The sequence below is a fragment of the Ursus arctos genome, unplaced genomic scaffold (assembly GCF_023065955.2).
Source record: "Ursus arctos isolate Adak ecotype North America unplaced genomic scaffold, UrsArc2.0 scaffold_26, whole genome shotgun sequence".
In the NCBI taxonomy this organism is placed as follows: Eukaryota; Metazoa; Chordata; class Mammalia; order Carnivora; family Ursidae; genus Ursus; species Ursus arctos.
This window is the reverse complement of record NW_026622941.1, coordinates 35,675,346-36,252,061: the sequence shown is the minus strand read 5'-3', so window position 1 is coordinate 36,252,061 and position 576,716 is coordinate 35,675,346. Positions and strand designations below refer to the sequence as shown.

At 38.1% G+C, this 576,716-nt stretch overlaps 2 protein-coding genes and 2 long non-coding RNA genes across 6 annotated transcripts; 2 read left to right on the top strand and 2 right to left on the bottom strand.

Annotated features, from left to right (window-relative positions):
- Positions 1 to 28,506: 28,506 nt before the first annotated feature.
- LOC123001234 (uncharacterized) lies at positions 28,507 to 37,459 on the bottom strand. The gene is made up of 3 exons (XR_006409868.1): positions 37,303 to 37,459; positions 29,663 to 29,765; positions 28,507 to 28,601 (listed from the first exon to the last, which is right to left on the bottom strand). It is a non-coding gene; the product is annotated as an uncharacterized LOC123001234 (long non-coding RNA).
- Positions 37,460 to 42,716: 5,257 nt separating this feature from the next.
- On the bottom strand, positions 42,717 to 64,813 carry LOC130544865 (uncharacterized). Its single transcript, XR_008961545.1, has 3 exons — positions 64,736 to 64,813; positions 47,272 to 47,337; positions 42,717 to 42,812 (listed from the first exon to the last, which is right to left on the bottom strand). It is a non-coding gene; the product is annotated as an uncharacterized LOC130544865 (long non-coding RNA).
- Positions 64,814 to 105,373: 40,560 nt separating this feature from the next.
- DBX2 (developing brain homeobox 2) lies at positions 105,374 to 140,672 on the top strand. Its single transcript, XM_026501573.4, has 4 exons — positions 105,374 to 105,928; positions 119,084 to 119,179; positions 130,735 to 130,922; positions 135,989 to 140,672. Exons 1-4 carry the CDS (start codon positions 105,511 to 105,513, stop codon positions 136,316 to 136,318), a joined length of 1,032 nt encoding a protein of 343 aa, XP_026357358.2. The 5' UTR covers positions 105,374 to 105,510; the 3' UTR covers positions 136,319 to 140,672.
- Positions 140,673 to 185,788: 45,116 nt separating this feature from the next.
- Positions 185,789 to 563,747, top strand: NELL2 (neural EGFL like 2). Of its 3 annotated transcripts, XM_057318980.1 has the most exons (22): positions 185,789 to 186,004; positions 186,994 to 187,121; positions 248,042 to 248,127; positions 248,571 to 248,699; positions 296,307 to 296,457; positions 332,752 to 332,925; positions 333,015 to 333,111; positions 335,629 to 335,701; positions 335,872 to 335,954; positions 336,849 to 336,977; positions 338,447 to 338,549; positions 385,844 to 385,935; positions 389,741 to 389,843; positions 398,460 to 398,588; positions 425,211 to 425,336; positions 472,784 to 472,906; positions 475,626 to 475,721; positions 540,895 to 541,035; positions 550,236 to 550,429; positions 551,481 to 551,657; positions 553,144 to 553,368; positions 563,026 to 563,747. In XM_057318980.1, exons 3-22 carry the CDS (start codon positions 248,073 to 248,075, stop codon positions 563,074 to 563,076), a joined length of 2,451 nt encoding a protein of 816 aa, XP_057174963.1. In that variant the 5' UTR covers positions 185,789 to 186,004; positions 186,994 to 187,121; positions 248,042 to 248,072; the 3' UTR covers positions 563,077 to 563,747. The 3 variants fall into 3 exon arrangements, with proteins under 3 accessions (XP_057174963.1, XP_026357839.3, XP_057174962.1); XM_026502054.4 differs by lacking the exons at positions 185,789 to 186,004; positions 186,994 to 187,121 and adding an exon at positions 247,063 to 247,337; XM_057318979.1 differs by lacking the exons at positions 185,789 to 186,004; positions 186,994 to 187,121 and adding an exon at positions 247,503 to 247,645.
- The last annotated feature ends 12,969 nt before the right edge of the window (positions 563,748 to 576,716 follow it).

Below are 576,716 nucleotides of genomic sequence, written 5' to 3'. Positions count from 1 at the left end.
AGATGCGATTGCTATGTCTACTGACCGTGCCACCTGCACAGCAGCCCCTTACTTTAGCACCAACATATTTATGACACTTGCTGCTCCGCTTGGTACATCTCTTTAGACGTTCAACTGGTTCAGTCAGATCCTGTTCAAATATCACCTTCACAGAGAAGCCTTTCCAGACCACCCCATCTAAAAGAGCCCTTCCCCCTTTCCACCATAATTTGCTTTTCTTCCGTAACAGTTATCACTACCTGAAATTGTATTAAATATGCCTGTGTTTATTCTCTGTATTCCTCACTAGACTATAAACTCTATGAGGACCGGGACTTTGTATATTTTATTCACACCTGCAACTCCAATGACTAAAGCACAGTGCCCAATAAATTGTTGAAGGAAAGAATAAATCCTTCAAGATTTCTTTTACCTTATACAAATCTTGTAATATATAGATAAAAAGATATTTTGAGAGTGGGAGAATCTTCTAAATTTTGCTCCTGGGCCAATATTTATAGGAATTCATAATTCTGTGCCCTATAAGTTAAGTAAGCTATAGACATCCTGGCTATTTTGAGACTTCACCTGCTTTGAGGATTTCACTCAACTTTCTCACTTTCTCTGAAAAACATGCACCAAGCCATAAGTTCTCACTAGAGCAGTATTTTCAAACTATGGGTCATGACTCATCAAGAGTCATGAAATTGCCTTAATGAATCACAATCATTATTATTAAAGAGAAAAAAATGAACTACATGTCAGAACTTGTCCCATGTTTTAAAAATAAACACTGTTTTTATGAATCTGTGTCTTGGTTTTATATATCTATGTATATGTGGTGCGGGTTTACAAAATAAAATGTGTTTGTTACTTTGGGTCATGGTCAAAAACAGTCATTGCTTTTGTCCTCAGGGAATCGAAACACAGGGAGCTTATCTTAATGCATTTTTTTAGCTATTGAATTTTAACTCTTTTCTTCAATTCACTTCTTTGAGGAGAGAACAATCAATTTGGTTAACACATTATTTTTCAAAACAATCTTTGCCCTTGAAAAGCTCATATTGTAGCAAAAAAAGTAAATACCATAGAGGATGGGAGATTCAACCAGAAGCATAATCTTATAGGAGCTCAGGGCAGGGAGCAATTAATTTTGCCAGGACAGTTTCCTAAGAAATGTGTTTACAGTTACATTTGAGAGATGCATATCTAGAGCTCGTGAGAAAAACTGAAAACAAGCTTTGCCTCTTTCACACTTTTGATTAGCTCCAGCCTGGGTGGAGGAGCAGTCTTGGACTCTTAGCTACTAGAGCTATTTTGCTTAGGGCTGGAGAGCATTTCGATTAATTTTATTATCATATATATGTATATTTTAATATCAAATACACACACACACACACACACACACACACACATATAGTCTCTCTTCACAGTTCTTCCTATGAAATTCTCCACAGGAACAATAGGATAACATATATTTGTTCTGGCGCCCTTCGGAGTATAATCACAATATTAATGCAGATTTTAGGTACTGTAGTTAAACTCATTTTTTCAATTCAGAATTGTTTTCCTTCGTGGAGAAGGAGTCCAGTTCTGCGTCTTTCCATATGATATCTATTGCTTTCAGCACCCCAGATTACAGTACCCGTACTTACTGGATATTTCAGGGTATTCCCAACATCATGTAATTTTATTCCTTTTTAAAAAGATGATATGCTACCTATTAGACAAATTATCCATGGGCATTTACACATTTGTAACCCTTCGATATAGAAAGATCACACATGTGAGGAATCCTTTTTTCAGACCAAGAATCTTGATGTGGGGTCTCTGAAATATATAGTCAACACTATTCCTCATTTACTGAGTTGTTACTGGAGGTCAGGGTATATTAGTCAGAATTCTAGGTTGCAAGTGAAAGAAAGCAGGACTCTGGCTGGTTTTCGAGATGACTGGAACATGCACTTGATGGCCACTAGGTTGGTCTATCTTTCTTCTCTCTGTTCCTCTCTGGCTTTTGCTTCATAGCAGGAATGAGATGCCAGCAGCTTTCCCCCTCATTCCTCCCCAACTGAACCACCGAGGGATCCAATTCTCTCTCTCACATCCCAAGTTAATAAACAACAAACAAACAAGCAAAACTGTAGCCCAAGGAAAAGTTTAAATTACCTCAACAGAAGTCAGGTACAGGTGTCACCCCACTCTCTGAAAGCAGAGCATTCCTATGAAACCTAAAATGGTGTAAAGTGAAGAAGCAATTAACATCAATTTACGTGGAAAAAATTTTTGAGTGTTCCAAGACCCCCAAAACTACCTCTCTTGGGCTTTTCTGGTACCTTAGCACATCTTGCTAATGGATGCACAAAACAAATCAAGATAAAGCACAGATGCTCACAGATGCAGTTCAAAGCTCTGGTGGCTTGATGTGAAGATGCTGAGTGTAGTTCCCAGGGAAGGAGCTTGGGGGCGCCACTCATAGCTCAGGGTGTGTGCTGCCTCTGACAGCAGACTGCAAACAAAGGTTGAACGCTATTTTCACTTTTCTTTTTTCTTTTTCTTTTTTTTAAAGATTTTATTTATTTATTCGACAGAGATAGAGACAGCCAGCGAGAGAGGGAACACAAGCAGGGGGAGTGGGAGAAGAAGCAGGCTCATAGCGGAGGAGCCTGATGTGGGGCTCGATCCCATAATGCCGGGATCACGCCCTGAGCGGAAGGCAGACGCTTAACCACTGTGCCACCCAGGCGCCCCATCACTTTTCTTTTTTCTTAAAAGTGAAAATCCTCTTCACCTTTCTTTGGATTAGTGAAATCAGGTACTAATAGTAGGTCTTTCCTAAAAGCGAAGTGGCATAAGGAGAACTTTTGAAAAGTGAAGGATACCTGTACCCCATCCCAGGCCAATAAACTGTGTCCAGGATGTGGGATACTCTTATTAATCCAGTTTCTGTTGGGTAAGTATCCCTAGGTCAACGGTGGCGACTAGGTGGGATATGTAAGAAAATGGCAATTTTTCTTTTATTCCTATGGCTGAGTAGAGGCAGTAACACAACACAGGAACAGGTGTTATTTGGGGTGGATCAGACCATAAACATTCTCTACATGGGTGTAATGTTAAGTACCTTCCACATATCACTTAAGAGAATCCAGCCACAGCATGCAAACAACCTTTAAGATGCAGCTCAGTTTATCATCAAATTGTTTTGTCCCCAGGTAGGGAAACACAGGTGTTTGGGGGCCCATCTATGTGGGTCATTCTTGAAGAGAAGCCTGATAAAATCTGGTCTTCCTGGTCTTGCTTGCTAATGGTTGATAGTGATGGAAGAACAGATTTTAGCTACTATAGAAGGGCCTATCAAAAAACTCTGCAAGAAGGTTTACCTTGAGTTTTTCTGTGTAAAAATGCTGATTTGACCTGTTTTCCCCATATGGGCTGACCCCCATTCTCTGCTGCTCCTAACAGCTGCTCTGAAGGTTACAGAGTCTGTTGCTTACACAGCTGCTTTAGCAGAGAGTGGCCCAGGCAGAGTTCCAGCCTTCAGACCGTGTGTTAACCCCTTCACAGCTATTTTTGCAGCCTGGTGAGGGATATTATTTTACAGGCAGGAGCTTATGTTCCAATTCAGTTCCAAGCACCTGGGGCTGCTGATACAGAAAGTCTTTTTTCCTTCCTTCTCTTCTTTTCCTCCCTCCCTCCCTCTCTCTTTCTTTTCTTGCCAATTACAATTTCTTGCACATATGGGATAACAGGTTTGGATTTTTTCCCAACCGTTACCTGGTTTGCCCCTTCCTCCATTACAATTCTGGACTCAAGATATTTTCATTTCACCCTTCTCCCTTGGCAACATTTTATTTTAATTTAAAAATTTCCTTAACATTAAAAAAGAAGTTCTGTTATAATTTCTTTTTTTTTTAAAGATTTTATTTATTTATTTGACAGAGATAGAGACAGCCAGCGAGAGAGGGAACACAAGCAGGGGGAGTGGGAGAGGAAGAAGCAGGCTCCCAGCGGAGGAGCCCGATGTGGGGCTCGATCCCGTAACGCCGGGATCACACCCTGAGCTGAAGGCAGACGCTTAACCGCTGTGCAACCCAGGCGCCCCTATAATTTCTTCTACATTTTTTGTTTACAAATGGGGTATCATAATTCAATTGGTCAAATGATATTGCTAGCAATAAAACAAGGAAAAGATTGTTAGCTATCATTTCAGTCTGGTGACATACCTGGATGTATCATAGTGACAAGAATATGAGAAATAGACTGGATCCTAGAAAGACAAGAAAATTGTCTGCTCAATTGAAACAACCCGCACCTGAAGGGCTCTAACATATAATAGTTTTACTGACATCATTTGATATAAGAGAGACAGTGTGTAAACAGTATTTTAGTCTGCTCCAATCAAGGAAATACAAGTCATCAAACAGTTTACTCTAGATAGTCATGATGGCACAGAGGTAAATAAGACCGACTTCATCTTTGATATGACAGAGCTCACTCTTCAGTGTAAGAGACATTAACTATTTTCCCAAGCCAATAAATCACAATTCTCTTGAGTGCAATGAAAGAAATGCACAAAGTGAGGAGGAACTATGTAATAAGGGCAGGCTTCGCAGTCTGGTGTTTGGTGAGGAGGAGGTTTAAAGCTGTTTTTCTACAGCATGGACATGGATGGATAGATTGAATATGAGTCGGAGGTGGCTTGACTAAAAGGACAGAAACAGCAGCCAGGCCAAGAGAGCACAACGTATGTAGACGCTCCATGCTGGGAAAGGCCTTTGACATATTTGAAGAACTGAGAGGGTGGTCAGAGTCTAGTGTGGGGAGGAAGAAGAGGGAGCATGGTACAAGCCAAGGCTGAAGAAACCTATAAGGGGCCATCTTAAGTCTTTCTAAGTGGATTTTACATGAAGCTGTATCAGTGATTGCTGCAGGACAAACGACCCTCTGAGGGGCATATGACAGTAAGCATTTATTTTTTGCTTACACAAGTTGACTGCGTTGGCTTGGCTTTAGGGTGCGATCTGAGGTCAGCGGAAGTGGCTCCGCTCCACACGCATCACTCTGTGGTGTAGGCCCAAGGGCCAGTAGCTGCCAAAAGAAACTCTTTCTCATGGTCATAGCAAAAGCACAAAAGAACAAGACTGACAGCAAACAATGGGCACAGCTTCTGCTTGCATCACATGGCCTAAGTCGCATGGCCATGACCAACATCACGGGGGCACAGAAAGAGGCCGGTGGGTGAGTGGTTTGTTTTTTTCCTATAATCTAATCTACTAAAGAAGACACGGAGGGATTATAATTTGGGGGGTGCCTGGGTGGCTCAGCCATTTAGCGTCTGCCTTCAGCTCAGGTCATGATCCCAGGGTCCTGGGATCAAGCCCCGCATCAGGCTCCCTGCTTGGTGGGAAGCCTGCTTCTCCCTCTCACACTCCCCTTGCTTGTGTTCCCTCTCTCACTGTCTCTGTCAAAAAAATAAATAAAATCTGGGGGCGCCTGGGTAGCGCAGTCGTTAAAGCGTCTGCCTTCGGCTCAGGGCGTGATCCTGGCGTTCCAGGATCGAGTCCCACATCAGGCTCCTCCGCTGGGAGCCTGCTTCTTCCTCTCCCACTCCCCCTGCTGTGTTCCCTCTCTCACTGGCTGTCTCTCTGTCACATAAATAAATAAAATCTTAAAAAAAAAATAAATAAATAAAAATAAATAAAATCTTAAAAAATAAAATAAAATAAAATGGACATATCCGGGGGTGTGAAGAATGGATTAGAGGATTTGAGAATAATTGTAGGGAAATAAGGCGATTATTGTGCTCTTATCAAGACAGAGATGATGGCGGCTGGAAAGAAGTGGTGCTCCTGGGGGTGTACTGGATGGAGTCTATATAACAAGACACGCTGAGGTTAAAGGAAATGCCACCTTGGTCTTTGCCATGAGCTCCTGGGTGGATGGACAAATTACTCATTGTGATAGAGAGAAAAAGAGCAATTTTATGGCAGGAGATGATGAGTTCGGTTTTGTATCTGCTTGATTTTGGTAGAGCAGTTAGATATCTAAGTGGAGCATCATCTGCGTCATCATTGTGAATCATACCTCACACACCCAGTGCTTATTTTCATAATTTCTCCATAATAGTACATGTTGTCATACTTACCTTGGCTAGTAGCTAGAAGAGATTGCAAGTAGATGTTGCAACAAAAACAAATAACTTTAATAAATAACCAGTAAATTTATGGAGTTCTGAGATCATGTAGTCTAATCCCTTCATTTGACAAATAAATCAAAAAGGACCCAGAGAAGTATTTTATTCCTTCCTGTACAGAGGGGTATTTTAAAAAGCATAGGCTGCATGGATCAATCATGGAACAAAAACACTTGACGGAACATTTATGGTATGCTCCATACCTTATTAATTGATTTGTGGTATGAAAAATAATAATGATAGCAGCAATACAAAATATTTAAGTGCCAGATATCAGGCATTTACAAAGTGATTTTTATGCATTATTGCATTATAGGTTACAAAAGACTGAGTTTATTAAGAAACAGAATTCCAATGGTTAGTAAATTGCCCAGTGTCAATGTTCTTAACTATTAAGCTGTATTACTTTCGTCCCTGATTTAGAGCAACCAAGAATACGATGGGAGGGGGCAAGTATTACATACACGCTTAGAAAACTGTACAAGAAGACATTTTAAATAGTAGTTTGGGGATAAGAGACTAGAAACTGCTGTAAAATTTTATAGATTGGGGAGTTGAAATCAGAGGGACAATATTGTAGACTTCATGGGAAGTTCCTTCATCTTCAGGTCAAGATGATTATCTTTTTTTTGGACATCCAACAGGTGTTGAATAGGATAGAATTTCGTCCTTTGTGTCTAACTTTCTTGTTTTGGGGACACGAGCCTTCTGAACTTTCTCAGAGGCTCTTGACAACTTCCTTCTTGTTCTTGTTCCGCTCTCCACCTACCTGGGGTCCTCTCCACTTCTGGACTTAGATGAAATCTCTCATTCTAGAACAAGGACTCTATTGTCATGAGCAGTTGCCCAGAGAATGGAGTGGGGGGGAATTAGATGCTCTTGAAATAAATCTGGAAAACAGGAGGCAGATTAATTCTCCCTGTTTTCTCTGTCCCATGGTTTCTCCCTGTTACTCTTTCAGAGAGTTTGTATGTACTGAGTAAATCAATCCAAGAAACCTCCCTTAGGATTATCATCTTGATCCTGAGATAAGCAAACTGCTGTGAAAACAGTGCTTTGCACTTTGCCTGACCTCCGTTTTCCCATCGCCTTGATTTTGCTCCTGGCTTGTTCTTCTTATGTAAAATGTTGGCATCTTAATCTTTGCTTTAGGCTCTTTTCTAGGAGAAAAGGGTGAAGAAAACATTCAAAGTTTCAACTCTTTGAAAGTGACATCAAGATTTCATTATATGCAATAATTTCTAATTTCTTTGAGGCAGGAAGTTGAATAACATTTTCTCATCAAAGTTGGTGGGTAGGATCAAGTCACTTACCTAGTGAGTGAACCTTGGTAAGTGCCAAAATGCTATTATGATGGAGCTTGATTAGTCTATATTCATTCCTTATCATGCTTTTTGGTATAAATCACATACTGTGGTGTTCTCAAAAAGTATCAGGATATCAGTGATGCCCATGATAATGGAAATGTGTATATAACTTGGGGGCCCCCCAGAACTCCCACCTCTGTAGGCTTGCCGAGGTCGTTTCAATAATCTTGGAATAATGCCATTCTGTATTTTATATGATAGAAATTTGTGGATCCCACTTACAGCACTATGGCTGGGTTTAAGTGTATTTCATTCTATTGTTATGTATTGAAATAAATGGACATATTATGCAGTGGATGCGAAAATGTATGTGAATTTTAGAAGATAAAATACAAGACTCCAAAGAAATAATATGCTTGCCATAGCCTGCTTAGACATAATACGCTCAGCTCCTCCAGGAATTCTCACTTGTTAGGAGTAATTAGTTTGGAAAATTTGAGAACCACCGTGTGGGTGTATGTATAATTTCCCCCCATTAAACATATTTGTACATCTATAAGGCGAATAAAAAATGTTATTTAAAAAACTGCTTCATGACTGCGTTCTAGGGAGATGTTGCAGAATTGTCTTTCAAAGGAAGATTGCTTTTTAGTGCGGAAGAAAACATTATAACAGGCCTTTTGGTTTTCCAAGTTAAGTAAATCCCAGCAGCTAGTCTGGAAGGGAAAGGTTGAAACATGGAGGAGTGTAAATAGCTATCATCATTCTGCATAGGTTGACGACTCCTGCAGATTATTATGGGACTGCCAGGTTTAGTCCCTCGGGTTGGGGTTAAGGGAAAAGGAAGGTTTGGGCACTGAACACAGGAGGGAGGTTGAGCAAGAACCAAACCCTCATTTGAACTGACACTGGTTCCCATAACAGAGCAGCTGGCTGAGGGCTATAGAGCAAACTATCAACCAACCCGGGACCTCCACTTAAGGATGTGATAACAGTGAGAGCTGGTAAGTTCAGTTCTGTTTTTCCTTGAAATTCTCCTCTGTTCTTGAGTCTTCAATGGTGCTTTGGGGGTTGAAGGGAGGTCTGTGTTTGGGGGCAATGTACACCTGCAGACTGTTGGGGCGGCATATGAAAGTGATGACAAGCCCACCGGAAATGATTAGGGAGCAGCAGATCGGAGCAAGAGCAAACTGTACCAGAGGAATGTGAGCGTTGTCTGGGTATTCTCAGAATCGTGCAGGGCTTTGTACTTCTTGAGGCAAAGAAGCTTGAATTTGCTTGTTCGGATATTAAGTGCATTGAGTCATCACAGAGGAGAGAAGAATCTTGGGGCATAATTACATGTCTATGGTATTGCAAGTCAAGGTAAGGTACGTTTATGATAGGAAGGGTACGTGGAATAAAAAAACATGGATGAAGGAACAAAGTCTCTGATAAGAGACAATGATGCTGCCCTCTCTGAGGGGAAAGGCTGGGCTCACAGGAGGGGTATGGGATTTTGACAAAGATGTCTTATAAATCGAACACCACAGAGCAAGCAAAAAGGGGACTAACAGGTATAGGGCAATAGGAAGACTATGAGAATCAAGGCATCCCTCTTTAACATCAGCGACAAGGACTTCTCTCTGTCCCTAGAACAATCTATTAAAAATACAAACCTGATCGTGTCACCCATCCACTTAAAACACGTCAGTGGTTTCCCATTGCCTGTAGAATAAAGGGTAAAATCCTTAACTTGCTTGGTAAGATTGTCTGAGCTGGCGCTTGTCTCAAATTTGTCAGTCGCAGCTCTTGCTGATCTGCTCTATGCTTTCCACATCAGCCATTCTGGGTATGTCTGTCTGTCTGTCTGCCTGTGTAAATAAAACTTCAGTTCCTTTTCCCCTGGGCATCTGAACCAAGTTTTTCTTCCACGTGTGTCCCTCTTGCCTCTCCTCTTCAACTCTTCATTTAAGTATCAGAAGAAATGCCATTTCTTTAGGCTGACCACCTCCAGCTTCCCAGACCGGCTGAAGCCCCTGGCATATGCTCTTATAGACTCTGTGCTTCATCCCCCAAATACTTCCTGAGCCTGACATCGTTACCGGCGTGAGAGATACGGCAGCGAAGGCAACAGACACAAATCTCTGTCCTCCTCACAGTTACTTGTTTCCTCCTTGCGTTCTCTGTTAGACACAGCTCCGCGAGGGCAGAGCGCATGTCTGCCTTGTTTACCCTTTAAATCCCCACACATAGTATTGAGCCTGGACCGCTGCAGTGCTTAACGAGTATTTGTCAAAGGAATGAATGTTATAGAAGCTAAGAGAGTCACCGGGACCACTCAGATCTGGAACCGGGATGTCTTAAAATACTTGGGTGGATAGTTTTAGCCTAGTCAATGGCACACGATGATTTATTAAACTTGGAAAATTACAAAACCTGCTAGGAATTATGATTGATATAAAAGGATAGCTTGACCTATTAGGTGGCTACATTTCAGGCTTTCAAGGGCAGATATTGATTTGAAATGTTTTAAGGGGATTTGATGTTGAAGGGAGCAGGGTGGCCTCCAGCAGCTTGTCGGAAGCTGTGGGACCTCCTTAAGTGCTTTATTGCAGGAAGTATTTTAAAACCAATCTTATGTTTGTTTGGGGGCAAGCTACCATTGCAGAATGTTTAGAATTTTTATTTCTTTTATCTCTGTTGGCATGAGAGAACAGAGCTAAGTGGGAAGGCTAATTTTGCTTTAAAAAATGTATTATTTTGCAAATTAGTTTTTAGCTACAAATAAATACTGGTTCTGAATAAGAAGTTGGAAAGAATAAGTAAACTTAATTCTAGACAGTAAATTCCTTGAGGATAAGGTCTGTACCACATTTATCTTTGAGCCCTCAGTACCAAGCACCGATCCTGACAATAATAAATTACCTAGAAGTATTGTTTTTCTTTTCATGAATGAAGAAACACAGTCTCTTGAGCAGGAAAGAAAAATCATCCAAATTGCTTGTTTTTGTTAGCATAGAGACCAGTAATTTTACTTGGCTAAAGTTTTCATATTCATAATTCATAGATTATTTTGATGTAGATATCGTCAGGAAAAATAGTCAACCAAATCAAAATAAGATATTTTAATTAGATTGCATTATAATATTTATTTATAGCCTACCTAGTTCTATAAGAAAATCACATATACAATAAAAGAAAACATATAAAACAAAAACCGTAGAAAGGAAAATAGAAAAGAAAATTACATTAAGAAAACATCTTTGAGGGGCGCCTGGGTGGCATAGCGGTTAAGCGTCTGCCTTCGGCTCAGGGCGTGATCCTGGCGTTATGGGATTGAGCCCCACATCAGGCTCCTCTGCTATGAGCCTGCTTCTTCCTCTCCCACTCCCCCTGCTTGTGTTCCCTCTCTCGCTGGCTGTCTCTATCTCTGTCGAATGAATAAATAAAATCTTTAAAAAAAAAAAGAAAACATCTTTGAGAAAAGTCATAGCAATTTAGCATGACACTTAGCTCTAAGTTTCCTGTTAGCCAATGCCAAGAGGAAAACACGAAAGGGTACCTACTTCTCATTGTCCAGTAGAAGGAAGCATCCAAGTTCATCCAGAGGGAGAACACTTTTCCTGTCCTGAGATCTGAGGTAATTTATCCTATAACTTTGTAGAGAAGACACTGAGGGAAACAGGAACAAGAAACTTAATGTCAATCTTACAAATAGAGATGAAAAGACAAATACACGTGAGGCATTTTTTTTTTCCAGCCATGGATGAGAGATGAGGACAGAATGTTAAATCGTGGTTCCATGGAAGCTATTCCTGAGGGTGAGATGAGGAGTTTCGTGTTTCTCTGGAGGGATGTGGTATAAACCTTGGGGAGGATTAAGAACAGAATATTTTATACCATTCTTGGTTCTGAGTGTCTCAGAGTCCAGGGCCAATCGAGTACCACAGAAGCCAAGGCTGAGGTTAGTGAAGACTGCTGCCATGAGAGCAAGGAGATGGACCGGGCTGCATGCAAGCGCTCTGAGCCTTCACCCCTACTCTTGCCTCTGCTGCAACCAGTGATGTTCTTCAATTCCAGGTTTTAAATTCTGGAGCTCCTTTCCCACTTTTCCTTTCCTTTGAAAGGAAAGTTCTGCTGGAGCTAGGCACATTTGTAGCATCACATACTTCTGAAGAAGTCTTCACTGATGATGTTGTTTAGAAAGCACCACCTGCCCTGAGCCAACAACTCTATCCCCTTGCCCTGCTTTGTGTTTCTCAACAGCACTTACTAATATCTAAGTTACTATACACCTTATTTCCTTATTTTGTGTATCGGTCAGGATTATAACTGGACACATTATCCTTGAACCGGGGGATTGGAGCACAGTATAATCAAAGAAATATTGACAAAAATGTGGGCAAGGTTTAGGGAAACCAGCAAGGGCTCATGTAGGGCTGTGGGACTGGCAACAGTGGCGGTAGGGATGTGGGGGCCATGGACACCTCCAGGCCTGTAGGGGAAAAGTGAAAAGGCAATTACTAGACAGGAGAGAAAAATCTAGAAAGGATAGCAGCTTGGGGAAGACACCTTTGGGAGAAGGATAGAGCCATCCCATGAGGAACAAAGTCCACAACTTTTTTCTCCCCTTGAGTGGCCAGTCCCTCCCATTGGCCAAATCCCACTGGAGATGAGAAGGTAAGCGAGCTTGTTGATGTGGTCTGTGCAGACGCACAGCTCAGGGTGGAGGAGGCTGGCGGGGAGGTCAGGAAGAGCATACAGAGGATCGCCACTATATTTCATTTCCTGTTTTTCTCCTTCAACTGGGACCAAAGTTCCACGAAGACTGGGATTTTTGCCTGCTGTGTCCTCTGTGCCTAGAACAGTGTCTGGTTCATGGTTGGTGCTCAATAAATATTTCCCAGATGAAGAAATATCAGTTGTTTTAACATGAGTTTAAAAACGCAACTGCAATGGTATAGCAGTTCTAGGCTATTTATAAAAGGTTACCATGGGAGATTCTTTTTACATTGGTTGTCTCTGTCTCCCTGATTTACAGGAGTAATAAATGCTTGACAAGTAATTATGTGAATTATATATATTTAGGTTCTTGGACCCAATTTCCACATGTATGTGCACATGTATGCTGGGGAGGGCTTCCTACACAATACCAAGCAATTCTCAAACACTAGTAGGGTGTCTTGCAGTTCAACTCAATTTTGACACTATCTACCTGGAGTTAGCATCGGATTCCACAAGTTAAGTCCTACAAGACTACACCCCAGCTACCCCATGCCAGTTGTAAGTCCAGGTTGTCATCTGTGCTTCTGACCCACTAGTTACAAATCAGTGGTTCCCAGGACCTCCCCCTCAGGTTCAATTACTTTGCTAGAGCAGCTCACAGAACTCAAACCTTTTACTTACTAAATCACTGGTTTATTATTAAAGAATACAACTCAGGAACCGCCAGAGGGAAGAGATGCATAGGGCAAGGTATGTGGGAACGGCTCAAGGCTTCCATGCTCTCTTGTGTGTCATTCTCCCCAAATCTCCATGTGTGCATCAACCTGGAACCTCTCCAAACCCTATCCTTTTGGATTTTTGTGGAAGCTTCATCACATAGGCATGACTGATTAAATCATTGGCCATTGTTGACTGTTCAACCTCCGGCCCCTCTTTCTTCTCTGGAGGTCCAGGGTGGGACTGAAAGTTCCAACCCTCTAAACAAGTAGGTGGCTCCATTGTCAACCAGCCCCCATCCTTTTGTGCATTCCAAAAGTCACTTCATTAGCATAACAAAAGGCATCTTTATCACTTTCAACACTTAGGAAATTTCAAGATTTTTGAGATCTGTGAGCCAGAAATGGGGATGAAGACTATATATTTCTTCAATAAATCACAATATCATATATATATATGCATATATGTATAATTTGTGTGTGTGTGTGTGTGTGTGTGTGTGTGCAGCTCCAATATGGTGTATTTAAAATTATATTATTATATTATTAACACTTTTGAAATGATTTTCAACTGGATTTTGAATAACTATATTTAGAAGAACTTCCTGCACTGTCATTTTCTGTATATTAATAAAATTCAAATCATCAAATCATCTTTATTTCACATGTACCTCATGTTGCTAGGGACAGCATTATCTTATTAAGTCCTATACATTTCAATAAAGCAATAATCATAGCATAAAACATCAAGCACAACAACATTTATACTACTAAATTGGTCAAGATTTATCTCAGAGACAACTGTTTTGAACACCCTTCTGCTAGGGCAGAAAAAGGAAGGTCAGTGATTTATGTGAATGGACAGATGGGTCATAATGTATTCCTTCAAAGTGATCTAATTTGGTCTCTGACAGGCTGTAAAAAGAAGTGACTCAGGATAGAGTGTTCTTCACTGACACAAATGCAGCCTGTGGTTGAGGAGCTTCTCTACGTACCTTGCCCCAGGGGCGGGCAAGGGTTGAGGTCCACTTCTTAAGGTATTGGGATCACAGAGCCTAGGAATTACGAAGACCAGGAGCAACACCTCGACTCACCTTGGGGAGTCTCTAGGACACCAGTGCCATCTGTCAGTGTCAGAGGAGCTCAACTCAATATGGCAGGCACGGCTGAGAAAATGGCGTCTGCTGCTCTGGCGGCATCTTGTGAAATCTTGAGACTTGAGGTCCACACACGGTGCTCCTTCTAAGACAATTTGGTGATGTTGTGACAGGTCTCCAAAGGGAGAGTGGTAGAGCATATTAATGCTCAGACGGTTGCTGCCCCTCCATGGGGCGCCACTCCCTGAAGGAGGATTTCACATTCCCTCTCTGTTGATATCAGGAGTGGCCATTGCACTTGCTTTGTGGATGAAGTGGGGAAAGGAGATTTGAGAATGAGCTGGAGTTTTGTCATGCGTCATTTGCCTCTGCCACAGTCTTAATGTTCCCCAGAAACGTTTGCTCTTCAGCCTCATCCTGGAGTGAAGCTGGTATGGTGCAGAGCTGAGGCCAAGCTACCATAGACACAAAATATGAATGAGAAATAGACCTTTGTTGCTGTATGCCGCTGAGACTTTGGGGTCATTTGTTACCACAGCATAACCTAGCACATCTGACTGATACAAGGAAATCGTATCTCTCCCTGTTCCTCTTCACCCAGCCTCTGGGAGGAACAGCTGTTATGGTGGCCAAATAGCAGGCTTGTAGGGCTCACCAACCACGAAAGTCTGTAACACAATGAAGGCTGATGGAGGTCAAGCAGGGAATGTCAGGTTAATGGGGAATTAGCTGCATGCAATGTTTGCTTGCTGAGAAACAATTTCAACCTGAAACTGGCCTGAGCAAGGATGTGCGGGTTGTTTCAGAGGCTGTGACTGGCTCTGGCTGGCCATTTTGGGCTTCCTGGAGGAGGCATGGGAAGGTGGCCAACCAGGGCACTGTTACAGAAGGGCTATGCCCAAGACGTGGAAACCACTGGCCTGTTTGGGCTGTGAGCACTGTCAGAGTGTAAATGACATCTGGAATTGGCACTCCCGAAGAGCAGGCAGTGGAGCAGTGGGAGATGGAAGCATTAATAACTGTCAAGAGCAGGGCAGACAGGCTAACTTAATGGGTGAGCTCAGTCCACTCAGGGCCTGATAAGTCCTGTCACTCTCCCTTTCTACAGTCACTCCTCCTGGGAGACAAATAAATCATATCCAATGACCTAATAAAATAATAAGGTTTGTTTGAGTTTTGACAACAGAAAATAATAGAGGACCTCAAATTCAGAGGAGAGAAATAGGAGGCATTTTTAAATTGCTTTCTCACCAGAATACAGGAAGGCTAGAGCTGAACACAAAGTTATGCTCCGTCCACAAGTTGTCAGTTTTCGGAAAATACCCGCAGATCTATGACCCTTTATAGAGCTCTACAACAGAGTCGGGTTAAGTGGTATTGTTGTCTTGTTAGGTACTTCAACAGTATCTTTCTAGCATGCAATTAATTTACTGAAAGTTGATCTTTAAAATTAATTAATTTTAATTATGTGGAGTGGGCTTTCAAGCGAGGCAGATCTGAGTTTGAATCTCTGCCCTGTTCTCTAGACTTCTGGCCTTGGCAAAGTACTTAATTTCTCTGAGTCACTTTCTTTCCCTGTGTTGTTTTGGGAAATTAAAAGAAACTACAATGTATTTAAGTATTTGGCACAGAGCCTGACACTTAAGAGCTCAATCCTTGTTAGTTGGGAGAGGGTTTATGCTGCCAGTGCAGGTTAGTCCTGATATGACTAACGAGGTGCATTTGGTAATCATTATAATTAAAAGAATAGGTGACTACTGAGTTTACCATTTACTCTATTAGGTCAACCACATGGCCAACCCAACCCAGTGCTTTGCTCAACATATCTATATTAAATTTCCACATGGCTGATTGCTGGGTATAATGTTTCAGTGACACCTTTTCTTACTCATCAAGAGCCGGTAGTTTGTGTCACTGCTTAATACCCGTTGAATTCAGGAGGTATATGAGTCGCTATTGCACACAAAGCACCGTGATAATTCATCTAAGGCTCTCCTTGTTCCCTGCTCTCCTGTCTTCTCTCCATTTAACAAAAAGTGTTGCTATTTCTGTTCTACCTGTGTTCACAATTCTGTCTTTTCCAGACCCTCAGGAAACTTACTCCATCAATTATTTCTTCCTTCGTTTATTGTCAATCTTCTCCTTTCTGCTGTTTCCCTCTCTGCTGGGACAGAAAAGAGAAGAATAAAAACCATAGGAATAGCTCACACAGGTAAGGATCCTTCCCCAGGAAGCTCAGACACTCCAGCTCAGGGCCAACTGATGCAAAGAGCATGAAGGGGGAGGGCGTTTGGGGTAATGGTCAGATAATTAATTACATCTGATGGATCTGGATGCCTTGTCTCTCCCCATACTGAGCAGCTGGTGGCAACCTAGCTGATTAAACTTGTGGCAACCTTTCTTAAATAGAGCGTGATAAAATACTTGGTGCTTGTCTAGCATGAGCTGTGGGTCTGGAGAAAGGATCAGGAGGCATCTGTAACTCTATAACAAGTAGGGGCAAGAAAGAGGAAAGGGAAAAAGAGACTTCAGCATGTTCTTCTAGCATAAATCCTAACAGAGTTCTGTAGGTGTTCTGCCATGGGTAACGCCCAGTCAGATGCTAGGACCAAGAAGCACAGGGACCTCGCAATTCCAGTGGACCAGCCACCAGTATACCCTGCCACACTGGAAATTGGACCCCTCCTCCAATCAGACAATGCAGAGAGTTCCAACATTCTGATGTGATTTTTAATTTATTTCATTTTATTATTTTTTTAAAGATCTTATTTTTAAGTAATCTCTACACCCAACTTGGGGCTCAAACTTAAAATCCCGAGATCAAGAGTCACATGCTCTTCTGACTAAGCTAGCCAGATGCCCCTTGATGTGATTTTTTTTTTTTAAATAGATCCAGTATTGCCAATCTCTTTTTTGAGCACGGGAAGAAAATGATCAAGTAATGGGAAAGGGTCAAATGCTCTCTCCCATTGTATTATTTGCTTTGTCTTATTAAAAATTCTGATATCTTGGGGCGCCTGGGTGGCACAGCGGTTAAGCGTCTGCCTTCGGCTCAGGGCGTGATCCCGGTGTTATGGGATCGAGCCCCACATCAGGCTCCTCTGCTATGAGCCTGCTTCTTCCTCTCCCACTCCCCCTGCTTGTGTTCCCTCTCTCGCTGGCTGTCTCTATCCTGTCGAATAAATAAATAAAATCTTTAAAAAAAAAATTCTGATATCTTATGTTCTGTGCATTTCAGTCCTAAAGTGACAGATTCAGGCTATTCAAGCTAATATGTGCACCAACAAGCCATTCAAAATCATAAAACATAGTTTTTAAAATTCACAAAATAAATCCCATCCTTTATTAAGATAATTTTGACTCTTCTAGATCCTTCTATTTCCATATACATCTTCAAATCAGCCTGTCAATGACTCCGCTTACTCTTTAATATAACACTTGCGACCCACCCATCCATTTTGTTGACTTGAGCTATAACATAAAAGCCGAAATGCAAATATACCAAATGTAAACAACATTCAAATAATGCAAATATGTGAATAATATGAAAAAATGCTAATTTTCCACAAGTAGAACACAGGCAGAAGTTGTCACAACTTTAATCTGGAGGCAAATGGGCTGTTACCAGCTACTCAGTATAGGGGAGAGAAAAGAGGTCTAACTTGTCCAGCACCTTTGGGTAGAGTCCTTTAATTAATGGAAATGTGCAAATATGCAAATCATGTGAAAATATGTTCACTGAGAAGAAGTTCATGCTCTTAATTTAGTATTCCTGAGGTGAAATAACATGCCCTTTCAGTTCACAGATAATTGTTAAAAACACAAGGGTTACTAGATTGTGATGACATTTCTATGAAAATCATTACTAATCTAATATTTCAAGTTGGGGAAATGTATGTGAGCAAGATGATTTCATCACCTTTTTCTTTAAAATTATCAAACTACTGGCAGACCATTTGGTGGCCCCCCGTAGACCACCAGCTATCAAGACAGCACACCGGAGGACAGCCAAAAACCAAGGAGGCAGTGGAATTCCAGACAAGGTGGAATTTAAGGTTGAGAAACGCCACATGCAAGAACAAAGATGTATAATTTTCACCTCACTAGAGGGAATAAAATGGAATAAAGAAAACACTATTATTTCATAAGCATTTTCTCACGTCATAAAAATTTCTTCAGAACCTCCCCTTTAATTGGCTGTTTAACATTCTACTGTGTGGTTGGACCAGCAAACGGAACTCACCCGTCTAGTAAACGAGTTCTCCACCACGACAATGCAGGAGTGATTTACTACTAGGATTTTTATTAAGCCTATAAATCAAATCAATAGGCTCAGGAAAAAAATACCACCAATGGAGAGTGAAAAGGCACTTGATAAACGTCATCACCAATTTCATGTTCTTCTATGCTCTTTAACAGTTTCTAGAGAACGGAAGTTTGTATTTCCTTGACAGTTTGAAAGACTGAAAAAAAAAATCCTTCTGAAAGACTTTTATTTCTTAAGTAATGATTTAATTACCTTCCATTTCTAAGTTACTGATGATTATTGGTCTATTCCGATTTTGTTGACCTTCTTAAGTCAATTTTATTAAATTTATATTTTCACAGAAAATTGTCTATTTTCCAATGCTAAATATTATAGGCAGGGAATTATAAATAGTTCTCTACCATCATTAATTATTCTCCTTTCTATCTGTTATAATAGCGTTTTGGTCCCTATTTTTGTTAGGGATTTTCCACTTTTCTTGATTAGATTTACCAAAGGTTTATCTATTGTATTTTTTTCATCAAGAAGTTTTTCATTTAATATAAAACCTACTTTTCTCAAAATTCATTTCACCTTATCTTTATTACTTTTCTTTCTGCATTACTTAGGTATTTTATTTATTAGATGACTGCTATTTATCTCTTTCAACTTGAGTTGGATTGTTTATTTTCATATTTAATTTTAATAATAAAAATTAAGATTATGCATTGCCTTCAGCAGAATTATTAATTCATTTCATAATTTTATTGAATGTCTACTGTGGCAATATTTCAAGAAGTGGGGATGCCACAGTGAACAAAACCAACACAAACCCTTGACTTCACGGAGTTTACATTGGTAGAGGAAGGTGGAAAAAATAGAGTAAGTTACGTAGTATATTAGAAAGTGATAAATTTTAGGGAAAAAAATAAAGTAGAATGAATTGATAAGAAATCCTAAGAGTGGGATGCCTGGGTGGCTCAGTTGGTTAAGCATCTGCCTTCAGCTCAGGTCATGACCCCAGGGTCCTGGGATCGAGTCACACATGGGGCTCCTTGCTCAGTGGGGAGCCTGCTTCTCCCTTTGCCTGCTGCTCCCCCTGCTTGTCCTCAGTCTCTCTCTCTTTCTCTCTGATAAATAAATAAATAAATAAATAAATCTTAAAAAAAAATCCTAAGGGGGGGTGTAGAATTTGTAATGAAATTATACCTTGAGAATTCTTAATTTAATACCTTATTTTTGTTCAACTACTATATATTTGCATTATTTTCTTCTTTGCTGTACTTATTGAGAAGAACACTTTAAATTTTATAATTGACTTTAAAACTCTTATTACTTATTTCCAGTTCTGTTGAATTGTGGTTAGAGGATGTGGCCTAGATGGGCTCTGTGTTGGTGTATTTATTGATGTGTTTCATGACCATGTAAGTTAGCACTGTGCCTAACAGGCAGTACCAGGGGCTTACGTGAGGAAGGGGCTGGCTCATGTCCTGAAACAGTCCACGGTAAGAAGCCCAGGACTGCCCTGAAGAACAGGGGTGTTTCCCTTTTACTGCTCTGCTGATATGCAGAGATGGGCCTGCATCCTGGACATTTGGTGTATGTTGTAGGCAGGAAGAAGGAGGAAGCGAAGAGGCAGGACTAGCCGGTCCTTGCTGATGTGTCTTTGGTCAGAACTAAAGCCCATGGGCTCCCCCAGCCACAAGAGAGCCTACTGACAGAGACTGGAAAACTGAAAAGGTACCTATTTTGCAGAGAATCAAGTTCAGAATGATGTTGGGTAGGCCAACATAGTGAATCTCGTACAGTATCACTTTTTATAAATACACCCAAGACACAAGGAATTATGTATTTTTTTACGGTTCTTTTCCCCCTAAATTTCAAATTCCTTATGTCATTGTTATTTTTTTGTATACTTGATCTGTCAAAGGATAAAAATGATCTATAAAGTCTTCTAGAATATACATGTTTTGTTTCTGCTTTGATTTTTAACAATCATACTTTCTGTATTTTAAATCTATTGTATTTAGTGCTTAAAGCTCATTGATATGTTTTTATTATGACTAATGCCTTTTATACTGTTCCTTTTTTAAAAGATTTATCTATTTATTTTTGCAAGAGAGGGAGAGAGAGAGAGAGAGAGATAGCAAGCATGAGTGTGGGGAGGGGCAGAGGGAGAAGCGGACTCCCTGATGAGCAGGAAGCCTGATGCAGAACTGGATCCCAGGACCCTGGGATCATGACCTGAGCTGAAGGCAGACACTTAATTGAATGAACCACCCAGGTGCCCCTATAGTGCTTTTGTTTTTGACTTGGATTCTATTTTATACAACTTATCCTGCTTCCTCTACTTTATTTTAATTTACACTTGACTGGAAAACCTGGGCCCATTCTTTTTTTTTAAACTTTGCCATTTCGTTTTAGTGCATCTCTTTTGTGTATCATGTACTTCCTTATTTGTCCACTCATTCATCACAAATATTTACTGAGTTCCTATGGTGTGCCAAGCAGTCCATGATGTTGGAGATATGACAGGAGACAAAACAAAGGGTATAATTGTGAGACTCTGACATATATTGAACAAGTATTACCCATGGAACGTAAACATTGGGCAACTTTAATTTACTGGTACTCCTTCAAATTTATTCATGGGGTTAGTTCTTTCTCTTGCTGATTTACTTTTCCCTTTTCCCAACATAATTGAGTCCCAAAACTAGCTTAGAAGATGGGTAGGAGCGATAACAGTGCCAGAAAAGAGAGAAGCCAACAAACAATGATTTTCTTACGGAGAGTTCGTTTGTAAAATGCCTGAGTTGAGAAAGGGGATAATCTCTAAATAGAGTTTAAATTTTGGTTATTATTTGACATACTAATTACTACCAGAAGGTAATGAGAAGTCATGGAACTGGCCTGAAATTTCATCTCCAGGGAAGGAAGAACCAGTCCCATATGCTATAGGTCTCTCTCCCTTCCGCATCCAGGTAGCTAGTTCCGAATTTGTTGCTATAATCTGGGGTCAGGACTATGTTCATTAAATTACACTCTTTCAGATCTTCTCTTTCAAATTGATTTTACTATATACATTTGATTTTGCAACTGTATTTCCAATGATTATTTATAATAAATCCTGATAATTTTCTTATTTTCAAACACTTTTTATATCCCATATTTCCCATTCTAAGTTTTGATTACTTTATCTCCAGGGTGGAATGTATTTTAAGTTCTTATCTGTAGCTTAAGTAAATGGTCAACAATTCATCAGGTTATTACATTCTTGGTCTCACAATTTCCCCTTTATAATTTGTGATCTTTGTTTCATGGTCTTATGGCATTAGTGTTACACAAGAAGAGTTTGAGGTAAGGCTAATTTTCCTTCTTTGTAGAAAACAATTTTTTTTTGCCTGAAAGGTCTTAGAAATTTTTCATTATCCTTAAAGTTCAGGAAATTTTCCAGAATAGTTCATCATTTAATTTGGTCTGGATTGTGGTGTGCCTTGTTAATATGCATGCTCAGAACTTTCAATAAAATTTTCCTTAATTTTGATACTTCAGATTCTTAGTTTTGTTCTTATAGACTGGCAAGCAATTTACAGAAGAGTCTCTATCAAATTTAAATTCAAACATATGATATATAATTCTTCCCACATTCATTTTAATACAGAAATATTTCAGTAATAAGAATGATCCAATAATTTATTAAAATCTATCTATTGCCTATAAAACCAGATTTTTAAAATGTGTCTAACAACCCTTAATGAAGTGTTAAAGTCTAGATGGTAATATCATTTCACTTCAGAATAAAGGTAGGGTAGGAGAGGAGACCAAAGATAGGAGAGAATGTAAAGTACTTGTCTTATTCAGGGAAAAATAGAACATTCATATGGCTAAGAAATTTATAGAAAAATAAATATAAGGATGAATACTCACAGGAAGAAAATTAGAATGTATAACTTTCACATCAGACCAGATTTTATCTACCAAGTGGAAGATAGAAAATCAGAATAAAATACAGTAAGTAGAAAATAGAAAATAAGGCAGTATAAATGTGTTCTAACAAGCATAAATCAAAGTAAATATAAATGGGTTGAACTGCTAAAAATTCAGATCCTCTCAAATTACAACCAAGATCTGACAACATTTGCTCCATATATTATTAGAAACTTGTGCCAGACTAATTGTGTAAAAGGAAACAGGGACAGTGGTAGATCCCCCAGACTGTAAAGGTAAGCTAAAAATGGGCTGGGACACCTGCCAGAGCTTCATAATTTACATAAAGTAGTGTATGTGGGATGTAAGGGAAGATTAAACAGTTGAGCAATTAGAATGTGAGCCAAGCTGCTTTCATGCGGACTCAATTTGGGACATCCCTCAAATCATGTCAGGACTGAAGGAGAACTGTGGTATAGCGGGCTCTGTGAAGAACCACCTAGATTCCCCTTCAAAGAAGGACTTGTATGCCCCAATTTCTTGGAGTTTTACTGGCAGCACAAAATATAATTTCATCCCCAGCTAAACTATTATTTAAAATTGAGTTTAAAATATAGACAATATTTAGATACACAAAAATAGTTTTCTGTCCAGAGGCCCTCGATTAAAGAGCTTTTTACAATGATTTAGTCTAACAACAACAACAAAAAACTGTAGAGAGGAAGTATGATGCCTATTTGGTGAACACATTTGTAAATTAATTAAGTGATACCTATATATCAGAAAGAAAAGCTCAGTGTGTAAAGAATTATTATTTTATTATAAGGAAAGAGATACTGAAACCTTTACATTTTTATTAAAATAACTTTATCAAATCAACTAAAGGAAAGAAACAGTCGGGGGGGGGGAAGCAAAGAAAAAGCATGGCAAACATAAAACACACAGTGTGACATAAATAATTCTAAATGTTTTAATCAAAATAAGTATAAATGGATTAAACTTACCTATTAAAGTACCAATAAAAGTTTTCATAAAAATCAAGCTATTTACGGCTTATAGACAAACCCATAAAACAAAACCACAAAGGAAAATACTCTAGGCTTATAATGAAAACAAAACCTGCTGTGAAAATGTTAAAGTCAAACAGAAGAAAACGTAGTCAAATGCATTAATAGGATTGAGGCAGACCTACACAATGATCAAAGAACAGTCCACAAGAAGAGCATAATAATCACGAGCACGTATAGACTTGACAACGTAGCCTCAAACCACAAAACACAAAATGCTTTGGATGGAATGGAAAAACCTACAATCATGGTTGAATAATTTTAAAAACCTTGATCAAGACCAGAGAGATAAAATAGACAAAATAAAATTAGTAAGGATAAATAGTATTTGGTCTGCTATATTGAGTTTACTGTACATAAACACGCACAGACAAAACCTTTGGCCCAATATATAAAGCATATACATTCTTTTCAAGCACAGATACAACATTTATAAAAATTGAACGTGTATTAGGTAACAGAGACTGTTCCAACAGATTCCAAAGAAATGCTGTCACACAAACCATGTTCTTTAATGTGATTAAGTTAGAAAGTAATAATAAAATGATAGCTTTAAAAAACCCCCAAACTCCCAAACTCCATGGGTTAAAAAGGAAACCACACAGGAAATGATAAAATATTTAACAACAACAACAACAACAACAACAACAACAAACCACTACATTTCAAATTTATATTATGCAGCTATAATATTTAGGAGGAAATTTCTACTTTAATGTATTTACTTATAAACAATAAAAATTATTTTCAATAAATGATTTCACATTTTAAGATACTGTAAACATAAAACAGTAAACTTACAAAACAATATAAGAAGTTAATCACAATGAGAGCGGAAATGAATAGAGAAAACAAGCAAAGAAAAATCACCAATAGTAATAATTAACAAACTCAAAACCGATTTTGTGAAAAGGCCGATAAATATATATATATCCTTAAGAAAACTTAGCAAAAAATAAAAAATAAAAAGCAGCCATTAATAATGAACTGCAACAGGAACATAGGGCCATAACCACAAATACTATATATATGTATATATATATATTTAATATATTAACTCATATATATATTATATATATATGAACTCATAGAAACTAACCATTGAAAAATATAAATAAAATGGAGAGTTTCCTAGGAAAATATAAATATTAAAACAAACTCAGAAGAAACAGAAAAGCTAAATAAGTGAATAATTGTTAAATTGGACCAATTTTCTCAGATCTATTCTTCCAAAGAACATATTTTTAGATAAAAAAAATATGAGTTGCATGAAATTTCAAGAAATAAACATTTCAGACAAGAGGAAAAAGCGGCAAGATAATCGACTTGTATATGCCTAGCATGACCTGTATGCTAAAACTAAGCAATAAGGTTATTGACAAATGTCATTTATGGACAGAGATGCAAAATTATGAAATAAATTAACAGCAAATTAAATCCAGGTAGCAATATTTTAAAACTGTAATTATAACCAACATTGACTTTAACTCGCAAATCAAGCATAGTTTAATACTGGAAAATCTACCCAAGTAATTTAATACATTAATTGAAAAAGTAAAATTATATGAACATCTTAGCAGATAATCATAATACAAATATTTGATAAAGTTTAAGATTCATTTGTTTTTTAAAAAAGTCCTGTCAGATTATAAATATAGGGAATCTTCTTAAATCTGATGAAGGGTGTATACTAAAAACCTACTAGTAATGTCAAAAAATTTGAAATAATCCAAATGTTCATTAGTAGGGGAATTCATAAATAATAGGGTTTATTCATACAGTGGGACCATAGTGTCCCACTATGAAGCAATTATCAGTAAAGATAGATTTGAAAAGATGAGTGAAAAAAAGTAATATGTTGTTTAGGTGTACATTGTTGAGGAAGAGAGGGAGTTAAATTGGAGAGGGAAGGATGCAGGCTTTACATCTATCTGTCAAGTTTTATTTCTTTGAAAAAGAACTTACAAATATGGCAAAATGTTAGTTACATTTGGATGCCAAGGACAGTTATTTTTATAATATCTTTAAAATCTTTTATTTAATTTTTTAAAAAAGAGAATTTTTAAAAAGTCACTAACATCATTAAGAGTAGGCATTCTCTCAGGAAAAAGCAAAAGTCCCAATTTTTAGTAGCTTCTCATGGCCTAAATAACACAGCCTCACCTTCCTTAGTACAACGTATAAGATTCTCACGGACATACTTGCTGCTTTCGCAGCCTTAGACCCTATGTGTGGCTTTTTTATTCTCTCTGGTGGAAGTTTCCTCACTTTTTTTGACAGATAAATCTTTAATCAAAATAATTTGGGGCTTGCATCTTTTTTATGCTCATATTTATTTATATAAAATTTACATGCATTACTGCAGTAAAACATTATGTAAATGTATAATATATAAAAAGTAGAAAAGGATAAAATAAAAATAAATATTAATAGAAGCTCTACTATCCCCCTGAAGCATACGGGGAGGGGCAGGCTCGATCTAGGCTAGAGGTACCAAGAACTCTAGTGTTCTCCTTATCTTGAATGTGCTGTTCCCTTGTCTCTTTAGAGAACTTCAAGAGTCCACCTGAACCCCAGATTCTCTGCAAAATTATAGTTTAGATACACTCTGACTCAGTAATCGTTCATTCCTTTTGTCAATCAACAAATATTTATTGAGCTAGGCATTGTGCTAGATACTGGGCATACCAAAGAAAATAAGATAGATGATTATAATATAATTATATATATAAGGTGCATATATATATATACACACATATATACATATATAATGTAATTATATATAAAACATATATACATACATATAAACATATATATAATTACATATAAGATATTTATACACACACATATATGCATATATATAGTATATATACACACATAATGGAATACTATTTAGCCGTGAGAAAGAAGGAAACCCTGCCATTTGCAGCAATATGGATGGACCTTGAGGACATTATGCTAAGTGAGATAAGTCAGAGAAAAACAAATAATCTATGATATCATTTATATATAGAATCTAAAAAAGCCAAATTCATAGAAACAGAGTAGAATGATAGAAACACTGTTGGGGAGTTTGGGGGGAAATGGGGAGACATTGCTCAAAGGGTACAGACTTCCAGTTACAAGATGAATACATTCTGGAAACTACTAATGTACAGTGTGGTGATTTTAGTTAACAGCACTGTACTATACACTTGCAAGTTGCTAGGAGAATACATCTGAGGTGTTCTAACCACAAAAAAGAAATGATAATTATATCAGGTGATGGAAATATTTACTAACCTTACCTGGGTAATCATTCCACAACACATAAGTATATCAAATAAACACACTGTATGCCTTAAACTTACACAATGTAACATGTCAGTTATATCTCAATAGAGCAGGAAGAAAACAAATAATCAAGTAGGTACATAACTATCTAAAATAATAATTAATTATTAGGATGTTGGGGAACAAGGCAGGATGCTGCACTCAGAAATGATGTAGGTGATTAGGTGAAGGCTCTCCGAGCAGGTGATATTTAAGTTGAGGCTTAGAGCATCAGAAAGTAGTCATGTGAAGGTCTGGGATGGAAGTTCTGGGCCGATAGAAAAGGAGTGGAGATGTCTTCACTTTTTAGGAGCCTGTTAGAGGGCCAGAATGGTGGGAGGACTGCCTCCTACATGAGACAGGAGGGTAGCAGAGGCAGATCCTGTGTGGTCTAGGAGACGACAGCAAGAAGTGTGGATAGTATTACAGGAGAAGTGGGAAGCCATGGAGATTTTAAGCAGAAGAACGATAACTGATGTGGTTTTGAAAGATCACTCTGTTTTAGTTTGGACTGCTATAACAAAGCAAAGTAGATGTAACCAACAGAAATTTGTTTGTCACAGTTCTGGAAGCTGGAAAGTCAAGATCAAAGAGCCGGCAGATCCAGTGTCTCGTGAGGACCCCCTTCCTGGTCTTTAGACGGTCAGCTTCTCATCGTGTCCTCACAGGGCGGAGAACAGACCGAGGAGGCTCTAGGGTCCCTTTTGTAAGGGCACTAATCCCATTCACGAGGGCTCCACCCTCATGACCTAATTACTTCCCAATGGCCCCACCTCACAATAACATCACACTGGGGGTTAGAATTTCAATATATCAGTGGGGGGGGGAGGAATGGACACAAACATTCAATACATAACACCATATGTCTCTCCTCAATATATTTCATGGCGGATTGGGTGGGCCCTCCAATAACCTTAGCTGTAAGTGGGGATTTGCCCTATGTGGGGTAGGCCGGCAATTTTACTAGCATCAGTGGAATATGTGGATAATTCCATCTAATGTTGGATTTCAGTATGAGGAAGCCCATTTTGCCATGTACTACGCTATAGTTACAGCAGTGCGTTCAGTGAGAAAGCAGATGAGAATTCAGGCTCTTGGCAGGCAGGCAGATGCCACAAAAGAAAGGATGAGCAAAGAGCTAGCTTGTTTGTCCTGTGTCTCATTCCAAACTCAGAATCTGATACACTCCTCCACCTCTGCTGGGAGTGAAGTGAGAAGGCAAAAAAAGGCCAGGAGTGTCACTTTAGAAAAACTCCCTCCACAGGGAAAGAAATGCTGGGAGTGAGAAGTACTTTTCCTTGTATCATTCTCTCTCTCTTTTTTTCTTTTTAAGATTTTATTTATGTATTTGTCAGAGAGGGGGAGCGGCAGGCAGAGGGAGAAGCAGGCTCCCCACTGAGCAAGGAGCCCAACTTGGGACTCGATCCCAGGACCCTAAGATCATGACCTGAGCTGAAGGCAGACACCTAACCAACTGAGCCACCCAGGTATCCCTGTATCATTCTCCTTCACAAGGCTGCTCCACACACTTTTCTTCCTCCCTCTCCAACCTTCTGGCTTGCTCTGATAGCTTGTCTTCCACCTGGGGGAGATTAACCGGGTTCTTCTGCTTTTCCTGTCCTTCCCAGATGGCTTTCATCTCATACCCGGTTGGGTCTCAGCTGAACCTATAATTTGTAATCTTGTGTATTTCCGTATCTGCTGCGGACTTGAGGACTTGTGGGGTGAATACAAAGGAAGGTGGAGGAGAGAGAGTTTGCACATAATGGCCACAAGTAAACTCTTCAAAAATTACTTCATTATACTGTCTATTCCTTACAAGCTGACTTGTGAAGTTATTAGCACTCTCTTTTATAGAGGCATAAACTGAATTTTTGAAAAGTTAAATGACTGTCCTTAATCCTGTAATTTGAAAGTAGGAGAACCAGAATTCTAAGCTATATTTTCTTACCTTTCGGTCCTGTGCTCTGTCCACTATAACACCATGGCTCATTTAAAAATCTTTTCCTTTTGCGATGTTTCTTGATTTGCTAGCCTCTTTCTCTTTAGCCTGCAGATGAGAAAAGAGAACGTAAGAGAGGCTCTAGAGAACAGACATAAGAATGGCTTTTTATATATGTTTGAAAGGATCTGTATAAAAGTACTTTAAGAGTTAAGTGCGTACACATTCCTTGCTTAACAGGTGCTATTACCTTCCCAATACACAGTCCCTGATAATCCACATTCGACTGATTATCTCTTTAACTCCCACTTGTCACATCTGGACAAGTGGGTTGAAGCAAGAAGCAGCATTCCATTTCCTAAACATTCTTTTTTAACTGGGAAATCTCCCCAGGAAGACAGACATCATTTCCATCAGGTCCTGGGTGGAATAAATTGGTGACTAATGCTTTTCCCAGCTGGAGGTCTCCCTGCTAACTTCTGCTCCATTTTCTCATTTTCTATACCCTCACCTGGATCTACTTTCTTTAACTCCAGGCTCAGCCTTGTCCATTCCCAGAATTATCTTTTCAAACTATCAACAAATTTTTAAGAAAAAGGTATTATAGAAAACATTTCAAACATCCACAAAATAGATTAGCACAATAAACTCCAATGTACCCATCATCCAGAACCAACAATTATCAAAATCACACAGCACAGCAATATGCAGTATTTTTCCTTTGCTGAAATATGTTAAGGTCTACCCCCAGCTTCATATCACTTCACCCCTACATATTTCAATATGGACTGAGGGCAAGACATCCCACACATTTGGTGTTTGAAATCCTAGCTCAAATATATAAAATATAAATTAAGTAAATCAATAGATTATGTTTAGCCCAACATCGGAAGGAAAAAGTCTTCATAAGTTCAAAAATGATTAAAGAGTCAATGGATCCATTCAGTAATGGATCAATTGGATGAAGAGGCAGGGAAATCCAGCTGGGATGGCTGCTTCTCTAACTGACTGTTGCAGAGCACAGACTCTGACCTCTCTCTTCCCCAGCCAGCCACTGGAAAGACTGCCCATGGGAGCCCTACTCCGTCCTGCACTGTTGCCACCCAGCTGTGTAGCAACAGGCTGTGTGCCACAATGAAGCCATTCTTTAAGACGAGCTAGAGTCCCACCTGCTCGGTGAAGGCTTTCATAATTGTGGCTTCCAGTTGGCTCTCTCCAGCACACAATTCAGCAATTACAGTTTCATGCATATATCTTGTCTTCCCTGGTAGACTGCAAGGACATCAAGAGTAAGAAGTGTGTTTAGCCTTCTACTCTGTAACTTATGGTGCCAAATAATGATGGCACAGCAGGTGCTCAATAAATATTTAAAGCAGCTTTCGTGTGGGCTGATGTCGTTAGTGTCACTTTTTCTGCTCAGAATCAAGTCATAAGGGAAAGGAAAAAAAACCCCAGCAGAGGCATTTCTGTCTAAGAATGTAGATAAAAGACAGGTTAGGTTGGCTTTCATCCATCCGCTAGTTCAACCTGCCCTACAAGTCCTCTTAAATCCTGCCCCTCTGTCTTTGCCTGAACAACCTACAGTGCTTTTTTTCTTTTTCTTCCCTTGTGCAAATGACTAGGGCAATTGTCTGTGGTTGGCACGTAGTGTGGTATGACCACATGTTTAAGAATCATGAAACCCTACATTAAGAAGTCGTTCCCTAACTGAACCTTTACCAGAAGCAACAGGCTCAGTCTTGCAGCAGCGCTATGGTGCCACCAAGTGGACAGTTTTTGAACAATTCGACTCATAAACCTGCAAATCCTTTCGGAACTGGAGCATTTGTGGCCAGTTCGTGTACGGAATCGCAGATTTCACACTCCGCATTCTTCTACCTAGGATGTTTGATGAATTCTAACAATTGCTTCCCTTATGCTTCTTGAAATGGTATTCTCTTTAACTCCTACTTGTGATTTAAGAAAATTCCCAAGGAGGGGCGCCTGGGTGGCACAGCGGTTAAGTGTCTGCCTTCAGCTCAGGGTGTGATCCCGGCGTTGTGGGATCGAGCCCCACATCAGGCTCCTCTGCTATGAGCCTGCTTCTTCCTCTCCCACTCCCCCTGCTTGTGTTCCCTCTCTCGCTGGCTGTCTCTATGTCTTTCAAATAAATAAAATCTTTAAAAAAAAGAAAAAAGAAAATTCCCAAGGAAAGCATTTATGAAGTACAGAAATGTGGGTGCTTACTTTTCATTTTCCTGCCTTTTGAGAGAAAACAAGGTTCTCATTACCTCTGGGTGAACTTTTAAAATATTAATTGTGTTTCCTAAGGCAGTCTACTTAAAGAGGAAGAAAGCTTGCCTATCCAATATGATATACATGTCACCTATGTTTAGTTTGGATCTGTAGTTTCTCCAGAGTCAATCTCATATCTTATTAAGTCAGAACACCAAACAAATGGTGCTGGAACAATCGGACATCCAGATACAAAAAAATGAACCTCAACTCTTACCTGGCAGCATATACAAACATTAACTGGAAATGGATGCAATTATCACAAATCCCCCAAGTCTCAGCTGAATGCCCAGCTTAAGGACCTCTTTGGAGAAACAAGACGACTCTAGGACAGCTTACTCTCTCCTGCTCCCCTGAGGCTAAAGGTACTTCACCTGCATTTTCTTCGGCAGAGGCTGCATATGATGAATTTTCTTTCTTTAAAAAAAAGTATTTGCTTAATTTAATATTTAATTTTTCTAAAAGTCTGTCTTGGCTCTATATAACTTAGGTCAGTGCATACTTGTGTTCTATATGAAAGAATTGGAAATTTTTTGAGTTTATAGGTCATAAGAAAACTCGTAAAATGTAGACAAGTGCACTGGACGACCAGCCAGGAGATCCCAGGTCTGTTACAAACAGCCAGTGTGGCCCCGTACAAGATACACTTCAATGTCTCTTAGTTTCCACGTTTGTCAGGTGGTTAGTGTCTCTCCTTTTTCAAATTGTATGTATTTCTAAATTTTCTTTAATCAGCCTGTTTATACTATTAAGGACTCTGGGTAGGATCTCTTAGATTCCTTCTCTGTGCCTTGTTTGATATTTTTTGCGATCATGCGTACCTGCAAATTAGCTTCCTTGCAATATGAGCTCTTCATTTAAAAGCTATTACTCTTAAGGTCTCAGATTAATTTTGATGACTACTTTTGGAAAATTTCTCAGAGCCATAGGTTTCTTTCAAATTTGCTACATGCATATTACAAGTGTATTACTCATTTTTGCCAAATTAAGTTTCTTTAAGTAAGAGTTTAAGCACCATATGCCCTAAATATGCCATCTAAAAACCTCTCTACCATTTTTCATAAAAGAAAAGGCAGATTAACCTCAGTGTACTGTGCCCTGGGCCACCACGCCAGGGGCTTGCACAGGATCCTTACTGTAAAATTACTGTAAGAAGGCATCAAAATACAGTGGGGAAGCCTTGGATTTCAGCTTGACTCTATCACCCTCTAAGCACCTGATCATAGAGAAAATCACTTAATGTGTCTGAGCCTATGTTTCCTTAGCTGCAAAGTGGTGATAACCTATTCTGCTGAATACATTTGATTGAAGGTTCAAGTGAAATAAGATTCAAAGTAACATGTTGAAAACTTGGAAGAGCAACTCAGGTGGGAATCCATCATTTAGTAGGAAGAACCCTAAAGAGCCTAGAAAGGTAGGAGATACAGTAGAAGAATCAAGGATGATTTAGAACCAGAACCAAAACCCAATGGTGCCTTCTGGTGGGGCTGTCATAATCATCAGCTCTTCCTGGTCCCCTTCTTTCCTGGTGGGAATGATGGAAACAGATACGGTCTTTTGTCCACGATCCTTTTCGGCCAGATAACAGGAAGGGAGAGTAAGTTGGATGTCACAGTTCCAGAATCAACAGAAAAACGAGGGGGAAGAAATAGGGCAGGAGAAGAGGGCCATGGAATTAACCCTACATTATCACTCGTGGCAAGTCAGACACCATGTGTACACGATCTTTTTACATTCAGGGATGGCTTCTGGGTTCCCAGTGGCAGGAAGAGAATCCTCAATGGATGAATATAAAATAATCATTTAAAAAGTGAAACAACTGAAGTATGAGAAATGCTCTATTTGTCTTTAAGAGGAGGACTATATTTTTAAATTGTCAACATAGAAGACAAAGAAAGGTTATGGAAATGTTCCAGATTAAAGGAGGCTAAAGAGACATGATGAATACATGCAATTCCTGATCCATACTGAATCCCCTCCTGGAGGAGACAAGACGATGCCTTCAAACATTACTGGTCAATAGACAGAATTGGAATATGGACGGCAAATGAGGGAAAAGTACTGTGTTGATGCTAAATTTACGAAAGTGGAAACTGTACTATGGTTATGGAAGCAAATACCCCTATTCTTAAAAACACTGAAATATTTAGGAGTGGTGGGCCAGCATGCATGTAACTTATCTCTAAATGGTTCAGGAAAAAAATATATTGAGAGAGAGGGAGTGTGAAAGAGAAAGTGAGCAGGTGGGGTAAAATGTTATAAGTAGATGATGATGAAAGGTAAATAGGTATTCTTTGTGCTAGTCTTTTTTTTTTTTTTGTATTTGATTTTTAGGTAATCTCTACACTCAATGTGGGACTTGAATTCACAACCCTGAGGTCAAGAGTCGTCTGCTCCTCCAACTGACAGCCAGGTGCCTCTGTGCTTTTATTTGTGTAACTTTTCCATAAATTTTAATTTATTTCCAAATAAATTTTTTAAGAAGTGAAACAAATATTTTATTGAGGTCCTCTATTCATTAAACATACTCATTATTTTTAGTTATTAAATAACACTTCATACCTGCATGGCTCCTGACCATTTACAAAGTACTTCTACATATTTTATTTCATTCAATCCGCATTAAAAAGCCCCATTTTATAGATAAGAGAACTGGGAATCAGAGACTTCTCATAGGACCTTGGCTAAATTATCTTTGTATTTTCACTGCTTCACCCAGTGAAGGAAGGAAGGAAGAAAGGCAGGGATGAGGAACTGACTGACCCCCAAACCACAGACCTAGAGGTGCAGAGGTCGGACTGAGACTTAGAGCTCAGTACCTTTTACTTCTCTGCAGCTCCCGAATACCATAAAACACACTTAAATCTTAGAACAGGATTAACCATTATTTAATTACTGTTTGATGATCACAAGTCACATAATCTTACAATGCTTTAGGCTAACTTTTATGTATGCCATTTATCATCCTGTAGCTAAAGGAAATAGCAGCTGAAAAAATGTTAATCAAATGCTGGCAGAGTGAGACTACCCTATAGTAAACTCCAATATATTGCTTTTACCAGTGACACTATATAACCTAATAAGATAAAATTATTTTATATAGACATGATTCTTAAACCTAAGAATGAAAAAGATGTTATCAAGATATCTATACTGCTTATTTGAGCGGTTAATGTTACCCTTGGTATGAAATTTTGTGTATTGTTGTTTTGAACACCTCAATTCTTTTTTTTTAAATTTTTAACATTTTCCTCCAGTTTAATTTTCAGCATTTAAAGTGAAAATCTTAGCTAGAGGAATTTGCTCTCACAAGTGAAGAGCAGACATGTTACCAGCAGCAGAAATGGTTTCATCCAACTGGCTAGGCATCTTCAGTGCCAAGAAATTTTTTACATTTGCTGCACTTGGTTTACTTTTAAAGTTCAAGAAGTTATACTAAATAAAAGCAGTAGCAACACATAAATGGCGGGGGGGGAAGCCCCACAACAATCCAGAAGTGCTAAGAATGAGAACGGAATCCTAGACTGCAGTGCTGGGAAGGATTACCTGGTTTCAGTGCGCCTATCTGGGTGATGAAGAAAATCTGGTCTCGGGGGTAGCCATGGGAATATGTTTTGACCAGGCCGACTTTCATGAGTGGGTCTTCAGTCCTCCTATATTGATCTTTTATTCTGTGAGTAATGAGTCTAATTCTGGATACTCACGTGTAGGCATGTGTTATAGTTGGGAGATGACAAAGGTGTCATCTGGGGAGGACAGCTGGCCATTTGACAAAGTGTGAAGGTGATTAGACTGATTGTTGCTTGTTAATCAACCTTCAGTGAGCAGCCCTTTGAGACAAACAGACATGGCTTATGACTCCTCAATCTGTATTGAGCTCTCCATCCCTTTTCTCGTGTGATATATTGCCTTGTTCATCAGCGAATTAAAAATCAGACGCAAGTTGATTCTTAATGCTAGCCAGATGAAAGTGTTTTGAACTGTTATTCTCATATAGATTCTCATTTGCATAATTTATAGCAAGAGACTCTTCTGTGAGTTATCCACCTTCCATAAGTTCTCAGTGTGGTAGATTAGAACCTCATACTAATGTGAGCAAACAAACTCATTGGTTTCATTTTAGGGAGAGCAGATTTACTCCTCAGTTCTTCAGTATATTTTTATTGGGCACCTACTGTATGTCATGGATTGAAGATTCAAAGGTGAATAAAGCTGACTGTTTTTATAATTGGGGAAATAGATAATTAAACAGATGATCGCAAAAAATGATAGGCACTAAGATAGAATGAGGTGAGCACAAGGTTCTATGGGTCAATTTTTTCTTTAAGATTTTATTTATTTATTTGACAGAGGGAGAGCGAGCACAAGCAAGGGGAGCAACAGGCAGAGGGAGAGGGAGAAGCAGGCTCCCCACAGAGCAGGGAGCCCAATGTGGGGCTCGATTCCCAGGACCCTGGGATCAGGACCTGAGCCGAAGGCAGACTCTTAACCGACTGAGCCACCCAGGCACCCCTCTATGGGACAATTTTTGATAGGCACCTAACCTACTCTATGATAGTCTCTTGACCTCTTTGCTCATCAGGGAAGGTTCTGGGGAAGAAGACAGCTAAGTTGAGCATTGAAGGACACATAAAGCTTTGCCAGGGTAAGGGAAAAAAGGGAAGATGGGAATTCTAGGGGCTAGAATATACATAGGTCAGGAGGCAAAGGAGAGCAGAGTATATTTGGGGGACTGCAATAAGTTGATATAGCTGCACCAAGAAAGGTCCAGATCAAATGCCATTCCAAGAAGCTTGGATTTTATACTGATGGTTTTAAGACGACATTGAAGGGTTTTAAGTAGACATAAAATGATTGAGAGTAGAGAGAATGGATTGGCATGTGGTGAGTCTGGAGGCAAAGATGCGGGGCCACAACTCAAATCACCAACATCTTACAGCTGTGTGCTGTGGATAGAAAGGTTGCTAGGAAAGAAGAGGTGTGGGTGGAAGAATTTGGAACCCATCTGTGCTCTCTGCCCTTCTAAGGAGTGTTACATATGTCATCCTTATTTTTAAAGAACTGCGCACTCATAGTAGTGTAGTCTAAATAATGACACTTGATAGAAGGAAAAAGCAACATTACCCACACTGAAATGCTGATACCGACACGGAGTACCTAAGAAGTGGATGAAACAAGGAAGAGAAATTATCAGCTGTCAAATTTCACAAATAATTGCTATTTTATCCTCTTATGCTTATTTTGTGACTTCTACATAGAGTTATCTGCAAATAAAAATATTCATAGGTTAGACCTAAAAAAATTATTCCTTTTTTAATTCTCAGATTTAGAATCGAGAAGACTGTATCTTGTTCACTTTGGCACACTTGCTACCTGAGACAGGGACTGCCATACAGTAAGTGCTTAATAGGTGGTTGAAAGTCAAGAATGAAAAACACACAGACTAAAATAGATTTTCTAGGACCTCCGATGATTTTCATGAAAATTCTAAGAAATTTTCTTAACACCAAACAAATATAAATTGGAAGTCAAATAAACAAATACCATATTCATTTGGGATAAACGTAGTTTCAGATGTGTTTAATACAATTCGCAAAAAAAAGCAATGGGAATTGTGTGGGTAAAATGGAAGGAGGAATTTGGTCTTTTGTAATTTCAAGCTATTTAAGATGAGAAGGGTTGAGTAGTTTAAAAATGGATGGGAGGAGCTGGGGCTTAATGGCAACCCACAATTTTCTTCTCATGGTTGTGACTACAGAAAGAACATTTTCTAATTTCCCACAATGCTCACAAAGATGTTTCTAGATCAAGGACCGTGAGACCCTTTGAATGTAAGAGTTGGAAAAGCCTTGTATGGATATATACACCTCGCTCTCAATTGTGTCCAAATTTCAATACACAAGTTTATGATATTAATCAATATAAATAAAATAAATAATAAGTTAATAATTATATCCTATAATAAAATATTATCATTAATTAATTAATATAAATAAAATAAGTTAATAGTTATAATTTATAATTATGTTAACCTTTTAGTTTTAAGAAAAATCATTTTATATACTTTTTAAATGTTAGTATTTCACTTTTTCTGGTCACTTAAATAATGCTTGTGTAACATGAAACCTTTATTTTTTCAATAAAAGCCTAAGTTTGCCGCCAAAGGAGTACAAATCACACATCTCTATTCATACCAAGGTACAGTCATGAAAATACATTATGCCAAACACATTCTTTACTAAATGCATGCTAGTATTTTCTTTGGCTTGTTTTCTTTGTATGTTAGTTATGTAGACAAGGAAGAAAAATTTCATGAAGAATGTTTTCATGGAGACTCCTTACTAAATGTTTGATAGAGATCGATCACTACCAAGGATGTCCTTGCTGCACCCACACCAGAACATTTGCCTTTGAGTCTATTATTCCGCGATGCCTTTGTTGTCATTGTCGCTGTTACAGTATGTGATTTACAGTTTTAAATTTACGCTTTATGCAACTAAAGAGCTCTTTCCCATTTCTTCGCTGTTGCCCATACCTGCTTTTGTTTCTCTAAGAAGAGCTCTATGTAGGGAACCTGGAGCACTGTGGTTTCAGTGGAGATGCTGGGACTCCTGGTGGTGGCAGCACTGCCTTTGCTTTCTGTGGCCAGGCCTGGACCCGAAAGTCTTCACTACTGAACCGCGCTCTTAGGTGGACCTTTGATTACAGAATGATTGGAATCAATTAGATGAACAAACATGAAACCAGCATATATGTCCAGTAAAACAAAGATATTAAAGAAAACCAAATACATTAAACTCACGAAAACAAATTGATTTAGGGATGGTATATTTACATTACGAAAAACCTGCAAAATCCTTCAAATAGTGAGCTTTCCTATGGAATAGAAATTTTGAAATCAGCATTTACAATTTTTACTTAGGCACGCCAGAGGAAAGCACCCTGATTTTCACACGAGAATAAGTTGTATTTCATTTGGTAGGTTTTTACGGTTCACAGAGCCCATTACTGTGTCTCCTCTGATTTGCATCTTCCACGAGCTGTGTGCGATACCCCAGAGCCAGCACAGCCTGGTAGGCAGCCCGTGACCTCTAATCCAGCACCACTTCCACTGACTCCATTCCTACACAGGCGTTTTGTTTGTTTGGTTGGTTGGTTTGCTGTGTGGGTTTTTTTTGTTTTTGTTTTTGTTTTCGTTTTTAGAGGAGGTCTATGTCTATTGGAGATAACATATACTTGTTCGGACAGTGCCTGTATTAAAATACCACTGGCGTTCAGTGGACAGTATTGAGATACACCTTTTTAAACTCTTAAATGATGGACATTTTGTATTACATTTAAAAATAACCTCCCTTTGGGGGCACCTGGGTGGCTCAGTCGGTTGGGCATCTGCCTTCAGCTCAGGTTACAGTCCCAGGGGTCCCTGCTTCATGGGGAGCCTGCTTCTCCCTCTGCCTCTTCTCTGTCTCTCATGAATAAACAAACAAACAAACAAACAAAAAAAATCTTTAAAAAATTTTTTTTAAATAACCTCCCTTCTATTTGAGAATGTTTCAAGCCAACCTTTTATGCTCACATATGGTAAATTTAGGATAGACGTCAATCTTCTTAATGAGTTAATGAATTTTTTTTAAAGTTCTTATTTAATTTCAGTTAGTTAACATACACTGTAATCTTAGTACAATATAGAGATTCCACACTTCCATACATGACCTGGTGCTCATCACAAGTGGACTCAGATCTCCATCCCCTATTTCACCCATCCTCCCCCCATTTCCCCTCTGCTAACCATCTGCTTGTTGTACTGGAGAGTCTGTTTCTTGGTTTCTCTCTCTCTTTTTCCAAGTTAACAAATACTCGACTGATACTTCATCCTACATTCTGGAGTAATAATTTGATATTATTTCCCTCTGTACTGAAAATTATTTGCTCATCAATTTACGCTGTACACATTGATTTCTTCTGAGGAAATATTATAAACATGACTTTGACCCAATAATTTAAAGAAATATGCATCACGCACAAGCAGAATGAGTAGAAAATTTATGCTCAACATCACCACTTTGATTTCGCGTGAGGGGCTGAATCTAATTTTATTCCACCAAGAACAAAAAGGGGGCAGAGACATGAAAAATTACCGAGCACTCAGTGATGTGTAGCCCACCTCAGTCTGTTACCCTGAGGAATTTTTTTAAAACTCAATTCAACCAGCACTTTGCACATAGCTGGTGCTCAACAGTACTGATTGGTCAGTTAGCTGACTTTGCTAAGTTCTCAATTTGCCTCATTTAGTCCTTGCCAGTTTTCCTGTTTGCTACCTGATGGGTCCATTGGTTAACAACTAGTTTCCAGCTTCGGACTAGGCTCTTCCCTTGGAACTGACCTTCTTGCTGTTGTTTCATTTTCTGAAATGTTTTGAAAAGGCCTTCATTTTTGAGCAGCAGAGATGGCAAACTGTGGCCAGACTTCCCGTGAAGAAATGTGGTTGCTCTGAAACACGCGAGCTACCAGTCCTGTCAGTGGAGGAGGGCAGAGCAGACCAAGGCCAGCCGTCCATTTCTTAGAGACGACTGGCTTCATTTGTCGCCTGGTGGCTGGGCAGAACGGATTAACTCCAAGGAAGGTGTCAAGTAACTGATGTGGCCCCTTGCCTCTTGCTCGGCCTCACCTCCAGGCCTTGGGCCCCTTAGCGCTGTCTGCTGGTCGGTCTGTCCACTTATCCGAGCTTCTTCTACCCTCCAGCACTTTCTCTAACCCCAGCTGCTCTGAGGTGGTGTCTCATTTTCCAAATCCATTCCCTACCACCCTAGAGCAAACTTTTATTAATAGAGATTTTGCTAGCTGGTTGTTAAAAGAGTAGCAGTTAAACCAAATCATACCAATATATGCAGTAATCTCTAAAAGAATATTTGCATTCTAGAAGAATATGTGTTTCAACCAAAAAAGAGAAGTGATGATGACCGATTTTGTATCAGTAAAGATGCGTTTGAACCAGGAATCTTCCAGGTACTTACTGAGTGGAAGTTTATTCTCATTCTTATTCTACCTAGGTCTCTTGAAGAATGAGAAACAATGTATTGGGATAAAACCTAGCAATTTGCTTATAAAACGGTGCCGTGCTTGGTCAAGTTCTGCTCGCCTCGGACAGCTTTGTAAACAGGTAGGCTGCTATGTTGTTTAGTTAGGAGACTCTCGGAAATTCAGTGTATCACTTTCCTTCTCTGATATGAATGAAGGAGGTGATTCATGTTGTGGAATTTGTGCCAGAGAGAAAGGCAAGGCAGTTTCTGTCTCTTGCCAGCTATGTGGCCTGGGGCAAGGTATACAACCTTTCTAAGCCCCAGCTTTCCTATTAAGCTCATGTAGTTGATGCGTGCGATTCCTGTCCAGGGAATATCAGTAATATTCCCAAATACGTACATTTAAAGCAATTTGGGTCTGAGTTCCACTGTTCTTATTACTGTTGGTTTTAACTGGTCAAAATAGTTCTGACGTGATCGCATGGCAGAAAAAGTGTACCAGTACTGTCAAGAAAGTTTTGAAAGAAAACAAACAATAAAGGGGAACTTGCCATACCAGATATTAAACTTTCCTGCATGGCTGCTACAATCAAAATAATATGAATATTAGCTCAGGGATGAACAAATTGATCAATGAAACAGAACAGAGAGCACAGAAACTGATTCAAGTTTTCTTTAAAATATGAACTTAGTATATGGTGATGCTTACTTTTTAGTTTAGTGAGAAAAGGAACACTTACCTTATACAGAGATTAAAGTAATGAAATACTCACCTGAAAGATAGAGATTTGTAACTTGAATAAATACAGAGAGAATATTAGGATAAAATGAAGATTATGAATCTTGGGGATAGGGGAGGGGCATTCATAGGCAAGACAGAAAAATCCACAAATCAGGGGTGCCTGGTGGCTCAGTCAGTTAAATGTCTGCGTTTGGCTCAGGTATGATCCTAGGGTCCTGGGATCGAGACCCATGTCAGCCTCCCTGCTGGGCAGAGTGTCTGTTTCTCTCTCCCCCTGCTGGTGTGCTCTCTCTCTCTCTCTCTCTCGTAAATAAAATCTTTAAAAAAGAAAAATCTACAAATCATTAAAAAATGGATTGACTTGACTACATAAAAACCTAAAATTTCTGAAAGTCAAAGGCACCATTAAAAAGTTGAGGGACAGACTGGGAAAGAATATTTGCAACAAATATGACAAGGCACTAATTTCCTTTATAGACAGTGACTCTTGTGAATGAAGAAAAGACAAGAAATATAACAGAAAAATGGGTGCACAAGGTGATCTAGCAATTATCTAATGAGGGACACAAATAGCCACTGAACATTTAAAAAGGTGCTGTAGCACAGTGGTGGTCAGGGATATGTATACCAAAGAAATAAAGAGATCGTTTTCATGTATCAAAGATACAGAAATTTTAAAAAGTGGATCCAATCTACTTTGGCAAAAGTGTAGAGAAAACATACCTCTCAGGCACTGCTGGCGAATGTGTAAATTGCTAACACATTTTTGAAAGTCACCTGGTAATATGAAATTTAAATGTGCATATTTTTGACCTAGAAATGCCACTTCAAGGAATCTAACTTGCATAAATAAAAGTACTAGTTTTGAAGAAAAAGCTGAGTGAAACTGTGTTTTGCTGCATTTAAGAAATGAACACCCCCAAACTCTGGAAGTACCCTGAACATCCACTAATAAGACAGATTATTATTTACATATACTATAGAATATTATTCAAATATGTGCATAGGTCTACACTCATTGATTTAGAAAAATATCCATGATATAGTGTGAAGTGAAAAAAGCAAGGGCTAAATAATAGGTGTAATACATTTGATTTTTTATAAAAAAGCTATATATGTGGGTGTGTGTCTAAATATAGGACTATGTAATATCTGGGGTGTGTGAGGGGGTCATAGAAAGACTTATGGAAGGATACATTCCAAAATGTTGGAAGCAGAAGAATGGGACTAGATTGGGGGAAGAGAGCATGAATTTTTTATACTTGTTTATTGCTTGAGTTATTGCAGGAAGCCTTCATTACTCTTACGAGTTGAATTATGTCCCCCTCAAATTCATATGTTGAAGTCCTAAACCCCCAGTACCTCAGAATGTGACCTTATTTGAAATTAGTTGCAGATGTAATTAGCTAAGCTAAAATGAGATCATACTGGAGTAGGTGTCCTTATGACTGGTGTCCTTATAAAAAAGGGAAATTTATATATATATATATATATGAAGATTTTATTTATTTATTTGAGAGAGAGTGGGAAGGAGCAGCAGGGAGGAGCAGAGGGAGAAAGCAGACTCCCCGCTGAGCAGGGAGACCCTTGCAGGACTTGATCCCAGGACCAGGAGATCATAACCCAAGCCAAAGGCAGATGCTTAACCGACTGAACCACTCAGGTGCCCCTATAAAGGGGAAATTTTGACAGAGAATCAAACAAGCATAGAGGGAAGACGAGGTGAAGACACAAGAAGATGGCCATCTATGACGAGGAGAGAGGCCTGGAGCAGCCACCGCCTTCCCCCACAACCCTTGGAAGGAGCCCACCTTGCTGTCAACACCTTGCTCTTAGACTTCCAGCCTCCAGAACTGTGAGACAACAAATTTCTGTGGTTTAAGCCTCCTGATTTGCAGTCCTTTGTGTTGGCAGCCCTAGCAAATGAATGTAATCACTGTTGACATTAAAAACCAATAAGGTATTTTTTAAAAAGGTAAAGAATAAGAACTGCATTTTGTAAGTTTATTCACTCCAGAAACATTTACTAAGTATCTATAATGTGCCAGGTATTCTATCTTAATTATTTTACTTAATTTTCCAGAAATGTCAGAGGATAAGAATTAGTGTTCCCATTTTACAGAAGTTCGGTGGCTTTTCCAATGTCACATAGTGAAGAAATTTTGGGGTAGGAGTCAGTACCTGCTTTTCTGTGCTGAATCCCACTGCTCAGTGCTTGATCTCCTCATTGTCCATTTCCAATCTTTAGTGAGCATTCAGGAAAAAGCTCCACTGTCTCCATTTCTAGAATGTTAACATGAGGCACAGAATAATGATGCCAGAATGACATTGCCCATAAAGTATGATACCAAAGTGGAACGATTTTATGGAATCTCTTTTTATTGTGTTGTATTGAAGGGAAAGACAGTGAACAATGGTTATAGCCTTTTCTTAGTTGTTCTCAACATTTCATGTTCATTTTTATCTTGCCAGTTGTCTAAGCTAGAGAGCTAAAAAATAGGAAGATGGAAGAAAGAAATATTTCAGAAGTCAAATGACTTAATCATAGATAGGTGGTTTGGCTCAGTGACATATTTCAGAGTTTCATCAGGGAGAAGTCAAATTGAAAATACCCATGACCTTGTGATACAGATGTTATATTTTCCAAATCTTTTAGTGTAGGGCAGGAGGTTTCTTTGCTGCTGTACTTGCAAAGGGCACTCTGATGACCTCTTCTATTAATTCTAGCCATGGCAATTATGCATGTTGGATGCTTATTATTTTATGCAACCATTTATGGATAAATGCTTATTCATCCAGCTGAATGAGCACTTTCTATCATCTTCTCTCAGGTCAATTTGTTGCACCTTCCTCTTTGCACCAGTAACACAGTTTTACATACAGAATATATAATGTATTCTTAGCAACATGTATTCTCTCGTATTATTTATGTGTGAGAATCTTTTGCCAGATTGTAAATTGGTTAGGGTTTGAGACTACTCAATCTCCATGTTCATTAGGATCTCAAAACCAGGCATATAAGTGATCAAGAGAGCAGAGAGGATTAGAAATACAGGGTGGGTTAGCAATGGGGTAGCAGGAAAGCACCTTCCCCATCTAGTCCTGAGACTATCTCATCATTCATCTTTCCCACAGGTACTATACCTCCAGTTAGCACGATTACAACTCTGTGGTTGGCAGACCATTTGCTTTTCCAAATGCCCGCTCCTCTTTGCATCCTTCTGTCTCCTCTCTCCCTGGCAAAATACAGTTAGTAGTAATAGTACCAGTACCATTACTAGTACTGGTAATAGCTAACACTTACATAGCATTTATTGTGACAGGCACTGTTATAAGGCTTTGTATACACTTAATGTCTTAGATAGGTACTGTAATTAGCCCCATTAAGTAGATGATAAAATTAAAGTGTAAAGAGATTAATTTGTTCCAAGTCAGATAGCTCATAAGTGGTAGAGCCATAATCCAACCCAGAGTCTATGCTCTAAACCACTATGTCTTCTTAACCAAGGAAATCACACCTGTAATTGATATTATGGTAGAGAAAGGAAACTGATAAAAGATTATGCATCTATATTTATATATCTATATTTATTTAACTGTTTTAAATTAAAATACAAGTTTCTCATTTAGTGGCCAAACTTCAGGGTAGGGCCAAGGCTTTTTCTTTGAGAATGAGTCTGCTGATGAAGTTTCTTAAAGTTGATCTTGCATTATTTTTGTCCTTTTTGCATGGTTCTGTAATTTCTAGTTTTAGTTTCATTAAAGAGAGAAATTTAAATGCACTTGCAAAGTAATGAGTGCAAAATCCATCTAGATGTCTACAGTTGTCTTGTAGCTATTTTTAGGTGTCTGACCTTCACAATGCAATAACTTCAATTTTTTGTTATAGTGATTAATTTATGGAGCCTTTCCAAAGCGTTTGTTTTTATAGACCAACAATTCTCTTTCTTTCCATGACGAAACAGAATTGGTTTACATAACATTTAATTTGAGTAATTACAATAATTAATACAACTGGCATAAACCCCGGGGAATCAACACCTCTGACTTGATAAGCACACAAGTCGTCAGTGAGAGGGAAAGTCTGGGGCACTCTGCAGGGCAGGTACTCTAGTCAGGAACCAGGAGCCATGGTTTCCAGGCAGTAGGTGTATAGAGGGGACGGAGTGTTGGTTAATCTGGTGTTAAGGGAAGGTAATTAAGCAAGTGCTAATGCATTCTGTGTCCTGGGAGGCCTCAGCTCTCCTCTCCACTGCAAGCCTTCTCTGGTCATGTCTCCACACAACACAGAGGTAACTGCTTCCTCTTCAGTGACTCTACAGTATGTTATGTTCCTATTACATTCTTATCAATTTTAAACGTGTTTTTTATCTTTTATTGTGATAAAATACACACAGCCTAACTTTACCATTTTTATCTGTAATTAATTACATTCACATTGTTATGCAACCATCACCACCATCCACCTCCAGAACTCATTTCATCCCGCAAAGCTGAAACTCTGTACCCATTAAACAATAACTCTCCATTTCCCCTTCCCCCCAGACCCTGGCAAGACTGTTTTACTTCTGTCCCTATGATTTTGAATATAATAGGTACCTCATATAAGTGGAATCATACAGTGTTAGTGTGTGTGTGTGTGTGTCTGTGTGTGTGTGTGTGTGTGTGTGTGTAATTGCCTCATTTCACTTAATGTAATGTCCTCCAGGGTCATCCATGATGTAGCATGTGCCAGGATTTCCTTCCTTTTTGAGGCTGAATGATATTCCATTGTACATACATATCACATTTTGTTTATCCATCCATCTCTCCAGGGACATTTGGGTTGCTTCCAAGTTTTAGCTATTGTGTGTAATGCTGCATTGAACATGGGTGTACAACTATCTCTTTAAGACCCTGCTCTCAATTCTTTTGGGTATTAAATGGGGTGTGTGTGTGTGTGTGTGTGTGTGTATGTGTGTGTGCGTGTTAATACGTAGCTCTTTCTCACTGGAATGTGAACTAAATTTCACATTTTTGGTGGATAGCACACTTCCTGGCACATAGTAATTTAATAAAGGCTTGTTAATAATACATACTCTTCTACAGATAACTGGAGGTTTTATCTAAGGAAGGTCTAGAGCCATGATAACTAACCATATGCAATTTGTACCTGGAGAATTACTCACATCTGAAGTCAAGTCAATTTGAGAACATGGCATAATTCTTGTCCTGAAACACTGTGAATCTATAACAAAGATCTCCTTTCCTCCTTTCTCCCTTTCCCCCCGTGTAATTGTATATAGAATTGTACAACATGTCTTCTCCCTAAAACTATGAGGTCTACCTCATTTTTTAAACTGTAGACTCCTATATATAAATTCTAGGTGGCAGAATTTTCCAAGAAAAGTGCAAATCAGTATTCATTCTTGATGTCTATTTATAAAAGAGTCTAAGTCTTTAGAATGAAACATGAAATCTCCTATTTTCACTTAGCGTTTGGTGCAGACGTTTTGGATAGCTCCTGAATGTTTACATCAGCTAACTGATCATCATTACTGCCATGAAAAGATTCAATTTCCAACAGCTTAGAAGACTGTATGAAGCTTCTGTGGGGAGAGCATACATTTTAAAGTTTAAAATAAAAAAAAAAAAGGAAAGAGGAATGCTTTGAAGCCATTGACACAGGCACACCAGAAACAATTTCATGAAGAAACATTTCAAAAGAAAAAAGGAACCAAACTCTGATGAGGTTGCTTGCTGTCAGGGACTGCTTCAGCTAAACTGCTGACCTACTGAAGTCTATGTTATTAGTGAAGTGTTATTAATAACCCTTTTAATGGGATGAGTTCTACATTTTTTTCCTTCACTGCCATTATAAAGAAAGTATATATTTTTGGCTTCAGTCATGATATATTAACTTTATTTTTACAATGATTTCCTTTATGTACTTTTTACTGGTATAATCTATGAGTGATGGTTTGAGAGAGAGACTAAGAGAATGGAAAAGAAAAAGACCCCCTCCCCCCCACCAAAAAAAAGAAAGAAAAAAGAAAAGAAAAAGCTCAGGTAATACAGTACCCTTCTATTTATGAGAATATTTATTTTGGGGAGCACCTGGGTGGCTCAGTTGGTTAAGCCTCTGCCTTCAGCTCAGGTCATGATCCCAGGGTCCTGGGATTGAGAGCCCCACATCAGGCCCTCTGCCCAGTGGGGAGCCTGCTTCTCCCTCTACCCTCTGCCATTTGTGCTCTCTCTCTTTCTCTCTCTCTCTTACTCTCTCTCAAATAAATAAAATCTTTTAAAAAAAGAATATTTATTTTTTGTTTGCATTTAGATTGCAGTTGTCTTGCTAATTGCTCTTCCATTGAGTTTTATTGGGCTAGGACAATATCCTTATCTTTCTCACCTTACATTTTATTACTTGGTAAATGATAGGATCATGTAGATATATTTGTAAGGGGGAAGGTCTGATTTTGGTAATGTGTTTATGATTCAAGCACACAAGCTAAAGGAGCCACAGCGAGTGAGAAAGGACTTGAGAAGACGCCCTCAAGTTCTCACTGCAGAAAACTGAAGGGGAAGGAAAATGTCCACGAGTCACCTTCATTTCTCCACTCCCAAACTAAAATTCTATCAGAAGATTCCCTTAGTTTTAATTGTAAACACACCGATCTGGAAAGCAGTAGTATTTTATGGTATTTGTCAGAAGTATCCCTGAGCACTAGTGAATTGGGTAATTGTCCTGCATTCCTTGTGTTACCTTCTTTCTAGCTGCTGGTCCTGTTTCCACTCCCCTGAACATGCACACACACTGGCCAGCAGTGACCTAGAGAGGAAAGAGGAAGGGAGTATTTATTTACAGGGCTCACATTTGAGTTGGGGACATACACAATAAAAAATTAATACACAGCAGATGTCAGGTAGGAATAAGTACTCTGAAGAAAATGAAATCCTGAAGAGGGCCTAGCGAACTAGAAGGGCACGTGTGTGTATAGTGGGCATTTATGTGTGTGTGCGTGTGTATGTCTGTTGGGAGTATCCAATGAGGTGGCGTTTGAATCAAAGCCTGAAAGAATCACAGGCATGAGCTTTGTAATACAACCCTCAGACTCAAGCAACAGGGCAGCTTCCCCAGGCTCTGCTTGTTAGAGAGACCCACATATCACAAACACACACACACAAATTTATCAAAGAACACATGAGTGCTTGTTACTCAGGGTCTGGCACTCAGTGCGCAGCACAACGAGTGACCCTAAATGTCTCTTCTTGTGAATAAAACTGCTCAGACCCCAGGGAAACTCTTGTCAAAAATCCCTTGTGCCATGACCTCAAAACAAAAGGCCACAGTGTCCAAATGCTGTTAAGGGTGGCTGAGCTGTGCTTCTGTTCATGTCAACCGCCCAGGAGTAACAGCGGTGCAAGGTGAAAGACATGGTAATTGACATGTCAGATTCTTCTCAGGAAAGAACAGATTCTTGCATAATGACAAATTATTTCCCATTAGTGCTAAATGTCCACTTCCTTCCTTCTCCTCACGGTCTGATTTGTAGTTTTGGAGATAGAAATTAATTCGACTTTTTACATTGAAATTAGAAGGACACTGCACACTAGAATTGTGGATCATTTTATATGTATAAAAATATTTACTACAATCTACGTACTTTTTCCAAAAAGAATACAAGAAATACAAGTTCATCTTTACTTAACCAATTTAATTAAAATTTTGATAGTCATTATGAAAATTATTAAAGTTAGTAATCTTTGATATTCTGTCTACTATATCATAGAATAACCACAGCTTTACACTAAAGAAAAATTGTCACCATAAAAGTCTATTTGTCAAGGCAAGGCAGTATAATATATTTTACTTGGCAGTTTGTTGTGTTATCATTGTAAACACAAGATACAGAATCTCTATTTTCACTTTTGCCCTGGGCCCTTGCAATGTGAGGGGCGGGTCTAGAACCCTGCCAAGATCTGAGGAAAGAAAATTCTGGGCTGAGGGAAGAGCAAATACAAAGGCTTTAATATGAAAATGAGAATGGCACTTGTGAGGATCAGCACACAGGCCAGTTGTAGCAAGAGGAAGGTAAGTAAGCCAAGGGTGAATAAGTAGGAAACAAATGAGAGGTAAGAAGGGAACAAACAATCTAGGTGTGCCATTGTATGAAATTTGGATTTTAGTCTAAGGGTTGTAGGAAGTCTTTTGAAAACTGAAAGCAGGAAACTGACACCACAGATACTAAAAAAAATAAAAAATAAAAAATAAATCTCTCAGCCTGCTGTGGAGGAACAAGTCTGGAATTAGGTGAAGAGCCAGTAATCTATCACAATAGTTCAGATAGGGAATGATGGGCATGAGCTAGGGAGATCGCAGGGGAGGTCACTGAAGTTGGGATTTATTTTGAAATTAGTCAACAGGACTTGCTGATAAATTGACTGTGGAATGAGAGAGAAAGGGAAGTCATGGGTGACTCCAAGGTTTTCAGATAATGCAACGGGGATGCTAAGGTGGGATGACTGGGGAGAAATTGAGTTTGGAGAAGAAAATCGAGACTATTGTCTTATATCAAATTTGAAACACTTCTTGGACATCCAAATGTAGATGTCTAGTAGGCAGTTAGATATCTGAGTTTAGAGTTCAAGAGAGAAATCAGGAATGCTGAAGTAAGTGTTGGGACCCAGGAGCTGAAGTTGTTGTTTAGCTTTGAAATGGATGTAATCATCTAGGAACTGGATGTAGATAGCGAAGAGGATGGAGTCCTTCAATATTTAAAAGTTGGGAAGACAAGAAGTCATCTCAGCTTAAATGTCACCCTTTGCAGGAAGCCTTCCCTGACCCTTCAAGGTAAGTTTTGCCCCTCGTTGGTCCCAGGGTATCCTGTAGCTTTCACATCTATCAGTAACCCTTATGATACAATGATGCAATCCCCTATTTCTCATTCCCCTCCAAACTGTGAGCTTGTAGAAGGGAAAAACTTTGTCTTGTATGCTTTTGTATTCTCAGCATTTTGTGTAGGGTTTGGCTTCTATTAGTATTCAATAAATATTCTTGAATAAATGAATTGTTTAACATTTGTAAGAAAATTTGGGGATATTTAATTTTTATAATTAAAGTCATCAAAAGTGTTCTTTTTAAATCAACATCAACTTCATTGTTTTTAAATAACATATCAGTAATTTTCCCAATTAAAGCGTCTCTATTTATCTATATATGCAAAATATTTTAAAAGTCTACCACCTCAGGTATCCATGTTCATGGATAGGAAGACTCAATATTGTCAAGGTGTTAGTTCTTCCCAACTTGATCTACAGATTCAATGTAATAGCAATCAAAATCCCAGCAAGTTATTTTGAGAATATTGACAAACTAATTTTAACTTTATACAGAGGCAAAAGACCCAGAATAGCAATACAATATTGAAGGAGAACAAAGTTGGAGGACTGATGTTACCTGACTTCAAGACTTACTATTAACCACAATAATCAAGATGTGTGGTATTGACAAAATAATGGACAAATAGCTCAATGGAACAGAATAAAAAACTCAGAAATAGACTCATATACAGATGTCAACTGATATTTAACAAAAACAATACAATGGAGAAAAAGTCTTTTCAAGAAATAATGCTAAAATAATTGGACATCCACTCACACACACAAAATGAATCTACACACAGACCTTCCACACTTCACAAAAATTAAATCAAAATTGATCATAGAATTAAATGCAAAGCACAACACAATGAAACTTCTAGAAGATAACATAGAAAATCTAGATAACCTTGGGCAAATTAATGGCTTTTTAGATACAACACCACAGGCACAGTCCATGAGAGAAACACTTAATAAGCTGGACTTCATTATAATTAAAATCTTCTGCTCTGTGAAAAACACTGTCCAGAGAATGAGAAGTCAATCCACAAACTGGGAGAAAATGTTTGCAAAAGGCATATCAGATAAAGGATTGTTATCCAAAATATACAAAGAACTCTTAAAACTCAACAATAAGAATACAGACAACCCAATTTAAAAAATGGGCAAAAGACCTGAATGAATAGACCACCAAAGAAGATACAAAGATGGCAAATAAGCATATGAAAAGATGCTCAACATCATATGTCATTAGAGAAAATGCAAATTAAAATAACAATGAGGTAATGCTACATATCTATTAGAATGGCTAAAGTCTGAAACACTGACGACAATAAATGCTGGGGAGGATGTGGAGCAACAGGAGCTCTCATTCATTGCTGGCAGGAATGCAAAATAATACAGCCACTTTGGAAGACAGTTTGGCAGCTTCCTACAAAACTAAAAATACTCTTACCATCTGATCCAGAAATTGCGTTCCTTGTTATTTACTCAAAGGAACTGAAAGCTTATGTCCACACAAAAATGTGCACATGGATGTTTATAGCAGCTTTATTCATAATTGCCAAAACTTGGAAGCAACCAAGATGTCCTTCAGTAGGTGAATGGATAAATAAAATGTAGTAGAGCCAGACAATAGAATATCATTAAATGCTAAAAAGGAATGAACATCAAGCTATGAAAAGACATGGAGGAATCTCAAATGTACATTACTAAGTGAAAGAAGCCAATGTGAAAAGCCTACAGAGTGTATGATTCTAACTATATGACATTCTGGAAAATGCAAACTGTCGAGACAGTAAAAAGATCAGTGGTTTCCAGGGATTAACAGGGAGGGAGGGAGGGATACGCAGAACATAGATTTTAAGGGTAGTGAAACTATTTTGCATGATACTCTAATAGTGGATACATGTCATTACACACTTGTTAAAACACATAAAATGTACACCAAAAGTAAATCCTAATGTAAACTATGGACTTTGGGAGATGAGGATGTATCAATGTAGGTTCATCAGTTGTAATGAGTGTATGACTCTGGTGTGGGAGATTGATACTCGGAGAGGCTGTGTGTCGGGGGAAGAAGAGGATATATGAGAGCTCTCTGTACTTTCTGCTCAATTTTGCTGTGAATCTAAAGTTACTCTTAAAAAATAATCTATTTCAAAAAAAATCATCATTTAGGTATCACTGTCCTTCACTTCCTAATGTTCACGGTCTTAAAAATAATTGTTTCCAATTTGTGGATGTATATGTATGGTGGGAAGGTGATTCTTGTCTGCTTGACTCCTTCTTCCTGGAAGTGGAAGTACCTCTTTTCCAACATTTGTGTTGGACTCACTGATAAAATTACATCAGAAGAAATGAATTCTACACTAATTTTTTGTGTAAAAATTATACTTTATATGTTTAAATTCCTTTAATTACTGCTAATCTTAGGGAAACCTTTAGAAACAGGTCACTAGGAGGCATAACTAAGCTTCATGCCCACTTTTGAAGAAGGCAGTCATCAGTATCACCCCACTCTCTCAGGTGGGACCTTCTTAATACCCATGTCCAATGCCTTGGGACCACCTAAGTCTCCAGAATTCCCCCCACATCCTATTTTACTCGTCTTTACTCTCCTTTGGTTCAGACAATCTGCTCTGGACTATAGCCTGCCCTTGGCTAATACAAACCACAGAGAGAATGGATATTACTGGGTAAGTGCACTGTGTCTGCATTTTAATGAACCACCTGTAAATAATGTTCCAATACACAATAAAGACTCCAATGACAGAAATTCTAGGTGTCTGTCAGGTTGGTGGAAGTGATATTTTTGGGTGGGTCAGAGTTTTGATGTTCCTCTGTCACACACATCTGGTGGCCTCCTAGTCTCCCTTTTTTTAGGGTCAACCTCATCAACAGGTAAGTGCTTTTGGCTTTTCTTTTATTAATAAAAATTAATCGGTTTCCACTTTTGAATTTCTCTGTATTTTCTTTAAAAAGAGTAACAAGTAAAAGTAAAATGGTCATGTCATTCTTTCCATCCCTGTTAGTCCTAAGCAAACAAAGAGAAATGACAAGTTAAGCATGGAATTTAAAGAATCCAGAAGCATTTTTTTGTTTGTTTCTAAATGTCCTTGCTTTATGTACTGAAGCACTGAAACTAGTTTTTCTGAAACCTTGAGGTTTTTCATCTCTTTGAACCTGGTCTCATTTACAAATATGAAAGTGACTTTCTAGTAACCTCTGACAATTGGTGGATAGGGCAGACTCCTGGAAATCAAGTTATTAATGCAAAATGAAATGGAGGGTTAGCAGAGAGTAAGCTGTTGAAAGTTCATGACAGCATATGTTAGCTAACTAATTTGACAGTGTACTGCCTGAATTTCCTGAACAAATGCAATTTTCCACTTTTGTGATAATCAGGTGATGGAAACAAAGAAGCAATGGTAAGTAACGACCAAAGTTTCTTTTATATATATGCATGAGGTGTGGAGTGTGTGGACAATACTGTGGCTTTGTCTTTGGTGTTGGGAATAGAAACATAAAACAGCAGAGGTAGAAATACAGTCCTTGTCCTCAAATAATTTACAACCTACTTGAGTCGATTCCAGGAAATAAAAACCCAAAGGTGAACAAGCACACGAAACCTGCAGATCTTCCCATTCTCACCCATGTGAGAAAGTGATGATGTGTTCATCATCAAACAAAACCACAGAGGGCAGTGCTCTCAGATCCCAAGTCCATGGCTAACATTGCATCATCTGAACTGAATTCACTGTAACAACAGACCAGGCTTATTGGGATGAGCCAACAAGTACACAGACGAAGGAATCTGGTGAAAGGGTCCTGTATTTATACATGTGGTTCTGCTTCATGACATCATACTCGGTGTGGTGAGGTTTCACGCATTTCAGAGCAAGGGACATCTGTCTTATCCTAAAGAAACCAGGCCACTCAAGGAGAAAAATCGATTACATTTAGAAAAAAGGCACACTTAAGTATATGAACTATATCATCAACATAGAGGGCTGTGCATTTCTGTTACATGAATAGTAGATGCTGAGAGTATCCTGATTATTTCTATGGACAAGAGATTTTTAATATCTAAAAATAACTATAGGTAGTCACTGTTGTGGCATAACTTTCTATTCTAATCTATTATTTGAAAAGCAGATTTGTCTATTGGAGCTTAAAGATGTGTGTTACAGGGTTATTTCATACATGGCAGATTTTCAAAGTCCTGCAATGATGACATTGATATAGTGCCACTACTCTGTTATAACCTTTGTACATTATTTAAGTGTAACAAATACTTCATTCATTGCTTGCCCTAAACTTTGCATTTGGTGACATTCTTGCTGCTGTGTTAATATCAGGTCTATTAAGCTGGACCTCATGGTCCATTACCCTTTCTTTAGATTTGACCCCATGAAGTTTAGGGGTCTTGAGCCCAGTGTGAAAAAGCAAAGGGTTTCACTCTCACCCAAGGAGCTCATTAGGACTTTATAGAAACACAATAAATACTCACACAGTACTAACATTTGCACTGAGGGATGCTCACCAGACACACAGCCTGGTGTCAGAAGGTGTCCATTGTTCCCTTTATCCAGGCCTGCACCCTGATTTAGCCGGCTAACTAAAGAGGGTGCTCATTTGTAATCTGGCATCTTTTTCTTTGTAGGAAAGATTCACTTACTGGTATTCTGGCTTACTGGTATTTTTTTTTCTTTCTATGTCTTGACCCATTTCTTAATGTTTCCACCTAAAATCTGGGTTGTGTAATTTAAATCAGTTTCCACAGTTCATGAAACAATTCCAATGGGAAGTGCTGACAGCAGTATCTGGACAGCAGGCCCTTATTCTTTCATAAACTACACTATAATTCCCTAATCCTATTTGCCTTATTAAATACAGTTTTATAATGCAGGTAAATATTATTAGATTGGCTTAGGGGCACCCACCAACACTCCCACTTCATCTTTATTTTAAAGTCTAGGGTGCATTAACTCTATGATATACCTTCTCATATTTAAAATTTTATAGTAAAGAGTTATGTCATTACATAGACCAAAATTTGATTATATCATATTACCATGCCCAATCACCACCACAAGCAGGTTTCCCTTTGTAAAGCAGATTTTAGTCTGAGAGTGTCATGAAACATTTTCTTCCAGGGGCTTGTAGGCAGCATGAAATGGGATAATGGGATTTCTATCCAGAAGTAGAAGCAGTTTGTTACTGTGAAGTCCTTTTCCCTAGGGATGGCTTTTCTGAGGTACGGTTGGAGATTCTAACTCTACTATTCAAATTAATCAGATTTTCTTGGGCAGAATGCCTCTGGAACCCCCTACAAAGACTCTTTTCCTTTTCGTACTCTGCAAATTACTTAATGAAAACAGTGGATTACACAAAACAAAAGGGTTTTTCCGCTTATGTCGATCAAGCATTGATGGTTTGTTTCTAAAACAAAAAAATGAAGGGACAATTTTGTTTTACAAAGTCTGGATGAATCACCTCACTGCATAATTTTCAAAAAAAAAAAAAATTATTGGCCACTTGGGAAAATATTGGCAACTCAATAATTTCTAATTTGAGACCATGTGATAAGACTCAAATATAAGCCAAATGTACCACTTTTTTTTTTTTTAACTAACCAGCTACTCTTTAAAGAGAAAAGTGATTTAGAATATAGGGCATGCTTTGCTTTGGCAAATGCCAAGAACATTCACTTATCTTTTACTACGTTAGGAACTCTGCTATTCAGATAATAGACACAAAATTGGGTAAGACAATGCTAGGAGTAAACAGCTTGGTGGAGCAGACTCAACCAACCACCATTCAACATAGCAACACGTACCATTAATGGAGACTGGAACAGAGGAGGGGAGTGTAAGGGGACAGAAAAAGAGAGGAAAAACAAACTTTGAAAGAGGAGAATTTTCCTAGGTAGTTAGTGGGGGAAAGGCAGTCTATGCAGATTGCACAGCATAAGGAAAGACACACAGGTGTGAAAATTCCTGGTGTATTTAGGGAGCAACTCTAACTGCACACCTGAGGCAGGAAGCTGGGAGTTGGGGAAGTGATGAGGAATGTGTTTGGAAAGGTCAAGAAGTGCTAGCATGTGAAGGGGCCTGGATATCCTGCTAAGAAGGAATTAGATACTTCTCTTGGTGACACTGAAGGATTTCAAGGATCCATTGAAGGAAGTGGAAGAAACCACTAATATAGTCAGATCATTGCTCTAGGAAAATAATTGATGGCAAGGTGGAGGATAATCAGGAAAGGGAGTAATTTGTTCGCAGAGAATGATAGAGGCTATTACAAGAATCCGTGAAGGCAATCCGTAAAGGCCTAAACTAGGGAAGTGCAAAAGGATAAGAAATGATATATTTAGGAGACATTTATGAAGTAGAATTAATATAACTTAATGACCACCTGCATATGGAGATGAGCAGTAATAAGAGAGAGAGATAAGGGTAAAGTCTCCAGACTGGGTGATTGTAAATTGTAATTCCTAAGAGCAGTTCATGGAGAACATGGTAAGCTTGGTTTTGGACAAGCTGAGTCTGCGACACTAACTGGGGAAGCACTTTAGGTTATTGGAAATATGAATCCAGAACTCCGGGAACATGGCAGGTAGAGTTTGGGAATAATCTTACCAGAAGTGAGAGGAGAAGCCATAGGAGTTGATGAAACCATTCATGGAGAGAGAAAGAGGGGAAGCAGAAAGATTTCCTGTTGCATATCACCTCCAAGTGACAGTGAGCTTTCCGAGATGAGCTGTTGAGAAAGAATTTAAGGCCCCTTTCAGGCACGGTGGGAAAGAGCACCATGAACGGTGATTAGTATCCACCACTGGCTCCAGGGACGGAAGTGGTTGCATCTATGCCAGATGTTGGCCATTCCCAGTAAGAGAAGGAAGGGACTCAAGAACAAAGCCCTGGAGAACACCAGTCCTTCAGGGATGGCGGCAAAGTTTGTGCAGGTAAAAGAGAAGAACAGAGGAGGAAAACGAGCCAGTGTGTAGTACTGTAGTACTTAGTTCAGTATCTCAGACATCATAGTCAAAAGTATTTGTTGAAGAGATGGATAAGTTAATGAAATCAATAATAAAATCAAATGCTGACAACCACACTGCAATTGGAGCTATATGAAAGGCCAGCAGCGTGATTATTATCACAACGATAACAACAATATTCCCAGGTGCTTTGAGTTAGGACATGAACGCTTTGGTTATTTTCTCCATCAGAGAGTGCTATTTCCCCACTTTTCACATAAATATGGCAATTAGTCTAGTGTTTGATCATTTGGGGTAATACTACAGAAAAAAAATTCTTAAAATAGTAACAGGATAAAAATTCATATGACTTGGTGTAGGAAGTTAAATTGAGAAATTAAGTGTAGAAAAATAATGGTCAAAGGAAAAAAAAATGAAAGTGAAGGAAGGGTACTCTTCGGGACGTATCCAGAGAGAATAGAGCTAAATTCTCCCTTTTACACCCTAAAAGACAAATTCTTTTAAGAACAAAAGGAGAGAAGAGATGACCCATCTACCCAGATAATGCAGAGAATCAAATACTTCCAATCCGCAGGGAGCATGTAATCACCACTACCCTGTTATTCAGGCATTTTGTACCTGAAGAGACTTTTTTGCTTCTGAAATTGGAGTCTAAAAAAAGTAACTATTCATCCATTAAATACTTTCTTCTGAACATCACACCTGTGTATGACACTGCTCAACCTGTCATGGGTGTTGGCAGAATAAATGAAAGGATGGGGAGGACTTAGAAACAAGTGAAATGTAGTTGCTACCACAAGGAGACAAAGTTTTGGGACTATATTATGTCTCTCTGTTGGCAGCAGGGAATGGGGAACAGGTGCCAACACAATATAAATAAGTAGAATATTCAGCAGTTATGATACATATGGGGAGATAAAGTCCAAAGAAGGAAGAAATCACATCTCCCTTCTTTGGAAGGAAGGAATCAGAATCAGCAAAACCTCTTTGGAAGGCTCTCCAAAACTTTCCAAAGAAGCACAAGACTGGCAAAGCCTCTTTGAAGAAGGCAGTGTTTGCACTGAACCCTAAGGAAACCCTAAAGGAAAAAAACACATAAAATTCTCATCAGTGGATAGTAGGAGGCAAGGTAAGGCAGGTAACTTGAGCAAGGGCAAAGGAAGAAAAATCTGGCAAATTCCGGAAGAGGGAATGAACCAACTGAGCCATAGAAGACATTTGAGGACTCTGGAGTCTCTGATTCAACTCTTCAGCTCCCCATCTGACTTCCCAACACCCCTTCTGTGTCTCCTTTGGCTTTGAGTCAGGCACTGGTTGCTTGGGATCCTGCCAAAGGAAGAAGTGTGAAGGTGCCCCCATGTCGCTTCTATCTCTCACGCTTCATAATGCTCTGAGATGATGCCAACACAAGGTTTTGCAAGCCAGCTTCTCCCAGCTGTTGGAAGAAGAATTTACTGATGTAAGTCTGAAAACTTCAGAGGACCTAAAACAAAAGAACATTCTCTAAAAATGGGAAGGCAGGATTCAGTTCTCTTACATGGGCGGTGAGGAGGTGCTAGAGAGGGACTCCAATAGTTCTGAACTTTTGTAGCTTTAAGGGTTGGAAAATATGACTTATCTTTGGATAAGGGTCTCGCTTTTTTCTTGGAAACACAGTTTTCTCAATGGTAAGCTTTTTAATCATGCAGGTGTGATGTGCCCTACTTATTGTTCTGGGGCAGCCCTGAATTGGTCATCTAAACTCAACTGTTTCTAACAGTGGCAGAGTAGCCCTGCTGTGATTACGTGCTGGACTTCTGACTTTCATTTCCCAGAATTTAGCATAAGCTTCTTGATGGTAAACTCTATATTTTATACTTCTTTATATCTGCCACATTTTATTTTATTTTATTTTGTTAAAAACATTATTTTGTCTTGATTGAATATTGCCTGGCCCTCTACTTTACTCAGTTATTTAAACATATGACACAGAGAGAGGAGGCTCTGAGAAAGATTTTCATTATCCCTTGGGGCTTTGAATAGTTTAACTCACACTTATTTTTTTAAAGTATAATATCAATACATACTTCACAATAGCAAACGGTGGAAACAACCCAAATGTCCATCAAGAGATAAATGGATAAACAAGATGTAGTATAAACACATAATAGAGTATTATCCAGCCACAAAACCCAACGGCACTCTGATAAATGCTACAACATGGATGAACCTTAAAAACATCAACTGAAAGATCCCAAACACAAAAGGCCACATCTTGTGCAATTCCATTTACATGAAATACCCAGAATGGGCAAATCTATGGAGACAAAAAGCAGATTAGTGATTGTCAGGCACTGGGGGAGAGTGGGAAAAAGGAGTGATTGCCTAATATGTATAGAGTTCTCCCTTTGAGGTGACGAAGAAATTCCAGAACTAGATGGTAGTGATGGTTGCACAGCACTGTGAATGAACTTAATACCACTGCCTGGTACACTTTAATATGGTAAATTTATGTTAGGTGTATTTTGCTACAATAAAAAAAATAAATTAAAAAAATTTAGGGGTGCCTGGGTGGCTCAGTCATTGAGCGTCTGCCTTTGGCTCAGGGCGTGGTCCCGGCATTCTGGGATCGAGCCCCACATCGGGCTCCTCCACTGGGAGCCTGCTTCTTCCTCTCCCACTCCCCCTGCTTGTGTTCCCTCTCTCGCTGGCTATCTCTCTCTCTGTCGAATGAATAAATAAAACCTTAAGAAACCTTAGAAAGTTTATCCCCCCACCAAATTAAATTCCTTGACAAGGGTGCCAAATAAAACATTATATATATATATATATACTAAAAAATTATTCATTGTTTATCTGAAATTCCAATTTAACTAGATGCTTATATTTTTATGCTAAATCTGGCAGCACTACTGAGAGTAGAAATTTTGTTTTTGTCATTGCTTTATCCTAAGCACTTAGTGTCTGGAACATGGTAGATACATCCTCAATAAATATGTTACATGAATATAAATTTGAAAAGACATATAAAAATAAAAACTACACTCTAGAAAGAAGAAACGAAAATCATTCATAGATCCACCAACCAAGAAAAATAACTCAGAATTTTTGGCTACTCCTACTTAGACCTTCTATGTATTTCGTTTCTTGGTTCTTCTTACTGTAGGCCAACTGCATATCCTACTTTTTTCGGTGATGACTTTAAAAACAGAAGCATCGATCCTGCTACCAAGCTCTCCTAATAAACACAGATTGTAAAAACTGAATGATGATGTATTGTGTAGCTATATCATAGTTTATTTACCTATTTTCATATCATAAAATAATCTGTTAATATTTTTTTAATGCTTTAGACAGTGTGTCAGTAAACATACTGGTCTCAAAATCTTTGCTTTTGATTTTCCTAAGATAAATTAATAGAAGAAGAGTTACTAAATGGAAGGAAATATACATCTTACAGCTGTCAATCTGTATGGAAATACTGATTTCCAAAGGATCAGGTTAACATACGCTTCTACCTGCGATAAATTCAACTGCTCATTTCACTGCTCTGGCCAGTACCTTTACGACAGCCTAAAATCTTTGCTAATTTGATAGAGGAACGAGAATATCTTGTTTCAACTTATGACTTTTTTAAAAAGTAAGAACTGAACATTTTCCCACACATTTGCTAATCAATCATTTCTTTTGTGACTAGCCTCTGCTGATTTAGTTAGTGGCAAGTCTTATTGTTCCCATTAATTCTAAACCAGAGATATAAATCCTTTGCCTGCCATCCTTTATATTATTTTTGGTCTGCTGTTAAATTTTAGTCATTCCTTTTGTGATGAGGGCTGTATTAAAAGACAAGAGTGCTGGTTTATTTGTTACTATCTCTCGTGATTTCCTGTTGGTCTGAAATGCTGGCAGGGTCAGCATCACCTCAGGGTCTCAGTGTCTGAGAGTAGACAAGAGAAGAAAATGGAAAGAAAAAGCAAGAGCCTTTGGTCCTGGAGAACATCATTATCGAGCTGGCTTCACTTCTTCTGTTGTAGGGTCCTGTTTGTTTGGTCAGCCACAGCCTGACAGCTCCACCTCTTTCAGTGTGTGTTCAGCCTTACCCCCAGGTCAAACTTTTCCCAATTTTTTGCTTTTTTTTTTTTTTCCCAGAAAATTTACTTTGTTGGTAAGATGATGGTCACTTTTACACCCATTCAGTGGTTTTGGGTACTGTCAACAAATATTCATGACACTTATACAATGAAAAGTTTAGCCTTGGAGTATTCATTTTAAGGTGAACATGAACCAAGAACATCTTGCACCTTAAGTTCACAACTATCTGTTAGGACATGAAAAATAATGCACTAACAACAACTCAACTCAAATGGACTGACTGTCCTGTGACAATAGACCAGCACACGACACGATTGTTGGTGCAGAGAAAGAAAATATTAGAACTTCTGCTTATATTTATTGTAGATCACCTTGTAAAGTTTTTTATTATTTATCCACTTTATAATGTATATATTTTAGTAAATAAATAAACATAAATTGGAGGAATGTACTGATTTTTTTTTTTAATGACAGGGATGTACAAAAATGCCTTGGGAATGACTGTAAGGGGTAACTAGGAAGTATAACCATTAGTGAAAGGGGCATCAAAGAAAAGACTAAAAATGAAGAGAAACACTGAGTAAGGTTTCATTCATATGTATTAGCTCCCCATCACAGAGCTGAATGGCATCCAAAAGTTATTTTTTATAAAATGGGTTTTCACTTCTTTTGAGAGTATTTGAATGAAATCTGATTGCACTAAGGAAATGTACTCAGGCAGGAGGTCCAAACTCTGCCAATGGTAAACTAGCAGTAATATTAGAGTAAAAAAAAAAAAAAAAAAAAAAAAAAATCCCAAAACACAACAACACAAAAAACTTTATGAGCCCAAATGGAATGATGTTCTTTTAAATCAGTTAAACTAAGTTTTATTTCTAAGAGATGTCCTGCTTAGCAATTGAGGCAGACAGATAAAGGCACCATTGGGGTTTGTGGGATAGGAGTTTCTGATATATGCTATAGTACATTCCATTTTTTGAGTTACATTTTTTTTAGTATGCTTTACTACAACTCTAAATTTGCTTTGTCATAATTTTAACATTAGCATATAACCAGGTTTTCTAGCATCTCCACTCTCTACTCTTCCGAGTGTGCCTTAATCAGGCAAAAACTAGGGAAATGGTAGATGTGACTGCTTGCAGTCGACAGCTTTTGTAGTGTTTGCCCAGCTTGCAATGACCCCTTTTCTTCCCTCCCATCCTACTGAGGCTGGGCCCCTGGCAGCCATTTTGAGAAACAGAACTCCACCCTTCAAGGACAACTTTTATTATATTTACGGTACTGACCACAATGTGGTGGGTCAAGTCTCCATGATGATTTGGGAGTAGAGGAAACTGATGGCAGAAGAGAAAAAGGAATGAAAAACAGAGAAGGTGAGTGGAGAGGCAGGATTATGAATTTTCTGGAGATTCCTATTTTCAGTACCCACTAGCGTCCTTCCTTGAAGTCTGAGAATTCTCTTGAATTGCTCTGTATTCCCATGAATCATTCTGTCCTTGTGATACATTTCTCTTTTTGTTTTTTAAAAGCTATCTATAATTGGTTTCAGATAGCAGGAACCAGAGTGCTAACACACCCATCACATGTTGGCCTTCACAACTTAAGCGTGTGGAACGATATGCTGTCACTCTCCTATCAGAAGGCATTCTGAATACCCAAGCACAGCTCTGTTCTGCTTAATTCAGCAGGCGCATTTTCCCCACAGGTTCCGTCACATTTGTTAATAGTTTGTGTGACTGACCAAATGCAGTTGCTAAAGTGGCCAAGGTCATTGGCTTGATCCTCCTGACAGTTACTTTTTCAATATGTTGCATGGCCAGAAATGTATTCTCTGCAATTAATCAATTGTGTTACTTTAAATGTGTCTGTGGTTCTGTGGGAGTATTTTTCCAGTGTAAGCCATGGACTCCTGGGAGCTTTTGTCTGCAGAAGCAGAGGAATATGAGGAGGCCAGGCTTGAAGACTGTAATGGGTGTCTTTTTTAACAGCCTCAGCCTCAGAGGAGGCAGTAAGAGTACCCTTCTGAGGAGCTATAAAGCTCCTTATGGGCAAATAGGAGCTCAACTTGTCATTTGAATAAATAGAAAATTACTTTGTAGTCAAAATGGTGAGGTCTCAACGTACTAGTTACGTTTCCTAAAGTAAGAGACTCTGCTTAACTCATCAGCAGACAGCTGCTCACATAATTTGATTTGAAGGATATTGCAAGGTTTCTCTTTCCAAAAAATAATTCCCTCACAGAGTACATCACCCACTCCTACAGGAAATTCCAACCTTCTTTGATCAGACAACTTAGGGAGAGCCAGGAATTGTCCCCAGAAGGTTAAACTGCAGATGTTATCTAGGAGCAAAGGAGAATCCTGGGGGTTCTATTGATCTCCTCCCATTGTACAATGGCAAGCATTGGTTTATTATTAGACCAACAAACTGTTCCCTAGGAAACCAGGAAAGTGGTGGGGGTGAGAAGTAAGTGCAGGTGAAGGGTAAAGTTAGAGGATATTATCAAATAACCTGGGGTATACATGGATTCTCAGAGCTGAACTGGAAGGTTGGCATAAGAAGAGCCGACCCAATGACCCCATTGTGGTTGGGATACTAGAGAGATTATAAAAGAGACCAAGGGCAGTGTGAAGAAATGTCCTGGATGATGATACAAAAACAGAATGCCTCAGGAACCTCAAAGGTTTACCTTATCATCCTGTTGATCAGAACAACTAGCTATTTGAAGAATTTGTATTAATACCTAGAACTATTCTCCTGAGTTCCTCAAATATCCACTATATTTGTGAGACAGTAAGGATCAATTATAAATGACTACTTTTGTTCTTCTGCCCTTCAAAAAAAAAAAAAAAAGTATTACCTTTCCCTCACGTGAAGAGGATCCATGGTGGTTATGTACAATCACCACAACAGAATTGGATGTGGACAGATATACACCCACACTAATTCATTGTTGCCCTGAAGTTAACTCTGATAGTGGTGAAACTGGCATGTCTTTGGACTAAGTTTGCCAGATTTAGCAAATAAAAATATGGGGCATCCGGTTGAATTTGAATTTCAAAGTCTAATTCAAATTTAACTATGTGTTCTATATTTTATCTGGCAACTCTACTTTGGAACTAATGGGGAGTGTCTTTTTCATAGATGTACTTGTCATATTTATATAGAAAGCAACTAAAACTGGTAATTAAATATTCATTTTAACTCATGAAACAATTACTGGGCAGGCATTCTGTTTTGTGAACTATTGTGCTAGGCTGTGGGGAAATCAAACATGATTAAAATATCGTCACTGTTTCTTCCATGCTTATAATCTAAAGGGGAAAGCATTAGTGTAAATAACCATCAATAATACAAGGCAAAAGGAAATGTGCCAAATAGATTGTGTATTAAGATGACAGAGGAAGGAGTGATTAAGTTTGATGGAAAGAATCTGCATAGAACTTTGAAGAATATGCAGCATCTCTGTCAACAGAGAAGGGAGAAATGGTGTTCCAGGCTCAGGGAACTGTAAACAAGAGCAAAAGCTTGCAGGGAGGAATACTCAAGGTCCATGTTTGAGAAGTGTTGAGTAGACTAGTACCATGAGCACAGAATGTGCAGAGAAATGAGGTGGAGTTGATGCTGAAAATGCTAGGTTAGGGCTGGATGGAGGTCTTGGATGTTATGCTAATTGTTAAGATTTACTTTCATGAGCAAAGGTACAGAGGTAGAGGAAGAGCCTGAAAGTGTTTTGTTTTTCTTGGCGGGGAGGTTGGTTTTTCTGTGTTTTTTTTTTTTTTGTTGTTGTTGTTGTTTGGTTTTTTTTGAGCCCAAATTGTTCTGAGATGGGAAGAGCATAAATCCATCTGTAGCAATGTAATGGGTGAGGCAAGAGTTCAGAGGCAGGGAGTTTTAGCTTAGCAGGATGATTGCAATTATGGGTAAATAGGGAATTATACCCATGATTTTAGGAAAAATTAATCACTTTCTATTTAATGTACTGAAAAGCCTACTTTCTGGTTTTGAAGCGGAATAAGAGTCCCTTCAGTGCCCGTTCTGCTGTTAATCTTGGCCTCTGATGTCCTCTTTGGCCCAGACTTGCACTTCCCTCTCCATACCTGGCAGTTCTGTATCCCCCTGCGTATCCAAGTGGTACGTAGGACAGTTCTTGGGATATCAAATATTCCTAAACTTCTCTGGACTGAAAACTTGGACTCACCACTCTGTTCCTAAAGTAAAGGGAAGTGCTTATGCTGGTTATAGGGATTGGGAGAAGCATGAATAAATTACTTACCAAGAACTTCTTCCCTCCACAGATTTGTAATTTCTTGTTCTTTATGGAAAGGATAATTTTATTTTTACTATTAAGCATGTATCTTCATTTACATGCTTAATGCTCTTAGTTTGAGTTTCTTTACTGACCACTCTATTTGTATCTGTAATAAGAAATAAAACAAATCAATACCCATAGTGGTAACTAAAAGTCATTAACTATTATTAAATACTTCAGATTTTCAAGTCACTATATTAATTTATATGAATTATCTCATTTAATCTTCCCACTATCCTATGAAAGGATCCATGATGTTATTAAGAGATAATTCATATAGGAAGAACAATGAAAAAATCATGAGAATTATTAAAATTCTAAAAGTTATCTCAAAGACATGCAAATTATTTTTAAAAGATGCCATTTTTACTTATTAATTTGGTACATATTAAGAAGAAATAACTCCAAGTGCTGGTTTCAATATAGTTTCACGTACTACTAGGATGAAAATTGGTAAGACTTTTCTGGAAGGCCATTTTTCAATAAGTGAAATTTTCATGCCCATGATCTAGAAATTATATGTGAGGAAATTTGTGCCAGATAAATAATTAGAAAGGTATAAAAGATTATATTATAAGGATGTTCATTACAATATTATTATTAGAAAATGAAAAAGACCTAAATACTTAAGAATAAGAGATTTGCAAATTGTGTTTTAATTGCTGCTACAAGGATATTTGGTTAGGAGGATGGAAGATGACTTTTTGTTCATTTTTTAAATTTCTTTGAGAAAGTATTAAAGCAGTTCAAAGTGCTCTCCATGTTACTAGGACACTATAGATTATAATACAAACAGTATTTTAAAAGAAATTATTTAAATTTCCTTCCTTATTTTTCTTTATACTCTACTATCCATACAGTGGAAGAATAAACATGGCTTAAAAGTTCACAGTTAATTTTTGTGTCTTTTTAATTAACAAGCAATATTCTTCAAACCATACATTTAAGGAATTATCATACAATAATTTATAAGTACATAATTCAGCCCATCAGATCAGTCTTGTCATATTGTTAATGATTTTTCTCTTTGAGTCTTTTCCCATAGACTGGATTCAGACTGTAGTGAGCCAGTTTTGTTTTGTTTTGTTTTTTCTTAAAAATTTGTTTTATTCTTGAATGAGAAAAAAGAAGTGATGTGAGCACCTAGCCAACCCATCGAACTCCTTTTTTCCATTTCCATGAAATACTAAAAAAGAAAAAAAATTATCTTGAGCTCTAGGGCTGCTTTAATTTGCTGCTGCTAATTTTTCAGACGTAATTTCTCTCTCAACATATAAACTTGGTTTCATTTTGTCTTTTTGAGTCTAGTGGGCTCTCTGTCTAAATTTTTCTTTCCACCTGACAGTCAAAAGAACTCCTAGTTTCTGTAAGGATTAAGTCAGGAAGCAGTTTTTAACTACAACAAATTGAAACGTTTGCACAAGGAAGTGTTGCTTTTATAAGTGATGGGAAACTTCAAATTTGATTACAAGCAACCTTTGGCTTCCTATCTGTTCAACAATAGGCCATGTTGTTAAGGGCAATTTCCATGCACAGCATGTGGGTCCCATTTTTTCATCCTTAGACATGGTTGTTTACTGTTCAGCACTGTTTATGCATTTTAATCAGGCTTTTTCAGTCTCCCTTAATAAATCACTACAAAGCAAATGTACCAAAACAAGAACTATTATGCAGTATTGGTTGCCCTTACACAATATTTGCTGCCCTCGAGTTTCACTCAGTACCCAAATTTAAAAAATAATGACAACAAGAACAAAATCCATAGCCGAAGCTATTATATTTAGAATTGCAACATTTCTGGCTAAATACCCTCTTTGAGCTCCATTCTTTAACAGTAGGAGCCTGACTTTAAAATTCAGTTCAAGCAAGAATGACTTAACAATTGGAACCTGACATCAGTCCTTGGGACTGAAAGTCTTTTTGATGGGATGAAGCTGACAGCCTAGTTCCTGCCTGGCAGGCATTCACATGGAATGAGCCTGTAATAGGATAGATAAATGTTTAGACATTCAGGTATCTTGCTGTCTGCGAAGAGTATTACTGGTTAAGGCAATGGTAAGCAGAAGAAAAAGGGGTTCTCAGGCATTCATGCCTGAGTGAGGAAAGACAATGGCCTGTTAGCATCATCTGGCAAGCGGTCAAAAGACAGTCTGACCTATCTCTCTTCCCTCCTTCAGCTAAACTTCATTTGCTTTTAAATAAACCAAGGGAAAAAGTACATTCTTTTTCCTCCAAGAAATTTGTTGTTGTTGTTGAATTAAATGGATTTTCTTAACTTTAGTTTCTAGCACCAAAGTCAGATTATTATAAGCTGTAATATTTTAAAGCACAGTCCAGAGGTAAGAATGCCCTGAAAGAAAAAGAAGGCAAGGGACATTGAATAGAGATTTGCATTTTAAAACATGGTAGCACTTAGAATTTAGATCCATCGATCAACAGTGACGTATTTTAGAACAGTCACTGGAAAATTAACAGCATAAATATGTATGCCGATTTGAGGCTCAGGAGGAGAGGTTACTAAATACAACAATCATTGGAAAATATTTCGAGTGAGTAGATAGTCTCCAAACCAAGTAATTATTTGGAAACATTTCTGTTCACCTGCTTTGCAAAATATCTTGTGTTACCCTTTGACATCACTGTATAAAATCCTCCGGAGTCCCCTGGAACTCAGCAGAGGTGGGCGACATGCATAACTGCTCACAAACCTCTCTGGCCAAAGTGCTATTTTTGCACGTGGCCTGGAGAAAATATCTCATGAGTGAAAAATCCAATGTCATGTGTTTAATTAGGAGGTAGACACAGGTATTTGAGGATCTTTTCTGAAAGCATTCATCATGAAAGCAACAGGCATACCTTTAAAGGTGTTCTGGTTTTCATTCCTGCAATTCCAACAGTACAGGAGAAAAATATTCCATCTGAAAAATATGAGCTTGGCATTTAATTTACAACTTTTCTAAACTGTATCAAGCTGCCCAGAAAGTCACTCTTCACCTAATTTTGTGTATAGATTTTTATCCCTTTTTTTCCCAAATATGTATTTTTTTCCTCAAGCCTTGATTTCTTTCCTCATGATGCCTTTCTTGCAATTGGTTGCATTAGGGATAAACCTAGAAAATATTACACTTTCACAACTTAATTTAGTCTTTCTTGTAAATTCACTACAATTCTCTTTATTTCTTAGTCCACAGTCCTTTGAGGCACAAGCTATGTGTGAACTCCTAATATTGATTCACCCCTTCCTCTTTCATGAATGAACATGCATTTTGCACAGGTAATGGACATTTCTCAGCCTTCCTGTGGCTAGGTGTGCTGATGTCACTGTGGTCTAGCCAATAAAATGTAAACAAAAGTATTGTGCGGATCATCTGCCTGGAATACAGATGTGATGCTGGAGCTTTAGCAGCCATACGGACTTTGAGGATTGGAATCACACCCTATAGATAGCAGAGCTATGAACTGGAAGGATCCTGAGTCTTCAGTAACTTTATGGAGCTGTTATTCTAGTCCTGAGCCATATTAGATTTCTCTGTTTACACAATTGAAATATTTGTAATGGATACACCCTGACTCAATTATAGGGAAAAGTTAAGGGGGGAAAAAAAGGATAGTTTGATATGATTAGCAAAAACTTAAACTATTTAAAAAATTACAAGAAAAAAAGAGACAGCTTAACCCAGCTGGAATTTTTATACTCAGCAATTTTCTTTTTAGATATGTGTTTCTGATAGCTAAGTATCTATTTTAATCTATAAGTGTTTATGATTTGGGTAAATTCCCCCTATGGCCTATGTTAAAATCACTGATTGGAAAAATATATGGGATTATTGGCATTAAAACTTTAAACCAAATGCTGCCAGATGTTAGGAAAACATGTTAGGGATTGGTGTTTATATCTGGTTTGGTTAGTACAAAGCATTTTCTTTAAAGTTCTGTTTGCCTTAATAGTTTGGTTATGAACTATTCACACCTAAGAAGAAAAATATTTCTCAAATATCATAATAATCAGAATGGTATAATTATTATCATTTATTATTGTTGCCAACACTTACTGAGCACTCATGACATGTAAGCGCTTTCTAAATACTTATATTAGTTTTATTTCATTCTTTCACCTGTAAGGTAGACATGTAATTATTATCCTCACTTTCCAGTTGACGAGATCAAAGCCTAGAGAGTATATCAGTGGCTTTAGAAAACGGAAGATAAGGCAATTCAGACTTATCATAGGCAACTAGAAAAGTCAGAGGGGAACCCCCAAAAAATTTGCTTGAAGGCACCTGACTGCTGATGAGGTAGTGAATAACTGTAGCCCTCAAACCAGAAGATTACAAAAATACAGCAATGTGAGCTTAGTCTTTGAGGACAGGGGACACAGGAAGAGGGTAATGTTTTCTCTGTTGGAACTTGAAGGTTTGCAAAACATCACTGAGCAGAGCATTTTAGGTTTCTAGAGTGAGGGCAACAAAAGTTGGAGTCCAGGACCTTTTGGAGCTGGGGGCTCAGGTAAACACTTTGGCTTGGGACCCTGAAGGGCTAAATTTTACTAATAAAGGTGAACTACATATAATTTAGCCCACCTATCAACATACCCTAGAAAATCTCAATTCTTTTTTTTTTTTTTTAAAGATTTTATTTATTTATTCGACAGAGATAGAGACAGCCAGTGAGAGAGGGAACACAAGCAGGGGGAGTGGGAGAGGAAGAAGCAGGCTCATAGCGGAAGAGCCTGATGTGGGGCTCGATCCCATAACGCCAGGATCATGCCCTGAGCTGAAGGCAGGCGCTTAACTGCTGTGCCACCCAGGCGCCCCAGAAAATCTCAATTCTTGAAATTAAATGAAGGTGTCCTGAATTGCTAATATCTCCAGGTGACTGAAAAAACATGAAAAATCCTCTCTAGAGAAAGACAACAGTATCCTAGGTCTTAAATGATTTCACAAATTTCTATATACAATATGTGGTCAGTCAATAATAACATGGCATGTAAGAAGACTAGTTAGCATAAAGACAATCAGTAGAAACAATAGACAATAAACACAGAACCCTAGGACGATTAGATATTAAATTAATAAAATGCTGGTTTTAAACCAGCTTTGATGCCAAGTTCAGGAGGAGATAAAAAATAAAATAAATTCAGTTGAGAGCTAGAAACTATAAAAAATGACATGGGACATCTGACTCCTCAAAAAAAAAAAAAAACAAAAAACAAAAAAAAAACGCTTATCAGAATATAAATTTTACAATCTTAAAAAAAATTAAGAAATTAGTGGATGGATTAACAGTAAATTAGATACAAATGAAGAAAGAATTAATAAATTGAGAGAGCTTGGAAGAAAATATCTAAACTTTAGATGGAGATATAAGACAAAATGCAAAGAGAAAGAGAAAGATGAAAAACACAGAGGAAAGAATGTAAGAGTTTAACCTACATTTAATTGGGATGCCAGAAAGACCTAATAGAGAAATGGAAAGAATCAATATTCAAAGAGATAAAGGATGACTTTTTTTTTTTCAAAAATTGCTAAAAACAAATTATAGGTTTAAGAAACTATATAAATGGATTCAGGATAAATATGATATCCACATCTGAATACATCATAGTAAAACTGAAGAAGAACAACTAAAAAGAGGAAAAACATCCAGGAAAAAAGATTACATTAAAGAAATAGGGCTGAGAGCTGCTCTGTTAATTGAAACAATGAAAGCAAGAAGGTAATAGTATGAAATATCTGATGCACCAATCTAGAATTCTTTACCTAATTAAAATATCCTTCCAGAGTAAACAAAAGTGGAGAGAATTTATTTTCAGAAGATCCGTAGTAACTGAAACCTGAAACATATTTTTCAGGAAGAAGGAATATGATACCAAATAGAAATTCAGAGAGTAAGAATGGGAAGATGAATAATAGAAATGGTAAAAATTTGGGTAAATATAAATCAATACTGATTGTGTAAAACAATAATTATTATGATTTACATAGGTTTTTTTTAAAGGATTTATTAATTTTAGAGAGAGGGAGTGTGTATGCACATAAGCAGGGGGAGGGGCAGAGGGAGAGAGAGGGAAAGAATCCCAACCCAACTCCCTGCTGAGCGCAGAGCTTGATGTGGGACCCTATCCTACCACCCTGAGATCATGACCTGAGTGGAAATCAAGAGTCAGAGGTCCAACCAACTGAGCTATCCAGGCACCCTGACTTACATAGTTTAAAAAATATAGGAGACTTGAAATATATGACAATAATAGCATATAAGTTGGGAGGAGAGTTTGTAGTGTTAAAGTATTCCAAGGTCCTTTCATTGCCTCAGAAGAGAGTAAAAGCATCAACTACGATTACTTTGATAAATCAAGTATGCGTATTGAAATCTCTGGATAATCACTAAAGAATAGTAAAAGAAAAACAAAGAATAATAAAAGAGCATATAACTAATTTCCAAACTGAGGAAAAAAATACAAAATAGAAAAACAATTGATCTAAAAAAAGGGAAGAAAGGAGAGGAAAAGGAACATAAAAGACACAGGACAAATAAAAAACTGAGAAAAATTATGTATTTTAATTCAAGTAAATCAACATTTACATTAAATATTAATAGATTAAATATTCCAATTAAAAAGCAGAGTATCAGATTGGATTAAAATATCTAACTTTATGGGGCGCCTGGGTAGCACAGTTGTTAGGCGGCTGCCTTCAGCTCAGGGCGTGATCCCGGCGTTGTGGGATCGAGCCCCACATCAGGCTCCTCCGCTATGAGCCTGCTTCTTCCTCTCCCACTCCCCCTGCTTGTGTTCTCTCTCTCGCTGGCTGCCTCTCTGTCACATAAATAAATAAAATCTTAAAAAAAAAATATTTAACTTTATATCTACATAAGAGATATGTCCAGAGCATGTATGCTATATATTCAGAAAAGCTAAAGGTAAAAGGATGGAAAAGGTTCATTTTTGCAGATAGAAAAAACAATTATAAAAGTATATAAACTTAATAATGTTACTTAAAAAAGAAAGAAATTGACAGAACTACAAGGAAAAAAAATACAAAGCCACATTATGCTAACTGTTATGAAAAAGCAAACCAAACATTAAACAAAGCAATGATACAGAAGATTTAAACAACATAAGTAACAACTTACATAATGGAAACAGATGTAATACTCTACCCAGAACTGCAAAACAGGCAGTATTTTCAATCATGTACAAAATATTTACAAAGATTGACTATGTACTTGGTCATAAAGCAAGTGTCAACAAATTTCAAAAGATGTTTTTGGACCAAAATCCAATAAGCTAAAAGAAAAGATTAAAAGATGACTTGAAAATCCCCACACATTAGGTAATTAAAAATATATTTGTAGATAATCCATGGGTCAAAAAAGAAATACTGGAAATCAGAAAATCTTCTGAACTAATTGATAATAAAAATAATACAAATTTTAAAATTACAGTAAAAGCAGTGCTTAGAAAATATGCAGCCTTAAATGCAAATACTTGGGAAAAAATCTGAAATTAAATATCTAAGTGGCTCAATAGGTTCAAAGAAGAATAGCAAAATGAACCTTAAAAAAGAACATAGCGAAAATAATGAATATAAAGCAGAAATTAATGCAATGAAAAGAAACTGATTAAGAGAAAAAATACGCAAGACATAAATAATATACTAGGAATCAAAAAGATCACATTTTTACAAACCATGGAGATATTAAAAAGATAGTAAAACAATGTTATAGATAATTTTATACCAACATATTTAAAAATTAAGTGAAATACATTCTTGGAAAAACATATTTGGTTCAATATTGACATAAAAAGAAATAGAAAATCTAAATATTCTTATAGTTATTAAAACATTAATTTATAATTAAGTATTTTCATACAAAGAAAGCTCCAGGCTCACATGGTTTAACTATCAAGTTCTAAAATATACTTAAAGAAGAAATATTTCTACTGTTACAAACCTCTTCCAGAAAATTGAAAAAGACGTTTGTGAAATCATTTTATCAATCCAGCATATCGTCACTCCAAAATCTGACAAGGGCATCTGAGAAAAGAAAATTAAAGGTCAATCTCATTGGGAACATAGCAAACCAAATTCAATAATATCAAAAATGGTAACAGATTAATTACATCAGAAACAAGTTGGGGTCCCAGGAATTCTAGGTTAGATACAATTTGCAAATAAATAATGTCACATTAACAAAATAGAAGAGAAAAAAATCATATGATCATTTCAATAAAGGCAGACAAACTCAACCTCCACCGATAATTTAAACAACACTTGTGGTAAACTGGTAAAGGGTTTCTAAAAAACCTTACAGACATCATCATACATAGTGGTTCAATGTTGAAAACTTTCTCTTGAAATAAAAAACAAGACCAGGTTATCTGCTCTCATTGTATCTATCCTACATTGAATTGGAGAGTATATTAAGATATTTTATGAGCAAGTAATGGACTATCCAATTAGATATGGATTAAATAATGAAATTTTCCTATCTCACATAACAGAAACTCTGATAAAAAGTCTGGATTTGACCAGTGGCTTAGGGATGTCATCAAGGACCCAAGCTCTTTCTGCTTTGTCCCCCTCAGGTTGGCCCTTTGGCTTGTCTTTCCATAGTTCTCAAGTTGGCTGCCATAGCTTCAGGCATCAGAGAGACAGAACAATATTGGCCAAAAGAGAATTGCATTGCCTCCCATTCTCTATTTAAAAGGAAGGAAAACCTGTCCTAGAATATCTCTGGCAGACTTTCTTCACATCCCATTGGACAGGATTGGATCACAGGCCAATACCTAACTTCAAGGGAAGCCAGGAGAATAGTTGGTATTCTAGGCTTTGTAGGGGTGTGAAGGCTCTGTCAATAAGAAAAAGGCAGAGGAGAATAGGTAGAGAACATTTTTGTATAAGAAACAATAGGGTCTGCCATAGACAGCTTAAGTAACTCACTCAAGGTCACATTTCTTGTAAGTGGTAAAGTCGGGATTTGAACCCGGGCAGCCTGACTCCAGAGACACACTCTGAATGCCCTTGCATTCTTGACCTTGCGTATGACTGTAAAAGCAATGAATTTTAGCTATAACTTAATTCTCCCCCCTAAAACCTATAAAATAACCTGGGTACATTGACTCTTAGTGCCACCCTCAAAGTCTTTGTTACACAGTATTCACAGTAATTAATTGACAAGCATTGAGAACCTTAAATAAGCTAAAATTCATCTGTTTTCCAGAGAAAAGATTTAATTTCACATAGAATTCTTTTAGAAATAATTATTTTTAACATTTGGGAATTTAAAAATCAATCTATTATGTGTGTTTGAAAGAATGTGAGAACAGCTCATCAACTTTGAAAAGCAGTAATATGCATACAAATCACATAAAAGGTTTATAATAAGAAGAATAAGTATCACTAAGCAGAAAAAGAAACACGAAATACAAGGGCACATTTAAAAATAAAATGGGTACATCTTAAAATAAATCTTTTCAGCAAAGTTAAAACAGTAAAATATGCTTATGAAGGGAAAAAGTTGTGAAACTGTGAAATCATCATATTTTCACTTCACAGTACATTTAATATTATATGCATACTATTACATTATAACAGAATAATTATACCTATTTATCACCTATTGTAATAAAAGGAAATAGAATTGATTTAAAATGTCTTTAAGTAGTTTTAATTATATAAACAAAAATTAGTTTTTATAAGCACGTATGTATATGTGTGTGTGTGTGTGTGTGTATGTGTGTGTGTTTAGAATTGGTAAACAAAGTAACTTTGCGAAATTAACTTACCCTTGGCTCTAATCATTACTGTGAGACCAGAGTCTTTTGACTTCCATGCTCCACAGTTGTATTTATATATATATATATATATATATATATATATATATATATATATATATATACACATATATATATGCATGTAATGCTAGTTTTTCCCAGTTTCCAGCCCAACTTAGGCAATATTTTATTTTCACTTCTTATGTGGGTACATTTATGGTTTGTAAGTCAAAAATGACTATTCACAGTCCTATGCTGTCTATCCCCAAAAGACACTGGCCAGGCTTGCCTGGGATGAGGGAAATTGAGGTCAAGGCAGCAGGACCACCTGTATTTGGATCTTCTATGGGTAATCTAACACTTTAATGGGTACAGTGCTGGAGTCTGGAGACCTCAGAGTGAAGAAAGGGGAGAATTCAATCAATTACATTTCTATTGCCCTTTGACAACAGTTCTAGGTATTCTGGAAAATAGAGCCACCCCATATTTGCAGTTCAGGAGCTCATAATCTACTGGGGAAAAATAATTATACATAAATGAATAAATAACTGGCAGATTATGTTAGGCAATTATAGAAGTATGTGGAGAGATGAATCCTGACTGGGTAAGAATATGGGGAAGTTTTAGGACGCCTGGGTGGCTCCATTGGTTAAGCATCTGCCTTCAGCTCAGGTCATGATCCCAGGGTCCTGGGATTGAGCCTTGCATAGAGCCCCACATCGAGGCCTTCATCAGGCTCCCTGCTCAGCCGGGAGCCTGCTTCTCCCTCTCCCTCTACCACTCCCCTTGCTTGTGCTCTCTCTCTCTCTCAAATAAATAGACAAAATCTTAAAAAGACAAAAACTCTAAGACTATGGGGAAGTTTCTCAGAGGAAGCAGGAGGAGTGATAAAGCCATATTAAGCAGAAAGATCAGCTTGGGGCAACTGGTTGAGATTTTGTGAATGGGTAGAGAATTTCAGGGAAGCATGGCTGAGATTGGAAAGGTAGGGGTGAAATTCCTAACCAAATCCCCCTAATGCTATACTCTCCCACTGAAGTCTTTACAAGAAATCTAAGCCCCTTAGCCCTCCCTGCATTGCCTGGACTTTCATTGTTGTACTTCCAAAAATCTAACCCAAATTCCAGCTGTCACTGATCCACAAATCCATCCATATGTCTCCTGGAACTTGTAACTGTCAATAGCAAGTCCCTTCTCTCCTCAGATTCCTTCTGAGAATGCTCCCCACACCTATGCACTGTAATGAAAACCTCACCGCCCTGAAGAACAGTGCATCCCCAGGGCCTTCTCAGGTGATGGCTGCTCCCACCCCCATCTCAAAAAGCACTGGGCCTGGAAGTGGGGTACTTGCCCTTTTACTCCCTTTTGTTGTTTCCCAACAGCTGTTCTTACCTCCTTGCTTTAAAAAAATTCCTTGTCTTTTGAAGAATTATATTGGGTTATCACCCTTCACTCCACCATATGGCAGGTATCCACAATCCTTCTAGTCACTTGTCTGTATTCACTGAAAGTTTTAGCACATCCCTATTGCCTTTCAGATGACTGCATGTGACCCAATGACTTGTCATCATTGCTGGTCTTTTCTGTTTCCGCACAGCTGTTTCATCCCACACCCTAAAATCTCAGTTCCTATATGACCTTGTCCTCTACTACGACCTTGTTCTTCACTACACCCAGCAACCTACGTCCATAGAGCTTGTCGTTACCAAAAGAACAAAACAAAAAACACAACACCCAATCCCCCCAAAACCCAATGACCCACCCTATCTTAGTCAGTTCGGCCTTCTATAACATAATACAATAGACTGGGTGGCTTAGACAGGAAACATTTGTTTACCACAGGTCAGAAAGTTGGGAAATCCAAGATCAAGGCAATGGTAGATCAGATGTTTGGTGAGGACACTCCTCCTGGTTTGCAGCCATTCTCTCATTGTACATGGCTGAGAGAAAACCATCTCTCTTGAGTCTCTTCTCAGTACACTTATGCCATTCATGAGCGCTGCACTCTTAAGACCTATTTACCTCCCAAAGGCCCCATCACCTGATACGACCCCAGATGAATTTTCAGGGGACACATTCAGTCCATAACACCTCAAATAGCAAGCATGCAACTCTCTGTAGAGTACCACCTTCTATATTTTAACTCAGTTCCTCAAACACTCTGAATTTAACAATTCCTTGATCCCATGGGGATCCATAACTGGAGGCCTGTATTTCCCTCTCCCCTTCATCCATTTTGCCCAACCTCCCATGCCCTCCCTCTGGCAACTATCAGTTTATTCTCTGTACTTACAGTTCTGATTTTTAGTTTTGTTTATTCATTTTTTTAGATTCTATTTATGAGTGGAATCATATGGTATTTGTCTTTCTCAGTTTGACCTATCTCCCTTAGCGTAATACCCTCTGGGTCCATCCATATTTTCTCTAATGGCACAATCTCAGCCTTTCTTATGGCTGTGTACTATTCCATTGTGTATACATACATATATGTACCACATTTTCCTTATCTGTTCATGTACTGATGGACACTTAGGTTGCTTCCATATCTTGGCTATTGTAAAAAATGCAGCAATAAACAGTGGCACATGTATCTTTCAAATTAGTGTTTTCTTTCTTCTTTTTTTTTTTTTTTTGTGGTAAATACCCGGTGGTGGAATTATTGGATCATATGGGTATTTCTATTTTTAATTTTTCTGAGGACACTCCATACTGTTTTCCATAGTGGTTGTTCTAATTTACATTCCCACCAACAGTGCACATGGGGTCCTTTTTCTCCACATCATTGCCAACATTAGTTTCTTGTCAATTTGACTGCAGCCAGTCTAACTGGTATATGATGATATCATTATGGTTTTGATTTGCATTTTCCTGATGGTTAGCAATGTTGAGCATTTTTACATGTGTCTATTGGCATCTGTATGTCTTCTTTGGAAAAATGTCTATTTAGGTTTGCTCATTTTTTAATTAGGTTCTCTGTTTTTTTTAGTATTTAATTATATAAGTTCTTCACATATTTTGGATATTAACCCCTTATCGGATATATCATTTGCAAATATCTTCTCCCATTCAGTAAGTTGTCTTTTTGTTTTGTTGATGGTTTCCTCTGCTGTGTGAAAGGTTTTTTATTCTTTTAATTTATTGATTTATCTTAATTCCAGTATAATTTATGGTGTTAATATTAATTTCACGTGTATGATATTGATCAAATACTCTATACATTACTCAGTGCTCATCACAATTCCCCTTCAACTATTTCAAACATTCCTCCACCCACCTTCCCCTGGCAACCACCAGTTTGTTCTCTACAAGAGTGTATTTTTGGGGGCGCCTGGGTGGCACAGCGGTTAAGCGTCTGCCTTCGGCTCAGGGCATGATCCCAGCATTCTGGGATCGAGCCCCACATCAGACTCCTCTGCTGGGAGCCTGCTTCTTCCTCTCCCACTCCCCCTGCTTGTGTTCCCTCTCTCGCTGGCTGTCTCTATTTCTGTTGAATAAATAAAAAAAATTTTTTTTTAATTTTTGGTCTCTTTTTTTCTTTGTTCATTTGTTTTGTTTCTTAAATTCATGTAAGAGTGTAATCATATGGTTATTTGCCTTTCTCTGACTTATTTCACTTACCATTATACCCTTTAGATCCATCCATGTTGTTGCAAATGGCAGTATTTCACTCTTTTTATGAAAGAATAATATTCCGTTGTATATGTATATGTATATGTATATGTGTATGTATCCACTCATCTATCAATGGACACTTGAGTTGCTTCCATATCTTGGCTATTGTAAATAATGCTGCAATAAACATATGGGTGTATATATCTTTTCAAAACAGTGTTTTCATTTTCTTAAATAGCCAGTAGTGAAATTATTGGATCTTATGGTAATTTTATTTTTAATATTTTGAGGCACCTCCAACTAAACTATTTTCCACAGTGGCTGCACCAATTTGCATCCCTACCAACACTGCATGTAGGTTCCTTTTTCTCCACATCCTTGCCAACACTTGTTGCTTCTTCTGTTTTTGATTTTAGCCAGTCTGACAGGCTGAGGTGACATGTTATTGTGGTTTTGATTTGCATTTCCCTGATGATAAGTAATGTTGAGCATCTTTTCATGTGTCTGTTGGCCATCTGTATATCTTCTTTGGAGAAATGTCTGTTCTTCTCCCCATTTTTAAATTAGATTATTTGGGTTTTTTTTGTGTTAAATTGTGTAAGTTCTTTATAGATTTTGGATTCTAACCCCTTATTGTATATGTCATTTGCAAATATCTCCCGCATTCAGTCAGTTGTCTTCTTGTAAAAGCTTTTCATCTTGATGTCATCTTGATAGTTTATTTTTGCTTTTGTTTGCCTTGCCTTAGAAAACACATCTAGAAAAATGTTGCTATGGCCAAAGTCATAAAAATTTTTATTGTTTCAGGTCTTACATTTAGGTCTTTAATCTATTTTGAGTTTATTTTGGGTGTGGTGTAAGAAAGTGGTCCAGTTTCATTCTTTTATATGTAGCTGTCCAGTTTTCCCAGCATCATTTGTTGAAAAGACTGTTTTTTCCCCATTGTATATTTTTGCTTCTTTTGACATAGATTAATTGACCACGTAATCATGGGTTTATTTCTGGGGTCTCTATTCTCTTTTATTGATCTATGTGTCCATTTTTGTGCCAATACCATACTGTTTTGATTATTAAAGCTTTGTAGTATATCTTGAAATCTGGTATTGTGATACCTCCAGTTTTGTTCTTCTTTTGCAAAATTGCTTTGGCTGTTCAGGGTCTTCTGTGGTTTGATATAAATTTTAGTATTATTTGTTCTAGTTTTGAGAAAGATACTGTTTGTGTTTTGATAAGAATTGCAGTGACTCTGTAGATTGCTTTGGGTAATAAGGACATTTTGACAATAATTTTTATAATCCATGAGCATGAAATATATCTCCATTTGTTTGTATTATCTTCAATTTCTTTCATCAGTGTTTTATAGTTTTTGGAGTACAGGTCTTTCACCTCTTTAAGTTTACTCCTAGGTATTTTATCCTTTTTGGTGCAATTGTAAATGGAGTTCTCTTTTTGTTACTTTGCTTTTAGCGTATAGAAACACTACTAATTTCTGGGTATCAATTTTGTATCCTGCCACTTAACTTGTTTATTATTTCTAGTAGTTTTTTTGGTGAAGTTCAGGATTTTTCTATCTATAGTATCACATGATCTGTAAATAGTAGCAGTTTAACTTTTTATCAGTATGGATACATGTTATTTCTTTTTCTTGTCTAACTGCTGTGGCTAGGACTTCCAGTATTTTGTTGAATAAAAGTGGTGAGAGTGGACATCATTGCCTTGTTAGAGGAAAAGCTCTCAGTTTTTCACCATTGAGTCTGATGTTAGCTGTGGACTTTTCATATGTGGCCTTTATTATGTCAAAGTATGTTCCCTCTAACCCCACTTTGTTGAGAGTTTTTATCATGACTGGATATTCAATGTTGTCAAATGCTTTTTCTGCATCTATTGCAATGACCATATGATTTTTATTGTTTGTTTTAGTGATGTGGTATATGACTTTGATTTATGAATACTGAACCATCTTTGCATCCCTGGAATAAATCCCACCTGATTGTGGTAAATGATCTTTTTAATATATTGTTGTATGTGGTTTGCTAGTATTTGAGAATTTTTGCATCTATGTTCATGAAAGATATTGGCCTGTAGTTCTCTTTTTTTGTTGTGTCGTTGCAGAAGGCACCACTTTAGATAACTATCCTTTGACCCCACCACAATGTCCCTCCCTCTATGAAAGCTGTGGTTTAAGGTCCAGACTGTGGAGAACAGCTGCAGATTGGCATGGATTGCCATCCACCCAATCCCCCATCAGTGAGTTACCCTGAATACAATTCAGTATAAGTGATATGGGGTGGCTTTCTTCATTTTTTGGTTTTAAAGTGCCTTTTCAGTCTGGAGGATACTTTACTGTCTCTCATCCACCTAACATTTTCCCACTGACAAGTCTACTAACCAATTTATGTCTGTACTCACAGTCTCTGCCATTCTACCTGTTAAAAAAGATTAGTTGTCCATTTCCCCCATATAAAGCCAACTAATCTGATTGTACATGGACCCAAGTAACCCAATTGTGCAGATGAAGATTTTCTTACCTACTCTGGGACTTAGCTCCTACAATTATCCCTTCTTTCTCCTGAAATATCACATTTTCCTTTACATTGGGTTCTTTTTCAGTCTATGAGCATGCTATAATAGCTTCATTAGAAAACAAAAAACCCTCACACATTCCTGTTCAGATACTGTTCTATTACTCTGCTCCCCTTTATAGTAAAACTCCTCAAGAGATTTCCTTAAATGCACTGCCACTCTCTCTTCATCTTCTATATTCTTTTGAACCCATTCCAATAAGGCTTTCATTTTCATGACTAGACTAAAATAATAATTATTAAGATCCCCTAAAAATCTCAATTTTGCGCAATCTAATAATCTATTTTATTTAAAAAATGTATTTCCTATTTAAAAATTAAAGAAAAAAATCAGGCATGAGAGTTTGGTCAGGAAGAGCAGTATGGTACTGGCACAAAAACAGACACATAGATCAAAGGAATAGAACAGAGAACCCAGAAATGGACCCTTAACTCTATGGTCAACTAATCTTTGACAAAGCAGGAAAGAGTAGCCAATGAAAAAAAAAAAGACAGTCTCTTCAACAAATGGTGTTGGGAAAACTGGACAGCCACATGCAGAAGAATGAAACTGGACCATTTTCTTACACCATATCCCAAAATAGACTCAAAATGGATGAAAGACCTAAATGTGAGACAAGAATCCATCAAAATCCTAGCGAACACAGGCAGCAACCTCTTTGATCTCGGCTGCAGTGACGTCTCTACAGGCAAGGGAAGCAAAGGCAAAAATGAATTATTGGGACTTCACCAAGATAAAGTTTTTGCATAGCAAAGAACAGTCAACAAAACCAAAAGACAACAGACAGAATTGGAGAAGATATTTGCAAATGGCATATCAGATAAAGGGCTAGTATCCAAAATCTGTAAAGAATTGATCAAACTCAGGGGCGCCTGGGTGGCTCAGTCATTAAGCGTCTGCCTTCAGCTCAGGGCATGATCCCGGCATTCTGGGATCGAGCCCCATATCAGGCTCATCTGCTGGGAGCCTGGTTCTTCCTCTCCCACTCCCCCTGCTTGTGTTCCCTCTCTCACTGGCTGTCTCTATCTCTGCCGAATAAATAAATAAAATCTTAAAAAAAAAAAAAGAAATGTGCAGAAGACATGAACAGACATTTTTCCAAAGAAGACATGCAAATGGCCAACACTCATGGAAAAATGCTCAACATCACTTGGCATCATGGAAATAAAATCAAAACCACAATGAGATACCACTCACACCAGTCAGAATGACTAAAATTGACAAGTCAGGAAAAAACAAATGTTTGTGAGGATGTGGAGAAAGGGGAACCTTTTTACACTGCTAATGGGAATGCAAGCTGGTACAGCCACTCTGAAAACCATTATGGAGGTTCCTTAAGAAGTTAAAAATAGAGTTACCCCTATGACCCAGCAATTGCACTCCTAGGTTTTTACCCCAAAGATACAAATGTAGTTGATGATTTCCAAATTTATATATTGAGCTTCAACTCTCCCCTGAACTCCAAACCCCTGTATTGAATGTCCTAAACAATAACCTTACCTGAATGTCTAATAGGCATCTCAAACTAATACCTCAAAGTGATTTCATAGCACCTCAGAGAACCTCACGGCACTTAGATAAAATTAAAAGGGGTAATCCTTGACTCCTAGTCCGTCAGCAAATGTAGAAGCTAAATTCAAAGTAGTCCCCAAATATGACCATTTCTTATTACCACTATTATCTCAACCCTAGTCCACGCCCATGTTATCCCTCATTTAGACCACTTCAGTTCTCTTCCAACTCCCTTACTTAGAGGCTGGAATGACTATTCTATTATATAAACCAAATCATATAATTTCCCTATTTTGACCTTCTATTGGCTGCATATCACACTTAGGATAAAACTGAAAGTCCTTTTGATGACCTATTAAACTATAAATGACCAGGTTCTAGGCTATCTCCCCAGCATCATTTTCAATATCTCCCAGTGCTTCATGTTCCATCCACACTGGCCTCCTTACTATTCTTAAAAACCAAGTGTGCACTCACCTCTGGCCTTGTACTTGCTGATCCTCAGCTTCTAATCGTCTTTTGTAGGTATTTACATGCCTCATGTGCTCTCTTCGTTTAAATTTTTGCCCAAACATCACTACCTCCTTAGAAAGGTCTTTTTGAAAATCCCAGCCAAAATAAAATTACTTTACACTCTGTTCTCTCACTCTCCTTTATTATCTTTATAGGAGTTTATCTAACTGCCAACACAATTTATATTTATTGTTCATCTGTTTTCTGTTTACCCTGGTGAAAGTAAGTTCTATGAGAATAGGGGAGCCCTTTTTTGTTTACTCCCGAGTCCTTAAAACCTAGAGCAGTACCAGGCATACAGATGCTCAGTAAATACTAATTTAATTAGTTGTGAATAAAAGAATGTTGGAAAGGTATATGATATATTGGCATGGCAGGGTGGTTGAAGAAAACAGAGATAAGAAGTAAAAAATGTGGCTGGGATGCTCTCACAATAATTCAGGTCAGAGATACAAATCAGTGCTAAAAAATGCCTTGGGAATACTTTTTATAAGAAAGATATATATAGATATATATATAGATAGATAGATAGATAGATAGATAGATAGATATAGATATAGATATAGATATAGATATATAGATATATAGATATAGATATATGCTGGAAAATCCAAGAAGAGTCATTTTGATATTCTCTTGTGAATATAAGGTATAAATATACTCTTAAAAAGTTTAAAGTTCAATAAATCTCCTAGATCACTAATTTGTTCTGCCACATTTACCTGGCTGTTAAGAGTATCCAGTTTAGACTGCATCTCATTCATAGCATTTTAAGTTCAGCCTGATTAGTTCTCATTTCTGCCCTTAGAGATTTCATATTGTTGCTAAGGCTTTTCTCAAGCCTAGCTATTGACTTCATAATTGCTACCCTGAAGTCTATCTCTGACATCTTGCTTATATCCATATCCAAGCACTGGGTGTTACACGCAACTAATGAATCATTGAACATTACATCAAAAACTAATGATGTACTATATGTTGGCTAACTGAACATAATATAAAAAATTAAGTCAATAGTTTACATTAAAAAATAATGAATCATTATTAAATGACATTCAGGTTGTTAACTGATCATTTTATTCGGCACGTATTTATTGCCACCTATAATGTGGCACATGCAGACAGTGACATAAGTTCCTTCTTTGAGAAAGAAAAAATACAAAAACAGAAATATTCATCTTCCTTTAAGACAAAACCAACTTTAATTAAAGTAAGACAATGAGAAAAAAAGACGATGAAAATAATTACTTGAACCAAACAGTACTTGTTTAATAGATACCTTTTTATAAAATGTCTGTGTATTAAGGAGGCTAAATTTGATTAGCTAATGAAATTTGGTCTGTGCTTTCTTATAAGTGACATATTTCTTTAAGTTTCCTGCCACTGAAGATAAAGAAAAGGGGACTTACTTTATTAGATAGCATTACCATTATAACAGCTTGTCTTTGATGAAATGTGTTTCTTATTTCTGTATGGATATCAAGATTTGAGAAAAATGAACAGTAATAAAAATAATAAAAATAGCTAGTGTAATAGAAATAGACTGTTACATTTAGTACTTATTACTTCACAAACAAATTTAACATAAATTACTTAAAAAATTTAAGCAATTATTTTCCTGCCTAAAACTAATCCCTTTATTTTCCACACTCTAAAAGTTTTGCAATTCAATACATTTGGGACACCAATTCGATTTCCTGATACAGCTCTTTGTAGAAAGCTTAAATTAAATAAAAAATGTCGATATCTGTTTCAAAACATAGAACACAGTGCTAAGCTTTGTTTATTTTCTTCTGCAACTTAGGCAACGTACTAACTGCTAGGAATGAACAGAACTGACTGACCTAATCTCACATACACAAAGCTTATTCAGGTGGAGAGGACAGCCATTAAATTAAAAAGAAATGATTTAATTATACTTAAAGAAAATCCTCAGAGTACTCTGAAAGTAAGTAATATGGGAGTATAACCTTGACTGGCTATGAGACTGGGGAATTCAGAGAAGGTTTTCTGAGGAAGAGACATTTAAGCTGAGACCAAAAAGACAAGTGGGCATTTTCCAAGTGAGGCTGAGACAGAGAAGAGGCCTGGCAGAAGGAATAACATGTGCGAAGGCTCAGAGTTGGGAAGGAACATAATACTCTTGAGGAACTGACGAAGAGCAGCAACCTTGGGGAAACTGACTGAGATAAGACTAGCAAAATTGTCATGGATCAGATCATTCTGGGCCTTGAAGAACATGTTAATGATCTTAGATCCTATTCTATTCTTAGAAAAGAAAAAAGAAAACCATTGAAGAGTTTTAAGCTGGGAAGTTCTAGGACTAGATTTATATTTCATGAAAAGATTAATTTGACTCTTGGTAGAAAATAAAGTATTTTCATTTTTGGTAATATGGGAAAACTAAATGCAGGCATACCTTACTTTGTTGTGCTTCATTTTACTGTACTTAATAGATATTCCTTTTTTTTTTTTTTAACAAATTGAAAGTTCAAGACTTTAGTGCAAAAAGTAACTGCAGATGTGGTGGAAATTGCAAGGGTATTGGAATTAGAAGTGGAGCCTGAAGATGTCACTGAAATTTCTGCAATCACGATAAAACTTTAGTGGATGAGCAATTGCTTCTTATGGATGAACAAAGAAAGTGGTTTCTTGGGGCACCTGGGTGGCTTAGATGGTTAAGTGTCTGCCTTTGGCTCAGGTCATGATCCCAGGATCCTGGGATCGGGCCCCACGTTGGGCTCCCTGCTCAGTGGGGGGCCTACTTCTCCTTCTCCCTCTGCTCCTCCCCCTGCTTGTGCTCTCTCTCTCTCTGTCAAATAAATAAATAAAATCTTAAAAAAAAAAAAAAAAGGTCGTTTCTTGAGAAACGAGTACTCCTGGTCAATCTACTCCTGATGATTGTTGAGATTACAACAAAAAATTTAAAATACCACATAAACTTGGTTAATAAAGCAGCAGCAGGATTTGAGAGGACAGACTCCAAATTTGAGGGAATTTCCACTGTTGGTTAAATGTTATTAAACAGCATCACATCCTACAAGATATTGTTCATGAAAGAAAGAGTCAATTGATGCAGCAAACTTCCAGGTCACCTTATTTTAAGAAATTGCCACAATCACCCCAACCTTCAGCAACCACCACCTTGATTAGTGAGCAACCATCAACATTGAGGTAAGACCCTTCAACAAAGGATGACTCACTGAAAGCTCAGATATGGTTAGCATTTTTAGCAATAAAGTATTTTTAAATTAAGGTATGTACATTTTTTAGACACAATGCTATCGAACACATAACAGACACAGTATAGTGTAAACACAACTTTCACATGCACTGGGAAACCAAAAATTCATTTGACTGACTTTATTATAACATTCACTATTTTGTGTGATCTGGAACTGAAGTCACAATAGATTTGAGATATGCCTGTAAAATAAAAACAAAACCTACTGATATAAAACAATTAAAAATTACAGCATAAAGTACGGCATTATTCTTTTAAAATATATAGCTTGGGTTTCAGTTTCAATTCTTCAATATGCATCTTCCCAATACTTCATCTTGGCAGGGCTGGAAAAATTGGCAGAAGTAGCCACAAAGTATCTCTAGAGTGATACACATGAAAGTCAAATAACAGTGGATTTCTGGAAGACACAACTCCATTAAAAATGACTTAATGGTGAGTTGGTTAGGTGTCCAACTCTTCATTTGGGCTCAGGCTATAATCTCAGGGTCATGAGATTGAGCCCCACATTGGTAAAGATTCTCTCTCTCCCTATCCCTCTGCATCCCCCTGCATGCTTGCACGTGCTCTCTGTCTCTTAAAAAAAAAAATGACTTCACAATCCAACATTGCAAAACATAAGAAAACAATATAACAGAAACAAATTTCGTATGACAAACAAAACAATAAGTATAAGCCTTTAGGATCTTCAAATAAATTATTGATAGAACTAACAAAAATGTGTAAATTGTTTAAAAAAATTAAAGACTTAAATAATTAAAATATGAGAAAAGATCAATGTATTATTAAAACTGGCCAAGAAAATTTGAAAAGAGAACTAGTGGAACATCTAAAATTAAAACTGAAAGTATAATAATTTAAATTAAAAATTCATTAGTTAATATTAAACAGCAAATTAAATAGTTGAAGGGAGAAATAGTGTCTGGAATATAGAGATAAATTATTTACCTAGAGAACTGAGGTGATGAAAAGATAAAAAAATTACATAAAAGAAATGGAAAATAGGGCAAAAAATTGGCAGAATTGGTCTAACAGGATCTTAGGAGAGCCTAAGAATGGTTGAAAAAGAGAAGTAATATTTAAAAAGATAATAGCTGACAATTTTCTAGAATTGATCAAGTATAGGAATTACCATATTCAGAAAGCACTGTAAGTTCAGAGGATGATTTTTTTTAAAGGAAAAAAAGAGTAATCACTAGATTTACCTTAATGAAATGAAAGACCTGAAAAGCAGCCAAGAAAGAAAAGACAGGAATGGCAGACTGACAGCAGATTTTATACTACCACCAACAGAATCCAGATAACAATGAAATAGCATCTCCAAAAGTCTATAGAAAACCACTGTAAATCTAAAATCTATACACAGCTAAACCATCATTCAAGAATGACAGAAAACTGGGGCGCCGGGGTGGCTCAGTCATTAAGTGTCTGCCTTTGGCCCAGGGCATGATTCCAGAGTCCTGGGATCAAGCCCCACATCGTGGCTCCCTGCTCTGCTGCTTCTTCCTCTCCCACTCCCCATGCTTGCGTTCCCTCTCTCTCTGGCTGTCTCTATCTGTCAAATAAATAAATAAAATCTTAAAAAAAAAAAAAAAGAATGACAGAAAACTGAAGACATTTTCAGTAAGAATTCCAACTCACTGAAAAACGGAGGTACTTCGTAAAAATGGACTATATACATAGAAAAAATATCAATGATACTCAAGAAGGAATAGTAAGAAATTTATAATTGGGTGAGTATATACAAATAATCAATTGTCATATTAAGAGTATAAAACAAGATTAAACTAAATTACCTGACCAAAAAAATGTAAATTAGTAGAGTGGTATTTAGAATTAAGTTGTTCAGGACAACAGTAGAGATAGTCATTAAATTTAGACTAATGTTAAAATGTTTAGATTCACCATTAGTGGAATAGAAACAGAGCACATTTGGTCTTTTGGCCCAGTAGACAAAGAAAAGGGAATAAACAAAACATTATCGATTCAATAACAATCAAGAAAGTAAGAAAGAGAAAGCATAGTAATGAAAAGGTAAGTAGACAGCACAAAACAAAACAGCAGAAACTGAAAATATCAGCAATCACACTGAATATAAATGAGTTAAATTCATTAATTAAAAGACAGAGGTTTTCAGAGTAGACTTTTAAAATCCAGCCATACCTAAAAGACATCAGAAACATAAGAACATAAAACATTTAAAACTGAAAGAATGTAAAAATACAGCAGGAAAGTAATAATAAAAACAATGATGGCATAACTATATTAATATCAGACAAAACAGACTTTAAAGATGAAACATTATTAGAAGAAAGATACAAATTACATGTGAATTTATGAAATACAAAGAGAAATAAGTAAATACATAGTGGGAGATTTTAATAAATCTCAATAATTGAAAATCCAAACAGATAAACAATTTCCAAGGCTATGAGAGTTATATTAACAGCTTAATGTAATGAACACATATAGAACCCTGCAAATAAAAATAGAGATCACACGCACACACACAGACATACACACTTTCTTTTGGCCAGCCAGGGAGGAATATGCCCATGGCTAACACTCATACTGCACTGAATTAACCTTTTCGGTAAGGTAAAACAATGTATATCTTAGCTAAAATAAAAGGCAGCCTGGTAGATTGCTGGGAAGATGGTGGAATAGGAAGACCCTAAGCTCACCTTGTCTTAAGGATACAACTAGATAACATTCAGGTCAATGTAGATAACACAGAAAATGACCTGAAGACTGGCAGAATAAACTTCACAAATAGAGAGAAGGCCACATCAAAGATGGCAGGAATAGCAGAAACCTGGTGGGGGCTAAATGGACCATGGGACTGTCAGTGGGAGGGAGGGACTTTTGGGTGTGGAGAAGGGAGAAAACAGACTATCACACCAGGAAGCCCACACAGGGAAAACAAATCCCCGTAACATTTGGCTTTGAAAACAAGAGGGGCCAAATTGCATGAGTTCTTACAACCATGGGACTTAAGGCCTGTAATTTTAAAGATCAGCATGCTTGGCTCTCAGAGAGCCAGGAGGGCAAGAGGAAACTGAGTCCCCACCATTAAAAAGACAGCACAAATCACAGACCCTGGAGATACAGCACAGAAGCTGCAGTTTGAAAAAGACCTGGGGGCATAGGGAGGGAGAGTTATTTACTAATCTCAGAGTATATCCTGGAGGAACAGAGATCTCTGGAGACTCTTCCTGAAACAAAGGAGCTAGTAGGTGACATTTCCATCCCCTATCCCTCAGTATAAACACATGGCCACCTTCAGGAATTAGCACAGCACATACCTTCACCACTTAACTTGCTTGCACTCTGCTCCATCTGGCTTTGGCAGATCTGTCTCCTCCAGCCAGGCCTGCCTCAGTCTTGGTGCCCTGGGTCCCCTTCCCCCAGAAGAGCAGCACAAACTGTGCCAGCAGTGTCTCCTAACCAGCGTGCTTAGTGGAACCTTGGTCCTGGCAGTGGCAGGTCCCCTCTCATGGAGGACCAATACGCAAACCTTACTGAAACTGTGCACCCCACCCTTGCACGCTTTGCAGATTTGCACCTTCCAATACAGTCTTGGCCAGAGCCCATTCAAAACAGGGCCATAAGCCTGGCAGTATACCAGCATCCCTGACAGTCACTCCAAAGTGACTCCTGCCCTAGGGAGAGGGAAAGACAACCACACACACCAGTCAGACTGTGGCCCCAGCGGTGCACTGGGGGCAGACAGCTGGTCTGATTATAGGCCCTGCCCACCAATGAAAGCTTCTCAGGAGACAACACAGGGAAAGCACCCTGCAGTTTGGTGCTACTGCATCTCTGGCAAATGCCTGGTCTAACTCAACATAAGCCCAAGGTGGCCCCAGACTGGTCTACTAACACACACAGACCAAACAATGCCCAAAACAGGCAAAGAGAGCCATTGCAGGTGACTGGACTGAAAGAAAAAGTGGATCAGCTACAATAACAGAGTGCAAACAACACACATAGGAGAGAGCTTCTGGTAAACAGGACACTCCACTGCAGGACTACTACAAGACCTCTTCTTCACAAGGTCCTACTTTCAAGAGCAGAAGTGGCTGATTTTCATAACACAGACCAAGAGACACAGAGAGTTAGACAAAATGAGACAGAGGACTATGTCCCAAATGAAAGAATAAGACAAAACCACAGCAAGAAACCTAAGTGAAACAAAGATAAGTAATATGCCTGATAGAGAATTTAAAGTAATGATCATAAATATAATCACTGGACTTGAGAAAAGAGTGGAGGACATCAGTGAGACCCTTAATAAACAGATAAAAAAGAATCTGTCAGAGATGAAGAACATAATAAATGAAATTTAAAACATACCAGATGGAATAAATAACAGACTAGAAGCATCAGAAGAATGGATCAGCAAATTGGAGGACAAAATAATGGAAAGCGATCAAGCTGAGCAGATGAGAGGAAAAAAATCTGCAAAATGAGAATAGACTTAGGGAACCCAGCAATTTCATTAAGTATAACATTTGCACTCTTCTCCTACAAGGAGAAGAGAGGGAAAGGGGGGCAGAAAATCTATTGGAAAAAGTAATAGCTGAAAACTCCCCAAATCTGGGGAAGGAAACAGAAATTCATATCCAGGAGGCAGAGAGAGCCCCCAACAAAATCAACCCAAGGAGGTCCACACCAAGACACATAGTAATTAACTGGCAAAATGTACTGATAAAGATTGAATTTTAAAAGCAGCAAGAGAAAAGAAAACAGTTACATAAGGGGGAAACCCCAGAAGATACCTAAGAATAAATCTAATCAATGAAGTAAAAGATCTGTTTGCTAAAAACTAGAGAACACTTACGAAAGAACTGAAGAGGACAAAAAGAAATGGAAAAAATTCCATGCTCGTGGATTGGAAGAACAAATATTGTTAAAATGTTTATACTACCCAAAGCAATCTACACATTTAATGCAATCCTTATCAAAATATCACCAGCATTTTTCACAGAGCTAGAACAAACAATCCTAAAATTTGTGTGGAACCACAAAAGACCCCGAATAGCCAAAGCAATCCTGAAGAAGAAAAACAAAGCTGGAAGCATCACAATTCCAGACTTCAAGCTATATTACAAAGCTGTAATCAAGAAGAAAGTATGGTACTGGCACAAAAACAGACATATGGATGAATGGAACAGAATAGAGAATCCAGCAATGGACCCACAACTCTATGGACAACTATTCTTTGACAAAGCAGGAAAGAATATCCAATGGAAAAAACGACAGTCTCTTCAACAACTGGTACTGGGAAAACGGGACAGCAACATACAGAGAATGAAACTGGACCACTTTCTTACACCATACACAAAAATAAAGTCAAAATGGATGAAAGACCTAAATGTGAGACAGGAACCCACCAAAATTATAGAGAAGAAAACAGGCAGCAACCTCTTTGACCTTGGCCATAGCAACTTCTTACTACACACATCACCAAAGGCAAGGGAAACAAAAGAAAAAAATGAACTATTGGGACTTCAAGATAAAAAGCTTCTGCACAGCAAAGGAAACAAGAAAACTAAAAGGCAGCCTACAGAATGGGAGAGATATTTGCAAATGACATATCTGATAAACGGTTAGTATCCAAAATCTATAAAGAACTTATCAAACTGAACACCCAAAAAACAAATAATCCAGTTAAGAAATGGGCAGAAGAAATGAATAGACATTTTTCCAAAGAAGACATCCAGATGGCCAACAGACACATGAAAAGATGCTGAACATCACTCATCATCAGGGAAATACAAATCAAAACCATGATGAGATACCACCTCAAACCTGTCAGAATGGTTAACATTAACAACACAGGAAACAATGGATGTTGGTGGGGATGTGGAGAAAGGAGAACCCTCTTACACTGTTTGTGGGAATGCAAGCTCGTGGAGCCACTCTGGAAAACAATATGGAGGTTCCTCAGAAAGTTAAAAACAGAGCTACCCCATGACCCAGCAATTACACTACTAGGTATTTACCCAAAGGATACAAAAATACTGATTTCAAGGGACACATACACCCCAATGTTTATAGCAGCATGATCAACAATAGGCAAATTATGGAAAGAGCACAAATGTCCATCAACTGATGAATGGATTAAAGTGGAATATTACACAGCCATCAAAAAGAATGAAATCTTGCCATTTGCAATGATGTGGATGGAGCTAGAATGTATTATGCTAAGCAAAATAAGTCAGAGAAATACAAATAAATCACATGATTTCACTCATATGTGAAATTTAAGAAACAAAACAGACGTAAGGGAAGGGAAAGAAAAGGGAAGAAAACCATAAGCAACTCTTAACTACAGAGAACAAACTGAGGGTTGATGGAGGGGAGGTGAGCACGGGATGGGCTAAATGAGTGATGGGCATTAAAGAGGGCACTTGTTTGTTGAGCACTGGGTGTTGTATGTAAGTGATGAATCACTAAATTCTACTCCTGAAACCAATATTACGCTATATGCTAACTAACTAGAATTTAAATAAAAATTTGAAACATAAAAAAAAATACCCATAAAAACAACAAGAGACTCATTTCAGACCTATGACACCTGCAGACTGAAAGTGAGGGGATGGAGAAACATCTGTCCTGTAAATGGATGTGAAAATAAAGCTGGGGTGGCAACACTTGTATCTGACAAAATAGACCTTATAAAAAAGACTGTAAGAAGAGACAAAGAAAGATGCTATATAATCACAATGGGGGACAATCAACATAGAGATATAACAATTATAAATATTTACCCACCCAACATAGGAACATCCAAATGTATAAAACAATTAATAACAAACATAAAGGAAAAAATTGATTGTACAATAATGGTAAGGGACTTTCACACCTCACTTACATCAATGGACAGATCATCCAAACAGAAAATCAATAAGGAAACAGTGGCTTTGAATGACACATTGGACCAGATGGATCTAACAGATATATTCAGCTCATTCCATCCTAAAACAGAATATATTCTTTTCTAGTACACACAGAACATTCTCCAGAACAGATCATGTATTAAATCATAAAACAGGTCTCAACAATAGGTCTTTAAGAAGATTGAAGCCACACCATGCATCTTTTCTGAACATAATGCTGTGAAACTAGAAATCAACCGTAAGAAAAAATCTGGAAAGAGCACAAATACATGGAGGCAAAATAACATGCTACTAAATAATGTATGCGTCTACCAAGAAATCAAAGAGGAAAGCAAAAAATACATGGAGAAAAATGAAAATGAAAACACACCAGTCCGAGATCTTTAGGATACAGCAAAAGTGGTTCTAAGAGGGACATTTATAGTAATACAGGCCTACCTCAAGTAAGAAAAATCTCAAACAACCTAACCTTACACCTAAAGGAGCTAGGAAAAGACCAACAAACAAAATACAAAGCCAGTAGATGGAAGGAAATAATAAGGATTAGAGTAGAAATAAATGATATAGAAACTAAACAACAACAACAAACAAAAAACAAAAAAACAGAACGGGTCAATGAAACCAGGAGCTGGTTCTTTGAAAAGATCAACAAAACTGATAAAACTTTAGCCAGACTCCTCAAAATAAATAAATAAATAAATAAATAAATAAATAAAGAGAGAGAACTCAAATAAACAAAGTCACCAATAAAAAGAGAAATAACAACCAACACCACAGAAATACAAAGGATAATGAGAGAATATTATGAAAAATTATATGCCAGCAAATAGTTCATCTAGAAGAAATGGGTAAATTCCTAGGAACACATAACCTCCCAGAACTGAAGCAGGAGGAAATAGAAAATTTGAACAGACCAATTACTGGCAAGGAAATCAAATCAGTAATAATACTAATAAAAAAAACTCCCAACAAATAAAAGTTCAGGACCAGATGGCTTAACAGGTGAATTCTACCAAACATTTAAAGAAGAGTTAATACCTATTCTTCTCAAACTATTCCAAAAAACAGAAGAGGAAAGAAAACTTCCAAATTCATTCTATGAGGCCAGCATTACCCTGATACCAAAACCAGGTAAAGACACAAAACGAGAGAACTATAGGCCAATATCTCTGCTGAACATAGGTGCAGAAACATTCAAGAAAATGTTAGCAAACTATACACAACAATATATTAAAAAGATTATTCAACATGATCAAGTGAGATCTATTCCTAGGATGCAAGGGTGGTTCAATATTCACAAATCAATCAACATGATACATCACATAAATAGTAGAAAGGATAAGAACCATACGATCACTTCAATAGATGCAGAAAAAGCATTTGACAAAGTACAACATCTATTCAAAATAAAAACCCCCAACAAAATAGGTTTAGAGGGAGCATACCTTAACATAATAAAGGGCATATGTGAAAAACCCACAGCTAACATCATCCTTAATGGGAAAAAACTGAGAGCTTTTCCCTTAAGGTCAGGAACAGGACAAGGATGTCCACTCTTATCACTTTTATTCAACATAGTACTGGAAGTCCTAGCCACCACAATCAGACAACAAAAAGAAAGAAAGACATCCAAATCAGTAAAGAAAAAGTAAAACTTTCACTATTTGCAGATGACATGTTACTCTATATAGAAAACCCCAAAGACTCCACCAAAAAATTGCTAGACCTCATATATGAATTCAGTAAAGTCGCAGGATACAAAATCAAAGTACAGAAATCTGTTGCATGTATATACACCAATAATGAAGCAGAAGAAGAAATTAAGAAAACAATCCCATGTACAATGGCACCAAAAATAAGATACCTAGGAATAAACCTAACCAAAGAGGTGAAAGACCTCTACTCTGAAAACTATAAAACACTGTCAAAAGAAATTAAAGATCATATAAAGAAACAATAGACATTCCATGCTCATGGATTGGAAGAACAAATATTGTCAAAATGTCTATACTACCCAAATTCATCTATGCATTTAATGCAATCCCTATCAAAATACCAAGAGCATTTTTCACAGAACTAGAACAGACTATCCTAAAATTTGTGTGGAACCACAAAAGACCCTGAATAGCTAAAGCAATCCTGAAAAAGAAAAACAAAGCTGGAGGCATCAAAATTTATAATACAAAACTGTAGTAATCAAAACAGTATGGTACTGGTATAAAAACAGACACATAGATCTACGGAACAGAACAGAAAACCTAGAAATAAACCCAAACTATATGTCAGTCAATCTTTGATAAAGTGGAAAGAATATCTAATGGGAAAAGAACTGTCTGTTTAACAAATGGTGTTGGGAAAACTGGACTGCAAAATGGAAAAGAAACTGTATCACTTTCTTACCTCATACACAAAAATAAATTCGAAATGTATTAAAGATCCAAATATGAGACCTAAATCCATAAAAGCCCTCAATGAGAACACAGGAAATAACTTCTTCAACATCAGCCATCACAACTTTTTTCTAGATATGTCTCCTGAGACAAGGGAAACAAAAGCAAAAATAAAGTGTTGGGACCACATCAAAATACAAAGGTTCTGCATAGCAAAGGAAACAGCCAACAACACTAAAAGACAACCTACTGAATGGGAGAAGGTATTTGCAAATGATATATTCAATAAAGAGGGTTAGTATCTAAAACAAAGGAAGAACTTAATAACAAAAAAAAATCAATTTAAAAATGAGCAGAAGACGCGATCAGACATTTTTCCAAAGAAGACATACAGATGGCCAATAGTCACATGAAAAGATGCTGAACATCACTCATCATGAGGGAAATACAAAATCAGAACTACAATGATATATGACCTCACACCTGTCAGAATGGCTAAAAACAACACTATAAGAAACAACAGGTTTTGGTGGGGATGTGGAGGAAAGGCACACTTGTGCACTTTTGGTAGGAATGCAAACTGGTGTGGTCATTATGGAAAACAGTATGAAGGTTCTTCAAAAAGTTAAAAGTAGAACTACTTTATGATTCATGAATCACACCACTGAGTATTTATCCAAAGAATACAAAAACATTAATTCAAAGGGATACATGAACCCCTTGGTTTATTGCAACATTATTTACAATAGCCAAATTATGGAAGCAGCTCAAGTGTCCATCCGTAGATGAGTGTATAAAGAAGATGTGCCCTCCCCCCGACACAACAGAATATTATTCAGCCATAAAAAAGAAAGAAATCTTGCCATTTGCAACAACATGGATGGATCTAGAAAATATAATGCTAAGTGAAATAAATCAGTTAGAGAAAGAAAAATACCTTATGATTTCACTCATATGTGGAATTTAAGAAACAAAACAAACAAAGGGAAAAAAAGAGACAATCCATAAAACAGACTCTCAACTATAGAGAATAAGCTGGTGGTTACCAGAGGGGAGGTAGGTGGGGGAATGGTGGAAACAGGTGAAGGGGATTAAGAGTATATTTATCATAATGAGCACTGAGTAATGTATAGAATTGTTGAATCACTATAGTGTATACCTGAAACTAATATAACACTGTATGTCAACTGTACTGAAATAAAAATCTAAAAAAAATCAAGGCAGCCTGGCTATTTAAGATGGTCATATAAAAATTGTTTGGAATTATTTATTTAATCAGACCTCGTTCTAGAGAATCTTCTGATAATTTCTTGAATACTTCTATTTATATTTACTTGTGCACAGGTGTCTGATGTCTGTTGTCCAGAGTCTTAAATACCTCTGCATAGTCACTATCTTGACAGATGACCTAAATGATTCCAGATAAACACAGGATAATATCACACCAACTAACACTCCATCTAAAAATCAGATCTCTACAAACCATATTTATAAAGAGAATCAACACCTGTGATAAGATCTGGAAAATCTTCATTATCTCTTCTAGAGCCCTGGATGAATGAGGATTGAAAAGGGAGAACTGAGAATTTAAAAACTTTCCATAAGCTTTTTCTAAAGTGATTGTTCTGTAACCATGGTAACAAGTAGCCACCTGAATCAGTTTTAATCCTGTTCAATAGATAAACAGTAAGTCCCCTTAGTGAAGGCACTTTTGCATGTCAATCAAATATTATCAGCAAACTGCATCTGAAAGTCAGCTAGTCAGGGACAGATTCACTCCAAAAGTATTACATACCTGAATGTCAAGAAATCAACCACTGTCTTACCTCAGTAATGATGCTACCACAACTACAGACGATGTGAACCCATTTATTACTTCAAAAGTCCACCAATCCATGAACTCCTGTTGCCCACCAATACAATCATTTGGACACCATCTTTGTTTCCTCCATTGGCCTGGAGAACATTATAGCACATTTAGCAAATTCACCAAGCAAACCTTAAATGATAGTCAACAAAGCCTGTCCTTAACTGAATACCGAAACGTCTTTAATGAGAAGAGCTGTCTTCCAAAATAGAATGGCCTTGGACATGATTAATGCCTTGCAATTAGGCATTTGTGCCATTGTCCAAACAAAGAGTTGTGTGTTCATACCTGAGGAGTCTGTTGATGTGTCATCTTTATTAAATCATATGAGGACACAAGTGAACTCCCTGAGTGATCCAACCCATAGCCTAGGGGATTTAGCAATCAACTGTTTGGATCATGGGACTCTTAGTAGAAAAACAAAACAAAACAAAACTATTACTTTATTTTGGAATCTTTATCATGATCTGCATTTTCTCTTGTATGTGCCTCTATTAATGTTGTGGTATCTGCCTCCAGCGCAGCCAGATAGCCACCAAACAAGTCATCTCCATGTTGGTGAAACCTGCTGATTGCTCAGGGCACATCACGGAAGAGGGGGGTAAGATTATAAGAGCCAGTCATGAGTTGGTGAAGTTTTGGGGGAGGTAACTGAGAGATCATGACTGCCAGTTGACCCAAGAACTAGACACTGGATGTGGGCAATCAGAGGATCCTCACCCCCGCCCCTGTGCTTGGAATGTACACTCTCCCCACTGTTCCCAGAGTGGAAGGTGTTTTCAAAGACAAAGCCTTCAGAGAGCAATGTGTTGTTGAGACCACCTGGATGGTATAACATGACAGAACTCAGTTAAGGCCTTGATATGAACTTTTAAGATCTGGTGGGTGGTGTGGAGATCTACTGGTCTTGTGGCCACCCAAGAGAAGTCTCGTATGTAAGTTCCCTTGTTTAGCCAACCTACCACTGTCCAATCTGGAGTGGCCTGCCTCTTTCTTTGGTCTCTCCTTGCCCTCTGGGTACTGGGGGCCAGTTCAGATTTCACTTTCACCTTGGTAAGCTCCTAGGGTTGTGAACCAACTGGTACTTAGGCTAAAAGAAGAAAGGATAGCTGGACCAGAGGTGTTGGATTGGGGCTGGGGGAGATGTGTAGATGGAGTGATGGGGAGTGTGAAATGTATGCATGACCCTGAAAAAAGAGAGCATATGTTTAAGTGGTATAAGGAGGGTCATTTGAGAATTACACCACACAATTTAAATGGTTGGCTGTCAAGCAATGCTTACTTCAGAAGCTTTGTGATATTACTCTAGTTTCCAAATAAATCAAAGCAGTGAAACTCAATAGAGAACTGGGGGACTAGGAAAGAAACAAATACTCTAGGGCTTAATTTTTGTTTATTCACCTAAAATGCTTATTACATTTTACATGAGACGAATTCTGGCCAGAGAAATGACACTTTAAAGCAAGGGGATTGACACATCTAAATTTGGTTCAGAGAGCCTGAGTTCATAGCCTTAGAGCAGTTTCACAAGGGATTAACTTCTCAGTGTGTACCATACTTTTGGCAGTAAATGCAAAAAACAGTTAATGTTCATCTGAAGGGACGATTCTGGTGTAAACACTGGGGAATGGGACAAAACTCACAATGTGATGTGGATCCTCCCTTTTGTCCAAAGCAGTAATTCAGGGCAAACCCGAAAACTCTGTGGGATTTCAATATGAATGAGAGGCACCTGTGGCTGTGAGGACACTGAGACAATGAGGAACAGTTGAAAAGACCTGCTGCTCGGCAGCATCCAGAGTAATTTCCTCAAAATCATTCAGTAGTCTCACATTCCACTGCGGGCCAAGCAGGACAAGTGGAAAAGTGGTTAGAAATGATCAATGAGCGAGGAATGCCAAAGAAACTGAATAGCCTGGAAAGAAACTGGGAAGTCTCCCAGTTACAGAAGAAAGTCTGTAAAATAGAGCTTGAAGGTAGAATGCAGGGCACGGAGATGAACAATGCCCGAGGCATGGCAAAATAATGCACAAAAAGCCGACAGAGCCAGCCAGAAAGGACATGTGCAGGAAAAGGAAGACAATATGAGCATGAGTCCTGCCAGATCAAAACTGAAAACATATTTATAAATGTCTTTCAGAGGTGAGCCAGATTTTTAGAATTTATTTTGAAGACCCAAGAGTATTTGCGGATGGAGTAGGGTGGAGGGAATGGGAGAATATTTAAGAAAGTATATTATTGTACAGAATTTAACTGAGTAATGACTGTTGAAGTAGATGAATGTACCTCTTAACATATTCCTGGACTTTTTAAAAAATATTTTTTTCTCTAATTTAAGGATTAGGATGTAATCTGCCTAAGGTTCTGAGTTGTGAGTGGGTGTTGGGCAGTGGAGAGAATCTACACAGTTAGCAGTTTTGGAAAATACTTGTTTCTCCCTGAGTAACCTGCACCAGCCAGATTTTCAGTGGTTACTAAAAAGGCTACAATGGGACTCTTGAATTTTCTCCTTTCAGTCAAGAACAGAACTAATTCCTCACAATCACATCTTCTTTTCAAAGATGTCTGATTGTTGGAGTAGGTGCTCCGAGGCTGCCAGCGAGGTCAACAATCCAGAGTGCATAGTACCTGGGCTATGAGAAGCTTATCTTTTCCCCAAGCACAGACTCTTGCCCAAAGGGAGATTTCGGCTGATTGTGGAGGTATTAGGGAAGCTTCTTTAGATTCCCTAGAATTCTTTTTTTTTTTTTTTTTAAGATTTTATTTATTTATTTATTTGATGGAGAGAGAGACAGCCAGTGAGAGAGGGAACACAAGCAGGGGGAGTGGGAGAGGAAGAAGCAGGCTCATAGCGGAGGAGCCTGATGTGGGGCTCAATCCCAGAACGCCGGGATCACGCCCTGAGCGGAAGGCAGACGCTTAACGACTGTGCCCCCCCAGGCGCCCCTAGATTCCCTAGAATTCTTAGTGGAACTACTATAAGCATGTGTGTTTAAAATTAAAAAAAAAAAAAAAAGATTTACTTGTTTGCTGTATTTGCTTATTACTTATAGGGTTGGAGGAGGTGCACTAAATGGTTACACATATAACAAAGTCAGCAATAAACATGAAAGATCTAAAGTGAACTGAGGCTGGAGACGAGAGAAGTTACTTCAATTGAACTCTAAATTGAGCTCAACTTCTTGGCATTCAAAACATATCGGAAACACAATGGGCTATATAGTTCCCACAGGCTGATAAAACCAAGCACACCGGCTCCTTAGAAAAGACTCCCTCAGACTCTAAATTCACAGCTACCTTCTAGAGAGCTATCATACTCTCCTGCTTCTCCCCATGGCTGCGAACCCAGCCCAAAGTCCCAGCATCTCTTCTCTGGATTAATTGAATGGTGTCTAGTCAGCACCTTCTCCAGATCCTAGTACAGTCTCCATACCACAGGAGTGATCCTTCAAAATGCAGATATGAAATCACATCTTTCTTTTTTAAAATTGAGATATAACTGATATATAACACTGTAGTTTTAGGTGTACAACATAATGATTTGATAGGTATAGCAAAATGAGTACCACAATAAGTTTAAGGTAACATCCATCACCACATATAGTTACAATTTCTTTTTTTCTGGTGTACATCTCATTGCTTTAAGGACAAAGTCCAAAATCCTGAGTACTGTATACGAGGCATAATCTGGCCCAAGCCTACTTCTCCAGACTAAGGACAAATAGTCCTAAGCATATGCTTTGTTTGGCAGCCTCTGAGCCCCCACCCCCACTCTTTAATAGCTAAGTCACTCTCTATTATTTTATACACGGCTAACCCATAGGTGTCAGCCATCTGACCCTGAAGGCATTTGATTTTGCAATGATGCTCTTTTTTTTTGGACCAGATCTCAGCATAGACCAAAGTGGTTCTTTAAGGGATGAAAATGGCCTGAGTCTATTGGGCTTTCTCAATGATTAGGTTCTTTTTCATAAATACAAGAAGCTTCAAATAGCTAATTAGGCAAATTAAGAGATTTGGAGCCATCTCCATAGCCCCACGGCCAGGTGTGAATGCAAATGTCAGACTGAATTCTATGACACGTTTCAACATTTGTGTGCAAGCATATACAGAAACAGTCCTGTAATATGTCTGTAAGCTCAATGATGTCCATCTCTCAGGGCTTCCAAGTTCACATTCTGTATGAAAGATTCATTTGAGGAAATGCGACAGTGTTCCAGTCCCAGGACACTGCTAAGATTATAGCTGGATTTAGGCAATTAGTTCCTGAAGTCAGCGACAGAACACAGGGCTGGGTCAGAATTAAGCCTTGGACTCGATTCTGGAGGGTAAAGCCTTTCAAGTAAAGGTGCGAATGCTTCCCTCTGAATCTTAAATACCTTATTTATCAGATGAAAAATAACTTATAATGTCTATTGTGCTATGTAAAACACCCTCTAATATTACCTGAAGATAAAGATAACTGTTGGGAAAGGCAGTCTCCTGAATGTGGTCTTTCATGCTCACTTGGCTGCATAAGAATAGGCCTCAGACCCAGAACACTTCCTTACCAAAAGGTAAAGAGCCTCACAGCCTGTGCTGGGTGTATCACCGCTCTTTGCTCTATCAAACACGCTTTTACCTCCAACCCCTTTTCTCTCACTTTATAAATATTTCCATTTCTTTTTTTTTTTTTTTGACCCTATAACTCCCTTTACCTTCCTCCTATGTTTCTTCAACTTCTACCTCCCTACTTTCTTACCTTCTATGCATCTTCAATCATACACAAACTGGTGTCTACTTCCTTTGCTCCCGACAAAAAGGATCTTGCCCAAGTCACTAAGGATCAAATTAAATTTTTTTTTAATCTGAGGCATTTGCAGAATCAGTATATTAATTAAGGTAGGTGAGGATATGCTCTTGAAAACCAACTCCTAAATCTTAATGGCATTACCCAATAAATGTTTATTTTTTGCTTATGTCATAATCTACTTATGTAAATATTCATTTTTGTGTGCCTTCCATGTGGTGATTTCGGGAACATAGGCTGCTTTCATCTTGTGGTTCCATCATGCCCTGAGGACTTCTTCATCCCCTGGACCTCTGCATCTGGCAGCTGACGAGCAAAGGACTGTGTGGATTGTTAGGGGACAGAACTGGAGGAGAAACAGATCACTTGTCTTATTGCAGTGGCCATACCCAGCCTGAAGGGCAGGCTGGGAAATGCACTGTAGCTGTTTGTCCAGTTGGAAAAGGAAATTGCTGAGCATACAACAGTTCTTTACCAAGGTCTGCCATTCCTCCTTTTTGAAACTTCCTCTCCTTTGACTTCCATGGCTCCATTCTCTCTTCTGGTTTCAGTCACCAAATCTTGACTGCTTGTTTTCAGTCTCCTTCAAGGCTCCTCTTTCTTCTATCCATCCTCTTAATACCAATATTCCCCAGCATTTGTCTCTTGGTTCATTTCTCTTCTCACTACACTATTCTCCCTGGAAGTTTTTGCAAACAACCAGAACATCTGTCTCCATCTTTCTGGTCATACCTCCATGTAAATCCTGCTTCTCATCTTATAAGTCCCCATCCTGATTAAGTGGGCATCTACTCAGTCGTGAGACCAGAAAACTGGAAGTGATTCTACATTCTCTCTTATCCTCTATAACCGAGGTTTCTCAACCACCACACTGTTGACATTTCAGGCTGGATATGCCTTTGTTGAGGGAGCTGTCCTGTTCATTATAGGATGTTGAGCAGCATCCCTGGCTTCTAGCTACTAGGTGCCAGTGGCTACCTGCCCCATCCTCTTGTCAAGTTGTGGCAACCAACAATATCTCCAGACATTGCCAAACGTCTCTTGAGTAGGGAGGGGCTCACCTCCAGTTGAGAACTGCATCATCCTGTCCTATAGATTCAACTCACTGTAATCTCACTGTAATATCTATCCCCTCCATTCCATTTTCTTGCCACGAATTTTGTTAAATTCCACATCACTTTGTGTCTGGATTTCTCCAGTTGCCTCCTATCTGCCTGTGGTAAGCTGACTGACTCAACGGTTATTCTTGACTCAAGTCTTCATTGCCACCTTCCACCACGGAACAACAGAATACTTGTTTCTTAGCCTCCCTTGCAAGGCCAGATGACACCATTTAGCATGGCAGGTCGATTTGTGAGGAGAGTGACAGCTGAACTTAAAGGTTCTAAGGCTTTGGAATCATCCAGCTTAGGTTGTATCTCAACCTCATCACTCTGGTAGTTGTGCAGCTTCAGGAAAGTTACTTAAATTTTCTGTGTCTACTCACTAACACTGGGCCAATAACAGTACCAACCTTATAATATTATTATGAAGTTAAACAAGTTAATATGTACAAATTGTTTAGTCCTATACTTGGACAAATGTAAACACTGAATAAATGGTGGCTATGACCTAGGACTGGCAGGGGTGATGTAATCTCTCTTTTCCTTGCTAATCTCAAAGGTTACTACTTCACATCCCATCCCTGACCACTGTTCACCTTTTAAGGGGAATCTTACTCTGGAGGTTTCCTCACACTTTTCCTTCCAAATTATAGTCCCTTTCTCAGATATTACTGTTTTTCTCCCTCACTAATCTTTGAATTTCTACAAAGCAAGGGCCAGACCTTTCTTTTTCTTTCTATATATTCCCAGGACCATCACAAATGCTCAATAAATATGAAATGCTCAGTAAAGATTTGTTGACTAAATCCATAAGTGAATGAATATTAGTAACATACACCAGCCTTGCAAAAACTTCCCTTCCATTTAGCAGCAGGTAGACTGAGTGGATTTCTAGAAAGCTTTTGACATACCTAGTGTAAATGAAACACAAATCAACCAGGTGAATTTTTAAAGAAAAGTTATCTCACCACCCTGACAACCCCCACCAGCTTTTAAGTAAATTGAAGCTAGGAATCATGTTATTATTAGGATAAAGAAGAAAACTATACATGCAACCCCAGACCTTTCAGACATCCTTTAAAATTTTTATTTTAAATAAATGCATCTAAATTTGCACAGGAGAGTAGCAATGGGAATTGTTACTTGACAGAGCAGTCACAGTTTTAAAACTCCATTGATACAGTTTCTAAAACGAGGAGCTTTAAATTGCCTTGTGGTTAAAGGAACTTTTAACTACACACACACACACACACACACACACACACACACACAGTTTTTTTTTTTTTTTTCTTTGCCTGTCCAGTCCCTGTTAATAAACTGGAAATTGCCCAAATTTCTACTGGGGAAAAAAGAGCAACTGTAATCCTAAGTAATTCAGTGTTCTCATTCTGGTCTCTGTGGAAGAAGACCGTTTTTATAGGAAAACTTGGTGGTGGCTTTTCTTCCTGGGTTTTGGACCCAACCATTTAACCAACTCCAACTAAGATCACTTTCTCTATATCAAAGTTTATTAGAACATCTCTTCTGGAGTGATTCCTAAATCAAATCTTATTAAAAAGTGACTAGAAACGAATTACTAGAACCTACGAAATTTCTTAAAAGGTCTTCAAGAAAAACTCTTTCCTTTGCCTTAACAAGGCGGGAGGGGCACATCTCATATGCAACCCACTCTTTAAAACTTTTCATCTGTAGGACCACGATGTCTCAGTAACACTTGCGACTTTTTCTGATGACTACAGCCTTTCAAGACACTAGTGACTACTCTTCGCTTACCCTGGATGCCCCTTCGTTCCTGAAGAAGTGACATCAACAAGGGAGAGCCAGGGGTCGACCAACAGGTGGTACGCCGAAAGCTCTCTGCAAGCGAGTGTCGCCCGCCCTCCTCATCCGCGGTCGCGGTCGCGCGCTCTCGCGTCCCGGGGGCTGCGTGGGCTGCAGAGCCAGGGGTCCGGCCGTGGGGAGGGGCGAGCGCGCCCGGTTCTTGTCGCCTCCACGCCCACCTCCTCCCGCTATGCGTCCCCTCCCTTGGCCAAAGCTCAGACTCTCGGGGCCGCCCTTATTGTTGGCCGCGTCTGTCACTTTATAGGCCGGGTGACATGAATGGATGGGCTAGACACACCTTCCAGCCTTCTAGAAAAAAAAAAAAAGTCCGGATCTGCATAGGGAGCGGGAGGGACTCCTCCGGCGCCCCCAGAGCCTACGCCGCGGGCCAGAGACACGCACAGCTTCCCCCTCCCACACTCACTCCTCCCATCCTTTAAAAAAACGCCCAACCCAAATAAATAATATCGTTCCAAGCCTGCCGGCGTCCTCGGTGCCCTCTCCTCCTTCCCGGGCTCAGCGCGCTCCAGTTCTGAGGGAGGCTGCGACCGGAGGCCGCGGCGCGGACCTGGTGCGGGACGCGGAGCGAGAGGCGGGCGCGCAGGCGGCGTGCGGAAGCCGCACTATGCTCCCCAGCGCCGTGGCGGCCCACGCCGGCGCGTACTGGGACGTGGTAGCGTCCTCCGCGCTCCTCAACTTCCCCACAGCGCCGGGCTTTGGCAACCTGGGCAAGAGTTTCCTGATCGAGAACTTGCTGCGGGCTGGGGGCGCCCCGCCGCACGGGCTGCAGCCACCCGCGCACCACGGCCCGGCGTCCGCTCTAGTTGCCGCCGCCGCCACGGCCGCCGGCGCGCAGGTCCGGCCCCTGCCCGCCAGCCCCGTTCCCCTCAAGCTGTGCCCTGCGACGGAGCAAGTCAGCCCCGGCGGCGCGCCGTACGGCACGCGGTGGGCTTTTCAAGTGCTCAGCCCCTCGGCGGACGGCGCCAGGCTGCCGGGCCGGACTTCGGCGGACCGAGACTGTAGCTTCCAGCTTTCAGCCCCAGGTGAGTTAGCTTTTCCCTCCCCACCCGCGCCCGGCGCCTCCTGCCCGGCGGGTCCGGGATCCAGGCGCTCGGAGGTGCGCCCTGCGCCAAGGAAGCCCCGGCCCCAGCGCGCAGGAATCCGCTCTGGCCTGGGACCTTCCTAGAGCGTCTCGAGCTTTAGTGGAGATGCCACTTCGGGAGTAAAGAGGGTACCACCACTAACTCTGACACCTCTCCTCCCCTATCCCACACCATTAGCTTCCTCTCGGTCTCTTTTCAACAAGTGGTAGGGCTACCTTGATTTTCAGGCCTTTCCGGAGAAACCCTGAATGCACCTCATTGGGTTAGCGGGAAAGGGCAGCCCCAGTCCCAAGATCCCCGGGCTCGCTGGACCAGTTTCACGGGGTTTCCCAAGTTGAGCGTTTTCTGCCCGCCGGCGCCTGTCCTGGAGGCTGCGCGACACCAGCTCCCTGGGAAGTTCTTGGCAAGGAGAAGTTCGCGAGGCCTTCTTTGGGGGGGTTTCCTTCTCAAAACGTTTCGATGGCCGGGGCGGTTCAAGAACGTTCGCAAAGATCTTTGGAAGGAGAGTTGCGCAAACTTTTGGCTTTCTCCATTCTTAACATTTTGGATCACTAAGGCCAAGGAAATCAAGGCCGACTTTTTCTTTGTGCTGAGCCGAAATAGCTGAATTGGCACCTGGAATAGGAAATTCACCCATAAATGGGATTTTACTTACCCAAAGAAAGACAGTTTTGGTTTGTTTTCATTTTCGGAGAAAACCTAAGTGTGTGATTGGGAAGAGGATGCGGACGGTTTAGTCAGCTATTAGCTAAAGCGTATGGAGAGGCAGCCGAAATGGTCAGTGGAAAAAAGGAAAAAGTCTCTTACAAACTCAGAAGCTGAGATCCAGTCGGATTAATTTTTTTTTCGCTGCGTCCTTAGACGATCTTAACTCATTCTTTTAATCCCGATGGGTTTGTCCAGAATGACTAATAGACGCTTTTTCAGCAGATTCCATTGTCACAGCAAACTGCCGGATCAAATTTATTGCTAATGGCTTTAAAGAATTTAACATGTTTAGAACCTGTCCTGGTCTTTCAGTTTGAAAAGGTTACTAACAGAATGGAACAAATATAATTATATGAGCACCGGTCTCATTCACATGGTGTAAAACCTAAACTCTAGAAAGCCTTTTTGTACCTTGGGAAAGGAACAAATACAGCTAAAGGCAGGGTTTATGCTCCTTGGAAATTTGGGCCACCCCGTTATTTCTGAAGTATTTGGAAAATTAGAAACCTATAAAGCAGGTTCACCTAGGAAGAGTTAGTAAATAATGTTGTGTCATGAAAAATAACATTTTTGAAAAGATTTGTGGTTTGCATAACTGTTAGTGGTTTGGCATTGTGTCCATAGAAGTTATTTTTAAGTATTTTTAAATCCTTAATGATCATGACTGGTTACTCAACCATTGAAAGTTACTTAATTTTCACCTTTGTAGATTTTATAGATTAGATTTAAATAAACCAAATGCAAATCAAATGCAGCTATTTCAATAACTGAAAAAGAATTTTGTGTATCTGTTTCATTAAAAATATTGCAATTATTGGGTAAAGGCTCTCCTAACTACATTTAAAAAATTTTTCAAGGATATATTCATTCTTGTACACTTATTAAAGTGTCAAAATGCAAAAATGATTTTTTGGAATAAGAGTACAAGACTTTATATTTCCCTTTTAAGTATTCTATTATATTTTAAGTATATATTTTCCCAATGTTTTACTCAGTCCTCACTGAAGATATGATATTCTCCTAGATTAATTTTCATTTGAACAAATAACCTTTTATTTAAAAAATAAAGGAGTGCATTTAATTTTTGAATCTAGAGAAGTATCTTAAGAAAATTAAAACTCTCTATATTTGTTCCTAAAAATATGCTGCTTAAAACCAGCATTTACGTTCATTTATCTTTGTAATTTGACACAGAATGTAGTTTTCTGAACATTGCCCTAGTTTTATTTAAGTGACAAATTCTTGTCCTACCAAATGTTGGGGGAATTCTTTTCTACTGTGTAGAATTATGAAGTTATAATGAGTACTGACAAGGTTACTATCACCTGAAAATTAGCTGACTGAAGACATAGTGATTGATGTTCTGTAGAGAATATAGAGGAGATAGAAGAGCTACTGTTTTTGGAAAGATAACAGTATTTCTTTATATTTCTTTCTGAAATGTCAGCAAACAACCGCTTCCGATCCTTTAGACACTTACTTTGGAGTGGATCACAAAATGTGATTTTTAATCATTTCAGCATATTGACTACCCGCTTTTTTTCCTAACCTTAACTCATTGAGTGTACTAATCCAAATGTCGAAGAAAAAACCCCAGAGTTCTTTTTATTGGTGCATTGCTGAAATACAGAACTATTTAACTAGGGGACTTATGCCATTGCATGCAATTTCTGCTTCATTGTTACCCATTTTTAATTATATCACATATTTCATTCGTTCAGCAAATGCTTGCTGGCTCTCTCCCATGTGTCAGGCTCTATCCTAGGCCATTGGGATGGTCAGTGCGCAAAACGGATGACTGTCTCTGCTCCTGTGGAACTTACATTCCTTGTTCATACTGCGCTATGGCTTACCAAGCATTTTCATAATTGTTAGCTGCTTCAATCTTCCTAGTAGGCCAGTTTTTTTCCTACAGTGATTTACTTCACTTGCTCATTTTGGTTTTGTCAGAATGTTAACAGTGAGAATGTCTGTGGACTTGTGAAAGAGAAAAAATCACCCCCATCTTCGTATTCCTTATATTAGTCTTTCATTGAATATCAGCAACTAGTGATAACCAATTAACACGTATCATAATAAGAAGTCATGATTTTGTGTCTGAGCCCAGAAGGAAAGAAATTGGCCTTCCCGTTCACTAGCTGTGGGTCTTCAAGGTGGGGACAGTTAAGCAGTAACATGGATTTACAGGTAATAAATGAGAGGATAGCTCTCAGTGCTTCATCCCTGAAAGGTGGCAATTCTTTGAGTATTTCGATTAGGAAAAAAAAACCACAACGTAGCTATATGTCTCAAGGGGTTTATATAGAGTAGTTTAAAAACTTTAAAAATCAAAGGGCATTCCTGAAGGCTCGAGAAGGGCACATTTAGTGCAATAGAAGGTCGTAAATAGTTCACCTCCAGGGCTGATTCTTTGGATCTGTTATAGTTTATTAGGGGAAACCAGGAGGTTTTGCAAGTAAATTAGAGTCATCAGAGATCCTTCCCCAAAAGTTCATTAATGTTATTATTTGGTGAATATTGTGCTAGATTAAAATATTCATGTTTTTGTATATTAAAGAGAGCCCTGAAATGTAAAAAGCTGAAAAATATAAATTTCTCTTGGTTATGTCACCAGTTTTATTCAAAAACAAGTGGAAATAGCCTTGTTTTTTAATGACATTCATTATTTTAAACACTTTAAAAAACGTTTGACATAAAGATAATTTCCAGAATGTAATTTATTATTAAATCTATTCCTTAAAAGGTATTAGAAAGCAAATGTTTCTTCTGGATAGGTGAGTCCTTTTTTTTTTTAAATAATTTTGTCAAGTAAGTTGTACTGTATACTACAGGAAAGGAAAATGAACCAGATCCATGGCATTTTTCTGGCCCCTTGTTAGGATTGCTTCTTACCATTAATACTTAATGTGCATTCTAGTTTTCTTGTCCACCTCCCAGTCCAGTTACTCTTTACCTGTTAATCCATGATTCTGGCCTAAATTAATTGCACTTACTTTTGTCTAGTCCAACTCGAAGACTTTGTGATCTAATTTATTAAGCCAGAGTTTGTCACTTATTTTTGCTACCACTGTGCTTTAGATTTATTCTGGCAAATTAAAATCGTGGCATCTTGAATGTTGGTGATACTGACCCAGAACCAGGAAGGAGAATGGAGAATTCAGAGAAGGATAGGGATGGACCCCTTTCCAGTGCTTCCTTGCTCAGGCTATCACCTCAACCATCCTTTGGTGGAATTTGTAGATAATACTGAACCATATTCTTACTACATGTGCATTTTTTTTTTGTATGTTCTTAACATGTCTTTGAATTTATATTGACATCTTAACAACTTTACACAGCTCTGAACAAACAGTTCTATGTTGCCCAAGTTAATGAACTCCTTTAGATTCATGGAGAATCTGTCTAATACACAGTCCCTTCCCTTCTAGAAGTGATTCAGTAAGCCATCCTTTTTACAGAATAACACATGAGCTGGAGCTACAGTGGGGTAGCAATTTATGTGCAATTGTCTCTGACTTTAGCACCTATCCCACTCCCAACCCCTACATGTGCTTCTCTACTCCACTTTAACAACAAGGAATCGCAATCTGTTAACATGTATTGAAGCTATTGAGGTCTCATAATAAAGCCGGAGTAAATCCAGCAGGCAAGTAGGAACATTTTAGAACTTTCCCCTGAACTCCAATTGACTTAAGAGATTTGAGGGTTATTTTAAGAGGCACAATGGTTTGAATGCCCAGAAAATTTCGTACACATTTATGCATAAGTAAACATAAGATTCAGAAAGTTCAGGGTTACGTGCAGGAAGCCAAAGGATGGCCTATGTTGTGGGCAATTTAAAAAGATTGTCTGCAGTGATTTTATCCACATTTATTTGCCATAGATGGGCTTCAGATATTGGAACCAAAGCTGTGAATTAGACTCCATTGTATCCCTCTTCGAATGTGCCTCCTTCCTCCTGTTCTTGTGCCCACCAGAAAAAAAATTTCCTTTGCTGTAAGAAATCACTTTATGCTTAGGTTTGCTGCTGAGTAATGATAGAAATGGGAGCAACATGAAAGGAAAGGAAGCAACACAGGTAATAGATGTGTTCATAAAATACTTCGAGATGCTTTGCTATGAAAGTTTTTACAGAAGTGGAATGTTCTTATCTTTAACATATTTAAACAAATGTGTCCTTAGGTGTGTAGGGGGTGGTGGTGAAATATTTCATTTACATCTTACTTAACCTGTTTTTCACCGTCCTATTTCTGTTGTTGATATTGTTTATAATTTAAAATACATCTTATTATATATATATATTTTTAAGATTTTACTTATTTGACAGAGAGAAAGAGAGAGAGAGAGAGCACGTGCACAAGCAGGGGGAGTGGGAGAGGGAAAAGCAGGCTCCCTGCTGAACAAGGAGCCCAATGCAGGACTGGATCTCAGGAGATCATGACCCCAGCCAAAGGCAGGTGCTCAACTGACTGAGCCACTCAGGCACCCCTTATTATATCTTTCAAGGGGACTTGATTTGTAGCTTTTTTTTTTTTTTTAAGATTTTATTTATTTATTTGACAGAGAGAGACAGCCAGGGAGAGAGGGAACACAAGCAGGGGGAGTGGGAGAGGAAGAAGCAGGCTCCCAGCTGAGGAGCCTGATGTGGGGCTGGATCCCAGAACGCCAGGATCACGCCCTGAGCCGAAGGCAGACGCTTAGCGACTGAGCCACCCAGGCGCCCCCGATGTGTAGCTCTTAATACAGGGTTTGTCTACTTAATCTTGGATTAACAGAGGCTCTAAATAAAGTTTTTTCCTAATTACAGTGATTTTTTTTTTTTTAATAGTGAAAAGGTACACAGTTTTTAAGCCAGTTAAATAAGTATGAGTTTTCATTCAAATACACCTGGAGTCTGTCAGGAATAAAAAGGCAAATTGGAAAAAGAAACAATATGATTTTTATCTAGGAATGCTTGTTAGGATCCTTATTTAAGACTTCATTAGATCATGCTTTTCTATTTTATACTCTCTTAGTAAGAAATTGGATTTTTGCCTTAATGTATAATATGCTTACCAGACCCTTGTATATTTTATTCCAAAATATTTTATTTTACTTTCAGTAATGTTTCCACTTTTAATGAAATCTCTCCCTTTTATTCTTTTTAGCCTCCAGTCAGTACTTGATTTGGCAATGCTGAATAATTTATCACTTTATATAAAGTTACCATAACTGATCCCATTTTTAATAGCATTATTCATTTTGTCAACCAGCTATTATTTGGGAATATTTCAGGGGCACATTTTTGTGAGTTATATGAATAGTAAACTGAAGGCACTAAAATTCTCTCTGAAGTCAGAGATCAAAAAAAGCCTCTAAAGTTTTTAGACTTTTGTTTCAGAACCAAAGCATCTGGGAAAAGGAAAGAAAAAAAATTCACATCTTTTTCTATATTACTGAACACTTAATTGCCTTATTGTTTATCAATATTCCAAAGAGGAACTAAGTTTTTCACTTTTGGGCACTTTGCATAACAGCCTTAATTTTATTCATTCAAAGTGGCTGTCAGAAATAGAATATATATACATTTTTACCAGTCCTCTTGAGAGGACTTAAAATTTCTTGTCTTTAAAATGTTAAATCTCTGACAACCTTTAAAATTAAAATATGTGGGGGCATATTTTATGGGTGCCCCAGCTGGGTGGCTCAGTTGGTTAAGTGTCTGACTCTTGATTTTGGTTCAGATCATGAGCTCAGGGATGTGAGATAGAGCCTTGCATCAGGCTTCATGCTGAGTGTGGAGCCTGCCTAGGATTCTCTCTCTCTCTCTCTTCCTCTGCGAGTCCCACCTTGTTCTCAAATGCACACGTGTGCTCTCTCTACTCTCAAAAAAAAAAAAAAAAATTAGACTATGTAAAGGAGGTAGGTTATTCTTTGGGAAGATTTTTGTGCAGTAAAAGAGAATAAAAACCATGACTGCTGGCATATTTCTTAAAGAGACTGTCCTAGGGCTGGATTGAGTTTAGGTTTTGGATCTGAAACCAAAAGATAGTCCTATTTAAAGCAGGAAAAGAGTCACTTCTGTTTGTTTACATATTTCCTATGGGTGCTTTTGCATTACATATTGAATAGTTGCAGCAGAGATCTATGGCCTGCAAAGCCTAAAGTATTTTTTATAGTAAAAGTTTGCCATCTATTCCTCCAGAGCAAAAATGGCAAATTGGGTAAATGTAAAAATGCAGTTTTCTGAGCTGGTTTTAGCCACATTTCTATAATTTTAAAACTTACATTCAAGTCTAAGGTCTTCATATGATTGATTATATAATCATAATCAATTCATAGAAACTCCTTGAGTCTCCACTTCCTCATTTCAAAATAAGAACAGAGATTAGAGTCAGCATTTGACTTTTAAACACATACTGCCAAAGCCCACTGATAACATACAGGGAAAGATGTGAAAGACTCCTTCCCACCATTCCACTACAAGCAAAATATTGAAGAAAAGGGTATTGCTGTATAAAAAGCCATCTCAAAGCTTAGAAGCTTAAAGGAATAATTTATTATTTTCTCTCACAGCCCCATGGATTGACTGGGCTCCACTGGGTGGTTCTCACTTGGAATCTCATTACAGTTAGATGGCAGCCAGGGCTGTGGTCTTCTGAAGGCCCGTCTGGGTTGGATGTCCAAAATGGCTGCACACATGGCTGACTCTTGATTGGGTACTCAACTAGAGCTAGTCCAGCAGTCGACACTTGCACTTTCCAAGTGTCTTGAGCTTCTAATAGCATGATGCTTGGGTTATGAAAGGGAGGGTTCTAAGAGCAAACACTCCAAGAACCCCAGACAGTGGCTGCAAGACTTCTTGGGGCCTAGGTGTGGAAGTTCCAGAATGTCCTTTCTTCCATATCCTTTGGTCAAACTACGCAGCAAGACCATCCCAAATACAAGGCAAGGGGAAATCAAGACCCTACCTCTCAATGGAAGGAGCGCTGAATAATTTGCAGCCATTTAAAATCTGCCACAGGGAGAAATCAGGGTAACCATTATCAGATACAATTCTTGCCAGGGCTGTCTCCTGCTGGAGTAGACCAGTGCAAGAATTAGTCACACAGAGTTGTATAGCTCCAAGCTCAAGGAGCCTTCATTAAGGCTTTTAGAATTTGACAGCTACAAATGCTGTTCTGTTACACTATTCTCTCCTGTGACATTGACTTTATAATTAAAAGAGCAATGGGTTTCCTCAAATTTAGCTCATTTTTTCCGAGCTGCTATGGAGATACCTTGAAGGGAGAGGCAGCAGATGTAGTGATTATATTTAATGATTGCCATGAACTGGGGCCCCACAGCTTGAGAAGAAGCCAGACCCTACCCACTTGCTGGTGAGGTGAGGCTAGAGAAGATGCTAGTGGCAGTGTTCAAACAAAGGGTTATCGTCACGTCTTCTTATGTTCTTACTGCTGTGCGATCTTTCCACGTAGCCCCACTTTGCTCCGCCACATCGCACCCAGCACTGCCAGGTGAATTTTTCTAAATTAGAGCTTCGTCATATTACCAAGCTACTTGGGGAAACCTTATTTGTCCCCTTTTGACAATCAAATCAAATAAAAATACTCTGTTCTTCAATACCTTCATTCCATCAGCAACATTTAGCTCCTCCAACCACATTCCTTAGCGTTCAGTCTTTGGGCCTTGTGCCGGCAGTAGGGCTGGTCTTCTTAACCTGCCCTCCATGTCCCTCCTCGCCTTCCTTCCTTTTGTTCATGCCATCTTTTCTTGTTGGAATGTCTTCTTCCTCATCCTTCGCCATTCCAAATACCTTCCAAATTAAGGTGTGGATTAAGATGTTGTTCGTGATGAAAGCCTTCTTTGACAAAGCCTTCTTAACAATAATCTTTTCTTTTTACTTACTTCTCTATTTCAGTGGAAGTCTTGACCATGCTGCTTTTTTTAATACGCTGTCTCACAGTTGATCTCAAATTACATAATAATGGCCGAGTAAAAGCTAACATTTATTGAGTGCCTGCTGTGTCAGACATTGTTTTGTGTTCTTTTCAGTGTTTCCATCCTGGCGATGCATTGTAATGACCTGTGCAGCTTTTGAAACAATGCTGTGCTGAGGAGCCCACCCCTAGCCAGTGTGATTTAACCCCATTGGTGTATGGCCTGGGCATCTTTATCTTTGAAAAGCACTCCAGATAATTCTAGCGTGTATTCAAGGTTGAGAACCAATGGTTAGGAAAATGCACCATATGAATTTTTTCAAATCTCATCTCTTTCTTGGGGAATGCCTCAGATTTTACAGAACAAAATTAGCTTTGGAGAACAGAAGAATTTGCATTTCATTTGTTTGACCAGAAGATATCAATCTGTAAGTGAAGAAACACTAAGAAGAAATTCTTCTAGGGAAGGAAGCTGTCCTTTTTCATCTTTGTGATCCCAGTACACAGTACACTGTGTGGCACTTGATAGAGATGCAATAAATATTATTTGCACAGAATTAAAAGGATAGAATCAAACAAGTAGACACTACACTTGATTTATCTTCTCATGAGCTGTACCAGAACATTAAGACCTTTGTTTTCCTGTGTCTGAAATACTCATTGAGGAAAAAAACGTGGACTTCTGTTGTTTTCTGATGAGCAGGAAGATAAAGGATGAATTTACTTAACTTGCTTTCCCTTGTGACTGAAGGCAAATTTGCATGTGAATCACATAAATGAATTCCTTCCAGGTTGTGTGATAAAACAAATCACACATCATTAGGTAAGTGTGATGTCTTAGGTCTTATTACGCAGGGCGTCTGGTTGCCCTTCTTTGGAGTCTCATTTTTGGGTACGCTCTATTCCAATTGTGTATTATTTTCAGGTCAGAAGTTTAGATTTCTTTATTCCTGGTGCCCACGTGCCAGGCACTTGAAGAAGGCCATTTAAAACCATTTTTAAAAAATTATTTAATTCCTTGTTATTTCCTGGAGGTATATTTTGACCCTTTGGTTGCCCTTAGTAGGGCATCTTGGAACCTTCTCTCATTTCTCCTCATCCTTAAAAAGTGCTGCCAATTGGCATTGCATTGCAGTGGACTCTTGAAATTTATTTGAAGGTTTTATTAGTGGTCTTTAGTATTCTTTCTTTGAAATGTCAACTCAAGTCACTTAGTACCACAGTTTTGCACTGACAATAAAAAGAATGTGGTTTCACCCCTTCTAAACACCCATTGTTCTGCTCCATCAGCAGAAGAAGGGTGAAAATAACAACAGAAAACCCATTTAAAAATTATTGCTTGCTTTCTAAACAACAGAATTTTGGAAATAATTTCTCTGTAGTCAGGCTTGTAACCATCCTTGGCTATGAGATGCTTGTTTCACAGAACCATCTCGCTAAGTTTAAAAAGAAATCGGGCCAGTTCACCATTATGTTGGCTCTAAGTTCCCACCTTAATTAAATATTCAAAAGAGCTAATAGTTTGATTCTGTGGCTTCAGTTAAGTCAGAACATCTGATTAAGAAGTGAAAAGTTCATGAGGTTTTCTGTGAATAAGTGATTTTAGTCATTTGGATTCACAGTTCGGTTCCAAGAATTTTAAGTGATTTGTTTGTGACTTGTAACAGATTCCCACAGAAACTGGAGGCTAGATTTGTTGGTGGGATACAAAACTTGGAGTATCCTGAAATGTGCTAACAGAACCTAACATCGTGCTGTAGCATGTGACAGTGCATTTACTCCCCGCGTAGGAAAGGCCATTTGTTTTTCTCAAAGAAAATTTGGGAGATGTGTCCGTTTTCTGGGTTCCAGCTCATATGAATAATTAGCAGTCTCGGTGCGTGAAATCCTTATCCCTCCTGGCTAATTACTAAATATTATGCTAAAATATTTATGTTTCTCTTGTCCTTTTTTAAAAAATTTGCTGAAAAGAGTCCTCATCACATTCCAGATGCATACCCATTCGAGGCTGAATGCTAATGAATGAATGAGATAGCATGTGTTGAATTCATAGCCAGTGCAGTGCCCGGTGTATAGTAAGCACTCCTTAAATATTATTGTCATCAATATTGTTCAGTGAGCCCATGACGAATTATTCCCAATATGATCAGGGATAAAGTGACTGCATCTCGATTGCATTGATGGACTTTGAAATACGTTATCATCTGGGATGAAGTTTTCTTGTTTTCTGCCTTTTTCAGAGCATCTTCAGAGTCGTTCTTAATGGCTTGCGAAAGGTTTATCAGGTCTGACAACTTGTTACTTTGTTTTTATCACAACTGAGGTTCCTTTTTTGCTCATTACTTTAAAAAGCATGTGGTTTACAAAAATTTAAAAGTGTAATATATATTTTTAAATGCGTTTCATTGTTTATTTTATTTTTCTTTGTTTTGTATTTCATTGTTTTAAATGGTTATTTCCTCGTACTGTTCGACACCCCTGCAATCACATGCTCAGCTGGGTTAGCATTTGACTTATGTCAAAGTAGGCACATGTTAAAAAAAAAAATGGAGCACTTAATTGGAATTTCACAGCAATTTTCACATAAGCCAGCTTAAACAAGGTGTATTTATGTATGGAAATCAGGAATCAACTAATCTGTGTAAATATATGTATGTCAAAGAGATGATTTAAAATGGCGAAGAAATTCTGCACAATAGAACCCGAAGCCTGGTCATGTAACATGTTTTACAAGAGTTTATTACTGTAGGTAATATGTCATTTTGATTTCAACTTTACTCTATGAAGATAATATATGGTAATATAACAAACTATTCAGTGAAAACTTTCTATGGTTAAACTTAACACTAAGATCATATATCTCAAAACTTCATTTTTCACAAATGAATTTAATTGATCACTTGTCTCAAATGAACCACTCATTTTTTTTTTCATCTTTTATCTTTCTGTTTTTAGGGCCATAGGGTTAGACTGAGAAACATTTTGGCTAGAAGAGTAAAATTTGTTATTTGTACATATTTTGCATTGTTATTGTAATACAATCACTAGTATACTTATTTTCTACACTTTATATTATAAAGTAAAAATATTTCTTTTATGTGTGTTTTTCCAGCTATCGTGATAAACGTTTCATTGTATGTATGTAAACGCAGCATTGTATTTTGTGCCAAACAGCACAATAGCCATAACTTAATTACCTCTAGAGAGTTTATTTTGGAGGTGAAATAAGTTAACAGAAATGCTTGAGAGTAAACATAATGTGACAACTTTTATACATAAAAGTAGATATTTATGTTTCAAAGTACTTCATCTAGTACGAGAATAATGGAAAACGTAACTCTGCCTAAATAATGCCATTTTCTTGTAATATAAGATGTTAAATTAAAATGAATGATTTATCATTATGGTTTTATAGTCCATATTAGAACAACAGGATAGCAATGAAATTTTATAAAAGTTTTATAGGCTGCGTGGGTGGCTCATTCGGTGGAGCGTGCAATGCTCGATCTCAGGGTAAGGAGTTCAAGCCCCACATTGGACGTGGAGCCTACTTAAAAAAAATTTTTTTTGAAGTTTTATAGTACTTTTGAATGCCAAAATGGATTTCCTTTTCATACTTTGCTTAGTGGCTATATTTTCAAAATATCACTTTTTAAAAGATTTTATTTTTAAGTAATCTCTATACCCAATGTGGGGCTTAAACTTACAAGCCCAAGATCAGGAGTTGTACGCTCCACTGACTGAGCCATCTGTATATGCCTCAAAATATCATTAAGACAAATATTTTATTATTTGAAGATTTGGATACTAAAAAACTGAGAACATTAATATTGGCAACTTTCCATTATATTATGATTTATGGTTAATTTGCAATTTGAAGGCATTGAGAACCTAAATTCTTATTGGGCAATACACTTATTTTTGATATATCCTTCAAAAATATTGGCAAAAATAAACACATGCTTATCAATTGGTTAAAATAACAGTCTGAAATTACTGTGTTCTTGAAAAATGTATGTATACATATCAAAATAATACTAGATATGATTTAGATAAGAAAAACGTTGCCATTGAATATGTAGAGAGAGTAATAAAAATATTTATTTTCAAGTGGACAGTGGAGATAAAGGACATTTCATCACCACAGATCATTCTCTTGGACAGTGTTGCTCTGGGATATTTTAAATAAAGGAATACATGCGATGTATGTTTATGACCACACAGAAAATTAAGTTTGGTTTTGATCCACTGAGTTCAACATATCTTCCAAATCTTGATTAAACTATCTGGCAATCTCCTTGACAGATAAAGGCTACTTTAGAATGACTTCGATTTCAGTAAAGGTTTTGACTAGCTAAGTAAAGTCTCAGAAAATGAAGTGTTTTTCTCAGTGACTTTCGGGAAACTGGAATTTTGAATATTGTCTAAAAGAAATGGCTCATCAATGAGATCAATGCTTTCTCCGCAGCGTCTTCCAAACCTTTTTTCCTGAGCGCCCCGCCATTCTACTCGGCATGCTGTGGTGGGTCCTGTCGGCGCCCTGCATCCCCCACTGCTTTTGCAAGTAAGTTTTTATGCTTCATCAGCAATGCCTCAGTTATTCTGTAAACCAAAGCAGCAGGATTTAATGTGCTCTGGAAAACTAATTGGCAATGCAATGGGAAGGAGCTAAATCCTCACTAAAAAATCACAGCGATCCTATTCAGGAGGTTTCCAGAGATTTATCAGACCTCAGCACACTGAGCAATTGTGAGCAGTTTCTAATGGCATTGAAACCCAGGGCTGACACACCAAGGAAAGCGACTTGTTTTCCATTTGATATAAAAGATCTCAGAGGGACCAGTTTGGCTCTTTCTGAAACGTGTAGCAATACTCATTTAGAGAAGAAAAAAGAAAGGAAGGAAGGCTAAGAAATTGTGCTGTGTAAAATTTCCTTTCAGCTTAAGATGTGACACGAAAGTCACTGGGTTTCCATGGAAAATAATTAAAATTGTCCAGGTTGTAAAAGGAGACAAATACCTCCTCTTTATGATCTTGAAGAAAACCAACCAGAGTTGTAGGAAATATTTTCAAGAGAACTTTTCCTTGAACATTACAAAATGTAAACCGTGTCCAGGGGTGAAGTGAGAACGACAACTTTGGAAAACTTTCAAGCGTGCGTGCACACACACACACACGTACCCAAAGAAAACATGTCGAACTAAGAAGAAATTAAGTTCATCTTGATCTCGAGATTTCTAGGTCAAATAAGGATTTGTAGGCAGAGAATCTGAGTTTATGAAAAAGAAGTCCAGAAAGGGGGCGCATTTATTTCCGCTGCCCAAGAGAAAGCATTTATTCAGGTTAACCCCTCTGTCAGGTGAAAAGTGAAATCGGCGTTGAGTCAGGCTGGAGGACAGAGCTCTATCAGGGTTGAACTCAGGTCCCTGCTGCCTCTCTGTTCATGTGTTTTATGAACGTTACAGGAGAGCAGTTGCTCAACAGACTGACTCCTGACAAGTGAGGCAGCAAATGCTGGCCGTTTAATGAGCTGCGGGCCTCTGAGTGTCTCTTTAGGGGGCCGATACTTTCCCACAGAGCACTTTACATGGCCTGGACCCAGCCACAATGGGTGACAGACCCGTGACCAATTGTCACTTTCACTTGACTCATCCACACGCGACCTCACCACGATTTTTCACTGTGCAGATGAACTTTCGGAGCCATTTCACATGGAAAAGCCTCGGGCAAGGGTCAGTTGCCCTTTTGTATGGTCATAAAGCAAGGCTCTGTGTGTCCATCTTTTCTCCTGTCTCACATTCCGAGTGAATTTCTGGACACCATTTAAAGCACTTGACTGAAAAATAAAGCAGTGAATGAAACTGACTTTTATAGACTCATTCCAGCTCATCTTCCCATATAACCCTGTCCACCTGAAAAGGGATTTAGTGGATGAGCTGAGTGTATACAGGACTCGCTGAATACATAGGCCCATTATCAACTCTGGGGATTGTTTATTAACCAGGACCGATACACCACTATTTTGGAAGTGACCTATTAATTGTCCATTTAACTAGAATGTATTGATTCAAACAGAAAAATAGAAACCATGACTAAACCCTTTACTCGCTCCTTCAAGGTGGTCTCCTATGAGGGCAATTGAAAAGTGTTGTGCAAATTAAGGACACATTTGTCACCATAGATGAGAGTATCAGGAAAAGGCTGCTGGAGGGGAGACTTAAGTCCCAGATAGCTGATACTACGGCAGAGTGGCGTCTCTGGAATTAAATCTTTGGGGTTGCATCCCCAGGATAGAGATTGAAAGAGATCCCACACCTAGTTTCTGTTCCTCAACCTTGAAAGAATACTGGACTTCCATTTTAGAGAACCTCTGGCAGTGGAGGTCAGGTAAGTGGAAACGGACAGAAAATCCCATGCAACAGGCGGACATTCATGTATATGTGCGTCTGTATGTTTACTCATTTTATAGCAGTGCTTTTGTAAGAGTCTCTAAGCCCTAAAAGTACACTAATACCTGGGACAGTTTGATCAATAGAGCACATAAAAGGAATTCTAGGGTGCCTGGGTGGCACAGCGGTTAAGCGTCTGTCTTTGGCTCAGGGCATGATCCCAGCGTTATGGGATCGAGCCCCACATCAGGCTCCTCCACTATGAGCCTGCTTCTTCCTCTCCCACTCCCCCTGCTTGTGTTCCCTCTCTCGCTGGCTGTCTCTCTGTCGAATAAATAAATAAAATCTTTTTTTTAAAAAAAAAGGGAATTCTAAAGACATTTCCTAGAGAACTTCATCTTTTCAGTTGCTTTAAAAATTTAAGCAAGACTCATTTTCCTCCATTTGCCTCTCAGTTCTTCCCACTTTATGCCTTTGGCATAACCACTGTAAATTGTGATGTCTCTCCCTAGAGGCTTATAAAGTCCCATGTTTATGTTTTTTTTATTTAATGAAACATACAAGGGGTAAATCAGAGCAGCTCCAGTCAAGCATAGAGAACACTGTGCTTGGTTTGTCTCCATTTCTGGCATTTTAAAACACTTTAGAGATGCCGCAAGTGTTTTTAATAAACTTTGGTGTCTCATTAGTTATAAATCTGAAATGAATTTTTAATTTTTTTGTTTGTAATGGTCATCGTATTAGCAGCAAATAATAATGAAATGGTGGATTTATGCTGTCAATAAGGAATTTTACATAAATAACCATGATACCAAGGAACGTTAATAAGGCCTGCATCTGCACAGTACTCTTTTTTATTTAAGGTATTTACTAGGTTTTCTTTTTTTTCTTCTTTCTTTAATAATAAGAACAGTTTTTATGCCCAAGCATTAAAATTTTTTTCCATCGCACAGAAGAAGGAAAATGAACTGTCCAAGTAATCTTGTATTAAATTTCAGCCAAAATGTGCTGACATGTGTGGAAGCCAAAACCAAGGTTTATACTAAACATTTTAATAAGCAATGAAATCTGTGGTCCTCATCATTGTTTCACAATATTGAGTTCCCTCTTTTCAAAGCATAGGATCAGATCAACAAGTTCATAACTAGCAAGTAAAATATCATTTTGACTCTTTTAACATGATTCACTTGTATAAAATTTATTTCATTTTTCTTGTTAACCTTTTAGATTTATGATTAACTTGTTGCAATGTGGAAACAATCATTCTTCCAGTGCCCTTCTCACATATAATAAATGGTTTAATAGGCTCTTTAAGCACAACCTTGACAGTGGGGGGAAAATTAAAAGGCAGTGGTAAAAGTTCTCCCCTCCCCCAAAGCAGTGGAAGGAAAATCTTTGATATTACATCCATAAAGTTCTTTTTAAAATCACACATTTCTCAGCTAAGATGAAATGGAAAGTTGTGGAAATCATCTGTAGAATGACCTTAAAAAAAAAACAAACACAACAACAACCTGAAGAGGTACAGAAGTCTTAATTATGTAGAATGGCTAATTGAATTAATCAGATAATTATTTCATTTTGTCTTTGAGTACCCAACTTGAATGTGATCTTTCAAAACTTTTATGCATTGAAAGATAAAGTTTAAATTTGGAGCAACGTTGTGAAAATATGAGCACGGAAATATTCTTCTGGGACAAACTGCTCTGCATTTTCCTTGGGAGATGAACTTATATTCTACATCTTACGATCATGTTACTCTGGCTAAAACTTGGAAGAACATAATGTACTCTCCAAATTTGGATTGAGGATTTTATTGAAGGCAGCAGGGAAGGGCTATTACTTTTATCGTTGAGAATGTAAGTTGGTCCGGTGAGTATCGCTATCAAAGATGGGCAACGCTCTGATTAGTATTCTTGCCACCTGACCTGGCTGTGTTCCCTTTCGCTGTTCTCAGCTGGAGTGCTGCGTGCCCTAAGAAAACCGACAAGACCTACGGCAGTCCTTCTGTAAGGATTTATCGTTAGCACTCTAAGATCTTCAGAGGGCTGGAGCATTTTGTGCTAATAGAGAAAGAAGCATGATTATTTTGTTGAAAACATAATCAGGTTTGTGCAGTAGGTTGAATATAGGTTTTGACTTCTCAATAGTGAAGGGAGGGGTGTTCCAGAGATAAATGACACTCAGTCAACCAGGAAGAATGTGTAAAGGAATCAGAGATTCAAAGACAATAGATTTTCCAAGTTGATGGCTCTATTCAACAGTTCTGCAGAGGCAGTGAACATATTTCAGTAACTTTCCAGGAAAGGAGCTCCCTTTCTCTACAAATGTGTTCATAAGTAGTGGAGGCTGGGGGATGGGAAGCAGAGCTACTTAGTGATATAGGGTGCTTGTTCCTGATCTTGTCTACATCCCTCGCCTGAACATAATGTGCATCTAATGGGGCAGCTGATAAAGTCCTGATTTGAGATTCCCCATAACAAGTGCACAAATACAGAATAGAGGAGGGAGAGAATTGGCTGAACAGAGCAAAGAAGAAAAGGGTTGTGCTCTTATTTAGCTCAGTATGTTTCTACAGAATGATATGGGATGTTGGGTTACGCTTTTAGAAATACAGTACCCAGAAAAAGGGAGATAATAGTCCTCCTAGCCTCTGTAATGGTCAGACAGTCTACACCTGTTCAGTTCTGGAGCCCCACTTTAAAAGGCACAGTGAGCACATTTGCATATAAAAACCAGGTCAGGAAGTAGTCAGGAACTAAAACGGTGAAGGATCTCTATGCCTGGTCTTGAATTTTTTAAAGTGATTAAGTATGTTTGGCCTGGAGAAGAGAAATAATATGGAGAACCTGAGCGTTATCTTCAGATTAGATCTACTGCATTCAGTATAGGTGTAAAAGATATAATTGGAGCCAACAAGTGGAGTTTAATGGAAATTGAATTTGGGCTTAATATTAGGGAAAGATTTTTAGCAAACAGTATGGTTATAATATATGATAATGAAGTATTATAACATTCTCAAATACTAGATTATATAGAGAATGGAAAGTAGACTTCTAGTTTAAATGGGGCAAGCCAGGGAAGTTCAATATCTTCTCTCTCCACACCTCAGATCCACAGGAATTATATAAAATAAACACATACACAAACACATGCTATGTCCTCACACGTGAAAATATGAAGGATTCCATTAGTTTATCTTATGTTCTGTTTCTCTGTTGCTCCCCACTTCTCCTCCCCAACAGTGTCATTTGTACACGCACACCTCCAGTTGGACTGCCCTTCACCAGCCCCATTACACACAGGGGTTTCCTGGAGGATGGTGCATGGGGCCATCTCAGGACCCAGGGAATCATGCCTTTGAAACTTTTTTTATCCTCGGTCACTCTGCCACTTTAATATGACTCTTCCCACCTCCTGACCTCTTTGTCTGCCCACTTAGAACTTTGACAGTCTTTGGTATAATTATAAAGAGCATTGATTGGCCTCACTCTTCTTTGATAATGTGACCTCAAGGGCACAACTTCACTTTTTGGAGGCTTAGTTTTTTCCTATGGAAAATGGAGGTGATAGTTCCTCCCTTTGGGGATTGTTGTAAAGATGACATGACATGCTGCATGTAGTGGCCACATACGGTAACACGTGTTGAGCCCCATATATATGGAAGCCATGGTACAAAGTCGTCGTTGTCATCATCATCATCATCATCATCGTCATCATAATACTCCCAAGTTGGTAGAGCCTGTAGCACCTTGAATGGGTGGCCCTGGCTTTTAAAGCCTCTTTTCTACATGTCTTAAATTCTGTATCTGTTTGTTTTTATTTTTTACATTACTCATTTATTTTTTGTCACCTAGAAGTTTCTGTGCAAGTCAGACGTTTGTCATGAGTTTAAGCATAGTCAGAGGTGTTTGTTGCTTATAACTTCGTAGTAGTTTCTGAGAGAATTTTGAGTCACCAACAAGTTCTTGAAGTCCATATCTTTGTTTTGCAGGTGTAAATGTGAACACATATTAGATTTAGAAGGTATGGAAGTGGTGTAGGTTCCTCAGCGTGCTTTTTAAAAAATATATATTTATTTGAGAGAGAGAGAGGGAGAGAGAGGGAGAGAGAGCACATGAGCAGAGAAAGTGGCAGAGGGAGAGCGAGAGAATTCTCAAGCAGACTCCCTCTCGAGCCCTAGAGCCCGACGTGTGTCTCAATCCCAGGACCCTGAGATCACAACCTGAGCCAAAAATCAGGTCAGAAGACGCTTAATGGACTGAGCCACCCAGGTGCCCCTTCAGTGTGGCTTATGGTTAGATCCAGAGATAAAAGACTGTGGGGAGAGATGGAAAGGAGCATTAAAGTACAAGTAGCATCTTGTAATATCCTTCTCTTAGGAACCTTAGAAAAACTAGCATGATCTGTGTATTAAGAGCAGTGCTAAGAGGAACTGGGTAACTAGCAAAGAAAAGAATAATATCATAGTCTTTATCTTTGCCATATTCTTTTGCTTGTCATTAGTCATATCCGTGTTCATTTTCAGGCACTGAAATATGAGGGCCAGACCCAGGAGTTAACCCTTTGACCATCATAACCATTCCAGGTCTCTCTTTCAGAGATTGAGGTCTGCTTTGGGTCCACGACTTTCAATATGTTAGTATTTACCACGTTGGTGAGACTAATTTGTTTGTAGCTTCCCTTGATGGGAACCTTCTTTCTCCTTACTTAAAAGTAGCTCCATAGGAAAACCTGTGAGTGTCTATTAAAAGTTTTAGGGATCTTTAAAAGTGTTACCCCATTGTTTTACTTGAACTTGTAGGTCTTGGTGAAGAAGGGGCTAAGATGAGTAGAATCATGCTCCCTACTTATAAAGTCTCTACTTAGAAAAAACATGTGTAGATTTTTTTAAATGAGGTTTGTAGATTCATAAATTTGCTGTGCATTTCTACATCGATATAAAAAGTTTTATTAACGGAAAACACTGGCCTTTCGGCCATGCTGTGTTGGTCAGGTCCTCCTCAAAAGGCTTTCCTCTAGGGCAAGTTATGACCTGAACTGGTTTCAGTCACCCCCTGGCCTTAATGTACCTTTTCAGTTCTTGCCACTCATACCCAGCAATCTGGAAATACCAAGCTGTGTGATTCCAGGCCCACCGTGTTCTGCCCACGTCCTCACTCCACTCATAGGCCTGCACATGTTAACCCCTCTGCTCTGCCTGCCTTTGTCTAGATTGCCCGTAAGAGAAATTGCTATTCTAGCTTTTCTTCTCTCTCAGGACTTACTCTGCTGGCCTCCAAGACTAAGTGGCTTCTTATCTGGTTCTGAAATACTTTCTCTGCCGTGGTCTGCAGTTATTTATCTCACTGTGATGTGGCTGGCTGTATACTTCTCGAACCTCTCCTTATCAACTGTGAGCACCTGAAAGGTGGATTGGCACCATCTTCAGTTACTCAGCTACACCTCAGTCACTCCACCAGATTATTCCCAAAAAGGTTGCTACCATGTTTGCTTGCGTTTCTTAGAAAGTAGGACCAGACTTTAAAATACAGAATAGAGATGAATTATTTGTCCACAACTTTATAGTAGGCTATTTTATGTTTATTTTTGCCTATTCTCTTTTCTCTGCATTTTTACTTAGTTGTAAACATAGTATGTGTCTTATTTATCATACTCAGTTCAGCGTATTTTCTCTGCTGCTGCCGGGTCTTCATAGTTCTCGTCTTTAATGGTCCTTTAAAATTTCACCAAGGGGATATAGCATCATGTCCTTACACATTTCTTTACCTTTGGGTATTTAGGTTTCTTTTTAATTTTTAATTTTTAATACATATGGCTATACTAATGATAGACTATATACAGTTATGAATGAAAAATGCTGGAATCAAAATATGAAGTAATAGGGCATGCTGGAATTTGAAGACACAGTTACCAGGCCGTACAGGAGACACCCTGTAGACCAGGCTTACACACTGGTCTAGGACAGGCTGCAGAAGCCTGTGGTCACAGACAGGAGCTCTCCCTGTGTTTATAAGTGTTTCTTCCCTTTCATTCTGATGTGTGACATCTGAGTAAAGAAACAGCGTGGCACAGAGGAAGGAGCCAAAGATTTGGATTCAGAAGGTCCTGCTACCAGCTGAGCTCTGTGTTCTTGGTGTGGCTTTGGACCTTAACAGCCCTGCATACTTCTTTGTCTGTACGGAGGTATCTGTGGCGTATGGTTCTTTAAAGAATCAAATGAAATCCAACAAGCAGAACTAGATAGATTCATGGGGTCCTTACTGTGGGCTAGCCACTGAAATTTTCTTGTGTTAGGTCATCAAATCCTTAGAGCAACCCTGTAAGATAAGCTGAAAAAGGCTGAGTAACTTGCTTGAAGTCATACAGGTAAGTGCCAGGATCCAAACCCTGTCCTCGTATTACACATTCCAAACTCCTTTGTCCTAGCCGTCCTGGAGAGGTAGCACCCCAAGAGATGAATCTCGGAACTAACGCAGAAGGCACAGTTCCACAGCCTCTACACCAAGGAAAGTCCAGAGAAGAAGAGCATTTAGATAAAGAACATATTGAGATACTTAGAATATTTTTTATTATTGACCAATATTTTATAAAACTACTTAAATCTTCGATAAAGAAGTAGTGAATCCAGTTGCCAAAATGTGACTTCAGGGTATGGCCTTGGCATGTGACAGGCACACACACAAAAAGATGGTGTAGATAGAGAATTAACCAGAATCTCCTATGATGAACAGAAAGAGCACAATAAACTAGACCTTTGTAAAGAATTAGGCTTGATTACATCCCAGGAGCTGTGGCATTTTTGAGGAGACACAAATGTTACCGAGCTGGAAGGAAAGAGGGAGGGGCCGGTTCTTGCAATGCGAGGATGAAAAAGTGAGATGTAAGCCAGGGCTGAGAGACTCGCCGGGAGATAATCTGCAGTCTTTTAGACAAGTAGGAAAGGAAGCCGTCATATTACAGAAGTAGATTTGACAAGATTTATTCATTTGTTGACATTTTTTCCCTAAAATACAAGTCAGATTGGGTTGGAATATATTGTATAGTGTGAGGAGCATTTGTTTTGAAATTAGTTGTCCTGGGTTTGGCACCGTAGTCATGCACCCTTGTACAAAGTTTCTTAAGCTACCTAATCTTCATTTTATTCATCTGTAAAGTGGGGAGAATAATAGTATAACATTTGGGGCATAGGCTGGGCAGGAGGAAATGAATTAATGCATGTAAGTGGCTTAACACAGAGTAAGTATAATGGTACACAGCACTCCGTGTGTGTTTATTATCATGTCACACCCTGATTATACATCGCTACTGATCTTCACTACTATTGGATAAAGTCCCAAACTCTGGTAGTACTCTATGATCTGGCTCTGTTCCACTCTATAATCTGTCAAAGTCCAAATGTCTTCAAGAGCCTGGCAGGTAAAAAGCAAACTAGGTGAGGCTGTGGCAAACTGGGGGTCACACATTCCATCAAAAGAAGGCACCTGCTACTCACTCTGGTAGCTCTTTGCTTTCTAGGAAGATGAGCCTAGTGCGGTTACCTTTGAAGAAGTGTCAGAAACCTGGACTTCACATGAAATCTCCTCTGATTATTAAATGTGAACAACTACATCAGAATTCTAAGACCAAACAAAGCCCATCTGCTTCGGATATGGTTGCCAGCTTGCCCCCTCCGCTTCATGCCCTTCCCAGCCTTGCAGACTGCTTAATTTTCCTGCAATAAATTTTATTCCTTCATGCCTTAGTGCTTTTTAAAAAAAGTGTTGAGTATTGTTGACACACAAGGTTACATTAATTTCAGGTGTGTAATGTAGTGATTCAGCAAGTCTGTATGTTATGCTGTGCTCACCACAAGTGTAGCTACCTTCTGTCCTGATACATCACTCTTAACAGTATTGTTGGCTACATTCTTCATGCTGTCTTTTATTCCCATAATTTATTCATTCCATAACTGGAAGCCTGTATCTCACACTCCCCTCCACTCATTTTGTGCCCCATCCTTCACCCCCCCTCACGTTTGGCAACCATCAGTTTGTTCTCCATATTTATAGGTGTGCCTTAGTGCTTCTAGACGTGCTAGTCACTTTGCCTAGATTGGCCTTGGTTCTTTCTCTCTTGAACTGGATTTGTCTTCTAGACTTGGCTCAACCTGTTTTCTCTGAATTACTTCCTTCCTCCTTTGTGATGCCAGAGCATTTCATAGATCATTCTATTATAGTGCTTGAGACATTAATTGGCTTTTTTATTTAGAAATAATTATTAAGCACCAAAATGCATACCAGCTACAGCCATAAACTGGTGTCCCTGTTCCCCTGGTGCCTATGTTCCACTGTGATCTTCATGTCAGTCCTCCCATGAGAATGTGAGCTCATTGAGGGCAGGGACCATGTGCTGTTGGTCTGGTTTCCTCAAATAAGCTCAGTTAGCCTGATACCAGGTATGAGTGTCCTCTTGCTGCTGTAACAAATTTCCACAAACCTACTGTCTTAATACAAGCTTATTATCTTACAGTTATGGGGGTCAGAGCCTGAAATGGGTCTCACTGTACTAAAATCAAGGTGTCAGCAAGGCCGGGTTCCTTCTGGAGGCTCTAGGGAAGAATTTGTTTCTTGCCTTTCCCAGTATCTAGTGGCCGCCTGCATTTCTTGGTTTGTAGCCCCTTCCTTCATCCTCAAAACAAGAAGTGTAGCATTACAGAAAGTAAATCTCTCTCTTTATGACTTCCTTTTTTCCCTCCCTTTTCCACTCATAAAGACCCTTGTGATTACATTGGACCCACCTGGGTACCCCAGGATACTCTTCTAATCTCAGTGTCAGCTGGTTAGCAGCTGTAATGCCATTTGCAACCTTAATTCCCCTTTGTCATGTCATGTAATGTATTTCTAGGTTCTGGGGAACATATTCACATAGGCATCTTTGGGAAGGCCATTATTCTTCCTACCACAATTGGGAAGGTGAATGAATGAATGAACGAATGAATGATGAATGAAATTCTTAGAGGGTGGGAACCAGTTGTGCTAGCCACAGAAGGCAGTAAAAGAAGTAAATATCTCTGACCTGAAGGAGCTGATGATCCGCCGGACTGGGGAGTGGTAGTGGTTGGGGATCTTCCAAACTTCCCTTCTCAGATTGAACATCTCTGACTCCTATAGGCTTTCCCTGGAATCCCAGATTAAGGTCAGATCCTTGTTTTGTGTGCCCAGAGCAGCCTTCTTTGGAATACATCCTCACACTTGTGATGCTACTTCAGTAAATGCCTTCCACTAAATCTTATGGGTCATGCGTACAATAAAACACATTTTTCTTGTATCTCCATGTGTAACATTGAGCAAAGTGCCTGGCATATGGTAAGTGTTCAAAACTTCGTTGAGAGAAAAAAACAAATGAATAAATAAATGAAGAATTAGAGAAAAATGGAGTGTGTAAACCACCTACTGTTTGTTCTGCATTTGAGCTTTGTAACCTGTGACCATGGACTTTCTAACATGGCACCCCAATTGGGAGGGTGAGCATATGTACTTTTTCTCATTGGGAAACAAAGAGTATTTATCATGTTCTCAATGGAGCCCATGATGAAAACCATGGAAGAAGCATTGCTCTAAGTGTGCAGAGTTCAGAGATGAGATGATTTGGCCACGGTACAGAGAAGGAGGATACTGTTCTGGGAAAGGCAGACTGACTTCTCCTCGCTAAGGCTAACTGGGCTTTTGTACCTGTCTTCCCCCTCTAGGAGAAGAGAGCGTGCTGCCTCTCCTGACCCAGGACTCCAACTCTAAAGCTCGGAGGGGTATTTTAAGAAGAGCTGTTTTTTCTGAGGATCAGAGAAAGGCTCTGGAGAAAATGTTTCAGAAGCAGAAATATATCAGCAAAACAGACCGAAAGAAACTTGCCCTCAGCTTGGGACTAAAGGAATCACAGGTACTAATGAGTAGGAGGGTGTCCACTACTCCTGATTTCTGAAGGACTGCAATGAAATCCATGCATTTGGCAAATGTCTGTTGTACTAGGTATGGTGCTAGACCCTAAAATGTTATTGAAGTGATTTTTACAATTGTTGAGAGGGTGGAAATATATGTCACAATTCCTATTTGAAAATAAGTCCTTTTGCGGAGAGGTCTAGGTTTTTGCATGATTAATTCTTCCCAAATGAAGAGAACCACCGAGGATGTGACATTTACATCATTAATTGTTTGCTGTGGTTTCAGAGAAGTAGACTACATAATCTACAAAAGCAGGAACCAATTTTCCTGTCTTGTTCTTCATTTCCAATCCAAAATCCAGTCATAAATGTGTGACTCATAAATACCTTTAAATAGATTTCATTACTCTGTACTCTGGGCTTATGTCAAGTACGGTAAAGTAGTTTCACATTTGCAACACCTACAAACCTTCTTATACATTAAGGGACTTGTATTTTACGACTAATCGTTTTATAATCACCATATAAAATAAGTGCTATAATCATCCTCATTTTCTAGATGAGAAAGTGTAGAGAAGTAAACATGGGTCTGCTGTCATGTGGTGAAGCTGCTTTGGAACTGGGCTCTCACCCCAGGCAACCTGACTCTGGAGTTTGTGTTCTACTTAACCTGGAGCTGTCATGTATCGTTGTGCAGGATATGCACTGCACAAGGGCTAAGAGGGACGGCAGCAACTGACATATAGCAGGTGCTCTGCCTGCCAAACTGGCTTTCCTGGTGCAAGGCTACATCGACCTGGATTTTTTGAGTTAGCATAAAGGCATTGAAGGGCTACAGAGGCTCTGTGTAACTACCATGCTCTACTGTTCTTCGCTCAATACAATGACCTGGTTTCTAACTTTGGATTTTATTAAACCAGTTATTTTTGGATGAAGCTCTCCTTAACCTTGCTTCCTTTCCCTAGGGAAGTGATCCGCCCCCCCACCCCCATCTTTTTCTAGTTGTAGGAAGCAGTACATAGTGTGGTAGAGGGTAATTGGCCTACATCAGCCAGTCTGTGCTTTCCTCATTGTGTGGTACTAAGGAGTCCCTAACCTTAATTGATCACTCTGTGCCTCAGTTCCTCATGTAAAAAACAGGGACAAATATAGGAATTCTATCTATGTGGCAAAACAATTTTGCATATATGATAGGTAAATCAGCTATATCTTGACGGTCTGTTGTGTGCAAGACTGTGCTAATAAGTAGGCGGTAGGAGGGAGTGTTGATTAAGTACTGATAAAGATACACTCTGCACCCAGGAATTTATATGAGCAACTGGGAGAACAAAGCAGAAGCTCATGAATGGTTAGATAATAATATAACACAATAACGTAGGTGACATCACCTGGTAGATTAGATATACTGCCAAATAAAGGAGCTAGATCAGTGGTCCTCAAAGTTATGTACCTCTCTGGAGATTTATGTTAATCTCCATGACTGTCCTTATACCCCTGGGGAGTCTAGTGAGGGAAGTGGTTCATCCTTAAAGGAATTGTTGGGCCTGACTAAGGATGCCCAGGAGCTCAGTAGGACTGGTCTGCATCTCACTGGTGTGGATAAAAACAAACAAACAAACAAACAAACAACGAACAAAAAACCCCTCCAGAGTTGGAGGGGAGAAAATGTGTAGGTTTGGGAGGTTGTAAGGGGCCTCTGGTTGAGTCAGAACCTGAAATAGGTGTTAAAAGAGAAAAGGTGGCTAGGTTTGATCTGACAGTGCTGACACAGTGTGAACGTCTTTGATAGTACATATCATCTTCTTAAAAATAGATTATTGGAAGGAGAATGCGACAAGCATATTAGAAAACATGTATGAGGGGATGACCATAATCTATCCATTCTAAGAAAACAATTTTCCAGTTTTGTATGTTATCTTCCTGTCTGTATTCACAGGTGCCTAGTTTTACATAGTTGATTGTATTGTTTTTAAAATTCAAGTGCCTTGAGGAATGAATACTTTTTATGTTATTAAATTTGGTAAACATCTCAAAAGTAATTTCACATTTTCTTATTTGCATATGCATCCAATTACATAATTAACACATGGTATTTATTACGGTAAATTCAAACAAAGGGGAAATTGGTAAAATTAAATTCATCTCCTCCTCTTCCAACCCAGCTCCTTAGTTATTACTGTCATTTATAAATGGCTCTTGTTTAAATTTATTTGATGTACCATGTATTATCTTTAAAGTAAATGTATATGTGTGTTGTATATGCACAAAGATACAGTAACACAAGCACTTGCACCATGCCTACCATATGTCCTTAACATTTGATGTCATTTATCCTCACAATGACCCTATGAGGTAGGCGCTTCGATTATTCCTATTTTATAATAGGGACCTAGAATTGAGACCCAGAATTGCATATATATATGTTTTAAAATAAAAACAGGATCATATTCCACATATATCTTGACTTTCTGAAGGAGACTACAAATCACTTGTATAACCAACACACAGATCAAGCAGTAGGACCTTATCACCAGGCCAGTAACCCCCTGCTTACTCCCTCCCGGTTACCACCTCCTACTTTCAAGAACACCCACTTTCCTGACTTCTAACAGCATAGATTAGGTTTGCCTATGTTTGTAGTTTATATAAACAGGATCATTCAGTACAAATTCTTTGGTATATATGACTTCTTCTCCTTAACATTATGTTTGAGATTCATTCGTGAGGTTGCATGTAGCAGTCGCTCTTCTGTGCTCTTTGCTGTGTAGTGTTCCATTCGTATTATTTGTAGCAGTTATTTTAGCTGTTATCAAAATATTTGGAATATTGTAGCTAGTAACATTTTCCTGTTCCAACCATTGCAAAGTCTTCAACTTTGAGTTTTTTTTTTTTATTGTGGTAAGAGAGACGTAACATAAAATTTACCACTTAAACCTTTTTTAAGGGTACAATTTAGTGGCAGTAAGTACATTCACATTGTTGAGCAACCACGGCTACCATCCATCTCCAGAACTCTTTTCATCTTGTAAAACTGAAACTTTGTATCCATTAAATGGTGACTCACCATTCTTCCCTCCCCCCAGTCTCTGGCAACCACTACCTTCTGTCTCTATAATTTGACTGTTCTAGGTACCTCAAATGAGTGGAATCATTTGTATTTGTCCTTTTGTGATTGGTTTATTTCACTTAGCATAATATCTTCAAGGTTCATCCACGTTGTAGCATGTGTCAGAATTTCCTTCCTTTTTAACCCTGAATACTATTCCATTGTGTGCAGGTACCATATTTTGTTTATGCATTCAGCCATTCAGTGGATGCTTTGGTTGCTTCTATCTCTTGACTATTGTGAATAATGCTATGAACATGGATATACAAATACCTCTTCAAGTCTCTGCTTTTAATTCTCTTAGGTGGTTTGTGGCTTTTTCATATGTTTGTGGTGTCTTTATTTATACAGAAATTTCTCATTTTTATGTTGTCAGCTCTATTTTTTCTTTTGTGGTCTTAGTGTTTTATGTCAATGCTTAAAAAAAACATTCATCTCTCCAAGACTAATGACAATGTCTTATATTTTTTTCTAGAACTTTTATAGTTTTGTTTTTGTGTTTAGCTGTCTAATCCATTTGGAATTTGTTTTTATATTTGTTGAGAGGTAGAACTTTCAATTTATGGTTTTCCTCAAATAGGTACATTTGTCTCAATACTGTTGATTGTGAAGAAACTTTCTTCATGATTTTTTTTTCATTGAGATACCACTCAGAAAAAATTCTAGATCTACAGAAAAGCTAAGGAAAGAAGAAAATAATGAATGTGATGAGAAGGGCAAGAACCACCAATGGGCACAAATAAAATGTCTTAGTGAAAACCCACTAGAAATACTTGGCAGGCTTTCTAGGAGTAAATGCCCACTGCAAATAATAAATGAGTTTGTGAATAGAACCAAATGCTCTGGTATGTACACATTAGTACTATTTTCTTATGAAAAGCCTTAACCACAGGATTGTAACTGAGATGGCAGTCTTGTAGTCTCACTTGCCTGGGGTCAGGGTCTCTGCAGCCATTTTGAAATTGCCAGTCAAGTTGAAAGAATGAAGAAATTGTTTTGCCAATCTGGAAAGATTATCTCAGATAGAAATTTTTCCTTCATTGGGAGAAACATTTGGTTAGTAACACTTTAATAATTATTTTTTAGAGTAAGAACTTTCTAATCTTTTGTTTTAAAAATAGAAATCCACTAAATTGTTCACATAAAGATGCAGTGTAATACTCAGTCGATAAAGGGGGAGTTAGTAGTAAAGACAGACTCCGGTGGGGTGGGGTGGAAGTATGACTCAAATAGAAACCACCATCATAAGTGCTTTTGGATTAATTACGACTGATTGTTATTTATTGAGCCCAATTCATCAAGTTTGATAAATCCTAGGAGTAATCAAACTTGGAAACCGAAAGAAGCCTGAAATTTATCAAAACATTTTAAAATGTATCCCTAATTTAGTTTCCCAGAAGTTCCTAATGAAATCTGAATGTTATAAGAGCCTGGGCACTGGAGTGGGACAGTCATGGATTCTATTCTAAGTGCTTCCATTTTACTCGCTGAGTGACCTTGAACCGGTTTAGCACTCTGAACCTCAATTTTCATACATGTGAAATGAAGACTTGTTGCAGTGATTGTGAGGAACGAATTATGTAATCCACACAGCATGTGTGGCCTGACACCCGGCACAAAGTAAACACTATTACTAGCCGATAGCCTTTCCTTTGTATAAATAATTTAGTATGAACTAAATGATGTTTTAAACTGTCGAGCGTTAAATCAGTTTTGAAAGATGTCGGACTCTGTGCAGGATGTAACCCATTTATCGCAGTTGTTTTGTTTCATCAGTGTGGGGATATTATACTAAAGTAATTTTTCAGATATTTTTGAAGGAGCCCAGTGAAAAGCTGTAAGGACTTTGCTAGGCTGGCTCTCACACATAAGTATTTCATAGAAGGCATTACAGTGTACAATGCTGAAGTGAAGTAATGTGGAGTAAGTGACCATTTTGTCCAATTATTTTGTCAATAGGTGAAAATCTGGTTTCAGAACAGAAGAATGAAGTGGCGGAATTCCAAAGAGAAGGAAGTGCTTTCCAACAGGTGTGTCCAGGAAGTAGGCCTTCAAGAGGATCCCCTCTCACGGTCCGCTCTGGGGTTCCCTTCTCCATGTCCTTCGCTCTGGGAAGTCTCCCAGCAGCACTCGAGTCCAAGATGGAGGGAGAATTCGCCAGAACCTTCAGAAAGACTCATCCCAGAGAGTTCAGGGGCCATGCCCCCAGAAGCAGAGTCTCTGCAGGGTGCCTTGTATTTGTGCCCTGAAGAAGCTGGAGACAAGGGTGTACTTACTGGGACGGTCTGAATGGAAGCCTTCCTCAATGTTAATTTAAAAGGATGCTTAACTAATAACATTCGGACTCTAAAGCCAGCTAGCTTGTACCTCATCAGTGCCTAGAACATAATACCTTTGGAGTGATGCATGAACTAATGCTTTAGGAAACCCTCTCCAGTGCCCTCTTGTTTGGCTCCCAGACTCAGGCTTAATTTGTGAGTGGAATAGAATCTCCCAGGAAGTATGAAGGGACTGAAAAGAACGAGAGTTATACTCGGCTCAGTCCCTGCCCTGAGTATGTGTGTATATATGTGTGTGTCTCTACGTGTGTATATATATGAATATTCATTGAAATACATTAGTAGGAAGTAGTTCCTCTTTAAACATGGCACCAAGCAAATTCATTTCCTTTTATATGAGGAAAAACCAACTATTGACCGAATGTTACTAATTTTTTGAAAATAATGTAAAGTTTGGATTTTGGTCCAATGTGTTTTTTAAAAATTCCCTATTTTCTGGTTTCTTTCAGTCTCCAGCTATAAATGAACCTTAACAACTCAGCTCAGCTACCCTAATCGAATGAGCCACTGTTAGATACATACACTGAGAGTATATACTTAAAGGTAATCCAACAAGAAAACTAGAAGAATTTCTGAATGAAACTATTAGAACCCTAATTTTCCAAGTCTCTGGACTTCATCAGGACATCATTGAGGGAGGTACCCATTTAACTAATGATTATCTTTTGATCTCTTCTCTGTCAGGATGGGCCTTAATCAAGGTTTGCAAAATAAAAATGCCTTTAAGGGCCTGTCAGCAAATAAAGGGCGTGGCCCACCTAAAAATATTTGAGTTTAATAATTTTAAAAATATTGTGTTGGGCAAATGAAACATCTATGCCAAGCGGTTTGTGACCTCCGGCCAAGACCTAAAGAAGTGTCACAGTTCCAAAAATGTTCCCAACTGGACTTCAAAACACAATCCTGATGGGACCTGTTTGCACTTCTAGTTATAGACTCAATTTTCCACTTAGGTGGTATACATGATATATATTAGGTTATTTTTATGTATTAACAGGCATCACACAGATGTTTTGTGTGTTTTGTTGTTCCTGAAATAGTAGTATTATAAAATTGCATTTCTGGTAACGATTTGCTTAGTTAATCTAGAAATTTTTATTCCGGGTCCAAGAAAAAATTATGTTTCACTTTGAAGGAAATGAGGCAGAAAAAGGAAATGATGTGGTTTTGAACTAGGTTATTATTAATCTGTGGACAAGAAACATTATTAGAAGTTCATGATGTGAAATTTTGTTAGTGAGAAAGCTGCGTAAAGAGAGTGGCTTCTAATTTGCTTACAATCCTAGTTATAGAATTTGACGCTGTAGGGTTTAGAGAAGGTAATATCTCAGAAGATAACAGTTTTAGTCAGCATCAGGAAATGATTTTGTCTGAACGTGATTCGAATTGGGGTATGCTAGCCTGTGTCTTTATCATGAGATGTTTTACTTAAAAGTCCTCTCAGAAGAAGCTTGTCTCAGTGTCTCTGTGGGAAGGAGGAACAGGAATCTGCTGACAACAATTTATAATTTAAAACCTGTCTTAAAATGATTTATAGTATTGTTTTGTTTTTTTTTTTCTTGGTAGAATGTTAATCTCATCTGCATTTATTGGGTCCTTTCTATGCACCAGAGACTGTGCTAAAAGCCTTTAGGGTGAATTAATTCATGGAGGTCCTCATGACAGTAGCCCTAGGAGGTAGGCACTATTACTGTCAGGATTCCTGTTACCCAGACGAGGGCGTAAGGCAGTGGTTAGGGTGGTGGCCCAAGGTCATGAAGTTAATAAATGGGATTTGGACCCTGTCCATCAAGTTTCAGATCTTGGTAAACCATCTGGGGGTGCATACCACTGTAGAATGTATTCACCAGCAATGGGATGCATTGTAAGACATACGTTTTGGGGATTGCAGTCAGATTTATTAAAGAAATTCAGAAGCATATTGTACTTTATGATCTCTTACTTGGGGAATGGTTTTCTTTCTAGTGTTCTCTTCTCTATTAACTTTGAAGTTTAGGGAAAGTAAAGAATTGCAAAAGCCTTCAATTATGAAGCCTCTGTAGAAAATAGTCCCATAGGAGTGTTTAAGTGAAATGAAACTGTATTTTTTTTTATCACTCACTGCTAAAAATTTTGAAGTGCTTATCTATGGTTAATGTTCCTTGAGAATAACTTGAAGATCAAATGAGAGCAATCTGCTTCATGGCCACCTGATAAGCCAGGTTTTAGATGTGGGCTAATTGGTGCTTAAATGATCTTCCCCCAGACTTTCACCCCAAGCTCTGAGACTCAGCAGAGCCTTTTCTCTGTACGGTTGGCCTGATATTCAAACATACAAATAAATATTTTAATTGGTTTCTACTCGGGAATGCCTTAAGGCTTAGGAAAAGTACACTTTTGATGAATATATTAGAGATACTTAGGAAACACACACAAACGCATACACTTGGTGCACATACATACGCCCGTTGTGCCTTCACTTTGCATTTACTTACCTGAATTAGTTGAGAGAACTGCTGAGCTTGATATTCTAATTGACAAGGGTCTCCCTTCTCCCTTAATTTGTACTCTGCCAACTCTGTCTCCACCTAAAATACATACACGTGTATTTTCCTCTGTTCTCTAGATGCAGATTTCTTTTCTCCATGTGGTCACATATTAGTGTATTTGTTGTCTGCTTTCCAGGCAAATTCTGCTCTAGTAAGCACGAGAACCAGAGAGGCCTGGAGGCGAAGGTATTTTAAAATTTTTAGAAGACATTGTCACATGGACTTTAGGTAGATGAGAAATAAAAATGGTTAGCACCATCCTCTAGATTTTACAATAATAAATATTTTATAAAGCTAAATATAAAGGGTTGGAAGTATATAGCAGGTTAGGAATGATCACTGGGTCTGGAGACAGTGAAGGTCATGATCATTGATGTTGAAAAGGCAGTTCTATGTTCTTAGTGATGAACTGGGTTGAATGGGGAATACAATTGCTTAGTCCAGTGGTTCTCAAACTTTAAAAATCCAGACATATGAATATGCCATACCTTCCCACCAGTTTTGGGTATGTGCTCAGGTTTATGCATATTCTTCATACATTCTCTTCAGCAGCCACACCTCCCACTCCACCCCCTGGGGATCCTTACACATGTTTTTCTCTTTTCAAATATAAAGTCATCATTAAATATGCTCGTTCAAACCACCCATGTCCTTTCTGGCCCCTTTCAATCTGCATTCTGATGCTTTTTTTTAAAAGCTATACACTCCCCAATGTGTTCCGTGACCTGCCCACTGGTGACCAGTGATTTCTTCAAGCTCTGCTGGCCTTTAATACAGCAAACCTCATTCCATTGTGTTCATAAGCTTGTTAGACACTGCCTCTGCAGTCATCTGAAATCCACAAAAATACTCTTTCTTTCTGGATTGCAACACTTATTCGGTACTCAGTGTGAGGCACTGTACTAGGCTCTCACAAATGTGAGGGAGAACATGGCCCTTGCCCTCAAGAAACTTAGAATTAGACTTTTTGCCAAACAACTGTTGATATATTCCAGGCTGTCAGTAACTGGATCCAGTAAATTTGGAGCAAAAAATAATCTTCTAACATCCTCCAAAACCCCCATCTCTCCTTGTGTGGTTGGGGGAGCAGAGTGGCGTGAGGTTTATTAAGTGCTCTGCTATTCAGAAAAATGCAAGCTACCTGGCATTGTTGGTTTTCTCTCTCTCCTCCATTCAGGCCACATTGGTCCCAAGAGGAGTCAGAGCCCAAGGGAAGAATTAATTATTCTTTTGTTCAAAGTGCATCCTACCCTCTACTTTTGTCTTTCTACCTTCCCAGCCTCAGATCAACCTGTACCCATAGTGGGTGGGAACAGTGAAGGAAAAGCAAATAACACAAGTGAGGGGGAAATCAGGATGTTAAGTATTCTCGAATATATAAGGAAAATTTTGCAGAATTAATTTGTATCCTTTATAAACCATCTCTGAAATAAGCAACTACCTTAAGAATGTTGTACTAGTCCCACAAAGATGGTTCTTATCTTCCAGCTATTAGTTGGGTCATTACATTGTTATTTTTGGTTGTAAGAGTTATACATGCTCATTATGAAGAAACACACTTGAAAAAAACAAAAATTCATGTGTAATTCCACTATTAAGAGATAGCCAATTTGGCTCTTTTGTGAAAAATTTTCACTTTGAATGTATGTACGTATAAAGGTGTGTATGACTAAACAAATTTGGATGATAGTTATGTATCCAGCTTATCCTGCTTTTTTTAACTCAACTTTTTACAGAGAACATTTCCCCATGCCATTAAATAAATGTTGCAAGTATTTATGATGGCTATATAATTTTACATTGTTAACTCGTTCACTTTTTGAGGTAGACCAGAGGAATGGGACTGGGGGATGGCAGGTCATGGAAAGGATGACCATGGGCCTCCCACACCAAATGGAGACTCTCTTCCCAAAAGTCACCCTGAAGTTTGTCAAAACATATCCATCCAGGCAAGATCCAAGGGAGTGTACACATTTGGATTTCAATACCTTGCCGGCAACAAACATACTAATAATGTAGGGCAACATTCTACCTCTCTTTAGTTGTGCTTTACAGTCCCAGTGATACCTCATTTTAGCTATGTTTTATTGCCCACAACGTGGGTAGAAGTCAAGCAAACTGTTGGGTGTCTGGCATCTGTCAGCTTTTTGAAGGCTGAGATTATAAGGCTGCTTTGCCTGGTTAGTCTAGAATTCCCCAGTTCCCACAACTCTGTGGACATCCTCTCAAAGTTGCTTGAGTAACAGAAATTATGAGGGGAAACTTTTGGGATCAGAACACTCTGAGGTTAAAAGGTAGCCTTCAGTGTTATTTAAATCCAAAGCAGAATCATCAAGTGTTTAATGCTAACCAAAAGTCAAAAAATTGGGTACATCAATTGGAATAAAACAAAGTGATATAATTAATTCATGATGTATAGTTAATCCTATTACGATGGATTTCCATTGTAGTTTCCTAGGGTAGCCGGAATAGATCACTACAAACCGTCTGGCTTGAGACAGCAGAAATCTGTTCTCTCACAGTGGTGGGGGCCAAAAATCCAAAATCAAGATGTTGGCAGGGCCATGGTCCCTCAGAAGATTTTAGAAAGCTGCCCTTTCCAGCTTCTGGTCGCTCTAGGGAGTTCTTTGGATTGGGCTGTGTGACTTCCACCTCTACCTCTGACTCATAGGGTCTTCTCTCCTATGTGTCTGTGTCACAGATTTTTCTCTGCCTTTCTCTAATAATGATCCCTGTCATTGGTTTTAGAGCTGACTAAAAGTCCAGGATAATTATATCTCAAGACCCTTAATTGCGTCTGCAAAGGTCCTTTTTCAAATAAGGTCACATTCACAGTTTCTAGGAGTTAGGACATGGACATATCTTTTTGGGAACCACTATTCAACCCACCACTACTGTATCCTACAATATTACAGCAAAAGATCTAGAAAAACAAAACACTTAGACTCCCTTGGCATTCCCTGTAATGGAATTTGACTTATACTGCTTTAACTTAAGGTTTTGTACCAATTAAGCGATGCACTGCTTATAAGAGTATTTGGGGCAGGGAAATTTTTGCAAATATTGCCTCCATTTTGGATTTCTTTCTACACTACAATTTAAGAAAATGCAGCCCTAATTTTTTAAAGCCCTCACATGGATTCCAGATGTTGACCATTTAACCCAAGAAGGTGTTTCCTTCCTTATTATACAAATGTGGTGCACATCAAAAAATTGGCATTGTTTAATTTATGACTCACACGTGAACCATTGTTTTTTGTGATGTTATTTTAAGTGATTCATAAACTAAACAATGCAATATTTTGGACACATACCATATTTGTATAATGAGGAAACACCTTCTTGTATTAAATGGTCAACATCTGGGATCCATGTGGGAGTTTCTTTGAAATTTTAAATAAAGACAAATTAGCATGGCATACATTTTCTCAGAGATGCAGCTAGCTATAATCAAAAGACAGAATGACTTGGTACTATATTGTGGTTAGGAAAACAGGAATGTTGTTGACAGAAACATCCAATAATGTTTTTACAGCACTATTTTGATGATGGGGTAAATGGAGTTGTGGAGTGAAACACAATATGGGCAGTGTTGAGTCAGGGATCAAAAATTAACTCAAGTGTACTCTCTTAGTAGGAGTGTAAATTACCAAAAACTTTCTGGGGGGCAATTTGGTAACACAAACAAGTTGTTAAATGAGCACATCCTTTGACTAGACAATGCACTTACTGGAATTTATCTTAAGGAAATAGACATGTGCAAACAATTTTATACGGAAAGGTACTCATCAAAATATATTTTTTATTTTTTAGAGCAGTTTTAGGTTCACAGAAAAATTGAGCAGAAGGTACAGAGATTTCCCATATGTCCCCCCTCTTCACATACACACAGCCTCCCTGCTATCAGAATTTCACACCAGAGTGGTACATTTGTACAACCGAAGGACTTACGTTGACATATCATTATTGCCTGAAGTCCACAGCTTACATTAGAATTCACTCTTGGTGTTGTACATTCAAAGGATTTTGACAAATACATAATGACATGTATCCACCATTATAGTATCATATAGAGTAGTTTCACTGTCCAAAAAACCCCATCATAACATATTTTTTTATTTTAATAGGGAATTGGTTAAATCAATTTTAACAAATCTATGTAATGAGATCCTGTGCAGCCATTGAAATTGATATCATAGAAAAAAGTGAGCATCTATAAAAATGGCCAGGATTCATTGTTAAAGCGAAAAACAGATAACAAAACGGTATGTTAATAGCCTAATAGTGTGTGTGTGTGTGTGTGTCTGTGTGTGTGTGTGCGCGCGCGCGCACGTGTGTGTGTGTACATTAGAGACAAGGCTATACAAACATATATGAACGGTAGTTGTCTCTGGGTAGTGGGGTTAAGGATGATGTTTGATTTTTTTCCCTTGTTCTTCTTTTTCCAAATAATCAACTCTAAATCATATTACTTTTAAAATCAGGAAACACACATCTTGATACGGCTGTCTCACAGACATCTCAAATTCAAATGAGCTCTTCTTTTACCTCTAGTCTTTACCAACATTTCCTTCTTTCAGGAAATGGCAAAGTAGGACAAGGAATTCAGCCATGTGGGAGTCAGCTAGCCACTTTGCTCCCCACTCCCATCATACAGAACCAACTGCCAAGGCGGGTCTGTGCATTCCGCTAACATGCCTTCAGTCTACACCCCTCTGTCCAGCCCCACGGCCATGCACATCCCAGATCTCTTTGCATTCCTTCTAGCTTCCTTCCAACTCCTACTCCAGGCTCTAGGTGACTGGTTCTTTTAACATTTGAATCTAATCATGCCATCCTTTCCATTAAAATCTTTATGTGTTCTTCCCCAAGCTAAGACCAAGACCAACCTCCCTCACCTAGTTTACGGTGTCCTCTGAGATCTGCTCCCTACTCCTCTCTGGGGTCTCATCTCTCTTCAGTCCCTTATTGTTCTCTAAATTCCAGATGTGTTGGATTTTCTCCATTTCCTCAAATTTTGTACACTCTTGTAACTCTCCCAAGCCTTTGCACAAGATAATCCCAGACTGCTGTCCTTCTCCCCACTGACAGACATTTCTCCTCTCCTACTCTTACCCAGACTTCAGGTCTCCCCTTGACTCCCAGGTGAAATCTCTACCGTGTGTTCCCTCTTCCAACACCCTCACCACCCTTGTAATTACCTGTCATCTTTTGTCTTCTCAGCCTCATGAATCTAGATAGTCTTTAAGCTCTGTAAGTTCAGAAAACCTGTCTGTATTTTCCCCTCTCCACCATGAATAGCTAGCAGGGAACCTGGAATTCAGTAATTCCACAATAAATATATTTGATTTGAAATTAAATGACATGTGAGTTTCCTTCCAGTTTTCCCACATATTTGTCTTTTCTAGAGCTCTCTTGTTAAATGAGCTAATGGGTGAGTGAGGGAAGACAGGGAAGTGTGGTGGTGGCATGCAGAGCTGGCCTCAGTCAGCCTAGGTTGGGCATGGCCATTTCCAAAGTTTGACAGGCGCAGCATGAAATGCGATCGTTTTCTACAGTCCAGTCTTTTTCTTCTTATATGATATAGCATCGAGCACAAACTCCAATTGTGGAGGAAACTGTAAGCAATTGGTAACATGATGATGTTAAATTGTTTTTTGATAAGGGCAAAGTAGAAAGCATATTTGTATTACTTAAGTTAATGCTGTCATAACAGATACCATAGACTCAGTGGCTTAAACAGCTGAAATTTATTTTCACACAGTTCTGGAGGCTGGAAAATCCAAGATCAAGATACCAGCAAGATTGGTTTTGATGAGACCTCGCTTCCGGGCTTGCAGATGTCCTTCTCACTATGTGTTTACATGGCCTTTCTTCTGTGTGTGTGCAGAGAGAAGGCGCTGGTGTCTCTTCTTATGAGGTCACCATTCTATCAGATTAGGGCCCTACCCTGATGACCTCATTTAACCTTGCTTACCCCTTTAAAGGCTCTATGTCTAAATATAGCACACTGGGGGGTTACATTCTTACATTCTTCAATGTAAGAATTTTGGAATGACACAGTCCAGTTTATAACAGTATTACATATATATTTCATTCTATTCTATATTGGTACAATTGAAACTGTATTTTAACATTATAAACATTTAAGAGATACTTTTTATTAATTTCCTGTGGCTACTGTAATAACAGATTACTGCAAACTTGGTGGCTTAAAATAACAGAATGTATACTCTCACAGTTCCAGAAGCAGGAAGTCCAAGATCAATATTACGGGGCTGAAATCAAGGTGTCAGCAAGGCTGGCTTCTTCTGGAGGTTCTAGGGGAGAAGGGGAGAGTCTGTTCCTTGCCTCTTCCAGCTTTTGCTGGCTGTTGGCATTCCTTGGCTTGTGGCCATATTGCTTCAGTCTGTCTCCATAGTCACATGGCCTCCTCTTCCGTCTGTCTACTCTGTTACTGTCTGTATCAGATCTCCCTCTGTCTCCCTTTTATAAGATTACATGTGATTACATGTAGAGCTCACTCAGACAATCCAGGGTAGTTTCTCTATCTTAAGACACTTAATCACATCTGCAAAAACCCTTTTCCCAGATAAGGTAAAATTTACAGATGCCAGGGATTAGGACCTGCTGTCTTGGGGTGGGGGTGGGGTGTGTGGTGTTTTTCAGCCTACCACAACCCATATTTTAAGATATCCTAGTCTTTTACAATTAAGCCTTGATCTTAAAGTATAATTTCTCTTGATCAAAGGTATGTTTTTATATCATGGTCGTATAAACCTATAGTAATCTTCTTTATGATGAAGAACTTCAAGTCATTGAGGTCAGAAATAAAGTCAGAAGCCCTAATACCATTGTTTTAAATGGGCTACTATTATCTTTTCTCCGTATATCATAAAACTTCTAAACTACTTTCATGCAAATAATACAAATTGGGTCCTCTCATTGATCACTTGTGCTAAAAGAAATTGCATGTTTGTGGTGCCTGGGTGGCTCAGTCAATTTAACATCTGCCTTCCACTCAGGTCATGATCCCAGGGTCCTGGGATTGAACCCACTCATCAGGCTCCCTGCTCAGCGGGGAGTCTGCTTCTCCCTCTCCCTCTGTTCCTCCCTGCCCCGCTCTTACTCTTTCTCTCTCAAATAAATAAATAAAACCTTTTTTTAAAAAAAGAAATTGCACATTCAATTTAAAGATTTTCCATTCTTTTTATCATCTTTACTTATTTTAAGTTCAGTTCACATTTTATTGTGTGGTCTATTATTTTCTCTTGGTGTTTTTAATCACTGACTTTTTGAAGTTTTATTCCTTTTTATGTTATATCATGTTATTCCCTTTTCTTCCCTTTTGTGAAATATCTACAGTAACTATACTGCATGCTATTTATTCGTGCCATATTGTTTTCACCTTTATAAGATTTGTCTTGATTTATCTCTGAGAATTTATATCTTGGGTTTCCTTTAGCAATGGAATTTGTTAGGCTCATCTTGTGAGTTCCACAACCATTTATTAACTTCATGTTTTATTCAAGACTGATTGCATCTTCCTCTGCAAGTGAGCTAAACTTTCTCTATTTTCAGACTCCATGAGTGCACCACTTGTATCTAGACATCTAAACCAGAAGCCTAGAAGTAATCCTGGATATCTTTGTCTGTTTATCTGACTCTCTTGTCCCCTCATAAAGTTAATCACAAAATACAGTCAGCCCTAAACATTTCTCTTATATCCATACATCTTAAGCATGTATTTACGTCTCTTTATAGCACATGCTTTATTCCATTCCAGGATATCCTCTTACTTGAAATGACCTCTTGAGTGGTCTTCGTATTGCCAATGGAGGAAGAGGCTAATTCTCAATAGTCTATTCTTTAAACTTTATTTTGAGCTCTCTAAAACAGGATTTCTTAACTTTAGTACTGTGGGGATTTGGGGTTAAATAATTCTTTGTTGTGCGGGGCTGTCTTGTGCCTTGTGGAGTGCTTATCAGCAACATAGCCTCTACCCGTTAGCAAATCTTCCTTCACATCTGCCATGGCAATAAAGAACATCTCCAGACCTGCCAAATATCCCAGGGTCGGAGGAAGGGGATTGCCCCCAGGTAAGAACCACAGCCCTAAAACATGGATTTGATGATGTCACTCCCTTGTTACTATTTTATTGATTCCTTATTTAATTCATTCAACAATTATGTGTTGTGTGAGGCTCTGTGCTGGAGTATAGGAATCTGATGGTGAGCAAGTTAGATGTGGCCATTGCCCATACAGCTTATATTCAAATTCAGTAAACAGTCTAAGTCAATGAAAAAGTATAAATTACAAAGAAAGAAAGAAGGGAAGATAAAGGCTACTCAGTAGACTAGATGAGAAATAGGGAAATGACAGTGGACAGTGCTGATGGTTTTTTAAAACAGAAAGAAATGGGCATATTTGAGACAAGTTTTGAAGCAAAAATCAGTGGGCCTCTCTGATGGTTTAAATGTGATAGATGAGGGAAATGAAGGGATTGCAAAGATTCTGAGGCTTGTGGATTGAGTAAGAAAATGAGCATCGAAGGCATTTCTAAGATAGTGAAAGTATGTGGAATAGGTTTGGATTAGAAATTCAATTTTTGACTCATTAAGCTAGTGAGTCAGAAAACTGGGCATTGGTTTAAGCTGGTTATGGGCATAAATAGGGTTGAGAGGAGACACCATTCCTGGAGATATCAATTTGGGAGTCATCAAAATCTGGGTGGTACTTAAAAGTATTATATGGGACCATACAAAAAATGTGGAGAGAGAAGAGCAGAAGAGGGCCCTGGAATGCTGCTGAGAGGTAAGATATGGAGAGAAAAGTTCTTTGAATTTGACAACAGAGAGGATAATAGTGATGGTGACAAAAAAAAAACAAAAAAAAAAACCATCACGGGAATGGTAGGAAGTGAAAGCCAGGCTGGAGGGGATTGAAGAGAGAATGAAAAGTAAGACAGCAGACAAGGTTGAATATACAAGAGTTTGAAGCAGTTTTGCTGTGTAGGAGAATGGAGAGAGACCGCAGAAGCTGGAGGGGTTTATGCAATGAAGTGAGGTCTTTCTTCTTTTAAATTGGAGTTACTAGGGAACATTAGGATAACAATGAAATGATTGAATTGAAAGGGGATGGTGACAATGTAGGAAAGAGAGGAGCCAATTTTGGTGGCAGCAAGAGGCATTGGATGAAGAGCTGGGTTTAAGAGGGGCCTGCCTTTAGGAGGAGAGAGCACTTTCTCCACTGGACCCCTAGAGGAGAGCAGTGCAGAGGCAGGTCTGCTGGTAGGTGGAGGGAGAGAAGAGTCTTCTCATTTATGGCTTCTTACTGAAGCATGAGGCAGTCATCTGCTGAGAGTGAAGGTGAAGGCTGAAGAATGGTGATGGGAGGTTAGAGGAAAAAGGAGATTAAATGAAAGAGGAAGTAAGGAAGAAAATCTGTCAAAGAAACAGAGGAAGATTTCTGGGTCTTTTTGAGTAACTATTTGTGGCCTATAGTATGAATTTCAAGTGAAAGAAGTAAGTTTACATATGTGGTTTTTCTCTCTCAATTTTCAAACGCCAGTGTGTATATGAGGAAAGCAGATTAACAGAGATTTCCCAGGAGAGTAGTATGAAAGGATAAAGACACTGGAGAGTGCGCGGTCTTTGGGAAAAGCGTGATTGTGGTGGTGGACCGTGGAATCTAGGCTAGACGAGGGCAGAAAAGAAGCAGCAGGGGCTGATTATCAGGAAGAAAGTCGTGGGATCAGTGCATTCGGGGTCTTGGTGAAGGTGAAGGTTTTTAGATCACATAAACAATGATACGGTGGTTGGAAAGTGTAATATTTGAAAGTAAGGTTTTAGAAGTAATGTAGTGTTTTAGTGCTGATGAAGGTTTTTAGATCACATAAACAAGTGATCTGGTGGTTGGAAAGTGTAATACTTGAAATTAAGATTTTAAAAGTAATGTAGTTTCTAGTGCTGATGAGGTCTAGTGCTGATGATGGAATCATGGAGATGGGTGGCTGATAGGATAGAAAGAAGGGTCATTGGTGATGAAGAGATGAAGGAACTGGAAGTCCCATTGCTTTTAGGGTAAAGTTTACCTTCTTTAATAGGCCACACATGGAACTTTGTGAAGTGGTCTCTACTTAATTTTCATTCTGACCCCATCACTCATCACCATCTCCTCGCTCCAGGCTTTTTTCAGTGCATCTTTCTCTTCATACTGTCACTACTGCCTTGGGATCTTTGCTCATGTTCTTTCATTTTGCCTAGAGCACTCTATCCTCATTGCACTCCACTTCCCAACCTCAGCTATACACACCTTTACAATTTCCTAGGTATTATTTCTTCCATTAATGTGTGCCTGAGCATAGAATTCTGAGTGAGGCATTCCTCTTTTTGCTTTCAGAGAGACTCTATACTTCGTCTTTTTAATTGCAAGTGTGTTTCCACACCAGTTTATGCATGGGAGTGATTTTTAATATATGTTTAGATTCATTTATAGAATAGTACTTGCTCAAATTTTGTAATTATTCCACTTGTTTTGACAAGAATATTGGATGCAAAGTTCTATGCATTCATTCCTTTGTTCAGTTATTCATTCTTTCATTTAAAAAATACCTACTAAGCATGTACAATGTGCCAGAGGTGCCTGGGATACATCCATGGATGAAACAGACGGGAATCTTTGCACTTAAGAGCTTATATCCTAGTAGGGGGCGCCTGGGTGGCTCAGTCGCTAAGCGTCTGCCTTCGGCTCAGGACGTGATCCCGGCGTTCTGGGATCGAGCCCCACATCAGGCTTCTCTGCTGGGAGCCTGCTTCTTCCTCTCCCACTCCCCCTGCTTGTGTTCCCTCTCTCGCTGGCTGTCTCTCTCTCTGTCAGATAAATAAATAAAATCTTAAAAAAAAAAAAGAGCTTATATCCTAGTAGAGGAAGACAGATAATAAATAAGGAATGTAGTATGTAAGTAAATTAGAAGTATGTAAAAGTCTGATAAAGGGGGAAAAAGTAATGCAGGAGGGCCAGGGGTGTGTTTTGCACTTGTAAATCAAGGCGTCAGGGAAGGCTTCACCGAAGATGACATTTGAGGAAAGACCTGAAGAAGGTGAGGAAATTAGTCATGTGGTTATCTAGGTTTGAAAGAGCATTTCAGGCAACAGGAATGGAGAGTATAAAGGATCTAAGTGGGAAGGCAGATTACATGGACAGAGATGCTGGTCCTGGGAGCCTGTGTGGTATGTTTAAAGGATAGCAAGGAGACAGTGTGACTGGAAGGGAGCAAACCACAGGGGATAGTGAAAGATGAGGTCAAATAATAAGACCTTACTTATAAGGTCTTTGGCTGTTATTATGAGTGAGGGGGGTCAGGGAAGTGACATGATGTGATTTATATTTTTAGATTTATATTATTCACTGTGGCTATTGGGTTGAGAAGAGACTAAAAGGAGAAGGATGGAAGCAGGACATTCAGGAGGTTAGTGTAACAGTTGGAGGAGATAATGGTGGCTTGGACCACGGTAGTAACATAGCAGTAGAGAGAAGTAGTTGAATTCTGGATTTATTTTAAAGATAAAGCCAGTGGATTTCCTGACAGAATAAAGGCCATAAGGATGACTCCAAGGTTCTTGCCAGGGCTTATGGAGGGATAGAATCATCGTTCATTGAGATAGGAAAGTCTCTGGGTGAGCTAGGTTGGGGGGGGTTGATTATAAGTTATATTTTAAACATGTTAAGTTTGTGATGTCAATGAGCTTTTTAGGTAGAGATGTTCAGTAGGTAATTAGAGATACAAACTTAGATTTCAAGAGAGAAGCCTGGGTTAGAGCTATACATTTGGGGGTCATTTGCATTTAAATTTTTAAAATTTTTAATTTTTATATGTTTTTATTTGAGTATAGTTGACATATGTTACATTAGTTTCAGGTGTACAACATAGTGATTCAGCCTTTCTCTGCATAATGCTATGCTCACTGCAAGTGTAGCTACCATTTATAGACAGTATTTAAACCAGAGACTAGATGAGGGTGCCAAGGGAGTGAGTATGGGAAGAGAAGAGAAGGGGACCTAGGGCTGAGCCCTGAGGCTCTCCAATGGTAAGAGGTTTGAGAGGAGATGAGGAACCAGTAAAAGAGACTGAGAAGCACCCAACTTTGAGGTGGGAGGAATGCCAACAGGGTGGCATTCCTAGAAGCTAATGAAAAAAGTGAACAAAAGAGAGACTGATCAACAGGATCAATGCTGACAATAGTACAGTAAGATGGGAACTCAGAAGAGAACTTTGGATTTAGCAATGGAGACATCAACAAGAGCAGTTTCATGGAGACATGAATGAGAAAGCTGGGCTAGAGCAGGTAGTATTGAGAGTATCACAGGAGGTGTTGGGAGGCAGAAGGTAGTTATTAGCAGAGGGGAGCAGAGAAAGGGGTAGTATTCACACGGCAGATGGGGTCATGCTAATAGGAATGCTAATAGGAGTGATCCCATAGAATGAAAGAGAGAGAAAGGACTTGAGGAAGAAGGGCAGAGGGGGTGGGCTCCAGAGTACAAGAGCAGAGACTAGCTTTACATGGAAGCACAGAGAACTCATCCGTAGTAAACCTGGGAAGGCGGAGTATGGGTGCAGATGCTAGTCAGTGGGTAGATGTGGTAGAGGGAGGCTGGAAAAATTTTTACTGCTTAGAATTTCTCAGTGAAGTAGCAAAGAAATCAGCAGTGAGATAGTGGAAGTGAGATAGCGAAGGCTTATATAGAGAAATTGGTGTGAAATATTTAATTGAAGAGTGGATTGAATGGACAAGGTTTGAAATATAGTTGTAGTATTGCCAAATCTTTATATACTTATTAATTTAGTGTTTGATCCAATTACTGAGAATGTTGTGATGAAATATCACTGTAATAGAGGATTTGTCATGTTGCTTGTATAGTTCTGTCAAATTTTGCTTCATGTATTTTGAAGTTATTTTCTTAGTACATATAACATTAGATTTGTATCCCCAGTGAATCAAACCATCTGTCATGTAGCAAACCTCTTTAACTTCGGTGATGCTGTTGTGCTTGCTACATGAGCTCTCTTCGGGGAGGTATTTCGCACTTGTACTTTTAATCTTTTTATGTCTTTATGTTTTAGGTTATCTCTTGAAACATTCTGGAGCTCAATTTTATTTTGTTTAATCCAATCTGTGTAGGGTAGGCAAGAAAGGGGTGTGTATGTGTGTGTGTATGTGTGTGTGTGTGTGCGCGCGCGCACTGGGAACTAGAGATACTGTATTCTACTTAAGAATTAGATTTGGAAAAGAACACCAAGGGCAGTGGGGAGGGGTAGCAGTTTTAAGGAGAAAAGGAAAGCAAATTATAAAATCCATGGACCTGTCGGCAAAAGGAAAGCAAAGCCTGAGAACTATTCTACACCCCACAAGGGTTCCAATGGAGATGATAAGGATACTTTGGATACTATATACCTTGAGGGATACCGGTGACCTGCACATGGGCCAAACCTACATGGAGAAAAGAAAGAATATATTGCCAATGCATCCAAGTTAATGGCATGGAGTAACTCCAGACTGCTTCATACAATGGATCTTTTAATTAAGAATAAGCTCTCATAGGGTCATCCAGCTGGCTCAGCTGGTGGAGCATGCGACTGTTGTCCTTGGGGTTGTGAGTTCGAGCCCCACATTGGGTGTGGAGATTGCTTAAAAATAAAATCTTAAAAAAAAAAAAAAGAATAAGCTTTCATAGATGCTGTGGGTTTCACAATTCAGTTATTCAATCATTACCCAGATATGTATTGACTACGTGAGTCAGGCACTGGGTTGTATGGTGGGGAATCAAAAAAAGATAAACACACTAAGGGACTTGTGACTCCCCTTTTTAAAAATAAATCCTTAGACTTTCTGAAGCCATTTGGCAACTGGGAAATCTTAGTCAAAGATTTTTGAAATAACAGATATTTAGGTGATTGTGCTTGACAGGGGGAAGGGTGGTGATGGGGTCCCATCAGCCAGAAGAGTAGGACAATGCTACAGCAATGGGTTTCATTTCGAGGGGACTCCCAAAGGCCAGACCAGCATAGCTTATCTGTGGGGCCTAATGGACCCTGATCTATGGGGAGGTAAGTAGGACTCCTGTTCTACAGACTAAAGCAGTGGCTCTTCACCTCTTTAGGAATCTGATGAAAGCAGTGGGCCCTCTCTCCATATCAGTTCTTCTCCAGGGACATTGGTAATATGAGGCATTTTTGATAGTGACGATGGGGGCTGCACTAGTGGCATTTTGTGGGTAGAGGCCAGGGATAATGCTCAACGTCCTACAATGCATAAGATAGCTCCCACAACTAAAAATTATCAGGCCCCAGATGTCAGAATGCCAAGATCAAGAAGTTCTGCTCTAGGTAAAGACATGTCTGCATACATACACACAATTTTGAACACTGTTTCGCAGGCATGAGGGTCTTCCTGAACGGTACCCTGAGTCAACTGCTCTCAGGTCAAAACTCCTTGTTGGAAGTTTCTATGTAGTCTCATATCAAGAAAAAAGATTTCTGTGATCTTTATTTCAAATAATTGACTTAAATTTTAGAACAGTATAAAAATGTGTTTAATGGTTTATAACCTTTGAAATAAAGTACACATTTTTATAAAACTTTTCACTTCACTTCCAAATCAATGTATATTTTAAGCCAAACTTGATCCAGATGTTTCTGATTCATATACTAATACATCAAGATGTTTCGTGTGGATCTTTAATGTTAGCAAAGTTGAGTGAACCTTCTTTCTTGTAGGTCTTCAAAGGGTCATTTAATTTTTAAAGGCAGGGGGTCGTATTTTTCCATTAGGAAATCGACTTATGTGGGTTCAAATCATGTTGGAATACACAGTCCCATTAGGATTTGGAGAAAACAAGTCATCTCTTTCTTATTTTATCATGCTTCTCTAAATATGCAAGTGCTTGAGAATGACTTAAGTCATGGCGAAATGGATCTTTGTTCTATTATACCCCCAGTAAAGTTTAGGCTTTAAGCTTCTTTGTAACTGTTGGCTCATTAAAACAGTTAAAATTCCCAGAAAATAGCGTAAAGTTCTTTGGTGAACAAGTGTGCTAATAACTTTCATAAAAAAAACCTCACTATTTGGAATTTATAAAACTTTCTGCTACAGTCTTGGGATTCATTAAAAAGCTGATTATATCAGCCCCACGTATATGTTAAAAGACACATTTCATCGATCATTCAGTAATATGCTCTGACTTTAGAAATGTTTTATTAAATACTATTTACTATTCATTGTCTAAGATTGAAAAGCAGACAGGTGTAAGAAAAAAGCATTTCCGGGACACCTGGGTGGCTCAGTCGGTGGTGTCCGTCTCTTGATTTCTGGCTCAGGTCATGATCTCAGGGTCCTGGGATTGAGCTCCACTGTGGCTCTGAGCTCAGTGTGGAATCTGCTTGAGGATTTTCACCCTCTCCCTTTGCCCCTTCCCCCTACTTCATGCTCTCTTTCTCTCTCTGTCTCTGTCTCTCTCTCTCTAAAATAAATAAATAAATCGTTAAAAAAAAGCACTCCAAATCACTGAGCAGTATATCCATTTTTAATGCCATTGAAATACATAAATACCACTCCTTACGCTTTAGCTTTAGTTTGTATGTGTGTTTGGTTGAACATGAAGGCGTATTATGTGTTGGACTTTTTTCCCGCTGATTACGGACCTTAAAATGCTAGGAATGATAGTTCTGATTGCAGTTTAAAATGTTTGCCGACGATATTAGAGTGTGAGAAATGAAAATGGAGTACTGAGGCAATTGTTTGGGTTGTCGTTCATCTGTCACTCATTCAACAAATATTTATTTGTCCCAGGCTCTGAGCTAGGAATTTGGGATAACATAAAACCAAATTGAACAGGAATCATCTCCTCAAGGAGTTAACTACTGGAGGGGGGGAGATAAGGTAGGCCATTCATTTATTCATTCAACAAATGCCTATTGAGCACTGACTATGTTACGGGAACAGTTCTAAGCCTCGAGGAGCCCTTGGCAAATGAAACGGCCAGAATCCCTGCCTGTATCAAGCTTCCACTGGGTGAGGAAAGTATTGGGAGGATCCAACAAGAGAATAACAGGCTGTTCCTGTGGAGGAATGTGAGCAGTAATAAATACCTCCTCTACTTGTTGAGCATCTAGTACGTGCCAGGTACTGTGATAGGCTCATTTAGTTCTCCAACGTCCACCGAAGTAGGCATTATATTTTATTTTTACAAATGAGTAAACCGAGGCTTAAAGAGATAAATAGGTCATTCAAGGTCCCAAGCTGTATGTATTGACTGAATTGGAATAGAATGATGTCTGGTTATCTTCAGACTGAGATGCCTGTGCCTTATTATGTAAGTATTGAGGAGCTAACAAAGGTTCTTCAGCATTACTTTAGAAAGTTCGATTTGGCAGTGTATAGTATGAAAAGCCAGGAGGGGTGCAAGACTGTTGTAACCTCACTGCTTCCGCATGTTTTTCATGATAACTCTCTTCAAGAAAGTTGTCTGATTTTTGGTGGCACCACTGCCGTTTGCCTTCTACATGTGGGCACTTGAGTATATTTTAATTTCATGGTTTATAGTGTCTTGTGGATATGTCTTTGAGAACATTGTAATCTTCTTGAAAACTGTAAAAAAGATCTGTGATTTATCTGCCCAGCATCTCTTATCATACCTGTTTACAAATCCCATCCATTCTTGAAGAGAACCCATTCCATAGGAGTTGAGCATGGAAGACTTTATCTTCCAGATGCAGAAGAGGACACATGCTCCAGACCTGACCAATTAGAACACTCAGACCCATGGTCATAGAACTAAGTTTGGGAAGACTTGTCCCTGGTAACTGTCTGCCAGAACTATTGGGGACTTTTTTTTTCTGCCTGTGGGAGGTTGCAAAGATAGCATGATGTGGGGCTTGTGGGCTACAGATATTCATCAAGCCTAGAAGAGCTGTCCAAGATAGCAGAGGGAGCGCCATGTATGGGCACCTGGATCCTGCTATGCTTGAAGCTAGATGCCTACGAACTTCCATTTATGTAAGCTAATGAAATCTCTATTTTGTTTGACTTAGTTTGAGATTGTATTTTAGCACTAGGACTTGCAAGAGTCCTGACTAATAGAATGACATAACGTTGATTTCTCCTCTATCAATTCACTATCAAACACTGAGCTGGTAAGCCCCAAACTTACTGAATCCAAACAATTAAGAATACATAGACAAAAATACAAAATACTTACAGCTTGGACACCTGTCTTAATTTAACTACTTCATATTTCAAGGGAAGATAGCACATCTCAAAATTCCCAAGTGATGAAGGATGTGGTAGTAGAGTTTTGCTTTTAAATAGAATGCTGGCATTTGGGTTTTTGAGGGTACTGTAATACAGTTTTCCAAGGGAAATCCAGCAGTTCAGATGTATTAGAAGCTTGATAGAAACAGTGCTGGCTATGGCCCTGCCTGGGAAGGGGAGCAAACTCCCAACCCTGCACACTGAGAATTATAAGACATAGATTAAAAAAAAAAAATTGAAGACACAAATAAACACAAAGATATTCCATGTTCATGGATCTCTATAACATCATAATAGTAAGTAATACAAATTCTGTCATTGAAGATGTTTTAATGGTTCAGCAGTACCAAAGTAAGAAGGCAAAGTAAGAAGGCGGTGGGGTGAGTAATGTATATAAAAAAATATATGAAAAGCTGCCAGAAAGAAAAATCATCTTTAATGTGCTCAGAGGAAGGGTATAGGCATGAATACTCTGTCTGTGATTTAATCTTGAAAAAAGATAAATTGCTTCATTTATCCACTTGACATCTCTGTTTTAGTGTTTTGAGTATATGTACATAATTCTTTTGTCTGTATATTTTTTGTATATAAAATTCTAACATTTCAAAGTTGGTTGTTTGGAATTTTTCTGTTTGATCCCTTAGGAAATGTTAGTTATAGGCCAAGAAAACCTCATAGATGCCCCACCCCTAAAACCATTCAATTATTTTTGAGGAAGAGTGTCAGGCATTTTTGAGATAATTTAATATTCCTTGTGCTAATGGGCAGAAGCTTCCTTGTGCTGAGTTAAAAGAATAAATGAACGTGGCCTGACTTTCTTGCTTCTTTGAGTCTCTAGTAAGAGGACCCAGACCACATTCTTGGGATGTTCTTTCTTCCATGGAGCTAAATAGTAGGTATAAGCTTGAGGAGCTTCCCCTCTCTTGGGCTGGCCTCCGACACCTCTGACTCCTTGTCTCCCATGAGCAGCTCAGATGGGCTAGGTGGGGTAGATAGGCTAAGGCTTCACATCTTAAAGATGTGTTCTTGCACCTCAAGATTAGACTAATGGCCTCATCTATGCACCCTCAGACCATATGCATACTTTTATCATAAACATGCCATAGTTTACTGAAATCATTTTCCCCATGTTTCTCTTATCTATGACACTACAAGCTTTTTGAGCATAGGAGTTATGTGTTATTTATTTATTTTTATTTTTATTTTTATTTTTTTTTAAGATTTTATTTATTTATTCAACAGAGATAGAGACAGCCAGCGAGAGAGGGAACACAAGCAGGGGGAGTGGGAGAGAAAGAAGCAGGCTCATAGCGGAGGAGCCTGATGTGGGGCTCGATCCCATAACGCCGGGATCATGCCCTGAGCTGAAGGCAGACGCTTAACCTCTGTGCCACCCAGGCGCCCCTATGTGTTATTTATTTTTATACTCCCAGCACACAGCATATTGTCTGGCACATAAAAAAATCCTTAATCAGTGATTACTGGTCTGAATGATTATCAGAATGGATGATTTTATAAAGTATATTACTGTATAATTTTCATATTACCTATTTTATTTAACCTTCACACCAAATATGAAATCTAGATCCTGTTATTATTTCCAGTTTACAGATAGAGGAAGACTCATACAATTAGCAATAGACTAAGCAAGGAAAATCTCTAATCATAGGATTAGTATTTTTGGTAAAATATGCACAAGTACCTTATAAACTGTAAAGGGCATGTAAATATATCATGTTGATGAATTGTATCACTATACATTTTCTTTCTGCTTCTATTTGCTTGGATATATTGTTACTCTCCTTCCTTGGCTGAGTATAAAGAGTTCTCTCTTACCACTGCAATGCCCGTTATGAATTAGGCAGGGAAACCCTATTGAGCAAGGGGCAGTGGATTTTCAATTCAATGAGATGAAAATTTGAATTATACATAGAGATGAAATAATTGCATTTTTTAAATGATTTAAATAATCTCTATGATACATAGAGATGAAATAATTGCGTTTTGTAACATTGAACAAAACCCAGGGTGGGCTGGCTGGCTTCTCTACAAGCCTCTCCCGAGGAAAGCTACTGCTTTTTTGGACAATAGTGGCTATGGCCAACCCTTTATATAGAATGCCTTACTTTGTTTCAGGTGACCCGGGCACTCTGACTTCAAGTGATAAGCCCAAGGATCAAAGTCTGACCTGGAGTCAAACATGGGCAGGCTTACCATGGAGTGGTGTAGTGTGCCCATATAGCTACTGACTAGTCAGTGGGAACTTAATCAGATTTTCATTCTTAGGGTATTTGAATGGAAGTATGAAGCATTATATCCCAACATATCCATTGTTTGCTTTCTAGCCCTTCTTTCCTGGTGTCTTGAAAACACCTTACTCCACACCAGAAGCAGAAACAAAGATTTAAGAAACTGCTCACCAAGTTTGAAACCAAAGTTTCCATGCTTGCACAAAGAATCACTTTTCACTGCTCTGAAAAAATATCTAAGAAGTGGAGAAGAGAGGATGCAGGAGGGGGACTAGAAGGATAGGGGGACATGTAGGAAAGTGGATTTCTCTAACTGAGAGGGAGAAGCTGGACCACAAGGAATAGATAATAAAGTAGAAGAGATTCCAGGCAAGCTGTCCTCAAGGGCAGGCCCCTCACTTGCCTGTGGCTTGAAGTCAAATAGAGGTTCAAGGATCCTGGACAATTGTTAGGCCTTCAGAACTCAGGAGATATACTTCTCGTGGGTGGGTGGAGGCACACTGTGATGGACCTGACCAAACAGTTTGAAATATCCCTAAATGCTAGGTCAACAGTGGACACACTGTCATTGTTACAAAAGCCTTATAAATTTATTTTTTTTAATTTTATTTATTTATTTGAGAGAGAGAGAAAATCACAAGCAGGGGCGAGGGGTAGAGGGGAGAAGCAGACTCCCCACTGAGCAGGAAGCCCGATGTGGGACTCGATCCCAGGACTCTGGGATCATGACCTTATAGCTGAAGGCAGCCGCTTAACTGCTTAACCAACTGAGCCGCTGAGGTGCCCCCAAAGCCTTATAAATTGACAGTTTTTGCAGGGGCTGTAGAAGAAGAGGGATAGAGGGTAAGTGAGTCCCTATGATGTGAGAGCACCTGACTATCAATCAGCAGGTGACCCTGCCAAGAGGACCATAGGAAACCAGGCACTGCTTTGTATCCCATAACCATAAGGCTTGGTCTGGGGCAACCAGGACTGTTTTCTCTAACTCCTTACTTCTTTCTGTATACACTATTATAACAAATACCCATCAGCCAAGTAACCAGAGCTTATCTCTCTTTTCTTTGAAACTTCAAGAGCCTGACAGTCATCTTTAATAAAATACGGGAGGTGTACTATTCATGATAAGCTTGGTTATGCTTTGGTGTCTAATAAACAACCAAACCTTAGTGGCTTAAAATTACTATAAGGTTTATTTCATGTGGCATGCCCATCATGGGTAATTTGAGGGTTCTACTCTGCAGTGTCCTCTTTTCAGAACTCAGTCTAATGAAGCTGCTCTAACTGGAGGTTGCTGGTCATTGTGGCAAATGGAAGGAGAGCCATGCATTCTTTATTATTAAGCACTGGGTCTTAAAATATCTGCCTGGCACTTATGCTCATATTTCACTGGCCAAAGCAAGTCGCGTGGTCAATGTGACTTCATGCAGGCCCAGAGGGACATCCTGTCAGGTTCCCAAATATTTTGTGGACAGCACCAATGATGACCAGAGAAGGAAGACAACTAGATGAAACCGAATTTCTGTGATTTTGAAGAATAGGATATTACCATCTTGAATAATCACTCCCCCAAAAATGGGACTGTTTGTCCTATGGCTTAGTGATCTTTTTGTCATACAGAAATATTTTTCTTGAAACAGTACGTGTATTAGGATAGAATTTTATAAGGAAATTCGTGATTAAGATTTCTTGGATAATGAACCATTCATAGGGGACCAAGGAACCTTTGCTGTGATAAATGGGAAAAACTGTGACTCTGTGGTCATGGTCTATTTTCCTAGTTCAGTGAGCTGTGTGTGATAGATTTTAAGTTAATGCTTGACAATGTTTAGGTTTTGAAACCCCAGCATAGTGGCGATGACTATGAGACGTGGTCAAAAAGCAATACAAGAGTTGCTTGGGTGGCTCAGTTGGTTAAGCATCTGCCTTTGGCTCGGGTCATGGTCCCAGGGTCCTGGGAATGGGCCGCATGTCAGGCTCCTGGATCAGTGGGGAGCCTGCTTCTCCCTCTCCCCCCTGCTTGTGCTCTCTCTCTCTCGCTATCTCTCTCTTTTAAATAAATAAATAAAATCTTAAAAAAAAGAAAGCAACACAAATTGAAAGGGCATGTGATTAAATAAACTTTTTTTTCCTCTCTAAAAAGATCTAGCATTTGTTTAGCACTTTATAAATTACATTTTGAAGGACTGTCAAGTCACTCTAGATTTAAGCAGCTACTTCACAGAAATGTCATTTATTTAAACATCTTGGAAAATGTTTCTATCGTGAAGATCTATAGAAAGTATTATAAGATCAAATACAGTAATGGAGAAAAGCCAGCTTTCAGACAAATTTTGAAGTCACACAATGAAGTAGAAATTCAGTAAGGATTTTGAGAATTTGAGTGTGAGGAAAAAATAGGTTTTGTGTTCTTTCCACTGTTCATAGCATTTAAGGAATAAAGATCTGAAATTGTGTTTTCCCATGTCTGAACTGAGTTCATCATCATTAAAAGGAATCATGATTTAACTCTTAAGTAAGTCTTATATCTTTCGCAGGCCCTTCACTAATTGCAGTCCTCTTTACTGGGTGTGCCAGATGTTGCCTGGGTGTGTGAGGCACCCTGGCATCATAATGTTTTATAGTAAAAAATTCTTGGCACCACCTCAGTCCTTTCTTGTGCAGAAGAGCTGTAGGGAGAAAATAACAGAAATGAATTTCTGAAGACTGTAATTCTTGAAGATTTTCTGCTTAATGATTTTTATACATATTACCCCCCTCACTCCACCATTGCAGAGATTACTAAAAAAAAAAAATTTTTTTAAACTTTAATCCTTGTAAAAAGCCGCAGGAATATTATGGTTAAGCCTTTCAAAGCTCTCTCATTATTACAGGAAACTGTTAGAGTGCTTTGAACATTCACTGTTTAGTTTCCTAATTATTTCAGTTTGAAATTTTAGCCAAGGCTTGCTTCTGCTTTGAAAGTTCACACAAATGTTAAAGGACACAATTTACCTCGAGATTTATGAGAGCCAGTGATGGTATTTGATATTTCCATACCGTTTACAAGAACTTTCCAGTGGGTGATAATTTAGCAAATAGATATTTCTGTTAGTGTTTGTCTGTATTTTAAAAGTTACTCATACAGATCTGTAAATGCTCCCCACTCTTCTAGGATGAGGACATGTTTTCTCTAACTTTTTGCTTTGGAATATTGCAAAGTTAAAAAAGGTGAACACCTGTTGAACATCACCTAGGTGCACCATTGTTAACACTGCTACTTTAAACATTTTCTCTTTCACGTCATATACGCATATGTGATTGTTTTGCGAAATCATTTAAAAACAAGTTGCAGTGGGGCACCTGGGTGGCTCAGTTGGTTAAGTGTCTGACTCTTGGCTTCTGCTCAGGTCATGATCTCAGGGTCATGAGATCGAGCCCCACATTGGGCTCTGCGTTCTGCTCAGAGTCTGCTTAAGTTTCTCTCTCTCCGTCTCCTCTGCTTCTCCCCGCCCCAAACTCATGCTTGCTCTCTCTCAAATTTCCTCAACTGTACCAATAATGTTCCTTATGGCCCCCTAAAAAGAAATCCAGGACACAGTCAAGGGTCACATACATTATTTAGTTGTCTTTGTCTCTTGAAGTTTTTAAATCTAGTTTCCAGGCCTTTGTTTTATCTTTCATGCTATTGACATTTTGAAGAGTCAAGATCACCTGTCTTTGGGAATGTCCCTTATTCTGGTAAGATGATGATTTTTTTCACCTCAAATAATGCCAATTACTTAGGTACGTTTTCTGGAAAAACAACACAAGTGTTTGTATTAAAGCCTTTATACTACCTGTGCATTTCTGATGTCTTACGTCTTCTACAGATTTGGATTAGAATTTGATTAGGGCTATTTTCTGGAAACCTAGCTTAGTGGATGAAGGTAGGGAATCACTGGGCATATCCTCAGTATGTCCTCTTTGGCTCCTTTCAAACTTCTTAATCCAATAGGCTGCTGTCATAGGAATTTTCTGACAGTTACCCTCTTTCTCCAGGCTTTCCTCCACCAAAGGATGGTAGGTATAGAGCATGGCGTGGAAATGCTCTGAGCCACACTGCCCTGGATTTATATCCTAGCCCTGCCTTGTACAACTGCAGCAAGTACTAACCTTATTGACCTTGGTATTAACCTTGGGCAGGTTTCTTAATCTCTTTAAACTTGTTTCTTCATCTGCAAATATCACAGAGTTATTGTAATGGTTAAATGAAATAGTGTCTATTAAGAGGCATTGTAAACAATTAATGAGTCATTATAAATACTAATTCACTAATAATATGATGAATCATAAATAATTATAAATCATTATACTGTCTTCTTATCAACTCTGATCTGAAATCCCTATTCTTAGGCTGACCTTTGGAGATTTCCATGGAGCCATATGGCTTCTGCCACCATGGTCTATCTTTGTCTTCCACTAACTATTTCTGTCTCTTAGTCTTTCTTTCTTCACTGCACCTGACACATAGCCGGAACTCAGTGCATGTTGAATCAGTGAGTGAATGTTACTAATTTCCATCCTCATTTCTTTGTTCTTGTTATCTAATATGGCCCTTCTCCTTTTTGTCTCCTAATAAATCATCAATGGATTCTGATTGAATGTTTGGTAGTGTGTTATAGATACTTGCACTATATGCTTTAGGGAATCACAAGATTCATCAGATGGAAATTTTCCCCTTTGTGTTCTGAATGAGTTCACAATCCAGTTGCGATGGTAGGATATACTCTTGAATCATAATAATGCAACGGAGAAAGTGACAGGCCATGAGAGAGACCCAGAAAGTTCTGAAAAAGTTATGGGGTGGAAAATGTTAGCTTGTGGTGGTGGTCGCCCTGGAGATTTTATGCCTCGCAGGGCGGATGGGACGGGTTCAAAGACTGGGCAGGGGTGGTAGGGAAGGAGGCTGGGAGCGAAGCGTGGATGCACCAGGCAGAAGCGTCATCAGGGTGAACAGAAGTACAGACGTGGAGAGAGCAAGTGCTTTCATTTAGCTGGAGCAGAGTTCATGAAAGGGAGCAGTGGAGCATGCAGATGGAAGGGCAAATTGAAGATTGCCTTGCTTGGCCCTACCCTGTGGCTTTAGCACTCAACTACCCAGAAAGGGAAGAAAGGAGGGGGTGAAAGGAAGAAGGGAGGACTAACTTATTTTTAAATTGGACTAAGTGAATATCTTTGCCCTTTCTTTCAAAACAAATCTATGTAATGTTGTTTGCATGCTTCTTCTCATCCATATACTGTGTTTACATTGCAGCTCTTTAAAGCACTTGACGTGCTTAATGGGACAAATATAAGCAGAAATTTCACGAACCATTGAGTTAAATTATTATTATTATTTTTGCTTTGCATTCTTCAGAGAATGGTTAGTTGTAAACACAGATATAAAGACAATATACATGGGTACTTTTTTTTCTGGCTCTTTTTTGAAAATACAATTTTCCCTCCCTGGTATCGGTTCCTATCATAAGGTAGATAAATTTGCCTGAAGCATAAAACATTAATCCATCATAAATTCAGTGGTTGCTGTTTTCAAAGAGCTCAACTCTAGTGTGGGAAATAATAAATTTAAGAATACAAGGTGAATACAATAGCTTCAAGGCATAATATGGATAAAAATGTTGAAGAAATAGGCAAAAGAGAGATCACTTTGGGTTAAGTCTAAAAATTGCAGATGTAGGCTAATTCCCAACCAAATCAAATCTTCTCGATGTCCATTCATGTCGCAGTGGTACTGTAGGGATATTATATAGCTACCAATTATTGAGTGCCTACATTGTGCCAGGAATTTGATATATATTTTCAATCTTTACAGCAACTCTTTAATGAAAACGTTGATGTCCCCATTTTTCAGATGAGGAAACAAAGTCAGTAAGAGTAACTTGTCCAAAGTCATAGGACTAGTAAGTAACTAAGCGGAGATTTGAGGTCAGTTCTGTCTGACTTCCAGACCTATATGTGTTTCTGCATGTTGCACTATGCTTTAGAGAACGCAGGTTTCCCAGGGCTCCCTGCCTTGAGGCTTTTGGTGTCCCAAGCACTCAGGTTTGCAGAGATTTCAACCTACCACTTCTCCTGCCCTCTCTGATTTCCATGCTTTGTTCCTTTTTTGGTGTAATTGTCTACCTGAGGCCAGAAGGTTTTTATTTTTGGCTTCAGATGGTTTACCACCTGTTCGGTGATCTGGTGAGACAATCCAGATAGCAATTAATTTTCACGGAGGCTGAGAAGCTTTTTGGAAATATTTGAGCTGTGCGCCCGCTTGCGAGGGTTGAGATGCATCCGAGAAAGAAGTCCATTTCTCTTGTGAGCAAAGAATTCCTAAGGGAGAGAGGCGGTCGTAAGGTCTTCTATCTCAGATGAGAGAAGCTCTCTGAAAATAGCCCAGCTACTGTTCCTTGAATCACTGTTGCTATGAAACATTACGTTTATTGCTTATTGACTCAGCCGCTGAACCTGTCTGGCTGTCCGCACTCATCATGCTGAAGAACAAACAGCTTTTCTCCTTGGCCCGTGCGTGAACACTACCAGGCATATGAAAACTGAGTTCAGAGAACCTCGCGGCTGGCCTCGGCCTTACTGACCGATAAACCGCTTTGAAACCAATCAAACAAAGCATGACAAATAGCTGCATTGAAAGCCTCACATTATTTTTAATTTAAAAAAAAATGGCAGTTTGTTTCCTCACAGATGAAGTTTTTGCAGAGAATTCTTGGGAAATATTTTTTAATATTTTCAAAACAACCTATGTGTTTTTCTTTTCTTTTAATTCCAACTAAAATAAAAGAATATGTTTGTGATAAAATCACATAATGTAAAGCAGAAGGAAGGAAATAAAAATTATGATGCAGACATAACTGATGTTAACTTTTTGGTGAATTTTTACCATCTCGTCTCTTTTGTTACCATCATTTACCATCTAGTCTTTCTGCCATCAATTTTTATTGTATGTGGTTAATATACTGTATGTGTATATACGTAGATGTGCATAAAACAGTTCGTATATAGTTGTATATGCACACACATATGTATATAGTTTTTATACATAGTTATTATAGAGACAAATAAAAATAAAAAATAAGCAGAGTTTGTTGAAAATAAGGGAAGAGAATTCTCCTTTTACTTGGACCATTTATTTTAGAAAACTTGTAAGTACTTCCTCCTTTCTTTGAAATGTATATAAAATCTTTTGAAGACTAGATAGGCCTTTTGTCAGCTTTAGGACCCAGGAGCTTCTTTCTCCTGGACCTGGAGACCACCTCTTTGAATGCAGGCCTCAAGAGAGGTAACGCCCTTCTCTTCATCCCCTGGGGAAGGTAGGAGTCTACCTCTGGTAGGTGCTTTGCTCCACATCGCAAACTACCTCCTGCCGTAAAGCTATGAGAAGTTTGTTTCTTTTCTGGATAAAGGGAGTTTTTTAGCCCAGATGGCCACCCCAATTACCAGGTAAATGGAGAAGTATGATGTGTGACAAATAGTGCTGTAAAGTACTCTTACTTGAAGACTAGTTATTGTTTATCTTGTGAGCGTGTATGTAAGGAGTTGAGTCAGCTTGACTGTATAAGGAGATGAGATTCCTTTCTCCGCAATTTTTTAGTGCATTGCCTATGGTGGACATCACATTCTGCTTTAATGCTTATACAATATTAAAAGTTTGGGGTTTTTTTTTACTACCTTTGTGAGATTTTTGGGTTGGGAGGAGATTTTTTTTTACAGTTTCCCAATGTTATATGTGTGTGTGTGTGTGTGTGTGTGTCTTAGATGAAAAATGATATGAAGAGGAGCTTGGTGAGATATTATCTTTCTTAACTTCTTATTAATATATCTTAATTTAAAAATACTCAGATTATCCAATCTGGGTGTTTTTTTTTTTTAAGATTTTATTTATTTATTTGACAGAGAGACAGCCAGCGAGAGAGGGAACACAAGCAGGGGGAGTGGGAGAGGAAGAAGCAGGCTCCCAGTGGAGAAGCCTGATGTGGGGCTCGATCCCATAACGCCGGGATCACACCCTGAGCCGAAGGCAGACGCTTAATGACTGCGCCACCCAGGCGCCCCCCAATTTGGGTTTTTTTATGTTTAATAGTTACTATGTTATCTTATTTGGAAATGATCTAGCCATTTAAATTGCTATGATTTAATTTAACTTAGCAAATTTCCAAAGTTTCAAGTTACCAGAAACAATACATAAAATAATCATGCATATTCCCTGACATCAAAAATGATAATTATGTTATATGCACATTTCTAACTCTGCCAAAGGGCTGCCTTTTACCTTTTGATATAACTGACAATAATGTTTTTGAGAAGTGGAAGATAATCCAAAACAATTTGAACATCAATTAATTTTGTCATTAGAAATAAAGAAAATTAGGAGATTTATTTTACTAGATTAAAAATTGTGTCCTAACCCCCTTTTTGTCATATTGTGTGAATATAAGGAGTATTAAAATTATTTATGGGAAGGACAAATATATAAAAGTTTATCTATGAAATAATAAGGCAGAGACAATATCTAAGTGAATATAGATGCCATTAGCACTCAGGTATCTATTTTCTTTGTCTTTACATGGATTATTATATTCCATTCATTGTCATGCTCACGATGTTCTAGACTCCATGTTATTTAATTTTGGTGGCATTGTTACATTTTTCTAATTATTCCTTTAATGGACTGAAAAATAATATCAGCGACTTTTCCTTTTCTTAAATAAGACAGATGATTTCTATTTTGACTTCAATGCTAATAACCTTTTACTGTTTTTTTGTTTTTTGTGTTTTTTTTGTCTGGAAGGCTTGCTGTTGCGTTTAACTGACTTCCTTCCATCACAATTTTGCTTAGGAGTTTAGAGTACCCCAGGAAACACCCACGTTCAGAGAGTGCGACTTCAGAATACTCGTGCAGGTCACTGTAATGGGTCAGGAGGTTGATGAGTAGGAGACGGCCTTGCATCATGCTTGAATCTCAAGCCCAATTTCCATTGTGGTCCCTTCATCTTTCCTCAGTATTGTCATTATTTATTATTTTGGTGAGGGAAGAATATTTTATGAGCTGCCACCAGAAGTAGCATTAAAACCCAGAAGTCTGTGGGCACCTGGGGGGCTCAGTTGGTTGACTGTCCGACTCTTGATTTCGGCTCAGGTCATGATTTTGGGGTTATGAGGTGGAGCCCTGCCCCAGGCTCTGTGCTGGCATGGAGCCTGCTTGAGCTTCTCTCTCTCCCTCTGCCTTTTTTCTCTCTCTCCATCTCTCTAAAAAAAAATGTCAGAAGTCTGGTAATTTTTCTTTTAACTATAAAAGTGAGAAATGCATATTTTAGTAAATTTGGATCAGGCAAAGAAGTGAAAGGGGGAAGTAGGAAATAGTTACCCATTTTCCCACCATGTAGATAAGCACTAACATTTTGTCTTTTTAAAAAAATCTTTTTCGTTGCCCATAAACAGCATTACACTCTGCATTAAAGGTAATTAAAACTATTTATGCTTAGATCTTATGAAACTTGGCACTTGAAAATTTGCAATCATGTACTTTAACTGAAGTTGTGGGTATAATTAATATAATTCAGTTATTTTGGGCAAGAGGTGTTAGTTCATTGCTTGACCTAAAAGTACATCAATTTTACAGGTGTTTGTATTTCAAGCTGCGTGGTAATTTAAAAGCAAATGCTCAAGATCAGCCGTAGAGTTTAGTTATTGTACTTCTTTGAACTTGTGATAGTAATATTGACTGGGTGCTATGGACTGAATATTTGTGTTATACTCCCTCCTGCAAATTTATATGTTGAAGCCCTCATTTCCACTGGTATTTGGAAGTAGTGCCTTTGGGAGGTTTAGGTTTAGATGGGCCATGTAAGTAAAGTCCCCATGATAAGATTAGTTTTCTTATAAAAAGAGGAGGAGACATGAGATCTCCTTCTGTGTTCACATACCAAGGAAAGGCCATGTGAAGAGGGCCTTCACTAAGAACTTGACCATGGATCTTGCATTTCCAGCCTCCAGAATCATGAGAGTAAATGTCTGTTGTTTAATCCACCCAGTCTATGGTAGTTCGTTATAGCGGCCTGAGCTAAGACGCTGGGTTTGAGAAAAGAGACAAGCAGAGTGAAAAGATCAAGATAAATAACATGGACTATTAGTTCCCAAACTCCTTTCTTCCTTTCAGTCTCCCTCCTATCTCTTACCCTCTATTCTCTTTTTAAAAGATGTATTTTATTTGTTAGAGACAGAGAAAGAGACAGAGTGTGCATGCACATGAGCAGGGGCGGGGGGCAGGGAGAGAGAGAGTCTTAAGCAGACTCCCTGCTGAGTGTGGAGCCCCACACAGGGCTCGATCTCATGACCCTGAGATCATGACCTGAGCTGAAATCAACCAACTGAGCCTCCCAGATCCCCTGCCCCCCGCCCCCTGCCTTCTCTTCTTCTGCCTCGTCTGGCCACATCTGCTGGTGGGAATGAGCTCCGCATGCTGTCTTGGTCAAAAGAGGACTGTGCCATCATTTGGTTTCTTTTCTTCTTTCCTGAGATGGAGTGTGTCTTATGAACAATCGTGAAATTCAGGACCTGGGTTTGTACAATGGCCATTTCTGAGTTGTTTGGAGTTTTAGGCCAGTGGGTTGGCAGCGATGAGGTGAACCTGACCTGGCTTAGAGATAAGCACAGTGATTCAGCAGGGGTACCGAGGAGCACACATGGGCCTTGGAGTTCGACTAATTTGTATACAAGTCATTCTCTGTTGTTCTTTAACTGCTTGACCTTGGGCAAGGTCCTGGACCACTCCATGGCTTATTTTACTTGTTAGTATAATGAGGAGACGCTTACATACCTGGTTAGGAGGCTCTTGCAGACTGTTGACCCTTTCACTCTTGATGCTGGAGGCCCCTCCTCCACAGCGCGGTTGGCTACACGCTCCAGGGGCTCTCCATGACTCGGCCCCAAATACCATGCTCTCCAAAGGCCAAGAAATCCACCACTATGGCCAATGCCTTTTTATTCTTAGGTTGATCTGGCTGATATCCAGCAGGAGGCTAAAAGGTGATACCTTAGCTCTGGGTCTCCAGTTGATAAATAAACAGTGTATCACTTCATTAAATGTCTCTAAGATGGTGCATGATTAATTTCTTACTTGAGACCCAGGAGTATGGCTTTGGCATGGGTATCATGATGCCTGTATTTTATTACCCTTGTTTATAGTTTATCAGTGGAAGAATGCTATGAATCAGGCACATAGGTTAAGTTTCCATTCCAAAAATATCAACTCCAACCTGTCAGTTGCGGATATGCAAAGGGCATCATTGAAATATTTTTATTAGGCATTAAAATCCCAGCACCGCCATTTTCTAGCTTGGGACCCTGAGCAAGTATTTTAACTATCTAAGGTTTAGTTTCCCTCTGAGTGAGGTGTAAGGAATAAATATATCCTCAGCTCTCCCCCAGTCATTTCCCCTTCTCTATTAAGGAAAATTCCTCTGTTAAAATGCTGATGCCCTGGGCCTGCAGAATCCAATCATCTAAGTAGGCATTAAGCCTTAGGCCAGTGAGTTTATCAGAGCCATTCATTGGGAGGCAATGTAGCCCAGTAGGTAAGAGTGGCAGGCTTTGTATCTTTAATTCATTCATTTCTTTCCATTTTATAGCCATTCTCATTTTTACTACTGCAATAATTTCCAAACTGGTTTCTTTTCACTTTTTCCTGGATATCTCCAATATCTTGTCCTAATAGGAGCCAGAGAAATTAAAGATCTTTTAAATGACAATCTGATCATGTCTCCCTTTCTTTAATTCTTTTTGTATTTTTATGTCAACCAGTTTCCCCCAGTATTTCTCCCTTTACCTTCACTTTAATTCAAGTAGATGGTGGTTAGTTTTATATTCTTTGCCTCAGGCAAAGGATGTGGCATGGAGAAACGCAGAAAAAAATGCTCCTAGGTTTTGAGTTTCAAAAGTTCATCCCTATTAAGGAGATTATGCTAGATGTCTCCAACAACAAGAAAGAGAATGAAGTATAAAATGGGGAAAGGGGTATATTCCTCCCATTAGAAATTATTACCTGGGTTAAGAAGGGTGGAAACCAAGAAGACATACAAAAATCAGAAATAACAGTGTGTTCTGAGTAGATGGGTCCTATGCTTTGGGTTTAACATGGCAGAATTTCAAGGGGGTATCAAGACCTCAAAGAAAAAAGGGTGTCTATATATCTAGGCAGATATGCCTGTGTGTTCCATAGCATGGTACAAAATCAGCAAAAATATTTTCTATGTTCTTATAAATGACATGAAATAGCAGAGTCCCTACACTGATAGGGCCCACATAGGATTAAGGGACAGTGTCATGGCAGTAACTTCTCTTAGTAAGAACCCTGGGGAAGGGAAAATGAAAGATGGTGATGAATGAAAAATCAGATTCATTGAAATAAATTTTCCAACACCCAAGGAAATGATAGCTTCAAATAGGAATTGAGTTTCTAGGGCACCCGGGTGGCTCAGTCGGTGAAGCATTCTACTCTTGATTTCAGCTCAGGTCATGATCTTAGGGTTGTGAGATCAAGCCCCACATCAGGCTCCAGGCTTAAGAGTCTCTCTCTCCCTCTGCCCCTCCCAACCCTGCTCTGGTGCTCTCTCTCTCTCAATAAACAAACAAAACAAATAGGAATAATTGAATTTTGTTTTTTATTCGAGTATCACACACATATAGTTTGAAGGGCAACATTATTAGAAGTCTTATTTTTAAAAAGTTTCTCATTTTTCTCTCTGTTTCTCATGTTCCAAAACCCACAGGAAGCCACTTAAATTCTTTTAGCCATTTCCCCCCACTCCCATTCATTTGTTTTTTCCATTATTTTTATTGTGGTAAAAATAAACAAAATTCACCATCTTAATCATTTTTTAAAATTCTTTATTTAAATTCAATTTAGTTAACATACACTGTATTATTAGTTTCAAGGGTAGAATTTAGAGATTCATCAGTTGCATGTAACACCCAGTACTCATTACATCAAGTACCCTCCTTAATGTCCATCACCCAGTTACCCCATGCCCCCCCAGCAATCCTGTTTGTTTCTTAGAGTTCAGCATCTCTTATAGTTTGTCTCCCTTTCTATTTTCATCTTATTTTATTTTTCCTTCCCTTTGCCTATGTTCATCTGTTTTGTTTCTTAAATTCCACGTATGAGTGAAATCATATGGTGTTTGTCTTTCTCTGACTTATTTCTCTTAGCATAATATCCTCTAGTTCCAGCCATCTTGTTGCAAATGGCAAGATTTCATTCTTTTTGATGGCTGAGTAATATTCCATTGTATGCCATGTATTCCACATCTTCTTAATCCATTCATCTGTCAGTGGATATCTAGGCTCTTTCCATAGTTTGGCTATTGTGGAACATTGCCCCTATAAACACTGGGGTGCATGTGCCCTTTCGAATCACTGTGTTTGTATCCTTTGGGTGAATACCTAATAGTACAATTGCTGGGCTGTAGGGTAGTTCTGTTTTTAACTTTTTGAGGAACCTCCATACTGTTTTCCAGAGTGGCTGCACCCATTTGCATTCTCACTAACAGTGTAAGAAAGTTCCCCTTTCTCCACATACTCCCCAACATCTTCTGTTTTCCTGAGTTGTTAATTTTATCCATTCTCACAAGTGTGAGGTGGTATCTTATGGTAGTCTTTTGATTTGTATTTTCCTGATGCCGAGTGATGTTGAACATTTTTTCGTGTCTATTGGCCATTTGTATGTCTTTTTTAGAGAAGTGTCTGTTCATGTCTTCTCCCCATTTCTTGACTGAATTTTTTGCCCCATCCCCATTCACACAGGTTTTCTATTATTTTTATTGTGGTAAAATAAACATAAAATTCACCATCTTAATCATTTTTAAGTGTACAGTTTAGTAGTATTAAATACCATCACCACCATGCATCTCCAGAACTCTAACTCTTTTCATCTTATAAAACTGAAACTCTTCACCCATTAAAAAATAACTACTATCTCTCCCTTCCTCCAGCCCCTGGAAACCACCATTCTACTTTCTGTCTCTGATTTTGACTACTCTAAGTACTTCATGTAAGTGGAATCATATAGTATTTGTTTTTTGTGACTGGCTTATTTCACTTAGCATAATTTCCTCAAGGTTCATCCATGTTGTGGCATGTGTCAGAATTGTCTTCCTTGGGGTGCCTGGCTAGCTCAGTCAGAAAAGGATGTGATTCTTGGGGCGCCTGGGTGGCATAGCGGTTAAGCGTCTGCCTTTGGCTCAGGGCGTGATCCCGGCGATCTGGGATCGAGCCCCACATCAGGCTCTTCTGCTATGAGCCTGCTTCTTCCTCTCCCACTCCCCCTGCTTGTGTTCCCTCTCTTGCTGGCTGTCTCTATCTCTGTCGAATAAATAAATAAAATCTTAAAAAAAAAAAAAAGAAAAGAAAAGGATGTGATTCTTGATTTTGGGGTTGTGAGTTTGAGCTCCATGTTGGGTATAGAGATTATGTACATCAATAAATAAATAAATAATAAAATAAACAAAACAAATAAATAAAGACTTAACAGAATTGTCTTCCTTTTTAAGGCTAAATGATATTGGTTGTATGTATACACCAAATTTTGCTTATCCATTCGTCCACTGATGGACAGTTGAGTTGCCTCCACTTTTTAGCTATTGTGAATAATGCTGCTATGAACATGAGTGTACAAATATCTCTTCGAGACCCTGCTTTCAATTCTTTTGGGTACATACCCAGAAGTGGAATTGCTGGATCGTATGGTATTTCTATTTTTAATTTTTGGGGGAACTACCATACTCTTTTCCACAGTAGCTGAACCATTTTACGTTCCCACCAACAGTAAACAAGTTGCAATTTCTCCACATTCTCACCAACACTTGTTATTTCCTATTTTTGTTTTGTTTTGTTTTCAGTAGCCATACTAATAGATGTGAAGTGGTATTTCATAGTTTTGATTTGCATTTCTCTAATGATTAGTGATGTTAAGCATCTTTCCATGTACTTATTGGCCATTTACATATCTTCTTCGGAGAAATCTCTATTCAAGTCCCAAGTCCTGTGCTCACTTTTGTTGTTGTTGTTTTAAAAGATTTATTTATTTATTTTGGAGGGGGGATGGGGCAGAGGGAGATAGAAACTTAAGCAGTCTCCGTGCAGAGTGTAGAGCCCAACGTGGGGCTCAATCTCATGACCCTGAGATCATGATCTGAGCCAAAACCAAGAGTTGGATGCTTAACTGACTGCACCACTGAGGCGCCCCCTTCTTGCTCACTTTTGAATGATTTGTTTGATTTCTTTTGTTGTTGAGTTTTAGGAGCTCTCTATTTATTCTTGATATTAATCCCTTATCAGATATATGATTTGCAAGTATTTTCTTTCAGTCTGTGGGGTGTCCTTTTACTCTGTTGATAGCATCTTGTGATTCATAATTTAAAAAATTTTAATGAAGTCCAGTTTGTCTTATTTTGGTTGTTGTTGTCATCTGTGTCTTTCTTGCCATATATAAAAATCATTGGCAAATCCAGTGTCATGAAGCTTTTCCTTTATGTTTTCTTCAAAGAGTGTTATAGTTTTTAGGTCTTTGAACCATTGGAGTTCATTTGTGTAAGTGGTATTAGGTAAGGATACAACTTCATTCTTTTGCATGTGGATATCCAATTTTCTCAGCACTCTTTGTCAATTAGATTGTCCTCTCTCTATTGAATAGTTTTGACCCCCTTTTCATAATCATTTGACCAAATATGTGAAGACTTTGTCCTGGACACTATTCTATTCTATTGGTCTATGTATCTGTCCTTATGCTGGTATCACACTGTTCATAGCTTTGAAATTAGGAAGTATGATTCCTCTAACTTCATTTTTTTTTTTCAGGATTGTTTGGCTATTCAGCGTTTTTGAGATTCCATATGACTTTTAGGATGATTTTTCTATTTCTGCAAAAAATATCATGGAGATTTTGAAAGGGATTGCATTGAATCTGTAGATCACATTGGGTAGTATTGATATTTTAACAACGTTACATCTTCTAATCCATGAACATGGAATGTGTTTTCCATTTATTTTCTTAATTTCTTTCAGTAATATTTCGTATTTTTCATTTTACAAGTCTTTCACTTCCTTGGTTAAGTTAATTCCTAAGAATTTTATTCTTTTTGATGCTATTATAAATGGAGTTGTTTTTGCAATTTCCTTTTTGAATTATTTATTGTTAGTGTACCGAAATGCCAATGAGATTTGTGTATTGACTTTGTATCCTACTGAATTCATTTATAAGTTCTAATAGTGTTTTTGTGAAAACTTCAGGGGTTTTATAGATAAGATCATATCATCTGCAGAGATAATTTTATTTTTCTTTCCAACTCTTATTTCTTTTCCTTGTCTAAGTGTGCTAGTTAGAATTTCCAATACCGTGTTGAATAGAAATGGCAAAAATGGATATCCTTACCTTGTTCCTGATTTTATAGGAAAAGCTTTTAATTTTTTACCATTAAGTCTGATGTTTTTCATATATGGATTTTATTATGTTGAGATCATTTGTTTCTATTTCTAGTTTGTGAGTGTTTTTATAAATTCAGTTTGCTGAATTTTGTTAGTATTTCTTCTTCTTTTTTTTTAAAGATTTTATTTATTTATTCAACAGAGATAGAGACAGCCAGCGAGAGAGGGAACACAAGCAGGGGGAGTGGGAGAGGAACAAGCAGGCTCATAGCGGAGGAGCCTGATGTGGGGCTCGATCCCATAACGCCAGGATCACACCCTGAGCCGAAGGCAGACGCTTAACCGCTGTGCCACCCAGGCGCCCCTGAATTTTGTTAGTATTTCTATGAGAATTTCATAAGGGTTAATGATCTGTGGTTTTCTTTTCTTATAGTGTCTTTTTCTAGGTCTCATATCAGAGTAATGCCAACCTCAAAGAATGAATTAGGAAGTTCCCTGCTTTTCAAAAGTTTGAGAAAGATTGGTGTTATTGTTTTTCAGTAAACGTTTGTTAGAATTCACTGGTGATGCCATCATGACCAGGGCTTTTCTTTGTTGGGAGATTTTTGATTACTGATGCAATCACCTTGCTATCTGTAGGTCTATTCAGATTTTCTATTTCTTGGTGAGTCAGTCTTGGTAAGTTTGTATTTGTAGGTATTTCTCCATTTCATCTAGGTTATACAATTTGTTTAATTACAATTGTTCATATTACTCTCATATAATCCCCTTAATTTCTGTAGAATCAGTTGTAGTGTCCCCACTTTCATTTCTAATTTTAGTTATTTGAGTCTTCTTTTTTCCTAAGTCTGACTAACTAAAGGTTTGTCAATGTTGATCTTTTCAAGGAACTAACTTTTGGTTTCATTGATTTTCTCTACTGTTTTTCTATTCTCTATTTTATTTATCTCTGCTCTAATCTTTATTTTTTCTTTCTGCTGGCTTGGGTTCTGTTCTTTTTTAGTTACATAAGTTTAAAAATAATTTTACTGAGGTATAATTTAAAGCGTACAGTTTGATAAGTTTTGACAAATGTATACAACTGGGAAACCATCACCACAATCAAAATATATTAGGTATCCATCACTACAAAATATTCCTTCATGCACTTTCCGAGGTAACTCCCTTCTCCCACTCTTGGCCCTGGGCAACCATTTCTCTGTTTTCCATCAGTATAAATTACATTCGTCTAGAGTTCCATGATACCTTATGTAGTCTTGGTGCCTGACTTCTTTTGCTCAGCTGCATGGTATTTTTGAGATTCACCCATGTTGTTGAATGTATCAGTAGTTTATTTCCTTTGATTGCAGAACAGTATGCCATTGCATAGGTATATCACAATTTTTTAAAAAAATCTATTCTGTTAGTGAAGATTAGCTTGTTTCTAGTCTTGGTTATTATGAATGAAACTGCTCTGAACATTTATGTGCAAACCTTTGTGTGGACAAATATTTTAATTTCCCTTGGGTAAATCCTAGAGGTGGGCTTGCTGGGTCATATGATAAGTGCACATTTAACTTTTTAAGAAACTGCCAAACCATTTTCCAAATGTGTCATTTTACATTCCTTCCAGCAATGTATAAGAATTCTAGTTTTTCCACATTCCCGTGGAGACTTTGAACAAGTTATTGAACCCTGTAAGCCTCCATTTACTTTTCTGTAAATTGGGCATAATCACAACAGTTCTATCTGGCATACATGGATATATGTTTGTGCATATAAGTAATGGGACGTGGAGTTGAAAACCTGAGACGGGAAGAGGATACTGATACTACATATTGAAGTGAGGTAGCACATCAAAATTCAGATTTTGAAAGCATAGGACCAAAACCCAGATTTATGACTCTTGGATCTTTCATCTAGAAATAGGTCACACTTTGCCACGGCCTGAGGGTTTGTTTAGGTGCAGGACTTTCCATACTAAAACTGGGGCAGTCCCAGGCAAACTGGGAACTTTGATCACTGTATTGACATAAAAGAGAGTGAAAAAGGAGAGTGTTTGAGAAAGGATTTCTTAGGAGGGAAATTCTGTCACATGTTTTTCAATATGTTCCTTTCAAGGAGGTAGGGTGGAGATTTTTACCACCTTTATCTCAAGCCTAGAGAAAGGGGGCCCTCAGTGACACTACTCCAAGAGCTTCAAATTTGTGTCCCGGATTTTGAGACACCCAGAGCCTGGGATCTTACTGCCGTCCAGGAGATCTTGAGTATGGGAGAGACCTAGCTGTGAGTCATGCTGTGAAAGAATGAACACAAGTTGCTGTGCCTGGGAAGCAAGTGCATTCCCTTCTGGAAGAGGTGGAATGCTCCTTGTAACCTAGGCATGGTCTGCATAGCAAAGACAGCTGTCTAGAGCCATTGGAAGTCCTGTCCAAGAGCATTTCCTGGAAGAGACGCTACATGGAGGATAAAACCCAAAACCAGGGACTGAGGGAAGAGGGCTCAGGGGAAGAAGTACTGTTCCCTCCACCAAAGTTACAGCTAGAGGGGCCCAGCACAGGAGCTTCTGATAAAGCTTCAAGCACCCCAAAGCAAAAGAGTCATCTGTAAACATTTGATTGGTCCAGAGAGTTGAAGCCATCTTGTAAGAGTCAGTTCAAAATCAAACATTACATCCCTTATTCCCCCTGTGTGGGAAAGTATAGGATTGAGCTGAGCTGGAGGCTGGTGGTACTATAAAGAAGATTGCATGAGAATATTGCCAAGGACCAGGATGGGGGTATTGGGAGGCAGAAAAAGGAAACTAGTACCTACACATAGAAGAAACTCACTGCTAGGGAAGGTCCAAAGACAGCCGAGCAAACTTGACCTATTCCCTCATTTGCCCTCTTATTTATTTAATTACTTACTTATTCAAGATTTATTGAGAGTCTATTCATAGTGATATGGATTGTGTTGGCTGCTGAGAACACAGCTCTGAACAAGGTACTCAGGGAGCTCACAGTTCTATTTAAAGGAAAGACATATTTATATGTATAATTATAGCCCAGTAGGATGCCTTCGTAGACCAGACAGAGCATCCAATTTATTTTATTCATGTACTGGGAAAATCAAGGCTTCATTACAAACCAATAATTCCCTAAGTACAGGGCTTTCAGGTAAATCTGGAATGAGGGAATGTGGTTTTAGGCCCGAGACTAGAATGAATCTTTCCTTTTTGGGTTTCTCATAGTGAAATGCCAACCTGACTTATCTCCTAGACCCAGGTGGAAAAGCCAGACATATCAAATTTTGTGCCCAAAGCCCTAACTTGGGGAGTGTGTTGTATGAAATCTGGTAGAGCTAGTCTATCATTTGAGTCTTAATTAAGGCTTTTACAAATCAATCAGATTTCAGTTCATTATGTATACATAGTTAAGGTCTTATATGTTTATATATTGGTTAAAATCCTTGATGACATTTTTTCTGTACACTTAATATCTGCACACGTGCCACCAAATGAGGGATAGATAAAAGATTTGACACTTTGATTTCAACATAAAAAAGGTGGTAATCTATGCTTGAAATGTGTATGACAGAGCATTAGAAGAAAGGCTGCTGGCCAGACCTGGGCCAACCAAGGCAGATGATAAAGTGAAGGGAGAGGGGACCCAGAACATGAAGCTGAGCAAAAGTTAGAACAGAATAACTTATTTCTCTAGCATTGTAAAATAATATGAGAAGGGATACTTATCAATATTTTTATTGCTGTTGTAACCAATGACCATAAAATCAGTGGCTTAAAACAACATACATTTGTTACCTAACTGTTCTGGAGATCTGAAGTCACAAGAGTCTCACTGGGCTAACATCAGGTCAGCAGGGCTGTTTCCTTCTGGAGGCTCCAGGACAGAAACCGTTTGCTTAGGTTTTCCAGATTCTGGGGGGCACCTGCATTTCTTGGCTTGCAGCTCCCTTTTTCTGTCTTCAGGTCACACCCTTCACACTCTGCCAGCTCACTGGTATTCTGACAACCACCAGGAAGTTTCTCCTCCTTTAAGGGTGCCTGTGATTGGATTGGGCTCCATGGATAATCCAGGATAGTCTCGCCATCTCGGGGTCCTTAACCTTAATCACATCTGCAGAGTCCCCTTTGGCATGTAAAATAACATAATCGCAGGGCCTGGGAATTGGAACATGGTCATCTTTGGAGGGCCACTGTTCTGCCTACCCCCTGAAAAGTAACCTTTCTCACCTCAAGTGTCTGTTAAAATGAAATAAGTTTATGAAAGTGCCTACCAAAATGTACCTGGCACAAAGAAGAAACTGAGTAAATGTGGTTAATAATGAAGACAACAGTTCACGAACCAGGTAAATTTGTAAAGTTGGAGCCCAAAGGTAGCAGCACCAGGGAGACCTAGAAATGAAAGTAATGTCGACTTTCAAAGCATGCCTTCTATATAAATTTTCTGCTTCAGAAGTCACGTGGGCATGGTAATCGGGAGCTGTCGCATTGGGGAGACCATAAGGAGAAAATTTGGTGGGAGTGGGAAGTCAGGTTAAACAGAGGCACAGACTCTGATATTCAGGAGACTTTAGGAATTCATTCATGTATACACTGGCATGCACATTGTTAAATTTTACAACTGAGAGAACTGAGGTTCCAAGAACTTAGGTAACTGGCTCAAAGTCACCTGGCTGGTAAAGGGTGAGCAGGAACTCAAACTCAAGGCTGTCTGCCTTCAAGTCTGAATTCTTAGCTTCTGGAAGCTTGTGTTCCATATTTTGGAATTGACATTAAAAACACCGACTTTTACCCAGGTGCTTTTTTTCCCTCAATTATTTTCAGAATCAATATCTTTTGAAGAACTAGTGATTTTAGTCACTCTATTTTTTTATTTTTCATTTTCATTTTTTTTTGGCGGGGGAAGGGGCAGAGAGAGAGTCTCAAGCAAGCTCCACACCCAGCGCAGAGCTGGACGTAGGGCTTGGTCTTACAACCGTGACATCATAACCTGAGCTGAGATCAAGAGTCAGATACTTAACTGACTGAGCCACCCAGGTGCCTCAAGTCATTCTACTCATAAAACCTATTCCTCAGGGTCAGCATGTGGCTATCCTCTCAAACTAGCTATCTGAAAACAGTGATGGCACTTTTTTTAAAGATGCAATAAGTCCATTGCCTCACTTTAAAAGCCTGGAATGTTTAAAAGATGATTCTATTGTATTTTGGAAAAATTTGTCTATTGTATTCACTGGATGCATGACACTAATTCTTCAAGAACTAGCAAGAATATAGACAGTGTGAAAAATTAACTGTACCTGGCAGTTTTCCTTTGCATAATTAAGGTAAAATTTTACCAATCCTTAAATGAAACCCCAATATATTTTTGCAGAAAGTTGTTAAAACTAAGACCACTAAGACATAGAAAAATGGAGATGTTGAGTTATTAAACATTAGAGATTTCATGGAAGGAAATGTGCTGCATTAGTCGGGTTTCTCCAGAGAAAGAACCAATAGAATAGAATAGAATAGAATAGAATAGAATAGAATAGAATAGAATAGAATAGATAGATGGATAGATAGATAGAAGAGGAGATTTATTATAGGAATTGGCTCATGCAGTTATGGAGGCTGAGAAGTCTTACCCTCTGCTGTGTGCAAGCTGGTAAACCAGAAAGCCAGTGGGGTAATTCAGTGGAGTCCCTAGGCTCAAAAACCCAGGAGCACTGATGGCCAAGGGCTGGAGAAGATGGATGTCCCAGCTCAAGCAGAGATAGCAAATTCACCTTTTTTCTGTCTTTTCATTCTATTCATTCCCTCAAAGGATCGAATGATGCCCACTGGCATTGATGAGAGCCATCTACATGACTCAGTTCTGATTCAAATGCTAATCTCTTCTGGAGACACCCTTCCAAACACACCCAGAAATAATGTTTCACCAGCTATCTGAGCATTCCTTAGCCCAGTCCGGCTGACACACAAAATTAACTATCACATATACAAAACACAATTTAACTTTATTATGAACTATTCCCAAATCCCTCACTCATTCCTCCTTTTTGAAGAGCGCACTCTGGTATCTGAATACTGCTCACCTCCAACGCTGTTATTGAAGAGGAAAATGGACCAGAGCAGGCCCAGGCCAGGAGGCCCCGGCAGATGGAAAGTTACTAACAATAAGCTCGAGATAACCAGAAGCCCTACTGCGAGCAAGAGATAACCAGCCCTTTCTGCTTCTGTAAACAGGCTTCCCGCCACAGGCTCCCTGCACTACTGTTCCCGCCTAAGGCAGCCCCGACTCCCCCAGTTTAAACCCACCTACCAGCAGTCAGCATAGCCCCTGGAATCTGACTGCCTGCAGTCCCCTATAAAAGCCCTCTAACCCCATTCCCCGGGGCCCAGAATTTTGAGTGCCAGCTCTTCTGGGTCCGTGTCATGCCCCCCTCTCCCCCCCCCCCCCCGCGTAAAATAAATCCGAGTTCTCCTACTTCTTCGAGTGTCACTTGGTCTCTCACTGGTCTGATTTTTATTTTTCTGCAACATTTCCACCGAAACCACCAATGCTGTTATCACCTAAACCACCGTCATCTCTCTCTGGATCCCTGTAACAATTTCTGACTTGCCTCCCAGAGGTCGGCCTCTGCCCTCCACAGCCTATTCCACACAGGGTCGGGGTGTGGTCTTTCCAATAGAGTCAGGCCATGGCAGTCCTCTCCTTAAACACCTCCAGTGGCCTTCTTAAGCCAGTGTCTTAAGCCTCGATTGTAAGCTGCCTCTCTGAGTTCATCACCTACCACTCTCCATCTCACCCAGAGCGCCAGCACTCACCCTTTCCCAAGCATGCCATGAGAACTTCTGCCCTGGAGACTTCCACTCGCGGTTTCTTCTGCCTCGATCACTCCTCTCCTGGATACCTGCAAGATTCACTCTTGCACTTGCTGCCTGTCTCACCCTCCCTCCGTGCGGGCTCATCAGTAATGTCTTCCACACTCCCCCATTTCCTGTATTTCCCTATCTCCCTAACCTGCTTTTCCCCACTCCTTAGCAAATATCACCACCTAATATTCTATTTATTTACACACTGTTAGTTAATTGTCTGCCTCCCCACACCCCCCACCCCACGGCTTGAAGAACATATTCTCTATGAGGGCAAAGACTTAGCACTGTTTCCCGCTGTGCACCCAGTGCCTAGAGCAGTGCCTGGCATAGGTGTTCGGCCTATGCCGAATTGGGTGCCTGAAATACTTGATGTCAAAACTTGATGACAGGAACTCTAGAAAACAGTAAACCCCTAAAAAAAGATTTTTCAGAGTTGCAGTTTCGTAATATGGATATGAAAAAAAAAAACAAACAAACATTTGTATAATAAGGGAATGTTATTATTTCTGAAAATTAAATTAACACTTACTACAGGACATAGAAAAATACAGAAATGTACAAAGAAGGAACATCCATCCCCAAAGAGGTATCTACTGTTAGCATTTTGTTGGATTTCTTCTAGGTTTTTCTAAGAACATATATTTTTTTTTTCTTTTTGTGAGATCAGGATTATTCCTTATATAAAGTTTATATCCAGCTTTTTGATAAACTATATTATGAGAGCACTTTCACATTATGCATGGTTTTTGGTTTGTTATTTTCCCTGCTAAATTATAAAATTTGGGATTCTGTTATGTTTCCCAATTATTCATATACCTTAACAATATAATAATTGTATATACTTGCTTATATCTAAGTGGTATGCAATGATAGACACCGTTTAAAGAAATTTAACATTAAAATAGAAATTCTATTCATATTGCCTTAAATACTTAAGGCATTTTTAAAAAGTTCATGTGGTCCATATAATTTCCCAAAGGAATAATTTTCTAGTTGAAGCTTACTGTGTTGACATATCAATATTTCAGGGGCTGGACTACCGAGTTTGTGTTTTAGGACACTTTAAAATTGCTTTATATTCAGTCCATGGGTTGTTGAAATAGCGACTTGCCTTTGGTTACCTAGAAAAATGTATGTCATTAAAATACTCTTTATATGCCACCCTGGGAACATATCCCACGCATAATGTATTCATAAAGAGTTCATTTTATTTACAGCTTGTCACATAATATGGTATAAGGAAACACAGTTCTGATGCACTTCAACTGAATTAGGCTTCTCTTTTTGACAGAGTGGGGAAATATATTTGTAAGAGTGAATAAACACACCTTGACTGCCTATTTTTTGAGAAGGAGGCAGAGAGAAACACATTAACATTATTCTGTTATTAGAACATCCATAGCGATAGACATTTTGGACATTTAATAGCTGTTTGTTTTCTAAATTGGGTGCCTGAAATACTTGATGTCAAAACTTGATGACAGGAACTCTAGAAAGCAGTAAACCCCTAAAAAAAGATTTTTCAGAGTTGCAGTTTCGTAATATGGATATGGAAAAAAAAAATCTGTTGCCTTTTCTGGCATCTAAACCTTTGATGTTTAATTCAAAGTAATTCAGATTAGGTTTTGTAATTGACTAGTGTGGCAGACTCTGTCACATATGGATAGACACAATGCTTGTTTTTGTAGGACAGAATGCACCAGTGCAGAATTTGAACATTTTTTTTCATAGCAGTACTGACAAACATCCAGTCAAATACATGCATTTTTCCTCCTCAATGAATTCATTAATTTACAAATAAGTAAGAACACACAGGGTAGCATGCTAAACTGAGAGCATAGAGGAAATAAGAGTTACCCTATAGCCCTTTAAGATGAATGTCAGTGTCCATCTATTATGTCACATTGGGGTCTAACAAGTTCTAAAATCCAGTGTAACATCTGGGTGGACTATTTATTATCATCCCTTGCATTTCTTAGACCACTAATTAATTTCTGTACCATTCATTTCCCATTTTACTATCCTGGAAATATATGCTCCTTCCTGGTCATTAGGGAGTTCCAGAGGAGAAAAACAGATCTGTGGAAATCCACCATTATTATACGAATAAAAAAGAAGAAGAAGAAAGGAAAAACCCAAGTGCAGAACTCCAAGCACATGCTCTGGCATAAGAGATTAGACAAAAGCCACCGTACTAGTTAATAAGTAGCATGTAGTTAATGCACATTAGCTACCTTCTTCGTTAGAGGATGAATGGTCATTTCTGTGTAGTTTCTGGGTTTTTCCTTAATAGGAATCTTAACTAACAGAAATTAACTAATGCAATCAATTGATCCTATTTCTATGGCTACAGCTATGAAGAATCTGAGTGCTGGTTCAGGGTCTTCAGGCAATAACTCTAGCTCTCATCTCTTATAAAAGAAAAATGCAGCCTTAACTGTCTTGTCTTTTGAGAGCTGTTAGGGAGAAAGGAATCACTGGAGACAGGTAGGGTATTTGTGGGATGAGAGCTGGGGAAATTGAGTCTAAAGAGGTCTTAAGCTTAAAATCTAAGCTAGGGGTGGGGCAGTTTAAATCCAGGCTAAAGTAAGTGTCCAAGGGGCTAATGCAGAAACAAGTGGGACAGGGAAGAGTTCGGGGTGGCGGAATGAGATGGGATTAGAATCATCTGTGCCTGATGTGGAGATGTTTAACAGGTGGAGCCTAAGTCTGTGGCTGAATCCCAGGCAAGGAGAGTGGCAGGCCTTAGTTAAGGTTGGCCCCTCTCACTACGTTTTCTCCCAGTCTGCTGATTCTAGCTACCATCACTCAGGATGAGGCTCCTGGCCCCTTGGGGAACCAAAAGTACCTCACATACAGATTAAAATGCCTTTTTGACCTATCAGCTCTACCGGGTGGGAGGTTAGATAGATAGGCTACCTTCTGATTTTTATAACAACAATTAAAAATCTATATCCAGAGTACAAAAGACAGCAGTTTTAGGAGCAGTAGACTTTCCTGTGGCATTTCACATTTTACCAGGTCTGGCTCTTATTAGTATTGGAGTCTTGGTAGATGTTGATGGAAATGACAGATTTTATTAAAGGTAGCTAGGACAGCACTGAATGATACTGCCCAGAGTCTCAGAGATTCCCCAATTGTATTAAGTTAAAAAAAAGTAACCAAACAAGTACACCTTCCTTTCATCAACTATGTCCTAATTTTGAAGCACTGTTGTATACCAAACACTTTACATTTTCTAGGTAAGAAAACTGAAGATGACAGAGACTAAATATATTACACATTTATGATATCATGCTAGTAAATGGGGAAGCTGGAATGTGAAGGCCTGTCTGATCCCAAAGCCTGTATATATTCTATTCTTTCTTAATTCTGACATATAGCTTTTCTCCTTCAGGGTAACATCTTTGGACGCGGGTGAAAAACCCATAACATCCAGGTAGGAAGGTCTTTCTCTACTAAGCACTCCTGGCATCAGTGACCCAGAAGCACCTTTATCCAGCTCCAAACACCCGAGGCCTACCCCCAAATTCATTGGATGTCTCTATTTTATTTTTATTGTTTTCTTTTAAGATTTTATTTATTTGTTTATTTGATGGGAGAGAAAGAAAAGAGCACAAGCAGGGGGAGCAGCAGGGAGAGGGAGAAGCTCCCCGCCGAGCAGGGAGCCTGATGCGTGGCTCGAGCGATCCCAGGACCCCAGAATCATGACCTGAGTCGAAGGCAGCCGCTTAACTGACTGAGCCACCCAGGTGCGCCTGGATGTCTCTTTCAGCCTCAAGATTCAGTCCTGGTTGGTGTTTGGAATGTAAACGTCATCACACAGTCAGGCTGTTTCCTTCCACCGCCCCTAGAGGGCGGCCTGCAGTAACGATCCCCGGGAGCCCTCTAGCGGTCAGAGGAAGCTCCAGCCTTGGCTCGGGGATCAATGTTCCCGGGAACTTTCTCAAAGTCCCGCAGATGTTGCCCAGGGAAGCATGGCTGTGTGACACACCTAGAGTCACCCTCGTAGCTTCCCTTTAGTGCTTCTGGGAGCATGGTCAGTAGCTCTGCCCCAACTTAAGATGACTTCTCAAACCTGCCAAGTGTGCACTCTTGGATGTTACAGGGTAGATTCTATCACTAAATTTCAGGAAGAATCAAATACAGGTATCTAGAGGATGTGGCGGCGAGTCCAAAATTTATTTTTGTATGTCCCCCCAAATGCACAGGGTGGTTTATTTAGATTGATTCCCAGAAGCAGCTCTGGATATCTTATACTTCCCCAAGGTAAATATTTAAATAGCTCTAGTAATAATCTCAGGTTACATGGGGTAGTATAATTATGATTTTCTAGGAGGTTTGTAGTTATATTCATAGAGTATATTTAAATAACATTGGCAAACTACATAGTCTAATGTAGGGATGCTATGATTTTTTTTCATGATTTTAATGTAATCATGTTGACATAGTTATTTCCTTGTTATTTAAAATAACAACTCTAGGTTATTATTTTGGCATCTAAATATATGGATATGTATTTAAATTACATATAGTTTAATATGTGTATTTGGATTATCAGATATAGATAGCAAGCATATATCAATCTATTTCACTGCCTCCGCTGGAGTTCACTGATACTGTTTTATTATTGTGTGTAAAATAGACTAGTTTATTTAGAAAAAAACTGCTGCTGCTTTTAAGTAATTGCAATAGAAAAGATTTTGTCAATATGTCTTCATGGAAAAAGATATGGGTTCTTAATAAAATAGGAAATGACATTATCATTAGGCATATTCTGTTAAAAACTACCCTGTTATTCACTTAACTCTTATAACAAATCAAAGCAAATTTGATTTGCTGGGAAAATATTTACAGGGTGCCGCAGTACGCTGTTAAGTGCGGTAAAGATGCAAACAGGAATATGACATGATTCCTATCTTCAAATATCGCGGGGGGAGGAAGTAAAGGCACGTATCTAAATAACTTCTTTAAAAGGACATAACAGTGGAATTCCATCACCTTAGCAAAACAAGCTAACAATCCTAGAAATCAGAGAGAGAAAAATTACAATTTAGATAGCGCGGGCAGTGCTGTGCATCTTTCCTCTCAGTGATCGCCTGGAGGGAGCATGACAGGAAGCATGGGAATCCGTGGCGCCCTCAGTTTGTCTCTGTTCTGGGTGCCTCTCAAGTGCAAGCATATCACTGAGCTGAGTGTGATTCTAATTGTTAAAGATATGCATATATGCATTTTTCATATAAAATGGACCCTAAAAGCCAGCCAACTACTTCATCTGGTGCTCAACCAAAGAAACAGGGATCTGCTGCAAAGCTGGAGGACAAAGCGGCTGTGCTGAACCAGCTTGTGGTCTCCAGTGGAGCGCCTGTCGAAGGCCTTTTCCAGGGTAATTTCGATTATTCATGATTTTCTTGTTTCTGATTTTAGAATCTAAGAGGTGTGACTCCGTTGTAAGATAAGTATCATCAGAGACATAGACACAGCCTGGAAGGGTCTTGGGGACCAGGTTAGGAGGTTTGACTTTCTTTAGCCATATGGTTGGAGTCTCTGAAAGATTTTCTGAATAAAGGAGGTTCTCACACCAGGTTTCAGAAGATCAGTTTGAAAATAATACTCTAGATAGACTGGAAGGTGGAGAAACTGAGGCAGAGAGGGAATGAAGAATATTTTATGATCATAGAGGTGAATAAGAAGTATTAATGATCAGACCTAGAGTGAGGGAGAATAAGTTAAAATTTTTAACTGACTAGAATGGGTTAGAATAGAGATTTTAAGTTTGGGTGACCATGAGGTTGGTGGCTTCTTTCACGGAGTTAGGGAAATCAGAAGAATTGGTTTTGGTTAGGGAGATGAATGGGATTTGGGATAGAAGGTGAGGTAACTGTGGGAGACCCAGGCGGAGATGTTCAGCAATGAGCTGGAACTGCAGGAAAGAATTCTCAAAACGTTTGGTTTGGGCTACATTCTGTTTAGAAATAGCAGTTGAAATCGCAATAATAGACAACATGGCTAATGAAAATCAACCTTATAGAAAGCAGGGAGAAGTCCAAATATAGGTTCTTGGGGATTACCTGTCTTTGGAGGAAGAAAAGAAGCAGTTAAGAAAACCAAGGAAGGAACATTCAGAAAAAAATATTCTGGGAAAGAGAATTTTAAAAGAATTTTAAAGAATTTAAAAAGAAGTTAAAGTTATATGTTGCTAAAAGTTCTAGAATTATAAAGAATGTAATGCACTAATTTTGAAGGTAGAAGGAAGAAAATAGGTGAATAAGAGAAGAGATATTTTAAAAATAGGACAGGGGTGAGATAATTTCAGGAAAAAGACAGCAAATGATTTTAAGTGCTGCTGAAATTTCAAGGAGAGTTGGGTCCTGAATTAAAGAGAGACATTTAAACCTCAACTTAGGATAATGGTATATCCAAGGATTTTTTTTTCTGATTTATCATTTTGTGTGAGACTAACAAATGTATAACCGTCAGCTCATATTTACACAGTCTATTTGTGTTTCCTTAAAATAGTACAAGTATAGGAAACTGGCATTTTTCTCAAAAATGACTACCAGCATAATCGCTGGTGACCTTCTAAGAGGATATGCGCCAAAGTCAGATTGCAAGCCAAGGAGTGAATTAGGGTTGAAGAAATATAGAATTTGCTTTTGAGAAGTTTGGCGACAAGAGCAAGGAGAGAGAAGAGTTTGTATGGTTAAAAGGTAGGAAAGATCTGGAAGGCAGCTTACACCAGCCTGGTGGTCTCATTGCAGCTTTTGGATTATTGTTCAGTTAACCTTTAGTGTATTCTTTCAGCCTTCTTCTGTGCAGATGCTATTTTGCTTTTTTTTTTTATTAAGATTTTATTTATTTGTTCGACAGAGATAGAGACAGCCAGCAAGAGAGGGAGCACAAGCAGGGGGAGTGGAAGAGGAAGAAGCAGGCTCATAGCAGAGGAGCCTGTTGTGGGGCTTGATCCCATAACGCCGGGATCACGCCCTGAGCCGAAGGCAGACGCTTAACCGCTATGCCACCCAGGCGCCCCTGCAGATGCTATTTTGAAATCACTTAATATGTCATACATTTTGTCCATGAGCGGTCCTCAAACAAATCAGAAAATGTCATAGAGCATTTGCTGTCACATAAAACTGGAAATACACAGAAACTACATTTAGTGCACAATCTGAGTGGAGAATTCATGCAAGGGTTCAGTCAAAAAGATGGTTGCCATGACTATAATAACTTCTAAAGTATCTTTAACGTGTTTTCTATCTGTGAGATAGTATGGTTCTCCGAACCTTAGCCCAGAAGCCTAAACAGTGGAGTGGGGCACACAGATGCTTCCCTGGCGGAGCTGTGGCTCACTGCCGACGCATGGAAGTAGGCTGACGGTGCCTTACTAACCCTTCCCTGAGTGCTCAGCCTCTTTTGTGGGCTATGACTTTCTCAACTGAGCAATATTTCCCCTTGAGCCCATTCCGGCACTTACAACACTTATTGATCATAGACAATTAGCTATAGCTTTTAGAGCATATTAGGTTTAATGAAACTGGAAACATGATCGCTATCCTTAAGGGAACAAGTCAGACAAAATGGGAGGAAAATGTGTTTGAAACCTTTGCTTCAAATAAAGCAGATCATTTGAACAAAGCTCACATCTCACATTCTGAGATGAGGAGCTGAGTATAGCCATAGTAACCACCACATGGCGGTGGTAGGATTTAAAATCCCTAAAAGCCACATCACACAGGACCTGGAGACAGCAGCTCTTATCTTTTTATTGCTTCCTCCACGAAATACCTCATCCTTCTTCCCCTCTCAGAATCCCCAGCTCAAGGAGGACCAGGATGTAGTATTTCCAGTACTAAAACCGGGAGAGTTCTGGGCAAACTGGGATGAGTTGGTAACCCCGATTAGGAGCAAGGCTGTCTGGCTCTATGCATCCTCTCATCCTTCAACAATCGCCCATTCTTCCAGTCAGTCTTCCTCAGTTGGGGAAGACTGTAGCACCCAGCTCACACTCTTCTTTCCATCACCACCCCTGATTCATGTGCAAACGCCATCCAGTCCCTGATTTTTTTTAGTTCCTTGACCTTTTTCTCTTACAATTTTTCCTCATCCTTCCTTCTGACTTAGCTTCCCAGTCTTCTGGTCAAACCTTAGATTTTGTCCTTATGAATACCACCCTGAAAATCTCAATTTCTAACATCCCATTCAGCTCACTGCCTCCATGGTAATTCTTCAGTCACACCAGGACTTCCAATGCATTGGTGACACCATTTTTATTTACTTTATTTTTTATTACTTATTTATTTTTCAAGTAAGCTCTACTCCCAACGTGGAGCTCGAACTTACGACCCCGAGATCAACAGTCTCATGCTCTACTGACTGAGCCAGGCAGGCGCCCCGATGATGTCATTTTTAATGTCCACCGCTCTAGTTGCTGTTCTCATTTGCTCCCTGTCCAGATTGGTTCCATTGCCTAATTACTTGCAAACACCCTCAGGTCCCTTGCCTCCCCTCTGCCTTACGCAAGTGGCAGAAAACCAACACTGGTTAATCCCAACTATTTGCAAAAAGGTGGTATAGTTTAGTGGTTAATGGTGTGAACTCTGGACCTACACTGTGTGGTAGGGGTAGCGTTTACTAGCTGTGTGACCTTGGGTAAGTTTCCTAAAGGCTCTGGGCCTCCGGTTCCTCATCTGTACCTCTCTCATGGGGTTGTTGTGGGCTCAAAGGTATTAAAAGTAAAATACTTCGAACAGTTCTTGGCACATAATAAACAGTCAATAAGTGTTTCCCAGGCTTGTAGTTGATCGCCGGAGAAAAACATCTAACTATTCTAATTGATCTCTTTTAAATTTCATGACTGTTTGTGTCAAGTGGCCCTTTGTGCAGTCTTTGCCATTCAGTCGACCGCAGTTCCCATTTCCTTATTGATTCATTTTCTCTCTCTCAGGGATTACTATTTCACCCCCTCTACTTTCTTCTCAAATTTCTGACTCCTCTTCTCTGCTCCTTGCTCCTAGTGGATGATTTTGCTTCTTATTTCACTGAGAATACAATCAGAAGATAACGTCATTTTTCCACCAAACACCCTGCCCAGATCAGTAGCCTTCTGCTACAATGAAAGTGCCTCTTTCCTCATTTTGGGACAACCCTTTACTTGTGTACTGGACTCCAGTTCTTTTCACTTTCTTAAGAAGTGTACTGCCATAATTCTCTCTCTTTTTTAAGATTTTATTTATCTGTATGAGAGAGAGAGACTGAGAGCACAAGAGAGAGAGTAAGCATGAGTTGGGGGAAGGGCAGAGGGACAGGGAGGAGCAGGTTCACTGACAAACGGGGAGTCGGACCACCACGTGGGGGCTTGATCCCAGGACCCTGGGATCATGACCTGGGCTGAAGGCAGACACTTAACTGAGCCACCCAGGTGCCCCATAATTTTCTCTTTTGTCTTGCATCATTACATGTCTCCTTTCTTTTCCGCCATCAGTGCTATAATATTAACAATCTTAAATGAAAGGAGAAAAGAAATCTCCCTTCCTTCTATGTCCGTGGTAGCTACCAACTTATTTACTATCCTGTATAGCAAACCTCAATGTCTCTAAGGTCTCAGCTCCTATCTTCATGACAATTTGAATCAAGCTTTATTTCACCAAAACCACACCTGTATGAGCCAACAGCAACCTCCATCTGTCAAGTATGACAATCCGTAATCTGTCCTCATCTTCCTTTGCTCATCACCAGTGTTTAACATAATTGATCACTTCTGTCTCTTGAAAGTTTTTTTTCACTTGGCTTCAGGACACCATACTATTTTGAGTTATCATCTGTCTTTCTTCTCAGTCTCCTTGGCTAGATTCTCCTTTGCACCTTTAAATGTTTTTGAAAATAAAGGAGTGCTCCAGAGCTCAGTCTTAGGCTCTTTCGGGCTTGCTGAAGTGAGTGGAGTGACCAAAACCAGGAGAAATTGATTTTATGGGTTTCATATGGGGCAATGAGAACTCTGCTGAGAAGGGAATAAGCATAGATTGTAGGAAAGAGGAAAGCCATTATAATGATTTTAAGCTGAATTTTACTTAATATGAGATTGTTTAGTGGAAACAATTTTACTGTGATAAATTCAGTTCCACAATATTTTCTGAACACTGGCAGTGGAAAGGGGAGGGGAGAATCAAAGATAGAGCAGAAGGGTTCTTGCCAAGACAGTCCTGAAAGCAGTCTGGTTATTGTCCTAATTTAATTAATGGAAAATTAAGAGCTAAATCAATACTAGAACTCTAACCAGAATTCTTGGTGGTTCCCGGTCTTCGATTAAGTTGATGAAGTTATTTGCCTCCCAGATTGAAATACAATAAAGAATAAAGCGTGCCTAAATTACAAGTTTAAAGGGCATTCAAGTGGAAAATTGCTGGAAAGGGTAATAAAATAACAACCACAAAAATACAACTTTCCTTGGCATTTTCAGCTTAGTTACCTCAGAGCTACTAAAGATCCATTCTTGTCTTTTTCAACAAGATCTCAGATTTTTCAGTCAACTACTCCTAGGATTTTGTATTGGCACAATTGGATTTTCTCCTTAGAAACTGATTTTTAATGAAGAACAAACTGGAATATAGAAGGATAATGCGAGTGTTTTATTAAAACCCCAAGGCTGACACTGGAAAAACTCGCATTTAAAAAATTTGTAATAATAAAGGTGCTTAGCCACCTCTGAGGTTTTCTGTATGGTACCAACAAGATTCAAGCACGGTCTGTCTACTTAGATTTGTAAAGGTGAGTACTATAAAGGTTAGAAGTTTGAGTATGTAGTTTATGCCAATCCACTCAAAATAAATAAATAAATAAATAACAGCGCTAACAATACTAGCTGCTTTCTACTGGGCAACTACTTACAATTAGCTATGTACAGGTTGTGTTTTTTTCCCTTCCAATGACTGCTTGAGGTGGTGTTACTATCCTTCACAGACAGAGACTGGGATTCAGAGAGATTTTATCATTTTTCTAAGGACGTGAGAGTCATGCCCGCAGTCCTCTTACTTCCAAAGGCAAAGGGGAAGGAAACCTTTAAGTACCAGCTACTATGCCTGGACCTTTTGTGTAACTATCTTGTTAAATCAAAAGTCGGAGTTAAGAAAGAGATTGTAATATGAGCTTTGTGCTTAGCACTTTGTATTGGAAGAGTACAAGTCTGGACGACTTTTTAAATGAGACAGATTTGCAGTATCGCATTTAAAATGCAATGCTTACATCCTTGACCCTGTAGAGAGCTAAAAGAATTGTGATTTCACATCAAGATTTTCCCTCTCATTTAATGACTCCTGAAGCATTTCTTCTTTGCAAACTAGCTTATAAAACTGTGGGCTCTCACTTAAAAATAGGGTTTCTGGGGCGCGTGGGTGGTGCAGTCGTTAAGCGTCTGCCTTCGGCTCAGGGCGTGATCCCAGCGTTCTGGGATCCAGCCCCACATCAGGCTCTTCCGCTGGGAGCCTGCTTCTTCCTCTCCCACTCCCCCTGCCTGTGTTCCCTCTCTCCCTGGCTGTCTCTGTCAAATAAATAAAATCTTAAAAAAAAATAGGGTTTCTGAGAATTAGGTACTTGATGCGCATACGGGCGGTACAACCATACTGTTAGCCTTGCCTGTTTTCGCACCCAGATACAGCACAAGTGTAGGACATGTTAAATTTCTTGTTTCACAGTGGTTTCTTTAGAGATCTTTATGTCCAATTGGTTACAAGTTACTGATGTATGTTTCTTTTTGCTGTCGAGCACAGTGATGCAGATAGCTTGAGGTGAGTGCCTAAAATGGGTCCAAATAAAAGAGAAATAAAAGTTAGTCTAGTAAGACAGGAATTGGGTTCCCAAATGCTCTTTGCTAGTGATTTGTAACAAATTCTCCTTCTGGGCCGCTGCTAACCCTTCTGTAATCAGGTGTTAACATTTTAGATAAAAAATGAAGTCCAGGCGGGGGAGGGGGGGTGAGTGGGAGTTAAGAATTGAGAGTGGACAGGAGTGAGGCGTGAATTTCCATATTACGTTATGAGCAGATTGTTATAGGAGCACAGAAGAAGGAGAGGTTTAATTCTACAAAAGAAAAGTTCTGTGTACTCTATGCTTTTTTTTTTTTTTTTTTTCGTTTTAATGGGAAACACAGTAGTCTGAAAAGTACTTTGAAAAGTATGTGGGAGTATAGGATTCACACAGGGTTCACTATTTGGTTCTACATACTGATTTGGGGTGTTCTACCCCTCAAAGTTCTGTTCAATGTTCTGCAGATAGAATGACCTCCCAGACTGGACTTGAGCATTTCCTCCACCTTGAAATGATCTGTGTACTAGTCATTAAGTGTCTTTAGGGAGGGACTGTGTTATTATTCATCTTTCTACTCCCTGTGCTTAGCAAGTGCTTGGCACACTATAGGCTCTCAGTAAATTTTGATAAATTGAATAAAGAAGAAAGAAAGATATTTGTGCTGCTCTGACTTCACCCAACCAACCTCATTTGCCTTCCCACCTCCTTGACTTTTTTGCATTATGATTATGGAGTTAAAGGAAAGCCTTCTTTAATAAGTTTTTCAGAAACGGCATGGCAGTCATGTCCTTTCAATTTGAAAAGAAGGATGGAATAACCAAAACCTCCAGCTTTATTCATATCCCATCGCTCACTCTCTTTACCGGGTTCTTCCTTATTAGGACAACTTCTAACAAAGATATTAACTTTGTATTTTCTTTATCCATAAAATAGACATAGTTCATCTGGTTTCTGTATTATATATGTTAGTCCCTTAGATAATAGCATCCTTTGCTGTTTGATAGGCATTCCAGACTAAAGGTTTTAAAATCATATATCATTAGAAGAAATAGAGTTGGTGGCCAAGAATTCAATCACATTTCTTCTATAATAGAATCAAAGCATTTCATGAATTAGACACTTTCTTCCACAAGATGGCGCTGTAGTTCTTCCAATTATTTGGAGTCCAACGCTCTTTTAAAGTCTCCTCCCCCATTTCTTTACATATAAAAGTGATATATAAGAAAGAATGTAAGATTGTCACTTGATCAGCCAGATTGTTATCTGATTTTAGAGAGGTCCATAGGAATAGCCTGGAATAGCCAATAACAGGAATTAGTACACAATGAATAATTACCAGCGATGAGATAAAACAGACCTTTTTTTGCATTAATTTTCTTTAAACGGTTGTTAATCAAGAAGAAAAATCATTAAACACAGTCTAGCTCAAATATGAATTATGAACTATTTTTTAAAGCATTATGAGTAAAATTTTAATATTCTTTAGTACTACTTGTAGTTTGGGTGTTTGAAATGAGTGAGTTGTTTAATTAACTGGGTATTTTGTTATTGTTTCTCCTCATGTGGAAAAACATCTTAGATATAGACTGATTTTGTTTTTAACTAAATATTTCGGTGTTTAATCACATCTTCCAGTTTGTTGTAAATATTTTTTAGTTTTGTTTTGAAGTTAAGACTTGCAAAAATTTGCAAATAAATTTTCAGTTGAATCAGTTTATAATAATGATTCTGAGCCCCTTTTATTATGTGCAAAACACAATTTCAATCAGATTTATCCAGGAAAAAATTTCAGTATTACTTTCTAATGATCCACTAACTCTGAAAAGTAAAAAAAAAAAAAAAAAAAAAAAAGATTATTGCTAAAAATAATATGTTCAGAAGACTTAGATTTAAAATATTTGGGGAATGAATTATTTCTGAGATTCTTATTGACCATACTGGTCATACTGAACCAAAAATTACATACTGAACCAAATATTTTTGGTTTAATGAAAATTACATACTGAACCAAAATATTACATACTGAACCAAAATATTACAGATTTTAATTAGTGCTCTAACATAGTCTCCTTGTTAGAATCATAAATTCATTAAATAAAAAGTCCAACATGAAGAGAAATAAATTATGGTGTGCAATCCTTAATTATGTCTAATTACAATGAGTTTGTAATGCGTTTACATTTATAAAAATCACTTAAGTTATCGATATCTGAGGCAACGGTTTGTGTTTACAGCTTGCACATTTGTAAGGAATAAATTAGTTAATGTGCTAATTAGAAAACTCTTACAGAAGACAAGACAGGTTGTGGTTCACTTTTATCCCATTACTCCTGTTTGGATCGTGTATTGGTGAGTAGATGGGAAAGGCATGGTTAAGTTTAAAATTGCTGAATACATATTAGATATGTCCATGCTTTAGTTGGTGCTTAAAGTATTTAAGCCGTTTATACTCTCATTACTACTATTGCTCATCACTTTTCTTGAAGGTCCACTATGTGTCAGGCATAGCAAGCATTTATGTAATTCACACAGTAATAGTGTGGAACAGATACTACTATTGTGCTTTCACAGATGAAAACACTGAGGCTTAGAGATTTTAGATAACGTTCCAAGGGTCAGGCAGCTGGCAAGCGTGGCTAGGATCTGAGTGCAAGTTTGTGTGACTCCAGAGCCTGTTAACCATTTTAATAACTTACACTGTGTATGTAACTTTAACCATTAACATATTGTGTATGCAACTGCCATATCATGTAGTTTTTGGTGAAGGCTACAAATTTAATATGAAATATTCTTAATGTGTAAGGAATAGTTCAGAATTTCTTTTCTTTTCTTTTATTTTTTATTTATTTGAGAGAGAGGGGGGAGGGGGAGGAAAGAGGGAGAGAGAAAATTCCAAGCAGGCTCCAAGCCCAGTGCAGAGCTCAACTTGGGGCTAGATCTCACAACTCCAAGATCATGACCTGAGCCGAAATCAAGAGTTGGATGCCTAAACTACCCATCCACCCAGGCGCCTCTCGGGATTTCTTTTTCTTTTCTTTCTTTCTTTTTTTTTTTTAAAGATTTTATTTATTTATTTGAGAGAGAGAGCTCGAGAGAGAGCACAAGCAGGGAAGGGTGCCCCTCAGGATTTCTAACTGTGCTATTTAGGACACACACAATGAGGGCTTTTGCAAAAGGGATTTGTTGCGTTACCATGATACAGGCAGCAAGCAGAGCATGTCAAGGAGGCTTCCAGACTTTTAGAGGGTAGTGATAAGAGGAGGACTGCCAGGTGAAAGGAAGCTCTTCCTCCTTCCTCTCACCTGTAACTCTCCTATGCCTCCTCACTTTGTCAGTGTGCAAGGTACAAGCTAAACGGGGTCCACTGGGACGATCCTGACTGGATTCATTTTAGATATACTTAAAACCCACCAGATTCCTTACTTTCCAACAGACTTAGTCAAAAGACGAAGTGTTTCTATACTAAAATATTGTTATATCTTAAAAGAAATGAGGTTTTTATTATATTCGATAAACTAAAATTGCAACTGAAGGGCTTTTATTTATTTATTTATTTGAGAGAGAGAGAGCGAGCATGAGCAGGGGGAGGGGCCGAGGGAGAGGGAGAAGCAGACTCCCCTCTGAGCAGGGAGCCCAAGGAGGAGCTCAATCCCAGGACCCTGGGATCATGACCTGAGCCGAAGGCAGACGCTTAACCCACTGAGCCACCCAGGAGCCCCTGAAGGGCTTTGGGTGTCATTTATTAGGAGAGATTTTTTCCACATCAGGGTGAGATAAGTTTGGTAAAGTGAAGTCCTCAGAAATCAAATTCTTAAGGCTTATTCTAAGTTACCCCTAACCCTAAAGATTCTCTGATTCCCTGACTGATGCCATTTCTCAGCTGAGCTGTATCTAGCCCTGTGGGAAGCACAATGAGAAACCCAGAGCCAAGCAGCATGCACCTGCTGGTAGAAGGTTTCCTGACAGGAATCATTCTCTCCTTCAGTCAGTCATTCATCCATGTGTCCGGGCCTCATTTGACGGATATTAGTCTTTGTAACATACTCAATTCATTATTTACTGACCCCTCTGTTACAGGCTCTATGTGAGGTAATGCAAGCCTTCACTTACACACCGCACTAAAGAATCAATGCAGTGCGTGGGCCTCGGTATGTGATGATATCTTTTTGGTGCTGATGATTCAACCCTTTTGGGCTGCAGTGCTTGTTGTTGTCAGCTTGTTTGAGCAGGTGATAGTCTTGTCAGTTGATAAAGACTTGATCGAATTTATGTATTCGAGTGACTGAATGGATCTAATTGTTTTGTATTTAAAGGATTTGGTATGTGTTTTGGAGACAGTCATTCCCAAATTTAAGATACAAAGTGCTATGTCACATCCACAGAGGGGTCCAGTGGAAGTGGTAGTAGTAATCACAGTAATAATGTTTATAATTATAGTAGTAAATTTGACTTCGTTGCTGGGAAGCAAACTTCAGTACTATAAATATTCCATTAAGGATCTGGCTTAGCAACTTTTCTAGAAACACAGTCAAAATGTGTTATTTTGGGCAAGACGCTATTATCTCTGTCCCTTCCTTCCCTTGCAGGACCAAGAAGCTGCACTAGATAATCTCTACATTCAAGTTCAATGCTCAAGTTTTATAACTTTAGGTTTTGAGTTTCCTCCAGATCTGAGGAATGTGAAGAATTCTATTTTTAAATTTTCCTGTTAGGTAATGCCTAACAGGCTGTCTCACATAGAGTAGACAATAAATGTAGTTGAGTGAATAAAAAGTATATAAAGTATCAGAGCAACATCAATTTTACATTCATTTAATACCTATTAACTGGGCGTCAGGTATGTGCTCGATACTGAGGTATGTGCCTGGGGACTAAGTGGTAAATTAGGATTAAAGTCCCTTTCCTCATGTAGTTTACAATCTAGGGGAGAAAGACGGATAATAAACTTGTAAAATAGCAATGATTTGAGATAGTAACAAATGCTCACCCAGGTAATAGGAGAGACCTGAGGTAATACATACCGTGTGTATAGGCAGGATGGTCAGGGCAGGCCACACTGCTATGTGACGATCAAAGTAAGAACATTCCAGGCATTAGGAAAAACTAAAGTAGAGGTCTCTAAGTCAAATGTAAGTTGTCACTTTCAAGGGACACACCATGGGCAGGTGGTAAGCGAGGAAGTGGTCTGAGATGAGGGTGGAGTTGGGCAGTGCCAAGATGGTGGTGGGTCTTCTGGGACCCAGGCGTTTGGATTTTATTTAATTTGCAATGAGAACATGAGGAAGTCTTAAATATATGCCAAATTCTCCTGTTACATAAATAAATATCCTAAGATTGTGGATGTTGAGTCATACTTATCCAAAGAATATCTCTCCCTCCTTTGTGTCCATAGTGATACCCTATTACTGTCTCTGAAACTCATTTCTAAAATTACGTCATTAAAGCAGGAATGACTGTCTTTCCCTGCTCATGAACTGAAGATTGTAATATTTCCAGAGGTCGTTTAGAGGAACAACAAGCCAATAGGGTAAACTCTAAGAGGAGATGAAAAATATATTTGTCATCTATTTTTAGAAAATTTAGCATTTACAAATTCTTTTTATTCAGTGAGATTTCTGGAACAGTGAGAGTCAAATCCCTATTTTTGTGATAGGGAGTTACAGATAATGTGGCTTCCCTTTAAGATTCCCCTGCATATTATGAATCGAGGAGGAGTACAGATAGACTCATTGTAGAAATGCAGATTTTATTTATAATGGGATGAAGGGACATTCTAAATATGACCTCATACTGCAACAGAGAGAGGAACGCTTAAAGCTCATTGATATTCTTTCATAAGAGTTTTATTATACAATATAGGACGTCCGTAACCTTTGAAAGATAATTGGGAAGTTGATTTATGTCTACTATTAAAGCTTATAGTGGGGTAAAACTTGTGTATAACGATAGATGGTATCTAGCTTGGTACAATTTTTCCCTCCCAAATATGAAAAGATGAATTGTTACATATAAGTGGTAGTATACTAGTGTGTACCAAAGAAAAGTGAACTAATATATTTTGCTATATTCATGTGTTTTTAGGGAAGTCAGTTAATGCCTTTGAGCCTTTGTTTCCTCACCTATGAAAATAAAATTGAACCAAATAACTTCTAAAGAGGGTTATAGTTCCAAAATTCTTATGATTCTGTGTGATCAACGCTGATAAGTTAATTATGTAAATAGTAAGTTGAGTAGAGGAAAGGGTGTTTATAACTATGATTAGTTGTTGAATCAAGAATGATGGAAGAGAACAGAATAAATAAATTTTAAGGTGTGAGATTCTTCAAAGCTGGGTTAGTTTGAAATAAGCTTTTATAAATAATAAGGCATCTTAAAATTTGCAGTTTTCCTCTGATTTAACTGTAAATTTGGTTCCATAAACATTCCCTAATATTGCCTTTATCAAAGCAGTTTCTGGAAAGAAAACTGTCCATTATTGCCTCCTGCATATGTTTTGACATTCCTGTGACCCAAAGTTAGTTTTATTAACTAGTCTGAGAATTCAATCTGGGGACATTAACTTTTCTTGGGTTTGGATGTAGATATTTATATAGGAAGTTTGACTATTACAAGCCAAGTTGATATCTTGTGAGGAATACTTACCCAAAACTTACTCAGAGTTAGCAAATGTATATAATAAATGCCAAGTGGTTTAATTCCTGTATGTTTATCATTGGTAGATACATCTGAAGCAAAGTCAGATTTATAATCCCCATTAAGTGACATTTAGGATCTCAGTGTTTAGAATAAAGTTCAAAAGATTCAATGTTGTTTGGTATGTTTTTAATTCTTTTAAAATAACTTAGACAATAGAAAGGTCATATTGAAGAAAATAAAAAAAAACTCTCTAGATTGCAAAGAAATTAAGGATATATCCAAGTGCTTTAGTTTTTCAAGACATAATCTAAGACTTTTTTCTCTTCTCTCTAAATACTTTCACCAAGGACCATCTCCAAGCCTCTGATTTCCTTTCACTGATGTCCCTGGCCCAGACCTCTCTGCCAAGATCCAGATTCATCTGTGACCCCAGATTCATCTGTGACCCTGCCTACTTAGCATCTGCATGGAGTGTGTCACTAGGAACTCAACTCAGCATGGTCACAGCGAAACTCTCTCACTCAGCCCCGTGCTACCCGATTCTCTTCCAGTTCCTCAGCAGAAAAAATGATACACCATTCACCCAACAGCGTGAGCCAGAAACCTTGTCCTCATCCTTCATTACTTTGCATCTAATCTATCACAATCTTCTGTTTTTTTGTTTTTTGTTTTTTGTTTTTAACCACTGTGCAATTTTTGAATCTGTCTATACCTTCATCACTAGTTTCCTTCTCTGGGCTCCCCTATCTCTCATCTAGTATGCTGTAATAGCCCCAACTCATCCTCCATGTCCACTCTTGTCTGCTTCCAATATGTAGCCAGGAGCCAAAGAGAATTTTTTAAAAGACAGTCATTCACTCTCCTTCGGAAAACCCTGAAAAAGTTCAGTATTGCCTACTAGGCTAAGGTCAAAATGTTTGACCTGGGCTCAATATCCTGGCTTCAGTGATCTGCCCACTGCCTGCTTCATCAAACTCAACTTGATATACCCTTCCTTTCACGTGTGGGGCCCTAGCCAACCTGTGCTATGAGTTTCTAAACGTGCTATAGTCTTTCCTGCCTCAAGGCCTTCAAAAGTGCTATTTCCTTTGCTTGAAACACTCTTTTCTGTCTGTTCTTCAAATTAACTCTCGTTAGTCCTCAGTGAGCAGTTAATTCCTATTTATTATTCTGCCCAAGTATCAGTTCCACAGGAAAGCTTGTTTTGACCTTTTAGAAAAGTTCACATCTCCTTAACAAATACTCTCTTATGCTGTATCTTTTAAAATTCAATCATTCATTCATTCATTCAATAATTATTAGGTGTCCATGATGTCACATACTCTTCTAAAAGCTGAGGATGAAATGAAGGGAGACTGGTAACAATCATAGCACAAACAAACACAATGATTTCGTACGGTGATGAAGATTTTAAAGAAAATTAACAAACTATTGTGTTAAAGGATGACTTGAGAGAGGTACTTTGGGTAGGATGTTTGCAATCGAATTTCATGAGTTAGGTAGTATATTTTGTCTGTTTAATGTTCATCTTCTTTGCGAGAACCCATGTACTCAAGAACTGGGACTTTGTTGCCATTGCTCACACTGTGTCCCCAGCACTCGGTGCAGTGCTCAGCACATAGCAGATTGGTGAAGTGTCCTGAATGAACGAATTGACTTACTGTATTAGTTTTGTAGGGCTGCCATTACCAAGTACCACAAACCAAGTGGCTTAAAGCAAAGAAATTTATTCTTTTTATCTGCTCTAGAGGCTATGAGTCTGAAATGAAGGTGTTAGCAGGGTCATACTCTCTTTGAAGTCTCTGAGGAACAGTCCTTTCCTTGCCTCTTCCTACTTTCTGGTGTTTGCCTGTAATCCTTGGCATTTCTTGGCTTGCAGTTAGCTGCATCTCTCCAATCTCTGCTTCCATCATTATGTGGCCTTCTGTATCTGTTCTCTTTGTTCAGGTTTTCCTCTTTTTGTAACAATGCCAGTCATTTGATCAGGGTCCACTCTTATCCAGTATGACCTCATAACTTGATTACATCTGCAAAGATCCTATCCAAGTAAGGTCACATTTACAGGTATGGGGGTGGGACTTAGGACTGCAGTGTATCTTTTTGGGGGACACAATTCAATCCACAGTACCTACTTCTTTAAGTTGAAAGAAAATCAGGAAAGCTAATATTTTAAGAGTTTATATAGCATAGTTTTTTTTCTGGTTTTATTAAGAAATAATTGACTTAGATCACTGTGTAAGTTTAAGGTGTACAGCATGATGGTTTAATTCACTGTAGTGCAGTTTTTAAGACTTATTTTTATGTATGTTGTCAATGATGTACAAACATTTGAAAAGCCATTATATTGTACATTGTATACACATGATAAATTATTTTTTATTTATTCTAGACTATCTGGTTGAGTCCTAACCACACCAATATCCATGGCATTAAAAAAAAAATACCATGATATGAACCAAATTCATCTCATGTTCTCTATTCCCCTAGCAGACAAGAACTTACTTCTTCATATATTAAAAATAAATGAATGTGGAAGGATATTCATGACACTTGCATCATAAAAATTCATACTGACATTTTTGTGAAGACTCTATGTGAAATGTTGACATATTTTTGTTATAAAATGACAGTTTTAGTGCAAGTTGTTCTCATTGTGACCAAGGAGAAAGAGCAAACAAAAGGAACAGAGTGCGTTGTAGTCCTCCCCACTGTGAAGTGAAGCTGCCGTGCAGCAACATGGCAGCATCCCCTTCGGAAAAGGTGCGGAAGTTCTTTTGTGTCTGATGCAGGAGGAGGGGTCACTAATATTGTCTGCCATGTGCTACCTATCGTAGAAAGCCATTCCTGATTTTTCCATCAAATGCCATCTTGCCCTTCCCGGAACTCCCATTTTCACTTTTTTAAATAGTTTCCTCAAATGACGCTTAGCTCATACTTATTGCTTACACTGTTCAGAGTGCTTTATATATATTAACCCAGTTTGGCTTCCTAACAAGCCACACTCATTACACAGTTGAGGAACTGAAGCCCAGAGAGGTACATGACTTGTCAGTGGGAGCCAGTATTCAAACCAGTGCAACCTTGGGTCCATGTTCTTACCCACCGTGCTGTATACCGTCTGTATTTACACTTATTTTATACCCCTTCCATATTAGAAGCTTCTGAGAACTTGGCCACTCTTGTCTTTTTATGTTTGTATCTCCCATAAAATCTAGCTCAGTATCTTGTGCATAATAGATACTCCATAAATGTTTGCACATAAATTTAAATTAGACCACATCTATTCAGTGTCTGGATCTCTGACTTCCATATCATGGTTTCCATGAGAAGAGATTCATCTGGAAAAATAGAATCCTGAATAGATAGAGTAAAATAAGGAAATTGACAAATGCTGGTTGTGGTGCTTCCGGCCTCCATCTTCGATGCTTCTTTCCTCTTCTCCCTCCCCAGACCCAACCCACCAGCTATAAATATGTGCACTTGGATGGGATCTCAAATGTTTTCACTGAAAATAGCTTAAAATGTTACTCTCTTTAAGAGTATTTATATTTTGGGGATGCCTGGGTGGCTCAGTCGGTTGAGCGGCTGCCTTCAGCTCAGGTCATGATCCCAGGGTCCTGGGATGGAATCCCACATCGGGCTCCTTGCTCAGCGGGGAGCCTGCTTCTCCCTCCGCCCCTCCCCCTGCTCCTGCTCTCTCTCTCGCTGTCACTCTCACTCTCTATCTCAAATAAATAAAATGAAATTTTTTTAAAAAAAGAGTATTTTTTACAAGAATTAATCATTTTAATAATTGCTGCCATCAGTCAATAGATGAGGGTGGTGTTTATTTGAGCAGTAGAACTACCCCAAGCTGCAGAAACTGTACCCATTTTTATTCAAAATATCATTTTCTAGGTCTGTTGGTAACTTTAGCCCTTGTTTGTGCTCTCTCTCTATACAAATATAAGATTAATTAAAAGCAAATAAAAGCTTTAATCTTCGATTTTAAATCTGGCAGTTCTGAAATAATATAGCCATGTTGGTATTCATTTGCTTGTAGGAAATTCTGCTACATAAGAATTTAAATTTAATTTTGCCTTTTTATTATGTGATATGTGCATCACAAGCCTGTGGGCAATAGATGAGCTTTAGTAAAGCTAAAAATAAATAAAATGGGAATGTTAATAAACCTCGTAGCTCATTAAACATTTGGACTCACTAAGTATATATCTATTAATTTTAGATGAGACTACATTAGGAAACCTTTGTTACATGAAGGTTGTAATTAAGTGAATAATATATTCAAATTCAATACAAAACATCTTCTTCCACATCTTTTTACTGACAATTCTTTAGTAAGAAATTTCAAGGAACTGAAAGACTTAAAAATAATGATTAACTATGCAAATATAACAATTCACAGTTCTTTGTAAAGAATTAAAATTTAAAAGATATGTCCAAATGGATTCTCTTCTCACATCTCATGATTACCTTCTTAATCTATGCTAGCATTTGTGATTTCATTTTATTAAGGAAATGTATTGTCTCTCAACCCTCCTTATTGTCCTGTTCCATTTGTATATTTGAAAATTCTCCCTTAGATTCTATTAAAAATACATGCCCTCCAACTTCTTTCTTTTTTTTTTTTTTTCCCCTCTGTGGAATATTTCTCTTTTGAGAAGTTCTTCAGTTTCTGACCTAAGGTTAATCCATATGTAAACACTTTATGTTGAAAATCTTTTTTTTGTACTACCATCAATTATCTATGAAAATAAACATCGGCTTATGAATGTGTAACTATAGAAAAATGAACACTCTTTTCCGTGTTTTTGTTGTTGTTGTGGTTTGGTTTTCTCTGGAATGTGGGTTTACTTTTAACGTTGAATCATATATTGCTTTGCTAGGGCGGCTTAAGGAAGTACCACAGACTGAATGTCTTAAACAACAGAAAATCATTGTCTCACAATTCTGAAGCCCAGAAGTCCAAAATCAAGGTGTTGGCAGAACTGGTTTCTTCTGAGGGCTGTTTCTAGCCACTCTTATAGCTTCTGGTGGCTTGCTGGCCATCTTTGGTATTCCCTGGGTTGTAGATGTATTATCCTGATTTCTGTCTTTATGTTCATGTGGTGTGTTTTCCTGTGTGTGTATGTGTGTGTGTGTGTCCTGTCTATCTGTCCATGTTCAGATTTCCCCTTTTAAAAAGGATAATATATATTTGGTTTTCATCCCTGTTTCTGGCACAGACCTCCTAAAACCTTTGAATTTCCTAAGTGATGAGAACAATAATTCTTTTGTTATATTAATGAGGTGACTTTTGGAAGGCACCTAAGGATGGGGACTGGTGCAAGTGGAGCCAGCCATGTGGTTAAAGGATTGGAACTTTCTCAACTTCTGGAGAGGTGAGAGGGGCTGGAGGTTGAATCAATCATCAAGGGCCAATGAGTTCATCAATCATGCCTATGGAATGAAGCCTCTATTAAAACCAGGAAGGTAAGGGCTTCATAGAGCTTATAGGTTGGTGAAAATATGGAGGTTCTGGGAGAGTGGTGTGCCCAGAGAGGGCCTGGAAGCTCCACACCCTCCCTCCATACAATGCACTATGCATCTCTTTTATCTGGCTGTGCCTAAGTTATATTCTTTTATAGTAAACTAGTGGTCTAGTAAGTAAGATGTTACTCTGAATTGTGTTCAATTAATTGGCCCCTCTAGCCAATTTATTAAACCTGAGGAGGGGGTTATAGGAGCTTCCACTTTTAGCCAGTCTGTCAGAAGCACAATGACAATCTGGACTTGTGACTGGTGTTGAAGTGAGTGGAGTCAGGGGGGACACAGGACAGTCTTATACAACTGAGCCCTTAACCTGTGCAATCTGATGCTCTCTGGGTAGATAGTGTCCAAATTGAGTTGAATTGTAGGACACCCAGCTGGTGTCCAGAGAATTTCTTGCTGGTGTGGGGGACCCCACCACCACACACATTGAAACTGGTACCAGAACTTAGTTACTTCATCTTAACTTGATCAACAAAGACTATATAGCCATATTTCCTTTTTGTATTGCTGAAAAAACTGAGGCTTAGAAAGGCTAAAAAATTGTTAGAGATAGGCAAGTGTAGTCTACAGCCATACCCGGCATGTGCCCAATCTCATCTGTTCCCAGAAGCCAAGCAGGATGGGGTGTGGTAGGTCCTTGGATGGGAGATAGGCAAATGTATCGTTTAGTGTATGTGTAACCGCAAGTAACTGAATACCCAGAAAGTGGCCTATACAAAGCATTTTTTTTCTCATGTTCAAAGAGATCAGTAGGGTAGTGGAGGTCTGGTTAATTCATTGGCTGAGCAATGTCATCAAGAATACAAGCCCTTTCTATCTTTTCACTTTGTCATTCTGAGCATCTATCTTTGTCAGGTCCCTTTAGGGCCATATACTCATGTTCTCAATAAGGAAGATGAAAAACTTTGTATATGGTCTTTAACAGCTTTGACATTGAGAATCAGTGAATGACTGTTTGGTGGTGTATGTGATAGGTGGGGTACTGTTAATCTCTTCTGCGTGCCCCTATACAAAGATGATTAATAGAAAGGCTCCTTTTGGAAATTAAAGATAGACAATCATATCGTCTGACATAAAATCATTTGTGATCAAGCGGGAAAGAATGGGGCTTCATCGATGTGTTTGGATATGAATTGGTTAGAGGTACTTTCAAATGTACTTTGCCTGTGCAAATCTGAAAAGAGGGAAACTGGAGTTCTGAGGTTCTTCTGACTGGAGAATCTACACACCCACGTGTGTGCGCACACATGCGCATGTGAGCGGGCCAAATTACCATGAGGCTAGTGAGGTCATTATGCAGTGCTAGTGATTATACAAACTAACAGAGTCATGTAAAGTACAATAGAAACTTTTATGACCGAAATTCCAAAAAACCTACTTTGCAAACTTTGGAGTTAGTACAAATGTCAGATTTCATGGGTTACTTTCCAGACAGAAAAAGAGAGTCTCGTCAGCAAAACAATTTGATAATAAGAGCACTCTTATCTCTTTACTCTCAACGTGAGACTAAACACAACAGAGAGGATCTGTACCTTAAGATATAAAACAGGGCATAATCAAATTTAATTGTAAATATCGTGTTTCTCACTAAATTTCTGAATTCCACCACCCCAGATTTAGCATCGTTTGATGCCTTCTGCCTGAATAAATTTTTGCTGTGATGGTTGCACCCACTTTTGCAAGCCACACTTTAAAGGATAGTTTGCTAAAGTGGAGATGTTTTAGGGAGAGTGACCAAGACCATGAGCAGACTTGAAACATGCAAATGGAAATGGTTATAGTTTCTAGTGCTGCAGACCAAGCCACCACAAACATCGTGGCTCAAAACTATTAATTATCTCAAAGTTCCCATGAGAAGTCTGGACACAGCTTCATGGGTCCTCTGCCCAGGTTCTCAGATACATTTTCTTCTAGAGACTCGACAAGAGAGGAGATCTGCTCTGGTTCACTAAGGCTGTTGGCAGAATTCATTTCCTTGAAGCTCAATGGCGGAGAGCTCTGATTTTTCACTGCCTGTTGGCTGGAGGCTCCAAAGGCCACCTGCTGTTCCTTGCCTTGTGAACTACTATAACATGACCTTACTTTATCAGCCCACAGGAAGTCTCTGCTGCTTGGAGTCTCTGACTTCAGAGAGGGTGCAGTCACTCTTTTAAGGGCTTTCACTGGATAAAGTCAGGTCCACCCAGGATAATCCTCCCTTGGATTAACTCAAAATCAACTGATTTGGGACCTTAATTATACCTGCAAAATCCTTTCATCTTTGCCATATTCTGTTGGTTAGAAGCAAGTCACAGGTCCCACATACACTCAAGGGGAAAGCAAACCTGGTGTGAACACTCAAGGGGAGAGGAAGTGGGAATCATGGTGACCCTAGGGTCTTTCTACCACATTTACCTAGAGAAGTCTCAGATGGACATGAGAGCATTGTATGCCCATGTGGAATATATCATCTCCCTCAGCTCCCCATTAGTGATTACATCCTTTTTTTACAGATGGGGAAGCTGAGACTCAGAATATTTAGGCAATTTGGCTGAGGTCACTCACTTAGGGTCAGCTCTGTCTGAATTCAAATCTCACTCTTTCCGTGTTATAATGTTATCGTATTCTACTGTATAATCATCAAGGAATCAAATCGAGACTAATAAATAGACGTTTTAGGAAGATAGGTCATCTGACATTTTCTAATAGTAACTCTACCATGGTGTGGAGTGAACTTAGTTTTATGCAATGTTTCTAATCCTGGCTTGCATATTAGAATCGCTTGGGGAACTTTGAAGATTGATTGATTGATTGATTGATTGATTGATTGATTTTAGGTGGGGGGTAGAGGCTGAGGGAGAGGGAGAGAAAATCTTAAGCAGACTCACGCTGAGCGCAGAGCCTAATGCAGGGCTCAATCTCGGGACCCTGGGATCAGGGCCTAAGCCGAAACCAAGAGTTGGTCGCTGAACTGACTATGCCACACAGGTGCCCCTCACTTGGGGAACTTTGAAAATATACTATCAGGGGTCCCCCAGTCATCTGAATAAAATGAGAATCTCTGTAAGGTAGGTTCCAGTCATTTAGATGTTTTTATGTTTTCTTATCAACAAATGTCCCAGGTGAACTATTTAGTTTGAGGGACATAGAAATGGAATAAGTAACAGGATGAAGTGATGTTTGAAGGTAAAATGAGACATTTTGGAAGATGGTGGATTCTCCATCAATCAACGTGTTTCAGTAAGCATAGTTTAGCTGCTTGGCAGGAATATCACAGAGGGACTTTGAGAATGGATGCTTGGCTGGACTAGAAGGCCTTTAAAATCTCTTCTGACCTTGAGAGTCTGTGATTCTATGTTGCTGGTATTCAATAAGTGTTAAATATGATCTATAATGGGTCATCCTGAAAGGTCCCAAATTTTGTCATTTTCTTGACTTCCTTACTCCATACAAATCTCTTACAGGAAAATCAGTGTGTTGTGGTGAAGAAGGTAGATTTGTGGTTATGATGATAGATAAAACAAGAAGCACTAGAGAGATGTAATGGAGAAGAAGGTTCTAGAGATTTTATTGGGAAGGAGTCAGAAAAATTCACAACGACGACCTATTTGATGTTATTCTCCACAGTATTCTAGTATTCTCTTGCTTCACTTACCACCCCCACCCCGTTAAAATAATTTCCATTTTTAAAAATGTGGGTCTAGTATGATGGTTGATTAATACCAATTTCTTTTTAGCTTAGTTAGAGCCTGAACTCATTTCATTTACTTGATTTTCTATTTTACCTACTATTCAGGTTGCTTCGTATTTTCAACTTTTTTGCCTTTATACTTTTGCTTTTCCTCATTTGATTTCCCTTGTCTATTTCCTTTATGAAATTTTAATTTCTTTCTCAGCTTCATCTTCATAACTTTAAACCTGCAGTTATTTGCAGTTTTCATACCGTTAAGGTTGTTCCGTTGATTGCCTATCATTTGCTGAGTCAGCATCCTCTAATACATGTTACTTGTTAAATTATGTAGGCTTTTCCAATACTTAAACTTTGATTTAAACATACTTGAAATATATAATGCAGATTTTAGAAATTTAAATATAGTAGGTGATGAAATATTGCATTTTAGAAAGTGGTGGTTGTGAATATGCATTAAAGGTGTTTGAAAAAGCTTTTAGATTGCTCTGTAGCTAGGCATCTTCCAGCCCAACTGTGTCTGCCTCTTGTTGAGACAAATTGCAGGGATTGATGAGGGATGTCATTTAAGAAGTACAATGGGCCAACAACTTCATACATAAACAATTAACACAAATTACCGAGCGGTGGTGGTGGTGATTTTATAATACTTTCCCCACTTTTCACATCTGTTTCCACAAAATGCAGACAGCAGAGTCTTTCAGGCGACCGCTCTGCATTCTAATAGCTGATTCTCAGTAAAGCGTTGTCTGACCTTGGGCTCTGCATTTATATTTTGAAGAAGCTTCAGACTAAGTTTCAAATTATTGGAGAGAGAATTGTAATCGCCATTACTTCCAAATAGATTACATTCAATTCCCCCAAGTCCTGCCAGTCCCCAGTACAATTAAATGGTCACAGAGGAGGAAGGGTAGAACAGGAATTCTTGAGGAACACATTGCATGTGTTCCATTTGCTTATTAGTGTTCTGTGGTGGTTGTTTACAATCAGATGAGAAGGCATCTATGTCCTTCATTACTGAAAAGATAAGGTAACCTTGAATATGAAATCAAGCCAGTGTCGTTAGAGAGCAATTAAAAGGCAAGCCATAAGAGACTCTATAGTTAAGAGAAAAAACTGAGGGTTGCTGGAGGGTATGTGGGTGGGGGGATGGGCTAAGTGGGGGATGGGGATTAAGGAGGGCACTTGGATGTTATGTGTAAGTGATGAATCACTAAATTCTACTCCTGAAAGCAATACTACACTATATGTTAACTCACTCGAATTTAAATTAAAAGAAAAAAAAAGAAAAAAATACTGACTCAGACTCTTGCAATTAGTTGCATGTTTTATATCTTTTGAATTGCCTTCAGTTTTGTAAATTTTGCCAATTTGAAATTTGCAAAAAGTGCATTATTTTTATCATTATGCTTTTCTAGCAAAGATTGTGTAACTGTCTTTTTTTTAAATGACTTCATCCCTGATGACTTCTAAAGTTACAGCTTCAGCTTAGGCCTCTCTTCAGATTTCACGAGTGTATTTCCAAAGGCCTACCCAATATCTCCACTTTATTAAACAGAGACCAAGTATTTATTGAGCAGCTACTGTGCACTAAGCACTGTTCTGGCCTCTGAGAATACATTAGGGAACAAAACAAAGGAAAATCCTGTCCTCAGGAAGCTTTCATTCTATTGAGGGGAGACAATGAGTTAAATAAGGAAAATATATGGAATGTTAGATGGTATTTTATGCTATTTAGAGAAAATTCTGGGAAGTCCAATAGGATTATGTGCACAGGGTACCTTGCAATTTTAAAAGAAGTGATCAGGGAAAACTTTGTTGGTAAGGTGACGTTTGAGCATAGTGGTGAAGGAAGTGTAGGAGTAAGGTGCCTGGACGTCTGTAGGAAGAGCATTCCAGGTGGAAAGAACAGCCCATGCAAAGGCCTGATTGGTTTGTTCTAGAAGCAGGAAGAAGGCCAAGGAGACTGAAGTGGAACAGGGGAGGAAGAGTAAGATCAGAGGGCTAACATGGACTGGGTTTTGGAGGGTTGGCCAGGACTTTAGCTTTTATTTCATAAGCATGATGGGAAATGGCTGAGGTTTGGGGATGACTGGGAGTGAGATGATCCATCTGACTTATGCTGTCATAGGGTCACTCCTTTGGATGCTGTTTTGAGCATAAACTGAAGGGAAGAACAGTAGCAGGGAGACCAGTTCAGATGGTGGCTTGGACCATGGGCGTGGGTGGTAAGGGGTCAGAATCTGGATGTATTTTGAAGAGGAGCAGAGAGGATTGGAAGGGCCACTGGATGCGGGATGTGAGAGAAATGACTGCAAAATTTTCGACCTGAGCAGTCTGAATGATCCACCCAACATTTACTAAAATGAGGAATATGTTTTTATTCAGTCTGGAGGAAAAAAAAAAATATTTAGGCTTTATTATCATGAAATGTCCGTAAGAAGGTTTCCCAGGTTTAATCCTTGAAATTTGAGTTCTTCAACTCTTTCTTACAATTTTAATTTTGAGGTAACTTTAAACACCGTTTTTTTTATACTGTATAGAAGGAACAGTGACCTGAATTCTCAAGCAGCTATGATTTCAATGTGAGTCACATCATTTTCTTTATAATAATATGTTAATGTTCATGATTTTTTTAGCGTATTAAGATTTTTGGAATTTCTTTGGTAAATTCATAGCTTTTTCTAATTTGAAACATATGCTTCATCCTGCCCTGATCTCCCAGTTATCTCTGGCTACTAGATTGCTAAGGAGAAAAGTTGCCATTTTGTATTCGTCTTTGTTTCTGACACTAGTTTAAAACCTGACCTTTAAAAATAGCATTTTTTTCCCTGAATACAAAAATAATACATACTGATTTTGGGTAATTTGAAAAATAGGAAAAGTATAAAGAAGAAACTAGCAATTGACTTTATTCAATCCTTCATCCTCCTGTTTCATTTTTGTGTCCGGACTTTTCCAACTAGTGTGTGGACAAAATACTGAAAGCTAGGAGACCATGGTGCACTACCTAGGGTAAAGATGGATATTTCAGTCAAGTTTCCCACTTAAAGGAAGAGCCCAAATGGTCTTGTGTTTACCTCATTTTCACCAATCTCTAAACAAGGTACTGATTTATTACAAAAATTTCCGAGAGTAAATGTGCAATAAAATACTTTGGGAAAGGAAAGATAAATACTCCCTCTGACCCTAGTGTGTTGATTTTATTTATTTAACAAACCACATTGTGCTTACCTTATGCCAACCACTGTCCTAAGCTCTTTATAAATACTAACTTATTCAATTTACCTAATCATCAGAACAACCTCTGAGTTAGGTACTGTTACAATTCCCATTTTACAGAGGGGAAAAACGTAGCACTGATTGCTTAAGCGATTTGCCCAAGATCACACAGCTAGTTAAGTGGAAAGCTAGGGTTTAAACCCAGGCAGTTTGGCTCCCGAGTCTCCATCCCTAACTACTACTACACCTGATGAATGTGAGTCCTTTACAATAAGAATCCAAGTTCATTTTTGTTTTGTTCAGATTAGCCCAGTATGCATCTAATATTATTTTTATTCATATGACCATAATCTGAATTTATAAGGCTCCTGTACTTTTATGCACTATTAGGCTTAGCATGTAGAAGGTACTAAACAAATGTTCATTGGGTGGAGGAATAGATATATGGTGTCCTGTGGTGGGAAACCAATTTATATTGCAGTGATTTCCCCATTGCCCCAGCAGCAATTTTAAGAGTACGTTCCTACAGAACATTAGTTCTCTAATACGCTTCTTAAAAAGCGGGATTCTGTGATCAAATTAGTTTGTAAAACTGCATAAGCTAGTTTCCTTTTGAGATTCACCATGTGTATTAGTATATTAAGAAGTACAGAGAAGTCCTAGAGTAAAGAAATCCTTTAAATTTTGTTTAACCTTATCAGAGGTGCCATGGTTTTCATGTCATGTCCATCAACATCCCATAGAACTAGTACTCTATGGAACACACTCTGGCAAGTAACTACCTAGCAGGATGAAATCTAAAGTCTTAAAAGCAAATGACTTACAAGGCTACATTTCTGACTTCATTTTACAAGTTTGTCATCCATTGTTTCTCTTCGTAAATCACACCTTTCTCTTCACAGTTAACTAAAATGTCCTGTACATTCGCGTTCCCCGAGATCTGGCTGATGCTTTCCCCCCTGCAGGAGCTTCTTCCTTCCCAGTTGCACCCACTCCCAGCACACACATGTAGACCTCCTTCAATGTGAACTCCAACTCAGTCCTCAAGGCCCAGTTCAAATATCACCCATGAGCCTCCTCTTCCTCTCGCAGGAAGATTTACTCACCCCTTCTTGTTGGTCCCCTAGCATTTTATGTACAAATATATATTGTCCATGTGTATTTTGCTTACATGCATGTCTTTCCCTCTAGTTTATGGGTGACCTGAAGGCAGAGATATGTCTTTTAGTCATATTTGTTTCCCCAGCAACTCATCACGTAGTTAAATATCCAGTCATGACAGACAGGCATCTTGTCTGGCTTTCATTTATTTTTAATTTGTTACACTCACCCAAGCCAGGTCACCCATTAGAGCTCTGTAGTTTCCTTTTTTTGTGTGTGTGTGGGGAGACAGTGGTTAAACAGATACATCTACCTTTTTATGGTGTTTGATCTATTTCTCTTTGTGAAAGATTGTAATTTGTGAATATAATTTGAAATCTAACTGAAATATTTAGTGTTTAACTGCTGCTGAATCACAATGCCATCATATAGCTACATGATCACCCCTAGAAATATGTTCTTTTTTTAGATTTTATTTCTTTCTATCTATCTATCTATCTATCTATCTATCTATCTATCTATCTATCTATCTAAGAGAGCAAAAGTGTGCCTGCACACTGACGTGCAGGGGTGGGGCAGAGGGGGAGGGAGAGGGAGAGAGAATCTCCAGTGGACTCATTGCACCTGTTGGGGGGGGCTTGATCTCATGACGCTGAGATCATAACCTGAGCCAAAAGCAAGAGTTGGACACTCAACCAACTGAGCCACCCGGGCACCCCTAGAAATATATGTTATTTCTTAGTAGTCTCCTTACGATTGAAGGAACATAATTGATGTTCAGAATGATTGAAACAATTTTCTGAAACCTACAGATTTCCCTGTTGACTTACAGTAGTGAGAATACTCGGGGAAGAAATAATCTCATCTTAAATGGTTTAATCATTTCCTTTCTTATTCCTCCTGCCCCCGCATTTGAAACATAGTACTTTATTTTTAAAGATAGCTGTTTATTTACTTTTTAAACTTACTTAATAGAACAGTATATTGATTTCATAATTTCTCTGTTCTTATATGCTCTGTAGAGAGGTCTTTTTTATGGCCAAATACTTTAAAAGTAAATCTAAGTAGGGTCTGTCAGCTGATTCTTTCAGAGCAAGTAGAAATGCATTTGTTGTATGGGTTCTTTTATGAATGACTCCTCCTAAAGAATGGAAAGGCATGATCCAGCCTTAAATATGTCGGGGTGATTTACCCACTACTTAATAAATTCCCTTTTATTCTTGATTGTTGAAATAACTTTCAATTATCTGTCATTCTTTTTTGTGTGGTCATTAATATTCTGTAAAAGGCAAAAGCAGGTTCCCATTTCTTATAATGAATAACTATCTTCGGTATCACAAAGTTCCTCAACTCATTTACTTTAGACTCTCTGTTGAATATAACCTTATTTGTTGTCTATTTCGGTTCCTGGATCACTTTCACATCTTCAAACACTGCTCCAGCCATGATTCTTTAATGAAAATGATCCTTCTACTATTCTAGCCACTTGGTTCCTTGACATGCTTTCTTTCAGTGATCTTGTCCTCCATCATTCCTTAGGCACATCCCTGTGTTCATTCAAGACTGTATCATAACTAGTAACTACCATAATCTTGCTTGTAAGCATCCCTCTCTTGCTATCCACTTTTATCTCCACTTTACTTTCTAATACCCTGATTCAACAATTTTTTGACCCCTACCTCCCTGCTATTGCTCATTTCCTTCATATTTTCCTGTCATTTAAACCTAGCTGAAATTTCATGATTAATCACTATTATTCCCTTGTAAATACTCTATTCCTTGGCCACTATAAGACTGGTTAAATACAACTCTTCTCCTGTTCCTGATCTATCTGCATAGCTTCCCAGGCTTATTGGTCTCACTTCAAATTCCTGATAAATTTGAGTAGACTTATAATGCTGCCTGCCAGTCCTATTTCCCTGTGCCCCTCACACTTTCATGCTTCTAGATGCTTATTTCATACCTTCCCCCTCTTTCCCCAAACCTCCAACCTCTCTGTCCCATCCTAACTTTAAGCAGATGACTACTTCGCTTTCTATTCCACTGAGAAAATAGAAGCAACCGGAAGAGAACATCCTTAAGCTTGCACCACCACATTTTTTTTTAAAGATGTTATTTATTTGACAGAAAAGGCACAGGAAGAGAGGGAACACAAGCAGGGGGAGTGGGAGAGGGAGAAGCAGGCTCCCAGCAGAGAAGGGAGCCCGATGTGGGACTCAATCCCAGGACCCCGGGATCATGACCTGAGCCGAAGGCAGATGCTTAACGACTGAGCCACCCAGGTGCCCTCATCACCATTTTTAACCACCTCTGCCTTTGTGTGCCTGAGCTCTGTTTTCTCTCTTGTTAGTTTGGGTAAAAAAGTACCCACATTCCCAGCACATGCCAACTCTCTACTTGTATACTAGATTCCATTTCTCAAATGTATTTAAGAACATCCCTGCAACGGTTTTCCCTCTTTTTTTCTAATCACTACTTTTTTCACAATGGTTCTTCCCCACCATCTTACAAACATACTGTTACATTTCCTCTCTGTAAAATGAAAACAAAGACAACCTCCTTTGATCCTACTCTCCCTCCTCTCCTGCTACTACTGCATTTCTTTCCTCTTCTTTATAACAAAATTGTTCCAGAAAGTTGTCTGTCTTTATTCTTGAATTTTGCCATTCTCATTTTCTCTTGAAACATTCTGAACAGGCTTCTGCCTCCATCATTCAACTGAAATAGCTCTGGTCAAGGTTACTAATGACCTCCATGTTGCTAACTCCAAAGATCAAATATCAATCCTCGTTTTAATTGACCTACAAGCAGCAAGTGACATTCCATGACCCTACCCTCTGTTGGTTTTGCTCTGAATTCACGGGCCTATTGTTCTCAGTCCTTTGCTATGTCTTTCTCTTCTTTTGGAACTCTTAATGTCGGAGTGCCCCAGAACTCTTATTATTCCCTTCCAATCTCTTCTCATAGTTTTTGTGATATCATTTCATCTTATGGCTGGCCAAGCCATCTACGTGCCAGTGACTTCTGGATTTATATTTCCCATGTATGCCTTTCCTCTGAATCCCTATCACATAACTCCCGCTGCCAGCTTAGTGTCTCCATTTGGATGTCTAATAGTCTTCTTAAGTTTAATGTATCTCGGACTTATCTTATGATTCCTGCTTCTCTTTCTCAAACCAGTTCTTCTAGTTTTTCCATTTCAGTAAATGCCAATTTTATCCTTCTGCTTGTTCAGGTAAAAAATCTTAAAGTCCTCCTTGATTCCTCCCTTTCTTTCGAACCCTGTATCCTATCTGTCAGTAAATCCTATTTGCTCTGAATACTGTATATATTCAGAATCTTGCCATTTCTCACCTTCTATACCCACTCTTACCCTGGTTTGAACCATCATGTCTCACCTGGATTATTGCAGTCATCTAACTGCTTTCTCCTGTCATTGCCAACACACAGCAGCCAGAATTAAATGTTTTAAATATAAGTCACTTAATACCAATCCTCTGTTCAAAATTCTTCAGTGACTTTCCATTTCACTAAAAGAAAAAGAGAAAGTTCTGGGGTGCCTGGGTGGCTAAGTTAGTTAAGCTTCTGCCTTCAGCTCAGGTCATGATCCCAGGGTACCGAGAGCCTGGCTTTGGGCTCCCTGCTTAGCAGGGAGTCTGCTTCTCCCTCTGCCTCTGCCCCCTCCCCCTGCACGTGCTCTTGCTCACTCTCTCTCTCTCAAATAAATAAAATCTTAAAAAAAAAAAAAGACAAAGACAAAGTTCTTACAGTGACTCACGAGGCTGACATGATTTTGTGCCTTATCAGGTCTTTATCCTCATCTCCTCTCGCTCTCTCCCAGCCCCAGTCATACGGCTGCTGCTCCAGGCACATTGTCCTCTTTCTGTTCCTCAGGTATGCCGAGAACATTCCCACCAGTTGCTGTTTCTTATGCTGGAGACTCTCTTTCCTAAGGTATCATCACAGTCACCTCCTTGCCTCCTTTAGGTCTTGACTCTAAAGCCCATTTTGTAAAGCCTTTACTAAAAACCCTATTTAAAATTTTTATTTTATTATTTCCACACCACTTATTACTATCTACATACTGGGTAATTAATTGTAGTTAATTTGGTTTGTTATTTGTCTCCCTCTCTTCCTGACCAAAATAAGCCTCTGAGAGAGCAGCAATTTTTGTCTTTTGTCCATTGACATATCACTGATATCTGGTGCGTAGTAGACCTTCATTAAACTTCTGTTAAATGAATGTATGAGTGATGATCACACCAAAGGGATATGTATTTGTGAGAATTCAGACCAAAGATATCCCTCTGGGGCTGTGAAAGCAAGTCAGATAATTTATGATCCATTTGCTGAGTGCGGGATAATCTGATGATGATGATACGAGCCCAAAAAGGATATAACATAATTCAGTTTATCTTAAAAAGTGCTTTGGGAAAAGACATTAAGGATTCTGTCAGTGCTCAGATGAGCAGATATTAAAGAAGTAATTTATATTAATTGATTTCCTATCCATTTTCTGTGTTTTCCTTGGTCAGTCTGGTCTTATTGAATACTTATTTTTTTTCCTATACTACTGAAAGAAAGATTTCTCACAGAAGAAACATTTGGAAATTAGAGTCATCGCAGATAACTTTTTACAGTCATGAACACTTATGCTTAGAACAATAAAATTAGAAAGGAAAACTTTGAAAGTATAAAAAATACCATATAAAATAGAAAATTGTCCAAAAAAGAAAAAGTACATTAAGAAGAGATAATGAGAAAATGCACGCTCACAAGTACAACTACATTAGAGGAAGTAAGAAAGAATATCCTAGGAAAAATATAAAAATAAACTTACGTGAAAGTACAAGCAAAAAATCTACATCATCAGAACTCTTACAAATACGGTTTTTTTAAACTGATTAAGATGGAGAACGTTTGGTCCAGTCATGTAGTGTCCATGGTTCTTTTGTCACCTCCTGAAATGGTTTCTTACCTTCACTGGATGATGCTTCTTGGAGAATCACCATGGAAAAAACCAAATCCCCAGTAGACGATCTGGTTGTCTCATTTCAGGATGTAATGACTAGTGGTTCTATCCTTTTCCCTTAAATCATTTCTTTCCAACTTTACTTTTTAGTACACTGTAAATTTGATCATATTTGTGGCATAATATTTTTGTGTATTTATAGCTCCGAAAGCACTCTGATGTGATTGAGGAGGATTAGAGTATATATTGTATAACTCTTCTGATTTTTAGAGTTTATTTATTTGTCAGAGAGAGAGATAGCTCACAAGAAGGGGGAGCAGCAGGCAGAGGAAGAAGTAGACTCCCCACTGAGTAGAGAGCCTGATGACATGGAGCCTCGACACGGACCCTGGGATCATGATCTGAGCCATGATCAGATGCTTAACCGATTGAGCCACCCAGGCATCCCTACTCTTCTAAATATAAGTAAATATTCTTCTTTAAATATAAGTTAAGTTTTGGGAGTCTGCATTAGTAAGGATATGCTAACTAATACAATAAACAATCCCAAATCTCAGTATTTTTTATTTCAAGCTCATGTTATAATCCAATGAGGGTCATCAGGAAATAGGAGGAAGACCCCTCCTCGTCATTCAGATCTAATCTACTTCATTCATGTGGCTTTTGTTGTGCTTTGTTTTTTAAATCTTCAAGAGCCTCACAGCGTTCTACTGGATATTTTTGCATCTGGCCAGCATGCGAGGAGCGAGAATGCATGGAAGTTTTGGGAACCAGACCTAGGAGTGTTGAATATCATTTCTACCCATAGTGGCCATAACTCAGTCAAGAGCTCTTAAACAAGGGGGCTTGGGAGATGTATTCTTGCGTCTTTAGAATAAAACAGAATTTGTTGAACAGGTAGCATTGTTTTTGTTCCAGTATCTGATCCAGCTTTTTCTCATTTTCCCCACATTTGAAATGTGTAACACAGTGAGATAAAGTACAGTTGTTCTAACAATAGCATTTAGTCTTTTAATTTGCTGTCTTTATAAGCTCGTGATCCAAAAGAGTCCTAGACATTTGATAGATTTGTTTTGAGTGCTCCTGACCATACATATTCATTTGCCTAGATTTTGAAGATGCTAAGTTTTAACATTGGAAAACACTCCTCTTTCCCGCATCTTATTTTGTAAGTGTGAACCTTCCTTGTTTTTCTGTTGTATCCAAGGATGTTATGATCAGTTTTTGCATTGTGTTCTGGCATCTGGCAACCCTGACAGATATTCAATGAACCTCAGTAGGTGATTATTACTCACAGTCATCTTGTCAAATTTAAGAGGATTCACAGCTTCTTTTTAACATTTTGATTTCACCAACACTGTGTAGATGGGCCTTTTTATGAAAGCATGTCAGTGATATTTTTAATGTTTATTTGCACAAAAGAACAAAAGACATTCTTATGTTCTCTGATTCACTCACTCTTGTGCTTAAAGACCTTCAGCAGTTTCCTGTTGTCTTCAAAATAAAGTCCAGAGTCACTATGGCTTTCAAAGCTATGGGCCTCACTTACCTGTTCATCCTTATTTCTTACTTGTCCACCTTATCCATCTAAACCAGATTTTCACTCATCAGACAGGAAGGAAACATTTGTTTCTGAGGTACCATCTATCTGAAATATCCCTCATTCCCCTTTCTATCCTTCAAAAACTAAATTATTTTAAAGCCCAGGACAAACACTCTGTCCTCCAAGAAAATTCTACTGGTATCTCAGTTAGTCTGTTGCCTTTGTCCTGTATTTCTCTAGTGCTCTGAGTAATTTCTCTCCAATAGAACCAATTACATTTTGCTTTGCCAGTTTTCATTGTGTATACACATTATCTCTGCAACTAGACTACACCTTCCTTAAGGGCACGTGCCCTTGGAAATCTGTATCATTGTAGCTTTTACCACTCCTGTATATATATACCTTGGTCATAGAATTCCTTTGAGAAATGTTAGTTAATTTTGATTAAAATTTTAAATTACATTAACTTCTGTCATTTGTTAACACAGGACACTTAACTAAGAGATGAAGATGTTGAAAATCTCTTGTCAGCTTATTTAAGGAAGTCCTTAGAGCTAACCTCAGCTGGATATCTTAAACTAAAATATACATTTTCTTCTTTTTTTAAACTTTGCTGTGTGTTTCATATTAGCGTACACTAGCCTGTATGTTTAGCAAGCCTCAAGAATTGCTTAGGTGGATGATTTTTGTGAAGTGGCACAACTTTTAGCCTTTAAAAACCGACATTTTTTTTTTCGCTTTCTGATTCAGACAAACCAAGACCTGCCCCGATAGCCCCTCTACCTATCTTACTGAATAGTAATTACTCTTTAAACTACTTTGACCTAAATAGAAATCCCAGACTCTTGCTTTTTCTTTCTTCATAAAACACTACATGCTTTATTCTTTCTAGCTTTAATAATCATATAACAGAATATTTTCTATTTATAGATGTACACATTTTATTAATTGCTGAATTCAGTGTCTACCAGTGTAGTTACGTTAGATGATAATGTACCCCAGATGTTTACTCTATCTCTGTTTTGATGTCATAATGCCACCAAAGAAAGAGTGAGTGATTCCTTTAAGGCTGTGCTCTCAACGTGGAAGGGTGTACCCTAGGGTACTGGTATGGGTATCAAATTAAAGGTGGGAGGTGATATATGATTTCATACTTTAAACTATAGAAAATAGCTACCTAGAACTTCTTCTAAAAAAGGACTTGTCCTACTCTACCAACCCTCTTCACAGTCTCTTTGAGTTATAAAAACGTAGCAAACATAGCAAATATTCACTAGTTAAATGAAAATTCAGTATGCAATACAGTCAGTTTCTACTTCTATATTATGTTACCATGCTATTTTAGAAACCAGAATGTAATTGAGGTTTAAGTTTTTTAAGATCTGAACTTTTTGTATAAAGACAAACTTAGATAAACATTTATTTTATTTGTATGCACTAAATGATTTTAAATGAATAGTTTATAAATTATGATATATTAATTATCATCAGATTTCCAAATAAAAATATGACACACTCAGCTGAATACCTCAAATTTCAAATTTTGAAGTTTTACAGGAATGGCAGTAATGCAAATATTGATGCTAGTAAATCAGGTTAAGGAAATATATTCTATTAGACTATTATTAATCAGTGCCATAAATTCAAGGCAAAATGTCAGCAAAGTGAAATTAACAACTTCAGAAATTGGTACTTTCCCTATTACTTTAGGTAGGGAAGAATTTATCTCTTTGCTACAGAAAAGTAGAAATAAATAATCCATAAAATGTGAAAAATCATTTACCTGTCTGGTTACCTTTAGAAGATGGCTTAAATTAGAAAGGTCTTATATATTTTTGTTGTTATTAAAACTGATTAAAGACAAAATTCTAAGTTTAAACACTGAGAAATATGAAAATAAATTTTAAGTCGCAGGATGTTTTATCATCCCAAAGCATTGCGTTGGGAACCCATCTCAGGAAGACTGATATAGTATGAACCCATTCTTTTACTGATGGGGTCCCAAAGGACCCATATGGTAAACATGCAGGGTCTGGTGGTTTAAATGTCCCTCTCCTCTGCCCTTATTCTATTGTACATAAATCTCTGCTCTTGCTCTTATCATTTTTTTTTCGGCATGACTTGCTCACTAACTCAGTTTTCTAACTCCATATTCCCAGAACCTAGCACAACCCTTTCCATAAAGTAGATTCTCAGTAAATTATTATTGAAAAAATATATGAATAAGCAAAAGAACAAGGATACTTAAGTAAAGACAAAAAGTAAAATTTCTTAGATTCTTAAAGAGTGTTTTGTGACAACTCAGTGATATTTTGTGCCTCTTTTTTCTTATCTATCCTTTCTCCCACATATCTGCCCTTGTTTACTTCACTTTTGAGTTTCTTTCACTGCCATACAACCTAAGTTCCATCCCCCACTCCCCACTCAATCTTTTTTTTTTTTTTTCCTTCCCTACTCTCCTGTTCCCATCCCTCACCTATATGCTCTCACTTCTTATGGGCAGGAAAATAGAGATCAACCATATTCACTCATTATGTCAGCAAACATGTTGAAATCTTCATTGGGTCAGGCAGTAAATTAAGCGTTGGAAACTCAAAGGTGAACAGGAATTCCTGTCCTCAAGGAAGATGCATCCTAAGTAGAGAGAAGATAGACAAACAGCTTTGTAAAATTGCTATGATCGGTATACCACTGAGTACTATGAATTTGAAGAATATTTACAATAGAGACCCAGTTCTCTGTGTGTGTGTGTGTGTGTGTGTGTGTGTGTGTGTATGCAAGGGAGGTGATAATCATGAGAGTCTTGAAAGAGAATGGAAGTTCATCAGGCTGGGTATGTGGTGAAAGTGGGAGCGCAAAGTGAGAGATGAAAGGCCCTTCCAGACAAAGAGAAGGTAATTTACAGGCAATTTAGCTGCTTTTATACTGTTGTCCCAACTTCCACTTTTTTTTTTTTTTTTCATTTGTTTCTGCCCTCCCTCCCATCCTATCTCACCGCCCCCCCCACACACACACTTCCCCTCTGTTGCTTTTCTTTTTCTGTTTCCAGGAGGCTCAGGTGCCAAATAGTTCCTAGAAGGAGACATTTATACTACCAAAGTGAGGGGTCATTTTTCACTTTGCTACTCAATGAAAATGTTATTTTATATTTTTTCCCAAAGATATGAGACATTTTTGTGGCCGTACTCTACTCAGTAAATTGCTGTAAAAAAATTCTATTCAGTGAATATTTATTGAACATCTTCAATGTTCCTGGCATTTGGGATTTTATGATAAAAGAAGGTAGACATGGTTTCTGTCCCTCTGGTGGTTACATTCTATAAGGAAACACAGGTATTAAATAGCTATAACGATGACACATCATCATAGGAGAAGTATAAAGTGGGAGAGAACATGGCGTGTTTATATATGACCAAAGTATAGAGAGTGAGGGGGAGAGTGGCACGGGATGGGATTGGAGAGCTGAGTGAGAGCTGGATTTGTGGAGTTTTGTAGATCAAAGTTACTCAAGGTGTAGTGCTAGTTTTAAACTGTTTATAATGGGTCTATATGAGGCAAATAAGAGCAAATGTCTAGCAGCACTTACTGAACTTTGATTATTACCACAATATCTAAGTATGTGGTCAGTGTCGGGTAATGTGGTTTATAGCATAAGTTTATGTGGAAGTATCCTTTAATGGGGCAACTGCAATAATGGAAAACTGTTCTGGAATAAATGCCCAGATTGAGACACTCATAATTTAACACACTACTTACTTCATCAAGAAAGTCTTGTTAGGAGAAAAATGTCAGCTGAACTAGACAGCATGCTTAGTGTCATAGCGACTTATGTTAAGGTGAATGTGTTAAATTTACTCCATTATTCTCTTTATTATAGAGAGAATATAAAAACTGATCTTTATGATCAGTATGAAAACTCACCATTAGGAACTGTTTTTGCGTGTTGACTTATGGTGATTATAGAGGGGAAAAAGTTTTGTTGAGAATGTTTGAACCACAAAAGAAACTCTTAGTCTTTCTGCAAGATAAGAAAGCAGTTTAATCCCAACATTTTAGAGTTATGAATTGGACAGCATAAATTTGTTTATATATCTGACATCTTTGGTATTTTCAGTGACCTACACACCTACATGCAAGGAAGGAATGCAAAATATATTTCAAAAATAGATAAAACTGAAGGGGAAAATTGAGAGTTAGAAGCTTAGAGGAATAGTTTCTATAGATTGTTATGACATATGACATAATTCAGCAGAAAATATCAATGGGATAATTGATGATCTTGGCTTGCACATCTGTGGTAGCATTTGGTAAAATGTTTGAAATTTTACCTTGTATCGAAAGAAGATGCAGGCGTGAAAAAATAGTGGATCAAGCATTCCTTTTAATATTTGAAAGGTGGTATAAATTTACCCATGACTTTACATGATAAATTGTTGTAACTGTTTACTGATAAAGGATTAGAGATGGATTTCAAAAATACAGCATTACATGCCTTACTTTTGATAAAAATCAAAAACTCACTGTAATTCATTTTCTTCCATTCTTGTCAATTTACCTTTGTGAAACTGATTTCTTTATTATAAATGTTAATAAAATGAAACATAGATGTATATTATCCCCAAAGAGTATCATTGTCATCAATCCAACCTGGATAAGTTAACAAGCAGAAAATAGGCTCAACTATTGATATACACAGTGTTCATTCAAAGTGTGAGTAAAGCAATTTAATACAGAGAATTGCTATTTCCTTGATAATTTTTGTTTTTTATGGTTGTGAATGACAAAAGTTATGAGTATAATCAGCAATTCTCCATTTTAATCTCCTACATATACACTTTCTATAAACAATGTATATGGTTCCTGTACTTTTTTCCTGTTATGTTTGTTCTGACTAGATTTATTGAAATGTAATTTTAGGTCTCTTGAGTTTGTATATCTTTTAAAATGTATTTTTTCTAGAAGTTCATTTCATTATAATTTACAAATATAAAATTTAAAATCTTTAACCTGTTGATTCGCAATGGATTAGAGATTAAAAATTAGTCTGCTACCTCAGTAAAACTGGAAAAAAATAGTCTCTCACCACAGTTTAAGAAACACTTCTGTAGTCAGATTTAGGATTATGATTGTGGTCTGAAAGGCAGGAAGAAACATTGGAAAGTTCGATGATAGTTGTTACTCTCATTTAGGATGCTATGTAGACACCGACATTCAGAGGGCTTGGGGGACCCCAGCTGTTAGACTTGCTCTGTTGCTTGGAACAGGAGCACAGTTGATCTCAGCTCCTGTATCCAACTTGGCTTATGATAGTATAGGTGCGTCCTCTGTAATCACTCCTCGTGTGTAACCTCTACCCCCTCTGAGTAGTAAAGAAGTACCAATCAGATCCCAGAAACACTTGATTTAACTGTGTTAAAATAATGTTAATAATTGTCATTTAAGAGAAGGCTGACCTTCCATGCTAAATTGTTATTAGCAAAATCATGATTATATGATTATATACATTATTGAATATGTGAAGGGTTCATTTGACTACATTTTATTAGAATAATAGACTTTTGGAGCTGTGAAGGACTTGATGTATATTTCAGTTAATCTCTGATAGAGAAAACTCATGAGAAAAGTGAGGCTCAGATAGAAAGAATGGATAGAACTGATGAAGAGTTTGGGTCTTGGAATTAGATTAAGATTCAAAGGTCAGTTGTGCCCCTTACCTAATGTTGACCTTAGGTAAGTTACCAAATTTCTCTATGCTTTGGTTTCTTCATCTGTAATAATTTGATGATAATAATTATGGTATAGGGCTCTTGTAATGATTGAATGAAATAATCCATGAAAGCTGGTAGGCATTTTGTATGTGTTAGATATTTTTATGACTATGATGATGACGGCATCGTGGCAGTGATGGAGGTCCTTTGACTTGTCCACTTGGAGAATGGCAGAATTGGCAGTAGAAACCTGGAGTGTTGTCTGTCAGTCTGGTGATGTTTTTCTCTCCACTCTAGTTATCCCACCAACCTGTTCACTCATGCACCTTCATGGACTGACCTTCACGTACTGATTCCTTTCTTCAAATGCTCACGTCTTCAAAAAAAATTAAATCCTACTCCCAAGCACACCCATATTCTCTCAGGGGAGTATCAACTTCACACGTTTACCAGATGCCTCACCCTGTGTAGTACAATTATCTGGGGTTAGAAAGGAAACTGAAGCATCATGAACATGCTATTGGAATAGGCCTATTCCATTTCTGAGACATATTCAAAAACAAGTCTTCAGTCTTTAAATTATAGCACATTTTGCCAATATATTCAGTAAATATATCTATGTGTTTAATAAAATATATTATTCTGAGGTTCTCTCAAGGCAGGGTTATGGAACCACAATATAAGAAATTGAATAAGAAGAGGGAGAGGAAATTCTGTTTCAACTTGTTCAAAGAAATGTGCATTGAATCCCAAACGTACTGCCTGGTATTATGTGTGGCTCTGAGTACACAGTCCTGAATAAGATAGACACAAACCTTGCTCTTACAGAGCTTTTAGTCTAGTGGGAAAGGAAAACTTTTACTATACAGAATCCTGGCCACAGGAAGAAAAAAAATTGTCATGGAAATAAGAAATATTTATTTATTTGTTTATGGAAATAAGAAATTTTTAAAAGAGAACAGTAACACATAACCACTTAAAAATTCAGAATTAACAAAATTCAACAATTAACAAGAATTAACAGAATAAAACAACAATAACAATACTAATTATATAAAAGACTTTGGCTCTTAAGTGGCATGATCCTGATGAACCTGAGCTCCATCAGTGGCAGTGGCTGAGCTGAGAGCAGAGGGTCCATTACCAGAACATCCTGCAGGAAGAGTGCATGGATCATGTTTTCTAGCAACTTCTTTTTTTTTTTTTTTTTTAAAGTAGGCTACGGGGTGCCTGGGTGGCTCAGTCGGTTGAGTGACTCTTGATTTTGGCTCAGTTCATCTCAGGGTTGTGAGATCGAGCCCCACGTCAGGCTCCAGGCTCAGCATGGAGTCTTCTTGAGATTCTTCTTCACCCTCACCGTCTGCCCCTCCCCCTGCTCTCTCTCTCTCTCTCTCTCTCTAAAATAAATAAAATAAAAAATCTTTAAAAAAAACCCTCCTTTGTTGGAGCCCAACACGGAGCCCAGTGCAAGGCTTAAACTCACAACCCTGAAATCAAGACCTGAGCTGAGATCAAGTATCAGATGCTTAACTGACTGAGCCACCCATACACTCCATTTTCTGACAACTTTTAAAAGAAATAACTATAATGGGGTGGTTGAGACAATCAACTCTGGAGTCATACCACCTGTGTTTGAATCCCAGGTCTCTCAATATCAGCTGTATGATGCTAGTGAAGATATTTAAGTTCTCTGGGCCTCACTTTCCTCTCCTGTAATATGGGTACCTCATAGGACTAATATGAGAATTAGTGCGTTGATTGTCTTACAACAATGTCTGACATGTAGTAAGCACTCAATAACAATGATTATCACTTTTTTGCCAGGGAAAAATGAGGTCTTAAATTGAATAGAAGTACAGAAAGCAAAATTGCCATTTTGAACACCCAAGTTTTGTCAATTAAAATAACACGTCATCTTCAGAATGAAACAGGATGTAACAGTAGTCAAGCCAAAGGGAAAAAAATAATTTGATGTGTGGATAAAGAGAATAGAAAAGCAAGAAGTTGAAAAATATACCTGAAATGTTGGCAAAATAGTTGTCAGTCACAGTGATATAATTTGCTGTGCAAGAGGGAGGAAACTAAAGGCAATGAAAAAAAAAGAAATGAAGAAAGAATGCCTGTGCTTTATCCTAAGTTGGAGGCATTTTGAGGCATATTCTTGTGTGCAATCAATAACAACCTGAAGTACCGAGATAAATAACAAGCGAAAAAAAGTTGTCAATTTCTTTTCGTTGCTAAAAAAATTATGTTACAAAACTGCTGTGAATTTTACACAGGAGGTTTTGCTCAGAAACTTAGGTCTCCATAAAAAATCATTTGTTGAACCCATTTTGAATGTATAGTAGTGAGAAAAGAAGCTAGTTTTTGTCGTATCTCAGCAGCTAAGTAGAATGTTCTGTAGAAGTTAATGAGATTTTGCATGCCCTGGAGCATTATGTCCTCTTGATCAATAGTTTGCATATTGATCTAATAGTAGTTACATTTACTGAATGCAGACTATATGCCAGACACATACTAAGTGCATTTTTATCCATTATTCTTGTATTCAACAAATATTTCTTGACACTTACAATGTGTCAAGATACTAAGAATGTGTAGACATTAAGAATAAAGCAGTGAACAAACTCATGAAAATGGAGCTTATATCCTGGAGTGGGGGGACATTGACAATAAACAAGTAAATATATCATAAATATAAAATATAAATATATCATAAATATAAATTAAGGAAGGGAGATAGGAAGTGCTGGGCATGGGCGTTGAAGGGTGTTGCAGTTGGTGTTTGGGAAGGCCTCACCGGGAAGGTGACATTGGAAAGAAGTAAAGCAGCTGTGTGGGAGAAGTGTACTCCAGGCATAGAAAACTGGATATGTGACATTCCTGAGGCAGGAACATGCTGGGCTGGTTCCAGTAGCACCCAACAGGTGTTGGGAGAGAGCAAGTGGGGAGAGAGAGAGATTTTTTTTTTTTTTTTAAGATTTTATTTATTTACTTGACAGAGAGAGACAGCCAGAGAGAGGGAACACAAGCAGGGGAAGTGGGAGAGGAAGAAGCAGGCTCCCAGCAGAGCAGGGAGCCCGATGTGGGGCTCGATCCCATAACACCAGGATAACGCCCTGAGCCAAAGGCAGACGCTTAACGACTGCGCCACCCAGGCGCCACAAGTGATAGAGATTTTGTCAGAGAGGTATAGGTTGAGCCTGGGTAACTTTCATGTAGCTGTTTGTGAAAGTCCAAGGAGATGATGCATCATTCTTGGGAGATCTAGAGGCCATAGTTGTATTTTTATTTTTTAAATTTTATGTATGTATGTATGTATGTATGTATGTATGTTGTAAGTAGGCTCCACGCCCAGCATGGGGCTTGAACTCACAACCCTGAGATCAAGAGTCACATGCTCTGCTGACTAAGCCCCCCAGGCACCCCAGCAGTTATATTTTTAGATTAGTCTGTGGCGGTTCATAAGGGCTCTTTTGCCCAAGTATGCCTGGATGCCGGCTGAGATTTGCTGATCTGAGGCATAGAGCTTGGTGCTTATCCCATAGGTGGACCTCTACAAAGACCTGTGGAGTAAATGAATAAATTAAGAGAATGAGTCTTCTGAGCTAGCTTTCAGATTAATGAGTTGTGTGATTTTGAACAAATCACTTGACTTGTCTTTGCCTTAGTGTGCAACGTGAGAACTTTTCAAGCTTTCTCCTTCTGTGGGTGGAAGTGACGGCCAGTCTTCCTAAGTCTTCCCCCTTACTTAGCACTGCAAATGTTAAGAGTCAGCCAGCACAGGGGGGAAAGGAGAAGGATGGCCCCAGCACCCCCGCACCACTCACACATTTATTTTCTTGCTCACTCAGCAGCTCTGTCTTTCGGTTTGCATTCTCAGCTCCAGCCTTTGGCCAAGATAGTGAAGCTGGAAATAGAGGCTGGCCCTGGCATGGTGACAGAACTCTTGAGGCATTTCTTCTTGTCAGAGGATTTGATGCTGTGTGTGCATAGACGCTTTGGCTGAGCTCGCGCTGATTCTGGGTCCCTGCCAGATTCTTAAGATACTCACGTTAACTTATCTTTGTTCTCAAGCCGTGTGTTTGGGAAACTTGGTCTGGACTTTCCATCTAGCAACTACATGTGCATCGAAAAGAAGATTCTAAACATCAGTCGCTAAGAACTAGCAAGAATTATGTGATGAGTCAGGAAAGATTTTGAATTATTGTGTCTTGAGGCCTGAATTTAATAAATTTTCTTTAAGGTGTGGGCTACGTGGTGTGGGCCTTTGGGAAAAAAAAAAAAAGAAGGAATGATTTTTGATGATAGCGGTGACAGAATCAAATAAAAATCTTCCTTTGAAAATGGAATTTTTAATGACTTCTATATTTACCATTTCTGGATGTGGATGAAGGGAGAAATCTGATATAAGTAAAACTGGTGTCATTAAGAATATGCTGGCCTTTAGGCCTTCTAGGGAGGGTTACTTTGTCTCTTAATGCTCAACAAAGCCCTGTCTTTAATAGAAAACCTTATGTAAAGCCAGAAGCCAGCAGACTGGCTGGGTCCACATGGATGCTTCATTCTGTTTAGGTGAACAGTGAGTATTGCAGTGTTTTGGCAAAGGCAGCCAGTGCTCACTCTGTTTGTCCATTGGCATTTAAAAATAAGGGCTGTGTGGTGGGATGAGTTTTTAAACCAGTGACTCATAGCTCTTGGATACTGATAGCATTTGATAAGCCAGTAAGTCAGTGCTGGGCTCAGAACACTATATACGTATTTTAACCAACAAGGCTCACAAGCTAACAGTGCTCTTTAGTTAACCGTATTCACATTTTCAGTTCTCCTTTCCTTGCTTATTCCTGTGGACTCATTTTAATTAGCGTTCTTTTGCATATGGTCACTGAATAACCAAGTGTAATGACAGAAACAGGCCAGCCCTGATGTGGCATAGTTTCATACGACAACAGGATGAACTAGCATTTATTTACTACGTAGCAATTTTTGAAGTGGACTTGACCCTCCTCAGCCCTGGGCTAGATAGGCGTTTAGTTATGTCATCCTGATAACTGGGGCAGGGAGGTTGGGTTTGGCTCAGGAAAGAGGTAGGACGGGCCCTTGACCCAGAGCTTCTGAGCAAGTTCCAAGCTTGTATCTTTCACCATGCTGTCTCTAGAAGTGTTTGAAACAACACTTGTCTTATTTTTCTTAGAGAGTTTCCGTTGAGGTGTGAGTAGTTCAAAGTGTGTAGAGACTATAAAGAATGTTGACTGAAAGCTAACCTCCTCTCATGTCCCCAGTGGGCACCTCTTTTACCTTCCACTGTCACAAGTGAGTTAAGAGTGTGCTTTGGAAGGAAAGGCACCTTGGTTATATAAATTCTCTTTTCCCACTTAGATTTGTTTTTTCATAACATCCTCCTTTTGAGATACTGCTTCTTTAATCTTTTTGCTTTTATACTTTTTCTTTTTGCTGTTTATTGTTATCAATCTCCTTTTATCTCTTTGTACCCCGCTTAGTCCAATTCTACTTTCAGAATCATTTTATTATGTTCCGTGGTCCTGTTGTTTCAACAAAACTCACAAGTAAGGTCTTGAAGGGCTAGGCCCTTTCAAGTTACATGTGGGGAAAGGGAGATGTCTGAGGGTGTGGCTGCTTAAATAAATCTGAGCCACTCTGCCTTGAGCCCTGGAATAGAAACCAAGATACTCTGATGATTGTTAATATAAAATGAAGGGAAAATGAAAGGAGTTCAGAATCACTCTGTCCTCATCCCAGGCTTTGTGACAGTCTGCCTTTGAAAGAAGCACATTGTCGCATCGTTTAGTAGTTCATTGTGCTTCATTGCTAAGTAGTGTCCCATTGCAGGAATTTATCACAATTCATGAACCCATTTATCGGTCTGTAGACATTTGGGCTGTTTCTACATTTGGTTAAAATGAATAAAGCTACTATAAACATTCAGAAAGGGGTCTTTTTGAGGAAATCTGTTTTTATTTCCTCCAGAACAAATACCTAGGAGTGAATATTTCACTTTACAAGAAGCTTCTAAAGAGTTTTCCTAAGGGCCTGTACCATTTTGATTCCCTCCAGCAAAGAACGAGAGCTCATGTCACTTTGCATCTTACTGGCACGTGGAACTGTCAGCCTTTATAATTTTAGCTATTCTGATAAGTCTGTATCTCACTGTGGCTTTTTTTTTTTTTTTTTAAATTTATTTACTTTAGAGAGAGAAAGAGTGAGCAGGGGCAGGGCAGAGGGAGAGGGAAAGGGAGAGAATCCCAAGCAGATTCTGTTCAGAGCCTGTCCTGGGATTTGATCCCATGACCTAGAGATTGTGACCTGAGCTGAAACCAAGAGTCAGATGCTCAGGGCACTGAGACCACCCAGGTGCCCCCCAACTGCAGTTTTAATTTAGATTTTCCTAATGAGTACTGATGTTGGGGCATTTTTCATGTACTTTTTTTTGCCATCTATGTATCTCTTTTCTGTAGAAAGTCTGTTTAAATATTTTGCTTGTTTTCTTTTTTAACTGAATTTTTTTGTCTCACTGAAGTACAAGAGCTCCTTATATAATTTCAATACAACTCCTTTACTGCAAATATTTTCTCCTATTCTTTATTTTTTCTTTTGACATTCTTAATTGTCTTCCAAAAAGCTGGTGTTTAATTTTGAAGTATGATTTATCAGTTTTTTTCTATTAATTTATGTGCTTTTTTTGGTGCCCTTCTTAAGAAAGTTTTGCCTAACCCAAGTCACAAAGATTTTCACCTATATTTTCCTCTAAAACTATAAAACCCTTAGCTTATGATCCATTTCAGGTTAATTATTGTATATGGTACAAGATAAGGATTATGAATAAGCATTTTCTCTCTCTGTCTCCTCCCTCCCTCACTTCCTCCCTCTTTTTTCCCTCCCTCATCTCTTTTCCTCTCTCCCTCCCTCCTTCCTTCGTTCCTTCCTTCCTTTCTTCCTTTCCATATGGATGTCCAGTTATTCAAGTATTATTGTTAAAAAATGATCATTTATCTGGGTGCCTGGCTGGCTCAGTCAGAAGAGCATGCAACTCTTGATCTTGGGGTTGTGAGTTTGAGCCCCATGTTGGGTATAGAGATTACTTAAATAAGTAAAACTTAAAAAAAATTATCATTTATCTAGATGAATAGATAAAGATGTGGAATATATGTACAATAGAATACTACTCAGACATAGAAGAGAAAGAAATCTTGCCACTTGCAACAACATGGATCTATTTAAGGCTTATAATGCTAAGTGAAATAAGTCAGAGAAAGACAAATGCCATATGATTTCATTCATGTAGCATTTAAGAAACAAAACAAATGAAAAAGGAAAAAAGGGAAAAACCAAAAACAGACTCTTAACTATAGAGAACAAACTGATGGTTACCAGAGGGGAAGTGGGTGGGGTAATGAGTGAAATAGGTGATGGGGATTAAAAGTACATTTACAATGAGCACTGAGTAATGTATAGAATTGTTGAATCACTATATTGTACACTCAAAACTAATATGGGGGAGACGTTAAGATGGCAGAGTAGTAGAGGGACCCTGAGTTTGCTTAGTCCCTCAAACACAGCTAGATCAATGTCAAATCATTTTCAACAACTAGGAAATCAGTCTGAGGATTAAGAAAACAATCTGCACAATTGTTTGGAGGGAATGTGGCAGATGCAAGGTTGGGAGACATGATTTGGGGGAAGAGAAAAGCCGTGGTGCCATGAAGGGGAGTGAGCACTTTTTGTTGAGGGAAGTCAGGGAGAGAGGGAAAGAATGGGAGAGAGAGCAGTGCATAGGGTTTACACAATATGCCCCAGGGTGGGGATCTCCTGGGACGTCCTGGGAGAGAACACTCCCCTTCCTGTAGTACATTTGGAAGAGGGTATGTTGCCTCTCCAAAGACAAAAGGCCTGCCGAGCTCCACTGAGCAGCTATTCAACAGCAGGGGACACAGGCGCACAAGGAGGGCAGATAACCTGGTCGCAGCTTTTCGCTGTATGTCACAATAGACTCCAGCCACCGTGCAACTGCTTTTCTGGGACAGAACCTTGCTGGGTGCACCTTGAGGCTCTCTTCTGGGGGAGGGGAGTGGGTCCACACTGTGCCAGGCCCTTTAAGATTTGGAGTTTTGAATCTAACTGGGGGCCAGAGATGAAACTCAGTGAGCTCTGTGGCACCAGTGATGAGGTTACGGAATACAGGTGAGGTTCAGTGGGGTGGAGTCCGGAGCCGACGACCAAGAAAGAATTCTTGAGGCATCTTTGGTGCAAAATTGGTGGTTTATTAAAGCACAGGGACAGGACCCGTGGGCAGAAAGAACTGCAGCACCAGGGTTGTGAGAGGTGGCTTTTATATACCATGGGGTTGGGGGAGGTAAGGAAAAAGGGAGGTTGAGAAAATACTTTCATATGTTAAAGAAGATTCACAGGATACCGGAGGCCTTGCCATTGTCAAGTTAAGGTGGTTTTTCCCTCTAGCAAGGTATTAACATTAAGATGGTTGGGAACTTCCTGGATTCCTAGAAGTATCTGTCAATGGTCTGCAGGCTGTAAGACATTTAATTGTATTTACATTCCCTTCTGGAAACTAAGTCAGTGATAGAAATCCTTTGTTCTTGTAAACTGCTAAGACATTTGCAAACTGAGGGAGACTCAAGTCTTGCAGGATTGTGGTATCTCTAGGTTAACTATTTCTTTGTCCTTTAGGGCAGCCAGGAGTGCCTGAGGAATGTTACATACAACCCATGGCGGGGGTGGGGGGCTTGCAGGGTGTCAGTGTCTGCTTTGTCCTCAGATTGCCTTCTGTTCCCTCATCACCAGGGTGCTATTGGCCCAGACACAGACAGGTTGAGAGCAGAGATCTGATGAGGGCCTGGCACACGGGAGGGGAGATTGTTTGCTTTACTGTGAGGGCCTTCTCCACAGCCACGGCAGGAAGTTCCCCTACTCAGGAAGGAGAGAGAGGGCAGGGTGACGCCATCTTCCACTCCCCTGACCATCAGCACGGTCAGACTTGGGAGAGAAACACAGTGCCTCCAGTGGAGGCTGGCGTCACTTACAACAACCCCACCCCCCTTAGGCCGGCAGGGGCATTTTTACAAGGGCAGGTCTGTCTGACTGAGCTAACACAGAGGGCGTCTCCCTCAGAAGACCAACACAGGCCTCCGGCATGTACCAAGTCGGCTTCTCACAGAGTGCTCCAAAATGTCAGCTTCAGTTCTAGTGGAAACAGGACCAGGCTTTCTTTTCTTTCTTTTTTTAATTTTTAAATTTTTTAAATTTTTAATTTTTTATATAATTTTATTTTATTTCTTTCTTCTTTGGTATCAGGCTTATATTTTTTGTTCATTTGTTTCCTTTTCTCGTTTTTTGCATCACACTTTTTTTTTCTTACTTTTTTCTATCTATCTTACTCTTTGGAATCAAGCTTATAGTTCTTTATTTGTTTACTTTTTGGTTCCTTCTCTTTTTTTTCTTGGATCGGGCTTGCTTGCTTTCTTGCTTTCTTTCTTTCCTTTTTTTAAAATCTGGCTTATCTTAAATAGATCAAAGCACACCTAGTTAAAGGTCCAACACTCCCCACTGCAAGCAAGGAGGAGCTCTGTAAAGGACTGAGCTATGGGAAAGAGCAACCAAAACACAACAGTAGAGCGCACCCAAGCACACACCAGAAACATTTCTTGAAGGGCCTGGCACTTCGGTATATGACCCCTTCTTAATATAGTATTATTCTCAGGAGCAGGAAACATAACAAGCCTTCATAATATGCAAAAGACAGAAACCTAGACATAATGACAAGATGGATGAACTCTCCCCGAAAGAAAGATTAAGAAGAAATCACAGCCAGGGATTTGCTCAAAACAGATATAAGCAATATATCTGAACAAGAATTTAGGACAATAGTCATAAAAATACTAGCTGGGCTTGAAAGAAAGATAGAAGACACCAGAGAAACCCTGGCTGCAGAGTTAAAAGACCTAAAAACTAGTCAAGCTGAAATAAAAAATGCTATAACTGACATGCAAAACCAACGTGGTAAGAACCATATGATCCTCTCAATAGCTGTAGAAAAAGCATTTGACAAAAATAGCATGCTTTCTTGATAAAAACCCTCAAGAAAATAAGGATAAAAGGAATATACCTCAACATCGTAAAGGCCATATTTGAAAGACCCATAGCTAATATCATCCTCAATGGGGAAAAACTGAGAGCTTTCCCCCTAAGGTCAGGAACATGACAGGGATGTCCACTCCCACCACTGTTGTTCAATAACATAGTACAGGAAGTCCTAGCCTCAGCAATCAGACAACAAAAAGAAGTAAAAGGCATCCAAATTGGCAAAGAAGTCAAGCTTCCACTCTTTGCAGATGACATGATACTCTATGTAGAAAACCTTGAGAGACTCCACCAAAAAATTGTTAGAACTGATAAGATTACTGCAAAGTTGCAGGATATAAAATCAATGTACAGAAATCTGTTTCATTTCTGTATGAATAACGAAGAAGCAGAAAGAGAAATCAAGGAATCGGTCCCATTTACAATTGCACAAAAACCATTAGATATCTAGAAATAAATCTAACCAAAAGAGGCAAAAGAGCTGTACTCTGAAAACTATAGAACACTTCTGAAAGAAATTGAGGAAGACATAAAGAAATGGAAAAACATTCCATGCTCATGGATTGGAAAAACAAACATTGTTAAAATATCTATGCTACCCAGAGCAATCTACACATTCAACCCCAAATAGCCAAAGCAATTTTGTGAAAAAGACAAGCAAAGTGGGAGGAATCACAATTCCAGACTTCAAGCTTTATTACAAAGCTGTAATCATCAAGACAGTAGGTACTGGGACAAAAACAGACACATAGATCAATGGAACAGAATAGAGAACCCAGAAATGGACCCACAGCTATATGGTCAACTAATCTTTGACAAAGCAGGAAAAATATCCAGTGGAAAAAAAGATAGTCTCTTCAACAAATGGTGTTGGGAAAACTGGAGAGTGATCTGCAGAATGAAACTGGACCACTTTCTTAAACTTTACCCAAACATAAATTCAAAATGGATGAAAGACCTAAATGTGAGACAGGAACCCACCAAAATCCTAGAGGAGAAAATAAACAGCAACCTCTTTGACCCCGGCCACAGCAAATTCTTACTAGATGTGTCTCTGGAGGCAAGGGAAACAAAAGCAAAAATGAACTTTTGGGACTTCTTCAAGATAAAAACCTGCACAGCAAAGGAAACAATCAATAAAACTGAAAGGCAGCCTACCAAATGGGAGAAGATATTTGCATATGACATATATGATAAAGGGCTAGGGTCCGGAATCTATAAAGAACTCATCAAAATCAACACCCCAAAGTAAATAATCCAGTTAAGAAATGGGCAGAAGACATGAACAGACTTTTCTCCAAAGAAGACATAAATGGCTTACAGACACATGAAAAAAATGCTCAGCATCACTTGGCATCAGGGAAATACATATCAAAATCCCAATGAGACACCATCTCACACCTGTCAGAATGGCTAAAATGAACAACTCAGAAAACAACAGATGTTGGTGAGGATGTGGAGAAAGGGGAACCCTTTTGCACTGTTGGTGGGAATTCAAACTGGTGCAGCCGCTCTGGAAAAAGCTTAGAGGTTCCTGAAAAAGTTAAAAATAGAACTACCCTATGACCCAGGTATTGCAGTACTAGGTATTTATCCAGTGGATACAAAAGTGCTGATTTGCAGGGGGCACATGCACCCCAATATTTATAACAGCACTATCAACAATAGCCAAATTATGGAAAGAGCCCAAATGTCCACTGACTGATGAATGGATAAGGAAGATGTGTCTATACCAGGAAATAGATCTTTCAATCTTTCAAATCTTTCAAAAAGAATGAAATCTTGACATTTGGAAGAAAGCAGATGAAACTAGAGTGTGTTATGCTAAGTGAAATAAGTCAGTCAAAGAAAGACAAATGTATGATTTCACTCATATGTGGAATTTCAGAAACAAAACAGATGAACATAGGCGAAGGGAAGGAGAAATAAAATAAGATAAAAAAACAGAGAGGGAGGCAAACTATAAAAGACTCTTAACTACTGGTGCACCTGGGTGGCTCAACAGTTAAGTATCTGCCTTCAGCTCAGGCCATGATCCCAGCGTCCTGGGATCAAGCCCTGAATTGGACTTCCTGCTCAGCAGAGAGCCTGCTTCTCCCTCTCCCTCTGCTGCTCCCCCTGCTGTGCTCTGTCTGTCTGTCTCTCTGTCAATAAATAAGTAAAATCTTAAAAAAAAAAAAAGACCCTTAACTACGGAGAACAAACGGAGGGTTGCTAAGGGGCGGGGAGGAAGGTGAGGAGGATGCATTAAATGGGTGATGGGCATTAAGGAGGGCACTTGTTGGGATGAGCACTGGGTATTATATGTAGATGATGAATCACTAAATTCTCCTGAAACCAATAATACACTATATGTTAACTAATTTGAAATTTAAATTAAAAAAATTAATACAACACTGTATGTTAATTATACTGGAAAATTAGAACCTACAAAAAGTATCAATTGTTCATTGAAATATCTGTGCCTTTGTAAAAATCAGGTAATCATATATGTGAGTCTATCCCTATACTCTTTAGTTTATTCCATTAATTTATATGTCTTTCCTCATCCTAATATCATAGTCTTGATCTATAGCTTTTAGTATAGTCTTAAAGTCGGATGGCGTGAATTCTCTAGTTTTTCTCTTTTTCAATAATTTTTGGCTTTTCTATTTTCTTTGCCTTTCCATATAAATTTTAGAATCAGCTTATCAATTGCTACCAAGTAGACTACTGGGATTTTGACTGGGATTGTCTTAAAACTTTAGATCAACATGAGTATAATTGATACTGTAACGTTAAGTCTTCATATCAATGAACATGATAAATCTTTTTATCCATTTAGGTCTTTAATTTCACTCAGCAATGTTCTATAATTCTCAGTGTTAAATCTTGTCTATCGTTAGATTTCTCTACATGCATTTTGTCTTTTAATGCTATTATAAATGGTATTGTTTTTTATGTATATTTTCAATGATTCCTTGCAACCGTATTACATATAATTGATTTCTATATGTTGACCTTGTATTCTATAACATTGCTAAACTCGCTTACCAGTTCTAATGGGTTTTTCAAAGATGCTTTGGGAATTTTTAAATGTAGATGACCAAATTGTCTAGGGAAAAAATTACTATCTCTTCACTTCCAACCTGAATGGTTTTTACTTCTTTTTCTTGGCTCATTTCATTGATTGGGAACTCCGGGAGTGTTTCCTTGTTAATGCAGAATATTTTTAAATGTCCTTTATTAAATTGAGAATGTTCCCTTCTATTTTTACTTCACAGTGAGTTATTTTATCATCAGTTGAATTTTTTTTTTAAGATTTTATTTATTTATTTGACAGAGATAGAGACAGCCAGTGAGAGAGGGAACACAAGCAGGGGGAGTGGGACAGGAAGAAGCAGGCTCCCAGCAGAGGAGCCTGATGTGGGGCTCGATCCTAGAACACCGGGATCACGCCCTGAGCCAAAGGCAGATGCTTAATGACTGAGCCACCCAGGCGCCCCTTTCAGTAGTTGAATTTTATCTAATGCTTTTCTTTTATCAATTTATATGATCATGTGATTTATCTTTTTTAGATTGTAAAGTAATCGATTACATTGATTGATTTTTAAAATGTTGAATCAACTGCACATTCCTGGGATGGATCCTACTTTGTCATTGTTTGTTGTTCTTTTTATATATTGTTCAATTTGATTTACTAAAATTTTTTTTGAGGATTTTGCATGTATGTTCAAAAGATATATTTTGTGTCTATGTTCAAAAAATACATTTGTATCTATGTTCTAGTTTTCTTTCTTCTTTTTTTTTTCATTGTCTTTGTCTGGTTTTGGTATGAGTAATGCTAGCCTTATAAAAAGAAGTGGGGGGGGGGCGCCTGGGTGGCACAGCGGTTAAGCATCTGCCTTCGGCTCAGGGCGTGATCCCGGCATTATGGGATCGAGCCCCACATCAGGCTCTTCTGCTAGGAGCCTGCTTCTTCCTCTCCCACTCCCCCTGCTTGTGTTCCCTCTCTCGCTGGCTGTCTCTATCTCTGTCAAATAAATAAAAAAATAAAAAATCTTAAAAATAAATAAATAAATAAATAAATAAATAAATAAATAAATAAATAGAAGTGGGAATTGTTCCCTCTTCTGTTTTCTGGTAGATTTGCTTATACTTGATGTTATTTCTTCTTTAAATGTTTGGTGGAATTTGGAATTGAAATTATCTGGGACTAGAGGTTTCCACTGATTATGAGAGAGGAATATAAGAGGTTTCTAAATATAATTGTGGATTTGTCAGTTGCTTCCTCCAGTTCTGTCACCATTTCTGTAAGGCAAATGCTTCATGTATTTTAAAGCTTTGCTATTATGTGCAGACACACTTAGGATTGTTATGTCTTCTTTGTGAATTAATCCTTTTAATATTGGGTAATGTACCTCTTTTTCCCTGATAATATTCTTTGCTCTAAAGTTTACTTTTTTTGATATTAATATAACCATTCCAACTTTTTTTTGATTCATGTTTTCATGGTATATTTTTTCTTAATCGTTTTACCTTTAATTTACCTCATTATATTTTAAGTGAGTTTTTTAACAGCATATAGTTAGGTTATATTTTTCAAGTCCATTCTGACAATCTTGGTCTTTTCATTGCTGTGTTTAGACCACTTACATTTGATGCCATTATTGATATGTTTGGATTTTGGTCTACCATTTTATTTTTTCTTTTGTCTCTATTCTTTCTATTTCTCTTTTAACCCTTTCCTTCCTCTTTCAAGTTATTTGAATATTTTTTAGTATTCTATTTTATCTATTGTATCTTTAACTATATCTTTGTATAAATTTTTAAATTAGTGTTCTAGAGAATAAAATACACACACTTAACTATTCACTGCCTACTTAGAGTTCATATGTTATCACTTCAATTAGAATATAGAGAATTTATCACCATATTGGTTCATTTATCCTCATCTCTTTATGTTGTAGTTGTTTTATGTATTAGATATATATACTTTTAAGCCCATTTAGACAATTTAAAAATATTTCTTTCAGTCACTATGATAGCCAGAATGGCTCTTCCAAGATGTCCATACCCTCATACCCAGAACCTGTTAATATGTTCCCTTACATGACAAGAACTTTGTAGAAGTAATTAAGGTTAAGGGCCTTTGTGGAGGTCCTAGATTATCCTAGATTATCCAGGTGACCTCAGTGTCATCATGTAAGTGCTTAAAAGCTGAGGACCTTTCCAAACTGTAGTCAGAGAAACAGAGAATGCACTGTCAGAAGGATTTAGACTGCTGTTGCTGGCTTTGAAGATAGAAGGGGGCAATGAGCCAAGGAATGCAGGCACTCTCTAGAAGTTGAAAAAGGGTTTTTCCAGAGCCTTCAGAAAGGAATACAATTTATTTATTTATTTATTTATTTATTTATTTGACAGTGAGAGAAGGAACACAAACAAGGGGAGTAGGAGAGGGAGAAGCAGGTTTCCCGATGAGCAGGGATCCTGAGACAGGGCTTGATTCCAGGTTCATGACCTGAACCAAAGGAAGATGGTTAACAACTGAGCTGCCCCGACGCCCCACAGAAAGGAATACAATCTTACTGACACTTTGAACTTCACTTGATGAGACCAATGTCTGATTTATGACCTACAGAACTGTAAGATCATACATTTGTGTTATTTTAAGCTACTAAGTTTGTGGTAATTTGTTATACCAATAATAGAAAACTAATACAAGCATCAAACATATTTTACAGGACTTAAGAGAAGAACAGTCTATTATGTTTACGCAGATATTTACCATCTCTGTTGCTATTTCTTCATTCCTGATATGCTAGTTGTCTTTCTGTTATCATTTCCCTTCTGTTTGAAGAACTTCCTGTAGCAGTTCTTTCAAAGTAGGTCTGCCAATAACTAGTTCTTTTAGATTTTCTTCATCTGAGAATATTTTTCCTTCATCTTTATTTCTGAAGGATATTTTCACCAGATACAGAATTTCAGAATGACAGTATTCTTTAAGCACTTTTTAAAAAAATGTTTTTCCCCTCCATCTGGCCTTTGTGGTTTCTGACAAGTCTGGATTCATTCGAATTGTTGCTTCCCTATAAATAAAGTGTTATTTTTCTCTGGTTGCTTTCAATATTTTTTTCTTTGTGTTTTCTTTTTTATTGTTTTCGGCAGTTTGATTATGATATGGTCATGGATTCCTTTGAATTTATCCTCTTTGGGATTTACTGGGTTCCTTGAAACCAGAAGTTTTTGTCTTTTGACAAATTCAGGAGGTCTTAAGGCATTCTTTGGGTTTTTTTTTTAAATTTTTATTTAAATTTTAGGTAACATACAATGCAATATTGGTTTCAGGAGAGAATTCAGTGATTCATCACTTACATACAATACCCAGTGTTCATCACAACAAGTGCCCTCTTTAATATCCATCACCCATCTAGCCCATTCCCCACCCACCTCCCTCCCTCAGCCCTCAGTTTGTTCTCTATCATTAAGAGTCCCTTATGGCTTATTTCCCTCTCTCCTTTTTTTCTTTTTCTACTTCCCATGCGCTCATCTGTTTTCTTTCTTAAATCCCACATATGAGTGAAATCATATGGTATTTGTCTTTCTCTGATTGACTTATTTCACTTAGCGTAATACATTCTGGCTCCATCCACATCACTGCAAATGGCAAGATTTCATTCTTTTTGATGGCTGAGTGATATTCCATTCCATCATATAGACATGCCACATCTTCTTTACCTATTCATCAGTTGGTGGACATTTGAGTTCTCTCCACAGTCTGGCTATTGTTGATAATGCTGTTAAGCCATTATTTCTTGAAATACTTTTTTTTGGACTGAACTCTTTCTCTTCGGATTGTGAAGACATAAGGTTCTTTTGGTTTTGTCTCACAGATTTCTCCTGCTATAGTAATTAAAAAATTCTTTCCGTCTGTTGTTCAGATTGGATAATTTCAATTGATCTGTCAAACTCACTTCTTCTGTTATTTCTAGTACTGAGGCCATTTTAATGAGTTTTAAATATTGAGTTATTATGCTTTCCAGTTCTAAAATCTCTACTTTTATTTATTTGCTGCCACTTCTCATTTTTTTCAAGAGTATTTGCCCCTTTTTTTGAAGCATTTTTATAATAGCTTCTTTAATATCTTTCAAAAATAATTTCAATGTCTATCATCTTGGCATTAGTGTTTGTTGATTGTATTTTTCTCATGTAAGTTGAAGTTTCCCTGGTTTTTTTTTTCATATGCCAAAAAATTTCAGATTATATCTTGAGCATTTTAATGTTATAAGACTTTGAATTTTGTTGAGAACTATGGAGAATGTCTTTTCTTTTCTTTTCTTTTTTAAGCAGACAAGTGACTCAATTGGATTTAGACTGCAAACTCAGATTTTGACTAGCCTTTTTTTTTGGTGTGGTTTCAAAGACTTTTTGGTATATTCAGATTTATCCTATGTGTGTACCACCCAGAGGCAGTCTGACTCCAGTGGTGGTTTATTCTTAGAAGTACTCACTGCCAGTATGATAGTACTTCAAACTCTGGTCTTCTTTCTCAATTTGCCTGCTGCTATTTAATTATCAGAGCCCTCGAATACTCCATGCATTCTGTCTAGATTCGATAGCTTTCAGAGGGAGAGAGAGGGTGGAGTGTACACGTTCTATCTCACCCAGAATTAGAATCTCATATCCTTCAACTTTTGAAAGCTTTTTACTTGTTGCTTAAATATTTCCTATGACATTATCTGCTTCCATTCTGCTTAGTCTCTTATTCTGTATCTCAAGTAGTGTGTGTTGGATCTTCTAATTCTAATATTCATGTTTTTTTCATGTGTTCCATCTTCTTATCATTCTTGCCACATTCTCAATAATAGTCTCAGATCTCATTTTTTGTTCTAAGATTTTTTTTATTCACTAATCTTCAGTTCTATTTTATCTGTTGCTTTTTATAGCCAATGGTTTTTAAATATTGTTTTAAAATATATTTTATTTCCGGAAGTTCCATTTGATTTCCTTTGAAATCTGCCTAATCTTTTCTCATACAATTCCGTTCTTTTGTTATTTTTTTATTCCTTTACAAAAATTTTTTAGTCATTCAACATACTTATTTTGTACTTTCTATCACATTTTTATAATATTCTGAGTTCATGAGATACTCATGCTCTTTTTCTGTGTGTGTGCCTCCTGACTGTTTTCATGGTACTTTATTTTAATGTTGTTCTTATTATTATTCTATTGTGATCTTTTTCTTTTTTTTTTAAAGATTTTATTTATTTATTTGACAGAGATAGAGACAGCCAGTGAGAGAGGGAACACAAGCAGGGAGAGTGGGAGAGGAAGAAGCAGGCTCATAGCAGAGGAGCCTGATGTGGGGCTCAATCCCATAATGCCGGGATCACGCCCTGAGCCAAAGGCAGAAGCTTAACTGCTGTGCCACCCAGGCGCCCCGTGATCTTATTCTTATCAGAAAATTTCCTCTTATATGCTAGAGGTTGTGGAGGGTCCTTTAATAGAAGTTTTACATTTTCTTCTTCAGGAGACTCTGAGGGGTTTATTCTAATTTCTGACTGTAGAATTCCTACACCAGTGGGGAGTGTAATTTTGGACTGTATGTCTGCAAGGGGCAAGGCTTGAGAATTGACATTTATTACAGATGACTTTATTTTCCATCTGTGGTCATGTGCAGCTAGAAGGCACTTTTGTCACTTCTCAGAGCAATGTACAAAATTTTTAAAGTTTCTTTTTATATACAGTATAATCCTTCAAAGCTTCCTATTTTTATCAAAGGGACCAGTAACATCCTCACCTCTTCTGGCTTTGCCTATAATTCATTGTTTCCAGTTCTTGTGTGGATATTAAAATCCTAACCCATTGTCTTAGGGCCCCTATGAAGTCTGAAACCCTGTGTCCCACCCTCTCCCAATCATTGCATTGGCTACACCTTTCTCCACCAACCTCTAGCTACCTTTTTTCTCATAGCATCTGAGAATTTTTTTTTCTTCTTCTGAATAAAAAAGATATTAAACATTTCATTTGGCTTTGTGATGTATATATGATAGAAGGGAATTCTCTCAGGGTCAGGAGACTCTTCCATTTTGACTGAAGCTTTCATTATGTAGTTAGTATTTACATTAGTTTTCTGTGAATGCTGATCACAGAGTTAGTGGATTAAAACAGCACAAATTTATTATTTTATAGTTCTGTAGTTCACAAGTCTAAAATGGATCTCACTGGGCCAAAATCAAGGTATTGGCAGTGTTCTGTTCCTTTCTGAAGCATGTAGGGAAGAATCCTTTTTCTTGTACTTTCTAGCTTCTCAAAGCTGCCCACCCACATACCTTGGCTCATAGCCCTTATATATTTTTCCATCATCATAGGCAGCAACAGCCAAACAAATTCTTCTCATTTTACACTTCTCTAAACTTCTCTTCTGCTGTCCTCTTGCACATATAAGGACCTTTGTGACTATATTGGCCACACCCAAACAATCCAGGATAATCTCCCTATTTTAAGGTCACCTGAATAGAAATCTTAATTCCATCCTCAACTTTAAGTTGCTTTGCCATGTAAGGTAACATTCACAAATTCTAGTGATTAGGACATATATTTTTGGAGGGTGGGAAAGGGCATTATTATTTCTACCACAATGACTGTAAGCAAACATTTTAACATTTTCTGAAGGAAGTTTCAGTGTATGCAGATTTAATATATGAGACAACCACAACATAAAGGGGTGAGGATAAAAGGACCAATATGTTGGTAAAGTTTACATTCCAATTGAAGTGGTAGCTTGAAGACTTTACGGTAGGTGATGAAAAGTTAAGTATGTATGTTATATTCCCTAGAGAATCCATTTAAGAAACTACACAAAAAGATATAATTACAAGACATATAGAAAAATGAGATGCTAAAAATACAAGCTTTTAGTGGGTAGAAACCAGGATGTTTTTAATTATCCTACAAAGCACAGGAAAGTCCTAACAAAGAAGTATCCAAACTCAAGATGTTCATAGCTCTACAGCTGAGAACCTCTCCCCAGGCTGATAACTCACCTTTCTTACAGTTTTTCAAATTAATTACTTAATTCAATTCAATTAGATTAATTTTATTTTGTTTTGCAAATTTAGGAAATTTCATACAACAATACTTCATTAAGTACTTCATTAAGTACTGGAATATTTCTTTCTTAAAATTTACAAAATTCCAAGTAGAGTTAAGTGAAAAATTTGATAAAGAGAGATAATTAAAAATTAAACTGAAAAAGTTTCCAGATTCTGATTTTTTTCCTTAAAAATTCCAACAATAGAGCTAAAAATGTCCCCCTCATCCCATTATAGTATAAGGTAGTACATATTTCTCTGCTGGAGACTCAGACTCCATTTTGGTAACTAGCTGTGTAGGATCCTGTTGGAGAATTCAGAATCTACTTGTTTGGATGGAAAGCTAAGAAACTCAATTGATCTTTGGAGCAATTAACATTTTAATCACTTTTGAAACTCTTACTTTTCAGTATGGGCATTGAATGTCATTATTCAAAATTTACCTCAACATTTTAAGGCTATGTTGAAAAATATGTGCAGTTGACTTGAAGTATATTTTGCCCATTGAGAATTAGATCTTAGATGTCCTCACTGTTATGGTCCCAGCGTGAGAAGGGTGAGAAGGGTGGATAGTGCCTGGTTGAGTCTATTCAACAACTGGGTGGCTCTTCTATCTTGCCCAGGCTCTGCCTTCTTATTTCTCTCCTTTCTTTCTCTTATTCATCCATCCATCCATCCATCCATCCATCCATCCATCCATCCATCCATCCATCCGTTTATCTACCTATCATCTATCTCTTCTTTTCGGTGTGGCCGGCACACTGGCGCTGGTGCACTTGGCTCCTGCTGTGTGCTTGTCCTGGAGAACCAGACTCCGCGTTGTTTGGCAGGGGGCGCGCGAGGTCCCGGAGCTGTCCAGCAGTTCCAGGACAAGTTCTCCCCTGCGCGCTCCGCGCTAGGGAAGCTCTCCAGCGCCCCGCCCCGGGTAGGGAACCTCTCCCCCAGGGCTGCCAGGGCTTCCCAGGCTCGCCACCCGCGTCTGCCAGTCTCTCTCTACTTCGTCCAGCCCCACCTCGAGAATCTAGCTTGCTTTGGCAGCCCTTCTCCGCATGCCCCGGAGAGGGAGTTCCTTTTCCAGTCCCCGGGGCTGCTTCGGAGCCCAGTGCACGATTGTATGCCGGCTTCCCTCCTTTGCCTAAAGGGCGGGCGAGCGCGTCTCCTAGCCTCGTCTTCTGCGACTGGGTGGTCCTTTCTCTCCGTCTGTCTTTCAAGACACGCGCCCGAAATCGAGGGGTGAGCAAAGACCGCCCATCAACTTAGCACCTTGAATTTAGATCTTTCGATCCCAAAAGGAGATTGGCGTTGCCCGGGTCAGCGAGCGAGGGAGGTAGGAGGGCGGGGCTGCAGCAGCTCCGGGGCTCGCTGGACGGGGCTTGGAGCCCGGGCTGGAAAGGGACGCGGAGCGCCGGGCCTCGCCCTCGGCGTTCCCTCCCTGCCCATCCTCTCCCCGCCTCCCCTGGCCTGCCCCTCCCGCTCCGGGGGAGCCGTCTCTCCTCCGCGCGTCTCCGGCGCTCTCTCCATTGTCTCTGCCTTTACTACAGGTTCGCGCGGCGGGGGAAGACGGGCGGGTGTGGGGCCGCCCCACCCCCGGCTTTCTTGGGGCCGCCTCCCTTCCTCTGGGTGTGCGTGCCTTCGGCTGCTTTTATTCAGCTCCGAAGCTAATTCCCCGGCGGAGCAGCCCCCGAGCGAGCCCGACCCCTCCCCTGGGCCCCCCGGCTTTGCCCGCGCTGCCGCCTGGGCTCTGCGTGTGGGAATGATGTGCGCATTGGAGGGTCTAAGTTCTTCACGTGCCTGGGGGGTCCTCCCATTTTTTTCTTAGGCAACCAAATCGTATTAATCCTACTAATCAGTAAACGCGAGGCAGCGGCAGGAGGCACAAACGCTATTTTCCCGCTTGATTCCGAGAACCTCTTCGGTTTTTATTTTTATTTTTAAAGAGGGAGACGATGGACTGAGCAGATCCACACCATGGAGTCTCGGGTCTTACTGAGAACATTCTGTTTGATCTTCGGTCTCGGAGCAGGTGAGTGGCTCAGAGCTGCGGCGGGGGGGAACGGATGGCCCTCGCCTCGGGGCAGCCGGAGCTGGTTGGGGACGCCTTGGTTTTCCTCCACCCGAAGTAGGTCTGGAGTGGGAAGCTTGGAGTAGCGGGCGGGTTTGGATTTGGATCGTTCTGTGCTTGCCTCGGAGACGCCAGGGCGGGTCACACCCCTAGTCCAGGGTCTGAGGGTCGAGGGGGAACTTTGCACCGAGAGGGGTTTAAAGTAGGTCAGGGAAATGGGACTGGGTGCTCCGCTATTTAAAGCTTGGCTGCTGATCTCAGGTAAGGCTCTGCTCGGTGGAGGAGGGAGTCGCCTCCCTCGTCAGTTTCCAATATTGTCTCCAAGACGCGGTTCTTTGCTGCCCTGGAGGAAGAGGCTTGTATTTTGATGGAGCTTTTTTCTTTCTCCCCCACCCTCCCACCAGTTTGGGGGCTTGGTGTGGACCCCTCCCTACAGATCGACGTCTTAACAGAGTTAGAACTTGGGGAGTCCACGACTGGAGTGCGCCAGGTCCCCGGGCTGCATAATGGGACGAAAGCCTTTCTCTTTCAAGGTATGGAGAGCTTGCCGAGTCCCCAGTGCGGTTTCAGTTCGGATAACCCCGAAGGGAGTTGGCCTCACAGCTCCTCCTAACTTCTGTATTGCCTCACTGATGGCAGTATCTGGAGCTGAGATGTGGAGGGGTTAACGTGACACACACAGACACCTTCCATCTCTTTTTAAGTGGTTTGGTTTTTCTCCCCTCCCGCTCCCTCCTCCTTACTTTGTACTCTTGCCAGTTCTAATGGATAGTTCCTTAATTACTGTACAGAAACTCCGATGGCAGATGGTTGATTTTAGAGTCTGGGGAACAATGAATTATAGCACAAACGCCTCATTTGGGTGAAATTGATTTAGGTAGAAAATAGGATAGCTTAATCTTAGTTAAGACAGGCTTTCTGAAAGTTTCAGGTACAATGGTACCTGGTTGGGAGGAATTTCTTTTTGTGGAGTAGCTTTCTGGAAAAATGAATACCTCTCAATAGTTTTATCTACTGTATATCACAAACATACTATATTTGAAATGATTCCTCATTGAAAGATCATGATTCTACTCTATCAATGTCAAGAGAAAGAGAATAATAGTCTCTTAAATATTATTTTGAAATCTTTCAAATAAATATTAATTCAAAGGTATATCTTGTATCACCATTAATTGTATACTTAATATTATAGAACTTTTTTTTAAGTAAGTGGGTGTTGGCTATTCATAAATGTCTACATTTTAATTTATATTTAAATGTGTAGTCAGAAACAAATTCCAATGCATCAGGCTGTCACCTTTGATTTACCAAAGCTTTTGAATGTTGTTTGGTTTGTGGAAAGATGTAATATGAGATTCTAGAAGGTGGCTAAATACATACAGAAAGATTTGTTTCACATATGGTGAAGTATAGATGAAGGCAAAAGAGAAATGAAGTTTGGTTTAACATATCTGATGGACTGACTGAAGCATCTTTTCCCCAGCCACCCAGATTTTTCTTTTGTGATTTTGGTGCCAAGGCTTCAAGAGAAGTGCAACTCATAATTACTAAAGAGTTGGGTATGCAAAATAAAACCACTTCAGCAAATCTGACACCAAGAAACAGGAGTAAAATAAAACTTGAATGTCTTGTAGTGGTGTTGTTGCCTGACATAACCAGTATGTGTCACCATGGACAGTAACACTAAAGCTTACTATGGGAAAAGGAGGAAATTGACATGTGTTGCATTTATTTAAAACAAGTTTACTCTTATAAAAAAATTAAAATGTAATTTTCTGTTTTAATTATGGTGAGCCCACTAAATGTTTTTATTATGACAAATATTTGTGATAATATTTTATTTACTTAAAGGTCTTTTTGGCGGAGAGGTGGGGATGCAGCTTAGATATTGAATTGTTTAAAAACAATGACTGAATTTAATAAAGGAAATCAGACCAGAGTGTCAGCAAAATTCACAAAGTGGAATAGAAGTGTCATTAGGGTTAAGCTTCTGTTTTTTTCTTTCTTTCCTCTTCTTTTTTAAAATCTCTGATTTTTAATCCCTGAGAACTGGAAGCAAAGTTATCTCAGGTCTGCTAATTCGAGTAACTGGAAAGCTTTACAGAAGCTAAAGCTCCTAATAAATAAATGGTGTTGAAGTGCCCTTAAAATTTCCAAAGGTCCTTTAAATTATGCTAGCGTTCTTCGTTTCCTCTGAAGAGTGTCTGAGCTGTCACAACTAGAAACCCTCAGAACTGAGCATTTTATGATCTCATGTTAGACAATTAGACAATTTCTAGGAAACAGTCTAAGTCACTAATATCTTTTCCTGGTTAAGTTTTTTAAAGGAATGTTAAGTATTCATCTTTATTTAAATTACCAGTTCTTTAAGGTAGGCATTGTGTTGCAAATGAATTGTCCATTGTAACTATCAGTGCACATAGATGAATTGTTTTTAATTCCTTGTTGGTTAGAGTAAATGCCTAACAGAGTTTTCGAGATTTGAAGATGTAAAATTTCATTTCCTGCCAAATTTTGAACGTTATTTCATATAGCCAGTCAGTCAACAAGTATTTGCTACCTGCTGTGTTCTCACTAGGCATGTATTACTGATCTATTGATTATTCTCTAATAACTTCTCTTTTTCTAGGATTTAGATTATGAAATTGACAACAGATGGATCTTTGGCTCTGCCTGATAGTTTTGCATTACCTTGGAAATGTCTTTTCTGTGATATTAGAAAATGTTAAGAAGTCAGTTCTGACTCCCACTGCTTCCCTGGGATTCCATGGGTTTTAGACAAAAGCTTTCAGACACTGAAGATTTTATGGATTTGATTTATGGTGAATTGTGAGTGCTGCAGATATTTTTGTATAGTGTGTAAAATGTCATATTAGGATAGTAACAAATTACAAAACCGGTGAGATGCTCTCAGATTTCATATAACCTATCAGATAAGTTACTTTGTGCTATCAGGTATGTTCTATATAGATGGAAGAGATTTTGAACCATTAAATTTCTTCTGCAGTGGTATAACCATCTTCTTTTGTTTCTTAGCTTTAAAATAAGGAAATCTCAGCATATGATTTCCCAGTGATTTTGCTCCTTTAATATTGCTTCTTTTTTTGGCTACTTCATTATTCTCTTCAGTGGTATTTAAGATGATTACAGTTCAGTACTTTTTGAAGCTATAAATAATTTTTTAAAAGATTATTGTGCAATATGAATCTATTACTTAATAATTATATTTTATTATATATGTATAATGAAAGCACATAGAAATATATTTCAAAGTCATATCTGGTTTTTATCATAATAGTAACCATAGTATCACTAAAATTGTTTTGTTGTTGTTGAAATTTGATTTGTAGCTACATTGGAAATTGAAGTAAGGAGATGCTAAATTAGATCATCCTTTAATAAATGTGGCTTTTTATCTGTGCCAATTATAATCATTTTCAAAAGGAAAAAGTATCCAGGCAACAGTTTGGAATCTACATCAAAATCTTCTAAGTATTTCTAGCTGCAGTCTGACTCATAGCCACAAAAATATACTTACATTTTAAAAAAAGAGAGGACTGAATGCTGACAATGAAAAAGACTATGAAAGCTCGTAAAGAGTTCCGAAATATTAAGGATTGTGCAATTATAAATAGAATTCTACTTACCTTGTTTAAAGTCTAGGAGGTATTTGTAAAGACAATGTTCTTAATAATGTTCTTTCTTCTCTGTAAATGAGAGACCAAGAATGAGCACAGAAGAAGCACAGTTCTAGGACTTTCTAGCAATGTTAGCATGATTTTTAGATCTTTGGTTTTAACAATTTGTCTGGCTAGGTTCCCAAAGTTGATAGTTTCATCTGTTGGTTTAATAAAATTTCTTCTAAGGTGTTCACAGATTTTATAATGCCATTAATCCCCACAAGAGAAGTAGTTAAAATCAAAGCATATTTTTCTCCTGAGTTGGTAATTTGAAAATAAGTTTCATGGTTATTTTTAAGGAACTTCAAGATTTAAAGATTTTATTTTTTAAAAGATTTTATTTATTTATTTGAGAGAGAGTGAACGAGAGAGACAGAAGGAGCAGGGGGAGGGGCAGAGGGAGAGGGAGAAGCAGACTCCCCACTGAGCAGGGAGCCCAGTGTGAGGCTGGATCCAGGACTCCAGGATCATGACCTGAGCTGAAGGCAGATGCTTAACTGACTGAGCAAGCCAGGCGCCCCATGATTTAAAGATTTTAGAGGAAGGAGTGCCTGGGTGGCTCAATTGGTTAAGTGTCCAACTGGTGATTTCAGCTTAGGTCATGATCTCATAGGTCCTGGGATTGAGTCTTGCAATGGGCTCTGCACTCAGCAGGGAGTCTGCTTGAGAGTCTCCCCCCTGCCACTCAGGGGCTCTTTCTCTCTATCTATCAAATAAATAAACTCTTAAAAAAAAAAAAGATTTTAAAGGGAAAAAATGTCCACAAGTCTACTCATGTCAGTATTTAAAAACAGGACTGATATTGGGCATTTGGTGGTGGGCCATTGACTTTAGTAGGTAAAGGTAACTGCATTAAGGAAGGTGAGGTTAGGCTGGAATGAGTATTTGTCAATATGATGGTCAGTTAACATCAGTGGTCTTAGGGACAATGGTCACTGGTGCCCCAATTAGAATAGAATAACACAATGACAAAGAGATGGGCTTAGAAACCAGATAGAACCAGTGGAATCTCATTAGCTGTTTTACTATGGTGAAGTCACTCAATTTCTCTGAACTTCAGTACTCTCAATTATGAAATTAATGTTATTATGAGGACTAAAAGAGACATGTTCATTCATTCAAATACATTTTTGCTGTGCAATCCTGTTCTGCTAGGTATTAGGCATATAACAAAGAGTAAGTTAGAACTTTACTTTCAGAGTGTCTTAAAAACAGTCATTAAACAAACAATTACACAGGTAATAATTTAATCACCATTGAGATAAATGCTATGAGGAGAAACAAAGAGTACAATGGGAATCTATACTCTAGGGAATCACAGGGTCAGGGAGACTGTCTCTGAAGAAGAATCATTGAAGCTGAAAACTGAAGGATAGTAAGAGTAGTCTGGAGAGGAGGGGCTACAGGAATTCAGAGAGGGAGAATCACAGAGACAAAGGAAACAGCATGAGCAAAGATCCCGAGCCAGGAATGAGCATTGTGCATTTGACAAAATGGAAAAAACTCACAGTAGTGGAAACATAGGGTTGTGATATGAAATGACACAAATGAGGAGAGCAAGGACCAGATTACAAAGTGGGCCATTTTAATAGAAAAGAATTGAAAATTTATCATTATACAAAGGTATATTGTGGTAGTCAGAATAATGATCCCTCAAAGATGTTCTTGTCCTAATCTCAGGAACCTGAGCCTATGTTATGTTACATGTTAAGGGGGAATTAAGATTATACATAAAATTGAGGTTGCTAATCAAATGACCTTTAGGTAAGAAACCTGTTCTGGGGGCGCCTGGGTGGCACAGCGGTTAAGCGTCTGCCTTTGGCTCAGGGCATGATTCCGACGTTATGGGATCGAGCCCCACATCAGGCTCCTCCGCTATGAGCCTGCTTCTTCCTCTCCCACTCCCCCTTCTTGTGTTCCCTCTCTTGCTGGCTGTCTCTATCTCTGTCAAATAAATAAATAAAATCTTAAAAAAAAAAAAAAGAAACCTATTTTGGATTATATGGGCTGGTCCCATGTAATTACAAATGTCCTTTAGATTTGGAAGAGGTAGGTAGAAGAGTCAGTGTCAGTGATGCAATGAAAGAATGACTAGACCAGCCATTGTTGGATTTGAAGATAAAAGTAAAAGTAGGCCACGAGTCAAGGAATGTGGGCAGTCTTGCGAAGGTGAAAAGGCAAGAAAATGGATTTTCCCTTAGAGTGTCCAGGACTGCTGACACCTCATTTTAACCCAGTTCTGATCTCCAGAACGTGAGATAATCGATTGTGTTGACTTAAGCTGCTAAATTTGTGGTGATCTGTTAGGGCACCAATAGGAAACTAATGCAGATTTTGATACATGGAAGTGGGGGTTGCTGTAAGAAATACCTTAAAATGTGGAAGTGGCTTTGGAATCAGGAAATGGGCATAGACTGGAAGACTTTTGAAAAGCATGATAGAAAAATCCTAGATTGCCTTGAATGGACAGAGATATAGATGATGGCAATCCTACTAGTGAGGACTCAGAAGAAAATGAATATGGTAGAGAAAGCTAAATCTCCTTAGAGAATACCTAAATTGTCACGAACAGAATGTTGATAAAAATGCAGACATTAAAGACACTGCCAGTGAGGGCTTAGATAGAAATCAGGAACATGTTATTGCAAACAGGAGACAAGGGGGTCCTTGTTATGCAATGCCAGAAGGCTTAACTAAATTGTGTCCTGCAGTTATGTGGACGATAAAGCTTATAAACATGAATTTAGGTATTTAGCTGAGATGATTTGTGTACATAGTGTTGAAGGTGCAGCCTGGGTTTTTCTTGATGCTTTTTCCAGTAAAAAAGGAGAGGAGAGAGGCAGATTGAGGGAAGAACTATTAAGAATGAAACCAGAACTTGATATTTGAGAAATGCTCAAATTTCTCAGCCTCCTAGATTGCAAATGATGCTAAAGTTAGGAGATTCACTGTCAGAAATGCCTGCTCTGGGGAAAACCAATGGAGTGGCTAGAAAATCTTGTGGGAGGGCTTCAGAAGTAAGGTCAGAGTATTCAGTTACACAGAGGGCACTTTGAAGAAATTGAACATGTAGCTCATGGATTCCCACAAACATCTCAGCAGAAGCCAGTTAGAGAGATGGATTTATCCAGGAAATGTCTGTGGAGTAGCCTCTTGTTTTATGGAGTAAATCACCATGACACATATGGGAGACCTACGTGGTTCCTGAGAATATCATACCAGCAAAAATACATCTGGCTGGGCCGGAAAATGGAAGTGAGAGGATGTAATGAAAGAAGGTTGTTGGATCCTAACAATTCCACAAGCAAGAAACAGGCTGATTAATCTACTTAGCTGCAAACATGTACCACTTCTCATGAAAAAATAAGGTTGAGTAAGAGGGCAGAACTGAGAGTCCAGAAGGCAGAGCTGAGATCCTAAAGGGTGGAGCTAAGGATCACAGAACATTATTCCCAGACTTGGAAATCAAATGCAATTTGCATAGCTGGATCTCAAAGTCGCATGGGTCTGATGCCCAATTTTTTTAACTTCCTGTTCTCTCTTTTTAAATGACAATGTCTATAATTGTTAACCCATGTCTATTGTACCATCGAATTTTGGGAGCAGATATCTTGTTTCTGGAGTTTCACAGGTTCACAGATGGAGAGGAATTGTGCCTCAGGATGGATTGTACCCAAAGCCTCATTTATACCTGATTTAGATGATGACATTTGGGACTTTCGAATTAATAAGATTTAGAACAGATTTTATTTTATTTTATTTCTTAAAATATTTTGAATTGATAAGATTTAGACCAGATTTACTTTATTTTTTAAAATATTTTACTTATTTATTTGAGAGAGAGCAGAGTGTGTGAGAGAGAGAGCATGAGTGGGGGTGAGGGGCAAAGGGACAAGCAGACTCCTCGCCAAGCAGGGAGCCTGATGAGGGTCTCCATGCCAGGACCCTGGGATCATGACCTGAGTGGAAGGCAGATCCTAAGCTGACTGAGCACCCAGGTTCCCCTAGACCAGTTTTTAAACCGTGAGTTGATACTCTACTGAGTTGAGACTTTTGGATAGAGTGAACGTATCTTCCATGTGGACTGAAAGAATCTTTGGGTATGAAAGACAAGCTGTGGTAGGCTGAATAACAGTCTCCCAACCATCCACATACTAAATCCTCAGGACCTATAAATATATTATGTCACTTTGTAAGGGGTACATTAAGGTTGCAGAAGTAATTAAGGTTGCTAATCAGCTGACTTCAAAATACGGAGATTATCCTGGATTATCTGAGTGGGTCCCATGGAATCATAAGGATACCTTAAATATGGAGGAGGGAGGTAGAAGCTTCAGTGTCAGTGTGATGCATTGTGACAAAGACTTGATCGGTCATTGGTCATTGCTGACTTTGAAGTTGGAAGGTGGTCGTGAGCCAAGGAATGTGGGCAGCCCATAGAAGCTATAAAAGGAAGAAAATGGATTTTTCCCATAGAATCTCCAGAGAGACACAGCCCTGCAAACACCTTGATTTTAGCCTAGTGAAATTCATTTTGGACTTCTGACCTCTGGAACTGTGAGATAATAAATTTGTGTTGATTCAGTCATTAAAGTGATATGTTACAGCTGCCATAGGAAGCTAATAGATATGTTAAACATTAGGATTCCTTTATTTTCTAACTGACTTAAACTTTGTTTTGAGCCCTCTCTCAACTATGCATGAGAATGTGTTTGTAGGGTGTTGGAAACTTGAACTAGCCAGTTAAAATTTTGTTAGTCATTTGTGACTTAAAATAGTTTCTTACGTGTAAGGTGAGAGTCTTCATACTAAATGCTGAAATGCTCTCCATCATTTAGCTATGAGATCATTCTGAGAGCAAACAGCAAAATCAAGTGTTGGGCTTTTTGATTGTATTTATTTTTCAAAAAGTATGCCTTTCCTCCCCCAAAAGGTTAATGCAGAGGTGGAGGGGGAAAATTAGCATGAATATTTTAAAAGTAGAATGGACAACACTCAGCATGGTGTTTGGCACCCAGTGAGTGTGGTAGTCATAATTATGGGCAGGGGCAAGCATAACTAGAAGTCTCTTTTCAAAAGTGCCAGGGGTCTCTTCCCGATGGCAACTAGGTTTGGTTTGGGAGGAGCTGGAGCAATCCTGACAGGCTCTGACAAGTGGATGACTTTGAATGTCATGGCCGAGGCACACCCGGATGACAGCTACAGTCAAGAGCCTCCACCTTTCTTTGGCTTTATTTCATCTCCTACTGTCTCCTTGTCTTCATGTTGGTTCCATACCCCAGTCTTGCAGACATCTAGCCTCTTTCTTGTTCTTCTTATTATCTGTCTATGATTCAATATCTGCTAACTGATAACTTAGGTATTAGACATTAAAATCTTACAGTGTGATAGGTCTCCTGTTGATTTGACTTCAGTTCAATTTAATTTTTTTTTATTTCAGTGCTTCTGTGTGTAAGGATAGGACGCACTGTATATGGAGGAAAATATTTACATAGATTATTACTGGAGGTAAAACAAGAACTGGAATTCAGTTGTACATAGTGAAAAAAGAAAATTTGGGACTTTATCTTAAAGAAGGAAGCTAAAAGCTATGAAAATTATGTGTCCTCGTATGTATATGACAAAGTGGAGGTAATCATTTAACTATGGGTTAATCATAGGAACAAGTAGAGTAAAATCTAGTGTTGATTTTGTGTGTGTGTGCATTTGTTTTTATGAAAACATGTGAGGTCTCTCTCTTTACCCATTTAATGCAAAACCATTATGTTTTGAGATATTTGTCATAATGGTACAAGTTTTATTTTTCGTTTTTAAAATTTAGCTACCCATGTCAGACCATCATAAGTTAATGCCTTTGTGTGTCATTGGAGCATTTTTCTTACATGGTTTTTATCAAGTTCGTGAAAATGTTCATCTTTTGCTAGCTACGTTTCAGTTAGCATTGACACTGAATTGGTAGATGTATGTGCAGACTCATTTTATTAAGCAAACAGTTTATTAGTGGATATTTTTGTTATGATGAATTCTGTTTCACCACATAAACTCATTTGTTGAAACTCAGCTATGGGCCACTGTAATTGAGAACTAGGAAGAGGGTGGGTGAGAAGGAAAGTGGAGCATGACTCTTCCCTTTCCCATTTGGCCTGCTGCCAGCCACTGGGCACTTGGACAAGTGTTCACCGAGTTGTTTTTGATGGCACCTCTGCTGACATTCTTCATTCTGGGGAAGGGATGGGGAACCCAGGCAACCACATATCTTTCCCTACAAAGGGGAGTTTTAGAATGAGGACAGTAAACTACTGCTCTGAACGATCACACTCTACTGGCCTGGACATAGGGAAGAAATGGTGAAGGTAATTCTAAGTTCATAGTGATATGCAGTAGTAGTTAGGCCCACGGGCTCCAGAGCTGGACATGCTGGGTTTGAATGCTTTGTTCACTAGATGCATGAACTTGACCTTGTTACTTAAGTGACCACTGAGATAAAAATAGTACTACGTCTTAGAGCTGATGTGTAGATTATATGAATGAAAAAGTGCCTGCCATTTACCAAACATTTAATATATGTTAAATATTTTTTCGATTTTGGAATTAGCTTAGCGGCAAGTCATGCTCCTTGGATTTTTTTTTTTTCCCCTTAGGGGCTTCTAGGTAAAAATGCTGGATTTTGTGAGGGAGCTAAGGTGGGGTGACTTTCACATGAGGTGGAAAGGACAGGCGAAAGTCAACTGGAGTGGGGGAGAAACTGGCTCTGAAGCATCTTCTGTTCTGTTTTTGCTGTTTTGACTATACTGGGTGGAAGAGAATACGCAGATTTGGGTAGAGAGGGATGAGAACAAATGGCGAATGTGGAGAGGAAGATGTATTATTTGCCCTATACCACAGTTCAGAAGTGAGGGACCATAGAGAAAACCAACAAAAGAAGATTCATGCTATGAGCTCGTCTGTAGGCTCATTCATAGCATGAACTCCTCTATAGACACCAAACACATTACTTTCTAAGCATATTAAAAGTTTAGCTTAGTTTTTGAGTCGTGGGGAGAAGTGTTAGTAGTACTGAGAAACAAACGATACAATTGCTTTACTTGGCTCTGGTTAGGGTAAGCTTGGCCTTCCTTGGCAAGATACCAATTTGATCTGTTGGTGGGAACTGGAGGTGAAACTGGTGGTGGGAGATAAGATTTCACAGAGCCTCGAATGGTGGTATAGAGGCCAGTGTAATGTTGACAAAAGAGTTGGGGTGGTCCTGTGGATCCTTTGTGAATTGGGGTCACTTTCTCTACATTTCTGGCTACTTCTTTGGCTTCTTCTCTTAAATATCTTGCTGGCATATACTGTTTATTTCTATAGTCCAAAGCCTCTGTGCCAAATTTTTATCCCAGTGGCACCTGAGTCTCTGGTCTTAAGTGACTTACTGTATTGTCTCTGTACTAGGACTGTAAGTTCCTCAGGGAAAGGATCATGCCCTTTGTTTCTTCTGGCCACCGACAACACCATGCCAGTTCCTTCTCTGGTTCTTCTTGTTTTTTTTTCCTGTGAACTTTTACTTATTATTCAGGACTCAGCTAAGCTGTCACTTTGACTATAAATCCTTTGGTGGAATTATTGTTTCTTCCTCTGTGCTCTCGTAGTATCCTATATGAAAACAACCACCTCAGTGTAGTATAGCACTTTTTTTAACATAAAAAGTCTGACCACTCTTCTTTTCCCTGCTGCTACCTCCCTGGTCCAAGCCACCACTGTCTTTCAGCTGGATTCCTGCAGTAGCCTTTTACACGGTATTTCCTACTTGCACTCTGGCTGTCCTATAGTATATTCTCAACATAGTTACCAGGGTCATCTTTTAAAAACACAATGCATATCATGTTACTGCTTTGACCCATTCAGTGGTTCTTCATTTCACTCAAAAGATAGAGTTCTTATTATGCCCTACAAAGACCTGCATGAACAATTCCACCCCCACCCTGTTATTTTTCCAGCCTACTCTATTTGTCTCTCCCTTGCTCACTTTGCTTTAATTTCACTGGCTTCCTTGCTGTTCCTCAATCAGGCCTGTTACTCTTCTGCCTCAGGGCCTTTGCACTGGCTATTTGCCTGGAATTCTAACCCCCCCCCATATCTACGTGTTTTCCCCTTTCCTTCAAATGTTTTCTTGAATATCAATTTTTTAACGAGGACTACTCTCCCCACTGAGTAAAATTTCAGCTAGTCCTCTATCCCACAAGTACTGTTGACACCCCTTATTCTGATCTGTTAGTTTCCATAACATTTATCATCTAACATGCTATATAATTCGCTTATATATCATTTAAATTGTTTATCATCTGTCTCCCCTGCTAGAAAATAAGCTCCATTAAGACAGGGATTTTTGAATGTTTATTCGCGGATGTATAACACAAGTGTCTAGCATACAGCAAGAACTCCACAGAAATTTGTCACGTGGATATACTTATTTGGCCGACTAGTTTGTAATCTCTTTAAGGCCTGGGACTCTGCCTTGTTTCTTCCTATAGCGTCCTGACTATCATGGTGGCACATGTAATGTGCTCAGCCAAGCATCAGTAAGTGAATATTTGTGGCATTGAATTGAGTCCAATTATTCATGACAAATCTGATTTTTTGGTGACATTATTATGTTTTATATTTATGTAACTTTAAAGAAGGCAAAAGAGCTCTTCTAAATCAAAACACCTACTGCTTTCTTCTCTAGTCATGGGAAAAGGTAAGAGGGTTGAGAGGCATGGAAAAAAGGTAGTTCTGCTTAACTTAGTACTCTGAATTATTCTGAGAGGGCTCTTCTCCTTTCCAAGATGGAGTGCGACACAGAAGACCCCGGACATCCTGAATGCTTGTTGACGATGAGAGTTTACAGTTTTAGTTTGAAGTATTGTGAATTCAACATTTAGCAGAGATGTTCATATTCATTTGAAAGTACTGAGAAACATTTCAAAGGCAAATAAGGATTAATTTGGATTATCTATGCTATAGTACTTCTCTACTGCAAATAAATCAAACTGGAGTACATCCAGAGGAAAGCAACCAGGGAGTTGAAAGGTTTGGAAACCATGTCAGATCAGGAACGGTTGAAAGAGCTTGGAAAATTTGGAATTTTTAGCCTGGAGAATAAAAGATAGTGGCGATGTGATTTTTTTTTTTTTTTTAGCATATTGGAAGGACAGTCATGTATAAGAGGACTTAGATGATTTTGTGTTGTTCTAGAGCAGTGATTCCCAAATGTCAGCTTGATGATCAATGGTTTATTGACTGCCTTGTTAAAAAAGACTCTCTGCCCTTCCTACACTAAGTAAGTTCTTATCTCTGAGGGCGAATCCTAGGAATCTATATTTTAAAAAAGTTTCCTGTGATTCTGATGTTCAGCCAAGTTTGTGAACCATTTTCTAGAACTGAGCTGTCCTATAAATACAGTAGCTACTAACCATGTGTGGCTATTGAGTACTTGAAATGTGCCTAGTACAAACTGTGATGCAATGTAAGTATAAAAATAAATACAGGGTTCTTAAGACAGTATAAGAAAAGAATGTAAAATATCAATATTTTATGTTGATTGTATGTTGAAATAATATTTTGGATATATTGGTCAAATAGATATTAAAATTAAAATCACCTGTTTCAATCATTAAGATCATCCATTTTTCTATCCATCCATCCATCCAATAAACATACTTCTAATAATATTCAAATAGAGATTAAATGACCTATTTCAGGGAAAATGTTTTAATGGGGTGGGAGTGGGAATTAGACTAAATGCTTTCTAAGGTGACTTTAGTTCCAACTGAAATTAAATTATTCCCTTTTCCCTTTTAATTAACTATTCTTTTTATTGTAACCTCTGATGTCCAGAACATCTTCTTTTTCATCTATCTGATAATCCTTAACACTCTCTTCAAAACAGTTATCTTTTGAAAAGGATCTTGGATTGTTCTACTACTCTTATTAAAGTTTGTACTGGGAGATAGCCTGTCATTTACTACTATGCTCTGCATTGTGTATCTGTTTTATAAACATTCACTCTTAATGGTAGTGATCCACTTTATTTCTTCCATGCACTGGTTTTTAGTGTTTAATCTATTTTGCTTGTCTATTTAAGTGGAGAATCCCCTAGGCAAGCACTATGTCTAATTCTGTGTTCTTACAGTCTAACACATTGTACTGATGGACCATTAAATGTCCCAGAAAAAGTGCCAGATAGATTAAGTATTTCAGAGCAGAACATAACCTATATTTTTAGAACTTATTTAAATTTCCAGCAGTAATTGGTGGCTGAACATCCTCACTATGAGTTGTGTGTGTTGACATATACTTGTAACAGAGCAGAGCTCTTTCTGGAGACTGACAGGTTGTTAAAAAGAAAATAAAAAAGGTATATAAATATGATTGGTCTGTGCTACCAATGAGATGCAGTGTTCTTGGTACCTAAATGCTGAACCTGGATGTTTCCTGAGAATCTGTCGACTTTGAGGAGGACACGTTGTTCACTGATGTGCTTTGGTGTATCCTTACTATATATATTTCATCAAATTGCTAATTATACTATAAATATAGATTCATTTAAAGTGTCTGAGCACTCCAGAGAGACAGCTTATTTTATGATACTATCATTCATATGTTTGTTCTTCCTTCAGAGGCTGATTTTCAAAAGTTCTGTTGAAATGTAAGTATTAGTGTTATTGCTTTTGTTAATACTTTCTATCCCCTGATGTTCAGAGTGAATTTATATAGGATACTTAATAGATAATTTAATTCAAACATCTTAGAGAAATACTGTGACTCTAGGCTTTATGTTTTTGCCTTTCAAATGAAAACAGGGTTTTTCATGATAGGAGAAGAAACATTGTGTCCAAATAAAGGGGAGAAATGCTTTAAAATGCCTGAAAGAAGGGATCTTTGAATCCAAATTTGAGTTCAAAAGATCCAAATTTGGGGGGCACCTGGGTGGCACAGTCGTTAAGCGTCTGCCTTCGGCTCAGGGTGTGATCCCGGCATTATGGGATCGAGCCCCACATTAGGCTCCTCCGCTAGGAGTCTGCTTCTTCCTCTCCCACTCCCCCTGCTTGTGTTCCCTCTGTCGCAGGCTGTCTCTATCTCTGTCAAATAAATAAATAAAATCTTTAAAAAAAAAAAAAGATCCAAGTTTGGGCTTGTCTGGGGTTTTAGCACACTTAATGTTTCATTATTATTCTGAAAGAAAGGACACAGAAATGACTATCACATTCCTTTAACTTAAAATTCAAAGATCAGAAAGTGGGACTCACTTTAATTGAACTTTGAACATTTCTAACTTAAGTCTGGGTCGCCATTTACCATAGCCCTTACCACATTCTTCCTGAAGCTCACCACTAATTTCTATAATAAACAATAATCCTGAAGAGACAAGACAGTGTTTTAAATTATACTTTTTGTAAGACTATTATGTTATGGGCTGATGTGAAGAATTATTTGAGGTTTAAATGAATCGGTCATAAGAGCTTGAGTTGGAGTGGGAATTTGCAAGAAGTCAGCCCTGTTAAGGGAAAGTAAAGAACACAGAGTGGATGCGTATTTATTGCCTCTCACCTTGAAGACACTAAGACTCTATGCAGAGGTCAGTTTTTAAAACGTTGTTACAAAAATTTCATTATCCTTATCATAAGTGCCTCTCTACAACAAAGCATCTCATAGTACATTTTCATCCCTTTGCTGCTGTGGGTCCAATTTTTAATAATTGGTTACATTTACAGTGAAAATAATGTAATTTAAATTGTTCTTTGATAACACACTTCCAAATTAGAACATGTTTCAGAGACTAATGGAAAAAAAATGAGTATTCACTCTGTGAATCATTGACTAGGCAGGAAACTGTTGAGTGGGGAGAACCCACCTATTTAATAGATGATTACTTTTTGTTATTTTGGTCAGCAAATTAGTAAAGTCAGAGGGCGAAGTTGGGAAAAGGCCAGATAGGCTGTGGAAATTTGCAGGCTCAGTTTTACTTCTAAAACTTTCTAGGACTGATGTTAATTACACAGGCATCAGACAAAAAAACGCAGGGTTTTAAGTAAATACTATCTTAGCCGTCTTATGAAGAAACTGGAGGGAATGTTTAAACTGTAGCCATCTGTGTGTAACAAAGCTTTTCTCTCATGGGAAAATATAGACGAGAGGTACAAATGCAGAACTACCTCATATAGACTTTCTGAGGTTATTACTTAACAGTGCAACAAATATGTACTACTGGAAGGTACTGGGGGATTCATTTCCTTTCCACGCTATCTTAATAGGAACAGGTAAAGAAAATATAATTTGTTAACTTTTTCTTCAATTTTGTTTGTTGGTATATGATTCCATAGAAGGGAAATTTCCAATCATTAAATTGAAATAGAGAATTTCAGGTAAAAGGCTTCCCATTCAAAAAAAAAAAAAAAAAGAGTAAATCAAATGCTCCATTGATATTGATGACCATTAGACAGTGAATACATTTATGTTTTAGTGGATTAAATGGAGAGAACTCAAGATAAATCTCTACAAATATCAGAGAGGACAATGGGAAGTGTGAAAGAAATGTTTTAAGTTCTCACTGCAGAGAGACTTGTTTTTAATTAAAGTAGAATGCAATGTACTTCCAAACAAAAGGTCAAATGTTTTTGAAGGGGGAAATCTGTCCTTGTGGATTGCAGATATTGAGGAAGAACAAGATATGGCATAAGACTCCACAAAACAGATTCAGCTGTCAGGATGTGATGCATGAAAAGACCCGGGTACTGCTAGCTCTGGAACTGGGTCTCTCTGGCGCAGATTGCTGCCAACATTTGAAACTGAAATAGGCCATTTTGCACATGGTGCATCATCCCTCTCTAGGAGGAACGGGGCTTATAATAAATGTTAATCAGCCACTATTCCCTCCTCCAGATAGACTCGTTAAGCTTTTTTGCATTTTGATTTTGAAAGCACTATTATCTTTGGAGCTATAGTTTAATTTTATTGATAGCTATAGCTGTAAATAAAAAAATTACTGGTAAAAAGTGAAAATGACAGCAAAGTCATAAGCAGGATGCTAGAAAAGATTGAAACAAGATAATACTTCATCTATATTGTTCTGTTTAATATTACCATATACTAATGGTAATACTAATGGTTGGTTATTTTTTTTTAATATACACATCTTGTTATTAACATGCAATCATTAGCAAATAATCCAAATATGGATTTATCTGAAGTTTTAGTCCATTTAATTTTTCACTATTATGCTGAAAGAAAATGCATAGCAGTGACTTTACCAAATCTCTTACCAAATTCTTTCTGAAGTTCCATTAATATTTATTTATGAAAGGGAATTTCCTTCCTTCCTTCCTTCCTTCCTTCCTTCCTTCCTTCCTTCCTTCCTTCCTTCCTTCCTTCCTTCTTTCTTTCTTTCTTTCTTTCTTTCTTTCTTTCTTTCTTTCTTTCTTTCTTTTTGTAGAGAGAGTGCGAGCCAGTGGATAGAGGAGGGGCAGGCAGAGAGGGAGAGAGACTCTTAAGCAGGCTCCATGCCCGGTGCAGAGCCCCATGCAGGGCTCGATGTCATGACCCTGAGATCATGACCTGAGCTGAAATCAAGAGTTGGATGTGGACACTTAACTGACTGAGGCTCCCAGGTTCTCCTTAAGAATGTGAATTCTTTACTCCTCTTGATTTATGGTGGTAGGTGGTGGTGGGTGGGTGAGTTTGGAAGACTAACCCAATCAGATACTGTTTGCTATTTCCGGAACAGTAGTGTGCTGACCAGGTCAATTCAGGTATTTCTATTATAAACAATAACGGTTTAGGGTTCTCTTACTGATTCTTTGAACAAAAAGGGCAGCATTGCTGAATTACTTGATTAATGTTATATGGATAACATTCTAGCCTGATTTCATTCATAGTCTTATAAATACGTACATACAATATAGATATTTTAACTACACTGTCTGTGAGATAGACTCTGACATTCTCCTAATAACCACAAAAGCAAAATCCTACTTGTTTGTTTCATCTAATCCCTTCATGTGGATTCCCCACTTTCCTCTAAAATTGTACTTTATTCTTCCTGATCTCTTTAGCGGTTCTCTTTCATTGACGTCTACATTATTGTCATTGTTGTCAAAGATTTCTAGAGTCTCTGCAGGCTCCATTTAACGGTATTGCCAGGGCTTTGTTGTAAGTCCCTTTCATTGCAAATAATTTATTCATTTTATTACTGCTATCCTGTATTTTGAGTTGGTAAATTTTGCAACAACTCTGAGAAACCCAAATTAACTATATTCAATGAGCTATACTCAGTTGCTTTAGTATATACTTTTGATGTTAACTTTTTACAGAATAAATCGTTACTATTTTGTATTGATATTCTCTTTGATAAATGAAGGCTTGTTCTCTAAATGTAATCTTCAAAATGATAACAAATAACCTCTAATAATGATTTATTGACCAAACCATTAATATAGCTTTAGAGCAAATCAAGATATTTTTAGAAATGACTGTATTGATACCATTAAAAACTTACCAAGCAGTACATAGAATAGACAGCCTTGTCACTCCATCTCTTACACTTTTCCATTTATACAGAGACTTCTTCTACTTAATTCATTTTTATGTTGTTAGAATTATTTATAAAGTCTGCATTACTTTTATAATGATGAAAAAAATAACTTTTTTTCAGAACTATTAAGTTAGTAGTTCTCTCAAAATGATCAAAATTCTCTATGGAATTTTGTCCATCTACTTTTTATTTATAAATATTTTCATTGTGACATAGTCAAGATGCAATTGAATGTACAAATCTTGAGTGTTTGATACATTTTTTGTTTGTTTTTTAGAGAGAGAGAGCACGAGTGGTGGGGGAAGGGGTAAAGGGAGAGAAAGAATCCTAGGCAGCCTCCACACCCAGAGCCAGTCTGACACGGGGCTGCATCTGAGGATCCTGAGATCAAGACCTGAGCTGATATCAAGAGTTGGCTGCTGAGGGGCCTGCGTGGCTCAGTTGTTAAGCGTGCCTTCGGCTCAGGGCCTGATCCCAGGGTCCTGGGATTGAGTCCCGTATCGGGCTCCCTGCTCCTCTGGAAGCCTGCTTCTTCCTCTCCCACTCCCCCTGCTTGTGTTCCCTCTCTCGCTGGCTGCTGTCTCTCTCTCTCTCTGTCAAATAAATAAAATCTTAAAAAAAAAAAAAGAGTTGGCTACTTAACTGACTGAGCCATCCAGGCACCCCAATAATCATGTGTACAATTATGTAACCGCTACCCAAAACAAGACATAGAATATTACCATTTCTCCAGAAAGTTCCCTGTGTTCCTTTGTGGTACATTTTTCACCTTACCATCCACGTGATTTCTTATGTGATAGATTAAGTGCCTATATTTGGGTTTCATATAAATGGAATCATGTAGTATGTACTTTTTTCTATCTGCCTTCTTTCACTTAGCATAATGTTTCTGAGATTTATCAGTGTCATATGTATCAGTAATGCATTCCTTTTAAGGGCTGAGTATTATTACGTTGTATGAATGTATCACTGTTGTTAAACATTTGGGTTGTTTCTAGTTTTTGGCTTTGTGAGTAAGGCTGCTACAAATTTTGTTGTACAAGTCTCTTTTGGACATAAGCTTTTATTTCTCTTGTGGTAAATACTTAGGAGAGAAATTGCTGGGTAGATGCATTTAACTCTCTAAGAAATTGCCAAACAGCTCTCCAGAGTAGTTGTCCCATTTTGGATCATTCTGTACTCATAGAGAAATGCTCCACACTTTTATGAACATTTGTTTTTTGTAGTCTTTTTGATTTTAGCCATTTTTGTGGGTGTGAAGGGGTATTTCATTTTGGATTTAATTTGCATTTTTCTGTTACCATGATATACTGCTCACTAATTACTATATATTTTCTTTGTGAAATGTCTGTTCAGTTGTCATGCCCATTTAAAAAATGGGTTGTTCATCCTTTTATTGTTGGTTTTTGTAACATTTCTTTATATATTGTGAATAGAAATCATTTGTTAATATATGTTTTGTGAATATATTCTCCCAAGTTTGTGGCTTGTCTATTCATTTTCTTAATAAAGTCCTTTGATGAACAGGGACATTTAATTTTCATGAAATCCAATGATAAAAAATTTATCATTTCTTTATTTTATGGTTTGTGTATTTTGTGTCCTATCCAAGAAATCTTATAGCCATTTAATCTTAAAAGCTTCTTAATTTTAAAAACCTCTTAATTTGTGAGCTCTTTTTTCTCAACATAGAAGTTCAGCAGAAAGAAACAGACCTAAATTATGTTAAAATTTTAAAGCAGTCTGTCACAAAATTATTGCTTCCATGGTCCAGGCAGGGAAAATAAGTGAGTTCACTGAACCACATATGAGATTATAAGGAATAGTGAGGTCAGTGGCTAAATGGAGAAAGTTGAGAGTTTACTTAAAGCTATTCAAATTCAAATTTACATGTCTTGGAGATGGTTGGGCCAGTGGGGGTTGTGACCCCCGCCTTAAGGAATTGTTTAAATAGATTGGGTATTTGATGGTTTTTGTCTAATGATCACTGCTTAAATCATGAGCTCTTTTCAGGTGAGAAGGAGTGATCAGTCTGTTGATAAAAAGCCCAGTTTCTTAGTTAGTCTGCCCCTTCTGCTTTTTCTACAATATGATGGGTTCGTGAGGAGAGGATTCTGGTTTGGTGACATCATACCTAAAGGAAAGACTTGAAATCTTTGGGAGGCATATCTTCTGGTTCCTCTATCCGTGTGTGTGTGTGTGTGTGTGTGTGTGTGTGTGTGTGTGTGTGTATGTGTGTGTATGTGAGTGCACACACACGCACATGTGTGTGCGAAGGTCCTATGTCCATCCCTCTGCTGCTCTCTGGGGTGATGCCCCATGCCTATCTATTGCTGTTAATTTTGCTAGCAATTGTGGCTCAAGTCTATGGCTGCTGTCACTTTTTACACTGGCTTTTTTGTTAGTTTGGTCAGAGCCCCGTGGTGTCACCTGGCTGACTGCCTTATCTTGGTCTCCCTGGTGCTATAAAGCCCCAGGAGGTATGTCTAACTCCCATTTGACCCTAGCCTGAGTGGTTGGTCCCACTGTATTGCTCTCTGTAAAACCACCTCATTACTTCTCTGATATGCTCTTTGGCAAGGTCCCCAACCACACCTTGGGAAAGGTAAATCTCAGGACATCCCTCCTCCCTTCACTTCTGACTTTCCTTTGATGTAGCTGTGCTCCAAGCTGATACAATTTTGGCAGCCCCCAAAACCATCATCTCCCCATTTTCAAAGAGGAGTGGATAAGAGGCCTCCCCTGCTCTCTCGAATGCATTTGCTTGGTCAGTGCAACTCTCTCCAGGCAAAAGCCACAAGAGAGGAAAATCTTTCTTTTTTGCTCCTCTTTTTATTTTCTTCGCAAGCCTTTCCAGTCTTAAGGAATGTTTTTTAATTTTAATTCTTTTTATTAAAAAAATCTTCTCCCTTCTGCTCTTTTGCTGTCATTGGTGGCAAGGTTATATTTAGTACACTGCTGGGGAACTGTATGAGCCACATTCAACAAGCTTGGCTCTTGGTATATGCAAGGAAGAACTTGAAAATTTTATAAAATCCTCTCTGGAGATAGTAGCAGGCTTGCAAGGCTATACTCTTTTTGCAAAATCCTATTTTTGAATTAGAGAAGTTGAATATTACTTAGGATTTTTTTTTTTCTTTTTGTATTCGTTCTGTACTGAGCCAAAATCTTCCTCCCAGGCAGAAGAATGCTTAAGCTAGCTAAGGTGAATGCCTTCAGAAAGGCTCATTAATAATTTATAAAACATTATCCATGTTACACATAAGAAAATAGAAATAAGTCCAGTGTATTAAATCTACGGTATTAGTCTCAATGGAGTTAAATAGTAAATAGTAATAGGATATATGATTATAGTACTTAAGGAACATGTACCTTAGTTTGGAAGATAGGATTGATAGGAGTAAAATATACATATAAATAAGATAATAATCCAATACACTTACTTTAGGAGAATAGAGATGCACATGTTTGAATCCTTACTGTATCAGTGAGCCTGGCATGGGGTGAGTTACTGCCCTGCCAGTGGTAGTAAGGTAATGGTGGTGACTGTATGGCTGAGTCCCTAACCCAGTCCTGTGGTCCTTTTTCTGTCCTGGCCTGTCAGTCTGAGAGCTATTTGAAGCGCCGAATGTTATATAATATTCTGTGTTCTAGTATCAGGTATCGTATAATGTGGGGGAAAATTTTGCCTGCTGATCATCAGCTTCCCTCTCTTATGTTCCTGCAAGATATCCTGAGATTAAAAAGCACTTTCAGAAGGCCTGTGGCTGATAATTACTTTGGAACATTGTTTGTGAAATATCAGAACATCATGGTAGAGAGATTGTTTTTAATTCTGGGGAGTGGTGTTGCTGAAGAATCCCCAGTAACGTTTGTTTGTATCATGCTGGTCAAATGGGCAACTTAAAAGGTCATTTGGGCAACTTAAAAATTATTGGCCTGAGAAAAACTAGAAAAGATATGTTTTAGGATTTATTTTGCGTTGATCATCCTAAATAGGTTCTGTTGCTTACAATAAAATGTCATAATGCTTTGGCATATTGTCCGAAAGGGAAGAGTATAGAAGAAACGTTAGATTTTTTTTCATCTGAAACATGGGCTACTCTTCTATTGCAGCAACTTAAAATGCAGTAGATTGCAGCAGACACAATATTGACATGACAAATGATAATGGTTCCAGAGGAGCTGTGCTGATCAATATTGTTAGTGATCCGTAAACTGAGGACTCTTTTAGTGGGGTTTGATAGGATTAGACCATGGTGGCACTAAAGAAGCCATTCCCTTCTGTGGTATCAAGAATCTTCATAAAAACAGAATTTCCATGTTGATGTTGACACCATAGACTGCTTGGCGATGCTGGAATTTTTCTTTAAGATAAATGCATCGTTAACTATCATGGCTCCAGAGGAACTTTTGTGGTCTTTGGGGGTCAACAATCTCTAAATATGTACTAGCATAATGAACCGCAGATGCTATGAGAGCACTTTTACAGACATTTGGTTTACAAATTATTTCTTAAATGGCCTTAAACCAGGTACATGGCTAAGTCAGTAACCTGAAGGGATCTACTCCAATCATTAGTCCATATGGTTATTTAGTGCTGTTGGTGTAAATGTTCCAAGTCCATTTTTATTGTATTAGCATTTTTTTAAGTCCAGAATAAGTGGTGCATGGAGCATTAAGTCACTTTCTAATCTGAAAATCTTGAATTTTAAAAGCCATCAGGATTAAACCTGGCATAAATAGAGACTCACCAAGGCAGTCAAAGAACAAGTACATTTTGGTTCATCCTGGAAATAGAGGCAAATTGAATTTTACCACCACGAGGTCTTTGGGGTGATCCAAGAGTAGATCCAGTCATAAAATCGATTGACCTATAGTTTTTTTTTTTTTTTTTTTTTTTTTTTGCCTGAAGGCTGTGTGTGTCTGTTGTGTATGTGTGTGTTTATGAAAAAATCTCCGGTTCACAAAATTTCAAATCTTAATCCTTGACGCTGGTTTGTTTCCTTTGCTTCAGTATACTTAGTTGCCATTGAGTTTAAAACGTAGCTTTTATCTTATAACTTCCTCCTGTCCCCAGCTCTCTGAATCAGAGCTGTCCAATAGAATGATGTGATGGAAATGTCCAGTATGGTGGCTGTAGCCACATGTGGCTCTTGAGCACTTGAAATGTGACTAGTATGAATGAGGAACTGAATTTTAAAATTGTATTTAAATGTAACAACTTAAATTAAGTGACATTGGAATTGAAGTAGCCTCACATGGTTCGTGTGCTGGTCTAGCCTCTGCACACCATACTGCACATCAGAGTGGGTGCTCTGAACTGCATTGCTAGCACAGCTGTAAATACTGTCCCTCATTCCTGTCACCTTCCCTGTGCTTGTGGGCTCTGAGTCAGGAATCATAGTATTTGCTACCCAGTTAATGGTCTCTGTCCCTTTAGATACATACTCACTTGTGATGGGGAATATCTTTTGTTTGACATATATAACAATAAATAGAACAGCTGGCTTTTTAGAGTAAAATTTGGAGCCTGAATTATTTAATCACAATTTCTCAAGTTATTAAGTGATCAAAAATTTAACATTTTTGAGTTTGTATAGAAAAAGAACCTTGCCACAGATTTGGGAAACTTTATTGGAACTTTGGGGCTCTGATTATTTCCATTTTGCATAAAAAAATATAGGCCATGAAGAAGGGTATGTCCAAAAATATTCAGTAAGGGACACGCTGGAATTATCTGGCAGTTTATATCTTGCCAGAATTGAAATAATAGAATGGGTACCAATTGTTGTTTTAAAAAACTAGACTCCTTTTATATCAATTGTGCCCAATGATAAACTCTCTTCTAGTTGTCATTCTTCACTAATAGGAGAAAAGGGAGATAGTGATCTGCTGTGGCCAGATCTCCAGAAATGAGTACTTCCTACTAAATTGATGGTTTAAGATTTAGAACTAGATTTTACAATTGAGTAGACTTTTATTTGTGCTCATGTTTAAAATTGTTTTTCATAGGGGCGCCTGGATGGCTCATTCAGTTGAGCATCTGACTCTTGCTTGGCTTTGGCTCAGGTCATGGTCTTGGGGTCATGATCTCAGGGTTGTGGGATCAAGCCCCGTGTAGGGCTCTGCACTGAGTGCGGAGTCTGCTTGAGATTCTCTCTCCCTCTCCCTCTGTTCCTCCACTCCCCTCTCTGCTTTCTTGCTCTGTCTCTTAAATCAATAAATAAATGTTTTAAAGAAAATGTATACCTCTGTATCCCATATCTCATCACTCCAGGTACTCCAGCATTTCTCATGTAAAAAAGATTTCAAGCATCTTTGTGCCTCTTTCCAGGTGATCCCTGCCACTCCCCCCTGTCACCCCAACCTTTGAGGAAACTCTGACTTGTATAACCACAGCTTAGTTTTTGCTTGTTCTAAGTGCTTCGTAAAATGGAATCACCCAGCATGTAGTTTCTTGCGCCTAGATTTTTTTTTTGTTTAGTCTAACGTTTTTGAAATTCATCCATGTTGCATATCTGACATTTGTCCCTTTTTTGTTGCTGAGTAATATGTCATTGTATAAATGACATATTACAACTTATTTTTCTGTTCTTTTGTTGACAGATATTTGGATTGTTTGCTGTTTTTGACTGTTATGATTAAAGCTGCTATGAAAATTCCTGTACAAATCTTTTTTGTACATATGCTTCCCTTTTTCATGGTAAATACATAAAAGCAAAATTGCTGGCTCATAGAGTAGGTGAACGTTGAACTTAATAAGAAACTATTCAGCTGTTTTCCTAAGCAGTTGAACCATTGTCTATTCCCACCAGCAATGTCTGAGAGTTCCAGTTGTTCACGTTTCTGTTCCATTTGGTGTTGTAAGGGCTTATTAATGAGTACATTCTAATGAGTACATAGTATATATCTCCTCTGGCTTGAATTTATATTTTCCTGGTGACGAATAATGCTAAGTACCGTTTCATGTGCTTATTGGGCATTCATGTGTCTTCTTTGTGAAATTGCTATTCAATTCTGTTACTTACTTTTTTTTAATTGTTGAGTTTTAGTTCCTTACATATTTTAATTACAAATTCTCAATCAGTTATACATATTGTCAGTAGTTAATCTCATCTGTAGTTTGCCTATTTTCTTAATGAAGTCTTTTGATGGACAGAAGTTTCAGTTTCCTAGGGTTGCTGTGACAAATTACTGCACAGTTGGGGGCTTAAAATAACAGAAATTTATTCTCACAGTTCTCAAGTCCGGCAACCCCAATTCCCAGTGTTTGCAAAGTTTCCTCTGAAGAATCCTTTCTGTCTTCTTCCTAGCTTCTGGTAGTTCCTAGTAATCCTTGGTGTTCATGGGCTTGGACCATTACCATTCCCATTTCTACTTATGTCTTCACATGGCCTTTTCCCTGTGTGTGTGTGTGTGTGTGTGTGTCTGTCTGTCTGTCTGTCTGTTTCTGTGTCTCTGTGTGGTCTTATAAGGACATTGGTTGCTGGATTTAGGGCTCACCCTAATCCACCCCAATCTGATGTGATCTCATTTTAACTAATTCCTGATAAGTTCACATTCTGAAGTTCTGGTGGACATCAATTTTTGGGAGACTCTATTCAACTGGGTAGACTTCACTATTATTTTCTTAATGAAGTCTTTTGGTGTACAGAAGTTTTTCATTTTGATGTAATCCAATTTATCTATTTTTTATTTTATGGTTGATGTTTTCTGTACTCTAATAAATCTTTGCCTGTTCTAAGTTCTCAAAGATACTCTCCTGTGCTTTCTTTTAGAAGTTTGGTAGTTTGTTTTTTTTTTTTTTATAGTTTTTACATTGAGTTCTATATTGCATCTTGAATTTATTTTGTCTTTTATGGTATGAGATGGAATTCAAGGATGATTTTTTTCCATATGGACATCAAATTTTTCCAGCATGACTTATTGAAAATATTATCCTTTCCTCATTGACCTGCTTCGATACTTTTTCCAAAATCTATTGAACATATAAATATGCCTCTTTCTAGACTCTCTGAGCTATTCTGATACCATAGTGTCTTGATTACTGTGGACCTTTAGTAAGTCTTTTTTTTAAAATAAGTTTTTAAAATCTATTTATCTGAGAGAGAGAGCACAGAGGGAGAGTAAGAGGGAGATGTAGACTCCCTGCTAAGCAGAGAGCCCAACATGGGGCTCGATCCTGGTACCCTGGGACCATGACCTGAACCAAAGGCAGACACTTAACCACCTGAGCCACCCAGGTGCTCCAACTTTTAGTTAGTCTTGACATTAGGTAGTATATGTATTCCAACCTCCTCTTTCCCTCTCTCCTTTCTCTCTTCCCTCCCTTTCAGTATTGTTTTGGTTTTGTAGACCTTTTGCATTCTACTAAATTTTGTTGTTTTCCTCTAAAGAATGTTGAGTTTTTTTCTGATAGGCAGTCACTTTACTGGAGGATTGTCATCATTCCACTAAGACCACTTGGTTTCTGGATAGCTAAGGTAGCTCTAGAGTAGCTAGAGTTGTTCCACTCCTAAGGCATGGCCTTTCTAGATTTGAGGGCTCTTGATGTCCAGAGAGGTCTCTCCCATTCTGGATGGTCATAACCCAGTGGCTCCCAACTGTGTGACTTCAGGTTTCTCTGTTTGGCTTTACTCCTTAGGAGTTCTTTCTTCTCTGCCAATCTCTTAGTCTCGCCCAGTACCTGCACAGTTTAGTAATTTGTCAAACTTGGGAAATTCACATGGTTCTTGGGAACCCTATACAGATTCCAGGAGCTCTTCTGCACATCTCCATTCTGCCTCTGTGCAGCAAAGACTGCTGATCTCTCTTTGAACTCCATCCACTTCCCTGTGCTTCAGTTTGGAAAGCACACCTAAGCAGAAAGTCAAGGTTCTCTCAAGGAGCACAACCCCGTCTACCTGTTGTCCAGTGACTAAAATTAGTTGCTTTCTATATTTTGTCTAATTTTATAGTTTTATATAGCAGAGGGTAAGTATGATAGCCATTGCTACATCATGGCTGGTGCAGGAAGTCTGTACTATCCTCTTAGAAAGGAAGATGTAGACAGTCAATTAGATTTTTGAAGTAATCTAATATTTAAGGATTTGATGTATGAAAAGTTGAAATGAGGTACATGTTATAGAAGTAAGGAATGTGAAACAGACCATGGGTACATTTAAAGAAGTCTAATTACTTTTGGCAATCAAGAAGATTGCTGCAGTTTGAAATGTCATACCATAAAGCCTGCCAATTTCTGTTCTCTTCCATCCATTGTACATTCAGTTAATAGATTTTTGAGGCATTGCCCAGTGCACAAGTGTTCACTGGTCTATTTGTTTTAAACTGTTGAATTTTAATAAAATTATTATGGTTTTTCCCCAATTGGTCATTATACCAACAAAAAAGTACTACCTTCAGAATATTAAAAATATTAAGCTTAGGGGTCTGCCTGCTCATAGTGTTTTGCAAAACTACTTGTTATCTCCTCAAATTCAAACACATTAACAGCTGCCTGAGAAGACATTTTCAACATTTTAAAAGATATCTCTTTTCCATGTGTTTGACCTATTCCTACCTTGGAAAAAAGGAAAGAAAATGAATTGCTACGTTTCCTATAGCACCTTTGACTTACAGTACAATTTTTTTAAACTAGAGATCTATAAAAAAGTGGTTGAAATTTCTGTTGGCCAGGACACCTCTATGTTTCATTGCTTACTTAAGTTTTGTTAAGAGGATATATATTACATATGTATTATATCATTTAGAAAGAAAAATAAAGAGCCTTGTTTAGGAAAGTACATTTCAACATCGAAGCAATAGATACATGTTTTGAAACTGCTCTGGGCCAGTTTGGATTTTGATTTTTTGATTATGGAGAGACATTAACTACTTAAAATAGGGCCACTATGTAAAATGACCAGGGTGATTTAGTCAGTATTTTTCAAACCTGTGTATTAAATAAACCTTTCCTAAAGGAAGAAAATTCTTGCTGACTCCCATTATGCATCTAAATTATTTGTATCATATTGTTCCTTAAGTTTATCTAAATGAAAAACGTTTGAATTCCTTGTGCTAATAACATTTATACTACTTTTAAAATCAAAGCAAATTTACAATTTGAATACAAACAAAGCTGTAGATACAAAGTAACACTATTAGTTTCATATGATGGATAATGTTTTGCTGAAAAACTAAATTGTTTACAACATAAATATGGCAGTGACTGTAAGGATGCGGATTCTCTTAAGCCCCATGCAGGTGCTGTGTGATGACTCAGTTCTTCTATCACTTTGCTGTGAATACAGTGTATGTGAATATTGCCATGAGTACAGTATTCGGTGATACAACTTAGCCATCTCTTGGCCCGAAGTCGTCATTTACGGGTGTTACTTACATATATCTTTTTGTGTTTGTTTGTGACAGTTACAATAAAACTACTGGGGTTAATGCAGTTGCAGACAAAAACATAACGCAGATCCTGATATTTCTTGACAGTTCTCCAGAAGCTGGTTTTCCAGATGTTCAAGAGTGCATTAATATCAATCTTAAAAGTTGCTGTCATAACCAGTCACAAAAAGATATAATTCTTAGAGTTGACCTGAAGACTATTAGGAATGCATCCACACTCATACAGTTTAATACACAGTCTTGTAGAATGATGTGAAAAGGCAGGGAGACTCGGAGACTATTGCAACAATCCAGAAGTAGGATATCAAGATCTTGAACCAGAGAGGAAGGAGTGGAAATGGAAAAGAAAGTTAGTGGGTGGTGACAGATCACTAGCCCCAGTATTTCAGTTCATTTGAAATATTTTGTTTGTTCATTCAGCCATTCATTTTTTCATTTGTCCATCCATCACCGAGGAGGCTATCTTCTATGGTGACTAAAAATCTGATTTTTGTCATCTGTCATTTCCTTATGAGATTGTTGACTGAGATAAAATATGTAAAATCATGGTACTTAGTGGGTTCTTATTAAATGAAAGTTATTACTAATCCATTCATATTGAGTTTTAAATTGTGACAGGAAGTAGACTACATTGGGATAGATAAGACCTGAGTACTGTTTTCCAGGAGCTCAAAGTGTTGTGCGGGATACTGATGTGAAATCAATTAAACACCCTGCAGTGTGGTAGACTGTATAGTACTCAGTGGACTGGCATTCTCCACCAACTCCAGTGGGGTCTTTAGGACTGCCTCCTGGAGCAGGATGCTTGATTGAGCTGGAACGTGGAAAGCATTTAGGTGCTTGTTTGACAGGCCAGTGAGGTAAGGGAGGACATTCCGGGCAGAGGCACAGCATTTGCAATGATATGGGGAATCCAGGAATGGTGTGCGCTTGGAGGTATGCATGTGGTTTGGTGTGGATGGAATGTAATGAGCATATGGCAGAGTGACCAGGGATGAGATTGAAAGGGCAGCAACAATAAGACAACATTGTGTACTGAAAATCAGAATGGAAACCTGACCTTTGGCGTCTGTCTTGCCAGTGTGTGCCGTTGCTCATGGGAAGAACTCAAAAGGCCTGGGTTAAGCAGTGCAGTCAAGCCCAGCTGCCAGGAATGCAGTACAAAGCTGTGTCCCCAGATGGCAGGCAAATGGTGTTATCATGAGTGAGAAGAGCAGAATTATTATGGTCTTTTTCAGTGCAGTCATTATGAAAACTTTTCACCATGATCCTAGCCTTGACAGCAAACTGAGGGAATGATAGTTCTTAAGTGAAAACTTCACTAAGTAAGTTGCGTTGGAAGTTTGAAAAGAAATTCTAGCAGCAGAAAGAGCTTTGATTTAGATTTATTACAAGTACACATTCCATATTAATATTTCTGCATAGAACCGAAGAGCCCTTTTTGGAAAGCCTTTTTGTTTTGATATTGCTCAAATATTGATATTAGTTGAGGATAGTGCAGGAATTTTCCTGGTTTTATATACTAATGCTCATGTTCTTAATTGATATTTACAAAGAGAAATCTTATGGATGCTTAAACCATTGATTTGGGTCAATGTTACAAATAATTCTTTTTTTATGACTTATGTTGCATATCGTTTATATATATATATCGGATCATCTCTGTTTTCTTCTAGTACAATTTTCATTTTTCTTTATGACCATTGTTTTAAGAAACATGAAAACATAAACATAGACTGGTTTTTCTAGTAATGATTATAGTGCTTTAATTTTCTTTAAAATTTTGTTTGGGGTTGCCAAAGTTACCAAAGACGCACATAAATATTCTGCAGAGGCATAATTAGTACAATGGTAGAGAATAATCCTTCACAGATGGTATAGAGGAATAAGAGGAAAATTTTACAAAGATCATAATGAGAACAGGAAGTGGTATAATATAAATTCACTTGTGTGCACAGATTGGAGTGTGCGTGGGGAGATGTGGGGGATGCGCAAAATGAAACCCCCTCATCACACACTGAAAATTGCCATCTTGCAGTCAGCGGGTTCTCCTCCTTCTCAGATGTTGAAGCTATGCTTCCAGACCAGCAGAAGAAAATTTCATAGTTCAATATATTTCCACTTAGTTGATGAACTCACAATTGTGGCTATTAAAAGCTTGATGATGTGCATGTTGAAATGACTGTTCGTATCCATATCTATTAGAGAAGTGTTCTGTTCTTCCCAAGACTTTTCTGTCATTTGATGTAATGGAAATGGAAGTACTTTAGTTCTGCTAGAAGAGTGGGAGACATGTCCAGTTGTCTGGCATTGAGGCTTGCCTATTTATTTATTCACACACACCAGTTTATTCATACACATCAATTTGAATTCTTTGAATATCAAAGTGTGTGTGCATGCATATGCGTGTGAGAAACATATTAACTGGGTACTTATTATGGGCCAAGGACTTTTCTAAGTGGTTTATATATATATAAATCCTGACAATGACCTATTTGTACTATTATTATTCCCATTTTATAGGTAGGAGCCAAGGTAACCAAGGCTAAAGGAGGTTAAATAACTTTTTTTAAACTAGAAAACAATGGAAATGGCATAGAACTCAATGTAGTTACTGACTGCAAAGTGCACACACTTATTAAAAATGCATATTAAAATAAATAAATTAATTAAATAAGCAAAAATTATTTGTTCCATGTGAGCAGTAGCTGCCGGTTTTTGTATAGTCAACAACATAAGTGCTGTTACTGACCTTTCAGTGTATCCTCTGTTGACACAATTTCAGACATCTTTTTTGTGCTTTCAGGGGCATCGTGATACTAAAGTCTGGTACCATATTTCTCAGTGGGCTTTATTACCTTTAATGAGGGATCTTTTCATGCTGCATCTTCTAAATACTAAAGACAAGTAAAAGGATTTGAAATTGAACCCCTCAGACTTCAGTTGCTAGATAAATTTTAAAAATGACAGAGAGAAGCTCCATGGACTGTGGTTTGCTTGTGTCGTTCTTAGAGAGTCGAGGCTTCCGTGAAGTGCATTTGCAGCATTACAACCAAATGGCCTCCTGTGTAGCTTTCACAAAGGCCGTTTTACTCTTGGAGCTCACATCTTCAGGAAGCTATTCTCCAGTGATTTGTGATTCTACTGTAAGATGATTTTAGGATATTATAATAAAACCTGCACAATTTAAATCCTTAATGCTGCATAGAAATCTGAATTGACTTAATGTGGACAATTTAATCCATTTTTTAGTTTTGAAAGGAACATTGCTGTTACCAAAAGTGGGATAGAAGAGTCAGGGCCTTAGCAATCAAAAAGCCAAAATGTAGTTCTGAGTCCTCCAAAAATATTTGAAAAAGTATCTGGAAGATATGAATCAACTTGTTAAGCAAAATGCTTTGAAATTATTCTTCTGTCGTGTTTGGTTTCAAAGGTAGCCATCCACATGCACAGCCCTGGCGATAATGAGATGAGATTGATGGAGGAAAGCGCTCAGCAGGGTGCCCGGCTCCTAGTCAGCGGTCACCAGCTGCCGGCTGCTGGAGGCCCGTCCATGCATCAGCAGCTGTCCCGCAGGGGTGAAGAGCACAGTCTCTGCCTGCACTGACTGCACCTACCACTTACCAGCCAGAAAGCTTAGGCAGTGCTTCTCAAACAGCGACAGTATTGTCCCCCAAGGGGCGTTTGGCAATGTCGAGGGACATATTCGGTTGTCGCCATGAGGGGTGGAGTCCTCCCAGAAGCCAGAAATGCTGCTCAGCATCACACGATACTCTGAAGAGCCCCCCCCCCCCCAACAAAAAATTATCTGGTCCAAAATGTGAATAGTGCTGAGGTGGAGGAACCCTGACCTCGACAAGTGATTTCATCCCTGGAAAATAAAGCCACGGATTGTGCCTCGTTAGCTAATATGAAGAAAGCACTTAGAAAAATGCTTCCTGTAGTAAGCACTCAGTAAATGCTAGCTCTTGTTATTCATTCTACCAATATTTATAGAATGCTCACTCGGTGCCAGGCCCTCGCCCAGATGCTGGGTATCTAGTGCACGTGGAAGTGAAACAGGCCAGGAGCTTGCTGTCTCCGACTGCGCGCTTGCTGCAGAGGTGGCCGGCGCCCCTCAAGGGGCAGCAGCATCGAAACACCCTTGGGGCCACCTCATGCTCTGTGTGCCTCCCTCTGCTTGAATATGAGCTCCTTCTTCATCTCTTTAAAAAGAACAACAACAACTCTCTTTTAGACTTAGAAGAATCCACCACAAGAAGAAACGTTTTAGCCCCAATTTCCCCATCACACTCACCCAAACTCTAGCATCACAAAGCTCTCACTCCAATCCATGTGCAGACACTGCCAGTCTGTCCAAGCACTTCGAGAGTGGGGAGGTGTCTTTTATGCCAGTGGCTCTCAAGTTAGAGAGTCCTCTTCGCCCCAGGACTGCCTCTGTCTTCCCCGTTGCGTGTGAGTGTCCTAGTCTTTCTTCATCAGTGCTGGAATCTCTGAGTTTCTTCTTCACCCTCCTTCTCTTATTTCTTTTTTCTTTCCTTCCTTCCTTCCTTCCTTCCTTCCTTCCTTCCTTCCTTCCTTCCTTCCTTTCTTTCCCAGAGAGGGAGAGAGGAGGGGCAGATGGAGAGGGAAAGAGAGTCCTAAGCAGGGTCCACACCCAGTGCAGAGTCTGATCTCACAACCCTGAAATCATGACCTGAGCTGAAATCAAGAGTTGGACGCTCAACCGACTGAGCTACCCAGGCGCCCCTCTCTTATTTCTTCAGAGCTGCCAGAAGCAGCTCAGGCTCCTGCTCTTGCTCCTATAGCCTGCTGAGGCCCCAAGAGGGAGAAGCTCCATTCTCTTTATAGGTGCTCTTTAGGGAGGAGACATTCTTAGGGACCTGAAGTTTGAATGTGGTTTCACAGGAGGCCAAGCTGTAAAGGGCGGGCCATGTCAGCACTGTTCGGCTTGGGTAATCAGGGCCTTGCATGCCAGCCATTCCCAGTTCCTCAGCCAGTTCTGACCAGAACAGGGAAGACATCGGGACCTTGCTCCACTAGTGCGGGATGCAACTGATTGGAATTCACCGTGCTAAGGACTGGTGCCTGGTGTTCCCAAGAAAAGTCTTGTGCTGCCACGTGCCTGCCGAGTCACACTTTTTTCCTTCTGCCCCACTCTTCTGGTCCAGTTCGCATAACTGGGCTTCTGCTTTGGTTTCATCTTAGCCTCGCAGTTCTGAGTAACACAGTGTCTCTGAAAAGGCTGATCACAGAACCGTGATCTGTTCCTCACCACCTGTCGAGACTCCTTGCATTTTCTACCTCTCTCTCTCCCACACACCGTATGCTCTAGCAATATACAATACCGGTGGGTCCATGAATGTCCCATGCTTCTCTGAGCCTCACACATGCTGCTTCGTCTGCCTGGATCTCCCAAGTTGAACCGAGCCTGAGTTCACCTTCATGCCTTTGACTACCAGCTACAAACTGCTGGCTCCCTTGTTCAGTGTCTAATCTACAGCTTTTTAGTTATCCCATCCCTCTATCCCATCTTGGCTTCCAGACTTCTCCCTTGCCTGTCGAGGTGCTAGGCATTTCTGAGTTCAGCCTACTAGATCCATGGAACCAGAATCTATTGGATTCAAATCAGCCACAACATACTGAAGTAGGTTGAATCTTCTGAGGACTTAACCATCATGTGTAATATTGCTTCTGTGTGAGAAAGCAAACCAAAGGCCTAAAAACTGATTGAACAATGATGCTTTGGAAGCAGCCACATTTGCGAATCATAGATTGGCCGTAACAATAATGTGTGTGTGTGTTTGTATGTGTGTTATGTATATTTGCACACACATGCATATGCACACGTATTTATATGCTGTATTTATGTCTTCTGAATTTATGCACATGCTTTATGAGACAAGAGAAAAGAATGAATAAAAATGCTAAAGATAAAAAATCAGAAGAAAAAATCAGAGTATTTCTAAGGAATAAATGTGAAATTGTACGGGTAAGGGAGAGAGCGTATGTAAATGAGGATATATGTGATTGCATCATTGGTGGTGGTATTAAAATAGGAAATAGACTGTTGGTGTTTGGGCCTAATTTCCAAAATTAGAAATGGAAATATATCTTTCATATATCTGCATGTAATTCAGCTCTATCTGAATGTGGTACTAAGTAGAAAGACTCACTTTATCTTCCCAATGCTAGTAAGGAAAACAATTTTGTGGAAGTGGGATATGAACCAAGAGGACGAAATATATGACCTGGAATAACATTCAGGTAGGAAATTCTGTATGAAAGAAAACAGCCGTTTTAAACTACACTCAGGTGTTCTAATTTCAATAGAATTTTAAACCCTAGCAATTGTTTCCTAGCCTGGACTAATGAGATAGTTGGACCTGTTAATTAGCATGGGCCATGCCTCCCAGGACCTCTCCATAAACCTTTGTGCAGGTTAAATTGTGTTTGTGTGTGAGATGATCAGATATTGCCTAGAGTGGCACAGTGAGTCCTGGGTTGTAAACCCTGCTTTGGTGGAGAATGAGGAGGGAGGGGAGTGACTTATCCTTACAGCCAAGGTAGGTATGTTGTTTTACCTTCCAAACTTTGAAAAGGAAAATTCATTCAACTCAATTCCGCAAATATTTATTGAACTTCTCTCTGTCTTGGGCTATAATTGCTGGTAGTTATTGGGAGAGGAGAGAGATGTACAGATCTTGCCCTCAAGGAGATTAAAATCGATCTTTCCGAGGATGTAAAACTGGCAGAGAAAGCAATTAGACAAGAAACAGAGAAAGATATAAGGCAGCACAAAGTGCTACATTGAAAAATAATGAAAGTACCTAGTAAACGATCAGAGCTATGAGTTGTCATGGAAGGAGAGAATTGTCATAGAAGGTGACATGTTAAATCCTGATTGCAGTATAATTCCAGGATTATTTCAATGCCTGGCTCTCCTCTGTTTTAAAGAGCATAAGATAGAGTGGGGAAGTGATCTGTAGACCACTGTGTAGACTTTTTGCCTGAGTGCTGTTGCTGTTTTTTTAAAATCTAATCTTACACAACAAAAGAAAAAAAAATATAAGAACATCGATTTAGTAAATGTTTTAAACATTCCTCATAGGTCAACACACAGCTATCCCCAAAACAGATGTGGAGATGAGAGAAGACAAGTCTAGTGCTTTCCTTCGGCTCTGGAAGGTGTTTCTGGGCATTTAATTAGAAATAATTTTCTCTGACATTCTAGATGTTTATAACATTTCTAAGAAAATACGCAACCCACACTGTCAGCATCTGGGGGGAAAGTTTTGAATCTGCTATTAACTGAGGTTAATATCATTCCTTTTTCTAGGAACATGCTCATCTCAGAATTCTACAAAGGACTAAGTTCTTTTCAGAAATCTAGGATCCCCATGCAGACTTGCTGGTTCATATTCCAAGGAGAAAGGAGGGAGAGTCTTTAGTTTTAAAACATAACAATATAAAACAGTATTGTAAATTTTTTTGCATCGTTCTAGTTTAGTTCATTAGAATTGTCCTTTCCTCACCTTTTAAATCATAATATTAAACTAGGTAGCAATGTGAAAGAATATTTGAGGCAAAATAAATCTGTAACCTTTACTTAGTTACTTGAGCAGACAACAGTACACTGTCATTAAAAGGCACAGAAGTAGGTGGCGAAGGCATCAATGAGCAAGACAGTTGGCCACACTTACTGATTGTCTTCTGCATGGGCTGTACCAAAAAGGAGAATCACAAAATTGATCCCTGCACCTGGGAAACATCACAGAATGAGAGAAGATAGAATGTGTCCCTCAAATACACATGTCAACAGCAGTGATGAAGGCAAGTTAACAGACAGCATTGTCTCCTTCCTTTTCTGCTTGCACGGCATCTAGACTTTCTCTCACTAAGCCTCCTATCACATTGTTTTGGCCTTCCTTTCTAGACATAAACATAACTAACTGAAGATATAAAAGACTTGCTCTTTATCCAGGGGAAATTATATCTGTCTTTGTTGCTTCCAGGAGTCAGTAAATTGTGGTCCTGGGAGCCAAGTTTGAGGCCTGTTTTTGTATGACCCCTTGAGCTAACATTTTTTCTTTAACGTTTGAAAATGCTTTTGACATTTTTAAATGATTGTAAAAAAAAAACAATAAAAATAAATTTAAAAGAATATGCAACAGAGATGTACATGGCTTATAAAGCCTAAAATAATTCGCTGTCTGGCCTTATGCAGAAAATTTTGCTGATCATTGTTTTAAAGAATGATACCCCATTCTGGATGAGTCATAGGAAACTTGGGGGAGATGTATTACTTAGGGAATAGGCTAAGCTCCTGTAACAAAGAGGCCCCAAATGCAGTGCTCAAAGAAGGGTGTCTCAAAGTGCTCAAAGAAGGACGCCCAATTCTCTCTCATGTAACAGTCTCAAGGTAGGCAGGGGTTCCAGGGCTGATGGGTAGCTCTGCCACATTATCCAAGGCCCCACATTGCCCTTGTGCTCTTGAAGAGCTGGCCTACTACCTCAATATCCCTGTTCCAGACCCAGGGAAAGGAGAGTGGAGGGCAATGAGTTTCCTTTCTAATAATAAAATCTGAATTCTAGCACATATGACTTCTACTCACATCCTGTTGACCAGGACTTGTCACCAGGCAAGGGAACTAGGGAATGTAGTTTCTATGTGCCCAGATAAGCATGGTGTGTCTTATTACTAAAAAGAAGAGAATTATTGCTATTGGAGGACAACTAGCACCTCTGCCATAGTAAGGTAGATGGTTCATACTTTGGATTATTCTTGATCTTCTTTCTGAATGCTCAGCACATAGCAAGCACTCAGTTATAAATATATTGAATTAATGAAAATGAACAGAAAACTGAAGGTGATCCTTAGCCCTGGAAGAGGCTCTTAGGGAGAAATCCAAGCCTTGAAATGGGAGAGACACAGCTTGATGGGATTAGATTTAAGGCTCCTGAGAATGGGTATATCAGTAGTGGCGATTATATAGCTTCTAATAAGGTGAAATCCAGAGATTAGTTTAGTCAGTAAGCGAATCTTCTGTTCTTTATCCAGGAATAGTACCAGCATTTAAATAGTGAATTTGATTTAGAAAAACTTATGGGGTGAGAAAAAGCCCAAGAGGGTGATAAGATGGGGTGGGGTCAGGGTGTGAGGATGAGTGGGAGTTGGGGGTAAATGGGGCAAGTCCAGTAGCCCCCACATTTCAAAGTCAGGCAGGCAGGCATCATTTGATGGATCTAGCATTCTGACACTCTTTAGCAGATTCATTCATTCCTGAGGCACAGCATAGAGAATTAGCAAGATCCTGACAGAGCACTAGAACATGAGACTGGTGTGCAGGGCAGAGTCAAGAGTTCTAGGCTGGGAAACTGAAGCAAAAGTTCCACTGTGTAGGCTGGGAAATGATTAAGTTTAGAGACTGCACAAATTCTCAGAGCTTTTTTAAATCGAATCCCTGAGCAAAAATACTTAATTCTGAGCCCTACTTTTGATTTTCTGGTATCACTATAACTGGCTCAGAAACTGAGGGGAGGCAGATATGGGGCCTGGGGTGACAAGGACAGGGGTTGACATAAGGTTGTAGTCTTCTGAAACTCTGGATTGAGAGACTGACGATTCTGTGCTCTGTGTCCTTTGGTACCTTATAATGAATGCTGTTTTCTTTGTTGCAGTGAAAATAATAGTTGTAAAAAAAAATGTAGCACCATTTTGATAGGGCGCTTAATCATGATAACTGATATTTTGGTGTCTCGTTATTCCAAAATAATTTGATTATTATAATTAAAGAAGGATAAAAGAAGAAAAAACTCCCAAAATTGATGTCTCAGGTCAAATTGGCCTATTAGGTGGGAGATGAAATTGTGCATTTCAGCACTTCAGCTCTGCATAATTGATGGAGCACTGCATCCTATCTCTTTGGCTACTCAGCAAAGATTCCGTTAGAGCCTGCTTGTGCAATCTGAGGTTGCACAATATATAACCTTCACATTTTATATAAATGTGTAAACCTTTATATTATAGATCCCTATTCCTTACTCTTGCCAATTAATAGGTATCAACCAAATGTTAACGATGTATAGTAGAGCTCTCACCTTGATCCTGTTAGTTTTCTTTCTAGTTTTTACACTAATAATTTGACTAAAGCTGAGCCAAGCTGAGCACACATGTGGATAAAAAGATAGCTGTATTTATGTATGTGTGTGTGTATATATGTAAATATGTATATACATATATATGTAAATATGTATATACATATATATGTAAATATGTATATATATTTTTTCTTTTTTTCTCTCTCTTATCCTTCTCAGGGACTGAATGAATATTTGATCAGACCTCAAAGAAAATAAAGGAATAACTTGTGACTCAGTTTTCACTTAAAAGTTAGCATATGTGCATATCTCTTTTGCACTTAGAGTTACTCTCTTAATAGATATGAATACCTTATGAAGAGTAATTATGTGTGCATTTAAGATATAAATTATATACTATATATGGAATAATTTACAAGAGGGAAAAATGACCTAGTTCATGAATTTATACAGTTTAATGTTAAGATGAGTACATTGTAGATTTAAGCAATACCTCATACACCAGTAATTCGTGTCAGTGTATGAAGGTGCATTTAAACTTTTGATGTATGGCTAAGGGTAAGACCGGTGAAAAAAGAGCAGTGAAAAATTGAGAGTTTTTTTTCCTTTTTTTAAAAGACATTCTTAACATTTCATTTATTCAGGGTTTCAGTGGCAAGGCAAAAGCATGTTTCATAAAGTGTGATAGTCCATGAATTTAATTTTACTTGTGCATTTAAGACATTGGCTTTGATATTAGCTGATAAATTGTATGCATTCAGTTGGGGTTCAGTTTGATAATACATTTTGGATTGGTTTAAATAAAGATCTAGCAAATTACTGATTCTTAAGTCTGCTACATATGTTCAAGTGATGTTGTTGAGACTGCTATCTATGGGTAATGAGGCAGTATCAGGAACACAACCAGGAATACAACCAGTATATTAAAGTCATCGTCATCATTGCCATTCGCATCGTCATCATCCCTTTCATTCACTTAACATCTCTGTCTATTTAGTCATAGTCTTGAGCAGTATTCCAATTGGGAGAAGAGATGATACAGAGGGATATCGTTGAGCTCATTTATCCTTTTAATTTTGCTGGTAACAAAACAGCTGGTAACCTTACTGGTGAGGTTCTGAGGGACAGTGACACTAGCCAAAAGCATTAATCTGATTATAAACTCACGTGCCAATTTTAATTTTAATCTACAATGAGGATTTTAACAGTGAACTAAACTGGAATTACTCATAGTGGTTAACTACTGCTGCTGTCTCTGAAGAACAGTGTACCTGGGAACCCAAATTACTATCAGAAAGTTACATGTTAGTCTGGACTCGAAACAAACAAAATGGAATAATCCACATAACTCGTATTATATCTGTTATGTATAAAATTTTAATACTGTAATTTTAAGCTGGAAATCATAGACATTTTATTGTAGTCCTACATTCTGACTAAATTTTGTTCTACTTCATTAATGAGAATTCCAACATATGAGTCATAAATGATTTGCTTAATGTCAACCATTTAGTTGCTAAATCCAGGAGCAGAACCTGCTATGTGTTTTTGTTTCTTTGAATGGTGCGGATGCTTATGTTTTTATTTTTGATTATATTCATGTGTATATGTTTTTGTGTGGTTGGATATTCACAACATTAAGCCAACAATTTTGTAAGTAATACATGAAGATACATCTGCTTATTATGCACTGAATCAAATTATAATTAACTGTCGATTTGGAAGAAACTTTTGGGATTGTTTTGGGGTTTAATGGGAATGAAATGTAAAAGGGGAAGTTGACTTTCCAAGAGCATGCACTGGGGTAATCTAGTAACGTAAGGAATGTATAGAAGCTAAAGGGTGAGGATGTGGCGTTGTTAGACGTGGGCTTGCTCCATTAGAAAGTTGTGGATTACTCATACATTTTCCCCAATGATTTTTTAAGGAGAATTATTTGAAAATTGTCTTTTAAGAAAGCTTTGGGTTTTACAGTTTATATCTCAATAGTTTAGAGTAGCTGAGAGATTATATAATATGCATTGTTTTGTTGATTTGTAAAGCTTAAATTGATCTGAAGATCAAGAAAAGTGTATTTATCTTCAGAATATATTTTTATAAAACTTAACTTAAAATCAGGGCTTATTTGCTTTCCGGCGTGTGTATCACCATCACTTTGGTAGGGCCCTACCGTGTGGTATAGGAAGCACGTTGGCTTGGGTGGGGATTCTGGCTCTGTCGCTTGAATTTGGTCGGTTCATTCCTTTATCCTCTCCTAATTGCTTTTGATAGTTCTGTTGGAGGAGGTTGCGGAGAGGGCATGACCTCGGATTGACCCTTGAGCTGGACCACAGCAATCAAAGGCCCTCCCCTCTTCCCCTTCCTTGAAATGCACACTCTACAGTGGGAGTCATTTTCAGGGATGCGTTGGTGAGAGAGCTGTGTATTGTTGCGACCATGCGGACTGGTATAACTGGAGTGAATCCAGTTAAGGCTTGTATATAAATTTAAGGATTTTTGCCGGTGCATGTAGAGATCTGTGTGTCCTGCGGCTGCCCAAGGCAAGCCTCGTAAGTAAGTTCCCTTGCTTATTAAACCTGCCATTTGCCAATCTGGAGTGGCCTGCCTCTTTCTTCTGTTTTTCCTTGCCCTCTGATCCGGGGCCTGTTTCACATATCACGGTTTCCGATATCACTGAGGTTTCAAACCAACAAGTTTCTAATAGTGTAAATTCATAGAAATGAGCTCTGATTTTGAGCCACGTATGGTGATGACTGCAAGGGTCTTGGCTTCTGTGTGCCTCTCTTTCCTCATCTGTAATTTCTCTTACCTTGGAGCAATAATCCCATTTATTCAGAGTTGCTCTGAGGCTTAAATGAGATTGTTCATGTTTAAGGACTTTGCAAACTGCATATATAGTGTTAATCAAATTTTAATGGCTTTTAAAATTGTAACTATTTCTTTGCCTTGAAAGTTTGCACTGTAAAGGCATGGAGATATTGAAGGAGAGTTAAGAGCAACAGACAGGAGCTATATTAATAGTTCTGACTTCGTATATTTCTAACCTGAATTCAGAAGATAACAGCCTTTCATAATTAGAAACTAAAAAAAAAAGTCATTTGGTGAGTTTTGGTACATTCTAAATCAACCATCTTATGCCTGAGATTAGACTGTTTTTATAATTGAATTTGCACATGGTATTTGTATTAGTCTGGCTATGTGGGGGGAAAATCAATTTAGCTTTTATATAGTGCAGATGGGGTAGAGACCTGTCAGTGGCAAAGACTCATTTGATTCATGATGGCAGTTGTAGTAATACGGTTTAAGTCCAAAAGAAGAAAGTAATTCTTGCCGATTTCTTTGTTATTGTTTGATGGACGAATCTCTTCTCTTTACTTTTACTAATACACCAAACATACTTAAAGAAGCTCCGGTCTGACTCTTTTTTTCAGTAAGCACCCATGTTTGGTACCACATACATACTTTCATTAATTTCCAGTCTATTTTTGAAATAAACCAGTCTCTCTCTCGCTCTCCCTCTCCCCTTAACTACAATGTATATGGGGAATACATAACGCATTGTTTAAATCCCTAGAAATTGTAACTATATTCACTCAGGAACTCATCATTCCATCCTGGTTGTCCCACAACTAAAAATGAATATTTTGATGGGATCGCTTCAGAACCACTTCATTACTTATTAATAACTGCTTTAAAATGCCACGAGTTTTTTTTTAAGCAGATTTTTAAGACTCTGCACACAATAAAAATGGAAAATGTTGAAACAAAGTTTAATTTTAAACTCAACTGATTTTCCAATTTAGAAGACCTCCTCCAGTGTGAATGTGTTGATTTGTTTTTCTTTTCTTTTTCTTTCAAGATTTTATTTATTTGTCAGAGTGAGATAGAGCACGTGTGAGCGGGGGGAGGGGCAAGCAGTCCACCCGCTGAGCAGGGAGCCCCACCCTGGACTCTATCTGGGGACCCCTGGGATCATGACTTGAGCTGAAGGCAGATGCTTAAGCCACTGAGGCATCCCGTTGATAAGTTTTTGTACAGGGCTTCATAGCAGTGTTTAAAGGCCACTCTTATCAGCCTGTTTTTCTCTGAAGAGGCAATTTGAAATGATCTCTTGTCAGCCTTTCATTGAAAAGAAAATCAGTTTACATTGATTTTTGTCCATAAATGAGGGATCATTCATAGTTCTATAGAAATAGAGAGTGGTAGGCAGGATTTTATCTTAAGAATAAAATTTGATTGCCAAAAACTTTAATGCCAATTTCCAGATCCAGACACCTATATTTTATGGCTGAGTTTGGGGTACTTAGAATGAAAGTAAGCTCAGGAATGGCCACAAGGGATCATGGCTGTGGGTAGTTTGAGCGGATTCCACAGTCTCACTGCTTGGAAGAGTAATAATGATAAGTATCATAATCCTAATAGCCAACACATGGTGTTTACTTCATGCCAAGCATAGCTCATAATCTGCGTAGCTGGCATTGAAACCTCATTCTTCTGGGTTCAGGTTTTGTTCTGCCAGCCCACCACACTTTATTTCTCTATGTTTGGTTCTTAACAGGTGGCCCTATTGAGAAATTGCTTCATACATACCTGTATTAAATTACTAATTCTGAAAACTGAAATGATAAAAATAAAGTAAAATTAATTCTCACAATGATGGTTTCTTTGACTTGATTTTCTGGTGAAGACTAGAATCGGGTCTATAGTAATAATTGTGGAAACTCAGAAGTCTCTCTGAACACTGTATAATCCTTGATATGAAAATAGAAAGCAGGAATGTTAATTTTACAAATTGAGAAACAGAAATGCAAATGAGGAAAGTGACCTTTACTTAAAATCACTACTAAGCTAGTCGCTTACGGAACTAAAAATGTTGTCTTATATAATTACTTTTTTTCTGGATTATTTTCTATGTTGGTGCTCTCTTATTTGCATTTCTGTTTGTGAGTGGCAGTTAAGCTTGGATAAAGGATGTCATGTTCAGGAGGCAGTGCGATCTGGTGGAGAGAATACCGGGCCAGAAATTGTCATCCCCATCAAACCTCTGGTGTACCAGGTGCCTTTGGATGAACCGCAGGATTGTTCCTGGGCTAGTTTTACTCATTGAAAAAGGAAGTAGTAATGGTTGTCCCTGTCAAGTTTCCAAGGCTTTATGAGAACAAAAATGAAATATGGGTTCAAAGGGAAAAATACATCATTATACATTTTTGAAGGACACATGTTGTATGGTAGCCAATGTGCAGCCTTATATATGTTTATATATTTATATGTGTTGTTGCTACTCTGTGATAGATTTAGTTTTTCGATGGTCCGTCCTTTTGTCCTCTCACTGTTGTGATTCCTATGATTTTAGGTACTATATTCTGATGACTTCTAAATCTATATTGCCAACCTTGACCTCTCTCATGAGGTCAAGTTCTGTGGTGCCTGCCTCCTGCCGGACACTCCCGCCTGCATGTCCCATTGCGTGTCAGAGTGACCATTGCTAAAACTGATGTCCCATCTGGGTACCATGATGCTTCCACTGAATTGTCCTTCATTTGTTCTCTCAAGCTAGAAACTTTAGATTTGATTAGCTGTAGTTTTCTCTCTCTTTCACCTTTTGCATGTGTTTTTATCAGTGACCAAATTCTTTAGATTCTACTTTCTAAAAATCTCTGGAATTCTACCTCTCCTGTTTATTCTGATGCTCCTCACAGAGTTCAGGCCCCCATCAAGTCCTTCCTGGACTCAGGCGTAATGAATTTATGAAAAGCATGTTTTTAAGGGCAACAATTGATTTAAATGATATTAAGGTGAGGTAAGGGTTGGTAAGAGATGGTGTTCTGTTGACAGCTGAAAACATGATATACTCATGATTTATCCTTCCTGTAGGTGCTCTCTCTGTCACCATCACGTAATCTTCACATGTGTCCTGGGCCCTTGGGCTGGGGGTGCCAGGTGAGGAGACCATCTTGAGGCCATAGTACGAGGTTTTCTCCCTTCTACTGCCTTCCATATTGCCCCTCCCCATAACACAGGTGGGAAGTTCATGCAAGTCTGTTTTTAAATTTCTGTGTTATGAACTTGGTTAATCAAGATGGGGAAAAAAACCCCAATATTATTTCTCCTGTCACTATAGTATGAGCTGAATGGGACTCCTGCTGGCCATGTTTGTGTTGGAGGGACCCTCTTTCCTGCAAGTCACCCTACCCTCATTGAGGAAGCAAAATAGGGAAAGTAATGGGCTGGGAGGGGAGGTTAGACAGGACAATTTGGTTTAGGAAAGGTAGTTTAAGGATGTCAAAATGTGGTGTTTAAAATATGTGAAATCTAACAAAAGAGTCAATAATCATCTGAGTTGTGAGTTTCTCAAGAGTTCTCTCTACATTTAACTTTTTTTCTTTCTTCAAGTAACTTTCCACATGGCCACCAGAGAAATTTTTCTAGAATGCAGATTGATGAATTTTTAAAAAAAATGTTTTCTTCACCTACAGATTCCTTTACCATGTTTTCAACCATGGTGTCTTACATTTTTATTAATGATACTCAAATGTAATCCACTCTTTTACAATCCTTCTTCCTTTCATCTTAAGGTCAATCTTTACATTTCATCTAAAACAAAACAAAGAAAATTCACACAAATAATACAACCTCTCAACTCTCCCCACAAATCTGACTCCAAAAGCAGTGGAAAATAATATAGAGATTAGTGAAGGTTTTCTGTGCATATCAAATGACAAAACTTGCTAAAACCCCTCAGTAAGCATCTCTTTTCTAAAGTTTCACTTGTAAGGCAGTTGTGGCCCAGTTCTGAACTGTCTTTCTCCTAGTGGATGAGCTCAAGCTCTCCGGGCCACATCTTTGGATTTCTCCGTGGGTCTGATCTTCATTTCTTTTTTTTTTTTTTTTTAAAGATTTTATTTATTTATTTGACAGGCAGAGACAGCCAGCGACAGAGGGAACACAAGCAGGGGGAGTGGGAGAGGAAGAAGCAGGCTCCTAGGGGAGGAGCCTGATGTGGGGCTGGATCCCAGAACGCCGGGATCATGCCCTGAGCCGAAGGCAGACGCTTAGCAACTGAGCCACCCAGGCGCCCTGATCTTCATTTCTGTATTCAGTGTAGTCCTTGCTCTATTTGTCATTTGCATCCCCATCTATTATCCTGTTCAGCAAGACAAAGGATGCAGCTCAAGCTCTACCTGCCTGTAAAGGGGGGAAAGCATAATAAATATTTATAATTTAATTTTAATTTGCTTTTATCTATCAAATTAAGATGAAGTGATGAAGTTTGTGAATGATTTACCTGTGTATAAATTAGAGTGGATTAAAAGTTAACACTAGATGAATTATTCTCGCAGAATTACATTTTGTATGTATCCTTGAGGAAGTAGAACGTTTTGGAGCCAGGAAGAATTGTATGGAATCCCCTCCACAGCCAATCTTATCCCTAATGGAGCTTGGGGAGAAATGATTATGTTGACTATAGCAGAAATTGTAGATTATTGTTACACTTTTGAGTTGTGAATATTGATTGGAACTGAGGAAGTTTCTTTTTTGAAACAAGAAATTTCTTTTTCCTAAAACTTTGAACAAATATCGTGGGTCTGACTTCATTGTTCTGGATTAGGTGCTCATTCCTGAATCAATGACTGTGGATGGGGTTTGGTGTTGCTGTGATTGGTGCAGAGGAAGTTGTGTGTTGAGAGTGGGGAAGGATAATTTTTCAGTGGTAAATAAGATGGTTTGTTTTGTTCTATTTGGGTTTTTTTGTATTGTTTTGTTTTTTGTTTGTTTTTTTTAGCAAGGGTGTGAATTGATGATGGTGACAGAAATAACAGGTGTTCATTACGTTGACACACAAGGTCCTGCCTATGCAGTCCAGCTTTCCTATCCAGGCCCATCCTGATGGCTGCTGTTCACTGTTTCAGCCATGTCATGCCCTTTTACACCTTTCTGCTTTTTCATCAGCTGTTCCTATGACTGGAATGCTTTTGCCTCTCTTTGCCCTGGTGAACTCCTGGTAAAATGCCATCTGTTTTATGAGATCCTTCCCTTCACGTGATGTTTGCTATTTTTCCCATCTGTGCTCTGTCCACACTTTGTACCTACCTGTATGAGAGCATTTCTTTCATTGTACTGGGATTACTTGTCCCTTCCTCTAGTTTATGGGTATTTTGAGGACTTCTCCATGTCTTTCCATTCCCAGTGATGGACACAGATCAGGTGATTACATTTTTCTTCCATAAATTTGTGGGGCTAGAAAGTTATGGAACTTTGGAATAATCCTATAATCTGTTTCATCAAAGTTGTAGTTCTCAACAAGATTTCCGCCATACTGCTGTAGGGAATGTTTGGAAACGTGTGTGAGAACTTTGCGTTGTCATAATGACTGGGGGTTGGTTGTCACTGGCATTCACTGGACCAGGACCAGGGGTGTTAAATGTTCTGCAATGCATGGGACGGTTTTGCACAAGGAGGGATTGTTCTTTCTAAATGCTGGTAGTTTTCCACTGAGAACTACTTACCTAGTAGTTACCTAGACTACCTAGTCTAAAGCATAGAAACGAGGAGGATGATTTGATAATAACAGAAACGTTTTCTGGCTCCCATCAACCTCTTGCACATACTATGAATAGGAGAGCCTTATGCTCGGTTAGCAGATGGCTTGAATGATAGGTTTTTTCTACCCACTAAATCCATTCCTATCCATATTGCCCCCATACTCTCTGGGTCCTGAGGTTGGAGTGCAAGACTAAATGAGGTAGAAGTGTAGGGTCAAAGTTTCTGCTCTTCCAGGGCATACCTTCCTTGGCTAGGCTTTCTCTGAGTCCAGAGAGAGGGACACTGGAATGAAATTCTATGTATTTCTTTCAACAATATGGTAAGACAATTTGATCTTAATGTTTCCTCCACTGCACAGAAGGCTGAGAGTGACTAATTTCAGTGATCTTTTAAAAAACTATTTATAGCACGCCTTCTGGCTAAAGACATCAATGTGGAAGGTGGCACATAGATTTAAATCCAGTTTTCTGTCATGAGGTGTCAGAAGAGCTAAATGGCTCTATCATGGTCTTTTAGGTCCTATTCTAGGAAGTACATCTTTTTTGCTCATGGTTGACACTGACGTGGCCATGGCATCCAGGATAAAATATATCAGGAGAAAACTTGGGAACACACTTCCTCAAACAGGATTCTTTGATTCTTTGCCTCAAAAGGGACATTTTTGAAAAAAAGATTCCTGGAACAAAAGTTCAGTCGTTGGTTGACTGTCCTGTGTTCTACGTAGCGTAATGTCTTGTTGAAAGAGTCTGAAACTTGGTATTTATCAGTTGTTACCTGATAATGTTTTTTTGAAAGATGTTTCATGGAAAAGATACTTTATAAAACCAAATTCTAGTCTATTTAGTGTATGTTTCTTTTTTTAGATACTCCCAGAAGTATAAAAGCATCCACTGCTACCGCTGAACAGTTTTTTCAGAAGCTGAGAAATAAACATGAATTTACTGTTTTGGTGACTCTAAAACAGACCCACTTAAACTCTGGAGTTCTTCTCTCCATTCACCACTTGGATCACAGGTGAGTGTGGCTGCTCGGGTTTTCGTGTGTTCATTATATGTGGTTAAATGAACATATTCAAAGAAAGTAAACAAAAGCAAGATATACTCTACACAAGACTGGTAGGAGACAGCTAGAATAATTTTGCTACATTATGCAAAATCACAAACACCAGTAATTGAGATCAGCCTAGATGCAGAAGGAGCTGGTGCTTTTGATGTTGCTAAAAACACACAGAAATCACCATTCCTAAGACACTCTTATTAATGACAAATTCCTCATTAGATTTCTTCCTCCGTGTTAAAGACAAACATATTTTTTCTTAATCTGTGAATAGTTAGCCACAAAAATACTATATTCAATTTCTTTAGGAAAATGCCTGGGTTTAGAGTTTACTAGTCTTACAATTTTAGTCCCTGACAGATAACTTTTTTTTTGACACACTCTTAGCAGCAGTTGTAACTGTGTTCTTGGATGTGCATTAAAACAAAATACTGCCTAGTATCTCTCAGCTTCTCAGATGTGTGGAAGCATGATTAGGAGAGCTGGTGGGAGTAGTGGCGAGGGGGAGGGGAGAGGAAGGAGAAATTCATTCATGACCCTTTGCATAAACATAGATTGTTACTGAATATTACCAAATAGCTCCAAATGATTCTTTTTTTTTTTTTTTTAAAGATGTATTTATTTATTTGAGAGAGAGTGAGAGTGGGGAAAGGGGAAGAGGGAGAAAATCCTCAAGCACACTCCAAGCTGAGCATGGAGCCTGATACAGGGCTCTATCCCAGGACCCTGGACCCAGAGATCATGACCTGAGCCAAAACCAAGAGTTGGACGCTTAACCGTCTGGGCCACTGAGGCGCCCCCTAAAGGATTCCTTCGCGAAAGAATAACCACAGCTCTGGGGGGCCTGGGTGGCTCAGTTGGTTAAGCAGCTGCCTTTGGCTCAGGTCATGATCCCAGGGTCCTGGGATCGAGCCCCATGTCGGGTTCTGTACTCAGTGGGAGCCTGCTTCTCCCTCTCCCTGCCATGCCCCTTGTTTGTACTCTCTCTCTCTGTCACATAAATAAATAAAATCTTAAAAAAAAAAACCTTAAAAAAAAAAACAACCACAGTTCTGATAATGCAAGTTCCTTCGTGTTCACATTTTGAATCCCCCTCCATTACTTATTAACTGTGGACCTTGAGCAAGTCACATAGCCTTTCTGTGCTTTGGTTTTTCTCACCTGTGAAATGGAGATAGTGATAATACCTATTTCATAGCTTGTAGTGAAGATTAAAGAGTTTATATATGTCAAATGTTTAAAATATATAAGAAGTTTTAATGATCCTGTTCAGGTGTGGGCAGAAACCCTCTTTTCTTGGTTTCTCTTATCAGAGATGAGGCAGCCTGGGTCTTTGCAAACCTTAGTAAATACTAAAGAGCAAACAGAAGCACAAATGTGTGGAGAACAAAATCTAGCAAGTTGACATAGAGAGCAAGATTCCTGATCACACTCTACCTGGATTATTCTATTAAGGCCCTGCCTTATTCCATCTGTAGCGGCAGAGGGTTGGCATAACTTTCTAGACCCCTCACTTGGGCTTCTTTCCTCCCAGGTTCTGGCCTGTGATTGAGAGCAGGGTGCCATTCTAGAGTTCACTTGGTAACTGGGTTGAATCTTCAAGGCAGAGAAAGAAAGAGAGAGGTCCCATTTCCAAGGGTTCACTAGGGCTTTTCCCCTTGGTATGTTTTTGGTCCCAGGGACAGATGTCATCTTCAAGTAACTGATACCTGAGCTCCTTGCTTACAGTGCTGTGACTTTGCCCATCTTGCTTGGGCTTTAGGCAACATGACTCACATGTAATAAAGGAACATTGTTCCTTTACAGAGCAGCCTGATTTATTGCTGATTCTTTCTTACGTTCTTTTTTTTTTTGTAAGATTTATTTAATTAGAGAGAGAGAGCATGAGCAGGGGGAGGCACACAGGGAGAGGGAGAGAATCCTCGAGCAGACTCCCCACTGAGCACAGAGCCTGACATGGGGCTTGATCCCAGGACCCTGAGATAGCGACCTGAGCTGAAATCGAGAGTTGGACACTTAACTGACTGAGCCACCCAGGCGCCCCTAGTGCTAATTATTTCTGCTTACGGAAAAAAAAAATTCGCCTGTAATTTGGGCACTAGATTTTTCTGCCCTATAACTTTTCCCCACATGGAACTCGTCCAGCCTCCTTCCAGATGGCATATCCTTACATCCACGATGGCTACTGCAGCCTCCTGTCTCCCCCCTCTTGTCTCCGAGCTGAGTAACCAGCGCTGGGTACTCCATCTGCTCCTCTGGAGACTTAATTGGCAGCACTTCACAAGGTCCACTGCCCTCATCTATATGCGTCCCAGATGGGCAATGTTTTTGTTGGTCCCTGGAGTTGAATATAATGAATAACTGTACAAATGTTTGACCAGCACAGACTTCTTGTAATCTACACACTTTCAATCTAATGCTTACTAAGATAGTTTGAAAATTATTTTTAGCATCTTAAACAGTAAGTGTATGGACCACTGAAATACCCAGCTGTCATCGGGTAGATTCTTGGTGAAGGATCTGAGGAAGGATGACTTGCTGTCAGGCGGATTTTTTTTCTTACACTTCCTGTGAAGTAGATGTGTGAAAACATGTAAGAATTTATATTGAGTTATTTCAATGAAAGATAATATTTGTTTTTTTTAAGTCAATATGGCAATATATTTTCATTGTAGAAAATATGGAAAGCAGACAAGTGTAAAGAAATAGAAAAACTCATACAAATCATATTACCAAAAAGAGACCAATGTTGACATTCTGTCATATTTTGATCTAGTCCTTTTGTCTGTGTGTGTAGATATGTCATATTTTATTTAATCAGCCCCTTCCTTTGGATATTTAACTCATTTCCTTTTTTAACTTTAATAAATAACACCATGATGAATATATTTATACATAAATTTTTGTGCTCAGCTCTCATGCTTTCTAGTTATACTTGTTAAATTTAATATTAATTCTGTAATTCCTTGTTTTACTTATTCATTCTTTATATCATCTATAAATTTGATAACATTTATTTAAGCAAATATCATATTTGAGATATAGTATATCTTTCTGTGATATAAAAAGTCGTTTCAATTTGTAAGGCACTTTTCATTTGTTTAGTAAGCTAGCAGTTATTAAAGGCAGTGCGCATTGGCTCATTTGATCCTCAGCATTGATTAGTGGTTAAGAGTGCAGATCGAGAGGGGCACCGCATGTATCCCTGTCCTAGGTCTACCACTTATTGGCTTTGTGACCTTGTGCAAATTACTTAACTCTTCTGTACGTTAGGTTCCTCATCTGTAAGTCCATATTAAGTGCTTGAGAAAACTAAAGAAAAAGATGCCACAGAAGTGCCATAATCACACAAAGTCTGTATTCTCATTCCCATTTCATGGATAAGAGAAAGAAGCCCAGAGAGCTTAAGTCGTTGGAGGTTCCCAAGACTAAGTGGAGTAGGGATTAAGCTCAGGTAACAGAATTATAGAGCCGGCCTGCTGGACATTGGCGCTCTGCCATCTCTCAGTGTGTGTGGGAGGTGGTTCGACTTGGTTCTCTTCTGCCCACTTGCTTCACAGCATCACTTAGCTAGTTAGTGACAGAATCAGGACCCAACCCACTTATGCAGACTGTCGAGTGTGGTGTTTTTACCAGTACACTGTGATATGTCCTAACCTGCTAGCACCCTGACAGTTCTTGGTTATAGTGTGTGTGTGTGTTTTCTGGTATTGTTGCTGAAGTTATCTTTCTTCCCTTCATCTTGATCTGACTCATATTTTTAGTTTCATCATTTCCTGAACACGTATTTATTTATTCTCTGCTTTCTTTCGCAGAAAATGTAAGGTGGTTTATAGAGATAGCTGCAGGACAACAAGATAAGAATATAGTGAAATATGAAAATCAGGGCAAAGGAAAAGTAGAAACCCAGTTGGATGATTAAGATAATGCAATTGTTCTTGGTTCCAAGACCAGAGACATATTTCTCCTATGGCCTTTTAGGGCAGGATATAGTGAGTGTCTTTAGAGAAATGAGTTCAGAGGGCTTCATGTCAGCTGGTGGCATCATGCTGTAATGCGCTTTGGGAAAAGCAAAGCTACAGTGATGCCAGGAACGTGTGTCAAGGTGTGAAGGTCTTTGAAACAGTAGGCACCGTTGGAGACCCTTGGTAGTGTGCAGCCAAATTTTCCTACTAATATTCCTATCCTAGTAGTGCCTCTGATATGAAACTTTGATAAAAGACCATGTCTTTAAGGCAGTATTCCATATAAATTGCTTTTCTCAGAATAATACTGAATTCAAGTTGGATTTCCTTGATAATATTTGAATTGTGTCTGTTCTCGACACTTCAGTGAGAGTTAAGTGTTGAGCAGCAGTAGCACTTGAGTTGGAGGAAATACTGACATTTTATGTAAAGATTGAGGAACCTAACAAGGACAGAGCTGAATGGAAGATGCCGGAAGGAAGCAGTTCTCAAGAACAGGGCCACACTTTTCCTCAGGAAGTAGAATGGGTTCTACACTCCCATGTTGATGAATGGATCCCATAGAATGTAAAAATGTTATTTATGCTACAGATTTCAAACATTATATGTGGTATTTATAGTAAATTTTACAAATTAGGAAAATTACAAAGAAGGAAGTCAAAATCATCTGTAGTTTTACCACCTGGAAATAGTTTCTACTAATACTTTCAGTTATAAATGTCTATTTAAAGGTATAGATATAATATTAAAAAATTGAATCATACTGTAGATGATATTTTACAATGCTTTAAAATTTAGCAAAATATCTTGAAGAGTTTCTCATGCCAACAAATACTCATTTATAATTGAGTTTTTAATGACCAAAGATCATTCCACCAGGGGATACAAAGTAAAATAGAGATAACCAAATTCTTACACATGCTATTAAAAAATCCAAAGTGTCCAAAAAGTGTCTAATTTTGATCAGTGTAAGTACCTGAGTTATCCACTAAGATGAACTAGTTTGCAAAATATGTGTCTGGATAAAGTGAGTGAATTTGTGGCTCCACAGATTGGCTATATATACCAGTTAAATGTTGAAAAATGCCTATCTCAGTGAAGAGTTGATCCTTTAACTAGCAGGTGTTAGGAGCAGGTCCAGCTTTCCATAAGGCCCTTCCAAGTTCATGGAAGAGCTCTTCTACACCCTGGGGAAGCTCATTTCCTAGTTGCATTTGGGGTTGGTGGGGACAGGTTGTGGTGCTTCATCCAAGCACATGTTCTTACGGGCCAGGTAGGAAGCACAAGAGCAAGAACTTGAGTTTTCCCTCTGACTTAGGCGCTGTGGGTTAGACCACAGGGTGCCTGCTACAGACCAGTTACTAAATAAACATTCATATTATTACCAGAGATGGTGTGAAACTACTTCTTCTCTCCTTTATGTCAGTCCCTGACGTCAATCTTATTGCCATTCTGGCTGATTGCCATGAAAGTCTGGCTACCAGACTGTTCTGATGCTAAATTAAGTAGGGAGAAGTCCCTAAGGAAAAGAAACTGTGGGGAACGTCCGCTCCAGCACAGAGATGAAAAAAAGTGAAGTGTCAATGCCAGGCACATGGCCAGTCTGCTCATCACCTGTGTGTCACCCCCTTGCTTTCCTTCTTCTTGTCCAAATCCTGCCCATACTTCAGGACTCTGCTCACATCTCCAGAGAGCTTTTCCTGACCTTTCCAGTTTACATGACTTTCTTACTGCATTTGCCCCCAATGCATTTTTTAAATTTGTGCCAATCTTTTTGGCATTCTGATGTGTAACATCTTATATTGTTATTTATGTGTTTCATGTATATATGTATGTATTAGTGTATATTGGACATTAAAGATGTCATTTGCTGCCTTTGATCACAAACATAACAAATGTTTATTGAAGATTTTTAAATTTAAGATTTAATTTTTTTTTGAATTGATAATATATCCCATGGTTCAAAATTTAAAGGCACAGCAGGTTATAGAGAAGAAAAGTCTACCTCTGTCCCTGTCCCCAGCCACCTACTTTCTATCCCCGGGGGCAACCACTATTTTCATCAAAAAATTTTTGAAAAAAAGAAAAATAAAAAGAAGAAAATGTGGCTCAGCCAGTCAGTAGTATGCTGGAGTGGGTTCATACTGGCTTAGGGGGTTGAAACTTTGTGAGTGAGCTACCATTGTTATGATAGCTCGAAGTAGGCCACGGTGTGGGTATTTACAGCGTGGACATCAGCAAATGCTACAAAGCAGGGCCTTCTTCTTTTGGATATATTTTAATTGATAAATATTATTTTTTTCAATGAGTCCTTTTTTCATATTTCTCTTCCATCTTTCTCATGCAAGTGGATAATGAACCAATATTTTAGAATTATTTCTCTAGAGAACAGAGAGCCAATTGTTAAACATTTACGAGCACCACTACCTGTAGTCCTGGCATCTAGAGATAACCACCCTTACACTCTGGGATGCAGCTTTCTGATCTTTCCCCCAGGTGTACTTGTATAAAATTGTACATAGTTGATAACAATTCTGATTAGATTCTTAAGTTTTTGTCTTTTTTTTTTTTTTTTTGCTGTTAAGGGTTGTGCATTGTCCTTATAAACCCCATTTCATGTACCATGCTGTCACACAGCATTACATGCTAAATAAATATTTGATGAAGTAATGAGTGAAAGATCAAGAGAAAGATCATCATGAGTGCACCAGGAATCATCAGTAATGTCACAAATCAGGCGAGGGCAAAGGACCCGGGGAATGTTGAAATTGCTGTGTTGTGGCAGGATGTCTAGTCTGTTCTGAAATGTCATTAGCTCTAGTGTGAGAATTTCACTAACTGGCAGTCACTGCCTTGAAAGGGCTGTAAGTCACGTTCTTAGAGAATAACGACACCTGTAATGAGCTGTACAGCAACATCTCAGCCACTGCGTTCAGGCTGGAAACCTAATCACACAACTTTGTTGGTTTGGACATGTGAGACTAATAGACCCACTCTGGATTCTGGGGCATCTGAAGTGAGCAAATGGCAGGACGGAAGTAGGAAAGACAGACATCACAACATCTCAGGACTGGAAGACGGCTTAAGTCAAACCTTGGTGCTGAAACCCAGCTTCAAACCAAGTTACATGATTACAAAACTGTGGGGAACCTCATCAGCAGTGTCCTGGTGTGCTGTGAGTAAAGTCTTATGTGGCCTCCCAACTGAGATTTCAATGGTGTTTCCAATAGTTTTTCAAGTAGGGGCTAATATTTAAAATTAGACCGCAAACTTTTTGTGAGCACAGTGCAAAAAGCTGTTAGGCTCTTCAGCTGTTTCTGTGTATATTTGGCTAGTAGCACTATTATCTGAAACCGCAAACAATAATATATGGCGCTTTATGTCTGAACGAATGAAGACATTCAGGCAGATCAGAGAATTCTCTCATCATCGTGGTTTTCTGGCTATTGCATTTTGAAAGGGAAAAAATAAAGTAGAGAAATAATTCCAAGATAGTGATTTGCTTATCTATTTATACAGGAAATTTATAAGAGGGATATGAAAACAGTAAAGGCTCACTGAAAAGCAAAGTATATTTATAAGTTAAAATAAATGAGAAAATTTTCCCAAGTTGTGAAAGGACCCTGTTCTCTTCTTCCATGTTCTACAAAACTGTAGTTTCTTCAGGATAAATAATTTTTTTTGTTATCCCTTGGCATGGATTTGGTACACTTGCCTACATTACGTTCTGGGATTTATAGTACTTCTTTATTTAAGAGAGTCTTGGGGTTTAGATGTATAAATTGGGCTTCTATAACATGGGGTTATTATTAGGAATTTTCTTCATATCCAAACATTATTTGTACTTCTAACTTTGAGTGCTTTACAAATAACGTACAGGGGAAGAATTTGTGGCAATAGCTTTGCAAATAAATACAAAACTGTCTTGTAGGCTGCCATCATCTTCCATATTAATAAACTTGAGGTGAAATAAATGAGATTTTTTCCTGCTCTCTTAGTATTAATTATTATACATGCTGGATGAGTAAGAATGTATTTATGTATGAGGCTGATAAAATGTATCTTCATATTTGTGAGTGCTTGTCATGTATTAAGCCATTTCTCTTTCTAGACATTACTAAGTAAAAATTAAACTTGCTGGCAATATTTGCTTGGCTTAATGGTTCTGAACTAAAAGATGACTGTTTATCATGGATAAAATTAACAGACTGACATAACAGCTACTGCACTCTTTACTTTTTCGTTGCGCATTACTTAATAAATAATGTTAAGATAACAGGATTTATAAGCTAAAATTTCAAACCCCAAGTTCTTCATAATTCAAAAAAACTCCATATTTTATTCTCTTAAAGTATGTTTCTATGTCTTTATTCATCTCTAATAACATTACATCTTTAATGTGTACTTTAATACCCCCCGAATTACTAGGAAAGTTGCAGGGTATATTCTGATATGGTTAAGCATGCATATAGCGTTCCCAAGTAGGCATGGTAAGTTGCTCATCAAAGACACAATTAAAGTTAAGACAGCAAGCAAATGGGATTTCTCGTGTCTTGTGTGAACCAAATTTATACGTAGATGAAGTGATAGAAACAAGTACACATTTAATAGAGAGGTTATTTCATGGAGCACAAATTGCCCGTTCATGCTGAAGAAGCGAGGCGCTATTCTCCTTCCTGTTAGCGTGCTGCCCTTACTGCAGGGCCAACGAGGGAATCAGCTGCCTTCTGCTGCTGCCACTGCTGCCACCAAGGACTAACCAACCCCTATCCACGCCCATCACACAGTTTGGGTATTTACCTCCTGAGGCAGAGATGCAGAGGACCAGGAGTGTTTGTAGCCCAGCATCTCATTTGACCATGTCCAGTTATCAAGGCCTCGTAGACAAGACTCTTCTGCCTTAACCATCTCGTAGTAGCCTCTTGGCATCTACTCTTTACTCCAGACGTTGGACTACCAGTGACTTGGCTGTTGCGTAGGCAACTGTTTCTGAGGATCAAGCCTCCCCTGTTTTAGGAAATCAACCTGGTGTTCCTGCTCGAATATTTTCGTGCTTCCCGTTTCTACATTGCCATGTTATTTCTTTTTATGTGATAGTAAAGGTTAATTGTTCATTTGAAATAATTGGCCCATGTAGCTCTTAATCATCAGTTTGCTACTTTTTTTTTTAAGTTTTTTTTCCTGGCTTTAAAAAAAAATACTTCTGTGATGAAAAGATTTTTCTAAATATTTCCTCATTCAGGAATGGAAAGTTTGAGAAATATTTTAGTTCTTTTTTTTTCTTTGATCAACACTGTGACTTCATTATTTCCCTTCGTACCATTTTTGAAGATGTTGACATGTCAAAATTTTAGGCCATAGTAGCTTTCCCTGATTGCATTTAGCTCAGGTAGTCTTTTTTATCAAAATATACTTTTTCATGGTTTGATTTTCATCTAATGCTTGAAGTCATCTAAAATTTATTTTAGTTTAAGTAAAAAATGAAGCTCTAAACATTTTTTTGAACAGTTAACTATTCCAACATCTCTTGTCTTTCCCCTCCCTTCACCTGCAACTCCTTCCTTTCTCATAAATGCAATCTTGTATTTATATTAAAAATCAATCCTGGCTCTCTCTTCTGTTTCATTAGTCAGTCTGCTTATTTTTGTACCAGTAATGCACTCACATAAACACTTTTTGATTTAAGTGAGCTCCATGTAATAAGAATATTAATTCCGTATCATCTGTATTTTTCATTTGCATTAAAGTCTTTATGGTGATTTTTGATGTACTAAATTTTCTTATCTGATACAGAGTCAAATCAAAAATTTCTATCTCTCGAGGATGAGATTAGTGATATTAGTGATATGTTAGTGATATAGTGAAGAAAGAATATGTTATTTTCTCCTCCCCGAAAGAAAGAGAAAGCCAGTTAGAAAATTTAAGGAAAAGAAGAAAATTTCAGCTAACTGATATTTGTTGTGTGCTTTCCTTATAATCTTTATTATGTTGAGATATGTTCCTTTTATGCCTAATTTATCATGATATCAAGAGTTCTTATCATGATGGATATGGAATTTTGTCAAATGTTTTTTTTGTCTATTGAGATTATCATATGTTTTTTTTCATTCTATTAATGTGGTGTATCACATTGATTGATTTGCATATATTGAACCATCCTTGCATCCCTCAATAAATCCCACTTTATTATGATGAGTGATCTTTTTAATGTGCTGCTGAATTGGTTTGCTAGTCTTTTATTGAGAATTGTTGATCTATATTCATCAGGGATGTTGGCCAATAATTTCTCTTCTAGTAAAGTCCTTTTCTGGTTTTGGTGTCAGGATAATGCTTGTCTTCTAAAATGAGTTTGAGAGTGTTCCCTCATCTTTGATTTTTTGGAGCAGTTTAAGAGGAATTGGTGTTAATTCTTTAAGTGTTTGGTAAAATTCACCAGTGAAGCTGTGTGGTCCTGGGCTTTTCTTCATTGAAAGATTTTTGATTACTGATTCAATTTTGTTACTAGTAATTGGTCTATTCAGTTTTTCTTTTTTTTTTCCTTATTCAGTCTTGGTAAGTTGTATGTTTCTAAGAATGTTTCCATTTCTTCTAGGTTGTCCAGTTTGTTGTTGTATAGTTGTTCACAGTAGCCTCTTCTGATTCTTTGAATTTTTGTATTGTCTGTTGTAATGTGTCCTTTTTTTATTTATAATTTTTTTGATTCGGGTCCTTCCTCTTTCTTCCTTGGTTAGTCTAGCTAGGGTGTTTTGCTTTTTTTTTTTTTTTTTTTTTCATTTTGTTTTTCTTTTCAAAGAAGCAACTCTTAGTTTAGTTAATTTTCTCTACTATTTTTCTGTTCTCTATTGTATTTATTTTTGACCTTATCTGTTATTTTCTTTCTTCTGCTAACTTTGGGCCCAGTTTGTTCTTTTTTTTCTAGTTCCTTAATATATAGAGTTAGGATGCTTATTTGGGGTATTGCTGCTGCTGCTGCTTATTCTTCTTCTTTTAAAGATTTTATTTATTTGAGGGGGGAGAGATTGACAGAGAGCAAGCAAGAGCACAAGAGGAAGGGGAGGGAGAAGCAAACCCCCTGCTGAGCAGGGAATCTGTCATGGGGCTCAGTCCAAGGATGCTGGTATCATGACCTGAGCCAAAGGCAGACACTTAAACCACTGAGCCACCCAGGCGCCCCTCTGTCTTGCTTCTTAATGTAATGTAGGCATTTATTGCTTTGAACTTTCCTTTTGGAATTGCTTTTGCTGCATCCCATAAGTTCTGGTATGTTGTGTTTTTGTCTCAAGAAACTTTTCTTTTTCCATTAATTTCTTCTTTATTGGTTGTTCAGGAGAGCATTGTTTAAGTTCCATTGTTTGTGGGGGTGCCTGGGTGGCTCAGTCTTTAAGTGTCTGCCTTCAGCTCAGGGCATGATCCCAGAGTCCTGGGATCGAGCCCCGCATCGGGCTCCCTGCTCTGCTGGGAGCCTGCTTCTTCCTCTCCCACTCCCCCTGCTTGTATTCCCTTCTTGCTGGCAGTCTCTCTCTCTCTGTCAAATAAATAAATAAAATCTTTAAAAAAAAAATTCCATTGTTTGTGAGTTTTCCAGTTTTCTTCTTTTTATTGATTTCTAGTTTATGCCATTGTGGTCAGAGAAGATACTTGGTATGATTTCAGTTTTCTTGAATTTGCTAACATTGTTTTGTGGCCTGTCAAATTGTCTATCTTGGAAAACATTCCATGTGTTTTTTTGAGAAGAATATGTATTCAGCTATTGTTGGATAGAATATTCTGTAAATATCTGTTAGGTCCATTTTGTCTGTATTGTTCAAACCCACTGTTTCCTTATTGATTCTCTGTCTGGATATTCTATCCATTGTTGAGAGTAGGGTATTAAAGTTCCCAACTAATGTATTATTGTTTATTTCTCCTTTTAGCTCTGTTGGTTTTTGTTTTATGTATTTAGGTGCTCCAATGTTGGGTGCATAAATATTTACAATTATTATATCTTGATGTATTAACACCTTTATCATTATATAATGATCTTCTTGGTCTATTTTTACTTTTTTTAGTTTAAAGTCTATTTTATCTGATAGAAGATAGCTACCCTAATTTTTTTGGTCACTCTTTGCTTGGAATGTCTTTTTCCATCCCTTCATGCTCAGTCTCTGTGTGTCTTTAAGGCTAAAGTGAGTCTTCTGTAGGGAGCATACTGTCAGATCTTGGTTTTTTAAAAATCCATTTAGCCATTTAAAATCTTTTAATTGGTGAAATTATGTTTGAAGCAATTATTGATAAGTAAGGACTTAACTATTACCATTTTGTTAGTTGTTTTCTGTTTCTTATCATGCTCTTTTCTCGTGTTTTGATGTCTTTTGGTATCAGCATGCTTTATTTTTTTATTTATTTATTTTTTGCATTTGAACAAATGTATTTATTTATTTTTCTTTTTTTAAATAAATTTTTAATGTGTTATTTGTTTCAGGGGTACAGGTCTGTGATTCATCGGTCTTATATAATACCCAGTGCTCATTACAACACATACCCTCCTCAGTGTCCATCACCCAATTACACCATCCTTCCACTTGCTCCCCTCCAGAAACCCTCAGTTTGTTTCCTATGATTACAAGTTACTTATGGTTTGTCTCCCTCTCTGGTCTCATCTTGTTTCATTTTTTTCTTCTCTTCCCCTGTGATCCTCTGCCTTGTTTCTTAAATTCCACGTTATCAGTGAGGTCATACGATAATTGTCTTTCTCTGATTGACTTATTTTGCATAGCATAAACATGGTTTCATTTCTTTATTGTGTTCTTTTGTGTAATTAGTACAGGATTTTCTTTTGTGGTTACCATGAGGATTACATAAAATATCTTAAATTTATAATACCCTATTTGAAACTGACAAATTAACTTCAATAGAATTCATAAACTTTACACTTTTACTTTTCTTCCTCACATTTTAGATTGTTGCTGTTATGGTTTACATGTTTTTAATATTGTATGACTTGTAACAGATTATTGCAGTTATGTTTATTTTTACTCTGTTCATTTGTTTAAACTTTTAAACTAGAGTTGTAAGTGAATTCCACATCCCTATTACCATACTGCAGAATATAACTATGACTATATTTTTGCCATTACTGGTGAGATTGACACTACCTTTTTTATGTTTTCACTATTTCAGTTACTTCCACTCAAAGAACTACATTCCCTTTAGCATTTTTTATAAGACAGATCTGATGGTAATGCACTCCCTCAGCTTTTGTTTGTTTGGGAAAGTCTTTATCCATTCTTTATTTCTGAAGAACAGTTTTCCCAGGTATAGAATTCTTATTTGACAGTTTTTTGTTTTTTTTGTTTTTTTTTTTTTCAGTATTTTTCTCTGGCTTGAAAAGTTTCTGTTGAGAAATTTGCTGATAATCTTATGGAGGTTCTCTTGCATGCGATTTCTCTCTTCTTTTGCTGCTCTTAAAAGGTTTTTTTTGTCTTTGATTTTTAGCAATTTAATTATAATGTGTCTCAGTGTAGTTCAATTCAGGTTCAGTTTATTTGGAGCCTTTTGGGCTTCGTGGATCTGGATGTCCATTTACCCCCTCTGGTTTGGGAAGTTTTCAGCCATTATTGCTTTAAAAATACTTTCTGTTCCTGTCCCTTTCTCGTCTCCTGGAATTCCCATAATCTTGTATATTGTTTCTTTTCATTGTCTCCCATAATTCCCATAGGCTTTCTTTACTCTTTTTTCCCCCCTGACTGGGTAATTTCTACTGTCTTATCAGTTGCTGATTCTTTCTTTTGCATGGTTGAGTCTGTTTTGGAAACTCTCTGTTGTATTTTTTAGTTCAGTTATTGTATTTTTCAATTCCAGTTTTTTTATGGTTGCTATTTCCTTGTCAAACTTCTGTTTTGTTCATGCATTATTCTTCTCATTTCATTTAGTTGTCTGTGTTTTCTTATAGTCCCCAAAATTCCTTAAAAGAAGTGTTCTGAATTCTTTGCCTGGCAGTTCATAGATCTTAATCTCTTTAGGGTCAGTTATTGGCGTTTTATTCATTTGTTTTGGTGGTATCACATTTACCTGATTTTTGTAATCTTTAATTCCTTTGTTGGTATCTGTGCATATGAGTCATCAAGCCCCTTTTCCAGATTTTACAGGTTTACTTTGGCAGAGGCAGTTCTTTACCAGTCAGCTCAGTTTGGGTTTCTGGGTGTGTCTACTGGTAATGTCTTGGGTATGTTGGGCCTGTTATAGTCTGCTTTTAGGCAAGGCAGCTGGTTGAACTCTGAAGACAGGTTTGGGAGAGGGGTAAACCCATGACTAGAGAACAGTTGGATGAGACTGATGGCTTTGTTCCCTGACAAAGTGAGGTTGTAGGATGGGTTCTGTGGTTGCCTGAATTCTCTGGCCAGGCTTTTTAGATGGTTGGGACTAGGTACTATATTCACTTGTAGATGGGGCTATAAATTAGCTTCTCTATCCTGGCAGGGCAGCAGGATGGGACCCAGAGCCTGTACAGCTCATTGTTTGGGGATCCAAATCAGCCAGAGTGTGCAATGAATTCCCTAGTCAAGTGAACGCACCAGTTTTCTCTCTAGATATAGGAAGCCATGGGCTGTGCTCTCACTTCAAGTACCCACTACATAGGGCTATTGAATGGGCTATGCAGGTTCCCTGGTTGGACAGGCTGAAGGCTGTATTCAGTGAGGAGCGGGGCTATGAATTAGATTCCCTGCCTGGGTCAGTGGGAGAAGCAGCTCTAAAACTGATAGAGCTCTTTGTTATCTTAACTGAAGCCAACCTGCACTCCAAGTTCCCTGACTGAACAGTAGCTCTGGCTTTGCTCTGCAAGCTGTTGGCTCTGCCTGCCCTCCTCTCAGCTTGAGTGCTGCTGGGCCTCACAGTTTCCAGGAGCTTTTGCCAGCCCTTCTGGTCAGTTGTGGCTGAAAGACTCCACAGCAGGTGGAGCTGTGATTCAGCTTTTTGGGGGGCAGGGGGAAAGAGAAGGGGTCACTCTGAGCTACTCTAAATTTCCCAAACAGACTCTGTTTGGGAGGGGTCGGAAGCTACTCTCAGCCTTGGCTAATCTTCCTGCCTGAGCACAGACTGGGAATGCTTTGTGCTCATTACGGCTTTGCCTGCCCACTTCTTGGCTCGAGTGCCACAGGGCTGCACTGCTTCTAGGAGTTGGAGTCAGCCCTTCTGGTTAGATGGGGCCGGAAGACACTCTCCAAAGTGAGTGGGGCTGTGTTTCAGCTCCTTGGCTGGGGGTGGGGAAACTGGGCTCTATGGCTGGAAAAAACTCTCATTTGGGATCTGAATTAGGGAGATCTGCACCCCACTGAGTTTCCTGGTCAGAGTGAACCCTCAACTAGGTTCTGCAGATGAGCGAAGCTGTTAGTTGGGATGACTGCTTGGGCACTGCAGATACGAATTCAGTCTGCTAAGATCTGTGTGCTGGTTGCCTCAAGCCCCTTCCTCTTCATCATCATGAGATTCCTAGTGGAGCCCTGTAGATTTCCCTGAAATCTCCATGGGGCTCCTAGAAAGTGATTTGAATGGGGGAGGAATGCTGGTTGTACTCCTGAGTTCTTTTCGCAGTGGAGGGACTGGAAGCTCAGGAGAGACCTGCATCGTGCTGTGCTGGCCTGGGGGAGGGGCAGTGCAGTCAATGTATGGCATTACCCTTCTAATGCAGTCTGTCTTGGTCTCTGAGGTACAGGGGAGGCTTCAGCCTCATCCTTGTATTCTAGAATTCTCTTAGTGGCGTCTTGTTCTTGAATAGTTGGTAGGTTTTTTTTTTTTGGTTTTTTTTTTTTTTGTTTTTTGTTTGTTTTTTTAATGAGGGGGGAGGAAAGTCAGGAACAACTTACGTTGCCATCTTGGTCCAATTACTATACTTTTATAAGACTCTTGTAATCATTCAAGTTTCTGTTCCTGCTAAGAATTTTTTTGCTATGGGATGCCTGGGTGGCTCAGTTGGTTAAGCGTCTGCCTTCAGCTCAAGTCATGATCCCAGGGTCCTGGGTCCTTGCTCAACCAGGAGCCCACTTCTCCCTCTGCCTGCTGCTCCCCCTGCTTGTGCTCTCCTTCGCTCTCTCTGACAAATAAATCAATAAAATCTTTAAAAAAAAATTTAAAAAAAAAAGAGTTTTTTTGCTCTGTTAATGGGGTATCTGGGTGGCTAAGTTAGTTGAGCGTCTGACTTTTGGTTTCAGCTCAGGCCATGATCTCAGGGTCCTGAGATTAAGCCTTGGGTTGGGCTCTGTGCTCAGCAGGGAGTCTGCTTGAGATTCTCTCCCTCTCCCTCTCCTTCTGCCCCTCCCCCCACTTGCTCACTCTCTCTCCCTCCCTCTCAAATAAATATATCTTAAAAGAGAATTTTTTGCTATGTTTAAAACTTCATTCTTTGGTATAAACTTACAATTAATTTGGTAAGTTCTATGAAAAAAATCCCATTGGTATTTGTACTGAAATCATATCACATTTATCAGTTAATATACATTAACATTTTTATGGTGGTTAGTTCTTTTATCCAGGGATATGGCTTGTCTCTCCATTTTTTCATATCCTCTTGTCTATTTTATAATTATCTTCATAAAGGGTGCACACACATTTTGTTAGATTTATTCCTGTGAACCTAATAGATTGTGCCGCTAATCAGGTGGGATCTTTATTTTTCTATTATGTTTTCTAATTTTTAAAAGAATTTTAAATTACAATATTACCAGGAAAATGGATTCTGTTTTGTATCAAAAGTAACAACCTTCATAGTTTTTAAATCTCTTTCTCTTGTCTCTGGGAGAAAGTTGGATTCTTTGAATACAACTCAGAGCATAATAAGAAAATTTTCACAGTGCCATCAAAGTTCATTTAATTCTCTTTTCTTAATCTGCCATACATTGATATAGCAATGACATTTCAATGATCTTTTCCAAGATGAATGTTGAGGAATTGTAATATATTTTAATTCTTTGGCATTAAAACTCTTCTCGTTTTTGTCTCCCAGTGTCAATGTAAAGCTTCCTAAATGCTTTTTAGGCCTTTGATCAATACCTAGAATTATTTTACAAAGAGCTCATTTAAAAAATTATGATGATCTTTCTGCAGTTTCTTATTAAGTGACAGGAAAATTTGTAACTTCTTTTTTTTATTTCCTTTATTTACAGTGAAGCACGTGCCTTTTCACAAAGTCCATGCTAATTATTATTTTGATGTCCTATTGACAATGGAATTTATGTTATATCTATTACTTAAGAAATTTAATTTTTCTTGCTGTTGTGCACATTTGAATTCCATTGATCTTGAAGAGGAGTTTATTTTTGTGGTCGAAACCATGTATTGATGTATTTCATAACAGCTGGTTAAAAGTCATTCATATTTTGCCTTTTCTTTTCAATGATTTTATCTATTGGGCATTTTGAAAGAAGATGATTGACATGCTGTCATCTTTCCTCTGTACTTTAACCTTTGGTTATTTAAAAACTCTAGGTATTGTAAAAATTACGTTTGATTATTCTTGAGGATCCTGAATGTGCCACAGAATACATGAATTACTGAACGCTTTAGCTTACACCTATTTAATTTAGCCAGTAAAAATGCCCTAAACAGCACCATAAAGGAAGTAAGATTTGTTTTTTGAGTGAACTACAAAGAAAAAATTTACTGTGCAAATGACTTAAACTTTAAACTACACATTTTGAAACAATAAGGATTATATGTAAGTACTTTATGCTTATATGACATCTGAGAAATGGCTATCATTTCTAAAATTTACTGTTCTTTGAATATTAGTGAATTTGTAAATTTTTTATATTTTACATTGTTGGTGTCTCTGATTTGATAAATGATTTGTAAATATCCTTTCCTATTTTTGCATGTGAATCTTGCCAATTTTTTTGCTTATTCGTAAGAATTTTTTTTATATATATAAAGAATGTCAACCTACTGTCAATCACATATGCAAGAGTTTTCCCAAGTTAATATTTGTTTTTAATTAAATAATTTTTTGAAATAGTTTCAAACCTACAAGAAAAAATATGACCAGAGTACAAAGAACTCCCATATCTCCTCTTACCAGATTCCTAATTGGCAATATTTTAGCTCATTTGCTCCATCACCCTCTATCTGTTATTCGAATATGCCTTTTACTGACAATATTCTCTATCACCTTTAATAGTTTGGTGAATGTTTTCTCAAAACAAGGACACTGTCCTATATAGTCAACATATAACCCCCTAGTCCAGAAATCAACACTGACACCACAATATCATCTAGTCTTCGCACCCTGTTCAGATTTCACCAACCATCTAAACAATGTCACATTTTTTTTTCTTGGCCCAAGATTCTATCCAAGAGCATGTGTTACATTTGGTTGTCCTATCTCATAATCTACTTTGGTCTGAAGCAATTCTAACCTTTCTTTGTCTTTGGTATCCATTATGGTCTTAGAGGTATATTTCATTCTTTAGGATCACCCTCCACCTGGGTCCATCTGATGTTTCCTCATCACTCAGGCCATGCATTCTTGCTGGGAATACTGCAGAAATGATGCTGACTCTTCTCAGTAGTAGAGGTGGTACACTTTGTCAATCTGTCTTACTGCTCGTGATGTGAATCTTGATCACCTGGTCAAGTTGGTGATCTGCCAGGCTCTTCAATATTTTTCCCCTCTGATTTCAGTTAGTATTTTATGGGGAGATACTCCAGTTTTACTCCAGTGTGCTGTTCCTCATCAGACCTTTACTGACTGTCCTTAACACCCATTGACCATACCCAACTGCATCATGACATTGCTTCTTAGTGACATGAATAAAAAAAAATGACATTGAAAATAGAAACTCATATTAACTTTAAATTCAATTTCTAGTATTATAAAAATTGAGTGATATGTATCACATAAAAAATATCCCCCAAATATGCTAAGTTTAACTTTTTTGTATTTCATTTTAAGTGCATATCAGCATTCACTGTGTAAGGCATCTTTAAGTTAACTACTGTATTTTTATTTAATGAAAATTATTCATTTATATTGAATGGATTCAGAGAAAATAACATCTTACTTCCATAACAGTGATTTGCCTAGCTTTTCTACCTTTCTCGTGCTAGCTTTATAGACCATATTGCATTTATTGGACTGAAATATCACAGACTTTCATAAAAACAAGATCAGAATGTACATAAAATATGTTAGAGGCAGATTTTGCTGATTGGCTCTTACATCTAGCCTTCTATGCCTATCCCATTTATTATGGTTTTTCAAAATTGTATTTCATCTAGTTATTGAATTTTCATTTTTTGACATTTCTAACAGGTTAAAAATGCATATTTTCTTCATTTAAAAATAAATATGACTATTCTTCATCAGCCAGTAACTGAAATAAACATGACAAAACCTTTCCAACCTCTAATTTGTCAGAGTTCAAGGCCTATTGCAGCAGGTTTGTTAAGTTGCATTAAGAAAAATTGTGCTTATTTTTAAGTTCACCATTTTTTTTTTAAAGATTTTATTTATTTATTCGACAGAGATAGAGACAGCCAGCGAGAGAGGGAACACAAGCAGGGGGAGTGGGAGAGGAAGAAGCAGGCTCGTAGCGGAGGAGCCCGATGTGGGACTCGATCCCATAACGCCGGGATCACGCCCTGAGCCGAAGGCAGACGTTTAACCGCTGTGCCACCCAGGCGCCCCAAGTTCACCATTTTTAAATAGATTCAATAATGTAGAATGACATGAAATAATAAATACGAAAACAGTAGAAAAATAAAGTGAGTAAATAAAATGATGTAAAATAAAGACTTGGCCGAAATACAGGTATGTAGACATGAATGAGGAAATCTACGTTTATAGCAAATCATCATCCTGGGGATTGTCAATCCAGGAAAATGATGAAAATGGTGCAAGAGGAAGCTGAGGAGGAAGAGGGCCTGACTTTGTTTCTTTTTCCCCAGTCTCTTCTGTGCCTGGTAGAATGCCTGACAGTCAGATGGCTAAAAGATATTGGTGGAATGACAGGATGAGAAGTGCAGAGCATCTGCTAATCTCAGGGTTTGTACCAGTTGACTGATTTCTTAGGTGCCTTGGAATATTTTCTCTGCATTGTAAGCATTAACACTTTATTAAATTCCTACACTGTGCCAAGCCGTCCTCTAAACACCTTGCACAGATTAATCTCATTAAATGCTCATCACTGGCTTGGAGGTTATTCCTGTTCCATTTTTATCCCTATTTTACAGATAAGGAGAGGGCCCTGAATGGTTAAGTCCAATGTCCAAGGTCACAATAAGGGGCAGAATCAACATTTGAACTAGTCCATTCTCCCAGCCACTTGACAATTCTCTGCTTGTTGTAGAGCTCCATCGTGGCCTTTCTACTTCCCTCAAAATCCTAGAACTCTATCGACAGGCTTAGCAATCTTGCTTTCTTTTGCTCTTGCAGACAATAGTCATCTATTTTTCCTCTGTTGAGTCTTTTCTGTTAGACTAAAAATTTTTATCCAGAAATTTTCTTCCTTACAATCGACTTCTTTGTTTCAGCAGCATCATCTTGGCCCTATTGAACTTGTTACAGTATACACAAAACCAGTCGGCATAGCTGCGAAAATATTTGTCTTTTAATTTTTCTAGTTGCCTCACCATAAAAAATGTATGCTAACACTTAAAAATAAGATTCCTGCCTTTTTGGCATTCCCCTATTAGCCAGAATTTGGGGCTGGGTTGGTTCTGTTTCCTCTAGTTCAGGGTGTCCTGCACCCATTTCAATTGGGAACTCGAGGTAATAGGCTCACTAAGAGCAAAATGTCACCTCAGTGGGTGACCCATGCATCCTATTACCTTCTTCCTTGGCTCTTATTTATTCGGCACCATAGAGGAGACATGATGACCCATGAAGCATGTCAGAAAACAGATGCTGCCGCATTGACAGCTTACTCTCCCCTGTGACTAATTCCTTTCTTTCAAATACAGCTTGCCTCAAACTTCTCGCTGTCTTACATGCATCAGTGCTTTTCCTTTATTGTCCGCGCATAGTTTCACAACGTGGTACGTGTAAAGCTGCCGAAAATTCCAACACAGGCTAACCTCTTTCAGCCTAAGAATTCCTATTGATTTTTAGGACCTGAGGAAAGCAAATTGTTAACTTAAGAAAAGGTTTGAAACCAGATAAAATACTGCAGGAAATCATAGGGCATCGAGGGTCTTTAGGTGCCACTTAGTCACCCCAGATGGATATATCCCTAAAAGCATCATGAATCATTTTTTAGGTGAAGGTAAAGATGAAAGTTAGCAACTTGGGAATATCATTTTATTCCAGAAATATTGCTGCTTGTTTGTTCTACGAGAAAGTGTGATTGCTTGCATACCTCAGTATACTTGTTAAGCCATGGTATGTAGAAATTGAGGGGAACATTGGTTTGTTCTCTTGGGTAGACACACACAATCTCAATTAATCTAAAACCTTGGTAATATTTAATTTCTGTATTTACTGGATTTTAAGAGATCACGAAATGCTTTCCTTCAACACAGTGCTGACTTAAACCATTTTAACAGGTGAAAATATAGCCAGAAAGGGTGAGTTTTATTTTATTTTTTTCACAGTAGAGCTTGATTTGAGTAATCAAATCAGATATTAAAAAGTGACATACCAACTATATTTTAAAGTAAAATTAAGTACATGGTATCTTATGTACTAAATGACTTATTAATTTAATGATTCCTCTATGAGCATGTTATTCCCTTATGAGCTGTGCTCAACCTGTTGTCTGTTTCTTGATCCTTTGATATCAAATTGAAGGTGTTATGAGAATTGGATGTAGAAAATATAATTTCTTAATTTTTTGAACTCCGTGTGACCAATAACATCTATCACAGATGGTTTCACAGATTCGGGGATAATTCACTCCACTTTCTCTCTGTAGAGAAGTGGAATAACTCACTGAGGAATAATAGTCATGCCTTATATGTTTTTTATTTTATTTTATTTTTTAAGATTTTATTTATTTGAGAGAGAGAGTGAGCAAGAGAGAGAACACAAGCAGGGGGAGTGGCAAAGGCAGAGGGAGAAGCAGACTCCCCACCAAGCAGGGCGCCCGATGCAGGACTTGATCCCAGAACCCTGGGATCATGACTTGAGCTGAAGGCAGATGCTTAACCGACTGAGCCACCCAGGCACTCCTGTCTTTTCTTTTTAAATTGAAGTATAGTTGACACGCAGTTTACATTAGTTTGAGGTGTACTGCATAGTGATCCCACAGATCTGTGTTATGCTGTGCTCACCACAAGTGTAGCTACCACTACACCATACAATGCTGTTACAGTTCTGCTATGTTCCCTGTGCTGTGCCTTTCATTTCTGTGTCTTATTCATTCTCTAACTGGAAATCTGTACCTCTCACTCCCTTTCATCCATTTTGCCCATCCTCCTCCCCCTTTACTTTCACCAGCCATCAGCTTGTTCTTTGTAATTATGGGTCTGTTTCAGCTTTTCATTTATTTATTCATTTGTTTTTTTAAACTCCACATATAAGTGAAATCATATGGTTATTTGTTTCTGTCTGATTTATTTCACTTAGCATAATACCCTCTATGTTGTCTTAAATGGCCAGATCTCATTCTTTTTTACGACTGCGTAATATTCCATTGTATGTATAACACCCCTTCTTTTTCCATTCATCTATCCACGGACACTTGGGCTGCTTCCATAATTTGGCTATTGAAAATTGTGCTGCAAGAAACATAGGGGTACGTGTATCCCTTTACATTAGTGTTTTTATATTCTTTGGGTAAATACCTAGTAGTATTATTGCTGGATTGTAGGGTAGTTCTATTTTTAACTTCCTGAGGAACCTCTGTACTGTTTCCAGAGTGGCTGCACCAGTTTGCTTCCCAGCAACAGTACGAGAGGGTTCCTCTTTCTCCACATCCTTGCCAATATATGTTGTTTTGTGCGTTATTGATTTTAGTCATTCTGACAGGTTGAGGTTGTATCTCGTTGCGGTTTTGCTGTGCATTTCCCTGGCGATAAGTGATGGTGAGCATCATTTCATGTTTCTATTGGCCATTTGTATGTCTTTTTTTTTTTTAATTTTAATGTTTTTTATTATATTATGTTAGTCTTCTTTGGAAAAATGTCTATTCATGTCTTCTGCCCTTTTTTTAAGTTGGATTATTTGGTTTTTGGGTGTTGAGTTTTAGAAGTTCTTTATATATTTTGGATACTAACCCTTTATTAGATATGTCATTTGCAAATATCTTCTCCCATTCTGTAGGTTGCCTTTTAGTTTTGTTGCTTGTTTCCTTTGCTGTGCAGAAGCTTTTTATTTTGATGTAGTCCTGACAGTTTTTTGTTTGTTTGTTTGTTTTTATTTCCCTTGCCTTGGGAGACATATCTAGAAACAAGTTGCTACAGTCAATGTGAAAGAAGTTACTGCCTATGTTCTCTTCTAGGATTTTTATGATTTCAGGTATCACATTTAGGTCTTTAATCCATTTTGAATTTATTTTTGTGTATGGTATAAGTAAGTGGTCCAATTTCATTCTTTCTCCATGTTGCTGTCCAGTTTTCCCAACACTATTTACTGAAGAGATATTTATTTTCCCATTGGATATTCTTTCCTAAGTTTTTGAAGATTACTTGACCATATAATTGTGGGTTCGTTTCTGCGTTTTCTATTCTTTTCCATTGATGTGTCTGCTTTTGTGTATCATACTCTTTTGATCACTAGAGCTTTGTAATATAACTTGAAGTCTGGAATTGTGATGCCTCCAGCTTTGTTTTTCTTTTTCTAAGATTGCTTTGGCTATTCAGAGTCTTCTGTGGTTCCATACAAATTTTTAGATTGTTCTAGCTGCGTGAAAATTGCTGTTGATATTTTTAAAGGGATTGCATTAAATGTGCCAATTGCTTTAGGTAGTACAGACATTTTAATAATATTTGTTCTTCAATCCATGAGTATGGAGTGTCTTTCCATTTCTTTGTGTCATCTTCAGTTTCTTTCATCAGTATTGCAGTTTCTGGAGTACAGGTCTTTCACCTCTTTGGTTAGGTTTATTCATATGTGTCTTATTGTTTTTAGTACAATTGTAAATGGGATTGATTCCTTAATATCTCCTATTGCTTCATTATTGGTGAATAAATATGCAACAGATTTCTGTATCTTGACTTCATATCATGTGACTTTACTGAATTTGTTCATCAGTTCTAGCAGCTTTTTTTGTGGAGTCTTTCAAGTTTTCTGTATAGTGTGTTATATCATCTGCATATAGTGAAAGTTTTACTTTTTTCTTGCCAATTTGGATGTCTTTTATTTCTTTTTCTTGTCTGATTGCTGTGGCTAGGACTTCCAGTAATATGTTGAATAAAAGTGGTGAGAGTGGACATCCCTGTCTTGTTCCTTAGAGGAAAAGCTTTCAGTTTTTCCCCATTTAGGATGATATTAGCTGTGGGTTTTTCAGATATGGCTTTAATTTTGTTGAGGTATGTTCACTCTAAACCTACTTTGTTGAGGGTTTTTATCTTGAATGGATGCTGTACTTTATCAAATGCTTTTTTGCATCCATCGAAATGATCATATGGTTCTTATCCTTTCTTTTATTAATGTGGTATATCACACTGATTGATTTGCAAATATTGAACCAGCCTTGCATCTCAGGAATAAATCCCACTTGATCGTGGTGAGTGACTTTTTAAATGTATTGTTAGATTCAGTTTGCTAGTATTTTATTGAGAATTTTTACATCTATGTTCATCTGGGATATTGGTCTGTAGGTTTTTTGTTTGTTTGTTTGTTTGTTTTTAGTGGTGTCTTTATCTGGTTTTGATATGAGGGTGATGGTGTCCTCATAGAATAAACTTAGAAGGTTTCCTTACTTTTCTATTTTTTGGAATAGTTTGAGAAGAATAGGTATTAACTCTTCTTTAAATGTTTGGTAGAATTTACTTATGAAGCCATCTGGCCGTGGACTTTTGTTTATTGGTGTTTTTTTTTTTAAGATTTTATTTATTTATTCGACAGAGATAGAGACAGCCAGCGAGAGAGGGAACACAAGCAGGGGGAATGGGAGAGGAAGAAGCAGGCTCATAGTGGAGGAGCCTGATGTGGGGCTCGATCCCATAACGCCGGGATCACGCCCTGAGCCGAAGGCAGACGCCCAACCGCTGTGCCACCCAGGTGCCCCTATTGGGAGTTTTTTGATTACTGATTTGGTTTCTTTTCTGGTTATCAGTCTGTTCAGGCTTTCTATCTCTTCCTGTTTCAGTTTTGGTAATTTATATGTTCCTAGGGTAATTTATATGTTTCTAGGAATTCATCCATTTCTTCTAGAGTGTCCGACTTGCTGGCATATAGTTTTTCATAGTTTTTCCTTATAATCGTTTGTATTTTTGTGGTGTTGGTTATTATTTCTCCTTCCTCATTTTTTATTTTATTTATTTTAGTTCTTTCTCTTTTCTTTTTGATAAGTCTGGCTAAAGGTTTATCGATTTTATTAATTTTTCAAAGAACCAGGTCCTGATTTCATTGATGGGTTCTATTGTTTTTTTAGTTTCCATATCATTTATTTCTGTTCTGATCTTTAATATTTCCTTCCTTTTTCTAGCTTTAGGCTTAGTTTGCTGTTCAAAAGTATTTATTGAAAGAATAAATGAGTGAGTGAATTCATGAATATAGCAAAGCTCTTTGAAATATGTATAACATTTGAACCAGCAATTTCATTTGTAGTTATTTATTCCAAGGAGTTAATTGTTTAGTGCACAAAGAAATATGTATTGAAATATATTTTGAAGTATAGTTGACATGTATTGAAACATTTTTATCAAGAATGAAAAATTGGAAATAATAATATGAAATTGGATGTTAAATAAATTATGTCATGGTTATACTATGAAATACCATGCTTCTAATAAAAAGGATGTGGCTTTACTTTATTTTATTTATTTATTTATTTATTTATTTATTTATTTTTTATAGGTCGTCTCTTACTATAGTTTTTTTAAATAATAATTTTTATTATGTTATGTTAGTCACCATACAGTACATCCCTGGTTTCTGATGTAAAGTTCCATGATTCATTACTTGCATATAACACCCAGTGCACTATGCAACACGTGCCCTCCTTACTACCCATCACCAGCCTACCCCAATCCCCCACCCCTCTCCCCTCTGAAGCCCTCAGTTTGTTTCCCAGTGTCCATAGCCTCTTATGGTTCATTCCCCCTTCTGTTTACCCCCTCTTCCTTTTTCCCTTTCTTTTCCTACCAATCTTCCTACTTCTTATGTTCCATAAATGAGTGAAACCATATGATAATTGTCTTTCTCTGCTAGACTTATTTCGCTTAGCATTATCTCCTCCAGTCCTGTCCATGTTTCTGCAAATGTTGTGAAATCATTCTTTTTGATGGCTGAGTAATATTCCATTGTATATAAGGACCGCATCTTCTTAATCCAGTCATCTGTTGAAGGGCATCTCGGCTCCTTCCACAATTTAGCTATTGTGGACAATGCTGCTATGAACATTGGGGTGCATATGGCCCTTCCCTTCACTACGTCTGTATCTTTGGGGTAAACACCCAGTAGTGCAATGGCTAGATCATAGGGTAGCTCAATTTTTAACTTTTTAAGGGACCTCCACACTGTTTTCCAGAGTGGCTGTACCAACTTGCATTCCCACCAACAATGTAAGAGGGATCCCCTTTCTCCACATCCTTTCCAACATTGGTTATTTCCTGCCTTGTCAATTTTTGCCATTCTAACTGGCATAAGGTGGTATCTCAGTGTGGTTTTGATTTGAATTTCCCTGATGGCTAATGATTTCGAACATTTTTTCATGTGTCTGTTAGCCATTCGTATGTCTTCATTGGAAAAGTGTCTGTTCATATCTTCTGCCCATTTTATGATTTGTTTCTTTGTTTCTCGTGTATTGAGTTTGAGAAGTTCTTTGTAGATCTTGGATACCAGCCCTTTATCTGTAGTGTCATTTGCAAATATCTTCTCCCATTCCGTGGGCTGCCTCTTAGTGTTTTTGACTGTTTCCTTGGCTGTGCAGAAGCTTTTTATCTTGATGAAGTCCCACAAGTTCATTTATTCTTTTGTTTCTCTTGCCTTTGGAGATGTGTCATGAAAAAAGTTGCTGTGGCTGATGTCAAAGAGGTTGCAGCCTATGTTCTTCTCTAGGATTTTGATGGATTCCTGTCTCATATCAAGGTCTTTCATCCATTTGGAGTTTATCTGTGTATGGTGTGAGAGAGTGGTCAAGTTTCATTCTTTTGCATGTAGCCGTCCAATTTTCCCAGCACCATTTATTGAAGAGACTGTCTTTTTTCCACCGGATGTTTTTTCCTGCTTTATCAGAGATTAGTTGCCCAAAGAGCCGAGGGTTCATTTCTGGGTTCTCTATTCTGTTCCATTGGTCTATGTTCTGTTTTTGTGCCAGTACCATGCTGTCTTTGTGATCACAGCTTTGTAATATAGCTTGAAATCCGGCAACGTGGTGCCCCCAGCTTTGTTTTTCCTTTTCAACAATTCCTTGGCGATTCGGGGCCTTTTCTGGTTCCACACAAATTTAAGGGCTGTTTGTTCCAGTTCTTTGAAAAATGTCATTGATATTGTGATGGGGACTGCATTAAAAGTGTAGATTGCTCTGGGTAGCATGGACATTTTAACTATGTTAATTCTTCCGATCCATGAGCATGGAATATTTTTCCATCTTTTTGTGTCTTCTTCAATGTCTTTAAAGAGTGATTTGTAGTTTCTAGAGTGGCTTTACTTTATGGACTTGGAAAGAAATCCTGAGTGTATGGTTAAGTGAAAAAGACTGCAAATGATATATGCAAAACTTAATCTTAATCATGTCTTTCCAGCAGGACCATTAGTGATCAGAATTTTCTTCCTCATGCTTTTGTGTATTTTTCTGAAATTTTGTCTAATTATAACCTGTTATTTTATATCAGAAAAATTATATATATATCAAACCATGTCATCAAACTTTTTCAAGTGGGCATATTCTGGTTGGTCTTCCTAAAATGGAGGAATACTTAGCTTAGAGTCCCTGAATGGACTTCTTGGGACTATGAATACCTTGCAGAATTTGCCAGCCAAATTTCGTACACATTTGCATGTATGCATTTTCAGATCATCAGGGAAGTCCACATTCCCGAGATTCTTCCTCAACCTTAGGACCGTGTGCTCTTGTGTTCATTCTTGATAAAATAGAGGCTTATTTCCTTTGAGTCTTCTACTTCCTTTCTTTGCAGTGTTTGTTTAATTTCTACCTTTGCGGCCTCAGTCACAACTAAGAGAGTTGAGATAATGAGAACCTAGCATTAAGTAGGTACTGCCTTTTATCCAATGGCTTCTTTAAAACTCCATGACTCTTGTGGATACCCTTGTGCTGTGGAATACCCACTTATTAGTGCTTTATTGTATATGTTCTTTCTCCGTCCTTGTATAAGACCTTCCTCAAATTGATATTTTAAAAATGCACCCAATGCCACTAAATCCTCTCTTCTATGATCATAGCTCAGTGTTGTTTCTCAGATTTTCTTTATGTATTTTTTTTTTAAGATTTTATTTATTTGAGGGAGAGAGAGCACATGGGAAAGGGGGGAGGGGCAGTGGGAGAGGGAGAAGGAAGCTCCCCGCTGAGCAAGGAGCCCAATGCGGGACTCAATCCCAGGACCCTGGGATCATGACCTGAGCTGAAGGCAGATGCGTAACCGACTGAGCCACCCAGGCGCCCCTTTCTTTGTGTCTTGCTGGCCTCATCAATAGTAATAAATCATCTCAATTTCTTTTTTTCCTTTTATTTTATTATAAACTCAATTATACAGAGTAGTAAGATGAAGAGGTTTTTATTCAAACCATCATGTTGGATGCCAGGGCCTCGGTCATGAATTAATTCCATTTTCTACTGATCTTTCCCCTTGGTGATATAATTTTGGCTTCTGACTATATTATTCATGAAGAAGCTTTGTTTTCCTCACTGATAATGGCTACATTCTTCTTACAGCAAGACTTTTATAATAATTTTGTTAGTTTTGAAATGGCTGAGCATAATTTTCACTTAATGTGTTTGTTATTGAGGTTCTCTAAGCTTCAGCGTACTTGGCTTTGGTCACTGCCATATTCTCCGTGCTCATAGTAAATATTTTCTGGAATAAATGCACTAATAAATTATAGTTTAGAAAAACCTCTTGCCTTTATGCTTTACTATAAGGAAGGTGTTTGTCTTATAAAAATGAAATGTTGGGCCTCAGTAAATCATGAATTCTTGGTCGTTGGATGTACTCAGACAGACCGGGTGACCATTTACTGGGACTATCACAGACGAGCATTCTAAGCATAGATTCTCATTTAAACGCTTTCTGTTTGAGATTCATGCTTGTTTACGTTCAAACGCACCCTGAAAATTTAGTGATGTTTAAATAGTATGTCATAGTAAATATAAATCGTAATCATGGCATGTATGGAGGGCTCACTCTTTGTCAACAACTGTGTACAGTAAGCACGTAACATCCCTTATTTTGTTAAATTCTGACAAGGACCATATAAGGTTACAACTTTTATTCTATTTGATAGGAGAGGAAACTGAGGCTTAGAGAGGATTTTTCGCTTGCCCATTAAGGGTTAGTAAGGAGTGGAGACAGGAGTAAGTGTCAGAGGCCTCTTAAATTACCACATTATACTACCTGGCTTTGATGACCAAATACTTTTAAAAATAAGCAAACTAAGAAAAATAGAATCAATATGATTCTAATGAAGAAAAAAACGCACTTTTTCCCCCATTCTCCAATCTCCCTCAACATCTGAGGGAATCACTGGAAGTGATGAGGTGAAACAGTCAATTTTGTATAACAAATGGGCAAGCTGCTGAACTCACAATAATTTTGGCCCTACCGCTGGACTCCGCTTTTCGTACTTTGGTGGTTATGCTAGAGCCCTTATAATACCAGTGCTGTCAACTAGTTTCTATGAATCAGTTAATCTTCTGTTTTTGCCTGGAACTTCTGTCTCCCATTTCTGCATTCTTTCACTTCAACAAAATATGTTCAAATTGCTTGTCATTCACAGAATTGGCTTTTTAAGAAGCTGGACTTTATAATTGGGATTATGTATTGACAAATGATAAAATAGTTACCATTTATTGGGTGATTACTATGTTTCAGATACCCTGCTTTATATGGATTATCACACTGACTCTTCATTTGACAGACGAGGACACTGAAGCAGCAGGAAGTGGGGTCATAGGTGGTAGTAAGAAGCTGAGCTGGGTTTTCAGTTCCAGAGCCTGTGCGTGTAACTGCTTTGCAATTGTGCCGTTCATGAGCTACTCTAATGATATCTTTGGCACTGGAAATGCATGTAGCTTTTCTACGGGTGACTAACACCTGGCTTCTAGCTCAATATACAGATGGTCCTGTACTTAGGATGGTTCACCTTACAATTTTTTGATTTTACAGAGGCGAGAAAGTGATGTACATTCAGTAGAAACTGTACTTTGAATTTTTAATTTTGGTCTCTCTCAGGGTAGTGATACGTGTGGTATGATGCTCTCTCATTATGCTGGGCAGCAGCAGTGGGCCACAGCTCCCAGCCTGTCCTGCAGTCACGAGGGTAAACAACCGATACACCTGCAATTCGTCTGTACCTATACAACCGTTCTTTCACTTTCAGTACAGTATTCAATAAATTGCATGAGATAGTCAACACTTTATTACAAAATGGGCTTTGCGTTTGATGATTTTGCCCAACTGTAGGCTGATAAAAGTGTTCTGAACGTGTTTAAGGGAGGCTAGCCTAAGCTATGATGCTCAGTAGGTTAGGTTATTAAATGCGTTTTCAACTTGTGATGGGTTTATCAGGACATAACCCATTGCAAGGGAAGAACTGTACTGAGGTGATCTGATCATTCTTCTATTTAGGTTTAATTTAAGGCAGCAGGAAAAGTCTCATTTCATGTTGTGTGCAACCTTTTTTGTCAGATGAGACGTGACCTTATTTTCATCCTTTGATCTTGAGTTATGAAGGAGGTTGTTAAATTGAATGATGTCCTGCCACTGTCGCCTATTTCTCTGAAGCCCAATCTTAAATTAGTTTATATTTCTGCCAATGCAAAGGATATTTGAATAACAAGGGCATAAATTATTATAAAGGGTGAACTTTATTTCTGATTTTAGTTACTTCTCACAATTATGAATAACAAATCAGGGAGACATGATATGTTCAGGTGTGACAAATTATCTTCTTGGGTTTTAAAATGTGGTTTTTAATTTAAGATAACAAATGCTCATTGAGGATAAAAGGGAAAATAAAGAACAATAAAAAGGTTAAAAATCACTCCTAGTTCTATCACTCAATAATAGCCTTAAAAATGTTGATAGGTTTTATTCTATGTTTTTTCCATGGTCCCAATTGTAATATATCAGTTAAGGTTCTCCGCTGTAAGGTGACTTCGGAGGCAGTGGGTGGGAAGGCAGCTTACAGAACTGATGGGAGCCCAGGGCATTGGAATTTGGAACAAGTAATAACCACAGGCACTCTGGCGGGCCAGCAAACAGGAAACAAGACGCGGAGTGACCAGAACATAGCTGACCAGGATGCTGCCGCCCTAACACAGTGTGGGTGACTCCTCGCTCCCCTCCTTGGCTGTGCTCCATCAGGAATCTTGGGAAAGGGTGTCTGATTGCTGGGCTGTGTCATCAGCCCGTCCCTGGCTGTGCCATGGGAAAGAAGAGGGAGGATTTGACACCTTTGCTTTTTGAATTGAAAAAGATAGCTAACACGTACTATCTTTGTTGAGTATTTTGTGTGGACTGAGTAAGATTCTGAGTGCTTTCTTAAATTAACTCATTCAAAGCCTTACAGATGTCCACTGAAGCAAGTACAGTTCATATCCCCGTTTTATAGTTGAGTGACCGGTTGAGGTCCAGAGGGGTGAAGTAAATGGCCACTCTTGGGAGGGGTAGTGGGATGTGAGTCCTCAGGCTTTAGGGCTGGGGTGTTGAACCACTCTGTTTTGCTTAGTCTTGAGGAGGGGACAGGAGAGAGGAGGTGAGCCAGGCCTGCCTCCCACTGAGACACCACCCAGTGGGGAACAGTGGACTTCTGGAAATGAAGATAGCTGTTATTAGAAAAATGATTCATGAAGATAGACCCAGTGTTCATTAAGATACTTTTTGACTTATAATTATGCAATAATCATATGTTCATGCAACTTCACATCTTTCTACGGTTTTGTATATCTTAATAGTTACTGGTTTTGAAGATTTGGATTAACTTCTTTCAACCTGTTTTCCCTTCTTTTAATGAGAGCTAATATTTATTGAATCCTATCCATGTGCTAGGCACACTTATAAGTGTTTTACATCATTATTTTTCTCGTCACTACATGTTTTTGGGTATTGTGTATCTATTTCATTTTTTTTAATTGAGTGAATGATAAATGAAAATGTAGCTTTTGGTAAAATATTTAACTTCTGAAGGGTTGTTTTGTTTGTAGGGCATAGTGTCAGCCTCATTGTTATTCAGACTGCTTCTAGTGCCTTAAGTTTAGGAATCCAGTGCAGGTGACATTTCTAATAGTATCTAGAGGAGGCTACCTCAGAGCAGCAATGGGGTTCTTGCCTCAGTGTGTTAAGAACTGACAGGTTCATAGCAACAGGGCAGTGTGTTTGCTGCTGTTTTTTTTTTTTTTTTTAATGCAAACACCTCTCTATTAGAGAATTTACTTGTTGAATTGATTAAATAATGAATACTTATTATCAAATAATATAGAAAGGATTCTCTGGTTGGTGTCATCTGCATAAAATAAACATACGAGTTGGAGTTTTATTTATTCTTGATAAGTTCTAAACATGGTTTATATTCTTGACCACTTAATTTTTTATCTTAACTATATATATAAGTTAAATATATACCATATATATTTAAATATATACCATATATATTTAAATATATATATAACACTATATATATATATATATATATATATATATATATATATATATATAAGCATTAAAGAAGTGATACATAATTCATGAAGACAATTCAGGGATATAAAAATATCTGAGATGGTTCTTAACATTCTCTCCTCCTAATTGATTATACTCCCCTGTGGTAACTACCGTTAACACTTTGGTATGTATCCTTCTTGATCTTTTTTTCTCTCTAAACACACACACACACACACACACAGAATTTTATCAAACCACATGAGTTTCTGTAGTTTTTTGTTTGTTAACAGTTAAACTACACATTGTTTCATGTCTGAACTTCATTCTTTCGTAGAATGTTCCAGGATATGGATGTGTCATAACTCCTCTATGAGTGGGTAGTTGGCATTTTATCAGATTTTTACTATTTTAAATAAATCTGCAGTGAGCATCTTCCGTATATATCATTGCCAGTTTGCGCTGTTATTTTGCAGGATCAATTTTTAGATTTGGAATTACTGATTTAAAGAGTATGCACATTTAATGTGTTGATAGTTTTACCAAACCGCCTTTCAAGAAGTCTGTGTCAATTTATTTTGCTATAAATAGTATATCAAAGTGCTTATTTCTCCACATTCCTGTTGACACTGGATATTAGTAATGATTTTGATTACTGCTATTCTGGTGGGTGAATCCACTGAGTTGCTTTTTCTTATTGATTTGTAGGTGTTCATCATGTATTGTAGACATAAACCCCTTGTCTTACAGAATGTCATTTGTTATCCAGTTTTATTTATGGTGTCTTTACTGTTGAGGGGATTTTCATGTAGTGAATTTTTATGTAGTGAAAATGTAGTTAATCTGTGTTTCTATTTTATTCTCATTTATTTTCTCTTTCAATTATAGCTAATTTCCTTCTACAATATTATTCTCAGCAGCATACAAACATTTGTAGTATTTCTAACCAATCAAAGACAGATCTCCTTTGACTACCTGTTTTTCCACAGCTACCTTCCCATCTCCTCAAAATGTCTATATTTGCCCCATTTCTCTCTGCCCATTCTCTCTGGAGCCTACTTCAAGCAGACTTTCTTCCTATATAGTTTGCTGAAAGAGTTTTAGGGTTATCACACACCTCTGTTTTGCTAAATCCAGTGGTTAAGTTCTCATCTTACTTGTCCTGTCAACAGCAGTTGATACAGTTGATTACTATCTCTTTCCTGAAGTGGCTTCTTCATCACTAGGCCTTTGAGACACCACTCTCGTTTTTATCTCCTCTAATTTTACTAGCCACACTGATTGGTTTGTTTTGCTGGTTCCTCCTCAAAATGTCCAAGCTTTCTACATGGCTCTGCCTTTATGGCTTTCAATGTAATCTATATGCCTATGATTTCCAAATTCTTCTCTCCACCTCAGACACTGTAGATCTCCGTGTTCTACATGTCCTCTGCAGTATTCACTAAGTACTTTACGCGTAACATATCTAAGTTTAAAACTTGATTCAAATTATCATAGTTTTCCTTCATTTGAGAATGTGTTCATTTCTGAAGGATATTTGTGTTGGGTAGAAGATTCTGGGCTGACAGCTTTTTTCTTTCATCACATGAAAAATACTGTACCACACTGCCTTTTGGCTTCCTTTGTTTCTGCTGAGGAATCCACTACCACTCGAATTGTTTTTCCCTTTTCACAATGTGTCATTTTTTTCTGTCTGCTTTCAATATTTTTTCTTTGTTTTTAGTTTTCAGAAGTTTCATTATGATGAGTATTTATTTTAATTTATCTTGTTTGAGGTTTGCTTAGATTCTTCAGTCTGTGAACTTGTGTCTCTTCCCAAGTTTGGGAGGTTTTCAGCCATTATTTTGTTAAGTACTTTTTCAAGCCACCCCCTTTTTCATCTTTTATGGACTCTGCTTATATGAATGTTAGATCTTTTATTATAATCACTCAGGTCTTGGAGACTGTTCATTTTTTTTTTTTCCAGTCTATTTTCTCTCTATTCAGATTGGATTTGTTTTGTTCTATCTTCAGTTAACTGATTCCTTTCTTGGTTCCCTCCCTTCTGTTGTTTAGCCCATACCTTGAGCTTTTTATTCCAGTTATTGTATTTTTCAGTTCTAAAACTTCCATTTGGTTCTTCTTTATATATTTATTTTGTTCTTCTGTTTGCTGAGTCTTTCCATTTTTTCATTTGTTTCAAGTGTGTCCAAATATGTTTGTAATTGCTTGGTTTTATCAATGTGTATTCAAAATCTTTGGCAGGTAATTCTAGCAACTCTGTCATTAGGGTGTTGATATCTTTTGATTGTCTTTTCATCAAATTTGAGATCTTGGTTCTGGTATGGCATATAATTTTCAATTGAAACCTTTTTTTTCCATTTTTGAAATAAAACATTTCATTTTATTTTTGTATAATGTTTTAAGACTTGTGTCTTAATTAAACTCCTGGTTTTAGCTATTTTCTGTGACACTGATCTGGTAGGAGATGGGAAGGTATGGTCTTGTTACTTTCAGGTGGAGGAAGTTCCCCACTTAGCCTTCTATTGAGAACTGAGGGGGAGCTTGCATTATTTCTGGATGGGGGTAGAAGTTCCAACTCCCCACATGGTCTCTACTGACACTGCAGTTGGTGTGGTCTCATTATTGCCGGGTGATGGTGAAAATCCTGACTCCACTGCGCCTTCTCTGACACCATCCCAGTGGAGAGGGGGCAGTATATTTTGTTAGTGCTGGATGGGGGTGGAAATCCAGGCTCCTCCCCAATGTGTTCTCCACTGATGCCATTGGGGGGGCCTCATTACTAGCTGGCTTGGTTTAAAGTCTTGGTTCTCTAGTTGGCCTTTTCTGTCACCACCCTAGTGGAGGTGTTGGGTACCTCAAGAAGGTAGAAATCTAGGCCCCCCATGAGCTTTACTAGTCTGTTTAGGAATGGGGCCAGTTTTTTTTTTCTGTGATATTTGGCTGAAATAGAGTGGTTATTCTGTAAAAGTTTTTCTTTTATGAGGCTTCCCCTTTCCTGGCCCTTGGCTAGAGAAAGCAAGCTTTTGTAAGAATATATATATATATATATATATATATATATATATATTGTTTGTTTGTTTGTTTGTTTGTTTGTTTTTGTTTGGTCTGAACTCACTAGTATTCCAGGTTGCTGGCTTCCTCGGCCAAAAGAAAACCTAGGAAACCAGCACCTTGGGTCGTAAGGTCCCTCACTGATTTTCTTTCTTTTCTCCATCTTTTAGAGTCTTCCTATGTTTGTTTTACAATATAATGTTTAGTTGTACTTATGGGGAGGAATAGGAAAAACATTTGACTCCTTCCTTCTGGGGCTGGAGATCATGTCCGTAATTTTGGAACTTTATTTGCAATGGGCCCCATGTGGCTCTTTTCTGTGCAGGTACCTGGAACTGGAGAGCAGTGGCCATCGGAATGAAGTCAGACTGCATTACCGCTCAGGCAGTCACCATCCACACACGGAGGTCTTTCCGTACATTTTGGCTGATGACAAGTGGCACAAGCTCTCCTTAGCCATCAGTGCCTCCCATTTGGTTTTACATGTTGACTGCAATAAGTAAGTGAAATATTCTCAGTTTATGAAGAGGAAGATTCTAAGAAATGACTGTTAACTCACACTGCTTATCTAATATTTCCTTTTTGCAGAATATATGAGAGAGTGGTGGAAAAGCCCTCCACAGACTTGCCTCTGGGCACAACATTTTGGCTGGGACAGAGAAATAATGCACATGGATATTTTAAGGTATTTTTTTGGCTAAGGGCTGACGATAACATAGAAATATAAATGCTTCTAATGAGTTTGGAAAATTATCTTTTGCTTTTTATGGTGTGAAACAAAATAATTTTATTTGTATATTTTTTTCTGTTTCATCTATTTTTTTTTAACACTGGTGTTTTATTTAGCTGGCCTATAGTATTTTCTCTTTTTTCCTGAAGAAATTTGATCTTTAGACATCACAGAGATGATTGCAAAGTGGCAATCAGAAAACTAACATATCATTGTTGAGATTAGGCATTCAAAGTAATAAATACCCAAGATGTTAATGTACAAATAAACTGCCACTGAAACATCACCTTTTTTTTTTTTTTTAAGATTTTATTTATTTATTCGACAGAGATAGAGACAGCCAGCAAGAGAGGGAACACAAGCAGGGGGAGTGGGAGAGGAAGAAGCAGGCTCCTAGCAGAGGAGCCTGATGTGGGGCTTGATCCCATAACGCCGGGATCACGCCCTGAGCTGAAGGCAGACGCCTAACCACTGTGCCACCCAGGCGCCCCTGAAACATCACCTTTGATGATACTTTTACAGAGATGTTAATACGAGAGGATTGAAAATTTCAATATTCACTATTCATGGTCTTTTTGTACTTCAGAAAGAGAAAAGGGAATACATATGTATGCACAAATCTGTCAAAACTAGAAAGCAGTCATAATTTGTATTTTTCTTTTTAGTGCCTACTTAGAGACACACTCCATAGAATTTCATCATTGTAGATGATCTAAAAGACATCTCATTTAAATTTCTGTGTCTTAAGGATGAAATAAAGTCCTGAAAATTGCTTGACTGTAAGCCCGTAGTGTAATCATTTCCCCCTAGGGACTAAGACAGTGCTTAAAATCCAGAAGTCGCTCAGCGAATAATAGGTGCTGTGTCCGATTCATGGACTTCTGGGTAGAGTAGGTACCAGTGATTTTGAAGTCGTGTTCTAAATGAGCTCTGTAATCCTGGAAGGTGTTGTTCAAACTTACTTAAACTATTTGTTACCTGGAAACTAGGTGCTTTCTATGTGTTATTCCTGAATCTTAGTCTTACTGGCCTTCATGCAGGCTCTTTCTTTTCTCTTTTACCTGTGCATAAACCTACTCAGAGGGGTTAAGTGACTTGCCCAAAGCCAGTCATAGGAATTGATTCCATGTTCACAAATCCTAAACAATCAGTGCTTTCATGCCACATGAGGCATGACAAATTTGTAGATGTCAAATTTGTAGATGTCAAGTCTCTCCTCTCCTTAACCATGACAGTCTTTCCCATGGAGCCCAGAGGTGGCCTTAGAATCCTTCTCGCACCTCAATTATGTGTACTACGCTAGGGGTCATAATTTTTACTTTAGACTGTGAGTTGTGTCCAGTGGAGTTGTACAGTGCACAAACTGTTTAACTGTACATGGTAACCTTGTTTTCATGCTGCTGCTTCCAAGTGATAGGGGTTTGTATAGAAGTTGCCCTTTTTAATCCAAACCCCAAGCAAACAACAGATCCGGCAATTCCACACAGCATACTACAATATTTATCATTCATGTTGACGTTCTTCTTATACCGTACTACAAATTAGATTAAACATGTAGGAGATACGGGCCAATATTTGACTAGTATATTTTGTAGGTAATTCAAAATTGTCTTGATAATATGTTGGTACTGTCACCCTGTCATTAGACATTCTGTTTGCATTTTTCAGAGGAATAAAGTGAAATATTAATTAAAAATGTATAAAGTTGAGGAAGGAAGAGAGAGGGGTGGTAGATGGATGTCTGATGAGTTACCATTGGCCTTTGCTTTAAGAGCCCAGGAAGGTAGAAGCTAATTAAGCCTTAGTGACTAAGAATAGTGGAAATTTTACCTGTAGACATGTGATGTGGCCCTCTGTGTAAAATGGGTCATTTGCAGCTGGAATGTTCAAAAATTTCACGCTAAACTTTCTGTACTCCTAAGGACTTCTCACTAAATCTTGCAGCAGCTGTTTAATGAATCTATTGTCCTTTATAAATTGAGATATTAGTTCTAGAAGATCCGACTGAAAAATGAGAAATGCTCAAATGAGTATTGCGTTTATGACTCAGTTTTTCTATCTCTTTCTTTTTTGATGGTTGCAGTTAATTTAAAATTGGTATCAGTTTCACTGTTGCTGAAACCAGAAGTGATTTTCGGGTTGATTTTTAAAGGTCATTTTCAAGCCTTTCTCCAGTGGCTAAGTAAAAATAACTTCTCAAAACAACATGACTATTCCCTCTTAATTATATCTTGACATTTAATCTTAAGGTTTTAAAAATATTATCAATAGGAGAGTACATGGGTAATCATCTATTTTGCCTGATGTATTTCTTTCCCTTTGGTTTTTAAGTAGAAGTAATGTGTTCAAAAAGATGTTGTTCAGGGATCTTGGTGAGTCTGTTTTGTAATGTTTTCCTTCATGAACTTGACTGTTGAACATAATTTGGGTAGATGAAAGTAATACATCTTTTTAAAAATTTTTCACACACAGGGTATAATGCAAGATGTGCAATTACTTGTCATGCCCCAAGGATTTATTGCTCAGTGCCCAGATCTTAATCGCAGTAAGTCCATTAGTTCTTGTGCTGTGTGATGAAAAGTGTGCTTCTTGCTTAATTTTGTCTAGAATGTCAGTTTGAAACCGGAGGTCCCATATATTAGTTGTCAGCATGGACTTAACTAGATTGACCTCCTTATAAATACAACTTGACCAATGTAGTGTTTATAATTCTAGCCTGTCCAACTTGCAATGACTTCCATGGACTTGTGCAGAAAATCATGGAGCTGCAGGACATTTTGGCCAAAACATCAGCCAAGGTAAAAACTATTTAGAGTGCAGGGAGCTCAGAAATCCTTGAGGTTCTTTATAGGTTTTGTTTTTTTTTATAACCACAAATGTTCACCTTTGAGACTTTTCTTATACTATACTGTTTGCTGGGATTGAATCTAAATCTCTGCTCGAGGAAAGGGCTTATAAATGTTCAAACCCTTGCCATCTGTGTAACAAATGATTCGGTAAATCAGAAATGAGGCAGATTACCTGATTTTCACACTGCTTATTACAGTAGGATTTATTGTTTATTTTAGTTTTTATTATTATTTATTTTTATTCAGTTTTTCTTTGTAAGGATGGAGGTGAGGGGGCATTGTAAAGAATACGGACACTAGAATTATGTCCAGGGAATGGTCCCATGGATGCTTTCTACCACTGTGTTGCTGTTGTAGGATATTTCACGGTCGTAAGCATGTATCAAGTTTCCCTGCGATTTCACCAGACTGTTGTCATCTTGCATAGTTGTTACTGAGAACCTGCAAGTTGTCTCGTATATCTATGATTTGTTTCTGACACGACATAAATTCTGAAATTTGTTTCTTCCCTTGGGTAAACACGTTCATGAAATTAAACATTTTTAAAAATGGAAAATGCTTTTCAGCAGTGTGAGTGATGCCATTTTTACTTAGCCTCCATTTATATCTTATAAATCGTATTTTTTCCCCCAAAGGCAGAAACCAAGTTTACCTCAAAAAAAGAGGGGGGAAAGCTTTTCTTTTAAAGTACAGGCTTAAATATATTGATGACAATAATAGATAGGCACAACCATCATTACTGCCATACAGGGAAAAAAATCCGGTGCCTTTCTGTATTTCTGTATTTGCCTTTCTGTGTTGCTGGAATGGTGAACATTGTGAACCCCTTCCTTTGTGCCACAGCTGTCTCGAGCTGAGCAGCGAATGAATAGGTTGGATCAGTGCTATTGTGAGAGGACCTGCACCATGAAGGGAACCACCTACCGAGAGTTTGAGTCCTGGACAGATGGCTGTAAGAACTGCACGTGCCTGGTATGGCTTCCACTGGGAGTTCAGACGAAGGGAACTCAGAAGCCCCCACTCTTTAAAAATTTATTAAAACAATGTAATCATGAAAATTTCAGGACCCGTTTCCTCCAGACACAACACTAAAGTGCCAGCCAACCCGGTCAGATCTAAAGAACTGCGTGTTGCATTATTAAAGCCACTTTCTAGCCTATAAAGATGATTATGGTTTAGAAATGCTATAAAATTTAAGTTTATTGGTGCACACATGAAGTTAGCAACTTAAATTGGGTTAGTGAAGGTGATTCCCAAGGGATTCTATCTGTTATCCTTAACATTTTGAGGGATTTTCCCCTCATGGGTTTATTAATGTGTTTTAATAAAACTAAATTATATGCAGCATGAAATATTGTCACCAGATTGGGCCATACAAACAAATAATGGAGTTTAACTTAGCAATCTTTAAAAGTTTGTTCATATGGGGGAATAAGAATTAGAGAATTTAAATAAATATGATTTCTCTAATGGGCATACTCACAAAGTAGAGATATTTAGTGCATTACTGTTTTAAAAATAGGTTCATTTTCAAAGAAAAGGTCAAGACTAGTTGGTTTTTAAATTTTAAATTGCACATGAATTCATCAGTTAAAAGTCATTTACTGGAAAGAAGCCAGAGGTCTATGTGAATTAGCCTTTAAAAAAAAATTTCTCCAAGTTCATTAAGTTTGTTCAAAAACAGAATTTCATGCACTAAAAAAACCTAAAGATACCTCTGAAATAGTCATATGTGTGTGCATGTGTCATATATATGATTTCTGTTCGGGAACATATCATGTTCCCACCAAAATTATAGCACTTTACCGATAGAGTGAAGCCTTCCCAACTTGTTAAATGGGGGACAAAAATCAAATTGAGTAAAATGCAAGATGTGTATAGTGAGGTTGGTACGGTGAGTAGAGAAGCAGCTAGCTGCCTGGGAGTTCTGGACGACCTTCGGGAAAGAACTTCCTCGCCATCCTGTTTGCAGTTTGGTGCTCCTTGTGGTGGTGCTTAAATATCCATGGGAAGATTCTGGGTCCTGAGACTGGATCTGCAGGATGGCAGCACCTATTCCAGGAATCCCCTGGTTTGAAGGTGCTCATTCTGTGCATAATCTGGGCAGACATGAGGCTTACCTCTAGCCCGCTCTTTCGCTGTCAGTGTGCGCTCCTCCCTCCACCCATGTTCTCATCCACCTCACTCCAGAAGGGGGAGAACTCTAGGGTATGTAGCATCGTCACTGGACAGAAGATGGGAGCCAATCACCAACTGCGTTAGGACCCAACTCGTTATTACTGCGGGTCTCCATAGTATGGGTTTTACTATGTAATAACCACAGAGAATAGTGGTATTTGTGACGTTTTATGTGAAGAGTTTGAAACTTAAACAGATTAAAATATATTTTCAGGCTATCAAACTGCAACTTGGAAATTCTTTAAATATTGCTTTCTTCTCAGAATGGAACCATCCAGTGTGAAACTCTGATCTGCCCGGTTCCTGACTGCCCACTTAAGTCGGCTCTGGCGTACGTGGACGGCAAGTGCTGTAAGGAATGCAGATGTGAGCATAACTTTTATGATGAATACTTGGTTTTGGCAAAAATAAAGCTCCGTATTAGTAAATATTCACCCATCATTGGTTTGGTCTGGGCCCCTAAAAACTTTTAGAAATCATGCAGATAGGAAGAATACCTTCTCCACTTTGGTTGATCAGTTCTCCATTTAGAAATGCTATACTCACATTTAACAGGGAAATTTTTTTGTTGGAGGAATCTGTTCTGTGTAGTGACAGTAGTAGGAAAGGTCTGTAAGAAACATAGTGGTAGGCAATTCTCATCCTACTACTGGATACACATACCTCCAAAATAGGTTAAGAATGGTCCACACTTAGCCACGAGGACCAAGGAAATCCATGATGAAGCGAGCTTCAAGAGCCCGTTGTCATAGGATTATCCAGTGTGGACGGGGCTGTGGTGTCAGTTCATAAAAAAGGCTCCCACTCCTCAGTGAGGAAGCTGTTTGACCTTCTTAGTAGTGGTGCAGTCCACTTCTGATGTCAGGAAATGCTCTCTGAATTCATAGCTGTCCCGAAATGGGTTCTATATCATTCATTCAATTACAAATCATTACATTCATGTTACTTACGCTTTAAAAGACTGTCCTTAAATTCTTGTTAAAAGGAGCACTTAAAATTTAGCTATTTTTGTCCAGAGGAATAGGAACCTATGTAAACAGATTTGTGATAAAGTCTGTAGAATATACAGGGCTCTGTGAGTTCAGTATCATCATACATGCACACATGGCGACGGAGAGGTGGGGGAGGAGAGGGAAAGGGTGAGGGAAAGAGAAGGGGAGAGAATGAAAGGTTGCTTGTTCTGGGCCTTTGTTCAGCCCGCTCCGTTTACCACTGCCATGCCACTGCCATGCCCGAGTCTTGCCTACCCAGTGTGCAGAGTGCTGTTGCTGGTGAAAATGACGAGTTCTCAGGGAAAAATCAGGAAGTCGTTTTGTAGTGCATTGATTTAATTCCCTCAGGACCTCATTTATATTTAATTTTATTAGACTTTACATTGAAGCCAATCCATTTCATGAAAGTATATTAGCCTAGTCAGATAGGTTCGGCTGAACCAGGAAGGACTGAATGCAATTTTTCTTCCACATGTCACTAGCTAATTTCCTCAGTGAGGAGTCATCTGAGTTTTTCCTTGAACTTGTCTTAGTATCCAAAAGCTCGTGGTGATGTTCTTTAGTTTTCTTTGTAGCTAGTCAGAGGTAGGAGGAAGAAGGGCCCTTTCTAGGGCTTTATATTCGTAACATAACAATAGCAGGAATGAGACATTTTTGCTTTAACTTCTTTTATCCTTTTTTGCACACGTACTTCTGCACTGTTACCCCTGAATATAATAGATTTGCATTAAGTGATGTCAGTTTTATTAGAGGTAGGCTGATTGAAATAATGGACCATCATGATAGATGCATTAGTCAGAAGTAGTGAATTTCAATTCTGATTTTACCATTTGTCTCTGTTACCAACAGTCAGCTGCCTACTAAATCAGACAGTGCTTGAAATCTTCCCAACAACATGCAGTTAGACTTAATGAAATGGTAAAATATTTTGAGATTTATTAATGCAAAGCGCTTCTGGCAGACTTTGGTGTTAATGATTGAAAATCGACTGTGTGTCTCATATATCATGAGAAAGCTGCAAGTAAGTAATCAGTGAGGGGACCACAACATCACTGAAGAAATGCCAAAATAATTTATTTGAGTCTTTCATTTTCTGTGGTTAAAAGTATTAAGGATAAAGTGACTTTGTCTTTCTGGTTCTATTCAGTGAATGAATGCCATGGAATATAGAGGATTTGTGCCTATATATGTTTGTATTTTGAGTATTCAAAGTACTTCCAATTCTGATGAATTCACCATTTTTTAAGAGCTAGCAAGAAATTTTCTGTAAACACCCACAGAACTTTTTTTTCCTAAGGGAAATAAGCATTTAGTTCATATGGTAAATATTCTTAAAGATTATTTGGGAATGTATCTCCACATGTGCAATTTAAAAACCAGTCAGTAAAAAATCTTCAGGAAATATGCTTGTGAAAAGTTTGCAAAAACTTTTTTTATCAAAGAAACGATAACATTTAAACCAAGTTTAATAATCATTAATGTCTTGCTTAGATTATTCAGATTTTCATGTGTGCTGTTTGAGAGAAGCAAATAGCTACATAAGAGTGAGTGAGTGAGTGTGTCTGTGTCTGTGTGTGTCACTATTACATATGAGGGGAAGCAGACAGTCTCATTTTTTTATGTTTGTTTTCCCAGTATTATTGTTATACTTCATGAGAACTTAATTTCGGTGGAGTATGAATTAAGCCATGTGTTTTTTACTTTTTAAAAGAGAACCATAAGCCTTCCTCTTACACTCTGAGCTCATCCTGTCTTTTCAACTCTGTTGCTCAAAGGCCTTTTTGACAACATAAAATTAACAAAATGTATTTTTTACTGAGACCCCTTTAAAGAGATTAATCACTTGTTTCTAAAGTCCTTGGAAGGGAAAACATATAACCTAACTGCTGAATTTGACTCTGCCAAGACTGAAATGAATAAAAGAAGTGCAAGTGGCCAGTGACTCTTTGGTGTTCTTTATCGAATGCTTTCCGGCTCGCTTCAACAGAGTTGTTTGTGCAACCCCGAGCAGCCCTGTTTTGCACTCTGCTTTATATTTTCCCTCTGTAACTTCAGCTCCAGCTCTTTATCCAAATATAAATACTGGTGAATAGTAAGAAGGTCATTGTTCTGGGAAAGAAGTCAAAGAGAACCAAGCCTGTCGCTTTTCTTTGTTTGAATCTACAGTGTTGGAAGGAGGGGCTAAGCCTCTTCCTGCTCCTACCCCTGAGCTATTGTGGTGGAGTTGAACAGAGACAGGAGATCCGAAGGCAGGAACGCCAACACCAAATAATTAAGATCATAATAATCACAACTACGTGAAGTCACATCACTTCCTTCGGTTAGACAGCACATAACTTTGCTTCTCAACAAGCATTACAACAATTCTATAAGTGGGGCATTGCTTCTGTCTTCCTCATACGAGCCAGTGTGTGACTTGTCCAAGAACACACAGTTAGGCGGAAGTCCCAGAGAAGTTCCATCAGCAAGTGCTGTGCAGTTTGAGCATACCTCCTTCTGTAAAGCCATCTGCTACAGGGGCGCCTGGGTGCCTCAGCTGGTTAAGCATCTGACTTTTGATTTCCGCTCAGGTCATGATCTCCGGGTTGTGAGGGTGAGCCCTGCCTCGGGCTCTGCGCTCAACAGCTTTTTCCTCTCCTCCTGCTTCTCCCCTCTCTTTCTCTCTCTCCCTTTCTTTCTCTCTCAAATAAATAAATAAATAAATAAATAAATAAAGAGGTAAATAAATAAATAAATGAAACCTTTACCCCCCCCAAAAAATCTGCTACGATGAATCTAAGTGATCTACTTTTATCCACTGGCAACTAAGCTTACCATGCAAAACCATTGGGAGTCCTCGCTAAGTCTAGGCCGTGGTGCGAAGTAAGCAGGCTTTGCCTCCGTTCCTCTGTCTTCTCTCTTGTTAGCCACCATCACCACATCCTAGTCAGGCTCTCAACTAGCCAACAGTGAGATTGACTGACACAAATTCAAGATCACTCTAGGAAATGTCAAGTATAAATATTTTGGGTGACTTTAACTCTGAAATAGGATGAGGTTCAACCAATGAAAATACGTTAAATCTCAACCCAGGTTAGGAAAACAAAAAGAATTGTCAGAAAATAATGATGAAAGTTCTAGCAAATGGAAAGTTACTGAAAGTCACTGAAATAAAAAAAAAAATTAAAGATTCAGTTTTGAACACAGAGCTCTGTTTCACAGAAAAGGTGATTCATGAAAATAGGGAATCTGAGGCAAATCTGAACTAATACTATAATGTCGTTTGCTGAAGAGGCTATGTTTAAAACAACAATAGCAAGGAAGGCAGATTTCCCCTCCTTTTCTGGAGAGGCATCAAATATGGGAAATGTGAATTGCCACCAAAATTGGTTGGTGCTTGTCTCATAGCAATAGTTATTTTAATTAGTACTGTCTCAAAGAGGCCAGATTTATTTGAATAAATTAAAATTATCATTCTTTTGATTGAACAAGATCAGAGTTTCAATATATAATATAGATTACATTTTAATATGTTCTGTGGTGATTAGACAACAGATTGTATTAAACGTAATTTAAAAAGTCCCGTCAGCTTAGATAAAATGAAGTTATTATAATGCCTTTGCATATTGAATAGTTAAGTATGTGGTTAATAGAGTTAGATTTTCTAAGTTTGTATTCTGACTCTACCACTAATTAGCTGTGCAACTTTGATCAAGTTACCAAAACTCTCAGAGTCTCAGTTTCCTTTTCTGTAATAGCTACTATCTATTTTGTAGGGTTAGGGTGAGGACTGAATGAGTAATATATGCAATATATGTAAAGTGGCTTGGCGCAAGGTGAGCTATTATTACTGTTTTTGTTAAAAGAACTCTTTATGTTTTTATTCATGAAAGTAGAGAGCACTGACACTATTTCATTGGGTCATAGGTGTAAAGCTACACAGGACCTAGAGACCTTCAGAACAGTCATTTGCTTTGGGGGAGGGAAGGCTTCATTAACTCTGTTTTACAGAGGAATAACGAGGCCTCGGAGGTTAAATGACTTTTCTGAGATCACACAGTTAGTATGTAACGCGAGGTAATTTTTTTTTTTTTCCAAATTGTGTTCTGATATATGATACTACCCCCTTCAAGGCACTCTCTTCCACAGTATTTTGGATAAGTCTTGACCAAGGTTGACAGTAAGAACCAATTTATCATGCATTATATGTTTTTTTGTGTCTGACTTCTTTCATTCAAAATCCTGTTTGTGAGATCCATCCATATTTTTGCATGTAGATGTAAATTATTCATGCTTATTTCTGTATATATTCCATTTGTGTTGATGTGCCACAATCCAGTCTATTATTGAAGGACAGTTGGGTGCTGTCCAGTTTTGGCCTATATAAATAGTCCTTCTGTAAACATTCTTTACATGCTTTTTGGTGGGCATATACCTGAGTAGAATTGCTTGTTCAGGGGTTAAAACTGTTTTACTTAATGGCAAAACTGCTTTAACCTTTTGTAAAATTGTTTTGCCAAACTGTTTTCTAAAGTAGTTATACCAGTTTTTCCACACCCTTACCCACACTTGGCATTTTTGATCTTTTTAATTTGAGGCATTATGATAAATGATGTTGGCACATGATATCATATTGTAGTTTAAATTTGCATTTCCCTGATGACTCATGAAGATGAACAACTTTTCATATATTTATGGGCTATTTTCATTCATTTTAAATAATAGAAAAGAAGATTATTTTATATGTACACTTTGCCAAAGAGCCTTTTTTTTTTTTTTTTTTTTTTTTGCTCTTGGCAGGAGATGGTAGTTTGGGAGGTTTAACTGTTTTATGTTCACATTAGTGTGCAAATATAGATGATTCTAGCCCTGTCATTTAAAATGCATAGCAAAGTGGGGACAGGGATTAAATGACTACCACTTAAGTAATCTGGAGATTTAAAAAAAAAAATGACAGTGTAATAAAACTGATTCAGAGACTTTTGAATATATAAATATAGGGACGAGGAACAAAAATCAGTGGGCTATAATTCACTGTGAGTTTCTTTGTTCTTAAAAATAAAGAACACAGTTTATGTAACACCTATAGGTTACATTAAAAAAGAAGTCATTTTGGAGCAACAAAACCAATAAACTCAGCTGTCTCTACGGTAATGCTGGAAGCATGGGAAATATGCGGTGTGTGCTTGAGGTTCTCATGCATGAACACAATTATAAATTAGTTGGCATTTTAGAGACGCAAGGGGCTACATGACCGGAATGCCAGTGCTGACTGAGGGGATCTATGCGATAAGGAAAAAGATAGAAATAACAATCAAAAGGAAGATGTGTTGTTTTACTATCAGATGCAGTATTTTTAGAAAGCTCCCCGAAAGTCTGTAGTTATTAGAGAATATTATGTCACAGCAAACAGCTGAATGAGCTGAGAGCTAATGGTGTTGCTGTAAATCATGTGTCTCCCCGGAGCTGCCCAGGTATAATCTGAGACTGGCCCCTGTAAGCAGGGGCCAGGGGGAGAGGGAAGAAAGAGGCAGGCCACTCCAAGTTGGTAGGTGGCAATTTTAATAATGGCAAAGGGAACTTAGAGATGAGGCCTGTCCTTGGTGGCAAGACTAACCGATTCCCACACTTGCCCTCCAAATCCTCAAAGTTTATAGAGGCCCTAACTGGGTTCAGTCACATATAATCTGCAGGTGTTTTCAACACCACATCGTTATTTCAAGGCTAAGCCCTTGGAGCAGGCTTTGGGAGTAAGAAAGGCAAGCAGAACCCACATTCCAAGGACAGGGGAGCAGGTGAGGAGCCCCTGAGTGCCGGGGTCCAGCTCATTCATGGGTCAATCGGTGATCGTGGTTTTTTGATGAAGTTCCCCAACACTTGGTTTGGATTCAGTCTTTCTCCCTCAAATTAACTTAATTTGGTATTTAAAATAATAGTGGATAAATCATAGAATGAATACACTTTTCTATTCCATGTGTATATGTGGAAAAAGAGCAAGAAAATAGTCCACTTGTGCCTTACTTACTCAAGATAATTGAACTGATGATAGGGAATATTTTCACTAAAGATGAATCATCTAAGTTTTATTAAAGAGAGAATTCATCAAAATAATCCTATAGACTTCTTAAACACTATCATTAATTTTATGCTAATACCTCTTCATAAACTCTTCAAAAAGGCATCGGTCATGCTATCTTTTGATCTTATAAAAACGGATAAGTGTCAAATCAGTGGGAAAATACTGAACTGGCAATTTATTAATAAGCAAGAATAATTAACAATATAGCCTTCAGATTAATGACTATACGAGACGTCGCATGATACAGTTTAATGATCTTTACAAAAACAAAAAAAAATTACTGTTATTAGTCAGCTTGTAGCAGAGCAGGGATGCCAGGAAAAAGCAGGGTGGAATCAGAGGATCATGATAGGGTCACAATGATTTAGTTGCTGTGTTTTCTACGCCATAGTCCAGAGTAGTAGAAATTGTTTGACTGTCTCTTCATAGGATTCTTCATAATCCTAGTACAACATTTTTAATGTTTTAACTAAAAATAATGCATGCATACAATAAATATTCAATCCATCAAAAAGATGTAAAATAAAACATAAAAATCTCCCTTTCTCTCCCTCCCCTCACAAACTATCCTTCCAGATGATTCTCAGTATACCCACTCACATGGGCATGTGTAGGCTTTGCATATATGGTAAATGGTATCACACCTTTTCCTGGACTTTATCTTGGAGAGTTTTCCATATCAGCTAACTTTTTAAGTGGCTGCATATCACTCCAATGTATAGTTTAGTATAGTTTTATTTTTTCTCCATCGAAGGGTATTTTGGTTGTTTCTGATTTGTTGTTTCTCCTATTTAAAACAATATTGTGGGATGTCATTTATAAATAATATTGGTGCATTTTTATATGGCCTTATCTCCGGAGTATCTCCAATTGCCAATGATGGAATTGTTGGGTCAAAGTTTATGGCACTTTTAAATATTGCCAGCCCTTGCCAAATCATTCCAAAAGCTGGTCCTCAGTGTTTTTCCCCTTTAACGAAGGGCACTAGATGGCAGCGCTGAGGGAAACCTGGAAACACCACTTGTCTCTGAAAGGGCATCAGGGTGGCTCTTTTCTTTTTATCCAGCGACCTTGACAAGGTAATAGCAATCTACGAGAGATCCTTCAATGAGAGATAGTCTATGGCAGCCTGAACTTTCTTGTTTTATCACAGTGTTGTCTGGTGAGTTCATATGAAATTATGGTTGAAGTTAATTGCTGTTCTGCATCTTTAGTAAATTCCATGGATGGCATAAGAGTATACTGATTTTATTTTTTCTAAAATGAGAGTAGTTTTCCAGAAGACATAACACGGGGGGCTGCCCTCTGATTCTGCGGCATTATGCTGTGCCTATTTAATCATGTCTTATTTTAAAATAATAGAGAGTACTCAGCCTGTAGTTCTTCACTCTGAATTGTAATTTGTCTTCATTATTAAGATTCTTGAATAAATGTATTTTGTGGATTTTTATTATTTTTCATGCCCCATTACATTTTCTCAAAAGAATTTCTCTGCCCATCTAATGACATTGCTTAAATGGCCTAAAACTCTTCAGAAGAAAGCTTTATGCAAATCTGTCTGTAATAATAATTAAATCATACCGTCTGGCACAATTCTCGGGGACTGAAAATGGGACTCTTTAGGTGACCAGGAAGCTAGTCTTCCTTAGTGGCCTACGGCTTTGAAGCAAGTGAGAGGATTTCAGGTTTATACCCAAGCAGAAGAGCGATAATCTAGATATCATTCACGAGACTCAATTTAAAAGAGAAGAAAAACACTTATCTTAGGCAGAAAAATGCAGCTTCTTATCTGAAGTGTTGTTAGGTAATTGTTTTAAAAATGAGCTTATTTTCTTCTCAATAGAGATCATACAAAATGGCATTTTGAAATTAGAATAGGAAAAATAAGATATGTGCAATTTAAAGCATCTTACATGCTGATTTTGGCAATTACGTAGAAAGTTGTAACTCAGGAAGAACAACTGCATAATAAAAGTAAATGGCCAGCTTAGTGCCCACCGCAGAATAAAGCTACGACCCCTACCATCCACAACAAAACGTGTAAAACAGCAACTCAGCTGCGCTGGGCTCCCTAGTGGATGCCTTGAATACTTGATGTGGCCTGTGTTCTCCAGAAGGTACTTACAGATTGTATAAAATTAGCATAGATGAAAAATTAAATGAAGAAAACACAATGATACAGGAGTTCAGTGTAAGGAAGGGTCAGAAAGGAATTTTCTTTCTCAGTTTAGAGATGGTTTTGTGATAGAGTACAGTTCAGGCATGTTTCTTTTATGCAAAAGCTGGCCCCAAATTCAAAACTATTTAACTATAAAAAATTCACATGAAATCACATGGAATTGCTTTACAAAATTGTTCTGGAGTTAGTGGGACTAAGAAAGGAACTCGGGAATGTTAGGTTTGTAAAATATCTATTTGTCGAACGGCTGCTGTAATCCCAAGGCCCGCTCTGCGAATATTCTACCCACATTATGCATGAGAGCCTTTGCCTAGATTTTGCTTCTGAATGACAGCAGCTGCTGTTCACACCCTCTTCACTCCAGCTACTGAAACTGTTGCCTGTATTGGGGAACTGGCTACTTGGTCTCTGAGATTTGGGCCAAAGCCATAGGCGTACTAGGTTTTTAAGACTTGAGGTTCGGATCTTGGGCTTATTGTTCGTTTTATACTTAATTTCATTGATAATGCACAAAAAATTCTGGGCCGGCTGGCTTCAGAATGGTCTTCACTTACAAATATTATTTCAAGTTGTAAAGAGATATCTATCGACACTTGCGCAACAAACTCAGTAACTCGGGAAAAAGAATTTGAAGTCCACCTACCATAATAGATACACATATAATATTGATGATCTTAGCCGTTGGCGTGTGACCCAACGATCCATGACACATACACTGATAATTTTGCTGAGACCTGAATTTTTGTCCAGCAAGCTATGAGGCCTGCATGCAGGAGCCCATCACGGAGCTCAGGGCTTCTCCGATTTTAATGGAATATGAATCACCTGGGGATCTTGTTGAAATGAAAATTACCCTTCAGTGGTTCTGGGGTGGGGCCTGAGAGTCTGCATTTCTAACCAGCTCCTGGGCCATGGCGGCCCCGCTGGGACGGGGAAGGCACGGTGAGTAGCAAAGACTTAGCTAGTGGCTGAGCTTTCGTTTCCTCTCTTGAATCTCACATGTGCAGTAAGGTTTCCGAATACCTGCTTTCGGGTTTATGATTTAAGCTGACATTTATTAAGTATGTTCTGAGTGTGAGAACTTGACATGAATTATTTCTCTTGCTTGTTATGAAGATGAGGAAACCAAAGCTCAGGGAGGTTCCTTCACTCGCCCGAGCCGACACCCCGGGTAGAGGGGCGGCAACACATGTGGTGGGTTTCAGATGCTGCCTCTTGTGATGGTAGCATACTTCATTAGTGGAAAGTCCGTTTGAATGGAGAAGTTACACAATTCATGATGTTCCAGAGATAGCACTAATCCCGTGTTCAAAGGATATATAAATTCTTAGGAAATGCCATTTTAGGATTATCATTATTATTTCTCTGTGCAGAGAGAAAGGCGACAAAACATAAACTCACACTCATTACTAAAGTGAAGTGTCTGTGTCCGTTATAGGAAGCGTGACTTTTCATTACTTTGTAGTACCTCACGTGTGGAACGGAAACTGTTGACTTTGATCATCCGGGAAAAGAAATCTCAAAAGCAAAAACCTTCTGGTTGGATTTTTATTTGATTTTGGTAAAGAAAGAACAGGAGAAGCATGTTGAATTAAAACTTAAAAATATCTTAACTAGAATTTTTTTTTTTTTAAGATTTTTATTTCTTTATTCGACAGAGAGAGATAGCCAGCGAGAGAGGGAACACAGCAGGGGGAGTGGGAGAGGAAGAAGCAGGCTCCCAGCAGAGGAGCCTGATGTGGGGCTCGATCCCATAATGCCGGGATCACGCCCTGAGCTGAAGGCAGACGCCCAACTACTGAGCCACCCAGGCGCGCCCCTTAACTAGAATTCTTAAAGTCAGCGATCACGGAGAATTCTTCCTCCTTGATCCTCAAATCTTTTTTTTTTTTTTTTTGAAGTTTTCTCTGCATTTTCATTAGATGAGGTCTCTTTCTAAATGTGCTTGGTGGAATAATTCACATGGGTCTGCTTTCCCAGTCTTTTAGAAGCTTGCTACTGTCTCATAAGATATATAGTTCTAGTTTATGCCAGGTGGCTATGCTGAGATGGATTGTGCTGTCTCGGTGTTAAATTAAACTGTTCTCATCCAACTTGTAACTATGCATGTCCCACATACATTGATGTCTGCTTTTTTATTGTAGGTCTTGTAAGAGTAAGAAGATTAATAAAAGCAACCCAGTACTAGAAAACTTTAGAACATTGCATTTTCCAGAAGCTTAAATTCCCTTTTCTCTTTTGCAAAAATTCTCGCATTAATCCATGTCTTCAGAGTTGTGCTCTCTGCCTCTTGATTCCTGAGTCTATTCCAGAGATGGTAATCCGGGAGGAGGTAGTGAGCCTGCATGAATGTCCCTTGCAATGCTAAAACCCGTGTTTGTGGATGGTCCTGGATATTGCCTTAGTTTTTATTCAACCTATTTGAGTCTTTTTGGACAATTTTACATGCCCAAAATTTATGGTAGCATTATTTGTAAGAAGACACAAGGCATGAACTTTTTTTTTTTTTTTTGCCTGAGTTCTTATTGTTACATTGGGAAGCTAATTCTTTATGATGCTTGGAGGAAGAGGGAAAAAATGCCATGGGTAACACATTCTTTCACATTATTTTGTGGGTAAGTGTCATGTTTTTAAACCAATAAAAAATTGAGCTTTTCTGATCACAAATTAGGTCATCGCACAGCAAGCAGTCTTATGAATTTCCCATTTATGTTTGTGTGTGTAGCCTACCTCCAGAATTTCTCAGGCCCTGAATCTCAGAAAGGTCACTTTCGTTTGTTGGTTGAAAAGAAGGGAGGGGGTGGGCTAGTACAGAACAAGATGGACATTGTACTTGTTCACTGATTGGTTTCATCTGTTAGTGTCCCTTCAAACCACGATTCCTAAATGCTCAAGGACCTGGAGCTGGGGGAGACAGTCAGTAGAATGTGAAGTGGAATGTAAAAATTGGATTAACTGTCCTGGCTGAGTCTGCCATATGTCCACGAATGAACTTAGGAGCTGGAGAGCTTGGAATAATTCTAGAAATAGTAGTATGGGGATGATTGTTCCATGCGTATAGAACTTGTATCTTACCAGTGGGTCTCTTTTCTCTAATCTTTACTCATTTGAAAAATAGTAGTAAGCACCTTCTATGAATTAATCTCTGTTAGACACTGGGGATACAGTGATGAACAAAATAAGATTGCTCTTTGTCCTTTTTTTTTTTTTTAAAGATTTTATTTATTTATTTGACACAGAGAGACAGCCAGCGAGAGAGGGAACACAAGCAGGGGGAGTGGGAGAGGAAGAAGCAGGCTCATAGCAGAAGAGCCTGATGTGGGGCTCGATCCCATAACGCCGGGACCACGCCCTGAGCCAAAGGCAGACGCTTAACCGCTGTGCCACCCAGGCACCCCTGCTCTTCGTCCTTTAAGATGTAATAGTCAAGTCGGGAGATAGACATTAATCATATAATGATCAAATATGCAGTGCAATGTTGCAGCAGTATATTGTTGAAGAAGTGTCTGCAGTAAGTGAATTTCATCTAGCAAGGAGATCAGGGAAGGCATCCTTCAGAAAATGATGTTGCAGTTGAGATAGGATAAACCAATAGCATTACACTAGTGAAGAGAGTAAGAATGTTCAGGCTGAGCAAATGTAATGTGGAAGGGCTCTGTATCAGGAGATAGGATGTTGTGAAAGGAGGCTGGTGTGGTTGTTGGGGCTGATGTGCGGAGAGTCAAGAACATGATGTGTAATGCAGCTGGAGAGGTAAGAAGGAGCCAGATTCAGGAGTTTTAGTTTTACCCTAAGGGCTAAGAGTGCAAGTTACATATTTTAAGCAAGGCGAGTCTATTTTTGCAGTTATCCAGAGAAGAAATGATGGAAGCTTCAATAGGTAGTGGTGCTAAGAAGTTAGATTCTGGATGTATTATGAAGGTAGAACCAACAGGATTTTCTGATAGCTTGATAATAGGGTAAAGAGAAGAGTGAGGATGACTCCAAGGGCTTTGGATTGAGGAAGAGGAAGGATGAGGTTGCTATTAATTATGATGGGGAAGGCTGCTAAGTGAGCTGGATGTGGGAGAGTGACTAAAATCAAGAGTTCAGTTAGATATGTTCTGTTTAAGGGGTGCTTTAGTCACTTAAATGGAAATGCAGAGCAAGCAGTTGTATATGTGAATCTATTTCTTACCTGTCCCAGAGGTAAGAAATAAAAGTAAAAATCTGGATTGTTGAAATTATTTTTTATATGTTTATTGGAAATTTGTATTTTTAATTAATTTTTCATGTACATCGTCCACTTTAAAATTCAATTATTTGTATTTTTGCTTCTTGATTTGTAAGAGCTCATTTTATAAAACTCATCTATTATATATGTTGCAAATGTATTTTCATAATTTTCTTAATGCTTCTTTGGTGTTTTTCAATATAGAGATTTAAAATTTTATGTAATTCATGCTAAAAAAGGTCTTTTTTATTTATAAAAATATTGACCTTCTAACCTCTGAATGGCTCCTCTTTTTTCATTTTATTATTTATTATTTTTTTCTTTTTCATTTTAAGTTTAAATAAACTCATATTTGTGTGCATGAGATAATTCTGGTTAACTCTTTTTTTTTCTTTTGTCAAACAAGTTAGCCAATAATTTCAGTAGTATTTGTTGAATAATCCTTTTGTTCACTGATTAACTTGCTACTTTATCTTATGTTTAACATTTACATACTTACAAGTATTTGAACTTATTTCTAGGATTTCTGTTATTCTCTATTAATCTGTCTCTTGTGGTACCTGTTCTACAATATTTAATTATTGTAGCTTTGTAGTATGAGTTATTATCTTGGAAAACAAATGTACCATCATCTACCATTCTTTTTTAAAAAAGAGATTCCTGGGTTATTTCCTCTTGTTTATGCTTCTAGATAATTTTTACGTATCATGAGAATCACCTGTCCCTAAATGGTTTTAAAAGCCTGGGCATATGTGTGTCTGATTGTAGTAACTTTTTTGAGATAACTCTTTGGGTACCACAGAAAAAATTTTGGTAGTTATTCTTTTTTGTGATTTTATATGTATTAGTGAAATCAGTCTCATTGTTTAAGATTTCAAATTCTTCAGAGGTGGAGTAATTTTGGCTGTTGACAAGTTCAAGGGTATGGCTATGGAAATGGATACTTAAGTCATGAAGACACGAAATTGACACGAAATTCACTGTATATTAGGAGGCAAGCAAACTGAGATTCTAGGTGTTGAGCAAGTATTCCGAAGGCCAGTTTCCCAAGACAGATTGGAGAGGAAGATTGTTTTTTAGGTTCCAAAGTTGGGGACTGTTGTAAAGAGGTGATGTTAACGAGGAAAGGTAGTAGTGGGTGTAAGAGATGGATGTCACAGATATCCAAAGGAGGATTGATTTTTACATGAGGATGAAAGAGTGGTATTTGGGGGCGCCTGGGTGGCTCAGTCATTAAGCATCTGCCTTTGGCTCAGGGCGTGATCCCGGCATTCTGGGATCGAGCCCCGCATCAGGCTCCTCCGCTAGGAGCCTGCTTCTTCCTCTCCCACTCCCCCTGCTTGTGTTCCCTCTCTCGCTGGCTGTCTCTCTCTCTTTGTCAAATAAATAAATAAAATCTTTTTTAAAAAAAAAAAGGAAGAGTGGTATTTGGGAGTGGCACTCCTTCCTATGGCAAGCATACCGGTGGTGGGGGAATATAAAAAATCTACATGAGGTGTTTTCAGAGAAAGTACTATGCTCACTGAAAATCCAAGTTTCAGTCAGAGCAGAGAAGTAGAGGGTGCTTTTTGTGCGGTGTTAGATTATGGAGGACATATAAGAACAATGTTTGAGATGGAGGATTGGAAGCCCTGTGGATCAGTTGGCTTTTGCTTTGTAGCAAAATATCCCCAAACATGGTAGCCTAAAACAGTAATTTGGCTGGTTGGAAATTTGGCCTGGATTCACTTGGGAATTTGGGGGCGGGGTTGGTCTGTTTAGTTTATCTTGGCTGGACTTGCTTATGCATCTGTAGTTAGCTGGTGGGTTTGCTCAGCTGGTTTGTTTATGATGGCCCGACTTTTGTGGCTGGGATACCTGGAGCATCTTTCCATGTCTTCCATCAACCTAGCAGGTTACCCCAGGGTTGTTCATATGACAGATATAGATTTCTAAGAAAATCCAAGCTTGCAAAACCTCTTGAGACGGAGGCCAGGAACTCAGTTGGACATTAGTACTACTATGTTCTGTTGGCCAACTCAAGTCACGAGGCCAATACAGATGATGGAGGACCTGTAAGATCACATTGAAAGGGGACATAGATGTAGGGAGCACAGAACATATAACCATTTCGGTAGTCTTCAGCACCTTGGGAGGATGATTCAAGGTGAAGGAAATCCAAAGAGATATGAAGATGAAAGCAGGAGAGATGCGTCTGGTTGCTGTTTTCAAGTTAGAGAGTTATAGCCAAGAATGACAGGATATGGAGTATGGTTGTCTTCACTGAGCTTAAGGGCCTGATTCTCACTCTGACACTGACTTTCAGCTTTTGTGCAGCCTGAATTCTAAGATGGTATCAAGAGCTTGGTGAAACCAGTGGTCGACTGCCATGTCTGATGCCATCACTTATGGAGATAACAGATGGCATATGAGATGGCATGCAGTTTTCCTTTTTGAACAGTGGTTCAAATAGAAGAGAAATGCGGAATGCTGCCTTTAAAGAATCCTAGCCCAGAAAAGCAGGGACCGTAAATGGTGAACTCCTAGGATTCTAATCTCAAGGTGGAAATAACCGTGGTCCTAGGTGAGTGGCAAGTAAGGAGTGGTGCTTCTAGAGAAATTCTAACCCATGGTTATATAAAATGAATTCAGTTATTGCGTTTCACACAAGACAGGGTTCCTTTGTCATTTAAGTCTGCATCTCCATCACTTGGCACAATATCTAATGCATCGTAGGTGCTCAATAAATGTGTGTTGCATTATCGAATGAGGTGTTCCAAATTTTGGCCCCTTTCCAAGAATTTTTATTGTACTCCATCTTTTTATTTTTTATTCATTTATTTTTTTGTACTCCATTTTTTGGATACATATTCAATTTAGATTATTATGATTTATAAATTTAGATTATTATGCCTAGTCCTCATCTACAAAAGCAATAATTGATTGTGTTTTTCTTCATTATGTCAAGTTTATTCTTTCTCTATTTTGAAGGGGGGCTTTAATAGAGCAGAGTAACTAGGGGTGATGTGTGGGAACAATTGACAAAGTTAATAGCATTTAGAGAAAGCATTCATCCTGAAAAGAATATAATCATCTTTTCTGCATTCTTTGTCCTGAATGTTGCAAACTTTCACTTAGGGCAAGTTCAAACTGTTTTCTGATTCTAAATACTGTAGGATAAAAAAATTCCCAAATAATCCAGTCATCACAGATAGTATGTCAGGAAACTAAAAGACATTTAACTGGGATAGTTTCTTTAGCTTGTGCTAAAAACAGTGTTGAGTTTTCCTATATGCAGCATTAATGCATATATGCATATAATGCATTGGGATGTTAGGTCTCTCTCTCTCCCCCCTCCCCTTTCTATCAAAAGAAACTTCTTTATACATGAAAGAAAATATATTCTACCAGATAAATGAAGCATAATTCAGGTGTTGTTGTTTTCAGGTATCATGATTTTAAAAATACCACCATATAGGGCGCCTGGGTGGCACAGCGGTTAAGCGTCTGCCTTCGGCTCAGGGCGTGATCCTGGCGTTATGGGATCGAGCCCCACATTGGGCTCCTCCGCTATGAGCCTGCTTCTTCCTCTTCCACTCCCCCTGCTTGTGTTCCCTCTCTCGCTGGCTGTCTCTATCTCTGTCGAATAAATAAATAAAACTTAAAAAAATAAAATAAAATAAAAATACCACCATAATTATTATATCAGGCTGAATCAAAAAAAAAACAAGAATTTATAGGTCAAACCTTGCATGGAATCTGTAGTATTTTGACACATATTGTTGAATTGTTCTCAAAGTCTTTATCAATTTACATTTCTGTAATGTATGAGAAAATATACCTGTTTTTATACACACTCTCGAGCATAAGATAGTGTATCATCATTAAAAAGAAAATATTTATTAATATGATATATGGTATGTGGTACCTTGTCCAGTGTGACTTGAGTATCGTGAATGGGTGTGAGAATGTAAGTAGAGTATTTGGGGATGAAAGTGGAGAGGGAAGCAGTGGCCAGATAATGCAGGCCTTTCAGGTGATTTGAAAGACCTTGCTATTCATCATCAAAGCATTAGGAAGCATCTGAAGGGTTTTAAACAGCAGTAAAATGTGATGAAGTATTATATTTTAGACAGATTACTTTGCAGCAGTGTGGGAATCAGATTGAAAGGAGCAGGAGGGGATGTGGGGGACATTAGTTGGGAAACATTAACACTAGTCCAAATGGAGAGGGGTTGCAGTCTGCTGTAGGATAATGGTTGTGGAATTGGAAAGAAGTGAATGGATTTGAATATGTAGGAAGTAGAATAGATTGCTTATAGTGATTGGATTTCAGGGGATGAGGGAGAGAGATGTATTATGGATGCATTTTGTATTTTAGACTTGTGCAAGTGGTGGATGGAATGTTACTTACTGAAGGAGAGAGCACCAGAGTGCAGGCAGGCTTAGGAGGAGGTTATGAGCTCAGTTTTGGTCACACTGGATGCCCATGGATGTTTAAGAGGAAATTTTGAAGTTTCATGTATAAATCTGAGGTTTAGAAGAAAGGTTTGAATGGGAGATATAAAGATCAATGTCTGCTTATAGATGATAATTGAAGCCCTGGAAATGGTTAGCATCGCTATGGGAGAGAATATAGGCAGGGGAAAGGAGGACAAAGACCAGTCTTTGAGGTATTCTAAGATTTAAAATCTGTAAGAGGCGCCTGGGTGGCTCAGTTGGTTAAGCCTCCGTCTCTCGCTTTCCGTTCAGGTCATGATCTCATGGGTGGTGAGATGGACTGTGTTGCCCCATGTTGGGCTCTGCACTTAGCAGGGAATCTGGTTGAAGATTCTCTCCCTCTGCCCCTCCCCCCACACACTTACTCTCTTTCTCTCTCTCTCAAATAAATAAATCTTTTAAAAAAAATAAAATCTATAAATGTGGAGGAGCTTGTAAAATAGTCCGAGATTGACATGGAAAATCAGAAGTATTTTTGTACCATGGAGGCTAAGGGAAGAATGTTTTAGGAAGGAGGGAGTGAAACATGATCACCAAGAGCGCTGAGAGAACAGGAACAATGATACCTAACATTTTGTCATCAGATTCAAAATATGGGAGTGATTGTCCTAGTGAGGGCATTTTTGGTGAACTTTCGAGAAAGGAGGCCAGATTAGAGCTATGGGGAGTGGAGAGGAAAAGTGGTGATAACTTTTTGCAATAAATTTGGCTCCGGATGGAAGGGGAGACGGAGCAGTTATGGGAAGCCTATGTAAGGTTCCGAGATTTTTTTTTCAGTTGGGAAGAAATAGGAATAGATCACACTCAAATGTTGATGGCCTGTATCCATTACAGAGGGGCAGGGAGAGAGAGAGAGTCAGAGACGCGGTGGAGGATGAGAGTGAAAGTAGAAGGGAGGAATTAATTGGTGGTACAATTTGAGCAGAAAGGCTAGAGTTCAGAGCATAATTGGAGGGCTGTGCTTTTGCTGGGTATGGAAACAGGAGGGAAGAGTGGGTGGGTATAGATGTAGCTGAATGTATAGTGTTGGTGGAATGGAAGGTGTCTGTACTGACAACTTTTATTTTCTCTGTGAAGTGAGACCCACAGTGAATTGTTCGGAGGAAGAAGCAGAGTCAGAGGTAGAGTTAAGATGGGTTGAAAATAGTTGCCTAAGGAATGTAATGAGGTGGCCAGAAAAGGAGGACCTGCATAAAGTCGCTGACTGGAAGCCGTGCTATTATCCATTTGCTTATACAAGTTTCCCCGAACCTTTTGACAACCCAAATGTAGGGAGCAAGAAAGGATATTGATTTGTCTGTGGTTGGGATTTTTATTTCTGGATAAAGAAGTTTGTGGTTTTGGCCAAAAATAGATTACACTTAGGGACTTAGGAATTGGATGGAAAAGAAGGTAAGGACAGTTCAGGACTGTTAAGTAGGGAAAAAGTTCAAATTGAACAGGAAACACTAATGAGGTTGAAGAATAAATGCAGTGAGAGTAGTTGAGCAAACGAGTTGGAAGTGCAAGGAGTTTGAGGTGGAGAGCAGACTGAGTTAGAGCTGGAGCAGATCTGAGTGAGCCAAGAGCAGAACGTGGCCAGGCAGGTGAAGTGAGGGTGGGGTCAGAGGAGCAGAGAGGCCAGCGTGCTGGATGGTCAGTCATACAAATGTCCAAGTCTTCTGGGATGTGGCAGATATTTGGGTGGAGAAAGAAACTGTGACTCAGATTTTTAACACCAGCAGTGAATGAAGGGGTAAATGAGTGTGAATGGGATGTGTGTGTGTGTGTGTGTGTGTGTGTGTGTGTGTGTGTGTGTAAATGGTAAGAAAGTTGGTGCGATGAACCTCAAGCAGCAGATATTTTTTGTGAGAGCAGAGGGGGGATACCAGCTATACCTCTGACACTGAAGTACAAAGTGTGTACTTCCTGATGTGTATGATGAATGAGTTATTTTGCGTGTCACAGATTGGGTGGCTTAAACAATCAAAAGTTATTTTCTCACAGTTCTAGAGGCTAGAAGTCCAAGATTAAGGTGTCAGCAGGTTGGGTTTGTGTTGAGGCCTCTCTCCTTATCTTGTAGATGCCTGTCTTCTTGCTGTGTTCTCACGTGGTCTTTCCTCACTTCCCTTTAGTCTCTGGGTGTGCGAACTTTCTCTTCCTGTAAGGACATTAGACAAGTTGGGTTAAGGACCACACTAATGGCCTCATTTTGACTTTGTCCCCTCTTTAAAGGGCTTATCTCAAATATAGCCACATTTTTGAGGTACTGGGGATTAAAATTTCCAACGTGTGATTTTGAGGGGACAGGGTTCAGTACATAACGATGAAGTTTCCATGATAGTAAAACGGTGTTTAGCTATCCCTTGAGAGGTCCATAAGACAAGTGATATTCATGTGAGGAAACCAGAATTCAATTAAGGTCAAAGGCCAAGAGGATGAAGCTAGAAAAGAGATAGATTAGAATTCCAGAGGCCTTGGGTGGGTTTGGTAGTGAAGAGATTTGTGGGGTGCAGGTGGCTTTGTAAAAGAAAGAAAAATGGTATTAAGGAGGAATAAATGGATAAAGTTAACTTTGTTGGTCCACAAAGTGGGGAGGAGAAGAGATATTTGACTTTTTGTTGAATTAGCTGCCTCACGGTGTTGTCAATAGTAATTTCTGATGAAGAAATAGTGAGTTTACAGTGCTTTTCACAGAATTTTTACATCTGTTTTCTATTGCTAAGTGGATGGATTTTTTTTTCTTTACTTTATTTTTTTCAATAGGTCATTATTTGTATAAAGGAGAGCTATTGATTTTGGTCTGCTTATTTTACAACCCAGTTATTGGTTCAAATAGTTTCTCAGGTATTCTCTTTTGTCCAGTTCATCATTCGTATCTTCCGTAAATAGTCATCATTTTATCTCCTTTCTAATATACCTCTAATCATATTATTTCTAATAACGGTGGTGACTCTGGAGCTCCTTGTCATATATTGGCCCATGGTAAAGACTGGATTTTATTCTTAGAAACTATATGCAGTGGTGTAAATAAAAATTAATGCAACTAAACCAGAGTCAGTGGCAGTGAAAATGAAAGAAAAGGAATAGCTTTCATAATACAAAACTTGGCTTTTGACCAAATGTAGAGTCTGGGAAAGGAGAACTTCATTTAGGTGATAAACACGAGGTAGACTGCCTCTTGTGTTCACCCATTAGTATAGGATTATTTCCTTATGGTAAATGTTTGGAAGGGTAATAACTTGCCAGTGATTATTTATCATTTTAATACTTTACCACAGACTACCTAGCTGTATCCAGTTATGCCAGCTGTATTACCATAGTCCTTCACCAACACTAGGAACCATCATTTAAAATTTTGTTAGATTCATAGGAGTAAAATGATATCTCATTGTTCCTTTATGAATGGCCTTCCCTAACTTGAGGTTTGACAAATATGCAGTTAAGTTTTCTCCTGGTATCATTTTAATATTTAAATACATTTGGGGTTTATCTTTGCATATAGTGAGTGGCACAAACTGGCTTTCTCCCGTGAAGAGTGAGCTTGTTTTTGTAACTCTAAATGGATAGCATTTTGAAAGTGAAAAATGTGGCCTAGGAATTCCATGCGAAGGGAATAGCATTCAACCAAAATTTCTTCATTAGAAATATTAATTCATTAGGGATAAATTTAACAAAAATATCCATTAGGAGTATCTTACATGTAGAGTACTCACCATGACATTTAAAGCTCTAAACCAGCTATTGAAAACTGGCAGCAAGTGAGCCATTAATATACTAGCTAATATTTACTGAATGCTTAACTGTGTACTAGCCCTGTGTCAACCATTTTGTATATACTTACTATATACATTACCTTATTAAATCCCTGAAACAGTCCTATGAGGTAAGCATTATTATTACAATAATGTATAAGGAAACAAAGTGTTAAAAGGTTAAATAATGTACGCAAGTCACATAGCCAGGTCCTTGGCCACTATTCATAGGGCCTTTTGCCAACCTACTGACTGTTCCCTAAAAATATGGTTTATTTTACCAACTCCGTGTTTTAAATTTTGACGTGTTTTGAGTCACATTGACAGCACTGGTAATGGTAAAGTCAGAGACGGAAAAAAGAGTAGAAAGAAAACCAATTAGAATTCATCCATCCATCCATCCATTCATCGAACAAATAACTCAGTGCCTTCATGTTCCAGGCAGAGGTCTAAGGGCAGGGGACAAGATAGGGAATTAAAAAGAGACCGAAATCGCTAATTCTGTGGCCTGAGTAGAGCTTACTTTCTGTGGGGGAGAGGACAGTAAACACAAAATCAATTATAATAATGTGAGGTTGAAAGTACCATGAAGAACAGTCAAGAAAAAGGTATGGAACATGACCGGGCAAGGTGCTGTGGTCTCTTGCGGAGGTGGCATTTGAGCCAAGACCAGAATTAAGTAAAGGAGCCAGCCATGTGGCTGTTTCAACGAAAGTACATGCACAGGCTAGAGGGCAAGCATGTGCTTGGCCGCGCGTGTCTAGCAGACTGCAAGGGACGCAGGGCAGTGTGGTGGGGGAGGCTGAGAGGTGTGGCGGGAGCCAGGAACCCTGGCTTACAAGAACCTGACGGATCTTGTGAGCCTAGGTAAGGACCTGGGGTTTGATCTCAGCCTGCTTAGTAATTTAGGGGATAGAAATGAGGACATAATGGTGGGGCAGTGGCAGTGAGTGGGTTACCACTGTGGCAGTACCTGACTTGACCATGGACTATAGTCTGGAGGAGGAGTCAGTGATGCCAACACATTGAGGTATGTTGAGGCTCAGTTGAGGTAACTAAGAATGATGGCGCGGTGTAGAGGGGAAAAGATGATTTTGAGGAGAAGATGCAGTCTGAAGGTAGGAAGTTGGAGAACAGCTGTTTCAGGAATGGGAAGTAGATGAGGAACGATTAGAGAGGTGGGAGGGAAACTAGGAGGGCTGAGTGCTGGGCCGAGTCACGGGGCACTCTTCAGGCTGTTCCGAGTTGAGATCTGTTGGCCTCCTCAGAATGCTGTTACATTTGTTGGGAAACAAAAGCTGTTGTGTGGTGATAATTAAACCGCAGATGAAGTCAGATCTGAAGTCTAGTCTCTGTCATTTGCGAGCACTGATGCTCACCTTAATTTCTTTGTTTCTTTAGCTATTTCTATTTACTTGTTGTGAGCTTATGTGAGATACTGTATGTCATCTGTACTGGTGGAACAAAATGAGCCCTTCTGAAATGGTGCTCTTATGATAATTATTAAATACTGTCCTTGGTGATTATTTGAGATAATGTACATGAAGTAATTTTATGATTGTGAAAAAGAACTAGGTGTGAGCTGTTAATAATGATAAAACTGAGTTCCTAGTCTTTTCTGTACAGTTTTCTAACTGTAGTAACTCCTGTACTAATTTTATAATTTTAGACAATTATATAGTAGTCAGTTTTTATAGAAATGAGTGTAAAACAAAATGATGGTAATTTTCTTTGGAAAATATTTCAGACTGAAAGCTTAGATAATGCACCAGATGAAGCTCAGAATAATTTAATTTGTAGTTTTATACTAAAATTACAAGTATACGTCTTTTAAATTTTGAACTCATTATTTTCACCTTAAATTTCAGTAAATTAAGGAAGACTTTCTTTAAAGGTGAAGTAATAATGTTTTTGTAATATATATAGCTTTAGAATTATAGACTCAAAAGTAAATGTAGGAAAAATATGAAATGATATCTTGGCCATAGCTGTCGATATTTAATCTTGTCAATAGTTTGTGATTTTGTGTTCTACAAATTTGTTTCTTGAAAACAAAATTGAAATTAAATATGTGTAGCTAATAGCTCATTTTAATGAATATTTTAAGAAGGAAAATAAAATGTGCTTCAGATTTCCAATGTAATATACGTGAAATACAGTTATTTCAGAGGCTCAGATGCTTCCAGCACCTGAGCCTCTCCCTTGAGGCCATCAGGCTCTCTAAAACAGAATAAGAATAAAATATAATTGAATGGGGAAAAAAAAAATCTAAGTTGGTCTTTGAAAGTCTTTACAAAAAAAATGATTCATCCAAAACCAAAACAATATTAATACATCTGCTATTCCTTCCTTCCCCCTTTCACTTACTCTATAATTATATTTTATTTCCTATTACCCTATTTCTCATCCCTTAATGACCTCAATTTTCTGATTGGTCCTCTTTGACCTACACAGAAGCCTGCTTAAGCATTCAATGAATTCTTTATGAAATTCTGTGGTAATTTAATCTGCTCCGTGAGGTCCTTTTGGGAGCTTTGTTCTATTCTCTAACTTGGAAAGCTGTTGCCAAATCCTGATTTTTATTTCTCCTCCTCTTAGTAGTATTTTAGGGAGAATGCAAATATTGCCCACTCTCCTTTTATAATTACTCTTGCTATAATTTTCTTTTGATGTTGGATCATTTTTAGAAGTGCAGAATTCCAATTAAGTCATCTGACTTAATGCAACTTAATTGCATTCACAACCTGTTATCTTCATTTTTCCATTTAAAATATTTTAGTGATTGTTATCAAATCTTATCTCTCTGGATGTGTGTAGGGTAGCCAAGTTGGATATACAGAAACATAATAGAAAGTAGGCTCGCCTGAAAGCTTTGGTCGGCCATGTTGGTTTGGGCTGTGATCAGGACACCCAAGAGAGTGGCAGAGAGAAAAGAATGAGAAGGAGTACTTTTCCATGAGTAATGCTCACCTGAATGTAGTGAATTTTCTGGTAATGCGTATTTCTGATTATCTTCTATTAGTGCTGTTTAGCCTAAATAGAATAAATGGAATTTCGGAGTTGCTTGATTTTGCTTGCGTTATGCAGTATAGCCACATGAAAGCACACAAGCTTTATAAAGCTCCTAGAACTTCTCGTTTCCTCTCAGTGAATCCTCTAACATTAGCATATTAGAAAATATCTACCTCCTTATAAAAGTCTCAAAATAAAGTGTCCTAACATGATGTATTAATAAAATTTCCCCTTCTTATCTGTTCTGCCCAGTAGTTGTGGGCTATCCTGAACACCGTCTGCTCTAGAAGCTGGAAAGGAACACATCTTCTCTTTTCACCTGATCTTTAGCTATACACATTTGTGAACTCTTTTATTTTCAAAAAAAGGTGGAAAAGGAAAAAAAAGTAGTCTCCTTTGGGTGGTTTTCTTTCCCTCTGAAGAAGGATACCTTTCTCATTTCAACCCCTTGTGCAGGAGAGGACTTTCTTGGAATGCACTTTACACAGAGCTTGGGATATGTACTCAGAATCCCCTCCAATTTCCCATTTTCTCTTCCTTTCTAGTTTCCTGCTGATTTCCAGGGTTTACACAATTGCTTTCTAGTTTCCTGCTGAGTTCTATGGTTTATACACAATTCATGGTTTACACCTTTGGTGGTAATAATCCTGTTGATTGAAAATATTTCCTACCATCGAGTACTGTGCATGCTCACCACATGACAGGTTTTCCCTGGTGGGCAAGACAGCACTTACCTTGGGGCCATTTCCCCTTTTTGGCTTCCATTCTCCTTTTTGCATAACTACATCCTGAGTGATTGTGTCACCTCTCCTTTTCTTTCGTGAACCATCTGCAGTTGTTCTAAGAGTGCCCTCCCTATTCCCTGCCCCTCTCCTGCTCCCTTGGGGGCATCACCTCACTCTTGTTAGCTAAGCAGAATGGCATCTTGGAAATACCTGTAATGATCCCAAAAGCAATCAGTTCTTACTGTCTCTTCTGAGGATGTGACTAAATAGTTCCTTCTATAGGGGATGAAAATGTTAAAGGAAATGATATATGTGAACAAGAAGAGGAGTCACCTGACATGCTGTCTCACTACACTTATATTTGGTGTGTGCTACATATGTCCTGGCTGGAAAAGCCAGAAGGAAAGATAAATGTCCAAGATACATTAGAAGAGAATCAGGAAAGGGGAACCTGGCTGGCTCAGTAGGTAGACATTGTGACTCTTGATCTCAGGGTTGTGAGTTTGAGCACCACTTTGGAAGTAGAGATTACTTAAAAATAAAAATCTTTAAAAATTAAAAAAATAATCAATTAAAAATTTTGAAAAATTAAAGAATCAGGAATAATAATGGGATGGTAACAGAAATTTATATTCTTGGGACGCCTGGCTGGCTCAGTCGGTGGAGCATGTGACTCTTGATCTCAGGGTCATAAGTTCAAGCCCCACTTTGGGCGTAAAGTCTACTTAAAAAAATGTAGCGCCTGGGTGGCTCAGTCAGTTAAGCATCTGACTCTTGATTTTGGCTCAGGTCATGCTCTCAGGGTTGTGAGATCGAGGTTTGCGTCCAGCTCTGGCTCAGTGAAGAGCGTGCTTGAGATTCCACCTCTCCCTCCCCCTCTGCCGCTTGCCCCCCATCCCCTGCTCATGCTCTCTCTCTTTCTCTCAAAAATAAAAAAAGAAAGAAAAAGATATTCTTTTTTTTTTTTTTGTATTTCAGTATGCTTGAGAGAAAAGATAAGGCATTATAGAAGGAAATAGAGATAACATTGAAAAACTATTGAATATTTGTAATATATAATTTTTTTAAAGGAGCTGATAATGCAGTATTTTTCTTCTCTCCTTTACAGTAGCTCTGGCTACACTGAATCCTCCAAGGAAATTTCTTTTGCAGTTTACCTTTAGCTAAACCTGTTGGGACAGACTGAACTGAAGTAACAGGCAACTTGAAGAGGTTCATTACCTGTCAATCTTTGATTTAAACCCTTGTCAATGCTAATAAAGTATCACAGTCCTTTTGGAGTCATCTTTTTGTTGAGAGAACTGATTTTGTCATGCAAGATTAATGTAGCATGAGTGATATTAATTTAATGCTGAAATCTCTCTTTCTATCAGAACCATTTCGCCTTTCATAGTCTCTAACTTATTTATGAGTGTGTGCAAATTTACCATGATACAAGTCCTATAAAGTGGGGTAATATTAACTTTAATTGGTTTTTTTGGTCTCTTTCTCTCTCTTTGCTAGCCTTTACTATTCCCTCTTTGGCATTTGATTTTATTGTTTGAATACTTAATTTGGAAAGCTGATCTTAAATTCTGACAATTTTAATTTGGTGAGTGGATAGATCTTTTCATTGCTTTCATACTGTCCAAGTTTGAAGAGTTTGGTTTATATAAGCCAAAGCTGCCTGGATGTTTCCAATCCTATTCAATAAGCAACGTATGCTTTATTTAATTATAGCGCCATGGAAACTAAGGATTTCTCAACATTCAGTCTTTTACATGATATTTTTTTTTTTTAAGATTTTATTTATTTATTCCACAGAGATAGAGACAGCCAGCTAGTGAGGGAACACAAGCAGAGGGAGTGGGAGAGGAAGAAGCAGGCTCATAGTGGAGGAGCCTGATGTGGGGCTCGATCCCACAACGCTGGGATCACGCCCTGAGCCGAAGGCAGACGCTTAACCGCTGTGCCACCCAGGCGCCCCTTTTACATGATATTTTTGAAGCCACATTGTAGGTATGTGATGATAATAATACCAGCAGTGATTTATTTAGGTTTGATTCCTTTGCATGGGTAATATTTATTGTTTTAAATATTAAAGAAGAGATACAAAGTTTGTTGAATATATTGGATAGGATCTTTGATTTTTTTATTTCTATAAAACATAGGATCATGGGGAAATAAAAAAGAAGGAGTAATTCCTTGTCTAGAAAGATTAAAGTGCAGGGAAAAATGATGCTGTTACCAGTGATTTATGAAAGCATACCTATTGTGAAATGGCTAAATTTTTTGTTGTTGTTGTTGACTACAGTCAGACACAAAGATGTACGAAGGAATGGGGCGCCTGAGTAACGCTCAGTTGATTAAGCGTCCTACTGTTGATTTTGGTTCAGGTCATGATCTCAGGGTCATGATCTCAGGGTCATGAGATGGAACCCTGCACCCGGCTCTGCGCTGGGTGTGGAGTCTGCTTAAGATTTTCTCTCTCCCTCTCTTTCTGCCCCTTCCCCACCACTTGCACTCTCTCTCTCTCTTAAAAAAAAAAAGTATGAAGGGACAATTTATTTATGTATTATCTTGTTAGCCTATATGAATTTTGTTATTTGTATTTAGGATGACAATATGGACAAATGTGTCCATCAATTTGAAGTTTCTGGAAAAGGCTAATGTGACTTCTAATGTTTTGCTGGTACTAAGTGCTGATAATTTACACTATTCACATTTTGTAGAGTTTATTGATTCTCTGATGAAGAATCCTCATTTTACAGATGAGAAAATTGAGAATCAGATAAGAGACAGTATACCATATTGATTAAAAGTCTGAACTCAGTAGAGGGGAGGGGCTGGGGGGATGGGCTAACCCGGTGATGGGTATTAAGGAGGGCACATATTGCATGGAGCACTGGGTGTTATACGCAATCAATGAATCATGGAACACTACATCAAAAACTAATGATGTACCGTATGGTGAATAACATATCATTAAAACAAAAAAACTCTGAACTCAGGGAACAAGACTATCTGGCTTCAAATCCTGGAATTGCTACTTACCATCTGAGTGACTTTGGTTAATCAAGTGGATTTATTGGTAGAGTTAGAGTTAATATATGTAGAGTATTTTGAAACCTTGCCTGGCATATAATAAGTTCCATATAAGTGTTAGCTATTATTATTATTGATACATGACCATATAAATGAACCATATCCCTGGATCAGAGTTTTTCTCTTATCCATATACTATTGCATGACACATGCTGCCATTCTAGTATACTGTGTTGTAGTGTATCCTGCCTCTTCCTGAAATTCAAAGGCACATGTGGAAAAATGGGGCACATGTAAATTCTAGACCTTCCCTTGGTACAGCAGAGGGATAGCATGCCAACTGGTAATTGGTACAGAAGAAACTAAGTCCAAAACTGAAGAAATGTGGTTAATGTTTATTTGTGTGTGTGTGTGTGTGTATATATATATGTATTTTTTCTTGTGTGTCCCTTTTTCCAAACCTCTTGCCATCCATCATTCTAGTCTCTTTTCCTTAGCATTTGAATCTTGCATTTCTATCTTGTATAGATGCCTCTTCTTATAATAAATGTTGTCACAAGTTTTCTTTTTTCACTCGTTCATGCCATATAGTTCAATACCATTCCATATGCTTTGGGTTTAGCTGTGTGTGTCTTCGACTACAAGTAACAGAAAATCCTGATGCAGGGGCGCCTGGGTGGCACAGCGGTTAATTGTCTGCCTTCAGCTCAGGGCGTGATCCCGGCGTTCCGGGATCGAGTCCCACATCAGGCTCTTCCGCTATGAGCCTGCTTCTTCCTCTCCCACTCCCCCTGCTTGTGTTCCCTCTCTCGCTGGCTGTCTCTCTCTGTCGAATAAATAAATAAAATCTTTAAAAAAAAAAAAAGAAAAGAAAATCCTGATGCAAAGGGGAGGAAAAAAAGAGAGAGAAAAGTTCTGAAATCATGCAAGAAGCAATTCACAGACAGGGCAACTCAGGAAAATTATGCCTGCCTCCTGTCTACTTTTTGCTTCTTGTTTTCTACCTTCCTTTGTATGTTGAGCAAGACTATTATAACAATTCCAGGAATTGTATCCAGATAAAGTGCATCCAGAGGAATAAAGGCAACATCAGCTCTCTGTATCTGTATATCATTCTTAAAGGCAAGTAAATTTTTCCCAGAAGTCTTTCCACAGGTTTCTTTCATTTCTCATTGACCAGAATGGGGTCACATGCCCATAAATCAATTAATTACTAACAAAGCAAATTGAATTACCACGTAAGGCCTAGAGTAATAATTTGGGTAGAATAGAAGTTGGAAAGCTGTTTTCTGTAAAAGAACAGACAATAACTATTTTTGGTTTTACAGGTCACGTATTCTTTTTTTGCAGCTACTAAACTCTGCATATAAACAGTATGTAAATAAACAAGCTTGGCTATATTCCAATAAAACCATGTTTACTGAAACTTGAATTTCATATAATTTTCACATGTCATAAAATACTATTCTTTTGACTTTTCACTCAGCCTTTTAAAGATGTGAAAACTATTCTTAGTTCTCATGCTGTATAAAAAGGAGTGGCAAATGGATTTGTCTTATGGCTTTATCAACCCTGAGTCAATTCTCAGGACTACTACAAGCTGTTTTGGCCAAAGAAATTCTAATCTTGATGTTTGTACATGTTCGAGGAACTTCATATTTCATACCATTGAGATATATAAAGAATATTCATTTTTCTTTTCTGAAACCACCTTTGGGGGGAAAAAAAAATCCATGGACCTTTGTTTTTATTTTTTGATTAGCTTTGCTTTGATTTGTAGTTAAGGATACACACACACACACACATTACAAATTCTATAAGGCCAATATAGGAAAGTATAAGGTGCTGTGAGAGGCAAATCTTGGGACTTAACTTATGCTGGAATTTGAGAAGTCCTTCTCTAGAAAAGTATCATTTAAGATCAAAAGGATGAGTATGCAAAATGTGTGGTGTGGGCAGGATGGAGGGTGTTGGGGAGACATTCTAGAGCGAGGAAATAGCAAGAATTAAGGCCTCCAAGCCAGAACGAGCTCAGACTTTAAATGCCAGTGTTTCTGAATTATAGTAGTCAATGAGTGGGAGAGAGGTGGGAGATGGCACTTTTCTATTCACTGTACAATCTCTTAAGTTCCGGGCACTTGGCTAGATGCTTGAGATATGAACACAATAATACAGTGTTTCTTGAGACTTTACAGTTCAAGTGAGGGGTGATTACAATATAATGTGCTGGATGCCATGTTAGGGATAGGTAGAAGGTGCTGTGGATCCAAAGAGTACAGGAAATCTCTCATTCAAGTGATACAGGGAAGACTCCCCAAAGGAAATCATATTTGAATAAATTGGAACTTTGTTTGCTATGAGGCTTTCCTTCAACAGTAGCAGCTGGTTCCTATGACTTTGTCATTGAGTCCCTCATCAGTCGGTCCATATTTTCATCTTGTTAATTTGTAGCTGGACACACATTTCTTTGTAGCCATCCTTTTGTCCTTTTTGTCCTCATTTGTATCTGGGTTTTAATTAGATTGTTTGGGTCTGGAGAGCAAGAATTATCTTTTGGTTGAATACCAAGGGAGGATATGCAGAGTTGGAGAGGAAGACCTAGCTTAATAATTAAATGACAATATGGAATTAATGAAGAGCAAAACGCATGTATAAGAACCAGCACAAGAATGGAAGAAAGATTCTCTGTGGGCATTGGCAATTTAATGCTGTTGGTTGATCACAATCGTTACACAGCCAGGTGACAGTGCTCTAAGGGCTTGATTCATGTATTTCTCATGGAGGATTGTTACAGAGCAATAGGAACTATGTGCCAAAAAATAATCACAGAAAAATGGGTGATTTAGAATTAAAATAAAAATAATAGTTGGCTTAGAGATGTCTTCCATGAAAAATTGGAAAAGAATATGGACAGAGTGGTCAAATACGGAGTCTCTCTATTAAAGAGAGTTTTATCAACAGAACAAACAGATGTTTTATTATTATAACTAATTATTGATTGTGAACTGAATGTGCACTTGCTGACACTATTTGTCCCAATTGTTAGAATGGCCAATACTGCTGTATTCTGAGTGGTTATGCATGACCTAGAAAACAGTTAGAAGGTATACCTGGGAAATGTAGACTAATATAAAATATTAAAAGAATGAGTATGCTTTATGTTAAACAAAGCAACTATACTCTGAAAAATTAGAAAATAACTAATTTTAGTATAGCATGGGTATTTTAGAAATTTTAAATATTTTATAGAATTAAAAAATATTGTTAGCTCTAAATATTTTGATAAAAGTCTGAATAACTAAAATAATTCTATAATTTTAGATAATAAATTACAACATTAAAAATAAAGCATGACAGTAAATCTGGTCAATGGGTAGATAGGTATATAGAATAATTATATTATGATGGTAATTTATGATAGTAATTTAAATGTATGAATTGATCAAGTAAATTAAGGAAGTTTTCTATTACTTTTAATAAAAAATAATTTTATGCTTGAATAGATAAGTTTGAAGTCAGTACTAGATTATATGTCATTTTTCTCTTAACTTCATTGGTTCCTGGGGAGCTCAGTCAGTTGGGTGTCTGACTCTTGATTTTAGCTCAAGTCATGGTCTCTGGGTCCTGGAATTGAGCCTGGCACTGGGCTCCATGCTCAGTGCAGAGTCTGTTTGAGATTCTCTCCCTCTCCCTCTACCCCTACCCCCGCTTGCACTCTAACTACCTAAATAACTAACTAACTAACTAACTAAAAAAAAAAAAAAAAAAAACTTCATGAGAGTGGGAGACTAACTGTAAATCAGACATTTCTTGATTCTATAATTTTTATATAAAATGATTATATTCAAATAAACTTTGCAAAATATTAATAAGAATAATTAATTGAAAAGTTTCAATTATCTGATGACAATTAGCCTGGATTAATTTCTAGTAGTAGACATTTGGGGGTGACTTCATTTCTGGTCTCTCTGACTACTGAAATTTTCAGAGCCACATTCCAGCAGAGACTGTCTTAATTGAGAAAATATCTATGTAACACACCAACGTTAACTCCTGATTGTTGTCATTGTTTTTTTTAAATAGGGCTGACCCTAGCATATGTTTGATATTGAACACTATTTAGTTTAGTATATACTTTGTACTTTAGAGGTCTCGAATCTTCGTTTTTATCTTTTAATTTCTAGGCAGTGTGGCTTCTGTAGGAGTCAAGATTTTCTTTGTTTGTTTAGCAGCCATTAATAGAACTGCCTGCTTTTGTTGTTTGTTCGTTTGCTTATTTGTTTGGATTGCATTCTTGTTTTTAATTTGGCTGATTTAAATTTTGTTATTAATTAATCTGAACTTTAGAGTTTCTTCGTGTCATCAATAGGGTGTTTATACTCTTCTATTTTCAATCAATTAAAAAGACGAAAGCAGTGAATGAAATTTCCTATTTTGGGTAAAGTCAAAAGACTAAGTCATTTGAATCAGCCATTTCTGGAAGCAACTAAGAAAGAGGAATACAAATATTTAAAAAAAATAAAGACATCTAAAAGTTGAAAACAAATAGCAAGAGATTACCAGACAAAAATGAAGAGAAACCCAAAAAAAGAGAGCACAGTGAAACAAACAATCAGTAAAGTGCTTTTGCTGTGAGAGACTATTCATCTCAGAAAATTTGGGCTTTCCTTTTTATGGCCTTGTGGGGCAAAGGGGACAGATGTAAAAGCCCAGAGAATTAGAAGGTGCGAGTGTACAGGAAACTCAATAAACTGGCTTTCTAAATGGCTGCACCTTTGGGACGGGAAACCTGAGTTACATCATGGTTTGTCAGGGGCCTTAAGGCTTGGATTTAGTTTAAGGTCATTTATACACTTGGTAAAAGAAAATGAACCTCCTTTCTGAAGTAATAATCTACCTTCATCCTAAACTTCAAGTTATTCTTAGAAATATTTTTTCAAGTACTTCTAGACACCGAATGAAACAAAACGCTAAGAATAAGAACTTGAAGAAACAACAGACAACAGACTGCAAAGATGTCAAATTAGAATTAACCATCATTTAATATAGTGCAATTACGCACAGTATGTTTAAAGAAATAACAGGTAAATCTGGTTTTATCTTCAGGGAAAAGGAAAACAAGATAGCTTATTTGAAAAAGGAAGGGAGGGAGGGAGAAAAGAAAGAAAGAGAGAGAGAGAGAAAGAAAGAAAGAAAGAAAGAAAGAAAGGGAAAGAAAGAGGGAGGAAAGAAAGAAAGAAGAAAGAAAGAAAGAAAGAAAGAAAGAAAGAAAGAAAGAAAGAAAGAAAGAAAGAAAGAAAAGAAACAGAAACTCCCAAAATGAAAAATACAACTGGGAAAAACTATAGCCTCAAAAGATGGATTTAATAGCAGAGTAGACAGAGATACATAGAATTAGTGAGCTGGAAAATACATCATAAATTATCTAAAAGTCAGAACAAAAAAATTTAAAAAGATGGAATATAGTGAAGAGAAGGAAGAAGACAGGGAGGATGTAGGAGAATGACATTTCATGTGAATCTCAAGAGTAGAAGGAAGGAAAAATGGCTAAGAATTTTCCAGAACTGGTAAAAGACACCAATCTGCAGATTCAAATACCCCAATGAATCACACAAAAGATAAATAAAGATAAATCTTCATCTAGACACAGTATAGTGAAACTTCAGGAAATTGAAGACAAAGAAAAATCTATAAAGGAGACAATATTACTTTCAAGGGAGTAATGAATAGACTGATCACACTTTTATTTAAGACTACTCTTTTTAGAGCAGTTTGAAGTTTACAACCAAATTGAGAGGAAGGTATGGAGATTTCCCATATACCCCACACCCCCAAACATGCATAACTTCCCCCATTATCATCATCACTCATCTGAATGGTACATTTGTTACCAAGGATAAACCTACATTGACACATTATAATCACCCAAAGCCCATGGTTTACCTTAGGGTTCACTGTTAGTGTTGTACAATCTGATGGTTTGGGCAATGTTTGTGACATATATTCATCATTATCATGCAGAGTATTTTCACTGCCCTAAACATCTTTTGTGCTCTGCCTGTTCATTCATCCCCCCCACGCCTATGGCAATCACTGATCTTTTTTATTGTCTCCATAGTTTTGCCTTTTCCAGAATGTAATATGTTTGGAATCATACAGTATGTAGCCTTTTCAGATTAGATTATTTCACTTAGCAATATGCATTTAAGGTTTCTTTACGTCTTTTCATGGCTTGATAGCTCATTTCTTTCTTGTTTTTAAAGATTTATTTATTTATTTGAGGGAGAGTGATAGCATGCGCACATGGGGGGAGGGGCAGAGGGCAAGAATCTTCTAGCAGACTCCCCACTGAGCATGGAGTCCAACATGGGACTCAATCCCGTGACCCATAAGATCACGACCTGAGCCAAAACTAAGAGTCAGACACGCAACTGACTGAGCCACCCAGATGCCCCAATAGCTCGTTTCTGTTAGCACTGACAGTATTCCTTTGTCTGGATATACAATTATTTCTCCATTCACCTACTGAAAGATGATATCTTGATTGCTTCCAAGTTTTGGCAGTTATGAATAAAGCTGCCAAAAGCTGTGTTTAGGTTTTTGTGTGGACGTTAACTTTTCAACTACTCTAGGTAAATACCAAGGAGAGTACTTGCTGGATACTATGGTAAGAGTATGTTTAGTTTTGTAAGAGACTGCTGAACTGTCTTCTGAAGTGGCTGTACCATTTTGATTTTCTGCCAACAATGTATGAAACTTCTGGTTGCTTCACATCCTTGCCAACATTTGGTGTTATCGGTGTTATGGATCTTGGCCATTCTCATAGGTGTGTAGTGCTATCTCATTGTTTTAATTTGCATTTCCCTGATGACATATGATATGGTGTATCTCTTATGTTTATTTGACATCTGCATATATTCTTTGGCTCATTTTTAAATGAGATTGTTTTTCTATAGTTGAGTTTTAAGAGTTCTTCGTCTATTTTGGATAACAGTCCTTTATCAAATATGTCTTCTCCCAGTCTGTGGCTTGTCTTCTAATACTCTTGGTGTTTTCTTTTGCAGAGAAGACATTTTAAATTTTAGTGAAGTCCTGCTATCAATGATATCTTTCATGAATATTGCCTTTGGTGTTGTATTCATAGTATCTTAAGAATTTATAGAATTTAAAAAATACAATAATAACATTATAGTATGGTCAGGAGCAAAATGTGTTAAATGGGTTAAAATGTGTTACTGAGTGAGTGTAGGGGAAAATGGAATGATGAAAAAAAAATTTAATCCAAAATAAATAATAAAAGGGGAAGAAAAAGAAAGCAAAGGCAGGGAAAGATAAAGCACAAAATAAGATAGTAGGTTAAAAAATTAAATATATTAGTTGTTACACTAAATGTAAATGGGCTAAACAATCCATTTTAAAAGATAAATATATTGTTTGCGCATAACACCCAGTGCTCCATGAAATATGTGCCCTCCTTAATACCCGTCACTGGGCTAGGCCAACCAATGAATCATGGAACACTACATCAAGAACTAATGATGTACTGTATGGTGACTAACATAAAATAACAACAACAAAAAAAAAGATAAATATATTGGAACTGAATTAATGAAATCACTCTATACCATTTAAAAGATGTATATCTAAAGCATAAGAATACAAAAAGGTTAAAAGTGAAAGGACAGTAAAAACCCATAGAAAAGAAAGCTGGTTTCTCCTGATTAATACCGGAAAAAGTAGACTTCAAGGCAAAAAGTATTACTAGAGTTACTTCATAATGATAAAATTTCAAATCACAAGGAAGACATAGCAATTTAAATTTTTATATCCCTAATAATATAGCCTTAACATATATGATACAGAATTGGCAGAACTACAAGGAAGGATAGATGGATCCATAGTCAGAGTGAAGTTGCAGTAATTGACAGAATACAAACACACACAAAAGTCATTAAGGATACAGAGCACTTGAATATAATTAACAGTCCAAACCTGATAAACATATATAGACCATTATGCTCCCAAAGTACAGGTTACGTATTCCTTTAAGCACCCATGCAACATTTAAAATATTGAATATACTGGATGATATAGTTCATCTCAACCAATTTCAAAGAATTGAAATTATGCAGGATATACTGTCTGACCACAAGGCAAATGTCTAGAATTAGTAATAATATATAAGGAGAAAATACCATGCTGGAGTTCATTCAGTTTCTCAAATAAGCCAAGTTAATTTGCACCCTTGCCTGGAATTTTTCTTTCCTGTCATTCTTTCCCGTATTAGCTCCTCTCAGATCTTTGGTCTCAACTAAAATTTCATCTCCTCCCAGAGGTATTCTCTGATTCATCCAAAGTGGCCCTGTAGTTATTAAGTACCTCAGACTCTTGACTGTTTTCTTTACTTAGTGTTACCTGCAGTTATTTTTTATTTTCCTGGTTAGTTGTCCTTGAGTCTGCCTCTATATTGCAGATTCTGTGAAGGCAAGGTCTATGTCTGTTCACTGCCGTGTTCCCAGTGCTTAGCACTGTCTGGTGTATAGCAACTACTCAAGAGGTATTTATTGAGTGAGGGGATGAGAAAGAACATTTCCATAATTTACTTCTTAATAAATGATGGTGAGGAGGAATGCAGCAATAAACATGATAACATCTTCGAAGTCATGAAATAGTATAGGAAGCCCTTTCACTTCTTAATTCCTGAGGCTTTTTTGAGGAGTGTAATCAAATTTTGACATATGATTATGAGAAGTGTTAAGTTTGGGTGTAATTTAATTCTTATTTCTAGACTTAATGTAGTTAACATTTTAACCTCAATGTTTCATTTAGCATAGCAGTAGAAAATTTTACTTAATTAGCCCCCTAAGGGGGGCAATTGTCTGAAAATAGGAAAAAGTGATGTATTTCAACAAATATTTTGTCCCAAAATACAAGCAGAGCTGTATTTAATTAGGCTCGATTTCCAGTCTTCAGTGCACTTGAATTCTGCCTCCCTTTCAGCCTCTGCCATCCCCACCCCCTTCCTCATCCTCTCCCTTGTCCTCCACTTCCATGACTTCTATTACTTTTTTTTTTTACATTATAAACATAAGTAAGTTGTTTAGAAGTTAAGAAAACCACTGGAAATAGAGTTGTAGGTTTATGATGTTATCCTTATAGTGTAAGAATAAAATAGTTTTGTCCAGAACTTACAGTAACATCCTATGAGTCATTCTCTGATTTTGTCCACGATGGAGATTTATATTAAAAGCTCACTAAATTGACTGGTTGGATTAATCTACACAGGGATTTGCAACACTAGCTGTACATTGGAATCACCTGGATGCTCTTAAAAACCACTGATGCCCAGGCCCCTCTCCTAGAGCCTCTGATTTCATTAGTCTGCGGTCCCCATGTTGATATTTTCAGTAGTCTTCTTAGGTGATTCTAACATGCAAGCAGGATTAATAATCAGTGATCTACAACTTCTCTACTCAAAGTGTGATCACTGGACCAGCTGCATCTGTATCACCTGGAGGCTGGTTAGACATGCAGAATCTCAGATCTACCCAATCAGGATTTTCATTTAAATAAGATCTCCAGGTGAATTGAGAAGGACTCATCTACAATTTCCATTGGCTCTGTTAAAAAAAATTTAAAAAGGTATCAACTGAACTTGAGGCTAAGCCTGTACACTTAATGCTCCCACAACATGATTTTCATGCTAACCAAGAGGTAGGTGTTCCCAAACCTGTTTATGTCAGTTGTATTTGTCTTGCAATTGTAATGTTATTGAATTCCTGTAAATACATATACATATATAATACATAAATCAGTGAAATATGAATATGAAAATAAATACTTTTTTATTTATTATTTTTATTTTTAATTATTTTTTATTATGTTCAATTAGCCAGCATATAGTACATCATTAGTTTTTGATGTAGTGTTCAACAATTCATTAGTTGTGTATAACACCCAGTGCTCATCACCACTCGTGCCCTCCTTAATACCCATCACCCAGTTACCCCATCCCCCACCCCCTCCCATCTGTAACCCTCAGTCTGGTTCCCGAAGTCCAGAGTCTCTAGTAGGTATTTACCCCAAAGATACAGACATAGTGAAAAGAAGGGGCAACTGCACCCCAATGTTCATAGCAGCAATGTCCACAACAGCAAAACTGGAAGGAGCCAAGATGCCCTTCAACAGATAAATGGATAAAGAAGATGTGGTTCATATATACAATGGAATATTACTCAGCCATCAGAAAGGATGAATACCCACCATTTGCATTGACATGGATGGAACTGGAGGGAATTATGCTAAGAAATACTTTTTTAAAATAAAAATTGAGTTGAGTGCTTTGAAAAACACTGATAAATTCAAACTGCTAAAAAATATACTCTTAAATTAGATGTCAGTAAGACAACTTAAAATGTTGTGGAATAGAATTCGAAAGATCCCTCTTTAGATTGTGTGGCAAGTATCTACCTTAGTCCACTTAAAAAAATTAGAAATGGTAGGCGACATTATGTTTTATTTATATAACCAAGTACGCAATGAAGCACAATCAACGAAACCATACTCAAGAAAAGTGTTGTACTTCAAAACCTTGTTGAATGAGTGTGGATTTGTGTTTTAAATGAAAATGTTAAAGTATGTATTTATTGTTGTCTGTGATTTCTCACTTTAACTGATTTTTTTCAAACAAGGGACCAAGTAACTATCCAAATAACATAGGATAAAAAGACTTCTACCTACTGTCCATGTGACTGTCCCATTTAAGTGTTAATTGTATTTTTCTCTTTCCTAGTTCTTTTTTCCTCGGTGTAGCAAAATAGTTTTCAAGCTTAGCTGTGCCTGGGCAGCTTTAAAAAAAATAAAGAGACCCAGGTCCTACACTTCGAGATTCTTTTTAATTGGCCTGGCATGCAGTTGGGGCAGAGTTTTAATGTTCCTCAAGTGATTTTAATATGCATCCACAGCTGAGAACTGTTGGCCTAGCAGGTTGGAAGCATATAAATTGGTTATAAAATCAGTTTATAATAAATCAGTTCCAGCTTAACTAGGTATCCTGAGTAGATGCCCCATTAGGATCCAGGTATACTAAATATATTGATATGAGCATTATTCTATTTTATTCTCTGAATATATCATGAGTACTCTTACCCCAACTTAAATCATATTAAAGCATTTCAGTACTCATTTTCAGATGCTTCTCTTCTGTGGAGCATTCCCAGTTCCACTCTTGTAAGTCATTGTTCTTCCTTTCTGTTCCCACGCTACCTCTGAGTTGTATGTAGTTACTTGTGTGTGTGGTCATCCGTTTCCCATGCTTGGCAGGAGGGCACCTGTCTAGTACAGCACCTGGCAGACAGTAGGTTATCATAAATGCCCCCCTTTTCCACTGGGTGTTGTGACTCTTCCTGAAAAATCTTTATGAAATTATTTTGTTTCTCTTGTTTAACCTTTTGTTCCTTTCTGCATTCCTTTTCCTGCTTCATCTCAAGTATACTTTTTTTTGTTGTTTTGTTTTCTAAAGGTTTTATTTATTTATTTGACAGAGATAGAGACAGCCAGCAAGAGAGGGAACACAAGCAGGGGGAGTGGGAGAGGAAGAAGCAGGCTCCCAGTGGAGGAGCCCAATGGCGGGGCTCGATCCCAGGACCCTGGGATCACGCCCTGAGCCGAAGGCAGATGCTTAAGGCAGATGCTTAATGACTGAGCCACCCAGGTGCCCCCATCTCAAGTATACTTTTAAACGTTTCTGTCCTCTGCTGCTTCCTCTGCTCCCTCCTCCCTCCTCATTGTGCTGCCCCTTCCGTGTGTCTGGTACATGGAACTGGCTCCCTTTGACCTTGAGCTTCTTCTATTCCCTTGGCTCATACTCTTTGCATTATGGGAGGAGTTATTAATATATCTCTCGGAAAACTATTTAAAATATGTCCTCCTAAAAGGACTACCCTCCCCCAACACTTTCCCTCTTTGTTTTGTGTGTACACAAGAGGTTGTTTTAAAACTGCACCATCACTGTTCCGGGGGCATTACTTGTAATCTCTTAGTCGAGCACAGATGTGTGGTTTATAATGCAAAGAGGTCCTGCTTTATAACGCACAAAGCATTACACGTTCAACGTCTCCACACAATAATATCCAAATATGTATCTAAAAGGTGCTAGTCCTTTGGAAAGATGTTTTCTAAAATTTAAACCAAAGATTAGGTGTTCAAGTTTCAACTGAGTTCACTGGATTTTTAGTGGTAAGAAAAGATATACAGAAGCACTGTCAGATGGATTCTAGTCCTGGCTTTGAAACTGACAATGTGTGAACTTTTCCTTATTATAGTTTACATTATGTTTTCTTTGTAAAGTGATAAAACCTGTTGCCTCATGTGTATTCATGCTGTCATTTTAATAGTATGCATGTATTGACACAAATGCTTTATTTTTCTCCAAATTTTTGCCTCCACTCACTACATTTTTCTCATCCCCAGAAGACTAAATGAATTGATCACATTGTCTTTTTTAAAGACCCCATTGTATGGTATATAAGCCAGGATCAAGAACAAGACCAGTGATAGAAAGGCAGAAATCAAGTGAATTCCAGACTATATCTTACTTGCCATTTAAATTGGTAAAATTAAATCAGGGGAAAAACGCTCTGACTCCTTCCTTCCATCTACACTTTTTCTATTATCCTCTAAATACCCATTTCCCGTCTTCCCAGTATATAACCCTGTAACCCAAAGGCTGATTTGGACAGGGTGTTAGCATTTTTGCTTTTGTTCTATTCTGATAGTTATTTTTATCCCTCTTTGCTTCCTAACCCCTCACCACTGCTAGATTTATGGTGTTTCAGGGCCGTTCTCTTTTTGGAAGAATAGGCTACTGACCTAAATTAAGGCCCCCTAGGAGAAGCGCTCTTTGGTCCTTTAGAAGCCCAAGGACATGATATATATAAAATGGGACAGGAGGGTTGCACATCTACTCTCGTGATCTCATTTCCTAAACTCTAATATTAGCTTTGCAAACAACTAAATTCCCAAACAATTAATGAGATTTAGTTAAAGGAAGTGATCATGTATAATTAATGAATTTGTGAATTATTTAATCACTCTGAAATTCTGATCATTTTAAATAGCATTGGCTCATAAAAATTGGCTTTATGTAAAGGAGGGAGAAGTTTTGTCATCAAATTTGTCCAAGCTGACTTCTGTTGTACATGTTACCTTGTATTATTCATGTTAATAAGTCACTGCTCTAACAAGAGCTGCTGTTTTTCTTTCATTAGCTGATGGGCAAACCTGCTCCCATTTCAGGCACGTCAGCTCTGCTGCCTTGAGAAGTAAGCTGCCATTTTACACAAAGGGCAAAATATTTCTGTGAGACTCAATTTATAGAATCTTTATAAGAAAGAGGCAAAATCAAAAGGATAAGGCCAAATGTAAAGGGAAATGTGCAGATCAAAGAGGCCCAATTCACTTGTTTTCAGGCTTTTCATCAAACAGTAAGCTGGAAGAGAACTTATCAAAAAAATTCAGCAAACCTTTAGAGTTTATTATGCACGGCCAGGGCTGGGTGCTAAGTAAGATCCAAAGGCAAATAAGACACTGTCCCTGTCCTCACGTAGGAAAGATTACAAAAGCATATAACTAAATAGAAGAGAAAAGGAAAAATGTGCTCTAATAGAGATTTAAGCATTACGGAAGAAGGAGAAATTAATTTTAGCAGTTAGTGCTCAAGACTTTTATTATAACTGTATTGTTAAGAACTGACTCCAAGTGAGTCCAGATTACTAAGAAACATCATGGGCTGGAACAATGCAGCGTGGCTGATTGGAGTCTTTTAAGAATAGCGAAACACTTTTAGATTTTATTTTTGCTTGACTCCACAGAATCTTAGCCTGCCTCTTGAATGCATTTATTGTACTTTCTTTTTAAATAGCTATAATAAAAATATAAATATACATAATTACAGTTAATGAGCTATTTTCTCATCCAACAGCTTTGATTAGTATATCACTAACAAATAACTATCATGTTGGCCCAGAATATGATAACTGCCATTGTACAGGGGGCGTTTAAGATCTCCCAGAGGAAATCAAGATTTCAAAGAAGACCGCATAAAAACCACTACTATCTACAGCTCTGCCCTTCACAGACAGCTAAACAATCTAAAGATCAGGGATACCTGGTGTTTTCAAAGAGAATTTTAAAGAAATCATAAATCCCATTTCTCACCTAAGTGGTTTATATTGGTTTTCTTTTTGGTATCTATAACTTTTGATTTTGTTTTGTTCGTTTTTAAAGGTGGCAATACCAATTGAGAAGTTTAAAGTAGACTCCTGTATTTCAATTTGGCAATAAAAAGGAAAAGCAAAGAAATGTTTCGAAGGGAAATACAATATATCCTTTCTTTTTTTTATATTTTAAGATATTTTTTAGGTAGATTTGGATGATTCTTTCTACAAAGGTTTGCAGAAGTTGATTTAAATCTCATTAGAGGGATCTGCATTTTCTATCTCTGTATTAATGACCAGTAAATTGAGGTTTTAATATGTAACTTAGGACTTCTCGAGTTTTATTGGCTTCTTTCACTTACCCGCTTCTCAGTCTGTGCTATAAACTGCTTTTCACTTTTTGTAACTAATGACTTTCAAATTTGCTTCTGTACCAGTTCCTGTCTTCCTGTTTCTTATTAATTGTTAAAATGGGGGGAAAATGAAGTGAAAATAATTCACATTAATTGCTTTTGCAGATTCTCTTATCATTATGGTGCTAGTCATTATGTAATTAGTAATGTTTAATGTAGCCTTGGTAAAACATACATACCATTTGTTATATCATCCTATTGACATTCCCCAAGTTCTAATTAATGTTCCACCTACAGCTGAATAGGCTGTGCACGGGACAGTTCTTGGTGACATAATTCACATAAACCATAATATGAATGGTATCCCCTTGGAGTTATGCAAACAGCAGCATACACCAGAGTCACAGTCAATATGCATTTGAAATTGGTTAATAACTTTAGCATCTTGTAATGTATTCATGGAGGCATAGCTTCTTAGTCTGAAAAGTGAGAAGCCTATGTGAATGAATGACTATCCAACTTCTTCCAAACACCTTATCTTAAAAATATGCCTGTAATATAATCAATAAGCACTTAGCATAAGTATTTGAAAATGTAGCCTCGTTGATATAATTCTTCTTTAAGCTGGTAGACAGTTTGGGGCATAGGAATCCAGAGTTATGTCAAAAGAAACTTACGCTTTCATATACATGTGTGTGCAAACACACACACCAAAGCTAGGATAGAATGAAGCCTCTGACTATGAACACGTGAATGCAATTGAATTAAAGAAGAAATCAATACAGCAAAATGATTATTCCTTTGTTGTTTCGTGGAGGAAGTGGTATCTTTTACTTTATACTCTATTGGGGAAGAATAAGCAGGCAGATACATTTCAGTTAGGGCATTCTAGAGGTTTTTTTGTTTGTTTGTTTGTTTGTTTCTTCAGTATTGTGGTAGCCACAGGGATTATTGTCTCTGAGGCTTTGTGTCTCATACTTGCAGGGGCTGACCTTGGGTAAAGTCTAGGCACAGGTCTCATCTGCTTTCCCCGCTCTGCTTTGACCGTTGATTTCTCCAGAGCTTAGTTCCTCCATCTTGCCTTCTGCTTGCGTATGGACCTAATTTTGATCAGCTACCTCAGTTTTCCTTTAAGTGGATCTGCATTTTTTAAACGACACAATTTTTCCTCTTCAAATTTATTTGCTCTCTGTTCCACTCTCTCATGCTTTTCTAGGCAACCTATCTGTATAAACTCTTCCTGGTTTAAAATGATTTAATATGGTAGCCACATGTGCTGGGTACCAGTTATTCCTGGCACCCCCTATCCCACTTCCGTTCCCTCTCCTCTGCCCTATTCTCTGCCCCAGGAGCCTGCTGCATCACCCTGGTCTTCTTGCCAACCGCCTTTGGTTAGGCTTTGCCAATGGGAGGCACTGGCAGGAAATTAGAAGGCAGGAGGAGAGAGAGTTGGCCACGTTTCTTCCCTGTTCCTTCTCTGCGCTGCGCTGTGTTTCTGGCACTAGCTGTGTCTCTCCTGATTATGGTTCCCTCTAGACACTGCTTCCCCATAACTCTGACTCATACAGGGCTCCAGTAAAACCATTTCCTGTTCTTGTTCCTTAGCCCTACAGTGTTGATGACTTCCCACTATTGCCAGAGCCCTGGTCCTTCTCCAGCCCGTTTGTTTCCTTTTGTCCCCTCGTGGAAGTTCACCGCTCAGTCTCCTGTGTTTGCATATAACTTATGAATTTCTCAATTATAAGACTTCATTTTGGCTTTTATGGTAGTCAGTTGTGGATGAGTCTGTCTGCCCCACTACATAGTGAGGACATGCATCACGTCTCATTCATCTCTGGATTTTAGTTACCTAGAAGACTACCTGGCATATAATAGGAGCTCAGAGTACATACCTGTTAAATGCATTAATAAATAAATATGACTTTTATTCTTTCAACTTATTCCTAAGCTCCAGAGACTTCCTAATGGTATTTTCAGGATTCCCTGTAGTATTTTTAGCAATGATTATAGATTTTTTAAGTTTCTTTCTTTCTTTTCTTCCTTCCTTCCTCCCTCTTTCTTTCTTTCTTTTTCTTTCTTTCTTTCTTTCTTTCTTTCTTTCTTTCTTTCTTTCTTTCTTTCTTTTTTATTTTACTTATTTATTTGAGAGAGTGAGTGAGCACGAGCAGGGTGTGAGGCAGAGGGAGAAGCAAGCTTTCTGCTGAACAGGGAGCCCAATGTGGGGCTAGATCCCAGGACTCCACGATCATGACCTGAGCCAAAGGCAGATGCTTTGGTTAGCCAAAGGTTAGATGCTAACCGACTGACCACCCTGGTGCCCCAATTTTCTAAGTTTCTTAACATTTTTCCACCAAAGAACCTAGGGAAGGTATATCCTAGTGGCCTTACTAGGTATTGGGGATAAATCTCAGAATTATGGAAATCATTGCAACTGATCAATAAAGAAACAAGTCAAAAATCACTCACGTTGGGTTCTCCCTAAGCCAAATTCACCCTGTTGTGCTCATTGCTTGAAAGAAAATGAAGCAATTGTGATCTCATTCATTTTGGTGCTTTTTCCCTCTGCCAAGCTCCATTTGGTGCCCTGTTGTCCCACAAGTTGCCTGTTTGAGTCTTTTGAATTAAGAGTTTAGAACAGAAGCTCCGTCTGCTCTGCTTGGATATTAAATTGTCATAAGACTTTGTGTAAGGAGAACTTACCCTTGTGTTTTTTACATTTTCCTTTCTCTTCTGTTCTAAGACTTGGGATATCAGTTCTTTTCAACATATCCTTGGACTTTAATAGGCTACAGTTATCACATCATATAATAAAATAGTCTTAGAAACCTTTGAATGGCAAGTGCTGAAGAGATGTTAAGAAGGTTTTATTTATTCACATTATCTTATGAAATGTGGTACTTTTAAGTATCATCAAAGACACAATATGTCACAACTTGGTATTTTGAGGTTACTGGATCTCATAAGTGAGGTTTATATAAAAATTACATGTTGGACAGGTATATTTTATAATCAATCAGGTTCTTTAAGCAAATGCACATGCTATTTTAATTCATAAAATGACCGATAGTATGCAACTGAAACATTTCATTTTGAATATTAATAAGTACATAAGCTGTACCTAGCTTTTAAGTAATATAATTTATGCACGAAAGTTGTATTCTTTTCTAGCAAGCTCCGAAATTTTAAGATCAATTCACCGGTGATATATATATATATTCTGTACTCTCTCTATATATATATTCTGTAGTGAAATTTGTTAATAAAAGCTGAGTAAAGAGATCATTGAAGGGTGACATTTTAACAACGTGCATGCTTTCCATTATCTAAATGTGCAGCTTTTAAATAATAGGTTAATTTTTCAGTGAAGATATAAGTTGGTTTACATTTTAAATATGAATATTTGTACAACCATGTATATGTTTAATATTAATAAAAATTTATCAAATATCTTTGTTACCACTTATTAGAAGCAACTTGGTACTTTTTTTCAGAAATGATACAAAAACAGTATTTATTAAAGCCAAGTGCTAAGATAACTTGGTACTTCTGAAAGTTATGGGAATACGTGAATTTCGAAAAGGGAAAAATTTTCTTCAAGTTCACACAAAGGAATTAGAAGAAAATGTACACATCCATTTTGTAAAGTCTGCATGGTTAAAACTAAAAATTGGATTTAGTAAACAAGGTTAACAAACTGAGTCTCTCCTCATCAGATAATCACTTCTATTGGTCCTTTTCGAGATGCTAAGGAGCTCCAAAGCATCCACAATATTGAGTGACTTTTCAAAAACAAAAAAAGAACAACAACAACAAAAAAAACCAAAGTAGTGAAAACAAAAATTAGTTCTGAGTCTTAAAAACGTCAGCTAAACCAGAGGCGGAATCTGAAGGTTAAGTTTTGTTAGCTGGGGGTAGCTGTCTCTGGTTAGGTGATGAGTCAGCATGGGGAGTGTGAAAGGTTCATTTCAAAACAAGCAATTTCTGTCGGCAAAATATTTATGTGAATTGAAGCTATTTTGAATGTCTTAAAAATTATTTGATAATTTCTATGTATTTTCACTAATTAAAAATGTTTTCCTATTGAATCTGAAGTTCTATTTTAATTTTTTTTAAATTTGTGATGGAAACAAAGCAGGCCCAGATTAAGATTTTTCAGCATCCTAAGTAGGATGCCCTAATCCACACGTATTTACAAATTAAATTGTGCTAACTCATAAAACATAAAATTTTCATGTATGTACTAAAGTTAAAATAGCTTCTTTTAAATTTTGTTGTTAAAATTCTGTAATGGTATATTAAAAAATGCACTTTTTTTCATATTTGTGTTGCCCTGATTCGTAGCTGCTCCAGGCACCTGCTTAATATGCCCTAAAGTGCGACATCACCTAGTAGGCAAGTCATCTGAGAGTCTGCTCATTGGCACTCTTTTTTTAGAGCCTGCTTCTGACCTGTTATGGTCCTTATCCTTTTTGTACCTTATTTTACTCTCTGACCTTAATGGGCATAACAATAACTGGATCCTATTTGTGCCTTATATTAGATTGAATTTAGGTTTATGGTTATTCAGACATTTTGAAAAGGCTTAAGACCATGTGAAACATAATCTGAACACCCCCAAACTATTTTTCCTAAAGAAAAATTAAAAATAAATGTATGTGTATTTTTTATTCCAAAGCAATATGCCAATTTCAAGGACGGACCTACTTTGAAGGAGAGAGAAATACGGTTTATTCTTCTTCTGGAGTATGCGTTCTCTATGAGTGCAAGGTAAGGAGACTTCCTGGGTCTTTCAGAATTCTTTGTTATGTAAATGGTAAATATTTCTTTAAAATGTCACCCTTTAATACCTTTAAAACATTTAAGGCAAAGAAAAAATTTAAGATATTAATTATATTTCAAATAGAAATTCTCATTTTTTTCAAATATGTAAATTAATGGCTGTAAAAATAATTTCCCCAATAAACAAAAATACTGTTTTGTCCAATTAAAGTTTTATGAAGTTGTCTTATTTTTCCAAATTCAAACTAACTCCTGTGAAGAAGTGTAGATAAATTTAGACTCAGCCTGTTGTCACTTAATGGTTTTTGACCCATGTGACAAATATCATTCAGTTCAATGGAAAATAATAAAAATTACCTCGTAAAAATTAGCTTTTGGAGGAGTTGAGACAGGTATTGTTATTAATCCCTTTGGTAAGAATATTTTAAATGATTTGAAGGGGAATTCTTTATAAATTTACTGCCATGGGCTCCTCAAGTATGCTTCGGAAGCAATTGTGAGTGTTTTTATCTCTGCTGCTTGACCTGCTAATTGAAAAACTAAATATGTTTCATAAAACTTTTCATTTTTGCCTTTTATAAACTGTATTCCTTGACCATAATGTGATATTGCAAGCCATATTCTATCTGAGGGAAACTCTGCATATGAAGTTTCTGCTTTAGAGTTCCCTTTACATTTGACCCTTAATTTTTCTCTTTAGATGCCTTCTCTTTAAATGGTTTTTGGGGATGATTTAGTATGCATAGATTATGTAGAAAAGAAAATGCTGCTGGCACCACCAATAAATTTATGTGATTATTCAGTGTTAGGGAAAGGAAAATCCTAAGCATTTTGCCACAATAAATTGAAAGAAGCCTGCTATCCACTTCATGCATCTTAGGTTAGAAGTCCTTTGAAAGAAGCTAGGAGGAAATGTGAAAGAGGCAAGACTGTGACAGATTTGGTTTCTAGAAAATGAGAGGTCTGATTTCTTCATGCCCACTATAAAGTATTCGGGCTGCTTCTTTTAGCTTTAAATCCGCTTTCCTATGGTGTGGGTCACCATCTTAAAGACAAGAGAGCTAAGATATAGGAACATTAACGTGAATTCCCAAAACATATTTCAAGATGGAGTGTCCCCTGTCAGCACCCTACACCAACACCGTTTTGAGTGAAGTAGGTCCCACTATAAAGGTAAGGATTGAAAGACCTTGAGTGAGGTCTACTAACTCCAAATGAAGAAAAGGAAATCAGAGGAAAGTTACTTCAAGGAAGGTGGGAAACTTCTGTCAGCTGGTTTCTAACTTTGAAATATCAGCTCTAAATTTAAATATCTTGAGCACATTTGGAATTTCTCAATGCATGTGTGTGTGCGTGTGTGTGCATCTGTGTGTATTCTTTTCATCTGACCAGTGTTGTCTCATAATACTGGTAATTATGGGTTAGAAATTTATTGGAATAGTTGCCTATTTGATTGTAATATAGGTATGAAATGATTTCATTTTAAAATGGATTAGTGAGAAGTCTGTATATAGACAACTCTGAAAGTGCCTATACTCTGAAAGTAAATATTGAGGGAATGAACAAATGTTACCGTTTTTTTAACTCAAACAAAAGGCATCATGTCCTCTCCAATGCTCTGCTGTCCGATAGAAATATGTAAGCCACAAACAATAAGTTTTATTGGGCTAATTTTTCTTTATTTAACCCCACAGGTAGAAACTATTATCTTTTTAACATGCAGTCAACATAAAATTATTAAAGAAATATTACACATTCTATTGTCACACTAATCCTTCAAAATCTTTTGCGTATTTTGTCTATAGTATTCAAGAGCTCCATGTAGCTAGTGGCTATTGATTGTACAGCACAGCTGTACCAGATTATCATACGTTTTTGGAGTTCTTGACTAAATTCTTTTTTAAAAAAGATTTATTTATTTATTTTAGAGAGAGAGACAGAGCATGCAAGAAGGGGGGAAGGGCAGATGGAGAGGGAGAGAGAATCTTAAGCAGAGTTCGTGCTGAATGTAGAGCCCCACAAGGGGCTTGATCTCACGACCCTGAGATCATGACCTGAGCTGAAATTAAGAGTGGGACACTCAACGGACTGCATCACTCAGGCACCCCAGACTAAATTCTTGACAGTAAGAACTTTCATTGTTTCGTTTTCCTTCAGGCCCCTTAGTTTCTGTATTTATACCTTTACATAATTGACAGCTCTCTCAAGCTTTTATTTCCTGGGCTGTTGACACTAGTCCTTCACTGTTCCTTTATTTTCACTTTCGTGGCCTTGAAAGTGTGTCCTGGGGGTCTGTAACTTTAATAGTAACACTGGAAAACACTGTGGTTCTGAAAATAAGATGATCAGAATGGATAGTATTGTCAAACCAAAGGAAGACTAGCATTTGACTCCACTATATCCATGTCTTCAACCACTCATTTTTTTTTTTAAGTGTAGTTGACATACACTATTATACTAGTTTCAGGTGTACAACATAGTGATGTGATAGTTATGTATATTATGAAATGCTCATCACAAGTGTAGTTATCATCTGTCACCATACAATGGCATTACAGTATTATTGACTGTATTCCCTATGCTGTATTTTTTACCCCTGTGATTTATTTTATAACTGGAAATTTGTACCTCTTAATCTCCTTTACCTATTTTACCCACCCCCGCCCCCTTACTCTGGCAACCACCAGTTCATTTTCTGTATTTATGAGTCTATTTCTGTTTTTGTTTCTTTTGTTTTTTAGACTCCACATGTAAGTGAAATTATATGGTATCTTATATGGTCTTTTTCTGTCTGACATTTCACTTAGCATTATACTTCCTAGGTCCATCCATATTGTCACAAATGGCAACATTCCATTTCTTTTTTATGGTTGAGTAATATTCCATTGTGTCTGTCTCACATCTTCTTTATCCATTCCACTATCAATGGACACTTAGTTTGCTTCCATATCTTGGCTATTGTAAATAATGCTGCAGTAAGCATCAGGATGCATATGTTTTTTTGAATTAGTGTTTTGGGGTTTTTTTTGAGGAAAAAACCCAGAAGTAGAATTACAGGATTGTATGGTCCTGCCACTTGCTTGATAGGATCATTTTCAAATCATTGTAATCTCTTTTCTATAGGTACTCCAGGAAGATGGAAATGTTGAAATGAGTACTTCTTCCATAAGAGTAGTACTTAGTAGAAATGACATCTAAAAATTTAAGCTTTTGAGCACTATTAAAATGGAAGCCTACAAGTTCCAACATTTTATTATATGTTGCTATAGTTAATGACCCTGTTCTTAAGAGATAGGAGGTTGACAGTATAGAATCCAACCAAAGGATATTCTGCCTTCATTTCCTTTGTGGTTTTGGGAGAGATCCCCAGTATTCCTTACCAGGATCACCTCTGAGAATCTTTTCATAATCTAGAAAATTTTGAAAAGAAAATGTTTAAAAGGCTCAGTTTTTATTTATTGTTTTTTTCAAAGTGAGCCTCTGATCTAATTCAAGCTGTATTTGTGCCACAGTTGTCATCTGGATGTGCAAATGTGTTATAAAACTAAAAGAATTTTTCAGGATTCCCTGGTTGTTTGGCAAATTATTTATATGGCTGCAATGTGTTCTGCTCCTACTTTCCAGTTATGACTTACACTGTCATTTTGTGAGTGAGCCTGTGACCTATGCAAATGTTCTCAGGATGAAAATTTTACTCTTGTGGACGAAGAGCCGCCTCAGATGCTGCATGTAGGAATTTCTTAGTATGTCCTAATTCAGAAGTTTGACGGATTTATTTTCTGTTGTCTAATAGGACCAAACCATGAAGCTGGTTGAAAGCTCAGGCTGTCCGGCTTTGGATTGTCCAGAATCTCATCAAATTACCTTGTCTCATAGCTGTTGCAAAGTTTGTAAAGGTAAGACTTTTTCAAAAGTAAGATTTATGTGCGTGAGTTATTACTGGAGTCTAGTTTAACTGACATGAAATAGAAATTTTTATAAGCAAGTCATTTCCAAAGAATAACAGTATTTTCTTAAATGCTTACCTAATTTGGTAGATAGTAGGTAGTCACAGAATATTTATTATAGTCGTTGAGTTAAAAATCAAGATGTTTCCATACATTTTTACTATGTATGTCAAGCTTTGGGTCTTTAAACTTCTCTCTGTGTACTTGCTCTGAGTCAGCATGACTCTGCTGGAGAAATTGACACAGCAGTGCCGAGTTATCTTATTGGTTTTCTTTTTTCTTTCTTTCTCTCTTTCTTTTTCCTTTTTTATTTTCTGGTTTGACTTCCCTTTCTTTTGTCTGTTTTGGAATTGACTTTGTGTAATTTTCATTTGGATTACTTCAGATCCCTCTCCTCTCAATTCCACTCTCCCTCACCCATAGGTGTTTGTACTCCTAAGAACAGTGAGGCCATCAGACATGTGTCGCTCATTCTGTGTTGCCTCTGTGATGCTAGGCCTAGGACCAATGAGTAGAAGAGACTTAGATTTTTAGTTAAATATAAGAACATAGTAAAATTTGAGCTATTTACCAATGCAGCGGGCTGCCTCAGGAGACAGTGAGTTTCTCATCACTATTGGTTCTAAAGCTTAGTATTTATTATAGATTGAAACATTAAACTGAAGGAGTAATTATGTGGACCTCTTTAAGGATCCCTACCCGTCACAAGACTGACTATATGTGCCTTTCTGTACATGTCTTCCTTGATTTATGATGGGGTTATGTCTCTGTAACCCTATAAGTTGAAAATATCGTTAAGTCAAAAATGCATTTAATATATCTAACCTATTAAACATCATAGCTTAGCCTAGCCTACCATCAGTGTCCTCGGAACACTTGTGGGCATACCTCATTTTATTATGCTTCACTTTATTGTGCTTTGTAGATACTGTGTTTTGCAAATTGAAGGTTCACGGCAACCCTGGGGTGAGCGAGTCCACTGGCTCCATTTTTCCAGCAACATTTGCTCTCTTCCTGTCTGTGTGTCACATTTTGGTAAATCTCACAATATTTCAAAATTTTTCATTATTATTATAATTGTTATGGTGCTCTGTGATTAGTGATTACAATTCACTGAAAGCTCAGGCGATGGCTAGCATTTTTTAGCAAGGCGTTTCTAAATTAAGGTATGTACGTTTTTTAGACATAATTCTATCGCGCAATTAATAGACTACAATATAGCGTAAACGTAACTTTTATATGCACTGCGAAACCAGAAATTTATTTGACTGTTTTTATTGCAATTTTTGCTATATTGCGGTGGCCTTGAACTGAACCTGCAATATCTCTGAGGTATGCTTGTACATTAGCTTACAATTGGGCAAAGTCATCTAACACCAACCCTGTTTTATAATAAATTGTTGAATATCTCATGTAATTTATTGGATGCTGTAATGAAAGTGAAAAACAGGGTGAGTTGTATGGTTGCAGAGTGGTTGTAAGTGTATCAATTGTTTACCCTCTGGGGGTAACTGGGGTCACTGCCCCTGCCCAGCCTCAGGAGAGAGGATTGTACCATATATCATTAGCCCAGGAAAAGATCAAAATTCAAAGTACAGTTTTCTACTGACTGCATTATCGCTTTTGTTCATTGTAAAGTCAAAAAATTATAAGTCAAATCATCCTAAATCAGGACTGTCTGTATTCTATTGAAATTATTGTTTGTGACTCAGTCTCCTTTATTGGACTTTGCACCTTGGGAGCCGGACTAGGTCTTTATATTGATCTCTACATCTTTAACACCTCCCACGACACCTGAATGTAGTAGATGCTCATAGCTGATGTAGTTGGTACTATCTAACAACCTGCCCTCAACGAGCTACTAGCACTTGTTTGAATAATGGCTTTTATGGGGATGCAAAGGAGAGCTTAAATGGAAAAAACAAGTAAGAAAAAGAAACCTTATAAAACATACAGCATTCTATTTCCATTACACCTAGTCTATTAAAAGTAGACAGAAGATCCCCCCTCCTATTTTTAACAGGGTGGTGCAGTTTTGTTTTGTTCTTTTTAGCTCTTTCTTCTATCCTTTCAATTAAGAGTTTAAAATCCCAGTTCTGTGAAAGGTACTTTGGGAATTTCAAAGTGGTTTAAGACTTGGTCTGCCCTTCAAGGAGCCTTCAAAGGAAAGGAACTAAGGAATACTACTAAAAAGGATTATATCAAATAGACAGATAGAAAGGCCGTCCTAGTTTTCATCTTCGGTGCCTGAGCCAGAGCCTTATACAGAGCATGTGTGGAATTAGATATGAATCAAGAATGCGCATCCCACTTACTTGATTTGGGAGCTGCGCTCAGTCTTCAGCTTAGCTAGAGATCCTCTGGCAACCAAAGGTTGGCTAAACCAGTGCTTCTCAAGTTTAAATGTGCATACAGATAACCTAGGGATCTTATTAAAATGTAAATCCTAATTCAGTAGGTCTGGGGTCCAGCCAAAAACCTGGCATGTGTGAGAAGCTCCCTGGTGATGCCAGTGCTACTGGTCAGTGGGACCACACTTTGAGTTGTTAGCTATTGCTGCGTGACAAACTGTCCCAAAGCTCAGGGGTTTAAAACAGCAATTTCATTATATATTGCAATATTGTGTGTCAGGAATTTAGACAAGTGATTCTTCTGCTCCACACAGTGACAAGGGGGGGTCACTCAACTGGCCTGGGCTAAAGGTTCAAGATGGCCTCACTAAATGCCAGGCATCTCAGTAGGGGTGACAGGAAAATGGAGTACATCTGAAATTCTCTACCTCTGCACAGAATCTCAGGACTCCTCCCTGTGACCTGTACATCAGACTGGTGATCTGACTTATTAAATAGTGGTTTGGGGCTCTTAAAGACTAGGTCTGGAACTGACACAGCATCACTTTTCCCAGATTCCTCTGGTCAAAAGAGTTATAAGCAAGCCCAGATTCTAGAGGAATGGGAGGAATAGACCCCACCATGGTAGAAGTGTTGAAAATGTGTGGCCATCTTTAACCCCCTGGAACCGTTCAGGAGCTACTTAGAGATTAGTGAGGTGAATAGCATGGAAAGGAGACAAGTTGGCTAGGACAAGATTTGGGAAAGTAGCTGAGAGAGGGCCTTTCAGATATCAAGAGAAGCCTCGATCACATCCATTTATTTTTAAAAGAGCCCTGATATGTTAAGAAAGGTAAGTTAACGAATGGAAAAACTAGCTACAAAAATTGTGTTATATTTAAATTGTTTGTGGTTTTAAGAATTAATGTGTTTACACAGCACACTGAAAATACAGTGATGAAATATGCTGTGACCTTCACCCTCCCCCCTCCAAGATTCTGATGTAATTGCTAGGAGATGGAGCTATGATATCAACATTAAAAAACAAAATGAACAAACAAAAAACTGTCCGATAAATTTTTTACATGGCAAGAATTGAGAACTACTAGTTTAGATAATACTGGAACTGAAATTGGACAAATTGGTTCTTCTTGAAACATTTAGCACCATTTATAATAAAGATTGCTTTATTTCTGATTTCAAATATATAGAATAAACAAATGAGTTTCCTGGCATTCTCTGGTGTTTAAACTAAAAAAAAGTCAAGTTCTCGAGGCTTAAATTTTGAGTTAACACCTACACATATGTTGTGACAAATGCATTTGTAATATAATTGGCCTCCAGTTTCCAGTCCTGTCTGCCTAGTGCTAAGGATGCTGTGTTCACATCTGAAAAAGTAAGTTCTTCGGAAACAGTTATTAAACATTCCCTGAGGGTGGAGCATGAGAGGAAAGTGTTGACCTTTCTTCCAGAGGCTAAGCCAGTGCTAGAAACGAAGCTGTGCACCAAAATACGGCCCCAAATCTCTAGGCACCAAATCTAATCCAACCAAGACTGTTTTCTAGGTACTCTGCAGCTGGCTATCTTGAGTCATAGTAGCTCAAAAGCGGTATAGCAGGAATGTTCTTTTCACTTTGTTCATGTTTGAGAGCCCCTTCAAGGAAGCTTGTAACAAATTACAGCATGATAGAGACTCAGTGATACAGGGAGAACTCTGACTTAGAAAGATAGAGAAATGATGTGATAGAGTTTTCATATCTGTAGCCCTTCCCTTTCCTCATCCCTTGGCAACTCCTTTCTCTGCTTATGATACCAGTAAGTCCTATTCACTGGATACCACACTTTAATTTATTTTTTATTTTTTTTTTATAGATTTTATTTATTTATTTGAGAGAGAGCGAGCGAGATAGCGAGAGAGAAAGCATGAGTGGGGGAGAGAGGGAGAAGCAGACTCCCCACTGAGCAGGGAGCCCAACATGGGGCTCGATCCCAGGACCCTGGGATCATGGCCTGAGCTGAAGGCAGACGCTTAACTGACCGAGCCACCCAGGCGCCCCTGCCCCACTTTGTTTCAGCATTTACTTCATCCAGTCCTATAACTATAAGTAGTAGTAACATCTATATATAGAAGGTTTAGTGGGTATAGATTGTTTTCTCTCAACTTCTGGATAATCCATAGTGTCCCACATTAGTCATTTATACCTTCATGATTTTTGTTATTTATGTATCACTAATAACATAATCTAATTTTTTATATCACTGTCACTCGTTTTTTAAAAACTTAGTTTGATTCCAAATAATGGTATCCACAAAATAATGGCATTATTTGTTAGATTCATCTATTTTTAATACACCTTAAAAGAAATCCATTGCAATTAGTACATTTTTAAAAAATGTACATTCGTGCACATGAACCATAATTTGGGAAAAATCACGATTATCTGTCATCCTGCAAATAATACCTAAATAAGTTAGTATTCTTTTAGGTGCAAGTAATAAAACACCCAATCCAACTGATGTAAGCAAAAAAAAAAGGAACATATGGCTCATAAGCAGCTTTATACAGCTGTCAAGTCCTGCCCCTTTGCCTAGATGGATCTCAGGTTACCTCCTCAGAAGTGGCTTTATTTCAGGCTCCACGTGTTTTCAGCTAGACCTCTGACATTCTTATGCTTGCATCATTATGATACTCAAGTAGGTGAAAAAAAGAAGTTCAGTATCCTCAGGAGTTAAACAGAAGTCCCATAATTGAGTTTTAATCATCTTCATTGGCTTGAACTGGATCATATGCCCAGATCTGAAAAAATGATTTCGTCCAGGCCAGTGGGATGCATTGATTATCCCATAGGGCAGGAGAGTCTATCTTCCTCTAAGCACATGGGCTAACAGCAGGGGTGAATGGTTTATCCAAAGTATGACTCGGTTGTTTCTTTCCCCCCACAAAAAGGAGGAATAGACGCCGTGGGCAAAAACCAACAAAAATTTGCCTCAAAGTTATTTTTTCTTTCTCCTGATTATTTTTTGAAGATTTTATTTATTTATTTATTTATTTGTGAGAGAGAAAGAGAAAGAGAGAGAGCACGAGCAGGGGGTGGAGCAGAGGAAGAGAGTGCAGACCCCAGCTGAGCACGAAGCCCCATGCGGGACTTGATCTCATGACCCTGAGATCATGACCTGAGCCAAAATCTAGAGTTGGCCACTTAAGCGACTGAGCCTCCCAGGTGCCCCCTTTTCTCCTGATTGTTATGTATAACCTTTATGTATATTGTTCTTACTCATAATCTTTTGTATCTACCCTTTTCTATTCACCTAGTTGTAGATATATGCTTATTAATATTTTATGGAAAGAGCTATACTGAACAAGACACAGAACTTCATGTAAATTTGCAAAGCTTATAAAAGGAATAGAAAACTTGGTATCCTTGCAGTTAAAGTCTAAAGTGGGAAACAAAGGCTAGATTGTATTAGATTAGATTAGATTAGATTAGATCCATCCGTCTATAATAAATACTTGAATTTTCTTCTGTGATAGGTGCCTCAACATATTTGATTTATGGCTTATAGGTAATACTCTAATTGCTTTAATTATTAACAAATACTATACTATTATGCTTTTACATAGATGATCTCATTTGAACTTTACACTTTGGTGAGCTAGATATTATCTTAACTTTACAGGTGAGAAAACCTGAAGGTTTAGAAAGGTTAATTAACTTATACAACTAGTCATTTACACAGCCAGTAAGTAATAGAGATTGGATGTAAATCCAGGTCTTTCACCTTCAAAAGCCAAGCACCTATGACTAGAAATGCAAGTATGAAGGTAATAGGGGAATCCAACTCATACTCCAAGGTTTTGAAGTTTTTACCTATAGATTAGAAACAACCCACTTTATTGAGTTGGAATTTTCTACCTGTCAGTAGTCTTTTGACACTGGCATTTTGTATCTAAGAGGTAAAAACAACAGATAGAGTCAATCAACTTATTTGTTGAGAGAATAAATCAAAATAGCTATCTGACATTGTTTAGAGTAAATTAGAAATTGATTGACAAAATTTTAGCTTTCAAGTCTCTGGGTTAATTAAAAAAACCCATCTGATAAAAAGTAAAACACTCCCTTGCTGAACCTAAAACAGTAAAAGCAGGATCACATCGTTATCTTACAGTTGGAAAAGTTTTGCAGCAATTAGATACTGTATGGTGAATTTGTGCATGACATTTGATGCTGAGATAAGGGGTCTGAGCATTACTTAGGCAGAATTGAAAAGGGACCATAATAGAGGTGGTATGTATGCCATCGACAGTGGTGGCATAGATTGGGTGAAGTCTGAAAAAAGAGAAAAGAGAAAATGCAACAAAGTAAAAAATTGAAAGATAGTTTTGAAAAATAAAAACTTATGAAAGAAAAATTCAAATGCCTCAGGACAGTACCAGGCCTTCGTCACAGCTCTCTGAGAGTTGTTTGAAATGTGGCAGGTGCAATTATCCAGAGATTTAGCACTATGTTAGAACATGATCTCTTGATTCTGTGCATATCTTAGGGACGGGGCCAGTTTTTTGGTATCTTTGTTTTAGCTTTAGAATAAATTGGAAATGATTTTTTTGAGGTTGGTGAGGCGCTGAGCTATTGGGGTAGAAAATGAAGGTAACTCTCGCTGAAATGATTTCTTCTCAGGCATTGTGAAAAGACAATGGAATACATTTTAAGAAATATGGTCTCAATTTAGTTACTTGGGGAAAGGAAGAAAAGGACTCTAGGAGAAAACATTTTTAACTTTTCCTCTTTTTAAAGTGAACCTTTTACTTGTTTGGCCTTATACTTGAGAAAGTAGATTGTGAAGAATCGTATTAAGAAAACTTAGTCATCAAGTGATTTAACTGCCGTTACTGATTATTTATTGTTCTGTCCTTCATATACGCCTCTTTTCTGTTTTATTTTATTTCTGTAGATGTCACTAATTCATTTTATTTTTTCATGCCCTACTTAATGCCCTCACTGAATTTTGAGAGCATCACCCCTCTTAAGGCTTATTCAATTGTACACACCACTTTTTACTATACATGGTGGTTGCACTTCATGGAGCATATGCTTTAACTCTGGGGTGATATTCAAAAGAGTCATTATGGGCACCAGCCAATCAGAATGAATACCAGCCATTGTGCTGTAAGAGCATGCGTGTTGGCCGCGGCATAGGTCAGTCCACCCTTCCCCTAAATCACAGCGTTCTACAGAAATTTGCTTACAAGTAAGATGGGCCAGTTTAGAACTTCCATCTTCATGATCTGCTCAGGTGAAAGTCTTTCCTTGCCTATAGGTAGATGAGTTTATTCTGAATGACATGAAATACATTTCTCTAGTCTTCTTTTCTTTTACACATGGACTGAAATTGTAATTCTTTAGACGATGTAAATCTAGATAGATAACTTATGCATCAGGCAATTTGAAAATTGTTTGAATGATGTATAATCATGCAATTTCCATTCAACATGGATTCCAGTGTTTAAGCTTTTCATTTCAGCATCTTAGATGATCTTTGAACAAGGGATTCACACAGGCAGAAGAGAACCTGAGGAATTACACATGACTGGTGCCACTGTTCATAAAATGTTCTGTTTTTCTGTCCTCTCATAAAGATTCTGGAATCTGAAATCTCTGTAATTCATATTTTTTTCGTTCTTTTGAGTGGACATCCAATGCTGTGCAGATTTCCAGAGACAATTAGATTAAAGTGATATAATTTTCATTTTTAGCACATTTGCAGCTTTTTTTTTTTTTTTCTAAGGATGACAGTCTCTTTCATTTCTTAAATATGCAATGTTCCTATTTCTTCTGGCCTGGTCTGTACTATCCATAGGTATTGATAATGTTCAGCCTCTAGTTCTCAGATTACTTTCTCACTGGGTTATCTTTTATATTGTAAATCTTCATTTTGGACTCCAAGAATCTTTGTTTCAGATATTTGGAGGACTATAATTCATATATTAGGGACTAGAAAACATAAAGTCAGAAACAAAGAAGACATAGAATCAGCTTGAAGTAGGGAACAACTAAGTTAAACATGAGGAAACGCTTTTAGTACACATAGCTTGTGGTTCTCTAACCTCGATGAAGATATCAATTTAAAGAATAATTTAGGGAAAAATAGCTTCTAAATCAAAGAGAGTATTTAGCAGCAAAGTTGATTTGCTTTGTCATAGTTTCATTTACCTTAATAAGTTTCTTTTTTCTTGTAGGTTATGACTTCTGTTCTGAAAGGCATAACTGCATGGAGAATTCTGTCTGCAGAAATCTGAATGACAGGGCTGTTTGTAGCTGTCGAGATGGTTTTAGGGCTCTCCGAGAGGACAATGCCTACTGTGAAGGTAATCCTTGTAATGATGTGTAGCTCAGCTGTATAAATTTCCTAGGATTACTGCATGCAAAATTTATTAATTTCCCAGGTTGTCAAGTTGATGGGCCCATTAAAAGCAGTGAATTTAATTTGAAGCATATTAATCAGCTAAAAATAATTATCTTTCAAATTAAAATTTTTTAGCTATCTGCTCTATGTCAGACTAATAAGTTAATATGGCTGGTTTCTTCAATTAAAATAATACTTCCACTGTGAAATTGCCTTCTTTTTTTCATAATTAGATGTTCAGATAGTTCACATATTGACATGATTACTGTGGCTTGCAGTTAGAATTGTAGTCACATTTTCCCAGACAATGTTGTCTAACAAAAGCAATCAATTAACAGGAAGACAGAGTACCCACCGCTATTTTTGTTTGCTGCTGTAAGTAATCTCAGTGGTTGTATTCATGCTCTGTGGTATTTAGTAAATAGCTCCAATGGAGTAAATAATTTCTAGTTATTTTTTTAGAATCTTAACTAATATCCAAGGTGGTTTATCCTCTCATGGAAACAGTCCAAATACTGTGAAGGGGTCCTTGACATTCACAAATACTATTCATGAAGACCCTGGAAGTCCATGAGATGTAGTAATTTATTTTTTCCCAGAGGCACAGATTTGAATGATTCTCATTAATTATGTGACTAGCTAGTGGGTCTAGCAAGTAAAAACACTGACACAGTGGTATTTGGACATTTGGAGTGTTCTAGACTTACCTTTTCCAAATGTCCAGAATGTGCCATTGGTCCTTGGAGACAGAAAACCTCCAAGGTATAAACTTGTCAGCCTCTGTTTAGCTACACGATGATTTATTGGCCCTTGGGAAACCAATTTCTATTGTTTCTGTTAGCTTTCAATAGATTTTTCTCTGCCTTAAAAGTCAGTATTTATTTTTAAAAATTGACCTTTTTTTCCAAAGTATTTCATTAAGTGCTTCTGATTCAGTCCTAAGAAAACCATTATATTTTTGCTGAAGGAAGGACATGTCTTTCCTTCCCCATTTACAGTGCAGATTTATTTACAATTCCTCCTTTTGAAAGGTTTTATACAACAAATGGATTTAAACTTACTTAGTAATGTATTTTTCATTATAATATTTGAGATCTTTAACATGTAATAAGCTCCACTGATATTGTCAAGGTGTATAATATGAAACCACATGATATAAACTCATGTGATACCTCTTTTTGAATCTTAATTTTGTGGTCATTATTCATATTTGGAGCTGCTTCCTTGGTTGCTGTTAAATACATTCCCTCACGTCATAAATATTTAGTAAGCACCTATTGTGTACCAAGCACTTTTCTGGGTACTGGATAGTGAATGGTAAATATGCTTCTGTGCTCAGGAGCTCACATTTTAAAGGGAAGGCAGAGAATAAGTGGGTAACCTAGAAATAGAGAAGGCATTTTCAGGTAGAAATATATAATAGGAAGAAAATGAAACAGGATGATGTGATAGAGATTGGGGATTAATTTAGATGAGATGGGCGGGGAAAATCTATGGGGCTTGAGGGGGTGGGGTTGACAGTTGATGTGAGACCTGATGATCAGGAAACACCACAGAAAGTTCTGGAACAGAGCCTTCCAACCAGAAGTGATGGCACGTAGAAAGACCCTAAGTGGGAATTATCTTGGATGTTCTAGAAACTAAAAGAAAGGATAATGTGATGCAGCAGATGAATCAGTTAAGATGCAGTTAAAGAATTAATTAAGGGCCAGGTAATGTAGAGAGGCTCGTAAGGATTTTAGGGGAATGACAACACTTGTATTGAGAAGGATAGCTATGGGTGCAGTGCCTTAGATTAACTAAATTGTAGATTATGGGGCTAACTATAGTGGGGAGAACAAAAGCAGACATAGGAAGACCAGTTGGAAGGCTACTGCAGTAGCCTAGGCAAAGATGTTGGTGATCTGGATTAAGGAAATGATAAAGGAGGGAGCATATTCTTGGTATTTTTTGAAAGTAGAGCTAACAACTTGCAGCTGGTTTATTGTGGAGGAGAATTGAAGAGGGATCATGGGCGGGGGCAAGATTTGGAGTTTGAACAACACATGGATGGTGTTGCTATTTATTGAGACAGGAAAGAATTCAAGAAAAGAGGCCAGAGATTTAGATTAAATAACTTTTCAAGGCAACCTACTGAAAATAGGTTTGTATCACTGTTCTCACCTATAAATGTGTAGCACAAGTTGGCAGCTGCTTTCCATTCTGAATGGATCATATTGAAAATTTGTAACTTTCTTCTTCAAGTTATTTCTTTGTCATTTAAAGATAAAATCTTCAAAAGTTAAGAAAATGATGGAAAAAGTGGTTGGTTTATTATTGAGATCTTGAATTTTTCATAATGAGGACTTCTAGTATTATTATCTTTTGTTATTCATGTTAAGAGGTTTTTTCCCCAGTATTCTGATCAAATTTGGTTTTCCTTTTCATTCTGTTATTGTTGTAGTTAACTCTAAGGATGTTTGACTTCTTAGCAACATTTTTAAAAAATTATTCAATTGCACATGTTGTCTGTCAGCTGGTTTTATAGAGTTCTGGTCCTCTAAGAAATTAGACCTGTGATCATGTACAAAACTAAGCGAGTGATGATTTGTAAGTGAGGCAAATGTTGTTCACCGAATCTGTGGGGCTGCTTTAATGATATGACTGTAATTGCGACTATTGATTTTTACCACAGTTTACTTGATAAGGGTTCAAATAGCACTGGTAAATGTTGGAGTTCATTTGTTCATTTGGCAAACATTTATTAAATGCCTACTTTGCTTTAGGCTACACTAGAGGTGAAGCAGTAAATAAGATATACCTGAGTGATACTGTCTCAGGCAAGAAAGATAATAAACAGGTCATTACACCAAAGATCATTTAATTGCACATGTGGCAAGTGCCCTGAAGAGAAATAGGTTGACAAGGGCTGATCTGGGTGGGTGGTGGTGCTTGAAGAAAATAGAGGTTTCTTTGGAAATCTGAAGATTAAGTAAACATCAGCTATGCATAGAGGTAAAGAGGGAAATGAAGGGAATTTCCTAGTGGAGGACTCAGTATGCCTCCAGGCCTCCAGGTGGAGAGAAACACTTTGTAAGAATGGCTAGAAGGCAGAGAGCAAAGGGAGAGGATGGATGAAGGGCAGCAGGGCCTTGAAGGGCACAGTAAGGACTAAGTAAGGGTTTCATGCTAAGAACAAGGGGGTAGGCAATGGAAGTTTTAAGCAGAGGAGTGCCATGATCACATTTGTATTCTGAATAAATCATGTCAGTTTCAGGCTGAATAGAGGTAAGACTGGATGTGGGAAACCAGGGGACGGGAGACAGTGGTAGCTTGCACTTAAAGTGGAGAGGGAGATATGGATGCATTCGAGAGCATTTGTGATTTAAAACCAGTCCTGCTGATTAACTGATGAGAGGAGATGATGAGGAGTGAGGTTTCAAGGTTGATGCTCAGGTTTCTGGCTTAAGCAATAGGCAGGTGCCGGTGCTGCTTACTTAGGAATCAGATTGGTTGGGAAGATCATCATGTTGGGTTGTGGTATCTATGGGACATCACAGTTGAGTAGTCAGGTGAATATACTTGGATGGTGAAGTTCAGAGAAGTTTAAGTTGTACATAAAATTTGGGATTTTTTGGCATATAAATGGTAGTTGAAGAACTGGAAGAAATTACCTAAGAGAGGTTTGAAAACTCCAGGGTTTGAGCATTTTATAGAAAATATGATGTGATTGGAGACAGCAAAGCTGTGGCTGAAATGTAGGAGGGAAGAAAAGAAGGCGGTGTCATAGAAATCAAGAGAAAGAGAGAATTTCAAGAAGAAAGGGGAATGCTTCTTAGAGAGCAGGAAAGATGAAGACTGAAAGATGTCCTTTGCATGGAACTTTATGGAAGACACTGAGGACATCAGCAATGGTAAATTGGGTGCAAAGGTGATGACGAAAGCCAGTTGGGAGCACATTGAATATTGCATCATGGGAAAAAATGGATCTGATGAAGGGACAGAGCTTCTTCCAGATGTATGCCTATGAAGGGAAGGAGCAAGAGAGAGCAGTAGTTCAAGGGAAGTGGGGCTAAGGAAGGATTTTTCTTCCCCACCTTCTTTTTTCCTTTTCAATTCTGTCTTTCCCCTCCCCTGGTACCTCAGCTATGTAGATGATAACTTCTCTTTCATGAATGAGTTTTGCAATTCCTTACATATTTATAAACATGGTTTAATATTAGGATTTTATGATTGGATGTCTTGTCCACCTTTTAGATATAAAGGATCTGAAATATTTGATAGTATATTGGCCTACTTCGTATTTCTTGTGAACTGTATGTTTACTGTATTTATTTTAAAAATTATATATTCATCTCCATCCATTCAGTGTCCCTCATTCCCTATAGATTCTTAGTGAAATTTTAGTACTTCCCCTTCATTTGGTCTCTTGTTAGTACATATAGTCTATAAATGTTGTCAAAAATTAGGTTGGCCATCATGTTTTTCAGAATGGCTCTTTGCTACATGTCTTCATTCTAAAATGAAAATTGTAGGACCTTTTGATGTTTTAACTATATCTTCCTTCTTGACATTCCACTATTCATTATTATGTTAGGACCACCTCGGCATTCCATGTCAGAGAGTGTCTTCAGAAGTTCTTCATTTGCTAACTTCTTCTCTTCGGTGCGTAATTGTTGCCAGGGATTATACTGTGTCAATCCAATAGTGCATTATGTTGAGGAAGCTTCTTCCTGATTCCCAAACCCCTTAAAATAATTGGCGTTATTGCTCTCCAAGCCTTTGGCGTTACACCAAGAATAGGAAAATAGTTCTGTGTGAGTCATTCATGTAGTTGCATATCACATATAATTACTGAAATTGGTAGTTGATACTAATGAACTCTGAAATCAGATTGTAAGACATTTCTTCGAATTAACAAAAATATAGTAAATTGCTTGGTATAATCCAAACTTCCTAAAGGAATAATCTTTTATTGATAGACCACTTTCTCTTGGATTCGTTTAAGCTCTTTCATTCTGACTGCTGCTGCCAGATAGTTTTTACTTCATGTCACTTTCTACTTAGTTTTTCTGTCTTTAGTGTCTCATCCCTTCCTACCCACCAGGACCCATTCTCCAGATTAATGTTTATAAAACACCATTTCTTCTATTTGCTAAGGTTAAGCTCCTTTGCTAAGGTTAAGGTTCCAAGGCTCTGTGGCCTGGCCCCACATAGTTACGCATCCATTTATCCTTAGCAGGTCACCTTTAGCTCTCTTAATTATTTCCTTTCCTCAGGATGGTTCCTCTGTGTTACGGATTGAATTGTGTCTCTCAAAAATTTATATGTCGAAGTTCTAATCCACAGTACCTCAAAAAGTGACCTTATTTGAAAATGGAAATGTTACAAGTATAATTAGTTAAGATGAAGTCATACTGGTGGAAAAGGACGGGACCATGCTCCAGTATGACAGTTGTCCTTATCAAGTGGGGAAATACAGACACAGACACAAGGGGAGAATGTCATGTGAGCATGAAGGCAGAGATTGCAGTGATGCACCTACAAGCTGTGGAACACCAGAGATTTCCAACAAAATACCAGAAACTAAGCAAGGGAACAAATTGTCCTTTACAGCCCTCAGAAGGAACCAACCTTTGAGACCTTGATTTTGGATGATGGTCCTACAAAATTGTGAGACAATAAATCTCTGTTGCTTAAGCCACTAGTTTGTGGTACTTTCTTTTGGTAGCTGTGGCTAATGTCTATAATCTGGCAGAAATACCTTTTGCTTTTTGGTCTGACTGTCCATGATTTAATCATACTTCTAGACTACTTACTTTTTTTTTTTTTCTGAAGACTTTCTTGATAAATTAAGCACACAGATTTAATTTCTAAAATCTATTTTAAAATTTTATCTGGCCAAAGAATTTGTACCTTGTTCTATACTGGTTTATATCCAGTTGTCCTCTTGTAATATACTTTCTTATAAACTGTACTATTTATTAAAGGACTCATGTATGCCTCTTTATATGTCTCCCACCTGTAAGTGTCTTGTCATAGACTGTTTATTTTCGTTGAATTCTTCTGAACTTCTAAAATAGAGATAGACAATGTAGAGTTTAAGAAATATTTGTTTATTGATGATTTGAAATACTTAGATATGCTGAACAAATGGGCACCTTTAGGCTACCTCATCACTAAAGAAGTATTGAGGACAAACATTGAACTTATCAAATTGTGCTCATATTGCATAAGGAAGGCTAATTGTCATATTGATTTTTTATAGGTAAAAAGGGATTCAGTTGTTTTAAATTGGTATGTTTTGGTCCTTACAGATTATTTTGAGTAGTGCAAGAGAAGGAATTCATTCATTTAAAACACTTGTTATTTATTAAATTATATGTGCACTGATAAATGGCAGGCATATTGAAAGGACCACAAATCCCGAAATTTCCCCATCTCTCTCTTGCTTTTACCTTACACTCTAAGTTTTTACTTAAGATTTTAATTCTATCTACAATTTGCAAAGCAACTCACTTGAACATTAAATGTCTGATGTGTAGTGGTGCTTAATTTAAATGCATTTTAATGTGGAGATTAGAATCTTTTTTTTTTTTTTTAAGATTTTATTTATTTATTTGACAGAGATAGAGACAGCCAGCAAGAGAGGCAACACAAGCAGAGGTAGTGGGAGAGGAAGAAGCAGGCTCCTAGCGGAGGAGCCTGATGTGGGGCTCGATCCCACAACACCGGGATCACGCCCTGAGCCGAAGGCAGATGCCCAACCACTGTGCCACCCAGGCGCCCCTGGAGATTAGAATCTTAATAAACATTTGTTTAGTACCTGCTATGTGCCAGGCATGGCACACCTGGGAACATAAATTATAAATTATATTTAGAAATCTACTTTCTGGGGCGCGTGGGTGGCGCAGTCGTTAAGCCTCTGCCTTTGGCTCAGAGCGTGATTCCAGCGTTCTGGGATCGAGCCCCACATCAGGCTCCTCCGCTATGAGCCGGCTTCTTCCTCTCCCACTCCTCCTGCTTGTGTTCCCTCTCTCGCTGGCTGTCTCTATCTGTCAAATAAATAAATAAAATCTTTAGAAAAAAAAAAAGAAATCTACTTTCTTTCTTTGTTCCTTTCATTCTTTTCTTTTCTTTTCCTTTCCTTTCCTTTCCTTTCCTTTCCTTTCCTTCCCTTTTTTTTTTTTTAACCTGCTACCAAAAGAACACTATCTCCTCTCATCTCCTTCCTGTCTTTTTAATGCAATCCTTTGGCTAAGGATACCTCTTCTCCCTTGTTTGTTCTGCATTTTGGGAGATTCTAGCCCATGTACGAAGTAGCGTGAACATAACTCTTAATGAAAACAAGTAATTTCCCTATTTTTTTTCTTATTTTGTGTTCTTTTTTCCTGCTATTGTTTGTCAATAGGGCTGTAATAAAAAATATCACCTAGTACTAATAACCATATGATTCTTAAGACACACTTAATATGCTTTCTAGATACAATATCTGATCACTTCCAGCAGTCCTATGATGCAGGCATTTTTATAGTATCCTGTTTTGTGGTTAAGAAAAGTAAAGAGCTTAGGGGCGCCTGGGTGGCACAGCGGTTAAGTGTCTGCCTTCGGCTCAGGGCGTGATCCCAGCGTTATGGGATCGAGCCCCACATCAGGCTCCTCCGCTATGAGCCTGCTTCTTCCTCTCCCACTCCCCCTGCTTGTGTTCCCTCTCTCGCTGGCTGTCTCTCTCGCTCTGTCAAATAAATAAATAAAATCTTAAAAAAAAAAAAAAAGAAAGAAAACTAAAGAGCTTAGAAATTAAATGATTTTTTTTTCAAAGATTTTTTTAAATTTATTTATTCGACAGAGAGAGACAGCCAGCGAGAGAAGGAACACAAGCAGGGGGAGTGTCAGAGGAAGAAGCAGGCTTCCAGCAGAGGAGCCTGATGTGGGGCTCGATCCCATAATGCCAGGATCACGCCCTGAGCCGAAGGCAGACCCTTAACGACTGAGGCACCCAGGCGCCCCAGAAATAAAATGATTTGCCCAAAATCGTTTACCCAGTAAACCCAGGCTTCAAATTCATATCATCTATCTATAAATTCAGTGTTTTTAAATTTTTACTACGTTTAATTTACTTATTTCATACCTAATGTAATTCTTATTTTTATAAATAAGAATAACATGTAGATTTTTCTTTAGAGAGACATCTTTTAAAGCAGCTAACTGGCCTTACAAATTGAATGTTTCTGAAAAGGAAAAATAATCTGTATTCTATCCAGAAAGCAGCTCATCGGTATTAGAGAATCTGTAATGAGCTGAAACCACGGTAAATAAACCACATAGGAAGACAATGGGAAAACAAACTTTCTCTTTCCCTCCTACCGTTCCCTCCTTCCTTCCGTTCTTCCTTCCTTCCTTCCTCCTATTTTTTCTCTCTTTCTCAGCTGATTACCACTTCACAAATAACTCATTTAGTGTGAATTTCTGTAATAGCCAGTATCTGCATATTATTAACTATGGAATATAGAGGCAATCTGGGAGGACTTCTTTAGGAAAGATGAGTGATAGCCCCACAGAGTTGCTCCAAGAGATATGAAGAGAAAGATGCAGAATGAGCTCAGTCCTCTGATTATAAACCCAGCACACAGTTCCCACTGGAATTAACAGGAGGCCTGTTAACAGAGTGGGAATAAATAACCAGAGGACTGAGTCCTATGGGATTAATTAGGGAATTCTAGTAGACACTGTAGCTTTCAAAATTATGGCTAATGATGCACTCTCTTGGTGTGTTATGGTAGAGTTTCTTAAATAAGAAGAAGCCCAAGGTTACTGTATTAATCAGCATTCTCCAAAAAAACAACCAATAGGACATATATTGACAGAGATTGATTATAAAGAATTGGCTCACGGAGGCTGAGAAGATCCCAAGATCCGCAGTCAGCAAGTTGTATATCCAGAGAGTTCATGGTATACTTTCAGTCCAAGTCCAAAGAACTGAGAACTGGGAGAGCCAGTGGTGTAAATTTCAGTTCAAGGGCAGGAGAAGACCAATATCCCAGCTCACAGTCAGGCAGGCAAAATATCCCTCTTACTCAGCTTTTTGTTCTCTTTGGGTCTTCCATTGATTGGATGAGGCCCATACAGGTTAAGGAGGAGATCTGCTTTCCTCAGTCCACCAATTCAGATGTTAATCTCATCCAGAGGCACCTTCACTGACACACCCAGAATAATGTTGGATTAAATATCTGGTCATCCAGTGGCTTACTTGGGTCGACAAATAAAATTAAGCATCAACGTTACAAATTAACAAAAAAAAAAAAAATGAGAGGAGTAAAAGTGTTTCTGATGTTTTCAAATATGAATTGAACTTTTAAAGGCATCATCTATTCATCCAACCAAGTGAAACAGTTGCCACATAAAACAGCTTTCAGAATTAATATGATACACTGATAACCAGCAAAGACATTGAATCAGTAATCAAAAAACTGCCAATAAACAAAAGTCCAGGACCAGGTGGCTTCACAGGTAAATTCTACCAAACATTTCAAGAAAAGTTAATACCTATTCTTCTCAAACTATTCCAAAAAATAGAAAAGGAAGGAAAACTTCCAAATTCATCATATGAGGCCAGCATTACCCTAATACCAAAAACATAAAGACTCCACTGAAAAAGAGAACTACAGGCCAATATCCCTGATGAACATAGATGCAAAAATTCTCAATAAAATACTAGCAAACCAAATCCAGCAATACATTTAAAAAAATCATTCACCACAGTCAAGTGGGATTTGTTCCTGAGTTGCAGTTGTGGTTCAATATTTGCAAATCACTCAATGTGGTACACCTCATTAATAAAGAATAAGAAACATATGATCCTTGCAATAGATGCAGAAAAAGCATTTGATAAAGTACATCATCAATTTGTGATAAAAACCCTTAATAAAGTAGGTTTAAAAGGAACATACCTCAACGTAATGAAGGCCATCTATGGAAGCATGAGTGTTCTTAGGCATTAAGGAACATCTATTTAACATGTTTACTATGCTGAGGAGATAAGTGTGTGTGTGTGTGTGTTGTTTTTCATAAAAATTATTCCTTCTCTGATTGAGAAGTTTGGTGAAAAACTTTTGAAAAGCACTATCAAGTGACCCAGCTAAATTTGAACTTGCATTAAGCAGTTCTTCTGAGCTCATTTATCATTTACTCTCTGTGATACTTAACTTCAGCTTTTGCTGACTCAAAAACAATTTCTATTCATTTGTAAACTTGCACATCATTAAGTTATTTAAATTGGAGGAAAAGGGCATTTTTTCTTTGAAGCCAGGGTCTGCTCTGATATGAAGGGAGGACTTTAAATTTTTTAAATCAAACCTAATAAAGAGTGCACTTCTCTGAACTTCTTCTTAGCCATAGATTCTCATGCAAAGGGAGTTGAAGAAACGATCGGTGCTGCCCATATACTATCCTTTTGAAACAAAATACTATAGTTGTGTGACTTTCATGGTCAACTGGTTTTTTTTCTTCCAAAGAATGCACATCTCTAAAAGATATTCATGCTTAAGTCTGTTGGAGTTCATGATCACTTTTGGATGCTATGTAAAGAAGACATTATGAATCAGCCATCAATTAATGATACATCTATGTATTAAATAGGGTTAAGAACAAGTACTTTTGAAAGAGGACCTCAGCTGCCTCCATTCTGACCTCACATTTTCTAGTTGGGTACTTTCCAGCTTGTCTCTTGGCTCAGGCTGAAGACCCTGAGGGCAAAGCATCCCCTAATGGGAACCAAAACTACCCTCTCAAGCAATAAGGACTGCCCTGAGCCAGCAAGCCCCCTGCCTGTGGTTGACCCCAGGATAATGATGAATTTGACCGTTGATACCCACCTGAACATACCTACCCATTTTTATCCCTCATTTGCCTTATATCAATCTGGAAGTACTTTTAGTACTTCAGATGGTCTTTGAGAGTCCACTGTCTTCCCAGTGTTGGCCTCACTGAAATACATTCCTTTCTGGTTTCATCACCACTCTTTTCTTTGCCTTTGGATTTTGTCAGGGTGAGTAGCCGAATCTGGCTTGTTTGGGACTCCCAGAGCCAGCTACACTTTCACTCCTGTGCTCCAGCTACTCTTTCTTCTCTCTGAGATGGAGCTATAGGCTCTTTTTGGGAATTTTGATTTATGATTGGTTTCTATCACTAGACTTCATTTGGCGACTCTTTGTTCGTTGCCCATTTATTCACAGTATTTGTCGAGCACGTGCTATATGTCAGGCCCTGAATGGGTGCTGGACATACAGCTGTGAGCAAAACTGATCAAGCTCCCTCTGTCATGGAGCTGAGTTTCTAGTAGAGGTAGCATTTAGAGTCTATGTCCATTTTCCAGATGCAGATGGAAATAAGAATTGTGATTGTTGGTTTTGTGCTTTGTTAATATAAGTAGTCCTGATTTTATTCTCTTTGGCAGTTATTTTTTAAGACCTTAGTACTCAACGTGCTGGTCCAAAGACCAATATAGGCCATTACCTGGAAGCTCACTAGAAATACATAATGTCATACTTTATCTCAGACCTACCGAATCAGAATCTGCATGTTTACAAGATCTCGGGGTGACTCCTGTGCATAAGAAAATTTGAAGAGTACTGGTTTAAGGCATACAGCTTATTTCATTGATTATCTTAATTAGTTGGTAGTATCCAATGTTTTTTAGCCATATGTTCAACTGGAGAGGAATTTCAGTGTTCAGAGTCTCCGTTTATTTTTATTGGTATACAATTTGGTTTCCTCGACATGGTTTCTTATGGTGTGGTTCAAGCTCCATCAAAATCACCTGAGGAGGCTGTTTAAAAAACAGATTCCTGGATGCAACCTTAATTCTGCTTAATTGGGTCAAGGTTGGCTCTCAGTAATCTGCATTTTTATAAGTTTACCAGGTGATTCTTATGCACATTAAGTTTGAAGAGGATTATTCTAGATTAATTCTGTATTGATATCCTTCTAAGGATGAGTTTTCAAGAATTATCATGATTTTTGAATCTATAGTTAATGTGCTCCTGCCTAGAAAGATGAATTATTGAGCCTGTGTAGTCCTATATTTTCTTTATCATGTGGTGGGGGTTTTAACCAGGGTTTTCAGCCTTAGCACTATTGGCTTGTCGGACTGGATAATTCTTTGTTATGCGGGGCTGTCCTGTGCCTTGTAGGACACTCAGCAGCATCCCTGGGCTCTACCCACTAGATGCCAGTAGCACACCCCTGTTCGTACCCTGTACTCCCAGTTTTGATAACCAAAAATGTTTTCGGACATTGTCAAATTTCCCCTGGAGGACAAAATTGCTCCCAGTTGAGAACCATTGGCTTAAATGAAGTAAATACTAGGAAGATAGCTGTATGTGAGCATGATACCTACCCTCAGTTTCTGCTACTATTATTAGATCTTTTTGAGGACTTTTGGTTTTATGCCAAAAGTGCAGGGGAGTTTATGTACGAGCATGTAAGGGCTGCCTGGCACTTCAGGCTGGTTTTACCAGGGAATATGGGAAAGACGTAATGTGATGATGGGGAAGAGGATAAACTCTGATATTTAGGATATAAACAAGATTACTGTAGGGCCTAGGTCCCAAAGAACAACAAAAAATTAGATAGAAGATTTTTTTTTTTTTCATTTTTGAGTAGCTCTGAACATGTAGAGTTCTGTAGCTTTGAGATGGGAGCTCTTTTAAAGGAACAAAAGTCGGGACACAGGGTTATGCACCAGCCTTGGCAGAGACTCAGAGAACATGGAAAAGGCCCAGAGAATGCCCAGGGGCAGGGCTGTAGGCAGTGATAGCAAGTATGTGTTGGTTTATTCCTGAACCCATAGAAGCACTCCGGGTACACTGAGAAGTAACGGGGGAGATGTTAAGGGAACGCTCAGATTCACCAGCAGCCATGGAAATTTGTTTCCATGGCCTGTAACATTATTACATTTCTGGTATGCTTTTGAGTTTTGTTTGTCCCCCTAGCCTCACCAGATTGTTTACCCTTGCATTTCTTTGTAGTTTGCAAGAAACATTTGCTGCCTGTCAATGTTAAAAAAGTATTGATAATTTTGTCATGCCTTTACTGCTCAATTGTGTCAATGCTGAAAAGTGACTGGGAACAAATACTTATTTTGTATACCCATCTTTTGCAAAAGAGTCAGTCTAGGACCTACATGGGTACTCTGCAGATTTACAGGGCAGCTACCTATAATTACATCTAAAAATATATGTCAGAAGAAATTTTGAGATTCAGCCAACAAATGAAAATGTAAAATGTTTATGTGGATCAAATCAAAATCTTTCCAGTTTTGACAAGTGGGGGCAGTTCTGTTGTTATGGAAAGAGCATCGCATAAGAAGACTTGGGCTTAATTCTTACCTCTGCAGTTTATCAACTGTGAGAACTTGCGCAAATCACTTAATATCTCTGAGCCTCAGTTTCCTCATCTACTAAATGGGCACATTTGTGTTATGAGGTTGGGAAGGCAGAGGTCAAATAAGATTAAATAAGATGAAGTATGTGAAAAATGCCTTCCAGAAAAATAAGTCCTTGGTAAAAGTTTGTGATGAAACATGTTCTTATTACAACAGTGTGTCAGTCAATTCACACAACATGAATTTATTTTTGGAACTAAGATGTTCACTCTAAGTTTATTGAAGACTTGAGGCAAAAATACTCTGAGAGTCCATATGATGATATTGTCTTATAGTTTAAGCCAATTATAATGAGGTCTTTAACTACTTCAGTAGCCAAGTTACCATGGATTATTTCCAATTCACTATGCCAAATTCCTTTCTAGTCTGAATAACTTCTAAAGTTTTTAGATATAGAGTATGCATAATTCATCCTCATTTTGCAAATTATATGATAAAACTTTAAATGTAACAGTGGGTATTTACGTTATTTTTCTGTAGATGAGTAGTAGCAGGATAAAATACCTGGTAATTATTTGCACGTTCTTGTTTATTAATACTAGGAAGAAAACGTCTACTTAGAATTAAGCAATTCATTATAGATCATTTGCACGTATCTTATGTGAATCGATGGTTTATTATTATTTTTTTGTTAAATGAAAATTATTTTTTAAAAAAGAATCTTTTCCCCTGGAAAAGAATCCATTTGAAGTGATATGTGGGGTGTCACATGATTAACAATTTTTAAAAATTTAATTGATGGACCTTTTGCAACTCCATTAAGTTTAAGGTCAGGTATAACTTAGAGATTATATTATAAATACCAGCTTTATCATGCCTTCCAAGAAATCTTAGTCGTGTGTTCTAGTTAAATCTGTTAACAGTCTTGAAGTCAATCAACAAACACTTGCTTGAAATGAAACCACTATTAGCATTCCCTTTGCAATTGTCTTCCTTTCTTCATGTATTCATTTGCTTCCAAGAAGAACCAACTCCAGTATAAAATAAGAGAATCGTATTGTATCAAGGACATCTGAAAAAAGGCTTGGAGATAGGAGATGGAAGTTTCAGCATGGTGAATGGCAGGCAACAGTATAGCTAGAAATGTGTGAGGATTGCAAAAATAAAACAAATCTGACTTTGATTCAGTGGCCCTGAGATTCTGTTTGGGATCCTTTGTGAAAACGTGATGCTGTGAAGATAAATGAAATGACGCAGTCAAAGCAATAGACATGAGAGTAAATGTTAGTTTCATTATCAATATCATGAATGGATATAGGAGTAAGTTGTTAGGAGGTAACACTTGCTGTGGATTGCAGGAAGCAGTTAGGCATAAATTAAGTGAACCTAACAGAGAAATGAGAGATTTGAGATACGTTACAGAAAAGGACTTGACTTGTTTGGGCAAATGACTGTCCAGAGCAGGAAGACCCTCATGTTTTTGGACATTATGGTCCAAAATTACATCTCTTACTCATTGGTAGGATATAAAAATAGATCCCTGGGATTTTAATAATACATAAGAGTATTTTCATTTTTATTTTTTATTCCATCTTAACTTTCCTCCAAGTAATTTTTCTTTGATACAAAGAATGTACTCCCAAACAGATTTTTACTCATTGTTCATATCTTTATTTTTATTATTTTTTTTAAAGATTTTTATTTATTCATTTGATAGAGATAGAGACAGCCAGCGAGAGAGGGAACACAAGCAGGGGGGTGGGAGAGGAAGAAGCAGGCTCCCAGCGGAGGAGCCCGATGTGGGACTTGATCCCGGAACGCCGGGATCACGCCCTGAGCCGAAGGCAGACGCTTAACGACTTCGCCACCCAGGCGCCCCCCTTTTTTTTTTTTTTTTAATTTTTATTTATTCATTTGACAGAGATAGAGACAGCCAGCGAGAGAGGGAACACAAGCAGGGGGAGTGGGAGAGGAAGAAGCAGGCTCCCAGTGGAGGAGCCCGATGTGGGACTCGATCCCGGAACGCCGGGATCACGCCCTGAGCCGAAGGCAGATGCTTAACGACTGCGCCCCCCAGGCGCCCCCCCCTTTTTTTTTTTTAAAGATTTTTATTTATTGTTCATATCTTTAAATAAGAACATGATAGTGAAGAAATGGGACTGGAGTTGTAGACTGCATATATTTGTTGGTACTGAGTTGTTGTGAGGTCATACTTCCTAATCAACATTAAACATTGATTAAGGTTGTCAAATTTAACAATGTAGTTTAGTCAGTGATTTATGTATAAACAAGCAATTGGAAATTGGAGTGGTTCCATATCTTTCATGAAAGCACTGATGTAATGTTTAGGTTAATAACTCTGAATAGGCATCAATTTGGATATTGTAATGACTGAAACTCTGTTTTTGGCAAAATAAATATATATTTGTTAAATTGGTTTTTAATATTTAAAAATACTAATCTGCGTTTGGAAAGAATGCCGTTCAAGTTGATGAATTTTCAAATCCAACGTGACAAGGCAATCTTTCAAATGAGCCTGTCTGTTCCTTAATTTCAAGCAAATTGGATTCAGCCAAAATAGCTACTAACTAGCCACGAATAAGCCCAGACAAGAAGTGCAGAAGTAGAGACAGATGGGATCCCCATGGCTAAAGAGGTTAGGGACACACTGGGGAGGAACTGGGACTTCATCTGGGCCTTGAAGAATGAATCCAATTTAGATTGGCAGAGGATAAGGGAAGAGAAAGAGCAAGATACATTTTGGAGTTTTTTTCTGCAACAGGAGATTTTATAGCCAGGCGTGGTAGATCGAACTGCTGAGATAGGACCAGATTGTGGAGGAACCATGGGTTATATGGAGTGATTCTAGTCAAGATTTGCAAACTACTAAGTTATCACAAACATTTGGGAAACTTCCCAACTTCATACAGATTCCTGAGCTATGAAAAGGGGGTAACTCTCTAAGAGCCCCCTAAGTCACAGGGTTATGAGAATTAGCGTATAATACATAGGCACCAGCAGAACCTAAGTGTTACAAAAATGTCAAGTGGTAGACCTGTGTGAGCATGGCTGCCAACCCTGCTGGGTGCTTTGCCCTGCTTGAGTAATCTTACTATGCATCCCAGCTCAGTTTCCTCTCATTCCCTACAATGATTATTGTAAACCTTCACCATTCCATGCAAATTTTTGATTCTACCCATTCTCTTATTCTCAGCAGGTAACTTCTTCACCAACAAAACAGAGAACAGACACTAACTTGTCTTCCTTCTGCTCCCCTTACATAAGCCCACATGCTTCACGCCCACCCTTTCTTCCTTCTCCTCAGTCTTGGTGGAATAGATACCCTTTCTCTTGGGAGTGATGGGTCCATCTGAGGACTGAATCTTCTCTCTTCCTGGCTTCAGAGGAAACTTATTCCATCCATTATCCCCCCAAACTCTGTTTTCACCTTATTTCCACTTGCTCCTTCCCATCAGCATTTAAATATGTTCACGTTTCTCTCTTAACCAAACATCCCTTCTAGCTTTTGTTTTATTGACCTTCCTCCCCTTTATATCCAAATTTCTGAAAGGTGTGATTGATTTTCACTGTCTCCGTTTCTTCATGTCAGAGGCTCTCCTTCACCTACTTCAGTCTAGATTTTTCATCTCCCCTCCCCTCCAAACTACCTTCACCAAGGTCACTGATAACTTCTGTAATGTTAAATCAGACCTCGTTCAGCCCACTTTTTGCTTGACCTCTAGGCAGCAATTAATTCTATTGATCACTCCCTCCTTGAAATACTTCTTTACCTTGTCTTCATGATACTACATTGTATTGATCAGGGATCAGAGTTGCAAACAACACGACCCACTCTGGCAGTTAAAGCAGAAAAGGAATATATTGAAGGATGTTAGGTGGCCCACAATAAATGTGACAAGACAGGTTTAGATGATGTTCAGGCAGGACCACACACTCACACCTGGATACAGATTCCACTCTCGGTGTCAACACTACAACTCACACAAATAGTGCATACTGTTCACTGATGACATCTGGGACCAGACTCCAGAACCCATACAGCTGCTACCGTCCTAAGTGTTGAATGCCTTCTCCACCCTGCTTGCTAGAGTTCACAACCTTGCTTTGTCATGAGTTCTTTTCTGAATTGAAGTTTCTCCTAAGTGCCCATGATGGGCAGTCCTAGGTTACAAGTCTGTAGACTAGCTGCCAAGTATGCTGAAATCTGAGTTGTGACTTCCATCTTGGGGAGATGGAGATTACCTCAAATATAGAAGGTGTGTTAAAAGGTGATTGCTGACCACTGTGTCAACTTTCGTCTACCTCCAACCCTCTAGTTTTGCTGCTACCTCTCTGAGCAATCTTTACAGTCTCCTTGCTTTACTTGCCCCTTAAATGTTGAAGTTCCCCAGGGCTCCATCTTAATTTTTTCTTCCTTATTCTGCACCCTATCCCTGGGTGATGTTGTCTAATACTATGGCTTTAATTACTTTCGGTGTGCTTGAGGCTCCCAGATCTTGACTTCCAGTCTTGTGTTCTCTCCTGGTCTCTCTCTCTCTATCTGTGTCCCTCCATAGAAATATATCCATATCTCTCCATATAGATATCTTTCTCCCTCTCTCTCTCTCTCTCCATATATATATATATATATATCCGTATCTCCACACCTTCTCCATATGCAACCAGAATATACTGTCCCAGACACAGGAAACCAAACTACAAGTGAGCTTATTCCCAACTTCCATTTTGCTCTTCTCGAATCCACCTTGCAGTTTAAAAAGTTCTTGCTTAGCGACTTAATGTCATTTCATTCACTCTCACCCTTTAGAGGAGAAGCATCCCCTCCACCACACCCCCCAAACACACACACATGCATGTGCCTATATGGGCAGACAGCGTTTCTGGAAGGCTGCACAGGGAATTGGTAAAAGTGGTTAGGAGATTTGCTGTGGGACAGTTGAGTGGCTGCGGGTTGGCCTCACTTTAATTTTGCACTCTGTTGCCTCTTTTCAAGTTTATACTCTGTGTACATATGATATATTAAAAAATGATTTAAAAAACGTCAATAGATTCCCACTGATCATAGGATAAGGTCAAATTCTTTTGTGTGTCTTGCAAGGTCCACACACAAAATAGCTCCTGCTTACTTCATTAGCCACATTTAACATTTGCTATTGCTTGAACATACCAGATTCTCTCACCTTCCAGCATAGTTCCCTTGTTTGAAACGCTCGCCTCTTTCCCGTCTCACTTGGCTAACTCTACTTCTCCTTTAGTCCTCTGCTTAGACGTCACACCCTCTTGAAAGCCTTGCCTTGCCTGTAAGATTTGGAGCGCTCACGTTTTGTTCCAAATGTGGCCCTATTGCTTATCAAATTCCCACAACATTTAAAAAAGTCATTAGTTGTCTTTGAGAAGGACCGTAGCTCTGCAAAGACACACACCACATCTGTCTTCTTCAAGGCCATGCTATTGGTATTGCCATTAATACCTTGGGAAATAGTAAGAATTCAATAAATACTGCTTACATGGATAAACTACTCCTGCTTTTGTTTCCTCAGCACCTTAGTAGTCCAAATGATCTCACCTTTCCCCACAGGTGTAATTTTATGTTCCACTCTCAACCGTGTCTCAAATTTTCCTACTGCGTGTCTCCATGTGTTTTAAATGCAGGAATGCTAAAGTTAGGAATAATGTATCCTATTAAAAGTAGCAAGAACAATGATATAATACTAGAGATTTACTCTTGAGGAATGCACCGTACAATTTACAATGAATGAATTTAAAAAGATGAATGAAGAAAATATATGGTTTTTATTTTGAGATGTCAAAAAATCATGTGCTTCAGTAGCACATGATAGATACAGTTTTTAATACCTAAAAATTAATATTTGATAAACTTGTTAATGCCACTGACTTCAAAATAAGATTGCTTGCAGTTCCTTTTAATGTTAGCCTATTTGTAAATGACATTTTAATTTATTCTTTACTGATTTTTCACTGAGCAGCCTGCTTATACTTGCAAATTTTTTTTTTATTTTCAAAAATACTCTTATCGTCCCAAATGTTATTCTCAAATCCCTTTCCAGAATTACATTTCTCAGAACTTAGGCTTTTTCCTGGTTTATGAATTAAGTCATTGATCTCTTTGCCAACTTTGCCAAGCCAGTTTTTCACAGCTGGTGGGCCAAGACTTAGCAATTCTAACCCATACCAATGCATGCTCATCTTCAATATGTGGAGTCCTTGCTGGTGAGCTGCATGCTTCAAGATTTTATTGGCTGAGCAAGAAAGCATTAGTGTTCATTAACATGCTAATATAATCCTTTTATAGGGCAAAATTGAGATAAAGTACTGTAGCCTTAGAGATATACCATGCTTTTTTAAAAAATGGCATCAGTGACATACAAAGCATAAGATGGGGGGGGGGGGGGCGGATAGCCGGGTTGTGTGGCAGAAGCCCGCAGGGGAGGGGGCACATCATACCTGAGTGCCCACTGCCTCCAAGGATTGTCTCCAAGGAGATGACTCTATAGGCCAAAAGGAACATTAATGTGGGATCTGGGGCCTGGAAACTGTTGTTATTTTGATTTCCACTCATTAGCTGTGTAAACTTGTGTGGGAGGGATCTTCCAAAAGCCCAGATCTGATTCAAGGAACCCTCTCCCAAAACCTTTCCCATTTCATATAGGATGAAGTTCAAATTTTTTAATGTGGCTCATGAAAGTTCCACGATCTGATTCCTGCCACCTTCTTAATTTGTCTTTGGCATTTCTTTGCCCCCCATGTCTTTAATTGTAAATGAATGCGGTTAGGTTAGATGATTTCTGTAGTTCCTTTCAGGTCTAGAAATCTGTGAGTCTGAATAATTACAAAGTCAGACGCAGCTTCAGATAGGATAAAAGGGAATTTATAAACTTCTGTTTCTAAAATAGATCAGCTTGAATTATCCTGGGGCAAGAGAGGTTGTTCAAGTATAAGAAACACAGTTTACTTATGCTTTTCAAGTTTGTTGGAGTATGACTGTGTAGGATACAAAATCCTGGAGAATCAGATTCTCCCCTGCAACCATATAAATCGTGTTCTCTTTGTTAGAATTGTAAAGTATGAGAGCTGGTAATGACGTGGAAACCTCTAGCCTTTGTTTTTATAGATGATGAAATGAGGGTCCAGAGAGATGAAATGGCTGTCAGGCTTATAATAGAGCCAAAGTGGAGAATCCCGCCTTCTTTATTCCCACTGCAGTGTTCTTCCCCTGCAGGACTGTATTTTACCACAGGGGCTCATGTTTACTGTTCTTACAAAAGGCTCATGTCTAAGTAAATGCCTGGGCAATGTACTGGGAAGACAAAGGATTTGCTCTGCCAAGTGGAGCTCCAGGTCAGACCAGTGTGAATTAGGATACTTATCCTTTTTCCTTCTAGATGAAAAGCCATGAAAGGATTCATTGATTCATCCAGAGATTTTTAGTGAGGGCCAGCCATTGTCCCAGAACAAGCTCTCTACCCTCCTGAATCTTATATTCCAATAGAGAGAGACAACAGACATACCAACAAATAATTTAATAGGATATTTTCAGACACTGATAAGTAATGTGGAGAAACGGGGGCTAGGGAGGTTACTGTAATTTAATGAACTTCTCCTCACCTCGATTGTACCTCTCTCATCAGCTCCACAATTGCTTCATCTTACCAACTCTCGTGAGATTTACTTTTCTGTGCCACTTCCTCTACTCCCTTCCTTACAAATGCTTTCATGTTTCCACATCACAGCAAGGAAGATACGTTTCTCGTGTTTGTTGGAGATTTAAGTGCATTCCCGTTGTGTCTCCTCTCCCATAGCTGTATTTCTGTTTTATTTCCTGCATAAACTCCAACCAAATGGAATATTCATTGTTCCTCAGTGTTTCATGTCTTTGCTGCCTATGCTGCCTACACTAGACTCCAATGTCTACAATCTTCCTGCTCATCTTTGAGCATCTTTTTTTTGACAGGAAATTGTTCCGTGGCAGCCCCCTCGTTCTGTGTATAAGTCTGTCGCTTTAAGCCTACTTCTTCAAAAATATACTTTACGCCCTGCCACACCACCCAGCAAATTGTCCTTGGTTGTCTCTGCTCTTAGTCACCAGCTTTTCTCTGAATACCAGTCCTGGTACTGAGCACATTCTTTCCTCTGTCCCTTCCCTTCCCTTCCCTTCCCTTCCCTTCCCTTTCCTTTTCTTTCTTTTCTTTTCTTTTTTCTTTTCTTTTCCTTTCTTTTCTTTTTTCTTCTCTTCTCTCTTTTTTTTTAAAGTTTTTATTTCTTTATTTGACAGAGATAGAGACAGCCAGCGAGAGAGGGAACACAAGCAGGGGGAGTGGGAGAGGAAGAAGCAGGCTCACAGCAGAGGAGCCTGATGTGGGACTCGATCCCATAACACCGGGATCACGCCCTGAGCCGAAGGCAGACGCTTAACCGCTGTGCCACCCAGGCGCCCCTCTTTTCTTTTCTTTTCTTTTCTTTTCTTTTCTTTTCTTTTCTTTTCTTTTCTTTTCTCTTCTTGCACTTGGCATATAGGACCTCATGCTGTTATTCATGCTGTATCCAGGCTTCTTAGTTTCATTATCAGCTCCTCAAGTTGGGGAGGAAGAGTTATAAAATTATTTATATCACCAAGTATAAATTCCCAAATTTGTTCTGCATTAATAAGCTCAGAACAAAAAAGGACCATATTAAAGAAGTTGGTTTCTCCCTATTTAATGCACATTGTATATGTTTCCGTTATAGAGTATGCATCACTTCATAGCATTATTGTCTTAGTGTTATTTCTTCAGTTAAAATGTATCTTTGTTACCTAACGCGGCACTCTGGCATGTTGCAGGCACATTATATACTTGCTGAATTAATGAGTGAACCCTTTAAAAACATGACTAGATATTTCAGACCCTGTAACTTCCTCCTGTACGTGGTGAGTTTTAAGGAGGGAGATGGAAAAGAATAGTAATATAATGGTCCTGAAAACTTATTTGACTGTGCAATATTCTGTTTTTGAGGAATCATGAGCCCCTCTTAGAGATATTGTTCTCTAGAGTGCAGGCTTAACACATAGAAGGCACCTACGTGGCTGATGATGATAGTACTTACAAGGATCGTAAGCCCTTTCAAGGCAGGACCTGCGCTTTAACTGTGTTTGTACTGAATTCTGGATGGGTTGTTAAAAGCCACATGGTCCGGCAGCATATCCTTGGCGTGCATCTCTATAGCACGCCCAGCCGGTGCTCGAATACTTCCTCTTGATAGGACCTACCTTCTGTGGCAGCTCTTTCCAACTTTTCCTCTGCCTACTAGAAAGTTCTGTTGCAGCAGCCGCCATCCCTGGTGCTCTCCACCTGTGACTGTAGTTCTACCTCTCAGGGTCATCGATATGACTGAAAATCCAGGAAAGCGACCTTGGACATAGAAGACATTCAGTAAACATGTCGAGAATTGAACTGAATTGTGAGAATTTGACATTAAGTTTTCGATTCGGATTTCAAGCGAAAATATACCCTGGACTAAGTTTGAACATGATTTTCTGCCAGATCACTTTTTAGTCGTGCTGTTTTGGGGCCTGTGAGTATGTGCACATATAAGTAGAAATGACATTTATGTAGCTTTGCGGTTTTGAATGAGGCTCTTTGGGGACTTCCTTTTCTGAAGATGGGGCATGAGAAAGTTAAAAAGACAACGGGCAATTGGGTATAGAGTGTTGCACTTCTATTTTTTGATATTTTATCCCCCCCCCCACAATACTGTTCCTGATACTTCATATCTCTGGGTCATGAATCGAGTTATTTCTTTGTGATCCAAACCATTCAAGTTCCTAAAAGGCTTCACTTTGGATAGGTTTCCTCGTTTTGCTTTATGACTCTACATTGTGTTTTCTCTGATCATATGCTGGCTTCAAGAGTAACGTCTACAAAAGAAAATGGGACTGGCCAATGTCTCCCAACAATGTGAGATGTAGACCCACCACAGACAAATATTAGAGGCAGTATTTAGGACGATGTACCCTTTCACAAAACATCCCTATTTATCTTCTAAACCAAACTGTCTAATAACTTTGGCTGTAAATGGTGTCCATTCTAACTGTCTCTTTTCCATGTCTCTTCCCATAGGACTTTAGTACTCTCAAAGTTCTCATTCCTTATGCTTCGTGTACTTATGAGTTTGATTGGCCAGGTTTGGTGGCCACTCCTACTGAGGTGGGCTTCCCCCTCGAGCAAACTGTTTGGAAAGAGGGACAGTGCCTTCAGTACTTAATGCTTGCTCCAGCTGGGACTCAGTCCTGCCCTAGGCACTGAAGCTACATCCTTGACTCTACCAGGAAATAGGGTCTCTCACTAGGAACTAGTCTTGTTTTGAGGAGAAGCCACAGTGTACTCAATAATTCTCCCCTCTGAGAACCAAGATGTCTTCACTCCATTGTGTTCATTATTCTTGGCTCTTTTTTCCCCAAAGGTAAATTGTTTATACCTTTGTTCACCTGAACTTCTTCATGGCCATCCCTCCAGTTCACAAGCTTAAGCCCAGGGGACTCCTGCAGTGGTCTTCAGTAACTTTCACTTCTCTGTAGCACTCTCTCAGAGGAGCGGGATTAAAGACCATTGATCCAACTGAGCACATTAATTATCCCATATGATTCCTATTATTATATTAAGACCCTGGAAGCAAATGAGTTTTCATCGTATTCCCCCAGGGTGCCTGTAGTTTGATTTTTAGGCTGTAATTGAATGTGATACTTTCCTTGCAGACCAGTGCAAACATTTAGAAGTAGCATGATATCATGAGAAGCGTATTATACTAGGAGTCAGATAATCTGAGATCTATTCTTAGCTCTTCCTTAAACCAGCCTTGAAGCATTTATTCATTCATTCTGCAGCACTTATTGACCCTGTAATATCCTAGACAACCCTATAAGGTATTGTGAATACAAAAATGAATTACATACTTAGTGATTCTTTTTTTTTTTTAAAGATTTTATTTATTTATTTAACAGAGATAGCCAGCGAGAGAGGGAACACAAGCAGGGGGAGTGGGAGAGGAAAAAACAGGCTCCTAGCAGAGGAGCCTGATGTGGGGCTCGATCCCAGAACGCTGGGATCACGCCCTGAGCCGAAGGCAGATGCTTAACAACTGCGCCACCCAGGCGCCCCACGTACTTAGTGATTCTTAACCCTGCTTATGCATTAGACCAGGGGTCATCCAACTGTGGCCTGCAGGCCCAATCTGATTCAACTTCTGTTTTTGTAAATAAAATTTTATTGAAATATTGCCAGGCTCATTCATTTACATTTGCCTATGGTTGCTTTCATGACAGAACAACAGAGTTAAAGTTGTGGCAGTGATCCTATAAGCCGCAAAGCCTAAAATATTTACTATCTACCTCTTTATTGAAATATTTTGCTGATCCCTGCATTAGACTCATCATGGAGAAGATTTAAAAAAGAAATCATTGCCTGTGTTCCACCACAGATAGTTACATCAGATTTGAAATGGGGGTTTGGGAGTTGGCACAAGATCCAATGTTTTTAAAAGCATCCCAGATGCATGTAAGGTGCAGCTGGAGTCAAGAGACACCAATAGATGATCTCTACCCTGGAGGAGCATATAAGGCTTATTGGAGAGGAGAAGCCTACAAAAGTTAATAACGGTACAGTGGATGAATCTGCAATGGAATCACAAAGTTCCGAGAGAGCACTGCATAGAGAGCATTTTACTTCATTGGGGAAGTTTTCACAGCACAAACGCCATATACATACATATATGTATATAGAGAGACGTTTAAACAGATTCTTGGAGGATAATCCACTGGTGGGCAAGATCCACTAAAGCTGGTGATAGGGAAAGAAGGAACAGAGTGGACAGCAGGTACAGAGGCATGCAGATAAGAAAGAGCATGGTCCATCTGAGGACTGATCAGAAGCTCCGTGTGGCCGGAACACTGAGAGGGAGGAAGTATGGTCAAAGGCTGTAAAACTGTAAAAGTCAAGGCCAAGGTGGGAAGAGCTTTGCATGCTAAGAGGTTTGTAATTTACTGTGTTACCTTTCATTTAGTAGTTGAATAGAAAATGGGGCCTTTATAGCCTTCCATTTTTCCATCTGTAGAATGAGTAGTTAGCTTAAATGACTGCCAAGGTCACTTTAGCTCTAAACTATAACTATCTGAGATCATATCTGTTACTTCTGGTGATACTCTCAGAACTGGGAACATAGTTGAGGTTATAGGAATAGCATGACTTCTGTAGTAGTAGGTTACCTGACTATCTCCTATAATTAATCCATTTCTCTGAGTAGGACAAATGAGAGCACTGCCCCTTTGTGGATTCACCACAAGGATTTGAGAAAGCCAACTTCTGGAGGAGAAAGACCATGCCTGGCCAATGCATTAAGGCCCTTCATAATGATAAAAGGTCCTTCAATATGATAAAATATTTGTAAAATAATTTATGTTCCATGCACAGAGGCACTATAAAATGGGGACAGTCTTATTGTAAAAATTCACATTCTTCCCAGTTAGTGCTAGTGCCCATTATGGCTTACCGTGTGTAAGACTTTACACTCAAAACTTGGTGTGTGGCTTGCCAGGGAAGTTCTTCAATATGCCAACTTACTACTGTTTTATAGTTTCTCATTTGCATCAGGTCTCTGCATTGTAATTTCATCTCCATTCAGACACTTACTGGGATAGCTATATCTCTCCTTGTATCTCTAATAAACTACATGTTATTGGTTTCATGTCTTTAAGTGAAGTTATTCAAGTTCTGGTGTATGTGAATATTTTATTTACCTCTTAGGGTCTCTGTGAGTATACAGCAGAATAGCCAGTGAATCAAAAAACAATATATGATAGACTCAGAGTTTGAAGTTTCCAAGACTCTAGGGTAGCCAAATTGGTAACTTTCTGATTCATTTTATCAAACACAGGTAGATGAATGCACTGAAAATTTCTAAATGTGTTTAGAATGTTGCAAGTTGAAATAGACAGACATCTTTAAAATTCCAGCAAGAGCTGTTGAAAAAAAATGTTTATGGTTTCTGTCATTTGAACATCGAACATTCCTGTTAAAGGAGATGTTTTGAATACTTTTAAAAAATGGTTTTCAACTGGAAAACGTCGCCCTTTCCCCACCAAAGAAAATTGTAGAGAAACTCTGGAATATTGGCCACTGTTGACCTCTTTGCCCTCCTTTTCCTTCACAGATATTGATGAGTGTGCTGAAGGCCGCCATTACTGCCGTGAGAATACGATGTGTGTTAACACCCCGGGTTCCTTCATGTGCATCTGCAAAACTGGCTACATCAGAATTGATGATTATTCATGTACAGGTAAACAGTGACTATTTATGAAATTAAATATTCCTGTGCCTTAAATTTACTTATAAGAGTTCCTTTTCATTCTGGTTTTTGGAGAAGTATGCCATAAATGCTCACTTACAGCAAAACAGGTCACAAGGAAAAGCCTATCTCCTTGATTTGGTAGTTAATTCCGAATCTGTTCTAAGGAAAGGGATACCTTTCTTAGGTATTGCTTGCTTGCTCTGGGTACGTTTTATATTCCCTGTTAGGAGAGTAAAGAAAAACTAGAGAACCAAATTAATATTATGCTAATTTTATACTTAAACAGTATTTATACTCAAAACATTTGTGAATTCTATGGCAAATGTGAGAAACAACCCTTAAATAATATTTCTTTTTTATATGGCAGTAGAGTTTTGCATAGAGTAAGAATAACATAAATAATGTGATGTTTTCAGAAATAGATTCTTAGAGTGCTAGGAAACGGGAATATTAAAGAGAATCGAGCTCCTCGTGCCTCTGGGAAATGCAGCTGAGTACATCAAAGAAGTTTTGCTTCTGTTTGTTCTATGAACTATCACTCCCTTCAGTACCATCCAGAGTCCTGTTCAGGGATATCTTGAGCGTTAGTAATGCCTAAAGTTGGTCCTGGGATAAGACAACTTACTCGCTTCATATTCTTTGTTCCTACCTGTAGAAAATGAAAGAAAATGGTGCTGGACGAGTAGCTTGAAGACTATAGGGTTTGAGGAAATGTGGGTGTGAAATAAGACATTTCTTTGGATTTCCTTTTTTTTTTTTTAAATAGAAGAATATTAAAAATAGGGGTGCCTGGGTGGCACAGTGGTTAAGCGTCTGCCTTTGGCTCAGGGCGTGATCCCAGAGTTCTGGGATCGAGCCCCACATCGGGCTCCTCCGCTATGAGCCTGCTTCTTCCTCTCCCACTCCCCCTGCTTGTGTTCCCTCTCTCGCTGGCTGTTTCTATCTCTGTCGAATAAATAAATAAAATCTTTAAAAAAAAAAAAGAAGAAGAATATTAAAAATAAATAAATTTTAGAAAAACATGTGGAATCATAAAACCAGAGAGCACTTAAAAATATTATTCTTGTCACTTTCACTCTGTCACATTCTACTCTACCTCCAACCTTGTAATTTTTATCGGATGGATGTACAAATAATACTTAGAGGTTTTCAGGGAAAGAGACTGTGTAACACTCCAGTGAAAATATGCATCTATAATAAAAGTGTCACCTTATGCCTTTGTATTAGAGTGCACTCTTCTAAGTTTCCATTACAGTGACCACAGTGTGTACTACTTGGTATCTTGTTTATCAGTTAGAGCAAAGGGCAGGTCCTCCTCTAAATTCAAATATAGTATTTATATAAAAACAAAACGTCGGATATAAAGAATAGTGAGAAATGACCTTCCAATCTATGGAAAATAACCAAAGATATATTCGATATAGAGTTGCCAGTGGATTTACAAATTCTTCCCTTTTCTGTCAGTTTATTCTAAACATTTCTACATTATGGGACCGATGGTGCACTTTTTCGTTAGACAAAACTTAATCACATTGAGTGGCAGAGTTTCTTGAAGGAGGTCTGCAGAGGTACTTTTCAATGTAAGAAAAGAATATAAATGACAAATCTCAATAAATACATGGAGACTAAAACAGTTGGCTGTATTATTGGTAATATCGATGATTCTGCGTTCTGATGCATTTAACAACAACAACAAAGGTCTTAGCAAAACCACTGGATCTCAGAGTGATATTTCAAGATGTGCTCATTAAAAAAAAAGATCGCAAGCAGTTTTTAAGGAGTATGCTGATTCCCTGGCATGAAAGACTTAAAAGGCTTTGTACATTTTTATACTTCCTAGTGATTCTTTTTGTTTTTCTTATATTCTCAAAAGGAGTTCGAGATTGTAAGTAAGAATACATGCCACATAATTTGGCCTACTGTTGAATGAGGAGTGTTTCTTCGGGGCAGGGTATTTTCAAGAGCTTCATTTTCATTCCAAGCCTGTCTTTTGGCTGTAAATCCAAGAAATACTTGAGCTGTCATCCCTTACAGAGAAGCTCCTGGTTTGGCTTTACCTCTCCCAGTGTCTTTACCTTTCAAATTAAATCCCGCAAATTACTATTTGTTTTTGACTACTTAGGGAGAATTTTCCATTAAGATTCCAAAGTATCTAACAATATAAATGAAGTATCCCTTTGTAGGAATGCCAATGAAGGCCAAGATCATTTTAAGAAAAGCTGTTCAGACCATGATTTTTGTGCTTAAAGAACCAGAGCCAAGAATTTCAAGATCTGGCAGGTGATGGAATGTTTTTTCCTTAATGATGCACCAGCATTTCCAGCTAGCACCAGTATTTCTATGCTTCCACTTAAGGAAGGATTTCTTGCCCTTAAATTTTCTGTATGCTATGGGTAGGGCTATAGATTTGAGAATTTACATCCATATGTGAAAGTCGGATTTCCTAGGGAATAGGAGTGGATTTTATTTTGTAGTCCAAAGTCAGGCGATCTTTGGCAAAACTTTTTATGTTAGACCATACAGGGTCAGCACATAATCAAGGTCCCTGTAGAGGAAATGAATGCTTAAATTCTCCCTCTTGGAATCTCTCCCTGCACACTTTAATATTAGCATCTGTACCAAAGCCTCGAAAAAATGACTCCTCTGATGTGGGTTTGCCTTGCAGCTGAAGGTATCTAGGCTGCACCTCTTCAAGAGCTCCCAGAAGAACAGAATTGGATCTTATTTCTCTGATAAAGATTGGGATTTATTTTCCATGAATTTAGAAACAGATATCCACATACTTGCAGTAGTAGGCCTTCCAGAAAGAGTGTCAAGACACCACTGCAGAGGCATTCTCTGGTGTTTGTGGCCGAGCTCTGGCGTTCTGAATCTGTTTTGCTTTGTGCTCCTCCTTGTTGAAGAGCCCTCTGCCGTGCCATAGCTGACATTCTCAGCGCGGAACCCAGCCGACTCTCAAACTCCTTGCCCCGCCTGAAAATTAATCATTCTAATTTAAAGAAGAATCTAAGAGCGATACATGTTACTTTATAGTCAAGAACTTTGATCAATAAAAGAAGCTTTTTTTTTGCTTTTACAAGCCTGTAGCTCTCGCATAGAGATCATGTTTGCTACAGTGTAATTACCTTCCATAGTTGGCAGAATTGCATAGGTTTTTTTTTTTTCTTTCAGTTTCAGACAGTTCGAGTTATATTTTCCCCATAACCATAAAATTTGGGAGATGGAAGAATTCTTAAAGATAATCTAGTCCAATCTCCTAACTTTCACAGGCGGGGAAACTTAGGCTCAGAGAGATCAGTTGCCTTACCCATGGCCATACTGTTAGTGAGAGGCAAAAAGGGGGCGGAAGATAAGTTTCCTTATTCTTAGTTCTTATATTATTCACCAGGTGTTTAATTTGCAACCATACAAAAATAAGTAAAAGGAAAGATTCATATTTTATCTAGAAATACATTATTTAATTTATAATGTTCAGTAATTAAACTGCCTTTCTTATAGATTATTTCAGTTCATTAGCTTCAATTCCAAGAGGAATTTTTCCCTTACAGATCTTATAATAATAATCCTGAATCAGAAGTCAGTAGAAGAAATAGAAATCACCATTTTCTGGGCCTCTGACTCCGTTATACAGTCACACTAATGACTCAGTGGCACAAATGATGTAGCAGTTTAAGCTCTTCTAAACCCATTGATATAATTTTCCTTCCAGTGAGGGTGTTATTTATTTATTTTTCTAATTAATGCTTCATAATCTCTTTCCTTCTCCTGTCCTTCCCTGTTCTCATCGAGGAAAGAATGGGTATACCTACAAGGAAAGAAAGAGAATGAAAAAGAAGGAAAGAAAGAGGGAGGGAGGGCAGGGAGAAGAAAGGGAGGTGAGGAAGAAGGAGGGAAGGAGAAAAAAAAGACAAAGCAGAGAGGAAAGAAGGGAGGAGAAGGGTTTCGTTCACATGAGCCAAGATGTTAGAAGCCCACTCTTCAGTATCTCTAATTGCAAAAATAGCTTAAGTTTTATGCCTAACAAAGTTTCTTGGTTACTGATCTGGGCTAATGGCTTTCTTGGTTCGCTCATATAAGCATTAATTGAATTGGACAAATCTTTTTGAGTTTTACTGGACATCCCTTCCTGGAACTGGTCTTGTGTAATGGGCAAAGAATAAAATGTCTCCGGAAACAAAGGCAGAATCCAAGAATTGTGGAATTATCAAAGGATAACAATATTCTGAGCGAAGAGGCATTTGTGTCAGATCTTCCTGTGATCGCTCTCTGCTCTGATTATTATAATTTAAAAATGGAATTCTGATTCTTTTTTGTGTTGATGAGCTTGTAATCTTCCCACTGTTGTGTAGAGTGGGAACAGAAAATTGGGAAGGGCAAACTGGTAGAAGGGAGAGAAAAGCTTAAGGAAACAATTGATCCTTTAGGGCAGTAGTTATCCAATGAGGGCAGTTTTGCCCTCCTACCTGCCAGAGGTCGTTTGACACTGTCTGAGACACTTCGGTTCTCCCAACTGTGGGGAAGGGAGTTGCTACTGGCATCTGGTGGGTAGAGGCCAAGGATGCTGCTAAATGTCCTGTAACATTATTAATAGGCTAGCTCTCCTCTTGAGAGAATATCCTCTTGGGGATCCTCCTTTCCTAGGATCCTCTCAGCTGGGAGCTTTTCTCTGGTTACTTTTCAACTGAGTCATTAATCTTCATCCTGTTGAGGACATTCACTACAAGATAGCCCCCCCCCCCCATAACAAAGAATTATATGACCCAAATGTCAGTAGTGTCAAGGGTGAGAAATCCTGCTTTAGGGTCAGCTGATCAAAATTGTAAAAGGTATACTTCTTTTTTAAAACTTTCCCTCTTCTTCTTCAAGTTTCCTTTAGGCCCTGTATAGTGATACCTTCTTTCACTTTTCATGGTAGCCTGTGTCTTTTTATTGGCCTTCGGCTTTCTCAGTAAGACCCACCCCCACCCCATTCTTCCTCCTCCTTTCTCTTCTCAGAAACTTCTGAGATGGACGTAGGAGAATGATTCTCCAATGGTAAAATTTCAGTCCTCAGCAGAGGTGACAGAGGAGATTCTTTAGGACCCCTCAAATTTCACTATCCTCATGCCTCCTCCATATGCTTTCTGCTGACCCTGACTGCTTCTGTTACTCCAGGAGCTTCTGATGCTGGCTTTGGTCCATGTTGCATATCACAGAAGGTCCAGAAAGTGTCTGAGCACAAGGAAGTTTACTAGACACTTCATTTTTGTTGTTAAACAAAGAGCCTCCTCTGGTGTTCCCCAAGGAATTTTACTTCTGAAAGTACTTAGCTTTTATAGCATTGAATACTCCTAGTGCTTACATTTTATGATCTTATTGTCGTAGTTACTTCTTTTTCTCTAACATGGTCAACACTGATATATTTTTTTTAATCATCACTACCATCCTGTTTGTCAGGCTTGTTTAGTTGAGTGATTGTGGAGAAAGAGTCATGAATTTTATGATGATATTAAGTTTTCTTCATTTATCTTTTTTACTATCGGTTTCCTAGCATTTTAAAGAGTCTTGGATACTATTGTCCCGCACAGAAGGTTACAGAGAAGGATTTAGTACTGTGAAACTGGAGCAGATTTTAAGTCAATTGTAACCCATGGGTGCCCTTTCCTCAGATAGCTGGTGTGTGTGTGTGTGTGTGTGTGTGTGTGTGTGTGTTTAAAGATCCTTATCAAACAGTGCTAGAAAGGGTAAATAGCTTGAAGTTTTTAAAGAGATGATATTTTGGAAAGGCAGAAATCACAGTATTTTTTTGTATTCTACCTTCCTCCAAAAAGAATTTAAACTGGAGCTGGTAATTTATTGTATGGATGGACAATGACTTCATTATCAGCTATTTAAAAATAGCTCTCAGTGGATTTATCAAAATCACAAGTACAGAACAAGACAGATAATTCACTGTGTGTGTATGATGATAATTACTGGTATATAAATAGTAAAGGGAATAAGATAGTGTAGACAATGGCAGAGAGGATGGGGGGCGGGCAGAGAAGCACAGACCAGAGAGAATAATGATAAAGAACAGGAAGTAAAAATACGCATATCAGCATTCACAAAAAAATTCTAAACAAACAAGGTTATTTTGCTTGTAAAATGCCTTGGCACTTTATCTTTAGTAAAATGCCTAGCACAGAAGTAATTTTTAATAAACGTTAGCTACCATCATTGTTGTTGTTGCAGTTATGATTAGACAAGCTATCCTCTTGAGGAAAGGTCTTATTTCCCTGGGACCTTTTCAACTGGGCACTTTTGTCTGGTTACTTTTCAAATGAGTTATTATTTTTCAGAAAAATACGTAGCTTTGCTGGAGCAGTGCATTTGAAGTGTTCTTGTTTGTTCAACTGTACTTATTACGTAACTATGAAAAGGGGCTTAAAAAAAGAAAAGAGAAACCTTGATATAACTAAGTGGCACTTTCTCTGGAAGGTAGAAAACTCCTTGTGTAGGTGGATTTGTCATACTTCCTAGGATGGGGGGGTTCCTATTGCTCTTGCAAGTGAGCATTAGATTGGGTGCTCCAGGGCTTCCTAGATGCATCCAGGGCCCTGTGATGATACCAATCTGCCCAGAGTATGGAATAGGACCTCTAAAGCATTAGTGTGTCTGCTCAGTTCTCAAGCACAGCAGATTTTATGAGCTCGGCTGCTTCTATGTGGATTTCTTTTCTAAAAAATCTCAATCAGACATCAGCCAATCCTACCATCTGGCTACTAGTCGCCATGACTATTGGGAAGGACTTCTGCATTCTTATGAACAAGCACTCTAAAATTTTCTTTTCCTGGAATCGCCATTGCAAACTATGATAGAATTGTATATTTCACAAAATATGAAAATCGGGCAACTTTAGGTTTTAAAATTTAAAATATGGCCCCTAATGCTAGAAGATACCTTATTAATTTCCCATGGTTCACTGCATATGATTATGTTGTATAGTTATTACTGAGAAATTTGGATATAAACATGATCATAAAAGCAAATGAAAATACTAAGCCCAGGAGTCAAAGAGTTAATATTAAAGGCAATTTTAAGCAAACATAATCAAGAAAACACCTCTAGAAGAGTGCAGAGTGTGGTTACCAGGAAGGGTTAATGTTTGGAAAACTTTGGGCCACGTTTAGAAAACTTGCAGAGAACAGAAGTGAGTCATGTCTGTGCAGTTAGTGAGGAGGCCAAGGCAATGTGCTTATCTCTTTTCTGAAACACATATGTGCATGCATACAATTAGCAGTCAGCTCAAAATGGAACAGGCTCAAAGGCTCGGGGAGCTGAATTGCCTTTTTAAAGATGAAAAGCTTGGAAAGGAGTCTGTGCTATCTGAATGTGTCAGTGAGTGGGGGAAGCATCCCAGCTCCAATGTAGCGGTTTCCAGGCTTGTCAGAGCCTTTATGCAGCCTCTCAGTGCAGCCATCGTGTGCATGTATGACCCCCAGCCTGGCCATGGTTTGATCATCAGAGCAGTCAGTGCTAGCCGGCTCCACGAGCAGACCTCTGTGCAGGCTCACCTGAACGCTGAGAAGACGGGAGCTGCCTCGTTAGCCAGCCACACCTGCTTTCACTTGGTTAGTAAACCCTAATTCACCTTTGTCCCAAATAGATGTATTATTTGAGTTTCATTTTGAGATTTTTGTATGAAAAGCGCAGAGTCAAAAACTCACATAGGGGAATAAAAAGATTTTACATGCCAGGAGTGTAATAATAGCCGTGTCTTAGCAACAGACACCTGTGGAGGACAGTATTATCGGAGTTGAAGTTCAACAGATGCCTTTCATTTCCTTCTTTGACTGTTGGCTTTGACATGTTAGCCGGTAGGAAAGTTCGACTTTCCTTCTGCCTCCTCACCGTTCCATTGCTCCATGAAACAGAGTTCATCTTCTGGTTCTGCTGCGGATCTAATCTGGCAGTGGGCATGTGCTATCCTGAGGACAATGCCTTGTCTTGATGCTGTCCCTTTCTCCCTGGCCCAGGAGTCTCCGCACTGTCCTATCCAGGCATGGGTTTGGGCTCGGAGATTGTTTCTTCTCTCAACTTCAACTTGAGAGCCCTCTGTCTCCTGTGAGCTTCTGCTGCAGGGAGGCAGAGCCACACTGACTGGTTGAACAGTACTTTCCTTGTCTGCTGCCACCTGTTTTAGTGTTGGTCCTTTCTCCGTAAAACTTCCGATACCATATAAGAAGATTACTTTTACTCAAAGTTGTTTTAATAAGGGGAATAACATTGTATTAGTTATCTACTGCTGCATAACAAACAACCCATAAATTTGGCAGCTTAAGATAACGTACATTTAGTGCCTCACAGTGTCTGTGAGTCAGGAATCTGGGCACGGAAGAGCGCCTCTTGTAAGCTGCCATCAAGCTGTCTGCCAGTGCTGGGGAAAGATTTTTTCCAAGCTCACCTATGTGACTGTTGGTATAATCCATTCTTTACTGGCTGTTGCCTGGAGGTTGCCCTGAGTTCCTTACCACTTAGGCCCTTCCAACATGGCAGTGTGCCTCAAGCCAGTAAGTGACACCCTATTACCTTTGCCGTTGTAAATCAGTTAGAAGCAAATCACTAGGTGCAGCCCATACTAAAGGGAGGGGATTACACAAAGGCATGAATATCAGGAGGCAGAGATCACTAGGGACCATCCTTAAAGGCCGCCTACTACAGACATTGAATATTATAGTTGACTAACTCACTTTAGCTAATACTGCTAAGAGCACCAGGTTGAGAATAAGGGTAGAGAGAGAGTAGTAAAAATGTGTCATGTAAGAACTTGTAGGTAAGTGACTGTGAAAAACTCATGAGATGTCACATATTCCTTTCAGTTTTCTTTACACCCGAACTTTGCTATGGGGGCATGGTAAGGTTATTGTCCAATCTAATAGATGGAGATAGTATAAACGAATCACTATAGTTCATTGTGGTACATTCTGTAACAAAGGGGTATGCAGATAGCTGTAGGGAGCCCAGAAGAGGCAGTGAATAATCTGGCTTGTGCCTGGATACAAGCAGCCATCATCATATGACATTTAAATTGAGTTTTTTTTTAAGGATGAACAGACATTTCAGGAGAGGAAGAAGTGAGAGACAACATTTCAGGATGGAGGAAGAGTAAGTACAAAAGTATAGGTTCTTGTATAATAGCAAGTTTAGTGTGAATGGAATTGTAAGAGATAAAGCCAGAAATCCTGTAGAAAATTCTAAGACACATTTTACAGTTTCCGAAACATTTCGCTCAGTCTGTGCACATTCTAATTGAGATGGATGTTAAAGAGTCAGTGCTTTTTTTTTTCTTTTCTGTTACTTTTCCTTTTTGCCCAAAAGTTGTTTATTAAATTGATGTTACTTCTGACAATCGGTGAAGATCTAGAATCAAGGTGATACAGTATTTCATTTCAAAGATGACAAAATGCTTTGTTGGTGTTCCTGGAACTCCATTAAAGTAAATTTTCACTGTGGCCTGATGAGAACTGATTTTAAAATTTTTCTAGAACAAAATCATAACCATTAAGTTGCTACCTGCGGCATTTTTATACAATAGATTTGCATACGTATGTCCATTAAATGTTATGAAATGAAACAGCAACAAAAACAAGATGGGAAATGGCTAAGTGGTTCACAGGCCTCTCTCGTTAGTTGATCCAAATCAAATCATAATCTCCTTAGACCCCTCTTCTCTATGAGCATTTTGTGGCATTTTAGCTTCCAGATACTAACTCCTTCAGGCTTCTTAGATTTGAGTCTTTGTTCTGCTATCTACTAACTGTGATCTTGGGCAACTTGTCTAACCTCTTAACCTGTTTCTTCATCTTAAAAGTGGAATGATATTACATACCTTATATGTTGTTTTTAGAATTAAATGAGATGAAGTATGCAAAGTAATGAGTGTGACGGCTGGAACAGAGTAAGCGTTATAAATAGGAGTTGTTATTATGTTCCTGTTTGTGGTAGGCAGAATAATGGCGCTACAAAGGTGTCCACATCTGAATCCCCAGAACCTGTGAATATGTTACCTAACATGGCAAAAGGGACTTTGCAGATCTAGTTAAGGTTAAAGACCATGAAATGAAGAGATTATTCTGTATTATCCAGGTGGGCTCAATCTAATCACATGAATCCTTCCAAAAGAACTTTCCAAACTGTTGTCAAAGGAAGATGTGACTAGGAAGAATGGTCAGAGCGTTACAACATGACTGGCTTGGGAGATGGAGAGGGGACCATGGGCAGGAGTAGCCTCTAGAGGAACAGGCTCTAGAAGCTGGAAAAGGCAGGAAAACAGAGCCTCCAGAAAGGAAAGCAGCCTTGAGGACATCTTGATTTCAGCCCGATAGACCTAGGTCAGACTTCTGACCTATAGAAGTATAAAGTAATGAATTTATGTTGGTTCAGGCTGCTGATTTAGAATACTTTGTTATGGCAACAAAAGAAAACTAATGCTCTATTATTGCTAGCTAACTCTGTTAAATGGTCCCAAATTATATTTTGAAGTGAATCTCAGTTCCCATCTCTTTCCCAGTTGTTGAGGAGCAATAACTCAATTCTAATAATTCTCGGGTAAGTCTGGTGTTTATGGGGAGATGAAGTGATAGTCTGTTGGGGGGGCGGGAATCTAATTCATATTTATGGCCGAATTCTTCACTTTAATGTTTGAGTTGCTTTTTTCATATTTTGTTTTGGTGTAAAAGTTAAGGATGCTCATTATTTTTAAAACATTCTCCTAGCCTGTTTCCAACAAACACAAACACTCATATAAACACAATAAATTATGCAGAAATAGACTATATATTTACCCCAAACATAGTAAATCAGATGATGATGTAGTATATTTCTCATCTGCCTCCTTTTTAAAAGATTCTGAACTTAATAATATGAAGGAATTTGCAGACAATGATTTTGAAAGCACTGTTTTAAAAATTCATTTGTAGACGTAGGTGGTTATTGGAGGATTGCTGTTTCCATAGACCCTCTGGATGGATTGAAGGGTTGTTAAGAATGACCTTTTCATTCAGGAAGGCTCCATGCCAGCAAGACTGTATCTGAGTCACAAAATAGTGACCTATGGGCCACAGTTGGCTCTCAGGGACAATTTATTTGGCTTTTGGGACATTTTAATAGTTCAACATTTAAACAGTCAAAAGATTTCATTATGAAAATCTGGATTTCCAGCCAGATTTCTAGATTGTTCTCCATTAATTCTGGGTTGGTATTACTGCAGCCCTCTTAGAAGAAGGCCTCTCCAGTTCACCACACTCTTTGTCTCCCAGTCACTCAGACTCAGCAGTTCCAGTAAGAAAACTCATGTTTGAGTTCCAGAATTCTTGCAACCAGTCTGACTCAGCCATTTACCTTGCTTGTCTGACTCATGAATTAGAGTATTTTTAGTTTGCAACCTATGATTTATAGTATTAAGGTGAGCATAAATATGGCCATCTTAAGCCATGGATGTTTTAATATAGAAATAATGTCAAAGGTTCGTCTTCTTTATGAGTCATGACCCTACTAAATCCATAAGTCACATTGATATAAACCCCAGAAGAACCATCAGACACGTCAATACATTTGGGACTTTTCTGTATTGGTTTTCCTTGTGAAATTAAATTATAATAGACGTAAATAGTAATGTCACAAGGAGAACTGTTTATGCCATTATAGTGTAGTGTCAGATACTTGGCCAATTTTTTTAAACTCCTAAAAATTTTAGTTTATTGCAAAGTTGATAGAACAAATTGGTTAGACCAAAAATGCATATAATTTGTTGATAAACTAGAAAAGGTCCATGGAAGTAGACCTGTTGAATATTGGGGGTTGTTTTGTTTTCTAATGGCCTGTCTGTTCTTTGATAGATGTTGCATCTCTCAGAAGGGGGTAGCAGTCAATGGCTTGTAAGGAGGGGACGGCAAATTACATAGAATGTAATCATCAAAGGGAAGACAACACGTGGATTCAGTTTGCAGGATTTCATGGTGGGTTAGTCCGTGAAACAGGACATGTTACTGTTCGTAAGTCTTCTCGTGCAGGAGCTGGGCCTGGGGCTGTGGGCCGTAGCTTGGCGGGTATTCATGATGCTTTTGATTCTGTTTGGCTTCGCTTTGCACACATTACAGTTTGTGGTGTTATCTGCCCCTCCTCTAGCGGTAAAGCTTTCCACATTTCCATGCAGAATCTGATGAATCCACTGATAAACAACTGATAATGCACGGGGTCAAGAGCCCTGTGCAGCTGTCTACCACGTGCCCTTGTGATCACAGGCCACTCTCAGCCTTTCTGAATCTCAATTTCCTGTCAGCAAACAGGAGGAAAATATGACTTGTTTACATGTAGGCACGGCTTTTAGTTGCAAGTAATAGGAAAAATTTGACTGTCTTAAGCTTCAAGGGATTTCCTGGAAACGTGTAAGGGGCTCAAAGAATACATACAAAGCTTTAGGAGCAGTCTGGAAAACGTACAGAGACCAGTGCCTCTCTGGAATGTTCAACACTGTAACAATTTTCTCAGGACGGGGGGTTCATAACATGTCACCCTGGCTGCTGGGGGCCACTGCAGGATGCCGTGTGAGGACACATAGCACTGAAAATGAATGCTAGTGATCTCTTTGCTTTCCCATCACCCATTCTATGCTCGAAAGTCCTGGGCAGAAACATGTGGTTCTTTTAGTTTATGTCACATGGCCATGTATTTGCCAAGTGACAGGAGCTTGGCTGGGGAGAACATGTCTTGCCTTCTTTTGGCTTCCATAGTGGGAGGGGTGCCCTGCTTCCTACCTAGATTCACACAATGGATTTGTTTCCAGAATAGAGAGGCAGTTGAGATGCTGGATGGGGGAGGGGGGAGGAGAGGAGAAAGAGAGAGAGAGAAGAGATGATGATGAGAGATAATCATGAGTGACACCTGGGTGGCTCAGTTGGTTAAATGTCCAATTCTTGGTATCAGCTCAGCTCTTGATTCCAGGGTCATGAGTTCAAGCCCTGCGGGTTCAAGCCCTGTGTTGGGCTCCATGCCCAGCATGGAGCCTACTTAAAAAAAAGAGAGCGGGGGGGAGGGGGGGCTCTTGGGTAGCTCAGTCGGTTAAGCATCTGCCTTCGGCTCAGGTCATGATCCCAGGGTCCTGGGATCAAGCCCCATGACAATCAGCAGGGAGCCTTCTTTTCCCTCTCTTCCCCGCTTGTGCTCTCTCCTGCTATCTCTGTCTTTCTTTCTCTCAAATAAGTAAAACCTTTAAAAAAATTTTTTAAAAAAGAGTGAGAGATAACGATGAGAGATGATGATGAAAGGTAATGAGAGATGAAGAGAAATGAAATGAGAAGGAAAGAATCCACATTGTCCTTACTCCTTAATCTGCTTGGTTGGTGTGGGTTTCTATAGTGAGACTGTACATAACAGAATGCTGAAAACCTTTCAAAGCATTATAAAAATATAAGTTGACATTATAATGATTCTCACTGTCACTATCTCAGTTCAAATCTTCATTGTTTTTTATCTGGACATTTTAGATATTCTACTGACAGTCTCCCTGTGTGTAATTGTTTGCCTCATTATGACCTCAACTTTATCAATGGCTCTATCTTCCTATTCGGTGTAGTCATTTCCCTCTCTAGAAATTTCAGTGTCTTCTCATTCCCTGCAGAATAACATTCACACAGCTTAGCAAAGCAGTCTGTCTTTACAGCTTCATGTCCAGCTACACTCTTTTACAAACCACTGGCTGCTTCTGCTTTGAGAAACTATTACAGTGGAACTTGAGAAGGTGCAATAATGCAATGCAAACCTCGATAAGGTACCGCACTATAATACAGATGCTAACATAACTGGCTCCAGACCCCATTCTCGAACTGGGTGAGCTAAAGATCGTAGCTTTTGGGGGGATTGGGAGGAAGAAGAGGAGTAGGAGGTAACTGACTTCTGATCGTAGGAGATTTTAGCAGTTCGATTCAAAGCATATTTAACTTTGCAAGAATTCAATAGAGATCGTGCCCTGAAGTGATCTAGCGGAAGACTTCCATTCCCCAACCTGTGTCAGTCTCAGCATCTAGCCCTAGAACCTTCCTGTCTGCTTCTGCCCCGCTCTTCCCCACAGCGGGGTTATGTCCAAACAGCGTGACCTGTGCAGCAGGCTCTCCTGCTCCCTTCTAGTCTCAGCCAGGAAAACTGAGCAGCTATATTGCCTGAAACCAGAAGCAGCAGCAGGAGCCCTCACCCCTCCAGCGACAGTGTGTCACACAGTAACTGGACAGCCGACTAAAAATAGTGTTTCTCAGTAACCTCATAACAGTGCCACCTTGGTTTTACTCAGTTAGATTTTTAGACTCCTCTTATTCCATTTTGGCAGGTTTTATTATCCCATTCTCTGAGAATGTCTTTGTTGATGTGATTTTCACTGGCCAAAACAGCTTTTTCTTTTCTTTTTTCTTTTTTTTTTACATTTTTCTTTACTTATTGAAATGCTGCGCACCTTCTATGCCTCAGTAAACATGGTCTCACCTGTACGAAGTATCTTTGAGTCTTCTCATTAGAAAATGTGAGTTATTTATTAGTTAATAGCATGAAGCTCCAGTGGATTTAGAATTTACCTTTCTATTCACAGTATGACATTTTCAATAGATTTCTTCATCCGCATTTCTATAGCTCTTAATTAAATCTGTTTGGTGTAGTGGTTTTGTAGTTTACACATCTGCCTTCTCCCTTTAAATTACATGTTATTTGAAAACAGCCTTTGTGTCTTTTTCATCCCCATCCCCAGAGAGTAAAACTTGGTGAATTTCATAACTATTTCTTTAATCAATTAATTAAAATTGATATCCTATCTCTATTAGAATGAAAGCAAACAAGTGATTGGCTGAAGCATTCACCTGATCAGTGCATTTTGTCTTTTCAGAAGTAGTTTCATCAATAGAATTTAAGCATTGGTCTTAGGTTTGTCCAGCATTGGTCTTAGAGTGGAATGTATAGCTATCATCTTGTGAATGCTTCCCTTGTGCTAGATATCTAATTAGATAACATAACCCCTTGCTGCAGATATCCCTGCTGGGTAGATGAGAAAGCTGTGTCTGGGAGAGGATGAGTAACTTGCTCAAATTCTCAATTATTACAAGTGGGGAAACCCCATTCATATAAGAAGAGGAAATAACATTTGGCTATTCTTTTCTCCCATCATTTTAAGGAAAATAAAACTGTCCCCAGAGTATGGATATGTGAGCCAAACGTGTAATTGTGAAGTTTGCCTCCAAGTCTCACCATCCTCAAGTTCAAGTCCATTAGGTTTTATATCAGAGCCAGTGCCAAGTAGAATCGTGTAGCGGATGCTGCTACCCACTCCTTGGCACTTCCCTGAATACTTTTGGTTTCTGTAGCCTCATATTCCTTCTTGATTACTGGAATGGGTGTATGCTATTGCACTTCAGTGTGTCCTCTCCAGCAGAACTGATGAAGCCAGGCATTCATTAACCGACTACTTACTGAGCACCTGTACATATAATAACAAGAGCTAACATTTATGTTCACTGTATGCTGGACACAATGCTATACCCTTTATATGCATTTTCTCATGTAATAATATTAACCATCTTGCAGATCAGTATGCCATTACCATCCTCATTTTACTTATTTAGGAACTGAAATGAAAGAAGCTTAAATAACATCCCACAATTGTAAGTATTTAAGTGGTAGGACCACTCAGGGAGGAGATAATGAAGTGTCCCGGTAGTATTTTGACTGCATGGATAAAGATTGATTTTAAGCTCCATTCATTCAAATTTTTCTCTGGCTTCTTTCCTTGAGTTGTCTTCTTTCCTTCGTACTCAGTAGACAGTATAGTATTGTTCATACACATCCCTCTGGAGCCAGACACCCTGGGTTTGAATCCTGACTGTGCACCTTATTAAATGCGTGACCTTCAGCAAGTGACTTATCTCTCAATGCCTCTGTTGCCTCGTCTATAAAATGGAAATAGAAATACTACTTACTTCACACTCAATGTGAGGATTATGAGTTTAATACATATGTAAGAAGTTAACAGCAGTGCCCAAAATAAGTGGTTTTTAAAAATATTTATTAACTGCTATTTGGAGATTGTACTTAGTGCTATGGGTGATACAAATATAAGTAAAACCTATACCTTTGGGGACTTTATAATCTCTGAGAGGAGGTAGAGAGATATATTCATTTATCACTTAATTAAAACTAATAAAAGACCAAACAATTGCTAAACAGTTATAAGCAATGTGCTCTGGTCATTTGCATGTATAAAAGTATAAGGATAAATGCAAAATGAGGGAGGAAAGAAATAGAGGGAAAACATTGACTAGGAGTTAGGAGGTGAGGAATTAATGAGGAAACCCATGTCTTACTAGCTGGGAAACCGAACCAGTTTACTCTACCTACCCTGAGACTCTTTCTCTGTTGGTAAAACAGAGAAGTTATAGCCAGTGTATAAGTTATTGTCAACATTCAAAGTATTAGATTTTTGAAGTGCCTACAACAACAGCTGTAAAATAGCATATGCTTAACCGGATACTATGATATTCTATTCTATTGTTCAACTCTAAAAGAGATTATGGTACCCAAGAAGCAAGTTGAAATTCAGAATAAGAAACCATGAGAGACTGTGGACTCTGGGAAACAAACTGACGGCTTCAGAGGGGAGGGGGTGAGGGATTGGGATAGGCCGGTGATGGGTATTAAGGAGGGCACATACTGCATGGGGCACTGGGTGTTATGTGCAAATAAGGAATCCTGAGACATTACATCAAAAACTAAGGATATACTGTATGGTGACTAACATAACATAATAAAAAATTATTATTAAACAAAAAAGGAAAACATTTCTCTCCCAATCTAACTCATTTTGGCCTCAGCCACCATATTTTTGTTAAAGCCACAGGCATTGAGGACACTCTTGATTCCTCCCGCACTCAATTCATCTACATGTTCTTTGTTTAGGTTTTCAAATAAGAGCTCAAATCCAAACCCTTGTCTCTGTCTCCTTCCTGTTATCCAAGTCTAAGTCACCCTATTAATGTCACCTCTCCCACCTTGTCTCAGTCTACTCTATGTCTTCTTATGTTTGTCTTATTGGCCTCTTTTTAAGTCCTGGACGAAATCCCAAATCTCTTTCTTCTTTAGTCCTATATCCTGTCTCTTTTACTTGAAACGCTTTCCTCCCTTTCTTTTGCACATTTGACTCTTCCTCATCTTTTAGGTTTTAACTTAAATATTCCTTCCATGCCCACTCTCGATAGCCTCTTCCGTATGCCCTGTGGCTCGCCATCATTTTACCCTCGGTGTTTCCTTCAGAAGCTGATACAAACAACTCCTTCCATGTGTTTTTCTTACTCCTTGCCTGTCTTTCCTTAGCTCCTGTAAGCACCTTGAAGGCAGGGCAGATGTCTCCTGGTTCTGCTTTGTTCCTCCCTGGGTTCCCAGAATGGTTCCCAGATTTGAATGAGTATCAGTAGATATCTGGGTTCATTCATTCATTCAACAAATGTTTGTTGATTACTACCAAGAGCATCAAAGCACATCACATCAGAGTTATAAGGAATACAGAGTATATTAGGGAGGATGGAATTTTGTGTATGTGTACACTTGGCCTCATCTGGTATAGGATATCTGTGGGGTTTATGAGTGCCTTCCTAAGACTGATGATCAAATAGTTCACCAGAAAGCTGATCCTGAATTAAACTGAGACTTTTTCTCCTTTGTTGCATCCACGTGCCATACTTCCCTGATTCTAGGTGAGGAGAAGTTCAGAGTATGCCTTATAAATGCTAGTAGGTGGCTGCCGTGGTTCTTTGTCATTTCTTAGAGCCATTGCCTAGAGTTTTTCAGATAGATTATCCAAAATTAAACTCAGTTACATGTCACACAATGAGCTCATATTCCTGTCAGTCCTGCTAGCTCCTCACTCATGTTTATTGCTCTTTACTAAACCAAACCTGTTATGTCCGTACTTTCTCTTCTCCTGCAACATAATGACCTGAATGTACTACTCCAAGATTATCCCAGCAGAGGAATAGAATGAGGTGTTCATCTCCGTATAGTAGCCTCTGCCCTCCTAGTCCACCAATAGCTCAATCTTCTTCTGTATCAGTAGTAAATGCAAATTTGAGGCACTTTCAACCCAAATGTTTTTTCTGGTATTATTCCTTTCTAGTTTGCTTTATTCTAGCAGGCATCTCCCTGATTAGATTACATTTTCTCTGGTGAATTTATTGATATTGTTCCAGGTAGAAACTCTTACCCATGTTTCTAACCTTTTTAAACATCTAAGTATTTTTAAAAGTACAGATAAGCTTTTCTTTTTAATTTTGCATGATCTGTATGTCCTTATGTAAATAATAGAACCAACTCACCAAAATGAATGCAGATAATATTTATCAATAGAAACCCTCCTGAAATTCAGGGGAAAACAAACACATATATTGGAAAACGCTTGACATTGGTGAATTCAAATGTACCATATTTACATGAAACCCTAAATTTGCTGCTTTCCTATTGCTACATGTTTTCTTTTGTATATGAGTCATTTTTTTTTCTGATACAGACGTAATAAATGTCTCCAGTGAAATAAATACAGAAAAGCCCAAAGAGGGAGGAAGGAGATTGAAATCCCCCAGCACCCCATTTCCTAGAGATACTGCTGGTTAATACTTTTAGAAGTATTTTTATTCTTTTATCTGTGTATGCAATGTGTGTGTACCTTTTTAAATTAAATTGGAATTGTACTATCATACTCTTTTAATCTTTTCAAACTGTTAATTTAGTATAAATATTTTCTCATATATCAATAATATTTTATAGCATAATTTATGATGGTGGCATAATGTCCTACAAGATAGATAAACTAATTTATTTAGCCAGCCATATATGGTTGAAATTTTAATTTCAAAATGTCAGTCTCACGGATAATATGTGGTGCAAGAATTTTTGTAAGCCTCTCTGATAATTTCCTTAGGATGCATTTCTAGAAAGAGAATGATTGGGCCTAAAATCTATACATTTTAATACTTGAGATGTATATATATCTCAAGTGTGTGTGTGTGTGTGTGTGTGTGTGCCCTTTGAGAGTTCGTACCAATTTATATTCCCACCAGCAGTATATGAGAAGGCTGGTTGTCTGAACTTTCATTTGTACTGGTACTTTTTCCTTTTTTACCTATAAATTTTATAGGTTTACAAAAATACAAAGATAGATATATCTTGTCATTTTTAAATGTCTTTTATTATAATATGAACACTGTTCCATCATGTGTATAATGTTTTTTGTTTTCTTTTTGTGTGTCCATACCCTTTAACCCTTTTATTTATTTTGGTTGCTGATGTTTTTCTCATTGATTTCTAATAAATTATATGAGTTTTCAAAGTCTTTTTTCAGGTTGGATAGCATAATTATTAAGTTAAGAATCATCTGGAAGCCCTTGCCTAGATGATAAACTACCAGCCTATTCTCTCTGCCCACACCCAACCCTTGGGACTCATAAACTGCACTGTGAGAAAGTGCGACAGTGACCTCGCTGACTGATCTTTCCTAGCTTCACAGAAATCGGTGAATTAGGCAAGGAAGGCAATATTATCTCCATTTCACAGAGGAGAAAATTTTGATTTCAAAAATTAAACTGGTACAGGGCCTCACAATATTTAAACACCAGGCCCCTGACTAGCTTTTCAGATGGCAATACTTGGGATCTTTCTGTTCTGTCACCTTACTCTGTTTATTTCTTTTCTTTCCTTTCCCTCTCCATTACAATTTATTTTTTTCTCCCTACTTTTTTAAAGAACATGTCAGTACTAAGAGGGGCATTTTACTCAACGTGGTTTTAGGTTGCCTCCCTCCTCATCAGGGGAGATGAGCTTTATGTCAGACACTGGGATTACTAGATGTCTTCCGAAAAAGTGAATCACCTCATTATCCTTCATTTTGTTCAGATCCCTTTTTATCATGAAGTAAATTTGCTTGAATTTTACAATTAACTTCATCACTCACTTCTGGAAATAGAATGTTTTAATAAATAAGCTGAGAGAAGAGAACTATGATTTAGTTGACCAGGAGTTGAGCTCCCTTTGCCTTGTTCCTGGTCCATGCTTTGAATAGGTATTACGTACCCGTATTTTCCCTACTAATTAATTTTTCATGTTGGAAGATGATAGTGTTAAAGTCACTGTTTTTCAGATACGTGCTTTGTTTTGTTGTTTTGCTGGTGGTGATGGCTTTGTGCGGAGCTAGCTCTATGTGCCTTCTCAGTCACATCTGATTCCAAGAGAAGGTAGCTGTGAGAATTCTGGGTAGGGTCTGGTATCTGCGGAGCGTATTTTTTCCCCTTTATAAAGTAAACATAGTTCTCGCCAACCCTACTACTCTTAACTCGTTCGATTTTAAAGTTTGACCATTCTCAGTTCCTCGTTGTCACCCCCAGCCACGTTAGATTCCAGATACATTTGATGACTAGAAAGTATTTTGGAAACTGAAGTGCCCTGAACAGAAAAGCTTCCATCTTATTGTTTATGCTTTATTGTAGAGTTCCTGCTTTAGAATACGTTGCACTAAATTTGCCCACGTTGTTCCTCAAATGCTTCTCTATGAATACTGTGTTAACTATATTATAACCAAATACAATCTGGAATATCATTCAGTCTGATAATGCTTGTTGCTAGGCAACCATGTTCCCAAAATAGCAACCGAAGCAGTGCACTATCAGCATAAGATATCTAAACAATGTAGAGAACGCAGAAACCGACCACACATGTACTGATTTTACCAATGTGGGATTGTTAAAATGTTTTTTTTCAGAGCTAGAGAAATAAGTCCTTCATTTAAAGCTCTTGGTCATTCAGGAAGGTGGAATAACTCATTATTTGTAGACAGATCAGGGTTAAAATCCCAGCCCTGTTGCTTAATTGCTGAATAACAATGGGCGAGATATTTGCCCCTTCAGCCTTTGTTTTGTCATGATTATAACAATTGGGATAACAGCTTCCACCTTGTGAGGTTGTTGTGAAGACTCACTGAAAAGTGTTTCATGTAGTTCCTGGTTCATCGTAAGTGTCCAGTAAATTGAAACTATGGTGGTGTTGATGATGATAGCTTGAAAGTTCATGAAAATTGTCTTTTAACCCTTTCCTATTTGTGAAACAATTGGCACATATTTATTGAGCATGGGCTTTGAGTAACAAACTGTACAAATAAGTCCTTGACCCCAAAGAATTTACAACTTCCTTCGGGAGATTAATACTAGAGAAAAGGTAATGACTCTTCAGGTATATTGAGCTGCCCTCAGCTAGGAGAAAAGGTTGATGTGTTGGAGGTGCTGAAAAGAGGCGTCGGGCTTGTCCCATAGAGCAAAGAAGGTGACCTGAGGGAAGAATGAGGATAGGGTAAGGTAGAGCCAAATCATGCAGTCTTAAAGCCAGGAGAGTGTTTGGATTTTAGTCTAAGTACCATAGAAGCTTTTAAGCAAAGGAGAGGCTCGATCTGATTTATGTTTTAAAGACATGCCTGTAAGGACTGTTTGGAGAATGGTTTGGTTTGAGGTGAAAGTGGAATGGGAAGGATCAGCTAGGAGACTCTTCTAGGCAGTGGAAAATGATGACCCTGACCGGGGTGATAGCCCTGGAAATGGAGAAAAGTGGACGGATTGACGCTTTGAGGGGGAATCATCAGGACTTGTGATTTATGGACTGTACAGAAGGAGGGGAAGGGAGAAGTCAAACATGACTTATTGTTAGATTGAACATCAAAGATCGTAGTGATTGTGAAGAACAAGTAAGATGTCAAGATTAGCCAGGAAATAGAATGGTTTTTAAGAAAGGGAGTTGGCAGTGAAGGAACTCAAGGCCCTATTAGGAAATAGCAATGGCCCAGTTCAACTCAGGATGGTTTCTGTGTGTCAGAAATGGGATGTGCTGGAGTGGCTGAGACAAGGCTGCAAAGAGGTTAGTTTGCATGGGTTCATGATTGTCAGGCAAATATATGTGGATGTGTGTAGTTTATCCATTTTTGTCATTATTTACAATCATATCTGCTATGAGTAGACTTTCTCTTCTATTTTACCCCTTAGGCAGGCCTAATCCTTATGGAGGCTTGAGTCTTGATCTCTCTTATGGCTTCTGTCTCTCCCCCACACCATCTAGTAGAATAATCTATTAGCATGTTTATCAATTTCATCTCTAAATATATTTTGTCTTTCTCCAGGTGTCTCCATGTCTCATGTCCCACTGTAATGAAGGACCCCATCCTTTAATGCCCTCTTTGCTTCCGTACTTGCCCTGCTCCAACCCATTCTCCCTACTGCATAATGATTTTTTTTTATCTTTAATACCTTTTTGTGGCTTCCCACTGATCTTAGGGTAAAAAATAGATCATCTCTTACAGTGTCCTAAAGGGTCCTGCATGATTTGGCTTATGCCTACCTTTCCAGTTTTATCTCGTGCCAATCTCTCTGTCTCACCTCACTTTAGACTTCCAGCTTTTCTTGGGACCTCAGATTCATGAGGTTCTTGCCTACATTTGGGCCTTTGCCCATCCTATTCCTTCTGCTTGCCACAATTCTTTCTCCTGTTTTTGCCAGACTGATTGTAACTCTTTCTTCAGATCTTTAAGTGTTATATGGGACCACTCAATTTAATATTGGTCTACCATGTTATTCTCAAAACATCGAAAACTTGTCTTGATAATACTCACTATGTCTTGTATATCCATCTGTTTAATTCCTCTTTCCTTCATGATAAGCCTCACAAGTGCAGAAAACATGTCTATGTTTCATCATTGTCTATCTAGTGTCTAGCAATGTCTGGTATACAATAGGTGGTCAATAAACAATTGTTGGGTAAACAGAAGGATTAAAACTAAATGACAAGTGGTATAAATCTTTCTTCTCTCTAATAATAATCAGCACTTATTTTTGTAAGTGCTTTACAGTTTTCAGGGTGTTTCAAATACATTTTCTTATTTAAACTAGCTCTGTAAGTTGTATAAGAAAGAATTGGATCAGTGTCAATTACATATAGGCTATGTGTTCAACTAATAGATTTATTTTAAGGCAGAGCTTTTCAGCTGGCAACCTCTTATTATATCTAAATATATTTTCCCTTAGGGTAAAGCATTTTACAGGAATGGTATGAGTGTGGAAGGAAAGGTAGCAGTTTTCCCTATACAGTAGCACTTTTAACCAATCACAACTTAACCAACCCACCAAATAAGCTAATATTTTCCAAAAAGAGTGTTGTTTCACACACACACACACACACACACACACACACAAAGTAAGTCGATATATAGGAAACACTCAGTTGAGTTAAGCCACTTGAAATGTGTTATCAAATTAGGTATAGGTAAGAGAACTGTAAAACATTGGAAAAAATCCTAGAAATCTACAATTCTTCAGATTGCTCTGCAGGTGTCTTTTATTTCTCGCTCCACTTTAAATAAATCAAAGCTGGAACTCCTACAGAATGCAGAATTGGTGTGATTTATGAAAGGAACACTTCGAGAAACTCAAAGCAAAAGACTTGGCCTCCATTCAAGACTGACAAGTAAATGTTCATTTATATATTTTTAACTTAGAAGTGTTTAAGTATGTATGTATTACCTTTTGTGACTTCTCTCTTCCCCTGACTGACTCCTAATCATCCTGGGTAAAATAGTTCCTATGGATTTGACATTCTATAGAACAGAGAGGACCCTCCCCTAGCTAACTAATCATAAAATATGTCTAGAACATGTTTAATACTTGGCTTCACCAGCACTTGTTTACCATTTACTCACCTCTTCTAAACTGGCTTTTTTGGGGCGCCTGGGTGGCTCAGTCATTAAGCGTCTGCCTTCGGCTCAGGGCGTGATCCCAGGGTCCTGGGATCGAGCCCCACATCAGGCTTCTCCGATGGGAGCCTGCTTCTTCCTGTCCCACTCCCCCTGCTTGTGTTCCCTCTCTCGCTGGCTGTCTCTCTCTCTGTCAAATAAATAAATAAAATCTTTAAAATAATAAAAAATAAAAAAAATAAATAAACTGGCTTTTTTCTCTCCTCTTCTGAATTCGCTTCCATGGAAATCATCAGCAACCTCGTAAACGCTTGCTTTAAATCCCTTTGCTCATATGTTTCCGGCATTTTATACTTTGCCCTTGCCTCTTGGCCTATAATAACCAGACCATTGTAACTTTTATTTTGGCTATCTGAATGTTTTTCCCCCTACTTCTTTATGGGCTCATATTTTTTTTCCTTCTATTTTCTTTTTTTTTTTAAGATTTTATTTATTTATTTGACAGACAGCCAGCGAGAGAGGGATCACGCCCTGAGCCGAAGGCAGACGCTTAACGACTGCGCTACCCAGGCGCCCCCTTTCCTTCTATTTTCTTATCCTTTTTTCTATTCTTCCTTGTTTTGATTGTTTTACACACACGATTTCCCCTGGTAGTCCCTTCTACCCGTGTAGTCAAGAAGACTATTGCTCTCTGTGGCCTATGTACAGCATTCTCCTTTGGTACAGAAACTGCAGGGATAATTGAATTACAGTTAGAGCAAAAAGAATTAATAAGATGATTTTAAGGAGATTAGGATACTGCTGTATATTGGTCAGTGTGTTCTTTCCCCAGATAATGTAGGAGGAAGATAGCAAATTCCACTTCCTTCAGTTTCTCTTATCCAGGCTTAATGCAGACATTCTTTTGTCTCCTTTTATTTTTTTTCCATAGGCTTCTACTTACATGTTTATTAACACATTTTTAAAAAAGTTTTTACTTAAATTCCAGTTAGTTAACACACAGTGTAATATTAGTTTCAGGTGTACAAGATAGTGATTCAGCTCTTCTATACATAAGTGCTCATCGTAAGTGTACTCTTAATCCCCTTCACCTACTTCATCCATCCCTCCACACACCTCCCCTCTGGTACCCATCAGTTTGTTCAGTATGCTTAAGAGTCTGTTTCTTGGTTTGCCTCTCTCTCTCTCTCTCTCTCTTCCCTTTGCTCATTTGTTTGGAAACAACAGGTGTTGGCTAGGATGCGGAGAAGGGGGAACCCTCTTGCACTGTTGGTGGTAATACAAACTGGGGCAGACACTTTCTTCTCCCTTTTAATGTATTAATGCCATTGGTAAAATATTGGTTCTTTGTCACTCTGGGGTTGTTTTTGGGTTTTTTAAGTGCAAGTGGTGATAATATTAAAAATTTCATCCAATGTGTCAAACATAGTTCTAGATGCCTTACATATATTATTTAATCTTCAAAACAACATGATACATTTGGTATTATGAGCCTGATTACATAAGTGATGAACATTGGATGAAGCATTGGAATATTCAGTAGCTTTCCTAAAATCACACTACTAGTAAATACTGGTGCCCATGTCTGCTTGTTTTGAAAGCCATGTTTTTCCAATGAATGCATTTAAATCTATAAATTTCTAATCTTTACTTAAACTATATCCCACAAATTTTAATATGTAGTATTCTATATATCATTAGTTCTAAGTATTTCATAATTTCCATTGGGATTCTTTCTTAACCCTTGGGATATTTAAGTGTGTTTTCCCATAATGTGTGGAACTTTTGCTTTTATTACTTTATTAATTTACTTATTTAAGGTAACTTTTATAGATATCTGATTTCATTTTCAAAAGATACAGGTCCTATTCTCAAAGAGTTAGTTTGTTTGAAAGTTTTTATAACAAAAAAGAGCAATCAAAAGAAGTCAATATCATATATCCTAGGAGTTTTGAGGATGAGGAATTCAATAGGAAATGTCTCAAACGGAAACATTTTTGTTAAAGTGATGGAATGTGAGTTAGGTCTTTCAGGAAGGACATAATTTGGATGAATTGGGTGAAGAAAGGGGATTTTAGGCAAGGGGGCTAATACGAATGAAGCTATCATGGAATAAATACAGTGTTTTTGGATCATTGACTAGGCCTATCTTATTTTGCCCCTTGGAACACAGGACATGTCTAATCTTGGTTCCATTTAACAGTACTCAAACAAATGTTCATAAGGCTACTAAATCTCTGGGAGTGTCCTTTTTATAAAAATAACTCTTTCCTCACTTATTATTCCTAATGAGTCTCTTCATTATGACTGTTCTGTTGATGTGTGTTACTTAAACCTCATCCTAAGGTAGGGCCCTTATAATAGGACGTGATCCTTAGTTTAAAGGATGGTTCCAGAGTGAAACCCGTAGAAAACACCAACTGTAAGATCTTGAATATTGGAATAGTGCCTTGTGGTAACCAAATCCACAGTGTGGCCATATGGCTGGGACAGTTAAGGGGTAGCATATTTACTTTTCATAAGATGCAACATTTCAATAAAGAAGATAATTAGATTGATTAGGTCTTAACTTATTTTAGTGTTTGAAAGTTCACACTTAGAATTCAACAGATCTGGGATGCGTGGGTGGCTCAGTCGTTTAAACATCTGCCTTCAGTTTAGGTTGTGACCCAGGGTCCTAGGATCGAGTCCTCTCTCAGGCTCCTTGCTCAGCGGGGAGCCTGCTTCTCCCTCTGCCTGCCGCTTCCCCTGCTTATGCTTGCTCTCTCTGACAAATAAATAAATAAATAAATAAATAAATAAATAAATAAATAAAATCTTTAAAAAATAAGTAAAAAAAAAAAGAAATTCAAAAGATTTGACTTTGAATCCCAGCTTCCCCAATTCAAAGTCTGTGGTCTTTGATGAGTTTCTTTATGCCTCATTTGTCTCATCTGTGAAGTGGGAATAACAATACCAATACCTATTTCCTAGGGTTGTTGTGAAAATTAAATCGAAGGACAAAGGAAATCACATGTTGTAGTGCTTCAAATATTGTAAAAGTTCGAGAAGTTAGTAGCTAAACATAAGCTTAGGGATATAAATGCCAGTCAAATGATGAGGCATTTTCCTGTTCATATCAACTCTACTTGATTATACCAGTAATAAATTATGTATACCCAAAGTAGTAGAATGTTAAATATGCAAAATATGCATATAACTACTGCTGCTGTATGGATAATGAACCAACCTCAGCATAATCAATGTGGCTATTAGTAACGTAGGACCACGTATCGTGCTCCACTATTTATTATAACATGTAATCACTAGGGCTGTCTTTTTAAAGGTACTTTTTTTGTTGAGTCAGTACTATTTATGGGAATCTTTTCAGAAGGACAAAGTCAGGTTAGAAAAGAAATTTCTATTTTTTTAACATTCGTCACGAATGTAAATTTGTACTATTTAACTGGTGTAAAATCTTGTCATGGGTATAAGAATAAAAAAGATCCCAAATTAAAAAAAGAGAGAGAGAAATTTCTAAAGGAAACTGATATTCTAAAACCTTCATGTACTCCGAGGTCTAGGTTAGGAAATAACAATTGCAGTGTTGTTGAAAATGTATGACAGTGGCGGCAAATAGAAGATAATGCAAGCCAGCCTGTGTGGTTGCTGTTGGTGTCTGGGGGAAGAGACTTGCTAATAAATATTTTCAGTCTGCATTTTTATTCAATTACCATACTATTCATAAAAATGAATGAGGAAAATAACCTTTTAATCCAGAAGTGCCAGAGTTCCCATGTATTATTTCATTGTATGTGCCCAATCCATCTGAACTGCTGAGTCTGTCCATGAAGACCTTGTAGTGATGTATTGACTACCAAGGTGACAGCTGCACATTTTCAAACCAAGTTGCCTCTGGCATCGTTGTGCTGCTCTCGCCCCTGATTCATTACTGCAGGAGCAACACAACCCTCTGTCCTACTCTTAAACCCAGGAGTTCTGTAACCGGGGCTTTATATTTTAATCCTCTAAACACCAATCTGGTTTCAGCTAATTCTATGACTAGATAATCCCATCAACAGGAAATATATCTTCAATAAACTTGTTTTTCTAATTCTTCCAGAGTGATTTCCAAGTGATTTTTTTTTAAAGATTTTATTTATTTATTCGACAGAGATAGAGACAGCCAGCGAGAGAGGGAACACAAGCAGGGGGAGTGGGAGAGGAAGAAACAGGCTCATAGCAGAGGAGCCTGATGTGGGGCTCGATCCCAGAACGCAGGGATCACGCCCTGAGCCGACGGCAGACGCTTAACCGCTGTGCCACCCAGGCGCCCCTCCAAGTGATTTTTTTAAAGATATACTAAACTCAGCTAATCCAGTATTTTGCTTTTCCAGTGGACTCTGTTAATATGCTGAAACTGAAATTATACCCTTTCAGACTTCAGTTTGAAAGTTATAATTTAGGCTATTTTTATAGAAATAGTTCTCACTCGTAAGTAAAATTAATACAGTAGAGTGAAATTATATTATTGGACTCTTTTTTTCATCCAAATTTAGATATGCTTTATAAAATATCATGTCTCTTGACATGTAACTGCATTCAAATAAAAGCCCCTTATTATACAGTTATTCTACATTGAATGGAGAAGCTGTTAGTCTTAGCCCTCAACTGCATATTTACTAGTTTCTGGACCTAGAAAATTTCAAATTTAAAATTACGAGGTGTGATAAAAGGCATAGAGGGTGAAGGAGAAAGCCATTTTGTCTGAAGGATACATTAATCTAGCTCCTATCTGCTGAAAGCCTTCTCTGGGCTGGGCACAGTGCTAGTCACGCAATTCCTGATGGACTTTACCATCTAGGGGGTAGAGGACTAGTAACCAAACAAGTGGATAAATGTTGTCCAATGCTAGCTGTTTGCTAGGAAGCTATGTTACAGATACCCGCATTGGGGACCTACTTAGATTATGTGATCAGATAAGGCCTCACTGGGGTCACAAGGGCAGAAGAGCCTGCAGAAGAACATAGCTGGCAGAGAAATTAGCGGCTCCAAACAGCCTGAAGCTGAGGGCACTTCTCAGGCCACGAGAGTTATATAGGGTACAGTGGGATTGGAAATTGGAATGACAGATTGAGTCACTTCCGTCTCAGCTTGCATGAGACTGCATTTCGACCTTGATTGTGTCCTACGGGGAGTAGCTAAGTGGCTTACCATGGTCTACCTTATGGGTGAGTATGCTGCCGTTCTTTAGCAACCACTGGATAACAGCAGAGTCTAAAAAATTCAGGTGCGATTTACTGATTTTCCATGGCTTTCCCTTGCAAAGGGGATTCTCCAACATTGATTGTATCATTAACTAACATTGCATGTTGTTATATTTTAAAATGTAAATTTTTCTCCTCTTAGTACATTACTGTATATACAGAGATTTATATCCTTATCTTGACTTATCGTTCTTGATATTCGTATAGGGCTTCCGTCTTGAAGATTGGATAGCGCTTGTCTCCCCTAATTTTGTTACAAAGAACAAGAATATTAAATTGAAAAGTTAAGATGGGTCTGATCCTTTTGTGTCGCTCTGGAATAAAGATCACTGTTTCAAATCACTGTGTACTTGAATTACATATCAGCCCTCTTTTCACACTGAGCACATTCAACATTGATTATCAGGCACACGTCCTTTGCTTTTGACCTCCTCACCCATTTATTCTTTGGTTTCTGTTGATGATGCCAGACCGTGGTAGAACATGTGAAGCCAATAAGAACATGATTAGTTCCATTTAATGATAATCGGCCCTCTGGTATGGTTTCCAGGAAAATAGTGCATCATTAAAGCAGGAACCACTTATTTGCAAAATCAAAATCATCTGGTTGCTAATGTACTTCTGTTAACATGTTGGCGTTATCCCCAGGGAGAAAGGAGTGTGTTCCTTGACTGTGCTTGCAAAAAGAATTTGTGCTACTTTCTCCTAAGTGGGACACTTTTTAATACTAAGTTTAAGGTATTCCATCAGCTAATCCCAGCCTTAGGATGGGAATTTGGTAATTGCACTTTTTTAAGAAAAATAAAACAAGTTATATCTGCAGACCAGTATGTCCCTTTGCAGTTTTATTTTTTATTTTGACAGCCTACTTATAATTGGTGAAGGATTTTGGCTGGCCGCCAAACTTAGAACAGTCAGCTATTACAATTGTTTATGTCTGTATGTATTCTCAAGTGTCTTTATAGTTGACATGAAATAAGTAACAAGTTTGTAGAGCAGACTGCCATAGACCAGGATTTTGGCCAATGCTTTGTTTACTCAGCTCTGAGTCTTTTGGTGTATCTATTTTTCTGTGAAGTATTTTGTGTGTCTTTAGAACCAGTGAGAACAGATTCTTGATTTAAAGCGAAACTTTGTTAAAAAGATTTGCATTTCCATGCAAAAAAAATTAGATGAAAGCAGAATGCATACACGGTACTTGAATTATGCGAAGTAATAAATGTCCACTTAGATTTGGGCTTTAATTTTTATACATTTATTTAGCAAAATATTGCCCAAAGTATGTAGGCAGAGATTTGGATCGGATTGACAAGAAAAGCAGTTCTGAATTTCATAAAGCATTCACCAGGGAAACTGTATTGTCAGCAGCAGTAATTACAGTAGGTAATTGTGTCATTTACCCTGTTACAGACCACTGAGTGTGAGGAGCATGGGACACACCAGCTGTCACACCCTGTTAGCTTTCACGTTCTGGGATTTGCAGACTCACACTAGGACTTACTCTTGGTGAATGGGAGGAAAACAAAAATAAACTGAGATGAAAAATATTACAGCTTTTACAGAGAGACTTTTCTGGAAAACAGAAAGTGTAAATTGCTGAAAAGTTGGAAGTCAGCATGGCCATTCCCCTTTCATCTTTGTTTCTTATAATCAAAGGCTAGCGGGCCAGAAGAAAGTATGACTAAGACCCAGTTCTGCTGCTTATGAACTGTGACCTTGAGTAACTCATTTAATCTTGAGCCTCAGGTTCTTCGTGTGGTCTGTAAAATATTTGGTTCACTTTCCATTTTAAAATTCTGTTTCTACTGGGAATACATTCTCTTTTAGGTGCCATAGTTATACCAGTGAACAAATTAGGGTCTCTGCCCTCGTGAAACTTATATTCTAATGAGAAAGTCAGACTGCAAATAGATAAGCAAACAATGTCATGGAGTAGAACGGATAGTGTTGTGAAGGAGTCCAGGTAAGAAAGGGATGCGAGACAGAGCCTGTCTGAGGAGGTGCCCTCTGAGCAGAGACCTACAATATATTAACCAGTGAGCCATGAAAACAGGTGGGTTAATAGCATCTCAGGAGGCGGGCCAGCAAGGTGTGGTGACTGTTCAGGGGACAGAGAGAGGCCAGTGTGGCTGGGAGGGGGAGAGAGGTAGAGGATGGCTTCCCTGCGACACACTGTGGCCATAGCAAAGACTTTAAATTATATTCAAAATATGAAGAGAATCAGGGAAGGGTTGAGAGCAAGAGGGATATCGTGATCGTTTTAAGTTTTGGGAGAATCATTCTCCCTGCTGTATGAAATAAGAAGGCTAGAGGGGGGTATATTTGCATTTTAACAGAATACTCTCAAATATATTGGTATTTGTGTGGCCACTTAAAAATATCTTGCAATTTCAAACTTAGAGGGAAAATACTTTGTTAGAGATATTAGAGAAGATTAGTGATTATGGTTGAGGTTCTTCTGATATCATTTCTTCTTTCTTAAAAATTACCTTTGAGTTCCATTTTACCTTAGATAATAGAGAATTGACAGGAATAATCTCAAGGAAGGAAAATGCTAACGTCATTTGTGCTGGCAAAGTTGAGTTTTTCAACCCAATTCGGGAAAGACTTTGAGATCTGATAATGTGTTGCTGGGTTTGATTAAACACAGAATAATGAATACTTTTCTAGGTATTTTTCTCTAGAATCATTGAATGGGGACAGAGAGAGGAAAGTTCAGGAATATAAATCCAATTAGACCTAGAGAAAGCCTTTTGTTGCAAGTATTTGGCATTCAGGCCAGGAGCTTCTTATAACATTCTAGATAGAATGGAATTTTCTCTTCTGTTGATGGATCATGCCAAACTGATTTTTTTTTTATGCCTGAAAACATTCAATCAATGAACATGGAAGGAGCATTAATTTCCAGTCAAGCACTGCCAAGCGCTCGGGGTACAGCAAGGGTATGTGCAGAAAGCATGGTGGTGATAATACGTCTGACTAGGGAGCTAGCAATCTCCTTCTTTCAAAGCTGCATTGGCACTTCAAATAATACATTCTGTCTTGACTTAGATGTGTAGGGATGGCTGGGAAGTTGATTGGGGCCCATGATGGCCGGGCTGATTCTAACTATTCTCTGTTATGTCAGTTGGAATATAAAAACAAAACACAACTTCCTTGTCATCAAGGAGATTGTAACCTAGAAGCAAAGAGTGGTAAACAAATAGACACCTGCAATCTAGGGTGTTCGGTGCTATGATGGAGGGAAATCCAGCACGCTAGGAAACCAGGTGAAACAAAGATGCTGAGCCATGAAAGTGATGAAGTAGCAAAGGGAATGGGAATTTAAAGAAAGAGGGTAAATCAATCTCTGTGTTCCTATCTTTCTTTCCCCTAAATAAATGTATGATTAACATCAGTATTGAATTTTTCCTAACATTCAGTTATATATATCTGAATGATTTACATCTTCTCTTCTAGAGAATTCTGTCTCTAAGGTTTCAAATCACGAGCCCATCATTTTATTTTTCCTAGCTCTGGGACTTTTAAAAATGGTCATGTCCCACTTTCCAAATAATCATTTAGAGTGTGTGTCTTAGTCTGTTGTAGCTATAACAAAATACCGTAGACTGGGGGGCTTCAAAAACAAACATTTATTTCTCCTAGTTCTGGAGGCTGGGCAGCCCAAGATGAAGGTGCTGGCAAGTGTGTTGTTTGTGACAGCCCACTTCCTGAGTCATAGATGACTGCCTTCTCCTTGTGTCCTCACGTGGTGGAAGAGACGAGGGAGCTCTCTGGGGTCTCTTTTGTAAGGGCACTAATCCCATTCATGAGGTTTCCACCCTCCTGACTAGTCATCTCCCAAAGGCTCTACCCCCTAATACCGTCACAACTGGGGGTTGGGCTTCAACATATGAACTTTGGGAAGACACAAATATGAGGTCCATATTCAGTTTATCATTTTGTCTCGGAAAATAATGGGTTGAGGATGGAGAATGCAGACGCCAGATTAGAAGACCGAGAAGCAGGACCGGTCAACAGAGAAGTAAGTCATACTCCACTTGGTCGATCTGCCACAGAGGCCCAGGAGGATATTGACGCCAGCAGCTCTTCCTCAGTAACTGCAAATATTTCCATTTTGCCCCTTGCCTTCCTCCTTTGTCCCACTTTATCTTAAAGGGACATTCTGAGTGAGTGAATGAATTTTTATCATTTGTGGGAAGATATGTGGAACATGTTTAAATAACACGAAAAGCAGGAGCCTTTAAATATGTTTCCGTGCCAGTTGTACTAGATCTAGGCCCCCAGAGAAAGGAGGGGAGGAAAGAAGGCAGAGATGAGGGAGGTGCTGGGTGTAATTAGAGGAGGGAAGAATGAGAGCGGTGAATACAAGGAGCAAATGTTTTCCCCAGAGCAGGACATTGCTGATTGTAATTAAAATACACACTTGCAGTCGGGGAGAAGATTACAAGTTACAATTTTTAAAACTTTTAATTGATACTGTGAAGAATAAAAGAAAATGGGATGAGTAAATTGGAGAGGAGGGCAAGTAAAGCTTGCAGTTTGGAAGCAAGGACAGGAAGCCGAAATATCAGAAGAGTAGTAAAAAGGGAAGGGGGGTAAAGGAGGTAAGATCAGAATTCTTCCTCACTTGTTGCTATGCTGCTGTTCCCTGAGCTATCCATCTTCCGGTCTTGAGGTCAAATTTCTATTCACATCCAAGCAGCAGTCTGATTGGGCTGAGGCCAGAGGCTGAAGGACAAATAATAGGCATAAGGAGAAGGGGAGAGTTGTCAACTGTTGAGGCGGGGTGCACGCTGCTCAGGGGAGGTGAATGATGACGGGTTGGCAGATGAAAGTCTTTCTCCAATTCCTCTGAACACTTTCGGTGATTCCTGGGGCAAGAGCCACCTTGGTGAGAAACAGAGAGAAAAGAATTACTGCATTTGAAGGAAACTCATCAAGTAAAAGTGAGTGATTCAGAATGAGGTTTAGAGTAAAAGCCATTTCAAATTCTTGAAAAGAATATAATATAAAGAGAAGAGGCACTCTAACCACATTGCCGGAAGAGAAAATCCTTTTTGGATCTTAAAAAAGGCGGCTTTCTAAATGACAGAAAAAAGATTTTGCTATCCCCCTAAATTGGTTCCTGCCTCTCAAGAACTAAACAAAACACAGGTGTAAATGAGTCACCATCTTGCTACCTAACATCTTCACACATCCAGTGCAGAGAAGTGATAAACGTACATACATATACATCTATGCACACACACTTATAAAATATATTCACACGCAGACATCTTATGCACACACATAAAGAGATACATTTATGTGTATTATTTTTATGAGGAAAAACATCTGTAAATATCTTCAGGAAAAGGATTCTGCCTTATAACAATCACAACTCTATGCATAGAACTTGACACATATTTGTAATATCAGTCAGCATTATTGCAATTAGAAATATTAAAGGATATTAAAAGACACTAGCTCTATAGGGGAAGAAAGGGATAAAGAAAGGGGGGATAATCAGAAGGGGGAATGAAACATGAGAGACTATGGACTATGAGAAACAAACTGAGGACCTCAGAGGGGAGGGGGGTGGGGGAATGGGATAGACCGGTGATGGGAGGTAAGGAGGACACGTATTGCATGGTGCACTGGGTGTTATACACAACTAATGAGTCATCGAGCCTTACATCGGAAACCGGGGATGTACTGTATGGTGACTAACATAATATAATAAAAAATCATTAAAAAAAAAAAGATACTAGCTCTAAAATGTCAAATATAATTAAATGCATTGAACACAGTACACACAGAAGCATGAAATCAAAGTTCACGAAAGATATCCACATCTGAGGTTTTATCAGGGATACTGAAAAACAATATATGTAATTGTTCGGACTAGAAAACAGTCTTCTAACTTGTATTTTGCTGTGGTAGAGACTCAAATAACATGCTCTGAGAGGTGGATTTTTGTAACGAAGCTCATTTTAAAAATTAAGCCACAAAGTGAAAAGGTTGATGGATTCCCTTTGTCCCATAGTCCCAACCCTTTAAAATCTGAGGAATCATTTTATTTTCCTTAAGAAGATGGAAGGTCAGAATACAGTATCTGATCCAAGTGTGGAAATCCTCTAAGATCGTCTGAAACTGCAGTGGGAAGGCTGTCCAGGGTGAAGTACTGTGGTGGTTTTTCTTAGATAATTTTGTATTTTATTTTATTTTATTTTATTTTATTTTATTTTATTTTATTTTATTTTATTTTATTTTATTTTATTTTATTTTATTTTTAGGGAGGGAGAGGGGCGAGGGGCAGAGGGAGAGAGAGAGAATCTTAAGCAGGCTTCGCGCCCAGCATGGAGCCCAGAATGGGCTCCTGAGATCATGACCTGAGCTGAAATCAAGAGTATATGCTTAACCTACTGAGCCACCCAGGCACCCTGATAATTTTATATTTTAAAAATTCCTTTTTTATATGGTATGTTGTTTTGAGACAGTTGTTCTGGTGTGGTGTGTTAAATATACTCTTTAATCTTATTCGGTTTTTTTTGTGGGTATTAAAACAGAGCAGACTGTAAGAGCTTTCAGTGAAAGAATAGATCACGTGGTGTTAGATAGGGATGATGGTTGTTTTCCAGCAGAAGTTTTTACTAGCTTAATGAACACGTTTCCTTTCCTTCCAGTACATCTAAGTAAATGGAAGAACATGCTTCTTACCAAATTTAGGGGCAGCACTGACATGAAAACATAGGAGTAACAAACCTGAACTTTGGTGAAGTTAAGTATCATGGTCTCGTAAGCATTGCATAGGTACTGCTCTAAATGATAAATCCCAGACGTGTTACGTGGATTTGGGGTGAATACAATGTAAAATGTAAAATAGCAGATACGAAATACTCTGAGAAAACGAAAACGGTTGATTTTTTAGTAGATCAAATTCATTCATCTACATTTAGCAAGTGCGTAAAATGTGTCAGGTGTTATGACAAGAACTGAGGATTTAAAGATATGTAATAGAAATTGTCTGTCTCAAGGAATATACTGACTAAGAGGGGTGGACAAGAGAGAATGAACAATCCCTGATGGTGTGATAAGGCCTAGTCTAACACTAACCCATGAAATATTATTCTAAGTGCTTTCCATGCATTACCTCAGTTAATCCTTGCAACTCCATGAAGAACATATAGGGCAACAATCCCTTATACACAGTTCTGAACTCCAAAAACCAGGCAGCTCTAGAAGCTGAATGTTTATTTTTGAAATTCATTTGGAAGCAAAATTTAATCTAAAGGGATGCTATTTCTCAACTTCGCTTATCCAATTTGAAATGAATAGTCATACTTTCACTACAGAAATATCTGATTGCTGAGTACTGTCCCAGATCCCGCTGGAGATTTTAGTTGTGTGCTATTATTAGGTCCATTTAAGGGAGAAGGAAACTGTGATTTAGAGAGAGTAAATGATTTGCCCAAGATGTGACAGCTAGTAAAAGGCAGAGTTGGGATTGATTGGAGGCAACCTGACTCCAAAGTCCAAACTCTTAACTACTATATATTCTAGCTTTCAAATGTTATGAGGGAATTGAGCACAAGTGCTCTGGGGCTCATCTAAGTTTTAAGGAAGGTTTTCTTAAGAAGGAGGCATTGTTTGATCAGAGTGGGAGGTGAGTAGGAGAGTTAAAGAAAATGAAGAAGGGCTTTCCGGGCAAAAAGCAGGAACACATGTGATATATACAGCAATTGGTATGCTACTTGGCCTTTAGTAGAGTCTCAATAAATGATATTTAAAATGCTGCGATGGGGGAGTTTTAAAGTGGTGTACTTTAGTGAGAGCCGCATGTTCTAATGAAAGTCTTGATGAGTAGGCAGTGCCTTGTTGGCTAGTAAGAACAATGGTGTGTCTCTACAACAAATTAAAAGAGAAGAAGAGAGAATGGGGAAGAAAGAGGTAGAGAAAGTGAGATTTTATGTGAAAAGTCATTGTGATAATGGTTTGGAGATGTACAGAATGGGGGGACAGTATTGTGATCATGAAGCTGTTGCAATATTGCAAAGGAAAAGGAAGTATTTTGTCCCCAAATTTGGGCAGCTGAAGAGCAGTGGGATGGTGAGAGGGGCAAGGAGTATGGAAATGAGAACAGCCAAGGAAGTAGAATTCAGATGAATTGGTCCCTGGATGTGGTGGGTGGGAGGAAGGGAAGAGAAGTCTATGGTGACCCCCAAGTTCCTGGATTGGGAAGAAGAAAGTCTTAAGGGTGGATTTAGCTACAGATTCATCTGTGGATGGGAAATCTGAGAGTGTTCTTTCCTGATGACCTGGATAGTCTTCTGTGAAGTTATTGATAGGGTTATGCGCCATGAGTGAGGGACTGAGGATGGAGCAGGCATTCGAAGAGAGAGCAGCATAGCTGCTGAGGGGAATGGAGGAGAAAGCAGATGTGCAAACTGTCAGTATAGAATATCTTGAATATTGTGCATTAGCAGATCTCTAATAAATGTTTCGTATGTTTGCTTGCGATACACTTTATAGTTACTGATTCACTCTTTAACAAATATTCATTGGAGACCAATTTGTGTCAGTTATTGTGTGGATATTGGGCGTCATTGATGAATTAGATCTAAGGTTTGCTATCTAGGTTATCTGACAGATTTTGGGTGGGGAGTATTTATTCAGTTTATTGTCACCATTGATAGAGTAAATTCAATTTCCTAATATGACTTCGCTTTTGTATTTTGACTTCTTAATTCTGTTTTCTTCTTACCCAAACCAAACCAGACCAGACCAAAACAAGAACAAGAATAGCAAAGTTCCTAAAAGTAAGAAACCCTCTTCTCTACTCATCTCACCACTCTCTCATTCCCAGTCACCCAGATTTGAAACTTGCGTTATTTTCTGTGTCTTTTTTGCCCTCGGTTCAAAAATTGATTCACTGTGGTTCACCCGTCAGTTCTATGTTGAAATTTACTCCTCTTCCACCATCATTTTGTCCATTCTTCTTCAAGCCCTCTCCTCAACACAGGTTGCTTCCAGAAAAGCATAGGGATGGGGATGAAGAAGACAAGATTCTTGCCTGAAAGGGATGTGAACCTTATGATTTGGCGCTCACTCCCCCACTGTGCTTCCTACGTCCTGTAGGACTTCCGTATACCACACGTACACATTGCTCAGCACGGTGCTTGCCAGGTGATCAGTACTCAGCTTCTGTTTGCTTTGCGCCCATTCCCCTCCTCCTCCTTATCCTTTGGCTTCACCTCTCAGTGTTGTGCAGACTCCTGTTTCAACTCCCAGTAATAACCCAATTCAGACTCAAAAGGAAAAGAATAAAAAGGAAGAAAGAAAGACTAAAAAGAGAGGGAACAATGCTGGCCTGCTAACATAGGACCCCCACTTTGTTAAGGAGAGTGGGCCTCTCCTCCTCTACACACTGCTATTCATTTCCCTAAAAATCAGCACCAGTTTTGTCATGCCACCTTTGACTGGACAGCTGGAAGTGGCTTTGTATTGCCCGTCAGATAAAATCATGTTGTATTCCTGACCCCATCCACACTGATTGCTCGCTGTTCACTTTTGGTCATCATCACCTGTGCCAGCTCGGCACTTCAGGACCCTGCCATGGTCCATGCTTTTAACCTGTTGCACCCGTGTTCTCTCCCTATGGAATTCTCTTCCCCATCTTTCCCCTTTTCCTGTTAAAACCCTTCCCGTCTTTCAGGACTCACTTGTTTGGCCTACTGCCTACATAATACTTTCCTAGACCCTTTAGTCAATCCTCACCTCTCCCTCTTTAAGCCTAATGAGATCATTATTTATAGGTTGTAGCTTTTTAAAACACGGGAGGCAAATCCTGACCTTGTCACTTCCAAGCTACATGATATGGGCAAGATATATATTTTCTCTAAGAAAGCTCTGTATTCCCATTTGTAGAACAGGAATAATAATAGTGCCTCCCAGGAAAGGTTTTTGTGAAGACCGAAGGCGATAATGCGTATAAAACACTTAGTACAGTGCTTGACAGCATCTAGTAAGCACCTACTAATTAGCTAATGTCATTATTGTTACTATTACTATTGTTTTCGCTCTTACAGCACTAAACACTTTTGAGAATATATCCTAGTTATCTATATCTATTCATATCACCAATCCTGTGATAGCTCAGAAGATTCTCGAGGTCATGAATCTCAGTTCACGCATCTTTGCATCCTCCAGAGCACTCAAATCACAGAGAAGCTTCATAAATGTGTTGAAAAAAAAAATACAAATGATCTGCTGTTAGTTATAAGAATTTTGTTACCCTACAATGTGTTTGCACAAAGATTATTTCATGAAATGCCAGAAAAAGCAAAGCGGGTTTTCTGTAAAATGAGAATATGGATTACCTTGCAAAATTATTGTAAAGATAGAGGGGGACTTTGAGTGTGCTTCGGTGGTTAAGATTCTTGATCAAATAAGGATTAGGAAGAGAGCCTGAGCATGCCATTGAAAGGGCTTGAAGAAAATAAACCAAGCATGTCAGAGGAAAGAAGTCTGAACAAATTCCTAGTTGCCAAACACAATGAAGAATAACAAGAAGTCAGTATTGAATTGGTGTGGTCAGTGAGCAGGAAACTTGAGTGGTGAGTAAAAATACTTGGGTGTTCAAAATGCGTTTTAGTGGGCTTGCTGCCAATGTGGGCATTGAATAGGGTTAAGGTATAATTTCTTGTAGTCCCTTTAATAGTGTTAAAATTAGGTTTCTGTTAAAATGACATTGTGGTAGATTTTTCTCTGTAATATAAAGTGAATAAGTAAGGTAATTGTAAGAAACAAAATGAATAGCTTTTGGTAAGTATGATAGCAGGCATTTTTTTCCCCTTGATGTAACCATTGAGAGTAGTACGTTTTGGAAATCAAAGAAATGTCCAAAATGCATTTGATTTCAGAAAAGATTATGAAAAGAGAAAGCTCTGTGAGACATCTACATTTTCTCCACAGAATTGAAATAGAAAAGAAAGGACATTATTTAGCTAATAAAGGCAAAAGAAATTTTCCCACTGAAGTAGATAATAAGATGAGAAAGTAACTAATATTTATCAAATGACTGTTATTTGCCAGAATCTTTACACCCGTCGTGTAAGTTTACTCTTTAGAACAGTTCTCTAATCTAGGTCTTAATCTCTTCATTTTAAACTTAGAAAGATTGGCTTACTTTCTCAATGCCAATGAGAACTAGGAAAAAGTGACATCAAAAATCAAGCCTGTGCGTGTAGGGGCTCCTGGTGGCTCAGTCAGTTAGGCGTCGGACTTTGGCTCAGGTCGTGATCTCGGGGTCCTGGAATCTCCCTGGAGTGGGGCTCCCCACGCAGTGGGGAGTCTGCTTCTCCCTCTGCTCCTCCCCCCACTCATGTGTATGCTTGCTTTCTCTCTCTCAAATGAGTAAATAAAATCCTTAAGAAAGAAATCAATCCTATCTAGAAAACCAACATATCATACTGCCTCCTTGTTATTTCTCGTTAAAATAGTACATAATTTTCTCATTTTTTTCTCCTTTGTCCTTTATATTTAGTTATGGTCCTAGTACAGAACAGTTGATGGAGGACATTTTAAACCATCCAGTGACTTGCAGCAATGTCCCTGAGAGTCAGTAGTCATTAGGACATGCATGTTTTGATTGCAGGGATATGTATTGCTGGCGACAGTGAACACAATGTCTTTGTATACCAGACCACTGAACATTGAGGGCAAGGAAGGAGGGTGAGGGAAGGAAGGAGTTCCAGTACTTTTTGATAGACCCCCAAACCATCTACCACTTGTTGAATTGTAATACTGAACATTCTTTAAATTCAGTTTGTGCTCATTTTGAAAAGTTCTCCATAGAGTAATTATTGTGTGAATGTAGTAAGGAGCTGTGGGCAAGTCCGAAGAGTTGTTTAGTTTGATAAATAGAAATGGCATATTTTATCTGAGGACTCACAGTGTTGCTATTCTTTTTAGAGTAAAATAAGAGGTCTCAGTATTGCAGACCGGTGGGCTCTCTTGTTCTGATGCTCTTCACCCGCCAGTGTAGGTTACTTTGGTGGGAACCTGTATGAGTGAAACCCATGGGTGAGTTTGCCCAACCTCATTGTTATCTTACGACAAGCAATCTGGTCTACAGAAATATAAGAGGAAAATGACTAAGCAGCTCTACATTTTTGAGATAAATCATCCTTCTGAACAAATAGTTTGATGGTTTTATTTAACGGCTCCTCGAGAATAATTTACACTTCTGTGGGCTTTCTTGCTCCGAGATTTATTCAGGCTTAAGCCTGAGGGAGCTTGTTTCCCAGTCTCTAATAAGCAGATAATAGTTAAGACCCGAGGTAGGTTGTCACTATGTTTAGAGCCATATTCTGCCACATTCTAAGAGAGAATTTACTCATTGCAAATTCATATTCCAGGAAACAGTTGGGTCAGGGAAGGGGGAGAAGCTTTCTTTGTGGCCCTAACATCTATATGTTATGATAGCTGCTGTTTCCCCAACATTTCTGGATTTGGACAGGAGAGTAGAAGTTGCAGCATAGACAGTATAATTCTTGTGACTGAAAAAAAAAATCCATCAGAGGAAAAGAAAGATTCTCTGAGGATAGTGAAGGCGTGTTATAATCTGCTACCATAAGAGCAGAATCTAGACTGTAAAGGTGTCAGAGGATCTAGTATACTGCTGGGGGTGTGAAGCAGAATTATCGGGAAGTAGTGGACTTTGTTACCAGGGCCTGGCCCCGTGTCAGAGGAGAGGACCCTTGGATACTAGAGGTGTCTGTTTGCCAAATTGCATTAATATTGATCTTCCAGAGATTTTTCAGTTGAGGGAATGAGTGCTTGAGTCTAAGTTCTGTGAGCTGGTCACTTTGTTTTGCAAGCTTTTGTACTTGGCCATATTGGTATCTTCCTTTTGTTTTAAAAACTGTCAATCTTGTAAAAATACAGCTTTTAGTATGAAAAGAAATTACCTCAATGCTTTGCCCTAAGGAGTTCTATAATTTTAATAACGTTCCTAGAGTCTTAAGAATACTAGATAATAGGGACACCTGGGTGTCTCAGTCTGTTAAGCTTCTGCCTTCAGCTCAGGTCATGATCCTGGGGTTCTGAGATCGAGCCCCATGTGCATCTCCCTGCTCACCCTGCTCAGTGGGGAGTCTGCTTCTCCCACTCTCTCTGCTGCTTCCCCTGCTTGTGCTCTCTCTCTCTGTCAAATAAATAAATAAAATCTTTAAAAATCAAAGAATACTAGATAATACAAAAAAGAGAGAACTTCCTAATTGTGAAGCAATGGAGGACTCCACGTATGACAAGAAGACATTAAATGGTGTAAACATTAAAACCAAAAATCTCTGGGCAATTGCAAAGAAAAACACTGGGATAAAAAAAAAATAGATCGGGAAAAACACACACATTAAATATGTCAGGCAGCCTTACTGCCTGGCAATCAATAACCTAGTTTTTGGAGTCCGCTGTTGGGATTTACAGCTGTACCGCTTACTAGCTGTGTGATCCGAGGCAAGCTACTTGACCTCCCCAAGCCTAGTTTAAATTTTTTTTAATAATGATAAAGTTTCCTAATTAATAGGAGGATTAAATGAGACGGTGTGTATTACGAAGTGTGCAGTATGTAGTAAGCACTGAATCATAGCTATGGTCATTACAAATCATTCGGGTTCATTCAAATGTGCAAAGGCTCAAGATCTCAAAAACAGAAGAAGCAAGTACATGAATGCTGTTTCAGGTTGGAATCTGCACCTTCCCTGCACACGTAACAGTGTCCACGCCAAATGCTCCGTTCTCCGTGAATTCATTCTTGAATTCCCGTCTGACCCAACAAGAAATGATTTCTTCCCCCTTTGATCTCTGCAGCTCTCTGTAAACAGAGGTTTCTTCTTTACTTCGGTATTTCTCATAACAAAGCCATGTATTAAAGGTATTTGTGTTTTTGTCTTATCTCCCGAACTAAACTATAAGCTTTTTGAGGGAGCTACCATTTGTAATCACATTTTTCATAATCACATTTTTAATCCCAAGAAAATCCTAATACACAACAGACCTTGAAGAAAACGGTATGTAACTGAAGTGTAGCTGTATTTAAATTACTTTCACTCTTATTTTCTGTAGGATTTGCATTTTGTATCTAAGTCAGATTCTTGAATAGAACATTACTATGTGTAGTGTATGTCTGTGTTGAAATCGTAGTAAGAAAAGCTATGTGAATTTTAACGTGGCCGTTTTGTCTCTAGATAGTACATTCATTCTGAAAACAGCTCGATATGAATACCAGATTTCAAGCTCAATTTAAGTCTGACCGTATGTAACTATGACCGATGACCTGTTGGGTATGGAGTCTTAAAATGATTTTAGAGACATTAAGCTACTCAGGTTAGGAGCTGATCAGTGAAACTGAAGTATTATTGTTCTATGTGACACTTGCATTTAGATAAATCCAAGTATATATACTATCACTTTTTTTTCCTGTAGAGGAATTTTAATATATTGACCCTTGTCACTGGTACGAAATCAGTTTTACAGAGTGCATAAAGATGCATGCACATTATGGCACATTGGACAAATCTTTGCCAGCTATCGCCGTAAGATTATTGATTCTACGTATAATGTATTGTGATAATTGACAACTACCTTACTGTTGTGTAGTACTGTTGAGTGATGTTTTCTTCCTGTATTTTTATTTTTTCCATTTTATTTAAATTTAAAATGTATGGATACAGAATATGATCAGTTTTGATTCAAATAACCATATGCTAATATTTTTGGTGAAGAACAGTTAGAGAGAGGTGTATTTGGTTTCAATCGCAGCTTTTACCTGGACTGTCGTGTCACATGAACAAAGAAAATTTTAACTGAGGATGTGAAAATAACATTGAATCTTAAGAACTGGATATTGTGAACATCAGATCTGAAATGTCTGCTTTTCAATATATATGAAATGACACTTGAAATTCATTACTACTGCATCCTGCCATGCTCTTCTCAAACACTGTGGCATAATACTGATTTAAATTTTATCTTAATTAATATTCCCTCCTTATTTAATTTAACTTACTGTATGTTACAAATGTTGGAAGAAGTATTAAAACAGGAGAGGCTGACTGGTGGGTTGCTGGTGGCGTCCTTAGGGATATGTAAGTCAGGGAAAGGCTAAGAAGTTGACGTTTGACCAAAACTGTATCTAGAGCAGCAATAATTAACTATTTGTTTAGATGACCTTATAGATTATCTGCTCCTTGCCTCATTCACATTCTGTTTTGTGCAGGGCTATCAAATTAAAGTTAATTCTTCTGAGAGACATAGGCATTTTTTTAATAAAGATTTTATTTATTTGAGACCGAGAGAGAGAGAGAAAAGGAGCACAAGTGGGGGGTGCTGCAGAGGGAGAAGACGACTCCTCACTGAGCAGGGAACCCGACCTGGGGCTCCATCCCAGGACCTCGAGATCATGACCTGAGCTGAAGTCAGACACCTAACTCGCTGAGTCACCCAGGCTCCCGGAGACATAGGCATTTTTAAAGACTTTTCCTAAGGTTACAGTTTACTGTCAGTTGATGGTTGTAAGAATAACCAACTTTAAGTAGTGTGAAAAATTTTAAAGTGACAGTGTAAAGGAATTAATATTTTCTGTTTTCAAAGTATGTCTTGCTACCTTAATTAATATTTGAAATATCCCAAACAAAAACCACCACAGTAAAATTAGTTTAAAAAAAACAGTTTAGATTTTCAGTAGCCTTCTGTTTGGCATCTTGTCTACAACTGAACAAGTTGGGATTGGCTTGAATTATAATGGCAGAGGAAGCATTTTCTAGCTTTCTTCCTTTGGTCATTTATTCTTTTAATTATGTATTTAAGAAACATTCTTTGAATGCTGAAATAAAATACAAATAAAAATACAAAATTCTTGTCCAAAAAATTAACAGTTTCTGGAAGGGCACGAAGATGGAGAATCAAGGAGAAGTAGACATTTCTGATAAGATACAATAACAGAGCCTTGTATATGGTGCTGGCGAAAGCAGCCAGCAGCCCCTAACTCTATGAAGGGGGCGAGAAAGGTATTTGCACATAAACAAGACTTTTTAATGTGATCTTTAGAAGTGGTAGGAATGTGCCAGGAGAGCCCGTTGGGCAGGCTCCTCAGGCACAGGGAACGGTATGTGTAAAGGTGTGCGTGGCTGTATTTCAAACCTGAAAACTTTCTTTACCCTCGAATTGCTCAAGAGCATGCTTACTCATTTCAGTGACCTCAAGAGTAAATGACAACAGGGGTAACCAGATCCCAGTCTGTGTAATTAATTAATGTGTATGGGAATCATCAAACTGGGTGCTAAGCTGCATCCTGTTAGGCCCGTCCTCTACCCAGTGAGTTCCGTCTAATTAAGAAGACAACCAAGGCAGGGATGAAAACAGCATCAAATCAATCAGCAGCTGTCTTTAAAGAGCCTACGGCTGTCCATATAGAGATTTATAGATTAACTGCAGCACTTTGAATTGCACTGGGAAGAAAATTGGCAGCAGGTGCAAACTTCAGAGTGTAGATTTATTTTGCTTCAGGCAGCCAGACCCAGAAGTAGGTAGACTGCCCATTCCTGGCCCTCTGAAATTTTATAGTGGTCCAACAGTAGCCCCTCTCAGGAGACCTATGTGTAATCCGGGTACTTTCTAAGCTATCATCAATGGGCATGAATTTATAAAAAACTACGAAAGTTTCTAATACTAGATAATAAAGGTGGAATTTTGTACAATTTGGGGAAATTCAGCCAGGGATTTGGAGGATAAGATATCTATTCATGCAATTCTCAAACCTTAATGATTGAGAGCTCTCCTTCCTCTGAAAGACTACTGAGAATAATGTCTAAGAATTTTATTACAGGGTTATAGTTCAAACTATTAAAACTTTGTACTTATACATATAAGGGCATAAAATGCTAATCTTTATTTGAAAAAAAACATAGCATTCTATTTTAGTAGTTGAAATAAGTGATTTTACTCTAATCTAAACGTGCCCAAAGCAATTTTTTTCAAAGTTATAAATACATTATTATTATGTTGTCTGGAATAATACATATATTGTCTAGAATATAAAGAGTTCTAAAATGAAAGGCAAATATTTCTTTTTGCTTTGATGATTTATATCCTAGTGAATTAATAGCTCAATTCATGTAAGTGTATTAAAATATATTTTTAATTTTAGGCCTAAGTAGTATTTATATAAGAGACCAAGTGATTAAGTAGTGCCACTGTAGGGATTTGGCTTAACTAGTTTGTATACATTTCCTCACTTATATTTCATTTCCTACTCATCTTGATTTTGATGTCAGATCTGTTTCCTTTCTCATATTCACTGTATTTATTCCTTATATTTACATTTTTGCTGAACACGGAGCTAGAATTCTGATGCTACCTAATGTTCCTGTGAACTTGGGCAGGCGACTTAAGCACTCTGAGCCACTATTGACTCATTTTTAAAATGGTTGTAATCATATCGGTTCTGCCTCTCCCAAGGGGTGCTGGGAGAATCAGATGATTCAGTGCTTTCTAAAGTGTCAAGTTGCCCACAGTGAAAGGAAGTATCATATCAACTATACATTTTAAACTTTGGATTTGCACATATCATAAAAGCAAGTTGTCTTCTTTAACAGAACTCTGACACTTTCTTTGCAGAAGAAGAGAACTTCCTAATGATTTGCGTGTGTATCTTTATGTGTGGAAGTATGGGTGTGGCGGATAACTGCACCCTACGGACTCCCAGAGTTTCAACTCCATTTTTCTGCAGGCTGGGATTCATGAAGCAATACAATTTCACATCCTTTCCTAGCACCCTTCTCATGGTACAGGATGAAGAGTTAGGTAGCAGATTTATTTCATGAGAAAAACTCCCACAAATATTAACCACAGAGACTATACACAGTGGTTCTGGGATCTACTTCTGAGAGTGATTCATACTCTTGCCTCTGTTCTTCCATTCCTTCCTCCTCTTCATAGGTCTCCTGTCCAAATCCTTTTGCATTCAAGGTTTGTGGGTGTGTAAACTATGTGTGTATTTCAAGAGGAGTATCCACTACTTCAAAACATGAGCTCTTCTTTAATAGATACTGTGTGGAAATCTGTGTTTGAAAGAAATACCATGCAATAACCAAAGACCCCGGGACATTTTAAAATGCAGACTCTTTGAAAATCTATCTTTTTTTTTTTTAAGATTTTATTTATTTATTTGACAGAGATAGAGACAGCCAGAGAGAGAGGGAACATAAGCAGGGGGAGTGGGAGAGGAAGAAGCAGGCACATAGTGGAGGAGCCTGGCGTGGGGCTCGATCTCGTAACGCCGGGATCACGCCCTGAGCCGAAGGCAGACGCTTAACTGCTGTGCCACCCAGGCGCCCCTGAAAATCTATCTTTGAGTAACAAAATTGTATTTCTCATTTCAGAACACGATGAGTGTATCACAAATCAGCACAACTGCGATGAAAATGCTTTATGCTTCAACACTGTTGGAGGACACAACTGTGTTTGCAAGCCAGGCTATACGGGGAATGGAACCACGTGCAAAGGTAAACGGTTTAAATGCCAGCACCTGGGATATTAAGGATCATGTAGTCCATCTTCACCTCCCTCCACTCCTTCTTATCACCATTATCTCCCATCCGGGTACTCCCCGCAGCCACTGAGAGCTTTGCGGTGTGGCTCACAGTCTTCCTCCTGGGTTACGCCAGTGTTTATGTGGCCAAACCGTTCAACAACGTTGACGTAGCATTCCTTGACCTCCACCACAGTGTCTCTGTTCCTGGCCGGCAGACCACACCCATAATCACACCCAGGCACTTTTGTATAGAACTGTTCCAACTTCGAAATCTCAAGCTTCAACTCTTTATCGTCTTACCCCAAGTCCTTCTGCTTCCAGTTTGCCCACTCAGTTCTTTCCACGACTCTTGACCTTCATTTGTGTGGTACATACAATTAACAACATCACACCAGCCACAGAAGTAGATGAATTTCTCTGATCCTTCCTTTTCTTTCCATTTGCCAGTCTCCTCTCAGGTTCGAATACTTGTTTTTGAATCCAAACATGACACTATGTTTTTTCGGCCATACAGTCAACCCGTTTGTTCTACGACCAGAATCCACTGTGAAATATCTCTACTGAGGGTCCGTCTGACAGTATTTCTTCTCTACTCCCTTTTGAGCTGTTGAGTACTAATTAGCTGGGACTATTGGGTCTCTACTTGTTGTGGTTTCCCATTTTCGCTGGTTTGTCAATACCAGTCAATAATTCTTTTAAAAGTCCTGTTGAGCCCAGATGTTCCTTTCTGTCAGTGGGTAATCCAGCAGTAGTAAACCGCCATCCACCAATTTACTCTTTCACCAGTGCCCTCTGCTCCTTCATCATGTGGGCTTACCTCCTACTTCATAAGGGAAATAGAGGTTCTATTTTGGAAACTCCACAAACTCCCATAGACTAAAGTCCATATTCCTTATTATGGCAAATAGATTTTCTTACGATTTGTATAAAAACTACCCACTTGTCAAATATATGTGCCCGTTATCCTGGAGTTGACTCAAATCAATTTGCTATGACACTGTGTATGTGGGAGGTAGGAAATAACTAGGTTTGGCCCATGAGCATGGGTCTTAAGACCTGATTGACAGTAATACAGTGGATGCAGACAGCAATGGGCTGGAGGATTACTCTGCTTTTAAAAGTCTATGGGAATCTTTAATTTAGAGCAATGTGAATAGGCCTTCTCACTTTGAGGTCTAAATCCCAAAAGATTTTGCCAGAGAAACTAGACAGTCTGAGAAAAGCCAGATGTTTAAAGCCCATTACATAGTGTAATTGAGCGCCTCGGACTTCCTCAAAGCACCCAGATATACTGAGAATTGGCAGGGGAGAGGGGTTACAATTTCATCTGGGAGCCCAACTTCTCACTCATTTCTCTTTCACTCCAATTCGTAATTAACGTGAAGAGTAAAGCTTAGAGCATAAAGAACTCTTGCAATCACGAGCAGATGCAGACAGGTAGTTCTTATCTTTGAAGGAAGGAGAACATTCATGGATCCAGAATTTCTGCTGGAAGTTGAGACTCTAGGTTGCCTGAATGAAGACTCTCTAGTTCATGTGTGTATTCCTGCTGGGAATGCCAGAAGCTGAGAGATAAGTAGTGTAGATGGAGGATCTGAAATATTGAGTCCTTTGCTGTGTCCTTGCACAGTATTCCAAGGAAGACACACACACGTTTTAGAAGATGGACCCCTTACTATTTATGAGCTTTACATTCTCAATCTCTTTGCAAAGCCTTGGTGACTAGGTATTCTTTTTGCCTGGGATGAAGACAGATTGGGACCTCCAACTAAAGAGGCTAAATGGCCTCTTTGTGCCCCTTCCTTTACCTCAGCACCAGAATCCCAGATGTCTCCATTTTACCGCTCTGAGAAAGTACATCCTAACTAATGAGAGGAAGCACATGCCAGAAAACTTGAGAAAAAGCTTTTACCCCAATACCTGGAACAAGCTGGTCTAATTCAACCATTACACATCTTGCCAGGCTGAGGAATGGCTGCTGAGCCTTATAGAAACAAAGAACAAGCTAAAGTGGAAACAAACCATCTAAGGGTGCTCAGTCTCACCCATCTTGTTTTTCTCACCTTCTTTGAATTGGGCAACATATCTCAAAAGGTCACCCTGGATCCTGACCTGTCCTCAGTAGAGGAATGCAAGGCTCTTTCTAAAGACCACTACAGCCAATTCTTACCATTGGCCAGTTCATCACTGGGACTGATTTATAACTTTGTGAAAGACTGATTTAGAACTTTCTCTAATACTATGGCACATTGGCCAGTGTGTAGAATGATCAGAGTCTCATAGGAGTCAGTCATTTTCTATTTCTTTATCTCAGCGTCTAATGGTAGTTTGCTCCTTAAGAAAACTCCAGGACAGTTTCCATGTGTTCATTTCAAGCTGGACCGTTACAATGAGTTACAACTCTAATTCTCATGTACTTCCTCTTATGTGAGGTTACTGTTTTTTGCTAAAAGAAAGTTTAGTGTATTATTTTACTGGTGAAATACTTCTTTAACGTTGAAAAGAGTACTGTTTTACAAATCAGGTTGAAGTTTCTTACCTGCATAGAAAGTCTTACAGGAATTTGAAATTATAATAACATATATAATTTGGTGTCCACATCTCCAAGAGAATAAAGAAAAGCTGGGTTTGGAATATCTTGAACTACTTGCTTCTAAAATGCTCAAGTCATGTGTCTGAATTATTTTTAGCATTTTGCAAAGATGGCTGTAGGAATGGAGGAGCTTGTATTGCCGCTAATGTGTGTGCCTGCCCGCAAGGCTTCACCGGGCCCAGCTGTGAAACGGGTAAGAATATCATTCCATCTTCTGGAAAATGAATTTTTACGCCTATGTATAAAGTAATCCATGAGGAAAATAATGTTTCATGTTTCAAGTGGCTCTCAAAGCGTGGCACTATTAATAAGGAAGTGCTGGGAGGGAGGGAGTGGGAAGGTTCAGTGGTGCATATTCACTGGGCATTTCCCCAAAGTCATTCTGTGGAGGTTTTGCAGCTATTTCAACTAGAAGAATATTGGACTGTTTTAGAAATATATGTGGGATTGGCCAGGATTTTGTGACTTCATAATTCGTTTTACTCATTTGGAGCCCGTTTTTCCTGGAGTCTGTATGACTATATTAAAGCATAGAGCTCAAGTTTATGGCCAACTCACTTCCTAGGATGTACTAGTTCCTGCCTCCACATTTGAGAATTTTTAATAAGTTTTTGCCTGACTCATTCAATATTCATCCGTTGTTGTTTATTTACAAAATATTTAAAGTTTCCTACTTTCTAATTATTCCTCATCCAAGTTCATTTCAAATTCACTCTTTCTGATGGATGCTAATATTAGAAACTAATATATATATGTATTATATATTATATAATATGTATAATTACATAGTCTGTATATATCTTATGATACACAGTAAGATATTTTGTCAGTTGAAAACACACCATGAGAATATTAACTCTTAAATTAAAAGCATGTTGACAGTAGTTTTGGTTGCTTTAAGTTAAGTGGGTTCTAATAATAGATGACCTCAGAAAAGTCCATTATTCTCCCTAAGACAAAGCTGCAACTTCCAGTGATGGGTGGTTGCCATCTTACATTACTTTCCATAAATCTCTATGTAATAGATGTGGTGTGTGTCCTGCCTCCTCTCCACTTGCAGAGTCCTCTGGTTTAATAAAAACACTGACGGATAAGAATGTGAGACAGAAAATGTTCTGGACCATTTGGGAAGTGAAAATTTTCCTGAATAGGTCCTGTCACTCTGCAACACTAGATTGTTTCTTTCTATAAGTACCTCTAAGTGATTATATAATCTTCAAACTTCAGTGATTATTGGGTTACAAAGGTCTCTAATAGAAAATGGATAGTGGCCATCTTTGATATGCAGGACTCGTTCTTAAGGGGATTATTTCCTACATCAGGAGTTCCAAACTCATTGTGCATGTGACTCACCCACAAGGCTTATTAACTTGTTAACAATACAGATTTCTGGTAATTAACTATCAAGAATTTACTAGGTCAAAATCAGGCACTCCTAGTCCTGTGGTTTACAATATTTTATCCCATGGTCTCCACCAGTACACCCAAACACATCAAGGTACACTGTGGGCCTCCTGTATATCCACACGTGTGATGACCATGTTTCCTAAATACAGTATTTGGTGCTGCTTCTGGTGTAGAATCTGGATACAGAAATACTGGCTTTTTTCAGGGCATTTCAATGGTGTGTAATTTTGAAATAAAGGCCGTCCCAGAAAATCTGAGATGAATAATGGCAATGCCTAATTCTGCATATCATTCTTCCACTAGAAAAAAAAAGTTACATATGAGATAGTGAAAATCTGAAATGGGGTAAGATTGATATGAGCAATGTAAAATTTAAAACTAGGGAGTTAAAAATAACTGAACAGAATATTTAACTTTTTCTAATTATCTTTGAACTTTCAGTCTATATGAAGACAATCCCAGACTTAATCTAAAGAAGCCAAGGGCTTCAAGAAGGACAGAACAGATGTGGGTTCAAAATCTAGTCCTACCACTTACTTGTTATGTGGCCTTGGGCAAGTTACGTAACTTCTCAGTGTCTTGCACTATCTCTGCATCACCTTACTCTTCACAAGTCTCTTCCAAGATAGGTATTATCCCCATTTTTAAACAAAAATATTGGGTTCAGAATGATTAATTTTTTTTTTCTAATGCCATAGAGTTACCAGCTGAATACAAAGGTCTTTCTACTCCCAGACCCAGGTGTTTTTTTGTTTTGTTTTGTTTTGTTTTTTGTTTTTTTGTTTTTTATTTATATCAGCATTTTTCAAAGTTTCTTCTGAAGTCATTCTAATGACAGAGGAGAGAAAATGGCTTCACCCAGGGCCATCCTGAAAAAGTCCACCACAAGGATAAATAAAATTTCTCCAAAACCTCATGCTTCTTCCCAAGAATTCATTCATTTCTATTCCATAATATATAAAAACATTTAACTTACTACCATTGAGTTAAGTTGGTGCTGTAAGACCCGGGTCATAGTTTGTCTCTGCCTTCTAGCATCTCCTGGCCCAAGACCACATTTCACTGTTTGAGAAGTAAGGCATTCCTGTCTCCTTCCTGAGGAGTTGTTATGATAGTACTTGCCTCGAAACGTCTGTCCCAGTTATTGCTCCAGGGTAGATCGTAACCCCTCACCTTCTAGTGCCACCACTTTTGTTGATGTCGTTCTAAATAGAAGTTGGACCCTTTAAAAAATACATGTTTAGAGGAGAACCACATGAAATAATCTGTTCATTCATTTATTCAACAAACATTTATTTAGGATCTTTTATATGCTGAGGACTGATCTAGAAACGGGGTATAGTAGTGAACTAAACTAAGGTCTTATCTGCATGGAAATTATGGTCTGGTTGAGTTAGAAAGTCTGTAAGTAGGAAAGTAAATAAATACATAAAATATTATCAGGTAATAATAGTTGCTATAAAGAAAACTAAAGCAAATAGTGTAAAATTATTTTTATTAACCTATGGACTTTACATATGAGGGGTATTGTTATTATTGGTATTTACTTCATTAATAAAGCTAACTAACATCAGCTTCTATATCAAGTCCCAAAATCTCAGTGATTAATACAAAAAGCATTTGCTCACTCACCTCTCAGTTTGATATGTCAAATGTGGTGGTGGGGAGGGTTGAGGGGCATTGGGATTGGCTCTGCTTACGCCAGGCCCCCGGCTATTGCCATTTGATGAAGAAGTCATCCCCAACACACAGCCTCTATTGCCACAGAGAAGAAAACCACAGAGAATGCGTAGAGAATACGCCCCCACTGTCACTGCCTCAGACCAGAAATGACCTGCACGTCCCTTCCTCTCATATACCGTTGGTAAGAGCTCACCACATGGAGTTGAGCCATTTAGGAAATGTAGTTGAGTTGAATGTCCAAGAAGATGAAAATGGTTTGTGACCATTACACCAGTCTTTTGCCATATCTTCTGTCTGGCATTGCTGTTAGTATTTAAACAATCGAACCATTTTCTACATTGTCTTATCTGCTCAGATGGAGGAACTGAGTTACTTCCTTTTCAACCACTGCCTTCTTTGTACCTCTGGTGGGGATCCTTAACTTGGAATTCTGAACCTCTGCAGGTCTCTGGATGGATTTTGGGAGTCCATGAATTCCCTGAATATACATGTACGTGTACACTTCTTCGCAGAAAGAATTCAGGGCTTTTAAAGATGGCCTATAGATTCTGTAATTTCTAAATAGTTAAAACCACTAGGGAGAGAATCTTCCATGATTCATAAAGAGAACTACATGCTCTTTTATTCTGTGAAAGGTGGTCCAAATGCAAATATCCAATGTCTTCCAGAATGTTTCTTTGGGGACTTTAAATCTCAAGACCCCACACTGAACACATCATCTCCACAAATTTGGTTTATCTCTTCTTCCTTTTCTATTACCAAACCCTGGTTCTTCACTTCTAGTCTTTATTCCAGTGAGTGGCCTTATCCACCAAGTTTTTTGTCCAGCAAGAAATGAATCACCCCCCCTTCTATCCCCTTTCACCTCCCATCAAGTCTTTTTGATTCTCTTTACTAGGGTCCATTTCTTTCCATTCTGGCTGGTACTACAGTAGTTCGGGGCTCTCAGGTGTATCTCTCTCCAGTTGATTCTCCACAGAATATCTGAGCACAAATCTGATATCATTCCATGCTGAAAAAAAACTTTAGCATCTCCCATTGACCTCCTATTTCCTGACAGACCAAATGGCCCTTCAAGATTTGTCCCCTGCCTGTCTACCCAGAGTTCACCCTCTTGTTCCTCAGTCTCCTCACATCATTTACACCCCCAGGCATTGAGTCTTATGGGGGTGAAGCATGTATCTTGTTCACTTTTGAATCTTCAAGACATATTGGTAAATATATAAAGACATAAACAAATGGTTAATTAAATGAGGAGTTAAAAGATGATGTGGTTGCATCCATATTTGCTGGACGTTATTGAACATTATAGAGGCCTTCAGGGTCATCTGGCCCTAAACTCTCATGTGGCTGATGAGGTAATTAAGGTACAGAGGGGTGAAGTAACTTATCATAAGATGTTTCATTATAGATACTGATCTGCAATTTAGCACTCAGGTCTTCTGATTCCTTTTTTTTTTTTTTTTAAGATTTTATTTATTTATTCGACAGAATAGAGACAGCCAGCGAGAGAGGGAACACAAGCAGGGGGAGTGGGAGAGGAAGAAGCAGGCTCATGGCGGAAGAGCCTGATGTGGGGCTCGATCCCATAACGCCAGGATCACGCCCTGAGCCGAAGGCAGACGCTTAACCGCTGTGCCACCCAGGCGCCCCAGGTCTTCTGATTCCTAGTCCATGTTTCTCTTTTCCTTCCTTCGTTCCCTCCTTCCTCCCTCCCTCCCTTCCCGCCTGCCTGCCTGCCTGCCTTCCTTCCTTCCTTCCTTCCTCCCTCTTCCTTCCTTCCTTCCTTCCTTCCTTCCTTCCTTCCTTCCTTCCTTCCGATGCCATGCTATCTGTTCGGGAATTTATCCTACTATCATTCCTACTATCATGCTCGCGAGATCTATGCCTTTCATTACGCCCTCCCCAGATAATCCTGTTGTCTTCATGGCTGCAGACTGTGGCAGTCTTTCTCTCCCAAGGTAGGGAAAAAGAATCAGGACTGTCAAAATTTTGTTAGTATAGGGATGGCCTGAATCTTGGCCTGCTGGAGCTGGATGCTGTCTCATAGCTGAGAAAGGAGACTAATTCCTGGCCCCGGTGGCCTTCTGTCGAGCCCTCACAATGGACTCGCTGAGCATGAAGTAATAGGATTTACTAGTTTCTTGAAAGACAATCTTAATGTGCATGACATTTACCAACCCTTGTTACTTTATTGAGAAGGTCTCCCCTGAAGCCCCTCCCCCTAATTTTTTGAGTCTGTTTCTGCATCATGTGTATCTTGCTGGAGTGGTTGAATCCCCTTATCAACTTCACAAAGAAGCGGCTACGTGTATTTTCTTACTGAGCCAAATTAATTTTTCATAGCCGCCTTTTTTAGCCACTGTGTAAAATCACCCACATGTACAGCATAACTTCATTTTTAATTAAACATCCTAATATTCCATCAGGTGTTTAACTTGGATTTAGCAGGGTGATTATTTCTTGGATAACTCAATAAAATGTATTAGAAATCTCTGGGCTGAGGTTTCACAGCTCTCTCGTTGCCATACTGTATTTCTTGCACAATCACTAAACCTCAGCAAACATGTGTCTGATGACCTCATTAATATGCAAAGCTATCTTAGTATACTAAAAGTAAATCTTTCAGTCATGATTTACAGCATAACTCGAAAAGATGTGACAGTCCCCTAAGTAACTGCCGACTTAAATCAAATTAAAATGTTTATAACTGGGGAAAAGTTGGTATCAAATGGCAGCGCTAAAAAAGATAGGCTGTAATATCAAAGCAGAGGAGATCAGACAGTTTGGTGATAAATGACTTCTTTTTTTTTTTTTCCTGTGTGTAAAATAATGGGTTTCTTAGCCACAGATCAAAACGTGAGATGAGATTTTAATTATTTTTAGTGAGTAGTTAAATGAATATAAATTCAAGTTGCATTCCTAAGTGTTTGTGTAGCTTTTAAATAATATCTCTGGTTTCAAAAGAAAATTAAGCACAAGGCATCTGTGAATGTTGCTTTACTTCAAAGGTAACTACAAATTGATCAAGGGTGATTGATTTTAAAAAGTCTCCATTTTACTGTTAGAGTGTAGGTAGTAAAAATCCTTTATTTCATTTATAGTAACAAAGTTATTTTGTTAGTAGTATGTACAGTTAGCATTTATTATTAATGTCAAATGGCATTATATTTCCTGATATGGTTAAATTAGCACATTTTTCACCATTAAAGGAACACATTGATTTAATCTCATGATCACGTAGCTTTCCTTTAAAGGCATATTTTTCAGAAGCTCACATTGTTTTATATCATTTTACATGGGAAGAAAAAAATTCAGAAGCAAGAGAAAATTCAAAACATTTCTGGGATAGCATACCTTTTTTTTTTTTTTTTTTACCAAAATGGCTCAGAGTGAAATTCCATTACCAAAATGTGTTCTTTTTGTGGGAGAAGAGGATTTTAGCGAGACTTTTGAGATAATAGTTAATAAAGAAAGAGAAACTTTAGATATCTTCGTTTTACCAGTAAGGGTGATCTTTTTTAGTATTATTTTGAATTTATGTTGTTCTAGCTAAACAAATATAATGAAGTCACTTTTCCAGATTTGAATTTCTCAAGGGGCGAGACAAGACACAGCTGATCATTTGATGGTTTTCGTAATGTGGGATCTATACCCATGGAGGGATCCATTAATGTGCCTAAGACAGAATCTCCTCTCAGACTTGCCGAGTTGCTTCTGATCTTTCAACTTGGTATCTAATGATAAAAGTGATTGAATTACATTTGATGAATGAATGTGTTTCAGTGAACTTTGGATAAATTAGGGATTTAGGTCTCAATATAACTTTTTCTTGTCATAAGATTTTTAAAAGAAGAAACCAAATACTCTCATGGATGGTTTTTTGACCATGCATTGCGTATGAGTTAACTTGGGTACTTAAGATGTATCTTCTCTTTATGTAGGTGATCCTTAACCTTTTCTAAATAACCCTGTAATTGATTATATTATGCCAAACTCCGCTCTTCCTGGAAGCATTTAACATAGTGTTCAAGAATATAAAAAATCGAAGTCAGAAAGACATTGATTGGCCTGAGTCCTAGCTCTACTGGTGACCAGCTGTGTGACATTTTCTATGTTCTTTCATTTTTCTGTGCCTTAATTTCCATATGTATGAAATGAAGGATGATAATATCTACCTCATGGGTCTGTTCGAGAAATTAAATGAAATAATGTAAGCAAGGCATACAGCATCATTCTGGAATCGATAGTGCTCAATAAATGATACCAATGTGACTGTATTACACATTTTAAGTAAAATTTTGGGTACAGAACTGTTTGAAGCTTTTGGACTCCTTGGTGTTAGCTGGAGATACCCTGAGATATTATAAAGTAAGGGTTAAGAGTAAGAAATGATTCTGGTTTTCTTGATTCATTTATAAACCAACTTTAAGTGTAATTTTACTATACTTTAATGCTTTAAAATCTTTAATTTAGCAATTTGCATTCTTTACATTTACTTAAAATTGCTTTATTTTAATTCTAATGCAAATCTTAAAAATTAATGTTTTATGGAAATCTAAGTCTTTGTACTATTCAAAAAGTAGTTAAAAGTTCTTAGTGTTAAATCTCAAAGTCATTTTTCCAAGTCCTTCAGGTTAATTGGAAAAAATCTTACTCTTTCCATGTATCAGTCATGTATAATAGATAACAATTCTGATGGGGAAATATTTCAGACTCTTTTATTGTAAGGCCTACCTAATTAACATTGGAAATGAGGACACATCATGGAGTTAATATAAGGGGGAAAAAATAGCTTTCAAGCTGTTAGAGGGCAGGTCTCCAAGAAAAAAAGCCTAGTGGAATTATTTGGGAATTTGGAAAAGATCTTCACTTTTGCTTTAAAAACATTGATAATTTTTTCAGTGGGTCACTATGAATATATTATATTGAATTATATTCTTGAATTCCTAAAATCCATTCCCCCCTTATTTTTTATTACTCAAAACAAACCAAATAAAGCCACTTTTATATTTTTCTTTGATATTATCCAAAATTAATTAGCCAAATACTTCATTAATATTTTCAACAAGTAGTATATGCACATGGTATAAAATTTAAAAGGGCAAAGAGCATATAATGAAAAGTAAATTTTCTTTGTACCCTTTTACCAATCATTGCTTTTTTTTCTAACTTAACAGTTTATCTTGGAACTCATACTATCATTACAACCTCATTAGACAGAGTGCTTCAAATAAGAAAGCCAGTCTTAGCAGAGCCTTCTGCATTCAAATAGCAGATTTTAATTTGTAACTCTGTGGTTGCCAATAAGAATGCACATCTTGGGGACCTGATCTTTCTCTTCCTTTGGGCACCCTCATCCTTTGGTTGGAAATGTTCTGTAATTTTCTCATTCATAAATTCTAAATTTTTTTTACATAGATAAGCTGATGAACTTTTATTCATTACAAGTGTGATAGCAGGACAGATTTCATATCCTGAAGAGACATGAGAATGTGATAAAGACATGAACAGCTATCTCGGTCTTAGTCTTCTTTAAATCAGAATATTTCGAGGATGCAACATTTAATTTATACTCAAATTATTTTTGCTTCTTGCATTCTGTTTCTTCCTTCCATGTTTTGTTTCTTTCTTCCTGAGGAACCCGTGTTAGTACTCTTAGGGTGGGTCTGTTACTGGCAAACTCTCAGCGTTGGTCTGAAAGGGCTGTATGCCATTTTTACTCAGGTTAGTTAGGTGTCGATTTCTAGATTGTTCTCTCTCTAGAGATACTGTGAAGGAAGTATCCCATTGCTCTTCCAGCCTTTCAGATTTCTGTGTAGAAGTCAACTGTCAGTTTGATTGTAATCCATTTGAAAATCCTCTTTTGTCTAATTGCTTTTAAGGTCCCCTTTTCCTTGGGGTTTGTGGTTTCAATGTTTTGTGCCTGGGGATGAATTTATTTTTATTTATCTTGCCTGGGGATCCTTTAGATTATTGAATTGAAGGAGTACTCTTTTTCATCCATTTTGGAAAACACACAGTCTTTATCTCCTCAACATTGTTTCTTTCTCATTCTCTTTATTCTTTCCTCCTGGTTTTCCTATCCGATACAACATTGGTGCTTATCTTTCTGTGTTTGGTATTTTCCATTTCTTTATCTCTCAGTGCTGTGCCCTTTGCGATTTCTTCGTATCTATCCCCCAGTCTATCAGTTATCTGCTCAGCTTTGTCTAATCCTTTGTTTAGCTGATCCATTGATTTGTTTGTTTTGGGTTTTGTTTTGTTTTTTTGTTAGGTAACTATCTTTTTCACTTTTAGGTCTACTCTTTTTCAAATTTTTGGTACTTTTCCCCTTTGTTCTTATCCTTGTGATTTTGATTCCTTCCTTTATGTCTTTAACAATTTTAAACATGCTTCCATTACATCGTCATCTTTATCATGTTACTCTATTACCTGCAGTTTAAGGGGGGGTCTAAATCTGACTTTTATTATGTTTGCTGACTATTGCTGCTGATGCAATGTTTCCTCATGTGTTTTGTGCTTTTGATGTCTGCCCTTATCTTCATTGAAGATTTACCTGGGAAACCTGAGGTCTTTTCCCTCCAGAGAAATTTTGCTTTTATTTCTGCAGTATGTCAGGAATATTATAGTTCTAGTTTGTGTTAATTTCTTTGCCACGTGGCATGCCACACTAGTGACATAAATTTGAATCTCATAACTCTGTAAGAGAAACATTTTTTTTTCTCCCCACCCAGGTATAGGCAAAAATAGTGTTTCCTCCTAATCTCTTGTGCTAGTGGGTGTTTTATTTGTGTGTATGTTTCTATCGTACGTTTAAACTGATGGGGAACCCTTCAAGGATCCTGTTTAGTGCTGAAGTCTTGGACCTTGTATAAGACCAAGTCCTCTCTGCTGTTACCATGTGAGCCATAAAGTCAAGATCTGGTGTTCAGCTTCCTCATGGGCTGGATAGGAATTTCCATTTTGTAAATAAGCTAAGTTATAAATTTCCTATAATACGTTTTTAAGCCATGTGGTTGTAGAAGGTTTTCAGGTTATGCAGTTCTCAATATTGGTGGGATTGGAAAGAAAGTTACATAAGTATTTTGTTGATGCTCTCAGGAGAGAGATATTCTGGTCATTCATAAATCTGCAGACAGTGAAGGGAAACTCATGGTGGCAGAATGAAAATGGGGTGGAACATGGGAAGAAACAATGGTAATAGGACCAACTTTATGGAATTTACTAGGAATGGAGCTGGGGATGTGGCTGCTTCTTTCTCTTCACTAAATTTCTGATGTTCCTGAGAAAAGTCTGTACTTTTTCCTAAAGGGTCTTCATCAATGGTTAGTTTCCATTTCATTCTTCATGTAAACTTTCTGGAAGAAACCACTGAGATATAGGTACAATAAACCCATAGCAATCAGCTTTAACTGCTGATTGGTGACTGTTTTTTGGGACGCCTGGGTGGTGCAGTTGGTTGAGCGTCCGACTCTTGGTTTCGGCTCTGATTGTGATCTCAGGGTCATGAGATCAAGCCCAAGTCGGGCTCCATGCTCAGCGCGGAGTCCACTTGAGATTCTCTCTCTCTCCCACTTTGCCTCTCCCACTCGTGCACTCTCTCTCTCTCTCTAAAATAAATAAATAAATCTTAAAAAAAAAGAACTCACTGTTTTTTAAGAGAATATAATATATTCTAGGTATTTTTTTTTTTTTTAGATTTAAAGGAAAATATAGTGTACAAGGATAGAGTTAAATATCAAATATGGGTATGGAGTCAAGTCAAAGAAGATGAATCTGATTTACAAATGAAATGAATTGGGAGCGTAGTTAATAGGACAAAAGACAGGACAAAGATTCAAAGTGATTCAGATTTCAGGAACAATGTGATTGAATTAACACTATGACGTGTAACAGACGTGGGGAGGCACCTCCTGTATTTGTCCTGTTTTCAGCTCCAGTGAGGCCACACTGCTTCTACCAGTATTTTATTTTTAGATTCTTAATTCTGATCTCTTCCATCTTGGGTCTATGTTCATTGCGTCATTGGCCATGACCTTGTTTTTCTTACTTTCTTTAGTTGCCTTCACCCCTCTCCCCTGCTTCCCCATTCCCTCCCACTGGAGCATGGGTTCCTTGAAAGTAGAGGGGAAGCCTCCAATTTTGTTTCTCATAGGACTTAGCATCACACTTTCCATTTAGTAAGTAGGCAATGAATATTAATAAAATATGAGTGTATTCTTGCCTTTGGGTGAAAAATTGGGCTCATGCTTTTCTTGACTGCTGATTCCAAGCAGGAACCCAAAGTATAATGTGCCAGCTCTAGAAGAAAATGCACACTTAGCCTTTGCTAGTACAGAGTGTATAAAACAATATACGTCATAATAGTCTCCCTGAATTCTATATACTTATTCCACAATGGAATGTTGTGTTCACTTTGGCCAACAGATTTTAAGAGGTTATTGGCAAATGGGAGTGTGATCAGGGAAAAGTTAGCTGGGCGATGAAAGCTCTAGTGGATATAAGAGGATAGGTGAACAAACCTGAGGGGTTTAACCAAGAACTCAAATAAATAAGAAAACTGAAAGGCAGCTTGAAACTACCCTTCAATACAGGAAGGGCTAAACTAGTGTGGGGATTTTGAATTAGATGATCATGTGTAACTCTAGAGTGCAAAACTAGTAAATTTACCAGGAGCCTCAAATAAGAGATACGCTGATCATGAGAACCAAATGAAAATGGGATGCGCCAGCCTGCATGTTCAAACAGAACCTGGATGACCAAATGTCAGGAACACTTAGGGCCCATAGGACTTCCCCACTGGATCTAGATGGCCTGGTTTATGAAGGTACTCTAGGACTCCTGTTTCATATTTTCATAATAGTAGCTATTTTAAACTGCATGTCCACAGGCACTTCCTTTCATAATAAAGAGGCAGTATAGCTTTATGGACTGGGGCAAATTTTTAAGTGTCTCAGTTTCTTTGTTTTAAGATGGAATGATAATAATAGCTATTTTATTGCATTGTTGAGGAGATTCCATGAGTCAACTCCAGCGGTTCAGTAAACGTTAGCTATTATTATGACCTTAATCCTAATCCGTACAATAACCCTCTAAAGCAGTTATTATTACTTGCTGAGGAAACTGAGGTTCACAAAGATTAACTAATTTGCTCTGGGCTGAATAGCCAGTGAAGTGGGAAAAGGAATCATGCCCGGGGCTGATGAATTAATCTGTACTCTATCTGCACTGGTATTTGGCCTCCACTGCATCATAAAGATGATTAAATGCCTTTGCAATGGCAGCAAACTTTATGGAATAAAGGAGCCAAATTATCTAAATTAAACATTTATTAAGCTCCTGTGCACGCACAGCACAATGTGACATGTGTACGAAGATGCAGAAAGTAAAATGCAGTTCTTTCCTCTTGGGAGTTTCTATCTCTTGTCTGATGCCCAGGGGAGCATTTTATCTAAATAACAAGGAAAGAACAGGTGGGTTCAAAAATAATAGGAACACCTTTTAAGTGATTGCTAACTACTAATCTTGTCTCGTATGGTAACCCCAGAAGGAATTTCTCTTCACAAGAATGAATGCTGGAGCTGTAATCCCAGCCGCTGTGATTTACAGGGGAAGGCTTCATGATAAACTCCTACTGGTGGGACCTAGGAGGCAAGCAAACAGCTGATTAAATGTGTGAAAAGTACACTCTCAAGTGTTAGACAGGGTTTTCATTGCCGATTTTCTCAATATGCATGTCTGAGGATAATTATAAGGCTGAACAGGAATAAACTTGGACCTCTTGTTTAATAGAAAGCCTTAACAAAACAAGTTAAAGGAATTCTCTGATAGTCTTTTAAGATGTGGAGCTCTTTCTTGTCCTTCTTAGACGAGGTGTGTTTTCATTTGCTTTGAGCAACCTTTAAAATATAAATCACTCACTCAAGCATGGTTGGTTGGTTTGTTTTCCCTTCAGATTTTAAAAGGCCTAACTTTAGTCCTAAAATTAACCTTAGCTTTGTCCTTTCTCTATAAAGCTGAGTATATTTTTACAACTTCTTATCATTCTCTTTACCAATGTTTAATTCAAGGAAAATAAAATCAGTTGACCATAATTATCTGGGGTTTTTTTGCTTGAAAATCAATCAGTATAATGGACTCTGTAAACATGACAATTTATTATTCATTATAATCTTCTTGGTTTTGACCGTTTATAACCAAAAGAAATTAATTAAAACACAGATGCCTATAAACAGCCCTGAAGAAGCAAGAATCAAGAGTACATTTCATATTACAGGATGCATAGCCATTATTCAATGAATGATGGGAAAGAGGTTCTTTCCATAAATCATAAAACTTAATTATAAACCAAAGGGTGCTGAATCTGTTACACAGATAATTTTGCACCCTACATTGCATGAAAGCAAGATTTAGTAAATGTCTAAAATCAATAAGATTAGAATCAATAAGCTAATTTTAGTAAGAGCAAAACGGAGGAATTGTTAGATTTAGTTGGAATTATTAATAAATATTTATGATATATTATCTGAGATCAGATATTTATCTGCAAGTTTACATTCTGGAAAGGTAAATACAAGCATGCCTCATTTTATTGTGCTTTGCTTTATTGCACTTCACAGACACTATGTTTTTTACAAAATTGAAGGTTTGTGTCTACTCTGTATCAAACAAGTCTATCCATACCATTAAAAAAAGCCCCTTCACCAGCAAAAAGATTATGACTTGCTGAAAGTTCAGATGATTCGCATTTTTTAGTAATAAAATTTTTTAAATTAAGTTATGTACATTTTTTTAGACATAATGCTATTGTACACTTAATAGACTACATTATAGTATAAACAAAGTTTTATACACACTGGGAAACCAAAAACTTCGTTTGACTTGCTTTATTGTGATATTTACTTTATTGCAGGAGTCTGGAGCCAAGCCTGCATTATCCCCAAGATATGCCTTAAAAGGGAGATATTTATTGTACACATGTCGTACTATACCTGTACTCATTCACTTTATTTTTAGTTTTTTTAATTTTTTTTTTTTTCAGAAAAGCATATTTTTTTATTCAAGTAACTGCAAATAGGAAAGCTGATGAGTGCCCCAGGCTGGGACAAATAATGCTTACCTCCTCCCCAGCATAACGGCGGGAGATGGTGGCCCCTATACCCTCAGTGGTCAATACATGCACCCCGCTCCTCACTGTGCTGCAGCAGCAGGGGCGGGGCCCCCACCTTCCCTGGGACAGGGGTGTACGTATTCACTCTGTACTTACCGCTCTACTGGAATGGCCCTCTTGCAAATGACATCTAACTTCTTAATCACTATTCCCAAAGTATTCAAATTTAAATTGCTGTTACTTTCCTGCCTGAGTGCCTTTGTTTGTATTTTTTCTTCTTCTTCTCATCTCCTGAATGTGGAGATTAAATTACACACTTGATCATCTCTTTTCTTTCTCAATATTATCTCCTAAGTGGAGCTCAGCCACCCCCAAATCTTCGAAAACAGTCAGCCTGTCCGGACACCTATACAGCCTAGCTCCCACATCCCAAGGGTCTGCTGTTTATTTCCACTTGGAAATATTATTTGCACTACAGCCTGCTTTTATTACCTGCATCCTGAATGCTTTCCTTTCTCCATGTTGGAATCACTTAGGCATGACAGACCACCATCTCTTCACTTCCTTCCTTTCCCTCAAAGTAACACCAGTACAAATACTGTGTAGCAGAAGTTTAACCCAAGTTTTGAGGATAATGGAGGAGGGCTAAAGAAGGACAAAGAAGAGGAAAAAACTAAAGTGAAATAGAGGTTCCTTTTTTTTTTTTAATGCTTTGGCTCTTTCTTGCTACAGAGGCAGATTTTCCATTAAGCTAATGAAGCTTAAGCTTCTGCTCTACCCATCTGACCATGCTTCTTCAAACACATTGGGAGGAGACCTAGCAATGTCTCCACCTGGCCATATAGTTTTGTAAAATTTGCAATAATTATATATTTTGGTAATTTCTTTTTCCTGAAGGGGTCCTCAAAATTATATCCGCTTCTGGTCTCACGGATCCACTCCTGCACAGAGTTTATGCTTACCAGGCAAGACATCTCCCACATTAAAGCCCTGGCATACTTCCATTCTCTCTAGACACTTCTTTTCCTGAGACTTTTATTCTCTCTTTGTAGCTCTCAGTTTGAAACCTTTAAATTCCTCTCTCTTTCTCTCTCCTCCCAAACATCCCCTCCCCCTCTTTCCCCCTCCCCCTCATGCTCTGGGAGGAGGGAGAGGAAGCATGAGCTCTTCAACCCAAAGAGGTCATCAAGGTATTTTCCTAAACCAAGACTTTTTCCTTTATTATAACACATGCTACTCTCCTATTATGTAAAAATGACTTCGCTTATTATTTTGAATTGCCTTTTAAAATTTCCTGACACAGCAGCTGGTCGTTACTGAAAACTTAACCATATGCTAAACATGCTGCTAATTGCTTTACATTTATTAACTCATTTTAATCATAAAAACTACACTCTGCCGGGGTTATAATTATTTCCAATCAAAAACCAATGCTTAATGAGGTTAAAGAACGTGTTCAAGGTCACACAGTAGGCATATGGTAGGCTCTCAGTTTAGACAGTTAGATCTAAGCCCAGGTGTGTAGTTGTAACCCCTTCTCCATTTTACCATCCAGATATCACTCTTCTCTGAAACTCTCCTTGTTTTGTCCAACCAGAAGTATTCCTGCTTTCCTCTAAACAACCATGTTTGTGCCAGATATATTCTACTTCTCTCAAATTATCTTGTATTATTATTAATCTTAAAACACAAGCACGTTGTTTTAAACTCTTTTGGAGCTTAGTTCAGTGCTTCGTGTAAATCAATCCAGTACCTTACGGAATGGCTAAAAAACAGTTTGGATAAAGGAGATAACCACTGTGAAATTCATAAATAGGATACTTAAAAAATTGCGCTGAAAGGGAAATCATTTGATATCTTAAGAAGGTTATTAAATATATGGCCTTTATCTCTTAAGTGATGAACCTGGGCTGCGTTATGGAAATGTATCCTTGTGTTCCGTCGTTCACAGGAACTCGAAAATGCGGAGTGTCCTCCTTCCTAATGGGTGGTATTGGCTACAACAAGGAGAGATCTGCTGGAAGGAAGCAGGTGTTCTTAGTTGATGGGAAAGCAACCATAAGCCTAATTAACGACTATCTAATGATAGCTCTCGCCTGATTCTGAAAAATTTGCCTAGGCACACATATACAAAAAAAGTAAATAAATTGGTACTGACTTATAGATTAGACTAGGGTGAGTATACTTAAAATTACTGGTTATGAGTTGTATGGGCATTAATATGTCTTAAGGAGGGGGGTGTGAAGAGGAGGAGGCCGGGAAATTTTCTCGGATGGAATGGGTATAGTGAGATTGAAACGGAGCACTGATTATTTGAATGATTGAGATTCAGTAACAACAAGTATGGCAGGTAGTGCATGGGAGCAAGTTGGCAATTTCTAGCATAAAAATGGGTTTGTGCAACTTTCTATGAGGAGAACTTAAACCAGCATTCTGGTGAAGGAATTTTGGTGTGCTTTTGTTATGATAAACAAAACCAAGAAAAGTACTTAAGAATAACCTTAAAGGATGAACTTTTAGCCTGCATTGCTTAAAACTAGTGCTTCTTTGGACTTGAAAAGATTGCCTGGAACAAACTTTTTTTTTTTAAAGATTTTATTTATTTATTCGACAGAGATAGCGACAGCCAGCGAGAGAGGGAACACAAGCAGGGGGAGTGGGAGAGGAAGAAGCAGGCTCATAGCAGAAGAGCCCGATGTAGGGCTCAATCCCATAACGCCAGGATCACGCCCTGAGCCGAAGGCAGACGCTTAACCGCTGTGCCACCCAGGCACCCCTGGAACAAACTTTTTATCCTTGTCTTTGAATTTAAATGTCGTAAAAGGCATAGCATGGTGTCTAGCAGTTCTTTTCTCACTGAACTGAGAGAAATGAGCATATACTGTAATATAAGGTTAGCCCTAAAGAGTTTTTAAAATGTAGGCAGACCGACATGGTCAAAGGTGTGAGCTTTGGAATCAGGATGCTGAAGTTCTTTCTCCTGGTTTTAGCGCTTATAGGGTATGTGGGACGTAAGTGAGTGCCTTCATTTTCTTTTCTTCCAGTTTTATTGAGAAATAATTGGCTTACATCACTGTGTAAGTTTATGGTGTACCACCTGATGGTTTGATTTACATACATTTTGAAATGATTACCCATAGTATGTTCAGCTAACATTCATCTTCTTACATAGATAACAATAAAAAGAAAAGAAAAAAGAAAAGAATAAAGGGGAAAAACAAAGATTTTGCCTTGTGATGAGATCTCTTAGGATTTACTCTCTTAACAGCTTTCCTATATATCATACAGGGGAATTAGCTATAATCATATGGTACATTACATCCTGAGTACTTGTTTACCTTATAACTAGGAATTTGTACCTTTTGGGGCGCCTGGGTGGCTCAGTCGTTAAGCGTCTGCCTTCGGCTCAGGGCGTGATCCCGGGGTCCTGGGTTCAAGCCCCGCATCAGGCTCCTCCACTGGGAGTCTGCTTCTTCCTCTCCCACTCCCCCTGCTTGTGTTCCCTCTCTGGCTGGCTGTCTGTCTCTATCTCTGTCAAATAAATAAATAAAATCTTTAAAAATAAATAAATAAATAAATAGGAATTTGTACCTTTTGACCACCTTCCTCAATTTCCTCTCCTCCCACACACCATCTCTGGGAACCACAAGTCTAATCTCTTTTTCTATGAGCTTGTTTTTGTTTTTGATTCAGCACATAAGTGAGATCATACCTACAGTATTTGTCTTTCTACGTCTCACTTGTTTCACTTAGAATAATGCCTTTAGGGTCCATTCATGGTGTTGCAAGTGGTTGCAATGAGGTAGATTTCCTCATTTTTTATGGCTAAATAATATTCCATTATATGTGTATGTATATAATATACATATCATATATATATCACATCTTTTTCATCTATTCATCCATTAAGCTTCTGTCTTAATCTGTTCCTCTTCTGTGGAAAAGACTTAATAATAGTACCCCTTACAGTATTGAGTATTGAGTATTTAAATGAGTATTGAATATTAAATGAGCTAATTCATGTAAAGCACTTAGCACAATGTGTGGCACATACTAAGTGCTAAATAAATGTTAAATTGTACTATTAAAATTAACTGAACAAAAGCGTAGAAACGAAAAGTTGACCAGATGCTACCGAGGAGTGAAGAGAGGGGAAATGGGAAGTTAATGCATAATGGATACAGAGTTTCTGTTTGGAGTGATGGAACATTCTGGAAATGGATAGTAGTGATGGTTGCACACATTGTGGGCACAATGCCACTGGATTGTATACTTAAAAATGGTTAAAGTGGAAAACTTTATAAGATATATATAGCTCCACATAAAACAAAAGAAATCAAGCTTATAAATGATGACTGTCCCTTAGGCTCAGATTCTTTTTCTTTCGGTTATGCCTAATGCCAGGAAACACATACTTGTAAATTCAAATCTAACCCACTGATTACTTTCATTGTCACTTCTGATGTCCTGTCATCCAGAATGGAAGATCGCTGAAGCAGGGTACCATCTAACATGTCCCCAGTTGTAGGAGCCCCTACAGTATACGGCTGGGAGTGAGACAGTTGTGTCAACAGATCCCCACAGCCTCAGCTGGAGTTTGACGTGGCAGCATTTTCCTGAGGCCTCAGTGCACCTCAGAGAGGAGGGACAAGGCTTTGTGAGACTATCTCAGCCGTGGTGCTTATCAGTCACCTCAAGATGTGCCCAGCTATGTTACCTTCCATTCCATCTAGGTCAAGCAGTCAAGCACATGGATTCAAAATCTAAACTAACTCTTCTAGCATAAACATATCATAAAATTTATGGTTGTTATGATACAACAATCATGAACTTGTTTATCATTTTAGATCCAGAGTATTTTACTAACTTAGCAGCAGACTAGTGACCATCAAGGGGGCTCATTATATGGTACACAAAAGCCAAGAACAGCTAGAGACAGGCAGGACTTTTACCCTGAGATTCCTTCCAGTTACTTGATGGATTTTTTTAAATCTAGTTATTATATCAACTTATAGCTCTTTTGCTACATTGGAATTACTTAAAAATAAAATCTGATCCTTATTGGAAACAGGGTTAGATTATATGACCTTTGAAGTTCTTTTGACTCTGAGTCCATGAATCGTACCCACTCAGCATCACCAGTCATGAAAAGAGGTGTCATCTCAAATTATTCCCTACGAAACTATGAAACATATATAAAATAATATATGCAATAATTTTGTTATGTAGTATGCATTTAATGGATTTAAATGATTACTAAACTTTTTATTTTTAAGCTGCTATTGTTCATCAGTAATATGAAATCGTGCTTGTTCTAATCTCATGTCATTCTAATTGGGATAACTATGTAGGTAACTTTGTATTTAAAACGTTTAAGTCAGTACATCATTCAACAACTAGTGTTTTAGGTTAGGGATAGTCTTAATGTGTATTGCATGTGAAGTGGTTATGCTTTTGGTCATTTCACATGTATGTGCGGAGCATTTACTTTGTGTAGGGCACTGTGCTGGGAATATAGAAATGGGGCAACATCCTTGCTCTCCATGGGGGTTGCTGCTCCAACCCCCTTCAAAAAAATAACCCTTCTATCCTAATAGTTTAGATGCTAACATATTGTAGCATAAAATGGGAAAAAATCAGCCACAGCAATACAACTATTGTTGTACTCGACATGGAAACTCTGTGAAATAATTTTTATTGTCCCTATTTTGTAATAAGGGAAGTTGCCCTAAGACACATGTAGGACAAGTTAAAATGTAGAGCTTCTTATCATAGTAGTTGTTTGGTAAATTCTATGTAATTATTTTAAGTATCTTAACAAAACGTGAGCTAAATTTGTTAGATAGGTACATAGATAATACTACTCTGTGCAGAGCCTATGAAAATGATAATTCATTCTAAAAAATAACAGCAGTAGAAGAAACACTCTTTTTAAAAAATCATATATATATATTATATATATATATATATATATTATAATCATATATATATATGACATGTGTATAACTCTCTCTAGTCTCCCTACAAAATCTGTTGCTTCTACCTCACTCACTAGAGCAGTAGTTTTGAATCAGAGGTAATTTTCCCCCCATGGAACACATGGCAGTGTCTGGCAACATTTTTGGTAGTTGGTTGGTGGGGGAAGGTGGGGGTGCTCCTGGTACCTGGTGGCTAAAGGCTGAGGATGCTGCAGATCATGCCACAGGACAGAGGAAAAGCCCGATAACAACGAATTATTGGACTCAGGGTTTGAAAACCCTACATTAGAGGCAATAACTATTGACAAATATAAACGTATAGGTCTCTTTCAGTGTATGAATATAAACAGCACCACACTCACATGCTGTGCAAATGGGATGATATTGTACATGTTTTCACGTGACTTGCTATTTCTACTTACTACAAGTTGGAGGTCTTCCAGCCAATACAGTGAGTTCTGTCTCATTCTGGAGAACTGCACAGTATTGTCTATGGAAGTGGAAATGTATCATTATTTAACTCTTCTCATATTAATAGATATCTAGATTATCTTTATTATTTTGCTCTTTCAGATGGTTCCAGTGAACATCCTCATATGTACATTTTTTGTAGCAATGTGAAAGCATTTCTGTAGGACTATTTTTTAGAAGTGAAATTGCAAAGTCAAATTATATGACCATTTTTTAATTTAGTGGGTACTGCCAAACCCTCCACAAAGGATGGACCCAAATTATATTCCCACCAACCGTCTATGAAAATGAAGGGAATATTTTCAGCTTTGCAAGTGTGTTTTACTAAAAGGAATATAACATAAGCAAACAAAATTGTGTTTGATTTCAAGAATGTCTGGACAGAGCCACAAAAGCCCATCAAGCTGTGTCAAAATGCATAATAATGGTCATTAGAAAGTGGAATGTGATGATCACAGAAATCATTCTGTTACACAAGCAATAACATTGAGAGGACTATATCCCCCATAGCAGACGTATCCACCGTCTACACTGTGCTGGAAATTACCCGAGAGTTAATGGATTCTGGCCGCCTTGTTAATATGATCCACTATGTCATCTGCCTTTGCCTCACTGCCTGGTAGCAGAGGTAACAGCCATTGTTTACAGGATTTGTAGCTGCTCGGCTTTTCAGTAAGGCATAGGAGAAATAAACCAGAAAACAAGTTACACACTGAAATCATTAGAAAAGGAATCATGAATAAATGAATTCTAAGAATGAGATATTTTGGCCAGAAGTGCATCAGTAAAACATGAACTAAATAATCTCTTCCTCTAACCTTTTCCAAACAAACAAAACAACTATATAAATAAGGCCCAGGTAGATAAAACAGGAATGTTGCTTTACCCCACTACTTTTCCTAGGACACTGAATGAGTTGGTTTTTAAACCACAATAGATTTGTTGGCTGAAAAGTGTCATGTAACATGAGATCCCAAATTTCATGCTGGTTTTATCAACACATCTAAAGGAAATCTCTGTTATTTAGGTGACACTTCTCACATGTTGCTCTGTCATTAAGCCATTTGTCCTACAGGAAGGTCACTGACTAGTTATCTGTGAGAGGACGCTGGACTTATAGTTAGAAAAAGGGAAAGGCTTCCCATCCCATGGAGCTGTGGGGGAAATATACATTTAGAAGTCAATTATATAATTATTTAACTGTCTTTGTGATATGAGCTAAAGGTGTCATGAATGATATCACGGGGTACCTGGCCTTGGCGGGAGGATGAATGGGGAAGGCATCGCTGAAGAAGTGACATTTGAGCCCAGTTAGGGGAACTACCTGCTCCTGGATCTTTGAATCCTTATAATATTTTGCATCACATTTCAGGTGCATGTCACATATTTGCAAGCATTTTTGTCCTTTTTAAGAATGAGACTCCACCAAACAGTGAAAGTTTCATAAAGAAAGGTAATACGATATTGTAAATCTTTGTCTTTTCATTAATAATTAGCTTAGTTCATGACCTATGGCGGAAGCCTAATAAAGCATTTCATTCATTTATTCATTCAGCAATACCTCAGATATGCCGGTTGCTATTCTAAGCCCCCAGGGGAAAGTAGTGACTAGATGACAAGGTCCCTGCTGTCAGCAGGTTTACATTTTGGTGGGGGATTTAGATGAACATACATAGAAATCAACTGTAGGTAGTATGACCTACTATAAGAAAAATAAAATAGACTAATGTGGCAGAAGGTGAGCATTAGTGGTTAGAGAAGTGGGGATTTTTTTTTTTTTCAAGAAATGGGGTTTAAGCGTTGAATTTTATGCTGTCAGACTATGCAACCCCCCAGCCTTCCTTGTTGTCCACTTTCTTCCATTCACTGTGGGCCTCCATATCTGACTGACTACATGCTTCTACTGCGCTCTCCTCGCCTCTTTCCGTGTGCCTGTGGATGACCCAACCAGACCCTGGCTTTCCAACTCTTTGATCTTCTCATCTCTTCAGCTACTCACTGCCACGATCATCACTTTGACCTTGTCCTCGACTATAACCACATCACCCCAAAATCACACCTCCTTTGTCCTTCCATCTCAGCTACTCTAGCTCTTTACCCCCTTAATTGTTGGACTTTATTGACAACATTAATCCTTTTATCTAAACACTGTTCTAAGACTCAGCCTGATTCCATGGTTCATCAATCTAAATACTCCTTTATGAATACTCATTGACTCTCCTAGTCTTTTTTTCCTGTAGAGTATTACCCAGCAAAAGCCCAGCCTTGTCAGACAGAGCCCTTGGCTTCCTCTCCTCTACCACTGAGCCCACTGGGGCTAAAGGGGAAACACAGCTGCGCTGACTGGTCACTCTCTCAAATCGTGAACACAAATGTCAAGAGGGAATGGAGAGCTACCATTCCTTAGACTCTTCCTTTCCCACTCTCCAGAACGACTACTTTCACGCCCAGTTCTGTCTCACCCACCTTCCAATAGTTCTTTCTATCAAACTACCCCCTCAAAACCCCCACCCACCCCATACTAACAATCTTTAACTTATTTGATACCTAAACAAAAAGGAGGGATTAGCGTTGAAAGATCTGAAAAACCTGGAAGCATATTGTTTTATAATTCTTCCTCCACACCTTTTCTCAAAACTGGCTGCTATAGCATTGTGTTTATTTAGCAGGAGCTTAAGACTGATTGTTGAATTGAATTCTTTTAAATTCTGGTCGCATTTTGATACATTTTTCTTTTCAATAGTGACATGTTTGAGCCCTAATTTGATCTTGCGTTTTCTTTTGTCCACATTTAAAACTTCCAATATATTTCTAAGATCTCTATGTTCAAGTTAAATCATATTTTCATCATATTTTTCAATTGATTTTTATTACCTTGTTATAATCTCTCGGGGGGAATAGCTTTAAGACATTTAGAAACCTAACTTTCACTTCAAAAGGAACTCAGAATTTTTCCCCAAAATGTGTATTTATTCTTTCAACCTGTCTGGAAGAAGACAGAATAAGCCAATTAATGATTTTATACATAATTTTTTAATTATTAAAAGTTACTTTATAGCTAAGACTCTTTTCATTAGGATATCTCCTCCAATTTGTGCATTGATTGTGAGTGGTTTAAGGACTATAAAAAGTTGTTTCAGGTATTTACAAGAGTGTTTTACAATAAGATCTCCAATGCACATATAACTTCTAAGTTATGACTCAAGTTATAACCTTTCAGTAGTTTATTCTGCCTTCAATTTATCAAGGGGGCAATGTAGATGGTAAAATGGAATTGCCTTTTTACTTTGAAATTAAATTTCTGTAAGACGAAGAGTTCTAACTACCTTTCCCAGAATTAAAACCTATGTACGCAAGAGTAGTTGTCCATTAGTGATATATTTGTAAGTTAAATCTGAAGGCTTTAAGTCTAAAGCTAATAGAAACTTTTATTTATTCACTGAGAGACCTGAAATGTTATGCATCTGGAAATCACCTGAAGTAGAAATGGATTCATATATATAATTGACTAAATCTTTTGGAAGTTGAAACATAAATTGTCCCATGCAAATATTTAAATCTTTAAAAGACTCCGAATCACTAAATTCTACTTCTGAAACTAATATGACACTGTATGTTAACTAACTGGAATTTAAATAAAAACTTGAAACTACAAAAAAATTGTCTCAAAATGAGGTAAACATGTACATGTTTTACTATACTGACCATTTTTTTGAAATCATATTCTTTTCTATACTGACTTAGAAAAACATTGGAATGATTTAAAACTTCAGCTCTTTTTACTTCTAAGGGCGCAGAAATAATAATTTGTTGTATAAGATAGAATGAAATATATAGCTCACAAGTAGTAAAACATCATGAGATTTCTTTATAGTGATTTTTGGAATTTAAAGCCAATTTCAAGAAATTTCCAGAAGTTCCAGGCCTTCTAATTTTTTGTTTCCTATATTAGTGTATGAATATGTCTGGATAAGAAATTATATTTTAAAAATTGGATGTGATTTAGAACAATATAATTGATCTAAGGAAGTAAATTGCTTTGGGTTTCAAAGTGAATTAGTGTTGGCACACATGGGCGGCTCAGTGGTTAAGCCGCTGAGTGGTCTGCCTTTGACTCAGGTCATGATCCCAGGATTCTGGGATCGAGCCCCACATTGGGCTCCCTGCTCAGCGGGGAGTCTGCTTCTCCCTCTGCCATTCCCTCGCTCATGCTTGTGCTTGCTCACTCTCTCTCTCTCTCTCTCTCTGAAATAAATAAATAAATAAATCTTTTTTTTTTTTTTTTAAGTGAATTAGTGTTTCATTTGATGTCTGGGGAATAATATGTACCGGAGAAATAAATTCATGCATTGGGATCTCTATAGTATCAGAAATTTAACATTAGTTTTTAAAACCATTTATGGATTTAATTATATATAGTATCCATATGTTATTACCACAGATATTGAAAGTTGAGCGTGGAATGGTTTGTGAGTATTGGCAGGCAGTCCATGAGGTCGACACTACTTTGTGTTCTTGAGATGAATCAGGCTCTATGGAACTTAAGAAGATACACCAGAGGACACTTTTTTCTGAGGGGCAAGTCCATGTTACGTGAGAAGAGGAAGATGGGGAGGAGAGGGCATCTGAGGCCCATGGAATGGCATCTGTCCTGCTTCTGTCCCATCAGAGTACTTTGTCAGAGCCTGTGAAGCAAGACACTGAGGGGAGTTGACTCCCCCTTAGCCCCAACCCAATTTTAACAGGTACCTCTTTCTTTTTCTCTTAAATCAACGTGAATCTTCCACATAACTATTCTGTATTTTGATGAATCCATAATCGCATGTCATTATCCAGTTAAGAAGGTTGTGTGAGAGTAGGGGTCTCTAATAAAAGTTTAACTTTAATTTGAAGTGGTTGCAAGGTCCACTGAAACTGACTCCAGGAGAGGTTTCCTCTCTAAATACATATCATTGTAGCACATTTTAAAAACCAGTCTTTCCCATCCCAAGAACTTACTTCTTGGTTCCAAAAAAAACAAAAACAAAAAATCCCCTGGGTAGTTTACATAATCACATAAAAATAATCCTGTAAAAATAATGATTCTGTTATAACTATTTGAATGTGGTTTTAACACAGTTTCATGAGACTATGGAATGCATTATGTTGACCCTCTCAGAAAGCCCTATCTGAATGACAGGTATTCCCCTGTTATAGAGGTGAGGTACTTTAGGCTTAAAGATGTTAACAAAAAAATTTTTTTTCTAGTCTCACACGACCAGAAAGAGGCAGGACAGGAATTAAAGTATTATCTTCTGATTCCAAATGTGCTTTAAAAAACAAATGACCTGCAGACCTAATTCTGTGAGAAAGAACAGTGCTACTGTGTTAAACTGAGTCGTATTAAAATTAAACTCATACTTTAAGTAAGGAGCAGTACTAAATAATTCTGTATTATGTAGTAAGGCATCTAAATAGCTAGGGATATAAAATTTCCGGTCAACATCCTATAGGACCTATTACAATATAGCTTCCCTCGCAATCAGTTTACTTCAGCTGTTTAAAGTTTCTTGATGAACAGGTATGAGGCCAGGGCACTAAGTGTTACACTTGTCTCAGAACAAAATGGTTACTTTTATGCCTTTTACCAAGCAAGCTAGGGGCCCGGATAATATTTGACATGCAGTTGAGCAGATTCAAAATTAACTTTGAAAACAAAACAAAACCAAACACCTGATCGTACCTGTAAGTAGACCCATGGTACAGAGTAAGTGAATTCTGGGAGCTAATGCAAACTTGTGGTGTTTTACTAAAACTTGTCAACTCATGTGCCGGAATCTAAAGCAATGTGTCCTCTCCTTCATCACAAAACAAGTAATTACATTTCAAGAACTAAACAAAATTAAAATTGGAAGGGCTTTTGATTTAGCAACTTGCCAAAAGCTGACTTAAAACTTTTGATATTTCTAGAGAGTGATAATCATAATGAAATATCAAAATCCATTCCTCTAGGTTCTCTGAGTTCTATTCTTATAGTGAGTAAGGTATAAAACACAAATAAAAACAGTGCCTCTGAGAAAGGCCTTTACTAAGTTATGATTGAACTTAGGAAAGGTAGAGAAAGCTATTTGAAGACTTCCTGTTTCTTTGCAAATCAATAATAAAACTTTAACCACCACATTAAAACATTTCTCTTATAAAGTAACTTCAAATTCACAGCAGGGGAAAGTCCTTCTTTAGGAAAACTTGCATATACCATTTTGCTGGATCTTAAAAGTTAAAAGCTCTCATTGTTTCCCTTTCAGACTTTGTTGCCAGGAGGCTCTCTTGCCTAGCCACTGGTATACATTACGCTCTCCTGGGAGGTTTTGCTGCCTTCCTGTGTAATTAGTTATAATCCCTTTGGGAAGCATGCAAGGTATAGACCTTAATTAAAAAGATCATGTATCTCCAAATTTTGGACAAAATCAAACCAACATCTAGAAGAAAGAAAGTGGAATAGACTTCTTTCTTTTTTTTTTTTTTAAGATTTTATTTATTTATTTGAGAGATTGAGACAGAGATAGCAGCAGAGAGCACAAATGGGGAGCACCAATGTCAGACTCGATCCCAGGGTCCTGGGATCATGACCTGAGCCGAAGGCAGACACTTAACCGACTGAGTCACCCAGGCGCCCCTGACATAGACTTCTTATGACATCCTGTGGCACTCTCGTTGCTTTAAGGCATTTTGTTGTTTCTATCTTGATCAATTTCTTTCCTTTATTTTCAAAGTTGAAATTTTATATTGTTTTCTTTTACCTATACCTAAAATACTCTGTTAAAATGAGGGTTTTCTTTTGTTTCCATGTATTTAAATATATATTGTGTTTTTATATATTTAAAGTTAGATGTGCTGTATTTTAAAGATCTTAGTATGTTTACAATGTTCATAAAAGGAAAGGTGTGGCTCCTTAAGAAAGTTAGTAAAAAAAAAAAAAATTCTGGTGAAGTAGAGGTTTAGAGAACAGTACAAAGTAGAATCAGAGAGAAGAAAATGATACTTTAATTTGAACATCTATATTGAAGGGTTAAGGTTCAGCCCAGCCCTTGTTTCTAAGGAGTTTAAAATCCAGGAGAGAGAATTGAAAATACACAATTTACTATAGCTCATGGGAGTTCCAAAGATTCAAAGAATAGAAATTACTTCCAATTGGTGACATCTAGTCAGAATTCAAAAATGCACATTAAATTTGTCCAGGTCATATGTTAAGGGTTAGGGGGAGTGGAATTATGATTATGATTTTGATTATATAAATGCTGTGATCACCGGTGTGCTAGCTCAGTTGAAACTAGTTTAAGAGAAGGCAGGCTTCAGGGTAAGCCAAAAGAAGAGGTTCTACCCGGGGATGAGGTGGTAGTGCTGGGGATAGTGACGAGGAGGGGTGCATTCAGTGCTGGCTGTTAGGAGATTCACTATGAATTAATGATCAAGAAGACTCACCACCTGCCCTCAAGGAGCTCACGGTTTAGAGAGGACAGAGACCTACCCCAGCCCTCCCACTGATAATTCGCAGGCATGACTCCACTCAGTCCTGCGGAGGAGACCGGGCTGCACTGCCCAGCTCTACGACCTGCCCTCTGCACTGTCTGGTCGGGGCGGGGGAGGGGGGTGGGAAAGATTGGACCTACTCAGGAATGTAGAAAATGCTTTAGGCAATTGAGTTGAACTGAGATCTAAGGAAAGGGTAAGAGTTGAGTAAGTGAAGCTGGGGGGAAAGAGCATCCTGGTCAGAGGCCACGGCATGTGCAAAGAGCCTGGGACGGGGTTACTGAGGCACATTTGAGGAGCGGCAAGGAGGTCAGCGTGCCTGGAGCACACCGCATAGGGGGAGCCTCCAGGGAGATGAGGCCTTGGTGGCAGCCAGGGCCCAGACTGTGAGGGCTTACATGTCATTCGTACTTGGGTGTTCATCCTACAACCAAAGACTATTGACTGTGTTCAGTATGGTCAGCGTTTGATTTACCCGGAGATCATCCTGGCGTGGTTGTGGAGGAGAGACCGGAAGGGAGTGAAAGTGGGAGTGGGAAGAGGAGGTAAGTAGCTACTCAGGGAGAGAGACGATGATTGTGGAGAAAACACGCAGGTATTGAGCTCTAACTGTATAGCAGACACTATGCCGCGTGCTTTCTATGCATCATCAGGAGCTTGCCTGGAAAACTGGAGCTCTGTCAAAGTACGTTCCCATTTCCGTTTCGCTCCAGTCCCACTGCAGTAAGCAAGCACGAGGCGGCTCTAAGATGTGAGTTAAGAGGGGCGCCTGGGTGGCTCAGTCATTAAGCATCTGCCTTCGGCTTAGGTCATGATCCCAGGGGCCTGGGATCAAGCCCCGCATCAGGCTCCCTACTCAGCAGGAGGCCTGCTTCTCCCTCTCCCTCTGCCCTGCTTGTGTTCTCTCCCTTGCTGTCTCTATCTCTGTCAAATAAATAAATAAAATCTTAAAAAAAAAAAAAAGATGTGAGTTAAGATATTAGGACCTACTGGATGACCATAAGGCAAGACCACAGATGGAGAGCTTATTCTCTGACATTTCCTTACAAATTACTCTTGTACTTCCTACCTCTGATGCCAGAAATAGGCAGATGTCAGTACTTTGCAGCAAAGTTACAGCAAATCAAGAAGTCGAGCTGTTTCCATGATTCTAGGAACCAAAGCTGCCCAGAGCTTGTAGAATTATCTGCCTGCAAATACCTGACTGAAAGTGAATCCTCGAACTTCAGTTATTAATCTTTATTTACGTTAAGCTCCTAAGTTTTAAGTTAAAAAGTTATTAAGAATAGTAACTAATAATATGATACTCAGTTGTGCTAATTTCTATTTTCTTGAGTCATTTGTTTATTAAACAAATAGATGCTTTGGTGACTGCTATGTATAAGGCACTGTACTTGACCTTGAGGAAACAGTGGACAACAAAATAGGTGAACATTCCTGCCTACATGGAGCTTTGTGTTGTAGGGAGGAGGGGCAGGCCGTAAACAAGATATGTAAGTAACACATATGGTACGCTAGATGAGACATCTATAGCCAATTGAATGTACCTTGTAATTTATAGTACAATATAGTTTGGATCTTACATAACATTTATCTTAACAAGAAAATTAAAACAGAAAAGGGGGGTTGAATGTCAAGTGTAGGTGCATTTGGAGGTTGCGATTTTAGACGTCTAAGGAAGGCTTCCCCTAGTCCGTGAATCACCATAAATACCTAAACGGGATAAGGAGCCAGCCATGCAGATATTTGGGGCAAGAATATTCTTGGCAGGAGAAACATAGTGCAAAATCTCCGGAGCACCAGCATCTCTTGATTCAAATTGTATTTCTTCTTCGTGCTCATTTACAAAGGTTGACAATTAAATTTTTAATAATATTTAATAAAAAGTTTTATTGTCATAGAACAGGATTAAGTGGGTTTTTTTTGCTTTATCTCTCCAAGCTCCATTTACTGTGACATACAGGTGCTTGATGGCTTTTATCACAACAAGATATACTGTGTTTTAAAAGTTTCCTCTAAGGTTAAAAGAAGAGAAAGATGATGAAAGGCATTAAGTAGTTGTTGCAGGTATATAAACTGTATATTTCAACTTAAGGCAATATCTATAAAGTCCTGTCGAAGATTAACATATTACCCCTGCCTCCAGATTTTTATTTTTGTACATTTTCAAAGTTTAGGAAATATCAATTCTTTTTTATAACCATGTTTTGCACAGATTTTTTCAGATGGTAAAAGTATGATGAAGCAAACAGAAGGAACTATGGTTAATATAAAATCAAACTGGGGAAGCTCTTGGATTGCTTGGTCCAGGAAGGACTCTCTTACTGGGTGATACTTGAACCAAGATGAGAAGGCTCCAAAGAGGCCAGCCATGCAAAGTTGTGAATGCAGAGTGTCTCCATGGGGAGGATTCTGTATCAGATTTCCTAGAAAATGATGTGGTCTTCCTGGGTACAATTAAAATCTTTCCTCATTGTGGGGAGTTATATCAAATATTTTTAAACATGTTTTTTCTTACTTTTATTAAGGCCTCTATCTTAGAGACCCCAATTACCCTTAGCTGAATTATGTTTGCCAGTCCTCTGTATCTATTAGCTTCATCTCAATTATTTACATCTTTTCTTTCCCTTTCAACTGTGTATTCTGTGATTATCACAAGTCTTTCTTTTAAGTTAGAAACTTTATATTAAGCCATGTGTATTCTGTTCCTTACTGTTCCTAATTTATGCATTGCTCCAGTCGAGGTGTTGTCTTGTCTTCAATTTTATTTCCTTTAGGCCTGCAATATTCTTTTTCTATTTATTTTGTTTTTCTACCATCTCATTTTTTAAAATATTCTATTATTTAATTAATACATTCCTTTTTTAAGATTTATTTATTTATTTTAGAGAGAGAGCACATGGGAGGGAGGAACAGAGGGAGAAGGAGAGACAGTCTCAAGCAGACCCCACACTGAGCATGGCGCCCAGCTTGGGACTCCATCTCACTACCCTGAGATCACAACCTGAGCCAAAACCAAAGGTCGGAAGCTTAACTGACTGCACCATCAAGGTGCCCCAATTAATATATTTCTCTTAAGTGCTTGTGGGAAATTTCCTTCTGTTTGGGTGTTACACTTTTTTCTAAGATGAATATTTTCTGTCTTTTTCTACTACATATTTTTTTTATTGTTTTCCGTAGGTCTCTGATATGGATTCCATTCTCTTTCTTTGTACTTTACTCACACTTGGGCAGTTTGGTCCAAATTTTCTATTTGAACTCTCTGCCCCTTCTGAGAACTGTTTGTCGTGCCCTCCACGGTGGTGGTTTGAGGACCAGGCATTTTGTGTCCTATCCATAATTTTCTCTGGCTTGAGCAAGACCTGATGGGCTGAGGACAGAGCTCAGCTGAGGGCGTGTCTTGTAGTATCTGAGCGTTGCCCTCACTCCTAGGGTGTCAGCAAACATCGGATGTAGGAGCTCAGTCCATGGGGTCAGAGAACAGCCCCATTTCTGCGGGGATTCACCCTCAGGCTTCAGGTCAGCCCAGTTGTGTATGTCACTCTGGCACATTCACTCCTCTTCCAGGATCAGCCCTGTCACGCACGTCTCATTCCACCTGTCTTTCCCCTGCTGCTGCCGCCACCGGCCGCTGGTCAGAAGAGAGGACCCACTCAGCTTTCTTCTTGCCTATCTGGGGGTATTCTTGAAAATCTCAGAACCTGGCCTATTCTCCTACATGGCTTCTTGGAGATGGGCTGGGATAAGGGATTTGGCCATGTCACATGGATGCAGTTGGCTGCAGAAACTCAGGCTTCCTAAGTAAAGCTGTTGCATCATGTCCCTTTGCTCATTTAGTTGTTGGTGGTGATTTTTGCTATTGTTGTTGCTGGAATCTGTGATGCCATTCATTCTACATCTAAACTGTTAATCTGGGGCGCCTGGGTGGTTCAGCCAGTTAAGCGTCTGCCTTTGGCACAGGTCATGATCCCAGGGTCCTGAGATGGAGCCCTGCATCGGGCTTCCTGCTCAGTGGGAAGTCTGTTTCTCCCTCTGCCCCTCCCCCTGCTTGTGTGCTCTCTCTCTCTCTCAAATAAATAAATAAATAAATAAAATCTTTAAAAATAAATAAATAAGTAAAGTGTCAATCTCCCATCACCTATACATTCCTTTGACTCTTTCATTTACATGTATACAAAGACTTAAAACCAAACGACACTGAAGTATTTAAAATGGGTGAATATTAAAATTTTATATCTTTGCTAAAATAAGTTCCTAGCATATTTCCTAATTAGCTGAGTTTTGTGTCTATCGCTTTTCATAAGAAAATACAAATAAAAAATATTACTGTCAAAAATATCAAAAGTGTGAATCATTTGATCTTAAAAGTATTAGGTATAATAAAACATGTAGTGATGCGCTATAGAATAATAGAGTGTCTGAAGAGAGGAAGAAAATTTAAAGTGACCTTCATGACCTATTCAGAGTTATGTCTTTTTTGAGCTATGTGCTGTTTTACTGGTAATATAAAAAGCCCATATAGCTTTTGTTATGGTTTCTCTGTCTTCCTTATTTTCTTTTTTTTGTTTATTGCACATGAGGGTGGCTGTAATCTATATACCCAGACAATGAGATTTTTGTGTCTCCTATTGAGCCATAAGTTCCTATTAAAATAAACTTGAAAACTTAGAAACTGTTTTAGACCTGAGTCAAAAGAAATGGCATCAACTTTTTGTGTGGTTTATTTTTCTTACAGTCTTGGGGCTCCAAGAGATCTATGTAAGGCTGGGGGTATGAACTCTGCCTATTGCATGAATTATGCTGAAATGCTTCAAAACTCATTTTGGTATTGCAATAAAGATACTTACCAAATAGGATTTCCATTATAAAATTCATTCGTTCATCTGATATATATTATTGAATGCCTTCCATGTGGCAGGAAGTCTTCTAAAGACTGGAAATAGTCTCCTGATGAACAAGATAAAATCCCTTCCCCTACATTACTTTAGGATAAAGGAGATAGACATCAATCGGTGAAAAAATTATTACCTGGACTGGGTTCTTAATAAGCATTCTCAAATTTAACCATTTACCCTTTCAACTCAGTCATAGCTGATCTAAGATCTGAGACAGTGTATCAGTATATCAGTGCAGGCTAATTGCTGGCTTGTGCCTGCATTGTGTATTCTGGGTGACAGACCTATATACACAGGGTAAGCCAAAGAGGCACCTCTATTCATAAAAATATATAAAGAGGGTAGAATGAATAGCTAAGACTCTTTAAAGATTGTCCCATTTACTACTCCACCATCTAAAGAAGGGAAATGGTTGTAAGGGCTATTTGAAGGCTGACCTCCATGGTAGATTTTCCTCTTGCTGCTAAAATGGCTTTTGTTCACACAGCTGTTTTCAGAACACTCTTTATAAGATTCCAACTGGCTTTTCCCTCTTAATATATAAAGTATGTGCTGTGCTTCGAGCCTATTAATAAAACACAACAGGATTGTTCTGACCTTGATTCCTTATGGAAGAACCCCAATAGGGTTGTCAGTGTAGCTTTCACAGCTACTTTGAAATATTAGCTGTCTTTACAAGGCAAGAAAGCAGTACCATACAACATTTTGCTAAATTTGGTTGGGACAAAATGCATTTCTGTACAGGGTACTGGCATTTACTAATTGACACCATGTTCATGAGTTACAGGTAACAATTTTGCTCCAAGTCTGAAATGTGGGAAAATGAAACAATTTAAGTTCCAAGGATAAATTGACAGGGATATGCGTAGAGCATTTTAAATTTAAAGAGATATTCCTTATAAAAGAAAGAAAATCAGGATGTAACTCTTTGAGCCCGCCCTCTAAATTAGAATTGTGTTCTATTATTTAGTATATAATGTGTAGATTTAAATTTTAATGAGCATTAACATACTCCATGGCAATGATACGGATAGGAAAATATATTGTGTACAAGCCAAAAAAAAAAGATTGAAGCATACATCCAATTCATCATGCCTAATTAAGTGTTCTGAATTATCAGCTTCGATTGTTACAAGTGTCATCTCCTTTGATGGTATTGGCCACATAATAGGAGACTGTCACCATCCCAGTTATCTGTGGGTCTGTGATTGATCAATTTTTGACAACAAAGAAATGTTAACAGGGCTACATGGTGAAGCAGTCACTGGAAAAATCCCTTTCACAATGTCTCTCCCTAATTGTGGAGCCCCACCATTGCCACACATGATATAGCAACACGATTAAATTTCCTTTTGCTCACATTTAGTGGGACCTATGGGGGTGTACAGAAATCAATGGGGGATCAGGAGCCTGGAAAATTACATACTTGAAGAATTAATGAACTATAATTCCGTATTACATTCTCAATCACATTGTGCTTCCTTTTCATTAATGAAACTAAATTGGTTTCTCATAGACAGGGTACTTTTAAAAAATGCAATCATGCTTTTGCTCAGATTAAAAAAAAAAAAACAACATTACCTGCTTTTCGGGTGAAGCCTGTTCTATCATGAAACATGTCAGTAGGAAATTTATAGAGAAGAACTTATCTGCTGTGTTAACTCAACCTGTTGAAGTGCCTTGAAATCAGTCTTTAAATCCCTGGCTGGAAATTGTAACTGATTTCTTAGTCCTTGTTCTTTTTAAGAAGAAAAATGTTTTCGAGTCAGATAGTGCTGCCAAATAGAGTGATAATCAAAGTCTTCTCTGAATAGAAAGGCTGCCTTCTAAAAATTTTTTCACAAATAAAAATTTAGTTAATATTCAGAATGCTTTTAATATCTTAATAAGTATTTTCAGTTGCTTCTTACTATTTCTGGGTCCCAAGGCATAAAAGCCTTTGGCCACAGTGTTCGTATTTTATTAAATTGAAACCTAAACATAACTGCAGAAGTCTTTAAAGAGGTTTAAAATAGAGCCATTTATAAATTCAAATCAAGATTATTTTCATTATATATGGCAGTGATTAGTTTAGCTAAAGAAAGTAGTTCATCGTGGCAGGCATATTGCAGATATTGCTTTTAATTAACAGGCTGGCTATATTACAGTGTGCTTTTATGTGTCCACACCGCACGCGCTATAGTTCAGAACCACAAATGAGCGTGTGGCAGTCTAACCTTGTAAAAGCAAATCCTATCAGGATTCATATGTCAGAAGCAATTTCATTAATTTCTAGTAATGTTGTTATTATTATGCACACATCCCTCAAATCCTAGCCCTTAAGTGTCAGTTCATATTTCCTTTCTAGGTGATTCTCTTTTCAATATTAGAGTGATGATATGATGAATTGTAAAAATATAGGATATAATACCGTATTCTAGATGAATCAAGTCCAAAGGCTTTTTATGCTTCCATCCTCTCACTATTGTATTTCACTTCCATGATATCAAATCTCAAATCAAGATTCAGTCTGAATAGAACAAAAGAATCACAAATACGGGAATAACACAATTACACAGAAACCAATATGTAGTCCTTGTAAGAAAGTTCGCCATAATTTGGAAACAAATTATTTAAGGTTGGTTCCTCATTATGTGATTCTGTACTGTTTTTCAGGAGATTGCAGTAACTTGCTTGGTTTGAGCTTTTCCCTTTTACTGAGTTTGTGTTTCATCCCTTACGCAACTGAGCTACATTTCCTGCCACCAAACCATTGCCTTTATAGTCGTGTATCAAATCAAATCCCTTTCTGTTAACCTTCCTTTCCTACAAAAGGTTTATATGACTCCAGTCGTGCCATTCAGGTTAACCACACACAAGATATTTTTCCTTTTCCTTTTTGTAATTATTTAGCATTCACATCTTAAGTGAATTGTTTTTGGATTAGTGTGATTTCATGACTTATGTATGTGTATTATTTGTGTTTACCAGGATGCTCCTTTCAGATTTAAAACTTCTCAAATGCAAATACCTTTTGCCACCATTCCCAACTTTCCTTCTCAAATGGCTATAGATTGTGGGAAAGTCCTCCACTGTAAGAGGAAGTGATATGTACCTTACAAGATAATTGTGAAAATTAAAATGAAATGAAATAACTGATATAAAACACAGAGCATCATGCTGGGCACATTACGGGCATATTTTAGCACCCTTCGCCTTTCTCCGGCCTTTGTGCTTTTCTCTCATGCTCCATGTTCTCATTAATTCTTTGTCTAGCCCACCTTGAGCCACCTGGGGGACCCTAATAGGATTCCACCTGAAGGTGATATGTTGCTTGATTCTCTTCCCCTGCATGCATTACTGTGACCACGTCACTGAGTTAGACCCTCCCCCAAAATATTGGAGGCTAATTGTCTGTGCCTGCCTGTCCTCTGCTACACCTCCAACCTCTTTCCCACAATGCAGGCAGAATGCTTTTTTATTGATGATGTTGGATCTTGGGCTAAAATTCTTGAGTGGTTGCTGAGTAATATTAGAGTAAATACCAAGCTCTTCAGTGTGGCCTTTAAGCACCTTTATGACCTGAACCCTGCTTACTTCTTCAGGCTTGTATCTTGCTAAAGACACACACGTGTGCGTGCGCACGTGCACACATACACACATGTGCTCAGGAGCACACACAGCAGCCAGATTTTCACAGAAGCCAGGTTTTCTCTAGCCTCCTAATATTTATACATTTCTGTCTTTGCCCTCCATCTTCTCCTGTCTGAGTCCTATGTACTTGGGTTTCAATTTAGATATGTCTTCCTCTACACTAGAAGAAGACTTCTTAAAACTGGGTACTATTTTTAATATTTATGCATACCCTAAGATTCCTACACCGTAGCACCTATTACCCAGCATTGTATCCTAAGAACCTACTTGATTATCATTCGCTCCACTAAACCCTTAAACTCCACGAAGACCATATCTACACAATGCACAGTTATATTCCCGACACTTAGCATAGAACTGAGCGTAGAGCCACCACCAAATACTTTTTTTTCCTTAAAAGGCACATTTTTACCTTCTGACACATTCAAGATGGATCTGGATCAGAATAAATGGGCAATTGTATGTAGCTCGGGTAGGCCCACTTACATGCAGAAAAGATTTCTGTACCCGAGGTAATGATATAGAAATTAAGAAAAAGAAAACCTAAGGATTATTGCAATATGAATAATGTCATATAATATAAAAATGCTGGCATGCTCTTTTTTTCCTGCAGGTTTCTAGGCTGTGTTCGAGTACATGCTGAAGTCCACATGCCCTTGTACCCTTATTTTGGTCTTCCTTTTAATACTCTGTCCTCTCTTCTTCCCTTTCTCATTACTCTAGGGTTACCTAGAAAAATTTTGAATTGACTATAGTGTAGAGGTCATTCAACTCTGATTTTTATTTCAAGAACAATTTTTTTTAGATCCTGATAAAAAAGTCAGAATCTGCCCTAAAGCACGTTAAGTGCTTGCATCTCCTTTCTATTTGCTCATAGTGTTTCACAAGAGAATTTCCTTAGCATTACATCTTAATTGCAGACATATCTAAAAACCAAGTGGAAAGAGTATAGTTCCTTATAAGTGGCATGGGTGAATGAGGGTTAATTTTTTTAAACTAAAAATAATTTAAGTACTTTTTATTCTGACTTACGAAAACATATAGAGTTTTCATGTCTCACTGAAGTTGTGAAACTTTATATCGGACAAAATGTATATAGCATAGTAAATATAACACATCACAATTTTCAAAATACTTTCATAAAAATTCTATGAAATAGATATAATAGTCCCTGTTTTTACAGATGAAACTGGATCAGGGAAGTTAGCTAAATTGCCTTGGATTGTAATATATTAAATGGTTAATGCTGAGATTCAAATTCAGATTTTCTGATTCCAGCTACAGGATAAATCCCCTAGCTTTAGCTGTATGTCAAATTATTATAGTCCCTGTTGTTATTCATGAAACTTTCTTGTGTGTGCATGAAATCTCTGCTAGGTTAGAGATGCCAAAAAGGACATATGAACTCTGTGATTAATGTCTTGTTTTCTTTTCCTAATTAACTTCATCCATTCCTGATAATATTAACCTCCTGCCCATGCCATTTCTTCTCCCTGACATTATCTTCTCTTTATTCGGTGGTATCTGCGAATGCTAATTATATGTTGACTTCCAAGGTTTTCCATTGGAAATGTTAACTTTCTTAAGGACAAAGGTTGGTTGAAATCTCAGAAATATACATCTATTGTCTAAAAGTAATTCTGTAAACTAAAATATCTGGGAGGTATCCTCACTAATCACTATATCAAATTAGTCACCAAGTCATGTAGTTTTACCTCCTCGGTAGCTTTTGAATCTATCCAGAAGTCTTCCCCACCTCCACCCCAACTGCCAGCGCTCTCACATCTCTCACCTGAACGGTGGCCAGAACCTCCCAAGTTCCCGCCATTGGAATCCATTGTGCAAACCAACACCAAGGTGGTAGTTCTCAAATACAAATCAAACCAGTCACTCCCTGTGTCCACTGACTCCCTATCATGGAGGAGATGGATTCCAAACTTCTTAGGAATATGCAACCATCAAAATCCTATCCCCAGTTACCACTCCAGTTTCATCTCTGCCACTTCCCATTCCCTCCCCACTAGACTGTTCCCTCTAGCAATAATAATAATACTAATAATCTGATTGAAAATATGTTGTGTGTATTGGACAACGTATTCAATATTTCATGTGTATTCTATATTTAAGCCTTACAAACTATATAGCCAACTAAAATTCTGTTTTACAAATAAGAAAACCAGAATGCAGAAGGTTTAAAGTTAGGTTGTCCCAATGTCATTCGATTGGTAAGTATCAAGGTAGATATTGAAATTCAAGCTATCTGATTTTATAATCCTCTCTAGACGAGGCTGGTGAGTTTCATGTCCCTGTGTCTTTGTATTCACTCTTCCTGATGTCTGAAAATACCTTCCCCCAACAGAGTTTCTTTCTTTTTTTTTTTTTAAGATTTTTTTATTTATTTATTAGACAGAGAGAGACAGCCAGCGAGAGAGGGAACACAAGCAGGGGGAGTGGGAGAGGAAGAAGCAGACTCCCAGTGGAGGAGCCTGATGTGGGGTTCGATCCCGGCATGCCAGGATCACGCCCTGAGCCGAAGGCAGACGCTTAAGGACTGTGCCACCCAGGCGCCCCCCAACAGAGCTTCTTTTTTTTTTTAATAATGATTTTTTATTATATTATGTTAGTCACCATACAGTACATCCCCGGTTTTCGATGTAAGGCTCGATGATTCATTAGTTGTGTATAACACCCGGTGCACCATGCAATATGTGCCCTCCTTACTACCCATCATCGGTCTATCCCATTCCCCCACCCCCCTCCCCTCTGTAGCCCTCAGTTTGTTTCTCATAGTCCATAGTCTCTCATGTTTCATTCCCCCTTCTGATTACCCCCCCTTTCTTTATTCCTTTCTTCCCCTACTGATCATTCTAGTTCTTATGTTCCATAGATGAGAGAAATCATATGATAGTTGTCTTTCTCTGCTTGACTTATTTCACTAAGCATTATCTCCTCCAGTGCCGTCCATGTTGTAGCAAATGTTGAGAACTCATTCTTTCTGATTGCTGAGTAATATTCCATTGTATATATGGACCACAACTTCTTAATCCAGTCATCTGTTGCAGGGCATCTCGGCTCCTTCCACGATTTAGCTATTGTGGACATTGCTGCTATGAACATTGGGGTGCATATGGCCCTTCTCTTCACTACGTCTGTATCTTTGGGGTAAACACCCAGTAGTGCAATGGCTGGATCATAGGGTAGCTCAATTTTTAACTTTTTAAGGGACCTCCACACGATTTTCCAGAGTGGCTGTACCAACTTGCATTCCCACCAACAATGTAGGAGGGATCCCCCCCAACAGAGCTTCTTAACACACTTTTATTCATCTCTCAAACCTTATCTCTGACAACCTTTTCACTCAAGAGTTAAAATTTAGGGATGATGTCTTTCATCAATTCTTAGATGCATATGTTTCCAACATTTCCAAAATCAGGAGACATCTTACAGTTGATGGGTATCATTGTTTAATTGGCAGCATTTTTTTCTTAGTGATACATGAAATAGTAATGTGCAACATACAATTAATGAATTAGTTGGATTTGATAAAATATGGTAATTTTAATAGTTCAGCATTGGTTTTGATACTAAGTCTCTTGAAGGCCAAATCAAAAGAGGGAGAGTACTTTCACAGATCTGGAATGCAGTGGGGGAGAACATTCTTGACTCCATGAGGCAATGGCTTTCTGACTTTGCAGCATACACAGATCACCTGTGGATTAAGTGAAAAGTATGGATTAAAGACTCTGTCCCCTGGGATTCTGAGTTTATAGGTCTAGGACAGAGATTTTAAAAACCCACATTTATATTAAGTCATCCTCAGAGGATTCTGATTTAGGTGGTCGACACTTCGAGAACGACTGCTGTAAGGGATGTAAAACTATTTCTAGTGTTTAGCTCTCAAATGGAGCTTCGGAACGAGTATGGATTGGTGTGGGAGACGATGCTGGTAATGCCTTCCTTCCGTGACAAATGCACAGGAGAGATACTCGCAGATGTCTTTGTGTAGTATCTGGTGAAAGAAAAAACGAAAACATACTCAAAACATATCTCAATGTGGTTTTGGGGAAAACCAAAATAATACAGCTTACATGTACCACTTATATCTAAAACAGAGGATAGATTACTAACAAGCTGTCTGTTCTGCTGACAGTCCTCACAGATAAATTATACACACACACACATAATTTATACATGTAATGCATATATGCTTTTCACATATATGTTTATTTGTATTTTATATATCTGTTTATATGTACATCATATGTGTGTGTGTGTTTACTTTATCAGGGTGTGAATCTAATAGGAAGAGGCTGTATCTTTATGCCCTCAGAGCTTCACCCAGTGCCTGGCACGCTGTAGATACCCAACCAAGCAATATTCTTTTACACACATGATTTCCTAATAAAATGCTGCACCTCTTTGAGAATATTATCTAAATGCTGAAAGCTGAAACAGTCAGCCCTGAAGACTGTTAAAATATTGATATCATTTAACTTTCCCTTTGATAATGGCAATTACAGGCCATATTCAATATCTCTGCTGTGTCTCTTCCCTCAATAAAGAACTTCCTGATTGTAGTTTGTTTTGCTGCCCCTTACAAAATAAATATATATTTTGCTCCCTGATACTTTCTTCTGCAGGTGCACCTCACTCATATGTATTAATAGCATTTGCCTTCTGACTTGACTATCTTTTAACATAATAACAACTTTAGGGACAATTTTTGTTGGAATTAGTAAGTCAAATATCATATCCTTTCATTACTGTAATGATACAGTTGAATGAACATGAAAACGGAAATAGTCCATCGTGTGCTATCAGGAAGTAGTTCATTAAACCATGGAAATGTGTTGTCATCTCATATATTACTTTTTTCCCAAAATAGTTGTCCTAGGGATATACATCAATATATGCTATATTCTTGACCTGCAGCAAATTTATTAAAATAAGATTACTGATAACCACAGTAGGAAGTTTTCCACAGGAAATAATCATAATATTTTTGGGACCAGAAGTAACTGACAATTCTCTACATTTTGTGCTATCTGTGACATTAACCTTTTATTTCTTCTAACCTATCTGTCAATGTATTTAGCAAGTCTAAAAATAGACAAGGCCATTTCTACTAGAAATATCAATAGAACTGACAGTTCTATATTTTCAATGAGAATTAATATTTATAGCGATGGCCCTGGGGCACTGTAAGTTCCTTCTAAACCAGTAAGGAAAGATTGAGTTGTGTTTGGCATAGTTTTAATAACTAATGGGTTCTCTTATCTTGTAATTACTTGGGAATACATCTTTCAATGGTTTAGATGATGTCTACTTAATTAGACTCACTCTTCAGTTATACAGTCACCCTTTCCCCAAAAATATGAATGATGACTTACTGGAGTTAGTATTAGTACATTTATGCACATTTAAATAACAGACCACCTTTAAAGCAGGGCTGTCTGCTTTCAGTGCGGGACTCAGGATTTTGCTGGTGGCAGAGGCAGGAGAAGAAAAAATGTCCACCTGCAACGTCTCTGTTCTTTCTAACATTACATTTTTACCTTCGGTCTTGTTCTTTCTTGAACATCAGAGAATTAAAAAAAAAAACATTATTTTTCATGTACCCCAAAATTTTAAAAATGGGATTCAAGTTCAATGATCTGAGTTTGTATCATCAGTTTTTCCTTTTTGACACATCCCATTTCTTCAGTCTGTAAATATGCTTAAGCTTTATTATCTAAAACTATTCTTCGAATCTTTGCTCCTCCTTTCCTCAAAAAATACCAATATATCCCTCTGCTTTCCTTCATGGTCAACTTCTTTGACATGAAATACATACTTGCTGTCTTTATTTTATTGACCTTTCATTCACTTTTCAGCTTATTTAAATTTTTTTCTCCCTTGCTCCCATCTGAAGTGCTATCTCCATTGGCCTCTCTTCCATTTTCATTCAATTTAACCAATTTGACACCATTGACAATTTTCTCTTTCTTGGAATCCTGTCCTCTTCCTACTACTGAGGATGCTTTGTCTTGGTCCTCTTCTTCCTTTGATTTCTCTTCTTCAATCTTATTTCCTACCTTGAATACTCTCCATAGCAATCCCATCCTTTTATCCATTTTCATGGCTTCATTTAAAGGAGTATATATCCAATAATATCAAATCTGTGCTTTGTTTCTGACATCTCTTAAACCCTAGACATGTGTTTTCAATGGCCAACTGTACGTCTTTGCCTTCAGGTCGCATAGAGTACTTGAAGTTCAGCATCAAAATGATCTTCCGTTATTCTCTCCCTCTTACCCTCGACATGAAGTGGACACCAAGTCTTGTAGATTCTACTTCTTTATTATCTTGATACTGATCCTCTGCTGCCACCATCATCTCTATTTGTGGTCCGTAGTGGTCTTCCTTCCTCTAATTTAGCTTTCTTCCTATCATCTTCTCTTCTAATCTACCTCCAAACAGATCTGGCCATGTTCCTGCCCTGTCTTTACCCTTGATTTACAGCACTCCAGGGGCTAAGACTGGACAAAGAACACTGGAGCTCTCTGGTTTTGTTTCGCCATACTGTTTTAGCAGTTGGTAGGAGCAGTGGCCCCTTGGGGGAGAACCAGATCAGAGTTCGGTAAACAATCTGTAATCCAAAAGGAGCTAGGCAAAGAGAGGCAACAGCCAAGTCATAAACTGCCTGAAGCAGAGAGTGGGAACCCAGGTTCAAAGCTGGAACGAAGGCATTTTGGAGAATGAGCAAGTGTCTGTGGGAGCTCATTATCTGCTTCTTGCAGCCATCAGCATGCTGAGAGAGCTTCAAGAGACTATTCGTGAGTGAACAGCCTTTACTCAAAAGCTTGTGTGTCTCCACATTGCTTTCAGGATAATATCTAAAATTTTAGCTCCAGGAGACAACTCCCATAACCATCGGGCCCCAAGTTATATCTGCAACCTTGCCTTTTGCTGCTTCCCCTCACATAAATATGCACCTGCCCCAGTGAGTCACTCGATCTTCTCCAATCCTTGTTATTCTCTTGTGTCTCTACATCAGCTGTTCCCTGTGTTTGGAATTTCTTTACCAGTTTGTCTCTCTAATTAGTTTAGAAGTCACTTGCTTTTGCCTAGCCTTTCTGACAGAGCGCGTACCTATATCATAGTCCTTGAAAATTTATTTCTAGTGAGTTGTTAACATGTTTGTACTGCCTAAACTAGCTTCTGAAGAGCTGGATCTCACCTGGGTTAGTGCTTTTAACAAATCCCCTCATATCCCTGGGGAAGCACCAGCTTGCTATAAAAGTGTCAGTGTCTGTTTCTTGAGGTAGAAGAATTTCTCCAGGTTGATTCCCACTTTCTCTGCTTTTTCAGTTTCAGTTGTACATCTGGCTTCTCCCCCCTCTTCCTAGCGCTTTTGAACTGATGACCTGGTAATTCTGCCTTCCAGATTTGAGGTTTGTTTCATCCCTACATGTTTCTCATATGTCTTGGTCTTGCACACTCCCACCACCCCTAAGGGCAAGCTCTGCTCATCCTTCTGTCCTGGTTAGGCTTTTAGACCAGTCCAGCCCCTTTAGATAAGCACCTACGTTCCTGGAAGGGAGACTAGTTCATTTGTTGATGAATCCACAGTGTCCAACATGGTGTATGGTACTTATTAGACTCTAGTAACATTTGTTTGATTGAATTGGACAGAAACACACTGGAGGAAATTGCAGAGACCTTATTCCCTTTTGGATCTTGCCAGCTACACTGGATTAGAATCATCAAATTAGAGAGACTGTGCCCTTCCCCTTCTGTGTATTATAGAGACCAAGGAAGCCCAAAGAGCTTATTTTGGTAACATCAGTAATAAAGACTGGTGCTTTCTAACTGCTGTGCTTGACAGAGTGGACCTGAAGGCAGCATGCACCATGAGTATGTTTGTGCCTAAAGCCTGTGAGCCTTAACAGCTTAACCTCAGCAGAACCCCAGTGTCTGGTACCTAGACATCCTCTCTTCAATCAGTCCCCCACTGATAAAATACGGGAAGTGGGCAATGAAAGATAAATATTATGTTAGCCACCCCAAGGCAGATTTGCTGTTGGATTTGTCTCCTGCTAAGATGGGCTGCTCAGAAACTCAGTCAAGTTGAATCACGCAGTAGGCAAGCCCAAGGAGCTCTCTGAATTGGAGGATTGCATTTGAATTTCTTGGCTTCCTGGCAGACTGACTTCTGCAACTTTTCATAAAACGAGCCTGAGATTTATCATGGATTAAAAGGGTATTGTGATTAAATTCTGGGATTCTGATGTCCACTCTGCTTAAGTGAACTAGATAGTCGATTCTGTTCATAGCAGAGAGTCTTTGAAGTAGATGGTGGTGTCAGCAGTGAAACAGCACTAATGAGCTTTAAAGAAAGCCTACTAACATTATTTTTATTCTTTCACCCGATTTTTTGTCAGTAATATGAGGGATCAAAGATTCATAAGAAATGCTCTCCACTGTCGTCTTATGACCTCAAATAGAGGGTTGGTTTTAGTAAGGCACCCACCAAAATAGCTATAAAGCAGGTCGGTTATGTTAGGAGACATATGATGAACCAGTAGTAAGTGCAATAGTACTCTGAGGGAGAAAAGAGTCCATCTCAAACTGGGCCTGACCTTCTAGCTCTTTTAAGAGTCTACTTTCCACAAATAGGCTTATTGATTTCCAAAAAAGTTGAGCAGCCTGCTGCCCACCATCCCTTCTTATGAACCCCAACCAGTTCTGCCTTGGCTGCCTGATACCCCCATGGAGACCGACCTGCTGAGTGCAGGCAGTATTCAGGATTGTAGTGCTCCTTCCCCTGTGACACAGTTTCCCCATTCCTAAAAGGAGGCACCTCAGCCTGTGTTCCTGAACCGATGTCCTTGCAAAACTTCTGTTTCTTAATGTGAGGTTAAAATACTGTTTCTGTTAAGTAGCCCCCCATTCTCGTGGCTTCTATACTTCAGTTCTCAAGCTCACAGTTTCCCTTTACACTAACTCCCCACCTCTATTACCCCCAGTTTCTATAACCAATGTCCCATTTTCTATTGCTAATTTTGGCTCCTTTCCTAGGGACAGTTTGTTAACTTAAATATTGGAAGTTGTTTAGTTGTTGACAGTTATGCACCACTAAGTGATTAAAAACCTCTTTCTGTCTGTTTTGTATGTGGATTAAGCTGAGAACACATATTACTTTTTATTACATATTTTAATAGTTTTATTGAGTTAGAATTGAGATCTGGTCAACTGCACATATTTTAAGTATAAAATTTGATGTTTTTATATAATTATATACCTGGGAGATCATCACCACAGTCAGAATAGTGAACATATTATCACCCCCAAAATAATCATATTTAAGTGGAGCTAGCATATATAAATGAGCTACGATGTTCAGGCTTTAGGTTCTAGGAGAAAAAGGCTGATTGTGTGTGTGTGTCTGTGCAGAATAGTGTGTGAGTATGTAGAATAGTGTGTGTTTAGAAATTAGCTTTCTCATTACTTTGGAACACTTAACCCCTTTTATTCTGACAATGTCTGCTTCATTGTCCTCCATGGTCTTATTTTAGGATTTACTTTCTAAAATAGGCCAGTTATTCTAAGCATTGCAGTGTGTAAATCACTATATATTTGGAATTTTTTTTTATCCTTTGCATTATACTTATATTAATGGTTGCTTCATTTTTTAAAGAAAAATTTTCTCTTGAGAAGAAAGAATATTCTGTATTTTCACTGTGGTAGAAATTCTTGAGTGTATTTAATAGGGTTACCTGACTGTGGCTACGAAGCCAAACAACTATCTAAAACTAGCAGAGTATTCTCTTAGAAATCTGCCTTCTGGGGCTCCTGGGTGGTGCAGTCAGGTAAGCGTCGGACTCTTGGTTTCAGCTCCAATCATGATCTCGGGGTCGTGGGAATCTGTTTGGGACTCTCACTCCCTCTTCCTCTGCCCCTCCCCCCTCAAATAAATAAATAAATCTTAAATATATGTATTTAATCTGCCTTCTTAGGGCCAAAAGTTATATTAGGTCATGAATCAACCTGGGAGATAGAGGTGAAGAGACTCGTTTATAGGAAATGTTCACCTTTAACCAACCCTCCATGGCCCCATCGAAGTAGGGAGATACATAGAGTAGATAACAGAAGATGACCAAGTAAAACCTCTGCAATGAGATCCCGAACGTAGGTCGTGTTTTATGGTATGTTTGGGATCCTTGGCCTTCGACAAAATAAAATTTGAAAGTCACTGCAGTAATTTACGACACTGAGAAGAAGAACACTATCATTAATGCCGGCATTGGGGACTGGTTTCCTCGAAATGTAGACACAAGTAACTGGTTCATTTTGTTCTTTTTTTCACGTTTTCATATCATCTTAACATCATGTACCAAAAATCACTTTGTAAATGCCGTCCTTGTGGGGAATTCTATATGATATGAAGAGAGCTGGTAGTAATAATAACTATTGGTAGGAGTCTTCTTTTTTAAATTCAGAAAAGGCAATAATTATATGTGAAATTTCAGAATAATTAGCTTCATTTGTAAAAGATCCTGTAATTGAAGATTCCTGTGAAATTCTAGAAACACAATCAGAGTAGAGAGAAAGTTTGGGCCAATCAGTCAGAGAAAATAGTTATTTTGAAGAAAATATGCACAGGCTTTTGAGAAGCCTTTCTAGAAGGTGATTATAGGACTTTAATTTTAGGATCATCTTTTAAAAGGACAGGGGGCGCCTGGATGGCACAGTCGATTAAGTGTCCAACTTTTGATCCGGTCTCAGGCCATGCTCTCAGGGTCAGGGGATTGAGCCCCACTTCGGGCCTTGCACTAGTGTGGAGTCTGCTGGGGATTCTCCCTCTCCCTCTGCCCCTCCCTTACCTCTCTAAAATAATTAAATCCTTTTTTAAAAATCAAAAGGACAGGCTCTAATGGATATTATTCATCTACTTCATAATGTTGAAGAATAAAGAGGCATGTGGGAAAGCAAACCAAAATTACCAATCTACCCGTTTGATAAAATTAATCTTTTGGAAAAGTTTATGTTTTATTTATCTGAAAATGTTATCAAACTACATGTAGTGAGCAAAATACTTAGTTAACCTAGTTAAGTAATAAAAGGTAATTTTTAAAAAATTGAATAACTTTGCATTTCAGACTTCACCACATACATTGTATTAAAAGTAATATCCTAAGGCTCTGCACTGTGAATCCCTGATGATTAGCAAACAGAGCAGTCATTTTCTGGGATCAGTCTCCTCAAAGTATAGGTAGAGATGCTTACATGTGTGACCTGTGTTTTCCTGGAGCCCCTCCAGTTTGTGTGTTCAGGATACTTTCACTTTCTTTGAAGGGATTCTAAGAGACAGTGTTCCAGGAGGGTGCTTTGTCTTATGAGTAGTCAAAGTTTTTGCTTTCATTTGCTTCTTTTTTATCTGGTGATTTTAACACAGTCATTGTGGGCTTCTCCATTTCAAGTTGGGCATCAGGTCCTATCAATGTTACCTTCAGATAGTCTTCTGGATCTTTCCCCAGACCTAGCATCATCTCCTCATCAAACCCTTTCCTGTTTTTCTAAACACCCATTCCATCTGGGATTACCTTTTTAAATTTTTCAGACTTTGCTGCTATTTACGAAGTGGGTGTCTCAATTTTCTCTGTGTGAGCTGGGCATGGGTACTGGGGGAGAGAGAAAAGACCCTTAGGAGAGGAGAAGGCCATTCATAGAGAAAATGGAAAGGAAAGGAGAGGAGAGGAGAGGAGAGGAGGGGAGGGGAGGGGAGGGGAGGGGAGGGGAGGGGAGGGGAGGGGAGGGGAGGGGAGGGGAGGGGAGGGGAGGGGAGAGGAGAGGAGAGGAGAGGAGAGGAGAGGAGAGGAGAGGAACCAGGAAGCACATACACTAATACATCAGGTTACACTCCTGCTATACCCATCTTTCTTTCTCGCTACATTATAAGCTTCTCAAATTCAGGTCCCATATTCTCTCCATTCATATATCTCCAGGGTCTACTAAATAATATGTTTTTAGTCAAACTGATACAATGAATTAATTAATTAATTAATATAAATGTGGAATTACATGTCTTATGTATCTTACATATGCTTTTAGAAAAAATAACATCCTTATTCAGGGGAGAAGAAATAAGAAAGCAGGGCAAATGATACCTAGATTTCCCATGCCTGTGAACTTGAAAGATCTAGATTTCACATAGTTTATCTGGGGTATAGTATTGAATTAGGGGAATATTAACAGCAATAACAAATTGAGCCAAAATGCATTATGGCTTAATCACAGAAGTTTCTTTTTCACATAACTGTCAAAGTAAGTGTTTCTGATTGGCAGGAAGTTTAGGGAATCAAATTCCTTCTCTCTTTTGCCTCCCCTACTCCTCTTTCTCCACTGCCTGGGACCTTGTTAACTGCGTCCAGCCAGCAGAAGGGGAAGAAAGAAGGTAAGGGCAGCAATCCTGCTTCCTAAAGCATTGGCTGCTCATATGTCATGGGCTGAAACTCAGGTATTCTAGCTGTGTGCCAAGCAAGAAGAGGAAATAGGTTTCTGTGAACTGTTAGCAATCTCTGACACAAATAACATTTTATAACTATTTTTATTCTTTCTAAGAATTTATCTTATTAGTAGGTTCTATGATTTTTTTCAAAATAACAAGAAATTAAATATGTGGGTAGAGAAATTTACAGCAAATGAAGCAGAGTTCATCAATTAATTTTCCCTACCCATCCAATAAATTTCACTCTCCTCGTTGAGGAATTTCCTTTGTTCTGTAGGGCACAGGAGATATTAGAGCATAAAAAATTACAGAGGCTGTCTCCATAGTTTAGAGAGAACATGCCATTAGGGCATAAATAAAGGTGATTTAACAAAGGTTTTTCTATTTTTCAATCATTTGCTATATGAAATTAGAAGTATAGAGTGCTTAATTTTATAGTTGTGCATTACAGCTATTATTGTGAGTTACATTTGAAATAATTCGTTAAAAAGTAGAACAAATTTAATGTTTACAATTTAGCTTTAAAATCCCAAATTTAAGTTTTGAAGCAGTTATTGTTAGCATAACTCTGAAAGAAAATATTGGTTAATTGGTTAAATTGGTTAATAATATTGGTTAATTGGTTAATAAAATGACAGCTATCACTATATGCCATATCCCTTAAATAGCCCCCCCCCCCAAAAATGTGTAGCATAATCTTTTAGGTCTGCCCCTCTGATGTTCTCTAAGTCCAAAGATCCTTCTTGCTTTGTGCTGGTCACTGTGGGCCTAACTTTAAAGGACCAACGCTTAAGTTATATTCCTAAGCCCACTACAGAACCATTTCCTTTGAAGAAAAACAATGGCTTAAATAAGTTTATTTCATTAATGCGCTTTCCATTGTTTTGAAACACTCATCTCCGAATTCAGATGCTTCCCACTCATGACTCAGTCTTGTCTGTTGAGGATGAATTTGCCAGAGGTCAACAGATATTTTCTGAGGCCTCCTGTACACCAGACTGTGACCTACAAACAAAGGGATTCAAAGATGAATAACGTGGAGCTCCCGGGTGGCTCAGTGGTTAAGCATCTGCCTTCGGCTCCAGTCATGATCCCAGTGTGTTGGGACTGAGCCCCACATCGGGCTCTCCCACTCCCCCTGCTTGTATTCCCTCTCTCACTGTCAAAAAAAAAAAAAAAAAAAAAGAAGAAGAATGTAATATTCAGGCCCTCCAAAGGCTTTTATTTGGAAACAACCTAAGTGTCCCTCAGTGGATGAATCAATACAGATGTGGTATATACATACGGTGGAATGTTATTTGGCCATAAAAAGAAGGAAATCCTGCCATTTGCGACAACATGGGTGGATCTTAAGGACATGGTGCTAAGTGAAGTCAGACAGAGAAAGACAAACACTGTTTGATCTCACTCAGATGTGCAATCTAAAACAGCAGAACTCAGAGAAACGAAGAGTAGAATGGTGGTTATCAGCAGCCGAAGGTGGGGGAAATAGGAGAATGTTGATCAAAAGGCACACACTTCCAGTTATAAGATGAACAAGTTCTGGGGATCTATGTGCAGCATTGTGACTGTAGTTAACAATACTGTATTATAGATTTAAAAGTTGCTAAGAGCATAAATCTTAAATGCTCTCACCACAAGAAAAGAAATGGTAGCTATATGAGGTGATGGAGGTGTTAGCTAATGCTATGATGGTAATCATTTTGCAGTATAGAAGTGTATCAAATCCACAAGTGGTTATCTTAAATGTACACGATGTTGTATGTCAATTATATCTCAACACAGCTGTGCAGAGGTAGGGGGAGACTGACAGACCCTCAGCTGACCATGGAAGTTTCAGCAGCAAGTGCAGCAGGAGGACTAGAACCCAGATGATTTGGAATGGCATCCTGGATAAGTAAGACCTGAGAAGAGCCTGAAAATATGGTTTTGATGAGTCAAAGGAAGGGAATATGTATTCCAGAAAGAAGGAGCCTTGTAGGCAAAAGAATGGAGGCAGGAAAGTCCAGTTCCTGTGCAAGGAAGGGGGAAGGTCAGGACAAGTCTCAGAGCACACCATCTGTGGACGATGAGGCTGGATGGCCTTGGTCATCTTCTTGAGACATTAAATAACATGAAGAATGCATATGAGCTACTCTTCTAATCCATTCTGCTTTTATCTATAAATTCTGTATCTATTGTGTAAATATTTATAAGTTATAAAAACAATGTAGTTTAATTTTAGATTTATAATGAAGAAATATACAAAATAAAAATGTCATATTAACAGTTGGAGATAACTGTCATATTCATTAATGAAATCCATGTTTACATACTGCGGTAATATTTTATTCTTCACTTTGATCCTGCCTTTTTTACATGACATTTATCATAAGTGTTTTCACATGTCATTACTGATTTTCAAAAACGTTTAATAAGCTGCATAGCATTCCACTTTATGCATGTGCCAGAATTTATTGAATCCCTCCCTCATCACTGTACATTTAGATCATTTTCTTTGCTCTAGTGCACAATACTGAAATAGTACAGATAGAGCTAGACTTCCAAACACTTCCGATGTTGCTGATGAGGGCATTGAAGCTACCAGAAGGACAGACTTCTTACCCAGACTCTTTACAAAATTGGAGCCTGCCTCTGAGCAGCAGGGGAATGAATTCCTGGGCAACGTGTGTGTCATGGAAAATTGCAAGTAGCTCATGGCTGTTGTGTTCATATAGAGGTTGTATTTCTTTGGGGTTCGTTCATATCAGTTCTATTATCACTAGATAAATATTTAGAATCTCTCTGTGTATGTGTGTGTACGTAAGTAATGATGTGATGGAAACTGGAAACAAAAGATAGATCAAATCCTTGGCACTTAGTAGCCAAACAACTGTCAGCTTCTTTTCCTCTCCTACTCTCTCATATAAGATAATCATGAAAATGTGAACTAAAGGATTTTTTTTTCTTTTTAAAATAGCCAAGTACAGAATTAGTCTGAGTCCATAAGATCAGACACTCAGGACTGGAAACCCTTTGATCTAGCATTTGGTGTTGCCTTCATGATAACATTGGATTGTGTAACTGATCGGAATGATCATGGAGAAATAAGTTGTTAAAGTGAAAAAATATATAATTAGTTAGGAACAAGTGTGTTAAGTGACCTCATATTGACAGGACCAAACAGTTGCCGTCAGTCTGCGTGGCCGATTTGTAGAGCACCATAAAAGAACAAGCCTGTCTTTAAGAAACCCATAGTCTGTTCTATTTCATTGTCACTGGGAGGAGTTATTGCTTTGCTCAATCACTTTCCTTTTGTATTTTTTCCCTTCCATTATCCATATGGGAGAGATGTGATGTTTTGTCACCAGCTGAGAAACCTGTGTCAAGGTGGTGGGGGGTTCAGCAGAGAAGGAAGCAATGGTTATAATAAAATGGTCTGCAAGTAGGAAGTCGGTCAGATACCTGACACTTGCTCCAAGCCAACAGAAGCCATCCATCGGTACATTTCATGTTTAGGACTTACTCAGAGCTGTATCCAAAGACTTCTTTTCAGATACATGTAAACTGTAGTATTCCATTTCTTTGATTATTGGCATCAGTGACCTCATTTGGCTCAAAGCAGTATTTCTTGTGATATAAGTTTGTTAGTTTGCAAACAAATACAGAATACCTATTTTGAGTCTCATCTTACTATTCCTGGCATGCCATTCAAAGCTCATTTCCCTGAATAGCCAGTAAGTGAGCTCATCAAAATGCATAAAGCCTTTCTTAGCACTGTACTAATAATTAGAACACGTGCAGTAAATTATTACACAAAGACTCTCTAGCCCTCTTATTCCTACTGGATAGTTTGAGAAAAATCAGCTTCTTTCTTCTCCTTCTGGAAATAGTCTTGAGGTAGATCAAGTAGACAGTCTAATCCTTGCTATTAGAAAGTGGCTCAGGGACGCATAGGAATTAAGACTTTCCTATTTTTTACCCTGATTAAGAGCAGTCTACTTATTATTGGAGAACTAGCAGATGCTTCACATTCATGTTATCTTGGGAGCCTAACTTAATAATATCATCTAACATATGAAAAAAGCATTCCTATTTTAAAAGTAGGTACTTGATTACAGTATAATAAATGAATAAATGTTTTAAGTAATTTGTTACTATTTTCAGGAATAAGTCTGGAAGTTTGGCTCAGCCATGTTTTCTCCAGTGGCCTACTCTTCATTGATCAGAGTTTCCGAGGAAAGTAATGTCTCTTTCCTGAATTCACATATTTCTTCATCTGTATTCCGTTAGGCCTCATGATATCTACCTCGTGTCTGAGTTATCTACTTGCTATATCTATTTTATTAGACTATGAGCTCTTGAGTATATCCCCAAAATATCTACCCTCTGTGTTATATATGATAGACATTTGATATGCATTTGTTGAATGAATAAGTATTTCAAGTCTCACATCCTACACATTAGCTATCTCGTAAAAGGGATAGAAGCTGCAAAGATGTTTCAGCTTTAACAAAGGAGTTTTCAGAGTTCCTTTTTGTTGAATGCTTTGTTCAACTTGTTGCTCATACATCAGAAGGAGTTTCAATGCTATGTTAAACCAGAAGTATTTATTCTTAAATACACATCAAGAAGCCATTGGCAGTGCTCCTTAGCATTGTTGACAGCCCTTTCTTCTCCCCTGACACCATTTCCCTTGGTTTCTGTTAGACTTCTGATCTTCCCATCTCACTGCTAGCAATCGCTCCTGTAGTTTCTCTTCCTTTTCCACCTCCCTCATTTTCCCCCAAGGATTCCCCTTGGTCCTTTCTTATCTCTCTCTAATCTCAACTTTAGTCGTATCATCCAGCCAGTTCTGATATTTGTAGCATCTTGGGCAATCAGTTCTGACTGTGCTCCCCTCACGTCTCCAGCCCTGGTAGCTTTTTCCAGAACTCCTGTCTCATTTTTCTCTCCATCTAAACATCATTACTAGCAGAATTGCTATCCTATTATACTCAACATTTCTACAATGAAGCTTCTGAATATTCTGAATGTGTATTTTTTATGTATATGAAAGAAAATAGACCTGTGGTTAAAAATCTCAAACAACATAGAACTTAGAATGAAAAGCAGTAGCTCCCTGACTTACTTTCTAGAAGACTTTCTTAAAAGAAGTTCCGTCTCTGAACTGCAGAACCAGAAAATGACTCAAAGACTATTTTCTTCAATTTTCCAAAGACGGTATATGACTGGTACCATACCAGATATACGGGAGAGCAGTTAATTTATGGCCTACACAGGACGGCGTAGGGCAAGCGTAATTCCCTTGTGAGACTGCAACTGATGCAAGATGCTAGGAGGGACCACTTTTAATTCTTCTAGTATGTTCATACTGTTATTAGTCAATTTTAGGCATTATCAACAACCTTCTTGCTATGGAAGATGAAGATTTGCCTCCCTGTACCACCACTCTTCCATCTGCCCCTCATTCTCATGCAGGTTACCTTTTCTGCCTTCAGCAATATGTATTTCCACCTTCACTTTTTGTTTTATCTGCTCTACATAGCATTCCTCAGTTCTCCATTATGGAAAATAAAGATATTGTTTCTACTCATTACCTCCGTCTCCCAGCCTCTGTCTTCTGCTTTCTCCTACCTCCTGTCTTTTTTACATTATCAAGACTGATAAGTTCCATTCAGTAACCACAATGAAGTATCCCGTGCTCTCACTAATTGATTAGGTCTAAAATTTGAAAATTCTTAGTGTTCACATTATTGTGACCATGCAAATATTATTTATTAGACAAGTAGTGTATGCGTAGTAATTCTTATCTTTAAAGCATTTTGTTTTGTTTTGTTTTTTCCTGACGTTTCTAATGGAAAGTCATTTTTCTTTTATACTTTATCATAAATTCATTATTTAAAATAAACTCTCCATCATATCTTCTGGTATATAGACTTCTGTATCAGTCTGCATTCAATCAGGAAGATGGAGCAACTGCAAGTATTATGGGAATAGGGAGTTTTATCTAGGAATTAAGATTTACGCAGGTGTGAGAGGGGCTTGGGGAGTGAAGGTGTGCAAGGCGGCAGCTTGAGGATTTGAGAAACACTCACTTATTACTTCAGAATAACACACTAGAACTGGTGAAGAAGCCAGAGTTCACAGGAACCACTGACACTGATTGCCATGACTTCCCCCAAATAATGGCTTCTTCCTCACTTCTCTTTGGCAAATCTTAAGAGTTCCTCTCCTTGTTAAACACAGAACCATACAGAGAAAGGACTTCTGGGAAATGTAGTCCCCAGCCTTAGAAATAGAATATGGTTAGTAACAGCATATAGCCTCTACAGCCTTTTCCTAATATACTTCCCTTCTAAAATCCTCCCTGAATGGGAAATAGGATCAGAGCAGAGGTATGACACAGTCTGACATATATTTTAATAGGATCGTCTGGATGCTATGAATTCAGAATGGACTGTAGGAGGGAAAAAATAGAATCAGGGATATTCATTAGGCTGTTATAGTAAGATGGTAAGATATGGACTGAAGTGGTAAGCGTGAAGGTGGCTAGAAGTGGTGATTAGATTCTGGATATATTTTGAAGACATTGCCAGTAGGATTTTTAGATAGCTTTGGTAAGAGGAGTTGGAGAAAGAGAGAAATTAAGGATATATCTAAAGTTTTTTGCCTGAGTAATGGGATGGTGTTACCATTTGATGAGGTGGGGAAGACTTCAGAAGGAGCAGTTCGGTATCCAAGTGGAAACATTGAGTGAGAAATTGGATAATTGGGTGAGAAAACAAATAGGTTTTGAAGAGAAGAGAGTGATCGGGAGAAAGTGTGAATGAGGTAATGTATTATTTTCCCAGGGCTGCTATACAAAAGTACCGCAAACTGGGTGGCTTAAAAATCACAGGAATTTGTTACCTTATAGTTCTGGAGTCCAAAATCAAGGTGTTATCAGGGCTCTGATCCTTCTGAAGACTCTAAGAATTTTTTTGCCGCCTCCAGCTTCTGGTAGACCCAGAGATTTCTCAGCTTGTGACTATATAACTGCAATTTCTGCCTCCATCTTCATATTGACTTTTTGTATGTGTGTTTCTCTTTGTCTTGTCTTCTGAAAAGGACACCAGTCATTGGATACAGGGCCCAACCTAAATCCAAGATGATTTTATGTCAGGATCCTTACCTAATTATATCTGCAGAGACTCTATTTCCAAATAAGGTCACATTCTGAGTTCAAAGTGGACATGAATTTTGGGGGACTGTTATTCAGCCTGCTACAGATAGTTTTCAGTGTATTGATGGTGTTTGGATATTTAAAACCCTAGTAATAGATACAACCACTATGAAACCAGTAGAGAGAAAAGAAAAGATCAGAGAATAGATCCCTGGGGAACTCACAATTTTGGAGATTGAGAAGATAAGATCTGCAAAGAAGCCCAAGAGAAAAAGAGAACTAAAAGTGGTATGTCCTTGCAAAATGAGGAAAGTATTTCAAGGAGAGAGGGATAAACTACTGGTAGGTCTTTCTCTGCCTTGATTTAAACCTTTATAAAATATTTTTTAAAAAATACTACATGGACATAAATTTTCCAAGGAATTATACATCTTAAAATATCTTTATTCTGCTTTCATAGATATTTGACAGTTATGCTAAGTATACACTTCTATGGTCAAAATAATTATTTCACTGTGTTATGTAGCATGCAGTGCTACACATGAGTAAAATGATACTGGACTACTTCTCATCCCTTTATATGTTACCTATTATTTCCCTCTAGAAGATATTAAGATTTGTATTTTATACTTACTGTGAAATTTTACAGTGTGTATTAAGATGCGAGTCTTTGTTTTGTTCATTTGTGGGGCAGTGTTGTATATGGAGTAAGGGTTTGATCTCTGTATCTAGGATGTCTGGTTCAAATTCCAGTTTTGTTCTTCAATAGTCTTGGGGAAAATTACTTAAATTCTCTTAAAAATTACTTGCCTATATTTATTTCTCTTTAAAATGGGGAGCATAATAATATTTTCTACTTCATGGGACAGCTGTCAGCACTAAATGAATATATATAAGTAAATTGAAAGTCACAGTGGCTGCTACATAGTAAGCCATCAATAAGTATTGGCTATCAGGTCATTATTCATTATTTGGAGATCTTAGTTTAGGGCCTTTTAATCTGAGGACTCTGTGGTGAAGAGCTCTTATTGTTCTTTTTAAAGATATTTTTCTCCCATTGACTTCTCTATTTTTGGTATGAATTTTGTCTTTAACCAGAAGCTGGACCTTTTAGATGGGTGCTCTTTGCTTTTTTTTTTTTTTTCCTATCATATTTTTCATCTATTTTCTATATGTTATACTTTTCAAGAGACTATTTCTACTTGATCTTCCAAGCCATATATTACATTTTAAAATTTTTCAGCTATTATATTTTTAATTTCCAAAAACTCTTCCTTATTCTTTGAATATTCTTTTTTTTATAGTATAGTGTCCTTTTCTTATGGATGAAATATTCTCTCAAATCTATTTGAAGATATTAATAAGAAATGTTTTAAGTTCTATTCTATAAATTATTTCTATTTCCTTCAGGGTCAGTTTTTCTGATGGTATATCTTGGTTATTCTAATAACCAAGTAAATGTTATATGTTTTTCTTAAGTATTTGTTGTCCCTTGATTTCACATTAGTGTTTAAGAATGAATACATAGAAAAATGAATTTGAGCTTTGATATAAAGGTTAAGTTTGTTTACTGGCAGACTTATACTAGGTGAGCTAAATGAGAGCGTGTTTTGTTTTGTTTTGTTTTTTATAATTTGAGATCTCTAAACGCTGAAATGAAGGGACTTTGTTCCAAAGGATGATAACTCCTATATTAGCTGCCCAGTTTCTTCCAGATATTTTACCTATTTTCTTTACAGAAGAACCATCCATTCTGGCTTTAAGGGTAATTGCTTTTTTTCAGCAGTGTGCTCAACGTGGAAGAGGTGGATGGGTTGATTATTCAGTAGACTTAATTAAGTAGACTTAATTAAACCATCTACTTTCAACTCCATGTCTCACGTTAGCTTTACATGGTATTTCACATCTCTTTGGAATTCTTTAGGGAAGATTACTACCCTCGTCACCTGTAGCACTGCCCATTACGTATATATTCTAGGCTGTGGCTTCCTTTGCTCTGACTATACCACTTCACCCATATTCTATTTTCCAAGGAAAGACAAAAACTTACTGAATTTTCTTTTCTGCTGGTGGTGTTTTTCCTTTTGCCTTTGTTTATATAATCATCACATTGTACACTTCAAATATTTTACAATTCTATTTGTCCATTATATCTCCATAAAATCAGAAAAAATAAAGTTGGTTTTTCTAAAATGAAGGTAAAAATATACATTTAGGAATAAATCCTGGCAAAATATGACTCAGATAGCCTTTCAGAAAACTACAGACTATAAAATCTATAAAAATTATTAGAGAAAGAGGAAATAATATCATGCATCTGTATTAAAAGATTCAATAATGTAAAGATGTCAGATCAACCCATAGAATCAATGCAGACTTTCCCCTCTCTGTTTTTTGTTTTGTTTTGGTTTGGGGTTTTTGGGGGGGAGAAATTCACAAAGTGATAGATGAAAAGCTCAAAGAATCAAGATACTTTTGAAAAGCGGTGGGGGGAAGGGAGAGGACTTTCTCCAGAATTGAAGTTATTCTAATTAAGTCAGAGTAATATTTGCAAGTTTAGACACCACACCCCATCCCTAAGAAAACCTTATCATAGTTGCTGTTAAGGCAAAACACAAGGAACACATAGGACAAAGTACAAAAAACAATGAGCACTAGGAGATCTCCAAAGGAAATTAATCTTAATATGAGACAGAGACAGGTGAGAAATAGTTAAGTAACTGGATAAGACAATGAAAAAGAGAGAGGAGCACTCTAGGCAGTAGGGACAGCATAGGCAAAGACTGTGAAGGAAAAAAAAAAAGAAACATTAATGTACTAAGACCCCAGGAACCACAAGAAAAATCAGATTGTCTTGATCTTCTTTCTCTGTATGGTATGTCCCCGGACATATGTAATGTGAACTTGGCCAGCCTTACATCAACACAGGGAACATGAGAGGGCTTTGTACACTGACTGAAGATAAGCATTTGAGAAAAATATGCTTCCTTATCCAACTATTTCCAGTTTTTTTCCTCAAGTCTTTATAACCTTTTTTCCTAGATCATGATAAACATCCTCATAAGGATATGAGACTGCCCCTCGTTTTGCCCAGTCCCATCTGTCCAATATAGAGGTGCTACTCTGTTCCTTCCAAAGTATGCCTTAGATCAATCACATCACTCTACTGTTAAAGACTCTTCAGTGTGGCTTCTGATTGTCCACAGAAGAAAAGACATTCTCTGATCTAAACACTACTTGTAAAACTGTATTTTCCTTTGCTCCTTTCCAGGTAATCAAATGACATAAGTGAGCATGCTTTATAAACTATGAAGGGTTATTTCAGAGGTGGAGGTAGAATTTATACATATTTATATCCTGGATAAGCCAGGTACCACTCCCATGAGGCCTTGCATTGTTAATGGTAGGAAATAGAAAACTATTAACAGAGAGAATTAGTCCTCATTCAAAACCAGAGAACTCAGAGAGATTTGGCAAAATATTCAAAGTTACACAGCTAGCAAGCCAAAGAGCTGGAACTCACTCACTTTAAGATACACATTGTGATATCTCAAAGCGGAAGCTGTTTCTGCAAGTGTCCGTCTTGAGAGGCAGCCTAAGGTGGGAAAGAGCGCACTGCACTTGGCAGTTAAGAGGTTTTGGTCTATTGTGCGAGCTTGGGCAATGTACTTGCTCTCACTGCTTCTTTGTGACATAGGGATAAGGATATCTCACACGGTTGTGAGGACTGTGATGACATTGTTATGTGTTTTGTATTTGTATTATGCTTTTTTAAGAGCAGTCATTAATTTCCTGATTATGAACTATAAAGTAATGAAAATCATTTTCACTAAATCTGCAATGTTATCACCCGACTTAAGAAGAGGCTTTAATGGTTTTCAAAGCTTATTTACATATGTTGTCCTGTTTTATTTTAAAAAAAAATGAATATGAAAAAAATCAGTCTTATGAAATTTTGGACAGTATTTTATATCCAGATCTGGCGTAGTTATTGAAAACAACATAATGCTCAAGTGAGTTTGCGCTCCTTGAACACTCGCATCTAAATGTCAAAAGCAGACTCCCCAGAAGCTTAACAAGAGACAGAGGGAAATGACCTTGTGACTAAAAAAAAAAAAATGCTGCAGATAATCTAGAAAACAAATAATCCACATGTGGGTAATCAAGAGTTGATTAATTGTTTTCAGGATGTTTAATTGCCTGCTGTTTATCAATATAATTTAACTACCAGCACACAGGACAGTGATATAAATAGTCCGAGTACTATTTTTTATGAGAAATGATGTCAGGTTTTTATTAATGATGAAGAGAATGAGAGAACTCTCATTATTTGACTTTGCCATTAAAAATAATGTGCTCATTTTAAAGAACTGGATTTTCTTTTCTTCTGTATATAGCAGCAACTAATCAGTTTCCTCTTAGCTTAAAAGAGAGCAGGTGAAACTAATGAGCAGGGTCTGTTTTAGGCATGGATGATTCTAGACATTTGCACATTTTTATTCTTAGTTATGTTGTTATGATAGAAATAACTTTTACTGTGAGAACGAAGTTGCTTATCGCTCAAGTGTCTCATTCTGTAAGTATATTTAATTTTACAAGGAAATAATTTGTCATTGTCTGAAGTGACCCTTTAAACGCTGGTGGCAACAGCCATTTTCAGTTGAAAGCAGTGGTCCGTGTGACATTCTAGAAGGCATGCATTCTTGTGTTGTCATATCTGAGGGAGACAAAGAAAACAAGACACTGACATGTGTGAGCTTTTTTTTATTCATATCTTTTTCTTTCTTGTTTTTTTGCTCGTTGGTTTGTTTTTAATGATTGCCTCAAAATGTATGTGCTTTCTAGAAAATTTATCCTCAACAGTGCCTTCCACTTTTATTATCTAAGTCGATTTGGATCCCTGGAGTATGACTACTGCTCATGACTGCTGTTGGACGGCTAAATATTATTTGGATTCTGGATTCTCTGTGCTCTGGGACAGCATTTTAATATCATCACTAGCTGACTGGTTTAAATGTTACTACTGAGGAAGTTTTAATTGTCCCTAGGGAACTGGGAACTAGTTCCTTTCTAAGACAGAATATGTAATGAAATCATAGGTTTTCATAAAATGTATTTTTAGTTTTCTATATAATGTACCTACAGAGAACAGAATTAAGGTCCTTATAATCAAGACTAAATCATGTGAGCTTATACATTCTGTACTAATCTTTTTGAATACTTTTATTCAGTTCGGAAAGTAATTTGTTCAAACATGGTAGTTCTCGTTTGGAATGAAATAATATTTTTTTCTCCTCGGCCTGCTGTTCCCTGTGTGTCTAACTCAATTAGATAATGTGAAGTTTGGGTTTTAAATGACCAATAGAAAATACTCAAGAAATGAATTCTTTGAAATTTTGTCTTTACTGTTTTCTAGATAAGGCTCAATATATGCATATTTGAAAATGCACACAATATGTGTGTCACATGTTAAACTCATAGTAATATTCACATCTGTGTATGGATAAAATATACTTACTTCATAAATTGTGGATCAGATTTCCATTCTTCACTTACTAAATATTTACTGAATAACCAAGAACATAGATACCATCAAATAGCTTACAGATGAGGCTGTTTGTTTTAGCTTTGGCTTTAATTAGAACCATGAGCCAAACAAACATGCCTTCTGGTAGGAAGTGCATACTTTGGTGATTCAAGTACACTCATTTTCTGCTGACTTTCACCAAAACAGAAAAGTTTGCATACACAAATCAATATTAGCAGGAACATGAAAGTGTAAAACCATGTACTATATATTATCTGGCTAGTTTTTCTTCACTACCCTAAATAACAGCAAGTATAACATTTGAAGCATGACATAGGCATCTTAAATATTTTATAAATTGAGCCATATTTTAAATGAATTAAGGTATTTCACTACATGAGGGAATTACTCGGCAAATCCTTCTGAAATGTGAATAATTGTTCTGCACTGTATTTTGGTGTTTTCAAAACTTTAGTCATTTATATACCAGCTTCATCATTTTTGTTATATTCATATAATGTTTATACCACTATTTACTTAATATTGTTGCTGTAATGTCTCTCAGTTTTTAAGTTTAAATATAATTTCACTCCCGTACTATTAGTATCACTTGCTATAAATGGAAATAATTCAGAAATATAAATACATAGCCATTAAAATCCTGTATTATCACCTAAATAACATGCTACTGGTGGCAGATATATGACTTGTTGGGAAACACTGTCCTATATGATTGTAAATTCAGATTTTTCAAATTTAGTTCTCTTAAAATAAAACATAATTTAGGTGTATATTAATCTCAGTGAGGGCAGAAGTTATTTCCGGTTTGTGCATTCTTGTCTCCCCAGTACTTAGTACTTGGTGCATAACAGGCATTCAGTAAAAATTGAATGGCAAATTAATGAGTAGGGCAGATATTTGCATATTCATCCTCTATTTATTACTTAGTAATAAATAATAACACAAACAGGAAATGAAAATACATTTTTTAAAAAGGAAAATACATTTTGTCCAGCATATATTTGTTTCCCCAGTCTTTAGAACACAAAGTAATATAATGCATAGCATTCTTATTAAACTTTAACGAGCATGTTTGTAGCTCAGGAAAGAGTGCTGCAATGTAGGAGAGAGAAGTGGGCACCAGGCAGTAAGGAGCAAGGAGCAGGCCTAGCAACTGGGAAGAGTGAGGAGAGAAAGTAAGTGAGAAGTAAAAATTGGAATCTGTATCTATGTCATGAGATCTGAGCTAAGCCCACAACTGTGTTCAGGCAATAAAAAAGGACTAAATTAAAGGCTAAATATACATGCGAAAGTTGTTTCAGTGGAGAAGGCTCTGTTCCATTAATAGTTATCTGCAAATCACTAACACTAATGACGAGATTCTTCTAAAACAAGATACTCTACAACATCCCCCTCATGGCCTTTCTTCCAATAAACTCAGTTCTAAAGCTGAAATCCCAACCTGTTTTTTTTTTGTCCATGCACTTAAGAAATGACATAATCAATTTTCTGCATCATTTGGGTTAGAAGAAAAGACTGTATTAAGCTGAAATGAGCATAGCATTTTAGCCCTATTTATAATCGGAGATTCATCAGTTAGGGAGGTGCCTGAAATACAAATAGACTGTTTCATAAAGCCTAGGAGGCCTCAGTAAATGGAAGCAATCCACATCAGCTATTTGTCAAGAAGTCAGTGGTTAGTTGATTTGACCACTAACAATTATTTTGACAGTAGGAATTACTGACAGTACGAACTAACTCTTCAGAAGAGGAACTACAGAGACAAAAGCATTCTTAGTTCAGAAGTGATGTGAAAATTTTGCAATAGGCATATATATATATAGCCTAGTCTAAGAGAATGGTTTGCACCTTGTTTATCAAAGGGACTCTGGGCTTGTCAAGAAGTAAATGAGTGATGGTTTATATATCTTTAAAAAAACCCAGCAGTGTACTTATTGATTCATTCAAAACACTTGTCTCTTTCAAAATTGAAAAGAGAAAACAAGAAATTTCAAAAAGAAAATGAAAGGAATATATACTTCCAAGAATTTGGAGTTAAATGAGACTGAAGTAGGAAGGAAGTAGATTCTGTGGAGCTGAAGTGGACGGTCTTCAGCTGAGGGAGGACTCTAAAAAACAGCAGGTCTTCCCTTCAACACCAGGGACACCGTCATGCCTGGTCACTGCAGCAGGGCCTGTGATGCAGGTATGGGAAGTATATAAGAAGGGCTATCCTGCGTTGGCGAGTGGAATCTTCAGTCATGGCATAGGGCTGTCAAGATGGAAGTAGGGTTCATGTGGGTATTTTTGGCAGCTATGGTAATGTGGTGCCACCTTAGCATTTACCAAGGTCTGAGTCAGTCAGAGCACCCAAAAGAAGGGGGCACTCTGTAAGGCAACTCCAGGAATTACTTTTTCCTCTATGAGCAAAGGAAGAGGCTTGGATTGGTGTTGGATGTTCTCATCATTAACAGACTGAATGAAAAAACCCATAGTATCAGGTAAGATTTTTAAATGGCAGCATGTGAAAATCTGACCCAAAAAGGAGAACAAAGGGCTCACACTATTTCAGAGTAATAATTAGCCTTTGGAGGAAATAGGTGAGACTGAAGATATATATCTGTCTTTGTTTAGACAATTTTCCAGATTTCAGCATGTGTCTGCTTGTGTGAAGGAACACACACCTGAAAGTCAGGCAATCATGAACTTTTAAGTGACCTTGGTTAAATCCCATAACTTTCTTTTGCCTCATTTTTCTTCCATATGTTCAACATGCTATCTACCTGGCAAGATTTTTTTTTTTTTGAGGGTTGGATGAAGTAATATATGTGAAATCCATTAAAAAGTGGCACAAATGGTATATATTCTTGAAAGTCTGAAGCACGTTGCTATTGCTAGGGAGGTGAATGAAATTTTAGTCAGGGTGGGTAGGTTATGTTTATAGTAATAAAAGACCCTAAAATCTCAGTGGCTTAAAGCAGAAAGCTTGATTTCTTGCTCATACTCCATGTCCAACCCAACTAGGGGAGGAATGTGCCCCATATCACCCTCATTCAGGGACTCAGGCTGATCTTTAGAGCCCCTGGAGACTGCCGGTCATTTTGATGGGAAAGGGTACGTGTGAATCACAGGCTGCATCTTAAAGTGACACATACCCCTTCCTAACTGGCTTCATGCATTCACATGACAATCCAAGCTTGTGTCCAGCAGAAGAACTAGAAATATATGGTGAGCAGCACTAATGACCCTCATAGAGCATTTATTTTCATTTTACCCATTTTGGAAGACTTCTACAACAGAGAAGCCGTCTAACTATTTCTCCTGTTACTAATACCACTACCTTCTTTCTGTATAGCTTTCAACAACCAAGTAGACTTTCTTGAATTTCTGTTTCCTCAGTTTAAAGGATTTGCTGGCACCAAAGTACCTAGTAGCTGTCTAGCAGAATATTTCAGTTTTGGGCGGAGAAAAGCAGCAATTGTATAACATCCCGTTTTTGTTTTCTTTGCCAAACAGATATTGACGAGTGCTCTGATGGCTTTGTTCAGTGTGACAGTCGTGCTAACTGCATTAACCTGCCTGGATGGTATCACTGTGAGTGCAGAGATGGCTACCATGATAATGGGATGTTTTCACCAAGTGGAGAATCTTGTGAAGGTCGGTACAAAGAGAAGAACTAGAGTTTAAGAACACCTTTTGAGCTTGAGGAATATGCAGTAAGGTGTAAATAGTAGACATTGAGCTAATACTTAAGTTACTGGTGATTTTTGCTGTGTGTTTATACAACAGTCATTGGGAACATGTTACAATCGAACCTTTGCTTGCTAATTATAATTAATTGATTTTTAAATGCTTAAAATTTGTGACACTAAGACAGTTCTCTCTGGATATTTGCAACTGTTGAAGGGTATTTTTAGAAACCCATAATATCAGATAAGATTTTTAAATGACAGCAGGCAAAAAGCTGACCCAAAAAGAGCTAGAAAAAGTAGATGAGGTAAGCAAGATAGAAGGAAACTAGAGAGAGAGGAAATATGATAATGACATGGCCAAGGATAATATTCAGAGTACACACTACTCTGGGCTATTCCTAACCTATCACTTGGCTGGCAAAGTAAGAGCTATTTAGTGAATGTTGACTCTTGGGTACAGAAGATATGATCCCTACCTCAGAGGAGATTTTAATCTCTTAGGAGTGGAAAATTCAATCAGGTCATATTTAATTACTTACCATTAATTTTGAATTATTTTCAGTGAATTGACAAACCCCTCTGCCCCTCTATACCCCTTACTATTAAAGGGCATGATTTTTAGAAAGCAGGCAAGATATTCAAAGCTTCATGGATAATTGCCAGGGAAACCACCCACGCTGAAAGGATTTGCCATCACAAGTTTGGCACAGGAATGGAACACAGAGCAAACCTCAAGAAGTTCTAATTTTCTCCATTTGTATTTACACCTTCATAGATTAACAACCTGAGAGAATAATGTGAATGAAACGACACAGGCAGTGAAAGCCTTGGAGAATCTAACTTAATAGTACTTGACCCCTAAATGATAAGATGTCTTTTGTTCTTGGACCTCAAAGGGTTTTCACACAGAGTAAAGTGAAGCAGACTTGGGTGATAGATGTTTCCAGTGCGCTTTGCACTTTGCTGGCAGCTGCGGAGCTCTGGGCCTTGAGCAGAGGATTCATCTGGATTTTTTTGCATGGGAGTGGGAATGCTGTTGCCTTACAGGGGCTAAAACCTGGCATTTGCAAATAACCACTTAACTGTGGTCTGAGGGCTTTACCTTGCCCTTGGGAATGTCTTAGATTCAATTCTTCTGGCCCTGTAGAGAACCGCCTGGAACCATGGATTGCAAATCAAGGGGCAGATCACCCAGTGTGATTTTGCACTTCCCTGGTAAACTGCTTTTTCCATGGTGAGGAAGTCTACTTTTTTTTTGGTTTAAAATGCTACGTTTTGGTTAAGATTGTCTTTTACTCTAAGTTATACACACAAGGAATGAATATAAGTTGATTATCAATAATTCAAGTCACACATAGATTAAAGCTGAAAATGCATCTTAATTTCATTCCTCCCCTTGTCCATCCGTTCTGCTTCCCCAGGGGGAACCTGTGTTTAGTTTTGGTTGGTACCCTTGCACACCCTTTCTGTGCATCAGAATGTGAAGAGAAAAAACACCTCTGCTGACTATCTCACTTTACATTTGCAGCGGCACTGACTATCTTTGAAATTTATGACTGCAAATCTCAAGAGGGCTGAATTAATTACCTATTGATGCATAACGAATTACCCCCCAAACGTAGCAGCTAAAAACAACAAGCATACCTGACAGTTTCTGTGGGTGAGGAATCTGGAGGCCTCTGGGTTCATGGTTTCTCATGAGGTTGCAGTCAAGTTGTTGGTCAGGCATGTGGTTTCATCTTGTAGACTTGTCTGGGTTGGGAGTGGGGGGAGCAGGACTCTGCTTGCAAGATCACTCTTGTGGCTCTTGGCAGGCCTGGTTTCCTTAATACAGGAACTACTGCACAGGGCTGCCTCAAGACATGGGAGCTGGCTTCCCCTAGAGTAAGAAATCCAAGCAGAGCAAGTGCTCATGGTCTTTTTATAACTTAATTGCAGATGTGCCATTTCATCCATTCCTTACCTTCTGTTTGTTACGAGTGAGTCAGTAGGTCTGGCCAGCCCACATGCAAGGGGCGAAGATGACGCCAGAGTGTGAATAGTAAATGGTGAGGCTCACTGGGGACTAGCTTATAGGCTCCCTCCTGCAAGGGCCATCTGCTTTGCCCAGCATTCCGGATTTTATTTCCTTAGTTACTTTCCCCTGCAACTCTCCAATACAGCCATTTCATACCTTCTCTGATCGCCTCAAATCTTAGGTACCACTTCCTTTCTCTTCATCCTCTGTTGATGGCCCTGCTGCTCATTTAACCGAGAAAACAGAAGCACTTTTGCACCAGGAGCTATACTAGCTTACTCTGACTTATATCTGCTGCTTTCCCTCCCCTCCTGTTTCACTGAATTAAGTTTCATTTCTCCCATCAAAAATTAAACCCTCCATAGTACCTTATGTCTCGTCCCCTCTCACCTGTTTGAGGTCTTTGCCTTTTTACTATCCACTTTCTCTTCCACATGATAAATACTATTTTTCTGCTGCATCATTCTCATCAGTATACAAACAGCCTGGAGTAGCACCCATCTTTAAAAAATAAAATAAAATCGAGCAAAAAGTAAAAAGAGGAACTTCCCTTGATATCACCTGATTCTCAAACATTTCCCCCATTTTTCTGCTCCCTTTGAAAGAATCTTTTATATTTGTTATCTCCATGCTCTTGCTTCTAAAACACTTTAGTCCCACTGCCCCCAATGAATGCTCTCCTTTCAAGATTACTAACAATTTCCATCTTGCCAAATCCACCACTCAGTTACTGTCTTTGCTTGACAACTCAAGCATTTGAACCAGTCAGTCTTTTCTTCCTCTCAGAACAGCTTTCTTCACTTGGCTTTGGGGACCACACTCTCTCTTGTCTTTCTCTTACCCTATAGGGCTCTCCTCTCCCTCTCCAGAGGACTACATGTTCAAGACCACAGGACGGTTGGCAAATCTTCTCTATCCATTCTCAAACTAAATCAACCAGTTCCGTAGTTTAAAATGCTACCTATATATTGCTATTTCGGACGTTTTCCCTATGTAGATTCGTATAGCTCATTGCCTACTGGGTATCTAACTTGTATTTCTTAAAGACAACTTAGACTTAATGACTAAAATGTAATTCTTGATCTACTCTGTCATTCCTATAGGCCCCAAACCATAGTTGCCCGACCAACATTTTGGCGTTACTGTTTCTTTGTTTTCTTTGTACTTCATATCTGATATATCAACAAGTCTCATAATTTTGATTTTCAAAATATATTTCCAGTCTTAACCACTTCTCACCATGTCTATTGTTACCACGTTGCTCTAAGCCATCATTATCTTTTGTCTGGACTCGTGTCGCTTTCTCCAAACTGGTCTCCCTACTTCACCCTTGACTCCCCAAGAGTCTTTTTTCTATAGCACTCAGAATGATTTCTTAAAACAGAAGTAAGAACATGCTCCAGTTTTGTTCCAATACCTGGAGTCTTTCCATCTCTCTTCAGAGTAAAATCCAAACCCCAACAATGGCTTACAAGGGTCTACATGATATGGGTACTTGGCTTTCTTGCCATTTCACAAATATACCAAACCTTCTCGTGTGCTCTTCTTTTGTTTGGAATGTCTTTCCCCAGATCTTTGCATTTTTCTTTCATGTGATTCAGATTTCCTCCCAAATGGCTTCTCCTGGACTCCCAACTCAAAACAGCATCCTTCTCTGACACTCTTCATTTACCTTGCTATACTTTTCTTCATAGAAATTTTAAGTTCTCCTGAAATGATTGCATATAATGTCTACTTGCTTATTATCTTCCATAGAATGTAAGCTTGAAGAGTCATAGATTTTTTATGCTTGCCAGCCACCTGTACCTAAGACAGTGCTTGTCACGTAGTAGATAATATCTTTTTTTTTGTCCAATGAAAAAGATAGAGATGGATAAAAATTGAGATAGATACATAGACATAGATAATAGATACACACATAATATTTAATCAGATTATTTAATCAGAAGTACATTAGGAACATACCTCTGTTAGAAGTAGATATATAGTAAGATAATAGTAGATATAGTCCTGTGTTAGAACTAAATATATAAAGTAGTGATCAGGACAGAATGACAAAACATAATTAGTGCACTCACAAGTGTTTAGAAAGTAACAGGGAAATGAAAATAGGCATTAAAGTAACACGTGATAAAGATGAAGATGGGGAAGTAAAGGATCGTATGAGATATTTATGCAAAACAGACTTTTCAAGGAAATTCTTTAAACAGAAACAGTGGGAAATCTTTTTTGTTTTAATACAACTCTGGAAAGATGTATCTTCCAACAGAATTTATAATGATTATCAGAAAAAACCTATGACTTTTTCAGAAGACAATGTGCTCTGAAGGATTCCTTAAAAAAAAAAAGTGTTATTAAAAAAAAGACTAAAATGCTTCTTCTAAACAACTATCCATTTGCTACAATTTCAGTGATTTGTAGAATTATAATATTAGTATTTAGAAGGATACACTTTTAAGAGTATGATTATATCTGAGCAGGTGCCATTTTTCTGTTGCTGAAAAAAAAAGGCATTTCCAAGTGGACAAAGTCACAGCAGTAGTCTCACAATTACTCTGAAGACATGCATAAATATATTCGAAGACATGAATAAATAACTGTGTACTGTTTCACTACTTTTTAGGCTGCAGCTGAATAATCTACAACGTAGGTGTTTATAAGCTGCATTCATAAAAATCATATGCTGTTTTGCTCATCCATTTATCTCAGAGGTATAGATATTGAATCCCCAGATAATGTGCCTGAGTACCATTTTCCTTCTCCATGTCATCATTTCTACTATGCCTGAAAATACGTTTCTCTCTGAGAATAAAGCCCAGTATTTTTTTTCACATAAGAAATTTTTTTTACATGTCCACTCCCCCCCCCCATTAGTTTAATTTCTGGATTATTTTTAAGCTTGGTGAGGTTTTTGAACTTGTAAGACAAAAAAATAATGTTCATACAATAGCATCTTTTGAGTATTGTGCTCAAGCCAAATATTGTAAATTATTAACCTAAATCAAGAAAAAGGACAAAAATGAAATGAATCCAATTCACTTCAACAAGTAGTGACTGAATCTATGCACAAGTACCTTGAGGTATTTGCCAGCCATCTGCTGCACTGAATCATAAAGGAGGTGTGGTCACTGCTCTTAGCTTGTGGAAGACATAAAATATGTACCACGACTGTCATACGAGATAGAGTATAGTGACTTTCTAAGAGAGGAGAAAGCTACAAGGCTGAAAATAATAAATACTTGAGAAAAATATGAATTTAGAGCTGTTAGGAAATAAAAGAAGAAATGATTTTCTGTTTGGGAACAAGAAAGGCTTGAATGTCTAGCATTTGTATTAGGACTTCAAGTATGATGTGATTATTGGCAAGTTGAGAAAGGGAAAGAGAGATAAGCCAAAGAAGTAGCTTTAAATGCCTTTCTAAGGAGTATGAACTTGACTCTGAAGGACTATTTTTGAGAAAGGAAATGATGAAAATATATCTTCACCAAATCCATATTTGAGCCCAGTTCTATTTTCTGAACTCCAGACCCATATATCCAACTATTTACTGGACAGCTCTACTTGGAAGCCTAGAGGAAAGTGTAATTCAACATGTCCTAATCTAACTCCTGCCTTTCCTCATGCTTTCCTCACCCACTTTCACTCTACAGTGAGATCTTGCTCTTCTTTCTCAAAATAGCATCAGTTAAATTTTCCAAGCCGGAAATTTAAACATCATTCAGGACCACTTCCTCTCCCTAACCTTTGAAGCTAACAAAGCACTAAGTTGCTTTATCTTTGTTTTTTCTATTTTGGAAGATTCTCTCCCCGTTGTTTCTTTCTGTGCGTCTCTCCCCTGCTAATGATCAGTACGGTGCTGTGCTTAAGAGCACAGACTTGAAGACCTACTGCTTGGATTCTCGCCTGGGCTCTATACCTTACTAGACCTTGGGAAAGTTAGGCAACATTTCTATGCTTCAACTTCCTAATCTATAAAATAGGGAGAATAACTGTACCCACCAGTTGTTGTGAGGTTTAAATGAATCATTATATGAAAGCACTTAGAATTGGGAGTATACCAACCACCATGTAAGTGTTTGCTTTTATTATATTACCATTGCTTGCCTGGACTACTGAAACAGCCTATTAATTGATCTCCTGGCTGTAAATTCTAATCCACTCAAACCCCTTTCCCAAAATGAAACAAAAGGAATCTTTCTTAAAAAAAAAAATCTGATTATGATTTTTTTTTTGCAATTCCCTAAAATGACATTTTATTATTTTTATGATGCAGTACAGATTTCTTTTTTTATTAAAGATTTATCTACTTGAGAGAGAGAGAGGATGCAGGGAAGGAGCAGAGGGAGAGGGAGAGAGAAATTTAAGCAAACTCCACACTGAGTATGGAGCCCAACGCGAGGCTCGGTCTCATGACCCATGAGATCGTGACCTGTGCCGAAACCAAGAGTCAAACTTTTAACCAACTGTGCCACCCAGGCACCCCTGAAGTTCAGATTTCTTAACATGACCTTTACTTGGCCCTGAGTACCTCTCCAGCTCACTGTCTAACTACTCTGTTCCTCCTGGACATTCAACTCGTTCCCTCTAACACGTCTTGCTGACTCTAAACTTTGGGCTTTCAAGTACACCTGCACCTCTGCCGAGGCCACTCTTTACTTCCTCTTGCTTGGCCAAATCTTATTCATAGTTTAATTGCCACTAGGATGTATATGTGGGCAGGAGAAAGATCCAGAAGAGCTACCAATGTGATAGGAAGCAAGTAAAGAAAATTTATTAGGGAGGGAGAATGAACTATATCAAATGCTACTGCTAGATCAAGTTAAATCTGAAATGAGACTTGGTCATTGGATTTAGTAACATTTTTTCTTCAATAACTTACTAAAGGAGTTATCAGTATTTATAAAGTTGGAATTTTTATGTATCATAGTAGGTTTTTCAAAGCAGAATATACACCCCTTGTGTATATTTAATTTAGGAATTTTACATTATAATAAAACTATATGTAACAATGAATTCCAAAACTCCGTACCATTCAATTGAGAATAGTCTCTGCATTGGGAAACCAGTGTAGATAACAAGCGGGGGTGGGGGGAGGGGAATTCAAATTAATTCAAATCCCATTGTATAGCAAAAGGTAATCATTGGTTCATAATGATTTTCTGCCTACACATTTCTCCAGGTATGACAAGTACATATCAACCGTTGTTGTAAGTAACTTATTACTCTAATTCTTTATTGTAAATGTACTTTATTTCAGAGCACATGTTCTTTTTGTGGCTGGACACCTCTTCTTTGTCTTCTGCAGCAAACCCAAGGATTGTCTCTGCCTTTAAGAAAAAAAAAAATGCATTACCTGACAGCAGAGCTCTTATTTTAAATGTCAAACAAAATGAAATAAGTATAAAAATCCAGTCATTGCCATTAATGGAATAATATTCGTATGGTGGATATTTAAAGGGTTATGTAGTAAGAAATATGTGTACAGTTTGTGGTCAAAGAGACCAAATAACTATGGTTAATGTTTTTTCCTGTTTATTATAGTTCCTAATTAAAGGAATATTTAATAGGAAACGAAGATCAAGTCATCAAATATACCTTATCATTCTGAATACACCAAATATAGAGCTATTTTATAGTTTTATAAAATTTCACTTCTTGCTCCTCTTTCTCTAAATAGCATCAGCCAAATTTCCCTGATCTGAAAAAATATATATCTATATATATATATATAATATATTATATATATAATATATATATCAATGTACTTTTTAAAAATGTGAAATATATCCTCTTGCTGGCTAACAGTTCTGCTTTTGATCATACTCTATAATTATAAACTGTATTATCCTTGACAAATCAGGCTATAATAATGTGTTCACTGTAGTTCTAACAAAAATCTTTTCAGCCATTGTCTCAATTCATCGGGTTTGTTGAGGTGGCATCGATCAAAATCAAGGCAAATAGAGAGAAATATATCACGTGGCTTATTTTTAGAAATGCACATGTGACAGAACTTAATATTTAAGAATTTAAATATGGCTCAAATATAATCTTGACTAGGCTACATCTTCAATAATGTTGAAACCAAACCATTTAAGAAAAGTATCTACTAATGTCTATCTTTAAAATTTTCTGAGAAAATCAGTATACAGTTCCCCTGGTTAAAAGCTACCCATTCCATCTTCTCTCGAACCCACTTCTTCTGCTGTGATTTAATTTTTTCTTTCTTGACCTTTACTCAGAGGAAACAGATGAAGTAGGAAATAACTGCTTACTGCCACTCATACAAAATCCCTGAAACGTATTTTGGCTTGTGACCTTTAAATTATGGGGATAAATAAAATGAATCACATCTCTTCTTATGGACCTGATCTGTGGGTCAAGATATGTTTGCTTTTCATCTGTATGAAAATGCTTTAGGCTGTGATTGCCATGGAATAGGTGAGGTCAGGTGAAGAATGGGCCGTTGCCAGTTGAGTCAGGCAGGAGACAAAATGATCATCTGAAATGGAAAAGTTAAGAAGTGGGAGATGATTTGTGAGAGCGATGATAATTGCGGATGGTCCCTTGCCCTCTGTGGGTGGGGGACAGTGCGCGCAAACGCCTGACGGTAAAGGAAGAGCGGCATCTCCCGGGCTGGACACTGGGAGGCGCTAACGTGGGGGTGGCAGATGGGTGCTTGAAGCTGAATGAAATGCCAAAGGAGGTCCCATGCCATTTCATCTCCCACTAAGAAGGGATTGGGGGTAAGCACCATTTTCACACTGAGGATGATTTTCCCAGTAAAAACTCATAGGCACTTTTAGAATTTCAACTGCCACTGCTTTTTGTTTGATAAATTGAGTTCTAGTCTTCCTTTCAAAAAATATAAGTGTTCCATAAAGCCTAATGGTATTTACAGAAATATAAAAGTTGAGAATCTAACCAAGGTTATCCGGTGTTTGAAGTCAAGCATGATAATGTTTTCCTGTGAAATCCCTAGATCATTAACATTGCTTTAGTCAGCATTTAATAGGAAATGCATGCCAGTAAGATGAAAATTAATTTACAGTTGAATACTTTGGGTTAGGAGACAACTTGCCTGATTGCAGTTGTTTGAAACCGAGCATATTCTAAGCACATTGCCTGCTGCCTTTTCTTGGCTGCAGATATTGATGAGTGTGGGACCGGGAGGCATAGCTGTGCCAATGATACCATTTGCTTTAACTTGGATGGTGGATACGATTGCCGATGTCCTCATGGAAAGAACTGCACAGGGGACTGCGTCCATGATGGAAAAATTAAGCACAATGGTCAGATTTGGGTGTTGGAAAATGACCGGTGCTCTGTGTGTTCATGTCAGGTAGGTATAAATAAAACACTTTAATCATTTTTATTGGGATGTAATTTGCATATGTTTTAAATGTACAGCTTGATGAGCTTAGACAAATGAAATGCATCTACTTAATCGCTATCACAGTTAGCATAAAAGGACTTTTTCATCTGCTCATAATGTTGTCTCTGACCTTTCTTAGTTAATCCCATAGTGTCAGCCTGAAGGAAACACTGATTTGGGTGACTGTAGGTTAGATTTGTATTTTCTAGAGCTTTATATAGTAGATGGTACATATAGTACATACTTTTTTTTGGTTTGGCTTCTTTCTCTCAGCATTATGTTTTCAACATTCAGTTATATTAATTACATATGTCAGTAACCCATGCCTTTTTATTGCCGAATAGTATTCCATCCTGTGGAAATGCCACAATGTGCTTATCTGTCCATATGTTGACAAAGCTTTGTTGCTAACTATGCTAGTGTTTCCATAGTAACAGTATCATATTTGAATGAATGCAATATGAAGCCAGAGTGGACATACTTTGGCCTACGAGTAAAAATGATCTATTTAGTCTGTGTTTCAGTTTTAAAGGGATGTTCCACTTTAATTACTCAGTTGATTACAGAGACTTAAATTATAGTTAGATAAATAACACTCTGTATGAAGGACTCAATTATTATGAAAGAAATTGATAACGGTTTGTACACAAACTTAAGGTCTAATATATTCCATAAACTTAACAGTAGGTAAAGCTTGTTGACTACTAACTACAAATACACATGCCCTCACACAAAACAAAATTTAGGTAGTATTCTAATTACTACACTAATAAACAAGTACATGTATATTTACATATACATTACCTATGTTTATGTATACATAGGATTGTGTAGTGGTTATTTCATACCGGTCATTTCTGGAAATTTGCTGGTCAAGCAGTGTTTGGAAAGGAAATTGGAAGTTCTCCAGCTTGGGTAATTTCTGTGTGTTAGCTACAAAATGTAACTTTAAATCTGTTACACTGATGTTCGTATATAGAGAAATGGAGGCTTTGGTAACTGCTTTCTTCTTATACAGAATGGATTCGTAATGTGTCGTCGGATGGTCTGTGACTGCGAGAATCCCACGGTTGATCTTTTTTGCTGCCCTGAATGTGACCCAAGGCTTAGTAGTCAGTGCCTCCATCAAAATGGGGAAACCTTATACAATAGTGGTGACACCTGGGTCCAGAACTGCCAACAGTGCCGCTGCTTGGTAAGTTTAGCTACATGAAGTACAGGGGGAGTTCAGGCCCAGAATCTAACGAGGAAGACAGTCTTGCCCTCCCACATCTGCCAGTTCTCAGCACCTACCTGGCTGTAGCGCCGGTGGTTACAAAAAATGAGCCCGGCTAGGATGACAAGATGGAGGGCATGCAGTCAGGACCTGTGAAGGCACAGCCGGGAGTAAATGTTGGACGGTATGTCGTGTGTATCCTTCCGGAGCTCAGAAGAAGAAAAGACTCTCCTAGAATCCCCAATCCCATTCAGCTTAGGTTTACTCACAGACTGTCGTAAGCGGAACAGTGGCATTCGTGAAAAATGTTCTACTTGTCCAAGTAGAACTTCTGTTAATCCATTTCTATCAGTCAGGCTCAGAGTTAAAAAAACAGAAACAAAAACAAAAAAACACACACACTTTTTTCCTTCTAAATATTTTTACCATCAATGCTATTCAAGTGGGCACCTTGTTTTACACGATATGGATTTGCAATAAATACTTATTGGAATATTAGAGTTGAATGTATATATTTACAAAACTTCTACTGGAAACAATAGGAAAAAAGAAAATAAAGACTTAATCAGGAAAACACCAATCTTTTTTCATTTGACCAAACTTCTTGTTTCTTTCAAATAGTGTAAATGAAAAGGAAAATTGGTCTATGTGTCTTTATAGAAGAAAGTTTCACAGATGCTACTTTTAAAGTCATGGCTAGTTTCCTTTCTATTTATGTGAGGATATTTTTAAGGCAATGCTTTTTTGTTGCTTCCTTTTTATACTTTAAACCCAAAAATCAATTGAAAGAACAAGGTCAGTTTCTGTGCCTGAAGGCTGCTTTCATCTCCAGGACCATGAGATTCAGAATCATAAAGAAAATAGGAAACAGGTGGGAGCTAAATTTTAAAAAGATCCAATTCACACAATTTTCCCAGATGGGATAAAGAAGCCTGAAATCAGTTCCTAGTTGTTTTTTTTTTCCTCCAAAATCCCTAATCTGAGAAACATATAAATGAACAAAGAAAGCCTGCCAAATTCCCTTCATATTTCAGTTAATTTCCTTGTAAATGGACATCTTTATACAGAAGGGAATAAATGAGAAGGTGTGGGGGGGAGATCAAAAGATGAAAAAAGCACCTACTATGCAAAAATTTAAGGAAAACCTTCTTCCATAGTAAATAATAATTCTCTGTCAGGGAAAAGATAGGAGCATGCAAATTTGATTGTTTTAAGGGAACGGGTTTTGCTCTTGTTCATTGTTCTTATTTAACCCTTGAACACTCTTAAAATTCAGCTGCAGTATAGACCTCAGCACTCTGATAGGACTTTTGTAGATTCCCTGCAAGATTCATGGCTTTGAAGGTGTGAGTATAAATATCCATCAAATAAACTGAGTATTCAGTAAACACTGTGCTCCCTCCCTGCCTCCCTCCACACCCTCCCTTCCTCTCTCCTTGCCCTGGTGCATCTGCTTTCCTTTCAGCAAGGGGAAGTTGACTGTTGGCCTCTGCCTTGCCCAGAGGTGGAATGTGAATTCAGTGTCCTCCCAGAGAATGAGTGCTGCCGGCGCTGTGTCACTGACCCTTGCCAGGCCGACACCATTCGTAATGACATCACCAAAACTTGCCTGGATGAGATGAACGTGGTTCGCTTCACTGGGTCCTCTTGGATCAAACATGGCACCGAGTGTACCCTCTGCCAGTGCAAGGTAAAGCCTATTAAATTCGGGCCAAGTAGGGAGCGCTTGGCCAGCTGTACCCAGGGCTCATCGATATTAATTTGCTTAACCTAGGCCAATGGAAAGTATTTTTTTTTTCCTATTTATTGTTGAAACAGAGGTGGGAGGAGGGCCACTCAGCTTTATTAGTGCCAAGGCTAACTGCCCTGTGCATCCTCAAGCATATTCAGGGAGAAGGAAATGCATTGATCAGAAACCAGAATGATCAGCTATTTATGTCACCAGAACAGAGTGAACCTACTTAAATTGCCCGAAAGTATCTAACTCTACACGTCTTTAAAAAAAAATCTACAACACAAACTGCATGTTTCTTCTTTCATGATGGAAGACAATATTATTTTATTGATTTTTATCTGGTCCTTTTATGAGGTCTGTAAGATATATCGACAAAGTAAATATATTACATTTTCCAAAGTGAAAATCAATATGGAAAAAATGGGCATATTTCTTGGTTTGTTGTGGTCAGTTACATTGGGTTGAAAAATTTAAGATCTGTTGTTTATTTTATTCCTGCAGTTGGAGAAAAATCATTATAAAGATTTTTCTTCTTATTCTCATAGGAAAATAGAGCATGTGCCTTTTACTTCAATGAGAACAAAAATACAGATAAGGTAGACAGTATATAGAGTTCATGGATACTGGCAAAGTTGAAAGCATTCTACTGGATTATTATTCCTACAAATGTTGATTTAGTGGTCACTCTATTTCATAGTCATAATTTTTGAATCAACACTAAAACTAAGTAAATAATCTTAAGGCTTAATAACAACAACACAGGAAAGCAAAGATTCAGATTTTTTCCAACATAACACAGCCAGGTATCTCTAACTCTGTTTTTTTAAGTGCTCAATTCCATGAATTTTTTTTTTCAATAGAGCAATTTAATTCAGATTCACTTAGCACAAATTCTTACTAGAGTGGCTTAACGTAACAGGACAAAGAATAGAAAATGCTTTAAGCTTTGAGATACTATTATCTATTTCAAACCAAAATTTCTGTCTCTTTCAGTCAATGTAATTTTTGTCAATCAAGCAAAGCTTTTTGAGTGAACATTTACTGCGTTTTCTGAAAGTGCATTAGCAAATTTGAAAGTTACTACTACTGATACTACTACTACGAAAGTGACTAATGTATATACGGTATTGCTTTAATGTACATTTAATAGGAGTACACTTAGCAATGCATATCTAGAAACTTCAGCATTAATGACCAATAGGGAAATACTTTCTGACATTTACTTACCAATTAAAGTTAAGTCCTTTTACACTCTTTTTTTAAAAAATATTTTAAAAGAAATCTCTACACCCAAAATGCAGCTCGAACTCACAACCCTGAAATCAGGAGTCACATGATCCACCAACTGAACAAGCCACGTGCCCCATATACACTCTTAATCTAACTAAGATTATTGTTCTGAGAAGTGACAGCAAAAATATATAGCAGGTGATAGGATGAAAAACACACAAATATGGCTCACACAGATATTTCCGGAAAAAAAAATGCATTCAATAATAGACAGAAAAACATGAGAGTGTTTTCTGGGGTGAAGAGCATGAATACATTTGTCATTTACTGTCTTATAAACAAATAGTAGGATTTTTTGCCTCATGATAGGAATGTATTCCAGAAAGCGTATTTTAGAATTAAATTCATTTTTTTGTCAGATAAGTGCTGATTCTCAGAAGTTACTGTTTGATGCTGTTTCCCTTCCTAAGTATGAGTTATAAAAATATGTGCTATTTTACCGAATTTATCCCAAATACACATTTTTATTATGTTTATTTTGTGTTGTTTTCAAAATAAAATGGATGCAAAACAGGTACAGATATTGCATTGGAGGTGAGCATTTTCCACAATCTGGTGCTTTCAGAGCACCTTTTTACTTCTTATATCCCTGTCCTACTCTCCTATGAATTATTCATCCTAGTCAATAAATACATTGTGCCAGGTATTATGCTAGTACCAGGAGTGTAATGATAAGCAAAACAGATACAACTGTCCCTGGAAATTATTACCTAGTACATTATTGTCTAGAGCTGTGCTGTCCAGTATGGTAGTCAGTAGCCACATGTGGCTATTTAAATTAATTAAAATTAAATAAAATTAAAACTTCAATTTCTCAGTCACGCTGGCCACATTTTAACTGAACAATAGCTACATGTGGCTACTAGCTATCATATTAGACAGCACATATAAAGAATATTTCTATCATCACAGGATGTTCTGCTGGACAGCACTGGTCTAGAGGTGAAGAACGCAGTGTCTAGAATCAGGCCACCTGGATTCAAAGCCTGATCAGCCATACTAGCAATGTGATCTCAAAGGATGTTCATTAATCTCTCTGTGGCTCAGCTTGCACACCTGAAAAATAAGAATAAAAATAGTACCTACCTAGGAATAGTTTCAGTACCTACATGAGAGGGTTGCTATAAGAATTAGGTGAGAAGATTCATAAAAAAGTTTCCTACACATTTCATGCACATTCAGAGTAAACACTCAATATTGGCTATTATTATTGTTGGTAATAGAGTAAATAGATAGTAATCAAGTCATGAAACAGATAAAGACAACATTCTAGATTGTGATGGATGCTCTGAAGGAAAGGAGCACTGTGCTAAAGGACTGTACAACATGTGTACCAATTATCTTCTGAGCAAATGACATTGAAGATAAGGATCTGAGGAATTCGGAATTAGCAGGGGGGAGTTTTTTAAGGATGTCTTCAGATTTAATTTGCTTAGGTTAAAAAAAAAAAAAAGTGTTCCTCCATTCGGAGGTTAAACTCTTGAGTCAAAAGTGAATTACTAACGTTGTCTTTCCTAAATCTAAGAGAGACAATGAACCCTTTGATGGGTCAGAGTGCTTTTAGGCGGTTATGTTTTGAGCTTCAAGCAATAACTAGGGATGTGTCCAGTTGAGAAATGAATACGAAGGGAAGAGGAATTAGAAGGTCATTTCCTTTAATAAATAATTACCAAACAGACCATTTGGAAATTGGAAACCAGGGGCCTACTTTTAATTCCTGGGGAGACTCTAGATGTAATACTGAAATAATTGAGGTATATAGAAAATTAGGGTTTTAAGGATGAAGCTCCTAACTTCCTAAACTTTACCTTCATCTATCTGACACAGCAGACTTAAAGTTTTGAAAGCAGGCTTCTGTACTAACATTAGAATAGATAACTAGATCTATTTATGGAAACAAATGCCCCATCAATGAGGACAGTAAAATGAAGACTTTCCTGTTTGATCAGGAGAGATTTTCAGATCAATAAAGGAAGAAAGGATTATTCTATATAGATTTGCAAACCAATAGAGGAAGAAAGGATTATTCTATATATATTGGAATGCCTGGGCAGCAATTTGAGGGAAGTAATTTTATATGTTATCATATATCAAAACAAATTCTACATGGAAGAAATGTTAGATACTAAAAATAAAAAGAAGATGTAATCAAATGTTAATCAACATTCTGGAAGGGAGATGCCTTTTCTAACTTAAAAGTGATAAAGTATACCTCAAAGAAAATTTAGAGCGTCTATAGATAAATAAAATTAGCAAAATAAGAAGTCACAACTAGAGGTTGGAAAAATGTTCTTCCAGAAGATATGATTTCTTTGTTAAATTAAAAACATATAAAAGTTAACAAGAAAAAGCATTATTCTTCCATAAATAAATCAACAAAGAATGAATAAACAATTTACTTAAAAAATGCAGCTATTAAAAAAAAGAGGAAATTATTCAACCTTTAAACAATTAAAACTCTAATGTAAACTAACATAATGAATTATTATTTTCACATACTACAATAAAAAAATCTCACAGTAATTTCCAGTCCTGACAGAGATGTGCTGGAATAACTCTTATGAATTGTTAGTGACATTGAAAAACACATGTCAACAGCCACAAATACACCTCTTTGCCTACTCCCCATCCCAACTCAAAACATCTTTTGTCATATTAACCACAGGTCTGAGAATATAACCTAAAGAAATACTCTAAAATATGGAAGGTGCTATAGGCATGACAATATTCACCTCAATATTATCTGTCATACAAAGTCAAGGAAGAAACCAAGGTGTTCAAAAAATAAAAAATAGTTAAATAAGTTCTAGTAATTCTTTATGATGCAATATATCATAATTACGTAATTATATATAATTATATGATTATATTATTCAGCCATTGAAAAAAAGGCTTAAAATAAAACCTACACTAAAAATATAATATATAGTTACATATACACTTAAATTGCAAGATTGAAAATAAAAGAGTACGAAAATGAATTCTATGAAGACATACTATAATACTGATGATAGTGGGATGTTTAAAAATATATTATTTATAAATACATCTGTATAATCTGTATAATTTGTAAGATTAATATATTAATTATACAGTAAATTAATAAATGAATAAAAACTAAATATATTGAATATAAATAACATTAAAATATATTATGCATGTATCATATATAAATATATTAACTGAAAATTAAAAGTCAGCTGTCTTGTAATTTTGATTTGAGTTTAGCAAAAAAATAGTGACAATGACTTTTTTAAAAACTTTTTAAAAACATAGAATAAATATAGCCAGAAATAACAGGGTGTTAAGGAAACTTACTGTGTACTATGTAAAAACAACTAGTTTTTATAATTCATTATAATAGTAGGTCGTTACTATTCCTAGTAATCAGACTAAGTTTCAGTGGATCCCCTTTTATTTTAGTTTTTATCAAGGTAATATTAACTATAGTGAAATGAGTCTTATAAATCAAAATATAGAATATTTCCAACACTTGAGTGAATACCTTTTCTCCCCCTTCCAGGCAATACCAACTTACCATAGCAAACTTCAGTTTGATTTCATTGTAATAGATTTATTTTGCTTTTTAAAAATTTCATATAAATGGAATCACCCAGGATGTACTCTTTTATGTCTTTTGGTAAATTAATCATTTTATCATTATGTAATGTCCTCCTTTTATCTAGCAAGCCTTCTAGACTTGAAGTTAATTTTTTTCACATATTCATTTTGATTTGATCCATCTACTTTCAACCCATTTACTTTCAACCCATCTATGGTTTTATATTCAAATGGCATGTTTTATAGATATTGTACACTTAGTTCTTATTTTGCTATCCAGTATGACAGTCTCTGTCTTTTATTTGAAGTGTTTGGTCCGTTTTTTTTACAATTTACCTTTGTATTACATTACATAATGTAATTTTTTGGCATTGGTGGATATAGGGCTACCATTTTGCCGTTTGTTTTATTTTTGTCCTATTTTTCATATTCCTATTCCTCCATTTCTTCCTTCTTTCTGTTTAACATTTTATATTATTTAAATTTAATTGTTCTTTTGGATTTTTAACTATAACTTTTTTTAAAAAAGGTTTTATTTATTTGTTTGACAGAGAGAAAGAGCACAAGCGTGGGGGGGGGGCGGTAGGCAGAGGGAGGGGAGAAAAAGGCTCCCCGCTGAGCAAAGAGCCCAATACTGGGCTTGAAGCCAAGACCCCGGGATCATGACCTAAGCCCAAGGCAGTTGCTTAACCAACTGCGCCATCCAGGCGCCCCTTAACTGAAACTTTTTATATTAGTATTTTAGTTGCTGATCTAGAGATTATAATATATAGCATTAATTTATTACAATATAATAAGACTTAATATTATACTACTTTACATAAAATATAAGAACTTCAGCATAATAGAATTCCATCCCCCTTAGTCTTTGAGCTATAATAATCATGTATTTTATAACTATGTAAGCTATAAACCCTAAAATTCCTTGTTACTATTTTTGCTTTAATCAGCCAAATATCTCTTAAGGAAGTTAAGGGAAGAAGAAATGCTGTATTTCATATTTATCCACATATATGCCATTTCTAGTGTTCATTTCTTCTCACATATTTGAGTCTCCATCTGGTATCACTTCCCTTCCGTTTTAACTTCCTTTAGCATTTTCCATATTGTAGATCCAATGGTTAACAGATCTCTCAAGTTCCATTTATCTGAAATTATCTTTATTTTTAAAGGATATTTTTATTTAATATAGCATTTTGGATTCACAGATTCACAGATACAAATCTGTGACTTTAAAGGTGATACTCTGTTGTGTTCATGGCTCTATTGTTTCTGATGAGGATTCAGCTATCATTTTAAATTTTGTTCTCCTGTATAAAGTATGTCTTATCCCCCCTCTGTTTCCTTTCACAATTCTCTATCTTTGATTTTTAGAAGTTTGACTGTGATACACTTAGATGTGATATTTTGTTTGACTTTATTCTTTGATGTTTGCTGGGTTTTTTAAGTAAGTTGGTGCTGTTGTTGTTGTTGTTGTTTTCCAAGAAATTTGATAAAATTTTGACCATGGTTTCTTCAAATATTTTCAAGTATTTTCTCTGCAATTTCCTCCCTCCTATTCTTCTGGGACTATGATTACTCATATGTTATATGGCTTAATACTATCCTGAAGGTCACTGAAGCTCTATTTTTATATCAGTCTTTTTTCTCTTTGTTTTACATTGGATAATTTCTATTTTTTGTTATACATTTACTGTTCCTTCTGCCATGTCTAATCTGCTATTAAACCTATCCAATGAATTTTTCATTTCAAATACTGTAATTTTCATTCCAAAATTTCCACCTAATTCTACTTATAGTTTTATTTATCTGCTGAGATTTACCATCTATTTTTTTTTAATTTCAAACATATTTAAAATAGATACTTTCCAGTTCTTGTCTGCTAATTATTCCATCTGGATTATCTTTGAGTCATTTCTATTCATTACTTTTTCTCTTGATTAGGAGTCACCTTTTCTTGTCGTTCTTTGCATATCTAATACTTTTTATGGCGTATTGGATATCATGGATGATATATGGCACAGACCCTATGTTCTGTTAGCTTCCTCTGAAGACTGTTTGTTCTAGCAGTTGGCAAATTACTGGCCTATCACCTTGCACTTAAGAAAGCTTCATTTTACTCTGGTTCGGTGGGTCTATTCAAGATTTACCCTTAGTTCTAGGGTAAGTCCCTTAATCTTGAGACATTGTTTTACTCCTAATCATGGCCCTTTTGGGCTTTCAATGAAAAGCCTGAATTTTTTTTAATCAATCCTTCCTAACTTGGAAGGACACAGATTTTAAACACTGCTACCCACAGTAAGCAGCATTTGAAATCCCTGCCCAGATCTTTCAAACTTCAAGCTGTAAGTCATTAGCTCTTTACTTTCTTCTGTAATTCAAAGACCAACCAAGGATTTGCGGGGAGTTTATATGCTGATTCACTCCCTCCTTTCTAGATATTTCCCTCTGAATTTACAACCACTCTGGCAGCCCTAAAAGTTGTCCTCTGACGTCGAGGCCTATCAGAGGGTATCTTTCTGCCTGAGTTACAGTTAGCCTAAGTTGCACAGACTACAGAGTGCCCTCAGGGGGAATGCCAAGTAAAAATAAATCTCACACAACACATTTCCTTTCTTTTACAGATTGAAACCTTTCCAGTGTCTGCCTGCCCTTGGTCACTATCTGTTGCTTTCAAATAGTCATTTTTTCTATTTTGTCCAGACCCTTCATAGCTATCTATGGGAAGGTTAGTTTTATATAAGCAACTATGCCATTACTGAAACTGGAACTCCAATAGGATATCTTATTATTCATTCGTGTATGAACTATGTTTCCCTAATTGAGGAGTTTCCAATGGTATATGATTTATAGAGCATTTATCTTATTGTAACAGAAAATATGGATATGGAATAAGAAAAACATTCCTGGAAGATTTTGGAAAATACACAGTCCCTTCCTAAAACATACTCATGGGAACCATAATAATGATTTTTCCACCCATAGGGTTCTAATGCTAGCTTTACATACTCAATGGTAGAAAGCTCCAGAAATTCCCTCACTTTCTGCTCAAAAGCCATACAATTTGAGGAACTGATACTCTCAGGAACTGGCACATCTCTTATATCATCAGGTGACTGGACTGGGAAAGATGATGTAATGGTTATGGTTAGGAAACCTGCCTCTGAACATGATGACAAATCTTTAAAATGCCACTAGAGATCCGAGAGATGCTGAGACTTTCTCTTGCTGTCAGAATAAGAACTCTGCTTCAGAATAATTAAGAACAGAAGAGTATTAGCTTACATTGATAATACTCTTCTTGGAAATGGACTAGTTTTCCCCTCATTTGGTGTACTTCAGAAAAGTTTAAAGTATCAAAATCTTTTGTCTTATAGAACAGATACTTTGATTTTATCCTAAAAGTGTAATACACTTTTAAGTCATCTAAAGTCACTTATTGGAGGGGAAATATCAAATAGAGGATGGTTTTTAGAGTCAGACTAACCTGAATTTTAATCCCTGCTCTACCATTGTTAGCTGTGTGATTTTGGACATGATATTTAAGCTTTCTGATCTTCAGTTTCTGAATCTAGAAAGTGTGACTATTAATGGTGACCCACTGGGAATGCTGTGAGGTTGAAATTAGATGATGTATTTAAAGTGCCTAGCAAAGTGTCTGACACAGAGTATGCACTCAAGAAGTAGAAGGATATTATCATCTTATGATTGTAGTAACGATATTAACATAAACATCATTATCAGTTAGCTGGTTGAAGAAAGTAAGAGTGCGAGGAATCAAAGGGTAAGATTTTTTTTTTCTTTTTTGTAATGTGCTGTATTATTTTGGTATTTTATTCAAAAAACTAATTATGTGTATCTGGCCCTTCCCTGCTATTATTCCTACTTCATCTCTACACTGTTTTCTTCACCAACTCAAAATTCTCACCCAGACCTTTTTTTCAGCTTCTTAACTAAACAAAACTGTTTTCATCTCAAAGCCTTTACTCATTCTGTTCCCTGTACTTTTGGCCAACCTGCACGTTACACTGAGGTCTTGGTTTAAATATCACTTCTACAGAGAAGCCTACCCTGACCACCTAATCTAAGTAGCCAGTCTTTTTTTATTATTATTTTTTAAAGATTTTATTTATTTACTTTGCGAAGGAGACAGAGAGCATGAGGAGGGGGAGGGACAGAGGGAGAAGCAGATGCCCTGCTGAGCAGGGAGCCCAATGCGGGACTCAATCCCAGGACTCTGGGATCATGACCTGAGCAGAAGGCAGATGCTTAACCGACTGAGCCACGCAGGTGCCCCAGCTAGTCTTTTATTAGTCTCCTGACACCACCTAGTTTATTTCTTTTTTAGCACTTCTCACAATTTTTGATTATATGTTTGCCTGGTATTCATTAGTTTCCTGCCCCCCCCCAAACTGTAACCACTACCCTATGAGGGTAGTGACCATGTCTGCTTATTCATCAGTATACCTAGGGCTCAATATACTCAATTTGTATTTTGTGGATGAATAATTAAGAGAACAAATGTGACCTAAGAAGGTGCCATGTGGTAAATAAAGCTTGTCTATGATTTGCCACAAGTAACTGGGCATAATTGGCTCTGCAGTAGCAGAGACATGAGAAGTGACTGGGCTGTTGAACTTGCAGGGCTGCATAAATAACAAGCCCCAGTTAGATTTATGTGCACCAATCAATAAGTGTGAGTATTTACTAATGGCTTAACAGCTTATACCATCCTTTTCTTTCCTCTTTTTTCTTCTCTAGAATGGCCACATCTGTTGCTCAGTGGATCCACAGTGCCTTCAGGAACTGTGAAGTTAACGGTCTCACGGGAGATTTCTGTTTAAAGAATGTTCTTTCATTAAAAAGACCAAAAAAAAAAAAAAGTTAAAACTTAAAGTGGATGATTTGTGGGCAGCTAAGTGCAGCTTTGTTAATAGCTGAGTGAACATTCAATTATGAAATTTGTGAAGCTTGAGAAAATCACTAAAGGAAAATTCTTGGGGCAAAACGAGACCAGAATTCTGCTTCTACTGTGTCTGACATCACCGTGGTAGAAGAATGGGTGTAGCATACACACCATGACATCATGACCCCTGGATATAAAGCCTGAGCCCATCAGAGCTTTGAAAGCCTCCAGCTTCACTGGTGCAGAAAATTTTTCTCTAGATCAGAATCTTCACGAATCAGTTAGGTTCCTCACTGCAAAAAATAAATAAATAAAAAGCAAGGCAGTGAATGAATTATATTTTCAGAAGCAAAGCAAAAAAGCTATAATGTGTTATGTACAGTATACACTCCGAAAAGAAATCTGAAACAAGTTATTGTAATGATAAAAATAATGCACAGGCATGGTTACTTAATATTTTCTAACAGGAAAGGTCATCCCTATTTCCTTGTTTTACTGCACTTAATATTATTTGGTTGGATTTGTTCAGTATAAGCTCGTTCTTGTGCAAAATTAAATAAATATTTCTCTTACCTTATAATGTGTTCAAGTGTCTTGTTCAATGAATTCCTTTTCCCTAGGATGCCTCAATATACAAATTGCTTCCTAGTTCTGCTGATGAAAAACTCCCACCATGCTATTTCCAAATTGAATGGTGATTTTCACTAAATTATATGTGTAAGTGGGGACTGTGATGGGTACCTTCATTCTGCCTCTCGAGATCCTGTCAGTCACCTTTTCTACCCTGTCTGTATCCTGGGAGCTGATCTATGTAGACCATGTTAATGGGTTCCCTTGTCCTCTGGATTTTGGCTTGGTTGAATCAGTGGGGACCGCTGGCAAGAGGTCAGGAAGTTAAATTTTGGGTTTTTATTCTGCTGCCTCTCTTCCTGCCAAAGCACTACCATGATTAGTGGTGTCAACTCACTGAAGGCTCCATCTCCTGACGCATGGCTCCTCTGAATAGCTACCTCTCCAGGTTCTGGTAACTTCTCCTTCTACTTGCTTCTTCCAGCTTAGGGACAGTAACAACTCTGGCTGTTTTGTCCTCAGGAGGTACCTGCCCCATTTCTTGTTGATTTCCCTATTTCCTGTCACATCTTTATAAATGGTCCCTTTGTTAACCTCCGTTTAATTAGCCAGCTTGTGTGTGCCGTCTGTTTCCTGCCAGGACTCTGACTGATACCCATAAGGAAGGTAGTATGTGAGGGCTGGGAATGTCTTCAAGAATTGGTCCTTCACACTGTGATATAAAAAATTAAAGAATCCCAATGTTAGGAGGGATTATGACATTACCCGTTAAATTTGTTGATATACTAGAATCTCAGGAGGAAAAAAGTAAACATATTGATGCCCCGATAAAGGACATGTAATCCATTATTGCCCTATCTATATGTTTTGCATTAGGGTAAAAAGCAAATACAAAACTTCTCAAATTAAATTTTAGCTGCATAGAGACTTTTACTTTAAAGAAGAAAATGGAAATGGACAGTATATGACTACTCCAAACTACAGAAATGGTAAAGTGGCTTTTCACTATCCCTGCACCATTGCTATGGAAACAATCTTACACTAGCTGAGCTAAAGGATAATTTATAAATGTCTTAATACTTTGGCATGTGTAATATTTATTGAATGTATGAATTCAAGTATCTCTCCATATTCCCTGGGTTTATCATAAATTATTTTTTCTCCAGCCTTTTTATATTTAATTTAAAATTTCAAAAGAGCACAAGGGTTTTTTTCCTGCTATTATTTACTTTGGCAAATAGCAATTTAGTCTCCAAGAAGATATTAATTTGAAGTTATTTCTATGTGATTTTTTTCCTAATATATGTTTTGGATTTCATATTAAATCTTCTTGAAAAAAATATATATTTATTTGCATTAATGAGGAGAGTAAGAAATAGTGTGGGTATGTGTGTATAATGTATATACACACACCATCTCCATCCATATACTCATATATATGCATCATTTAGATATTTTATGGCTTTTAGAAGAAGAAGCAAGGCTGGAATTGCACATTCCCAATTTGTTAGAAACCTTTGTAGGGCTCTGAGGATTTTGGTGGTTTGCAGACTCCTGGCTTCTATAGACTGCTAAGTGAAAAAAAAAAAAAAAAACTCTTACAACATTGAAAAGAGGGAAAAAATAAGATTATGTTCTTCCAAGGACTATTAAAGGAATGGATGTGTTCAGATTGAATTTTTTGCCTTCAAGGTTTATACCATAAAAAATAGATCCCAGGAGAATTACTGTTTACCCTGACAAGCAGTAATCAATTGCTTCTTAAGAACTTTGTTCCTTGAAAAAGAGGTGGTTAAATGCCCTACTTCTTACTCTGGAGATAATTGGCAAAATGCCATCGTTGAATTATGCCGACATTATGGGAAAGTGAGAGCTAAGCAGCATGAATTTAATTTGGGGGTACTTGGCTCTTTTAAGAGCAGCTCTTGGTGACAGTCGTTGTTTTTACATTTCCTTTATTTTCCCTTTTCTGAGAAGAAAAGCACAAGAATATTTAAATGCAATCCTTTGGTAACTAACATATGGCAGTCCATATCACTTATATCCCTTTTCAAAAGACTGCCCTATTGCTTTTTCCCTTTGCCCTGTACGCTGGTAAAGAGAGCCACGGGTTTGTTCAGTTATACCGCAATATCATGGAACTCTTTGATCCTCCCACTAACTTGGTTATCTATAGCCAAATTCAAAATACCCTATAATCGCTTTTAAAAAATGAACGGTATATCAAAGCTCTAAAACAGCAATCAATACTGTGAGTATCAGCGTAGCCGAAGTTATTCAGTAGAACAAAGCTGAGGTTACATGTACTGAATAGAAAATCAGCTGCAGTTCACTAAGCATTACCTCATCCATCAAAGCTCCATGTTGCTGACTAGTTTGGAGTTCCTCTGCAGGTCAGCGGAACCCGCAGACCTGTGCGTGGCTGTAGTCCTGTTGACCTAGCGCTTAAGCATTGATGAGACCCACTTTTTTTAGAACAAGACGTTTTGTCTTTATATTTTCAAATGTAGAGTGCTAGTGGTCCAATAGTAAATTGATCTCAGAGAGATTCCTGCCAAAAGGATACCTGAAGGCAGTAAGTGAATGCTCATGCTCTATACACACTTTATTCCTGGAGGTACCTGGACACTCACCAACCGCAGTCCCTTTGTTGCTATGAAGTGGGCTCATTGTGTTCTTACTGACCTTTCATTATTGATGCACTGTTTTCTGCCCTAGAATTCAATATCTTCCATAAAGGAATTGTCACCTCTTTGCAGAGTAATTGCCCTTACTTAATAGACCTGCAGGTAGAAAGGCAGGAGTGCCTTAAGCTATAGTGGTTCTGGATCTGCGATGAAATAAAGTGACAAAGAATAGAACCATTGGAGGAGTTCTGAGTAAAATCTGAGTTGCAATTTCCTATATATACCTTGTATTTGCCAGGAGGCCAGGACAACCTCTTCCAAACCTTTGGTCTTTGTATTGGGATTAAATCATTGTTTGTGGAGATTGTTTATATGGCAGATTCTGAAATTCTTTATCTTGAATGACAAGTGGCATAAATATGTTACTGTCACCACCAAAATACTACATTTAAAACATGCTCTCTCATTCATGTCTAGTGCTAGGTGCTTTAAAAAAACACTCTGGAATAAGAGTGTGACTATATGTAGAAGTTGAAACGATACCAAGTTTATTTTTGAGTAATTTTCTTTCTTTTTTACAAATACACAGCTATAAGTAGGGGAAAAAAAGAAAAAATAGAAAGTATAATTTTCTAAAAAATATATATAAAGAATCCAGGAATAAGTCTACCGAAAGAGATGCACGGGCCTTACAGAGAAAATATAAACCCACATTGAAAAAATAGCAACACAAACTTATGAAGAAATTTTAGGAGAATGCTTCTTGACCTCAGAATATTTTAAAAGACTCAAAAGACATATATCATAAAAGTATAGTTAAATTCTGTTATATGAAACCAATGAAAAGACAGGTCACAGGCTGGAAAAAATATTGGCATTACATATAATCACAAAGGATTGGTAACCAGAACACACACACACACAAACACACACACACACACACACTCCTAAAAAGAAGAAAAGTACAAAGTATTCAATAGAAAAATGAACAAAAGGCATACATAGGTATTTCACAAGAAAGGAAACCCCAAAATGACTTGGGCTCCCTAGTAGTTAGGTAAGTTTATACTAAAACCACAATGACAAAATTCAATAAAAATTTGATAAAGCTAAAAAGTAAGGATAGCACATGGGGCACCTGGGTGGCTCAGTCACTTAAGTGACTGACTCTTGATTTCAGCTCAGGTCATGATCTCAGGGTCGGGGCTGGGTATGCAGTCTGCTTAAGATTCTCTCTCGGGGCGCCTGGGTGGCACAGCAGTTGGGCGTCTGCCTTCGGCTCAGGGCGTGATCCCAGCGTTGTGGGATCGAGCCCCACATCAGGCTCTTCTGCTATGAGCCTGCTTCTTCCTCTCCCACTCCCTCTGCTTGTGTGCCCTCTCTCGCTGGCTGTCTCTATCTCTGTCAAATAAATAAATAAAATCTTTAAAAAAAAAAAAAAAGATTCTCTCTCTCTCTCCCTCTCCCTTTGCCCCTCCCCCTCCAATCACACATGTGCATGTGGTCTCTCTCTCTGTCTCTCTCTAAGGAAAAAAAAAAAAGGATAGCACTAATTCACCAATTGTTGGTACAAATATGAGACAACAGGAGCTCCTGCACACCAGTAGTGGTATCATGCATGATACACATCTCCAAACCGCTTTGCAGTACCTGAAGTTGAGGATATACACCCCTCATGACCCAGCACGGACTCCGAAGCATGTGCCCTAGAGCTGCACTGTCCAATACAGTAGCCACTAATCGTTTGTGGCTATTTAAATTTAAATTAATTAAAATTCAGTTCTTCAGTTGCATGAGCACATTTCAAGGGCTCAATAGCCACTCTATCACGATTGGCTAGTCTACTACGTTGGACAGCACAATGATAGTTCTATCATTAAAGAAAGTTCTATTGGAATGGTACTACTCTATAGAAATTTCATACACATGTACAGAAATATGTGTAACAGATATTCATAGTATTATCTGTAATAACAAAATTCTAGACACCACTGAAATGTCAATCTGTAGGATCACTGATAAAATGTGGTATGTTTATATTTTGGAATACTCTAGAACATGAAAATGAATAAGAACTACATACAACAACATGGATGACTCAGAAACAATGTCTAGAAAAAATCAAAATGCAGAAAGTGCACACATAACAGTATTCATATAAAATTTTAAAATATACAAAGCTGTGTATTGTGTAAGAATATACTGATGCAAGTATAAGTATTTAAAAGGGCATGGGAATGATAAATATCAAATTAGGATAGTGGTTGCCTCCGAGAGGTAGAAGAGAAGTGCCAAGTATACAGGGTGCATAACTGTGTTGGTCATATTTGTTTATCATTTTATTCTATATACTTAAGATATTTCAAATAATGTTGTCTATAGCAAATAATGTCAGATAAATGAATTTACAGATTGATTAAATACAATTTGCATTTCTATTCTAAGCCAGTTAAGTTTTTTTTTTTAAAGATTTTATTTATTTATTTGACAGAGATAGAGACAGCCAGCGAGAGAGGGAACACAAGCAGGGGGAGTGGGAGAGGAAGAAACAGGCTCATAGCAGAGGAGCCTGATGTGGGGCCCGATCCCATAACGCCAGGATCACGCCCTGAGCCGAAGGCAGACGCTTTAACCGATGTGCCACCCAGGCGCCCCTAAGCCAGTTAATTTTTGACAGATATATGTGGAAGTCATAAGATTTGTGGAAGATAGGCTTCAGACAATTATATGTAGTGTGCTTGCTTCAGCAGCACATATGCTAAAAAAATAAACAATTATATGTAGTGATAATGCCTAAGAGGTTTCTATTTCTAATAATTTATTTAAATACAACTCCTTTAAACACAAACAGTAATAGAAAAAAACATCAAGATGATCTCATCACTTTTGCTGTTGTTTTGATTTTTGTTTGTTCTCTGCTCACATGCTTACATATTTTACATTGTTGAGTCATAGTATCATTTTTATTCCTGCCTTTGGCATGGTATTTTATTGTAAACAATTTTATACTATTAAGTGTTCATAAAATGTTAATGACCTGTAAATATTTCATCGATTTGTTAGAAATGTAGCTTATTTCCTTCTAACTTTTTTTATTATAAATGCTACTATAATTCATACCATGTAAGTTATCCTTAGACTATATTATCAAGAGTAGATTTAATGAAGCAAGTTCTGAACAATTCTAATGATATGGTTTGCTTGTTTTATTGCTTGTCTAAAGTTTGTACTAATGAACAATTCCACTGACCATGTATAGGATTATTTTTTAAAAATAGCCTATCCTATATTTCCAATTTATTTTTAGTCCTCCACTATTTTTTATAGGTGAAAAATGATACATTACTATTTTAACTTGAATTTCTTTAAGTAACTGTAAGGTTAAATATATGTAGGTACAGTCATTTTCTCCTTATGTTCTTATTCATATAACTCTCGTGCTTTGATATTTTTCTTAGAAGTCAGAATTAGATAGCCTTGTTTGTTAGTCATGTTTAATATGCCTTTGCCATATTTTTGTCAATGTCTTCCTCAATATGTTATTTTCAGTTTATTTTAATTTTTATCATAAGGAATTTTAATATGTATCAAAGATGGTTACTTATATAACCTCTTATATTTCTTCAAAGTCAGATTATTATATTGCAATTAGCTCCTTGTACTAAAATGACATCCAGAAATGGGATACTCACCACCTCCAGAAACCATGCATTTCAATTTTGAAATACTCTATTTGACTTCTGAACATCAGCTGAAATCTATTTTCTTTAAATTACAAATTAATTTACATCATGTTGGTCCTAGTTCTACTCATTGAGCCATACTGATAAGCTCCTCTTCAAATATCCTTCTAGAACCCTTTACTTCTAGTATTAAATTTCTTCAATTTAAACTAAACAACATATTCCAGGAGAAATTTCTTTTTTTTATTATTATTATGTTCAGTTAGCCAACATACAGTACATCATTAGTTTCTGATGTAGTGTTCAATGATTCATTAGTTGCCTATAACACACAGTGCTCATTACCACACATGCCCTCCTTAATACCCATCACCCAGTTACCTCATCCCCAAACCCTCTTCCTTTCTATAACCCTCAATTTGGTTCCCAGAGTCCAGAGTCTCATGGTTTGTCTCCCTCTCTGATTTCTTCCCAGTTTTCCCTCCCTTCCCTGTCGTCCTCCATGCTATTCCTATGTTCCACATATGAGTGAAACCATATGGTAATTGTCTTTCTCTGCTTGACTTATTTCACTTAGCATAATCTCCTCCAGTTCCATCCATGTCGATGCAAAAGGTGGGTATTCATCCTTTCTGATGGCTGAGTAATATTCCATTGTATATATGAACCACATCTTCTTTATCCATTCATCTGTTGAAGGGCATCTCGGCTCCTTCCACAGTTTGGCTATTGTAGACATTGCTGCTATGAACATTGGGGTGCATGTGCCCCTTCTTTTCACTACATCTGTATCTTTGGGGTAAATACCTAGCTGTGCAATTGCTGGATCATAGGGCAGCTCTATTCTTAACATCTTGAGGAACCCCCATACTGCTTTCCAGAGTGGCTGTACCAACTTGCATTCCCACCAACAGTGTAAGAGGGTTCCCCTTTCTCCACATCCTTGTCAACACTTATTTCCATCTTGTTAATTTTTGCCATTCTAACTAGTGTAAGGTGGTATCTCATTGTGGTTTTGATTTGTATTTCCCTGATGGCTAGTGATGTTAAACATTTTTTCATATGTCTGTTAGCCATTTGTATGTCTTCTTTGGAGAAATATCTGTTCATGTCTTCTGCTCCAGGAGAAATTTCTTTAACCAAAGACACACTTGGTTAAGAAACTGAGACCATAAACTGGGACTCCTTCACTGGACTTGTCTATCTTACAAAGAATAAAAATTTTCTCCAAATTCACTAAGTGATCTCTTCTGATATATTTGAAATTCATAAAAACTTCAAAATGCTAACTAAGAGAACATTTATATTCAAATTGCATTCTCCCAAATGTATTTACAAAATCATCTTTCTAGCAGCATATTCAATGCTGTGTAAAATCGGATTCTATCAGGTGGCATATTACTATTCCATAAAGAATCCAGTAGCATGTATTTTCCACTGCAAATTGAATTTTTCTAGTAATTTGGGCTTTTCGTCCATAGTAAATACATTTCTCAGTGTAGGACTTCGTGCATCATCTCATCATTCTAAATGATATGCCAAAGAAAGATAACTTTGCCTTGCTATGAATAAAACAACTTGATTTTATTTTAGTAATTTGAATCATTTTGACTGCAAAGCCAAGCCAACACAAACAGAATTGTACTACTTTAGTTAAATTCTCACTTGGCATAGAGCAGGGCACAGTAGCACACCTCATTAAGTGACGATTAACAATAAAGACAGAGTTCTTGCAATTGACACATTTACCCCATGTTTTCTGAACCTTCGTTTTTATTCTGTTTGTGATATATGTTAACCAACCCGGAGTTTTGTTTTACCTTCTTCTTTTTTTTTCCTTTACAGAAAACTGCTGCTGCTTCTTTTTTTTTATTTTTAGCAAACATGAACTGTTTAAAAAAAATACATAAAATATTTTTTAAAAATTACTTTTTTTTGAAGTTACTCTCCATGTGTCTGCTCCAAGCTTTAGACTATCTCTTTGCTGTTAGCTGGGGTGCCAGGGCAGGATGGTAGGGATGACACTGAGCATGGAAGCAATGAAGACTGTGGAAGCCTCTTAGCTGGCAGGTTCTTTTTTCAATTTTTCCTTTTTTTTTTTTTTTTAAGATTATTTATTTATTTATTTATTGGGGGGGGGAGAGAGCACAAGCAGGGGTGGGGGGCAAGGGAGAAGCAGATGCTGAGGAGGGAGCCCCCAGGATCTCAGGACCCCCGAGATCATGACCTGAGCCGAAGGCAGACTCTTAGAAAGCAGATGCTTAACCCACTGAGCCACCCAGGTACCCCTCAATTTTCCTTTTATAAGCTTTATTTCTATAAGGTAGAAGAGCTTTCACTTTTCTTCTTAACAAACCTCATTTGTCTGCAAAAATTTAGATCATGTTAAATCCTTAAGTCTTTTGATCCATTTTCAGTAAGATATTCTCATCCTCCTCCTACTCCCTGTTACCTTTCACTTACATTAATTTGTTCATCCTACTGAATATGTCTAAAGGCAGGATTCATGTCTTACTCACCTTTTAAATTCCACACAGTGCAGGGGCTAGTGTAGAATAGAATCCCTATTAATAATATCTATGCTGTAGATTTTTTTCCAGCTTTATTGAGGTATAATTGACAAATAAAATTGTAATATATTTGAAGTATACATTTGAAAGGATACACATTCATCATAACACTAATGTAATATAAATTTAATATACATTAATATATTAATAATATATATGTTTGGTGAGAAGATTTAAGTCCTATTCTCTTAGGACATTTCAATTACACATTACAGTGTCATCAACTATAGTCACCACATTACACATTAGATCTTCAGACCTTATTCATCTTATCACTGACGGTTTGTGCCCTTTGACCAACCTTTCCCTATTTCCTGCCTTCCCCAGCCCTGGCAACCACTTTCCTGCTGTTTTTATGCCTATGCCATACTGTTTTGATTACTACAGCTTTATAATATAGTCTGAAATCAGGAAGTGTGATGCTTCCAGTTCTTTCTCAAGAGTGCTTTGGCTGTTTGTGGCTTTCTGTAGTTCCATATAGTTTTAGAATCATTTGTTCTATTTCTGTGAAAAAATGCCAGTGGAATTTTGATAGGAATTGCACTGATTCTGTACATTGCTTTGGGTAGTGTGGACATTTTAACAATGTTAATTTTTCTAATCCATGAGCATGGAATATCTTTTCATTTATGTTCATCTTCTTTAATTGCTTTCATTAATGTCTTAGAGTTTTCAGTTTATAGGTATTTCATCTCCTTGGTTAAATTTATTCCTAGGTATTTTACTGTTTTTGATGCAATTGTAAGTGATATTATTTTCTTAATTACTCTTTCTGATAGTTTATTTTTAGTGTACAGAAACACAATTGATTTTTGTATATTGAGTTTGTATCCTGCAATTTTACTGAATTCACTTACTAGTTCTAACAGTTTTTTGGTGGAATCTTTGGAGTTGTCATCTGCAGACAGAAACAATTTTACTTTTTCCTTGCCAGTTTAGATATCTTTTATTTATTTTTCTTGCCTAATTGCTCCAGGTAGGCCCTCCAATACTATGTTGAATAAAAGTGACAAGAGTGGACATCCTTCTTTGGTTCCTGATCCAGAGGAAAAATTTTCAGCTTTTCATCATGAAATATGATATTAGCTCTGGGCTTGTCCTCTATGGCCTTTATTATATTGAGATATGCTCCTTCTATATCTAGTTTGTTGAAAGTTTTTATTATGAACAGATGTTGATTTTGTCAGATGCTTTCTCTGCATCATTTGACATGATCATATGATTTTTATCCTTCATTTTATTAATGTGGGGTGTCACATTAATTGGTTTGTGTATGTTGAACCCTCCTTTGGTTCCCTGAAAAAAAAAAAAGCCAACTTGGTCATGGTGTGTGGTCCTTTTAATGTACTGTTGAATCTGGTTTGCTAACACTGTGTGGAGTATTTTTGCATCTATGTTCTATCAGGGATTATTAGTCTGTAATTTTCTTTTCTGTACTGTCCTTTTCTGATTTTTGTTATCGGGATAGTGCTGGGCTCATAAAATGAGTTGAGAAGTATTCCTTCCTCTCTATTTTTCAGAAGAGTTTGAAAAGGATTGATATTAATTTTTTTTTTTAAGTTTGGTAGAAATAACCTGTGAAGCCATCTGCTTCCTGAAGTTTCCCTTTTTGGGAGGTTGAGTGCTCCTATACGTGTTATTAACTGTGTCTTTCTTTGCTAGTCTTGTGAGACATATAAATGCAAGCCATTTTGGCTATCAGAGCTAGATGATTCAGGAGCCTGTCACTTAAATGGTAGCTGCAAAAGCTGGGGCACCAGACAGGCTCCTGCCAAAGAGATATGGGCACCTTGGAATGGGCCAGAGGAAGAAGTCAGGGGAGAGATATAGAAGGTGTCCACAGACTTCCCTGGTCTCTGGGGGGGATCATAGTCATTCCCTACATGAATGTTAAATTAGAAGCCTGACTATCTTAAGGAGAGGTTTTGAAGTATGCAAATAGCAAATAGTCCTCTTCCAGGGAAAGAATGGGAAATGGGCATCTCGTCTGCTCCCTCTCTGCTGAGCCATGGGAGGATAGCTGGTTATGGCCTGTTTCATTGCTGCAGTCCTGTGGGGACATAGCAAGGTAATCCCCATTGGCTATCAGAGCCAGGTGATCTAGGTGTCTGTCCCTTGGATGGCAGCCACAAATGCTGGGGTGCCAGATGTGTGAGTTCCTTCCGGGCATATATTGACAATTTGGGGTGGGCTCAAGGGACAGGGCAGAGGTGATGTCCACTGTTTTTTTCTGGTCTGAAGGGAGGATGGCAGTCAGCCACCATATGTGTGTTAAATTAGAAGACTGACCCTGAAGCAATGGCTTCTAACATATGCAAATAGGCCTCTTTCTGGGGAAGACTGAGACAAAGACAATCTTTGCTTGCTCTCTCAGTTCTTTTTTTTTTTTTTTTTTAAGATTTTATTTATTTATTTGACAGAGATAGAGACAGCCAGCGAGAGAGGGAACACAAGCAGAGGGAGTGGGAGAGGAAGAAGCAGGCTCATAGCAGAGGAGCCCGATGTGGGGCTCAATCCCATAACGCCGGGATCACGCCCTGAGCTGAAGGCAGACGCTTAACCACTATGCCACCCAGGCGCCCCTGCTCTCTCAGTTCTGAGCTTTGAAGGGATACCCTTAGTGAGTCCTCTTGAGAAGTGTTTCTTTGTTTGCTATAGTCTTGTCTGTTTTAATGCATACAAGCCCCATTAATTTTCAGAGCTAAGTGTTTGGGGGATCTATCCCTCAGGTGGGTGTCTTAAAAGTTGGAGTCCTTGATGTGCAAACTAATCCTTTTGCTCCTCAGGGAGGATCTGAGAGTTGGGAGTTCCTCTCGACTACATGGCGATGGCAAGGGCGAGGATTAGGGTGAGTGTGTTTCAGCCTCTCCTATCTGTTTCAGTGTGGGTGATCTAGGGTAGGATTTGCTCAGCTCTTTTCTGAATTTCTTTTAGGAATTGCTCTGTGTTTAGCTGAAGATTTGCTGTGCCCGTGGAAGGAGGTAAATTCGGGAGGTACTTGTCTCTCCATCTTGGACCTAATTCTGCTTATAGCTGGCTTCTAACTCAGGCCTTAGACTAATGGAGAAAAAAAGAAGTTTTAGCTCATATGGGGTCCGGAGAGTTGACTAGAAGTAGGTTTGAGTCCAAAGCCCCACCTAAGGGCCAGAAAATATTTTAGGCATACATTCTCTGTTGGAACTATTCAATACTCAACTCGGCTATTGTAGACCTAATATATATTGTAGACCTAACAGGAGTTTGCATATAAAATACAAAACGAATGAATATAGCTCTGTTCCAATAAAATTGCATTGGCAGAAGTCAATGGAAGGTCACATTTGGCCCATGGGCCATAGTTTGTCAACCTCTACTCTAAGCTATAGATACCATGGGGAACCTCCAACAGCAATATACATAGCCTATTGGGTATTCAGAATTTTGTTGCCCTAAATAGACTTATTTTTCTATTTCTTATATGTAAACATACAGGAAATTCACGATAAAAATCCCCAGAGCATTTTAGGAAATCCAGACTGAGGGAGACCCACATTCGCAAACTCTGAATCTACATGTAACCATGCTGCCCAACCCAGTGAAACTTGCTCCCCTCTTCCCTTAGCCCCCAAAACTTCAGCCTGTTCACCCTAAACCAATTAAAGCTGAGGGGCATATCCACAGAACAGCCTCTGCCTTTCTAAAGATCTACAAATGTCTTACTGCTGTACATATTAAGACTGTAAGGCTCCAGAAATGGATTCTTAGGGTTCACCAGGCATAAGGGACAGAGCCAACCAAACCCAGCACCTAGGATTTTCTTTCTCTGTTTGACATTTAGAGGAAAGTGGGTATATCCCTAATCCCTGGGGCTGCATTGCCTCTTCAGAACCCAGAGAGGCTGGCTCAGATATCTTCTACAGGCCTGAAAGCCTCAGTATGCTCTCCTATAAAATGGAGTTAACAATATTGCCTACCTCATAGGGCTTTTGTAAGGATTTCATGGTTATTCATGATTATTTAGTACAGTGTTTAGTATGCAGAAGTATTACCTATTTTTTGTAATATTAGTATTCTCCAAAGAGGCTGGTAGAAGAACTTCACCAGTAATTTTTTGTTG

Excerpts from the sequence above, each read along its gene's own strand:
- NELL2 (XM_026502054.4), top strand. The coding sequence starts at position 247,219 with ATGCCGGCTTCCCTCCTTTGCCTAAAGGGCGGGCGAGCGCGTCTCCTA. Across the intron at positions 338,550-385,843 it reads GTGCTGTAAGGAATGCAGAT|CAATATGCCAATTTCAAGGA; the intron begins GTGAGCATAACT and ends TTTATTCCAAAG. Across the intron at positions 475,722-540,894 it reads CGGGCCCAGCTGTGAAACGG|ATATTGACGAGTGCTCTGAT; the intron begins GTAAGAATATCA and ends TTTGCCAAACAG.
- DBX2 (XM_026501573.4), top strand. The coding sequence starts at position 105,511 with ATGCTCCCCAGCGCCGTGGCGGCCCACGCCGGCGCGTACTGGGACGTG. Across the intron at positions 119,180-130,734 it reads ATCCCCCACTGCTTTTGCAA|GAGAAGAGAGCGTGCTGCCT; the intron begins GTAAGTTTTTAT and ends TTCCCCCTCTAG. Across the intron at positions 130,923-135,988 it reads TGGGACTAAAGGAATCACAG|GTGAAAATCTGGTTTCAGAA; the intron begins GTACTAATGAGT and ends TTTTGTCAATAG.